This window comes from Panthera onca, chromosome F2, assembly GCF_046562875.1.
Source record: "Panthera onca isolate mPanOnc1 chromosome F2, mPanOnc1 haplotype 2, whole genome shotgun sequence".
NCBI lineage: Eukaryota > Metazoa > Chordata > Mammalia > Carnivora > Felidae > Panthera > Panthera onca.
In genome coordinates this window covers 22568456-23145171 of record NC_138356.1, presented here as the reverse complement: position 1 = coordinate 23145171, position 576716 = coordinate 22568456, and the positions used below count along the sequence as shown (strand labels likewise).

Here is a 576716-nt window from a genome sequence, read left to right as displayed (position 1 = left end):
AAACCTAGAAGGGTGTCACTGTTCACTTTCATCATTATTATTATGACAGCGCTTTTTTAAAGGATTTGATATCAGATATTATAGTCCTATTCTTGCCCTCTCCTTCCTAACCTCATTCCCTGTGCCCACCCCCCCCCCCCCCAGCTATATATTAGGTGCATTGCCTTTGAACTTTTGTAATAAAACATGCAGTACAAATGAGGAGATCAAATAAATGTTTTGAGCTAAAGAAACACATCCCGAAAATGTCATAGTTTGGTACAAGGCCACGTGGACTTAGCAGCAATTGAATCGTTCACTCACTGAATAACCTGGGAAACGCGGCAGAAGGACAGAAACGGGAACAACCGGTGGGAAAGCTAACTAACATCCTTCAGATGTTTGTGTTTCGGATGACGAGGTCTGAGGGAGGCGGCAGGATCCTAACATACACGCGCTTACGTGTTCTTTTCAATTCTCTCCGTGGATTTTGGAAGTTCCAAAGCCACGGTCACATTTAGAAAGAGGGGCGTGTTCTCTGGAAAACAATGAAACACGTTAGCGCAGCAACAGAGCTTCACAGCTGAGACTCTGAGGGCTCACGCTAGATGGGACTGAAGAGATTGAGCACCAAAGCACCCAGGACACAAACAATACCGGCAACTCGTAGGAGGAAAAGGCCACCAGGTATCAGGCCACTCCTGCGTTCCGTTCCCCAGTAACATGAAAAAGCCTCCTTAAGAAAATCTAAAAAAGAATTAGGGCTGCCATCTTGTGGCAACAAGGAGCCAGGTAAAATGAGCATGTCGGCTGGAGGCATCTATTTTCCAGCTGGTACCCTCGTCCAGCTTGCTCACGATGACTCTGGCATCGCGCAAGCCAACATCAGCTGGTGTCTGCCCTTCCTGGGATGGTCCAGTTTCTGAAACGAAAGGGAGGAAGGATTGTTGAGCCATCTCTGCCGCAAGGCTCAGTGTGGGAACAGAAGACCACAGGGAAGTAGGATCTGTGTATCTCGTTGGCGATTCCGTGACATCATTCACCCACCAAGCCACCATTCGTTGCCTTCATGCTTGCTAAGTGCGTAAACGTGTGAGGGCCACAGGGATGGAAAGGGCAGAGCCTTGTCTTTCTTGGGGTGACAGCAGAGCGGCATCGGGAGGTTATCTCCAGGTGCTATACTGTACATAGGAACAGATGCCTCCCCACACTTAGCAGCAAATAGGAGGGAGACGCACAAACAAAATCAGTGAAAGAAGAGAGCAGAGGTGGGAGGCAAGGATTCCTGGCTCCCTTTCTTCTCTCCTGTCTAGAGCAGTGAGTTGGGTTGGGGTTGGGGACAGGAAGGAGGAGAGGGCCAAACTGACTTTCCTTCTCCGAGGCTGAGGGTTGGCATGGGGAGGACGATGTGCTGGCCTGCACTAGGCAGTCACTCTGAGACCATGGGGCAGGCAGCGAGGCTTCCAGGCTGCTGTTGCAGAGACCCGGGGGGGCACTTACATTTCCTGCCTCTGCTACTTCCATTTTCTCCTTTTCACATTTCCTCTCTCTCTGGTTGTCTCTTTTTCTCCTTACATCCCCCTTTCTCTCTCTTTTGTCTTCTTCCTCCTCTTCCCTTACTTTGTTCTTCCTATCTTTCCCTTTTCTATTTTTCTTCCTTTCATTTAAAAAAAAAAAACAACCCTTCTCTCCCTTTTCCCCCTTGGTTTCCTCTGCATCTTTTATGGCTTCCTCTTGTATTTTTTTTACCCCTGGCCCCCTTTTCACACAGTGTCACTTGTTACCGTGGACAAGCCTGCCTGTAGCTGCCCGTCTGTGTGCACACAGTCTTTGAGCTGGGTTCTGGGGACACTGTACCTTGGCCTCGTCTCAGTCCTTGGTAATGTGCCATGGACCTTTGTACTTAGGGATGGGGGGGTCTCGATAGGACCGACGCCAAGTTTGGGAAAGGTCATTCTGAGGGCTTTAGGCTGCACGTGTGCAATGCCATTCTCTCTTTTCTAGTCCCTGCCTTCATAACTACCTCTGCATTCAACAAGGAGAGAACACGACAATCTACATCTCCACAGTGGTCTACAGACACAGAGGACAGCGGGTAATTTGCTGTTTTTGTTTTGTATTGTTTGGGTTGAGTTTTTCAGCTACTGCTTTTCCAGTGTACGGTCAAGTCAGCCCATAAAGGTCAAGTAGGTGTGATGGGTTTTCTTCTGTTACTTGTTCTTTGACTCTGGATAAAATGTGATTCTTTACCACAGGGCTGGGCCCTGTTTTTGTGGGGCTGCAAAGATTTGTCTCTGAGGTCTGATCAACAAGAAACATGCTATATAAAATGAGGATATCACTTTCTCAATCATACTAAGGATGTTCCTCTTGTAGTCATTATGGGAACACAGACACCAGCACCCATGTGTTTGAATGTGGCCCACACCTCAGCTCTGAGGATTTTTATCAAGAAGGAAGGCACAGGGTGGGAGGGAGCTCTGGGCCTACTTGCAGTCCGCTCTTCAGCTGTCAGCATAGGGACACCAGACAGTTGTATGTTCAGACCTCCACACGGCCACTCACTAGCCGTAAGACCTTGGAGATGTTGTCCCACCTCGGTTTTTCTTCTTGAAAAATGAGAATATTAATGCCTACCACATGGCGTTGTTAGGAGAATTTAATGAGAAAATAATGAAGAGACGTCTGGGTTAAGCTGTCTGTCGAAAGTTGATTGAAGCTGCGTCATAGAATTTCCTACCTCAGGACCTAAAGGTACCTAATAAACGGCCTAGCACTGTGAAAGCTCTTTGAAGCAGACTCTCCAGTCGCTTTCCATCTAACCTAGGACAGCTCATAATTCCATGGATAAGAAACTAGCCCATTGTAGCTTACTTAATTAGAACTGAAAATGCAACGTGCAGGAGTTTTAATATGTTTTGTTTCCCTGAAGAATTGTAAAATCATGTTGCTTTTTAGTACAAGGCTCTAAAATATTCACCCATGTCTGGATGCTCCCCCCGGGCTTTTGGAGTCTAGTCACGCAGAGATTTCCACAGTTCAGCATAAGGCGACACGAGCCTCTGTCACAGAAAAACATCTCCGCTTCCCATGTCCTTTTATCTGCGATGCCCAATATCTGTGATGCCCAATTTGTGATGCTTGGGTTCGAGTCTAAACTCACCGTCATTGCCAATCACGCAGGTGAGCCGGTGGGGTGCGTAGGGAGGGCCCGCGGGGCCAGAAAGGCCTGGGTGCTGCTCGGGGCATCGAGGGCAAGCTCTCCGGGGGCTTACATGTTTTCAAGCTCAAGCCAGTTCTTATTCGATTTCTATCATTCTCTAAGATATCAGCAAAGTTATTGAGGGCCATTTTCCTACGGAAATATGCTTTTTACACACAATTTGGTGGTCAGACTAGATGGGATACGGGATATCCAAATTTCTGCAAATTCACGTTGACCAGGTCATTCGACCATGGATTGGAAAAGCACCACACACTTCACTGGGGTTGCCAGTCGGACATCACCCATCGTCTTCGTTCGGCAAATGAGAGGCTTGACAAGGCATCGTGTGACTGGTGCCGTAGCTTGGGAAAGTGCCCGGCGCTACCTTCTCCAGTCTGTCACATATCCTCGGCGCCTGCAGGCTTCTTGAGACTTTCTGCGGCATTAGGCTACCGCTAATGACAGCACTTGAAACTCTTGTGGGTTTTTGGTTTTGTTTTTGTTTTGGCTCTAGATACTGTATGGAGTTCAAGACTGAGTCATTGACTCATCACTGTGCTCTGGAAAACCGACCCCTGACTCGATGGATGCAGTATCTCCGGGAGGGGTACACGGTGTGCGTGGACTGTCAACCCCCAGCTATGAACTCTGTGAGCCTTCGCTGTTCTGGAGATGGCCTGGACTCGGATGGGTAAGGGAGAGACATTCGCTGAAGGGTCTTTCTGGTTTTTATTTGGAGATATTTGTCCTGTGTCCTGAACAGCAAATCAGGGCATGATTTGGGAGTCAAAACCCAAGTAAGGAGAATCTTCTGTCTAGCAATTCCTGAATCCAGGGCCCCGTTTACACTGCGGGACTCAGAGGCTCTGTATCAGTGATGAATGGGTACATTTGGATCTTGGTTCGGACCATGCTGCCAAGTGACCACTGAAAACATGATCACTCCAAAGCAGTGTTTTGAAAACCACTTGAATCCGAACCTCTTTGGATGCTGATTTAAAAACTACGGATTCCCAAGCCCCACGTGAGCCTAACGGAATCAGAGTCTTTGGGGGTGGATTTTTAACAATCTTCGAGGTCAGGAGTTGGCAGAGAGTAGATACTCTCAGCTTTGGGGGCCGTATGGTCTGTCTCACTACTCAACTACCATCGTGGCATGGAAGCAGCCACAGACACTGAACAGATGCACTTGGCTCTGTTCTAACGTTGTATCTGTGGACATGAAGATTCGAATTTCATATAATTTTCCTGTGTCATGATATATTATTTTGATTTTCTTTTGACTTTTTAAAACAAACAACAAAAAAACGATTCTTGACTAACAGACCACACGAAAACAAGAGGTAGGCTGGATTTGGCCCATAGGTTGTGGTTTGCTGACCCCTGCCCAGATGATTCACTCCCACAGCGATGTTTCAGAACCACTGCTCAGTGGGGCAGTCATCAAACCACGCCTGAGACGGTGGTGGACTCAGGTTTGCACGATCAGAAACTGATAGAAACCTATGGATTGGCCAAAAGAATTGACCCTGAAAACATTTAATTACCCTGAATATCTATCCCAGTCTTGTACTCATTTATCAGTTAAATCCAATGGCACTATTCCTAACCAAGAGAAGAGTAGACCTCATGCTGGTCAGCTATCGGACAAGGGCCAACTTCGGTCGCACGTAGATTACAGTTTTAAGTATATCAGGTGGAACTGGTAAAAGTACAGATTAGAAGGTAAAATATGAACCTTCTCAGCTAGTCATTACTCCCAAGGTGTATTTTAATATTTAATAACTTGAATTTATGTTTATTAGTCACTTGTGCCTAATAGCCTTTGTAAGGAGTACACGACATGAGCAGTAAAGTGGGTAAGAAACCAGATATTTAGACTTAAATTTTTCTGAATATCTCATCTATATTTTGTCTTTAAATGAACTTATAATTTAATTTGTATCCATAAAGTACCTTGAACCCTGGCTGAATTTCCAGTGCCCTTAAAAAAAAAATAATTTTAATAATCTGGCTTCCCTCTTCCTGCTTCTCCCGTTTTTTTCATTATGGAATCAAAGAGTTGGAGGTGATTACAAAAGATCATTTGGGCAGAGCCCTCTAATTTTAATATACATGAACTAGGGAGCCATTTTCCTCTGTGTAACACTTCGTATATTCAGATCAAGTGAGAGAAATGAACACGGTAACCTCAAACTGCTCTCTCAACGAGGGTGTCCTCAAATAGAGATGAATTTGTAACTTGCTTTGACAGAACCCAAAGAAGGGAAACTCAGTTTGTGATCATTTTGTTTTTTTAAATTTCAATTTGTCATGCACTTCAAAACTCCAAATACGATCATTCTTTAAACAACAACAAAACCCCTCAATTTATAATTCTGTAAATTAGAATTTTCTTTGGTTTGCTTTTAGCGTAACTGCCATTTTCAAAATATCGTTTCAGAAATCAAACTCTCCACTGGCAAGCAATTGGCAATCCTCGATGTCAAGGAACTTGGAAAAAAGTTCGGCGAGTAGATCAGTGCTCTTGTCCAGCTGTTCACAGCTTTATTTTTATATAGATGGCGATGTAAATATTTCAGAATGTGTTTGTAAACATGCCAAATATTACCAAGTCATGTTCAGTGCTACATAAACCTTCAAAAACCGTTTGGCCCAAGTCCCTGAACACATGTCATTGCCACACTCTGAAGAAGAGAAAGAAAATTTACGGGCCAGTTCCGAAGATACGTAGTGCCTTTATTTTCATTTCTGCTACACCGAGGCTCCTGTGGTCCTTGGCCTTCTGCAGAGTCAGTCTCATTCAAGAGGTGGCCCACACAACACAACATACATGTCTCTTTGCACTAAAATTACTACAACATGGTCCATGTATTGGTGGGTTAAATTGTCATTTAAGGTATCCATGCTTTGTCGCATTCTTTCTTTCTATTCTGTAATCTCTTAAAATCTTCTCACTTTAAAATATGTTATACAGGTGTATATTCACGCGGTCACATATACATTGCCCATATATTATTCCGTAAATTGTGAAAGAATAATTTCAAGAAAACAGTCACAAGTAATTTTCAACAGGACATGTCGTTTAAGATTTAGGAAGCATTTTGTAATGAAAAACCAGCAGCTAAGTTAAAAATGCTTTTTTGAAGAAGAAATTGTTTTTCGTTAATTGACAAGACCAATCACACGTCCATTCTAGGTCCACACAAGTTTCTTAAATGCGGTAACTTTCACAAGGAGAATTTTGGCACCAACGGATGAAACAATGCTTTGAGTGCGAAAATTTTACCATTAGCGTCTAAGATGATTTCCAAGGCTTAAAACTTGATGCTGAATGAAATAATCTTTCAGATTTCAGTTCAAACTAAGTTCAAGTTTAATCAAGGTAGGCTTACTGCTTTTTTTCTACAGCATACATTTTCTTATGTTTGGGGTGGAAGGCAGAGGTATAAATGATGGAAGACATGGACTTTATTACAAATGTGATGCTCTCACACATACACAGAGAAGTATTAGTCTTCTTATCTTATAATTGGCAAACCAGTGAAGCAGAGGCAAGGTGGCTTGTTGAAGGACCCGGGAGGACTGGTCACTCGGCAGGCAGCCCCAGAGCCGAATCTCTGCCTCTCAGCCAGACTCAGCTGTGATGAAAAGCCAGATGATGTCAAAGACAGCCGTGAAAGCTAAGCCCTTTCCACAATTTTGAAACAAATTCTAAACCTAGGATATTTTCTCTGGAGAACAGCATCTTAAAATTCAAACTTCTTCGGTTTCATTTGTATAAGATATTATTCACTAACAAATGATTTACTAAAATACGTATTTCTTGGTACTTATCATGTAATGACAGAATGACAATAGCAAATCACTAGGGATGGAAAAATTCCTCGATATTTGATGCTGAGAGTAGCAATATTTCTGACTATATATTCATTTAACTGTCAGAGTTGTTTTTATGGTAAATTACATTCTTCAGAAGTTAATAATAAAAAATTTGAGTCTCATCAAGGTTAGGAAACTTAAGCTGTAAGTTCAGTATTAACATTTTAAGACCATTTCTAACATTTGTAAAGCAAGATTTTTGAAGCTTTCCTGGGTAATTTTAATGTTACTTAAAATTTTTATACCAGTTAATAAACTTTCTGTTCACATTTTTAAGAGGTCTTGACTTGTTTGACTAGAAAATACCCCAATTTTCTGGACTGGTCAGAGAATGAACAAAATTTCACCAAAAACAAAATAAAAAAAAAAATCCTTCAGAAGTGATAGGCATACATATAAAGACTATCAGCAGTAAAGCTATGCTGTATTTATAGTTCCAGGATGTGTTCTATCATTTAACATATTTGAGTTGTATAAAATCATTTTTCACCTTATGTATTTAGTTTCTAGTGCTGGCCATTTGTTACTTTCACAGTGAAGTACACTTTTTACTTTTTATTTTTTTAAATGTTTATTTTTTGAGAGAGAGTGTGAGCGGGGGAGGGGTAGGGAGAGAGGGAGACACAGAATCCAAAGCAGGCTCCAGGCTCCGAGCTGTCAGTACAGAGACCAATGCAGGGCTCGAACCCATGAACCGTGAGATAATGACCTGAGCCAAAGTCAGACGCTTGACCGAGCCACCCAGGCACCCCACAGTGAACTATACTTTTGTTATTTCTGTTCTTGAGAAGAATTTCATAGGCTAGAAGACTTAAGTATTAAATAATGGTTTTGAGAAGCTTGTTATTAATTCTAGCAGAGTCCAAGGAAACAATTCACGACTGAAACTTATAGTCCAAGGGACTAAAGAAGAACCAACAATTCAATTTTCAAAGCTAAAGATCAGAGTATTTGAGACCTCTTCAGTATTCTTTCTCAGTGAGTATCATACAGCTAGGGTCCTTTCCACAGACACTCTACAACGATGTGTAGATCGTAGAATTACTTAACAGATTGATTTTCAAAAGTGTATGTGGAAAGTAATTTGAACAAAAATAAATATACCAAAAAATATGTATACCCACTCAGGAAGGACAAAGGAAAGAATTAGGAATGGTGATCACTTAGAAGGGGAGCATGAAAAAGAAGAGATGGGAGGAAAAAAAAAGAAAAAGGATCAAGGTAAACTATAACCACATTATTCTCTTTTTACGATCTTTCTTGGGATGTTTTTATTTGCGATTGCTATAAATAATTAAGCATGAATACCAACAGCAATAATGTAGCCATCATATCTAGGTATGCGTAAAACGATGCAAAACTGGTTCTACCCTCTAAGAATATTCTAGTGAAGGTTCATTCATATAAATAACTCAAGTTGTTTAGAAAACAGAGACCTGGACATCTCATCAGTATTCGTGGATGCTTGAGGTCTAATGGAATAAGTCCTCCAAAAACTAAGGGAAAATAATTTTAAAACTAGCATTCTCTATCAGTCAAACTACCAATAAAGTGTGAAGGCAAGATAAAGACTTCCAGAGGGTACAAGGATTCAGAAGCCTTATTAGGGTCCTAAATAGGGTTTGTTTTTTTTTTTTCATTTAAACATGGCAGGTTGAACATATATTTGCCTCCCAATTCCCAATAAACTTACAGCTCAAGGATTTTTTTTTTAAGATAAAAAATTTAATGATAAGAGGCTCAAGAGAGAAAAAGATAGCAGAAAAGGGATGGCCACCAGATTCTGGGACCAGAAAAGCAGATGGCTGTCTAAGAAGAGAGGAGACAGCCAAATGCCTACTGGAGTTAATCTGAGCAAGCAAGGTAATTTACAGCACCCTGGAAAGGTTCCAGATACTTCCTTTAATGGAATGGTCGACAACTGGCACATGAGACAGAGCCTTAGATTCTCTGCAGCCAGGCAACAGCCTCACAGGTCTACTCTTGGGAGGGACTCCTGATTGGAAATGCCAGAAACAACTGAGAACAGAAACTGAGTGAGTCTCCTTTCTGAACTGTGAGCCCCCCACCCCCCACCCCCAAGGTCTCTCCACCACGTTCTCTGAGATACTGCAAGCAGGGGCATATGCTTCCCTCCCTCACTCCCACTCTGTTCGCTCGCAGCAGTATGTTAGATTCCTCTCTGAGGAAATCCATCATCCAAGAGAAGTGACTGCAGGTACTGACAGTTAAAATAGCCAAGTTCCTGTCCGATCACTATACAGGGATGCCTGGGTCTCGACGTGAGAGTGTCCATCAGTGCTCACAGAGCTTCCTGTCAGCTTTTTAATTCTCACTCATAAATATAAATGAATAGTCCAGGACAAGCAGACACTTGGGGAAAACCACTAGCAAACAGAGAAACCAAAATTAAAAAGAAAACAATCAAACAGCAGAACAAACTCAGAGGCAATAAGCAATGCCAGAATGAAAAGAGATGAAATAATATCAGTTGCGAAATAAGAACAGGATGCCCAGAAAAGGGAACATTAAAACCTTAAAAAGGAGAATTAAAACCTCTTGGATATTAAAAAGTTTGATAGGAGGGGCGCCTGGGTGGCTCAGTTGGTTAAGCATCTGACTTCAGCTCAGGTCACGATCTCATGGTCCGTGAGTTCGAGCCCCGCGTCGGGCTCTGGGTTGATGGCTCAGAGCCTGGAGCCTGCTTCCGATTCTGTGTCTCCTTCTCTCTCTGCCCCTCCCCCATTCATGCTCTGTCCCTCTCGGTCTCAAAAATAAATAAAAATGTAAAAAAAAAAAAAAGTCTGATAGGAGATATATAAATATTGTAAAATTTGGAAGTTTAGCAACATTTCCCCCAGAAAGTAAACAAAAAAATTACACACAGAAATTAGGAGACAAAAGATAAAAAATCAGAAGATCAGAGACCCAACATCTGGATAATGGGAATTCTAGAGACTACAAAGAAACTAGAAGGGAGATTACTAAAGAATAATACGTTTTTCAGAATTTAGCATATGCATTTCCAAAGCCACTAGGTGTCTGTCTCAGTTAAAAAAAAAACCCAAAAAACAAAAACCAAAAAACAGGGGCGCCTGGCTGGCTCGGTTGGAAAAGTATGCAACTCTTGACCTCAGGGCTGAGTTTGAGTCCCATGTTAGATGTAGAGATTACGTAAATAAATAAAACTTCAAAAAAAAAAAGAAAAAAATTTTACATCCAAGCACATTACCATGCAATTCTAGATCATTGGAGACATAAGAGAATCTAAAAGCTTCCAGAGAGAAAAATGTAGATCACATGTCAAGGATTAGTAACCACAATGGTTATCAGACTACCTAAAGCAATATTTGGCAACAAAGGCAAGAAAGCATTGCCTTTGAAATTCTATGACAAAGTATTTTCCAAATTAAAATTCTATATCCCATAAAATTATCGGTCAAATACAAGGATAGAATAAGGATATTTTCAAACATGCAAGATGTAATAATTTTCCATCCTATGCATCTTTTTCTTGAGAAGGTACAGAAAGAGGTGCTGTACCTAAATGAGAGTGTAAACCGTGAAAGAGGGTCCAGAAAATAGGAAATCCAATGCAGAAGAGATGACTGGAGTCCCCAGGGCAAAGATGATAAGCTTGACAGCTGTGTGGCAGGCCTGGAGGGCGACCAGATGCAAGAGAGCAGGAGGAAGGGTGTCATCAAGAAAACAATGAAATCAACAGAATATCTGACATATTTCAATGTCTTCAGAGATTTTCAGTTGGGTCAGAGAATTTGGAGATGATAAATGATGGGTACATACAGCTCAGGTGTAACGGAGAGTTGTAATAATACAAACACTCATTCCTGACTTAACCAAATGTGGGTACAAATACCCTGGAAGAACCGGGGAGGAGAAGCATGCATATGGTGCGACATGTGTGTTTGTGGGAACTCGGGGCAGAGCATGCAAGAGACCCAAAAACCTCATCCTATACAGCGGAGGGTCAATAATCTAATAGCTCCAACTGGAAAATAACAAACAGCAGTATGAGCATATTTTTATTAACTATAAAAATCAATCCTTGAGAAGAGAGTTGAAAGAGTTCAGAGTGGTCGGTCACCTTTAAGGAGAACTGTGGGGGCAGTGAAAGGGCAGAATGTTTTCCATTTTAAGCCCCATGTTAAAATTTTACTTTTGAAACTATGAACATGGATTACTTTAAAAATGGAGATAAAAATTCCAAGGAAAAATTGAAAATGGAAGTATGGTCAAAATGTGAAGCAAACTAAAATATGGCATGATTTTGAGCTACTGGGGAAGGGGGAATGGAGAGAAAGAGAGAGAATACAATTTACCTTGACACTTCTTTGAAATGCATAAATTCATGCTATAAGATTACATTTTTTGAGTTAGTCACACTTCTAGGATCTAATGTGAATAATATAGTCGCTCTATAATCATAATACAGGTTTATTGGTTTCTGATTTTTTAGAATCAACCCATATCTAAACCACAAAATATTCCATTATAATTATTAGACTGAAGGCTAAAAACGAACCAAATCAATCCAAACAAACAGAGCCCTTGACCATGTGCTAGCAATAGGAGGGTGTGGGAAGCTGGGGAGAGCAGAAACGCAGAGTTTAGGGGTCCTGATTTTCTCATCCTACATCATGGAGTCAAGGAATCCTGTCTGAAGCTGATGGCTTAAGAGGAGCTTCAGTAACTCAAAGAAGTACGCTGAACTGAACGCAACTCAGGAGGAGTACCGGGAGGGGAGGAAAGTGGAGGGGGGAGGGGAGTTAAATGTCTCCTGTATCACATCAGGCAGTTACTGTTAATAGTAACAGCCCAGGGTAAGTACTCAGGAAGCACAAGCAAAATGACTCATCACAGGATTCACTTGGCTAACAACTCAGCAGAGTTGTTACTGTAGTTTTTAACCACTTAGTGGTGGTAGAAAGCCTTAGAATTAGATGCTTAAAAAAAAAAAAAAAAAAGCATCTCTGAAATAATGAAAAAGTACTTGACAATGAAAAATACGCTTCAATTACAGGCACATTTTGAGCAATCCTTGTGTGTTATGCTGGCTGCTGCTCCTGCTGAGCTCCACTGGTATTGAGAACAGTGAGCTGGGCTTTTTTTTATGAGGGACATCAACTTCCATGGACTAAAGAGGGGAGAAAATTCTTTTTTCTTTTTTTTGATAGAGAAAAGTGTTAATTATGGGCCATCAGGAACACAAGTTCTGTCACTCACAATGCAATTCTGCCAATGCAAGTCAAAATAACTGAAGCTCGATTCCTCATCGGTGACCTGTAATTATTAAAACCGTTGCACCTCATCAGGGTTTTGTAAGAGTTATAATCCATGCAAAGCAAAGCACTCACAAATATATAAAGACAAAGACAGATGTGAACGCCTCAAGGACTCAAGTGGAAAAGGAAAACATTCTTTAAATAATTCTCTTGTAAAAAACAAAAACACTGAGAAAGTATTATTCTTTTCCTTTGAGACTTGTAGATTTTACAAAGCATCGCATTTCTTATGTCAAATTTGTCTTCTATTTTTGCTCTTTCAACACAGATTAGATTTCAATGAAGCCTTACTTTAAACGTTGAAGTATTTGACATATGAAGGGTTATGTGGTGGGGAAGGGTAAGTAAAAACAAACAAGTTTTTGACTCTGGGCTGCAGTTCCCTCTTCCTTTGCCTTCCTTTGTGATTCTGGAGCTGGGCTCAGCAAACATCTCTTGAACTAACAGTTAAGCTTTATCAACAGAGGGCGCTGGAATAACTCCTAGTGACGGCAGGCCACGCCCTTCCTTCCAGAGATCCTATTATCCAGCATGCTAGCTCTGTGGTAGAGTTCCAGCTGCAGCCTCCCCACACCACCCAGCAATGGTGGGCTGCTTTGCCAGGGCAGCACCACCTGCACCCTCTGCCAGTTTCTTCACCTCCAGCGGGCTGTGCTCCGCCATTGGGCAGAGGAAAGGGGCGCCATTTTACACTCAGAAGTTCCATTATCGCCTTCCTCAGCAAGGGAGGCAGAATGCAAGCCCAAGGCCACACTGAAGTGGGGTATTAATTAAACAGGGACACCCAAAAGACTGTATTCTTGGAGGAAAACTGAACTGGAAGTAAATCCAAAACTCTCCCCCTCTCCCTAAGGAATTGTGGGAGCATTACCTTGGCTTAATTCTGTCACCACAGTCCGCTGTCCTGTGGATTTGTGCCCCAAATTCTCCTTACCAGGCTGGTCTTTAGAAACCCCATTTTGTTAGCTTACTTTAAAAGTGGTTCTAAATTTGGAAACTTCCAAACCTGGAAGAAAAAAAAAAAAGAGAATTAAGACATTCCCAGCTTCAGAAGTAACTGCTTACCGAACAAAGTCCAATATATTTTAAAGAAAACACAATCTAGAACTCAAAAGCAAAGGTCAGCAAACTAAAGCCTGCAAGTTAAATCTCGCTGCCGGTTGTTTTTGTAAATACAGTTTTATTGGAACACAGCCACACCTACTCAGTATTTATGTGTATGGCTAACTCCAAGAAGACTTGACACACTGTTTGGCTCACAAAGCCTGAACTATTTTATCTGGCCCTCTAGAGAGAAAACTTGCCAACCCCTGGCTTAGACCATTGATATTTAATATAATTATTGACATGGTTGGATTCCAGTGTGCCATATTTTTGTTTGCCCCTGTGGTTTTGTTTTTGCTTCCTGCCCTCCCCCGCCCCAGTCACCTTTCATTTTCTTTCGGGTTATTTGAATAGTTTTTAATATTCCATTTTATCTGTTGGCTATATATTTGGGTTCTTTAACATGGTTTCCTAAGAGTTACAATATCATGCCTAACTATTCAGTTTATTTAGGAGTCAGTATTATTCCTAATATTAGACTTCATGTAAATTGGAAAAGCCTTGTAGCAATAAACTGAAGCAATTCTGAGACTGAATATAAAAATGGACCTCATATGACCTTACAGACCTTATATGACAACAAACCCTGACCCACAAACTCTGCAGCAACCAGTTTAGGTTGCCAAATGAAACGTCTGTAGCAATCCACCCAGAACGGTCAGGACTTGGTCGATGACTGCCAACATCCTGATATTTTGTCCAAACTAAGGACCAATCCGAGTAAGCCAAATATGTTCCCCAAAACAATCACATAAGATGCCTGCTGCTAGTTGGCCAGGCTCCAGTTTCCGCATGCCAATGGCTTCCAAACAGAGCATGCCTGAAGCTTTGTGTTTTCACCGTAAAGCTTTCCCATTTACAAACTTCTTTCGGCCTGTGTCTCTGCAAAACACAAGTAGTCGTGGCTGACTCCCTCGCTATAACACTCCCTGAAGAAAACACCCTGTCCTTACTTCTGAGTGGTTTTTATCTCCACAACTCAAAGATTCAACATAGTAAAGGTGATATAATCATATATTACTGTATAAAGATGAACAAACTACCGCTACATCCATGAATCGAAAGAAAAAACACCATAAAATTGGTTGTTTCATTTAATCAGCTTAAATGCCTCAAGTCAAAAAGAGAAACGAGACATTCTCCTGGCCTTTGCAAACTGGCTGAATTGGGGCTCGTTCAACGTTCAGCCGATCACTTACCACTCTGCTTTATCTTCCACCTCCTGTATGTGTGAAGCTCAAAGATTAGAGGTAGAGCCCTAGGGTCCTGCCAGGTCTGAGACTGTGCCGTCTTGGGCACGTGGGCGGCCTTCTGGATTCTGGTTTACATGAGTCCTTCAAAGCGCCTTTCCTGCGCACCTCCCCACCCCCACGTATCTTGCTCCCCAGATTTTTCAGTCTGTGTGCCATCCCTGACTCTAGGCAGCTGTAGGCAATGTTTTTAAAGCCCCTTGAGAGTTCAAAAGGGGTAAGACAAAGGGAAACTTCTGGATTAAACTCTCAGAGAAATGCCAGACAGGTCAAAACACAACAGTGTGGTGAGAATGAGGTGCCCTTCCGGCACCATCAAGCCACACCAAGAAAACCAGCCACTGTCCCAAGTGCGGAAAGCGGGAACACCAAAAATGTCTCATGCAAGATGTAGTAGCCTCTTTATAAGCACTCCTCCAGTTGTCTTAATTATATTCTCGAGTTTCAAAAATTAGATTCTCATAGTATTTGCCAGCTTCATGGTTGCCTCAGTAAAGGGAAAAGTCTTTGGAGCTCCCTACTCCACCATTTCGGTGAATGTCACTACACGGCATCTTACAAAGATGAGACTTTAGAGATGGAGGCCGCCAGGGGCTGGAGGAATGACGCCAACAGGGAGAGGAGTGGCAAGGGGAGGCACCCCTGTGGTGGTGGAACTGCTCAGGATCTTGCCTATGGTGGTGAAGATGTGAACCTACACAAGTGATAAATTATTTAGAACTAAATACACACCCACCATACGGCACAAAACCGGGGAATGTTCAGTACACTGGTGGATTGTCTTAGTATCCTGATGGTGAGACGCTGTAGTTTTATGAATATTGTGGGGAAAAAAATTGGAGGAACAAGTGTACAAGCAACCTCTCTGTATCATTTAACAACTTCATGTGAATCTACAATTATCTCAAAAATTTTAAAGAAAAAATTCAGATTTAAGATGAAGTTTTAGAAATACATTATTCAACTTATTTTGCTTCTCCTTTTTACATATCCACAAGTCATATGACAGAAATTTATCTTTAAACTAAAATAGCTCTTTTAATAAGTAAAATAAAATTCTCAAGAAAGCACCATAGTATAGCATAAACACACTGATCTTTTTTAGTGGCACATAAAATAATTGAGCATCTCACAGTTAATGGAAACTTAGAATTTGATGATTTATGGTATGTTTGGAATGAGGTTTACTTGACAGGTCCATTTTGGCTCTTGTCGCTAGCTTTGGCACAAACCATCAAAATGTCTGTAATAAGCAACGGCAGTAACTAGTAAAGGACAGTTAAGAAGCATATAGTAATTATCCACATTTCCGTTTACTAGATGTATAAGAAAATAAATTCAGGAACAATGGGAAAGTAATGTATGCAACTTTAATAAGAAATGAAACACGGATTACAAAATACTCCCATTTAATTTTGTACACCAATACTTCAGTATTTTCACTCATTAAATAAAGCACATGTGACTCCAAATATCAAAGAATGCTCTTGGTTTATGACTAAATCCTCTAAAGAATAAAAGGTTGGTGAGAACTTAAAATTGTTAAGGTATGATGACATTGTTTATTTAGCATTTAACACAGACATCAAATAATCACGGTTAATACCAATTTAAGCATTTACAGAATACTACTTAGGCCCAATACTGATGTATTAAATGAAAATATCATAGAAACTGGTATTTATGGGACCATATTATAAAGCAGATTTAACACTGAAACAAAGTTAAATGTACCTAAATGAGACATGAAGCTATTCTTGGTAATAGTACAAATTTTGTTGTATGGATATTACTATTTTTAAGTTTTCTCCCTTATATGAAACTACTGTAAGGAAAATTTAAGTATATTACAAGTCATGGATTGCTTTGTACATTCTATAAATAAGCATATTAGTAACTAATATATTAAGGCCATAAATCAAGTCTTAGAGAAACTTTACTTTTATGTGTGTTACCAAGGTGAAGTCAGCCTACAGACGCAGAATAAGTTAACAGGAATACATTTTTTCTCTTACCAGGTTTTCATGGTTTTGTTTTTTTTTTTTGGCGGGGGGACAGGATTCAGGGATAAGATTATTGAAAGCACCAGGGTTCAACAAATTTACATTTTTTCAAAGGAAAAATATTCTTTAAGAATGCAATGACGGCATAGAATTTTACTCTTATAGCATCAATCTTCAGATTAAAGTGACACTGTAATCATACTGTAAAGCTTTAGATAAGAATTTTAAGACACATCAATGACCACCGGTTTCAAACAAAATGCCGTGATCAAACTATTTAACTGCCCTTTTACCAAGCTTTTACAAACACATTCAGTCTTCACTGTCTGAGCAAATTAGTTTTAGCTTCTTCATAGTCCTCCATCTGTCTTTTAACATGACGCCTGTTCGGTTGTTGAATTTATAATGTAATAGTATTTTAGACCAGTTTCCCTCTCCGTATTTCCTCACACCAGATCTCAGATTCTTGTCTTCTTCCCAGAGCCATGCCTTATGATAAAATATAGAACAGTTATTCACAGAAATAAAATTCTTTAAAAAATTAAAGAACATACTTACTATAAATCCAACTGTTTTTAATCAAAATAATATTAAAGTTTCTTTTTTTTTTCTTAATGTTTGTTTATTTTTGAGAGAGAGAGACAGTGTGAGTAGAAGAAGGGCAGAAAGACAGAGGGAGACACAGAATCCGAAGCAGGCTCCAGGCTCTGAACACAGAGTCTGACACGGGGCTTGAACTCACGAACCACAAGATCATGACTGGAGGGAGCCAAAGTCGGACGCTTAACCAACTGAGCCACCCAGGCACCCCAGTATTAAAGTTTCTAAAGGAGGAAGAATTTGCATGTACATTTCTTAGATTTCTGTAACAGCTTATAAGCTGTGGATCCATTTCACAGACAACAGAAGGTATACAAAATTTTACATAACATTTCAGAGGCTACTTAGACTCCCCTTTAAAATATCTATCATGGGGCGCCTGGGTGGCTCAGTCAGTTAAGCGTCCGACTTCAGCCCAGGTCATGATCTCACAGCTTGTTGAGTTCAAGCCCCGCATTGGGCTCTGTGCCGACAGCTCAGAGCCTGGAACTGCTTCAGATTCTGTGTTTCCCTGTCTCTCTGCCCCTCCCCTGCTCACGCTCTCTCTCACAAAAAAAAAATAAGTGTGAAAAAAAAAAATCTATCACTTTTACAATCCCTAAGAATTTCTGTAAGAAGTTGCTACGGTTTTGTTCAGTTTTTTAAGTTTATTTTTATTTATTTTGAGAAAGAGAGAGCAAGCGGGGGAGGGGCAGAGAGAGAGAGAGGGAGACAGAATCCGAAGGAGGCTCCGTGCTGTCAGCGCAGAGCCCAGTGTAGGGCTTAAAACGCACAAACCGTGAGATTATGACCTGAGCCAAAATCAAGAGTTGGATGCTCAACTGACTGAGCCACCCAGGCACTCCAGTTTTGTTTGGTTTTAAAAAGTATCCCGGTGCTTGGACGGCTCAGTCAGTTAAGCTTTGGACTTCAGCTCAGGTCATGATCTGGTGGATCATGAGTTTGAGCCCTGCGTCGGGCTCTGTGCTGACAGCTCAGAGCCTGAAGCCTGCTTGGGATTCTGTGTTTCTCTCTCTCTCTGCCCCTCCCACTCATGTGTGCACTACTTCTCTCAAAAATAAAAAAATAAACATTAAAAAAAATAAAGAAAAAAATAAAAAGTAGTCATTGGTTTATGCAAATTTCAGATATACACCACAGTTTTCTTGTTCTAAGCTGAGCTAATTACTTTTAATAGAATGCACAGATGGTACCTGATACAACACAAAAGCTCAGATCTCTTAAAAAATAAATTAATATTCTCTGCCTGAATCCCCTTTAGGTTTCTGGGTACAAATTTAAACAGTATTTTCCAGTGGATCACATACAGCAGAGGTTAGCAAGCTACTGCCAAACTCCAGTCTTAGGCTGTTTGCACTGACCAGAAGCTAACAACGGTTTTTACATTTCAAAATAAGGTTTTTAAAGAAGAAAAAAATATGTGACAGAAACACTATATGGCCCATAAAGCCTATTAAAATATTCACTACCTGGCCCTTTAAAGAGTTTGCCAACCTCTCACCTAGAAGTTAGTTATAATTTTGTCAAGTGAAGGTTAACCTCAGTTTTTAACATTATTTAATTTTTTCTTCTTGAAAAAGAGTAACTTTAATTTGATGTATTATTACTCTGTGATTGTTTATGCCTTCTTTTGTTTGATCTGAATGTTTGGAATCTTGCAAACTTAATTTCATCTATGATTTAAAGGCAAGGGTCTTGCAAAACATCATATGGAACATGTGATCATATAGCAAATAATAACATCATCTTTAAAAGTTTAAAGAGGCCCACTCCTACTTTCTATAAAAGGAGTTGATGCCACAATTGGCTTCACGGTGTCAGAACAAAAAGAAAACACAAGGGCAGTACAATTTCATTTGAGTCTACTCTTTCGTTTCCTCTTTTTCGTTTCTTCATTTTCTATATCTGACTTCTTAGATTCCATTCATAATATCACATAATAAACAAAGAGTTTAAGATGACATTTTGGGACATAAAAAATCTGTATTCCTTGTGCTTTTCTGTCTTTTGCTTTCTTTTTTTAAAGTTTATTTAATTATTTTGAGAGAGAGAGAGAGAGAGAGAGAGAGAGGGAGAGGGAGAGGGAACACGTGTGCGCATGAGCATGAGTGGGGGAAGGGCGGATGGAGAGGGAGTGAGAGAATCTGAAGCAGGCTCCACAGAGTGTGGAGCCCGATGTGGGGCTTGAACCCATGAAACGGTTGAGATAATGACCTAAACCAAAGTTGGATGCTCAAACGAGTCACTGAGGCGCCCCTGCTTTCCTTGAAATATTATACATAGAATCAATAAAAAAAATGATAACAACCCTGGTCAAGCCCATAACCTGCAAAATATAAAGAGCATATAACAAATTAAAACGCACCATTTTCTCTCCTATGGTTAAAAATGTTTTATGTAACTTATATTTGAAAATCGTATTGTCATTTTTAATGTCTTTCAGAAGAAAAAACCAATGCTCTATAATGCCTTAAAAAATATTTTTGGTACCAAAAAACCTCCAGTTACAGTAATTCCCATTACATACCATCTCTGGGGAAAAAAGTCTTTGTTGTCGAAAGACATTTACTTTTACTCTTTAATAGAATAAATTTACAAAAGGAAGTCTCTTTTTAACCTGTGACGATGGGGCACCTAGGTGGCTCAGTTGAGGTAGGCATCCAACTCTTCATTTCAGCTCAGGTCATGATCTCATGGTCAGGAGATCAAAGAGATCGAGGAGATCAAGCCCCAAGTGGGGCTCTGTGCTGGGTGTGGAGCTGGCTTAAGATTCTCTCTCTCTCCTTTCCTTCTGCCCCTCCCCTGCTTGTGCACATGTGCTCTCTCTCTCTCTCTCTCTCTCTCTCAAAAACCCATAAAACTGTGATGAGGCAGGCAGAAATACCTTTGTCTGTTTCACAGACAAATGCAGCAAGGAGAATCTGTCCAATCAGGTACAGACTGCTGCAATAAAATTTTTTAAAGAACGAAAATGTTAACACAAAATAAAATGAAATCTGTCACTCAACTGAAAAAAATTGTCCCACCAAGAAGCCAACAGTGGAAAGCTAAAAATAAAATGAGGTACTTGTGATAGCCAAAGAATTCTTTTTTGGCAATAGTAAACAGTGACAGACAATACCATCTATGTTCTATTATTTAAATTATGTAGTTGATAAACCGTATTTTTTTTAAAATACCAAAAAAAGAAAAAAACTTTTTTTTTTTTTTTTTTATATATATCTATAAATAACACGTACAATCTCATTTGGAATTGTTGCCAGAAGAACTACAGGGAAAGGTCAATTAAAAGTATGAGGCAGGGGTGCCTGGGTGGCTCAGGTGGTTAAGCGTCTGACTTTGGCCTAGGTCATGCATGATCTTGCCATTCCCGAGTTCAAGCCCAGCCTTGGGCTCTGTGCTGACACCTCAGAGCCTGGAGCCTATTTTGGATTCTGTGTCCGTCTGTCTGTCTGTCTGTCTGTCCCTCTCTCCCCTGCTCATACTCTGTCTCTCTCAAAAATAAATAAACATTAAAAAAAAAAAATTATGAGGCAGATGGGCACCTGGTGGCTCAGCTGGTTAAATGTCTGACTCTTGGTTTCAGCGCAGGTTGTGACCTCGTGGTTCATGGGATCAAGCCCCGAGTGGGGCTCTGTGCTGGCAGTGGGGAGCCTGTTCGGGATTCTCCCTTCCATTCTCTCTTCCCCTCCCCAGCTTGTGCTCACTTTCTCAAAATAAATTAATTAAAAAAAAATGTATGAGGCTGAGACTTCTAGTTCTGGGACATATAAAAAGCTTGGAAAGATCACTCCAGTTCTCAAAAGAAAAAAACTAAACTGAAAGTCAACGACTCTTTGTAGATCCACTAGAGAATTAATGCCAATAGGCAAACTGCTAACATAAAAACTAGAAAAACAAAAAGGGCGATATAGAGAATCACAGCTTATCAGGAAAAGAAGCTCACAGCTAGAGCCAGTACTGATAGAAACATGTAACTATGATGGGTGAAGTGATGGAGACTCACTGTGGACAAGTTTCAATTAAAAAACTCCAGGTGCCCACAACTCCAACTCATCTCCAGCCAACTCCAGCCCCCTCTAGAGGAAATAAAAGCTGAGAAGCACGTTGGATGGTTTTAGCCCAGGACACAACTCAGTCAACGAATTAGAAAAATCACAAAACTATAGAAGACTTCCCCTCCTCCTGCATCTCACCATGGTATCTGGGCTCCTGTAAAACAACTGCCTCAGCTGGAAAAGCTGCTTCAAATTCTTACTAGGGAGTCTCTAGGGAAAACCAAAGACAGGAAGGGAGACAAAAATAAGGAAATATAATGAATACCTGTTTTTTCCTAGATCGACGTTTTCTGGAAGTTACTGGCTGACTGTTCAAAATGTGTCTTCTCTTGCTTTCAGTGGTTTGTCTGTTTTTTTCCTTTCCTCTACCTAAATGTAGAAATATAGTCATCAAAAACTGTGTCACATTAAAATAAAAAAGGGGATTATATTTTTAAAGGTTACCATGAAATTCCTATCTAGTATTTAGCTATTTTAAATAAAAGAACTCTGGCTGTTTAATTTTTTCCCCTTTGAATCTGGAAGCAGCACGGTACAATGCAAAGATCAGTTTCCGAAAATCATAGGGAGTATTGAATGCTGATGCTGATTCTTTTATATGTCTTTAAACAAGTTATTTTATCTCCCAGAACCATTTCTCATCATCTGCTTAAAAAAAATAAAAAAATAAATAAAAAATAAAAATTGAGTAATATTTATCTTACAGGATTGTTGAAATTTACTTAGGATAATGCTTAAGGAATATCTGACCTAGTGTAAGAATTGTAACCCTTCCCCATTCCTTCTTTTTTACATATAGTCAGTTTAGTAAGACAAAAATAAATGTACATGTTACTGAAAAGAAATAGAACTTAACTATTGAAAGAAAACTGTTTATGTAAAAACACTGAAAATCTCTACAAATAAAGAGTTTAGCAGGATGGTTGGATATAAGATCATTAAACAAAGCTCAATAGTATTTCTGTTTATTAGCAACAGTTAAAATACTTAATTAAAACAAGCAAAAGATAATATATGCAATAGTAACAAAAAATACAATATTCTTATAAATAAATCTAAGAAAAGTAGTCAAGATCTGTATGTATATAGTAAATTATAAAGCTTTACTATGTATGTCTATATATATACACTACACATTATAAGAAAATATATGAGACAATCTAAATAGAGAAATATGCTGCATAGGAAGACTTCATATAATTAATATAGTCTATAACTAAAGTCTATAATTAATACTAATATATAATAACTGTGTCCATTTTTTCCAAAAGTATCTATTGTTTACAATGGAATTTCATCTTTTAAAATATTTTTTATTAAAACACCTTTTTCTAATGTTTATTTTTGAAGGAGAGAGAGAGAGAGCGAGTGGGAGAGGGGCAGAGAGAGAGAGAGAGGGAGACACAGAACCCGAAGCAGGCTCCAGGCTCTGAGCTGTCAGCACAGAGCCTGACATGGGGCTTGAACTCACGAACTGTGAGATCATGACCTGAGCCGGAGTCTGATGTTTAACTGACTGAGCCACCCAGGTGCCCCTAAAATATTTTTTTCTCGTTTACTTATTTATTTTGAGAGAGAGAGAGAGCATGCGAGCCTGTGTGAACAAGGGAGTGGCAGGGAGAGAGAATCCTCACTGTCAACACAGGGCCTGATGCATGGCCCCACCTCACAAACCATGAGATCATGCCCTGAGCTGAAATCAATAGTCAGATGCTTAACCACCTAGGTGCCCCTACAATGCAACTTCAAATAAAAATTTTAACAGGGTGTTTTGTATAACTTAACAAGATTATTCTAAAATTATGTGTTATGAGAAGTAGTCCACCAATGGTCCTGAGCATCCCTTCAGTTTTTGCTGAATGTACAAGGCTTCTTTGTTTCCTGATATGAAGCAGTTTTGTAGTCAAATAGGCACCTAAGTAGGTCAAAGGAACCACAGCCTGCGCACCACATAACTACTCTTTCCTGCAGGGGTGTTTGGGCTGGGAGGGGGGTGGGGGGGAACTAGCTTGTTTGCTATCATGTTTTGCTGCTTATTCAAAAAGTGCTAGGCCCTTGGCATCAAGTTCCTCAGTTACCATACAACCCATTGCCTGCACAGTGTCTATCTGGGGCCATTACACTGTCTATGGGACTTGGGATAAAGGAATCAGCACAACTATGTGGACGCCATGCTATTTGCTGTGCTATAACAAACTGTATTGCTCTGACTTGTTAGGTCTTATTGTCTACTTGTGGCACCTGCAGAATCCTCTATGAAGTCGGGTTTTTTCCTGACAACACAGAAGACCAAAACACCGAGAACAGTCAAAATATTTCTGTAAGATGAAGGGAACTGCTCTATCACATAAGGAGTTATTATAAAACTACAGTAATTGATACAATATGGTATTGTTGCAGGAACAGACCGTATATGCTAGTCAGGCTCCAACCAGGAAAATGGAAAACACACTAGTTATGAACAGAGATTTTCCTATTGCAAATTGTTTAAACAGGTGCTAGAGGACTATAAAAACAAAAAGGAAATTAATAAATTAGCAGAGATCAATAACTAAATTAATCATTACAGTTGGAGGTCTCAGTATTCTCTTTCAGAAACTGGTGGAACAAGTAGGCAAAAATAAGCATACCCAAATTGGAACAGCACTATGAACCAACTTGACCTAACTGACATTTTACAACACTCCATTCAACAACAGAATTCACATTCTTCTCAAGTGTACATCAACACTCACCAAGACAGACCATATTACGCACCATAAAACAATTTAAAAAAAGAAAGAAATCCTACAAAGTATTTTCTCAGTCCCAAACAGAATTAAATTGGGAAGCAATAAGAGAAAGATTATCTGGAATACCTTTCAATATTTTGAAATTAAACAAAGAACTTGTAAATAGGCTGTAAGTCAAAGAAAAAGTCTTAAGGGAAATGAAAAAATATTTTGAACTAAATGAAAAAACAACATTTCAAAATCTGTGGGATAAAACTAAAGCAGTAATTCAAGGGGAATTTATAGTATTAAGTGCAATTAAAAAAGATCTGTGAATCTAGAAATAAAAGGCAACTCATATACAAAGTGGGGAGAAAGTCAGGTTGGCATCAGACTTGTCCACAGCAGCCCTCACAAAGTAAAAAAATAATGAATTGATATCCATAAAGTTATAAAAAAAACTATTTCCAAAGAATATTACATTTAGCCAAATTTCCCTTTAAGCAAAAAACACTACAGATTCAAGATATAGCATAGATCCCTATGTCAATGGCATTGCACTAACACTGTATGGGGACAGATGGTAACTACCCCTAGGGTGAGCATAGCATAATGTATGGAGTTGTTATAATAACTCTTCTCTATACATGAAACTAATGTAACATTCTGTGTCAACTATATTTCAATTAAAAAAAAAAAAAAAAAAAAAAGAGGTCCTCCTAGAGGGGAGGCCAACAGAGCAAAGCAGAGCTGAGAGACACAGAGGAAGCAGGTCTGATGAAAATGCTTGAGGAGCAGGATCCAGCCACACCTGAAGGTGATGTATATCTGAACTTAGAAGTATCATGAGCAAGTAAATTCCCTTTCTCATCCCAAAAAGAAAAAAGAATAGACATTCTCAGTGATGTAAATCTTTAGAAATTATAACACCTATAAACCCATCTTTAAAAAACCATAGCCAAGGGGTGCCTGGGTGGTTCAGCCGGTTGAGCATCTGACTTCAGCTCATGATCATGTGAGGTCATGATCTCACAGTTTGTGGGTCCAAGCCCTGTATAGGCTCTGTGATGACAACTCAGAGCCTGGAGCCTGCTTCAGATTCTGTGTCTCCCTCTCTCTTTGTTCTTCCCCCACTCACGCTCTGTCTCTCTCTCTCCCTCAAAAATAAATAAAGATTAAAAAACCATAGCCAAACAAGAGTTAAGGAATGGGGACACCATGGTCAAAGGGTCAGTAGTCAGCAATAAATTTAAATACAGATTAAACTACTTTGGGAATTATGGCTAGAAAAGAATGCTACAAACCTTGAACATATGAAATGAAACTAAGAAAAACTGGGTAACTGGGTGAGATCTTTTTTTTTTTTTTTTTGCTAATCTCACCCTTTTTAAATAAAAATCAATCAACAGTCTAAGGTTTAAATCTATGATTACAGAGGCAACCTGACCTGACCTCTCGAAGCAGTTCATATTCTTTATCCTTCATTTTGGAGGAATCATATAGATTACTGATATACTTCTTATGAAACATGAAGTATTTACATAAAGTCAGTGAATTTTTCAGTTTCATTCTTTAGAAACTAAATGTAAATAAATTAAAAAAAATTTTTTTTAATGTTTATTTATTTTTCCAGAGAGAGATTGATAGAGTGTGAGCAGGGAAGGGGCAGAGAGAGAGGAAGACACAGAACCCGAAGCAGGCTCCAGGCTCTGAGCTGTCAGCACACAGCCTGACGCGGGGCTCAAACCCATGAACTGTGAGATCATGACCTGAACTGAAGTCGGATGTTCAACCAACTGAGCCACTCAGGTGCCCCTGAAACTAAATGTAAATATATTTTAAAGTAACATGTAACTTGATCACATTTTTCTAAATTTTTATTTGGCTATCTATTCTTCCATTGGAGTAGTCTAGTCCAGCAATTAAAGGTATGGGCTGTTCAGTCAGAATGTCTAATTTCACCCGTCTGGCTCAGTTGGTAAGAACATGAAACTCTTGATCTTGGCAACATGAGTTCAAGCCCCACATTGGGCATAGAGTTTACTTAAAAAAAAGAATGTCTAATTTCAAATTCTATTTCTGTTCACTGTTTCTGTGACCACGTGCAATTTACTTAATCTCTTTTTGTATCAGCTTCCCGACCTGTAAAATGGGGATGATAAAAAAAAAAAAAAGCACTTGTAAGACTGCTGAGAATTAAATGAGTTTACATACAGAAAGCTTTTAACTCAAATACTAATCATCACCTCACTGAATGCTGGTAAGTTTTTTCTGCACAGAAAGAATTTAGGGGATTTTTTTTTCTTTCAAGTTTTCTGAATCACTTGATTTTTTACAAGTACATGGCAGTTTTACAAATCTGAAAAAAAAATTTTTTTAAAAAGGTGTTTTAAAAATTTTTGAAAAAAACTGTTTAGCACAAACAAAACTAATATCCTCTAACTATGAAGAGAGGATACTGCATGCCTTTTAACCAAACTGGAAGGTTAAAAAAAAAAAAATGTGTATGTATGTATTACTAACGTAACAAAAAGTCAAGAAATGTACAAAAACTCACAAGATCTTCCAGGCTCAACATCCACAGTCACTGCCAAACCACTCTGCAATGAGGTTATTTATTTATAGTTCTCAGAGTTTAGCCACTGATCAACTATTTAGAATGTAAAGAAGTATATGTTTCCATTTCTTTGAGTTTTGTATTATGAAATTAAAAGCCCAGAATCCCAAATTATTTTAGTTTATAATTGATTCCTATTTTGCAGCAATAGATGCAGAACAATTTTGGAACAACATGAAGCAAATATTTCTTTGAGTTTAACTTTGCCATCTTTAAACTGAGGATGATAGTAGTACCCATGAATGTAAACATTTCAGAGCTGCAATTTACAAATATCGATGAATACCAGCCCTGTCATCAGCCATCAGCTATGAATAAATTTATCCATTTAGCACCTACTGCAGCCCCACTCTGTCCCTGGCATCAAGCTGGCACATCTACTAGTGTTGTATGGATCAGGAAACAATACTGTGCAGCAACAGTTTAAATATCCTTGCATTCATTCATACAGTACCCAGAACACAGTGTAGGTTCAATAAACATTTGCTGAATGAACACATACCAAGAAGAAACTTACAATCAAATTGTAATTTAAATAATTATGGACTGCTTTCAAGATTTTTTGATTCTTGTTGCTTGTTTTTTAAATCCAGAGATGCCTTTTTTGAGAATAAATTCTAAATGCAATGAAGAGGGTAGCTAGATTCTACAGTCAATCCTCATTATTCCTGGGTTCTGTAATTGTGAATTCACCTCCCTACTAATTACCTGTAACTCAAAAATCAATACGTAGAGTGCTTTTGTGGTCACTGCAGAACAACAAAAAATTTAACTCCCCTGAAGTGTACATTCCTAGCTGAGGTTAAGCAAGGTGAAGCTCTTTCATGTTTTAGCTCTGTTATAAATGTCTTTTTTACATTCTATTTAATGCTACATTTTGTGTTTTTGGGTAATTTTGCGGTTTAAAAATGGCTCCCAAAAGCATTGTGGAAGTGCTGTCTAGAGTTCCTAAGTGCAACAAGACTGTAATGTTCCCAAAAGAAAAAATATGTGTGTTAGGTAAGCTTCATCCAGGCATGAATTACGGTGCTACTGGCCTTGAGTTCAAGGTAAATGCATTAACATTATATATTAAGGTGTCTTTAAACAGAAACATATAAACACACTGAACAAGGTTATATATTTACCAGGTAACAAAACTGTGGTGACAAGAAGCTCAAAAGAATCTGGTCTTGTAATTCCCTTGTAATGGTTCAGTATTCACTAATCATGGTGACTTCATAGAACATAACTACCATGATCACAACTATACGTTTCAGGTAAGTAACTACCTCAAGTTCCTGAATAAAGTTAAGGTAGAAAAGCAGTGTACCAGCATAGCAAAATTAAACTAGGCAATCAGAACGGTTAACTTTCTAAATTAATCACTAACTTTTTAAATTAACTCTATGAGGTTATGACATTTAATCCTCTGTTTCAGTTTTCTGAAATGTGTCTGTGTGCTGTGGTGGGAAGGTCAAAGGCTGGATCACTTTCAAGGACACCTCAATTCTCCACTTCTAAAAACTGTAATAAGAGTACTCACTTTGAAGAGTTTCCACTCTTTCCTCTTTCTTATTAAAATCTTGCTGTCGGCTTCTGTGTTTCCATTTAGATAGAAAGAGATTCTTGTGAGACCTAAATTAAACATAAAAGCATAGAAAAGCTATAAAAAGGGTAGATGATTGGTCTCAACCTCTGTTCTAGGACCTTCTACTTTGGCCTTTTTCCTTAGGTGCTCTCCTTGCTGAGTGCCCCATCTTAACCTTGGCCTCTTAAGATTTTTGTTGTCTTTACTTTCCTCTCTTCCCGTCACTTATTTCTTCCATCTCATCTACTTAGAACTCTAGATTCTTTTGGCCTTCTAATTAGATGAAGACAAAAAAAAAACAAAAAAAAACCACCTCAGACTATCAGCTATGAACTTTCATTCTTTCCCATGCCTTTTAAGTTTATTTCCCAAAAGAGAAATTCCGAAATTCCTTTACACATAATGGCAGGTATCACTTATCTTTATAGCTTCCAAAGAGAGCTTTTCTGACAGGAAGGCTGGAAATACAGAATGTGGCAAAATTTTTTGACAACCCTGCAAAGTTGTTATTATTTCAGTTTTATAAAGGAGCTAGTTTAGATGAAAAAAGTAGCTCATCTAAGCCTAGGAAATGATTTTATCACCACCTAAAATCTCTATTTTTACCCCGCAACCTGCTAATCCTTTCTCTCCCTTCCAGAACTTTCTATCGTGCTCTCTGGAATGCTGTTTTCAATCTCTTCACCAGTTCCCCCACCTCTCCCCATTGTCTAAAAACTAGCTCCCTCTTAGGGAGGGCTCTGGTACCCCAAGGCCCTCCAGACTGGGCTGGCTCCTGAAGGGCTAGGAGGCAGCCTTTTGGTGCCCAGCCTCCTGGCTGCAACAAAGCTGGGGAGCAGGCCTGCTCAAGTAGAGCAGGCTTAATCTTCTTCCTTCTGTGACCCCAGGGTCCCAGAGATGGGTCTCTATACTTTTCATTTCCTAATGAATGCCTGCTTCCATAGAAACCTTAGCCCTTGCAGTTCATGCCACTGACGTGTACCACCTGCTACCATTCTTCAGGATCATTCACTATCCTTGTAAGCACTTCCCATCATTAACAGATCTTTCTCTACCCCCAAGTGATGCTTTTATCATGTTATTTCAGTGTTCGCATCCCAACTGCTCCATCTCTGAAATCATTCATGTAGACTTTCTGCTCTCTGAATATGTTAGATTGTCTGTTACGAAATTTCTAGTAGATTAAACACACTTTTTCAAGTAATTTCATAAAATCAGAATGTGGGATATTCATCAGAAATGTAATCAACCCCCTAGCAACAGATCCTTGTTTCTGGGCCAGAATAAGAGTTTGTTAAACATCTGCTTTAAGTTCAAGCACTCCCTATATGTGTCTACCAAAAATGGCCTTGTGGAAACAATGTGTGACAACCCAGGATCCCAGAGGCAGGTCTCTATCGTTTTGAATTTCAAGACATGTCAGGGTCTTGAATATCTGCTGAGGTAAGCAGGCACCTGCAATATTCTCTAAATCACACCATTTATATGACAGTTATAACATATTTAGGTCTGCAAGAAGTGCCTCAATCAAAGATTTTAAAGACAGAGAAGAAAAATGTCAATTTACTTCACCTCAATAAAGATACTGTACCCTCTGAGGATTCAGTTCCAGCAGACTTTTTGTCAGTAGTAACACTTTAAAAGAAAATTTGTAAGAATATAAACAAAAGAAACGTTTCACAAGGATAATACTATATAATCAAGTCATACTTCAATTTATACAAAATATCTTTGAAAGAAACCTTGGTAACATTAGAACATATAGATAGTCCATTACAACATGGATAATTTCTGCCCAGATATGAGACCAGATATTAAATCAAGCTTTCACAAACATACGTCAAGCAAAGTTAATGTACTCCAGCATTCATGTCACTTTCAAAAACTCTCCCATGGATCCTTATCTCCATGAATGCAAGTATAATTTCTCGCCCTCCCCACGAGTCTCCAACCGAACTTTTTAACAAATTCATCTGTTTTGCTGAAGTTAAACTTAAGCTTCCACAAAAAAAGCATGACCATTTACATACCTCTGTGTCTTCACTGGAACTGTTCTTTTCTCCTAAAATGACACTTCCTCCTCAACCAACTGTAAAAATCCTAACTATCCTTCAAGGCCCTGCTCAATGCTCACCCCTCCTTGAAGCTACCCATCTCAACTTCTTTAGCATTTAAGTCTATCTATAAATTTTAACAACAAACTAGGTACTGTTAGTGTTTCATGTCCGTACTTCTCAATGCCTTGAAATAGTTTATAAGCTTTATCAGAGCAAAGTTGGCATCTACCATTGATAACATGAAGGCTTCATCTTTTGTCTGATTTCACAATCACACTTTTGATTCTATCCTTGTTCACTTATGTTCTGCTAACTTTTGTCCTCATATTGATAAATCTGATGTTTTACTTGTCCTGATCCTATTTGCTTCTAGAATGGTTTTGATAATTACTTGGTTCTTGATCTTTATTTTGTCTCTAGTTTTAGTTTTGCTCCCCATGTTTAGTGCATTCCAAGTTCTAATGTATGCCTCGTAATGAACTACATACCAAGGATACAAGGCTAACTAAGAACCTTTAAAGGATCCTCAATCTGGTGAGAAATACAGAAAAGTAAATAGGTATGTTACTATCCAAGATAAGTCCTTTTACAGAGATATGACTCAATACTGTGGGAGCACAGAAGTGACAACTGATCCAGAGATCAGGTGATGTTTTGAGCTAGAACTTGAATGGCAAGTAAGGGCATGCCTTGGAGAGAACAGAAAGAAGGGAATTCAAAATTAAAGCAAGAGACCAGGCATGAAAAAGCTTGTCATATTTGAGGGTCAGGACTAAGTTCTGTGTTGCTAGAAAGTACCATGTATGTGGGCAGGGAGAGGTTAACGCTTAAGGGTAAGGTTGTATGTGAAGAAAACAGAAAGTGGGGGGGATGTAAGGCTTTGCAAGCCATGGCAATAAATTCTAACTAGAAAACAGAAAGCCAAAAGAGATTATTAAGCTGGAAAGTGATTTAAACAGATTTATTTTTATGGGATGTTAACTCTAGAAATCATGTCAAGGATGGATTTGTATGGTACAAAGCTAAGTAATAACCTAGGACACAAGTGATAAACAATATATTAAAGAAGCATGAATCATGGCAAGTTTTAATTTTATTTTAAATTAAATTTAAAATTTTTATTTATTTAATTTTATTTTAAAGCAGCACTAGCCTGAGCAAGAAGGCTAGGCCACCGGAATGTATTGGGTCTCAGTATTATCACTAAACTGTGATATACTAAACAAAATAAAATAAATGAGCCAATAAAAATGAAAGACCTAGGGGGCACCTGGGTGGCTCAGTCGGTTGAGCATCCGACTCCGGCTCAGGTCACGATCTCATGGTTTGTGGGTTTGAGCTCCACATCAGGCTCTGTGCTGACAGCTCAGAGCCTGGAGTTTGCTTCAGATTCTGTGTCTCCCTCTATCTGCCCCTCCCTTGCTTGTGCTCACTCTCTTGGGCTCTCTAAAATAAACATTAAAAAATTAAAAAAAAAAAAGATCTACTTCTTAAAATGGATCTTAGAAAATCATAAGACTTTAATAGAGTTTTTAGGGAGATGAACCAGTAAGGGAGCAGATCACATTAACAGGTAGGGACAAGCAGGAACTATAAGACAACTAAGCTTAGTCCTGAGGTCTATCCAACTTGAACCCCAATCCCCATCTCTAAATAAGTAGTTAAGATGAGGAACCTGCAGCATTCGAGTGATGGCCAGCCCCCCCTCCCCCCCGCCCCGCCCCCCAAAACGAGAGACACTACATCCGTTGCAAAATACATCCATCTGGAGACCACGTGACTATCTGGCCATGGGTTAAGGGTGGAAGAATAGAGGGAATGGACCATAAGTTCAACAGAAAAGAACTTTATCATGGTAGAGTGTATCTTCTTCAACAAGGTTAGCTCCTAAAGCCAAGACAAAAGGTAAAAATTACCCTTGAAAATCTCTAAAACATAATTTTGGAGACTGAACTTGTCTCTCAATACAGTAGTCCCCCTCATCTGTAGTTTCGCTTTGCACAGTTTCAGTTACCCCCAATCAATTGCATCTGGGAGCAGATGATCGTCCTCCTGAGGATCTTATCAGCCGAACACTACATCACAGTGTCTGCGTCATTCCCCTCACTTCACCTCATCACCTACGCATTTCATCAGCTCACATCGTCACTAGAAGGGGAAGTACAGTACATGAAGATGTTTTGAGACCACATTCACATAACTTCTGTTCCAGTAGATTATTGTGGTTCATGTCTCACTGTATTTAATTTATAAACTAAGCTTTATCATAGGTATGTATGTATAGACAAAAACATAGCATATTTAGGGTTTGGTACTTTCTGTAGTTTCAGGCCTCCACTGGGGTGTCTTAGAACACATTCCCATGGATAAGGGGGATTACTATGTGTAGGACTAACATAGCCTATTTCCCTCCCGCGTTGGAGCAAATCCCAATTTCTTCAGTTGAGCACCAGATGAAGTGGTTAGCTTAAGGTTAAAGATGTAGGAACGGTATCTTAAAATACTAGAATAATCCTCAGGATAGTGAGTCACATGATGAAGGCATGTGGGATCTGAGAACTAAGGGGTACAGATGATTCAAGTTTCCAACTTCAACACTGTTCCAGAGCACACGTTGCCTGAGAATGGTAAATGGTATTACTCATACCATTTAAACTGTACTGTTTCCGCTTAACACATATAACAATGTGCATAAAACATGAAGTAACTATACAGTACTTCAAATATCCAAATGTTAACAATCAGTAAAACATACCCTCTATAATAATAATTTTTGTTAAAAATGGCTCACTAGCAACACTTTCACATAAAGATTGTATCCATGAGACAAACAATATATTAATGAATTTACAAACCTTTTTCCTACATCCAAATTAGCTTCAGTTTCCATTTCAATACTGTTACCATCAGGTTTCTCTTGAGAAGTTGTTCTTGCTCTTTTACTTTCCACTACTTTTGCTGCTGCCTTAAAAAATGGGGTTGTGAAAGAGGAAGGAATTCATGAAGCCATTTTGAACAAAGAGCATTAAAATTAAGCCTTCTAATTCCTTGACAGTCATAACCAAAGCATCTGTTGACAGGTCAATAAAGGGACTGCGCTGTATTTTTCTCCAGGAAGTATGATATCAGTAGCAGCTGCATTAGTTACCTGCTTGGTTTTTAAGCCTTATGGAGAAGGTCTTTCCTTGTACATGTATTTCATATATAAAATGCTTGCTAGGCAATATTAAGATAAAGGGTTACTTAAAAAAATAAATAAATAAAAGTTCCAGATATTTTAAGACAAAACCCCCTTACTCATTGCTCCACTGAGGATAAAATGTTACAAAAGAAATTTTTTTTTTTTTTTTAAATTTTTTTTTTTTCAACGTTTTTTTATTTATTTTTGGGACAGAGAGAGACAGAGCATGAACGGGGGAGGGGCAGAGAGAGGGAGACACAGAATCGGAAACAGGCTCCAGGCTCCGAGCCATCAGCCCAGATGCCTGACGCGGGGCTCGAACTCACAGACCGCGAGATCGTGACCTGGCTGAAGTCGGACGCTTAACCGACTGCGCCACCCAGGCGCCCCCAAAAGAAATTTTTTAAAGGCCTTTCTTCAGTCCAATTTTACTTTTTACAAAAAAATGCAAAAATTTTCTTTAACCTATTTTTCCCAACTTTTTATTTTGAAAAATTTGCCCAACTCTTGTTTTAAAAAATTTAAAAAATACTGCGAAGATCACTGATAAACTCTTGAGATTCACTAATTGTAACGTTTTGGCATTCTTCTACAAAATCACTAAATAAAATTCCAATTAGTTTTTAAGGATTTCTATTCCAAGTATTCTCCTTTATTATAACAATTTATTCTTAGCTTATTGTTCGAGTCTCTTTGAAATACGCATACCTTCATAAGAAAGGCTGATGATTTTTCACTTATTACACAATTCACATAACTCTTAATTTTCTCCATCATGTGGTTGTAGCTGAAGTGTTGAAAAATGGAGTGGAATGTATCTCTCTGAGAGATTACCATAAGCAATTTCCTTTTTAAAGGCTAAAGAAAACAGGAAAAACATATTAATACATAAATCACAAATAAGATATTACAAATTTTGTCACATATTATTTAATTTAAAAAAGTCACATTATAAACTCAGGGATACAGGAGATTTTAAAAAATTCTGTTTCAAATGGCCCACCAATATATTTTTTCTTACTTAAAAAAAAAAAAAAAACTACATTGTATTTCACACATATAACAAAAAGATTAAAAAATAAATTATGAACCTGAATGTCCACTGCCAAGTTTATGGAAATAAAACATCATCTGTACAACTAAAGCTCTTGTTTATTACCAAAATGATTGCACTTCCAGCTTCTCCTCTGCTCAAGGTGACCATTATCCTGAATATAGAATTTATCATATTCATGCATTCCTTTAAACTTGCACTATGTATGTATGCACCCATAAATATATGGTACTGTTTAGCATAGTGTATTTTCTGAAACTTGCTATATTTTGCTCAGCTCTGTGACACTTATTCATGTTGATAATATTTTTATAGAATTAGCTACTTTTACTGCTGCACAATATTCCACTGATCAAAAATACCATTTATTCATCCATTCTTGCAGCCTTTTGAAAGCAGTTAGAGGCTATTTTCTATTACTGTAGCACTGGTAAACATTTCTCTACATGTCTTCTTGCGCACATTACAAGTTTTTCTTAGACATCAGTTCTTTAAAGGCTGGTTGCACAATTAAAGCTAGAGAGCTTTCAAAAAATTCTACTTCTCAGGCTCTATTCCAGACCAATTGTCTTAGTGGGGCCTGTTTTTTGTTTGTTTGTTTTTAAATAAAACTTCATGGCTTTTAAAATGTGCAGTAAAAATAAAAATTTACTCCAGGGTATTTATCTAGAAGTAGAATTGCTGGAATGCATACTTACAGATTTTACTAAAATGCTCTCCTAAGTTTAAGTACTAATTTACATACACCTCTGAGAGAAAGGTATGGCAGCCTTACCATTTCTCCACTCTTTGGGCCAGCTGTTGGTATTCTAAGATATTTTAATTGTTGCCAGTCTGAGGTATAGGAAATACTATTTCAATATATTACTTGGGATTGCCTTGATTACTCATGATAGTGAGATTAAGTGCTTCCTCTTATGCTTCCTGGTTGTAAGGAAGGTTTCCTCTTCTGTGAAGTAGAGTGGAGTTTTCAGTAGCCTCACAGGGCTAAGGCAAAAAAGGTGGGGGCAGGAAACTCAATAAACATATCAGGCTTTCAGCTGAGATCTCTGGAGGGTTACACCCTAGGAACAGGGCCACATTAGAGAAAAACTAAGTCTAAATAAAACTACAACCTGCTCTTGACCTAGCTCAGTCCCTCAAGTGGATTAAGGTGACCACTCTTCTACTCTATACCAGCATAGGAAAAGGTGCTCAACTTCACTATTCATGAGAGACAGAGAAACTAAAACCCAACGTGATAGTACTACATATTTGCCAGCATACTAAAAGGAAAACAACAGAGAAGGTCTGTGAAGCAACTGGAACTCTTGCACACTACCGAAGGAACTGATATAACCACTTTGGAAAACTATTTGGCAGTTATCTACTAAAACTGAGTATGTGCATACCTTATAACCCACCAAATCATTCTTAAGTATATACCCAACAGAAACACATACATTTATTCTACAAAAGACGTATAAAAGGAATGTAACAGCCAAAAACTGGAAATAACTCAAATGTTTCTCAACAGTAGAATGGGTAAGTTGCATATTCCAACAATGGAACAATGGAAATAAATGAAATATTGTTAGAAGCAACACCATGGATCAATCTTATATAAACTTGCTATATGACTGTAATATATAAAGTTTGGAAACATGTAAAACTAATCTTGGATGTTACAAGTCAGGGTAGTGGTTATCCTTGAGAAGGTAAGACAGTGACTGGAGGGGTGCTGGTGATGTTCTTTTCCTTGATATAGGGGCTCATCACACAAGCATGTTTCTTTTGTGAAAAGACATCTGTTTATACATTGATGGTATACGTATGCTACTAAAGGTATACTACTGTTCAATAAAAAGTTCACTAAAAAAATATGTAAAAAAACGGGGTGCCTGGGTGGCTCAGTCACTTAAGTGTCTAACTTCAGCTCAGGTCATGATCTCGCGGTTCATGAGTTCGAGCCCCGCATCGGGCTCTGTGCTGACAGCCTGGAGCCTGCGTCGGATTCTGTATCTCCCGCTCTCTCTGCCCCTCCCCGACTCACGCGCTCACTCTCTCTTTCTCTCCCTAAAATAAATAAACATTAAAAATTTTTTCAAAAAAAATATATAATTATCTTTTATTTCTTTAAATAAACTTAATTTATTCCAACACTGTAATACTGAAAAACAAGTTCTACTGACCTTAACATTACATTACACATACACACAAAAACTACTAATGATCACATAAGAGACTTCTAAAAAATAATTATGTTTCCTATACCTCTGCTACCCAATATGGTAGCCATCAGCCAAATGTAGCTACTGGGCCTTTGAAATGTGAGACCTGAATTTAGACATAAGTATAAAATACACATCAGATTTCAAAGACTCAGTACAAAAAGGAGAGTGTAAAATATCCCATCAATACTTTTTTATGTTGATTAAATGCTGAAAATGATGCTTTGGGATATACTGGGTAAAATGAAATATTAAAATTTGTTTCAGTCATTTCTTTTGACTTTTTTTAATATGGCTACTAAAACACGTATGTGACTTGCATTATTTTTCCCTTGGACAGCACTGTTCTATCCTGTTTAAAAGAGAAAGCATCCCCTTCTTCCTCCAGTGTTCTTTGAATCTACCTCACTCCATACAGACAGTTCTAAAATTGTGATTGTAGGGCGCCTGGGTGGCTCAGTTGGCTAAGCGTCTGATTCTTGGTTTTGGCTCAGGTGATGGGTCTCACAGTCCGTTGGAGCCCTGTGTTGGGCTTTGCACTGAGAATGGAGCCTGCTTGGGATTCTCTCTCTCCCTCACTCTCTGCCTCTCCCTGGCTCATGCACACACACTCTCAAAATAAATAAACTTTAAAAAAAAGAAAAGAAAAGAAAAGAAAATTATAGTTCTAGTTTGACCAACTACCTCATAAGAATTTGGGTCATCAAATATTCTTTCAAAGACTTCTTCTGCTTCTTTAAAATTGCCATTTTCCATACAAACAGCTATCGCCTAAAAGATAGGATGACAAATACATACCTTAGGCTGCTTTTCAAAAATGTATAATTGTGGTTTAATATTGAAATAAGTCCTGTTAAATCTAAATGACTTCACTAAAAAATGTGATAAATGATTTAAAATACCTTTTCAAAGATGAAGTAACTGTGGTTTGAAAAGGATGTAACAATTTTTCATTGGCCCCTTGTATCTCTATTAGTAAATGCCCAGCATTCTACCTCTTTCGAATTTAGGCCAATTAAAAGCAGACATTAAGGGGTGCCTGGGTGGCTCAGTTGGTTGAGCATCTGATTCTTGATTTTGGCTCAGGTCATGATCCCAGCGTTGTGGGCTCGAGCCCCACGCTGGGCTTTGCACTGAGCATGGAGCCTACTTAAGCTTCTCTCTCTTTCTCCCTCAGCCCCTCTCCCCCACTCACACGCTCTAAAATAAAATAACCAAAAAAAGCAGACATAAATAAATAAATTAGGAGCTACATTATGTACATTTAGGGCCCACCTAAATATTAATACGAGCAAAAGGGAAATGAGAGAGGAGGTGGATGGTGTTTCTGATGATTAGGATGTGTAAAATTAGTTAGGATCCTTAAAAATCTCTAATAGAAACCTAGGAAACCAGATGTTTCTGAATAATCATTTTATAAACTGGCCTTTCTGATATTTTATGGTAAGATATGGGACTACTATTACCATCTGGATAGTTTTGTAAACTTTGGCAAGCTATTTAACCTCATGTGCCTCAGTTTCCTTGTATGTAAAACAGTGTAAATAATAGTACCTATATCATAGGGCTATTGTAAGGATTAGACTTCTATGTGAAAAGTGCTTAGAATAGTACGTGACGAATAGCAAGCAATATATTATATTTGCTATGAATTTATGGTAACCCGCTCAACTTTACCTTAGTATATTAATGATGGCCTGCTTCCTCTAGAATCCCCTCCAAAAACTGGGATAACATGACAAAGCTCTTCATCCCAGGCTGAAATTCTTAAAAGTAGCAGTCATATTTTTGCCTGTTCTCTTCTGGTCTTAATTCCACTTGGCAATCACCACACTAACAATAATTCATTTTTGGGAAGGTGGGCTTTCATCTGGAGTTTTTTCTCCTACCCAACCATAAAATAATTTTCTAAAACTGAGGAAAAATTTATTTAACTAGAACAATCCTTAGTATTTGCTTTGCCTGGTAGCAAAACATATTTTCCCTGCTACTGTATCTTTGAATGACTTTTTTGGCTCTCACTCTTTAATGGGTTACTCCTAAAACTCCCTCTACACAGTTAAAATTTTACATTCCCTTATTCACAAAAACCTATGAATTTCTTACCAAATATTCTGTTTTTCATATTTGTAATTTTTAATAGAAATTGAGACAGTACAAACTACTGATTTTTGAAAGTTGCTTTGTGATCTTTAAACTGATGCAGTGTATTTTCTCAAGTGGGGGCAATATATATATACATACTTAGGTAGCAAACATTAAGTCCCAACTCTCAGAGCTTGTGTCAAAGAATATAAACCAGAGGTCAAATTTCTGAAGAGAGTAAGTATGTTAAATTTTACTTTGGGTTTACCGCCCAACTTCTATTAAGTAGCTCTTAATTGCTCTAGATGTTGTGTGCTTAGATTCTATAATAATAATAATAATAATAATAATAATAATAATAATAATGTAATACTCATACCTGAATTTTAATTAAATTCTGTATTTCTTCATGAAGTTTGTCATGTTCGTTTTCAATTGAGGCCCAAATCATCAGGGCGGATTCCAAGGGTGTAATTCGTTCATCACTTTCAAACTGTGCATCTTTTAAAACCAGAACAAAAATAAGTAATTAAGGAAGCTAAATAGAACCTTACTTTGGTCAATTTTTAATGAATTCAGTTCTTTAAATGTTTACGGAGTATATACTCTGTGCTAGGCAGTATTCCTGTACACAACAGTTTAGGCAAGTGATTTGATTCAAGTTAATTTCCTTTTCTTCCTTTGAAAAATCTGAAGGAGCATGCAATTTAAATGTCAGGAGTTTCAACGATTTCTACTTTATTTCCTGTTGTCTTCTAATTGTGTCTTCAACATTTTGATAATTTACTTAATGTTTACTTATTTTGAGAGAGAGAGAGAAAGACAGAGAATCAATCCCAAGCAGGCTCTGCATTGTCAGCACAGAGCCTGATGTGGGGCTCAATCCCACAAACTGTGAGATCATGACCTGGGCCGAAATCAAGAGTTTGACGCTTAACTGACTGAGCCACCCAGGCACCCCTCCAACATTTTAAACATAAAAATTTATTAATTTGTAGAGTAAGTCTTTTTATATTCCTGGCCCTGTGCCAGGTACTTAGGATACGACCAGGAAGAAGAAATGGTTCCTGCCCTTATGAAACCCGACTGCTAGCTATGAAGAAAGACAAACTGATGTGACTGGTACTTTATTAGAATTATGTATTATGCCAGCGCTTCTCAGCTCTAGCTATACCTCAGAATCATCAGAGGAGCTTTAAAAAACTACAGGGATGCCTCTACAGAGTCCGACTCTTGATTTTGGCTCAGGTCATGATCTCACGGTCAGGACGTGAGATCAAGCCCCAAGTCAGGCTCCGCATTGAGCGTGGAACCTGCTTGAGATTCTCTCTCTGCCCCACCCCTGTGTGGTGTCTCTCTCTCTCAAAGTAAATATACAAAATAAAATGCAAATAACCTAGACCCATCCTTTAGAGACTGATTTAATTAGTACAAGGTAGAGCCCATGCATCTGTATTTCCCAAAAACCCTCTAGGAGGGTCTAGTGTATATGAGGAATAGAATATCAACTCTACGAAAGGATACTAGAAGAGAATCCTTCATGGAAGAGAAACAATCCAAACTGGGACACTGAGGATAAATAGGAGATAACCAAGTGAAGAGGATAAGGATGGGAAGGAGAACATTTCAGGAAGGCAGCAGCAGAACAAAAGGCAGAGGAGTACAAAAGATATTCATACTCATAGTCAACACATATTAACGTCCTATTACATGTTAGGCACTATGCTAAGTGGTTAACATGCAGTAGCTCCTTTATCCACACAATTTCTTTAAAAGGGGATACAACGTTATCAACTTTGTCTTTTATAAAGTAGGACCTGAGACTTGGAGAGGTGACACAGCTAACAAGTAGTAGAAGCAGACTCCAGAACACTTAAACACCACTTACTTTGTCTCAAAAAAGGTGTGTTTCAGGAACAACAAGATGCTTGGTAAGGCTAGAGTACATGCTGGAAAGCATGAAAGATGAAAATGCAAAGGCAGATTGCCTAATCCTTCTAATTTCACTTTTTTTTTTCTTTTAAAAACTCACTTCAGGGGTGCCTAGGCAGTTCAGTCACACCAGTGTCCGACTCCTGATTTTGGCTCGGGTCATGATCTCATGATTCGTGAGAGTGAGCCCATCAGCTGACAGTGCAGAGCTTGCTTGGAATTCTCTCTCCCTCTCTCTCAGCCCCTCCAACCCTTGTGTGAGTGCTCTCTTTCTCTCAGAATAAACACTTACAAAAATAAAAACTCACTTAAATATTTATATTTCCTATTAGGTTTCTGGACGGACATTATCTAACCCATCTCATTAATCTGCCTTCCTTCTCATAAATGTGAGATGTAGGGGAAAAATGTATCACTGTTAAATCTTAATTTCAAAAACTTTAGAGTAGACTTTCACTTTCAGGCAGAATGTGGTAGGCCAACATTCCTATTACAGCTAGAAAAAAGTGGGATAAATTGCAAAAGCATGTTGCTAAAGGCACGGGATAGTGGTGGAAGCAGAGAGAACTAGATGAACTACATCTCCAGGGAGAGAATCCTTTTGAGGGGAGGTGATGAGGGGCAGCTTTTCTTCCCTGGCCTCATTTGTTTATAAGGCGAAGGTTCAGTAAGTGCATTCCAGGCAGGGAGATTTTACTGGGGTAATAGCAACAAGGAAAGCTTCTGGCGGTTTCCTTGGGGCTAGCTTGGTGGACTGGATAGAAGAACTGAAAACACATGGTTGGTTTTCCCCTCAGGACATTTGCTGAGTTCTGGGGCAGTTCGGAAAGCTGGGGTAGAAAGGTAGGGAAGTCTCCCAGAGCTGTACAGAACTTAAAAAATAAAGTCCCATGAAAGAATGAAACCTGTCATAAACAAAACGTTTGCCCTTCAACACATCTGCCACATTTCAAAGCTATGTGGGGCAGAGACTAAAGCTAATATGGTAGCCACTGTCATACATAATTGTTAAACAGGTAAAATATGGCTAGTTCCAAATGGAAATGTGCTTTAAGTATAAAATACACCCAAGGTTTCAAAGACTTACTGCAAAAAGAGGGGTAAAATGTCTCATTAACATGTTTTATGTTGATTATATGTTTATGTATTTTAGAAATATTGGGTTAAATAAGATATTGCCAAAATTAAGTCCATCTATTTCTTTTCAATTATATATATAGCTCACATTTCTAATAGGCAGTGCTGCTGTTGAGCAACCACTTTAAAAAAAAAAGGAAGAATTATATATATAGCTGAAAGTCTACCATATAAATTAAAATAAAATTTTAATTGCTGCCTCACTTGAGTCCATTATGGTGAAATACATTGATTGTTGATAATTGACATGGGCCTATCATGTCTAAGATATACCCAAAGGGGGATCCTGGTGAGCTTCAAGATTAAACCATGGCGCCACACACACATTCTCCATTTCTTTCCAGAAAGAAAGGAGAGGCTAGAGGAAGGGCCATCCGGGAGAAAGTTAAGATCCACTGAACAACTGCTAACATGTGAAACACAGTTGGGCACTTTAGAATATTTTGTCATATTTAATTTACAAAACAACTGTTAACAACCATGTTAACTTATTGTCTGCATGGTCAGGAATTCTCTGATTGTGTCCACATCCAGATGCTTTTCTTCTTTAGCTACAGGCCCAGACTACCTATAGTTCTGTCTCCCTATATCTACTCTGCTTCTAGTCCTAGTCACTTATGGTCATGGCATTAATTGCAGCCCTTCTAGTCCTAGTCACTTATGGTCATGGCATTAATTGCAGCCCTAGTCTTACCCCCAACATGCAGCATACTGTATGAGCCAGAGCTGGACAGTGAACGTCACGAGAGTGGTACTAATGCACTGGGATTTTTCCATACTACAACAGGATTATAAGTAAACAGTTTCATGTTAAGTACTGCCTACCACTTAGCACTGTTGGGAAAGCATTTGTGTAAATTATAAACACCAATATAAATATGTAATTATTTGTAGCAAAAGGTCCTTTAAGTGACCATGTTGTAAATATCACCCGTTACTAATAAACTGAAGCAGGCTTGCCCATTACAATCTAAAATTACCTGTAGAGATAAAGGAGAGAGCTTTTATAGCTATAAATCATATTCACCTATCTAAATAAGTACTGAAATCAAGTTCAAATAAAAGGTTTCAATTATCATAGTTGTGAGTAAAAAACAGAATGTGTATGGAAGAGTCACCACAAAGTTACCATAGTCAAATTTAAAGTAAATCTCCAAGAGAGTCCATGAAGCGTGGCTCCCCATGTGTCAGAATCACCTGGGAACTTATTAGAAATATAAACTCCAGGGCCCCTCCCATCCATCCTATTGCATCAGGAATTCATGGTAGGGAAGGGGACTCAGCATTGTTTTTTAACAAGTGTTCTAATAATTCTGAAGCAAGCTAAGTTTGACAACCAGCGCTCTAAGGAGATGAGAACTATATTTCTTTTCCTTTAAAAATGCTTGTATAGATGTACATGCCAAATACATAGTGCAAACTCTCAAAAACAACTAACAGCTTCCATGTGTTTCCTCTCATTGTTTTACCTTTAGACATAGATTAAAACATTTCACAAATAAGATAAAAACACATATTTACCAAGGGTTTTTCCTGCTGCAACTCTTGTCAAAAACTGACATATGAATATAGTTCTCAACTGATAAGCGGTTAGACTGGACAGCCCATGAATAATAGCTGAAAAAGAAAAGATGTGAATTTTATTAAAATATTAAAAAAAAAAGCCAAACTTGACCCAGCAGTGCCTCTGTGTGGTTGGTTGAGTAATAGGTTATAAACATGCAAAAATCATAAACCGAGAGCTATATGCTTTTATTTATAGGCAATTTTTTTTAAAAATGAGAAAAACAGCAATGAGCACTTTTCTTGTAAAATAAAAACAGATTTTCACATGCAGAATAATAAATACTTAAAAGTACTTTCACAGGTAGCATTCTATACTAATAAAAAGGGAGATTTAGACTCAAACTGTAAAATGTGTCTAATCATTAGCTGGAAGTTTATTTTATACCTTAAAACTCCTACCTAATATTATAGGAAATATTTCATATTATTTTGGTCAAGGTTTCAGTTAAGGGAGTCTGTTAAACTTACAGAGATTTAAAAAACCTATTTATTGGGGCAAGCTGGCAGCGAGGAGACGGCCCTAGGTGTGGCCACCTGCTGCACCCGAGGCCCCGTGGCCTTTCCAGAAAGCCTTGTGGGTCCAAAGAAGTGAGCGCACAGCCTGGTCCAGCAAGAGCGTGTTGGCTTTCTCGCCATGGCCATGGGAACGTCCTGATAAAGCCTCTGCTGGGGCAGCTGGCAGCTCTGGCACTCCGCAGCCCTGACCTTGGAGCTCCTGGAGGGCTGCAGTGTGAGTGCTCCACTGAGGCACGAGGCCAGTCAAGCTGGTCCCCCTGTCCCGAAAGGTGCGCAGCCCAGCACCCCAGGCTTACAGGCGCGGGGAGCCCCCTCTGCTGGCAGTTCTGCGCTCTCACCTCAACGCTCTGCAAGCAGTGGCCCCTGTGCATGCAGAGATGGCAGGGAGCACCTCAGGCTTGCCCTGCCGGCTGGTGGAGGACCCTGCGATGGCGGGAGAATGTGCTCCGTGTGCGAATTCCAGACTAAAACCACCTGAGTGTGCTTCCACAGGGTATGTGGAGAAAATCACATGCAGCTCATTTAAGAGGAATGTTCCAAAGCTGCTGCTCAGCTCCAGTAGAACAATACTTATTCCAGAAATCGAAGGGGCCGTCAGAGACGCGCCCTTGGTGTTCGCTGTGTTCGTCAGTGACAGCTGGGCAGAAAAGCTCTGGAAACAAATCAAGTCCACATTGCTACCTTTTACTCTTTGATAGATGTTTTAGGGATCGTGTCTCAGACACAGACCATAGTATAAACGAACTTGTGGCGCTCCTTCTTGGGAACTTGTGGTGGCAATCCCCTCTTGGTCTCCAGTCTAGATCATTACCGGAGCAAAATAAAGAGCAGAATACTTCCTTTATTGTAATTTGGTTTGGGACAAGAAGTCATAGGGGCAGACACGGAAAGGGGGCAGCAACTTTAGGCCTCAGTTTACCAACTACCTATCTTCCCTTTCTTCTGCTACTTATTTAAAACTTTCAGGGTACAATTTCAGCAAAAAAGTTTATTTCTCAGCCAAAACCTGTTTCTCCTCAACCCTAACCCCAAAGAAGAAATAAAACTGCAGATGTATAAAAAAAGTATTAATGTTAGTCTTCCAAATATTTGAATGCCCACGCAGATGTTATGCTAGGCATTGAGTATGATGCTGGAGTAAACCATAATCCTGGATCTCAGTGAATTTATTACTATGTAGCAATGAAAGACAAATGATTGAACAATTTAAGTAAAAACGTGGAGAAAACTGAAAAAGACAAGTACAGAATGCTATGGATGCATATAACAAAGAAAGCTTAGAATGTGTTTTAGTAGCTAGTTGGAGGAAGGAGATAGGAAAGCTTTTCTGAGGAAATTATGTTTAAAGTAAGACCTGAAGGTTCCACAGTTACACTTCACCCAGGGCTTGGTTGGTGTATATAAAGATTAAATCAACTAGCAAAACCAAAAAGTGGTCTTGCAGCTACTAAGCAGATAAAAGACAAATACGTTGACTTGTATTTATTTCCTCAATTCTAAAATAGCATAATCTTAAACTACACCAGAGATTATCTGGACCAAAACCAGCTACAATTTAATTAAACAAGATTCAGAGAGAGCACAAAATTAATATAAAATTTAAACAGTTCAATACTTACTTAACAGCTACTGCTAGCCAATGTTAAAGACAGAAACCAAAAGTTACGCAAGTGATTCATTAAAATTTTAATGCCACAAAGATTAAGTATGCTATAGGAGCAAAACAAAAGAATCTACTCTATGCTAGGGAAGAAAATCGGACCTCTATCTCACCTCCCTCCATATTCAATTTAGTCCATATGCAGTACCTACAGATACCACTGCCTTTCTGTTCTTTGTACCTGCTAGCCAAAAAACAAAATAAAAACAATGAAAACCTCCCCTGGTTGAACCTGGCTACTTGCTTTCTCCTCACCTGTAACCAAACACTGCTGACAGAAACACGTTAGGGAGATCTACTGACTGGCTGCAATAGCCACTGTATTTAAGCACTTCTAACACCAGGCACTACTCTAAGCACTCTATACCAGTGGTCTTCAAATGGGGGTGATTTTGTCCCTTAGGGGACATTCAGCAGTGTCTAGAGACAATTCTGAAAGTCACGAGTAGAAGGGGAATGCTGCTAGCATCTAGTAGTTGAGGTCTGGGACGCTGCTAAACGTCCTACAAAGCACAGGAGAACCCTCACCTTCACCCCCCTCCACTCTCGTGTGTATGCAGAACAAAGAATCATGTGGTGCAAACACACAGTGTCAACAGTATTGAGGCCGTCGAGAAACCTTGCTTTATATCGATCAGTTCATGTGTTTCTCTCAACAACTCTCTTAAGTAGATACTATTATCAGCACTTTACAGATGAGGAAACTGAGGGCGCCTGGGTGGCTCAGTCGGTTAAGTGTCTGACTCTTGATTTTGGCTCAGGTCATGATCTCATGGTTCCTGAGTTCGAGTCCGCATCAGACTCTGTGTTGACAAACAGGAGAATCCCTCCTTGGGCTCTCTCACTGTCTCTCTGCCCCCCACCCCAAATAAAAAGATGAGAAAACTGACCTACCAAGAGGTAAGTAACTTGCTTCAGGTCTAACAGCTATAAAGTAGCAGAGCCAGGAATCAAACTCAGACAATTTATTCTGGAGCCCATGCTCTTTTTTTCTTTCTTTCTTAAGTTTATTTATTTATTTTGAGATAGAGAGTGAGCAGGGGAGGGGCAGAGAGAGGAAGAGAGAGAATCCCAAGCAGGCTCTGCTGTCAGCGTCAGCCAGAGACCGGACTATATCCCATGACCTGACCCCTGAGATCCTCACCTGAGCAGAAAAAAATCAAGAGTCAGATGCTTAATGGACTGTGCCACGCAGGTGTCCCCCGGGAGCCCATGCTCTTAATCATTATCTTAAACTGCTTCCTAGTCTGGAAACGGCCTAAGTTAAGTGAGGTGTGAGAATAATTGTGAGTCAGAATGAAAGAGCTAAGAATTTTCTAGAAAGCATCAAGAGTTGTGTGTTTTTGAAAAGTTTTGAAAAGTAAATGAAATTCTATAAAAGATAAAAGGAAGTCCTTTCAGTCAAAATGGAAATACAGAGACAACACTATGTTCACAATTTATAGGTCACTGACTAGCAGTGCAACTTTAAAAAATAGTTTACTCTCTCTGGCTTTCTGTGCCCTGATCCTAAAAATAATAGAGGTGGCCTAGATTATTCCTCGGGTCTTGACCTAGAACCTCAAAAGAAGTCTTTAATTTTTAGAAAGGTTTTCAATTTATAGAATTATTGTGAAGACAGAAGTCCTATATACCCTCCCCCCACTTTCCCCTATTAATAACATCTTGTATATGTATGGTACAGGTTACATTAATAAATCAATATTAATACATCATTAACTAAAGTCCATGGTCTTTTCTGACTACCTCAATTTTTACTTATGTCCTTTTTTTTCTGCTGATATCACCCAGGACACATTACATTTAGTCATCATCACAGTTTCCCAGATTTTCCTTGGTTTTGATTACCTTGGCAGTTTTGAGATATTTTGTAGTGGGCTTTGTCTGATGTTTTTCTCACAATTTGATTGGAGTTAAGAAGTTTTGGGAGGAAGATCAAAGAGGTAAAGTTCCATATTCAATACATCATATAAAGTATATATAATGCCAAACTGTCACCGTTCCTGTTGACCTTGATGACCTAGGTGTGAATTAATCTTTGTTAGGCTTCTCTACTGTAAAGTTATCCTTCCCCCAATGCCATACTGTACTTCTCAGAATAAAGTCACTCTGCACAGCCCACACTTAAGGAGTGGGGTGTTAGGTTTCACCTCCTTGACGACATAGTAGCTTCATAAATTACTTGGAATTCTTCTGCAGGAGATTTGTTTCTTATCTCATCTCCTTATTTATTCCATCATTTATTTACATCACTATGGGCTCACAGATAATTATTTTACCTTTGGGTTAGAATTCAAACTATTTTCTTGCTCGAGTTGCTCTGGCCATTGGGAGCTCTTACAGCTGGCTCCTGTTCCCTTTGTACCCCCAAAAGTTCTTTTTGTCTGGGGGTTTGCTGTTAGCACTTCCTTACTTTCTGGCACAAGATGCTCCAGGTTCATCTGTCCTATCTCCTGTCCCAGGGTCAGATTCAGGCCATTTCTCCAAAGAGCGCTGGTTCCCTTTATTAAGGAATGGTATTAGAAACCAAGCCTCCAGTGCTAGGTTACTACGTAGGGTTACATTGCTTCTGTGCCCTTTCGTCTAACAGAATAAGTAAATGAATATATACTAACTAACCTGTGTCTAGACATGTATAGAAATATGCATAAACATTTCTATATGTAATCATTGTTAAAAGAAAACCACAGGCCCAAAATGGTGTCACTCTGGCTAAGTCCCCAAACTGGGCTTACCACCAAATCTGGCTGCACTTTCAACCTTCCCCAAATAGTCTAAACCGGTTGGTAGGAATTTTGTGACTGGAGCCAAAAAGTCTGCCAAATGGGCCTTCTCCATCCCCCAAAGAAAGATGAGGTAATCTGCGTAAGACGCCTGCTGTTCCTCCTAAAGGGAATGGACCTAGACTGGAATAATCCTTTTCTTTTGCTTATAACTTTCTTGCCCTGCCCTCCTTCCTATAAAAATCTTCCATTTTGTACAACTTCTCCAACCTCCTCCCTGCTTGGCTGGGTGGGATGCTGCCCAATTCATGAAATTGTTTAATAAAGCCAATTAATCCGCAAATTTACCCAATGAATGATGTTTCTTAACGCCATTTATGCCTGTATTGAGCCAAACAGGAGCTGATACTAATGTTTCCAACTCAAATTCATTAATACACAGATAATCCTACCTTTCTCCCCAAAGTGGACTTTTTAAATAATTTTAAGTATAACGAACTGGCTTCATTTCAGGATTTAACTTTCTAATTAATGGTAATTAATCATGGCTCTAGTGCCATCTGACACAGTCAGTATATGGAAAGGTTCTTGGAGCGGAAGATAAGGCACAGGTGTGGAACATTCCTTTTAACCTACCAACACTTTATTTTTTTTTTATTTTTTTATTTTTTATTTTTTTATTTTTTTTTAAATTTTTTTTTTTTCAATGTTTTTTATTTATTTTTGGGACAGAGAGAGACAGAGCATGAACGGGGGAGGGGCAGAGAGAGAGGGAGACACAGAATCGGAAACAGGCTCCAGGCTCCGAGCCATCAGCCCAGAGCCCGACGCGGGGCTCGAACTCACGGACCGCGAGATCGTGACCTGGCTGAAGTCGGAGGCTTAACCGACTGCGCCACCCAGGCGCCCCCCTACCAACACTTTAGACTGCTTGACTAGTCCACTCCTCTATAAACTAAGATTACCTGCCTAATTTACGGGATGACCATGAAGATGAAATGTGTCGATACTGTTTTCTGAAGTGTTTAATTTTATATTAAATACCAGCATATCTTTCTGTTCTCATTGAAAAAGCCAGTCTTCTCTGAATCTGTTTTTGTCCATCGCTTACAGACTGTGTTGTGCAGGCAGTAAATTTCATTGACAGTTACTTTTATTCTGCAGGCAACCAAGCCAAATGAGATTTAAAAAGCTCACAAATAGGGGCACCTGGGTGGCTCGGTCGGTTAAGCGTCCGACTTCGGCTCAGGTCATGATCTCACGGTCCGTGAGTGCGAGCCCCGCGTCGGGCTCTGTGCTGACAGCTCAGAGCCTGGAGCCTGTTTCAGATTCTGTGTCTCCCTCTCTCTCTGCCCCTCCCCTGTTCATGCTCTGTCTCTCTCTGTCTCAAAAATAAATAAACGTTAAAAAAAAAATTAAAAAAAATAAAAAGCTCACAAATTAATAGAAAACACTGATGCCTGGGTCACTTGGAGGCCACTGTGACCGCTTAATAAATGCCATCACAGGAATACCTGAGTCGATAAAAACAACAAATACAAGCGCCAAAGGAGAAAAAGGACTTGAGACGCTGGGCAATTTTATACATTTTAACTCGTTTGATCCTGCATCAATTCTAAATGGCGGTCTAATTCTAATTCTCTCTTCACTGAAGAGAAAAACAGAATCTGAGAAAAACTGAGAAGCTGCCAACAGGCGGGTGCGGGATTCGAACCAACTTCAACTCAGAGCCTCGGGTCTTGCGCCGCAGCAGCCCGGGTCCCCCGACCCCCCCCCCCCCCCCCAAGGGGTACTGCGCTGCAAACTGGGCTTTGACAGCTCGCAGAGGTTCCCGCCCCGCTCCGCGTCGTCGCCCCCGGCCTCAGCGCAGCCCCGAACCAGGCGCGCCCAGCACTCACCCTCTGCGCTGTCGCGGGTCCGGTGGAAGTCCTCAGAGCGGCCGTCGCGGAAGGCCCGGCAAAGAGAGAGGCAGAGGAAATCAAGCATCCAGCCAGCAGCAACCGCCTCGGCCTCGGCCACTAGGCCCGGGTCTTCCTCTTCCTCCGGGACCCCCACCTGCACCTGACATTCCAGCAGTTCCTGGCACTCAAACTGCTCCTGATCATCTCTCGGCGTTTCTGCCATTCGCTCTTCCGGGGGCTCCGCGTCCTCCCCATCCGCACGCCCCCGCGGGCTCGGAGCCGCCAAGACACCATTTTCCGCCATGTTAAATCACTCGCGCGAGTCCGCCCCCGCCCCAGGCGCCGAGCGACGATTGGCTAGTGCGGGAGGGCCCTGGGCGGTGCCTCGAAAGGTCTCTTCCGCCGGCGGGAAACCACCAATCACACCGCCAGGGTGGGCGAGCGACTTAAGCCTTGCATTTGATTAGCCGAGGCCTGCTCCCGCTTCAGGATGTTGAATTCCCCGCCACGCTGCAGCCGGGCTTTGTTGGTAAACTGGACTCCTATGGACTGGGCGACTAGTGAGGTTAGGAGGTGAGGAGCCTGCTTTATACTCCTGATAAAATGCAACATTGACGGCAACAGCAACACGGTTAGTTAAAATAGAAAGCATTTTACCCGCAGTGTACTTCAAAAAGGTAGGTGATTAGAACTTGTCACCGTTATCCACGCCTAACGCTTTAGGCGGTAGTATTCACTTAACACAATACGTGATCACCAACCAAAACCGTTACAACGGACTTACATCCAAGCCTCTGCAACCTTAGCGTGCATCACAGTCAGCTCGGGGGCTTGTTAAAACGTAATTGCTGAGCTTCACGCCCAGAGTTTCTGTTCTGTAGGTCTGGATGGAGGTCCTTGAATTTGCAAGTATAACAAGTTCCCAGATGATGCTAGGTTGCTTGTCTGGGGACCACATTTTGAGGATCACTACTCTAGAAAGAGTATATTACTATGGAAATGAATTTAATTAGGGTCTTAAATAGATATAGAGTTCAGCTTGTACAACACTAAGTGAATGATTATTTTGAACTTTGAAATTTAGAGCATAAGAGGTGATGGGAGGGACTCTAGTTATGTTCTGTTTCTCTATGTGGGTGATAGTTACTTTTGAACATGATTTATGCACGTTTCAATATTCAATATGAATAAAAAGTTTACTTTAAAACCCTTTCTCTTTATAACACATCCAACATTATCAATCCTTTATGTGTTTTAATTTTACACACAGTTTAAATGTTGTCATTTAAAGCACAATATTGCAGCGGTTAAGAATGCCTAGGTTGGAATGTCCCCTACCAGTTATCCACTAGCTGGGTGACCTTGAAGGAATTATATCTCAATTTCCTTTTCTGTATATTGGGTATAATAATAGCCTCATCAAAGGCTTGTTGGGAAGATTAAAAGACTTGACAAATATAAAGAATTTAAAACGAAACCAGGTACATAATAAGTGCTCAATATTAGCTGGAAAAGCAGGGCATTTGTACTATCTGGAAAGAGAATCATGAGTCAGACGGGAATGCACCTTCAAGCTCTAATGGCCCTATAGAAGGTAAGTCCTGCTTGCAAACAACGGGGAACAGGATCTAAGGGAGTAAGGGTTAAGGTACATTATGAACATAGCAAACAAACACTGGGTTTCCAAACTGAAAGTTTTTTTTGCCATGCAAGGCTCTCACGTGGAGCCTGCTTCTCCTTCCTTTCCTCCAAGCTTCCTCTTCTTCCCAGCTGGAGTTAAGGGTTATTCTTAGGTGTATCGCCAATTTATTCAAAGCCACAAAGTAAACATATTTTTCTATGGCATCAATTTACTGAAAGATTCAGGGAAGTGAAACATTTTTTACTATTTAAAGCAATGGTGTATAATGAAATGAGGTGAAGAATTTCATTAAGATTTAATCCTAATCAGCAACAAAATTTAGTTTGGGGCTACATCCAGCTATATACTGCATTCTCTGTCTTCTTCCCTTGCTGGTATTTCACTGAAGAGAATTTAAGAAGCGCTGGCCTAATAGGGTGGGTCAAAATTTTATCCCAACAGAAAGTCAGTAATACAGAGTTTTATTGGGTTGTGGGCCAGAAAATAGCCTGGAGGAGGAGGTCTCTCAGAAAAAAAAAAAAATTTCTTAATTTTTTAAACCTGCCCATCAACAACAACATGGATGGTAGGTTTGTTCCTCTAAATAATACTTTGACATCACTATGATCAGAAAACTCAGCTGTAATAAGTATGAAATACCTACAATAAAACTTATAATACATAAAGTCCCAAAAACATTTTAGCCATATTTAATTTAATGGTATGATAGATAATTCAAACACATGGCATTTCAGGAAAACTTACGTAATTCGTAAACATTCTGAGATGGTGCTTTTTTTCTTTTTTTCTGGCAGGCAAGTTCATAATGTATCATTTCCTTCGGGACTGCTTTCAAGGTGATGGATTCTAGTAGTCTGAGGTGAAGGAATCGGTGAGTGGGGAGAAAATCCTGAGTGTGGGTAATATTAGAAGATTATGTTTCTTGCAAACTTGAGTGTATGGACTGAGATCCATAACTGCTACAATTATCTTCAGTTAAAGGGCTGTTATTAGGGGAGGGATTTGATTTGTTTTGTGATGTTCTTAAGAGCACATCATGATCTTACTTACGGACCTTGCTCTATTTACAGTGGGGTTATGTCCCAATAAAACCATCATAGGTGGGAAATACTGTAAGTCAAAAATGCATTTAATACATATAACCTACTGAACATCACAGCATAGCCTAGCCTACCTTAAATGTGTTCAGAACACTTACATTAGCCTACAGTTGGGCAAAATCATCTAATACAGAGCCTATTTTATAAGAAGGTGTTGAATATCTTATGCAATTTACCGAATACTGTACTGACAGTGGAAAACAGAACAGTTGTAAGTATGTTGGTTGTCTACCCTTGTGATCATGTGGCTGACGGGGAGCTGCAGCTTGCTGCTGCCGCCAGTATCGTGAGAGAGTATCTTATCAAATACTGCTAGTGGGAAGAGATCAAAAGTCAAAATTCAAAGTATGGCTTCCACTGATTCACACCATCAAGAAGTTGAAAAATTGTAAGTCAAACCACTGTAAGTTGGGGATCATTGTAGGTACTTTTGAAACATCCTTTTTTTTTTTTAAACTAAGTACCCGGTGTGTGATGTGCATTTGCCTAAAATGGGGTGTGGTAAACATAAAGATGTTATCCTTCTCCTTAAAGAGTTATAGTCCAGTTGGGACACACTCATGCACATATACACCCACCGTACATAAACATCAGACTAATGAGTGATGCTTATAAAAACCCTAGTAGGCGTTTGGTTGAGGGAAAGCATCTAAGCCAAAGAGATTTGGTAAGAAATTTGAGCAGAGGTGCTTAGTATCCTTGCAGGCACAGAGGACAGAAGAGAGATCTGGGTGCAAACTAGTTTCTTTTTTAAAAGTAAGTTTAGGGAGGGGCGCCTGGATGGCTCAGTCAGTTAAGCATTGACTTCGGCTCAGGTTATGAACTTGTGTTTCTCGAGTTCAAGCCCCGCATCAGGCTCTGTGCTGACAGCCTGGAGCCTGCTCAGATTCTGTGTCTCCTCTCTCTGCCTCTCCCATGCTCTCAAAAATAAATAAATATTTATTAAAAAAAGAAGTAAGTTTAGGGAGCCTAAAACACTAGTTTTACTGTCCTCACGAATAGTTCTCAACCTCAGTTGTGCGTCAGATTTTCTCATTGGGCTGACGGAGACTTCATATTCACTAAATCAGAATTTCTAGGGGCAAGGTTTGAACATTTGGGTTTTTCAAAATTTCCCCAGTTGATTCCAATACAGAAACAGGGTTGATAGCTACTGAACCACACAAATAAAATGATAATAGGTAAGTGCCAGATTTCGACTCCACTTGGAGGTAGTGGGTACTATATGTAAATATGTAAATATACATATACATATACATACACATATACATACACACATATGCACATATATATGTACTATGTATGTGTACACATATATACATATATACATACACTATAATTCCAGTAAAGAAGCACACTCTTACTTATGAAGACTTCTTCCTTAGTCAGAATCAAATTAATATCAAGGACTAAAAGAATATTTAGAACTAAAATGAAGCAGGTTTCAGGAAGGAACATATTTTAGGCAATTCTTATTCTTTAGTGATTTAAAAATATTTAGAAGATCTTTCTAACCCCTTGAGATATTTTAGGAGGTATTATGTGCTTTTCAGGATTAGTGTGCGACATGGCTGACAGAATGCAGGCATCACCCAGGTGCTAGTTCACCCTGCAAGGAAATGCAGTGGGTTAAATGCTGGATGTCCAGTATTGACTCCCCATGATCATTGTATTTTATTGCTTTATTTAAAAAAAAAAAAAAGCAAACTTCTGGTGTATGTCTTTAACAAGTCATTGGTTAGCTAATATTTTTAATAAAAATGAATCTACCAAAAGTGAAAGCAATAACTTGTGTGGGTGCAAAAGAAAATGACTGTAAACAGCTGGGGACCAGAGGAAGAATCCTGTTTCTAACTATTTCCTCCAGAAACAAACCAACTTTGGATAAAACAATGTATCTGGTGATGTGTTCTACCCTGGATGGAAAAATAAGGGGAAATCTCTTGACTGCAACACTAAGAAATAAATTGTTTGGTCAGCTTCTGTTTATTAAAGCAGTGTATGAGCTACATATTTTTAATTTTCTAGGAGACACATTTTAAAATGTAAAAAGAGGTGAAATTCATTTTATTATTTTCTTATGTTGATTTATTTTTGAAAGAGAGAGACAGAGCATGAGTGGGGTAGGGGCAGAGACAGAGGGAGACACAGAATCTGAAGCAGGCTCCAGGCTCTGCACTGTCAGCATAGAGCCTGATCCGGGGTTCAAACCCACGAACTATGAGATCATGACCTGAGCCAAAGTCGAATGTTTAACCGACTGAGCCACCTATGAAATTCATTTTAATACGATAATTTATCTAATTCAATATATCCAAAATATTGTTTTAACATGTAATCAGTATAAAAAATCCCTGAGATATTTTATATTTTTAAAGTGTCTTCAAAATTCTATGTATATTTTACATTTACACGCATATCAATTTGGAGTAGCCACATTTCAAGTTCTCAAATAGCCAAATATGGCTAGTGGCTACTGTATAGGACAGCACAGTATGATGCAGCTGGGATTTCAGGCTCTGAATTCAGAAAGACCTAGATTTGAATTTTTTCTCCACTAATTTCTAACTCTTTACCCTTGAGCAAACTGATTAACCCCTTAACACTTAACTCCTAAAGGTTAAGAATAACGGCACCTGCTTTAAAGAGATGCTTGATGAATCAAGGACTCAGTAAATAGTCCTAGTTGTTGGTGGTTTATCTGTTATTTTCCCACTGTGCCAAGTGAAAAGAGGATCTGTTTCAATCTACCTCTTTCACTGAGGAGGTTTGTGAGACCTTGGGCATGATTCTTTACTTCTTTGTGCCTCTTTCTTTCTCTGTCTTATAGAGAAATAATGGTACGGCAAATGGGGAAAAGTTTTTCCTCAACCCTCTTAGGGTCCCTGGCTGTGTCTGAAAATTAAACTGACAATGACAGATTCATAGGAGAAAATGATACAAACTTTATTGAATTTTTACGTGTACAGGGGAGCCTCCACAAGAGAATGAAGAGCCAAAGAAGTGACCAGAGTAGGAAGCTTTTATACCTTTTAGATGAAGAAACAGTCATTTTGTGAAGTTTGGGCGAGAGGTAGTAAATGGTGAAGAAGTGTCTAGGAAGATAAAGGTTAGTTTAACAAGGTTTGTTTATATAGACTTCTTGGCCCCAAATTCCTGGTCTCTAGTGATGTCTTCCCTCCTCCTGGCGTAGGGAGGGTACGTTTCACATGGGAGTTTTATGGCCTGTTTCGGGGAAAAAGAGTGATGGAGGCCAGAGTGACCTTCCTGGTTCTGCCATTTACACAAAACTTTTTAAGGTTAAGATATTTAACGTGCCCAGGTGCCACATTTTGGGGTAGTGTGTCCTGAACCCCATCACTGTGTAGCTCAGAGAACTGGCATGAGGGTTAAGTGGGATAATATATGTGCAAATGTTCACAAACCCTCAATAAACATTTCCCAAAGTGGAGCTAGAGACATTCCACGTTGGCCCAATTTGTGATTTAAAATCACTTAGGTTGTGGTGGTAGTTACATGATTGTATAAAAACTCACAAAATTGTATTCCTAAAATGGTTGGATTTTACTGCTTATAAATTACTCCCCAAAATCTCAATTAAAAAAACAATTTGGAGGGGCGCCTGGGTGGCTCAGTCGGTTAAGCGACCGACTTCAGCTCAGGTCATGATCTCACGGTCCGTGAGTTCGAGCCCCCCGTCGGGCTCTGTGCTGACAGCTCAGAGCCTGGAGCCTGCTTTGGATTCTGTGTCTCGCTCTCTGTCTGCCCCTCCCCTGCTCATGCTCTGTCTCTTTCTGTCTCAAAAATAAATAAAAATATTAAAAAAATTAAAAAAAACAATTTGGGAAATTCCTGGTTTTAAAAAAGGTAGCAGTTTTCTTTTCCATTAACTTCTCAGAGCCACACACTAAATGCATGCATTAATGTGGACTATGAACTTCTGAGTGAAACATCACAGACAGCATGTCTCATAATTGATCATTGCACTCATTTTTCACAGGATGTTCTGTATAATTATTGTACCAACAAACATGCTTTGCCACTGTAAACTGCCATACAGATATATGCAGATACCAGCTATTAAGATTATTTCCTGATACCCGTGGTGCATGGGTAGCTCAGTCAGTTAAGTGTCCAACTCTTGATTCAAGCTCAGGTCATGATCTCACGGTTCATGAGATGGAACCCGTGTTGGGCTCTGCACCAGGCATGGAGTTTGCTTGGGATTCTCTCTCTCCCTCTCTCTCTCTGTCTCTCTCTGTCTCTCTCTCTCTCTTTCCCTCCCTTTGTCCTTCCTCCACCTCTCTCTCTCTCAACAAAAACAAACAAAAAAGATTATTCTGTGATACCTAAGAGTTATGGAAAACTCAACATCACAGACCAATTGATCACACCCTCCTCCTGATACATTTTCTTTATTGGACTTGCAGGCTGTCATCCGTTTCTAGTTTTCCTCATACTTACTAGCCACTTGTCAGTATTCCTGTTGGCTATTCCATGTCTTTCTAAACTCTAAATGTTGGAAAAACCTCATCCTCAGCTTTGAACCTCTTCTTGATTCTCACTATATTCATTCTCGTTAATCTCCTTTTCTCCTGTTTTATTTTTTTAAGGTTATTTATTTATTTTGAAAGATACAGAGACACCGTGAGTAGGGGAGGGACAGAGAGAGAGAGAGAGAGAGAGAGAGGATCCCAAAAAGGCTCCACACTGTCAGTGCAGAGCCCTATGTGGGGCTCAGACTCACGAAACCATGAGATCATGACCTGAGCCGAAACTGAGATTGGGACGCTTAACCAAGTGAGCCACCCAGGTGCCCCTTTTCCTCCTGTTGTTTAAGGTCATTTAGATGTTGTTGAGATTCAGACATAAGTCTCCCTCCCCAACATTTCTGCTGAGCTACCCCATACCACTGCTTGGATTGCATGCATCTAAATTTGACAAGTCTGTATATAACCCTACTCTATCAAACAAGACCCACCCCTCATCTTCCCCCTGATGGGTTTCAGGGCAGGCCACCCTAAAATATGCCACTTTGATTACTGATTATTGATATTATTTTGATTGATATTGATTATTTAAAATTAAAGTTACTTAAGAAACAGCTGGTACAAGAAGGACACTCTGACCCTTCTCTGTTCCCCTAAAAGTAGGAAATAAATTCCCATGCGAAGGGCACCCTCCTGCACCTGGAGGGTAAGAGGTATCCCTGTCGCCAGAGATAGGGAATTCAGGACCAGGAAGGCTGTGTAAACAAACCTTGTTACTTCTTTATCAATTTCCTCCATCAAGCCCAAACTCCTTGTCTTGTCAGTTTTTCACAAATTTATTATTTCTTTGTCTAAAAGATGCCCACTTTGGTCACTTCTCTGTCCTATTTTTGTGAGCTCCCGCACATACAAGATTACATTTTTCTCCTGTTAATCTGCCTTACGTCAATTTAATTATTAGAACAGCCAAAGAAACTAGGAGAGAAGAGTGTTCCTCCCCTACACCTCAGTAAATGGCAGTTCCACACACTTAGCTAATTAATTGGGCCCCAAACACAGGCTTCATCCTTAATTCCTTTCTTTACCACACACAACACTTGTAGTCCTTCAATAGCTTGGCTCAGCTCTACTTTCATAATATGTCCAGACTGTGACGACTAACCATCGTCTTCATCTCCACCTTCAGTTACGTAGTCATCATCTCATTTGGACCCCAGTAGCCTCCCAATGGATCTCTTTGCTTTTACCCCAATCTTTTGTTTTCCCACCTGCTCAAATCTATAATGGTTTGTGATCACTCTTTAAAAAAAAATTTTTTTTTTTAATGTTTGTTTACTTTTGAGACAGAGACCGAGCATGAGCAGGGGAGAGGCAGAGAGAGAGGGAGACACAGAATCCAAAGCAGACTCCAGGCTCTGAGCTGTCAACACAGAACCTGACATGGGGCTCGAACTCACAGACTGTGAGATCATGACCTGAGCTGAAGTCGGACGCTCAACTGACTGAGCCACCCAGGCACCCCTGATTTGTGGTCACTCTTAGAGTGAAATCCAAACTTTTCACTAAGGACTAAGATGCATTATATGACCTTGTTTCTACTTATATTTCTAACCATAGCTCCTGCAAACTCTGCCCATTGCTCACTCTGCTGTAACCATTCTGGTCTTCTTGCTATTCCTTAATTAAGCCAGACTCACTCTTGCCTCAGGGCCTTTGTGCTTGCTGTTCCCTCTGACCTGATTGTTCTCTCAAATAACTGCATAGATCTCTTGGTAACCCATTTCATTCAAATGCCACCTTCTTCAGAGAAGCTTTCTTTTTTTTTTTTTTTAAGTTTTTATTTAAATTCCAGTGAACATACAGTGAACTAATATTAGTTTCAGGTGTACAATTTAGTGATTCAATACTTACATACAACACCTGGTGTTCATCACAACAATTGCACTCCTTAATCCCCATCACCTATTTAAGCCATCCCCTCATCCACCTCCCCTCTGCTAACCATCTGTTCTCTGTAGTTAAGAGTCTGTTTCTTGGTTTGCCTATCTTTTCTTCCCCTGTGATCATATTTGTTGTTGTTTCTTAAATTCCACATATGAGTGAATTCATACGGTGTTTGTTTTTCTCTGACTGACTTATTTCACTTAGCATAATGCCCTCCAGCTCCATCCACATTATACACAAAAATAAATTCAACATGGATTAAAGAGCTAAATGTGAGACATGAAACCATTCAAATCCTAGAGGAGAACACAGGCAGTAACCTCTTTGACATCGGCCACACTAGATACATCTCTTGAGGCAAGGGAAACAATACCAAAAATAAACTATTGGGACTTGAGAGAAGCTTTCCTTGACCAATCTAAATATCTCTCATCTGCAATACTCTGCATAGCATGTATCACTAACTGATCGTATTTGTATTTTAGGTTTTCCTTTGTCAGTTTCTTTCATTAAAACATAAAATTTATGAGGGAAGGTATTTTGTCTGTCTTGTCCACTACTGTATTCCTAATGCTTAGAAAAATCCCTGTCACATGGTAGGTGTTCGATCAGTACTTATTGAGTCAATGTATGTTGCAGTTTTCTTAGACATGACTAGAAGAAATTGATATCCAAAAGAATAGAAAACATTCTTACCATTGAGATTTATAGAATTTGAAAACTTCAGCTATTAAGTACTAAATAATACTCTAAGATTTATTGCATGTATTCAGAAAAAACCCAGAGCCTTCCAATTCTGTCCTTACCCCCTTTCTTCTCTTCAGGAGGTCAGAGCAAGTTCCATCAGCTAGATACTGATGATGATGATGATGATGATGATGATGATGATGATGTTGGTGTCAATCATACCTAATATTTATTGCATGTTTAATGGGTGCTGGGGACTTTCCTAAGGGCATTGTATGCATGGTCTCATTTAATCTTCCAGCAAGTTTATTAGGTAGATACTATTATGATCCTATGGTTTTATAGAGGTTGGGCCTGCAGCACAGAGGATTGTTAACTCACCCATGACTGGTAAGTGAGCTAGCTACTTAATAAGATAAGGACCGAGGACCTGAAACCGGGTACTGTGACCCCATGCTATTCCTGCTTATCCCTAGAAGTCTCCCTCTAGGGGAGCAGACACGAACCAGAGTCGATTTTCTTTGTCACTTTTACTTAGGCCTGGAGGTCTACTTCCCCTTTCTCTCTGCTGAAGAATTAAAGCCAAAAGCTCTCATGCATATCAACTTTTGCAAATAAGTGCATAGCACTGCTAGACGCTCCTATTTAATGACTCAGGATGTCACAGCACATTAAATTATTCTTTCTCACAACAAGATTATTTCAAATGGAAAAGGATAATATTTTGCCTTAAAAGAGTGGATCCAGAGAAGTTGTTATATTTGACTCCTCTGAAGTCCCAGTTGCTGGAGTCAAGAACAAATCCTAGCTTCTCTCATGCCAAGGGATCACAATCTTAGTTTTTCTCATGTCAAGGGACCAAGAGGTTTTGCATGCAGGAGGGTGCTCAATTTCTGGCCAGTTAAATTTCAGAATAGAGAGAAGAGAGCCACTGTCACCACCCTTTGGGGCCCAGCTGGGAGTCTCAGAAAGCCACAAGGAAGGGAACGTGGTAGAAATCAAGTGCATCCACATCAGTAGTACACTAGAATTCTTTATAAGCCTTATCTACGTATCAGAGTTCAGAACAGAGAGTCAGAGGGGGGTTGGTCTCCTGGCCTGCAGCTCAGCAGTGTGACCTATTTGATACCTACAAACTAGGTAACTTCTATTCGCCTTGGTTTCTTCCTTTGAAAAGTGGAGGAAGAGTTGCCATGAGGACAAATTACTTAACCAAAGAAGTCACTTAAAATGCTGTCTGGCATATTGTAAGTGCTCAATAATACTAACTCCTCCTGGTTTTCTCCTTTGTCCTGATATTCAAACACTGTTGTACAGAATCCATTTAGAAATTATCTTACCTACCTCTATTATGAAGAATCACGTTTTCCTTATCAGTTTAAGTCTCAGTGTTTTGGGTTTTTTCCCCAAGGGAGGGGGACAAGATCACACTAACAGGACAATTCAACCAGCAGAAAGGGGTAAATTTCAGAAAGAAATGTGTGTGTAATCCCATTTTTATAAAATCCCAGTTTTATAAAAAATTTAAAACCTGCCACACATTACACTCTATATTATATATGATACTTTCATATGAAGGAGAAAAAAATTCATGAGAAAGATGAATACTAAGTAATGCCCCCTTGACAGGGGAGGAGGGAACTGTTTTCAGGAAGGGGGATGTAAGAGGCCTCACATATATGTAATTATTTTACTTAAAAAATGGGAAAATGTTAAGATTTGATAAGGGTGGGTGACAGGTATATGTTTATTATATTATTTTCTATACTACATAACTTTGAAATACTTCATAGAATCATTTTTGAAATAAAGATATTCAGAGCACAGTTGTGCCTTAACAATTCCTATTTATTTATTTATTTATTTATTTAGAGAGTGCAAGAGGGGTAGAGACAGAGAGAGAGAGAAAGAGAGAGGGAGAGAGAGAGAAAATCACAGCCAGGCTCCATGCTGTCTGCACAGAGCCCAACACGGGGATCAGTCCCATGAACTATGAGATCATGACATGAACTGAAATCAAGAGTCAGATGCTCAACCAACTGAGCCATCCAGGGCCCCCCTTAACAATTCTTAATAACAGATTTGGCCAGCATTGCCTTTCCAAATTAACCAATTCCTTGACTAAAGAGATGAATTTGACTACTTATTTTGTCAGCTTTGGTGATATATTTCTTCTTCCCAGCAGAGGTCACTATCTAATGGAATATTCTGGTAAACAATAGAATACATAGTATATAATGCCCCCTCATGCAAAGATTTTCAGTCTTAAAAAAAAATCTGTCATATTCTTTATTACTAGCTTACTTGTAAGGCCAACATACAAGAGGGTAGAATGTGAGGTGGGATCGGGGCCAGAGATGTGTGAAGCTGGTTTGAAATCTTCTGCACAAAAACAAGTAACATACATCAATGTGGCTTACTATGTTTCCTCTTTTGGCAACCAACATCTGTAAAAGTGTGCCCTTACTCTATGTATGGGACCTTACTATTCTTGCCTAAATATATACTAATTCTCCCTTCTCATTGGATGGATAGTTTGAATACAGAATGCACAATTACAAATTGCTGGGAGAGGGGCGCCTGGGTGGCTCAGTCGGTTAAGCGGCCGACTTCGGCTCAGGTCATGATCTCGCGGTCCTTGAGTTCGAGCCCCGCGTCGGGCTCTGTGCTGACAGCTCAGAGCCTGGAGCCTGTTTCGGATTCTGTGTCTCCCTCTCTCTGACCCTCCTCCGTTCATGCTCTGTCTCTCTCTCTCTCAAAAATAAATAAATGTTAAAAAAAAAAAAAAAAAAGAAGTTGCTGGGAGATAATTGTTCCATTATTATTATTATTTTTTTTTAGCTTCCAGGAATACCATAGAGACGTCTGTTGCAATTAAAGTTTTAAAGTTTTTAATTTTTTAATTTATTTTTGAGAGAGACAGAGTGTAAGTGGGGGAGGGGTAGAGAAAGAGGGAGACACAGAATCTGAAACAGGCTCCAGGCTCTGAGCTGTCAGTACAAAGCCTGACGTGGGGCTTGAACTTGGGAACGGTGAGATCATGACGTAGGCTGAAGTCACAGGCTTAACCATCTGAGCCACCCAGGCGCCCCAGCAATTAAAGTTTTTAATCTCTGTTTGGAAATTTTTTTTCCTGTCTGGAAGCTTTTACAATTTCTTCTTTATTTATAGTCATCTGAAATTTCATGATACTCTTTCTTAATGTAGTTTTGTTTTTATTTATTGTACTAATCCCTTGGTGATTACTTTGAATTTAGAAAGTCATGTCCTTTAGTCCTATCTCATATATGTGATCAGCTGTATTATTTCTGGTAATTTCTTCCCCTGCATTTTTTTTTCTGTGTTCTCTTTCTAGAACTCCTAATAAAGAATGACCCTCTGACTAATTTAGTCATTTTCAAAGTCTTTTCTCTCTATAAAAATAGTCTCTTTATCTTTTTGGTTTTACTTTCGGGGAAATACTCTCAACTGAGATATTTCTTTTGAAATTCTTATTTCTATTAACTTATTTTTTAATATCTAAGAGCTCTATCTTTTCCTTGGAATATTCCTTTTTAAAAGTTGCTTATTGTTCTTGTTTCACAGATGCTATATTTTCTTTTATCTTTCATAGGATATGTATTATGGTTTGTCTTTACTATGATTACTTATGTTTTCTATCTGATGTCTTTGTTACTTGCTTGTTTGTTTTGGTTTCTCTCTTTAATATTAAATGCTTTCCTGGGTGCCTGAGTGGCTCAGTTAAGCTTCCGATTTCAGTCAGGTCATGATCTCACAGCTCATCAGTTTGAGGCCCACATTGGGCTCTGTGCTGACAGCTCAGGGCCTGAAGCCTTCTTCAGATTCTGTGTCTCCCGCTCTCTCTGATCCTTCCCTGCTTGTACTCTGCCTCTCTCTCTCTCTCAAAAATAAATAAACTTAAAAAAATTAAAAAATATATTAAATGCTTTTCTCAACTGCCTCAAAATCCTTGTTTATATCTGGGAATGGAATACTAAGCACCTAACTGGAAGTGTAGGGGAGAAACAACGTTTACTCTACCCTGCTGGCTTCTTTTGGTTGGTCTATTAATTACATTGATATTAGATTCATAGGAGAAAAACAAATTTAATTACATATGCACAGAAGCACCACAAAGATTTGAGAGTCTCAAAGAAGAGCCAAGCAATTGAGGCTTATATGCCATCATGAACAAAGGAAAAGGGACAGGGGTCTGGGGCTCCAAAGAGAAGGAAGACAGTTCACAAGATGATAGGAAGAGCAAATGTTTGGTAAACGAATGTTTGCAATGTCATGCAGAGACAATGTTCAAAGAGAAGACTTTGAACAAACAGGCCCTGCCAAGTTCCCCCACAGCTTAGCACACAGAGCCCGTATACTCTTTGTAGTTATCTCTGGTGATAGCTCTGTTCCTGGACCAGGCCCTCTATCTAAATTCTTTTAGACAGTTGAGGAGGGTGTCAAAAGCTCTTCCTGAATCTTTGGGACTTTAATTATCTTCAACTCAAAACTAATCAGCATGCCAAAGTGGCACATTCTGGGGAGACTCGTTCTGAACTTAGCAGCCATATATATTAGTGGGACTTGTCTACTGTGGGCCACATACAGAGTGATTGGAAAGACCTGAATCCTTCATGAGAGCCCCTAACCTCTGTGCCAATTTTTATGATCTCTCTTAGTCAGTTTGGGCTGCTATAACTTAAGTACCATAGACCGAGTGGCTTAAACAACAAACATTTATTTCTCACAGTTCTAGAGGCTACAAGTCTGACATCAGGGTGTCAGCACAGTCAGGTTCTTGGTGAAGGCCCTCTTCCTGATTTACAAATGACTGACTTCTCGTTGTATACTGACATAGGGGGAGGACGGGGGAGAGGAAGCAAATTCTCTCCTGTCCTATTCATAGGAGCCCCATCCTCATGAATGGTTACCGTTCAAAGGCCTTGCCTGCAAATATCATCACATTGGCATTCAGGCTTCAACATACGAATTTTGGGAAGACACACATTCAGTCCATAGCGGCATCCATAGGTGTTTTCTCTTGAACTGGATGGTTTCTCGAGGGACGACTCCTGTTTCCAGCACAGTGCCCTAGCTCACCTCAGCTGGGTCTGTGTACCTGAGTATATGGCTGATGAATCTAATCATGTGCTTGGGTGGTTGAAATAGCTGGGATTTACCCACACTTTTTCAGCCTCAGGCTGCACCTCTGCCTTCAGAGGTCCCTACTTCTCCTTTCTTAGGTTTTCTAGAGTTAAGAATTCCCTCACTACCAGACTTTAGTTTTTGTATTATGCAAAGTTAAAAACCACTAATCTAGCTATTTTCCATAATTTTGTGGACATCTGTTGTCTAACTGTTGTCTCCCCATCTATTCTCTATGTCACTGAGGCCTTCTGTCTTTAATTTATTTATTTACTCATTGACTTTCATTTTAGGGAAGTTTCAGAAAGAAGATAAGAATATGTTCAATCACCATTATAAACTTGAATTGTTTTAATGGATAAGTTTGTTTGTTTGTTGTTTTGTTTTGACCATATCACATACAAGAAAGTTAAAGCCACAGAGGTATATCTTGCCTAAATTAGCAAGTGGCAGAGAAGCTAACATTTACTCCAATGGCCCTCTCTAATGAGGGATACAGGTAATGTTACAAATACCCACCACACGAGATAATGTTAGTGGCATGAGTTACCTTTTACAGCTGTGAGCTATGTAGCTATTGGGAAACCCTTTAGTTCAGTGAACTTCCAGAACCCATTTTCTATCTTGCCTTCTCTAACCTCTCTAGCAACATGACAAAAGCAGGGTTCGCTTTGAAATGACAAATCACAATGTATATTTTTAAACATTCAAAGCAATCGAGCAACACAGAGGTTTCCAGAAAAGTTTCATATAGATCACTTTTTGTAACTTTAGTGTTCCTACTATTGACTGATTAACTCAGGATGGTTTTGTCCTAATTGAGAATTGCCTTTCTTTTTCCTGTAATTTTTGTTTTAAGTTTCTGTCTAATCTAGTTTTTCATCTTTGTTTGCAGTCTTCAGTGAAATATGTAATAGATGTTAAAATGCCAGGGAAGTTGCCATCAGGAAATAATAAATGTGAAATTTCAGATGAGAGATCACAAATCACCATAGGTTTTTACGGTTTTCAGAGGAAATAGTTTAGAGGCTATTCTAATCTCCTTACCCATTTTAAGGTTGTAGAATTATCTAGAGAATGGAAAAGGTGATTTTATGAAAAATTTCTTTGCACAGAGTTGTCATCATATTATAATCCTGCACCTCTTCCCTGGGGAAGGTGTGAGAGTAGTTTTGATGTCCTTATCAAGTCTAATGAAGCTTCCACAGAGAGCTGGTGAATTTTCTCATACCGGGATCTTAATTTGTGGCCCGGCAGTTGGGGGCATAGTAGAGAGAGGTATACTCCTTCTCAGAAAACGTAGAGTTTAAGGGAAGAGCTATGTCTTACTTTGATGGGAGTGTCAAAAAAATAATGTTTTGGGAGTTTGTGAGGGCAAGGGAGGTATGGGTGCTTCTCATGGACCAGATGTGAGTAGCACCCAACAGAGTTGGTGTGGGTGGTCTGGGTCTCAGCAAGAAGCTGAAGGTGAATGCCTAGAAGATACAGCAATGCTAAAGACCCATATTTCATAGAGATACTCCTGCAATTTATCAAGGGAAGAGGGGAGTACTATGTATATTGCAATATACTAACCACCAGGAGTCAGTGTCAGACTGTACAGGTTCAAGGGCATCCTCCCCAACAAGACTACTTTTACTTCAGATCCACCTGTCCTTCTGACCAACTAGCTATAAATTTGGGGTTTTCCACTATCCTCTCAATCAGTTATTTGCTATAATGCTCATATAACTCAACAAAGTGCTGTACTTATGATTATGGTTTTATTATAAAAGATATACAGAAAGTGAGGTCTGGGAAAGAATGTGGAGATTCCACACCCTTTCCTTGTTGAGTCAGGGTCTGCCACTTTTCTACACATCAATGTATTCACCAATCAGGAAGCTCCACTGAGCTTCCCTCCAGAGTTTCTATTTGGGTCTTATTGTATAAGCATGGTTGATTAAATCATTGGCTGTGTGGTTGAACTTAATCTCCAGCCTACCTCTCCTTCCCAGAGGTCTGGCTGGCCAAAATTCCAAACCCTCTAATCTCATGGTTAGTTTCTCTGGTGACCAGTCCCTATCCCTGGGCCTACCAATAGTCACCTCATTATCATTACAAAGATTCTTACCATTCAGGAAATCCCAAGGGCTTTTAGAAACTGCCAGGAGACTGGGACAAAGACAAGATAAATTATTATGCGGTAAAATGTTCAGTGGGAAACTCTGAAGAGCCCATGAAAGCAACAGGAGGCAGAGAGTCATCTTGAAACTTCTGCCTGGTCCAAAAATGTGAAAAACCAGCTGATGATGGTAATAGTTCAAGTAAGACCTTTCCTACTTCTGTTCTTCTCTTCCATTGTGCCAGCCCTGGAGGCATAACACTTAGGTGGTAAGGGAACAGAGAAATAGAGATGCCAACCAAGTCCCCATTCCCCATTGCATACTATGCTTCCACCCTGAACCACACTCAAGCTGTGGGAAGAGAAGACCCTAAATCAAATTCAGAGTTTTGATTAACCTTCTGGACTAAACATTTGAATTCCTGTATTTGGCCTGTATTTGCCCATTACAATGATGATAGGACCTAAGAGTGAAGAACAATAAAGTCAGGGATTTGGCAGTAATTTTCATCAAGAGTTGTGGTAAAATAAATGAAATAAATGAAATGAAATTTCACATTTTAAATTTCATTTAGAAGAAAGATGAAATGAAAAAAAGTAGGTGAGTTTGGTTTAAGTCATGATTGGTGCTGTTAAATGTACCAATTTCAAATACTTAAATACACACAAAAAAGAGTGCATTTATTTAAAGCAAGGTTTCACAATCTTGACACTATTGCCATTTTGGACCAGATAATTCTTTATTGTGGGGTGCTGTCCTGAGCCCTTAGGGTGTTTATAGCAGTGTGGCCTCTAGCCCCTAGATGTCAGTAGCTCCCCCCCCACCCCCCACCAGTTGTGACAACCAAAAATGCCTGGGGTAGGGGGGGCAAATTGCCCTCCATTGAGAAAAACTGATTTAAAATATTATTTCCCATCTGTTGGCTTTAGGCTTTGTTTGTTGTTCTTTTTCTAGCTCCTTTAGGTGTAAGGTTAGGTTGTTTATTTGAGATTTTTCTTGCTTCTTGAGGTAAGCCTGTATTGCTATGTACTTCCCTCTTAGGACAGCTCTTGCTGCATCTCAAAGGTTTTGGACCGTCATGTTTTAATTTTCCTTTGTTCCTATGTAATTTTTAAAATTTCTTCTTTGATTTCTTGGTTGACCCATTCATTGCTTAGTAGCATGCTATTTAACCTCCATGTATTTATGGCCTTTCCAAATTTTTTCTTGTGGTCGACCTCAAATTTCATAGTGTTGTGGTAAAAAAAAATATGCATGGTGTGATCTCAATCTTTTTGTACTTGTTGAGCCTGATTTGTAACCTAGTATGTGATCTGTTCTAGAAAATGTCCCATGTGCGCTTGAATAGAATGTGTAATTTGCTGCTTTAGGATGAAATGTTCTGAATATACCTGTTAAGTTCATCTGGTCTAGTGTGTCATTCAAAGTTGTTCTTTCCTTGTTGATTTTCTGCTTAGATGATCTGTCTGTTGATGTAAGTGGGGTGTCCCCTACTATTATTGTATTATTATCAATGAGTTCCTTTATGTTTATTATTAATTGTTTTATATATATATGGGTGCTTTCAAGTTGGGGACATAAATATTTACAATTGTTAGGTCTTCTTGTTGGATTGTCCCCTTTATCATGATATAGTGCCCTTCTTCATCTCTTGTTACAGTTGTTGGTTTAAAAACTAGTTTGTCTGATATAAGTATTGCTACTCTGTCTTTCTTTTGACATCTATTTGCATGATAATGTTTCTCCACCCCCTCACGTTCAATCTGCAGGTGTCTTTAGGTCTAAAATGCATCTCTTCTAGGCAGCATACAGATGGGTCTTGTTTTTTAAATCCATTTTGATACCCTGTGTATTTTGATTGGAACATTTATATCCAGAGTGATTATTGACAGATACTTATTTAGTGCTATTTCATTACTTGTTTTATCACTGTTTCTGGAGATCTTCTCTTTTCCTTTCTAGTCTTTGTCACTTTTGATCTTTTCTTTCCACTCACAGAGTCCCCTTTAATATTTCTTGCAGGACTGGTGGTCACAAACTCCTTTAGTTTTTGTTTGTCTGGGAAACTCTTTATCTTTCCTTCTATTCTGAATGACAGCCTTGGTAGATAGAATATTCTTGGCTGCAGATTTTTCTCATTCAGCATGTTGAAAATATGCCACTCCCTTCTGGCTTGCCAAGTTTCTGTGGAGAGATCTGCAGCTAGCCTTATGGATCTTACCTTGTAAGTTAGGGACTTCCTTTGTCTTAATACTTTTAGGATGTTTTCTTTATCATTATATTTTGCAAATTTAAGAATAGTAAAATAATTTAAATCAAAGAATTTTTGTGATTCAAATATTATCTTCTAATTTACTTGTTTTGAAAATCTGGATGGTCATACATTATGTTTTTTTTAAAAGCAGGAATAGCTACAATCCTACTTTTGTGGTTGTTCTCATCTTGAAACAAGTTCATGGATTTTTGTGGAAAGTATGTCTCACATTGGTCAAAAACACTGACAGAGGGGCACCTGGGTGGCTCAGTCGGTTGAGCATCGGTTTGGCTCAAGTTATAATCTCGTGGTTTCTGAGTTCGAGTCCTGCTTTGGGCTCTGTGCTGACAGCTCGGAGCCTGGAGCCTACTTCAGATTCTGTATCTCCCTCTCTCTGCCTCTTCCCTGCTCACTCTCTGTTTCTCTCTCTCTCAAAAATAAATACACATTAAAAAAAATTAAAAAAAAACACTAACAATTTGGGGCCAGTCAAAATGAATACTCTGTTGCTTAATAATTATTTTATAATGCCTTTAATCTTATTATATGAAATTTAAATAATATCAGTGCTGCCTTTTATTTTGGGAAATATCAAATGATGATTATATTATCCCAATTTATTAGTGTTGCTGGACTCTTATGAGAAAATATCACCCAAGGGAAACCCTCTTGCAGCATCTGGTGCTAGAAAGACAACTTAGATGTATTTAAAACAACAACAACAACAATAACCTGTTTTTCAAGATAAAACAAAAATGGGAACAATTATTTATTGCTCATTGGCTACATTGCAGACACTGCTAAATGCTTTACAACGTCATCGTGCTAATCCTCACACAGTCCCTGTCATATGTTATCCACATATTCTAAGTGTGGAAAATAGAAGCTCACAAAGTTAAATAACCTGACCAACGCCATGTATTTAGCAAGTGATAGAGCTAGGCTTAGAGTCCATGTGCGCTGATGTCAAATCCTTATTCTTTTCACTCTTAAAATGACTTGTTGGACTGTACAAATACACAAATAAAATATTCCACTGAGAAGACTAAGGTTTCTACATTTAATATCTTCATTAAGTGATATTCTCAGGAAGGAGGCATCCATGCTATGTGCTACGTCAGTGCTACTTACTCAGAATGTGGTCTGCAGCTGGTGCCAGCTTTTCATTGCATGGTGGCTGGTTTCCAAAGGAAAGCAATCTCCCATAGAGAGATTGCTAGGCAGAAGTCATATGGCCATTCATGACCTGGCCTGGAGAGGTATAAAGCGTGACTTCCACCATACTCTATTAGAGAATTGCTTCGTGTACACACTATTGACATCTTGGGCCACATAAGTCTTTGTTGTGGGGCTGCTCTGTCCATTTTAGGATGTTCAGCAGTGGTAGCACCCTTCCCACCACTTGTGATGACTAAAAATGACTCCACACATTGCCAAATGTTCTCTGGAGTTGAAAACATCACTAGGTAAAAACCACTGCTCTATTTTTTGAGGCAGTCACAAAGGCCTGCTCAGGTTCCATCTGTTTATGGGAGAACGGCAGGGTTTTGGAAGAGCATGTAGGACAAAACTTATTTGTGGCCATTTTTGGAAAATATAATTTGCCATGGTAGCCTTTTGATTAATGCTATGGGCTAAATGTATTCCCCTCAAATTTAAACATTGAAACTGTAATCCCCAGTGCGATGGTATTTGGAGATAGGGTCTTTGGGAGGTAATTAGATCATGAGGGTGGAGCACTTAGGTGGGATTAGTGCTCTTAAGAAGAAGAGACTTTTAAGGAGAGAGCTGGCTTCTTTCCTCTCTCCGTGCCACATGGGAACCAAAACAGGAAGAGGGCTCTTCCCAAGAACTGAAGTGATGACACCTTAACCTTGGACCTCCCAGCCTCCAAAACTGTGAGAAATAAATTTCTGTTGTTTGAGCCACCCACTCTATGGTATCTTGTTACAGCATCCCGAACTAAGACAACTGAAGAGTATACATTTTTTCTACATATTTTTCTGTGCTGAGTTTTACAGATATTCCAGAGCTATGGCGTGGTCTCTGGCTGTACAGAATTCTCATGTTATTTGTTCTTATTAAAGAAGATGCTTCATTTTGAATGCACCATCTTGGAAATTTTGTTAACATCTCAATTATATGGAGCAATGCTCCAGGTGAAAGCCCTTAATATCATTAAATTAAATTAATTGCATTATCGCCCAAGAAATTGGAGCATTTACCTTTATTTTGCCTGGCATTCTCAGGCTACAAATTTGTGACACATAAGCATAATAAATTTTCATTAGTTTTCAATATTTATTATTTTCTGATTTTTAGGCTGTTGATTTCCTTTCTGTGCTTCTACTGTTGTATGGTCTCAGTGAAACCCCTTACTGTATTCTATGAAACCTAACAAGAGTCACATTTTTGTGTACTTCCTCTGGTTTATCAGTGATTCTGTTGTGCAGCATCAGAATAAAATAAGTATATTAGATGCCTATTTTCATATTGACAAGAAGTCTGCAATTTTTTTACATCTTCATTTAAGAAGTAACTGGAAGTAGCAGTTTTCTTTTTTAAAGCAGAGCTTAAAGCTTTGCCCCAAAATATTTTAAGTTATCATTTAGAAGTATTCCCTCCTACAGATGTATCCCGTGAAAAATGCCCTGTACCATTTCTTCTCTAATCCTTCCAGTACTACCATGACAACTCCCTGAAGAAGGTTTGGAGGGCTATGGAATGTGGGCTTTTCATTCTCAGTTTCATTTTATAAAAAGATTTTAAAGGATATGACTTCATTTCAGAACTTGTAAAGACTTTCCATAAAAACCTATCTCATGCTTTTGAAAAATGAGGCTGTCTAACATTTCAGAGTATATTCCATGTAGATTATCACATTAAATGTCCACAAGAACTCCGTTGAGTGCTTACTATTATTATCCCTATTTAACAAACAGGATAACTTGCCTCAGGTTGCTCATCTTATTAGTGGCACAGCCCTAATTAACTGGAGGCAGTGTAATTTTAGAGCCCATGCAGTTGGCCATTTCTCTATGCTTCTAGCCATCAAATGGAGGCAGAAGCTTGGCTGCATTGTTAGGCTGCTCTCTGTCCTTAGACTTAGTACTGGAGTGGGGAGCCTGGAGAAGCCAGGCCAGATGAACCAGCCAAGAGCCACGTGAGTGGGTGTTTGTCCTAATTATCCTTTGCTATGTAGAATGCTACTCCAAAATTTAGTGGCTTTAAACAGTTATTTCTCATGATTCCATGGGTTGGTAACATGGATAGTCTTGTGTGGGATTACTCATATGTTCACAGTAATCTTGGATTGGGTTCTAGGTGCCTCACTCACATTTCTGGCTGATGGTGTTGGCCATTAGCTGAAGTGCCTTGGCTCTTCTCTAGGTGACCTCTCCACCTCCACTAATTTAGATTAAGCTTTTTCCAGTGTAGGGATCTCCAGGTTCCAAAAGTGAGGGTTGAAGCTGCATCGTTTCTTGTGGCCTAGGCCCTAGGACTTGCAGATTCTTTTGGGCAAAGGAAGTCACAGGCTTCCACCTGTTGCTTGATAAGAGATATAGCAGTATCGTGTGACAAGGGGGGAACAGACATAGGGTATCATAATGTTTGGGGGGCCATTATTATAACTATCATCATAGTATTTCTGAATCAGGAATATACTGCTGTATAATAAATCACCTCCAAATTTAGGGGTTGCTCACAAATCTGCAGGTCAGGAACTCAGGCACATCTTGATGGGGCTTGCCTGTTTTGGGTCCACGTGGTGCTGACTGGGACAGCTAGCTGGGACTGAAGGGCCCAAGATAGCCTCAGTCACATGTCTGGCATTTCATCAGGGATATCTCAAATGATGGGCATCTGTGTGGGCTGACTGGGCCTCTCTCTTCTCATGGTGTCAGCTGGGCTCATGCATATGTCTGGCTCCTCGGTTTTCTCCATGTGGCCTTTCCTTCCACATGGTGTGTCCTCTAGAGCCTTCTTCAAAGCCTCTCTCTTGAGTTGGATAGACTGAACTTCTTTCCATAGCAGCTAGGCTCCAAGAGTGAGAACAGACATGCTCAAGCCTCTCATGACCCAGTTCCAGAGCCACACTGTGTCATTTCTTCCTTGCCTTTTCAGTCAAAGCAAGCCATGAGACCATCCCAGATTAAATGGTGGGCAAGTAGACTTCACCTCTTGATAGGAGGAGGAACGTAATTTGCACAGGGGTGAAAGGAACTGTTGAAGGCTCTCTTTGTGAACTATGTACCAGAGTGTTTGACTGAATGTGGAAAATGAGAAGCTAGGGTCAAAGGGTTCGTCTAGGCTGGTGACTACCCAAACACATTGTAGCTATAGTCAGAATGACTCAACATAAGAGAAGGCAACTATACATGAAGGAAATACAAAGATTTCTATCAAGTAGCAAATCAGGTAGAAAGAGACAACGTAAGGATAATGGTGGAGAAAGTAGGTGGAATACGTTCAGGACACTGTTACCATGTTAGCTTGCTGTGAGGTGGTTAAACAGAAAACCCTGTAACCTCTGCAGCCAGAGGGAATGTTCCCTTGAAAACACCAAGGGGGTCCATGTATCTTCCCCAAAAGCATTTTGTCCTGATCAGACTAATGTGGAGTTTATCCTCCCACTAAAAGAATGAGATCATAAAATACCTCTTCCCATCACCACAGCTTGGGCAGAACCCAGAAGCAGATGGCCAGACAATATGGAGACTCTAATTAGGGAGAGAAAGCTGCAGGGCCACCAAAATAGAAGGAGACATCTTCTGTTGGTAGTAACTAGGCAGTTGTAGGCATTTTGCAGAGTGTTTTGGAAGAAAATAAAGGCTTATTTTGTCTGAGTGTGCTATACAAGGTCCAGGTGAAATTCTTACTGCTCCAAGTGCCTTTTTTTTTTTTTAAACCATCCATTCCACATGGAATTATTTTTGGCTTTTATTTCTTAAGCTTTGAACCATTTCTGATATTCCTGACCTTGGCAGAACTGAAGGTGATAAATGTTTTCAATTTTATTCATTCAGTATTCTGTGTCCATACAGATTCTCTTTCCACTCCCAAGGGCTAGTATTTTTATGACAACAGCAACAACAATAATAAGAAACAAATAATATTTAAGAGAAATGTTTACCTTTTTCAATGTACATTCACATTTATTATTTATTTTTTTAATCTTATTTTGCCTTGCTGGTCAGTCTGGGTTTCCCATCGTTCATGAAACTCTAGAAACAAAATGGTGCTACACACATCAATTTCCTTTTAATTATTTGAGCATTTTATTATTTCCTGCTCTAGTTTACAAGTTTCACTATTTTTAGCGAAAAACAAAAAACATCATGTTTGGAAGCCAACATTTAATTAGAACCCATAAATGCTAATTTTGTTCTTTCTCTAATGAGAAACATTACTTGTTACTCTATGTGTCCCCATTAACACACAAAATGAAAAGTAGTGGTGATATATGTTTAATTAGATTATTAAGGTTTGTTCATAGCTAATGAGTACAGTGGTCACCCATAAGTTGACTTAGGGGGGAGAGAGAAGGGATTGGGTTTGTCGCTTGATAACTTTCTTCCTCTGCCTCAGTCTGGGAGCTGCTGTGGAGTGTGACTGTAAAAATCCTCAGCAGTCCCCAGATTAAGGAAGGTTCAAGTCACACGAGATAGGCCCAGAGCAGATCCAGGTTTTGTGTGGCCTGAAGCTGGTGCTCCTTCAGGGACTCGGAAGGGGCCCTTGTAGTGAGCTGCTCCTTCACAGAAAGTGGATCCTCCTGGGGCGGGACGAACTGCAAGCCTGGGCTCTGCTGAGCAGAGAGAGGTGAATGGGAAGAAGGGCTGCAGAGAGGAATGGGGAGAAAGCAATCATACAGGAAGACTGCTTTAAAACAAAGATTGACTAATATTCTCTTTTTAATTTTCCAATGTTCAGTCATAGTGCAAGTGGGACATTTAGAAAAACAGTAATGGTAACAACAGCATGGCACATTTCACTCCTGGACACAAAACTTGGACAAAGTGAAAAATGGCCTTCTGAATCTTTCTGACACCGACAATTTTTTCTGCATGTAATTTTGTTCTTTTTGGAAAAGGATTCTAAATCATAGTAAAACTTTATAAGCTGAAATTTGACTGTATCCTGGACATTTATTGTTTCAAGCTTAAAGGGAAAGAAATTACAAACTCTAGAGGATTCAAAGTAATAAATTACAAAGCAGCACTCAGCCTGGTTGTCTTTTCTCAGCCTGAACCATCAGGGAAATTTCAGAATTCTCTTCCTAGCAAAAGGCTTCTTGGGGGAGAGTGGGTTGGTTATTCAGGAGAGACTCCTCAGACCGCCATGCTGCATAGGTTTATATGATGGTAACCGGAGGCAGCAATAAGAATAGGCAAAGGAAAACATTTGTAAGCACCTGCTTGTTCCCCAGGCCTTAGCCCAAAAGTCACTTCCTCTAAAGACCTTCCTGACCTTGCCAGGTACAGCTGAGTGCTTATCATTTGGCTTCCCTGGGGTCTTGTTCATATTTTTCTTAGGCTACTTAATTCACTGCACAAATCATTCCTCCATACCCCATGCCTATGTCTTTCAGCCTTTAAATCATGAAAGATAAGGATTATGCCTTAACCCCCCTTTTTAAAAATTCCCAGGCCCTCGAGGTAATTGGCTATGGTAAACTTTGGTAGAGTTTATTATGGGAGCATTCTGGTTTACATAAAATAAAGTGCACTCATTTTAAGGTACAATTCCATGGATTTTTGACAAATGTGTATTCCTGTGTAACCAGTATCCCTAAATCCCTTTTTATTTCAGCACTTTAAATATTTCTCTTCGTTGTCTTCTTGCATGGCTGGTTTGTGATGAGAAGTCCACTGTAATTACCATTCTTATTCTTTTCTAGGTAAAATTTTCTTTTCTCTGGCTTCCAGATTTTCTCTTTGTCTTTGGATTTTGTAGGTTGAATATGATTTGCCTGGATGTAGATTCTGCTTGATGTTTGCTGAGATTCCTGGACCTGTGAGTTGGTGTCTGCCATTAATTTTGGAAAACTTGCAGCCATCACGACTTCAAATATTTCATTTGCATTGCTCACACTTCTCCTTCTGGTATTCTAAGTATGCATATGTCACAAATTGCCCTACAATTCTTGGATATTCAGTTCATTTCTGTTTTGTTTTGCTTTCACTCTTTTATCTCTCTGCCTTTCTGTTTAAAAAGTTTCTATTGACATATCTTCAGCTTATTTCTTCAGTTATGTCCAGTTATGTACCAATGAGTCCATCAAAGGTATTCTTCATTTCTATCAGTGTTTTCTCTTTCTCACATTTCTTTAGATTCTCTATTAAACTTTTCATCTCTCCGGTTACTTTACCCATCTGTTCTTCCATGTTATCTACTTTCTCCTATAAGGTCCTTAACAAATCAGTTATAGTTATTTTAAATTTCTTGTCAGATAATTCCAAGATCTGTGTCCTCTCTGGCTCTGATTCTGATGATGCTTTGTCTCTTCAAACTGTATTTTTTCTTGCCTTTTATCATAGCTTGCAAATTGTTTTTCGGTTGAAAGCCAGGTATGTTGTATCAAGCAATAGGGAATGGGGTAAAGGCCTTTAGTATGGGGTTTTATATTAATTTGGCTAAGAGTTGAGCTACATTTAATGTTCGCTATTGGCACAGATATCAAATTAACGCAGTGTCCTTGTTTTTGCCTCCCTTGCTGTCACTCAGCTCCCCTAAGGACTCCTCCTTAAACAGAGTCTGAGTCTTACAACTCTTCCAGCTGTAAGCACAGTTATTATACTGGAGCCTTGCTGATGTGGTGGTCAGTGTGGGGGAGGAAAGCATTCTACAATCATATGATTAAATCTCAGTCTTCTAGTGGGTCTGTGTCCCTAACTTGTCAACTTCACAAATGTTTCTGAGCTCTTTTTTTTCCATCCTTAAGTGAGACAGGAAGGCTGGATGGATTGGAGTTTCTAGATGCCCTTTCTGTTGGTGGAATAGGCTCTGGTGAAGTCTTTCTGCCCGGGGACTGAGCCTTTGCTAGTGGGAATGTTCTGGGGCTCTGATTGTATCTCAGAAGGGCTACTACCCTTCCATTCTTCCCAGAGCCACAAAGGGATCTTTCCTGGCTTTTCACTGGGAAAACATGGTAGAGTTGCTGGAGGTAAAGCCCATGGAAGTGTGAGGGTTCTCCTATCACTACAGTTCCGAGGAGTTTGTCATTCTCATGTTCATCCACACTCGGCCTCTAGCTATTTGTCACTATGACTGTTAAAATGTTCCTACAAGTTTGTAACTTCAGTGGAGTTCTCCCCCTCCCCTCCAGCCCTCTGTAAGCAGGTCTTGGCTGTTATTCTCTGTAGTCAACCTCTCTCTCCAGATTTATGGATGGCAGTTTGCCAGGTGACTTCATTTCTCTGATGGGTCCAAGAAAAGCCATTGATTTTCAATTTGGCTTTTTTTGTTGTTGTAAGGATGGGAGTGGCAACTTTCAAACTCTTTACATGTTGGAGCTAAAACTGGAAGTTCTAGTTGACTTTCTGTAGCTATTATTATCCTGAATTTACAGATGAGGAAACTGGAACTCTTTGATACTGAGTGACTTACCCCCCAAAAACCCAACTTACAAATGGCAGTGCTAACTTCAAACATGGATCTTCCAACTTCAAATTTAGAGCTCTTTCTACTATATCTTATTACCACATGAAATACAGTTTCTATATTCTCAGGAGTTCATAGCACAGCTGGAAAATAGACCAGGCCGATTTAGAAAACAAGTCTATGTGTTTACTAGAAGGCTGCAATTCCTTCTAGCTGGAAGGAAACTAAGAAGGTCTTAATTAGTAGACAATTTCAGTTAACTAAAACATAGTTTTTTAGTTTCATTTTAGTTATCCTTGTGGCCATCCTTTTATTAAGTGCCTTAATGCACCACCTGAATTCTCTAAGCCTATTTTATTTTATTTTATTTTATTTTATTTATTTTTTTAATGTTTATTTTTGAAAGAGAGAGAGAGAGAGTTGGGGAGGGGCAGAGAGAGAGGGGGACAGAGGATCCAAAGCAGGCTCCATGCTGACAGCAGAGAGCCTGATGTGCGGTTTGAACCCATGAACCATGAGATCATGACTTGAGCCAAAGTCAGAGGCTTAACCGACTGAGCCACCCAGGTGTTTCTAAGGCTGACTATTTTAAACTTCAAAATTCTACTCAGTAGTAGATCTTGAAATATATTTAAGGGGTCTCTAAATTTTTTAAAAATAAGAAACATAATAAGATAGTAGAGAAATATCAGTCTCAGCTTATACTTTTTAAATATTGTTTCATTGAACTTTTGCTTATGAATCTTGATGTATTTCTATGTATGTATGTGCTGGGTCACAATGTCAAATGTATTTCTTGCTGTGAGTTATGGTAAAATAAAGTTTTGTAGTGCTTGGTCTCAGGAAATGAAGGGTGTGCGGGATAAATCCCTATTTTTAAAAGAGTACATTCACAAAATATACTAGTTACTTAACCTTCCCTTTCTCTGTGAATTCATATAAAAATGAAGAAAATCAATTACATACCAGATAAAACATGAAGATATTTGGAAATGCACAGAGAGTTAACTGAACTTTCCACTTGTCATGTGGTGTTTGATGATAAGATTTTGTCTGATGTCCCTTTGGAGTATTTAATATTTGGGGGATAAAAATCCCTGGATAGAATCTAAATGTTTCAAGAAGATAGAAAGTTAGTTTGGAGAAACTTATATATGTTGGTGGACTCTAATGTTAGATCAGATTTTACTTAATGCTAAACTGTCATGTTAATGAATGTCATAGTGCTGCCATTGTAAATTTGGACCCAGATGAGCTTAAATTAGAAAAAAGTTTTGTTGTTAATAATTAGTCTCTTCTCTTTACTAAGGTCTAATTTTTGTAAGCTCTTGATAAACCTCACAATGTAAGCATCTAACATTATTCCTTTTTGAAATAGTCCTTACTGTATATTGATATATTGGAAATAGCATCTGTATTTTCATTTGGATAATTCCTGTTTTTCAGATTCTCTAAAGACATCAGGATTTAAAAGTTTAACTGTTCGACCTTAACATGGGTCTTATGCCCTTTTACCTGATGTGGCAGGATTTTCATCATATAGCTGGACCTTCAGCTATGCCTGAGACCACAGTGGTATGGGTACACCAAATCAAAGTTTTGGTAGCTTGAAGAAGTGCACGAATATAGTGAACTTGGATAGTTCTTTTTCTACTCTTGGATATAACTTGGGCTAAGGAGCCTTCATTTGAAACTTTTGTTTAGCTACTTAAAATGTCAGATGCTTTTTTGACAAACTCAAGGCAAAGGAAAATAGTATCCTTATAATTTGGAAGGGCGGAAGAGGCCTTTGGAGGGAGAGATGGAATATTTAAATGAAAAATATCCAGCCTGTCGTTGGGGCCTCACTATCTTTTTTCACTCATGTTGGTGTTGCTTTCTCACTAACTGTACTTTACTAATATAATAGTGCCAGACACTTTCATGGATTAAATTCTTTAAGGCTCACACGGCCCTGTGAGTTAGGGTCTGTTATTACCTTCATTTATAGGTAAGGAAACAGGTTATGCAAGTTGCCTAAAGTCACACATCTATAATGAACAGAGGTAGGACTTGGATAAGCCTCTGGGTCCAGTGTCTTCCCTCTAAATCCATTCACAACACCATCTGTTACTTAGAGATGAGCTCTGAAGAAGCAGCCTAGATGAAAGGAAGACTTTTCTAGGCCACATAGAATTGATGGTAACAAGCAAATTTTCTGTTGAGTCATTGTGATTGTTCTTAGAAACCACAGATGTTCAGAAGGGGGTTTAGCGATCATCCAAGCCAACCCTTTCATTTTTACAAAGTAACCAAGACCCAGGAAACCAAACACCACAGAGTCAAGATGTGGTAAGAACAAGTTTTCTTTTTGAAAATGACTCTAGAGTCTCAGAGAAAATGAGTTTTACTTTCTCTTAAAGATTCAAAGCTAAACAAAAGAAGAAATTTCTTCATATTCAGAACTGTTAAGCATTGAACGGATAAAAGAAGAAATTGTGGAATCTTTTCAATTTCCCTAATAATTGAAGAAGTATTTGCCCAAAACAAAGGCAATTAACCTGGGGTAGGTGGTTATCTACCTCCCCCAGGTAGGTTTTCTCTGCTTTCACTCACTCTTAGGAATGAGTGACAGGAATGAATGACATCCTGATTTTTCTTAGGGGAACACTCCCTCTAAGGTCCTCTGTGCAGGCCTGTGCTTGATCCGCTCTATCCTGGCTGATCCAGGCCAGACCAGTCAGAGCTGTGCATTTCCTTGGGCACAGTTCAGCGTTGGGCACCAAGACTCTAATTGGGGAATATTAAGGAGGCATTGAGATTTCTGATAGAATACACTGTTAGGGAGAGTCTGCTTGAGAATGGAACCCATCACAGGGAAGGCAGGGGGGCAGGGGGCATTATTTGAGTCACTGGATCCAGCCCTGTCTAAAGCCAGAAATCCTTGCGTCTTTGAATACTTACTTGAGTCCCTATGATTATAAACATAGGGAACACTCATTGAGTGCTTCTTTCTTTTTAAAAGTTTATTTATCTATTTGGAGAGAGGGAGAGAGAGAGAGCACACTCGTGTGTGTGGGAGGGACAGAGACAGAGGGAGAGAGAGAATCCCAAACAGTCTCCTTGCTCTGTCAGCGCAGAGCCTGACACAGGGCTCAATCTCATGAACCATGAGATCATGACCTGGGCTGAAATCAAGAGTTAGCCACTTAGTCGACCTAGCCACCAATGTGCCCCTATTGAGTGTTTCTTAATTATCAGGTAATGCTGCAAGAACCATATGTGGGTTATCTCATTCATTTCTCAAGACAATCTTATTAAGCAGTTACTATTTTTCTTTCCATTTTATAGGTGAGAAAATGGTGGTTTGGGAGGGTCAGATTAGTAGCCTGAGGCACAAAGGTAATAAAAGGTGGGCAGGAATTTCTACTCAGCCCATCTAACTTTTGGACTTGGATTTTTAACCATCTGCATTTTTATCCAATTCTAAAAGACAGCTTGGACTTCAAAAAGGTTAGAAACCACTATCACCCGCTTTTGATAGAGACTAGATAATTGCTCCAGATCTTTTTTATAATTGTGACAATTCTATATTGTATTGCTTTTATATTTTGCAAAAATGGCGGCTGACTTCCTCTTAACCCTGCATTTTGGTTCATCTGGACAAACGGAGAGTTTTAATCTTGTTGAAGTGATATTTTCCCTCACAAATTCAAATCTGCCTGATTTTTATGTTGATGATTAAACCATTAATAATACTTGGGGTTTTGGAATTGCTTGGCCCGTTTTTAAACACTGCAGCCTAAAAGGCAATGTAGACAATTTCTCAGAGCTAAAGGAATTGTTCCTCTATTACCAGACCCTTATTTCCTGGCTTGCTGCTTCCGTCTTTAATGGTGGAGTGGTTCTTTTGATGGCTGCTCATTTATAAAACAGTTAGATTTATGAAAACTCCTAAATGGGCATCACTGCTCACAAAGGGGGAAATGGCTCTTTGGAGAATAATGGTTGATTACTTGTTCAGTGAGAGCAAAGTTTTCCATTTCCACAAAGAAGAATTTTTAGTCTGTTTATGAAATTTCTTTCAGTGCTTCAGTATCTGGAGATTGCCAAGGCAATATCAAACAAGTTTGAGAGAGAGTCCCATCCCCCGAAGAATGTTCACAGGAGGTGCTTTAGGAGGCTCGTCTGGAAGCAGAGTGTTCTCAGCAGGCAGTAGGCTGCCAGGAGGAAGCAGCTACGATTCTGTACAGCCACGTCAGGGTCAGGGTCAGGGTCAGCAGTGCCCAGTACAGAATTCATCACCTCACCTTCTCTTATCTTCCCTTCTTATTTTGAGAATACTTCCCTTAGTCTTGCTCTCCAACCCTGAATCCGTGATAAGTAACAGAGTGGGCTATGATCCAGAGTAACTAAAAGGAAGGGAAGGTGAGCCCAGATGTTCCATTTCATGGATTTTTCCATTTAGATTACCCCTAATTCCTGTGCACTCCAGCTGCAGTCTCTCCTGTTTTAATGAAAATGTTATGACCACGTTTTTTGTTTTTCAACTTGTTTTTTTTTTAATTTGGAACAAAAAGCTACAAACATAAGAAAAAATCCAAATAGTACAAAAATTTATAGCAGAAAGTGCTACATCTCCTCCCCGATCCAGCCCTTGACCCTCTTTCACAGAGATGGCTATGGTTACCATTCACTTTTTTCAGTTGAGGACTTGTCTTGGAGATACTGGTATTTCATGGAATTCCATTCTCTATTTTAGGATTAGTAAAACCCCTTATTGACAGTGTAGGGGAGAAAAAATTGTCTCTGGTTAAATCACAAAATTTAACTGAGTAAATTTAAAGATCTACTTGGTTATATTCAAAGATTCAGCATCCCACCTAGCAAACAGAAAAAGCTCCAAGGAGCTGTGTTTTCACAGGGGGTGGGGGGTGGGGCAAGTGGGACAAGGAAGTCATAAGTGCAAGAAAAGATTGTTTCAGGCACACTTTCCTTTGTGGGAAGGTGGGGGTCTATCATGCCGATGACCTCATGAGTGCTGACCAGGTAATTACAGATTGACAATTAAAGGTCACATTCCTGGGAGAGTGCCTGGGTGGCTCAGTTGGTTGAGTGTCCGACTTTGGTTCAGGTCATGATCTCATGGTTCATGAGTTTGAGCCCCACATCAGGCTCACTGCTGTCAGCTCGGAGCCCACTTCAGATCCTCTGTCCCCCTTTCTCTCTGCCCCTACCCAGGTCTCTCTTTCTCTCAAAAATGACTAAACATAAAAAAAAAAAAAGTCACATTCCTGGAGTGGGTGACAGTGCCATTAAGTCTTTTCTCCCTGTTGTGGGACCAAGTGACTCCATTTTGGGCCTGTTCCTTTTTTACGTTCTCTACCCTCTTTGGTTCAAAAATAGCCGAGTTTATGAAATAAGCTGACACCAGGCAGATTGATGAGAGAAAAGGTATACAAATGTGTTTTTAGTAGTACATGCACAGGGGCATCACAGGAAAAAAGAGTGAATATCCTAAAAAAAAAACCCATGAGATTTGAGAGCTTATATCTTAATAGGAGAAGGGGAGGAGGGCTGTAAACCTCTTGGGGGAGAGTAAATGATTTTTAGGACAGATGAATCAGCCTGTTGGGAAGGAAGAATATTCTCTGCCCTTCAAGGTTCTTCTAGCTAGACTAAGAATCAAATTGACATCAAACAGTTTAACCAGAGAAAATAAAATTTAATAGCATACATACAAGGAATTCACAAAGATACAGAAATTACAAAGACAGTGATGCTATGTGATGCTTATTTGAGCTGAGGAGAGGGGTAGGAGTCTGAGGATACAAAAGGAAGAAAGACAATTGAAAGGTGAAAAGAGGGGCACTTGGGTGGCTCAGTCAGTTGAGAGTCTGACTTCGGCTCAGGTCATGATCACATGACTCATGAGTTTGAGCCCCGCATGGGGCTCTGTGCTGACAGCTCAGAGCCTGGAGCCTGCTTCTGATTCTGTGTCTCCCTCTCTCTCTGCCCCTAACTCACTAGCATTCTGTCTCTGTCTCTTTCAAAAATAAATAAACATTAAAAAAATTAAAAAAAAGAAAGATGAAAGGAGATATTTGGGCAACAAAGATTGCCCTGTAATACAGATAAAGTAAAGAGGAATTTCCATTAATAGCTTTCTTCCTATACATGCTGGCAGTTGAGAGGGAGGTAAAGAGCTTTTCCTGAATCTGTTGGGTTTTGATTGCTTTTAATTAAAAATAATGTTCATGCCCAAGTGGCCCATCTTGGGGCAGCCTGCCCTTGGCCCCTACAGCACTTAGAAGAATAGAGGAGAGGTATGATGGTTTGTGACAAAATTTGTCTGGGTGTGGTGTCCACTTCTAGTCTTCTCTCTTGGCATAGGAATCAATCTTCCCTGATTCATGACAGATGGAGAATGTGTCTTTGGGGCAAAAAAGAGGAGGTCAGAGAAAGCCTATCCCTGCATTTGCTTTTCTTCAAGTGCCTGCAGTTCAAAACAAATCAATACATCAAAGCCCCACACTGTGGGGCAGTATGTCCTGAACTTCTACAGTGGACATTAATTAGGTTTTTTTCAGTGTGGCTTTTTTAAACTAAGCTGTGGCAAACATCTTTTTGCTTGTGTGGGAACATTTCTTTAAGATAAATCCCTGAAAGATGAATTGGCACGGCAAATCAAATTTTCGTCTTTTAACAGATATTGTTAGGTTTTCCTCCAAAGAAGTTACAGCAGTTTAACACTCCCACAGTGTATGAGAATGCTATTTTCCCACACAATGGCCAAATAGTTTGTGTTATTTAAAATAAATCTTTGCTATCTGATTGGCGAAAAATAATATCTAATGGTGGTTTCATTTGCATTCTGTTTGAATGAGGTTGAGTACTTTCTAGGCATGTAAAAGGCCTTTGGAATTCTTGTTGTTAACTGTTTCTTCAAGGCCTGTGCCCATTTTTCTATTGGGTTGTTCTTTTTCTTCCTGATTTGGAGGAGCTCTCTGTAAATTAAGTAAATTAGCCCTTTTATAGTTACATGTGTTGCAAAGATATTTTCCCAGCTCTTAATTTGTCTTTCAAATCTATATATGGTATCTTTTAAAGTTTATGTTGCCAGTTTTGTTGCAGGATTTTTTACCACAATACCCAGGAATGAAGAGGTGGACACAAAATGAGCAGCAGGCAAAGGTTTACTGGAGTATAAGATCAGAAAATAAGAATAGTAGGAAAGCTCTCTTAATAAAGAGGGGGCATTCGAAAGTGAATGCCTGCTAGACTATAGGCAAGGGTCCTTGTTTTATAAGGTTCTGATCCTGCCCCCGCACCCCCTTCTCTTTCCCCCCCTTCCTTCTCAGGTCCTATTCTTATTGGCTTGGCAACGCTAGGTGCTGGGTTGTCCATTCCTAATTGCCTCAATTCCATTGTGTGAAGAGTCAGACTGGTCATACTGTTCCTGCTGTAACATAAGTTTTATGGTTTCCTTTTTTTAGTTAGGTATTTTGATTCTAAAATTCCCACAGGGAACCAGAGGGGGAGGAGGTGGTGTCTTTTACATTCTTTTTTTTTTTTCTAAGCTTTTCTTAATGTTTATTCTTGAGAGCAAGAGAGACAGAGCGTGAGCGTGGGAGGGGCAGAGAGAGGAAGACACAGAATCAGAAGCAGGCTCCAGGCTCTGAGCTCTTAGCACAGAGCCCAACGCGGGGCTGGAACTCACAAACTGCGAGATCTCGACCTGAGCCGAAGTCTGATGCTCAGCCGACTGAGCCACCCAGGTGCCCCAATGTGTCTTTTACATTCTTAAGAGGGACCTTCCACCCAAGGGGGTTTGCTGTGGTCAGACCCTCCAAGAATTGTTGCAAAATATGTGTTTTGCCCCACCCTGGGACCTCAGGTCCCAAGCTTTCTCTCTCTGCCTACTGAATCCTGTCTTTTTCTACTACAGTTTTATCAACCTTTTCTTTCTGTCAGTTCTAGAATTTGTGATCAGGATTAATGAAGAGGTCTTCATCAATCATCAAGTTCAGTGACGACTCCTCATTCTCTATACAACATTTGACAGAGTTCAGCATTCCCTCCTTCCTCCTTCCTAGGTCTTTTTCTAACTCTTTTCCTGCTTCCAGCTTCTCTTCTGCATCTCTCTGCTCTTAGAGAAGAGACATAGCTGGACATTCTCAAGTGTTCCTCTGTTGGAAATTACCGTGAGTGGCAAAATCTGATCATAGAAATTTAAGTAAAAATGTAGAGATGCTAGAAATCTATTTAATTCTTTCACTTAAATGGGTCATGTAATATGCACAGGAAATTGTATTTGTGAATCTCAACTTTACCATATTAAAAAACAACAAGACTATTCACATGAGATTCCAGTGTTTATTAGTTATTTAGTTTATTGATTTATTTAGACCCCACCTGGTTCCAGGAAAGATTTCAGGCAAGAGGAATATTACATGCAAAGATCGTTTAGTAAAGTGAAAAAAATAGTTAGAAACACCCAAGAATAATGGTATAGTTAATTCTCAATTAACCAGAGACAAAATCTTTTTGAGTAACATAGTGTAGGGGAGGAAAAATCATTTTCCCTTTGCCCATCTAGGTTCTTGGCTGTAATAAAAGACAGATTAACAAGAGGAAAACAAACAGAAATTTAATAACCTGTACCTCCAGATCTCCATCTCTTCATAAAGAAGAACTTTATTTAATCTTTACCAAAAAAAGAGATTCAAGGTATAACAACTCAGCTTCATCATTCTGAATCTCAGTTCTTATTGGTCATTAGCCAAATAACTACTTCCCAACCATTTGGGAACACTTTTTATTGTTACCACTGGGGAGTGCTACTGGCATCTGGTGGTTAAGGCCAGGGATGCTACTAAATGTTCTAATAATCACAGGACGCTCCCCCCAGAACAAAGAATAACTCATCCAAAATGTCAATGGTTGAGAAATTCTGGTTTAGATAAGAGAAAAATAGGGCTGAATGGATCCTAAACCTAGAAGAGAGGTTGACAAACATTTGATAAACAGAAGTGAAAGATGCTTGTTTCTGAGTTTAATACATTCTGATTTGATTCTTTTTCCTCAAAGTGTTGGCAGAAATGCTCCATTCATTTGAGAATTCTAATTAGTTGAATTTTTAGCATACTAATCGCCATGGCTATAGTTATTTAACCTGGGGCATTAATCCACTGTGAGATTCATGTCTGTTGTCATGCATACGTTTATTTCCCTTGTAGGAGTAGAAAAATACTTTTCCCTCCACTCTTCTAGGTTTTTAGCTGAAACCCCTCCATAATAAAAAGATCAAACAGGAAGAAAACCAAACAAAAGTTTAATAATATGTGTACTTCTTGTATCTCCATATCATGGAGGATACCCAGGAAAACTGAGTAATTCCCCCCAAATGGCCTAAACCATCACCTTAAATACCATCTCCAGCTGAAGAAAAAAGATGTTGGGGGTAGGGTGGGCAGCCCATGATGGAAAGTTCTCAGGCAAAGCACAGTAAAGGAGGGTATGGTTATTATGCAGATTTAAGTCTCTGCTTTCTCCGTTAATAAGAATTTCTAGAGATTTACTCATCCCCAACTTCCTATAGAGAGAGAGGGAGACACCCTTACAGATGGAGATTTCCCTTATAAATGTAAGTGTCTCTTACAAAAGGGTTTTCTTATGTCTGCTGTTGATTTAAAAATAATCAGCCTAGGGGCTCCTGGGTGGCTCAGTTGGTTGAGCCTCCCACTTCGGCCCAGGTCATGATCTCGCGGTTGACTATTTCCAGCCCTGCATTGGGCTTTGTGCTGACAGCTCAGAGCCTGGAGCCTACTTCGGATTCTGTGTCTCCCAGTCTCTCTGCCCCTCCCCACTCATGCTCTGTCTCGGTCTCAAAAATCAAATAAACATTAAAAAAATTTTCAATAAAAAAAAAATAATCAGCCTGAAATAATCGTTTATGTCAAAGAGGCATATCTTAGGGTGGCAAATTCTGTTGCCTTCGTGCTCTTTTATAACTAACCAGATTATTATCTCTAAATCACTTAAATCTTGCTCTTCTGTTTTGACATCTAGAGAATTTAAAAACTAAGGAATGTCTGCTTACCCTCCATTTAATCTAGTGGGTGGAATAATTTTTCACGGGGGAAAAAGTGAAAACAATAACTAAGTTCCATTTTGACATCACATCATAGAACATACTCCCTGTTCCCTCCTCCCAGTGTCTGTTAAAATAATCCTGGTCAAATCACACCTACTGTTTATTCCTAGAACCTCAAAACCTTGTTTTGTACATGACCTCATCCATCTTTGCTTATGGTACTGTTGTATGTATTTCTTTTCAAGATTTTTTTCTATTTTCAATTCATACCTAAGGGGAAAGGTGCTCGGTGACCTCTAAGTTTTCTTGTAGCTCTCCAAATGTATCGTTTTATAACATTTTCAATAATTAGGTTTTGGCTTTCATTCATGTTTTTAAACATGTGTTTGTGCATGTGTGTGTTTGAGTGGCATTTGATACATTTAAACTATACAAAAAAAGTATGGCTTATGAGCTCCTTGATGGTGAGGACTATGAATCCCAGTGGCTGTTTTTACCAAAAAGTTCATGAAACCAAAATCTCAGGGTCCCTCATAGGTAGGCATCCCCTTCCAAGGTTCCTGTTCTCTGGAGACTGGGGGAGAAAGCAGCAGCTCCAGCCACTCATGAAAGGCATGGAGTGTGGCTCTAGACTGGGGTTCATTCTCTGTGCTGGACTGGCTGTTCTCAACTTTGTATGGAAGGGGAGCAGGACGCCTGACCCCAAAATATGCCACTTTGGCATGTGAATCATTTTGAGTTAAGGGCAATCAAGACGTAGCAGATTCAAGAAAAACAAAACAAAACAAAACTAAACTTTACCTCTCCCTTAACTACCTGAAAAGATTTAGAGAGGAGGCTGGCTCAGAAAGAGAGCTCTCACCAGAGATAACTTTTCTCCCCCTACACCATCACCACACCCCTCTTCTATGGTCTCCTCTGCCAAGAAGTACACTTCCCAGAATCTTCTTTCCTGAATGATTCCGAGTTTGAATTTGCCATCGAGAGGAATTTGTGTGAGATTTGGAAGGTAGTGGTGAGGAGAGGCCATCACTCTTGGGAGGCCTTTGATGACGGGTGCTGCAGCTTTTCATACCTCTCAAGGAGTACACATTTCACTGCTGCAGACTCAGAGAGTTGGTGGAAGCTTCCTCAGAGAAACTCGGGAGTTGTGATAGTTTGCTGGTGAGATTTGTGAGCCATTTGCTTTGGAGTCAGGTTGTAGCCTTCCTGCCCTTTGTTTCCCCAGCTCTTCCCACACTCTGTGTGTCCTATATAAAATTCTATGAATTTGTATATTAATTTGCTTGATTTCTATAATACTTTATAGCAACTCAATTTTCTTAACTGAACGCAGAGTGGTAAAGTTGTTGGTATCAGTCATAGGGTGCTGCCTTCAGTGCATGTGGCATTGGCTTTGGGCCAGGCAGTGAACAGGAAAGAAATATTATAGGGTATTAAAAAAGTGGTAACTCATGTGATGTAGTGGAGAAACATTGGATAAAAGTGTTGCCTATCTTTTTAAAAAATATAATTTATTGTCAAATTGGCTTCCATACAACACCCAGTGCTCATCCCAACAAGGGCCCTCCTCAGCGCCCATTACCCACTTTCCTCTCTCCCCCTCCCCCTCCATCCACCCTGGTTGTTCTTTGTATTTAAGAGTCTCTTGTGGTTTGCCTCCCTCCCTCTCTGTTTGTAACTATTTTTTTCCCCTTCTCTTCCCCCATTGTCTTCTGTTAAGTTTCTCAAGATCCACATATGAGTGAAAACATGATAGCTGTCCTTGTCTGTAGTGTTGCCTATCTTAAAATGGAAGGAAAAGGTACCCAGTGAACTCATGGCATTGGACAAGTGATGAAATTTTGGGGTGATGGTGGGGGGTGTCCAGAGCCAATGACCAAGAAATAATTCTTGAAGATGTCTTTGGTGCAAAAAGGTAATTGTATTAAAGCTTGGGGACAGGACCCATGGGCAGGAAGAGCTGCATTGGGTAATGACGGGTAACTCATTATATACCCTCAGGTTGGCAGGGGGTCAGGGATAGAGTAAGTCTCTAAGGTATTTTGGAAGCAAGATTTTCAGGACCTTGAGGGGCTAGGTGTTGCTAGGGAAACACCATTTACTACCATTTAATAAAACCTCAGTCATGAGATCCTTTAGATGTATATTGGGGGGCTTATAAGCTTGGAGTATGATTGCCAGAATATATCTTGGGGCAGTTGGAATAAAGGAAGTAGACTTACAGCATACTGGAGGTTGGGATAATGTCAGGCTAAGATTCCCTTTTGCCCCTAGCAAAGTGTCATTATTGAGGCAGCTGAGCTCTTAGAGGGAGGTCACTCCTCTGGTTTCAAGGGCTTATGTATGGGCTGTAGGCAATAAGGGAATTTAAGTTTTCATTTGCCTTAGTTTCCCACATTACCATGGCAAGCATGTAAACCCCTTTCCTCTGTTCATGGGTAGCCAGGAGTGTCTGAGGAATATCACACATATTCCCCTGGGCAGGAGGGGCAGGTGTTGTTAGCTTGTATTTTGCCCTTAGCTTACCCCACACTCCCTCATCACAAGGTTTCAAGGTGGAATGTTGAGGCCAAGAACTGGTTGTAACAGTTACATTTGATAAGGTGCTACAAAAAATGGATGAGCTCAGAAATGAACCGGCTAGTTTGCAAGCAGTATTGAGAGGGACTGTAGAGGAACCAGAAATTCTGAAATATGTAAGCTTGAGAAATGGAATTTAAAAAAAAAAAATCTCCAAGCAGTAATAGATAAAGTTTAGAAATCCTTTGAGTTAGAAAGGGGCACCTCAATCCTTTGAGTTAGAATAGGGGCACCTGGGTGGCTCAGTTAGTTAAGTGTCTGACTTCTGCTTAGGTCATAATTTGGTGGTTTGTGAGTTTGAGCCCTGCTTTGGGCTCTGTGCTGACAGCTCAGAGCCTGGAGCCTGCTTTAGATTCTGTGTCTGCCTCTCTCTCTCTTTCCCTCCCCTGCTTGTGCTCTGTCTCTCTTTCTCTCTCAAAAAGTAATAAACATTAAAATAATAATAATAATAATAATAATAATAATAATAATAATGTTGCACTTACAAGTTCTGGTAAGTAAGTAGAAATATGAAGGCCAGTGAGGCCAGTGAATGAAATGCCATCCCTGACGCTCTCTTATTAATGATCAGGTAGCTATATATTTTTTTTAGTTATCAAGTAGCTATTGAATTTTTCCCGTTTCCTTTAATGCATATCTTGACTATATTTTTATGATAAAGACAAATCGAAAAAGCCATATGATTGTATTAGTTGTACATACCTCCCCTGCTCACACTCTGTCTCTCTCTCAAAAATAAATAAAACATTAAAAAAAAATAAAAAGAAAGTCTTACAAAGCTTCACCACAGGGCCATAACCAAATCAGAGATATAGCCATCATAGCTTTTGTTAAGACTTCTGAAAGGTCCTTTCATCAGGACAAAATGGCCTTAACAAGGAGACTAAAAGCATGGTTTTATGAAAGCCTGATATGACCAAAGTATCTGAAATTAGGTAGAGATGCAGATTTACTTTTTTTTTTTTTTTAACTTTTTAAACAAGTTTATTTAGTTTGAGAGACACAGAGAGAAAGAGAGTAGGAGGGACAGAGAGAGAGAGGAGGGAGAGGGGAGAAAGAATTCCAAGCAGGCTTTGTCAGCACAGAGCCCGATGTGGGGTTTGAACTCATGAACTGTGAGATCATGACCTGAGGTGAAATCAAGAGTTGGACGTTCAGCTGCCTGAGCCACCCGGGCGCCCCGAGATGCAGGTTTCCAAGAAAATTCTTAAAGCTGACTGGGATCAACTAGTAACTTCCAGAGTCCTGTGAAGTGACTGTGGCTGAAGTTGACTCCAGCAATGGTAGACAAAGGGAACATCTGGATGCTTGGTCTCACAGCTTGAGACGCTGAATAGGTCACAATTGAAGTTATTACTAGCACTGGAGTCTTCACTTTCTGAGCCAACAGGTTCCTTTTATCACTGAAGCTATTGTGAGCTTTTCTCTTTTTTTGTTTTAAGACAAAACCTCCAAATACAAACAATAGTGGACAATGCATATAAAATGCAATTCTCTAAAATACCATTCGTTCTTTTTGTTCCTTTTGGATCTTGTTGGGTCCTAGTTCAGACTCTCATTTCTCATCTAATTTGTTTTTTGGGGAGGCTATAATATATTTTATTTTAATTAGTTAATTCATTCATGCATTTACTCATTTTTTAACAGTTTATTTATTTTGAGAGGAAGAGAATGAGTGCGCAGACATGTGTGTGCACGCGCAGGGGAGGAACAGAGAGAGAGGGAGAGACAGAATCCCAAGCAGGCTCCCTGCTGTCAGTGCAGAGCCCGACTTGGGGCTAGATTTCATGAACCATGAGATCACGACCTGTGCCGAGATCAAGAATTGGACACTTCACCAACTGAGCTACCCAGGCGCCTCTAGTCGTTTATTTTTATTGAGCTATACTTGGCACAAAATGTTGCATTACTTTCAGGCGTACAGCATAGTGATTCAGTTTCTGTATATGTTGAGCTCAGTGCAGCTACCATCTGTCCCCATACAGCGTTATTCCAGTGCCATTGACTGTAGTCCCTATGCTGCGCCTCTTATCCCCGTGACTTACTCATTCCATAACCGTGAGCTTGTACTTCCTGCTCCCCTTCACCCATTTTGCCCATCCCCCTCTTATCGCAATCACTAAAAGAATACTCCTGCTGCCAAAATTCAGTTTCTAAACCTCAGTTTCCATTCTCTAAAGTGGGGGTAGCAGTAGCACTTTTCCTACTTATATGCTTATTACAATAATTATGTAAGATTAGGCACAAAAGAACAGTAGCATATTCTTTACCTAATAACAACTGCTTATAACAGCTTTCCCCTCTCAGGTCCACCGCCCCCCACCTGCCCTTTGCTTGAATGCCTTATTTGCTTCACAACAGATCATGTTTTTCTCCTCTTGAAGGAATCTTCACTCCCTGTTAAGTAAAGGTGACATTCCTTAGCATGACTTTCAAGGTCCTATACCTATAGCCCCAGTCCACTCTGGGAGGTTTTTGTTGTATCTGGAACAGACTGGGTACTTCCATCTCCTTATTCATGGTGTCCATCAAACTGGGCACTTTCTTTTCCTTTCTTGGCTTCTCAAAAACTCTTTAGCACGTATCTTGCTAAAGAAGCCCTCTGAGATCTCCACATCTAATTTCTATATCCCCTGTAGCACCACTGTGCTCTGCTTGCATTTTGTCTTAGTATTTATTCTACTTTTCCCTTTTTTTTTTTTTTTTTTTTTTTAATCGATGATAATACAAGGAGCCCAGTTTGGCAGGGCTCATTGAAGACATCAGCCTTTTCAGGTACCTCCTAAAAAAAGGATGTCCTGGCTCCCATCCACATTAATACTGTTTGTTTCTGAGCCAATTACTGTGACTTCCTTGTGTCTATTCCTGCTCTCATCTTTCTGGGTTATCATCTTTTCTTTCCGCGCTCATTTTTCTCTTTGGATAAAGTCGCTGTTTCATTCGATATATATTTCCGGAGCACTTTCCAGGTACACTATCAAGACGAGCAGGTACACTCGCCTCTGCCTACAGGAAATGTTCACCCTCGTTGGGGAGGGGTGGTGGGAGTGGGAATAATAAATAACAAATAAATAAATGGATGAGAACATTTCAGAGTAAGACAAGGTATGAAGAAGGTAGATCAGGGAGATGTGATAGAGAAAGAACATCATGGTTAGATGTCCAGAGTTGAGTAGTGACGAATGATTCTGTCTTCAACAGTGGCTCAGCTCCTCATGTGAGGTATGTGCCCTTCTTGAATCTCCGGGTCCTGCAGCCCTTTTGGACACTGCACCTTGTGATGTGACCACCACACATGAGGCCACAGAAAGGTCTGTGCCCTCAAAGTGGAAGCATTCATTTGACGAGGCTGGCATTTGGCTGCGGGCTGAGTTAAGTCTCTAAAGGGCTGCAGTAGTCAGGACTCATGATACGCTAGACTCTCTCTTTCCCTCTGATTTTTCCAAAATGCGGTGTGGAACTAAAAAAGGAAGACATAAAAACAATTCTCTCCATGAAGAGAAAGAAGCCTTCGCATGTTTTCTTGTGCCGTATTTCTTGACTTGACAATGATCTTGAAGTTTATAAATTGCTCCTCCAGCTTCTCCTTTCTCCTGTGTCCCTTTTCTTCTCTCCATTTCAGCTGGCATGCGATTTGTTCTTTCCCTAAGTTATTCAGGGGAAACTGGAATTTAAATTTATTTGGGAAGATCTATGTCAGCTTTACTCTGCGGGGAGGGTGGGGTCGGGAACCAAGAGCCTAATAGATAGGACTTCACACTATAGACAAGGGTTTAAGAATGGATAAAGTCAGATGGTTCTATGTAATAGCACGTAGTGTTGGGATGGCCTTATTTAAAGGGGAGAAATGGAATGGGATTTTCTTATTTAAAGCTCTAACTTCTTTGGGAAATGACTTCTACTCTGAAGCATCACAAAACAATTTCTTGCTAAAGTCAGATGCAACAAATTATGTTTTCCTGTATTAGAGTTAGTGAAAACTTTGAATTCTTAAAATAGAAAAATGTTATCTAATGTTACTGCTTTTGTTTTTTAAGTCACTGTTTTTTAAGTCTCTGTTCATTGTGACTCTCCTCTGAAGGTGCTTTAAGTTCATCCAGGCTATTTGTGAGTGTAGTTCAGAATCTGTTTCTACAAGGAATAAATGTTTATGAAATTACATCCATCCTAAAAGAAGACATTTTAGCACAAATTAATTTATTCATACAAGTTATAGTGATTCATTTGCTTGGGTTCCTAGGACTTTACCTTTGCATCATGTCTTGTGTGTCCTTTGAGATATTTTTGAGAGTAATTCTTTAAACAGGATGTGTGCTTCAGCATAAGATGTAGATATGTGATTAATAGAGGTTTAAAAATATGTTTTTGCAAATTGCTTGCCTCCCCCCTTCGCTAATTTGTCATCTGTGCTAAGTGGATGTGGAGACAATTTAACGAATACAATTTACCACAGACTTTAGTAAAAAATAAATTTGATTCTGGAGCACCACAAATTGTAGAATCTCGGAAATGAAAAGAACACTGAAAGGTCATCTGGTTTGTCCTTCTTCATTCAGACAGGTTTGCACTTCTCATTACAGCTGGGTGAGAATCTATCCTAATTCTGAAGACATCCTGGAAAGAGGACTCACCAGCTTTCTCGTTATTGCTAATGTGAAACATCCATCACTTGTGGAAAATTTGTCTGAAGGACATCTAATTTCCTCATACTGGAGTTTATCCCATTTTCTTTAAATGAGTCTTCAATGACGACCACATAAAATTTTTGTGAACCAACCATTTCAGAGAAATGAGATTGAAGAAGGTGGTGGGTATAAAATGGTTAGAATGGAGTCTGGTTCTCTTAATGCCATAATAATAATTATGATTATCCTCAGGGTCTTTGGTGATAAAGGAACATCAGGTGATTTGGGGATTAGCTGCTCTGACTGCCTGGTGGTGTCGTATCCCAAGGCTGCCTCCTGGCTCAGGGGAAGGAATGCATGATTAATGGTTGACACAGGGGATGGCAGAGGGCATAGAAGGAACGGTGACAGTGGTGCCAGCTGTTTGTCATCCCCATGATGATGACCGCAGGCTTTTGGCGGGCCGGGACCCCAACTTATTAGTTTTGGGTCTTTAGGACTTAGCACAGTGCCGAGCATAAAAAGACACAATGTGAATTGAATAGTTAAGTGTTGACTATTATGAAAACCACTCGACAAAATATTTACGTTATAAATGAGTATTATTCCTGTCTTTCAATATGATTTATAACTTTAAAAAATTTGACCTTGAACATATTGCTGTTTCTCAGGTCAACCTTCTCTTTTTCATCTTTTCCATTCTCTTTTATTTGGACACAGGGGTCATTGTGACTCTCCTCTGAAGGTGCTTTAAGTTCATCCAGGCTATTTGTGAGTTGTAGAGTCCAGAATTAGACTCTGTGTCTCATTACAACCTTGAGCATTGTGTTGAGTTCTGATATTTCATGCTCTGTGGTGATGCTTCCCGGCATCACACTGGTTTTGTGTGCATGTAAGGAATGATAAAGTTGACAGCCTTGTGAGTTGTCACAGTGTTTCGGCTAATGGAATCAGAGGCTTCCACGCAAAATTTTGCCCTGATCAGAGTTGCTGACCAGTTTGCAAATCGGCCTCTAAAGTTCTTGCTAGGGGGCTTTATCATCTTTCACTCTCAGAAGACAACCAGAAGAGTCATCAGGGTTGAGGAATGCAAACCATGGGGCTGGGGTAAGGACTGTTTGGGATCCAGGATGCTCTCTGTTCTTCCAAAGCTGCCTGAGTTAAACCAGTTAAACTCACGAGGAGGTGGGAGATGAGAAAAGGTGAAAAGGGAGCGAGGAAATCCTTTTTAGTTCTCTTAGCGTAGATTCTATGATATTATTCCCCGTCCACCTCCATCTTTTTGTGGCCCAATCTATGCATTGTAGGATTTGTGTTTCTGGGGCTGAGGGTGGAGGGTGAATGGGGTAGACTGGAGCAGAAAGAAGAGACCGTATCAAAGGAGCAAGAATTTTGTATTCACCTCGGTCAACAGGGGGAGGAGCCGAGTGCTGCTTTTATTCCATTTGTCTTAGATTAGATGGAATTCTGGGAATGTGACTCTTCCCCTGACAGCTCCCCATTGTTTTCTCTCTTAGTCTGTGTCTCTTGAAGTTTCTGAAAAGGAGGATTCTGGAAACGGACTGTGGGGGATAGAATGGAGAAGCTTATGTGGGAAAAGATTTACATTTCCTCTTGTGGCTAGATTGCCATTGCCCTAGGGGCTGCTGACCCTCTGGGATGACCAGAGAATCCTGTGGACGTTTTGACTGACCCAGCTGCTCCTGGGTGGTACCGTTAAGCCTGGAGAGTGTGAATACAGCAGACTTTTGAGGATCCCTCTGTCCTCCTCAATGGTTTTGGATCTTGAGCATTAGCCCAGAGCCAGAAGGGCTCTTGTAGACTGATGAGCAGTGAGCACATTGCTCCTTGTCTCATGTTTAGAATCCAGCACTGAGTTTCTCTACATCACCTCTTATGTCCATACAGATTGCATCCTTTATGTGTGCTTCCTCTTTTGAGTGAAATGACAGCCAGATGGGGCCCTCTTGCTTTCAGGAAGGTGTGTGGTGGCACCTGAGCTAGGCAGGCAGAGGGAGTGAATGGAGAAAAGCGTCATCAAGACCAAGGTCAGCCCATTCTTCTCGTCACTCCTTTCCCCTCTGTCACCAGTACAGGAGTTGGGCATCGAGAGTCTGGGCACTCTGTAGTCACATCTGTGTTGGGCCACAAATATACTGGCAATACTTTACTCAATATTTATAATCATCTCATTAATTTAACTCAGGCAAGTGCCCTTGGCATTAAGAGCAGGAAAATGTTGCTGTGGAGAGTTGGAATTTCTTGGAAGGTATCATCCTTGAAGCTTTTAGACTATTCAACAAAGGTCTTTAAGACACATCCCTAGTGCTCTAACAAAGTAAGGAAATTTTCTTTGATGGGAAGGCAGCATAGCAAAGCAAGGAACCAGCACTGGCCTAGACAGTCAGGTGTCCAAACTAGCCAGATGCCTGACTCAAACTTTTGGGTTTACTAGCTGTGACCTTGGGCAAGCTACTTAACTTCTCTGTGCCTCAGTTTCCTCCTCTGTCAAATGGTGGACGTTATTGTCAGGATTAAATAAGCAAATATATGTATAGGTCTTGTTGCATGGTAAGTGCAATATAAGAGTTTGTTAAATAAATAAGCCTCTCTTCTCACTATCCGCTAACCTTTTGCTTTGGAGAGCCTGACTCAATCGGTAGTTTGCTTCACTGGTCAGGCAGGGCTGGGTATCTAACTTGTGGGGCCTAATACAATATGAAAATACAGGGTCCCTGGCTCAAAAGTTACTAAGAATATCAAGATGGCAAAAGCAGGGCATTAAGTGTGGGCCGTTCAATGTGTCTGTACCCTGAGCAAATGCACAGGTCGCGTACGGATGCAGCTGACCTTGGGGGCAGGAGTTAAGACTTGATTTACCCAACAAGGGCTGTCCTGAATTGGTTTCAGGAATGGCAGTTGGGAGACTGCCTCCAAAATCTTTGATGAGCTTAGCCGGGTTTCAGCAAGACGCTTTGCACTGAATTTTTAAAAAATATAAACCAAGTGACATACATCTGTAGGCTATCTGAGAGGGTTCATTTGAAAAGGAGAGTAAGGGATCCAACTTTTTTTTTTCCCCCAGGCTGAGCGGTTCTATCCAAAAGCTACCTGCCTCAACAGTCAGTAATGAGGTGTCAAGAAACCATGGATTGTTGGGTGGCGGGTGTGTGCGTCATGCTCAATGTGAAGTGACTTCATGCAGAGAAGTGAAATGACACAGATGATTCATTTACACATTTATTTTCTATCTTGCTTATTCTACCAGACTGAAATGGAGAACAATGCCAGCAATTTTATAGACATTTTGACACAAAGTAAACAAGTATTTTGATGTTGAACAATTGTATAGACTACTACATGCATATAAGTATGCTGATTGGTGCAGAAATACTGAATTGATCAGCAAAACTACTAATACAAAATCACATTTTCTTTTTATGGAGTTAAAATGCAGCAGATATGGGGACATTGATACAAACACCATTAAATGGGAGAGAAAGGCATTGTATTAATGGTGCAGGATGGACAGCTGAACAAACACGCGTATGCTAAATCGTATCTCTTCACAAAACTGAAATCAAAACACCTTGTGTGCAAATATGATGAAATAAAGCATGTTGATGCAGTGAATGACACTAGACGAGACTTACCACTTACGCGTAAGCTTTAGCTTTTACCGAGAGTTTGTATTAAAAGTATTTCAACATAGTATAAGATGAAATGCTAATGCTATTATGTGTGTGGGCAGGACAGGATAACCCAACTGAGAAATCTTAGAACGTAAAATACTGATTGTGCTTCTTTTTCTCTGCAGCATTCAGAGCATTCATAGAGTAGTATGAAAACCCTCTAAAACATTGAAGTTGATAAAAGTGAATGATGCTTCATGCGACTGTACCTATAAATCTAATACCATGTGTAATAACATGGAAATATGAAATTGTATTACTTAATGTACACAGCAATTGTAGGAACTATTCATTTAACTTGTAATGTCTGTTACTCTATATTCCTTAGGCTTTAAAAATAATTTTCAGTCTTTTTAATTTGGGAGATGTTAAGACCTTAATAGAAACTATTAAAATCTCTACAACTTGAGAAACAAAAAAGAATAGGTTGCATGTCAACCTGTTTTGTAGGGAAATCACCCATGATTTTTCCCAGCAAGGCTTTTTATGTGCATTAATTACTGATAGCTTTGTAGTTTTGCCATAAGGTTTCATACACTTACTTTGTAAATCTTCACAGAGTTGTCCTGAGTTTAACAATGAGATTATAATTCTAACATTAAACATTGAATGAATGAATTTGGGAGTTAGACATAGTTGTTTTTTTACTAATATATGACTCTATTTAACCAAAAAAGCAATGGATGATGCAGGCTCTCCCTCCTGATCCTAAACACACTCATATTCACGTGCACACATGTACAAATACATACAGCCTTCCCAAAAGTGAATCAACTTTTCAAAAAATATACACTGTGAACTTTAGTTTCCCCCCATTTAACTCAGCTGCAGGTTTGCGTTTTTCTATTAGCTTTTCTTTTTTTCTCTCTTCTCCCTCTCCCTTCTCTTCTTCTTCCTTCCTCTTCACTCCCACCTCCCAAGATGTGGCCTTTGAAAGTCTATATGTGTTAATTTTGTAGATTTCCAACTTTAGTTTTTGGAGACCGAAGTGAAAATGACGTTATCCTCTTGACTACTGGACAGCACTACATGGGTCACTCCTGAGGAATGTCTACCCTTGGACTAGTGAAAACAGCTAATGTTAAGACAGGTAAGAATGCCCTACAATATCCTCCTTTTGTTTTGCACATAATAGTGGTGAAAGAAACCATTTAAGGCAGTTCTACGATGGCAATGGAAAATGATTTAAGCAACTAAATAGGAAAATTGGTAGCTATTTTTCTTTAGTTAGTAGGCAACACTTTTTAAACTGAATTATTCGACATATTTAGACTATGTAGATGTGATATAGAGATTTGTTTTACAAGCCTGAAAAGACAGTTAAAAAATACTACTTCAGTATTTATGGTAAAAAATGCACAGATGGAAATGATTCAGTGGGCCATTTTAACTAAAGGCATTACTGTACTGCCTCAGCCCTTTTTTGGGCTAGGTGTTGAGTAAGCAGTTTATAGTCACTTTTGTTCTGTGGCCTATGTACAGGACACTGTAACACAGTGTGTTGACATAATTAGATGAGACAATCACTCTGGCAGCTTTTAAATGCGGCAGACATGGACGGTCAACATCGAGCTTTTACATAAGCTATGTAGAGACAGGTAATAAATACATTTAGTGAGCTGGTCGGATGGCATAGTGCTTTACCTGAATACTATTTAAATAAGCTAGGATCTTTAGTTTTTGCGAGAACAGGTAGGAACACAGTATTCGTTAGGCTATAACTAAATAGTAAGACCTAAGCTGTCGTGCAATTCTGCTTTAGAACACGAATTATTTTTCTAAGCATCAGAAGTTGGTTGAAACCCCAAACTAAGGAATATATTATACTAAAGCTCTCATAAAATTACTAGGCAAAACAAAACCCCCATTAAAATAAAAATACGATTTTCAGTTTACCAGTGATGGATACTGGATATCTGAAGGTGAGATTTTAGTGTATCTTGGAAATTCCTTTGCAGATTCAGTGGAAGGTCTTCCCCAAGTCAGTCTGTCTCTAATTTTGGAGATAGCTGCACCCTCCGATTCCCTCTAATTTGCCTGGAGTCGTTGCACTTAGTGTAAAGACTTTGCAGCGGGCTGCATCATATATAGTCCCTGGTCATGACTCAGCTCTGAAGCTCCTTGTAGGAAATCTGGGTTCTACGTAAATTTTTTGTGACATGGCATTTTAAATAAAATGAAATAGAAAATGAACCTCCTCCTCTGTTACCTTTCTTCATCAGTAAAATTTTAACATTAACAAAAAGGCAAAACAAAAAGTCTCTGGTAAAACCTAATGATAATCTATCCTTTAGAATATGAAAACAAAATTTTTTAATAAAGAATTCTTTTTAACACTGAAAGCTTTTATTCTCATTTTATAGTTTATTCTGGCAAATAGTCAATTATGGTAAATCTAGAACCAAATTTGGTTATGAATTACTATATATATATATATATATATATATATATATATATGTTTACAAATATTTAAAGCATAAAGATGCAAGAGTATGTTGAATATTTACATGACTAAGTGTGTTTAATTTTTTGGTAATAAGGAGAGTAAAAGAATCTTCAGATAGATAAAGCTAAAGTCTTATAATTGTAGGAAGCTGATTTTTCTTTAGGAGAAATTGACATTTTTCTATTAAACATTAAAAATGTAAAGCTGTTAAGTAAAAAAAAGAATGCATTACCTAAGCTTTCATAGCATGTTATTTGTCCAAATAATGTCAATTTCTTTTTAAAGCCACACGAGGTGGAGATACATATATATATATATATATATATATATGTGTGTGTGTGTGTGTATGTACATATATGTACACACACACACATATATATATATATATATATATAAACAAGTAGGATACATATGTATGTAATTTAGCAAATAAAATATTTTCTATTTTAAGGTAACAGGGAGTGGAAATCTACATTTATACTCACACAAATTTTGAGTGAAAATCTATATTTATACTCACACACATTTAAGATTTTGACTGTTTAGAAAGCCACAGAAAAATTTTAGAAGACTAAATAATTAGCACACAAATGCAAGTTGAATGATTTCTTTTGGAATAGTTTCAAAAAAGAAAACAAATACCTCCTGTCAGGTTTGTGGTAGGTGGTTAACTATATACTATCTAGTTTAATTTATAGTAGCCTTTTTTAAGAAACTCATAGTAAAATGGGAAATATTAATTTCAAATGACCACCTAAAGATACTTTTATACAAAGAACTTAAAAAGAAATCTTAATCCAAATCTGAATTATTTCTAATTGGAAGTACAGCAAAGTACATTATTTCAAGATGGCCTTTTCTTTACCCCTAATATCTTTTGCTGAAGTTCTATAAATTACTATTACAATTTTGGCCAAGAAGCATATAAAAACTACCGGAATAATATCTGTTTTTTCTGATTGAAATGTTTGTTACCATTGAAAAAAAAACAGGGTTATATTGGTATTTTCCTTTTTGGATACTGCCCTAAAAACAGACCCATTAATTGGTTGCATACAGAAATTTAGTGGAATGTGCATTTAGGATGATACCTGGTAACAAATCAGTGGGTTAGACATCACTTTTCTCATCAACCTAGTTATTTACCTTTGAAGTTCAAGAACTTACTAGAGGCTTTAAAAATGATTCTTTCGTTAATAGGGAGAGAAATATATAGTGTCATTGCTTTGTCGGTCAAACCGTATCATCACCCTGTGTCGACACTTCCGTTGTCCTTAGGCTTCTCTGACCACTGGACAGCTTCCTGTTACTCTTTGCTATGGGCTTCAAGTTGCTATTGCTAATGGCTCAATTGGTCCTGCCCTTGACTTGATACCTGAAGTACCATAATCAGGCAGACCCTAGGGAAGGATTACTGGTGGGCACTACAGACAAGAGAGAAATTGAAAACCTGGATGAGCAGGATCTGAGTTTGATCAAAAGAATCTGTTTCCAAAACAGGATCGTGAAACTTGAGAAGAAAGTAGAAGGGAGTGAGGTCAAGTCCCTTCTATAAATGGTTTCCATTGTAACCCCGGGCACAGTAGGTGATGTTAATAAGTTGTCCAGTAACTTCCCATTTGAACACGTTTTTCCACTTACCCTCACTTCTTCAAACAAAACAAAGCAAGCAAGCAAACACTCAAGCAACCATATAAAACAGAAAAGTTTTCGGATTGAAAACAAGGTGCTAAGAGCAAGATATAGTCATTACACAGTCAAATGAAAGATTATTAAAAATGCTTCAGTGTGCTAATGGTACCTTATGTTTGCTTATAAACCTTTTCTCTACACTCACTGTTGAATTTTTAATGGTTTAATATAATACCTCTTTAAAACTGCATAAATTTGAAATGTGGCTATTGTACGACAAACCTGAATGTGTTGTAAATTACAGGTTTTCTTTTTTTTCCTTTCTTTGGTCTTGAACTAAATAGGAAAATTCTGCCAAGTCTTTTTTTTAATTGGGGGTGGAGGGACAGAGAGAGAGAGAGAGAGAGAGAGAGAGAGAGAGAGAGAATCCCAAGCAGGCTCCGTGCTGTCAGCTCGATCGCACTACCCTGAGATCATGACCAGAGCCAAAATCAATAAGTCGGACGCTTAACCTAATGAGCCCCAGTACGTATTACTTGCTATATATGTGTTTTCTTTCTAAAAATCCTCCTGACTTCAATTTAACATTATGATGTATTTGCAGGTTAAAATCAGCCTAACCCATATGCTATAAATAAGAATGTTAGAAGCCTCTGTTTGGTTTAAAGATGGCAGAAATCTGGCTGTAACAGAATTTCTGGCCAGCACCCACAGATGTCTCTTGGGAGTTTAGAAACCATCTATTTTTTTCACCAGGGTAAATTCAGGGGCAGTTTGGGTTCTATTCGTAATCTTCAGACAGTGGAAAATGGAGACTGTGGGCTTTGGAGTTAATCAACCCAGTGGCTTTGTCTTCACAGGTTCATGATTCTTAAAGAAAAAAAAAAAAAAAACAAAACAATCACTCTTTCACATTCTCTCTAGCTTCCCACTCATAGTGGAAAGTTCAAAGTAGCATTTACTGTGCAGCCAGAGTCCACACTGGGGCTCTGCTAAATATTGAGCGAAACTTGTGATTCTATTTTGATTTGAAGGCGGCAGGTAGAAATATTCTGAAAGCGCTTTGCAGAAAGTAGCAACAGTTTTATCAGATATTTTGGAATAAGAAAAACTGAGAAATGACCACTGAAAAACAGGTCTCCAAAAATGTCTAGGATGTAGTTTTGATTTTGGCTATATGCATATGTAATGGAAGTTGTAAAATGATAGAAAATTTTCTTTCAAATTCTCATTACCATTTCTTTTCTAGGCAAATAGAGAATTCCACTTTCTCTCAGATTGGCCACTAGGAGGTGCTCAACATGAAGAATAAAAAGCAGAGGGCAGCCCATGACCTCTTTTCTGAATTTGTGTGTTTGCCTCTGGACTCTTTTCACTATTCTGTCTGTTTCCCTGAATCTCAATTTTGAAAGTAGATTTTTATTGGTTGGTATGCCACCTAAAAATATTTTTAGGTTAAGATGAAACAAAAATAACTAAAAGAAGAACGATTTAGGCATATCGTTTGCCAGCACTGCCCATAGTGGATGGGAGATAAACTACTTGCTCAGATCGGCATTACGTTTTCATCAGATCAGCAGGTTGTGATGGCTTCTGGCACAGCATATAGGCTAAGATTTTTAAAAAGTCAAATGAAACAGTTATGTGAGTATAAAAATGATTTTCAACATCATTTTTGCTAGAATAGTGTTTCCTTTGGTGGAAGAAGGCAATATCTACATTGAAATACACCGTCACTAGATTTCAGATAGCTAGCTCTAATTTTAAGCATGTATGTTTAGAAAGTGTATGTGGTGGTCATTCAGATTCTAGATTGGGGAATGAAATCATTTGATTCTGAGGGAACATAAAAATAGATTATAGGAATTTTCAGACTATAAACTGAAACATACTATTTCCAGCCCTCCCTGTGGAATTGGATTTCGCTTGGGAATATAATCTTTTTAAATAGAAATCTCTAGTAGACTGTAAAATTGAGGGATAAACTGTGCATAAATTAATTTCTGGCACATGGTAGAGCATAAATGTTAGTTGAATTAAATATTTTATCACAGCAATCTGGAAGTATCTGTTAAATCATAAGAAACAAATTCTTCAGGACACAGATTAAAATTGGAATTATGGTCTCAATTGTGAATTTCATGTCAGTAGTAAGTCTAAATTTTATGAAAGTACATACATGTACCTAATATAAATTTCTATGCTTAAAAAACCTCTTTAATGTACTCACACACTTCTTTACCTTTCTTCCTTTTTTTGGTACTTGTATCCTTTGCTGACCTTGGGCTGTCTTATTACTAAGAGAATCTCCCCCACTTCCCTTTATATGTGTATTTATAGATTAAAACCTTTTGAGACTTAATAATGAAGAGATTATGCATTAATGGTAATGGTAAATAGGACTTATGCAATTAACTCAGGCTGTTTTTAAAAAAGGCAAGTAGAAGAAACGATTATTGAAACCAATAGCATTATAAGGCAGGGTGGCATTCTATTATAGTAAGAACTAACTTCAATAATATAGAACCATGGTTTTAGAGTTGGGGCCTTTCCTCTTTCCTAGCAGGGCAGGGACTTTGAATGTGTCCACTTTTTACTTGGATATTGTAGAATCTTCTTTTTCTTTTTTTTTTTCTTTTCTTAGTTCTGTTTGGGTGAGGACAATTACAATGGAAAGATACCCAATGTATTTTCAAATTTACATGGACCTCGTGAATAAATCCTTTGAGTCAAGCTATATAATTGAATTTTAAATATCCTGCATTTAGAAACCTAGAGGGCTAAACAGAGAATAGTGATACATTGCTAAAATGTTGCCTATAGTTAATGGGAATTAAGAAAAACCTTTAAAATGGTTTGTTTTTAACCGCATAACCGTCATCAAACTATTAAAATATAAAATGTGTTATAGACTTTTCACTGGTATTAAATCTTGCTCTAGTTATTAGTGTTAGACCATTATTAGCTATTTTGACAAGCAATATATCCGATTAAAAATTATTTTTCTATTTATCAGATAATACGGATAGCAACCTCACTCAATCAGGTTAACAATTTGTCTCACGTGTAATTTAAATTGTGATTCAAAGATAATTATGTATCAGATTTACATTCATACCATCTTGTCTGTTTCTTAGGAAAACAGTTTGTTGGAAAAGTATTTCACTTGTTCTGGTCATATGCTTCCCTGGTTTGATAATTGAGTGATTTTTTTTTCCATGTTCAGAAAGAGACATTTTTCAGTGACCCAAATGATCCTCAGCCTGGTTGTAAATGAGGCCAGGCAGTTAGCTCCGTGAAGTTAAGGGTTGTACTCTACCACCAAGCACAGTACCTTCTATGGAATACGGGGGTGCTCACCTAGTATTCATGGGTGTAATACCTAGTATTTAGTAATATCGGGGTGCTCACCTAGTATCTGCCGAATGAACGAACAATGAAATAACAAATTCAAGTAGACAAAATATTTGAACTTAGGCTAGAAGCAGTTCTAAAATTCTACTTATTTTGTTTCAGAAAATCAAGTGGCTTCCTTGAGCCCTCTGCCTAATAAGTATGTCATGTTACCTCATGAGCTATGGATTCTTTTCTTTAACCCAGGCGTGTGGCTCTTAAGATGAGAATTCTAAATTTGTCAAACATATGTGCTAACGACGGTCAATATCATTTATCTCTAGTCATTACCATTTGGCATGAGCCACCGCTGCTTTAAGCAAACTGCAGGACTATAAATGCACTTCTAGGTTTTTTTTGTTTTTGTTTTTTTTTGTTTTTACATAATTTCAGATATTAATAGGAAAAACCGTAATGAAACATACATATGTTGGAATGCTGGACTTGATGCCAGACGACATGGATGAGGCCACGTTCTACTATTCACCAGTGACCTGTGTCAACGTGAGCAAAATGCATAACTTCTCTGGTCCTTTATTGATAAATGATAGCTAATTCAGAAAGCTGTCGTGAGGATTAAGTTCAACAAGAAATTAACTAGAAGGTACTCTACATATATAAGGCGTTTTTTTTTTTGATATTCAAATTCCAAGTGAAAATAGTTGAATTGTTGGCTTTCCCCAGCTTGTGTCTACAGGAGAGTGAGACTGTTTTGACAAGAAATTAATGGGAACAGACATTTGGCATAAATCCTCCTTGTAACCAGATCTAGTCATATCAGGATAATGTTTGATCTGAATGCTGGCTTCAAAGCAGTTGGTTTTGCCAGAGTGGAGAAATTTCTAGTGGAAATATTTAGAGACCATTTAGGTCAACCCCAGGGACTCACTCAATTATGTCACTCTTGTATTTGCGATCCAACCTGAGACATTTATCCATGTTCCCATTTCTATACTTTTATGATTGATCTCAGTTTTTGAGCTAAGATGATCTTGTGGCAATTTTCACTGGTTGTTAAGATAGCTAGAAGAATCAAGTTAACCATTCTTGAGATTGTGTTCTTTTTTCATTCATTCAAATAGTCTCTACTCACTGAAGTTTGTCCTTGGTCACTGAGCTAGCTACCAATGAGGACACTTTCCTAGCAGCAGAAACTTCCCAGGGGCCTCAAGGAGCCAATCTATGTCCTTGTCATCCGTGCAGTGCTTCTTAAACTAGGGATATATTTTCCAGGGGGGTACAAAAGAGGTATATGAAGTTATAAGAGTATCAGTTTTACTAGTTGATAAGCAATATAAAACATCATTTCGTTTATATTGAAACATATGGAGTAAAATGCAGCATTTACATGAATTTTTAATGTAAAAATAAGACTTTGAAAGAATTCTGTGCTTGGTATATTTGCAGACCATCTCAGGCATACACACGTTCATTCTCTGCGTCAGGTGCAGTTCTTTGAAAAGGTTTAGCAAGTGCTGCAGAAGTGCATTCTGGGATCCCTTAGTTCCCAAACTGCCTCCCTATGAAACAACAAAGTCAGGTTTTTGTTTTGTTTTGTTTTGTTTTTGTTTTTTTAGAGGAGCATTTTTTTCTTTCCTAGCTGAAGACTTTTAGGCTCAGAAGGGCTAAGAAGAAGTGAAGGCCAAGCTTTCCATAAGATGTTCTTGAAAACTCTTTGAAACTAAAAAAAATATTAAAGGGAAAAAACTTTTTAGGGAAAATGCTTCCAGGGTGCAATGTTTAGGATTCTTTATCTAGGCAAGATTTCTAACATTAAGCATTCTGGAGCAAGGTTCTCAGTAGAAAGCCTAATGGACACATGAAAGTGGGCATTTGTGAACCATCAGGGTAGTAAGACAAATCCACCTGTGCATACAGATAAATTAAAAAAAATTTAGTTCAATAACAGACATTAAAAAATAATTCATGAGACTATGTAAAGAAAATGCTTTTCATAACTTATTTGCTCTTCTAACAGCAGACGTAACTGACTTAAAAAACTCTAGGTAGAAAATTCAAACACTCTAGATTTACAAAAACAGATCAACATTTTGCTTTAGACACTGAAATAAGTATGAATAATGTAAATATCAATAGTTAATGACCACAAACCCGACAGGTTGTGTTTTGAGACAAACATGAAAACCTTAAGAAATTCTAAGCACAGTGAAAAAGAAATATTTAAAATTGTTTTTTAGCAGTAGGGATGCTTGGATGTCAACTAAGCATCTAACTTGTTTTCTTATCTGAGATATAATGACCAGATTCTGCTAATAAATGTTACTCCTTAAAGCCTGATGATCTAAACATGTGGGTTGTCTTTTCCAGTGTTTTTATCATAATTTGAAAAACAGAATAAAATTTAGCATTTTTTTTTCTTTAAATAAAAGTTGTGCTTTAAATTTGGTCCAGAATTTTCCCAACTCTTTCCATGAACCACACACACACATACATACACACGCACACACACAATGCACACACATACATACAAAATGCATTATGCTGAGGCAAAACTTGGACGTTCCTGAGAAACCAAAGAATCATATTAATTTGGAGTCTTCAGGGAGCTTAGAAATAGTTTTGTCTGGGTTTCATTGGCATAAAACTGAGACTTAGAGGTTTACAAGGCTTGTCCAGCATCACACATCTGGTAGTTGCAGATCTGGAATCAGAGCCTTAGTTTCCTGCGAAGCAAAATGCATTCAAACGACCTGGGTTCTTAGTACAGACTTCACCAGCAGGGTAACCACCAGCAAGTGTTTTAAGTCCTCTGGATTTCAGTGTTTTCAGTGGAAAATGCTGGAAGTGGCTTTCAATAACGGTGATCCTGATGATGCTTGGGGACGTTGGAAACGTGAGGGTGTTTCCAGTTGCTGCACTTACTGGCAGGTGCTATGGCACCTGGAGCCCTCCCCAGGTGGCAGCCGTCCCTCTCTCCACTGGGAAATACTGGGTGACCTGTTGCCAGGCCAGGGCTCTTTTTATGGTAACTCATTTCTGAACCCAGCTATCTATGAGAGGGGTGGCAGTCTCACTTAAATAGCTTTGCTTTTAGTTCATCAAAAATCACGTTTGGAATTCCCATTTTGGCATAGCTGCATTCTATCTTTAGTTCTTTAGACAGAACAGTTGATGTTGGATACAAGTGGAAAATACAATCATCTTTAGATGGCCAACATACAACTGAAAAAAAAAAAAAAAGAAAAAGAAAGTGATTTCCAAATGTGGAGTGACGTTAAAAAAAAAAGTTTAGTTGTATAGCCTTTGAAATATTTTCAGGTTTTTAGGCTGTGGCAGGATATATAATTGGCAAAATTTCAAGCTTAAATTTCAAATTTGTTGATATCTGGTCATTAAATCTTGCCTATTTTCATGATTTATAAATAGAACCACAAATGCCACGAGTAAGCAGAAGCACAAAAGAAAAATGCACCCTATGAATTATGTCACAATAAAAATACTGTATTCCTTTAAACAAATGTACTTATAAGAGCTTTATGACCCAAAGCAAGATATGTGAGATGGTTTAAGAAGAGGTTGCAATTTCGCAACAAGAAGTCTGTACAGCCCCTCGGGGCAGTAGCTGTGAAGGAAGTACCTGTGTCTCAGAAACTTGTTTCCATATGTTCTTGACAATTTTGCATCCCAGGTCCCATTATTTACAAAGTTAGGCATTTTGCAAGCTCAAAGCACCTTGATCCTCATAATTATGAATACATGCAGTGACATTTCATCCTTTCATGTGCAAATTCTAAAATTCATTGTAACAGAAAAGCAAAAAGTTGAAAATCTGTCTACAATTTGAAATGAAAGGATCAAAAATGTCAGACATTGCAGAATACTGGTTCCTAATAGAGCTCTCTTTATTTGTTCACTGTTCCTCAGTCATTTTGTGTTTGTTACAAAATGCAGTCTTGACTCTTTATTTAAACAGTACTTAAACTAAACTGTTCATGCCATGCAAAAATAACATTTTATGCACTTTTTTGGGGGGGGGGCTTCCCATTTTTTTAGTTCACAGGCATTATTACCTCATTTTTAAGAAACAAGTTTTTTTTTTTTTTTTATTGCTTTTGTAACTAGTCACATGCTGGTTTCACGTGTGGGACAATAACCTGTGTCTCCTGGGTTGGAATGAATTTCTGGGGCAAACAAGTGGTTTTCCATCTTGCACCCTTCTTGACTATTGTCCTTTTTTACTTCAGCCACAGCATGGTAAATGTCTTGCCTACAGTTGTGACTTGTGTCCTGGGGGGAGGAAGAGCCCACACAGGCCTCTTCTCTTAAAGGGTCTCTTCCATCACTAGGTTTATCTGCACAGCAGTTTGGGCTGGGGTCGGCCTGCATGTCCCGTCTTGGCCCCTGGAGCTCTAAGAAGTCATCGTCTTCGCCAGTGTCTATTTCCGTGAAGCTCCTCCTCTCTCTTGACGAGAAAGGAAAGAGTTTCTGCTTGGGAAACCGAGGGGTCAGCCCTTTGGAAGGTCCCTGACAATGTGCCGAAACCTCGGTGCCCAGCAAGGGTCTGTCTCCCTGGGAGGGGGTCTCTTCTAAGAGGATGGTGCTGATGAGCTGCGGGGTGGTGAGGGAAAAGTCAGCCGCGGTGACGGGCAGTGGCCTGGCAGTGCTGGGCGGGGTCTGTGGGGCACTGCCTCTGTTTTCCTTAAAGTTCACTTTGAGGGATCTGGCTTTTAGCGGGTTGCTGCCTTTCAGCGAACTCTTAGGGCTCTCGGAGGTACTGTCAGACTGCAAAGGGCCGTGGAGCCCGCTTTGGGAAGCGCTGGCATCCAGGCTCACAGTTATGTCGACTGGAGCATATTCCAGGGTGGCATCCCTGGCCACAGGCCCTTTCTCTCTGGTTAGTGTGAGAAATGGGGGCCCCCTGGCTCTTTGGTGCTCTTCTGTCCCTGTGAGGTCGGGCGGGAACTTCATCTGCAAGTGAGAGGCGGACAGTGGCGGCAGGGGCGACCTCTCCGTCTCTGTGAAGTCGGTGGCACAGCTAGTGAAGCTGTCTATGCTGGAGGTGCTCTTCATGTCCACAATGACCTCGGTCTGTGCCACAGCCAGCTGCTCCTGCGGGCAGACCACTTCTTCCATTTCTATCTCTTCTTCGTACCCAGACGGCCTCTCGGGCTGTTCTTGGCAGTCTGGGTTCGGGTGAGAGTGAGGCTGGGTCTTGGTGATTTCGTTGTACAGCATCTCCAGTTTCTGGGCACTCAGATGCTGGGGGCTGGAGGAAGAAGTGTTGTTCAGCTGCTCGTGGGAGTCTTTCTGGCTAACCTCCTGGTACTTATTCTCGAAAGATTTGTTGGAGCTTGTTTCCGACAGAGCTTTCCTGGCCCACTTCCACCGGCTTGGAGAGAGGTGATTATCATCAGCCGAGTCCTTCGTGTTGGCCGACTCTCCTGCCTTCTCCACGGCCACGTCTATCAGTTCCATGCTTCGGGCAAAGGCATCTTTTAAGTTCATAGAAACGATGCTGCCATTCCTCTTGGCCCGCTCAAGAGCCTCTCTCCTTTTAATCGCCTTCTCCTGGCGTTTTTGCTCCTTGTAAAATTCAGAAAAATTGTTCACGATGATTGGGATGGGAAGGGCAATAACCAGGACCCCGGCAATACAGCAGAGGCCTCCCACGATTTTCCCCAATAATGTCTTCGGGTAAATGTCACCATAGCCTACGGTGGTCATGGTGATGGTGGCCCACCAAAACGATGCCGGGATACTGGTGAACTTGGTAGCATCTTCATCTTTCTCAGCAAAAAACACCAGGCTGGAAAATATCATTATCCCCATGGCCAAAAATAATATCAACAAGCCCAATTCGTTGTAACTCCGTCTGAGGGTGAACCCCAGAGACTGCAGGCCTGTGGAATGTCTGGCGAGTTTCAGGATTCTGAGAATGCGCATGATCCGGAAGATCTGAACCACGCGCCTCACGTTCTGGAACTGCAGCACACTCTTGTTGGACTCCGTGAGGAAGATGGTGACATAATACGGCAAGATGGCCAGCAAATCAATGACATTTAGTGGGCCTTTAAAGAACTTCCACTTATTTGGTGAGGACAGGAAGCGTAAAAGGTACTCCATGGTAAACCAAGCAATACACACAGCCTCCACGTGTGCTAATTGGGGGTTGTCGTTGGGTTGTCCAAATTCATCCATTTCCTGCAGCTCTGGAAGGGTGTTGAGAGACAGAGCAATGGTGGAGAGTACGATGAACAGGATAGACACGATGGCCAAGATCTGGAAAAGAGAAGGAAGTCCAAGTTAGCAAATCCTCTTAGTTGCTTAGGCAGCTGGGAGACATATGGGTTCCCCGTTCTTTAAATGATCTGGATTGCTCAAAGATATTGCAAGAAGGGAATTTTACAACCTAAAATTCCCTAACCAATGCAAACACTTTCACTTTTTATGAGTTCATCTCATTTAGGAGCCCAACACAGTAAACATTTAAATTCTAGGGCCTAAGAAATTTGAAAAAAGTCCATTCCCTCGCCCCTGCCATTGCTCCGAGGCACACCTGTGTCAGTAACCACCCTTTGGAATCGCTTTGGGGAGCAATCTCTCCTCTCTTAGTTGTCGGTTATTTTTCTCTCTCAACCACCCGGTTTGTGTTTCTTTAAGTGAAATTGCCTGAGAAGCACAATAGGCTAGACAGAATTTGTGGTTTCTAGAAGCTTTGGTCTACAACTAAAACCACGAATGCAGACCTACACATGGAGAGATACTATGGCACTCAGTACAACAATGCTTCTCGTACAACAGATACCATTTATGCGGTAAGCACTGATGGCAGAACCAAGTCAGTACAGCCTTCATCCTGGGAGGTGCGGACTTCTGGCCAGCATCGTGTGGGAAAGGAAGATTAGAGCTAGCTTAATTTAGTCAAGGAAAATCTCATAAATTTTAGAATGAAAGACAGCAGTAGAATGAAGACAGCAGTCATAGCTGTTACATGGTGGTTGTGAAAATCGCATGACACACAAATATTGCTAAACAAATGAAAGGTACCCATATTATTAGAGGCTGAAATGAATAGGGGAACTTGGTAGCATCTTTCTGGGAAGACAAAGGCCAAGAACAGGTATGTGGGAAATTGTGGAACCATGCACAATAGAGGCGGCCCAAGTAGGGACTTCTTTACTGTAAGCTGGTGTTCTAGATTTATAAGGACGAGAATGAAGACGAAAGTTTGAGAGCAACAGGAGGAAGCACTTTTTTGGTTTGTAAAGGTGGTGTGTCTGGGACACACAATTCTTGGTGATGTAGGAAGCCTCTCTTACCTAGATTAGGTCTGGCTTGCTTGGTTTCATCTGACTTTTGTCAATGGTCTTGGGAGCTGTCATTGGTCTCAGTTACTATGTGCAGCTCCAAGAAAAATATCCTGACAGTGACCATTTAATTTAAAGATTCAGCATCAAGTAAATATTTCAAAGGACGATGATTAAGCAGCTTGAGACCCTACAGCGCAGTAAACCTGAGATCATGAAAAAATTAGTTTGTCTCTGACATCAGGACTTCTAAACAAGAGTCTTCTCTTGTTCATCTTTCTCCCTCCATTTTCTTCTCTTTATCCTTGTCAGTTTCTCTACTTCTGGGTTACTCTCCTTACCCATTCTCCTTTTATGCCTCCTTTATACCTTTCATTGTTTTTTTGTTCCTGTTCTTCCAGCTTCCATCTTTCTCCTCAAATCTCTCTCAAGTAAAACCACAGTATAACATATGTAAGAGTGTGTTACAGATATTGAATAAAGATGTATGTTTCCTTAACTTAAAGAACAGTATTTTACTCTTAGTGTTTTAAATCTTTTTCTTAAACAAAACTAAAGTAAGTACTTTTGACTTGAGTATCCTTCAGAATTTCCTTTAAAAATGTGGATCAATGAATCGCAGTAGAAAAAAGGTTCTATTCATCCTATTCTAAGAGATTGTGGAGGCTAAAGTTAGACATCCTCCTAGAAGGTTTAGATAAACCCATGGATAATGGGTTCAGAGGGTTTATTAAGGGCAAGTTGGGAATGCTCACCTCAAATTTCCACCCACAGAGGCCAATGGCGGGGCGGCACTAACAAAATTCTGTCACTACAAGATTCCTTAGGGAGCACTGGCCAGGTCCCATCCATTCTTATGCTCTTACCATAAGTAACCAGTCCCTCTGTATTTTCTAGGCGGTCACACTGTTGTTTAGTAAGTGTATTATATTAAGTGGGCATTTTAAGTACTGGGGTTGCTGCCATCATTCTTACATTAATCCATATTCTAGGTTTTCTATATCTTATCTGTTCACCTGCCCATTTTGGATGCATCTTACTAATGACTGTCACTTCAAAGATCAAGGAGAAGAGTAGAATTACAAATGAAGCCATTCCATTATCTTCCAACCTTTTGGACAAAGGGCAAAATTGGATGGTCCAGGGTGGACCTTCAGTTTTCCTTGGCTCCACAATCACATTTTGACTGTAATTAATTTGACTTCAGTAGCTAACTTGGGGAACTAATGAAACACTGTAGAGTCCTAATACAGTCTATAGGCCAGATGATGGCAACTTAACAAACTAGGCTGCCCTTTATACCTGTAAAGTCAGCACATGCCCAACGTGATTTGGAGTACATTCTTGAAGGAAAAGAATGACTAAAAATACCAAACACTCAAGCTCTTAGCAACCCCATATTCATATTAAAGAAACCATAGGTACTGAAGCGCATTATTTTCTGTCTCATGTTCAAATTTAATCTGTCAAAATCCATTTGCTCTCAGTTTAGAGAAATGGTTATTTTAAATATCTTGTGAAGCTTGGAGTTCTCCCAGAAAGACGGCGCTTTAGATAAATTATTCAATATATACCAAAGATGATGTGTGGTGCAATAAGCCAAATGCGAGCTTATTGTTTTATTGTAGCGTTTAAACAAAATAAATATAATAAATGTGGCATTTTGGTCTAAGCTACAGGATACACTTCTAAACATGGATATTTTTTAGTATAGCAAACCCTTATGGCACTTAGGCATTACTTCTTTTATCCTAACCACGCACAAGTTAGATGTTGAACTCCTGTGGCCTCTAACAACTGGACTTGAGAGCTGGCTGTGTATCTCAGCTCTAGCAAGCAGACTTAGGTCTGCACATGGCAAATGAAGGGGAAATGCAGAAATTCCAAACAATTATCTGTGCGATATTGGCCGCACAGATAATTGCGGAGATAATTGGAGATATGGACTAGGTCATCTCCATGGTCCCTTTCTTTCTAAAAATTTTTTTTAAATGTTTATTTATTTTTGACACAGAGAGAGAGGAGACAGAGCACGATCAGGAGAGGAGCAGAGAGAGAGGGAGACACAGAACCTGAAGCAGGCTCCAGGCTCCGAGCTGTCAGCACTGAGCCCGGTGCGGGGCTCAAACCCACAAACTGCGAGATCATGAGCTGAGCCAAAGCCGGACGCTCAACCGACTGAGCCACCCAGGCGCCCCTCCACAGTCCCCTCCACCTCTTACGTGTGATGATTCTCTTTCTAAACCACCACCTTTTGCTAATTCCAGTCATGTGTGCCATCTATACCAAGGACAAATCGCAACTGATCCTATCATTTGGTTGAATGGCCAAAATATACTTTTGTTGCTTAAGAAATAAAAAGTCAGATGAGAAGACTTTGAAAACTATTGCCCTGTTCTAAGCATTTGGTTACTGGGAATAGACAGTCTTTCTGGAAAAAACTTTTCTTTCATTTTGAATCACCTGGAAAATGACGTTAATTCTTCACATAAACACAGAAATTCAGAGGATCACATGGAGTTAAGATTAGGGCCCCTGACACTTGCATTAATAGGTACCAAAAACTGGTTGCATTGATATCAGTGAGAGGAAGTAAGGCAGTTGGGAGACTTGCCTCAATTGCACCAACTTGTTGATGTGATATCCTTTGAAGGGATATGATGGTGTTACTGGGTGTTTTGTGGTGGAAAGAACACAAGACAGGGAATTAAAACACATGCCTCTACCTCTGTGGGCCACTTGGACAAGCCGGCTGCCTCTCTGAGCTTCAGGTCCCTTATCCGTAAAATAAGGTGAACCACACTTGTCTTGTCTGCCTCCCAGGGTCGGTAAGGATCAAACTAGATAATGCACACGAAGCAACCTATAAAATGTAAAGTCGGATAAGTGCAAGGAATGCTGGACGTGTGTCTGGACACAGTCTTTGGCCAGCATCAAGAGGAAATGAAATATACTTGGACTGTTTATCCCCCATTTAGATACAATTTCATATCTGCTTTAAATTCACTGATGTCCAACAGTCCACAAAAGCACGTGGAAACGTCTGTGCTTTGCACTGAAGGTCAGTGTGGGTACATTCTCTCTCTCTCTCCCCTCTTCCCTACCCTCTCCTTCCTTCCTTCATGGATATAAACTGGAAGGTGAAACTGAGTTTCAAGCCCTGAACTACATAGCATACAGGCTTTCTCTTCCTAGCGGGATAGAACACATTTAAAAACAAAACTTATCAGAAATAGAAAACAATATGGGGAATGTGATGATAAGAATTTTTAGGAGAGGGGCACCTGGGTGGCTCAGTCAGTTAAGTGTCTGACTTCGGCTCAGGTCATGATCTCATGGCTTGTGTGTTCGAGCCCCGCATCGGGCTCTGTGCTGACAGCTCAGAGCCTGCAGCCTGCTTTGGATTCTGTATCTCTGGCTCTCCCTATCCCTCCCCTGCTCGCACTCTCTTAAAAATAAACAAACATTAAAAAAAAAAAAAAAGGAAGAACTCTTTTTAAAAAAAAAGGATTTTCTGAACCAGCTTATTTAAATTGACAGGAAGGAAAAATCCTGTGACAAACATTATTAGGAGCATAAATAATTTTCTACTTTCAGAAAAAGGACAAAGCATGAACACATAAGCCAAAGTTTAAACCATTTGTCAAGGGAAGAGACTAGAAGTTGGTTAGAATATCATGATTTCACCCACTGATCTACTTAAAAAAAAATTTTTTTTTGATGTTCATTTATTCATTGAGAGAGAGAGAGCGAGCGAGCACATGAGCAGGGGAGGGATAGAGAGAGGGGGACACAGAATCTGAAGCAGGCTCCAGGCTCTGAGCTGTCAGCACAGAGCCTAACACGGGGCTCGAACTCATGAGCAGTGAGATCATGACCTGAGTCGAAGTCGGATGCTTAACTGACTGCTACCCATGTGCCCCTTTTTTATTTTATTAAAATTTTTTTCATGTTTATTCATTGAGAGAGAGAGAGAGAGAGAGAGAGCGAGCAGATATCCTATTTCTAAAGACACTATCAACCATAGCAAACCAGAAAGTAAATCCTTTGGTTTTAAGAAAAGCAAACCAGAAAGTAAATCCTTTGGAAGAACCATCTAAATTTGCAGTTCTAGCTTCTCATATTCCTAGAATACCTGGTGCTGTCCTCTACACTGGTGGTCCTCAGTTGACTACTAGCTCTTTCTTCTCCAGAATGTTCCCTTGGCTCTCCCAGGACAAAAGGGAATCTGTGCTTAAGTACCCTCTGCTGATCTGCACATGCTAGCATGAAGCCCTTATGTGCTAACTGATGTGAGCATGACACATGCAAAGCAGCCGCATCACTGAAAAGTTCAGTTGCCTGTCCGTTATTTTGGCCCTGTGGGTAACAGGAACCCAGGAATTCAATCCTCCGCCACCTCCATTCGTGTGCTGTTCAATGAGGGTTTGAAAAGACTTAGTCATCCATGCTCAAACTGAGGTCAGCAGTCAGCCTGTATAATGTCTTTCATTTGGGGAAGGGTGTGAGAAACAGTCTAGTTCCACATACTATCGAATTCTTCTTTCAATTTTTTTATTCTCACGTACAAAACCAATTCTTTGAGAGAAGAGTTTTTGGTTATTTTCTGACTGAAGACACTGTTTTAATAGTTTCTTGGTATCTCCGGGAATAAGCTTTGTTTCACTACTCATGATGATATGTTTCTGTATTTTAAAAGGTTAGATTTTAGGAAGCAAGTGATTGGGTAGAAGGCTGGTGAAGGAAACTTGAATTTTATTCACAGTAACTCTGCAGAGAAAGGAGCAACAGAAAGATGGAGATACCTTGCATCTTACACACACTCCAACAGTTGGGTAACTTCTTTTTAGGTCATTCCTTCTTGCAAGTCTTCAGGAGCCAGAGAGTGAAAATGGAGACTGGCCAAGCTTGGCTGGGCACAAACTTCCTGCCCCTCCCAACCCCTCAAGGGCAGCGAGCATCGCTCTCCGGTTTTGTAGACTGCTTCGCCTCCCCTCCTTCCCCAAGAAAGCACAACACAAATGCTTAGATTCTTCCATTTAGTCTGTGAATGAATGATGGATTTGGGGGGAGGGACACAAGAAGAGAATGAGTGGAGTTTATCCTCGGAACAGATTTCATTTAACTTGATACTAGGCTGTAAAAACAAATCATAGAACACTCAAGTTAGAGGAGAATTTGGAAATATTCCATTTCTCATTGTATAGAGGAAGAAATGAAGATTCAGGGAGCCTCATAAGTTCCTGCGAAGTGGAGAGGGGGTGGTGACAATATAGGACTTAGTGTTGAAAGGTTAGAGTTTGAAACCTATTCTGATATACTTTACTGGTTTTGTGACCATGCGCACTATGATTAGCTTTTCTGGGACTTCGTATTCCCATGTAGAAAATGTGGAAAATAAATACTTGTTTCACTTAGCTACACAGTATTGTTTTGAGGACCTTGATGGTTAATTTTATGGGTCAACTTGTCTAGTCTGTGGTATCTGGTTGTTTGGTCAAACACCAGTCTAGAAGTTGTGGTGAAGGTTTTTTAGATTTTTAGTTTTTTAGATCACATGTTTTTAGATGTGATTAACATTTAAATGAGCAGACTCTGAATAAAGCAGGTTACCCTCCACAATGTGGATAGGCCTCATCCAATCAGTTAAAGGTCTTAAGGATGAAGACAGGTTTCCCAAAGAAGAAGCAATTTGATCTTAAGACTGCAACACAGAAATCCTGCCTAAGTCTGCCTGGCCTGCTCTGTGGATTTCAGACTCAAGGCTACAACATCAACTCTTACCTGAATTTCTAGACTGCTGTCTTGCCGTATGGATTTCAAAGTTGCTGGTCCTCACAGTTGTGTTAGTTACTTCCTTAATCTCTCTCTCTCTCATATATATATATATATATATATATATATATATATATATATATATAGTTGACTCTTGGATAGCACAGTTTGAACTGCATCAGTCTACTTACATGCAGATTTTTTTTTTCATACAGTGCAGGACAATAAGTATTTTCTCTTCCTTATGATTTTCTTAATAACATTTTTCTTTTCTCTAGCTTATATATTGTAAGAATACAATATATAATAAATATAACATACAAAATATGTACATGTTAATCGACTGTTTATGTTACTGGTAAGGCTCCAGGTCAACAATAGGCTATTAGTTAAGAATTGGGGAGCTAAAAGTAATATATGGATTTTTACCTGTGTAGGGGTTCGGTGCCCCTAACCCCTATGTTGTTCAAGGATCAGCTGCATACATAATCTCTCTCATAATCTCTTTCTCACATCTCTAATATCTATCTATCTATCTATCTATCCATTCTCTATCTCTATGTCTATATATACATAATGTATTAGCATTTATTTTAAACTTATCTTACCACTGGGGCACTGACTACCGCACCATGGCTGGTCCCTGCTGTTTGCAAGACAGAGTCTGGAAAATTCCTGGCTACCACTCTGTGTGTCTCACTATATACCTCTATATCTACATATATAGTTTCTCTCTCTCTCTCCACACATTATCTATCTATTTGTCTGTCTATCTATCTATCTATCTATCTATCTATCATCTGTTGAATCTATCCATATATTATATGCTTCCTGGGTACATCATCCCCTTCATCACGCTGTCCTCCATCTGTCCTTCCAGAAGTCCTCCCTTGGCACTCCACATTACAGTGGCCTCTCCTGAATGCTTATGGCATTGATTTCCTGGGTTTACCAGATACACAGAAGGTATAGAGGACACATCTTGCAGTTACTTGGACTCACATGGTCTCCCTTGGCAGCCTTGCTTGTACTCAGAGAGGTGCCTCCCAGGAGGACTGCCAGACTTAGGAAACAGAAAACAGGATGCTGTTATATTTGAATCAAACTTTCGTATGCGAATACCTATACTAAGAAAAATTTGTGGGGCGGCTGGGTGGCTCAGTTGGTTAAACATCTGACTTTGGCTCAGGTCATGATCTCATGGTTCGTAAGTTAGAGCCTTGCATCAGGCTCTGCACTATGAGTACAGAGCCTGCTTGGGACTCTTTCTCTCTCTCTCTCTCTCTCTCTGTCCCTCCCCAACTCGTGCTTTTTCTCTCAAAAAAAAAAAAAACCTACAAAAATTTTTTTATATGAAATTTACGAGGCATTCTGTATTTGCTCTGGCAATCTTACTTCTTTGGTATGTTAATCCATTGCTTGAGGCTTGCCTGATCAGATTTTCTTGCTCCCGGAAGTCTGAAGTTTGAACTGAGAGCTTAGGAGGTGCTGGGATAGAGTCACATTAACAGCAGTGCTCCAGAAGGAGGAGTGACAAATTTAAATCGTGGGGAGTCTCTTGGGACAGTGCTTGGGACAGTACTTTCTTAAATAATCATTTGACAATTTCATAGGAGATATTTTTGTTTCTCAGGCCAAAATTTTAGAATTCTGGAAGGCACTAACTCCCTATTTGTCATAAAATTTCTTACAGTGCCTACCACAGAACACCCAGAAGAATAAAACAGGTTCTTAGTCATGTTCCATTGCTTCCATGTGGCCCAACGTCAACCTAAAAGCTTTAACCAGCAATAGCATTTTTTTAACAATAGAAATTCATATTATACATAGATCACTTTATGATAACAGACCAGCTTTACAAGTTCAGCAACATAATCTTTTTATAGGTTTAAGTTATACTTTTTATTAATCCTTTCTTTTCTCATCATGTTGAGCAGACTTTTTTCTTTTTTTAATCTTATTCTTCAAGAAGCCTGCTTTTGACTATATATTAGCTTTGGGCTTCACCTTCACAGAAGGATACGTTTTATTAAAGAAAAGTGCTGTATTTATTCTGTGTCACATTTTTTGCTGAGTATGGTTTGGAATCTGCAGTTCATTCAACCAGTAAAGGAAGTGATGGTTCCATGTACGGATCCAGGGTAGATTCAGGTTTATGCAATAAAACGTTAAGCCACAGAGAAGAATTAATAATGGAGGTTATCCATTAAAAAACATTCACAAGAAAGACAAATATCATATGACCTCACTTATATGTGGAATCTAAAACAAAAGCAGAACCAAAAACAAAACAAAACAAAACAAAACAAAACAAGTACAGAGAACAGACTGATGGTTTGCCAGAGGTGAAGAAATGGGTGAAGGGAGTCAAAACATACAAACTTCCAGTTAGAAAATAAGTCATAGGAATGTGGTGTGTGGCATGGTGACTATAGTTAATGATACTATGTGGCATATGTGAGAGTTGCCAAGGGAATAAATCTTATAAATTCTCATCACAAGGAATTTTTTTGTAACTAAGTATGGTGACGGATATTACCTAGACCCACCGTGGTGATCATTTCACAGTGTATAGAAATATCGAATCATTATGTTTGACACCTGAAACGAACGGAATGTTATAAGCCAATTACACTTTAACTTCAAAAATACATACACATGCATGCGCACAAACACTCATATGTACATACTTACATATAAATATGTGCACACACACATCAGTGTAATCAAAAGTCAAGCATCACAGAAAAGAAGTAAAAAACTTTATAAAGGTGTAAACTTAAGAATGCTGTATGTTCGATTTGCAATGTTTATTTACAAATGTAATTTGTTAAAATACAAATTTATTTGTTAATTTGTTAAAATAATAAAAAATTATTTATTATTGGGGCACCTGGGTGGCTCAGTCGGTGAAGTGACTGACTTCGGCTCAGGTCATGATCTTGCGGTTGGTGGGTTTGAGTCCCACACTGGGCTCTGTGCTGACAGCTCAGAACCTGGAGCCTGTTTTGGATTCTGTGTCTCTGTCTCTCTCTGTCCCTCCCCCGCTCATGCTCCCTCTCTCTCTCTCTCTCAAAAATGAATAAACTTAAAAAAACTTTATTATTGTTATGTCATATAAAAACACATCTTAGAGATGTCCAGACTAGAACAAAATAAATGGAAATAAGCCTCCCTCCATTTTTCCTTATCAACTTTCTAGTTCTTTGAAAAAAATAATTCATGTAATCCTGAAGGAGAAAAAACAGATTTTGAATACTTAGCATGTTCTGGACACTAGAGTATTTACAGTTGTATCCAAATTCTAGAACATTCTTCCTTTTCCTGTTGGAAGAATGTTTCCTTTGCTCTAAGGACAATTCTAACTTATAAATCTGCTCTTTGAGAGGGAGGACTTCAAGGATAAATTGAAGTTGCCAATGCAGAAAAGGGAATAAAGGGCATTATGGGGTGAGAGGACTAGGTGGGCAAAGGCTTTGAAGCCCAAGACATATGGTTTGCTCAGAAAATTCCAAGTAACTTTGTATGGGTAGGGATATCTACAAGGAGGCATGGCATGAAGGAATCCATGGTGATTCCAGGGCTGCTACATGTAAGGGTGTAGGCTGTGCACTAGTCAACGCAACGCCAGAGGGTATCAATAAAGAGACCATGTGAGTGACGCCTCCATCATTTGTGCAGTGTGCTACTTTCACAACTTTCCCATAACCCTGATTTCAGGAACTGAGTAGTATGGTATGACTGGATGCAGGTGGAGATATACAGATGAGTGGGGCTGCGTGCTTCTCAGAAGTCAGACAATGGACAAATTCTGAAAGGCACTGACTGCACTGATGAAGAGTTTGGTGGGCCTCCTCCAAAGGCCAGTTTTCCTCCAAGTGTGGCCCCCAGACCAGCAGCATGGGCATCATGTGGTAACTTGTTGGGACTGCAAATTCTCAGGCCCCGCTCCATAGTACTGAATCAGAAACTCTGGGGAGAGGCCCAGAAATCTATGTTTTAACAAGTCCTCCAGGTGATTCTGGTGCTTGCTAAAGCTTGAGGGCACTGCAGGAAGGAGTAAAAACAAAAACAAAAAACAAAACAAAACAAAAGCTAAGCAAGGACCGGCATGCTCAGATTTGCACTGTAGAAAGATCACTAATTACAGTGTGTAGGGCTGATTGGAGGAGGAGAGCAACTGAAAACAAGAGAAGTTTCTACTGCAGTGGCAGGAGGAAAGGGGTTCAAGAAGGAAGTATGTTACTACGTTTATAGGGTGGAATCTCGACCTCACTTGCTGCAAAGATGACTAGTCTAGGAACCCCGCCCCCGGCACCGTGTTTACCACGAAGTTTACCAGGAAGACAGCAGCTCTGACCTATCTCCATGAGTATCTCATGCTGGTAGAAAACCCAGAGTGATCCTTGACTTAAATCAGCACTTTCTTTGAAAACAGTATTTCTTCAAATCAAAAAATTCTAATAAGCACTTCAGCGTTTGGAACAGAACTAGAAAAATCTCTTAGAGTTAAACAACAGTTTATTGGTACATGAAAACATTATGAGACACACACTGTTATTTGCCAGAGCTATTTTCTTTTATAAAATTTTACCTTACGTGTACATTCTGACATCACACAGGGCAAAGACTAGTGGGGGAACCCATTTATATCAGCTGTTCCCTGAAAGCGCGCTCATTTGTTGAATTATTTCTCAACCACTCCAACTTCTAGTTTCTCCAAGGAAGTCTTCTAAATTTCCCGAATTAAAGCACCATTGAAACCTGGCTTTGTTCCTTGGCCACCTCGTTGGCCTCATCAGTTCATCCATCATCATGGACAGAGAAATGCAAGGGTTTATTTCCACCATTATCCCCGTATCTAAAGACTGTGTCCCAGCAGTTTCAAAGAAAAGAAAAAGCCATAATGCAATCATTATTTTTCCCTTTAATGAATCTCTGCAGTAAAGCTCTTCTGAAAAATACTTTGGGGTCAACATCATTGAGACCACATTACAGGATGCCAGAAGCCAGAAGATGTGTGAGGGCCACACTCTGCCAAAGGAACTGTTGGATGAGAGCCAGTCAGGCTGTGCCTGCAGCAAACTTGCGTGATTCACTTTACAGCTGATCCTGGGGGCAGGCTGCTGTGCGGTCCAGGGTCCAAAAGGAGGAGCAGCTTCTCTTGCACAATGATGGGTGTTTTTCAGGCCAGGAAGCAGAGCATATCCCAAAGAAGGGCCTTTATTTGAATCCTGTTTGGCTTGTTTTGACAGCACTGATCAGGGAATGATGGGAATGGGCTCAAGCACGTCTGTACTTATTAGAAACTAAGGAGGTGTTTATTGGGCAGAGGGATCCTGCTTTTTATATCTGTCTGGTGTGGTCATTTTCTACAATCCCTTAGATACATTCTGTTATCTGTACAGAGTCGCTCCTGTATTCTCTGTCGGGAGGCTAAAAGGCCTTGTCGGAAGGTGGTCCTTGAGCCAGCAGGATGACCTGGGAGCTTACTGGAAGTGCAGAATCTTAGATCCCATCACAGGCCCACTGAATCCAAATCTGTTTTCATGAGGGGTTCATGTGCACATTTAAATTTGAGCAGCTCTGACCTAAGGCACAAAACCATGCCATTAAAAAAATCAGCTTCAGAGGCTCTTCTACAGATTTTTAAAGTGGATCTCAGTTCTGGAAACCAGGGTGGTCTGTGAGGCCCTGTGGACTTTTCAACACTGTTCAGAGGTTCAGAGGGATGGGCAGGTGTAGTTACTAGAAAAAAGTCTTACAGGTGATGCTGCTGTGGCTTCCAATTCCTCCCTGACCTCCTGTCTAGCCTGCAATTGACAGCCATTGCTTTAAACACTTTCACATAATAAAATTCAGCTTGACCGTAGTAAGAATGCTGGGTTAGGAGTCAGAGAACTTGACCTTCTCTCTGGGTCTGCATTAGTAAATTAACCGCATGACCTGAGTCAAGACGGGAGCCACTGTTTCTCCTTGTGCAGCCTGGGGGTTTCTCATGACAATTTCATCTACATTATTGGGTTGTAGTGATGATGACATTATATAGTGCATGTGAGAATGTTCCGGAGGTCATACAATTCCATTGAAATGCTAATATTTTTACGCTAACCAAATACATTTTTTTCCTATGGACTACAGAGTTTGGGACAGAATTATTAGCTAGTATATAGTGTTAGAGGTAGAACAATTTTATTCTTACAACTTCCTGTTTGAAGTTGGCACACTCTTCCCCATAAAGTTGCTATTGAGCTCATTTCTTTGGATGTTGCTGCCTAATTTCAGTAAGTTTGGTAGAGATAAATGTCTGGTCCTTTTGGAAAGTTAGCATACTGGGTTGAATAGTGCTCTCCTGGGGTGCCTGAGTGGCTCAGTCGGTTGAGCATCTGACTCTTGGTTTCGGCTCAGGTCATGATCTCGCAGCTTTGTGGGTTTCAGCCCCGCATTGGGCTCTGTGCTGGCAGTGTGGGGGCCTGCTCAGGATTCCCTTTCTCTGCCCCTCCCCCACTTGCACTGTTTCTCTCTCCAAATAAATAAATAAACTTAAAAAAAAAAAAAAAGAATCGTGCTCTCTTCTCCTAAATTCATGCACACCCAGAACCTCAGAATGTGACCTTATTCACAGATGCAATTAGGTAAGGTGGAGTCATACTCATTTAGAATGGGCCCTACATCCGATGACTATTGTCCCTATAAGGAGGCCATGAGAGATACAGAAAGACACACAAAGGGAAGATGGCTATGTGACAGTGGAGGCAGAAACTGGAGTGGTATGGCTGCAAGGAATCCCAAGAATTGATAGCAACCACCAGAAGCTAGGACAAGGTAAGGAAGGGTTCCTCTGTAGAGCCTCTGGAGGCAGCACAGCTCTGCCCACACACCTTGATTGTAGACTTCCAGCCTCCAGAGCTGTCACAGAATACATTTCTGTTGTTTTGAGCCATCCAGTTTGTGGTATTTTGTCACCCAAACGCTAGGAAACTAGAATAGTCAGGTTGTGTTCTTCAATGAGAGGGTCCAATCTTTAGTGTTAGAGCTGAGAATGCTTTTTTTTTTATTATTGAAAAAGAACTTTTTAAAAATATATATTTGTTTTTGAGAGAGAGAGAGAGAGAGCAAGAGCAGGGGAGGGGCAGAGAGGCAGACACGGAATCTAAAGCAGGCTCCAGGCTCTGAGCTGTCAGCATAGAGCCTCACGTGGGGCTCAAACTCACAAACCGTCAGATCATGACCTGAGCCGAAGTTGGACGCTCAACTGACTGAGCCACCCAGAGCTGAGAACACTTAAAGCCATTCCATATATTCCTTTCAAAAGTGGACTTGATGTTATTTGCAAAGGAGAGGAAAATCAAAGAGGTTTGGAACCTTAGCAGGAAAAACAGTTTAATTGGGAGAAACTAAGTTGTATTTACTGTTGGAAGTAAATAGCTAGGATTTGTTAAGTAGGTAATTAACACCTGCATTCTAAATAGCAGCCCATTATAAGTTAGAACATGTGGGTCCAGAAGCTGTGGAAGTCACTTATACCAGCAACATGCAGGAGAAAGATAAATAAGGAAATACTACAAAATAACATTAAAGTGGTAAAGTAGGCAACAAGAAATTTCTCTGATGTTAGGAAATTAAAAAACCCAATTTTAAAACACTTTCTGTAGTGTTGCTTTATAAAAGTATTGGGGAATTCTCATGCTGCTGTCTAGATAAACCAGTTTTACATAAAAAGCACCAGTAAGTGTACTTCCCTGTCTCTCTGCTATTTAAGTCCCTGGTAAGCAGGTCCTACCAAAATAGCTACATGTGTACAGCTCCTTTTAAAAATTACTTACTTACTTTATCTATTTAAAGTAAGCTCTATCTATCATCTAGCTATCTATCATCTATATCTATCTATCTATCTATCTATCTATCTATCTATCTATCTATCTATCTATCATCTATCATCTATCTACCTATCTAAAGGAAGCTCTACCCCCAAATGGGGCTCAAACTCTGAGATCAAGAGCTACAGGCTCTACCTACTGAGTAAGCCAGGCACCCATGTACAGCTCCTCTGAATAGCATTTTTCAAACTGAATAGCAACCCCTTTGTGGATCATAAATCAGTTCTTTGACTCATAACCAGCAATTTTTTTTTAAGGTTTAAAAACTTTTTTTTAAGTTTATTTACTTTTGAGAGAGAGAGAGAGAGAGAGAGTGAGCAAGCGAGGTGGGCGGGGGGGGGGGGGCAGAGAGACAGGGAGAGAGAATCCCAAGCAGGCTCTGCGCTGTCAGCATGGAGCCCGATGTGGGGCTCGAACTCACAAACTGTGACATCATGACCTGAGCTGAAATCAAGAGTTGGATGCTTAACCGACTGACTGAGTCGCCCACGTGCCCTTTATTACCAGCACTTTTTAAAAAAAGTGAAATAGCTGAAAATACAACAGAGAATATCAGGAAGGGTGAGTAATGTTTTATAGAGTGTTTTGTTGACCCATAATTCCTACCCCTATATAATGGTAACAATAATAATAGTTACTAAATTATACTTATTACTTTATTTTGATGACCTATATGAAGCTGACATGATCCTAATGTTTCCCAAGCTGAGCTTTAGATAATTTTTATCAATGGGAGAGAAGGAAGGCTACTTTCTCCACCTCCCAAAAAGGACAAACCCTTAGTCTTTCTTTTTTTTTTATAATTTTTTTTAACCTTTATTATTTTTCAGAGAGAGACAGCGTGTGAGCAGGGGAGGAGCAGAGAGAGAGGGAGACACAGAATCAGAAGCAGGCTCCAGGCCCTGAGCTGTCAGCACAGAGCCCGACACGGGGCTCGAACTCACGAACTGTGAGATCATGACCTGAGCCGAAGTCGGACACTCAATCAACTGAGCCACCCAGGCACCCCAAACTCTTTCAATATTACTTTGTGACTTAGGACTTCGATGAGTTATCTATATATAGCTTCTGTATTATATTCATATTAGCCCTTTCTTAATTCTGACAATTAGATTTCTGGCCTTTTATTTACCACTTTTTGTGTTTCTTTTGCTATTTGGGTTTTAAATGGATCCAGGTGGTTTACTTCATAGTATTTTCTACGATAAAGCTGGAGTGATAAATTTTCAGTAATAACTAGTAAATCCATTTGTAAACCATTGTTACAAAGTTCATAAGGTTATACACCTCTGTTGTAAGGAACTGTCATATAGTAAATCATGCCTGGTGATTATTGCCATTTGGGGACATTTTTTATTAACCTCTGAATTAAATAATTCAAAATTGAATAAAAGTTGGTATTATTGACACAGACCATTGATTTATATTGGTTTCTAAATATCATGTGGGCTTTTCAGTTATATGATTTGTCTCAAAATAAAAGGCCCAATTTTTGATTAGGTAAAGATTTATCCCATAAGAGTTACATATGACTTACATAGTTAATATTAAAATAGTTGATTCCATCATTTTAAACTACAACCTTAGTTTATAGGTCACGTTTTGGATTCAAATCCCAGTTCTGTCACTCATACAACTATGAGGCATCCACTCTTCAGGTAACAGAGCTGATAAGATCAAGATTAGAGCCTAAATATATACAGCATCTAGTAGGTCCTTATTTAACAGTGGCTATTGTTTTGTATATATTCAACAGATAGTTTACAGATGAAGACTTATGTCTATAGTGATTCCTGGTTAGCAATGCAAAATTCAACCACCCCGATATCTACATATAAAAATATACCGATTATATAATGACAAATGTTCAGATCTGTTTCATCTACAGCCTAAACATCCTCATGTCTGAATTTCTTATTTTTTAGGTAGAAGTTTGTCAGTAGTTTACTTACACATAGTCACCCTGTCACAGCCTCTGGCCATGGCTCATTTTCTACAGCTTGTAAAATATTCACCAGTTACAAAGAGAGGTGGAAGGTCAGGTCTAAAGGCTACCACACATCCCTGTCCTTCTCATGGCAGGAAAGAGTGTCTGTTCAGAAGCCTATGTTCTGGGTGGTATACGACTATTTTGAATCAGGCTCAGTTTAAATGCCATGGCTTCTAAGATCTTTCTTGATCTCCATAGTGAGGATCACTTCTTTCTTTGGTTTTCAAAATGGCTTTTCTGGAGACTTTGTGTTCTATTGATATGCCTTAAGGGGCCACTGGAGAAAGAGGAGCTAGTGGACAGGGCAATGGGAACCCCATCCTGGTTACTTATGGGGGATGCTGTCCTTCCATATGGTGCTGAAGACACACAGATATGTGAAGAGGTGGACATTTTTCATAGAATGACCTTAATTTCATGGTGTAACATATGCACACCTACAAACGCATGCCTTTATATACACAAACAGCTCTATCTCTCCTTTGGAGATGACAATACGGATTAATATTGCCTCCTATGTTTGAGGATGTGCTGGAAAAGACCTACGTGTGACCAAAAGACTTTCCACACTTTTTACTCACAAATAACTGACTATTTTATTTGTGGCCACAGCTGTTGTTCGCAGGGTTGGTTACAGAGGACAGCTTTGTCTTTTAGACTTCTAGGTCTTCTGTGTGCCAGGCCAGTTTAATATATGCCAAAAAGCTAAAATTTGACCTCCCCAAACATGCAGAGGGCATGACTAACACATTATATTAAGATAACACATAAAACTGCAATCCAAAGAGGCCTGGCTGTCACCGGCCAGCTGTACCACATTAAATGGCCTCTAGGAGGCCGGGAGGTTTGGGCTCCAGGCGAGACCGAATCATTGGTTTTCTCATAGTATCAGAGTACCATTTTATGGTTTTGGATCATTTAGATAAACATAATATACAAAATTCATTTTGCCACATTATGTGCAAATTGGCTTAGAATTCCTGAAAAAGCATTTTCTAGGATTTTGTCCAGGTCTGAGTATTCAACCCAAAAATGCCCGTTGAAGATGTGTGTTATCTCATCAGATTTTTATTTTTATTTTTATTTTTATTTTTTTTATTTTTTATTTTTTAATATATGAAATTTACTGTCAAATTGGTTTCCATACAACACCCAGTGCTCATCCCAAAAGGTGCCCTCCTCAATACCCATCACCCACCCTGCCCTCCCTCCCACCCCCATCAACCCTCAGTTTGTTCTCAGTTTTTAACAGTCTCTTATGCTTTGGCTCTCTCCCACTCTAGCCTCTTTTTTTTTTTTTTTTTCCTTCCCCTCCCCCATGGGTTTCTGTTATGTTTCTCAGGATCCACATAAGAGTGAAACCATATGGTATCTGTCTTTCTCTGTATGGCTTATTTCACTTAGCATCACACTCTCCAGTTCCATCCACGTTGCTACAAAAGGCCATATTTCATTTTTTCTCATTGCCACGTAGTATTCCATTGTGTATATAAACCACAATTTCTTTATCCATTCATCAGTTGATGGACATTTAGGCTCTTTCCATAATTTGGCTATTGTTGAGAGTGCCGCTATAAACATTGGGGTACAGGTGCCCCTATGCATCAGTACTCCTGTATCCCTTGGGTAAATTCCTAGCAGTGCTATTGCTGGGTCATAGGGTAGGTCTATTTTTAATTTTCTGAGGAACCTCCACACTGCTTTCCAGAGCGGCTGCACCAATTTGCATTCCCACCAACAGTGCAAGAGGGTTCCTGTTTCTCCACATCCTCTCCAGCATCTATAGTCTCCTGATTTCTTCATTTTGGCCACTCTGACTGGCGTGAGGTGATATCTGAGTGTGGTTTTGATTTGTATTTCCCTGATAAGGAGCGACGTTGAACATCATCAGATTTTTATTTATGCAAATGCAAATCCAACAAATACCATCTGTGGCCCTTAGGGCTTCTAAATCTTATTTCCTAAGACATTAAGCTGAGTAAAACAGATTCCAAGCTTTATATATAAATAAAAAAGTTAATATAATAAAAATAATCATAAAAACTCACAGTGTCATTCCCACAGCCCCATGCTCTCATTGCATAAATAGATTTTTGCTTCTGAGAATCTAAGCAGATAAGAGAACAAAGCACAGACAGATGATGGTGTAGCACCGCCACAAAAGACATAACTTTTATGCTGCTTGATCCTTTTGCTTTAAAGTTCTCATCGTAATGATATGGTTGGGAGACTGTCAGGTACCACATCTTTGGCATAAAAACAAAGGACACCAAAACACAATAGAAATGGTTTGAACAGAACTAATTTGCTCTCTGCAAAACCATGATGAGGTAGGTTGAAAATGAGAACATAATTGCCCAACCGTATACTGGCATTCCGGGCTAGCCTGGGAAATGTTGTGGGGCAAGTTTTATTTATCCTGGGTTCTCTTCAGCCTGCTTCCACTTCTCTCCTCTGCACCTTTCACACTCCTGCCTACCCCTCCCTGACTTGTAGCATCAAGTTCTCAGCCTCTTTGGAGCTGCTCAGGGCTTTGAGCAGGGCTCTTAAGGCCCCTTCCTTCCACTGTCCCCGTTCTCTGTAGCAATAATCTGTCCAGCAGCCTTTAACTCTGGCTTGTGTTCTATTAACCTGATGGCACTATGAGAGCTGGATTGTATCCTGACCCAAAGGAATATATCCTCATCGTAGAATTTCAGGCAATGGAGATGTTTTTGATTTCTAGAATCTTTTAAGTTATACCACAAAACATTCACCTATGATGCCTAATTATAAGGCTGATATTACTGGAGAAGTGTATTCTGGTACAAGGAGTCATCATTCTTTTAAAAAATTTACCACTTAAATAAATGGTATATAATGCTTTTTTTTCTCTCCTAGTCTCAACCCCATTGGCAGAATAAAAATTCTGCTTGAACTGGACCTAGATACTTGCTTTTATTCACGTGACATACACTTACCAATTAAGGACATTTTAAATAGAGTTGACCTATTGATTAGATCTCAGGTTTTGAACTCTGGAATTTATTCTTTGTTTTTAATAAAATGATCATATACTCATTTAAGGATAGTATAAATAAATTCCCTCTTATTTCCATTGTCTGTTTTTGGCTTTTTTATCTGAACAATATAATAAGGGTGATATCTCACATATTAATGACTGCTTTTAGCAAACTGATTATAGTATTTACTCTCTTCCACTGGAACTATATTTGGTGCTAACTTCAACCTTTTGATTCTTGGTGTCTCTTAGCCATAGACGGGTTTATCTCATTTTATTCACTCTCTAAACACTTCAATCATTTCTCAATTTCAGTAATCATCGAAAAAGTTTCACAAGGAAAATTTTCCTTCTTAGCTGAATGATTTATTGCTTTTCATGTCTAGAAACTTCCTTTATAATGAACAGTCTTGTATATTGAACTAACCTTCTACAAAAGCACATGGGAGGGAAAGTGATTTCAAATTACCCCCTAATATAATCATTTAATATAATTTCTTTGCACCAGGTTTCAGGGGGTTCACAAGATTTCAGACTCTTGCCACAGATCTCCTGATTTAGAAATAGATTCCTGAGACTAGTTATAAAGTTTCTGACTTCCCAGGTGATATTTCCACCTGCATATCCCCTGGTCCATCTTGGTTGAAAAAGGAAGCTCTTGATGTCACCCTCCACCCCACCTACCTGCAGCAAATCCCTCTTGATTTTTTTTCTATTTCTATCAGTATGGCTTTTATTTCATTTTTCGAACCCGGGAGTTAAAGTACTTCCCCCCAGTTCTAATATGGTACTTCTGTGTCTATGTTTATGTACAGCTCTTCTTCCTCAAGTTCCACACCCAAGTCCTCAAGTTCTATTCATTCATCCCATTTTTCCAATCCATCTCTTCTTTCCCCTTCCCAGCCCCTTAATTTTTCCTTCCTAAACAATTTCATTAACCTTCCAATTGTTTCAACTACCTCCTGCATTGCCTATTTTCCGTCTGGGGATGAAATAGATGTGAGGGAAGAAGGAGTTCAAAGAATACAGGATGCTTTCCTTGCTCTTATCTTTTTCACGCTGCCAGTGGATTTTTTCCTATGGTCTTAGAGATCAGTCATCTGTCTCATCTCTCCCTCTGGATTACAACTTCTCAATGGTCGCGACAGATCTGACTGAAATTTGTTTTCTTTAGAGTTCGAAACATAATGCTTATACTCAGGTGCTCAATAAACACAATTTAACCAGTAATTAATCTAGTTAATAGTATTCACGAATTTATTTTTAATAGTTAGTGGTACATCTCAATAATTGGCTATATTCTCAATGTCACTATACACATTCCTCATTAACTTGTTTTCAATTCTCTCATCTCCCCCATGAAACTACCATGCTTGGATCACTGGGTGCCTTAATCACTTTTGTATCATTCAATTGCACTTTCAGGTAGGCAACTTCTCTTACTTTAACTCCAAATTCCACATCGAAACTAAAACAAAGCAAAATAAACTATTACATCCCAACAACCCAACTGAGGACTATTTCTCCTAAAGCCATCAAGACTTTTCAATTATATACATGGTTATTGCTAGGAAGTTTAGAAGGTTAACGGAATCCAAAGTGTTTTAACTAATGGAACCAAAGCAAAAGAGGAGTGATAATCCCATCTCCTTACAAAGTTTTCTCCTCTCCTAAACTTCATTTTCCTCCATCCATTTAGTTTTTCTAAACTCCTTCTCTTAGGAAAAAGAAAAGTACACTGTTCAGGGGCACCTGGGTGGCTCAGTTGGTTGAACATCCAACTCTTCATTTGGGCTCCATTCATGATCCCAGGGTCGTGGGATTGAGCCCGCATCAGGTTCCGTGCTGAGAGTGGAGCCTGCTTAAGATTCTATCTCTGTGCCCCTTTCCCCCGCTCATGCACTCTCTCTAAAATAAACAAAAAAATCAAAAAAAGAAAAGTACACTTAAAAACATTTTTAATAAATGCTTTTTAAAGTTTATATATTTATTATGAGAGAGAGAAAGTGCCCACAAGCTGGGGAGGGGCAGAGAGGGAGGGAGAGAGAAAGAATCCCAAGCAGGCTCCACACTGTCAGTATAGTGCTTGATGCAAGGCTTGATCTCACGACCATGAGATCATGACCTAAGCCGAAATCAAGAGTCGGACACTCAACTGACTGAGCCACCCAGGTGCCCCAAGAAAAGTATACTTTTCAAAGTACAGTTGCAACTCCAACCAACTGACATGGTATAGGAAAGAATTCAAATGACCATCCATTCATGAAGTTTTTGAGGGAAGAGTGTCATCTCTGGGGAAGCAAAGTAACATCTGAGTGCCCCAGAGGAGATGAAAATGTCTGATCTTATCAGACCAGGTCAGATTTCTGGGAGCTCCAGACTGGATGAGGAGCTCCTGTCTAGGGCCACCCTGAGATGTCTAGCATGATGGGCATCTTGGCTCCTGCCTTCTGAGATGGGAATGCATTGTGGGACAGGCTGCTCTCTCACCTATCCTTGGAATGAAAGTATTCAATCAGAGTCTGTTGACTCAAAGTGAGAGTAATGAAAGTCCCAAGGGACCTAGCACCCAGCCTGGTGTTTGCCTCCCCCAGACAGAGCTGATTGATGCAGGATCCTAAAAAGTAGCTTGGTATTCCTATAAGGGACAATAGAGATGCTGTGCTTGAGTCATTACATAACTAGTTGGATACATCTGATTTTTTTCTGATTTTTTTCCTTTTAAAGTGTAATATCTTGACGGGAAGATTCGGTTAATACCCAATACATTTCAAATAATAATGAGAATTGCTGTCATTCATAAAATAAATGATAGAAATCTATGAAGTGAGGCTTGTTCTCACCAGTAGGTGTCTCTGTTCCATCACACTGTCCAGCAAACTCCCCTAGGTTTCCCCTGGAAATACAGACGTTACATAAAAGGTATCTTTTCTTTAGAAACGGTATACTTTAAAGAGAAGATATAAGATGACTTCTCTTTTTATTTATATTCACTGTAATTCTGAGTTTGGCCTTTCTTTGCAGCACTGGTTGCCGATAACGTCGGAGAGCATTTTCAAGATAAACCCCCTTTTCACTTTTTGGTACTTAGATTAGCTTTGTTGCTAGGCTTCATCTCACTTGAATCAGTGGTGCATTTCTGAGCAAAACAGCAATAACTAAGTTTCTAGGTATGTGAGGCTGCTCAAAAGGTCAGACTCTTTCTCCTGAACATTTATTTCCTTGCCCATAAAACCAAGCCCTGGGTTGAGCAGCCCCTGGAGCTGTCACAGGTATTAATTATTAAGAGATGGGTTAGGCAGTATAACAGTTTTTAAGTATGTAGCCTCTGAATCCAGACTGTATGAGTCCAAATCCTGGCTCTGCTTCTCATTACTGGATTGATCTTTCAGCTACTCATTCCTTTTGTGCTTCTGTTTCCCCATATTAAAATAATGGTAGTATGAATACTACCTGATAAGTTGTTATAAAGAATAAATATATCTATATAAAGTGGTTAGAACACTGCATGGCATGTAATCAATTACATAAATATCTTTTATGTGTTTAATATATCTATCTTTTGTAACAGATGTCATATATGTGAAAAATAAAAGCTAGTTCCCACTTTGGCATAGCTGTACTCAAGGCTACTGTTGGGCATATGTGCCCCTTCCTGGCGACTGGTCTCTCAAAGAATATGGACGTTAGGATAATGCAACTAAATATTGTGGAGGTGTTCCCTGAAGTTGGCTGTTTCAACCAACCCATGTATTTTCATAAGGAAAGAGCCACCAGACACCTTCCATCCGTCACAACCCAGGAAGCTCCTTTGCATGTGGCATTGGGTTTCATGCTTTCAAGCTTTTGTTACAAACACAACTAGAAAAATGGAGAAGTGAGTGATATAAATAGGGACTAAATCAGTGGGGGCAATGAGCCACCATGAAGATGCACAAAAATTTGGGTGAAGCTATCCTGATTTTCCAAGCAAGCTGTGATGAGGACATAAACTAATTAGAGGGAGATGGTTACTAGTGTCAACAAAAGACCTCCATGCATCAACTCATGCCAGTGTCTCAAACACATTTTAAGTAGACCCTATTATCATCCTTAGTTTACGGAGGGGAGGAGGAAAGACCCAATGGCTAAAGGCCATGCACAGTGCTAAATATCTGACATACGTTAATTCATGTTGTCCTCGCCACCACAACTGTCCTCAGCTGATATGACCGTTGTCCTGGTTATACCAAGTGGGAAACCGAGGCACAGAGGGATTCACTAGTTGCCCATAGCTGGTAAGCAGCAGAGCCAGGATTTGAACCCAGCCAGTGTGGCTCTAGAGAGGGCTCAGCTAAGGAGGGAATTAGTGCAGCAGTTCTCAAACCTGAGGTGGCCCAGTGAGAATCACCTGCAGGAACTTATCCCATTGAGATGACACTCAAAACTGAAGACTCCTGTGGCTGCCTGGAAAACCCTGGCTGTGTGGGCGGTGTTGACTCACGAGAAGGGTTCTGCTCCAGCGTGACTAGTGATGCCTCAGCACTCGTGTCTAAAAATGAATCTCTGGGTTCCTCAGTCGCCTTGTCTGTTAAATGCTATTTGCAGGTAAACGGCTTTGAGTGGTCTGTATGTGTGCATGTATGAATGTGTGCACCTGTGTATGAGTGAAAGCGTGTGCCTCTGTGTGTGTGTGTCTGGAGGGAATTAAGTTGGTTTGCTTTGAGGGTAAAGGCCATAACACAGATCACATACAACGTCCACACGAGGACAAATCCTGAGTGCAAATGCCAAATCTGTGTGTTCTTCATGTTAGTGTCGCTGGGGAGGCAAGGCTGGTTTTGAGTCCACAAAAGTTACCGAGAAGACCCTGAAATGGGGCCTAGAGATGTAGGCTGTTGTCAGAGTTTCTGCTCAATAGAGACCGTATAATGCTCTAAATGGAAAATGAATTCTCCCAGTGAATACGCACGCAGTGCAGAAAACTGCTACTCATTCTACATCCAGTTTAATTCCTTTTCAAAAAAGCCTTGAGAACAGAATAAACACATTATGCTTGGATGGTGTACTCAAGAAGTCTCCTCTATAGGAAATGACTTTAGAATTATTATTTTCCCTTTCCTTTGCCAGCGCCTGACAATGCATGATAAAAACCTAGAATGGGGCATCCACGTCCAGACCCTGAGGATCTTTTTGTTACACACTGAGCCAGAGCCCGAGGCAAAATCAAATTTCTATAGTCAGAAAACATTTTTAACTTTCTCTTATGTCCCTGCCCTGAGCTGTTTTTAATAAAAAGTGTTCACATACTAAATAGTGATCCATATCTACCCACTTCTCTCAAGCTCCTGACATCTTGCTTTTTGGTCCCTGCCCTTCTACTGAAACTGTTGTCTCAGGGGTCACTGATCCTACTTTGTCCCAGAATTCAGTGTCACTTTACAGCCCTTACCTTTCTTTTTAAAAAATATTTTATTTTTGAGAGAAAGAGAGAGAGAGAGAGCACACACAAGAGTGGGGGATGGGAAGAGAGAGAGGGAGACACAGAATCCAAAACAGGCTCCAGGCTCTGAGATGTCAGCATGGAGCCTGACGCGGGGCTTGAAACACAAACCATGAGATCATGACCTGAGCCGGAGTCGAAGGCTTAACTGACTGAGTCACTCAGGCGTCCTGAGCCCTTAATTTTCTTGACCCATTGGTAGGATTTTACTCTACTGACCATTTCCATTCTTGAAACCTTCTCTTCCCTTGGTTTCCATGATGTTATGGTACTCTCTTCCTATTCCTCTTACCTCCCTGGCTACTTCTCAGTCTTGGCTGTCTCTGTCCTTTATGTAGCCCTTCAGGGTTGATGTTCTCTTCTCTCCTCTCACCTACTCTTTCCTCTTCTCAACATCTCTTTCAGTGGTTCCAAACATCTCAACACTGGTAGTTCTCAAGCCTACATTTCTAGGGTAGATGATCCTCCTACTACAGCCACCACCATTAAAGATTTATTGAGGTTAAGTGCTTTACGAGCACTATTCCAACTATTTCTCCCTATTTTCTGTGAAGGAGGTTATGTTATTGCCCTGGTTTCCGATGAAGAAATAGGTTTAATAACTTAATGCCCGAACTCACACACCTCATAAGTGTGGGTCTCCCCCCGACTCAAAGGCCCCTGTCACTATGGACTATGCTGCCAACATATGAATAACGATCAGCAAGAGAAGTCACAATGATGAATGAAATCTCTGTCCTTAGTTCTGGGTGTGTGGGTCCAACTGACAACTGAGTATTTTCCCTGGGATGTTCTATGGATACTTTTTGCCCAAACACACCTCAGACTGAATTCGTCTCTCCTCTATCACCTCAAGCTATTCCTTTTCTGTGTGTCATGGCACAGCGCCAGGCCCCAACATCTAGAAGTGAGGCCAGCATCCCCGATACCTCTCTTCCTCCTTTCTCACCCATCAGTACCCAAAGCCTAAGAATCAACCTCTTAAATATCTCTCATATACATCCATTGCTCTTCACCCCTTTTGCCCCTCCCTGAGCGCGTCACTGTCATTTCTTGCCCAGATTGATGCCTCAGCCTCAGAACTGTCTTTTCTCCCCAGGTCTGGCTCCTATGGAGTGTATTATCCACACTGTAACCAATCAGCTTTCTGAAATGCAGAGCCCATCTTCCCATTGCTCTCACCAAGACACTCAATCCCTGCCATGGATTAGAAGGCACTGTGTGCCCTTCTTCCTGCCTAAGTCTTCAGGCTTTCCCTCACCTCCTGCCCCCTTTGCTGCCCCCACCCCCACCTCGTCTCCTGCACCCCATGCTCTAGAATTCCTCTCATTCCCTCTCTGTGTTGTGTTCTCTCTTGTTATGGGTCTGTGCACATGGTAGTCCCTTTGCCTGGAATGTCCTTCTGCTTCTCCACCGAGGAACTCCTCTTGGCATTCAGTTTGCAACTTCGACCACATGTTCTTTGGAACCGTGTATCCCCTGGGACTAGGCTGGGTGCTACTCTCTTATATGTCACAGCACTCTGTGCCTTTCCTATCAGGACACTTACCACACTGAGCCACACGTGCTCATTTGCTGTTTTGATCATTAGTCCCTAAGCTTTGCAAGGACAGTGGCCATAACCATGTCCATCTTTCTACCCTTCTATCCCCACTGCCTGGTATATGGCCAATGATTTATAAATACTGGTAGAGTGTCTGTCTGGCTAAACCCGGATTTTCAACCTTCCCAAAAACTGTCTGAGAAATGGCCAGGAAGAAACATAGCAAATTGTCATTTGGCTGATACTGCCCCAGCTGTCAAATCCAAGTCTGGATTAGCCCCTGGTTCAAGGACATTTTTTTTGCTATGTGGATCCCCTGGGTCAGGAAGTTTTTACAAACCAGGTCTTACTCTCTCTATAGCAGGGGATTCATCTTTTGGAGGATACCCCTTGCACAGCATACTAATCTAAGAAAGTATAGGGATGTCTGAGATACTGTGACTCAACCCCTCTGTTCCTGCTGTTCTGCAGCTGTTGCTCTTGTGTAAACCTCTTCATCCATGACTGAGCCACTGCAGCACCTCCCTGGTTGTCCCTGCCTACTGACTCCCCCTTTCCCTGGCTGCTCTCCAGCCTGCCACCTTTGGGAGCTTCCCGAAGCACTAACTTAATCATTGTTGTTTCAACATCTTTGTTGGCTTCTCATTGCCTGTAAGATCATGTTGAAGCACCATAACAAGGCTGTTTTTAATTTTACTCCAAACCCATTTTTTTCCATGCCCCGCTAGACTTATTCCCCTATGATACGCTACGAGCTCTTGGAAAAGAAACTATGCTTCATTTATCAATCCGTCCATTCGTTCCCCACCAATCATTTCACCAAGTAATGGAGCATTACTGTGTGCCAGGCACTAGAATAAACTGGTGAGAAAAATCAGACATGATTCCTGTCCTCAGGTCGCGAGACAGGCATTAGTAAAATAATCGATAAATGAGTTTATTTACAAACAAACATGTTTTATGAAGGAAAGGCTGAGGTTCTATACAACAAAGAAGACTGACCTAGGCTGGGGATCAGAGGTGCTTCTCTGAGGAAGTGATGGTTAATATGAAGGATAAAGAAGAGTTAGGTAAGTGTAGAATGGGGAGAAAAATTTATACTCCTTCACCTTGCAAAGTTTTCCCTCAGTGCATGACACAGAAAGGGGGCTCAATAAATATCTGCTGAATGATCAGGAATGGTGGGGGGAAAAAACCACTTGAGGAAAAGTCAATTTAGACCTTATGATGGAGGAGGACTTTAAACCAAGCTATGCTGGGAGTTTCTAGGATGTGCCGGAAGAGAGATGCACACAGTCTTTGTTCAAGCGGAGGATGACAGTTTCTGTAGACAGGTGTACAGGTACCAGTGTCTTAGGAGGGCGGGAAAAATTACTTCTCTATCTCAAGTAGGAAGGAAAAAATGAATTGGAAGTTAAATGTAAGAACTGATTAAGTCAGGATGTAAACCTTATCACATAACATTCAGCAGGTACCAAAGCTAAACTTTGTCCATTGGGTTCACAGACCCTTACAGTAGGGAGGCCATCCCCACCACCAGGACCTAAATTACTAAATACGGTGGGTAGCAGGTAGACAGAGTTACTGACACTTTCAGGCCCTACCTTTGGCACATTCTGACTTTGGAGTCTTTTAAACACAGCTTTAATTTCCATTTCCAAATATTTTTGTGTTCAGAGAATCCAGATGGGTCCCTGTATTTCTCCAGGTCAAATTCTTCTACGTTTTCATGAAGTCTTTAGTCAAGAACTTCAAGTAGGCTCTGTTCTACTGGGCATATTGTATACCTTGGAGTGACTTTGTCAATCTATTATCTACTTTGCATAATGTCCAGCTTTCTTTGGTAAAAATTATAATTTTAAATAGCTTATGAAGATTGCAGGCTAGTTTTATTTATTGAGGACACTTAATGGTTGGTTAATTCTTTGTAAATAAAAGTAGCAAGGAACACATACTTATCAGCAAGTACCTATTTTTACTTCTAAGCAAACAAACATTGATTTGCTTCTCTGCAATTAATAGACGCAATCTTATGGTGGTGCTGATTGGACCACAGCGAGGGTTAGAACATGAGGAGATACATCTTTGTAATGATAGATACCCACAGTCATAATTGCCCCGTGCGTCCTTCAAGGACAGGTAATATGAGGTCACAACTGGTAGCTCTGATGGCAAAAGTGTGATATTTATAAAGGAAAACTTAACATTAATTGGAAAGCAATCAAATGACAAGGCAGTCTTTGCTGTCTGGAAGGATATATTTTAAAAAGTCAAAACATTGAGTCACTCTTTTACAATGCAATTCTCTATTTTGCCTCCACCTTGTTAATGTGCAAACCGGCTTCTTCTACTCTAACAGAGGAAAAGATTTTTACATAAAATCACCTAAGCAGCTTTCTTTCACTATACGGTTTAAATTCTACAGAGGACTATTTAAACTCTTTTTAAACCACTGAATGTGTTTGTTGTAAAGAAACTGAAACAAAGAACTTTTTCCAAATTTTAAAATTATCTTGTTTAATTTTACCCAATACTAGGACTAATGCAGATGATCCAAGTCTCTCCCTGGAAATGTTTGAGATAATAGCTAAACTTGTAAGATCTAGAGAGGAATATAAAGCAAAAGGTTCATTGGCTTCTTAAAATGTGAGGCTTGTATTAACAACTGTAGAAAGCTTAAGAAAATAAGGTATCAGAAATATATATTTTTTAATGGAGAATAAAGTGCAAAAGGCATAATGCCGGGTTCTCACTTTGCTTTGTCTTTTTCCCCCTCCCCTAAAACTTCCTTAGATACAGTGCACAGTTTTACTTATATGCAGAACTGAACCCTAAGGTGTTCATGTGCAAATGAAGATGGCAGCCCCAGGGCTGCCTGACAACTTAACAAAAACATCAAGAAGAAGAAGACAGAAAATTGAATACTGGCTTGCTTTTGATGATAGAAGCGAAAGGTCTTGTTTAGGGTTAATCCTATGGATTTGGCCTGGAGTTAGGTGTCCCTACTATGGGCAGTGGCCCTATGGGATTCTACACTCCTTCACTGGCACTCTTGATTTGCATCTCAAATAGCATATTAATTCCTGATGGTCTGGTGGCTTTGCCGAGCACAATATGTTGGAGGAATTGTGGACTGAGCTGGATAATCAATCTCTCAAGCCTCTTAGTGGGTTCAGGGTTCAAGCAGGGGCCTTTGCAACAGACAGGCATCTGACTGATGGCCCTTTGCTAGGATCAAGCCTGTGTCACACGTAGAACAGTTGAAATGTTCTACTTCTTGGTGGACAGTCAGTGGCATTGCTGTGTGTGTGCTCTCAAGTTATCAGAAGCAAGTGTCCCCAGCACAGGACTGCAGTCAGCTGCCCTGAGCAGCCCCTCCACTCTGCACACGTTGTCACTCCTCTTTTGCCGAAAGCTGTCTTCCTTGTAAAAAAAAATGCCTCACATCATTAAAATTCACAATTTTCTAATTTGCCTATCATTTTAGCATCTTCCCTTAGGTCCTGAGTTTTACTTTTATTTTCTGCAATTACACTTCCAAGCGTCTCTACGTTCCATCTGAATGGCTAAAGTGAGGTAGAGAACTGCAGGATCCAGTTAATTGGGAATCTTTTAGGTGGCCAGCCTGGAGGAAAGAATGGGAGGAGAGAATCCTCAATAAAGCTCTGTGAATTCAGCCTAAGAGCGCATTTTATCAGTCTGCTGTGAGCTTTAAAAATATTCAGTTATCTTTGTTTTCAAAGGCTAAGCTTAACTTGCAGAAGTTTTTGAGAAACTTTTAAAGCCATTGGTTCTTTTTCCATTTAAATACACTATCTGATATAACTGGAGTCAGAATCCTGTTGAAAGTGAGGTTGATACCTGGCAGGTATTTCATGGCTGAAAGACAATCATGAGTGGTTCTCCAGATCTTGTGGAAGATTTCAGTTGTTGCTGCCTCCCATCCATCCATCCATCCATCATCCATCCATCCATCCATCCATCCATCCATCCATCCACCTACCCACCCTTCCAAACACCCACCCAGTGTTTATCTCTGTATAAGGTACAAGGAATACAAAGTGAATAGGACAAGGTTCCTAGCTGCTGTGTTCTGGTGACAGAAAAGAGGGAGGAAGGAAAAGAGGGAGGAAGGGAGAGGAGATCGGGGGAGACATCTGAGCAAAGGTTTACAGTATAATGTGATAAATTTTCAAGTATAAGTTCACATAAAGTGTTATGAGGATATCAACGAAGAAGCCTTTATTATTTTTTTAAAATACCAAAGCTACTTAGAAGCAACCAGCTAAGCTAATTTAATGTGTATCTTTGTTTCTTTCTCTTGTCTAATTGTTAAGGTATACGGAATACAAAGTGATCTTTGAAATGTCTAAGATTGTTTCAAGGTGAAGAAAAGCAGGGAGAAGTTAATATTAAACAGAAAGGGAATAATCCACTTTGGATAACTAAATTGCAAGAGTCTAAACCTATTTATACACACTTAAAAGTAGCATTGTGTTGTGCGTCTTAGTAATGCTACCCATTCTCACCTGTAAGCACACTGACACTGAATAAAAATAATTGGCAATATGGCCAACTTCTGTATACAAGAGCAAATCACGTAGATAAAAATAGAAAGAGCTGAAAATAGAGTAAAGATGGTATAAAAATGAGAAATGGAAATATTTCAAGTACTCTGTACTTCTGAACACCTTTTTTTAATTTTTTTATTTATTTTTGAGACAGAGAGAGACAGAGCATGAGCAGGGGAGGGGCAGAGAGGGGGGGAGACACAGAATCCGAAGCAGACTCCAGGCTCTGAGCTGTCAGCCCAGAGCCTAACGCGGGGCTCAAACTCACGGACTGAGATCATGACCTGAGCTGAAGTCGGACGCTCAACCAACTGAGCCACCCAGGCGCCCCACTTCTGAACACCTTTAAAAAATAACCTAGAAATCTATTTTTACTTATACTACTCACATGGGATTTGGCCTGCTTTGGACTGTGATTATTTGTTTATATTTCCATGTGTTTTTATCTCCCCTATTGGTGTGTAATTTCCTCAAGGGCAAAGAGCCATATCTTATCCATCCAACCCCTACACAAAATTGTGTTTTGGTTGAATAGAGAAATGTATTTTTCATTGTTAAATCTAGACTAGGTAGAAAGAGAAACATGTTATTTACCTAATCAAGACTGAGGGATTCGGCTTCTCAGATGTCTAGATTTCATGGGGAAGATCATCTTTTCAGAGCCAACCTGTGATTTAGGGTCATGGAATATTTGAGAGATGTTTTCACCATCTTGAATCTCATTCTGTGGCAAGAAAACTGGCATTGTTTCCCTTAAGTAATTTTAAAAGGTTAACTCAAGAGTTTCAATATATACCTTCAAAATAATTTGAAACCAAAAAATTTCAGACTAGATATGTAAATATAAGAAGAATTTTTACTTTACTTTCTGAGTTACTTCAAATTACATCATCCCAGAAATCTTAATTTCAGAGTTAGAAGGGAATCAAGAGAGTATCCAGAACAATACTTATTTCTGAAGATGAAGGTTCAAGGTAACAGGTAAGGAGTGCAACAATCATACCAAAACTCTGATTTCCCAATTTATCCTTTATACTTCTTTCTACTATGCATTTCTTCACAGATAGAGCAAAATAAGATATAGGGAAATAAATATGCCAATTCCCCTTACTAGTCAGCTCTTAAAATCACAGAATAAGTCAGTAATGCCATCCCAAATATTACTGGCAAATGTCACTAATATCCCTAAACTAGATCGTCTCCCCAAAGCTGGTAAGTCTTTTCTACAGCAATTGGGTTTTTCATTTTACAATTATTTTATGAACTTCAGCTGTATGTTAGGCAATAGGCTCTATCAGAGTGAAATGATAATAGACATTTTCTCCATTGATCACCTAATTTGGTCAATTCCTGTTGCCGGGGATTTCAAAGCCCTTCTTTTTTTTTTATTTAATTTTTTATTTTTTAAAGTTCACATCCAAATTAGTTAGCATATGGTGCAACAATGATCTCAGGAGTAGATTCCTTCATGCCCCTTACCCACGTAGCCCATCTCCCCTCCCACAACCCCTCCAGTGACCCTCAGTTTGTTCTCCATATTTATGAGTCTCTTCTGTTTTGTCCCCCTCCCTGTTTTTATATTATTTTTGTTGCCCTTCCCTTATGTTCATCTGTTTTGTCTCTCAAAGTCCTCACAGGAGTGAAGTCATATGATTTTTGTCTTTCTCTGACTGACTAATTTCACTTAGCGTAATACCCTCCAGTTCCATCCATGTAGTTGCAAATGGCAAGATTTCATTCTTTTTGACTGCCGAGTAATACCCCATTGTATATATATACCATATCTTCTTTATCCATTCATCCATCGATGGACATTTGGACTGTTTCCATACTTTGGCTGTTGGAGATAGCGCTGCTATAAACACGGGGGGTGCATGTGTCCCTTCGAAACAGCACCCCTGTATCCCATGGATAAATGCCTAGTAGTGCAATTGCTGGGTCATAGGGTAGTTCTATTTTTCGTGTTTTGAGGAACCTCCATACTGTTTTCCATCAAAGCCCCTTCTAAATCTTTTCTCAGCTTCTCAATCTTCTTAACTTCAATTCCCTTCCACTTCCTCTGTCAACTTCCGTGGTCTCCAGGACCTTGGTGTCACCTGGAACTTCTCCATAGCTGAGATCTCAACTTCCAAAATTGCACACTCTGATCACAGGCTTGCATCCTCCTGGCTTTGCGGTTACTCTCCTCCCACAACACCTGTCTTTGACTCTTCATCATGACATTCTGTCCTGTAACGCCTTCCTGGTTGGGCCCTTGTTTAGCTTCACTTCCTTGCCATCTAGCTGAGACTCCATTCTCTTGGCAATACCTCCAATTCGACTGACCCCTTGACTCTCTGCCACTCCAACCCTGCCGCAGATTAATCCAACCATTCATCTTTTTAAAGTCCTATGCTTGGCCTATGCACCACTGCTGAAGAGATGTGCCTGACTGATGCTAGGAGAAACTCAAAAGGCCAGAGTCTAGTTTGAGCCCTGAACCCTCCACACTGCTGAACACTTCTATCCTACCTTGCTGCTTAGCTCCTTCCCTGGCTGTTCAGAAACTTCCCCGCTCCCCTCTAGACACCCGTTCCACATCCACCTTTCTCTGTTCACTGATGACCTTGTTTTCTATCTCAACAGAAAATAGAAGCACCAGGCTCCAAGTGTCTGGTTTAGGAATCTGCTTCTCCAACGTCTCATCATCCGCACTTGATCTTCATTGCCGATGGGAATGCAAAATGGTGCAACCTGTATGGAAGGGATTTGGCGGCATCTGGCAAGAGTGCACACACCTGGAATCAGCAAACCCACTTCTAGGAATCTATCTCAAAGATAAAATGGCAAAAACACAAAGTGACCTATGCATGAGGCTATTAATTCTAGCACTGTTTGTAAGAAGAAAAGCTTAGAAACAGCCCAAGTGTCCTTCAGGATCATAAACTATGGCACAGCCACCATGGAGCACCATGCAGCTGGAAAAAAGAAAGGTGGAAGCTTTCCACACAGAAGCTTCCACAGACTATAACCGTGTGATCTTCTGCATTCATTCAGTGGAAAAAGCAAGGCGTAGGAGAAAAGTTACAATATGCTACTTCTGGTATAAAAGTGGTGGTGACGGTAGGGAATCTATACACACATTTGCTTATGTGTGTTTTTTTTTAAGCAATGTGTGGCTCTCTGACTCTTACAGTTTTTGGAAACTCTGCTACTGTTTCCTGCCAGTCACTTGCTAAAATGCGCCTGAGATTGTCATTCTGCTTGGATACCCTGCCGCACCCTGCTCACTGTGTTGCCAGTGTTGCCCTCTAGCACAAGTCTGTGCCTCTCCCACCAGATTCCAGCTCTCTGTCCTTGCTTGGCTGGCTCTGTGTTCCCACAACCCTCTCTGACCTACCACTTCTAGACGAGAGCAATGCAGAGGGCTGAAACTACAAAATAAATGATGGTTTCAAAAGCAACCTATAGGCATTCAGGACTACTAAACTTACTATGTATATAATGCAACCTAGGGGCATCTGGGTAGCTCAGTTGGTTAAGCGGTTAAACCTTCGACTTCGGCTCAGGTCATGGTCTCACAGTTCATGAGTTCTGGTCCCGCATCAGGCTCACTGTTCTCAGTGCGGAGCCTGCTTAAGGCTCTGTCTGCACCCCCCAACCCTTCCTCACACTCTCTCACTCTTAAAAAAAAAAATGGAAACTGTATTTTGTTGTTTCCTGTACTTAAGGACAGAAGTTCTCAGTTAAAGCAAGTGCCCTTCAGTTGGGCAAATCACTTTCCTGGAGCAAAAAAGATAAAGTAAGCTGACAGGCTTTCACTTAGAGAAGTGTGTAAATTAAAGTAAGTCTAGAATAAATTTATCAGAAGCCAAGCTCATTGGTACATGTGAAAGAAACCCTTGGAATTCTATTGACTTGGCATAGTGCTGGGTCTATAGTGAATATTCAGGGAATAGTTATTGAATATTTGTTGAATTCAGATAGCTTTTGTAAAGCTGTCTGAAAAGTAAAGTAATGTTCATTAGCCCATGAAGAAACAACCTCTTAAAATAAATTTCTAGGTAGCTCAGCAAAAGTGGAAAGAAATGTGAAAGAGCAAGGGAAACTTCTGGCTTGGTTTGATAAGAGCCCTGGCTTAATTTCAATACACTTGGTAAGTAGAGTGTAGGCTAATGTTGCTCTGGCCTCCATAATGCAGTCCAGGGAATAACTACTATTCCAGACACAATAGGCGGTCAGCTTTTCAACATCAGTGGTGTTTTTTGCCTATAGTTGTAATCTGTAGACACCTCGGTGGTTACAAAAGACTCCTTAGTTCCCTCCAAATATATTAGTCCTTGTTAGACATGCAAATCTTTCGAATTCCATAGGGAAATAAATCCCCATTAAAAAAAACCCCAGAATTTGAAGGATGAAACGAAAGACAGGTAAGACAGTTCCCAGAGTCCACATGCTGCTTTCAGAAAGCCCAAGCAATCCTTAAAATTCTAAAGCTATCAGAGGTGACTGCCCTCAAAGCACACAGGGCACCCTGTGTAAATGTCTAGGGCGCCCCTGTCTTTCCATCATGGTCTGTTATATTCTCTTCTAAGGCACACAAGTCCTCCCATGTCTGAGAATAGGGTGTATCCAAGAAGTCAAATTGCAAATGAAGAATACAATATCAGGGTGAGAATCTCTTTTACTTGATGGGATTTTTATATTGATTTCCCATATTTAGGATTTATTTCCAACAGTCATCCTTCCTCCCCAAGCAATAATGATTTCAAAGGAGAGATCAAGACAGTGCAAAGAAGGGAGAATGCTAGAAACAGGAGTTCTGAATTAATGAGTTTGGGAGAAGTAGACAATCAATCTGAATAATTAGGATCAAACCCCAAGCTTTGTTTTTGCATGGCTGTGTAGTTCTGGTCAAGGAGCTAATTTTAAATGATTAGCCACTCCTGTCTTTTAAATAGGTTCTTAAATAAAACACTTAATCTTGATCTATGAGTACATATGCAAAACAAGGAGAGGGGATTGGAATATTCTATGGATAATTTGTGATGAAGATGACTTATACTTTAAACATCTCGGTAGCAGCAAGAGTTGTTTTTCAAAATTTGATGTTTACGTAACTTCTTAAGTTCCCTATTATCCTGCTAAATTGAATGATTTAGGGTGTGGATGCTTTAATTATCCAGTTTTATTATTATCACATTAAACTTTAACATTAATTAGATAAGTTTTTACTTTCACTTGACTTTGCATTGTTTTGTTAGTTTCCTATTATCTGCAGAGTGAAACTCGACAAAAATTTAGAGGGCCACAGTGTTCTAAATATAAGGCATTATATACAGTTAATTAGTGTGGTCTCTGTCCCAATATAGGGGTATGTACAGGAAAGATCAAGGTATTTTCCTATATTGTAATGCTGTAATGAAAAAGTTTGGTCTGGAATTGTCTTCAATTTAGATAATTTGTAGGCACAACCATTCTTATATTTTCCATAAGGCTATTCGATTTCCAAGCAGTCCAGAACAACAACAAAAATATTATTTAAAAATGCCCATTAGGGGTAAATAGATATTGACAACAAAAGGGAAAAAGAATCTTCTGGCCTTCATGTCTTTATCAGGCTGACAACATGAGTTTCTCTGAATGACTCATATCTTGGCTTTTTCTTTCTAGCAACAGAGCCTGGATCCAGAAGAACCCTCAATTAAGATACTATATCGAAATCAGTCATTTTGAAAAAGTATGGCAAGAAAGAGAATTTCTGACTGTTAAATACAAATGCTTTCTTTTGAAACATTTTCTGGATCACTGGAATTAGTGTCTCTGACCTAATAATTTAGGGCTCAATAGTCTGATACTTTGCAGCTGACAAAATTAGATGTATTAGGATGAACTTGCTATATTTCCATATATACATATCTGCACAAATGTATAAATACAGAAGTTTCTTCTGTAAGCATGTAGATCCATACATAATTATGAATCTAAAAAGGCTACTTTTTTGATCAACATCTCAGCTATAATAGGATATTTCCTTTATTTTACTCATGAAGTATCATTTAATGTTGACTCTGTGAAAGGTACTGTGGTTGTAGGTGGGTGGACACAAAGGTGAAAGATAGATGTTACATCTGTCCTAAGGGAGGAGAAAATTTAGAGAGAGACAAATGTCAAGTCCACAGCAATTCCCAGAGCAAGGCACGCAGGTGATGGTCTCCTCCCCAAACTGGCTTATGTAACGGACAAACACAGACAGTATCAACTTTCTAGAAGAGGGACCGGCTGACACTTGTCATCAGAGTCGAGCTTATTAAATATCGATGGGCACTTAAGAGGATTTTCTGAGCTAACTTTCTCTTAGTCTGGAACATTCAGCAAAATAAAACTCTGCCAGAGTATAGATTATGCTTCATCATAACGCCTCTCAAAGATCCAAGGAAGTTTACAGAAACTTATTTTAGAAACTTGAAAAAAAACAAAAGCTCTAGGATTTTATGCCCTGCTAATTTTATGAGCAGTAAATGACAACTTAAATGGTTATGAAATATAGACTTTTAAAATTAGGAACAAGATCTATCCTCTAATCAGCAGCCATATTAATTAGCCCAAACATTTTAAAATTTATACAGAAATCATTCAAAAACACTTGGTACCCTGCATTAATTTAGTCAGGCTGCTGGTCATGAGTGCTGGCCCTGAGGATGTTAAGAGCTTTGTTTGTCTTGTCTTCTGCAGAAGGTTCTCTATCACAGGTCTTTTGGACCACGATTTGTGTCCTTTGTGAGAAACTCTCGTTCATCACTCCCGTCTTCACTTCTTGCACTTCCTCACTTCCTCCACGATGTAGGGCTTTATTCTACTTACTGCTTTTCTGTTGCTGTGGTAACCATTTACCAACTTAACAAAATGCAAATTTATTATCTGTCGATTCTGTAGTTCAAAAGTTTGAAAGAGGTCTCACTGGGGTAAAATTAGCGTGTTGACAGGGTTGTGTCCCTTTTAGGAGGCTCTAGGGGACAACCCATTTCTTTGCTCGTTCCAGCTTCTCAGGGCCAAGTTCCTTGGATCCTGGCCCCCTCCTCTGTCTTCAAAGCCAGCAACACATGCCTTTCTCCTTTTGTCACAAGTTCCTATGACTCTATTCTGATTCCTTCTTCTACTTTTAAAGACCCTGGTGATTACATGGGGCCCACCTGGATATTCTAGGATAATCTCCCTATTTTAAAGTCAGCTGATTAGTAATCTTAATTCCATTTGCAGCCATAATTGCCTTTTACCATATAACATAACATATTGACATGTGCTAGGAACACAGACATTTCTGGAGTGTCATTTTGCCTATCACATTATTATAGAAGGCTAATAAGTATCATTTTTTTGGGGGAGAGAGAGAGAGAGAGAGAGAGAGGGAGAGAGGGAGAGAGGGAGAGAGGGAGAGAGGGAGAGAGGGAGAGAGGGAGAGAGGGAGAGAGGGAGAGAGGGAGAGAGGGAGAGAGGGAGAGAGAGAGAGAGGGAGAGAGGGAGAGAGGGAGGGAGGGAGAGAGAGAGAGAGAGAGAGAGAAAACGCAGAGGACAGGCAGAGGGAGAACAAGAAAGAGAATCTTATTCAGGTTGCACACCCGGTGCAGAGCCGACAGGGAGCTATCTCACGACCATATCAGGACCTGAGCTGAAATCAAGAGTTGGATGCTTAACCCACTGAGCCACCCAGGCACTCAGTATCATTCTTTTGTGCTCACTGATTGCTTCATGACTGTTGGTCCATTTTCCTGACCATTTTCTAAGGGCCTTAGGGGCAAGGCTAGTGGATCACAGGAGTTTTTGCTACCTCACTCATTGTAGTTAAGGGATCTATTGGAACAAAGCACAAAAATGCTTAACCTGAATGTTTACAATACGTCTCAAATGTCCCCCCCTTAAGTCTAGTATCTATCTGTGCCACCATGACTGACTCCTCACTGAGTGTCCACGAGCTCTAAAACATTTAATGCAAATCTGTTGTAAAGTGAAATTAATACTCTTGAGAGGCAGGATTTCATAAAGTTATAGGAAGTGCTGGAGGCTTGCTTGTAAGGCCACTGTGTAAGGCTACACATGTAAGGCTACCGGCAAATGGGAGTTTAGACCAGACAACATCGAAGCAAGATGAACTGGGAAGGAGACTCCTGCCTCACAGGAGAAGCCCTTGGAAAGACTGGTGAGCGTGTCAAATATGGCCTCTTTATGGTCATGCTGCACGGAGAGAAGTGAAATGAGGAAGTGATGTGATGTCATGCAATTTGACCTGATCAACAGGTAATTTGTTCATTCTTTAAGAATCCGTATACAGTCACAGTGCTAACTTGCACAGTGAAAACTTTCAAAAATGTAAATCCTCTTAAAAATCCTCTTGAAATCCTCCAATGGCTTCCTCTCGCATTTAGAATGACATGCAGACTCCCTGCCTAGGCCTGGAAAGCCCCGCGTGGCCTTGCATCTCATACAAAGATGAGGTCTGTCTGACCTCATCTCCTCCACTCTCCACCTTGATCACCGGCCTCTTGCCAAGCTCCTCCCCACTTTTAGCATTCTCACTGGTCTCTAGGCCTGCAGTGCTTGTCCTGCAGACTGCTGCATCTCTGGCTCTTCTTGTCATTCAGACCTCAGTGAAATGTTACCTCCTTAGTGAGACTTTCGTCATCTCTCTACCCCAACTCCTTGTTTCACTTCCTGGCACGGCGCTATCACAACTCTGAGATTTTTCTTGTTAATTAGATAATTAGCTCCAAGAGAGCAAGGTAGGTGCCAATCTGGCTTACTGCTGTATCCTCTGTGCCCAGAACAGTGCCTGGCAGAGAGAAGGGGCTCAATTACGGGTAACATGCAAGAATGTGCAATTGGGTTTATACATGACTTTGTTATGGTATCATTTGGGCTGGCACACATCTACGTTCAAAACTGACTTTACAGTGTTGTAGAATTTACTCTGCTCTCTGTGAACGTTTCTAATAAACGTCCGTAAGCAAATCAGTTCAATCAAACTAGCTGGCTTTTAAATTTGTATAATAGACCCCTGGATTAAAAAAAAAAAAACTCATTAGATATTTTGGCGTTGCGCAGACATCACCCAAACCTCAACATTTTTTTCTGTGTTATCTGCTAGGTGACCTCCCAAAAGTGAGATAATAATCTGAGGAGGTGCTTTAATCTTAGTTATTTCAGCTATTTTTGGTAATTAATATACACAAAGATTGAATAAGCTGATGCATATATAAAAACCACTTTGCACAGCTTAGTGCTACTATGAAAGGTTGTATGATTAAACTTTAGGTCTCAGGGGCACCTGGGTGACTCAGTTGGTTAAGCATCTGACTCTTGATTTTGGTTCAGGTCATGATCTCATGTTTTGTGGGTTCAAGCTCCATGTTGGGCTCTGCACTGACAGTGAGGAGCCTGCTTAGTGCTTACTTAGGATTCTCTCTCTCTCTCTCTCTCTCTCTCAATTCCCTTCTCTCTCTGCCCCTCACCCACTTACACTCTCACTCTCTCTCTCTCTCAAAAATAATTAAACTTAAAAAAATTAAATAAACTTTAGGTCTTGATTATGTTTACTAATATTGTGGGCTTAATATGTTAAAACAGGTAGAAGTCCCAGAAATGCAAGTAAAGTATCTAAAAGTATAAAATGCTGATATAAAATCACAGGATAAAGTACTCAAATGACTTGGAAAGAACAAATCAAAGATATATTTTCAGCCCAATGCTGGAATGGAAAATAAATTTAGAGTAATAGGACTTGGGGACAGGAAATGTATTTACCATGCCCAGATAGCGAACTGATGAGTGTGAATTTTTTTTAATAAGCAGAATAAATGTCAGGGTAGATAAATCTATCACAAAAGCAAACAGAATCTCTTCATAAAGAGCAAATCACACGGAGCCATAGCCAGCTTGTTTTTTGTCAACTTGCATAAACCTCCTTCCTTTTATCAGCCCTCAGATCTAAATCACACACATTCATCATCCTAAGGTCCAACTGAATTTTCTGGCTGTGCAGTAGTCCGGGACAAAATCATTAAATATTCCCAAGGGTTGATCAGCTGAAACTGCAAAGCTCATGGTCTCAGAAGTGAGATGCTATCATGGCCATTTCCTTAAGCACATTTGCTGCTTTTAAAGATTATTTTGCATACTCGTTTGAACAGTGATTTAATTTGATTTACAACCTAATGGCTTTGTGTCCAGAGTCATCAGACAGCAGAAAAATTTTCATAGGCAACAATTTTCTTAGGAGATTTAGTAAAAATTAAACCAGAATTGAGTGAACTACAGAATTAGGATATGAGGCAGTGCGGGAGCAAGAAAAGAGCAGAGTCTGGGAAGTCCTGTACCTGGGTTTGATTTCTGGCTTGGTCACTTTACAGTGACATACACCTCGGGCAAGCTGTGAAACCTTTTGGAACCTCAGTTTCCTCATCTATAAAATAGGGATGGTCTGCCAACTTTTCAGGAGGTCGGAGGTCCAGTGCGGTGATTTATGTGAAACACATGATATGTGCTGGGTACCTAGTAAAAGTCTCTGGATTAACAGAGAAGAGCCAGTTGTCCCATGCAAAAATGAAAGAAAAGGATGAAGTAGGCTTAGATGTTTGTGCCAGGGCCTTTTAATTCGCCGAAGAGGTCATTTTTGACTTCCCATGGTGGTGGCCCAGCTGGCAGCTTCCTGTTTGGCTGCCATTCCCAATGATGTGGGGCCCTGTCCTGCGGTCATTGCCCCCGGCACCCCTGTCCACACCCCAGCTGTGTTCTCTCTCCATTCTCACGAGGGAACAACAGTGAGTGTCCTGCACTTAGGAATCACATAGTGAGAGCCCAATAGTGGGAAAATACTGATCGTGAATAATTCCCAGAGGGAAAGAGGTTTAAAATGGACAACCTAATAAAGCCGAGGGAACAACTGCAGATTTCCTCCCCTACCATTGTTTTCAGCGAGCAGTGGCAAGGGAATGGAGGAAAACTGACGGTGTAGACATGATATCTTTGGCTTTCCCCCAGGTTCTAACCCTCTTCCTGTTTCAGGTTGCTCTGGCTTCTCAGATCTGTGAGCACACCTCAGATCCGACTGCCAAGCTCCCAAATTCTCTTCTCTCCACTCAGAGCCTACCTAAACTCCCATTTGATCAGCTGTCCATTACAAAGATGACATCTTATGGGAACGCAAGCTGGTGCAGCTACGTGGGAAAACAGTATGGAGGTTCCTCAAAAAACTAAAAATAGAACTACCCTATGAGCCAGCAATTGCACTACTAGGCATTTATCCACGGGATACAGGTATTTCGAAGGGACACATGCACCCCCCGTGTTTATAGCAGCACTATCAACAATAGCTAAAGTATGGAAAGAGCCCAAATGTCCATCTATGGATGAATGGATAAAGAAGATGTGGTGTATAGATATATACAATGGAGTATTACTTGGCAGTCAAAAAGAATGAAATCTTGCCATTTGCAACTACATGGAGGGAACTGGAGGGTATTATGCTAAGCGAAATTATTCAGTCAGAGAAAGACAAAAATCATATGACTTCACTCACATGAGGACTTTGAGAGACAAAACAGATGAACATAAGGGAAAGGAAACAAAAATAATACAAAAACGGGGGGGGGGGGGACAAAACAGAAGAGACTCATAAATATGGAGAACAAACTGAGGGTTGCTGGAGGGGTTGTGGGAGGGGGGATGGGTTACATGGGTAGGGGGCACTAAGGAATCTACTCCTGAAATCATTGTTGCACTACATGCTAATTAATTTGGATGTAAATTTTTAAAAATAAAAAAAAAAACCCCAAAGATGACATTTGATTAAATTATTTACACTAAGAAGTAATGCTTGATAGTGAATGTGATGTGTTAACTCCTGAGAGCATATTGGTTTTTTGTGTTTTGTTTTGTTTTGTTTTTTGAGACCTCATTGTTTATTAAAAGGAAAAAAAAATCCCTAGGTACTTCTGGCCACAGCATCTCTTTAGTTTAGGCTAAAGCATCACCTGCTCTGTCTGACCAGGATCAGCTTTAGGAAAATGTCAGAAAATGTTCCACAATGCAAAGATTTATGAACCATGAGTAGATGGTTAATGAAATTATTCATTCAATCAGTCATTTATTCATCAGAGTGCTTGCCTGCATTTCAGATGCTGTATGTAAGTGCTAAAGTGGATTACAAGACACCAGGTTGCCCAAATTTTTAACCTTGGCTTTCTTTCCTTTCCTTTTTAAAAATATATATTTTTTAACATTTATTCATTTTTTTGTTTTTTGAGAGACAGAGTGTGAGCAAAGGGAAGGGCAGAGAGAGAGGCAGATACAGAATCTGAAACAGGCTCCAGGCTCTGAGGTGTCAGTCCAGAGCCCGACGTGGGGCTTGAACCCACCAACTGTGAGATCATGACCTGAGCCGAAGTCAGATGCTCAACTGACTGAGCCACCCCGGTGCCCCTAGCCTTGGCTTTCTTGATACACACCTTGGAAAGGACGTAAGTCTTCTATAATCTAAATGGGAGAGTTACCATTTCAGACAATTGTATCATACAAACTCTGTCCATCAATAATTTTATTAGCTTATCCTTTTGCTATTAATCTTCCTTCTTTCCAGTTCTTGCTACGTAAACATGTATGATAATTTTTAAGGAGGCAATGAAACTTTATGCAGGACCTTGTAACCATGTTGCAAAGGGAAGCAGTAAATGTTATCATCTCCAGCTCTACTTCTGTATTCCTTGAATTTGTTTCTGTCATTGCTGCCTAACCATGACATAGGGCCACAGTGTTTACAGTTCCAAGAAAAAAAAATTGTATTTTATACTGAAAATATGTAAGCAGCCTGTGCTTTTATAGCCACTAAGATTTTTGTCTCAAGCCAGGAAATTGGTGTTCTATTTTAACCGCATTTATTTATAGATGATAGGTAAGACTGACGTGATTAGAATTAAGGAAGGTGACAATCCTGGTCCCTGCTCATGTTGAACTATGTGTCATATGGATGCAGGCTCCCTGTACATAACTGTATTGGCCCTGAGGACAATGTGGCTTGGGCCCACAGTCTCGTGGTAGGAGAGCTATGCTTGGTATTCTTGAGAATTCTTCGGTGTAATCCTAAAGTGCACATGATGAGCCACCTTTGGTGGAAGTTAAATTTCTGCCGTGGATTGCAAATTACACGAAAGAAACTAGACTGAGTAGACAGGGTTATCTCCATCATTGTTGTCTGCAATTATTTTTGGGCAATAGCAGTGGGAGCAGTGAAGTGTAACGAAGGGAATGTGGTCTTTGAGGGCAGAGGTGGCTCCTTCGATTCTTACTCTCTGATAATGGTACCACGTAACTTCTCTGGGCCTCCATTTTCTCGTCTGGAAAATAAGGTTGTGGTGAGGAATAAATAAAATAACAGCCTCTGTAGAAAATAGGTGCTCAAAGTTCACACGCATCCACTTTTTCCCCGCACAAGTTTGGTGCCGTGATTCATGTAGTGACAGGTGGGAACAGGGGTGGCAGGTGGTTTTCAGGGTGGTGGGGTGGGGGAGGGGACCTGAGCTCCACAGGTATGGAGAACACTGGATTGGTGGACAGAGACTTACTGGTCCTGCGCCCTGTCTCTGCCCTGCCACACTCTATACCTTCCTCCATAAAAGCATGGTCATACCTACTGTGATTGCCAGTGTCTTTGCCCCCTGACTAGACTTGAAGCGCCTTCTGTGGCTTGTCTTTTCACCTCTGTGGTCCCACTGCCTGGCACTGTTGGCAGAATGAGTGAACTGACCTTTAGGTATTTGTATTAGGTAGATTGGCTGGCTGTGGTTACTTGGCTACAGAGAATGTTCTAGAACTGCAGAATCTGAATCTGATCCTTTGATAGATGATTAGAGAACTTGTTCTCCATCCCTATCTTTCCTTCTACCTTCCAACCTAACGAAGCATGAAGATGAAAAAATGAGGAGTTTGGCGTTTATCACTTCATATTTATTGTTCATGGTTTTTTTTTTTTTTTAGCTTTCTGATTAGCCTCTCCTCATTGAGAGAGGTGATGTGAGAATGTACCTTTCCATTCTTTTCTTAGCCCTTGGTTTCTAGCCTCAGTGAGCATGTCGTTTTAGGTGGATAATGAGGATCTGTATATTCAGTGATGCCGGGAGCAGTCACAGCAAATGTTGTGAAGGATTTTCCACCATGAAATATGGGACAGTACCCAGTACTACGCTGCTGTCGCCCTCCCTCTCCCCTGATGAGCACGTGGTGCTGCCTGTCAGATGTTGGGGAAGCCCTGCAGAGAGCATGCTCTTCCTCGCGCACCAGAGCTTGCAGAAGTCATCCAGAACATTTCCCTCAGGCTACAGATCCCGAGTAGATTTTCCGAGTCCCACAGTCGGTGTTATACAAACTGCAATCTGTGACTCCCAAATTTCATAAGAGCAGTAGCAGCAGCAGATGGTGAAAATACATTTCTAATTCATTTAAAACCTGCTCCAAGAAATGAGTTCTCCCTGTGCTCTTCACATTGTTTTTTTTTTCTATATGTCTCTTCCATGCCTTCTAAATAAAATAATTACAAAGGAGACTGGCTTTTATGCCCCTCTGCTGAGAGGCAGCAGCACTTTATGTACCACAGTCTTACTGGGGAGTCATAACATCAGCCTCTATTACTAAAGAACAAGGAGCTTGATTTTGTTGTTTTCTCAAGTCCGAGGCTTCAGTGATGGCAAGGTGCTGCGTGTAGCTTACCTTTATGTCTGTGGAAGGTTTTCTTGTTGTAAAACGTATGGCTGTGTCAAAAGCAACAGTCAGGTCAAGTCAAGGGCTTAAGGAATCACTTCATCCCTGGCTTTTCGTGAATTTTATGTATCAAAAGCGAAGTCTGAGTAGCTTTAAAAAATAGCTTTTATAATCATGACTATGATTATAGGTAGATTAGAAAATTAACTGACTGGAAACCAATCAAGACATCTCTATTAGGAGACTGCCATGTGCAAACCACTTGATTAAAATGTAAAGGCTCTTCTCTGAAGGAGCTTAAAATCTGGTGGAGACAAGATACACATGGCATGAGGCAGACCGTATTTATGGGGTGCGTCTTCCAAACTGCACACTTCCAGGAACCAGGGAGCAGGTTGAAGGATTGTGATGGGGTGTTCCCTCCCTGGAGCCTCTTCACATCCAAGCTCCCCATCTGGGCAGAGAGGAAGTCTATGGCCTGGGCTAGGAATGGGTTTCAAAGCTGGTCTTGATGGAGTGAGGGGAGTTGGGGCAGGATTGGGGTGGGTCCTGCCTGTGGGTGTAGGGCAGAGGGGAGCAAAATCCAAGAAGGATGACCAGTTTGGTCAGAGAGTAAAGCAATTAAGAAAATAGAGCTGGAAATATCCCTGGGAGCCACTGTTTGCCCTGGAAGGAAGCCTTTTACCACGAGACTTCTGCTCTGCTCTGGCAAATGCACTGTCGGTTTAGACAGTGGCTCTTGATCGGACACCCTCTCCCTATTCTTGCCTAGAGAGTGGGCCAACCTTCTGATATGCTCAACAAGGGGTGACTGTTTAAGACTGGACCATCCAAGAAAACCAGGAACCATGTCAGCCCCCATCCATGCAACCAACAGACTAAACTTAGTATGTGTTTTGGCAAAGTTCCCTCTCTTCATGTTTTCCATCTTGTTTTAGATCTTGGAAGGTTGTGCACTAAGTAGTCAAGTGCCATCGCCAGCGTGACCAACTTTTAGATATAGGAAACTGCGTATGCTATGATGCTGATTGCATTTGTATTAGACAAAGAGGTCATTTTGGGGTGGAATGAGGCATTTGTTAATGCTGTGGTTTTGTTTTAAGGTCCACAGTCAAGATCTAACTTAGCTCCCTCACTTGATGGGTCAGGTCAGAACACAGTTACAGAAAATTCTCATGAGGCTGGCTTAGGGTATTCTTAATCTCCTTTCACTAATACAGATCAACCATAAGCAGAACATGTCCTTTGTCCTGGAGAGCTTGCATGTGGATGCAAAGTGCTTTGGCATTGGACAGATTCTCCTGGCCCGAGCAGCTCTAGCTGGTGGAACATGTACCATCCCCTTGAATATTAAGGCCCAGCGTCTGTTTAGTTTGACCTTGGTTAAGCCATCAGATTATGCTTTTGTCTCTCTTCAGTGCCACTGGATAGCTATTGATTAATATTTACTGAAGGTTCACAATGTACCAGCTGCCACTGTGATGAAAGTAGCTGATTATGTGTTGAAATTGCTGCTATTTTGTTTCGCTGGAAGAGTTGGGGTACTTGAAACTTTCTGTGAACCACACTGCCAGGGGTTGTGCCAAGGGCAATTGCCCCATCAGGGCTGGCGCTGCCCTGGGCTTTGTGGGGACAAGCCTAATGAGCTTAGGGGCGCAGGCAGCTCTCTCCCTTCCTGAAGGAACCTGCTTTGGAAAAAAATACCCTTCTTGGCTCAGAGAAAACTAGATGGTGGGGAGTTACTCTTCCCAGATAGAAAGATGCTTTACATCTAACTCTTTGAGGGAGGCAGACTGTCTAGGAAAGGAGGAGAAGATCTTTCGAAGTAAAGCTTTTGGCCAGGAGCCAGGAGATTGTCACAAGAATGCTCTGCCACCCTCACCACCCTGCTTTCCGTTTGATTTGGTTTTCTTCATGGTATCTGGCAGAGAGAGAGAGACTATGACAGAGCAGCCCTTGGGATAATAAAAACATGTCAGGGTCTCTGAGGTGAAACAAGTCCACAGATCCTGCAAGGGTAATAATGCACGGCTTGAGGAAAGGGGGTAAGGTGTGGGAGGGCAGGGTGCGAAGATGAGGGGGCAAATGAAGAAGCTCGTGGGCTTTCTTTGTAGTTAAGCACAAGAATATATGAAAGAATATCTAAAAGAGAATGTATTTTTCTTCAATAAGTTCAATTGAAATAACTTAAAATACATACAATTTGGCAATTAAACTTATTTCTGACATAGCGAAAAATCATTTGGAGGGTATGAAGGCAGGGAAGGATAAAGCATTACTTTTTTTTTTCTTCTAGAGCAGCTAGTTTGGAAGTCTCAGGGTTGGGGGGGGAAGGGGTCTGATTATACTCCAAGTTGCAACTTTGACGTCTTTAGTCAGAATTTAAAAAATGCCATGGAAGACAGGAGATGAAACTACCAGAAGACAATCTTTCTGGCAGCACATTCTACCTAAATTCATGAGTATTTAGAAATAGTCCTACTTACCATCTCAGAAATCAATTATAATTTCAAAATTGTAGCAGAAGGAATTACTTTTCAGAGTTGTGCTTTGTGATATGTGTAAATGAAAAAATGAAAAAATGAAAAAGACAGGAGAAAGAAATGATGGAACAGACAGAGGAGTAGAAAAAGTGATAGAAAAGAATAGAAACTGTAAAGGGACTGGAACTACTGATACTGTCAAAGTTTTTAAAAATCATGAAGTATTATGATGTGTCTCCCTGTGGCAATAATGTTGAATACTAAGATGAAATGGATAATTTCCTAGAACCATCAGTTACCAAAACGACTCAAAGAGAAGTTGACTGTCTGAAAAAAATAATAATCATTAAAGAAACTGAAATCAGTAATCAAAAGACACAAAGCCTGAATGGTTTTGCACATGATGCTTAACAAATCTTCAAGGAAAAAATAATCTCTTTATTATATAAACTATTTTAGAGACTAGGAAAAGAGAAAGCTACCCAGCTCGTTTGGCTAATAACTAAAAGTGAATACAAAGTACAAGAACATGACAGACTCATCTCAACAATGAATGTGATTGAAAAAATCCCTAAGTAAAATACTAGCAAATTAGGTCAGCGGTATGTATGACCAAGGACAATATATTCAAGGAATGTAAATGCAGCTTAATATATTAAAAACCTATTAATGAAATATTAATGAAACTAATCAACAGATTAAAAGAGATTATGTCCCAAGCCATATGATCATATCAATAGACACAGAACTTTTTTTTTTTTTTTTCAACGTTTTTTATTTATTTTTGGGACAGAGAGAGACAGAGCATGAACGGGGGAGGGGCAGAGAGAGATGGAGACACAGAATCGGAAACAGGCTCCAGGCTCCGAGCCATCAGCCCAGAGCCTGACGCGGGGCTCGAACTCACGGACCGCGAGATCGTGACCTGGCTCAAGTCAGATGCTTAACCGACTGCACCACCCAGGCGCCCCAGAACTTTTTTTTTTTTTAATAGAATTCAATACTCCTTTAGGTTAAGAATTCTTGCCAAACTAATAAAAAGAAACTTCCTTAACCTGATAAAAGATAATAGCTCTTTGAAACAAAATTCCAAATCAATCTATAGCACTGCAATTCCAAAAGAAGTCTCAAAAGAGATTCTCAAGATACACAATAAGCTGATGTTGAAATTCTTACAGAGAAACCAAAGGTTAAAAAGAGTTAAGTTTGATATACAAAAGATAGCAGGACTTGCTTTCACTTGAAGGCTTCCTTGGTAAGGAAGTCATATGGTAGGGGTGTGGGATATATCAGAAAGGACCAGGGAAACAGAAACAGCTCCAAACATATATGAAAATATACTTGTGACACGGGTGACATTGCAAATCAGCACGGGGAGAAAAAAAAGTCTTCAATGAAAGTGGGAAATTGATAAGATTCCTATTTCCTAACATATACAGATTGGTCCAGAGGGATCAATGCTTTACATGTGAAAAGTGGAACTTTAAAACTTTTAGAAAAAAACGTAATTTTTTTTTAACATTTATTTATTTTTGAGAGAGACAGAGACAGAGTGCGAGCTGGAGGCAGAGAGAGGGAGACACAGAATCCGAAGCAGGCTCCAGGCTCTGAGCTGTCAGCAAAGGACCCGACGCAGGACTCAAACTCACAAACTGCGAGATCATGACCTGAGCCATAGTCAGCCGCCCAACCAACTGAGCCACCCAGGTGCCCCTAGAAAAGGCTTTAAAACTTAAAAGAAACTTTTTAACATAGGGAAATGTATGTATGATCGCAAGGTAGGAAAATCTTTCTTATGTAAGACATAAGCATAAACCATAAAGAAAAATATTAACACACTATACTATATTAAAGTTCAAAATCTCTGTAAAACAAAATACCCCACATAAAACACACCCCCACACACATCTGCATGGGTGTGCCCCTCCCCCCCCAACGAAAAAGAAATCTGTGATGCATACAACTTCCAATTTCTTATTAGAATTAGAAAACATGCGTACAGATCAATAAAAAAAGGTAACCCAACAGAAAAAAAAAAGTGCAAAACCAGTGAGCAGGCAATTCACAGTATGAGAGATTCTCACGGTCCCTAAACACATAAAAAAAAAAAAAAAACAGGGGCGCCTGGGTGGCGCAGTCGGTTAAGCCTCCGACTTCAGCCAGGTCACGATCTCGCGGTCCGTGAGTTCGAGCCCCGCGTCGGGCTCTGGGCTGATGGCTCAGAGCCTGGAGCCTGTTTCCGATTCTGTGTCTCCCTCTCTCTCTGCCCCTCCCCCTTTCATGCTCTGTCTCTCTCTGTCCCAAAAATAAATAAAAAACATTGAAAAAAAAATTAAAAAAAAAAAAAAACCAAAAAAAAAAAAAACAAAAAAAAAAACAACTCAGGCTTTCCTGGAATCAGAGAAAAAGTTACACAATAAAAAGATGTCATTTCATTCTCAAATTGGCCCAAATCAAGAGCCCTAACATGCCAAGGAGTGGAAAAGATGGGGGGCGGGGGGCGGGTAGGAGGAGGCTTTCATGTATGGCTGCTGAGAGAGCTAAAGCAAGGCAATTATTCTGGAGAAGGATTTGGCAATAACATAAAGGTAAAGAAGTGCTGCCTTGTGACTCACAATTCCACTTCCAGGCATATAAAGAGACTTGTGCACATGTGTATAGGAAGACAGATACAGGAACATTTATTGCAGCGTTGTTGGTAGTATAAAAAGTAGGAAACAATCTGTATGTCCATCAAGAAGAGACAATAATCCATCGTGGTGCAGCTTACCATGGAACCCCACATAGCACTTATAAAGGAACCTGTATCGAATAGTTAAATCTAAAAACTGTATTTTATATAATGTAAGATAGATAATTTGGGCTGCTGGTAACCTCTGGGAAGTTCAAGAGAATGAGAGCAGGGTGGGATACCTGTACTATTTTATTCCTTAGGAAAAAACAATCTGGAGCTTGTGTAGCAATGTGTTAGGTTTCACTAAAGTCAGGATGTGGATAAGTTATGCTGTCCTCAGTTCTTTTCTATATATCTGAAATAACTGACAATGAAAAATTAAAACAAAGGAATGGTTAGAGAGGAGTCGCTTTTCTAGGATTAAAGTGAAATGCAGCACCAAGGGGCACTGAGTAAACGGAGACTGATAGCTTCCTTGCAGCCAGGTCAGTGAGAATGAAAGGGTCTGCACCCAGATAATACATGGCTTGGATGGCAGAACATTCTTGAGGAGTAGCTGAGCCAGAGAGATGCCCAGAGGAGGGCTGACAGCAATAGGAACCTGCTAGTTAAACTGCCATTAGGCTGGCGCCCTGTTTAATCACTATGTAGTTTCATCACACAGTTTCCTCATTTTCTTTTCAATGCATGCCTTAAAAAAAAAAATCTGATGTTCTAAGACAAAGAAACATTTTAGCGCTTTGTAAACCAAATGAAGTAGACCCTCCCATCAGCCTCGTGCTCAACCATCTGGCCTCTCAGACCCTGGCCCTGACTGGGAAAAGGGTCTGGAGTCAGACCCGCAAAAAGGGGCTGGAGTCAGAAATGCCCTCCTGGACCAGGTAGGTCAGAACCCAGAGTGAGGCAGCCATGGGCAGGAATGGCGAGGTGGGGTGGGTGGGGGGATAGGAGGACCGTGGGGAATGGGAAAGGGCATCTAAAGTAGGAAGTGGCTACAAGTTAGGCTGACTCTTGCCACATGGAAATGCGGGTGAGTGTCATCAGACTTTCCAAGTCAAAGGAGGCCAGAAATAGGGATTAAAGAAACGTGAAATTTCCTGATTTTTAAATGTTTTGATTCAAACATTTAAAAAAATTACATAAGACAAAACAACAACAACAGTAGCAACAAGACATAAGCAAGACGCTCCTTGGGGATCTCTGCTAGCACACTATCTTGTTTGGAGTTCACAGAGAAAGCACCAGCTGCTGGGAGCCATGATGGGTCACATCACTCCATTACTTCTCCGTAATGTAGAGGAAAGACAGTTGTGGGGCAGTAATCATCTCTCTCTGCCCCCCCCCCCCCATGCCCTCAAGAGTTGGTATAGTCAAAAATAATGCAAAGATTTGCCAGGTCAACTTTGTGAACTCCAAACTAGACCCCTGAATGAGCTAGAAGGAGACAGGGAAATTCCCTACCCACGACCTCCTGTTACACTCTCCCTTTGCTGCACGGTCCCGTCTCACCCCTCATTCACTTTCATTCCTTTGTGGCCCCTGATGGCATCTGAGCTTTTATAACAGCTTATTGTAAAAAGGGGAAACCGAGGACGAGACACGAGGGCTGCACTGTACTGTTACATCAAGAGAAACTGTCCCTACCGTGGAGGAATGTGAGCGTGCTCTGTGGGCACAGGTAGTGCCCTGCGGGCCTAAATGACACCTGTGTGTTTTACTCCAGTTTTTTCCTGCTAAGGAGAGAAGACTGTAGAATCAAAGGAAGACATTTAGAATTGTTACAGAACTGCTCTTATTTGCAGCTATAAAAAGACACCGTACATTTCCCCAGCCTACTGAAATGATAACTCTGAGTTTTATTTTTGGAAAAAGTACTTTTCATCTTGTGAAAATTTAATGGCCTCTGAGTGACAGGGAAGTTCCAAGTGGCTTTCACTGGCTCTTCTCTGCATGTAGCACAAGGTGGAGGTGCGGGCCTGGGTCTCCCCTGCTCGGAGGGCAGACAGGCAGTCAGAGGAAACACTCCCTCCCCATTGTCTAGGTGCTTCTACTTAACAAACTGCCAGCACAGGCTGTTTTCTCTTCTCAGGAACCTCTCTGAGCTGGGGGCAGGGCGAAGGTGGCCAGGCCTCTCTAGAACATTGCCAATACCAACAGCCGACATCTGTGTAGCCCTGCTTTCCAATCTGCAGAGGTCTGAGTGTCTTAGTTACTTTTCCTTCTAAGATTTGGAATAGGCAGAGATTTTCTTCCACTTGGCATTAATATAAAGTGATCATACATCTGATCATTAACATAAGACTCAGAGGCCTGTTCTTGACCCTGACCATGCATAGGAATCACCTGGGGGTCTTGTTAAAAATGCAGATGCTGATCCCGTGGTGTGGGTGGGGGTGAATCTGAGATGCTGCAGGGCTCCCAAGCTCCCAGGTGCTACTGATGTTCCTGGCCCGTGAACTGCACCTTCAGGAGCAAGGGAGGTCAAGGCTAAGAGAAGGGGTGGGGTGGGGGGCGCAGCTTCCCTTTCTTCACTCTGAGGATATGCCTTTTCTTCTTGCCCAGGATGATAATCTGTCATGTGAGCCTCGCCAGGAGAAGCCCCTGGCTTGGCTGTGGCTGACACAGCAAGGGCCCCGGGGGACACGTGTGTTCTTTTGTGGAGGAAGATGACACTGCCAGCAGTTGTTGTTCTCAGAACAGCAGCTCTGGAGGAGGTGAGCTTGAGGTCAGGGGGTGTCCTAGAAAGAAGCTCCTTGGACTCATGAAAGCAGGAAAGTATCAGCCGTGTGCTTGCTTTGTGGCCGTAGCAGGTTAGGGAAGTGAGAGGAGGAGGAAAATGCTGTTAGTCTGTTCCAGGATTTTCCTTGTTGCAGACTGGATGGAGTGAAATTAAGCCCTCGGGTGCCAGGCCTTTTGGCCCCCATCCCTGGCACACAGATGGTGTCACAGTTGGGCCCGCCCCCTCCTATTTCTGACATGGAGGTGATGAGGGCCTGTGGGCCCCACAGGACTGCGGCGGATGTTCGGTTCCAACGGACAAGCAAGAGCCCCACCTGCAAGGTAAACATCTCGTGTATTCAGCTGGTCCCACCGCTGCTCTGAACAACTGTCTTGTGACAGGTCTTTGCATCTACCTTTCCACGCTAAAGATGCTAAGCTCTCAACAGGCAGGGGTTACAGTGTTCCCCTCAAGCTGGCCCTGCCTGCTATTTATGAGCAGTTGGAGAAGCCCCAGATGCCGCCCTGGCTGGAAACCCCACCCGCCCATAGTCTGTCAGGACACGCCAGTGGGTGAATCTGGCTCGGTACCATGCCGTGAAAGCCTCTGGCACGTCCATATCCATCCGTGTCTGGAATAAAATGGAGCCTTTGGGCCTCATTTTAGGACACATTTAATTACTGTGGAATGTCTCCAAGTAATTCTGATCACTCCTTAGGACAAAGCCACATTACCCAAGATCCTTCCTAAATAATTTTGGGCAGTGGTGGGGTGCCTAGGTGGCTTAGTCAGTTGAGCGACCGACTCTTGATTTTGGCGCAGGTCATGATCTCATGGTTCGTGAGTTCGAGCCCCACACCGGGCTCTGTGCTGACGGTGCGGAGCCTGCTTGGGATTCTCTCTCTCCCTCTCTGTCTCTGTTCCTCTCCTGTTCATTCTCTCTTTCTCAAAATAAATAAATAAACTTAAAAAAATAATTTTGGACTATGGTAAAGATTTTTTTTTAATATGTATTTTTAAGTAATCTCTACACCCAACATGGGGCTCAAAATCATGACCCCAAGATCAAGAGTCATATGCTCTCCTGGTTGGGCCTGCAAGGTACCCCTATGGATATTTATGATATTTATATTAATTTAATGAGAATTATGTCCTACAGAAACTAAGGGGGAAAAAGTTAAAAGAAAATATGGCCTTCAACTGACAAAGGAGCAAATAACCTAATTTAATGGAAATTGAAGATATGAATGGGCATGAGTAGGCAAGTCCACACTTGGCTATTGATGCTTCTTCCGGAAACAAGGAAAGTGCTACATACACTACATATATTTCATGGAATGCCAAATTTGTCACAACTGTAAGCAATGCTTTATCTGCTATGAGAAAACAGGAGTTTCAGGAAAAGCTATGCTAGGGGAGAATCTATGGGGAGAAGTAGGTGGGCTCATGTAAAGGTAGGTGGGCTAACAGGTATGACTTGGGTGTGGATGCTGCAAGCCTCCCAATCCCCAGCTGTCCCACCATGATCACTTGCAGAGGAAGACAGGGGTGTCCCTTTGTTCTAAATGGGAAGCCTCTTGTAGGAGGCATCCCCTGTGGAGGATCACGGATCTGCATCATTATCTCTGCCTCCCCGTTGCTGTCACACAAACATGACACACCAAATTATGCCTTATTCTCCTTTGCCATGCACTCATCACCTACGATCCTAGTTTCTTGCTCCCTTGCTGCCCAGTCTGGCCCTGCCGGGGGCTCTTAGGAAGAACAACCAAGTTTCGTTGAGAAACTACTTTGTACCAGGTGCTTTCAAGTGCCTCACCTAATCCCACTCCAAAGAGTGTGGGGCGGGGGCGGGGCACCGTTTCTTTCATTCCAACCATGGGAAAACGAAACTTAGGTTAAGTTCTTTGTAGTTTTTTTGCTTGTTTTTTAAATCAAAGGCTGCATTTATGCATGCATATGTGCACGGCATATATGTCAGAGCCAGGTTTCAAAGTCACATGGATTCTTAGTGTCCTTTCTCTCTTAGTGTCCTTTCTCTCGGTTCTGCACAACAGTGGAGGGGTGGTGGTTCCTTGCATTTGTGAACTGCTCTGCGGTTCCCAAATGAATGAAGCAGCCTCCGCCTGCATGGTACCCTCTGTGGAGTAAGAGTGGATGACTACACTGAAGAACTGGCCATTCTGGCTTACTTCCAAGTTTGGATTTTCATGATAGGGGTTTTGAAGAAGAACGTCATCACTGAGACACCCCATGGGGGCACGGCGGGATGCAGAAGGGGCCAGGGGATCTAGAAGAGGGCAGAACTGAACTCTGCTAGGCCAAGTGCTAGTGCTGCTGATCCAGGGCACGTGCATGGGTCTATGTGACTCTGTCAGCTGAGGGACTCTGTTAAGCTCCCACTGCATGCACGGCTTCAAAAGGAATATGCACACACAGCCTTTATTTGGAGGAGACACAACTCTTCAAACGGTTTCAGGACCAAGCTGGCCCATCCAGAGAAATGCAGAAGTTGTGGTAGGCCGATAAGGTAACCCCCTAAAATATTTTACAAGACTATGTGCCAGGACTTTCTTTTCATCCTGAGAGTTGAATTGCTTTATGCTAATGAGATAAGGTTAGACACCGGTTGAGGGCCACATCTCTAGCTTTATGCTTCTTTCACATAAAGGTAAAAGTTTCTGTTTTGAAAAGCTGTTTCATGTAGAACATCTTGCTATCATTAACTGTTATGTGCCACTCTTGAAAATTTCCTGGTCATTTTCAGTACAGAGGTAAATCACATAAACCTCCACAAACTGTAAGTGGAATCTAAAGACTTCCATTGTCCCCCACCCCCACCCCCCCAAGAACCAAGGATAATTAACATCCAACAACGCTCTAGGGACTCTCCCACTGCACACACAACAACAATACATTAGGACTAATGGGGAAAGGATACAACCATGTAGAAGGTGCACATCAAAGAGGGACAGCGAAAGATGTATCTTTTAAAGGATGATCGGGAGATGTTTGCAATGGGGCTTTTCTGACAGAGCTATCTGCCTGAGAAAGATGGTCAGTGTCTTCTGTGCTGAGAACTTCAGTCAATTATAATCACAGCTGCACCGCTGAGATGCCAATTTAAACTCAGACGCTACCAAAAGGAGCAATTTTCACAAAGTGCACCACACACTAATACTCCAAAGAAAGTCTCTATTGCAACAGGCAAGTGGTCACAGCTTCGGAGATTCAGCAGGCTGTGTGATGTTGGCAAGCTGGCATGAGAGTTCTGTACACTTGAGCACATTGTTTTTGAACAATGAGGGGCCACCCTCCGGGACTGAGAAAAGAGTATGCAGGGCTGGTCCCATCAATGAGAAACTCCTAGATTTGGTCACGATTCTCTTCCAAGGTATAATGGATTCGTATGATGATTTATACGAGCGAGAATCATGAATGGGATTCTGAAGTCTAATTTGATGAAAGTACTATATGAATTTAAGCTATTCTATTGTATCTCCTACGGTACAAAGGTGTACTTTCTCAAGCATCTGCTCGCTATACGGTTAGCAACACAAATTTAAAATAAATGTACAGTGGGAAACTTACTTATTCATTCAGATAATATTTATCAAAAAATTTTTTTGAGAGTCTTACTGATACAAATAGCCAAGGAAGCGCTTGGGGGAAAGAATGGAATTAAGAATGTTCAGTATGGAGAGAGATTAAGATTGGCTACCAGAGCAAATCTGGTTGGATAATTCCAATTCAATCCAGTTTCCAAGCATTTGCTGAATGCCTATTGTGTATCAACAACGGGATGGGAAATGTTGGGGCTACAAAAATACAAGACATGTGTACTTTCCCAAAGCCTGCAATCTGAGACACTTAACATGTTAGTGAAGGTTATCGTTATGAATTATTAGTTACAATCTCCTCAAACGAAATAATTTGTCATTTTTCTCTCCAGCTGCCTTTGCAATGCGTTTCACCATTAAGTACACCAGTGGTGATTTTAGCGTTCCAAATGTTGAAAGCTTTGTGAGGCATCCATTCACTCAAAAAACATCCACCAAATAGCTTTTGCGTGCCAGGCAATGGACACTTCCCTCTACAGAATTTTCAACTTCTTTGGTAATAATAATGCCTATATGTAATGCTTTTAGCTAGTGATAAACATGCTTCTACATCCATTATCTCATTTGTTCTTTCAGGCAATCTTATAAGTTTGGCAGGGCAGATATTATTATAGATGATGAAACCGAGACTCAGGAAGGTTAAGTGCTTGGCTCAAGGTCACACAGCAAAACAACAACAGTGACAACAACAAAACACCAGAACTAGAAGCTACCTCTTTTGACTCCACTGAAAGGGTTTTTCTATATTATCACCAACTTGCTGTTACTATTGACAGCTACCATTAATTTAGTGCTTTGAAACAGGTAGTAGGCAAATTATTTTGTATATATCTCATTTAAATACTCAAATTACAATTTATGAGGAAGCCAAGATTCAGATAAATTAACTTGCTTAAGTTATACAGCTCGTAGGTAGAAGAAATGACATTAGAGTCATTAGGCTATGACATTTTCTATTCTCAGACACCCTGTTTCCTTCTGATGAGAGTGTAGTATAAGGAATGTTCAGGTCCTCCCTGATGTGGCCGCCTTGTCTCTTAGGTGCAATTTGCACTGTGCCCAGGACAATGATACCTTTAGGAGCCCACTAAATGTTCTCATTTTAAGTTCATTTAAAATCAGAAGAAAAAATGAACATAGCAACTAATACATAATAATGAATCCAGCCTGGATTATATTCATCTTTATTCCAATGCAGACATAAAATATAGTTTAAAAAATACGGTTTTTTAAAAAGTTTATTTATTTATTTTGAGAAAGCGTGAGAGAGTGAATGGGGGACAGGCAGAGAGAGAGGGAGAGAACGAATCCCAGGCAGGCTCCCTGCTGTCAGTGTGGCCGACATGGGGCTCTATCTCATAAACGTGAGATCACGTCCTGAGCTAAAATCAAGATTCGGATGCTAAACTGACTGAGCCACCTAGGTGCTCCTTAAAAAGTGTTTTTCATGAAGGGAAGCATCCACAAACACAGAAGTGCCTCGGGTCTGTGAAAGTCAAAATGCAGCCCTGTTGCGTTGCTCCCTTCCTCACGTATAGAAACCCTTGAAGAGAGTCTGTGAGGTTTCCGTGTGTTTGTCTCTCCCTCCAATCCTAGCTAGCTTGGAGGCACACACTCACTTCTCCCTGCTTTCCAAAGTCACTTAAACCTGTTACTGTCATCACCCACAGGACAGACAACTGAAACACAGTCCAGTTCTTACCTCCAGGCTGCTTCCTGAGTGAATGGCTTTTCCCCTCCTTTAGCACGCAGTGAAGGAACAGGTGCTAGCTAGGGTTGGACGCCCACCTTCCTGGGCGATCAATTGTTTTTACCCCATATTATAACCACCCCCCTGCCCCTGCCCCCAATTCTGGCCACCTGCCTAGTTCCGATTTTCATAAATGAGGACTTTGGAGGAAGAAAGAAAACACTATCCCATGGAAGGGTGGATGGCAGTGATGGATGGTGGCAATATTGGGACACAGGGAAGTGGCACTTTTACATCGTCCGTGGATGCAGATGTGCATCTTTAGCCCAAACACATTCTTCCCCTGATACTCCCTCTATTCTGAGTGCTTTTATTTTTCTCACCAAATCAATTCAGAATAACGCATTTTACATCTTCCTGTCTGGGCTGTAACTCTGCAAACTAAGGTGGTATTTTTTAAATGTTCACTTTATAACATAGACAAACTTCAAAGAATCTCTCAATAACAAGGTCCTTATTGAATCGGAAAACACGAATGTGCAATAATTACGTTTATAAAAGCTAGAATAAAATGGGAACCAGCCTCCACTGGCTTGTAGACTATTATTTCATTGACCAATGACATGGATATCTGCCATGTTTATGTTATTCATTTCAAAGAACTGGACAGAATTTTTCCTGTGAATCCTTATGTCATCCTTGTGAGGTAAAAGGTGGGAAGAAGTGGGGTGCCTGGGTGGCTCAGTCAGTTGAGCATCCGACTTAGGCTCAGGTCATGATCTCATGGTGTATGAGTTCGAGCCCCCCATCAGGCTCACTGCTGTCAGCGTGGAGCCCTCCTTGGATCCTCTGTTTCCCTCTCTCTCTGCCCCTCCCTTGTTCACAGTCTCTCTCAAAAATAGATAAAACATTTAGAAAAAAATTTTAAAAAGGGTGGGGGGGGGGGAGGAAAAGATAATAGTCAAGGAACATTAGAATATTCCTAGAGCAAGTGGCCATTGCTCCTCTGCCCTGATCTAGAAAACAGTAGAAATGCCATCTTCATTTGACATATAAGAAAAAGAGACTTTGAAATGGGAATGTTGTCACTAGATGAATGTTTCAGGGCACACCTGTCTATTATAGATTTGTTGGTCTGGCCTTATTGAAACCCCAATAAACAGGAACAATAAATGTGTCCCAGCTCACTAGTTAGGTTCATGAGAAAGGTAGCTTGTACCACTGTGGACCACTTTTTATAAAGGTCTCTTTTTAGATCACAGACTCATTTGACAAATTTAAATTTAAACAAGAGCCATTATTTATTATCGAGAAGAAGATCTGTGGCCTGCAGCTTTAAGGTACTTACTGCCCAGAACATAGGTAAGAACCGTTTGCTATAGGGGCGCCTCGGTGGCTCAGTCGGTTAAGCGGCCGACTTCAGCTCAGGTCATGATCTCGCGGTCTGTGAGTTCGAGCCCCGCGTCGGGCTCTGTGCTGACTGCTCAGAGCCTGGAGCCTGTTTCGGATTCTGTGTCTCCCTCTCTCTCTGACCCTCCCCCATTCATGCTCTCTCTCTGTCTCAAAAATAAATAAATGTTAAAAAAAAAATTAAAAGAAAAAAAGAACCGTTTGCTATAAATTGAGTAACGATTCACATCTGGAGCTACATGACCTTTCATATCAAGCCATATGCTTCACAGTGTGGTATATTCAGTGATATTTAATCAGGTGTTACTCATATAGATAGAATGAGGTCTAAAATAGAGTAAAATAAAGCAGCTTATAAATGGATGAGCAATTGACTAACCAATCTCCAAGCCTTTGACTAACTCATTTGTTCATTCACTCATTCATTCCCTCATCATTACTTATTAAGCCCTTACTCTATGCCAGGCAGAATGTGGCACATAGTTTGGGAGACAGAAATGTCTTAGAATTCAGAGCTGAAAAACACAGTACCTGTCCTGAAGGAGTGTGTCTTTTGTGATAGTGTGCAATACAGTTATATTGCACAAGCCTGCAATTGATTTCACTGGGAGTCCTACCCTTTTAAAAAGTAATACCTTCTGACCTGCTTCAAAGCATTAAAATAAATGACATGATAACTTGGCTTTTTTTTACAAAAAAAGATAATTCATGAAGCAAAGTGTCATTAGAGCAGTTGTGGTTGCTTGTAGGAAGCACACCTACTTCTCTGAACATCCCTGCAAGTAAATTCTGACAGGCTCAAGAATGTTATCTTGACAAAAGTGTGTTCCAAAAAAGGATTGTTCTGTGTGAAATGTGTTCAAACAGAGAGACTATAATGACAAGAATATTCCGAGTCTTCCTTTTAAGCTTTTTAACTCACCAAGTCAAGTACTTCTGGCAGGGGAAACTTCGTAATTTTCAGATTCTGTGTGTGTCTATATTGTACTTGTTATGCAAAAGTGTTCAGTAGAAATTTAAATTAGGTAATTGAAACTGAGGTAAAAATAAATCTGTGCAAAATACACTTATAGGACATTTTCCCATGTTCCGAGCTTTGCTCCATCTACTTTTCATATAGGAGACTCTACTGAATGGGGAGGAGCCCTTCAGTGTTTGGGTTGGAACGTTTCTGTTTTCCAACAGAACGCTCTGAGTATTAACTGGAACTGGCTTGTCAAGCCATACATGGGAAAAGCGATGGGAGCATGTTCCAGGAGCAACACAGGACAAGTTTCACAATGTGAATGTCTTTTTTTTTTTTTTTTTAAGTCATTCTCGGCATAGTCAGACTTACTTGTTAGCTTTTGTCATTACTGATAAGTTCTTTGCAGTCCTCGTTTTCATTGTCTGAATGTATATGTAAATTTTGCATATGTGGTTCTGATTGAAAGTGATAGTACTGAACAAATATTTATGGAGTGACCACAATGGGACAGGTCTCGTACCAGGAGCTGAAGATACAGCAGTGAATAAGACACCATGGCCTCTGCCTTCAGGGACCCGACAGAAAAGGGGAGAGGCAGATGGCAACACATGAACTACTGCCAACAGATTGTTACAAGTAGTGTTGAGCACCACGAAGAAGTGAGACAAAGTGAAGTTAGGATAGGAGGGGGTTCCTTAGAGATGGTCAGGGATGGTGACATTTTGGAGAAGACCAAAAGGGTAAATCAGAGGCAGCAAGCTGAGGAGCGGGAAGACAAGCATTCCACAAAAATGCATGAAAGAGTTTATGGGGCACCTGGGTGACTCAGTCGGTTAAGCGTCTGACTTCGGCTCAGGTCATGATCTCGCGGTCCATGAGTTCGAGCCCCGCGTCGGGCTCTGTGCTGACAGCTCAGAGCCTGGAGCCTGCTTCACATTCTGTGTCTCCCTCTCTCTCTGACCCTCCCCCATTCATGCTCTGTTTCTCTCTGTCTCAAAAATAAATAAACGTTTAAAAAAAAAGTTAAAAAAAAAGAGTTTAGTATGTCATTAATTATGAAAGTTAGCAGCTTTTTTTGTTTGTTTTTAAAGATTTTATTTTTAAGTAATCTCTACACCCAACATGGGGCTCAAACTCACAACCCTGAGATCAGGATTGAATGCTCTACCAACTGAGACAGCCATGTATTCCTAGAAGCTTTTAAGAGGGAGAGTCTGTCATATTTCGGGGAGTCTGTGAATGCCTCTTACTTGTAAGCAACTTGAAGAGGAGGAAAGACTAACATTTATTAGGCAATTATTATGTGTCAAGGATTATTCTAAGTTATTTAATCATAATCATAAAATCATCATAATCATTATTCTTTATTGATTATTTAGTGAGTGCTAAATGCTATGCTATAGGCACTCAACATATATTTCCTCACAAAATCTATACAATAAAGTATGCATTGGAGTAAGCATTCCAGTCTTTCTGAAAGAAGCTTGAGAAGAATAAGGCAGAGCAGAAAGGATGGTACATCCTGGGGACTGGATGTCTTGGAGCAGAGCATTCTTACGTTAGCAGAGTGACACCTGGTAGCTGGTCAGAGTGATACCTAGGGACCAAGCAATGGGTAACTGTTGGCTGCTGAGATGGGGGATGAGGACGGGAGTGGTCAGGCATTTCTGAGTGGAGGTGAGATAAACTCAGATAGTTTTGTGGCTATAACTCTGCCAACAGTGGGGGTGAAGTGAAAGGAAAGAGAGGGCCAGGGTGGTCCTCAGAGGCCAGCCAGGGGACAGCTGCAGTAATTCTAGGAAGAGACTCTGAAGGCTAGAAGAATGGCCACAGATAGAGGGGAGAAGACAAGGGTGAGACAGGTGGAAGGTGAAGTGGGCCAGGCAGGAGGTGTGGGGAGATGATGAGTTCCATAGTAGAGGTTTTGATTTGAGGCATCAGCAGGACAAACACATTTCATACAACGCTGATTCTGATTCCTTCTTAAAACCATTTCATTAAACCAAACAGAATCCCTTCTGAGGGACTTAATTAAGAAGGGCTCTAATAGAGGCTGGCCACCAGCAATTCTGATTCCTTTACAAATGCTCTTAAAGAAACAAATGCTCTGAATCAAGCCAGGCAATGAAAGAAGAGTGAGTGCTCAGCACGGCTCCACGTTACATACTATATGTAGAATCCTATTACATTTATCTTCTGTCTGCCTGTTATTTTTCATATCTGTGTTGGTAAATTACATGTCAGGACACAACTGTACTTACTGAAAGCCAAAGAAACCTTCCCTATCTTGATCCTTGATCATTAGCTCAGAGCTCATACTCCTCTGACACATACACACTGGACATAATATACACTCTGGTTGACCTTAATGGAAACTCAATAAATTATTTATACCTCCTCTACAGCAGGCAGAAGGTGTCTACTAAAAGAACTCACAGAGGGCTTTTTGCTTTGGTTTTTGTTCCTGTTCTTATGAACCAGAAGAGACAAAGAGAAGATACATCTGTAGAATAAATAGCCCACTATAAGGATATAAAAGATAGACTTTACAGCACAATAGTTTCATGTTTTCATAGATCTATTTAGCATGTTTTTGTTTTTGTTTTTCTGATAAGGAGCATGAAAGTGCTGACACTGGTCCTCTGGGTGGACAGTGTGTAGACCACTGGACTCTTTAAAAAAATTTTTTTTTAAGTTTATTTATCTATTTTGAGAGAGACAGACACAGTGAGTTGGGGGGGAGAGAAAGAGAGGGCAAGAGAGAATCCCAAGCAGGATCCACAATGCCAGGGTAGAGGCTGACTCGAGGTTCGAACTCACGGATCATGGCCTGAGCAGAAATCGAGAGTCGGATGCTTAACAGACTGAGCCACCCAGTCGCCCCAGACCACCAGACTCTTCAACCTGATGAAGACTTACAGCTCATTCAATGACTTCTGTATTATTTAAGCTCTGATTCCATAATCATACCCATCACCCACCATTCTACAGAGGAGCTACAACTGATTTGAACTAGGATCAGGGATCAATTGAGGCAGTGAGGAGGCAGGCTCAAATTGGGTTTTAGAAAACAGTGATTTCCCCTCACGCTGCCACCTGGACTGAGCACGCAGAGATATTGTGTGTACTGTCACACTTTCACAAGTTGGCAGACTTCCATGGGGGCTCCACACTGTGTCAGAGGCTGGAGGCCCACGGAGGGGACCATTATAGCTCCAGTGAAAGGAACAGCCTCTGTGTAGAGACGCCAACTCTTTGAATGGTGACCACTGACGACAACATTGATGGTGGGCAACCCAGGTGGCACTCCTGCTAAAAGGAGGAGATACTGACGGTGAAGCTGATACAAAACCCCCTTTTTTGGATGCATTAACTGATGGGTTTTTGGCTAATAATCAAAAGTATGAGTTCGAAATCCATTAAAATATACAAACACCAAATAAAAATTCCACTAATTCAGAATTTATTATCGTTTTGACAGGACCAAGCTGGGCTGGCTTATTTTTTGCTTGGTAAAACACTTTCTTAATAGTGTAAAATTAATAGTGCAAACCAGATTGTAGAGGGAATGTTTAAAATACTTAAAGGACAAATTGTTTTCAGCACTGACAAGCCCTGTAGGAGTGCTGTTTACATAGAAACAAATGACATGCTGCTTACAAACCATTAGAATTTGTTAATTAAATCAGATCTTCCCTACTAGGCAACACTGAATTGGCTTAATTTGAGTTATTGTATGTGTTTTTGAGAACCCAAACTGCACTTCTTAACATTCTAGTGTAATTAGAAGGAAAACTACTTGGAATAGTGCAAAACACATGGGATTGAGAATCAAGCAAATCTGGATTTGCAACACAGCCCTTTTCATTCAACTATCTTGGTGACTCTGGAGGGGTGGCTTAATCTCTCTGACACTCCTTTTTCTTGTAGGCAAAGTGAAGCTTCTATACTGACCTTGTGTTATTGTGAAAATACCACAGTTCCATATAACGCTATTAGAACCAGTAAGCATGTAATAAAGGCTCATTTGTGTTTCTATTATTTTATTTTATTTAAAAATTTCATTTATTTATTTATTCATTCATTCATTCATTCATTCATTTAATGAGAGAGAGACAGAGACAGAGACACACACACACACACACACACACCGGGAGCGTGAGTGGGGACGGGAGCTCGATGTGAGGTTGCATCTCACAACCCTGGGATCTGACTTGAGCTAAAATCAAGAGTCTGACATTTAACCAGCTGAGCCACACAGGCGCCTCTTGTGTTGCTATCTAGATGGCCTTTGGATCTGAGAGGTAAAAATATGACTACAGAAATACAATCTCACTCACTGGAGAGAAAGTAAGAATGGTGATTCGATTATAATAATAGTAAAAATAATAGCTTCCATTTACTAAGTATCAGTTATTACAGAATCCTCTTTTTAAAGATGAAAAAACTGTGGCAACTTCTGTCCTTTATAACTTTAGTGTTACGTTTGGTGGCTTAGAATTAGAAAAGATTTTCAATAAAAATGCTATCTTAAAATTCATAAAAATCTCTTTAATACAAATATTTTGGAAATTTTCATACGTTTTAAATATTTAACAGCAGTTTCAATTTTTTATAGGTCTTAGGTTTCACATAAGAGTATTAAGAAAGGGATTGACTATATAGTTAAAGGCCACTTTTAATTAATGTCCACAGCTTGCAAAAACACTGGCAAGCTCATGATTTTTATTCCTCTTTACATCTCTGTTTATATCTGAAAATTAATGATTTGTTTAACGAATTAAATAAAAAAATTACATCTGGCTTGTTTCTAGACTTGAAAAAATAAAAAATGGTGGTCATTTCACACATCTCTTTGAGTTTCAAATTTTAGTGCTTCTCAATGAAATGAAAACCCAACCGAACATTTGAACTGAGTAACAACTCTGATTACCAAAGATAATGTTGACCACAAAATACATAAACCATCCCTGTTTTATAGAGCACTCATGGGACATTAAGAAATCATCTTAATTAACAGTAAGATTTAAGCACAGCATTTATTTTAATAAGATTAATGAACTTTTGTGAAACAGACTTTGATTTGCTTTGTCTTCCAGGTCAGGCAAATTGAGATTCTCCTTTTGGCAGGGAGCATCCAGTCCAGTCCTGACACAGGAAGGGTCAATGCCAAACCCAGGTTGGCCCCCTCCCACATTCTCTACACAAGGACACCCCTGACTCTAATTTAATGCATTTGATTTTGAGCTGTCAGGCTCCTCTGGTGAGCTTTGACCACCTCAGGACCAGCCTCTGGGGAGAGGTGCTGTAAACTACCTCTGAAAAGGTTGCAAGTAAGAGGAGTTAGTAAGCATTTCTTGGCTTCAAATTGCATGGCTATGAGCAAAGGCTTATTTTTACCCAAATTGCATTATGCCAAGTGACATAATGGCTTTGAGGTTAAATATATACAGAAAAATCACAATTTGTGAATTTGATCATTTTTATTCATTTCCACTGGGGACATTAGCCAAATGTGTAGGAGCTCAACGTCATAAATGGCCTCTGCTCAGACAAGACAAGCACTTAAGCTGAAAAGGAGGAAAAGTCACTCTCCTCATTATGGACTGTACTATTTTGAGAATAAATAAATAAATGTGTATGGGGAAGGAAACTCTTGTGTCCTTCTAGCTTTTTTAGGTGAGTTTAATGTGTAGATTCTTCTAAACTAGACAATTCACTTACTACTGTACTTATTTGTGAGCAGCTATGTATGTTCTGCATTTTGTAAGGTTCTTTTGTGTCATTAAAAAATAAAACACAGTCCTTAACTTAGAGTGGTTTATAATACAGTATATACATGTATGCATATAACAAAACAACTGGTGTGTAATTATAGACGATATGGATAAGCTAATATCATACAGTAATAACTATATGTTAGGATACATAAAAAAATTTTATATTGGGCCACTGGTTACTGTATCTAAATGACTAAAAAACGAGACAAAACACGCCAAAAAACCAAACTTATCACCACCAACAAAAACCAAACAGCAATTACATATTTTGAAAGGTGATCATGTAATTAATACATGTAATGATATGGATTTAAAGCCTACAATACGCTTGATATATGATGATATAAATAAAAACTTCTCCCCAACTTTTACTAAAGTAAATGTATAATCTTTTGGTTAGGAAGGAAACAGTTTCAAAAAATTCTCTAGATTGTTCTTAAAGACTGCATATTTTCAAGCATCGTCTAACACATTTCGTACTGTTGCTTTGTTTTCTGTTGTGTGAATGTGTCTTTAAGTAGTGATAAAAAATTTTTATTCAAATGCTGAGCAAACAGAGAGAACACAATGATACGAGAAAGGCTTTATCATCATAGAAGACTTCTCAGAGGAGGAAGAAATTTCAAACCAAGTTTTAAAGGAAACAATAGACACTGTTGGATTGAAGCAGTGAAGGCACTTCTGGAAAGAAGAATGGCATGAGCCAGGGCTTAGAGATAACAGCCAGAATTAAGTCAGGAAAACAAAACCTGTCTGGAGCCCTCCTAAGCTTTTTGGCAAATTCCTTTCATGAGGAGGTAGCAGGGAAGGGATATCCTAAGCAACCTCATTCTTCTTACCCTTCTCACCCTCTCAGACAGGGAGTACTGGTATGGACACTAGAAGGACACCAGAAGTTACAAGGAATTCTATTTGCATATTTTATCTCGAAGTTCAGCTCTGCCTGTACAACTGTAGCCTGTGTGCTGCTGTTGGCCCTATGGCTCCAGAGACAATTTTCTGGCAGCAGAATTACACTTGTGCAAGAAAGAAGAACTTTTGTTTGCTCGGTGGGCACAATACACCCTCAGATACTTTGTGCAGGCAGATTTTTGTTTTTGTCCCTAAATTTTAGCATTGTAGTTTTTTTCTTAAAAGTTAAACATGGATTCTAGCCTCTGTCGCCCTCTTTCCATGTAATCAATTATTTCCCCACTAACCAGACTAATCTACAGCAGGTAATAATTGGCTCTATATGCCCAGTTGGCTTTGCCTCTAGGTGTGGTTTTGAAGAGGGCAACACTTGTTTCCCACCCTTGTTCTTCCTCTTGAGTCTCTTTCACACTTAACTGGTTGCCCTGGGCTACCAGGGACTCTTCACTGTTGTGCCCTCCATCTCTTGCCTCTTACTCCCCATTTGGCAGGGTCACCCCATATCCTAGACTCTGGACACCAATAGTAGAGTGACCCCCATCTCCACCAGCCTACCCACAAAGCCACCCAAAGAAACATAAAGCTAGGTTTAAAGCAGTGTTCTTTCTACGCACATGTAGCTTCAAGAATTGTCAAAGGTCCCATCCCTCAACCAAATTTCCACCCCCAAATCCATGTATAGAGAGAGCTGCCAATAAACTACCATTGGAAAGGAGATGCACCATTAGCATCCTGGAATAAGGAACTAAATCAGTTAATTCATGTCAGTAGTAACATAGTAGTCACATGCTCCATAAGCAGCGGTTTTGGAGGCAGTGTGGTCTGATAGTTAAGAAGGCAGACTTTGGAACCAGTCTGTCTGCCTGGGGTCAAATCCTACCACTGCCACTAACTAGTGGTGTGATTGCAAACAACTCTGCAGATACCTTTGTATCTATATACAGGATTAAGGAGTTAATAATACGTGTAAAGCACTCACACATATTAAGTGCTTAATAAATGTGTCTGTTGTTACTCCAATAATAGCTTAATCCAAATTGCAGATTGGGGAAAGGAAATCAATCTCCCACACTTTGGCAGAGACATCTTTGTGGTTCATGGGCCTTTTGGTACCCTGAAGATAACCTCATGTGTGTGACTATATCCTTCCCTGTCTCTGCTTAAGGAAACTTTTGTACTATAAAACACACACATGCACATGTGCGCCTGCACGCACGCACGCGCGCACTCTCTCTCTCTCTCTCTCTCTCTGATTTTATGATCCCCATTTGGATTGAGACCTGAAGTTTGAAAACCACTGGCTTAGGGGCAGCTCTGTATAAATGAATATATCAAGTCCAGTCATTTCCTCAGTCTGAGTTATATAGGAAATGGCTTTTCTCTTCTAGGACACTGGATTCATAATTCATCTCCACAAAGCTAGAACCTTAACATTATTTTCCTAATATAAATTTGAAGTCATTCACAGGCAGTGATAGAACTTAGAACCAGCAGGGACCTTAGATGGGGTCTGGTGCTGTGAAAAATATATTGAACTGGGGAACCTGACAAGTAGATCCTGGTTCCGTTCCAGGAGGGGCAGAGAGGGAGAGAGAGAATCCCAAACAGACTGCACTGTTAGCATGGAGCCCCATGTGGAGCTCACACCCATGAACTGTGAGATCATGACTTTAGCCAAAATCAAGAGCTACACTTGATCTTAGCCAAAAGGCCGAGAAGCGATAGCCAAAATCAAGAGCTAGACACTTTACTAAGCCACCCAGGCTCCCCCACCTTCACTATTATGTATGCATATGAGATGAGTCCTTCAATGTCTGATTCTGCTTTTCCCCATTTGTGAAATGAGGAGCCTAGGTCCTTTCCAGCTTTCTGACACTTAGAAAAATGTGTACCCTTGTAATTTCACATATTACAGACATCAACATTCAAACTTAATAAACCACGTAAGAAAACCATGTAAGAAAACCATGGTCCAAACCCTAACTTTAAATACTTTTCCATCAATTATTTAAGCTATTTGGTTTTGGATTTGAGCAAAGGTGAATTAATTGTATGTTCATATGAAGTTGACCATTTTCCAGGTAAACGGAGTCTTTCCTTTAAGAGTCATATTGGTTCATCCTTCAAGAAGATGCATCATGCATTTGAAAAATATCTGGGGAAATACTCATCTGTTCTTGACTGTTTGCAAATGGATTAAGAAAAGGGAAAGGGAATGTATTTGGCCTTTCAATTTCCTTACTACCTTGAGGGTACGAATGATGTCTTCTTTTTAAAAATATGCCCTCAGACACCAGTAAAGGGCCAGTTTGCTACAGGACATGCATCTCCAGGGAATGGAAGTACAATTTTATAGATACAAGTAGAAAAAGTACAGCCCAAGAGCCAATCCTTTATTTGAAAGTCTCTGGCCACTCACTACCTGGCATTTAAGTGGTGTTTTAAAACCCAACAAAGAAATAGGTTTAAAAAGAGGCATCCACTGCTTCCGATTCTGTGTCTCCCTCTCTCTCTGACCCTCCCCCATTCATGCTCTGTCCCTCTCTGTCTCAAAAATAAATAAACGTTAAAAAAAAATTAAAAAAAAAAAAAAAAAAAAAAAAAAAAAAAAAAAAAAGAGGCATCCATACAGATGGCTAATAAGCGCATGAAGAACTGCTCTACAGCACCAGCCATCAGGGAAATGCAAATCAAATCTGCAATGAGATACTACTTCACATCCACTAGGAGGGCTAGAATCAAAAAGATAAGTGCCAAGTATTGGTGAGGAGGAAGAGAAACTGGAATGCATCATATACTGCTGATGGAAATGTAAAATGGTGTAGCCTTATTGACAAGCAGTATGACAGTTCCCCAAAAGGTTACACAGAGTTACTGTATGACCCAGAAATTCCATTTCTAGATATATACCCAAGAGAAATGAAAACCTATGTCCACACAAACACTTATACACAAACCCTCATCACAGCATTAGCATTAATAGCCCAAAGGTGGAAACAACCCGATGTCCATTAGCTGATGAATGTATACAGAAAGCATGGTATATCCATACAACGGGATATTATTTGGCCATAAAAAGAATGTTACAACACGGGTGAATCTTGAAGTTATTATGTTATGTGAAAAAAAGCCAGTCACAAAAGAGTATATATACAGTATATATACTGTATGATTCCAGTTATAGGAGATGCCCAGAATAGGCAAATGAATAGAGATGGAAAGCAGGCTAGTGGTTGCCTAGAGCTGGCAAAGGAGATGGAGAGATTGGGGATAATGGCTAAGGGATTGACATAGTTTCTTTTAGAATATTTGGAAAATATTCTAAAATTGTGATGGTGGAGGTACAACTCTGTGAATACACTAAAAACCACTGAATTATACATTTTAAACAGATGAGTTGACTGGAATGTGAATTACATTTCAATAAAGTTTTATTTAAAAAGTCGTCAAAGCATATTGCCAACTTATAAAGAAAACAGCACTGCTTGATAATAACTCACACCTGAATTCTCAATTTGCTTGCTATCCCTGAGGAATCCCAGGTTAACCCCTTTTGATGCTTCCCCATCTGTAAAATGGCAGTAACCATGGCAAACCACTCTCCCCTTTTGTCCTCATGGGGACCTGGTGAGACACAACACTTTTGTGTCCTTGATTCACGCTGAGATTTGTTTTTTCTTAAGAAGACTCATGCTTCAAAATTGGAGGCATTAGTGTGGAAACGAAAGGTTTTAGGGCTCACCCATAAGGACATTTTGCAGGAGCAACAGTCTTAGCATTTGTGTAATCTTATATCTGTAATGGAGGAAAACAAGATTAAAAGCTCCATTCTTGAAGGCAAGAGTAATTTACACGAGATAAAGGGTGCAGAACACTGAGAACACTACTCCCCTTGGAGAGTTGCATGTATTCAGGGGAAGTTACCAGGCAGAGGAGCAACTCATACAGTAAGACAATATGCGCTCAGGAGGAGAGGCAGCCAGGATAAAAGCCGGATTCCCAGGTGGTCCCATCCTGTAGTCACTTTGTGAGGCCACGGGTAATCATCGCAGGTTCCCATGGGGGAGCCTGATAGATTTATAGTGACAACTATCTCGAAACCTCATATATTGCCCACCTTGTTTCCAAAGTTCTTCTCGATAAAACTGATTTTAACCTCAGTGTTAAGCTGTAGAGAGCCGTGAACTTGTGCTGCCACTTCGGCCCCGCAAAATGGGGTTCCTGCTTCGTTTCTGTATCTGAACACCTCAAAAAGGCAGTTGTGGAAAATAATTCAACAACTGCAGTACAAAGATGGCTGCACTGCACATTGTGGCAAAGGAGTAAAGTTACTCCTTTCTCTAAGTGTATTTTTTTTTTTATTGTAAAAGCACTCTTCTTTTTATAAAAATCAGCGTAGTGCTATTTTTAATAGATGTGGTTATGGTCTCATTCTAAGACATATCTTAAAATTATAACATACGTTTCACAAAATATTATTGGGCCAGTGCAATTTAATTTGGCCAATCTTTTTAAACATATTTTAAGACAAGTGATAATTTTTAAAAATGGCAGCTATATGATTTAGAAATGCGATAATACGTGTGGATTAATATGTGTCCCCTTTCTGCTAGTCCATATATTACCTTATGACTGTGAATGTAGAAAGGTAATAGAACTAGCAAAATTCTCAGTTTTAACATTGAGGCCAAACAGATGAAGTTTTAACAACTTTTACGATATAATTTTTAATGTCAGAGCGTGCACATCATTTTAACTCTAAAGGTCACTCTTTAAACGCCACCTAAGATTGCCTATTTTGATGAACGTCACGGAAAAAGCGAAGACACTGTGGTCTGACAGAACTGAGTTTATATCCCTTACGCACCACTTACTAGTATATAATCTTGGGCAGTTGACAAAACCACTCTGAGCTTCAGTTTCTTCATTGCAAAATACACTGTTGGAAGAATTAAATAAAATCATATGTGCCCAGGGCTGAAAATACCAAGTTTTTTGATGAATGAATCTCCCTTCCCAGGTTACTGCATCTCGGTAATTGGTCCAAATCCAGTCTTCATCTTTCACTGTGATTAATGATGTCTTCTAATTTTTTTCTGAACCTTCATTCTTCTTTACCTTTTGTCTATTTACTGCCTGCTGTCTTGCCCTGTTGTTCCCATTTCATCTATGTACCTCTACTTCCAGCCACTCTGCCACTCCTTCCCTGTTTCTAGTCATTTTAACCAATTGAACCAGCCATCCCTCAGGCACCTGCAACTGGAACAATTTTAGCTCTTTCTGAGCTGATTCCTCCAGCCTCATTAATGGCCCGCCCCCGCCCTTAAGTTCTACCCTTCGTTAACAATGGATTCTTCCAGTTCCTGGAAAGTCTTGCTTCAAGGGGCCAAGACTGCCATATGCTCTCTTAAATTTGTACCTTCTACATGCTCTTTCCTTTGTCTGGCTGATCTGTTCCTTTCAATTCAAGTGGCCAACTCCTATTCCTCTCACGGTTCCCAGCTTAATGACTCTTCCTTGGGAAGGCCTTCCCTGAGTCCCTCGACCAGGTTCCATCTACCTATCTAAAAGCTCTCCATCCATCCATCACCCATCTACGAGCTCTCACACCTTTCATCATGGATATCACCTTTCGCCATGATCTAACTTCTCCAAGGGGATGCATGCTCCTTGAAGGGAGTGATTGTGTCATCCCAGAGTCCAGCACAAGGTGTGCACGTAAGTGTTCAGTAAGTATTTAGTGAACAAATGAGTAAAAGAATGATGGAAATAAGATTATATTTCTCAAGTGCATGCCAGTCCTTGAACTGGGTACAAAGGATGAATAGACATAGTAAAGAGAATCACAGTCCTTCTATCTGTAGTCTACTTCAGTGTTTTCATATGTTTCTGTGGTGAGGGAGGGGAGGCAAGATACTTTGCTGAATCTCAGTCACTCAGTAATATTAATAAATTGGTCAAGTGAGAAAAGCTATAATGCCAATTCTGGGGAGTAGAGAGAAATGTTGTTACTAGGCAAAATATTGCACTTGTTGGCTTCCCTCCCCCCTGCAATATGAATTTTTAAAACCACTTTATAATGCTCCTTGACTGCATCCAACCATTTCATGTGTTTGTAGTTTTAGAAACAAGAAGAGTGATCCATAAAGAAAAGAGGAAATACTGGGTTTTTTTTGCAAGTTATAATAATACTTAAACTATCTCCAGATATTATGTAGAAACTGGTGGAAACATTTTATTCCAGCAGCAGAGAAAGCCAAATCAGATAATTCAAGCCTCTAAATTCTCAGACAATTGTCTCCTTCAAGGTCTTTTCAATGAGTCCCAAATCAATTCTGTTCAACTTGTTCTCAGGTTGTTTTTGTTTTTGTTATGTTTTGCTTTGGTTATTGCTGTTGCTGGCCTTACCTGGATACTAACTATCTAGATCTGCACTGTCCACCAGCCACATGTGGCTATTGAGGATGTCAAATGTGATGAGACCAAGCTGGGACCTGCTACAAGTGTAGAATACACACTATATTTCTGGCACTAAGTATGAAAAATGAGAATGTAAAGTATTGGTCATTTTTATGTTGATTACATGTTAAAATGATAATATGTTGGATATATTAGGCTAAATGAAATATAGTAGTAATGTTAATGTCACCTGTTTATTTTTACTTTTTTGATATGGTTATCAGAAAATTTTAAATGTGGCTTGCATTATTATATCTCCTTTTGACAGTGCTAGTCTAGGTTCCCAGCAGTTGATTTAATGGGTCTGGAGAGTAAGCTGACCCACTGCCCGCTCAGTTCTGTCCAGTAATCTTGATTATGTTTTGCCAGAAATTATGCTAGTCCCTAGAGATACAGAGGCAAAAACAGATAATGTATTCAACTTTGTGGACCTCAAAGTCTAGTCTAGTGGGGAGTGGTTCTTGTTATATAACTGAATAATGTTAATAGCTTGGAAAATTCAACAAAGAATATGGAAAGATGACATTGGAACACAGGAGAGGGTCAGGTAACTAGTTTGGGTTAGGGCAGTGAGAGGTTAGGCGTTAGGAAAAGCTTCCTTGGAGAGGAAGGTTGTCCGAGCTGAATGTTGAAGGAGAGTAGGGGCCAGAGGCCTCAGATATTATGGTAGGTTCCACTTTTGATGAGAACCTTGGGGAAACCAAAAGCAGTCTGGAGTTGCTGAAATGTAATTGTGCTGGGAGAAATGAGAGAGAGAGAGGTGGAGAGAGAGTCCAGTCTTGAAGCATTTTCTCTGCAAAATCTAACTGTGTCATGCACGCAAGGTTTAAAGCAAGGAGACATCAGGCGTATTACCTAAAAAGCTACAGTGGAGAATAGATTTTAGCCTTCATAAATATAGCTGTGTGATAAGGCTGTACCAGCTGTTAGTTGCCTTGGTGCAAGAACAATTCAAGATTGACCAAGGGTGACCTCTGAAAAGCAGGAGAGGGGACCAGTGCCATGGTGCTGACAGGTGTTCATGGGGTCCTCACTGGGAAGGCCTTCTGGATCTAAAGTGAGGATGGCCCCATGCATGTAGGGGGCACAAAATTCATTTAATTGGATTGATACAACTCATTGTTGAGTGACCTTCTTCTCTTTTTCAATTCTGTACTTGGCTTCTCTGGGTTATTGCTCTTAGGTTTAATGCTTGTCTTATCATTTTAGGCCCTCTAACCGCACCTGTGACATATTGGTCATGTTCCCTCCTGCCACAGTGGCTTTGCACATACTGTGCTCTCTCCTTGGAATGCTCTTCCTTCTTCTACTTCCTTCTGCTTTTTCTCCAATGTCCGCTTAATGATCACTTCTTTGGGAAGTCTGTGATACTCGGAACTGCTCAACTTCCACTTTCTTCCTGGTACCTCTAGTGGTTACCTTTACTCATTCCCTGATTAAAGTCAGCCTTGCTATCTACGGTGCATTTGAAGAGGGCAGGCATTATTCATGTTTCTGCTTATCAAGTTTTTAGCACAGTGTTTGACACCTAATAGAAACTTGAGGGGCGCCTGGGTGGCTCGGTTGGTTAAGCGTCTGACTTCAGCTCAGGTCGTGATCTCATGGTTCATGAGTTCCTTCCCTATGTAGGGCTCACCACTCTCAGCACAGAGCCTGCTTCGGATCCTCTGTCTCCCTCTCTCTCTGCCCCTTCTCTGCTCTCTCTCTCTCTCTCTCAAAAATAAACATTTAAAAAAAAAGAAACTTGATAAACATCAAGCAGACAAATGAATTCTAACTCTTCAAGACATCGTGAAAATCTGAAAAAGTACTAATCCTAGGGTCAGCCTTTATGGAACATCACAATCCCTTGGCTGAAAATAGACATTAAAAGCTAAATTTTAAATAGTCTTCTCCTAACGCTTAAAAAAAAAAAAAAAAAATATATATATATATATATATATATATATATATATATATATATATATGACAACTGCATATTATCTGAGTTGTATTTGCTAAGTATGTGTAGAGGAACATGAGATTTTACTCATTTTGATTTTATTTTTTCTGCTTAGAGAAAAATGCATAATAACCAAGAGGTAGCAAGATTCAGTTTAGGGAATGCCATAATAACTCCTGATGAAGACTGACCAGTCTAGGAAGCAATCAGATGCTACAAATAAGTAAATATCCCATAAATAAGTAAGTAAATATCTCATCAAAGTAATTAAAATAGTTCTATAATGTTTCCAACTTAATTGGGAAGAAATGTCTTAGACTTACAGATGACTTATCAATTCTTTTTTATTTACACTAATAAGAGAATAATATCCCACAGATAGTGAGGAGGGTAAGAAAAGAAAGCTGAACATTGCAGAAGTATATATCCACTTGCATGGAAAAATGCCACTTAGAATTTAAAAATAAGTAGAACTGGGAAGCAACTGGGAAATTCTTCATTTAAACCAGGCTTCTGTGAAGGTGCAGAGAAAGATGTGTCACCTTTGATGCACCCAGAAAGGGCAGTTATAACACATTTTGGGAGAGGAGGAATAGTAAGGCCCAGAGAATTTTAAAAATCAGCTTATTATCATTAGTTAAAAAAAATTTTTTTTATTGTTTATTTTTGAGAATGAGAGAGAGAAGGAGGGAGAGAGAGATACAGAGCACCAGTAGGGGAGGGGCAGAGAGAGAGGGAGACACAGAATCTGAAGTAGGCTCCAGGCTCTGAGCTGTCGGCACAGAGCTGTGAGATCATGACCTGAGCCAAAGTCAGATGCTTTGCCGACTGAGCCACCCGGGAGCCCCTCCTTAGTTTTAGTAATAACACTGAAGATGGCAATAGCTAACATTTGTTTAATTCTTCACAGGTTACAAAGCACTTCCATATAATGACATACCACCGTAGTTCTCACAATGATCCCCTGAGTCAGCTATTATTCTCGTTTTACAGTTAAAGAAACTGAGGCTCACAGGTTAGACGATAAAACTTAGGTAGGTCAGGTTCCCTGAAGCAGAACCTGAGACACGGATTTTCTTGTTCAATGATGAACTGGGAGAGTGTTTTCAGGAGCAGGTGAGTGGGGAGAGCAGGAGGGAACAAGGGAAAAAAGCTTTGTAAGAACACGGCCTCAGGGGGACATCAGCTTCAGCCTGAGCCCACAGGAGCTCTGAAGCACGTGGTATGTTGATCCCGCCTTAAGGAAAGGGGGGTGGCCTTTTCTACCCTGTGCCAGCTCAGCCATTGGCTGCAGCCTGTCCTGGGTGGAGCACATGAGGTAGGATGTGTAAATTCCTCAGCAAGGTGGCTCCTCCTGGCCTTCCACCGGTAGGGAACAACTCTGCTCTGTTAGCACAATTGAGGATGGGTTCACTGAGCCAGTAAAGGGAATCTGGTTGAGGGACAATGTCTACAGTAAGTGGACTGTGCAAGATTACTCAGATAATAGGCATCAAGTACGCTTTGGATCCAAACCTACTGATTCCAAATTTAGTGCTCTTTTCAATAGAATTGAATAGAAACCAGTGACTTCACTTAAAGGGGGGGGGGGGGGGGGGGGGGAGAAAAAGAAAAAAAAGAGAAAGAAAAAAGAAAAAAAAGGCCTATTGCTATATTGCTATATGCAGAGGTAGAATTGATTAGCTCTCCAAGTAGTCAGTTTTGTTGTTACTCATTATACTGTGTTCATGAGAACGCATTACGATCATAGACTTCTTTTCCGAATTCTAGGCATGTGAGATCCAGAAGTGAATCATCCATATCACCTAAAAGGCTACCTTATATAACAAAAGGCTCAACTTGATAAAATACAAATGACCAGGCCTCTAAAACCACTGGCGACTAAATAATTTGTTAATATTTGCTTACTGTTGTTGCGCATTCATGTATAGAATATTCTATAAGAGAATATTTCTGTAAGAGAAGTAAGACCGAGAAATTAATTGCCCAATTCTATTGGAGTATCTCCACCATCTCGTGAAGAGAAATGATTACAGATGAACCGACTCAGTTGTAGATTACCCACTGTAGAATATGGCTATTGATTGCTTTCTCATCCCACATGAATATGTAATCATACGTTCTGCTATAAAACTAAGATTAATGTAATAGAACTATAGGGCCTGCAATATTTCAACTGTAGTCTGTACCAGAGCAGCACGAGCATACACAAGGCAGTAAATATAACAGAGAATGTAATATAGCCGATAAATAATATAAATCCTTTTTTTTTTTTTTTTGATTAGTAGAAAAGCAGTAGAAATGGCTATGGGATGCATGGTGCAATAGTAAAAGAAGGATAAATCTGTTCTAAAGAATATATCTGGGAAGAAAAACTTCAGAAACATTTATAAACTGTCTTCACTGAAGCTAAATCTGTAAGAACTGGCAGCCTTTTTAATTAGTATAAATCATTTAATACTTTTTTTTTAAGTTTATTCATTGTTGAGAGAGGGGGATAGAGAGGGAGGGAGGGAGGGAGGGAGGGAGGGAGGGAGAGAGAGAGAGAGAGAGAGAGAGAGAGAGAGAGAGAGAATGGGGGAAGGGGAAGAGAGAAAGACACAGAATCTGAAGCAGGCTCCAAGCTGTCAGCACAGAGCCCGATGTGGGGCTCGAACCCACGAACTGTGAGATCATGGCCTGAGTCGAAGTCGGATGCTTATCCCACTGAGTCACCCAGGCGCCCCCATTTAATACTGTTTTTGAGTGCCATACTAGGGAACCTCAAAAGAAACAGGTTTCCTTCATTCAGTTTTTAGGGAGCAGAGAGAAACCTATCTGGAGAATGAGATTTTAAGGTGTATGGCAAGCATTAAGCATTGTTGACAGAATTAATATCTTTTCCCATGGTTTTCCTGACTATATTCCAACAATGAAGAGATACTGAGGGAGTGAAAATCTTCCAGAATAAACTGCATATTAACTTACATTATCTAAAGTGGCCCCGTCCAACCGAAGTGAAATATGAGCCACAGGTGTGATGTGTAAATTTCTAGTAGTCACAGATAAGAGGTGAAATCAATTTCAATAATATGTTTTATTTAACCCAACGCATCTAAAATATTATCATTTTAAAAATATAATCAATATAAAATTTACTGAAGAGGTATTTAAAATTCTCTTCTCTTTTTTCAAGTAGTCTTCAAAATCCGGTGTGTATTTTACCCTTGGAGCACATCGCGGTGTGAAATAGCCATATTTCAAGTGCTCAGTAGTCATGTAGGTAGTGGTTACTGTATTGGCCTCTTGAGAACAGAGGCATGGCCTGCTGGAATTAAACTTAAGAGACCCCTCTTTCTCAAAAATAAGAGTGCTAGCTATACACTCTTTCAATACTGGATAAAAGAAATGAGTTCTTTGCTTCCTATGCCCCTTTTTTTGTTCTCTATATGTACACATCAAATTTTCTCATATCTAATCAAGAGTCTGCAAAGACAGTGGGGGAAAGTTCTGGAACTCAGCAGCAGGTGGCTTTCTACTAGCCCCTATATTTAGAAAAAAGAAGGAAAGGACAGGAAAAGAAAGAACGCTTTGCTCGCTTCAGGTAAACATCTGCTCCTCCGGTAGAGCTGCTGGGCGGCACAAATGCCTGGTGAATACATCACACCAATGGTACTGCTGGAATCTTCTCCTCCCTTGCACGCAGCCACGTGACATTTTAGAGCAGTGGGACCTCACTACATAGGTGTTCAGTGGGAGTCCTGGAGAGAAGTCACTCACGTGCTCTGGAAGGGTTCGTGCCACTTACTACAACGTGACAGAAGTTCAGTTGAGAGGTGTATCAAGTTTCGTTTTTGGAGGAGAGATCTGGCTCTGGTATTCGTGTCCAAGTATTTAAGAGAGATTTAAGGTCATTTCAAATTCTCTAAATCAAAATTAATTTTTGAATCTCAAATTACAGAAATAATGCAAAATGAGCGTGCGATGTTACAGGGTGCTAATTAATATAGTGCAGACACTGTATTATTTACTGTTTAGGTGGCATATTTTGTTTTTCCTAACTAGACTTCATTGCAACCCCATTGTGCTCAGGTCTCAGGGCTAATCTCACAGGAGGCACTCCCTAAGTACTCAAGGATATAAGGCAGTAATGCTGAGAATTTCCTATGTTTAGATGTCAGCAGAAATAAGGAGAGGTGGAATTTTCTGTAGTTCACTTTGGGAAATGTTCTACTTCATTCTATAGAAAGGCTCAGTATGTTCATATACTTTTTGGCATCGCTGTATTAGCTTCTAGGAAAATAATCAAGTTTGGTGGTCATCAATTCTTTTTTCTTTTATTTATTTTTGAAAGAGAGAGAGAGAGTGCGAGTTGGGGGGGGTGCAGAGAGAGAGAGAGAGAAAGAGAGAGAGAGAGAGAGAGAGAGAGAGAGAGAGAGAGAATCCCAAGCAAGCTCCACACTGTCAGCACAGAACCTGATGTGGAGCTCGAACCCATGAACTGTGAGATCATGACCTGAGTCAAAATCAAGAGTCAGATGCTTAACCAACTGAGCCACCCATGCACTCCTTATCAATTCCTTTTTACAGGCTGTAGTTTAGTGTCCGTGTCTGTGTTGTTGTGGTTTAGGTATTGCCAATCATGGTGGAGAGTTACTCATTGCACACAGATACTGGAGGATGACGTTAGGAGCTATATGGGATACAGAATTAGACGCAACCACAAATACTGGATTCCCATTACATGACAATGAAAATGACTGTCTCAAGATCATATGACTGTAGAAAAAGGAATTTTTAAGATTGACACAAAGAAGTCCTGTCTTATAATCGCACATACAAATGGGAAGTGATCTGAATAATTGGTCTCTTCTAATTTATGCCGTGCGTTAACTTTCCACATCTCATTCACCCAGGGTTACAAAACTGTTCTGTAAAAATTTCTCCTCCCGCCCTCACACATTCACTGGAGTTTGGGATTTATAAGATTGTATGGAGACTACTGTACCTCATAAAAGTCTCCATCAAATAATTTTTTTATAAAGCAGAATCTGAGTTTTGCACTGTAATTACTCATCTGGCACCCATGGACAGGGAGGAATTTTCCAATTTATCAAATGTAAATGATAAGAACAATCTTAAATATGTACAGCCTTTAGATTATGCAAAATTAAATCTATGTACAACCATAACTGAAAATGTGCTATTACTGCCTTTAGCATTCACTCAACAAACATTTGTTTGGTTTCTACTGAGTGTCACAATGGTGCTTGATGTTGGGATACAAAAGACAGGCTAAGTATGATCCTTGTCCTCAGGACATATATATTTCTGTTCGACAAAGTTCTGGGTAGACAACTAGACCTTACCATACCTTGGATGGCAGGGCATTAATTGCCAAACACACAGCATTGTTGGATGTTAGGTTGCCAATTTGAAGTCTCATTTTGTTTTTGAAGACTACCTCCCAAGCCTCATATTTCACAGCAGTGATTATAGAAAAAAAGATATCTTGTACTATTGAAGAATGACTAAAAAATGAATCCCACCACAGCATCTGCATTTCAAGAGCATTTTTGGCCAGCTCTCCTCCAAAGCATTAAACAGATTTAACTTTCTCATTTTAAAGGTCTATACATTTTCAATGGAGAGAGGATTTTAAAAAGTAAGCAGAGTGATGGTTTATATGCTCTATTTTAAATGATGATTGACAGACTCTGAGTAAGAGAAATTGTATTTAGGAAAAATGGATTTTATAGTTCTATCATATGCATGCTTAGAATTAGAAAGATTGCTAGAACTAATCCCAATGAAACTGAAAGAAATTTTAATTTGCATATTGTAATAAAGAATTGCAAGGCTGGTGAGCAAAGACCCTCTTTTTGTGGCTAAGAAAATGAGAATAATGAATACTTCGCTGGGCCTTAAAATAAATAATATGTGTGTGTGTGTGTATGTGTGTGTGTTGTGGGTGTGTATTAATCTCAAAGATGATGACACTACTGAAAAAATTAAAAATAATGTTAGAAATAAAAGTTACAAATGTATAATAATTTTATAATGTTAGATTTTTAATCTCAAATATTTTGGATAATTCTACTGAAAATATTTCCAGTAGTAAGTTCTTTGAGGCTGGAAATGGGGCTCTGTCTATTAATGTATCCCTAGCATTTAGCACAGTGCCCAACTCTTCTTTTTTAAAAACCGTTTTTATTTATTTGTATTTTTTAAAGTTTATTTATTTTGAGAGAGAGAGCATGTGAGTGAGCAGAGCTGGGGGAGAGAGAGAAAATCCCAAGCAAGTTCGGCACTGTCATCACAGAGCCTGATGGGACGCGGGGCTTGATTTCACAAATTGTGAGATCATGACCCAAGCCAAGATCGAGTCAGATGCTTAACCGACTGAGCCACTCAGATGCCCCAGTGCCCAACTCTTAATAAGTGCTTACTAGGGGTGCCTGGGTGGGTCAGTCACTTAAGCGTCCGACTCTTGATCTCGGGTCTGGTCATGATCTTAAGGTTCATTTTGAGCCCCCAGTAGGGCCCTGTGCTGGAGGCGTGGAGCCTGCTTGGGATTCTCTCCTTCCTTCTGCCCTTCTCCTACTCTCTCTCTCTCTCAAAATAAATAAACTTAAATAAGTGCTTAATAAATAATTGTTGAATAATAGGTGGATGGTTCAATTAATAAATTATTTGAAGAATGAATTCGGGAGAAAGGAGATGAAAATAACATTATTTAGACCTAATATGTGTTATGCCTTGTCTTGTTTTAGGTGCTTTACAGAATAAGTCATAGATCAGTCCTCTAAGGCAGGCAGTACTACTCAAAGTGTGGTATGTGGACCTGTGCACATCTGCCAATTGTTTGTAACAATCCATGACGACATAGGAACAGGAAATGATAGTAAACAGTGAGAATTTTTTATTTTTATAGCAATTTGACATTGCCCAAACAGCCAAGGGCATGATCATGTTTATCCCAATTTATGTTTTTTATTGTTATTTATAAAAGTATCAGTCCTTAACAAATTGGAATCTACGAAAAAAACCCAAAAAGAATGAACCAGAAACGAATCCTTTAGCAGAGAGTTTGAGAAGCACTGTCCTAAGATATGTACTACAATCCCCTCTTTTACTGATAAGGAAACCACAGTTTATAAGACAATTAGCCAGTAAGCCTTGGGACTGTTAGAGCCAAAAGCTTGAAGCTTTCATATTTGGAAAAAAGATAAATCTTCCAGCTAAGGGCTTGATTTTATGACCCATTTTTACTGATAAAATGAAAACAGACCTGGTTATTTTTCTATATTCCAAATGCAAATGGAGCCTCACTGATGTAAATGACAGCCTCCCTGGCAACACCAGTATTTAGGATTCATGCCAGAAACAATGCAAGGCAGGAAAAAACACACACATGGAATACATGGAAAGGGAAAAGCTTTATGCAATGGAGCAGGCCTGGCTTGTAATATAGGATGAGAAGAATGAATGTTTAGAAAGAGAATTGAATTTACTTCCCACAGAGACCTGTTCTACCCTAGCTATCCTGCTGAAGCCAATATGGGGGTGGGTGTGTCTGTCTATTTATAGTAAGATGGGAAGGAGATGACTAGCTGAGCTACATGGGGGAAGCATTCATCGATGGATTCCCTCAACCCACGATCTACCTGGAAAATCCAGGATACTGTGGCAAACAAACATGTTTGTTGTTTTGTGCCTTGCCTTATTTGGACAATCTCTTCTAATTTGTGTTTTCTTTAGTTTGAGCATAAAAAATCCTGGTGATGTCTCAGAAAAACCAAGGACTCCTAGGTCAGTATTGGCAGTATTTGATTCTGTCAAATGAAATTAAAATTTCATATTTTACATATTCAAAGTGAGCTCTCACTCTTTACTGGTTATACAGATGCAAAAGGAAATATCATTTCCATGCAAGAATACTGAATTTATGCATATGTTAACAGATATCTAGGAAAGTAAACAGTTAAAGTAGCAACCGTGGGCTGGAAGCTGTAAAGCAACTTGTTTATAGAAGCACTGTGCAATCCTAGCAGTAAGACTGAAAGATGCCTGGAAGGCTGGCCTCCTGGGAGGTCCCACATTCAACCACAAGTTGAAAGGCCACTTGGGGGCGATGTTGTAAAGGGCACTGGGGGAGCGCTTGGCCACTGCAAAACATTCAAGGTTGCTTCTAAACCCAATCTCTTCTTGAGGGAGCTGATTTTTATGCTGTTTCTTGAGTGGAATCCTAATCCAACTCATGGAATCATTTCAAATTTTAATGTGGGAGTCTTTCAAAACTCAGCTGAAGGATCACTGTTCATTACTTTTCTTAGCCTTCCCTTTGCAAGTGAAAAACATATTTTATTTAATAGCACTTGTAGGAATTGGTGAATATTTTTTTGGTATGTTTTTTTCCATATTAAATTATGATTTCCTGAAAGGCAAAGACAACCTCTTATTCATTGCTAGACTGTAATGACTAGTTATGTGGCAAAATATACAACTGATGTTCAAAAGATGTTTGTTGAATGAAGATACAATGTGAGGGTTTCTAAAAAAGGACAACTCCTATAAAATTGTTTTCTGCCATTTACTTATTTATTTTTTTAACACTTATTTATTTTTGAGAGACAGAGACAGAGCATGAGCAAGGGAGGGGCAGAGAGAGAGGAAGACACAGAATCCAAAGCAGGCTCCAGGCTCTGAGCTGTCAGCACACAGTGTGATGTGGGGCTTGAACTCACAAACTGCGAGTTCATGACCTGAGGTTGGGCACTCAATCAACTGAGCCACCCAGGTGCCCCTGTTTTCTGCCATTTAAATGGTATTTAACCATTAACATAACTTTAATATTAAAAATCAAATAACTATGTACAAAATGTGGAAAATACTGAATTCAGAAAAAAATAGAAAAACATTATGCAAATCATGAGTTACCTAAAAAATGTATACATCTGATAATGAGAAACGTAAGAGAAATGCAAGATGATAAATAATTGTACTGGAATGATGAGCATCTTATTATAAGGAGTGACTTTTTATTAATATGTATAGGAAATATTATTTGAAATATATGTATGGTATATATACTATTAAAATATATGTAATATATTGTTACAAATTTACATATGTAAATACATGTTATATATATCCTTATATATTAGTTTATATATTCATACTAAATAATATAAAAATAGATTGTTATATATAAACAGATAAATATATGTAAAAATGTGTTGCTTTAATTTGTTGTTTTACATAGTTTATTATATTAGGTTACCTTATTAGTAAAAATAAAAAAAAATTAGGATAATGCTGAAAATAAGTTTTACTTATAAAATTATTTTTTTACAAAAAAAGTGGAAGAGGATATCTTGTTTATTCAATATCCTAAATTCATGTTGGCTTCAAAATATTTGGAAATTTCATATGAATCAAGGATTGTTTTTCTTTAAAATTTCACAAAAATCACATGTATGAAATTTTCATTTTATGTATTATTTTTATCCACTTTGCTGTATATGTAGACTTAAAGTTAGTTATATGTTACAGTTTAGATCCAAAAATTTTAATGTGAAGTTACCATACCAGAAAAATAGCTATAATATGTACAACATTTACTCAAGTACTTAGTTAATGAATAATTTAAGAGAGTATGCTGGATGAGTGCATTTCATAAAGATAATAATATTAACACCACAGCCTAATTAATGTAATTTAAAAGAGAATGCCAGTAGGAATGTATAAATCAAACCCCATAAATAATTTAAAAAAAATTTTTTTAACATTTTAAATTTATTTTTTGAGGGACAGAAAGAGACCGAGCATGAGTGGGGGAAGGGCAGAGAGTGATGGAGACACAGAATCTGAAGCAGACTCCAGGCTTGGAGCTATCAGCACAGAGCCTGATGCAGGGCTTGAACCCATGAACCGTGAGATCATGACCTGAGCCGAAGTTGGACGCTCAACTGACTGAACCACCCAGGTGCCCCGCCATAAATAATTTTAAAGAAATTTATCTGTTTTTTAAATATTAGTACAGACCCAAACATTGCTAATATAATATTTTATAATCTTGGTTGGTTTTTAGTAAATTACTTCTTTAATAACTAATCTTGAAATTAGCAGAGCAAATGTTTTAAAATGCCTGAAAAGGTTTGTGTTTCATTCTGTAACATTTGCCCTTCCTATGGGAATAATTGCTATGGGATTAATAGATCTTCTTATGCTATTAATTAATTCAATAACATTTTGTTGACCAGGTAGTGTGAGATGATAAGACTTTAAAGACTTATTATGTAAAAATCACGATTCCTTACTGATAGGATTAGAATTAAACAGATTCCCCTCTATGTGTACTCAGTAACTTCCCCTCAAATAGCCTAGGTTCAGGGAAGATTGAGAAATCATCCGACCAATGGAAAAGTCCGACCAATTTAAAAAGCAACTTTTAAAAAAATTTTTTATTTTAGAGATAGAATGAGCTGGAAATAGGGGCAGAAAGAGGGAGAGAAAAAGGGAGAGAGAAAGAGGGAGAATCTTTAGCAGGTTCTATGCTTGATATGGGGCTCGATCTCACAACCCTGAGATCATGACCTGAGCCAAAATCAAGAGTATACACTCAACCTCTAATGGTGCAACTTCTAAGTGTAGTGCTCATCAGTCTCATTTAAGAATCCATTCAGGTACCAGGGGACTCTAGTGAGAGAGATCACTGGTAATTGTCAAAATCCAGGTCCTGGGGTGCCCAGTGGGCTCAGGTGGTGGAGCATAAGACTTTTGATCCTGGGGTTGTGGGGTTGAGCCCTATACTGGGTGTGGAGATTATTTAAAAAATAAAATAGGGGCGCCTGGGTGGCGCAGTCGGTTAAGCGTCCGACTTCAGCCAGGTCACGATCTCGCGGTCCGTGAGTTCGAGCCCCGTGACGATCTCGCGGTCCGTGAGTTTGAGCCCTGCGTCAGGCTCTGGGCTGATGGCTCGGAGCCTGGAGCCTGTTTCCGATTCTGTGTCTCCCTCTCTCTCTGACCCTCCCCCGTTCATGCTCTGTCTCTCTCTGTCCCAAAAATAAATAAAAAACGTTGAAAAAAAAAATTAAAAAAAAAAAAAATAAAATAAAATAAAAAAAAATCCAGGTCTTTAAGAAATATCTTTGGAAACCAAGAGGGTCCACGTTATCCCAGCAGTTAGTCATCGAGGGCATGACAGTTTTTCAGTCAACGAGCACAGTTGTAAGAGTTCCGAATTGGAGGAGGTACCCCTGGAGTGCCAGTTGGCACAAAGCTCCAGGTAATGTAGAGGATGTGGCTCATCTGAGAAAGACCCATAAACCTCAGGGGGCCTTTTTGATTGAGAGAGAAGGGCAGCTATAGGGTGCTATTCTTGAGAGCTGCAGCCCAGAGACCAGTTATTAGTAAAGATTTCTGTAGTCTGAAGCGTACTATGTATGTATGATTCTAAATACACTGAATTGATACAATTGGGCTCAAACTCCTTTTTACAGAATCAGAAGCCACCATCTGGGGAAATGGTCTGACCTTAAGTGGCAGTGCCCAGTGTGGAGAAGTGTTTTTTGTGGTCCACCTTGTATCTGAAATACTTCAGCAAAGGGAGAGAGCAACTGATAACGTTATGGGTAGTGAACGTAGAATAAGGCGATTAACAGGCAACAGAGTAACTTCCACATTCCTTGGCACAGAGTAGCCACTTGTGAAAGGGATGCTCCAACTTGTAAAATTCCTAGGAAACAATGAAAATTCCAAGAAGAAAGAGTTAACTTAGTTTTGCACTACCCCTTGCAATGAGCATCTACCTGCTGCCGGCCACGGTAACAGGGATGTCATGCCTCTTGCAGAGCACCTCCACGTTTAGATTTTTCTTCCCCAAAGAAACACATCTGGATTTTTCATTCTCGTTACTCGATTTAATATAAATTGATGATAAAATAGGCTTGTTTTAAAATAAGTTTACTTTGGGGCTCCCAGATGGCTCAGTTGGTTAGGCGTTTGGCTCTTGGTCTCGGCTCAGGTCATGATCTCACAGTTTGCAAGATGGAGCCCCGTGTCGGGCTCTGCGCTGATAGCATGGAGACTGCTTGGGATTCTCTCTCTCCCTCTCTCTCTCTCAAAATAAATAAATAAACTTAGAAAAATAAAATAAAATAAAATAAAATAAAAAGCTTACTTTGCACACTGTAGCCAGTTTAAAAAAAAGCAAAATTATAGCCTCAGTATGATAGCTTTGAATAATATCTCATTGGTGATGTTTTTTTGAACAATAGTTTCTGTTACTTCTTTCGCACGTGCTTGGCAAATTCAAGAGAAGAGAAACCATGGCAGGTGAACACAAGTGGAACAGATCTGGTGTTGACATTTTAACTTTAAATCTACAGCAAAGGAGCCCAACTGAAATTTTGCTGCTATACTCCAAAATTAATAAAGGGTAGAATATTAAATATGAGTTGCTATGAAGGGACAAAGAAAAAGGAGGCCAATCCAAGGATGACATGCACCCAAAAAGCCAAATGTCGATGCCTGTATACTTGGAGTTCTGCTAATGTTCACAGTTAGCACAACACCCTTTTGAATATAATGACTATTCATAGGATTTCTGAAGGAGTCAATGAGTATGTGAATGAATGGATGTTTTCTAGAAGTGAATTTGCAATGACTAGGGCAGGAGGTAGGTTTTTTAAATCTGATTTATCCAATTTGGCTGTCTACCTATCCATCAATCAGATGTTTATGAAATTTCAACTTGTGCCATGAATGATTTGGACTTTTAAGGTGTGATCTGTGCTTCCTAGTTCACTCACACCACCAGGATCCTTGGGAGCCACACATCTGGGAAGTCTTTGCAGGGGAAGTTCAGAATAAGTGCAGGTTTTGATTTCGAAGTACTGTAAATACCGTCAAGTCCAGTTCCATAACTCACAATGCCAACCGTAAAAGACAGAGGCTATTAGTGTGCAGATTATCCTGCCAGAGTTGTAATGAAGAAGACATGATTCTAGGAATGCTCTACCACGGGCACCATCCATCTTTCTTTCACCATCTTAGAGTTTCTGCTTAGCCTTTACTGCTTTTTTGGTTTTTGGTTTGTTTGTTTTGTTTTCTACTGCTTCCTTCTTTCTGACGAGTCCTTAATTTTAAGGATGGTGAGATGTACTACTTCTTCTTATAATAAAATGTCTTATTTGCAAATTAGGCTAAAACGTCTGAAAACTCTATTACGTCCAGCGTTAATGTGAAGTCTTAGGAGCATCCTTATAATCTGAAGTATTATAAACAAAGTGGCTTTGGTTAGCATGTGCCTGGTTTGTTTCTGTCCTGCCTGCATGTTTCACTCACTTAATCCCCTCCACCCCCACCACCAACCCCAAATCATGCGTACGTTGAGTCACTCTTCAAAGGTACAATTGTTTTTGGAACATGAGAAATGAGCCTCCCTACAGGAATATTCACTAGAGGACTAGCACGATTTCCTGTGTTCTGCCAGTTTCCCATTCATGAGCACTGGCATGGTCTGGAGGAATCAGTTGTCCTGTGTGCAGGGCTTGATGCAGAGTGAGAGCAACAAGAAGGCAATGCTGTATATATTTCTGGCGTGACTCCCTGAATTATACTCAAAGATGGTGATTAATTTTTTTCTACAGTCATCATAGTAATGATTTCCCTAAAATATCTGTGGGGGCACCTTGCCTTGTGTCCTACTTAGAAAGGCACGACTAGTTTGGGTCCAGCAGTATTCTGGCCATGGAGCTCACCTCACTAGTCCTGAACCAAATGGCAGACTGAAGACGTCTTAGGAAAGTCACAGCTCCTTGGAAGACTGTTCCAGGACTGGCTTGGAGTATGTGTCTGAGGATGTCCGGCAAGGAATTTTTGTTTGGTTGTGGTAGGTATCAAAAACTTTCAGTTATTTTGTGAGTTCCATGATCAAGTTGGGTTTGATCACGAGTCCCTCAGAATAGTGTTTCCCAGGAGGTAGTGTCAAGGCTGGCCCTCTGATCTCTTCAGATCTAATCCAAATTCATGCTCTGCCTACTCCAGATGTTGTTTTCTCCAGTGAATTTCTTCCTTCTTCCTCTACCAATGTTCCTCCAAACATCTTGCTAATTAAAATTCTAGAATCACCTCATAGTATGTAACTGCAGGGTCAGATGTCTCTTCATGCCATCTTTCCTTATCATTATCATGACATAATTTGCCGCTTGGACATCCAATAGAGGGAGAAACTTAAGGATGCTAATGGATCGATGCAATGTTTAAAATTTAGGATACACAATTCCCGTACAGGTTAAAAGATGTCTCACACAGGGGCACCTGGGTTGCTCAGTCAGTTAAACATCTGACTCTTGATTTTGGCTCAGGTCATGATCTCATCACGGTTTGTGAGATCGAGGCCCACATTGGGCTCTGTGCTGACAGCACAGAGCCTGCTTGGGATTCTCTCTCTCTCTCTCTCTCTCTGTCTCTGTCTCTGTCTCTCAAAATAAATAAACATTTTACAAAGCTGTCTCACACAGATGTATAAATATATAGATAATTAGAAATAACTATACGGAAAACTGAATGACTCACAAGGCCACAAGTATGTCTTTCTCAGTTTAGCATTGCTTTAAAAACCTTGTTTTTTTTTTTTTTAAGAAAAGACACAAAATTAAGGGGAAGTGATGGTGGATCCCTTCATTGTTCACCCAGTTTTCTTCTGCCTTCATAATAATTCAACTGATGGACAGGCCTTTTCCTCCCAAATGTGCAGTTCCTTATTAGCTTCCTCATCTCTAGATGGTTTCATCTGAACTCTACTTTAACCAGCCACTCCTAAAGCCCCCTCTTATTTAGAATTGCTCCTCCGTCAAAGTTCATACTCCTTCTTTGCAACCACAACCTTTTTACCTTCTAGCTCTTGTCCTTCCATACTTCTGATGGACGGCTCCTTGTCTTTGACACTAATTTTGATTTACTTATACATTGTTCTTCCCCTCGCCAGACCTTCCGCCACTCCCACCCTAAATAATTTCTACCATCTGCTTCTGTTCCTCTTTCATAAAGCGGAGCTGCAGGGCAAAGACACCAACCATTCTGATCTGCCCTACTAAGAAGTCCCACAATTTCTCTCTCCTTGGCTGGACCCTCACTACTTCCAGCAGCCCTGTTATTCATTCCTTGTTGGCAGCATGTCACATGCTCCACAGCAGCTATCTAAAATCTATGAAACTTTTTTGTATCTTCATCTCACCTTCCCCCTCCCCTCAGCCTTGATCCACCCTGGGTAGGTCTTCACAGTTGGCCTCCTCTCTTCCTTACCTCCCAAGATAAGGGCATTCTGATCAAAGTTCCTGCCGCTTTCCACCTCTCTTCCTTAATATTTTACCACAATATACCTATTCTTCTCTGGCTCTATCGTATCTGTCTCCTAAGAGATACAAACCATCTCTTCTCCTTTCCCAAACCAGTGGTTCCTTCAGTATTCTTAATTCTAGCTCTTTCAACTCCTTCTAGAAACTTGCCATTAATTATTTATCTTTTATGGTAATCAATATTTCCCTTTCCACCAACAACTTCTCTACCTACTGTTGAGAAACAATTCTCCAAGGGTCTCTTGAGTTTCTGCATGTCTATGAACAGAGGCAGGGCTGCCTTTGTTTGAACTACTTCTCCAAGGATGTTTGGATAGCAAATATCCTTGGAAGACAGAGACAGTATTTCCCTTCAGAGCAAAGGGTAAGTTTGCTTACTGTTCGCTACAAAAGATTTGGGATCCTTAAACGTAGTTTTCCTCTACTATAATGCAATCCAGGTGTCACCCACTCATCTATGTCACTCTGTGGGAGTTGGGCCTAGGGGAACAAGTACACGGAAATGCTGATACCATAGGTACTTCTACTGCTGTGAGCGATCAAGTCCTTTGTCTGGCTCCTGGAGAGCATACAGAGTGGCTCCGAAATTTTCATTGCTTTCCTTTGCCTGGTGTCGCAAAGCAAAGAAAAAAAATGTCTGGATGAGATTCAAATAGTGTCCGAAACACTGAGAGGCCAGGCACTGATTCTCAGCTGTGGTATGACGCAGAGGACAGAGGCATGCATGCCTACCTGCCACCAAGCCAGATGCCTGCCCGAGTACACACAAACGCTGACAGATAAATAGTCCATAACCAAGAAAAACAATCAGTAGATATTAAGATGTAAAGTTACCATGCATCTGGATTTAGGAGATTAAATGAAACATGGAAGAAGTTACTTCTGGAATGGGTGGGATGGGTAGTAATGAGAACTTGACAAGTAGTTCTTACATGGGTGAGGGTGGCTTACTCTATTTAGTACACAATGTCCCAAGGGTCCTTATTTTTCGGTGTGAAGTAGCACTAGCATGGGTTTTGAATGGCCCTATGCGGTTCTCTTTGAATAGTCACATCTCGACGAGCAGGCCCTATGGGTGAGTGAGCATATTTTCACATGTGAGGATAACCTATTTTTTGTGTTACCTTCTGAACAGGAAAGCTGAAGTCTCCTTCCCTCCCTCCCTTCCTTTTTGGCAAATATCTATAAAGACATCTTTCAGCTCTAAGAATTTCTACGGTTATAGCAACATGTGTGGGAGTATGTCATTTGAAGGCAAAGAGACTATGATGGAGTGGGTTGTGTTACACTAAAAGCAGAAGAAATAGTGAACAGCAGAAGAAATACGGTTTTGAACAACACTGGATATTCTCAGTTGACAAAGAGTAGCAATTTTGAGCAACCAATTATGGAATAACTAGGCTTTTTTTGTTTTGTTTTAGGCAGCAGTTTTTTTCCATCTCTCTTTCTCTTCCTATTACCCTTACCTTGTTATTACTGTAACAAAGAATAAGAATTCTTGACACGATTTCTCACTGTCTCACAATATTTATATAAATATAGCCACCTGTAGCAGTGGTTAAAAGGCCAGTCACCTACAAAGATTTATTAAGACATTTTCATTTCAGACAGATATATTTATTTTTGCTTTGTTTGTTTTAAATCATCAAGTCCTGAGGAAGGATTTACAAAGCCAAATAGAACAGTATATTAAGAGCTAATATTTGGACTGTTCAAAGTAGAAAGAACGTGCAGTTTAGAAGTGCCAAATCTGGGTTGTCGTTCTGACCCACATTTATTAGTAATGTGACCTGAGGCAAGTTACCTCATTTCTATAATTCTCACTTCCCCCAACGGGAAAGTGGTAAAAAACAAGATCCTTCCTAGAGAGTTGTGAGGATTTATGAGAAAATATTCTTTTAAAATGTCTTTGGAAATTATGAACTGTGAAAATATTCATTCTTCTTCATTATTATTCCATAGACTCTTTATACCAGGGCTGTTTTAGCACTGCATCAGAGAACACCACTGTGACAATATTAGTAAGTTTCTGTTCATCCTGAAGATTTCAGTTGGGCCCATTTACTGACGAAGTTGTATCTGTGGTAGGCTGTTTTTCCAAAGTAATGTGCAGAGTTGGATAACTACTGAATCTGATTACATACATAATGTATTTTGTGAGCATGTCCGTGTACATAAGTACTGTAAGACTGTCGTTAGTAACAATAATTCAGGCCTCCCACATCCTTAAGTTTGGGGAATACTTCCGGGCAAATAAATTACCGGCTTGACTCTTCATTTCACTTTTCAGCAGTAAAATTTAGTCTTTAAGGGCAAATATTCAAAATCTTCTCTGGGCAGAACCATGAGGAGGCAAATGAAGTGACAATGAGTTGCAGGAGGAAGCTTGCCTCAAGGGGCCTCAAAGTTAGAGTTGAACAGAGATCATTACCCCGGAGATCAGGAATTTGTGCAGGTATGGCACCCGTGCATTTATGTTTAATAAGATCTTATTACAGTATTCTGAACGAGACAGAAACAAGAACTCTAATGTGCTATTTTCAAGCTATCTAAAGTGTCAAGCTTTCTTTGAGTGCTAGAAGAGAAAAGGCACGAGCATTATTACCAGTTTACATTTTACTTTGAGACTTTTGCTCAAAGTAGTACTAGGGACTTTCTAGGCTTAAAGTATTAGGAATGGGTGAATATAGCATCCTCATTCTTAGAGGGTTTGGAAAATGAATGATCTTATCTTGGCTTGAGAACTATAGAATAGAATATATTTTTAGCATAATAAATCCTTTCAATCCTTCCAAAAAATAGATCCATAGAAAGAGCTAACAGATGGAAGCCCATGTGCTGTTTTGTAACATGTCCAGGGTTTTAAAATTGGATAAATGCTGAAACCCTGCAGGCGTAAATCTGTCCTTTCTCAAACAAAATCCTAGGAGATCAGGAGAGCTGGTCTAATCAAATACGTACATCAAAAAAAAAAAAATCTAGGAACTCCTGCCAACTTCTCTGCTAGGGCCATATGATAAATGGTCTCAGAGCATGGGCATTAATCCATTTCTTATTGATGAAAATATGCATAAGTACTTCTAAGATGCTTATTACTATAACAATCCAAGCACTCAGGATATTAGACCAAATAGAAAATCATACTGAAATACTGTAAAAACTAGGTTAATTTCCCATATACTTACATCACATTAGTTAACAAGATACTGTAATAATTTAAGGCCCTGAATACATTTTGATATTTTTCCTTTTTTTTAAAATTGAATTATGGTTGACATATATTAATTTCAGTTGTATGACATAATGACTCAACAATCATATTTACTATGAAATGCTCACCAGAAGAAACATAGTTACCATCTATCGCTATACAATAGGGAAGCAACCTAAGTGTCCATCAAGAGATGAACGAAAAAAAAAGATGTGGTACACACACACACACACACACACAACACACACACACACTGGAATATTACTCAGAGATAAAAAAGAATGAGATCTTGCCATTTGAAACGACATGGCCCTACCTAGAGGGTAGGTAGGTAGGTAGAGGGTTATTCTAAGTGACTGAGAAAGACAAATACCACAGGATTTCACTTATATGTGGAATCTCAAAAAACAAGAAAAATGAGTGTAGAAACATACAAAAACAAAAATAGAAACAGACTCTTAAATACAGAGAACAAACTGGTGATCAGTGGCAGAGGTGGATGGGTAAAATAAGTAGAAGGGAGTTAAGAGGTACAAACTTCCAGGTATAAAATAACTTATAGGAACAAAAAATACAGCACAGAGAATATAATCAACAATTTTGTAATAACTTTGATTATTTTTTTCAAAAATCAATCCTTAAGCTGAGTCCTGAGAGAACTGGTTAAAAATAAACTTTATATTTTGACCTTGTTCATCGGTCACATATTTCATATTATTCCTTACATCAACTCTTTCTTTTTCTATATGGTTGCAATTAAAAAGATACTTAAAAAAATTTTTTTTAAGTTTATTTATTTTTGAGACAGAGAGAGACAGAGCATGAACGGGGGGGAGGGCCAGAGAGAAAGGGAGACAAAGAATCCAAAGCAGGCTCCAGGCTCTGAGCTGTCAGCACAGAGCCCGACGCAGGGCTTGAACTCACGGAGCGCGAGATCATGACCTGAGCCGAAGTCGGCCGCTTAACCGACTGAGCCACTCAGGCGCCCCTTAAAAAGATATTTTGTTGAAGGAAGAACAATATCTATTGGATTTTGAATGCACAGAACAGAACGTGAGTAAGAAATAAGGCCTTTCTGAGGCTTTATATCGCCAGTGTTGGCACTGTAATCTATTTGTAAATATCAAGTAGGTATTCATCAATGCTTGCTGAATGACTAAGTGAATCAATCAATAAATAATTGGAGGTTAGGATCTATTCACAATTCTTAGGTGCTGTGTAGCAGTTAAATGTGTTTTCCTCACGTGTCCTTAATTTACTCATTTCTCCTAAGATCACGGCTAAGGAACTATTTGGTTGGAATTTTTTACCATTGTAGAGTATAAAGGTTTAAAAGATCTCTATGGTGTATTTAAACTTTTTAAAATGTTTATTTATTTTTGAAAAAGAGAGAGAGAGAGAGAGAGGGAGGGAGGGAGCATGGGAAAGAGAGAGGCAGAGAGAGAGGGAGAGAGAGAATCCCAAGCAGGGTCTCTGCCGTCAGTGCAGAGCCTGACAAGGGTCTTGAACTCAGGAACCATGAGATTGTGACCTGGGATGAAACCAAGAGTTGGACGCTCAACCATTATGATACCCAGGCAACCCTCTGTGATGTATTTTAAAGGGTAGATTTTGTTTCCTGACTTAAAACAATCCAATAGCTACAAATACCTGTTTAAATGCTTTAGAAATTCTAGCTACTGTTGGGATAATGATTTATTCATTTAATTACTAGCAACATTTATATATGCCAGATGCAAGGGCTTCAAGGGTGAACAGGCCACATTCCTTTCACTGAGAAGCTTAGTAGGAGTGTAGAGAATGTTGGGGCTGCCACATACACGGACAACTACATGGTGTTGACTTCCGTGATGGGGGAAACCCTTGATACTCTTCCTGGATTAAGCTCAAGAAGTAGAAAAGCTTTGAAGAGCCTGAACGATAAAATCACTATGTGTTCAGGGCAAAGCAATGGCCACACGAGAGAGCACAACGTGCCCAGAAGAAAGGATACATAGTGCCATGTGGCTGGCCTTGAGGATTTCTGTTTAGGGGGAGGGGCTTGGGCTGAGACAGAGTGGGGGAATGGTGGGTGATGAGGCTAGACTGGCAAGGAAAGGTTAGAGCCAGGGATGAGCTACAGGGGAAAAGCCAACTATAACTCTGCAACATCTGACAGCTTCACTTTTCCCGTTAGTAAGGAAGGAAGTAGTAATAGTGCAGTGATATGGTTGGTCCCGGACTGGGAAGACAAACATCCTAAGTGCAACGTCAGTGAGGATTCCTTGAATTTTCGAAGAAAAAAAAAAGAGGCCTGAGAATGCTGCCGTTATTAGGTCAGCTCACGTGTGCTTAGTTAATGAATTCCCTGTGGAAAAAATCTCAATGCTGAAATGACTCCCAAGATACATCCAAGTTCCTCCTCTCCCTCTCCCTTCTTCTCCTGAGTCATTGGTATGTGTTCAGATATGCAAAAAAAAAATTACTATCATTCAGCTTCCCTCACATTCAGCTATGATACAAAGGTCAATCTTTCTCTGCTGAATCAGGTGATATATTCTAAAAAAACCCGATTCTTGGGTTCTCGGATGTTATAGATATTTAAGCCAGGTTCCCTTTGCTACAGTGATCAGCTAACAGGGGACTCTAATAGCAATGCTCAAGTATGAAACAAATATGGCAGAGAATGAAAAAGCGAAAGTAACACAAAGATGCTATTTTTGTTGCTTACATTTTCGTTGTCATAAATGGCACAGGAATTGTATAAAGGGAATAGTCAGCAACATATGTGGAAGTTATATCTGAGAGCACTTTAGGTTTTAATTCTTAGTGTTCAGAATTACTAACTAGTCAGATAAGGAAATTAATTCCTTTCAAATCATGTATTTTTTCCCCCCCGCAATATCATTTCCCAATAGGAAGAGACTTTAAGAAGCCCTTTATTTCACCCCACCCCCACTCATTCTTTATTTTCTTTAAAAAGAAAAATCTCCAAAGAAAGAAATTTACCATCCTCGGTAACCTAGATACACATTCTCAGGAAATATCTAAATTAATCCCTCATGCTTCAATTTAAACTTATTTCCTTTTATTCTTTCCTCAGTGAAGTAAGGGAACAGCTGTCTGCAACCCTTGTCATATGCTTGCAAACTATTCTTATCACCTCTCAAGTCTTCTCCTCTTTAAGTTGAATACTCCTTTTGCCTTTCCTTATTGTTCATAGATACCAAAAATTTTACACTGTTTTCACTTTTCTTAGGATAGGAAACTCCAAGTGTAGACCTGCTGTCCTAGTAGGATTTCTGCCACATGGAATCCAACTGGGGAACAGCTGATAACGTAGTGTTTACTTCCTGTATTCCTACCATACAGATGTTAGGTTTAGATTCTTCTGACTCAGCTCTGACTAAAGTATCAATATGATAAATACTGGAAAAAGTGTAAGGAAAACCTGCGTATGAGATTTCTAAACAAAACCCCTGATCCATAGCAGATCAAAAGTTTAAAAAGAGTTGGGGTGTCTGGGTGGCTTAGTCAGTTAAGCATCCAACACTTGATTGCAGCTCAGGTCACGATCTTATGGTTGTGAGATCAAGCTCCGTGTCAGGCTCTGAACTAAATATAGAGCCTGCTTGGGATTCTCTTTCTCTCCCTCTTTCTCTGCCCCTCCCTCACTTGCATGCATACACACTCTCTCTTTAAAAATAAAATAAACATTAAAAAAAAACCTTTAAAAAGGAGTCAGCTACCTTACCATATACAAAACTTAACTCAAAAATGGATTGAGACCTAAAAATGAGAGCTAAAACTGTAAAACTCTTGGAAGAAAACATAGGGAAAGATCTTTGTGACCTTGGATTTGGTAACAAATTCTTAGATAGGGCACCAAAAGCACTGACAACAAAAGAAAAAATAGATGAGATGGGCTACATCAAAATTAAAAAAAAACTTCTGTGTATCAAAGAACACTGTCAACAGATTGAAGAGACCATCCATGGAACAGGAGAAAATATTTGCAAATCACATAAAAGTATCCTTGCTTTCTTGCGCTTCATAGATACTGTGCTTTTTTACAAATGGAAGGTTTGTGGTAACCCTGAGTGGACTGAGTCTGTCAGCATCATTTTTCCAACAGATTTGCTCACTTCATGTCTCTGTCACATTTTGATAATTCTCAAAATATCTCAAACTTTTTCATTATTATTATATTTGTTATGATGATCTGTGATCAGTGACTATGACTCACTGAACGCTCAGATGATGGTTTGCATTTTTAATAAAGTATTTTTAAAGTATGCGCATCAGTTTTTTAGACATAAGGCTGTGCACATTTAATAGACTACAATATAGTGTAAACATAATTTTTATATGCACTGGGAAACCCAAAAAATTCATGTGATTTGTTTTATTGTGCTATTCATTTTATTGCAGTGGTCTGGAAATGAATCTGCAATAGCTCCAAGGGATGCTTGTATCTGATAAGGGACTGACGTTCAGAATATATAAAGAACTTCTACCGCTCAACAACCACAAAAATAAAAATAACCCAATTTAAAAATGGGGGAAGGGTTTGAATAGATACTTCTCCAAAGACATACAAATGGCCAATAAGCACATGAGAGCATCACTAGTCATTAGGGAAATGAAATGAAAACTACAGTGAAATACTACTTTACATTCATTAGGATGGCTATCACATTAAAAATAAACAGAAAATAATTACTGAATAGGATGTGGAGAAACTGGAACTCTGTGCACTGTTGGTGGGAATGTAAAATGGTGTGGCCACCATGGATAACACCATGAGGTACTACCATGAGTCCTCAAAAAGTTAAAAACAGAATTACCATATGATCCACCAATTACACTTCTGGGCATACACCCAAAAGAAGTGAAAGCAGAGATTTAGATATTTGTACACCCATATTCATTGTAGCATTATTCACAATAGCCAAGAGGTGGGAGCAACCAAGATGTCCATCAATGGATAAAAGGATAAAGAAAATGTGGTACATAGATATAATGGAATATTATTTGGCCTCAAAAAAAGATGAAATTTTGACACATGCTACAACCTGGATGAAGTTTGGAGATAGTATATTAAGTGAAATCAGCCATTCACAAAGGGATAACTATTGTAGGATTCCACTTATATGAGTGCAGAGAGTAGTCAGAGTCATAGACAAAAAGTAGAATGATGGCTGCCAGGAGCTGTGGGGAGGCGGGAATGGGTACAGAGTTTCAATTCAGGAAGATGAAAATTTCTGGAGATGGATGGTGTGATGGTTGCTCAACAGCATTAATATACTTTTTGCCACAAGAACTGTACACTTAAAAAAAAGTTAAAATGGTAAATATTTATGTTATGTATATACTATCAGAGTAGAAACAGAAGTCAGAGCGTAGGAGAGACAGAAGGGTGGTTATGAAGAGGCTCGCTAGAAGAGGCTTGCCCTGGATCTCCATCTTCTTTTCTCATCTCGGGGGGTCGCTATTTTTTCACTGCAGGTCTAGTAGGGGATGGGCTGACTCTGCAACTGGGATACCCAGGATATCCAGAGAAGGGCAGACTCCATGCTTTGGTCTTATGACCACAGACTGCTGTTTTGAGATGGGCACTTGCAGAGCTCTGAGGGACAGAGGACGTGAGTGTGCATATGGTCCAAGTAGAGAGAGAGTTGTTGGGTTTTCTTAGATACCACCCACCAGGCCTGTCTCAGGGGCAAGAGTACCTCAGCAGCCATGGTCTGCAGTACACTACAGGATGTCTGGCAGATGAGGAAAGCCTAGGAAGTGACCAGTGGGCCACTGCGGGAGGGCCAAGGCATGGGACAGGAAGATTCAGTAGGGGTCCTCCAAAGACTCATGGGCACATGGTGCAAGAGAGTCAACTTTTAAACATCTGCCAGGCCAGGGAGCATGGAGCTGGTTTTCAGGAGCCATGGTTCAAGTAAGAACACTTATTTCCTTGCCTCCCTACCCTTCTGAGGGGGATGGACACAAGAAAGGGGCGAAGCCAAGGTGGCCCAAAGCAAGCCAAGGCCAGAGAACAGATTCAAGCAACTTTCTGAGTTTCAACTAATCCCTTGGACTGTATACATTCAGATGTCTCAATTAAGACTGCCCCATGAAGTGGCTACACTGAGTGAGCAGAAAAGTTATGCGAGAAGAGGAATATCACTTCTATTGCATAGAGCTCAGAGGACCAGCAGGAGACAAAAATGTAGCTGCATTTTGATCACTAACCATGACCAGCTACAAGATGGAGGCTCCCTTGGGGTCCGTAAAGAAGTGATGCAGGAACCCCTAGAGGTGAAAAGAAAGTCAATGGGCCCCATGGCAACATCTGGGCTTTCTTCTGGTTTTATGTTTGTGTTCTCTGTAATAATTTACTTCTTTGAGCCTCGGTTTCTTCATTTGTAAAATGTAACTAATTATATCTGCCACCTTGATGGTTTTTTTTAATTAAATGAGACAATGAAAGTAAGTGCTTAATACATGTGAGCTGTAATTATTATTAGGGGTGGAAAAAATTATGGGTGTTTGCCTTCTGAGAATTCAGTCTCCAACAAAGAATATCGCCTTCCTTTCTGAAATCCTGGAACTGTGCATTTGGCAAGGGGTTTTGGAAGCAGAATATCAGGTGTCAAAGTCTCAACTCAACTCAGATCAACACTAACAGGGGGCCTACCACGAGCAAGGTCCTTTGCTGGGCCCATTTCGGGGATGGTGCCTGTGCAGAGATTTCAGGAACAGTGGAGAACCTGCTTCTTTCTCTTTGGCTGGATTTGCTTCATAAAGCCTTTACCATGGCAACAGGGAAGCACTTGCAAAGAATTGCAGCTGACACTGTGAAAAATATCACCTGCTCTCAAGGTACTCGAAATTGCACAGCATGACTCATGATGGCTTTCTCTTTCTTGCTATCTGCCGGATCATAAATGCTGAGCAAACACAGGTAGTAAAAGAGGTTCCTAAGTTACAGAGATATCTTCTGAGGCAGAAGGTATGTTCGTGAAAGCAGAGAGGAAGGATTTGCAAAACGACTTGCTCAGGATACGAGGGAGTCAACAAATATTTGCCACCTGCTTTTCAGGAGCCAGGTACCGATCTAGGCACCTGGAAATTGGTGATGAGCCAGATGGACAGGTTGCCATTCTCTAGCGAGAGGGCCTGGGCACAGTGGAAGACAGGCCATGTACACATAAATAAATAAGCCAGAAGTTACCCACAGTGATAACTGCCACCCAAAGAGTCTTTGGGTGCTTGAGAAAATGGGGTGGGGGTATTGAAGGTGAGATGTGAATGACAGGAAGTATCTAGGACATGGGAAAACAATACCAGTCACACAGAAGAGCTAGAGGCCAGAGAACTAAAGAAGTGTCTGAATTTGGAGGACTCTGTACTAACTTTGGACCTTATTCTAAGTGTGAAAGAAACTCATGAAAGAGTTCTAAACAGGGCAGTGATGTAATCTGATTTATAGTTACTTAAAAAAGATCACTGTGGCTGCTATTGGAGATTGAATCCAGTAGTAGGTAGCAGGCAGGGTGGCAGGAGGGAAGCAGAAAGAGACTCAATTGTTCAAATGATAGATGATGGTGCTTGGTGGTAGAAGTGGAAAGAAAGTAAGTGAGAGATGTTGAATGTGCTTGCTACTCTGCAAGCAAGACAAGAACACCCCATGCAGTACTTACATTAACTGCCTGTAGTACGTAATCAGTAAATATTGCCTCTAAGTCATTCTCCACATTTTTATGTCTGTGTCTTATCTTTGCAACTTGTCTCTGCCCATCGTTCAATACAGAGACACCAAACACTTGCCATGTGCGTGGCGTTAGTCCTCCCCACCAGGGAACTCATCAGACTGGAGGGAACATAAGGCAAATGCACAATTAACCAGCAGACAATACAGAATATGGCAAGTGCCACAAGAGCAAAGCTACCAGTCTTGCTAGACGAGAAAGGGCAGCAGGCACAGGAGCACACAACTATTCCCTGAAGAAAGACCCTTTACAATGACCTGGGAAGTCCCCATAGAGTTTCATGGAGGATGGTGACTCCATCAGATTGGCAAATGGATTGGAACTAGGCAAAAATGGTGTAGACAGACTGGTTAGCAGACAGGTGCAGTAGCCTCAGATGAGATCTCGTGCGGGATAAGTGAGGATGAACACAGAGGGGAGGGGATGAATGTGAGATACATTTAGGAGGTGGATGCCACGTTAGCCCCTGGACTTGGTAACTGACTGGATGGAGGGGGGAGCACCGAGGAAGAAACAAGAGGAAAAGATGACTCATGACTTCTCTTCTCTTGCTTTTTGGTTCCTTTCATTTTTGTTATAAAAGCAACAAATTCTACTGTTGTTGTAAAGAGATATCCATGACTGCTTATAAGAGGTAAATTTCATGGGCTACATTTTACTAATCACTGTCTAATTTTTCCAGTTCTATGCATAGTGGGGCTCAGTGTGTGTGTGTGTGTGTGTGTGTGCACGTGCGTGTGTTTTACGGAGTAATCAGTTTAGTAGAGTGTAGAAACTGACTTGGGATGGGTAAAAATACAGATCATTAGCTTTACATTCTTCAACAGATTCTGATATTCACACTTACATAAAATTTAAACTGCTGTATTATGTACTTAGTATAGTTAACCCGTGAACAACATAGGTTTGAGCTGCACAGGTCCACTTATATGAGGGGTTTTTTTTAAATACAATATAGTACTATAAATGCATTTTCCTTATGATTTTCTTTTTTTTTAAGTTTATTTATTTATTTATTTAGAGAGAGAGTGTGAGTGGGAGAGCAGTAGAGGGAGAGACAGAGAAAATCCCAAGTAGGCTCCACACTGAGTGCAGAGCCCAATGTGGGACTCAATCTCACAAACCGCAAAATCACGACCTAAACTGAAATCAAGAGTCAGAAGCTTAACCGACTGAGCCACCCAGGTGTCCCCTCCTTAACAACATTTTTTCTTTAGCTTACATTATTGTAAGGATACAATACATAATACATATAATATATAGAATATGTGTTAACTGTTTATGTTATCAGTAAGGCTTCCTGTCAACCATAGGCAATTAGTAATTAATTTGGGGGGAAATCAAAAGTTATATGCAGATTTTGACTGCACAGGGGTCGGCACCCCTAACCCCTGCATTGCTTGAGGGTTATCTGTATTATCTCAGCTCCAGGGAAGAAACTGAGATTCAGAGCAGCTAAATGTCATCCAAGGTCATCTGGCTGTAAGGGGTTGAAGCCAGGACTCCAATTTTAGGTCTTTACATCTAAATTTATTGTCCCCTCCACAACAAGTGTTTGCAGATCTTCTTTAGTCATATGTTAGAAGACTAACAGAATAATAATAGGACTAATAATTTGTCCTATTATTAATAAATACTACATATTTATTCAGTAGTTTTAAAAAGCAGATGGAAAGATTTCACAGAAAAGCTCAGCAATCCTTAACAGCACCCCTCATGAGTACACAGGAACCAGGATGATGGTTCTTGGCACCAGATAAGAATATGAAGGGGGGGTGTCAATGAATACTCATGGTTAAAAGCAAGTCATAAGAAGACAAAGCGACTAACCTCTTTATTTTGCCTCTTAGCAAATATTGTCTTTGATAAATGAAAATTGTGGAAGAAAATATAATCCTAATTCATTGGATAAGGGCATTTAAATCTCTAGGCAAAGAATGCTAGAACATGCTAAAGAATATCATAATGAAACCTTAGTAGATTATAGTTCTTTTCGAGGAGGTTAGAAAAGAATACATTTGGCTTGTATGACAAGAATGAGTAAGAATGGAAACATGCCATGGACTTGGTAGCAGGAGAGTCTCCAAGGAAATGTTGAGAAGAAAGTAACATAACCAATGAGCTTAAGGAAAATAGGATGTTCTGTCTGAATAAATCAGAATGAGTGAAGTGAAAGACTGTTATAAAATGATCTGACAAAAAAAAAAAGATCTGATAGAGGGAATCAAAAGTGAGGTTATAAATTTAGAGGGGATAAGTTGAACAGTTTTGAAAGCTTCAGGAAGTAAAGAAAATAACATTAATTTAATTTGGGGGACAGAATTAGAATTAATTACAAAATTCACAATGATGCTATTTCATAAAGTAAAAGAATTGAAAATTTAAAGGGAAACCACCACAGAGCAAAAACAAATCATAGGTTGGATCCAGGCAAGGATTTCTAGCAAGGATTTTGCAACAGAGACACAGATAAAGGCAATGTGATTATGTGCAAATTATGTGTTTGTTTTGAAGTCTGGAGTTGAAAATCCCACCCTGAACATGTTTGAGGAGTTCACCTGGAAGGCCCACATGTTTGGAGAAATTCGTTGTGCAAATTAATCGGAAAGGAGTTTATGGAATAAATATATTATTCAGGGAAAGGTTGATTTGTGAAGCTATTTATTAAAAGGATATAATTTATTATGACAAAATTATTTATAATACAAAGAGATACATAATCCAGTTATTGCTGGGGGCTTACAATCTAGATAAAAATATATTTGTGAGAAGAGTTAACTGTGGAGGCCACTTTTAGGCCACAGGCTTGAGCACTGGAGACCTGAGCAAGGCAAAAGGGCCCACAGTGACCACTGAGCTGATGAAAACAGGCTCACTAAGTGACCCACCTCAAAACAGCCATAGACCCTAACTGACCAGTGGGCTACTTAACAACCAGGCACAGTTCCTAAGATTATCAAAAGAGGGAAAATCCCATACTTTCCCATAGTCCCTCACTCCACCCTAGAAGTAGAGTCCCTCAGCACCGCTGTCAGGGCAGACAGCTTCTCCTTTGCTATCCTGCCCACCGCTCCTTTATAGCATACAGTGTTTTCACTAAACTTCCATCTCTTTATTCTGCCCTGGGTGAATTCTTTCACCACCCCCGCCGCCAGCCCCCATCCAACCAGAGCACACTACAGTAACCATGTAAAGTAACCACAAAATGCGACAACTCTGTAGAATAAACAGCAAGGCTCTGTGTGGTTCAGAGGGGATGAGAGCTCAAGGAGGGTCCGTGCTGGAGGAGGAGGGCTTTGCAGCGGGCTGAAGGGTGAGCAGTATTGGGCGAGTTGGGAAGGAAGTCAGGGGGCCACCACAAGATGGGAATTTGCCTTGAGTAAAAGTGTGCAGGCCACACATAAGCCCTACTTTGGGAGCCAGGAAAACACCACCCTCCTGGAATGGAGGCTCCTTGTAGGACAACACGAAGACGAGTGTCATTATTGTCCATATAGCAGGGGCTGGATATTAGACTAAGTTTAGACTTTATTTGACAGCAATGGAGAAACACTGAAAATTTCACAACAGGGGTATAAATGGATGAGAATAATTTGAAGCCCCATGCAGGGTAGTTTGGGAGGGAGAGGCTGATGGCAGACACCAGTAAGGAGGGCATTATAATAATTCCGGTGATAACAGTAACAAAAAGAGCAGCTAGAATTTATTCGGTGCTTACTATGTGCCACCTATCTTTGCTTTGCATGCATCATCTCACTAAATTCTCTCAGCATCCTTAAGGGAATGATGTTATTCCTATTGATAGATCCCAAGTAATAGAGACAATTAGAAACACACCCGGGACAATGAGTCCCGCAAGGTAGGGTTATTCAACTTGCTGCAACAAGGGAGAGCCTACCTCATGGGAAGTCATGGAGAGTCTTGGGAAGAGGGGGGAGGTAGGGAGCTTTTTGCAGGGTTTGGGTGTGGCTGAATGACAGTGAAGATGAGCTAAGGAACGGAGGCCATTCCTGTTCTGTTGCCTGGCTGTTGCTGCCATGCAGTGAAGGTAGTTCAGCAATCTTTTTTCAGGAACAAAGTGGGGCCGGGGAAGTTGTTGATACAAGAGCAATCACTATTCCAAAGAAAGGAGGCAAGACATTTTGTGGCTGTAGCTGACCTCGGAAGAATCATTGTTTTGTGTTGGCTTTGTCTCTGACTTTGTCTGTTATTACAGCCCGAGAGTTACCAGGGTGAGTCTTACTTTCTCCTCCTGGGTTTTACTCTCTCACCATTCTATAGTTGGGGAATCTGAGACACAGAACAATGGTCCATGCTGCTGGTAAGGAGTCTAGCCTGGATTTGAACGTGCAGTTGTTTACACGTGAGACCGGGAGGGTCTAAACTGGAAGATAAGGTGGAAAAGAAGTGAACCATGAATGAAAGCACTGGCAACCTTGGTGATTAAATGTGGGCAATGAAAGGGAAGTCACTAACCACACGGTCTCTTGGTACACAGTTAGGTGTACTATGGAGCACATCGGGAGGGGCAGGAGAGGAAGAATTTTATTTTAGGCTAATGAAGGGAAATGTACATCCTAATGATCAGCATTAAGAAGGTAAAGCAGATAGTTTCTAAAAAAACATCATAAACTATGTTCACTCAATATCGGTTAATTTGAAAACTTACATCATTATTACCTAAAAGATTTTTCCACCCACTTGGCATGGCACAGTGTTAGTTCATATTACTTTGTCCTTAAAATAGCGATGTGTGAAGGAGGTATGACTATGCATTTTCCAGGTGAGTCCTAGGAAGTTCAAGTGATATTCTCAAGGTCACAGAGCAAGTCAAGGGGGGAGGGGAACGAGGGTTGCTGCCCCCTATATAACTATTCCAAACCAGATTCTCTCCTAAGGTACAAGAAGTATTGGACCTGGTGTGAGTCTTGATGTATCTTAGTAGGAGTAACAGATTTAAATTTAGCAAGTTGATTGTCAGGGAAAAAAAATCTTGACATTATTAAAGAAATTATATAATATTTTTGTTGCATACAGGATGGTAAGTCCTGGCATTTAAATTTTTTTCATTTTTCTTAAAGGATAATACATTTCACTTGCCTACAAATAGAATAATGGCAAGATTTTTTTCCCACTTTGAGTTAGAAAGGGCAGCATGTTTTAAGGATGAAATTAAAAGGCTATGAATCTGGCATTAAGTTATAGGTCATTAACTATGAGGCAAAGCTATACATATCCATCAAATTGCTCCTTTTACACACTTCTACATTTGTAAAATAACAATATTATTAGTCAGTCCTTCCTCCCAGACTAAAATTTCCTATTTGGTGCTGGGGGAGACATCCATGATGTTTACAAAATATTTTATTTGTACACAGTTTAATGTAACCTATTTAAATTTTTAAAAACAAAATTGAATTTAAAAACACCATAAAGAATGTGAATAAAAACATGTCCACTAGTACACTATGAGAAAATGTAAAGATTTCTATGTGGAGAGAATTGTGAGACATTCTAATTGTCTTCACTTTTATTTATTTTTTAAAGTTTATTTATTTATTTTGAGAGACAGTGAGAGAGTGCAAACAGGGGAGGGGCAGAGAGACAGGGAGAGAGAGAGAATCCCAAGCAGGATCCACATTGCCAGAGTGGAGCCCAACGGAGGGCTCGAATTCACAAACAATGAGATTGTGACCTGAGCCAAAACCAAGAGTTGGACGCTTAACTGACTGAGCCACCCAGGTGCCCCATGTCTTCCCTTTTAATAGTTACTGAAGAATCCCCAATAAAATTGGCTGCTGGTATTGCTAACAATAAACTGAGCAGAAAGGCTGACAAGGGGGAGAGTAGGTTTGGTAAGTCATCATTATGTCTAAGAGAAACAATTCTTTGGGTTTTTGGTGAGAAATTTACTGAAAGAAACATTAATGCTCTAGATCTAGAGTGACTATTACAGAATCCAGCGAGGTAAGGTGAACAGCAAAGGCCTTAGAAATCTGACCCATAGGCCTAAAAGTTCTTGAGAAATGATGCCATTTTGCTTTTTATAGGAGCAGAAACGCTTCGCACCAAAATCTGAGATAATATTGAGTCAAAAGTTTGATTACTCTGCTTGCTCCAAAGACATTACAGAAAAATCAATGACTATTTGGGTGTTCTATCACATCTTTTAAAGATGTCAGTGAGAGTAGGCATTGCCTGTTTTCAGTTTCTACAGGCTAGACTGTGCATGAACCTGCCTGGTGAGGGGGAACATTAGGAGACAGGAGGGCAAGGCTATTTTAAGCACTGCTTGCCACAGCCCTCACCAAGGTTTTGCCCTATGAATCACAGTTTGCTCCAGAAATACAAAACCATTGAGAAGTTGTCATAAGCAGAAACCCTTTTATTCATTAAAAATGCTTTAGAGTCTTCTCTGGAGACCATGTTTTTCTTTCCTCTTGGAAGATTATTTTTCTATAGGCTGTGTCTTCTTTCAGATCTTGCACACCAGGATGTACAAATGTGTTTAGGAATTCTCTGGCTTTGGATATTTGCAGAATTCATTGACCTCTTCACCGTAGCCAGGGTGAGGGGTAGAAAAACCCTCCACAGATAGTCAAGGTCCTGGACCTTTTCCCTGTGAAAGCACCGGCAACGGAGGTCCACCATCGATCTCTTTTGTTTACCATGGGGAAAGGAGCAAGTAATGCTATTTCATTTCATTTCTTCCTTAGCAGAAGTTTAAAAAATAAACATGTTCTTACAACCCGTAATGGAAGAACTCCATTAATAAGGATCAAGAGTTGTGGTTTTAGGGTAAACTTGGTAGGGTATCCCTTAGGAAAAGGCATTATTCATGAATTTCTATTGTGAAACTATCAAAATGTTCAGCACATCTATACAGTCTGATTAAACTGTTTCAGAGCACATTTCCATTTAATTCATCTGCTGCCAGGCTACTTGAGAAATTGCTGTATTTTGTGCATATTTTGGACTAACTGCTTCAAAACCTTGACAATATGTTTAGTTTGCATAAATCAGGCAAAACATATTTTGTTTTGTTCAGCATGCTCTGAACTTTCACAGTTATTTCATTATCTGTTCAGATGGTCCCCCAGCCTTGCTTCAACTGAAAGGGAAATTGTAAATGTTGTTAAAATAAAACCCAGCTGATGCATTGGCAGCTGTGCAATTTGCAAAGGACCTAGGTTCAGGGATCTAGCTTAAATCCAAGAAGCTTATCTTCACTAACTTCTCATGGTGATAAGCATTACTACTCACATTCTGCAGAAATCTGTCCAATCTTCCCTCTTTAAGGAAATCTGTTTTCATTTTAAAAGGGATCTATCTTCCCTTCCTGTCTCATGCATTACTGCTTGTAAGTTTTTTCCCCTTTGTAAAATATTCTAGAATTTGTCCAATGTATGGTGATATAATTTTGAGTCAATTATGACATCTTTATCTTTCCTATTTTCTCTCTTCTCCCATGACTGTCTTTTATAGTTAATTCAAAATAACTGTATTCAAATTTTTTTTTTTTTGTCTTTTCTATTATGTCTGTTTCTCCATACCCTCATGTGATTCTCAGAAACTTTTACTATTAAGGTTTTCATTCTGGGGTTTGTTCTCAGAGTTTTAGGAAATTCTTTTTACCCTCTCCTGACCTTCCTTAAGGACAAAGGTAGGCTTTTAATTCTCTCCCTCACTCTTTGGAATCCTTCAGCAAGAATTTTCTTTGTGGACAAGAAATTTAGTATAACAGGACTAGATCTCAACCTTCTCCTTCAGTTTGAAACATAAGCTACGAAAGAAAAGATCTGGGGATTTGTCAATAAAAGACAAAGGAAAGTGTGTTAACTAGGATTCAGTCCCCATTTGTTTTGCTCATTCATTCGTATATTTAAGACATTTATTGAGTGGTTCAGGTGCTATGGCAAGCAGTGGAGATACAAATAGAGGACAGCGAAGGGTCAAAGGTCCCTGCGTTCTCTGTATAGCATATGGGGGAAAAAGACAAACAAACAGGTATAACACTGATAAGTGCTGTTGAAGGGGAAAGTGCACGTTGTTACTTTATATTTAATACTTTATCTTTAAGAATTAATAGGAAGAGATAAAACAGGATTTTCCAGTCTTTTTAGCCCTTATGTCTGAGTACATTCTGGGGATAGTTTGCACTAAAAAATTAAAATATCCATCAGCAACCATTTCAGAACATTCCAACTCCTCTGCCTGTGTCTTGTTCATTTCCATTTTCTTCGTTCCTCAGTATAAAAGGAGGATGCGTTCAGTATTTGTTTTAATGGGTAGAGCTGACTTTTACCTGGGGAGATTTTGTTAAAGACCTCCTGGCTCATGGTGGAGAAGACATCCTACAATTAAAGTGCACACTTTTGCAACTCCTTCTTCATAACCTTTAACTTACCAGTTTGCAAGGAATTCTCCAACCTCAAAAAAAAAAATGTGTCTCCTTTCTCTGTTCTGCATAATTCCTCTTTACCTATTATTGACCTTCTGATAGATATCTTTAATTTTGCCAGTAATTATGATAGTTCATCCCACTGTTTTCTCCGTAATTCAGACACTATTTTTTGGCTCATTATCTTGCATTATTTATGCAGAACAATTATTATTCCCCATACTTGGAGATGTCATTTATTACAACATGGCGTGCAGAATAAAGTAGCAACACGGCAACTGGAAAAAATTTAAAAAGTCTGAAAGAGTGCATCCTTCTAATATTAGGACTTTGCCCAGTACTGATTTAAATGAAAATGGCTTCAGCAGAATGATTTTACCCTTTGAATGAATAAACTCTTTGTCTATTTAAAAACTTTCTTCCTATATTTTTATTTATTTATTTTTTAAATGAGTCCTTTAATCAAAATTAGCCAAAGATTTACTAAGCGGTGAAACTCACTTTCATATGTGGCTTTCAGAGAATGGCTAAAACGATAATGAGGAGAATTAACAAGTTTTGATGAAGATATAGAGTAACTAAACTCCATACATTGCTGGAGGGAGTGTAAAACGGGTGGGTACAACCACTTTGGAAAGCTGTTTGGAGGTACTTACGAAAGCTGAATATACGCCTATCCTATGACCTAGTAACTCTACTCCTAGGTACATAACCACAAGAAGGATGATGAAAAATCATGAATAATGCTTACAGCAGTATGAGCATTCATAATCTCTCCAAACCAGAAACTATCTAAACACTTACCAGTATTAGAATGGATAATAATGTGTGATGTATTCATATGATGTAATACTATACTGAATTGAGAATTTCAGCACACATTATACAAGGCTGAATGTCACAAGCAAAATATTGAACAAAAGAAAGTAGATACAAAAAAAATTTACTAGAAGATTCATTTATATCAAGTTGGAAATCAGGCCAACTAATAGTCAGGAGTGTCCCCCTTGGCAGATGGTTGAAGGGGCTGATGGTAACAGGAGGGTGTTTAATTTGTAATAATTAATCAAATTATCTAGTTTTTATTTGTGTACTTTTGTGTATGTATATAATTCTTCAATAAAAATTTCCAAGGAAACAGAACAGGAGAGAGAAAGAAAGAGAGAGAGGTAATAGACTCAGACAAATGAGCCAGTTTAACAAAGTCTACCAGTGACACCACTTTCTTTCTCTTTTGGGACCTCCTCATTCATCTCACATCATTGGACCTGGGGGCTTTACAATCTCTAGCCTTTCTTTTTCTCTACTGAAATTATGATCAGGAACAAATGTCTATCAATCATTTCCTTCCGAGTGTAAAATTAAATGGGTGTTTCACCTCCTCAGGAGTAGCTGTGTTTTAAGCCTTGCAATGTTTCTAATGTGAAATACAGAGTGACCAGTTAAGTGAATTTCAGCAGCTGAAGGTAGGTTTGGAGGCAGGGGGGTGGAAATAGTGCTTTTGAAATCATACCGGTTAGGCTTAGGCTTGCTTTCCTCATGAGCAAGCCAATACTGCACATAGTTTGGCATTTTCTTAACCATTCTTTACAGTCTCATGGCACCTCCTCTACATAATTTTATTACAGAAACATACTACTCCATTTTGTAACATTATTGACATGCTTATCACCTCCATTAAACCACGAGTTCCTTGAAGGCTAGCACTATCTTTCATTCACCTCTTTGTCTCCAGTGACCAAGCACTGTGTTCAACGTAGGGTAGGCAATCAATCAAGCCTGCTGGGAATTTTACCATATCATGAAAGATCATCTGGTTCCCACACAATTTATACTCTTCTAAGACATAGGGAAATAAAGAAACCTTCAAAATTCTTTATATGGTGTCTGTACAACATTGATACCAAAATCTGACAATCACTGAACAGAAAAGAAAACTACAGCTGAATGAAACTTACGCGTATCAGTATAAAAGTCCTGTATCAAAGGGTAGCAACCTGAATCTGGCAACACATTAAAATAATAAAACTTCATGACTAAATAAAGATTATTCTGGAAATAAATGGATTGTTATTAGGAAATGTGTTAATATAACATCATATTTTTAGACTTAAAGAAAACATATGATCATGTCCCCAGACCCAGAAAATGTAGTTGTACAAGTCCGGCAACTATTTTTTTTTAAACAACATCAATTAAAGTAAGAATTGTTGACATGATAAATATATCTCTATATCTTTATCCATTCATCCATCCATCATCCATGACAACTAAAAACTGGCATTAAAATTAATGAAGACACATAAGAAGCATTCCTGCTAATGTTACAGATGGAACAAGGGCCCTCACAGTTACTACTGTGTTTTTTTAATAAAATTAGATAAGAAAAAGGAATTAGAAGTACGAAACCATAAAGTATAAAAAAAGTATAAAAAAGGAGGAAGCAGATCTATTACTGTATTTGGATAAGAGTTTTTAATTGGAAAATCCAAGAGAATCAACAACAAAAACACACAATGAGATAATTCAGTAAGACACAACATGAATTAGAAATCAATAGTCTTTGTATACAAATACAAGTCAGAAGACATAATGAAAGAAAAGACCCCATTTAAAATAGTCCTCCCAAAGATCAAACTTAATGAGAAATGTGGAAACTCATATGAAAACTTTAAGACATTTCTGAAGGACAGAATATGAGGCTTTTGCAAATGAAAAGACTTGGGATCAGAATATGTGGCAAGAGAGAGCTGTTATTCCCCCAATGGAATTGATGAAGTTAACATAATCCTAATAAAAATATCAACTGGGGACAACTGGGTGGCTTAGTTAAGGTTAAGTTTCCGACTCTTGATTTTGGCTCAGGTCATGATCTCATGGTCATGAGATTGAGACCCATGTCAGGGTCCATGCTCAGCGTGGGAGTCTCTTTCCCTCTCTCTGTGCCTCCCGCCAAGATAAGTAAATAAACATTAAAAAAATATCCATGGGTTTTTAAAGAAACAAACTAGTTGATTATAAAGTTCATATGGAGAAACAAATAAGCAAAAATCCAGGAAAATTATGAGAAAGAAGAGGGATAACATGATAGTAACCCTACCATTTGTTGAAACACACTATAAAGCCTTCATAATTAAATCAATGTGGCATAAGTACTTAAATAGACCAACAGTAGAAGATTTAAAAATATAGACCCCATCACTTATAGGTATTTAGAATAAATGTGGCATCCTTGGGATAGGGGATTAGCCAAATGGAAAAGGAGAGTTGGATCCACTTTTTACCACAGGATAAATTCCAAATGGGTCAAAGATATAAATGTTACCAGTAAATGAAAGCATAAAAGTTATAGAAAAAAATGACAGAATACCTTTATCTATAACCTCAGAATAGGTAAAACCATTTTAAACTCACTCAAAATTAAGAAGGTTAAAAAAATAAACAAAAACAAAAAGAAAAGAGATGGAAATCCCTTCATTATCTGTCATCGTGTGTACTTGTTCTAGATAACTGAAGCTTTAAGCAAGATGTCAGCTGAACAATAAATGGTTGAAAAGGTAGGATAATAGATAGCATAAATATAGTTTGGACAGGTCTCTTTTCATGAGATGATGATGTTCATCATTTCTCTTTGCTTTTATGCTCTAGCTTGACAACTATGACAGTTATATAACAAACTGGGCCATAATTTACATATCACAACTTACATAGCTGATACCATGCCCTTCTGATAGACTTTATCACATCTTAAATACTTAAGAATGTCCACCCAAAGACATGTAGGATTTAGGTTGGGATGTTCATGGGGCATCCCATGTTTTCCCTCTTCCAAGTCCCCAAATTACTTGATGTCCAGTTCCAAAACTTTGAAAATTAATACTTCCTTTTTAATGGATGTTCTTCTAATAAATGGAAGAAAAATTTTGGATTAACTATATTGGAGAATATTCTTCAAAAACTTGAAAATAAAGGACATAAGTCTGTCTTCCTCTGTAGCTATATTATAAAACCAACACTCATGTTAAAGACACTAGGTGGTACAAAGACAAGACTTGACTACACCTGACTGAAGGTACTTCTTTATCTAAACAAGAGAAGGAATCTACGTGTCCATCAGAGTGCAGTTGGCCAGAAGTGGACATCTGGACAAAGAAGGATGGAGAGACAAAGTCCCTGTCATAGAAGAACCTGCAGGATTACTCTGGATCCTTTCTCCCTGATGATGGCCATCATCTGGCTTATATCAGGGACAGTCCAGTTTTATGCTTCTCATTGTGGTGTAACTATAGTGCCTCCTTTCATTCTCAACACAAAATGGATGATAAATTATATGGGTATTCTGTCCCTAAACCATCAGCCCTCTATGTCTCATCTGTTTTCTCATCCTTGTCCCCTTGGTGTAGACCCTTCTCTGCTGAGTTTCTTCAGACTGTTTGGATGATCTGTTCTGATTTTTGACTGGCATCATCTCACAATATTCCTCCTTCTTATGGCATCTCAAGTGCAAGTGATGCATCCACCCCACAACTACTTAGGCTCTAGGCCAGAGGGCAGCTTGATGCTACAGGTAAAAACCACCCAAGAAGCATCAAGGTGAGAGGGATTTAAGCCAATGGGGTTTTAGTGTTCTGGTCCCCTTGAGAGTAATTAAAAGAGTGTGGTAACTGTAGTTAGGGTAAAGGATACTAAGATAAGACTGACAAAAAAATATATAAAGAAAAATAATAAGGAAAGGCTAATACCCTTGGAAAAGGCATTAGGTGATTATTTCCTTTTTGTTTCTGTGTGTGTGTGTGTGTGTGTGTGTGTGTGTGTGTGTGTGCGCGCGCGCGCGCGTGCGCACGTGCGCCCACATGCAAAACATAAATGTTTATTGATGTAGGGCACTGATATATTGTGGTTATTTGTTATGCTGCATTATCGTGGCATTAGAAAACCATAAAAACACATTCCTATATAACAGTATTTCTTTGTTTCTTTCAAAAGAATTTAAAAGGGTTACAATTTAAGAATGGCCTTTGTTTCTAAATTTTAAGGCATAAGGTCTGATTTAGCCATGGCAAGCACTGAATATACTGGAGAATCTACAGCATTTGGGATCTTTGGGGCTTCCTTAGGAAGAGGCATTTTTGCATATTGATTATCCTTGCCAGAGAAGTGATAGAGGTTATTTAGGGGCAATAGTAGCAGTAGGAATTCATTTTTGAAAAGTATTTCTCTATTCTCTAGTAAGGTTTGAGGGAGAAGCCTTGCTTTATCTTAGAGACCAATGTCCCAGAGGTAATCATCCTTTTTCAATTCTCCAGAGTAATGGCAGCTGGCTGCATGGAGCTGACAGAGGAGCAAGAGCTACTCCAAGTTCGGTTTTCTCTCTGTTAATTTTAATTTTAATTTGATTATAATTTGTAAATGCCATGTATACTTTGGGGGTACAAATAAGGTTTATAAAAGAAAGGACAACTAATTCTCATATATTAGAAGAAAAATTGATTAGGGATATTGGTTAAAAGGTTGGTCTTGAAAAAGAGACAGGTTATTTGATGTCAGAACTTTATCTCCACCTGGAACAGTATTATCCCCACATCATCACGTCGAGCCGAGCATTCAGATTAAAATGCTGGATTTTAATTTACTAGATTTAAAGGCTGCTTTTGTGATTACTTAAGATGACTAATGGGCCACACAGGTCCTGGACACAAAAACACTTCATACATTTATCCAACGAATATTTATTGGACACTCAGTTAGGGCCAGACACTGTGCTAGAATAGCAAGCAACATTTGTCTTGATCCTGTCCTCAAGAACTTTATAGTCTAATGTGCAAAACAGGCACGAATCAAGTAATGAACCAAACAGATACAAAATTATAATTGTGTGAACAGTTAGAGAGGACTCACCTTTGATGTTGTGAGTACAAGTCTCAGCAAGATTAATATTTAAAGGTCATGTACTTGGAGCTATACGTGTGTAAAAGGAGATCCAGTGCAAATTTAGGATCAGGAAGCTTCCCTTAGGATAGGACTCATAGTCTGGAGGATAAGTAGGCATTACCTTGATAATGAGCTGGCTTGGGATGGGGTGAGGGAATATGTCCAGTACAGGGGGGTCCTTGTCTATTTTCCCATTAAATGATCTAATATTCAATGGTATTAGAAAATTTCTCCCAAAGACACTAAAAGTGTGTTGTGACTAATATTTTCTAACTATAAACATCTTTTAAAACTTTTTTCCACTTCATAATTGAAGCATATGGATTCCAGTTCACATTCAAGATTAGTATGGGGGCTAGACTACAATGACATTTCTTAGAGATAAAGACTCTACTTTAGAGGAACCTTGATGTCTCTGTCAGTTAAGTATACACCTCTTGATTTTGGTTCAGGTCATGATGTCACAGTTGTGAGACTGAGCCCCATGTCAGGCTCCACATTGAGCATGGAGCCTGCTTGGGATTCTCTCTCTCTCTCTCTCTCTCTCTCTCTCTCTCTCTCAAAATAAATAAATAAATAAACAAACAAACAAACAAACAAACATTACAAAAAGACTACAGTTTCCATTTAAGAAAATTATTGAGTTGCCCCATACATGCCATACTGGGCATATAGTAAGACACCATACTAGGTGTTTGTTTGTTTTTTAAACTGTGATATGAAATGAATCACTTGATGGCCCAAGCATTTGTTGTCATCTAAATATTCTACTTTAGGAACATAGTGAAACATCAAGAAATATTGTGAGATTACTGCACAGACTTAGATATACCGATTAAAGCACATATCCTGAAATATATCAACAATGTGCAGGTATTGCTAAGAAAATTCATCCAATTACACGGCACCAGAACTCATATTAGAAGACTGTATTTCAGAGCAGAACAGATTCCTGGCCATGTAAGACTTAGTGAGGTCAAGTGGAAGGCTATTTTTGGCCAAACCAAGAAGCACTGTAATATGAAGATTCCTGGCTCTTGTATAACTTGTACTGAAACTGCTGGGAAGGTTAGCATCAGGAAAACTGTTATGGCAAGATATTTTAGCAATTTTTCAGTCTTTTAAATAGTATTTCTGTTTCCTTCTTTCTGTTTTTTTATTTCTCCCAAAGTCCCTTACTAACTCAATAGAGGATTTAGAAAAGCATCTGCTTCTTTTTTTGGCTCATTTTTACCTAGGTTTCTTTCTTTCACCTATTGTTTACTGAAGACATGTGGACTCAGACTGAGACAGAACTTTATTCTTATCTCACATCTGTGTGATACAGAAGTGGCTATATCTCCCCTGCCCAGGTGCCATCGAGATGCTGTTTTCTGATTCGTGCTGCTGAGCAGTTCCCTGGGATTCTGTGAGCAAATCCAACACAAATCTGTCTGTATGAGCAATTACAGGTCAGACCTCACCTTTGTGACACTATGAGCAGGATCTCAAGCAAGATTGGTCGGGTCTGTGCAAAGGAAGACAGAGGCAAGAAAGAATAGGGCTGCCCAAAGAACCAAGCTGAATGTCTAGAAGAGAACAGTGCTTCCAGAAGCCATCTGGAAGGTCTATATTAGCAGTAAGCATAATAATAACTCACACCTGCAGGGTGATTCAAGTTTACAAGGGCTTACGCACTTACGAGAACACCGTATGAGTCTCACAACAACCTTGGATTCCAGAAAACAGCTTGCTCGTGTTGGCTTGCACACAATATATGGTTCGTATGCTTCATATTAAGAGCTCTATTGGGAGCAGGCATGTTTTGAGATATACGACATAACTTGCATGGTCTGCATGCTGTGAAACCAGATCTCTACAGTTTCCAAAAACAGCTATAAATCTCCCACTGGCTGTTACTATGTGCATATTTAGGCCTGGGAGTTGTATTAAAAGACCCAAATATCTTCCCTACTTGAGGGTTTTTGCAGTGGGCTGTCCTCTCTCTTAGAAACCTCTCTCTCCTCCTTTTCCTCTGTGGCAGACTCATCATTCTGGTCACAATTAAAATGTGCCTGCCTCAGAGAGGGGAGCACGGAGAGACAGAGAGAAGGGTGGGGAGAGATCCATGAGCACTCTCTCTAGATGTGCGAGCCCCCTTCTGCTATTCCTTCATTAATTGGTTATTTCCCTCAGAGTACTAACAATCTGAAATTATTAAACAATTTTTTTTAGTGTTTATTATTGAGAAACAGAGAGACAGAGCATGAGCATGGGAGGGGCAGAGAGAAGGGGTGACAGAATCTGAAGCAAGCTCCAGGCTCTGAGCCCTCAGCACAGAGCCCGACGTGGGTCTCAAACTCACAAACTGCAAGATCATGACCTGAGCCAAAGTCGGACACTCAACCAACTGAGCCACCCAGGTGCCCCACAATCTGAAATTATTTTGATAATTTTTTTACTTATGGTCTGTATCCCCCATTGGAAAATATGCACCAAGTGGGTAGGGACCTATCTTTGCTACCACCATGCCCCAAGCACTGTACTTGGTCCAGGTATATACCAGGCATTCAAAAACTGTTGCAATAACAATAAATAATTCATTTCAAATAACATAATTTAAATAATTCACTTAAAATAACAATAAATTATTTTATTGTTGAATAAATGACTGAGATAAGTAACATTTCTCTATTAAGGCTTTCACTCAGTTATATCATTGACCAAAACTTTTATTGCTTTTCATTAGTTGGGAACCTAAGATAAATTAAAACCGCAGCAATCACATAGACTACTCCCACCCTCTTACAAATGATGAAATTGAAGTCCTAGAAGTTGTGGTTTTTCTGAGGTCAGAGTCAGGATGACAGCCAGGTCACTTTTCCTTATCCAGCCAAATGCCTTTCCTACCACAACTTAATCACTCATAGAGAAGGATGATATACAAAAGGTTCCAATGGTCAGTCTTTTTTTGCACAAAGGTTACCCTTGTGGGCTTCATGCACATTGACTGAAGAGAAAGTATTCTGAGAAGTACTTTGTAAACTCAGAAGGACGTCACAACATTGGTAGGGTCCCATACCTTGGAAACAAATACCAGCATTTGAGTTGTTATTTTATTTAAATAACGAGACTGAAAATGGGTTTGAAGTTGAGAGGAGCATGAATCAATCTGGTAAATGAAGGGTAAAAGGGGGTAATTTAAAACACTACTGAGTCAATAGATTGGGCCAACTCTATATATCACTGTTTCCTCAAGATCTTTATTTGCAGCAGTAATAACTCTTGAAGACATAGCTATATGCAGGGAGACAGATTTGTACTCTAAGATAATGTTCTTAAATTCCATCTTATAATTCCCTTAGGGGCCCTACACTCTGCTATGTCATCCTTGGAAAGCAAGAACAACAGTAATATCCTTCTTGTGCTTGTCTGGTTTCAGAGATGATAACTCTCTGATTAGAACCATGGCCAGGCTGAGCATCTGACTTTGGCTTGGGTTATGATCTTATGGTTCGTGAGTTTGAACCCCACACTGGGCTCACTGCTGTCAGTGCCAAGCCCCCAGATCCTCTGTCCCCCTCTCTCTGCCCATCCCTCACCTGTGCGTTCTCAAAAATAAATAAACTTTTTTTTTTTTTTAAATAACCATGACCAAAGAGGAAAGTTTACCTCTGTAGAGGGAGGACAGATATCTGGGGAAAACATCTCTCTCATAATATATTTGACTATTGACTGTTAAACTTTTTCTACTTTGTTATCATAAGTTGTTTGGAGTTTGATCCTAATAGTAATAATAGTAGATAACAAGGATTGAGCAGCTACCATGTGTGAGGCACTGCTCTGAGCTCTTCATAGGTACCAGCCTATATGGTCCTCACAATTATCCTTATGAGGTGACGATCCCCGCCCCCCCCCCCCCCCCGCCTTTACCAATGAAGGAATTGAGCTAGTAAGTGGTGAAGATAGGATTTGAACCCAGGCAGTGTGGCACCAGTGCCCAGCCACACGGTCACTGCATCTCACTTTTAAGCTCATGATTTGAAGTTGATACTCTCATTGTAACGTTTACTATAAGGAGCAAAAAGATCCACTTCCCTGTGAAGCCCTGCTTCCTTTTTCAAAGCTGCCACTTGACCAGATCTTTGGTCACCTCTTCATGCCTCTGCTCCAGCTCTGAGAAGCAGGGACACTGTTTTTCACTTTGGTATTGCCAATTGTTAGCTGACAAATACAGACAACAGATGTTCAAATAGTGTTTGTTCAATGAGCGAATGAATTTTCCAAACTGACTGACTGCCTTTCCTTTCCTTCTATTAATAATAAAGCAAAGCCTCACAAGTCATTTTCAAATGTTATGGTTTAATTAGTAGTTAATTTGGCTTAACCTGTGTGGACGGGGTCAGTGTGGAGAGCAAGAAAGTAGAAAAGAAAGGACAATATTGATTAAAGCCTTTAGTGGGACATGGTCAAATATGAATACTAATCCTCATCAAAAGACTCATTTTATTTCATTTTTGCTGTCCCTAGGCACTCAATCTTTCCCACTGGGATCCAATTGGTAAGTGAGCATCAGCAGTTTCTATGTCCTAGTGATACTTTATGACACAAAACACACTAGATTTTCTAGGTTCCATATTCCATCACAACAGTGAGTAAAGACAATGATATGCAGTCATATGTAGACTTGAAAACAAAAAGCAAGAAACAGGCAGGTATACTTACTCTTGTTAGCTGTTGCCCTGGACTACAAGGAAGCTTAGTAAAACACTCTTTTGGCTTCCCTAAATCTCTCCCCACTTCAGTATATATGCTACTATTCTGCTAACAGAAGTTTGATCTCATCACCCTTCTTCTCATTAAAGTCCTTTCACAGCCCCCACTGCCTTGGGGATAAGGGTGACTCCATATATACACAGGGCTCACAGCTAGGTTCAGCTTCCTTTCCAGACTTTCCACCCTACTGTGTCCACTCACCTCTCTTCTCTCTGGCCACAGTGAACCATGGTTTTTTGTTTTGTTTTTCTGGAACATGCCACCCTCATATGCCTTTGCACAGAGTCGTGTCGATAGAAAATGCCTTGCTGCCCCCACACATATCCTTCTTCATTTAGGATGGAAAGGTAAAGCTATTGCTCAAAGCCAGGCCTACCTACTCGGCTCTTCCTTCCCACCTTGTCCTGGCCCTCCAACCCCATTATCACAGCAGCTTGTTAGAAGTGCTGTTTGGAACTCCTCATTCATGCTTCCTGCTTTTCTCTGCCTTTGCCAGACACCCGCATCAAGCCCCAGTACCTTGGTTCTCGTTCACGTTTCTGTCACAGTCCACCTGTCTGTGCACAAAAACTATCTCTGAGACACTCAGTTCTGGTGTCACCGTCTATAGGAACTCAACGTTTGCTCCTTCTCCTCCAGACTGAACTCTCAGGATTATAGGGAGGAATCAGGAGCAGGAACTGGTATCTGCTAGATAATCTTACGTGCCAGGATGTTTCTGAAAGCTTGATATGCCTTTTAGTTTTCACAGATGTTGTGGAAGTATTATTATCCCCGACTTACGGAGCTGTGATGTTGGTGGTGCAGATAGGTTGCTACCATGGGTACGTAGTTCCTAATTATTTAGAGTGGCAGTCACCCTTTAGGGATTTTTCAGCCACTAGGGAAGATGTGGCAAATGTTGGTGAGATGCTATTATCACAAATCAAAACATGCACATCTGGTGTGGGTCAGGTGTGAGGGCAGCAGGCAATACAGGAAATGTTATGAGGATGGACTGCCCAGGAAAGACAACGACCATGGGGCTGGCTAGTTCTTAGCAGTCCCAGCCTAGGGCAGTAACCGCTGTGGTGACTTCCCTGGTGCAGATGCTGGCTGCTCTGTGCTGCCTTTGCCTGTCACATGTCCCCTAAAGCTAATGAAGAGGTTCCTGTCTTACGTATTTCTACAGGTTGAGGCCACTGGCACAGAGCTACGGCTGTCAGCGGTGAGTATGTGCATCTCAGTGGTGACCACATTTACTAGATCATGTGACTGCAAAGATCTGAGTGATAATGTTTAAGGACATTTGGGTAGAAATGACATCCTTTAGTGAACATCAATTCTTAGTGGATGATATTTCAGATGCTGTACTATATTCATCCAAAGAGCAAAGAAAAACTTCTGATGTGAGAAAGATAGAAAAAGGAAGCTGTCTACATTTCTACTGATTAGGTCATTATTACTTACCCTGGGCTTGAACACTAACCCAAAGTGAAAACCATAATGGATGGCAGAGACGGCTCATCTCCATTAGGGGTGTCAAACGTGGCACTTCACCACAGCAGCGGCAATAATGTGGGTCCCTAAGAGGAGCCCTGAATTCATTAACACACTGAAGTCAGGCTTCAGAGTAGCTTTTAGTTGCAGACTTTTCAATCTTTGTCATCCCCAGTCAGATATAAACAAACAAATGATTGAAAGGAGAATGGCTACACAGCACATTGCCAAACACAGAAATGACCTAACAAACTTCCTCTAAGTTGATTAAAAAACAAAATGAACATCTGTTCTTAGTACACTGCGGTATATTTAATTAAAGCCAATATGATCTCAGCAAAGTAGAAGATCATCAACACTTTTGAGTATAGGTCAACGCAGAGACAATATCTACAGAAACAAGGATTTTTCTCTGCATATGTGAATTTGTAGACCAAAGATGATGCTCTGGGTTATTCTAAGAGCAGTGACTCTATGAGTAGTAACCACTGCTATCAATAATTAATGCCACGCATCTACGCATTTAGGGATTATTTGTCATCTCAAAGCCCTTGCAAATTGCCTTATTTGCCCTACAGGACTGAAATCACTGCATCAATTTGCACAAGAATATTCGGCTCTGTGGTAGAACGTAACAGCTGTTTGATACCAAATAATGACACTACACAACAATTGCAGAGAAGGGCAGTTGAATTCTGAAACCAATTAAAACTACAGGGATGAATTAGGTAGGAGGAATGTAATTATCCAAACAGATCTGGGCAGGCTAATAGGACTAATAATAAACTCATCTTTCAGAGAGTTTTAATAAGCAAATCAGTTACTTAATTTTTCCTTAAATGTTAAGTTTTCCCCTCCTTGGAGGCTGGAGGAAGTGACTTAAATGATTCTGCATTTGTGTTAGCAAATGTGTAAAATGGGAGATAAGGACAAGTGGCTGCTTTTTGGCTCTCTCACAGCCCTCACCTGGTGCATCTGGAAAACTTCTCTCCAAGCTCTGAATACAAGCTACCTCTTCTTAGATACCTTCTCTGATGTGCCTGGATAAAGAATCTCCTTCTTGGTGGCTTTACTGCCTTGATCCTACCTCTTTTATAGCTGTCATTATACAATACTTTACAGGGGGGTTCGCTCAGTCTGTCTTTCTCACTAGACTCACTAGACTCAAGGGCAGGGGCTGTATTATCTATTCTTATATATCCCCTGCCTAAATTCATGCATAGTAAATGTATTTTGAAATCAAGAAGTGCTCCAGAAAAAAATTTAAGGATTCTGGAAAATATTAAGGCAACAGAATGATCTACAAAAGTAAGTTGTCTTATTATCTGACCTTCAAAATGTAGATTCTAAAGCATAAACTATAGTTGGTACCATACCCATCTTCCCAAGAGGGCTCACCAAAATAGGGTTCGGGGACATCAGTGAGTATGTTCTATTCTTTTTACAAACATAGGAAGAGGGACACTGCTGTCAATAAAGATATCTCGGGTCTTTGGGACAAGCATCTAAGAAAGACAGTATATGATGCCCTAGTATGCTATAGAAAACTTTACTTCAGTCAAACAATAGCATCCTTCTGAATCAAAGGACTCTAGCAGGACTTAGTATTGGTCCCATTCTTTCCAGATCTAACAGGGATTTAACTGGCACTGTCCTCCTTAGGGGGGAACATGAATCTCAGGGTTCAAGTCGAGGTTTTTCCCTTTCATGGTTTGAGCCACTGGTGAACCACCTCAAACAGGACACAGAAAAAATGTAGCAAGAGGCAAACTTTACAAAGAGCGTCTTGCACCAATGTCAGCTGGAACAAACATTTCACTCTTTTAGGGAGACTCTGGACCTGCGAGGAAGGCTTGACTCAGTTGGCATTTTTATTATTGGAAGCCAAACACCAGCACATTAGGGGCCAGTTCTGTCATCAGTAACTGTAAAAGCAACATCACTCTACAAAGTGTCACTTCAAATAGAATCTGAAATTCTGTTACAATAATAAACACAACCACGGCCAACTGCAACCTTGCCTTTGGAGGGCTCTGGGACAAAAAAAAAAATCTGTGAAAAAGTAGTAGAGGTTGTGTCGCTGGCAAAACTTATTTATTGACTCCCAACAGACAAATTAGTTATTGGGCCTTTTATGGGGTTCTAAAGTAATGACCATAGTTTCTCAAATATGGAGCCTTAGGGAACTAGAGGCACTAACTCAAGTGAGCTATTAGCCTCACTGGGGATTCTTTACAAACATACATAGGTTTTTGTTCAGGAATAAACATGCTACCTCATGATCTTTCTATTATACAAAATTCAAACTTATTCAATAACCAAAATTTGTTGGCCAAGAGACATAGTGTCCCATAGTTAGCAGCTGAACTCTGCAAACATTCATGAGTTATAGTTGAATAAAATGTAGAAATGCAGACTGCTGTATTTTCCATTGAATAAACTGGACTGCTTTCTCGAAGGAGGATGGTTATATTCCAATGACACCATGTTTCTGCCACGCTAGGCTTCTAAACATTTTTTAAATTGCCCTCTTCATCTTATGAAGACAGTACAAAAAGCAAAACACATTCACACACAACTGTGAGTGTGTGCACATGCATACACACACACACACACACACACACACACACACACTCCTCAAGGTATTCCATGGACACTTGAGTAAAAGCCCAAGCCTTGGGTAAAAACACCTAAATACAGATAGTTCTGATCCGTTCAGTCCCATCTTAAAAATTTTCAAAGTCTAAGGGGAACAGATGAAACTCAGATTCATTAATGTGGTTTTTATGTTGCACTAGCCTCAACATGAGGCTAGCTTGAAGTGCCCTTATTCTCCCTTTTGCACCAATGTACCAGGCAAATGGAGTGTGGCATTCCTGGAAAGCACCCCAACATATAAACTTTCCTGCCACGAGCATGTGGTATTTGTAGCTCCACTTACTGAAATTCTATTACCCTTCAAGGTTCACACTGAATGCAGCTTCTTTCAAGAGTCCTTTCTGACTGAAGTTAATCTCAGACCTCCCACAAATTCAAATTTCTCCTTTGGTTTTATGTATGTCCACGTCTTGAGATACCTCCCTTTTTCAGCACCCAGCACAGTGCCTGGCCCATGGGTGCTGAATACATATTTGCTGCTTTACGTCAGTCCTCTTCCTGGGTTTTCCTAATTGCAAAATCTAGAGTATAAGGTTACCATCTTTTTAGATACTTGATGGGCCTAACATTCTACGACTCTATGGTCATGGAGGTTATTCTCTTGTCTAATCGTCTACTCTTTTTTATAAGTCACATTGTGGTTTTTCATTTTCTAGAACATATGGAAAGCTAAGACAATTGTTTTCATCAGTGTTTTCAAAGTATTATTTTTGTTTCAATAGTACCATGTTTTGTGAAGTTTTGAAAACCAAACATGTATTGTGGAAAATAATAGTGATGTGTTCTTGGGCAGTGTATTTTAGTTGACAAAAGTTGAGTCCTTTCCTTATATTTATTTGTTATTCATTTAGTTTTTTAGACTGGGGGTCAAGAGGAAAGTATTGCTATTTCTGTTTTATTGTTAAGGAAGCTGCACTTGATTTGCTCAAGGTGTCAGCCCTAGACTGGAACTTGGGAGAGATATTCTCTAGAACATGTCACATAGCCCTCTGAATCGTGCAAAACAAGTGTGACAATTTGACTAAAGGGCCATCAGTAAGAGTTGAGCAGATGATAACGAGCCATTCTCTCATTATTTTCACAGAGGGTATATGGAGCGTGAGTGTCTGCATTTTGGAACTAAGAGCTGTGCCTTAAGACTCCAACTGGAGATACTTCACAGTGATAGGGTCCCCCAGAGATGGTGCTGTGTTGGCAAAGATGGTCCTAGAGAAGCACCACTCATCAAGACGCTGCAAGAGAGACAGTGAGAGATTCTCCTCACTTATCACTTCCTTGACCGACCAGATAGTCATCTGGGAATATGCTCATCCAGTGTCTCTTCCCCTGAAAGACCATTCTTAACAGGAACCTGGCCTCCAAAGTAATCTGCCAGAAACCTACCAAGCTGCAGCACAGGGCAGGCAGTCTCTACAGTTAGGACAAGTCATTTTGTACTAATGGAGCTGGATGAAGTAGGGAAATAGAAACAGAATACCAAAAGGTCTGTGTACATGGGGGGAAGAGGGGAGTGAGCCAGGAAGGAGGGAAAGCAGGCCTTCTCTATCCCGTCAAAAAGAAACCCATCTTTTATTAGCATATCTCACCACCAGGATTCCCAAGTTGGCAGAACTGGCTTTACCATTCGTTATTTTGAGGTTTCCAGCAGTAGAAGGGCAGAACAGATAAAGGAAAAATCCACTTTCATGTACTTATGAGTACTTATGAGTAAGGTAATATGCTCAGTGCAGTGGTAGGTATGATACAAAAAAATACACAGAGAGCCTGCCTTCAAAAAGGGCTTAAGTTTCAGTGGGTGTGTCAGGGCATTCATGCTTGGGTCACTGAAGAACTAACTGCATGTCTGGTTTAGATTAGCAAATCATGGAGATGCAGAGATTTGGAGTAAAATTCTGTCTTTGTAGGCATAGCTAAGAAAGTTCCCATGGGTATCACACATTTAGGCAGAGCCGACAGAGTTTCAAGCCTGGGACTATTTTCTTCAAACTTATAAACATGCAAAAGATATAGATTGTTTTTCAGGATTAAGGGCAAATGTAGACTTCTGTACATTTTCCAACCTTGACCCATCCTAAAACATCCTAATGAAAGTACCTTGGGGAACAGGGTTCAGTGTATACATATTAAGAAGGGAAAAGATGGGGCGGGGCAGGGTTAGATAAAAGGACAAGGAAACAAAATTGTAAATGGCAAGTGGGGTAGAAAAAAGGGATCTAGGAAATGGTTAGACACATAAAATTTTGAAAGTTTTGTATAAGAAACCATTCAAAAAAAATTGGAAGACAGTGGGAGTTCTCTTGCTGTTTGCCCATCTCTTCCTCCCCGACTCCCCAAAAGACATGCATGGGATATGTCCTAAGAGCATTACAAACAACCCCTTGGAAGCTCTCATGTCCTCGCAACAGTTGGCATAACCGCAATATAGTTCAGGCCACGTTACTGTAAGCGATGTGGATAATTGGTTTCGCAGAACTAAGCTTTGTCAGCATGGGTTATCCCAGATGGATGAGAAAATGCTCTAAACCTGGCAGGTGCTAGATGTTGAATCCCACAAACCTCATTTCATTTTATTAAGCTACTCCCATTTGTAGCACATTTTCTTGGCAATAAAGTTAAAAATATATGTGCAAGAATAAACTGATCAGATTGATAGACATTAACAGCTGACTCTTATGGTCTCTAGCACATGCCGGTAACCGCTGGAGGGGGCCCCTCTGGGACATGGCCTGGGGGAGTTCATCAGCTGACTCCCCCATTGTAACCGAGGTTACTTTCTTATTATGCTCATAGCTTTGAGGTAATTTATTGTCAATCATATGTATGTACAGCATAGAAGCCAGAACTTCAGGCTTCTGAGATGATAAAATAGGAAGACTCATTCCACCGTAAAACAATCTTTTCAGAAGTTCCTGTGGGCACTGTGTTGATAGTCTTTTAAGACACTTTTTAACAATACTCTTTGCAAATTAAATTTTTTTTTATTTTAACGTAACTTGGGAAACTTAACAGAAGACCATGGGGGAAGGGAAGGGGAAAAATAGTTTCAAACAGAGAGGGAGGCAAACCCATAAGAGAGTCTCAAATACAGAGAACAAACTGAAGGTTGATGGGGGGACTGGGGGAGAGGGCAAAATAGGTGATGGGCATTAAGGAGGGCACTTGTTGGGATGAGCACTGGGTGTTGTATGTAAGCAATGAATCATGGGGATCTACCCCCCAAACCAAGAGCACACTATATACATCGTATGTTAACTCACTTGACAATAAATTATATATAACAAATGGTGCTGGGAGAACTGGACAGCAACATGCAGAAGGTTGAAACTAGACCACTTTCTCACACCATTCACAAAAATAAACTCAAAATGGATAAAGGACCTGAATGTGAGACAGGAAACCATCAAAACCTTAGAGGAGAAAGCAGGAAAAGACCTCTCTGACCTCAGCCGTAGTAATCTCTTACTCGGCACATCCCCAAAGGCAAGGGAATTAAAAGCAAAAGTGAATTACTGGGACCTTATGAAGATAAAAAGCTTCTGCACAGCAAAGGAAACAACCAACAAAACTAAAAGGCAACCAACGGAATGGGAAAAGATATTTGCAAATGACACATCGGACAAAGGGCTAGTATCCAAAATCTATAAAGAGCTCATCAAACTCCACACCCGAAAAACAAATAACCCAGTGAAGAAATGGGCAGAAAACATGAATAGACACTTCTCTAAAGAAGACATCCGGATGGCCAACAGGCACATGAAAAGATGTTCAACGTCGCTCCTTATCAGGGAAATACAAATCAAAACCACACTCAGATACCACCTCATGCCAGTCAGAGTGGCCAAAATGAAGAAATCAGGAGACTATAGATGCTGGAGAGGATGTGGAGAAACAGGAACCCTCTTGCACTGTTGGTGGGAATGCAAATTGGTGCAGCCGCTCTGGAAAGCAGTGTGGAGGTTCCTCAGAAAATTAAAAATAGACCTACCCTATGACCCAGCAATAGCACTGCTAGGAATTTACCCAAGGGATACAGGAGTACTGATGCATAGGGGCACCTGTACCCCAATGTTTATAGCGGCACTCTCAACAATAGCCAAATTATGGAAAGAGCCTAAATGTCCATCAACTGATGAATGGATAAAGAAATTGTGGTTTATACACACAATGGAATACTACGTGGCAATGAGAAAAAATGAAATATGGCCTTTTGTAGCAACATGGATGGAACTGGAGAGTGTGATGCTAAGTGAAATAAGCCATACAGACAAAGACAGATACCATATGGTTTCACTCTTATGTGGATCCTGAGAAACATAACAGAAACCCATGGGGGAGGGGAAGGAAAAAAAAAAAAAAAAAAAAAAAGAGGTTAGAGTGGGAGAGAGCCAAAGCATTAGAGACTGTTAAAAACTGAGAACAAACTGAGGGTTGATGGGGGGTGGGAGGGAGGGCAGGGTGGGAGGGAGGGCAGGGTGGGTGATGAATATTGAGGAGGGCACCTTTTGGGATGAGCACTGGGTGTTGTATGGAAACCAATTTGACAGTAAATTTCATATATTAAAAAAAAAAAAATAAAGGAACTTAAGGAAAGCTTAAAAAAAAATTATATATAAAAAAAACTGAAAAAAAATTTTTTTATTTTAGAGAGCGAGTGAGTGGGGAAGAGGGGCAAAGGAAGAGGGAGAGAGAGAATCTTAAGTGGGGCTCGATCCCGCAACCCTGAGATCATGATCTGAGCCAAAATCAAGAGTCAGAGGCTCAATGATCTGAGCCACCCAGGCACCCCAGTCCTTGCAAATTTGACAATAATCCTCACAAATCTAGGTAAACAAATATTCTCCTTAGAGATTACAAATGTCATCACCAGCATCACCTCAATCATGAAATGAGGAGTATAGAGGGATCTGAAGTTCTCATTATTGTCATACACATATCATATATCATATCACCATTATTAACCCATGGAGGTCATGATGCATACAATAAATAGAATTATTTATAGCTTACAAAGTACTTTCACATGCTTGATCCCAACTGGTCATCAGATTCACCTAAGAAACATTTCCAAGAATATCTAGCAAATGCTTTGCTCAAGAATTGTCAGAAAATAATTTTCTGGACACTTGCAAAGTGCAACTAGAATTCTCTACGGAAGACACACACACTCAGGAGCATCCTTTCTGGTATACAGTTGGTAAGAATTTGGTGACAAATCAAAGTTCTCATACGATTACTTTAGCCACAATAAGATCTAAAATATCTCTGTTTGGCTTATTTATTCTGCACAATAGATCAAAAACTATTTCCCTGGTATTCATTTCCAGAGGTGTATAGAAGGGCCTTGTGATTTTGTAATTTTTAGTAAGTTAAAGTAAATCTGATTAGACTGAATAGGTGTGTAAATTCCAATGTTATTATCTCAATAAACTCCCTGAATGTTTATATTCTCCCACAGCATTAGCGAAAAGCTGAAAAACAAAATTTTTACATTCGACATAACTCACTTTTCTGAAACTGTCCCAAAGTCACAGGAATAGTGATGAAATAAATGTATTGTCTAAATCTTTGGGAAGTTACCAAATTGCTAACTCTACAATTAACATTAGCCAGCTGTTTGCCTCAATTAAAAAAAGGCAAACATTTGTCTCTCCAATCCTTTTATAAGTAGGATCTTTTATTTAGCTCCTCTGTATTTTTGACGAAGACACAGGAACATACGAGAAATGTTACATCTCTGTTGTAAACAGCAATCGAGAGGCTATGCTAATTCGAGCACTGGTTATCCCAACAGCTCTGCACAGGTGGTCACCCCACGACAAACAAACCTGAACAAATATTTCCTTTGGTAAATATTTCTGGTGATCTAAAAGATCATGGGACATAAATGTGGCTGCTTAATGCAAGGCATGCCAGATGGAGCCTTAAAACGGTGGCTATTATGATCTATTTATTACTGAAAGAAGAGAGCTTTACCTTTTGGGTATACCTTTTTCCCGGGTGTTACACACTAAATTGCAAGATGAACAACAGCTCTTAAGGCTATGTATTCACATTTCAGTCACTTGGAACAAAAGACTTACCTTCTTTCATACTCTTTAAAATTACAGAAGCTAATTTATTTATCGATGCATCATTAGACATGCATCTCTCGAGACAGATGCTTGCCTGTGTGCTTGCTGTATGAAGAATAAATAAAATATGCTGTTCATTATCATTAATATGAATAGTGGTTGTGCAAATGTTTCTGGCTTTATTTGATATGAGGTTACAGTCATGTCCAGGGATTTTGCATTATCTTAATTTTTCACAGTTCATCTTAATAGGGAACATTCTAGGACGTTTGAGGGGAGAAATTTTAGTTCCAGTGTTTTTGTTTGTTTGATGTTGGAAATGAGAACCTCTGATAAATAAATCACTAGGCTCACGGTAACTAATATGCGTTTGATTTCCTGTAGTCATTGAAACAGCGGACTCCTGTGGCACGTGCATTACTTCGTGTGTTGCACTCTCCTTTAAACAAATTAAGGTTGCTTAAAAAAAAAACTTAGTACTGCATTTGCATTATACAATGTTCAACGGAAATCTCAGACTAGTAGTAGAAAATGGTGAGGTTATTTTTTGAGGGGTCTTTGTAAATTTGCTCCTTCTAGTCGCAAAGTAGGTCACTTGACCAATTGAAATTTTGAGCCTAGCCCCAAACTGTTGTTTCTTACACATCAACTCTCCTAGGTCCCACTGAATTTTTAAAGAAAAAGGAAAGTAGAAAATATGTAAAATTTATGGAGTCACTGTTTGTCTACTTTGGAATGCATCGGCCTACTCTGTTTTAGAAAGAAGTGTAATACATATGCTTTTTTTCTGTGTGGCATTAAAATTCTAAATCGTATTTATCTCTTAATGAGTTTGCATTAATTTTGCACTTGTCTTGCATGAGAAGCACGCCCACACACCCACCCAACCACTTTTAACATCTTCACCTATATGTTTTCAATCTAGATCTATTTTGCCAAATGTACCCATTAACTTGTGGCAAGAATCTTAGTGTTACTAACAGAGTTACCTTTGGTGACCGTATTTCCCAAACCCTAAATTGCGGCGGAGACTTTTCCAGTGGTCATGTCTCCATGGCTCAGTACCATTTGCACCAGTTGGTCATTCTGTCTTCTTCAAACATTTTTTACTTTGACTATTTTCTCTCCATCCACTCTCAAGCAGTTCTCATGACTTTGGGGTCATTTATGTAGTTTTAATACAATGGGGGCTTTTCTGGCCTCAAATTGGAGCTGAGCCCCAGAATAATCTATTCAATTGCCTACTTGATATCATCATTCAGCTGACCAACAGACAAGTTGAACGAGTTGTAGGGTCTCCATATTCATATTTTAGTCACCCACCCTTTACCTGCTCCTCTTCCAGGCTTCTCTTAGTAAAGAATACCTCTATCCACACTGCTTTTCAACCTCAGCCTAGGAGTAATCCCACCTCCAATCCAGTAAAATGTTGTTGACTGTATACCACATGTCTTTAACATGCCAAGCCTGACCATTTCTTTCTACTGGTTCAAGACGAGGACAAACCACCATCATCTCTATTCTGGAATATTGCAATTACCTCTTAATTGATTTGCTTCTTTCTGATGTTGCTGAGCCTACCCCAATCGATTTTCCAGTAAGTGGTGTCATTTCCTTGTGTAAAACTATTCAGTTAGTTACTTCTTATTCTATGTAGAATAAAATGCCATACTTCTTAGCCCTGGCTTTCCTTTTCTTTCTTTTTTTTTTTTAGAGAGAGTGAGCACATGAGCAGGGAGAAGGGTAGAAGGGGAGAGGGAGAGGGAGAGGCAGGGAGAGGCAGGGAGAGGCAGGGAGAGAGAGAGAGAGAAAAAGAGAGAGAGAATCTTAAGCAGGTTCCACATTCAGTGTGGAGCATGACATAGGGCTCAACCCCACCACCCTAGGATCATGACCTGAGCTGAAATCAAGAGTCAGATGCTCAAACTACTGAGCCACCCAGGCGAACCCCTTAACCCTGGCTTTTAAGGCCTCGCTTAGTGGATCTCAATCCTTTCTACATGTTAGGAACTCATATAGAAAACTAATCTTGAAACCCTAGAAATTCTGAATAAATAGATATGCAGTGGACCTAGGCTTTGGTTTTTTTCTTCTTAATGCCTCAGGATGTACAGATAGGGCTGAAACCATGCTTCCATGGTCATCTACCTCTATGTCCATGTCTTCTCTGGTACTTGCTGTCCTTTTTCGTGTTCTAGTTCCAGTGGCATCCATCACACTAAGCCTATTCCTGCCATTGGGACTTGCTCTACCCTCTGATTTTCACAAGGTTGGCTCCTTCTTGTCATTCAGTTTCATTCAGTTATTTTTAAAACATTTTTAATTGAAGTATAGTTGACATACAATATTATGTTAGTTTTGGGCATACAACACAGTGATTCAGCATTTATATACATCACGAGATGCTCATCATGATAATCAATATGGTTATCATCTGTCCTCACACATAGTTATTACTATATCGTTGTCTATATTCCCCTGCTGTACTTGTCATCCCAGTGATTTATTGTATAACTGGAAATTTGTACCTCTTTATTCCCTTCATCTATTTCACCCATTCCCCCACATCTTCCCCTCTGGCAACCACCAGTTTGTTCTCTATGAGAATGTTTTAGTTTGTTGGTTTGTTTGTTTTATTTTTTAGATTCCATGTATAAGTGAAATCATATGGTATTTGTCTCTATCTGATTTATTTAACTTAGCCTTACACTCTCTAGATACACCCATGTTGTCACAAATGGCAAGATTCCATTCTTTTTTATGGCCAAGTAATATAATATTCCATCACGCACACACACACACACACACACACACACACACACACACACACCTTCTTTATACATTCATCTACCAGATCACTAATCATCAGGGAAATGCAAATCAAAACTACAGAAAGATACCATCTTATACCAGTCAGAACGGCTAATATCAAAAAGACAAGAAATGACAAGTGGTGAAAATGTGGAAAAAAGGAAACCCATGTGCACTGTTGGTGGAATGTAAATTGGCACAGGCAGTTTAGAAAACAGTATGGAGGTTCCTCAAAAAATTAAAAATAGAAATACTGTATCCAGTAATTCCACTAAGAATTACATTTACCCAAAGAAAATAAAAACACTAATTCAAAAAGATAAATGTCACTCGGTTCTTAGCTCCATGGTAGCCTCGTCAGAGAAGGCTTCCCTAGTCAGTAACTCTTCAGGTAGCCACCCACTGGTCTCTGTCACACCCCAAAATTGTTTTTTTGTCCTAGCCTTGGTTGTTTCTAGTCTATTTGTTCATTCCTGCACATCCCTTTAGACTGTAGGTCTGATATAAGCAGGAACTAACCACGGTACTTAAAATATAGATTCTCAACAAATACTTAATAAATGAACAAATGAATGTGGTATCCATGTAATCATGAGAAAAAAATGAAAGAATACTTGAAACTCATACCTCCCTGGAAGATCTAGGGCTTTTTAGTTGCTTAACAACTAGAATGTTTAAAATTGCATAGGCAGTCTTAGGTTTAAAGCATAAATCTTTGGTTTGAGGAAGGGAGAAGGAAGAGGTGTTACTGTTCTTTTTTTCCCAAATGTTCCAACAGCTTAAATTTTAAGATATTTAATCAGTAAGAATAAAAAATTTCTTGCAGCCAATGGTTTTAGTGATGTTTTACTGATCCATCATTACGTTATCTTCCACCATCTGGCTGATGATATATGGAAAGATTAAGGCAGGACACTGAACTGAGGATTCTTGGCTGTCCTATAAACACATGATTCGGCTCTGAGGCTATGGGTCGGGTTATCAGATGGTGGAGCTCAGTGGTTTCCAACTCTGGAAATTAGAACCTTCTAGGGGAATCTAAAGTACACATATGTCTGGATTCCACTACAAAATAATTAATATAGAATTTCTGAGTATGGGGCCCTGATATCAATATTTTAATTTTTTTTTTCTCTAAGGCTTCCCAAGTGATTCTGCTATGCAGTCAGGTTTTAGAGCCGCTGACAGTCAACACAATTTGGCCTGCGGGGAAAGGGAATAAAAAACCTATTAAATATGCTAACACAGGTAGAAAATATCCCCAATAAGAGAAATCCTTTGCCGACAAGAGAAATGTTCAGTTTTTACCCTGAAACACATTGATTTTTATTCCATCATCTTGCTTTACAAAGTCACAAATGCTATTAGTGCTCATAAAAAGAAAACACATAGAGTTTTGTTTTTGTTTTGTTTTGTTTTGAAGAAAAATATTTTTAAAATGCTGATAATGCCAGAGAAATGCAGAATGTGCAGTTTATTGAGAAAGGGACTCAGGGTTTTTTGTTAGCTCAACTATCTGGCTGCAAGAAGGCAGCCTGGGGGCAATGGAGACTAGGCCTCAGGGTGAGAACTTTCCATTTGACACTTACTTGGCTATTTACCAGTTGTGACCCTGGACAAGTTACTGAGCTTTTCTTCTTAGCCTCTTTTATTTCTGCCGCAGAATGGGATGCTAACATCTTCCTTACTGGACTGTTATGGTTTACACATAGTTAATGTATGTAAAGTGCCAGGCATTCTTGGTGATTTTTTTTCTCTTTCTTTTCTCTCTCTCTGAATTACAAGTATATCTATCAATAGGATTGTGCCTGGCACACCCTAAGTGGAAAAGGAGTGTCTGAAATGTCTGTTACTGTTTTTCAATTTCTTTGATGTGGACAAATTGTACTTCAAGCCCTAAAGGTATTATCTCAAACATCTTCTTCTAACTTTTTCCTTTCCCTCATTTTCAGGAGTGTATGGATCACTTTTGTGTCTCTGGGACAGGTTACCAAGCCAGAAAAATTGGAGAGTGAAAGATTATTGAATATGCTGGTTGCTCTCAAATGATTATCAGTCAGCATTTCTTGAAGATGAGCGGCTGATGGGAGCTCTGTCATTCCACTGAAGATGGCTTTCCATCCAGGCTACTTTGTTTCCTCCAAGGACTAAGTGAAACCTGGACCCAAGTCTTCTCTACTGCTGATCAGTGTCCTTCTGGCAGCCCAGAAGGACTGGGACATTTGGAACATTTCAGCCAAATTTTGGGGATCTCTCCCTTTCAGTGCCCCAAATATGCAAATCTTTGGGAGGGGTCATTTGGTTACTCATTCTTCCCCTACCTGGTCTTTGCTTATTCATGGAAATGCTCATATGGGATGTTTTCTTTATTCTGATCATATTTTAGGATAAATCAAATAACTCACAGATTTACAGGTAATTTTTATTGACATTGCCAGAAAAAGCAAATATAAAAGTATCCTGAATTTGATACTCCTTACCAAAGATATTTTTGTTAAGGCTTATTTGTCAGCTAGACACATAGTAAGCATAGGAAAATCTTACATACAAATTTCAAGTACAAACAAATTTTTATTTATCACTACCAAATGAAGTGAAACTTAAAAAAGAAGGTCTGTAAGGTGTTTTTCAAAGGCCTTAAAAGCTAGGATATTGTTTGATCCTTAAAAGTTAGGATATTATTGGAAACATTAGATGTAATGGGGAAAAACCCAACAGCACTCCATTGATCCTGCCTCCCCGCTGGCTCCTGTCACAGAACAATCCTTCCCCCAAGTGCCAAAGTTCTTGAAACCGTATTTCTTATTAGAAGCGTCCATTTCCTCACCTTCCATTAACCACTACAATTTGGCTTTCATCCTTACATTCCACTGAAAATACTTCAGCAATGTCACCAGTGACCTCCTAATTATCACATTCAATGGATATTTAAGAAATCCTCCTTATTTAACCTCTGCAGCACTGAATCCTGCCCTCTTGAATTCTCTTGGCTCCAAGACTTCTACTCCTCCTGCCTTTCTGACCTCCCCGGGGTCTCCTAATCTACTCTATGTTCCTCTGGGAGCTGACCTTGAAAGGGTTCTCTTTCCCTAACCTGTTCCCCTGGGGGCTTTCATTTACTGTCTGACTTGAATTGTCACTCACTATGTGATGGTAGCTTCCTGATCATCACTTCCAGTCCTGACTTCTTTTCTTAGAGCTCCAGAACTGCATTTCTGATTGTCTATAGATGACATTCACTTAGATATCCCACAAACAACTCAAAGTAAGGCATCCTAAATGAAACCCTGTCATCCAGTCTGAGCCCCTCCTCCTCCTGTTTTCCCTCTTTAGCCTCAGAACATGGTGTTTCACCCAATTCTTTGAGCCAGGAACCTGAAGGTCAGTTTTGCCTTTTCACTCAACCTCATTTCTCATGTCTGATTAACTACAAACTACTACAAGTCTTTCTTTTACCTATATCTTTTCAAAATTCTTCTTCCGAGCTCTACTCCCACCTCCTCAGTTCAGATCCAAACCACTGTTTGCTTAGACAACTCCAGTTGTAAACTGCTCTTCCTCTCTCTAAATGTTACCACCCTCCCCATCTCAGCATACGCATCTTCACCAGAGTGACCTAACAAAATAGAAAGCATATCTCATTTTGCATTACTTTTCTGCCAAAAAAAGCTCTGAGGTCCTTTCCTGTCTTTGAGACAAAGCATGACTTCCTAGGTCCTTGAGCAGTTGTCCTCAAAGTAGTCTCATACAGGGCCATACATACATGTCTTACCTTCCATTTCTGAGGAAGCTGTGTTCCTTCACCTCTCTCAGTCTTCCTACATTCTTGCTTCCTCTTCCACCACCTGACAACTTCTGCTCATCTTTCAAGATCCAGCTTAATACTAACTTCTTCTAATAAATCTTCCATGGCTCAAAGAGATTTAGATACTCTTCTGTACTTCTGGCACAAAGAGGCAGGACAGACTATAGTTAAGAAAACGCCCTCTAGAATTAGATACCACTAAGTTCTCCTCTTTGCTGTACAACTTCACAACTAGGAGCCACTGGACAAAACACGTAATGTCTCTAAATCTGCAAAATGTTGACAATAACCACATAGAGGTCAATATTTCTGTAAATACTGGATGAGATAATGAATATAAAACACTTGGCATGATAATTGGAATATCAAAGTAAGCACCTGGTAAATGATATCTATTATTACATTTTCATTGCATTTAATTTTACAGAAAATAAGTATACACTATGTTTCTGACTTACTATAGTTAATATGTCTGCCTTTCTCAAAAGCCCATGAGCTACTTTAGGGTTGTGTTCTAGAAACTGTTTCCTCTGAACCCTATGTGGCACATAGTAGGTAATCAATACATCTTTAATCAGTGAACAGAACAACAAGTAAATGTAATATCAAGGGGAACAAGCCTGTTTTGCCCCTTGGCATTTACTTTATGAAGAAATCTCAGACTCATTACTGAACAATGTCACGTTAGTCCTAATACATCCTCATGAAGCAAGTAGATTATGAGCTCATTCATAATTTGATTTTATATGTGGATCTGGGTCTAGGTAAAAGGGAAATGAACAACTACAGTTTCATACAGTGGATCAGGAGATGTAGGCATGGAACTAAGGTTTTCTAACCCTTTTGAATCTGTGTCACTATGGACTGAAACATGTTCTGTCTTTGGGATTCATCCTACATGCCAAGTCATTTCTGCATCCCAAAGCTACTTCTAGGTTTCATTCATTGTAAGTAGAGTACAAATTTACCTGACGTTATGGACTAAATTGTGTGCACCCAAAATTCATATGTTGAAGCCCTAACCTCCAATATAATGACATTTAGAAACAGGGCCTTTAAGGAAGTATTTAGGTTAAACAGGTCATAAGGATGGAGGCCCTAATCCAATATCATGGGTGCCCTTTTAAGAAGGTGAAGAGACACCAGAGCTTCCTCTCTCTCTTTCTCTTTCTCTCTCTCTCTCTCTCTCTCTCTCTCTGCCTCTCTACACAGAGAAAGGCCATGTGAGGACACAGTGAGAAGAAGCCATTTTGTAAGCTGAGGGGAGAGGTCTCGCCAGAAACCAACACTTCCGGCACCTTGATCTTGGACATCTAGTCTCCAGAGCTGTGAGAAAATAAAATTCTGTTGTTTAAGTCACTCTGTGGTATTTTGTCATGGGCAGCCAAGCTGACTAACATACCTGTGTTATAATTTTTGCTATAATCATTAAAATATATAAATTGATATTATGTTATTATGATATTATGTGATATTACGTTCCAGACACTAACACAATGCTAAATCCTTAATATGCATTATCTTCTTAAATCCTCTTGAAAAACTTAAGAAGTAGATACTATTCTTATCATCATTTTACAAATGAGGAAACAGAAGATCAGAATAGTTAGGCAACTTGCCCAAAGAAACAAATAACAAAAAGCATCAGGTCTGGAATTCAGGCTGTCTGTCTTCAGAGCCCATGTACTAACCACTATGCTATGTGGTAAAACCGAATTATCTGGCATGAGCAAGAATATTAGTGGTTAATTAAAAAATTAATTAAAGTGAGGAAATCAATAAAAATATAATACATAATTTAAAATGTCATTTTAATGTACAATGAAAAAAATGAACATTCATTTGCCAATATTTTACCTGGGGGAAGAAGAAGAGGCAAGGCAATGCTTATTTCTTTGATATGCATTATTGGAATTCTGTATTATCTTTCTTCCAGAAGCCTACTCTGAAATGCATCATTGACAATCTCCAGTTTTAGTTACTTCAAAGTGGAATGGATCCTCAAAATCTCTTGCTAAGCAAGTTGTGTGAATATCTGCCTTGGTCTGTCCTCCTCTCCCCAGTCTTTGAAAGTTGCCATTCCCACACGTAATTCAAAAGAACTTTTAAAAAAGTCATTTATTTAAATTCAAGTTAGTTGACATACAATGTAGTATTGGTTTCAGGAGTAGAACCCAGTGATTTATCACTTACATACGACACCCAGTGCTCATCCCAACAAGTGCCCTCCTTAATGCCCATCTCCCTACCCACCTCCCCTCCAGCAATCCTCAGTTTGTTTCTATATAAAATGGTTTGCACCCGTCTCTGTTTTAATCTTATTTTTCCTTCCTTTCCCCTATGTTCATCTGTTGTGTTTCTTAAATTCCATGTATGAGTGAAATTACATGATATTTGTCTTTCTCTGACTGACTTATTTTGCTTAGCATAATACACCCTAGTTCCATCCAAATCATTGCAAATGGCAAGATTTCATTCTTTTTGATTGCTCAGTAACATTCCATTGTATAGAGCCACACACCCTTACTTATCTCTCTAAAATACTTTAGTTTTCATGAAAGGAACAACCCATTTTTTTATTGTGCTTGTATTTCATGAGTTTTATACACTATTAATTTAAGTCACCTAAGTACAATAATCTCAACTGGCATAAATAGGTTGGGGGAGCAAATACAACAGATTCTGAGCAATAAGTCACTGAGTCTAGAGGGAGCAGAAAGTGAGTGGGTATCCTCTTAGCCCTGTGTGGTGGTCAGTATGCTCTGGAACCATTCAGTGTATGTTGGAAGGGAACGGAGAGCCTTGGTTAATATGGGTACTTGATTAAATGAAGTAGGTCAAGAGAGCCTCTGTTGTAGTGATTATGTATCCCACCCCTTCCCCACTGGTACTTTTGGAAAATGGTTTCAACATTCATTGAAACTTTGTATTTTGGGTTTTAATCTCAGTGTTTTCATGATGTGACTTGCTGTTCTTGGGCAAAGAACTTATCATTTTATGATTTACTTCATAGGTCGACGGAAAATTAGACTCATTTTCTAATTATGATTAGAGGCAAAAATGACAAGTATGTCACAAGTGGAATGGGATAGTTTAGAGTCAGCAAATGATTAGTGTGGGAAGTACTAGCATGTAGCAATGAAATATAATCTTTAGGCATTGATTTCTTATCACCTTCACTTGTGAATTTATATGAAATACTATATCCCTGAGCTCCAGGAGAGGTGCCCATGGTGAAAGGAAAATGGGAAATGAGATGTCTGTTCTTCTTAAAGAGTCTCTTTTTCAAATGATTGAGTATTATTCTCTCCTGTTTGTATTACAGTCCCTTAAAGACTGTTTTTATTTTAGGGTAGACATAACCAATTTAAGATGTTTGGAGTTAAGCAAATCAAGGCTGTCAGAAGATATCCTCAAGTTATCCTGGTCTTAAGGATGCCCAGATGAACTGTCTGATCATGTAAAACAATCTGCCTAATGAATCCAACAGAGGAAGAGTGGAGCTGGCAGGACACGGTGATAATCGATGACCTCAGAACTAAGCCACGGCTCTTTATTTAGTGGTATGGCTAGAGGAGATATTACCCATGGGAAATCCTGCAGTTCCAGAAAAATATCACGTTGCACCCTGTCTTGCCCTACACAGAGCCTGACAAAGGCTGAGCATGGGTAACCCAGGCAAGGGAGGAAAGTATCCTCTCTATGTATACAAGGAGCAAGGTGTTGGGTAGATTTTTAAAACATGGGTACTCTTCCTAAAAATGTCTCAAACTCACTGAGCAACCTCTGATAAGACATGTATTTATAGATTACTCATTCTAAAATTGCAGCTAAAAATAAATTTGCTATACAAAGCCTTAAGGATTACAGGGATTTATAAGCAAAATGAAGATTTTTTTTAACTCTGAAGATCTAACTAAATAATGATTAGTAATGAAATATGGACATATACATATATAAGGTTTCCATCTATATAACACGCAACGTATTTTGATAAATGCAATGCTCTGTATGTCATTGGGGATGAGTGTATGTATTTTAAATAACATGGCTATGTTGTATATTTTCAACAATACAGTTATAATATTATTTTTGTGCTTGTAATATCTGACATGAAAATCGAGGCTAATTTATGATTTTATAAACACATGAACAGTGAGGCTGTGAAGATGTGAGAAAAGCCTTCTTGCCTTTTTTGTTTTCAGGACTTTTTTCCCCTTTGCATTTAATTATGAACAATTTTATTTTTGCAGAAAACCAGTGACCTTTTTGTATCTGCAATCCACATTTCGATATGGAAATACTTATGAATTTAAAAATGGAATTGCCCTTTTCAATATGCTGGTTATAGGGAAAGGTCTCATTAAATATAAACCCCACGATGTATCTCATCTGGCACCTGAGCCATGGCTGATACACAGTAGGTGCTCAATAGTTACCGAAAGAATGAATCACATCTTCTATATCAAGTTTCAGAAGCTATATAAATCACTGGCAAAGGAAAAGGGGTCTATGGAAGACAAAGTTACTTTGCCCAAGAAGAAATTTTGGACATACATCAGCAAAACAAATGACTTATAATTCACGGAAGATATCTATAATCACAAAACAGAATGTCAAAGAAATACCTGATTAATGGTATCATCTTCCTTTATGGCAAAAAAAAAAAAAATGTCTTTTAATTAAGAACATGGTTAAACCTGAGCCATTCTTCTTTCTGGTTGTATCTGAATTGTTAACTGGATTAATGTCATTTACTTCCTTGAGGAAGAAAAAAAGGAGCAAAACACATTTTATTATTTCCTCAGTGGCTCTCATCACCCCCTGGGATGGACCTGACAGTCCGAGGGAAATGCAAGAAATGACTAACACAAATTTAGGCAGCTCTCAATTATTCAGGAGCTCATTATCCAGCATGTGGGCTGTTTATAATTCCTTTTATTCTTCCCTTTCTCCCACATGTTTTTGTTAGGAAGATAAATGTAAGGAAGTTAAGCTCATATCAAATACAGTTCCTTATTGGTTATCAACTTTGATCAAATGTTTGGTGTGATTAATTTCTACAATGAGGTTTGGGGATTATCTGTGGATTTAACTTATCCCTAGCAACTACTCAGATTATTTTTAAAATTATAGCAGTAAGCCACATTCCCCTTATGTTGAAAACAGTTTAAATCTAGTGGCATTGGATTATGAGGTGATTTTTGTTTTTTAACTCTGAAGGTCTAACTAAATAATTGTAAGTAATGAAATGTGGGCTGAGATATTGATGGTTTCCATCTGTAGAACACACAATGTATTTTGGCAATACAATCAACCACAGTCCCTGGTTTAAGATTCTGGTCTCCTTCAGCAAATTTGAATTGAACGTGTGCTTAGTGGCATGCTCTTGACAGAAAATTAAAATGAATTGAACAGTCCCCTCCCTGCAGTAGATTCTGGTCTGGAAGAGCTCAGAAACCAAATCCATAATGCTAAAACAATGTGTTAAGTACAATGGTAGAGACTACCGGGAGCAGAGAACTGGTTACCTCACCAGCCTGAGGAGGTGAGGGAAGGCTTCCTAAGTGGCAGGCAGCTGGACTAGTATCAAAACATGCTAGAGCCCATCCAGAAGACCCACAATCTTCGAGAAAGAACAGCATATGAGCAAGGTCACGGAATCAGAAATATTGTGGCATATTCATAGCAACAGGAGTTGTTTCCCACTCATAGTGTGACTGGCAGCAAGTTTTATGAAGAACTTGGATCATAATTTCTCATTTGTCCAAACGACTATGTGCATGGCTTACAGCACTGAATGAGAGGCAGGCCTCAGCTCTGAAGAGCTTACACCTAGTGGAATCAAACAAGTAACTTCTGATAGCGTCAGATTCTGTGAAGCAAACAAAAAAGGTTAATGGGATAGAGAGTCCGGGGATGTGGGAAGGGCAGACCTCTTTAGACAGTGAGTCAGCAGCAAAAGGTTCTTGGAGGAGGCGACATTGAACCATGAAGAACATCAGATTTCTTTGAAAGAGATTTCCCAAGCAGTGGGAGCAGCATTGCAAGAGGTTTGGGGTAGGGATAAACCTGGATGCCGAAGGCCCTGAGAGACGAGTGGTTTGTCTGCAGAATAGTGAGAAGAGGAGAGAATGGTGGGAAAGGAGACTGCACAGTGTGCCCAAGGCCAGTCCTGAAGGGCCCTGAAGCTCAGGGCAGGGGCTAGATTCCACAGGAAGCCCCTGCAAGGAGTAAAGGGCTGCAAGCTGATGTATGTTCTTCTAAAAAGGTCACAACTGCTGCTATGTGGGGAATAAATTAAGGGAAGCACTTGGAAAGTAGAAGCTGGGGCCCCTTGTAAGAGCCTAGAAATGATTGTGGCTTGAATATTTTGTAAAGTGGAAACAAATGGATCCCCATAAGATGTTTGTAAAGTTTCTAGAACTATCGCAGAAGAGTTCTGTAAGATGCGCCATGAGACCTATCTATATCGTAGAGTAGATGCAAACATCAGATGATGTTGCAGGAGGTAAATATTAAAGTTTCTTACAACTTTAATTCACTCTGAATCCATCCCCATTATTATGCATAGTAGAAGCATTTTCTATTAAGTTACAATAATATCTACTTGCAGGATTCTTAAGCTAAACCTTGTAGTAGGGGCACCTGGGTGGCTCAGCTGGTTAAGCATCTGACTGTTGATTTTGGCTCGGGTCATGATCTCATGGTTCCTGAGACTGATCCCCGCATCAGGTTCTGCTCTTACAATGACGAGTCTGCTTGGGGTTCGTTCTTTCTCTCTCTCTCTCTCTCTCTCTCTCTCTCTCCCTCTTTCTCTAAACAGATACATAAATAAACACTTTAGAAACCCCCTAAACTTGTAGTAGAATCAAATGTACAGCAGAAAACTACAAGACCAAGAGAGAGAAAAACTTAAAATTAATAGCTAAGCACTTTCCTCAAGGTCAAATACTCTGTCAAGGTCAACAGAAATTTTTCAATATGAAATTGAACTTCAACTTGAACTTCACTACTAGCCAGCAAGACAAATATTGGGAAAAATCACTTATGTGAAGTGGGTCTTATTCAGGAGTTAGCCAGAAAAAGTAGATGGAAAGAGCGACTTAGGATGGATAACTTGGAAGGATGGCCATCTCATAAAAGCAATGGATTATAATAAAACACTCCAGGCTTGGGGTCTTCTCAGAGGTTTAAATAATCAAAATGGAACAAGGTTAAATAATTAAATGGATTGCCCTGGAATTCTTAATAACGTGAGGAGTAGACACTTGGGAGTAACTGCAATCAAAAACTTCTTGACATTTTATATCAAAATGCTATTTGGAAAGAGTGGACTTTCCTAATATGATTTAAGCACAATGCTAATCACTAAGGAACTTTAGTCTGAAGGGGAAAAAAAGATAATTTCTTAATGATTTGAGATTTACACAATTAATTTAAAAACTGAAACAGGTTTAAATTTGGTTCCAAGTTTGGGAAGCTCTTTGGTCTTGAATGGTTTAAATTTAGAGTTCTCCTTCTATTTGAGAATATTAACATTTTTCAGCAGCTAGAAGATACTTATAGTCATAGAAGAAACAGAAATGGAATAATGCAAACCAAAGTGGGATGCATACATTAACCCTATCATTTAAGATGACATGATTTCAATTTCAGGACCTTGCAGATATTTTGATCTTTATTTGTCAAGCTGGCCTCAGATTTTCAATTCTCTCTGAGCACAGAAGTGGCTGGAAGTCATACAATACAGTAAAGGTGTCTGGGCTGAGTGCGAAACAAAAAGTATTTGGCTCCTAGCTCTGACTTTGAACCACTAGATTCCACTTAGAGCTTTGGAAATTATTAAATAACATTTCAGACATAGAGGCTTTGATTTACAGTGAAATGGTGGCTTTACAGCACAGCTTTATCCATAGCAGCTGCTCAGAATAAATGGGTAGGCCCATCGTCTGGTCCAAGAATTGTGCATAGTAATTGGAAGAAGGGTACTAAATAAATCTCAATAACATGTTCAAACTAAACGGATAATCCTGAAAAGTAGTGGAGGATATTGAAATACTGGGTCACTGGGAAGCAGCAGTCCATTTTTATACAGCTCTTATATATTCAATTTTGTGCCGAGCTGAGGATAGGAACATTCAGCTTGACTTACCCTCTATATCATTCAGTCATTGTGGTTTTACATGTTCTGATCTGGCACCTTTTCTTCATTTATCTGTAATTTTATATTCTGAAATTGTCAAGTTGCTTTTTAAAAGAAGTGCTCCACAGCCAGAGATGGTCAGATTTTCTAAGAGACCTACAATTCGCTAATCGAGGACTTTCAAATCAAATCCACGGACTGAATTCTGGAAAAGGGTAAATGAAAATTAATAGGATCAGCATCGGAGCACCGTGTCAAATGCACTTGGACGCTTTCTTGTTCGTGTCCTCATTGGGGAAATCAGGCACCAGGCAGTGTGCAGCAGTGTGTTAAGCTTTGTGTTTATACAGCACTATTTCGCCTCTAGGTACTTGATTCATTGGTGTAACAGGGTACCACAAAAAGGCTGGAGACGCTACTGAAAGGCAGGTGTCTGGTTTTAATTCAGCCTCAGACAGGCCGGCCTGTCTGGCCATTCAGCCCGAGAAACAGGGACATTCTGTGTTGAAGTTGTCCTGCATGCAAATCTCTGTGTGGCTGGCTTTTTATCCTTTGTTCCAATGGTCAGCACTAGGGGGGGCTGAAAAGGTTCTCTCTTAAATAGAGACCACTGCCTTCATTTAATGGAGGCAAAACTTATTTTACAAGGACTACAGAATAGAGAAGTGATGAAAACACTGTGCTATCTTTTGCTTTGCAGATTGAAGATAAAGCCCACCTTTCTCTTCCTGAGCTTCCTATACCAAAGTCTTGGTTGGCTTCTACTCAGAAAGCAACAGGCTAAGCTGTGACTGAGCCATAAGCCAGGCAGGTATTGGATCCTCTCCAGCAGTTCCTGTACTTGCTGACTGGGGCACAGGGAATCACCACAGACAACCGGCTGCCAAGCAAGGTATTACCTGGCTTCTTACCACCACCTGCTCTGCAGGTAACACTGGCAGCTATGTCTAAAAGGGAATGCATCAGCCAAGCCCTACACTTGGCTTTCCAAGTGACCCAGGAGGAAATTGGGCTACTAAATTGGCTTGGGATTAGAATATATACTCTGCTACTGTGAACCTCACTGAATCTGAATGATTTCTAGAGAAAGGAGATGTTAAAAATCTAGTTACCACTGAATATCCCCCAAGCAAGGAGATGTGCATTCTTAACCTCCTTGGAGGGAGGTGAGGTAACACAACTGAACATAAGGATTGGTAGGAAGCCAGAGGCCAAGGGAAATTAGTTTCTCTTCATAATTCTTCATTTTCCAGGGAAGTAAAAACAATAATACCTCTGTGTGCAAACTCATTCTTTGTTTCCATAATTAGAAAACTAAGCTGCATAACTACTGGCTACAGAAGAGAGAGTATTAATTATAAATATCACACAGCAAGTGATGGCAGAGTTATATGGCCCGCCCACAAGAGCTATTAACTCTCCATACATGCTATTTTAGACAATTCATTTTTAGTCCAACGTTAGTTTATGAGTACAAAAGCATGGAAACAGCAGCACTTCTGATATCCTGTGCTAAAGAAAAGAGAGCAGGGGGAAAAAAGGCCAGCTTTATTTCAGATGTCTGGAATAATATTATTTTTAGTAGAGGAGGAGACTTCAAACGGAAGTTCAGTACTGGAGTTTTCTTTGGGAGAAGTAACAAATTACATGCTCAGTAACCAATCAATGGATATGTAAAATACTCAAAGATTGTACCAGGCAACTGTTTTTTGAAGAGCTGTATGAATATTTTTTTTGTCTTAAAATCAGGCAGAATGTCATGTGATACTACGCTTCCTTTCACTTCTGTGACCGCTGAACCTGAATATAAGCAGTAAATTGGATATTTTAAGCACGTGTGCAGGTACATGCACATATACACACACAAACTATTTTAAAAGAGTATTTCTAATAATAGGACCACATTGTACATTCATTTATCACTTTTTGAAAATCTGGGATTCTGAAAATTCTTGGGAAAAAAACATGGTGGCAACAATGAATGGAGACAATGCTCTTTATAACATCAATTTTATAAAGAAGGGGAGACAGGGTGACTTTCCTAATAAGGCACATTGAATGCATGCGCCCCTGACTTCCTGCCCTAGGGGGCTGCCTAAAATGACTCAGCCTGCTGAGTCACCACAGCTCAATCTTCTCATAATCTCCATCATTTCCAATGACGGGCAAGAAATTTTCACTGCTTCCAGCCCCTTCCCAAATCTCAGAGTCTCAATGTCTCATTTGCCAAAGGCCACACTAAACTGGTTCACAAAATGACTTAGTAACACTTTGCAATACAGAAGGCTAAAATAACAAAAATACGATATTATTCAGCAGTCTGTTAAGCTTCATGTCTATATAGCACTAACTATTTCGCCTCCAGGTACTTGTTAAAACAATGTGCCACGCAGCAAAAAATCAGATGCTACTCAAATTAATTAACATGAGAATTCTTTAATGTCCCGGTGCAATGCAGATTTAGTTAAATAAGGGAATTCATCGTGTTTGCTTTAAGATGGTTTCTATATTCCCTGTGAATTTTTCTGAGATCTATTCCATTTAAATCACACACAGCATCAAATCAAAGAATCACAACAAATCATAGAGTCACAGAGTGTTAAAACTGGAAGGAATCTCTGAAGTCATTCAACCTCGTTCTCATTTCCCAGCTGAGCATGTAAGAGCTTAGGTCCAAGATCACTCCGCTGGCACAGGGTCTCCTCTCTCCCTGGGGCTTTGCTCTGCAGGCCCTTAACCCGATACCATGATCTAGAACTGATTTACAGAACCTGGATTAATGCATGCTGATCTCTGCACTGTATATCATGACGATCACCCCAGTACCCTTCTCGTGGCCCTGTCACATTCATCTCCCTCAGGCCCCAAGTTCCCATCCCACAGATGTTTGTAAAGGATACTGGTCAGCCACAATCATAGAAACACAAACAAGATGCTGTGAACGAGGAGTTCTACACCGAAAAAGCCAAAAATATTCACCAGTGGAGTTGATAACATCCTCCGGAGAGCCTGATGCCCACATAAAGCAAACATACGTAAATAAGGACAGGAGGATGAATGAAGAGCAATGTGTTTGTAAAAACACAAGAAACAATTAAATAGTTTTTAAAGAAGGACACAGCCTTGGGTTTTGTAGTATAAGTGTGAGCTACCTGGCTGTTCTCACCTGTAGGTAATTTTTTAAAAGGTCATTAATACGGCCCACCTAAACTTGTCCTCTTTGTTGATACGAGGGTGGGGGTGGGGGTGGGGGTGAGGGTGGGGGTGGGGAGTGGCAGGGAGAGAGACAAAGTGTTCTTTTGCTTTTGCTCCAAGGCCAAGGGGCGTTGCCTTTGGATTGTTTACTCTGAGTCACAAAGTAAAGTCACGCATCTGTGTTTTTTAAATATCTATTTCCTTAAGGGAGAATAAAGAACATGCTTTTAAAAATACATGCACACATCTTGTGATGGAAGGGAGAGCCACAGTTCCTCTTAGGTCAAACTGCTTCTGTTCTGAAGGAATTCCTTGAGCCTTCTCATTATGGGCGGTTAGCATTTAACAGAGGTCAAAAATTGGTAGCATGGGGCCACAATCTGGTCGCACAGGGTTTTTCTCTGTAGGTGCAATATTTAAAAAAAAATTAGAATTGTCATGTTTTTCAACACTGCCTACACACTCTCCTCTTTGGGGTCCACCGTCATGTCCGGATGCCTGTCAGCAGGGGCCAGCCCCTCAAGGCCTGAGCTTTCTGGGGGGTGGAGGGGGGCGGAGAGGAGGCTGTGAAGGCTCTGACTGTGCAAGGGGAGGATGACCTTCCTGGCCCTTCCTCCGCCTCCTCCTCACTCTGCTCTGTCCAAGGGAATTTACAGTTTTGAGCTCAGGGTAGGAAGTGAAGTACGAGCTGTGTCACGAATTCTCTACCTTGGTGTCAGCACGAGGGATGACCTGTGACTTCCCTGGTCCCTTGGCACCTCTTCCACACGGAGATGCCTCCACTCAGCCAATTGCTAATGGGCTTCTCCCCCACCTTTTCCCAATGCAAACTGGTTAGAGTTGTTCTTTGCCTCCAGAACCTGTAGGAAGTTGGATTCCTTGAACGACAGTGATGAAGAATTTCAACAGGTCTCTACATAGGAGGCTTTGGAGTGACTTAATATCAGATATTATTACTTATACCTCATCATTTTAGCGTTCCGTTGCCATAAACACACTGCCAACTATAATTCAGGGACATACAAATGTACACTAGGGCATGAGAACTCTCTTATTTATATGTTATGATTGACAGGATTTTAAAAAATCTATATAATTATAATGATGGAAAGTGAGATAAATGTGAAAAAAAAGTGGAAAGTATAATTACAAAAACAGCATCCTTTGGTTCATATATAAGAGAAATGGACAGAATAGTATAGTCACAAAAGTGCAAACTCTGTGGAGTTAAATTGTCTCGGTTAAAATGCTGGCTTCATGATTCACTAAACCTGTGACTAATCTTAAGCAAGTCACTTACTATGCCTCAGTTTCCTTATCTATAAAATGGGGATAATAATAGTAAAAATCTTACAGAGTTATAAAAAGATTTTATGACAAATGCATATGAAAGTTCTCGATACAGTAGCACATAATAAGCCCTTGATAAATTTTTTATTGTTGTTATTGTTACTATTTAGTACAACTTAACAACTTGACCTTCACGATTCTCCTTTTAAGAATTTCAGAAGCTTTATGAGACTACCACCCTAGATTCTTGAACTTCTCACTGATGGTTATATTTCATGTCAACCACAGCTCAGATCTTGGGATGAATGGGTAATTTGCCTAATACTTTATCTAAATATTTTAGCAAAAAAATATATTTTAGCATAGAGGTCTACAGTTTAGTTCTTAAAATTCTCAGGTACAAAATTAATTATGAAGGTGAATAAACTCCAGGAAAATAAAAGTGAAAACTGACCAGCTTAAATTACTTGAAAAGCTGAAAGACTTTTACCTAACATCCCAGACAATACCCTAGTAATAAGATTTAACATTGCAAAGAATAGCTTGGGTAAACTTTAGCCCCACTTCCCAATTTCCAACAGCACCCTGAAAGCCACGTCACATCAAAAATAATCAGTTAAGTAAAATCTCTATACCCCTTTTATGGAGAAATTCTGGAGCCACCCTATATATGTTAATAAGAAATTGAATGAATAATCAAATGGTAAATTTTGCATCATGTTCTCCTCAGGTAGCCCAAATAGCCTTGACAGGTTTTTCTGTGGGATTTCATGAAGATCTTTAACAACCTATTAATTATCATTGGCAAGACCAGGTGAGATTATATTTTCTTCCACCCTAACAAAAACTCAGCCTATTTTTACCACATATTCAAAGATACCAGAGTAATCGGTAGGTCTGGGCAATACAAAGCAGGCTGGGTAAATTTTCATGATGCTCAGCTCAACATGGCAATAGCAGAGTGACTGGCTCCTATAGATCAAAGACAGCACTTGGCCGATGTTAAGAAGTGTTACCTAGAACATGCCTGGGCCAGAAAAGATGCAGAAATTGTTAGTATCATTTGAGTTACCCTTCTGGATTAAAACATGAGTATGGTCCTTCCATTCACTGACTATGTCCAATTGAGAGAAATGCCTGAAGAAAAAGGCTATGCAAAATTTCTCCAGTGGGCAGCAAGGGCCAGACCATTCCCTTGGCCATTTCAAACATTAGTAACCAGCTAGCAAGAGAGATATTTTTTTCCTATGTTTACTTATTTATTTTGAGAGAGACTGAAAGTGAGAGAGAGAGAGAGAGAGAGAGGGAAGGAGAGAATATCAGGCAGGTTCTGTGCTATCAGCACAGAGCCCGAAGCAGGGCTCAATCCCATGCACGGCAAGATCATGCTCTGAGTTGGATGCTTACCCAACTGGGCTCCCCAGGCTCCCCAAGGGATATTTTTGAACCTGTGGACTTTTCAGAATGCCTTATGTGACATCTCAGAGACAGGAACTGACTGGAAATCAGAGTCACACATCCACTGGAGCAAGTGTGGAGTTCTCCATCAAATAGTGGACACTGTATATGGACAGTGTAAACAAGGATTCTGGACAGAACATCCCCCACCTAGCTATTTATATTACACAGACAAGCCAATGTATTTGTAATATAACCTTGTAAATTACACAGGTATGTAACTGCTTCTATGGTAAATAGTGAATACTGTATTTACTTCCTACTAGCACACTACAGAAGAATCCAGAATGACGTCAAACATGATCAGAAAGGACTTGGTGCTTAAGAACAAAAAGGAAGTTCCTCTAGGAAGTCCAGATAGGGAAGGTGAAGAAAACAAACTTGATAAACAACAACAACAAAACAGAAGTTGTGACTGCCTAATCACCTACTGACTTTTCATGTTGGTATTCTTCAAACTTGAGTAGCCTTGCCCACTTAACCCAGAAGTTCTCAACCAGGGGAGATTTTTCTCCTCAGAGGTCATTTAGCAATGGTTGGAGACATTTTTGATTGTCATAACTAGATGCTGATGGCAAGAGGCCAGGTATGCTAAACATCTTACAGCGCACGGGACAGCCTCCACAACAAAGAATTATCTGGTCCAAAATGTCCACGGTGCTGAGGCTGAGAAACCCTGACTTGACTCTTAGCTATGGGTACCACCTGCCTTAGATTTGGGCTAATGCTGGTCCTGGTCTGGGTCCGCTAGCCAGTACCTTAGTGGCTCAAGAGCATCAGCCTTGCTCCTAACCCTGGTGCCTGGTCCTTGCTTTCTCTCCCTACCCATATCACTGACTTCTCTTCTAATTTCCTGACTGATGTTTTGCCTGGTTCACCAGGAACTGTGTGGGCTTAACTTTCATCTGAGTCCTTTAGGGACTAAAGTCTTAGTCCTGCACTCCAGTACTCTGGGCCTGGCCTCTGTGGCCTGCCATGGGATCTTCCTGATGCCAACTACTTTATCTGCTTCATTTTCTGCCCCATGGACATTCCTGAAGACTATAAGGATTGAATAAACATGCTTACCTCTGAGGTTTCAGGGTAGGCTTTCTGTTTACAAGATTATACCAAATGGTCTGCTCTGCCTGGTTCCTGGAATACCTGACTTTTGATGATGGCTAGACTTCTTTCGGACCCAAATTCCCCAATACCCTCTGCTTGTACTTGCCCAGAACCCCAGGTCTCCTGGCTCTCTGATTCTGTTCAGCCTGTCCTATCATTGACTCACTGAGACCTGGTTATTGGAGAACCGAAAATCCCCATCCCAAGCTAATCCTTCAATAATACTGAAACATTAGGCTGACCTCTTCATGACTAATATTTATCAGGTATTAGTTTATATTTAGAGAATCCAGAGAAAAATCAGCTCCTTTAAAAATTATTCATTTAATAAAATACAATTTTGAATGTTGATGTGGTGAAAGCAGAACTCTGTAGCTCAATAAAAAAAAAACAGAGAGAGGAAATTACTTTATCTACAGGCAGGTAAATTAAACATTTAAGAACATGCCACAGCAAAACTGGATGCTTTTCAAGACAGCAGTTCTGTGAAAAGAGGCTTAGGTAACCACTGATGTTAGCTGTTGGAAAAGCTAATTACATATCATCTTCCCCTTTTTTATCACCATAAACTTTTTAGTAATGTATCCTTTCCTTAATTATATACTTTATGTCCATCTCCTGTGTAGTAATTGCTACCTCAGATGACTTTTCTGGAGAAACCATGGACTTCAGCTAAATCTAGCTCTGGGCATATCTGTCACCCAATAGCTGGGAGTTTTTTCTTCAACAAGACACAAATCATCATAAACAAATGTAGCTGATTCCTATCACAAGGGAATGTTTAAAAAATATCATGTGGACAGAGAGAAGAACAGTACAATTTTCTCAGAAGTTAATGAATGTTGCTTACAGTTAATATGCATATGGCTGTGTGGTTTGGCCAAGAACTCAGTTCAGAAACTTTTATACACAATAAATATACATCATTATTTTCAGTGTACTGTATCTATGTTGATTTCTGAAGTGAAATAAGGAATCTCTCTGGCCCTAATGATAACAGCAGAGATCATTTATTGAGCACTTAATTTGTGCCAGGTAGCAAAGCTTTTTACATGATTATCCCATTTAATCCCCACAGTGGCTTTATGAAATAGGTGTTATCATTATCCTTCTTTTACAGATCAAGAATCTAAAGCTTCAAGAAGTAACCGGTCCAAGATCACAGAGCTGGTAAGTGAGAGACATAGGGTTTAAATACAGTAATATGACTGCCTCAATACTCCACTACTATGCTACCTATCTTCCCACTAATTTTGAAGATTTTATTTATCTGTTACAGTGTTTTTGGAACATTTTCTTGCTCTACTTTTACAAATAACAGCACTTAGACTTTCCTCCTTGGAGCTCAAGTTGGCCATTATAGATTGTTCTCTTAAGAGGGCTTTTCAATTCACACACACACACACACACAGCTTATGTCTTAATGGGAATCAACAAACCATTAAGGTCTTTGGAGACATAGATGGCACATGGGCAGACAGTTACAGGTAGGTATTTGTGTTCTGGCTCCATTAGCATAAGAAAAATGCTTTTTATTATTTACTGAGCTATCCCTGGACTGTTAGTGAAGGGGTATTTTTGAGCTGTTGTAGTCATTAAGAGTAAGCTATGGGGTTTCTGGAGCTATGGTGTTTCCATGGCTTCAAGGACTAGTCCCTTTCTCCTAATAAGATGAAATACTCCAAACTGATGAGGACTGGTTGGCCTCTGATTAGATACTGTTAAGTTTTGGAGAAGTTATTATTTATCTTACTTAGGCTTTCATTTTTATTGGGTCCAGAGCTTCAGTATGAAGAAGGGAGTTTGAGCTGTGACTGGAATCCTTGAATTGAAATACTTACTATCTAAGGAGAAATGTAAGCACCTATGGCAAGGTTTGGAGACAATAAAAGGTCTATGATTCATTCTCGGCCAGTGATGTCAAACCTGGGATCACCTTTTGCCAAAGCCAGATTCCCAAAGAAGGTCTGGCAACCTCCCAGGAACTCACTGAACTACCTCTGCCTAAGGTCCTTCAGTGGTTCCCTCTTGCCCACAGAATGCGGCCCAAACTCCACAAAAGGGCACACAGAGCTCTTCACAATCTGATTGCCTTTCCATCTCATCTCTAACTACTCTCTATCCTCCACACACACTCGAAGCCTCCAGTCCAAGAGAACTCCCTATGGATCATTTCTCTCCACTCCACTGTCCTTTCTCTTCTTCCAGGAGTGCCCTTCCCACCTTCAAGGCTGAGTTCAAATTTCACACCAGACTGAGTAAGGAACTAGGCCACTCTGTTTCTATTTTATTTGTACATATTCCTTATCAGAACATTTAGCATATTGCTATATTTGTTTGCTTACTTATTTTTCCAGGTAGACTGAGAGACTGTACAGAAATTATGGTTAATTCACCTTTCTTTCTCAGAATCTAGCACATAGGAAGTGTTTAATCAGTGCCCAGTGAATGCTGAGGAAGGCTCTTAAATTGTTCCAGGACACTAACAGTATTCAGCATACATATCTACCTTATCTTATTCTCAGTGAATCTTTTAATCTATGAAAATCTCAGTATTTTATCTTTTTATGTCACTTAATTTTAAAAGAATGAGGAGGGAGGCAAGATAATTCAATGGGGGAAAAACAGTCTTTTCACCAAATCATGCTGGGACAACTGGATACCCACATGAAAAAGGATGAAGCTAGGTTCCTTCTTCATACCATCCACAGAAATAACTCAAAGTAGATCATAGTCTTAAATATAAAAGCTAAAACTATAAAGTTCCTAAACAAAAATAGGCATACTTTTGTGACCTTGGATATAAGGCAATGGTTTTTCAGATATGAGACCAAAAAGCACAAACAACAACAAAAAAGTAGATATAATGATCTACATCAAAAGTGAAAGTTTTTGTGCTACAAATAATACAGCACAAAAAGTAGGAAAAACAATACCAAGAAAGTGAAAAGACAACACACAGAATGGGATAAAATATTTCCAAATCACATATTTCATAAGGGACTTATCAATGTATCTTTTTTTAAAGTTTATTTATTTATTTTGAGAGAGAGAGAGAGCAAGTGAACATGAGTAGAGAGTGAAAGAGAGAGAGAGAGGGAGAGAGAGAGAATCCCAAGCAGGCTCCATGCCATCAGTGCAGAGACTGATGCAGGGTTCGATCTCTTGAACTATGAGATCATGACCTGATCTGAAATCAAGAGACAGACACTTGACTGACTGAGCCACCCAAGCGTGCGCCCCTCAGTGTATCTTTATCTAGAATACATGAAGAACTCTTACAACTCAACAATACAAAATTAACCCAGTTAAAAATTGGGAAAAGGGTTTGAATAGACATTTCTCCAAAGAAGATACACAAATGGCCAAAAAACACATGAAATGCTGCTCAACATCATTACCCCCAGGAAAATGAAAATTCAAACAACAAGATACACTTCACACCCACCAGAATGGCTATAATAAGAAAGACAAAGAATAACAAAGGTTGGTAAGGATGTGGAAGAATCAAAACTCTCATTCATTGTTGGTAGGAATGCAAACTGGTGCAGTTACTTTGGGAAACAGTTTGGCAGTTCCTCAAAATGTTAAGCATGGAGTTACCATAGGACCAAGAATTCCACTCCTAGACTAACGAAAACACGTCCATGTAAAAACTTGTAGATGGATGTTTATAGCAGCACTATTCATAATAGCTCAAAAGTGGAAATAATTCAAATGTCCATCAATGGATGAATGGATAAATACAATGTGGTACATCCATACAATGAAATATCACTTGAAAATAAAAATAAATACAGATAGATGCTACAACATGAATGAGCACGGAAAATATACTAAGTGTGGGGCACTTGGGTGGTGCAGTTGGTGAAGCATCTGACCTTGATCTTGGCTCAGGTCATGATCTTACAGTTTGTGAGTTCAAGCCCCACACTGGGCTCTACACTGATGTTGCAGAGCCTGCTTAGGACTCTCTCTCTCCTTGTCTCTGATGCTCCCCTGCTTGTGCTCTCTCTCTCTCTCTCTCTCACAATAAATAAATAAACTTAAAAAATAAAGAAACTATACTAGGTGAAAGAAACCGGTCACAAAAGGCTGCATACTATATGATTCCACTTATGTGGACTAGGGTACAGAAAGTGAATTAATGGCTGCCTAGGGTTGAGGAGGGAGGAAGGAAGGGGTGAGTAACTCTTGGATGAGGGTGAGATTTCTCTTCAGGGTGATGAAAATGTGGTAAACTTAGACTGTGATGATGAGTGGACAACTCTTTCAGTATACTAAAGTCATTAAACTGTGTACTTTAAATGGATGATTTTTATGGTATGTGAATTATATAATGATAAAGGTATTTTTAAAGATCCAAAAGATGGGGACTAGCAAGGATCTGTGCAAAGACATGGACATCCCATGTCTCAGGTCACGAAGGAAAAATTATCTGCTTCTTTTATTTGCTTCTCGTAGTCTTCTTAGAACCCCAAAGAGGATCTGATACTCCAGGTGAGTGAGTTTTAACCATTCAGGGATTATGTTCAGAATTGGTTAAAAAGTCTGGTGAAGAGTATGGACCTTCTCTCCAGAAAACATATAAATGGATATGTCAATTCCTGAACATACACACATACACACACAATTTTAGGACGTTTTCTGAAACTCAAAACCTATTTAATAAGGTGTTCCTCAAAAAATGTTCCTTGGTAAAATAATTTGGGACCTGTCATGTGGAAGAGTGGTTTTGCAGGGGCCCTGAGGAGCCTGGTGTAAATCGACCTAATAACTTGGTTTAACCCAGTGTTCCCTGGTGATATTAGATTAAAAAGATAATAATTACAAACATCTGTTGGATCACAAATTCTCTTGAGGAACACAGTTTAAGAAAGGACAAACTTGGAAGAGTTTATCCATAGGCTATCTTTCCATGGCAGTGGTTCTTGACTTTGGCTGCACAGCAGAATCTCTGAGAAGCTTTTCAACATTTCAAGGTCCAGGTTGCACTCAAATCAATTAAATCACAATCTCTGTAGTTGGAGCCCAGTAATCTGTGTTTTTTAAAGCTCCCCCTTCCCCCAACCCCTGAGTGATTCCCAGATGGAGCTAAGGCTGAGAATCACTGCTGCAGGGCAGCTCATCCCTATTTCTAGGGAGCTCGTCCATCACACCAGCCCCTGATCTAGAAGTCTGGGTCAGGTCCCACTCAGTGGTCACAGCCATCCCAAGTGATTTGGATATACGTGGTCCTTAGACCATACTTCAAGAAGCAGCTTTATAAACGAAAGAGGGAAATATCTGGCTTAATTAACTTACCACCACAGACAGAATCTTTAAAATGGTTCTTAGAGTGTGGATTCCAGACTACCAGCAGTCAGCATCACCTTGGAATTTGCTAGAATTTAAAAACAGGGGCCCAACCTCAGACCTAGAAAATTAAAAACTCCAAGGGGTTGGGGGGGGGGCAGCAATCTGTGTTAACAGGTCTCCAAGGTGATTCTGCTGTATTCTAAAGTTTGAGAACTGCCAGGATAAAGTGTAGCATAAATCAATCACACATACATTTTTAATAAACTAATGAGTATTACTGATTATATAATCATCAGATTGTGCTTATCTCAACTGTACAGATAGAGGTCCCAGATTATTTTAGAAGGGACTCTTTTCCATTAAACTTACTCTGACCTTCAAAATAGTTAACAAAACACAATTGGAATTATTTTTGAGGAAGAAGAAGGTTAAAGCTGAATAAGATGCCTCCCAGGGACAAAAATTTGGATATGACCATCCTTCACACTGATTTTGGGAAAAATATCCTCTTTAGTTAAAAAAAACATAAAACATATTGACTGAAAACCAGCAGAGAGCTTGCCATTATATCTGGTTTAATAAAATCTGCCAGAGAGGACAGTGGTGGTGAAACGAATGGCATATATATCAGCACAACAAACAAATGGAAATCAGATAATCCCATTTTTAAAAAATGTTTCTTTATTTATTTTCAGAGAGAGAGAGCATGCATGTGAGCAGGGGAGGAGCAGAAAGAGAGAAAGAGAGAGAATCCCAAGCAGGCTCTGTGCTGTCAGCACAGAGCTTGACATAAAGTTTGATCTTACAAACCTTGAGATCATGACCTGAGCCAAAATCAAGAGTTGGAGGCTTCACTGACTGAACCACCCAGACGCCCCCAGATAATCCCATTTGAGGTCTTTCCAAGCTTAGATACTTTTCCCAGGAATTACCTCCTCCATGGAACAAAACTGTCAACAAACAACCCTGAGTAAGAGAGTCCATCTCTCTCAATGGTGTGGAAGTTGGGCTACTCCGTAGGGGACAATAATGAATGGTTTAGGATGTCATTTCCCACAGGAAATGAGGATCCAGAAACAATGTTTGCCAGTGACTGGACAGACACTTCCTCTCAATTATTGAGGGTTATGTGAGTCTCTTCTAACTTTATAGATTCTTGGGATAGTCCCTAATGGAGAGCCATTAACTTTATAAACTTAAAAATGTTTGTTGAATTGTATTAAATTATATTGTTCTGTATTAAAAGGTAAACCCTCCCCTTTACAACAGCTGCCATAGTCAGTTCAGACTCTGTGCTGAGAGACGTACCCCTGTCATTGCTTGCCAGGGAATTTCTTCCAGGGAGTTTTATAGATATATTTCCTACACAATAGGCACTAACTCTGGTCTACTCTTCTGTTGGGTAGGAAAGCACCAAAAGCAAATTAGCCTGTTACTGCTCATTTTCTCCTTGATAAATTTGAGAACATACTTTCCTAACAGAAGTTGGGTAGGCTTATTCTGTGATTACTACTGCATATTTTCTCAACTAAGAGAGAACATAGGCAAATGGAATTTAAAACTAGAGACAATGGCAAAACAAGCAGCCTTACCCTCAATCTACAAGTGAGCTGCCTATCTCATCAACAATCCGACAACCAATTTGGGGCCCAGGACAGAATCTCTACTCAGAATTGGAAGTCAAGAGGACAGAAGCATCTCTTTCCCATTGCTGTGCTTCCTGAACCTGCACCACTTGCTTGAACTATGAGCCCTGTACATTTTTCCTCCTTCTCTAGCTCTTCCTACCCATACCATCCTCCCTCCTGGCCATGCCTATTCTGCCCTTCAGAATCCAATTTCCCTACATCTTCAACCTCTTCCTGGAATGTCGTTTCCACTTTCCTCACTTTTAGTGAAAACTGACTTTCTCCCTTGCCATATCTTGAGTAAAGACGGCACACTCTCCCCCATCGTTCTGTTCAGATGTTGGTTCTCTATCACCTGGCAGAGAGGTTCATTCTACCCATCCCTTCCACATGTCTCCATCCCTGTGCTCTCCCGACTCTTCGAGTCACATCTCTTTCATGGAGGAAGCTGCATCTAGCTACCAGTCTTCCTTTCCACCTCAACCTCTGAAATCATCTTGCTGGATCATGGTTTCTTAGTCATTGGCCCTGCACCTGTGGCACACCTGCCATGCAGAACTATCTGGAATTACTAAGCAAGACAAGGTCTCCCTTATGTCCATCCTTTGTACATACTGTTTCCTCTGCCCGCGATGCCATTCTTCATCTCAAAGTCCTGCATCTTCTTCAGGGGTCACTCAAATCTCACCTCCAGAAAGCTTTCTGTGTCTGTTTTCCAACAGTGTGTATGTAGGCCCTTACAACAGCACTTATTTAAGTCTATGATACATTCTTTTTGCCATTCAATCATTTAACATAAACTTACTGGATATCTGAGTTGTGCTAGGCAATACCAAACTTCACTATCTCAATCATATACTTGGGTAAATGTTTAAAGGATTCTTTTTTTTTTTTTTTTTAATTCACTGGCAACTATTGGCATTGCCTGTAGATACCCAATTTCCCAAGTCCATGCTAAGCTGTTTCTCAGAAACAGAAGTTTGGTTTTTAAATAATTACAGCTAAATGGTGCCTCTCCCCCCTTGGGCTCTATGTTAAGCACATGGGTCTGCATTTCACTTCTCCACTCGGACGCTGATATGGCAGACCCTACCATATGAACTCAATTACAGGTTTAATGTGTTCAGAATCTGCCGAATGCCCATTTTGAGAGGCATGTTTGCCAACAGGTTGTCAGAGATGACAATAAACTAGTGTTTCTGATAGTTCAGTGTTGTATCAAAGTCAGCATTGCCTTGGGGAAGGGGAGTGTGTTAAAAATGCAGACTCACAGGCTGCTCGGCAAGTTATGATTTCTCAGGTCTCCGTTGGGCCTGGGAATGTGAATGTTAATAAGCGGTGGGTACTGTTACTAAGCGGTGTCCTCAGGTGCACTGTTCTAGATTCCACAGGCTCCGCTTCTGACCTAACACATGTCGTCAATGAGAAAATCCCTAGAGAAAAATTCTTTTTGAGTGACTACCTGATATCAGACTCTCAGCTTTAGGGCAGCACTGTTTCAAGAACAGCTTGTTTAAGAGCACTTTTGCAAAGCCCTGGTTGAAGATATCATTTGCTGTTACCAAACAATTTTTGTACAGGGGTCCCACATATTACTTCATACTGAACATAATTCAAAACAGGATTTTCTGCATAAGTTTATAAGCTTTCTTTTGCTATCAAAATGAAGATTTTACCCATTGTATGTATGTATGTGTATATTTAAAAATATACATATTTTTGTATATATACATATACATATTTTTGTGTTCATATACACAAAAATACACATATTTATTATTACTATTATTTGCTTTTCACTTCCTTTTTTTCCTTAGCTACCAGGAAACAAAGTCAACTTTTCAGTGCTCAAACTGAGAAATATAAACCCTAAATTATCTATCCTTACATCTCCTGGAACAGGTAAGCATAAACAGAATAATAATAATATTTCGCATTTATCGAGCACTTTCTATAGACCAATACATCTTATTTTCATTTAATTCTCTAAAACCCCATGAGTAGGTATGAATGCCGATAATGCATATTATCTTACATACAAGGAAGTTGAGGGCAACAGTCCTTATGAGGTGGAGTAAGGTCCAGAATGGCGTGAAGGCAGTGGGCACCCTGGAGAGACTGGAAATGCTCAGTGGTGACGGGGGCTCTGAAAGGGTGGATTCTAAGTGGGATTCCACTAAAAACTATATTCTTATCAGTTTTGGCTTTGAGGCATACCAAGCCAATTTGTCCCAACACGTGGGCAGATCACTTTAAGATGGCTCATACAACTGTATTGGAATGGGTACAGTTATCATATCATTCCCGCCTGGAAAATATGAACGCTATGCATAAAACTTTTAAGGACCCCAACTCACAAGTTCCCTCTTCTGGCCACTCTCTGTGTCAGAAAATCCCATCTGCTGTGAAGCAGGTGGTAACTTGCAGTGACTTCCTAATGTAACTCTGGTGACATGACTGCCTATGTTCATTCAGGGCAAGGGGAAGGCATTACTCAGAACTCTTCATTGGAAGCGCCATGAATTCCATAAAGAACCTATCGAGATATGAATGTCTACAAACCCAGGAAGTAATATCACTTTAAGCCAATTTTTTGTTTCAGATGTTGAATTTAAATATAACTACTGGGGATCTTATGGACTCCAGTAGTCTCCTGGTTGAGACAGACACATTATCTTGTGCTTTACTAAAGGGTTATACTTTTGCCAGTACATCTCTCCCAAGGCTTATACAGGCTGTCGGCAGTGGAGATACTAGAATAGGATTTCCTTCTTTTGCAACAGCATTTTATTCTAAAATCAATGCCATAACTTTCATAGCTAATGGATTTTGTTGGTATGCATTTATCTGCTGCAGAGAAAGTCATTGCTTCCATCAGGCTGCTCCAAATAGGATGGACTAAAGCAAGCAAGACGGTATTCTTGTCAAAGCCACCTCATATTCCAATTGACATACTGTATTCTAGTGCTGACAGCTGAAGGCTAGAGTTTTGATTAATCCATGTTCCTCTCATTATAAACACAACCTCTCTTCCCTGAAGGTTCCAGCAATCACTCTGGCAAGTGTTAGACCTTGACAGAACAACATTTATCCTTTGGTGGCCACTGTATGTACAAGAGAGAAAGCTGGTTTTGTTTTCCAAATCTCCTTGGGCATTGTTGAAAAGGGCTCATTTGTGAATGCATGTGTTTCAACAAGCTCAAGGCTGTGTTTTGTTTTTCTCTTCCATAGAAGAGGGCAGTGAGGGAGAGGAAGCAGGTGTACAGTTAATCCAAAGCATGACGGACCCCGGGTGAAAAGTCATTTCAAAGTGCACTGTGAGGCAGCACCCAGTCAGGGCCTGCATGACTGGGTTCAGGGTGAGGGCAGGGCAGCGTGCCTCTAGCTCCACCTCCACACTAGACTGGGGGAGTCAGAAATGGCAGATTGACCCCCACTCCTCCCAGTCCCCTGGCTGAACTATCAAGGCCTCTTGGGAGCTTATTCTCTGGACTGCTCGTGGTCATGACTATTTTTGAGACTCTGCAATAGTTGAAAGCATCCCAGGGTACTCAGTGGCCAGTCTGATATTCAGTCACCAAATAACAGCGGAAAGGAAGGGCAGAGGGGTTGAAGGTGCCCACTAAGAAGTATTTTCGCGCAGTACAGCGTGATGACTATAGTTAACGATACTATATTGTACACTTGAAAGTTGCTAAGAGACATCTCAAAACTTCTCAAAAGAACAAAATATGTAATGTGTGAGATAAACTTATTGTGCTAATCATTTCACAATATAGACACATATCAAATCATTATGTTGTACACTTTAAACTTACACAAGGTTATATGTCAAATATAATAAAATATTATTGGAAAAAATAATCTTCCCGTTTTAAAAAAAAAAAAAAAAAAGAACTGGATTCATGCAGCAGCAAGGTGATGAGCTCTACATTTGTTTCCCAGACCTTGGGCAAAGGGAATGACTTGTTTTACCCTATTTGAAAAATGAGGGTTTGAACACAGGCTTCCATTATTTAGGCTGTTCAAATGTTTACTCATTAAAGGGAAAGAGAGTAATGTTTATTCAGAAACTGTTGTGTGTTACATAGTTTCTTTTTTTTAATGTTTATCTTTTTTGAGAGAGAGAGAGAGAGAGACAGAGAGAGACAGAGAGCGAGTAGGGGAGGGGCAGAGAGAGGGAGACACAGAATCTGAAGCAGGCTCCAGGCTCCAAGCTGTCAGCACAGAGCCCTACATTGGGCTTGAACTCGTGAACCACAAGATCATGAGCAGAGCCGAAGTTGTCTGCTTAACTGACTGAGCCACCTAGGCACCCCTAGTTACTTTCATAAATTACCTCGTTTAATGCTTACAACAACCTGACAGGTTTTTACCCTCACTTCTCAAGAGAATGGAAGCACAGAGAAGTCAGTTCACTTGCTTTAAGTTCACGAAGATGGTAAGTGCTCACGCTGAGATTCAATCTGGGTTGGTCTGGTTCCAAACCTCTAGACCTTGTGTGACATCCAGGCCTCTCCTTACACCAGCTTGCCTTCATCCTTGTAAAGGGTATCTTGCAGGGCTTCCAGAGAAGGAAAAAGCAAGGCTATGTCAAGGCATACATCTGAGTTGATTACATGGACCATGGATTCATTTATTTTAGGCAGAGGATGTCCAAATTCCGGACGCTCCACCCCAGCCATGCTGAATTTCTTTGTTTCTGCCTGAAACGTTGGTAAAATTATCTGAATTCTTATAGCTTTGCCCAGACCTTGACCCTGATCTGGTCTCACTCAGGTATCAAGATACCACCACTACCTCTGAACAACCTGCTTATCTTGCAAAGGTTCCTGGTGAATCCTCCCATGAATACAATCGTCTGCCATACCACCTGCCTAGGATCGTGCCCCTCATAACTGGGGCAAAACCCCATGCCCCATCACACCCTCCCTGGCTTGACCTCTTCCAAATAACAGGAATGGTAATTTTGTCACTTGTAATAAATGGTGTGGGTCATAGCATTCCAGATCAGCCATGTAATAGTTTGGTTAATTCACTTCACACAAAGGCAGAAATACACATTCTGTTGAAATCCTAGCATGCTGTGGTTGCATAATTTTAGGTAACTGTGGTAGGAGAAAGAAGCCAGCAGAGTTGGAGCAGGGAACCAGATTTAAATTCTCATGACCATCTATTAATATTTATTGTCTACAGGACCTATGCTCCTGTGCAGGATTCTTCCCAGATGATCCAGGTTTTCCCCCCATAAATTCTCATTAAGACATATTTCATGCCTTAATTTCCAGTAAAAATATAGAAAGGTGGCATTCTTTATTCCTCAGAGTGAGTTTCATTTCCATATTTTATAATGCAATAGAATGTCACAAAACAGAATAAATGAGCCAAGAATGAAATTTCTTCTGCTGAAACTGAAAAGACTCATACCTTTCCTTCTATCCTGCTGACTTTTACTTACCAGGAAAAACAAGGCTCTTTGTAAAACAAGAGGGGAAGTAACATTCCTCCCTCTGCTCCCACTGTATCCTCCCCACACTGGCCCCAACATCACAGCCATTGACTGGTTCAGACTAAGTTCATTAAACAAAGGTGCGAGAACCGCTAAAAGTTCTTGTAAAATATCGGCACAATTTTATCCTCATTCCCAGCTGCCCTTTAATTATCTGGCAGAGCTAGGGCATGTAATAAGTAATCTGGATAAATAGCACTTGGCATATTTTAAGTAAATGTCAAACCAGGTTAGTTTGTGGAGTCTGCTTTTTCTCCATTAATGGGATGCCCATGGGAAATAACCAATGTTCTTTCTTCAAAAAGCATGGAACTGTGGGCCCTGAGTTTTCAGTGACTGCCAATTCAATCACTATTTAAATATTAGGTACTCTCTGCAAAAGTACTTCTGGAACTTCAGCTGCATTTCTGTCTGTCCGATAACTTGCAACAATGGTAAGAGAGAGTAAAACATCCTCCTTTCCAGAGGGATGGAAACAGAATTCTGTGGAGAGAACATGGAGCAAGGTGATCTCCTTGAGTGAAAGAACCAGGGATTTTTCTTAGAAGTAGACAAGTGCCATCTAAAAATGGGCCTCGGTTAATTCTGACAACTGTGAGAGCCATTCATTAGCTATATAATTGTAGAGCTGTATTCATACCTGTGTTTATAAGCCTTTGCACCTATCTGGCTCATTCTCTGCCCGCCCCCTCAACTGCCCAGGCCTGGACTTCTGCCACACCTGCCTGGCAGGTCAGTTTCGCAAGGCTCTTTGTCTGCTGCAACACCTGGGCTGCTGAGGTGACAATAATTCAACAACTCAACCACAAGGGCCGATGCTGCCACAAATTTTTCGTCTCCATTTTTAACCAGACCATTTTTTCATTTGTCTTTCATCAGCTTCCTTTTCTATTCTCCTTAGGGGCCATCCCAAAGCTTTACTGTTCTCCTGCAATCTCCTTACCACACTCTTATTCCCTTTTGCTCAACAGACACCACCAACCCTGCTTTGTTCAGAGCAGAGAGAAAGAACAGCTCTGAGGTGGGCAGTCTTGCAACTTTATGACTGACCCAGGTGATGGCTGAGAAAGCATCAGCTCTCGGGACTCTCCTTACCATCTTTGATTCTTCCCTGCAAACCATGCACATCTCATGGACACCTGACCTCGGCTTAATATAGTGGTATTGGCCCCACTCTGAACCTTTTAACTAGAAGAACAGTCTTGACTTCCTTGACTGATACTCAGCACTTCTTGGGATTTAGCTTCCACTCACTCCTTGGCTCCTTCTGTTCCTGGAAATCTCATTTTTCCTCTGTTGTCAGTGCCCAAATTCCAGCATCAGCCTTCACTGCACCAACCCTGGCCTCCTCCAAGGAAAAGCCCCAATGAAAATGTTTTTATAACAAATCCTTCCTTATAGAGCTCTTCCTTGATTCTCTGGGCTCACAAAAAAAAATAAAACAAAGGTGTCTGTTAGGTCAAAGCTCTCAGCTTTGCTGGCCCGCTTTCCTTGGCCCTAGCGGTAAGCACATGGGTGCCCACCTCCACCTGTTTTCCCAAGACAATCTCATTGACTCCCAAGGATTCAGGTATCCTTTTATGACAATGATTCCTAAATGATATTTCTGGTCCCCCTCTATCCTAAGCATCTAACATACCATGTGACATTCAACACGTCTGAAACCAAAATAATTTTTCTCCTCTTTCTGTATTTTTTATACAGACTTAACAGAACCCTAAACCTGTGCCTTATCTAGACTCTCCCCTCTTACTCCCTGTCTCATTTCCTGAAGCTCTGTTGATTTCGCCTTTCGTGATTGCTTGAACCTGCCTCACCTCTCCATCCCTAAATGCTCTTGTCCTCTCTTACCTGATCTACTGAAATAACTTTCTAACTTGGTTATAGGAAGGGCCAGATAGTAACTTGGTTCCTTTTTTCTTCCCTGCTTCCCATCAAATCAGTTGTTTCTAACTTTAGACAAATATGAGAATCACGTAGGAAGCTTTAATACTGGTGCTTGGATCCCAATCCCCAAATATTCTGTTGTAATTTAGTCTGGGGAAGATCTAGGAATTGAGATTAAAAAAAAAAAATGCCCCAGGTGACTCAAGTGTACCTGTTAGGTTGAGAGCTGTGGCCCTGCCTGTGGTTCTGTGATGTAAAGACCCCGTCTATGTGCATATAGGAGACTGGTGTTAAGATATCCCACAGGTGAGGATAACAGGATGGGTGCAGGGATGGAATGGGAACATAGATCTACAGAAAGGGGGAAAGCAGAAATGGCAGGAAGTAAGGGGGAGCCATCAGCCCCAGAAACCCACTGGCCTGTGTGTGCAATGTCACAGAACATCTGCCTCCAAGAAGGTTGCTACCTGCTTTCAGGTGCTTCAGGGCAAGCCTCTGACTGCACAGCCCATGTAGTGCCTCCAGCCAATTATGGGCTGGGCCTTGTCCTGGCATGTGAGCCTTAATACTGTCCATTTCTAGGCTGAGCCTACTGTGAGAAGATCTAGAATTTTCTGGCAGCCCTGGCTAGAAGGTGACATCACCCGTACTGCTGAAGGCTGAAGAAGGCAGCATTCCCCAGCTGGCAGGACTCCTGGACATGCTTCTTCAGCTGGCCTCTATAGGAGGAAGATGCTGCCTGTTCCATACTCCTCCCAACCCTTCTACTGCAGACATGGAGTTATTGCAGGAAGTAAAGAACTGGGCATGGTGGAGCAAGTTGTCCTTCTCAATGAGCTACAAAAAATGGAATTTTTCTCTTGGCTCAAGAAAGTCAGAACATTTGCTTTTATAAAGCAAGCAGCAATCTCCTACTTGTCACCACGCTGCTACAAAATGACAACCAAGACCTCTAACTCATGTTAACCAGGTATTACAGGTTGAATTGTGTCCCCTAAGAAAAGATACGTTGAAAGTCCTAATCTCCACTACCTTAGAATGTTACCTTATTTGGAAATAGGGTCTTTATGGAGGTAGTCAAATGGAAATAGGGTCTTTAGGGTGGGCCATAATTTAATATGACAGGCTTCCTTATAAAAATAAAGGAATTTTGGACACAGAGACAGACCCATCCCAGACACATTACCTATCCCAGGGGTAAACACTGTCAAGACACAAGGGAGAAAGCCACATGAAGACAGAAATGCAGAAGCATCTGTAGGCCAAGGAATGCCAAAGGTTGCTGGCAAACCATCAGAAGCTAGGAAGAAGCAAGGAAGGATTCTTCTACAGGTTTCAGAGGGAGCATGGCCCTTGCTTTTGGACTTCTAGCTTCAAGAATTGTGAAAAAAATGAATTTCTGTTGTTTTATGTCACACAGCTTGGGGTACTTATTATACCCCTTAGAACACTTATGCCTTAGAACACTAATATACCAAGTATACTATTGGTCATCAGAGGCGCAGGCTCTCTGGGATGCATTCTAGCCCAAGAACCGTCTGGAGGTAGGTGTATTGTTCAGTAATGTGAACCTCTCCTGATTCCAATCCTCCATAGGCTGTTTTGTGCAGACATCAGTTACTCGCTTCTTTGTGCAGGTTCAAAGCTTTCCTCACTACCTTCTGCAGATAGGAAAGGCCATTGCCTTATGATTTATCTAGCTACCATTAAATGCCTGACTAATTTGTACTAGGTCTCACTTATATTATAACCTTTAATTTTCACAATAACCTTATGCCATAGGTAGTAATATCTTCATTTTAGGATAGAGAAGCTGAGGTTCAGAAGCACTAACTTCACAAAGGTAGAAAGCTAAGAAAGGGCAGGCCTTGGGGTCTGGCCCAAGCCAACCTGGTCTCTAAGGCCTTGCCAACTTCACCATAGCCTGCTGCCTCCTGGGCACAGTAAGTTCCTCAGACCCTTGGTGGTGCAGATCTTGCTTCAGATATTAGCAGCAGGGACTCTGTGGGCATCTGTCTGCTAACTAATTGGTGACTACAGGCTTTTTGCTCAAGCTGGGACACCCTGATGGCTGTTCTACTTGATGAATGAGCCATGATCCCACCCTGAGTTATAAAACAATTCACGGAGACTTTAATCATTGACCCAACCAACATTTCTTAACTGAGATATTACAGTAGGCCTGAGGGACCCAAACTCTCTCCATTCCATCTATTCTTTAAAAAAATATTTTTAAGTTTTTAATTTATTTTTGAGAGAGAGAGAGAGAGAGAGAGAGAGGCAGAAAGAGAGGGAGACACAGAATCTGAAGCAGGCTCCAAGCTCTAAGCTGTCAGCACAAAGACCAATGTGAGGCTTGAACTTATGAACCGTGAGATCACAACCTGAGCCGAAGTCAGATGCTCAGTCTACTGAACCACCCAGGTGCCCCACTCCATCTATTCTTTAAGTGAATATATTTACTTGCTGTTGAGTTTTAAAAATTCTCTATATATTCCAGATACAAATCCTTCGCCAGACTTGATGATCTGCAAGTATTTTCTCCCAGGAAACAGTCTCCTGTCCTTCATAGGTCTGTAATGTCAGGGGGAAGACAGAAATGCCATCCTGACTCCAGCTTCGTTCCTTCCATTTTTATCAGTGGGCCCAGGGCACCCTTCCCTAAGGAATCCAGGCCTGGCCAGCCTGGGGCTACTATTCCTCTTTTTATTTTCTTGACAGTCTGGGTCTATTATGTATCTGATGGATACAAAAAAAAAAAAAAAAAAAAAAAAAATCCCAAGACAGCCAGTTTACTGAAAAAAAAAAAAATCCCAAATAGACATTTTATATTTTAACTGCCATCCAGACCAGTGAGTCTGTAATTAGTCTAGAAACTGTGGCAGTTCAAATAATCCAAATAATATGGATGCTATAATGCAATTTTCCCGGGGAATAGCTACCATAGTCACACGTCCACCCCCACCCCCTTTATTTTATTTTGTATAATACCTGTATCTGAATCCACAGGCAGTCACACATTTTCAGCACCAACACAGAAATGAGGTTAAGCATTACATATCCATATGCTGGTATGGTCTCTTTCAAAATTCAGTGCAGACACCCCTACCACATAGCAGGGTTTACTTTCTACAGAAGCTCAACAGATATACAATTTGCATAAAGTTTTAAAATGCCTGGATCAAACTCCTTTGTGAAATCAACCGCTACATTTTTAAAGAGTCTAATTTATTAGCTGAATAATGACCTCATGAAAACCATCTTAGCAAGAGGTTGCACACTTTTTAGTTGATATTTGAATGTTAAAAAATTTTCTTCTAGGAATTTCACTGACCCAAATATCCCCCAAAGGAAAAATCAGCCATGATGTCATTTATTGTGGGGAAATAGGTTCAAGAATTCCTTATACTTACATAAATGGGTTAGAAGAAAGTTTGGGACAGAAAGCCCTCACCACAGAGTGAAAGCACCCGAGGTTAGCTAGGGAGATAGTATAGTGGGATCACGAGTAACTTGTTATAACATCTGCAGGAAATTACTTTCCATCTGATGCCAGTGTACCTTGATCACAAATGCCACTTGCCTCCCAGACCCTTTGTTTCCACATATATTAATGATTACTGTCTGATTGTTTTCTTCACGTTCACCATGTGGGTACTATCTTGTGAGCTCAATAAATACAGAGACAGAACCCCTGTTCATCAATAAATACGGAGACTGAATGCCTGTTCAGGGCTCTTGTCTCCTCCCAAACATTAGCCTCTCTTGTATTCAGTTCTGCATCTGCTCTGTTGCTGGACAAGAAAGAACTCTAGACTCATAATCTGTGACAATTTATAGTCATTGAGAAGCCTCTGCGGGAAGGATGATATCCCTGCATCAGGACCACAGATGAGTCTCCATCTTCTGCTTTTTTAAGCAGGAGGTGGACATTCATGTAGAGTCAGATTTTCCAGCTTTCAGATAGGCAATTCTCTAGAAAGGCCCATTTATTTTTTAACAGAGTTGAGCAGGTTTTCTAGGATCTATTTTTACTTATTTAAAATATATATGTTTTTAATGTTCAGTTTTGAAAGAGAGAGACAGAGAGAGAAGTAGGGGAGGGGCAGAGGGAGAGAGAGACACAGAATCCCAAACAGGCTCTGCGCTGTCAGTGTAGAGCCTGAGGCAGGGTTCAAACCCACAAACCATGAGATCATGACCTGAGTCAAAGTCGGATGCTCAACTGACTGAGTCACCAGGCACCCCCCTTTTTATTTACTTTAAATTTTATTTTTTTAATTAAAAATTTTTTTTAATGTTTATTTATTTCTGAGACAGAGAAAGACAGAGCATGAGTGGGGGAGAGGCAGAGAGAGAGGGAGATACAGAATCAGAAGCAGGCTCCAGACTCTGAGCTGTCAGCACAGAGCCCGATGCGGGGCTCGAACTCACAAACTGTGAGATCATGACCTGAGCCGAAGTCGGTTGCTCAACTGACTGAGCCACCCAGGTGCCCCTCTTTTTATTTACTTTAAATTAAGAACAGTGGGGTGCCTGGGTAGCTCAGTTGGTTAAGCTTCCAACTTCGGCTCAGGTCATGATCTCATGGTCCAAGGGTTCGAGCCTTGCATTGGGGTCTGTGCTGACAGCTCAGAGCCTGGAGCCTGCTTTGGATTCTGTGTCTCCCTCTCTCTCTGTTCCTCCTTTGTTCATGGTCTATCTCTATTTCAAAAATTAATAAACATTAAAAAATGTTTTTAGGGGCGCCTGGGTGGCTTGGTCGGTTAAGCGTCCGACTTTGGCTCAGGTCATGATCTCGCGGTCCGTGAGTTCGAGCCCCGCGTCGGGCTCTGTGCTGACAGCCCAGAGCCTGGAGCCTGTTTCAGATTCTGTGTCTCCCTCTCTCTCTGCCCCTCCCCCGTTCATGCTCTGTCTCTCTCTGTCTCAAAAATAAATAAACGTTAAAAAAAAAAAAATTAAAAAAAAAATGTTTTTAAATAAATTAAGAACAGTAAAATGAGGTTTTTTTTGGTGATCAGTTCTATGAGTTTTAACAAATGTGTATATTCATGGAACTATCACCACAGCCAGGATACAGAACAACTCCATGATCCCCCCAATACTACCACTTAGTAGTCACACCATCCCTTTATCCCTGGCCCCTGGCAAAACTGAGCTGATCTCTAACAGTTTGCCTTTTATAGAATGTCCTATAAATAGAACCATATAGTATGTAACCTTTTGATTCTGGCTTCTTTCACTCAGCAGCATAACTTTGAGATTCATCCAAGTTGCATGTATCAATAGATGGCTATTTTACTTTATTTTGGAAAGAACACTTAACATAAGATCTAAGATTTTTAAGTGTACAATACAGTATTGTTGACTATAGGTACAATGTCATACAGCAGAGTTCTAGAGCTTATTCACCCTTGACTGACATTTTATGCTTGCTGATTAGTAATTCCCCATTTCCCCACTCCCTCCAGCCCCTGGCAACCACTATCCCACTCTTGGATTCTATGAATTTGAATAAATTTTAGATACCTCATGTAAGTGGAATCATGAAGTTATTTGTTTTTCCACGATTGGCTTATTTTATTTAGCATAATGTTCCCAAGGTTCATCCCTGTTGTCATATAATATAGAATTTTCTTCTTTTTTTCTTTTTAAAGCTGAATGGTATTCCATTGTATGTATATACCACGGTTTCTTTATCCATTCATCCATTCATCCCTGTCTTGGCCACGTCTCAATGAACAAAGAGACGATAGTATCTCAGGTATTAATATCTCTGATTTCAGTTCTTTTGGGCAAATACCTAGAAGTGGAACTGCTGTATCTCATAATGGTTCTATTTTTAATTTTTGGAGAACTTCTGTTTTCCTTAGTGACTGAAATATTTTGTATTTCCATCAACAGTGTGCAAAGTTTCCAATTTCTCCATATCTTCAACACCTGTTGTCTTTCAATCATTCAATACTTTGTATGGCTTTTTTTTTTTAACACCATATGGATATACCATAATTTGCTTAGTCATGTACCCACTGAAGGAAACTGCCAAATTGTTTTCCAGAGTGTACCATTTTGCTTGCCCACCAGCAATGTATAAGAGTTCTAGTTTCTCTACATCTTCACCAGGACTAATATTATCTAAATTTTTTTATTTCAGCCATTCCAGTAGGTATATAGTAGTACCTAATCGTGGTTTTAATGTGTATTTTCCTTAATTAACAACACCATTGGGGATCTTCTCTTGTGATTTTTGCCATTCCTATATCCTCTTTGCTGAAATGTCTGCTTATTTTTTTTGCCTTTTAAATGTAATTTTTAAAAATAAACTTTTTAGAACAGTTTAGAGTAACAGAAAAATTGCAGTGATGGTAGAGTTCCCATGCATCCTAAACTCAATTTTCTTTATTAACATCTTACATTAGTATGGTGGGTTTGCTGCAATAAATGAAGTAATGCTGATATATTATTATTAATTAAAGCTCATACTTTATTCAGATTTCCTTAGTTTTTACCTAAAGCTGTTGTGTAAAAACTACCTTTTCTATTCCAGCATACTACATTACATTTAGTCACCATGTCTTCTTGGTCTCCTCTTGGCTGTGCGACAGTTTCTCAGACTTCCCTTGGTTTTGATGACCTTGATAGTTTTCAAGAGTCCTGGTCAGGTATTCTGCAGAACATCCTTCGGTTGAGGATTGTCTAAATGTTTTTCTCATGGTTAGACTGGGGTTCTGGTTTTATGGGAGCAAGGACAAAAAAAGGGAAAAATGCTATTTTCATCGTATCATAGCATAGTGGAACATGGCTTATCTATGTTGATGTTAACCTGGATCACCTCACCTGTTTAAGGTAGTGTTTTTCCACTCCTTCTCCTTTCCATACTGTAGTCTTTGGGAAGAAGTCATTATGTGCAGCTTGCACCTAAGTAGTGGAGAGTTGTACTCTTCCTCCGTGAGAGTGGACTAGCTACATACATCATGTAGAATTTTGCTTTTGTACATTTCTAATTGAAGTATAATCGAAATACAGTATCATGTTAGTTTCAGGTGTACAACATAGTGATTCTTCCCTTATATACATTGCAAAATGATCACTATCATAAGTTATTACCATCTGTCACCATACAAAGTTAATATAAGATTATTGACTATATTCCTCATGCTGTGCAATACATTTCCCATGACTTGTCTTGTAACTGGGAGTCTGTACTTCTTCATTTTGCTACTCCCAACCCCCTTCTCTGGCAACCATCAATCAGTCTGATCTCTGTATCTATTGGTCTTGTTTTGTTTGTTTTGTTTTTAGATTCCACATATAAGTGAAATGATATGGTATTTGTCTTTCTCTGTCTGGCTTATTTCACTTAGTCTAATACCCTCAAGGTCCATGTATGTTGTCACAAATGGCAAGATTTCATTCTTTTTTATTGCTGTTGCCCATTTTTTAATTGAGTGTTTACTTGTGAGTTTTAATAGTTCTCCAGATGTCCTGCATACAAATCCTTTGTCAGATACATGAATTGCAAATATTTGCTCCCAGTTGCTGGCTTCTCTCTTTATTCTCTTAATAGTAGCTTCTGTTAGCAAAGGTTTTAAATTTTACTGAGTTCCAAATTCTCCATCATCAGTCCTCCAGAAAGCCAGAAAGCTGGGGCTCTACTCACTTCCATCTTCAGCAACTGCACTCACGTTCCAGGCTAAGTGGAGGGAAGCCAGAGAGGTGGGTTCTCAGCACCTCTTTGGGACCACAGCTCTTCAGACCAGAGAAAAAGGTTATTCTTCCTCAGGGTTTTAGGCACCTGTAGACCCCGCACAGCTGCTGCTATGGAACTGGCTGGGGGCTGGGCCATGACAGAATTGAGGGAAAAACCTGTAAGTAGTCCCATTGGTTCATCTTGAGTCTGAACCTTGATTCTGGGCTGTAGAATACTAGAGGGAAATGGGGAACTTGTTGCCATTGATGGTGCTTCAAATTCTAACCTTCTTCCCCAATCTGCCTGCTACCATTCACTTTGCAGAGTCTTCTAATAGTGGCTCCATGCATGTGGCCCAGGCTTTATAGCTTCAGGTCCAGGTGGGCTTGAATTAGTCTAAAGGAGAATTCTGGGCCATTCTTAGGCTCCATGGGGGTAGCACTTGACCTGCAGACTCCTCCCCACATTTAACAGGTACAAAGTAGAAGGGCTCCCAATTCCAGTTCTCACAGGTTTAAATAAGTAGAAAAGCACTGAGAGTATCTTTCTTAATGAGTGTTCTGTTGGATGATTAGAGACCAAAAATCTTAGGAAGCGTTTTTAAGGCAGAATTTTGGTAGGCTGAATAACCAGTTCTCCCTTTTATCCACATTTATGAGTAACTTGATCTAAACTGTTCTTGTTATTCTGCGTTGATATAGTGGAGAGAGCTTGGGATTTGGCACTGAAGACTTAATTCTAGTCTTGGACTCTTATTAGCTATGGGGCAAGTCAATTAAGCTTATTAAGTCTGTTAGCCTTAGAATGAGACAGTGTCAGATAAAACTCTGCAACTGACAAGCTTCATAGTTGGTTATATCTTTTTCTTATAGGTTCCCATGACATCTGTACTTCTCAGTGTGTACAACCCTCATGCCAACTGTAAACTACTTGTTAAATGACTCTCTGGACTAGACTATAAGCGCCATAAAGTTAGGCACTGTATTTTCCTGATTCACTACTATCTTCCCAAGGCACAGAAGTTGCTAAGCAAAGATCTGTTTAATTGCACTGTTATACAAGTGATGTTGCTAAAGTCATTATTATATGATTATTATGTTATATATCTAATGGCAGATTGTGCTCATCGACATAAACTCATGTTCAGTAAGAACCAAAGAAGGCTTTAAGTCAAAGGGAATAATTAATGGAAATTAATTTTCTGGGGAAAAGATGGATTTCCACCATGACTTCTACTAGCCCAAATCATTACCCTATTCAAAGATTCAAGTTTGCTCTCAAGATACTCCTTAAAGAGGAAATTCTAGCAACCTTACAGCATCCCTCCTCATTGTCTTGACACATTCAGGGCAGAATCTCACCTTCAGTCTCAATCTCTCCTTCAACATTTTGACTCATATAAGATCTCAGAAGTGTAGTCTTCCCAGGAAAGATCTCTTCCCTCCTGGCCTCTACTGGATTTCAAGCTTAAGAGCAGGCATTATGCTTTCTCATTGGATGTGTGGTATGAGCTCACAGGGCACCCAAAAGAGTGTCACACACATATTAAGCCTCATATGGCTGTTTGTTTAATTAAGTATCAAAATGTCTAAGTGGAAACATTACTAGGCTAGATTTTTAGTGTCAAATTTGGAATCCCAAAGTCAGGGTTGATTGAACAATGTGTATTTTAAGTGGAACCAAGTGGTCCTAAGCATGTCCCTATGACTTGCCCTTGTGCCAGGAATTGATATTATCACAGTTACTATGTTGAATGGAAGCACTGGGTCTCCAAAGGGTTCCTGATAAAAGGAGATGCAGTATAGGAATGAGTAAGACCAGGCTTTTAGCCTTTGAAGTCAGTAGACTTGAGTTCAGATTTCAGCTCTACCACTTTTAGCGATGAAATTCTTTACAAGATTGTTAATCCTTTAGTTTCTTCACTTAAAACAATTTTTAAGTGTTTATTTTTGAGAGAGAGAGAGAGAGAGAGAGAGAGAGAGAGAGAGAGAGAGAGGAAAGGCAGAGAGAGAGGGAGACACAGAATCTGAAGCAGGCTCCAGACTTGGAGCTGTCAGCATAGAGCCAGACGCGGGGCTCAAAGCCACAAACCATGAGATCATGATCTGAGCTGAAGTCAGATGCTTAACCAACTGAGCGACTGAGGCTCCCCTAGTTTCTTCATTTATAACCTGGTAATGAAATGTTAATATCTACAATAGGGATGTTGGACAGATTAAGAGAGGTAATTTATATGGAGTGCTTAACACAGCAGTTCATTTCTTCCTCAGGAAGAGAAATGAGCTATATCAAAGGGGTGAGTCTGGCTTCCAGTGGACCATGTTTTCCCGTGGTGGAGCTGCTGCACTTAAATGAGGTGACATAAGTGTCCATCTCTTGTCTATCTCTGTCTCCTACCTCCTAACTCCATATGATGTATGGCGTTGATGATGACCCCCATGTCAGGGCCCAATACATGGACGACATCCTTTCGTGAGTTTCTCCACCAATGAATATGAGCATAAGTAGGGCAAAATATGCAGCCATTAATGTGTATTTATTCAGAAAGCAAGAAACAGATACTGCTGATGGAACTAATTATGGAAGTAAAGACTAAGGGCTTGGTGTATTGGTTGGAAGGGGCATCTGTGAGCAACTAAACTAAAATTAAGCAGAAAAACCTAGAAGACAAAATTCATGTGTTGTAATCACCTTACTGAGACCTTCAGTCCCTCTTTAAAACTGGAAAAGTAATTAACTCAGAAATCATCATTTCAAATCACTTCGGTGGTGCAAACATTGATGGTTTTGGATCTCTAAGTTTGATATACAAAGGACAATAAGATACATGGCTGATAGAGGAGGTATGACCAATCTGGAAAACAATTTGATATTCTCTTGTGCAGATGAGCATAAGCATATCCTGTGACCCAGGAGTTTCACTCCCAAGTATTTAAAAGAAATTCTCATACACTGCTACTAAGATAATGGCAAATGACTTGAAACAACACAAATGTCCACTGCTAGAAGAATAAATAAATTGTGGTATGTTTACACAAGGGAATACTATATAACAGGGAGAAAGAATGAAGGTCAACTACATGCAACAAAATAGTTGAATATTAGATCCACAATGCTGAAGAATAAGGAAGTTGCAGAAGGCTTTTGTACAGTATGATGTCACTTCTGTAAAGCTCAAAACAAGCATACAAGCAGTGTGTGGTTTGAGGATGTGGGTATAGATAAGACCTTTGATAAACACAAAATTCACTATCTGTGAGTGTGGGGAGGCAGGAAAGGAGCACACAAGTAATACTCCAAATAGAATACTGCTAATGTTCTAGATCTTGAATTGCTTGGTGGGTTTGTGGGTCCTTATGACTACATTTTTTTAAACATATATATTCATGTTAACTTTTTGTATGTACCAAGTATACTTATTAGGAGAATCTTCTTAAGCTGTATCATGGTTTGGGAGTCTAAAATGTTACTTCCCTAATCTGAATAGTTCTAGGCAATAAGAAATGGGTTGGATCCTAAGTATTTATATTGATACTTAAACACAGTTTTTGGCTCCTTTCCTGGCATGTGGGGGAATGATATTATCTATTGAGTCCAGAAAAATATAGTGATCATTTATTGCTATAAAACACACATATTTATCAGCTAAAATGACTTTTTTCACAAAATTCCAGAGAAAATGATTGGTCATGCTAGAATCTATGAATGGACCCAGAAAAGGCTGTGGGATAAGTGCCAAGCACAGATATGTATCAGAATAAACCATTATGGTAAAATTTCATGTCCTATTTCTTTAGCTTCCAATTTCTAAAATAAATCATGGGTTGGGTACTTCATAAATTCAGTAGGATCAAAAAAATCAGGAAAACTCTATCTATCTATCTATCTATCTATCTATCTATCTATCTATCTATCTATCTCAGCTTGATTGCTCTTCCCCAAGATCCATCCCTTCAAAGATCTGTAGGGTTGGAAATAAAAATAGCACAAAATCTACCATGGCATAATAAAATATTAGAAGCCTAATCAATGACAGTTTGTTCTTCTAATGGATTTAGGTGTGGGATCAATTGTCCAGCACAGGAATAGGTTGTAAGAATCTGTAGAAGCTATTCTGATAGAAATATGTTGAATGACATAAAATCATCTTACTTGCTACTGTCACTTCAGCAATTTTCTTAATAGTAAAAAAACCAAAACAAAACAAAATTTTGTATTTTGCAAGTTCATGAGTTGTAAACGGATGATGAAATAAATATCCAGGATGTTAACAAATTTTGACAAAAAAAATTCAATTCATTTTAAATTAAGACAACCTACCTGAACTTTTAATCAGTATTGTTTATTTGTTCCAATATTCTTGTTTACCCCTTCCTTGAATTTTCTTTATCTTGCTGTCTGTGAATGTCACCCTATTCTCTACTTTTCATTGCAATTTCACACTTGACCAAAGAACAGGGGAGCTGAACAAAGCTGTTGATATGTAAATAACAGCTTTGAAGATGGAAGTACCAGATTGTTCCTAAACAGAGTAAAATTGCAGTTGCTTTAGTTGAATGTCTCAATATATAATTTCAATGGCTTTCTAAAAGAAAAAGTGTATCATCTATGTTTGAGCTTTCTACTGAGCATGAGAATATTATAGTAGGCTGATAATCACCCTGATAATTTCCTTTGCTTTTAAAAATAACCTCTATATTCTCCCCAAAATATGTTGGTTTCAACATCTTTGGATTTGCAAATGCAAAGGATTTCGTTTATAAAACCAGAACCTAAGTAATCTTCCTTCATGACAATCATTTCCACATCTGCGTGTCTTACCATTTTTGATTTAAACAAATCCCAGGTATGCTTTAAAATACCTCACTAACCCATTAAGATGATATCACATTTCCCCTGGAATTGTGGTCAAGTAAACCTTTACTTGGAATGGATTGGAATGGTGGAGAGGGCATGAAACTGAGTCTCCAAGATAATAAAATTTGGCTAGAAGAAAATTCAGTTTTCTGGATGGTTAGTCTACACAATACTTAGAATCATTTGGGTGATTCAATTTTGTAGCTTTCCATCTAGAAGTCAGCTGTCATGTGATCATCAGCTTCCACAAAGTTCTTCAGGTCAGCGCAGACCTAGCAATCATGGAAAGATGTATCGCAGCTCCTTCAAAGAGTGGTGTAATCATTTTCAGGCTACACCTCACAGCTGTCACACATGTTGGGAAACGCAGAGTTTCTGTGTATTGTTCAAGGTCATCTGGAAAATCAGTACATAAGGATACACATCCCCTCGCTCATGATGCACTAAGACATTAAGTTCTTTACACCATCTTCCTGAGTCACCTAGTTTTGTGTGTGTGTGTGTGTGTGTGTGTGTGTGTGTGCGCGCTATTTGCTGGTAGAAGAACATTTTGAAAAGTTGACAGCTGCCGCTGATTCTAAATGTTAAAGACATCAAAGTTCTATTAATGGCCAATCTCAACTGGACAAGAGGGTGAGCCAGAGTTGTTGCCTTTTCCTCACTGTTTTTCATAATATTTATGTCATTTGTGCAATGTAACATTTGTCAGCCATCGGCAAATATCCAACTTGTGCTCCAGCAGAGGATAGAGCTGAGTTGTGACAACTGTCAGCTAGGAAGGCAGCATAAAGAAATGCTTGAAAAAGGAGAGTGTGAGGCCATGTGAATCTGTAATACTTGTGTAATGATGCCTTAAATTCCATAGCTGGAGTCTGCTACAAAATTCAACAACGCGTACTGCTTCTTCTTTACCCAAGCAATCTGAATCATACTCAGGACTGGTATGCAGAATAAGGGATTGATTACAAATCTGATTTAAGAGTTATAGTACACACTATAACTATAACTATAAAGAATTTGAGTCGCCTTTGTCCTCGGTTCTGGGGAGGAAGCCTCTAAACCCCTGGAATTTCCAGAGTGATAGGGGTGTCATTGTTATTCATGGTGGTCCTGGAGACCACACCTGATGGTTTATGCTAATGAGGTGAGGCAGAATGGGGGCTGACTATGCCAGAAAGACCAACTGCACCTTAGACGGTGGAAGCCTTGAGCCAGACAATATCAGATCCACCTCTAGAGAGGGTAGGGGCACTGCAGATTGAGTTCAGCCTCCTGGCCAATGATCTGATCAATCACGCCCACTTAATGAAACCTCAGTAAAAGCTTTGGACACTGAAGCTTGGGTGAGCTTTCCTGGATGGTAATTGTCTGCATATGGTCACATATCAATGTGCTAACTGGGTAATGCATTCCTGATGATGACAGAAGTTTCATGTTTGGAATCCTGCCAGACTTTGCCCTGTGTGTCTCTTCTGATTTGTATCTTTTTGCTATAATAAAATTGTAATCATAAGCACAGTGCTTCTAGTGAGTTCTGTGAGTCTTTCTGGTGAATTATCAAACCTGACAGGGTAGTGGGAATGCCCGAATTTGCGGCCAGCTGGTCAGAAGTAAGGGTGGCCCTGGGGATTCCCAAACTTGTGGCTGCTGTCTGAAATGAAACCAGTCTGTGGAGGACTGTGCCCTTAACCTCTGGGCATCTAGGAGTACACAAGCCCTAAAATATCCATATTCATTCTCTCTCTCTCTCTCATTTCCTCCTTCCTAATTAACACTGCACATGTTTTTAGGATAGAAAACTCCTTATCTTACATTTATTTTATTAATGCAGTTTTAAGCTTGCTCACTTCACTCTAATCTTGCCAGGGATATGCTTGGTTTCTTTCTCAGGGTGGGTGGGTGGTTGGCACCAGATCTCTCTGGGTGGGTTGGGGGGAAGGGAGCCCAATATGCACATTTAATTCAGGAGGTAAAAGAGAAAGCTGTGGTAGCAAAGTGTTGCCTTCTTTTTGCCTGTGTTCCACGTCTCTTCAGTCAGACAGGACCAAAGAGCTAGACGATACGGGCAGGAGCTCTAGCAGTACAAGGGCAAACTGGTAGGATCAAGTGGATTCGCCTACAATAGGAGGGCAAACAGAATCAAATTCCAGCACCTTTCATGGCCAACGGGGCCTCGGGACTGGCTTACCTTTGTGACTTTTTCCTGTCATTGTATACTAGGTTCCAGTCACATTGGCCTTCTTCCAACCCCCCAAGAACTGAGTTAGGTCCTGCTTCAGGTCCTTGTTTTTTCTGTGGAATGCTCCCTCCTCAGCAACTCATATAGTGGCTCCTTCTCAGCACATACCATTTATCTCCAATGTCACTTCCTCCCACAGGTACCCCGCATCATTCTTGGTAAAGCACCACCACCCTGAGCCCCATGCTGAAGCTCCTTCCCAGGCTATTGCTTGGTGAATTTCCTTTATAGCACTTGTTGGTACAGATATTATATTACCTATTTATTTGGTTACAAGCTTGTTTCCCATTTCTACCTTTTCCACACATACAACTCTAATATAAACACAGATGACAGGGGCTTTGCATATCTTCTTGACACTGTATTCTTGGCCCACGGAACAGTAACTGGCAGCTCTTAGTGAATGAATGACTGAATGAAAGGATACATCGGGTGCTCTCACTGTGGAAAGTGGTATGAGAACTGCAGGAAATGTGTAAGACTGGTTTCCTTTTTAAGGAACCTGAGAAATGGAGGCACATAAACATAAGGAGAGAACTCCAGCTATTTCTGTGGCTGCTTCTAATGTGTGTTTCAAGATTGTGCCCTTGGCTTTCTCTTTTTCCTGCTTTGTGGTCCTCTCCCTGTCCAGACTTTATTTTTTGTTTGTTTGTTTTTTAAAATTTTAATGTTTTTATTTATTTTGAGAGAGAGAGTGTGAGCAGGGGAGGGGCAGAGGGAGAGACAGGGAGAGAGAGAATTCCAAGCAGGCTCTGGGCATTAGTACAGAGCCCAACGTGGGGCTCAAACTCAAAGTGTGAGATCATGACGTGGGGTTCAAACTTACAAACTGTGAGATCGTGACCTAAGCCAAAATCAAGAGTCTGACGCTTAACCAACTGAGGCACCCAGGCGCCCCCACCTGCCCACACTTTAAATAGTATCCTATGTGGCTGATTCCTAAATTGTTCCATATGGTCTTAGCAAAATATAAGAGGCCTGTTTTCTTTCTCTTGTTTTTAAAAAATTAACATTGCCTCCCAGGAAACATAAAATAGAGGCAAAAAAATGGAAAAAAATGTAGAGGAAAGTAAGATTCAGGACTTCAAAATATGCTAAAATTATACCATGAAATATAAGGCCATATTAAATAAGGGAAGAAGACTTAAAAGTGTGATTATTTTCTTATATTAATTTTAGGGCATTTTATTGAGATTTCATTAGATGTGACAGATAAATTTTAAAGGGTAGTTGGATAACAAGTAAAATTTATAGGGAATGTGATAGTATGTATACAGCATGTCATAATTTAGCTGTAGTGTTAAAGATAGAATAAAAATCAACGATTGGTTGCCTGTCTCAGAAGGAAAAAATACAGAAAGCAAGGAGTTTAAAATGAATTAAAATTTATCCAATTTAGAATCATTTAAAAATGCCATAGGCCCAGCGCCAAGGAATATTCTTGGATTGGAATTTGCTCAACACCCTAAATTTAACCAGCTGCAATTCCTTTTTAAGTGCCATCCAATACTACCCTTTGAAATAGAGGGTGTGTTTTTAAAGGGAAATTGGCATTCTATCTGAAAAATGGAACAAAACCTCCCTGGGCTATTTACCCTCAAGATAAATAGATGCAATTACAAAAATATCTTCAACATATGTTAGATAAAGTACAGGTCACGGTTAGGGATGACAGAAACAAGAGCAGTCATATGTCTTCACTGGACCATAACTTCTTAGGTCAGTGCCACATTTATAGATAGGAAACTTAAAAAATTTTTTTTGAATTTTTTTTTTTTTGAGAGAGAGATAGAGCATGAGCAGGGAGAGGGGTAGAGAGACAGAGGGGGACAGAGGATCTGAAGCAGGCTCTGCAGAGCCTGCTTGCTCTGACAGCAGCAAGCCCGATGCGGGGCTTGAAATCACAAACCCTGAGATCATGACCTCATGAAGTCAGATACTCAACCGACTGAGCCACCCAGGTGCCCCTAGATAGGCAACTTTAATGCCTAATATTTAGAGGGAGTATCTTAATATTTCTTAGATCAGAATATAATAGAGCTGTAAGAGACTTTCTAGAGTGTCTAGTTGCAATTTAAGAACTTCATTTTAGAAATGAGCAGACGGAGGCCTTCATTCTAATACTTTCAGGGGACAAATCTCCCCACGACCCCCCTCGCCTTGCACCAGGTCTCACCTGGTACCTATGTCCTCATTTATTCATTCCACAGAGATTTATGGACATAGACTGCACTTCATTAAAAATAAAATATGACTGGGGCGCCTGGGTGGCTCAGTCGGTTAAGCGTCCGACTTTGGCTCAGGTCATGATCTCGCAGTTCGTGGGTTTGAGCCCCACATCGGGCTCTGTGTTGACAGGTCAGAGCCTGGAGCCTGCTTTGGATTCTGTGTGTGTGTGTGTGTGTGTATGTGTCTCTCTCTCTCTCTCTGTCCCTCCCCCACTTGCACTCTGTCTCTCTAGCTCTCAAAAATAAATAAACATTAAAAAAATTTAAAAATATATGACTAAGATTTGTTACCTGTCTGAAAGGTGCTCCTGGTAGAATGACACATAACCCATACCATGTTTCCAGTCCTAGAAACATATGGACTGAGCTAATACAGATTCTACCCCAATTCCAATGGCAAGCATTCATACAATGCTACAAAAAATGTAACCATCTTTTTTGAAAAATGCAGAGCCAAATTTGAAGGAAGAGGTTATCATCAGCTTGGTAAAGTCATAAGCTGACTATAGGACCCACTATGTACTGAACCCCGACTTCCTCCCCAAGAGCAGGTGTGAGTGGTAACCAGGATAGAGAATGCTACAAGAGCCAGAACCCTGGGGAAAAATGCCCCTTCCATGCAAGGGAGAACAGGAAACATTCTTCCCATACAAGTGACAGAGAGGACATGTACAAAGATGTTCATTGCTAAATTATGTGCGGTGTGCAAAGTTAGAGGCCATCGGGATGCCTGAGGCTGGGAGGCAGGGATCATCGACAGGCAACAGACCAGCTTATTTCTGCCCCTAGCTCTGGAATGTGGAAGGGTAGGGTGGGAGGTGTCTCCTGGGATAAATAAAAATCCCCAAGCTTCACCAACCATAGGTGTAAAGTCTTAATTTATACCACCCTTATGGTGCTAGGAATCCTAAGCAAAGATGTAGCTAAACTACTTTTCAGGCTGTGAGAGAAAAACACATTTTCACAAAGAGACCACAAGAATTAATCATTACAGATCTGTATTTGAAATAATTATTAGAGAATGTACATCAAGAAAAGGAAACGTGAATACAGAAGGAGGAAATGAGACTCAAGGATCAATGGTGAACAAATACACTTTTAAACCACGGCAAAATCTAAGAAGCCCAAACCGAAAACATAATCACAATGCAATGTGAAAACAGGGCAGCAAAAATATCAACAACTTGAAATATAAGCACAGACAAGAGAGCCACTAATTTTGTCAGGGGAGTTAAGAAAGAGATGACTTTTTAACCGAGGATCAAAGGATGAGTAGGGATTTAGCAGGCAATGAGAGGAATAAGGCTGTTTCCAAAGGTAAAACTCCCACAGCGTATCACACAAACCAGGTGTTTGTTGGGAAGCAGCAAAATAAAGTCTGGAAAAGTGGGTGCTAAATCTGGTCTTCTTCCTCTCAAACCAATGTCATTGAACTCAGCACATATGAAACGTCAGATTTTAACCAGAACTCTTAGGGAGATATAGAAAAAATATGGAATTTAAGCACAATGTTAGAAATAATACCAATTTGCATTATTGGGGGCTTTATTGACAAGATTATTTTAAATAATAATTGTACCATTTTCAAAATATCTCAGCTCATTTCCTTTCCTTTAGTTCCCATGGATATTTATTTCCCTAAGACTGTATTCAACTGGAAGGAAACTTCTCATTTATTGTTTTTTTTTGTTTTCTTTCTATTTTCTGTAGTAGTAACCAACGGTATTTCAGCTCACAGTTAGGGAATGGACCTGAGAAGTGAATATATCTTGAAAAGAGAAAAATACACTGATTAAAATCAGTGAGAAAATGAAGACATCAATTAAAATCAATTAAAGTTATAATACGCAAAATGCAATAGCCCATTGAACAATTTAGAATTCACTTCCCTGTTGCTACAAATGCCACCTGTCTGATTCACAAATACTTCTCACATAAATTCCAAAATGTCTTATTTGGTTGGGAGAACTGTCAAATAAAAGATCTTGAGAGGATTGAGGCAGGTATTTAGGATTTAAAGATAGGCTGAGGGATTGTCTTTAGCTGTAATTGAGATGCAAGCACTGAAAGGAGAATGTGGGCTGGCCAAGTCCACTGTGAGAGAGGGTCAAGTCTGTGCTTCTTAATATGAGCCTTCTTTTGCTCTATCCTTTCCTTTTGGCAGCCATTGGACCCTGGGCATCATGTTTTCCTCAGGGGAACTTGCTCTTTGAGAAGGATTTTATAATCATATTCATATTAGGTCTGAATGCCTGCTAAGGCTTAAATAGGGGGTCTTTCCCTGTCATACTCACTTTGTGGTAGGGGACAAGGGTTTAAATTTCTTATTGAAGAGGGGCGCCTGGGTGGCTCAATTGGATAAGCATCTGACTTCAGTTCAGGTCATGATCTCATGGTTCGTGGGTCTGAGCCCCAACTCAAGCCCTCTGCAGTCAAGTGTGGAGCCTGCTTCAGATCCTCTGTCTCTCTCTCTCTCTCTCTCTCTCTGCCCCAACCCCCTCTCTTCTTTCAAAAATAAATAAACTTTAAAAAATAAAATAAATTTCTTACTGAAGAACATGAGGCATTATTAATTAGGTAAGGAGGTGAATCTTGATCTGGGGCATTCCAAGAGCTCTAGTATTCAACACAAAAGTCCTAGACATAAATCTGCTTCTAAATTTATGCTTCAGAAAATGATATCCTATTTGCTCTTCTGGGTCAATGTCAGTGAAAATAGTAGCTGACTGGCAGGACACAATTTCAAATATCATAGGGGTGCTTGGGTGGCTCAGTTGGTTAAGCATCCGACTTTGGCTCGAGTCATGATCTCATGGTTCATGAGTCCGAGGCCACATCGGGCTTTGGGCCAACAGCTCAGAGCCTGGAGCCTGCTTTGGATTCTGTGTCTCCCTCTCTCTCTCTGCCTGTCCCTTACATGTTCTCTGTCTCTCTCTCTTTCAAAAATAAATATATATATTTTTTAAATTAAAGAAATCAAATAGGCTGATTTCAACTCTTTCTAAATTTATCCACCATTTGAATATTATCTAGCCTCAAAGAGTACCCATATCTAACATATTTAGATAGAAGAAGATGAAAAACATGAGTTCACAAGGCAGTTGTTTTTTAAAGGCAGAGTCCGAACCCTTCAGAAGATGAATATTTACAACAAAAGGATACTCATGAAGTCACTAAGCTGGGCCCAAAGTAGAGTTATCTAGAAGCAGCAGTACTGACCCAATCAACCAATGAGCATTTATTTGTTGAATGCCTGTTTTGTGTACACTATTATAACAAGGCACAATTTGATGTGGTTCTACTCTTCTGGTTAGTTGGAGAAATAAAATTCCCATGAAACAATCAGGAAAAAAAATTAAAGGCTGAACTGTGAGGTACTCATAGAACTGATGACTGATTTGCTTTCCATTTTTTCCTTTTTTATCTTCACGACAAGATCCAAATCCTTTCCAGTTTTAGGGAACCCTTTCTATTTGGTTCTCTGCTTATCTTTCTGGCCTCATCTTCTGGCACTTTATTTCATGAACCCAAAGACTCAGCGCCACCAAATCATATGCAATTTTCCAGATTTATCTTTTCTTTTTCTTTTCTTTTCTTTTTTTTTTTTTCACCAAAAGCCATTCTTTCTGCTTGAAAGGTACTTCCCATTCACTTTTGCTTAATTCATACTCATCCATTTAAAAGTCTACTCCACTGGGAAGTTTCCCCTAATCTCTAAAAACTTTTGTGCTGCTCCCATTTGTTTCCATTGTATGCCTGTATTTAACCATATAATAGCAATTTCACATTGGACTGAAATCTCTTATATGTTTGTTTAGTTCACTTGTTACCTAGTTTTTGTGAGGTATGAAATGAGGATGAAGATCTGTCCTTCATTTATACTTGTGTCCATAGCACGTAATGTGATACCAAGGCACATATAGGTTGTCAATAAATATCTGTTGAATGAATTCCAACATAGTGATGGGAAGCAGATGGCAGGTAGATTTTCTTCCATTGGGTTGAAATATGTGACTATCAGAAAGGAAAAAATAGGGCTGCCTGGGTGGCTCGGTCAGTTAAGCGTCTGACTCTTGATTTTGACTCAGGTCATGATCTCATGGTTTGTGAGTTTGAGCCCCACATTGGGTTCCTCACTGACAGTGGAGAACCTGCTTGGGATTCTCTCTCTCTCTCTCTCTCTCTCTCTCTCTCTCTCTCTCTCCCTCCCTCCCTCCCTCTTCCACTTATGTGCTCTCTCTCACTCTCTCTCAAAATAAATAAACTTAAAAGAGAAATTATGGAGTACAATAGGGTAGAGTGGTTATAGAATGGTAGCTATGAAACCAACAGGACATAGGTGAGATAAGCTTATCCACTAAATCCCATGATATGTTCTAAAGCCAAGACCAATCACTCCATACTTGGAAAACATTTTTTTTTAAATGGATGTTTTAATACTAACAAGTGATATAGTTGGAATGCATGAATATTTTTTTAAATATTAAAGTTAGGGATGGTTATCCATAAACAGTATTTTAAGGTTACATCTTTCCTTTTATCTGTAGTGTGATGTCAAGATAAAAACTACATCTTATGCCATAATGTTCTTAGATGCCTCTATTGAAGAAACACTCTGTCTGGCTAGACCATAGATGTAACATAATATGATAAAACTATTTTTAGCTTACTTTTTAATTCAGTGTGTTATTTTTTTTGCCAGGGATACTCAGACTTGACTCTTTTTGCCCTGGTACTGAATTGCAAAATGATGCCAGAGCAACCAATTAATTTTAATTACCATATGCCAGCTGTGTACAATCACAGCAGGCAGCAAGGAGTGGGCTGGGTGGTTTGCTTTTCTCCCAGAGACTGGTTGGTGGAGGGCAAACACTGCTGCTTGTGACTATCCACCATGATGTATTTGTGTACTCAAGGCCAGGGGCTGGCTCTGAAATGGAGAGGCAACATGGGGGAGAGCCAAGAAAAGAGGAAACAGACTTGGAGCTGGCAGGTGCTCCCTTAGAGGACAACTTAGACAACTGCCCTTTAAGCATCAGGAAGCAATCACAGAAGTCACTTCTGATAGAATGAGCAATCGAGCAATGATGTGGCAATCAACTCCCAGGGGAACTTCCTGTCCAGGGTCAGAATACAGGGTGAGTTGTACAAGTCAGTACAAACTTCTAATGAAAAACAGAAAGATAAACGCTTGTAAGATTAGGAACTGTATGTTGTTATTTTCTCTAAAATGAGGGCTGTGACTCCTTTTTTTGAGGGGCCATGGAGCCTCTGCGAAGTTGATGGACATGGTGGACATTTCACGAAAACATACAATTCCCATACATACAGAACCTGCCCCCGCTCCTTAGAGATCCCCTCAAGTTGAGAACTCCTAAGTTTTCTTTTTTTTTTCTTTTTAGAGAGAGAGAGTGCTCGGGGGTGGGGAAGAGGTGGAGAGGGGGAGAGGGAGAGAGGGAGAGAGAGAGAGGGAGAATCTTAAGCAGGGTCCACATTCAGTGTGGAGCCTGATGTGGGGCTTGATCCCACGACCCTGCGGATCATGATCTGAGCAAAAATCAAAAGTCTGATGCTCAACTGACTGAGCCACCTAGGTGCCCCTCAAGTTGAGAATTCTTTAAAGAATCTCTGAAGATTGTATTTGTTTAGAGTGTGTCAACTTGAGTAACGGGATTTATTTTGGGTTTAAATAGTCTGAAAATTCTTGATTCTATTTATGTGGGGCAGGTCTGTAGTGGGTATTGGGCTGCCATGTTGAAAATCAGGAAAATCCCTCATCTCAAATTTTTTAGCAGCACCTGATACAGGCACTTGTAAATTTCAGTAAAAATATCACCAAAATTAATGAATCTGAAAAATAATTGCTAAATTGCTATGTAACAATCAAGTACTCAGATTTATATATTCTTCTGAGAGGGAATCTAGACTATTGTTTGTTCTTTGACCTAAAGCAGAACAATCCTCCTCCACTGTCCTCTGTCTTCACCCACATTTCCATACCCAACTACTAGTTAGTACTAGTTAATTTAGTAATCTTCCCATCCTATTGCAGAGGCCCTAATCTTTGGCTCACTATTAAAGGTCACTATACCTTCCATGCTGCCATAAAGTTGGCAATTATAATAGCTGAAACTAAACATTGGATCCAGCTATCTTCTGAAAAACATCACAGAAGAAATCTACATTCTCTTTGAATATTGTTACTGAAAAAATTTGTCTTCCACTAATGCATAATTTGCATTAATGAATGCTGGCTAAGTAGGCATGTTTACAAGCTGTGAAGGTGTAACCTTGTCCCATGGTGACTCTGAATTGGAGCCAAGATTTTAGGCAGAACAGGCAATTGATTTTGTCCATAAGGAGCACTCATTACTTAATATAGTTGGCAAAATCCAGACATTATAAATCACAATTAATAGTCCTTATTTGTAAAGCAAGCACATTGCTGTTTATTTACTTGAGAAATTATTTGCAAACTCAACTATAACCCAAACTTCTGTTAGGAATCAGCTGGAGGTGTCATTTGATTCTTTCACAAAACATAAATAATAGCTTAAATATCCTGAGAAAAATATTTTTTACTATTATAAAATATATTTTAAGTAACTGTGGTTTCTTGTATGCTTAATCATATAAATAAGCACAAACAACCACAACACAAAAACACAAATAATAGCAACTATGCTCCAAATATTATACAATTGTGAAACTCTTTAAGTTAATATGTAGGTTACATGTTGTATGTTTACATAAAAGTATATAAATAAATATTACATACATATATACATATATACACATACTTTCAAGGGGCATATCTTCCAAGCAATTGCTAGTACATTTGTTGCAGCAGGAATGATACTGGGTTTCCCAGATGCTAAAGTCTATTGTGGCAGATTTCTCCCACAGACATCTCTGACATTAATCAGAAATAACCATATATATGATTAATTTGGCCCATTTTTCACCATCCTATTTACCTCCATTTCAGATTTCAGTCTTATTAGTGTAGAACATATTATCCCTAGAATGTTGTCAGTTGCAGTCTGAGAAAAAGAAGAAGACTACAGTAGGTATAGGATGGTAGGATATGGATCTAAAATCCAAACAAACTCTTTTTGTTTGTTTCAAGTAGGGCATTTTGTCAGAAAGATGTAAGGACAATGCATGGCTCAGTACAGAGTGAGCATTAACATCTGTCATGGTCCTTCAGTAGAAAGAGTTGATCATTTGCAATAATTTCAAGTTTGAATAAATGAATCTTACCTTGTTGAATTTTATCAGTAGTAACCCTTGAGACTAAGTCAAGGTAGCAGTCAAGTCCCCAGTTCTCCATCATAAATATGGAATAATATAATTCTGATCTGCAACCAGACCAGAAGGTGGCTCGGATGACTTGTCCATGGGCATACATTTGGGGCCAAATGTATTTCAGAATTAAAAAAAAAAATTAAATGATGAAAGGCAATGGGGGTATACACTGACTAGAACATAACATGTGCAACAGGTATTTCTGCAGTAAAACATTTCAATATTTACACTAAATTATGTAATTATGGAATAAGCAAAGGCTATTAATAGCCTCATGTCAGTTTAAGCCAAATTTTGTTGTCAAGTGAATTTTGGTGCAAAACTTGGGCAGTCTTTCAGTCTTCAGTAGGATTTTGGAATTGTAAATTAAGGATGGTGGTCCTGTATGGATGCATGGAAATTATTTTCTAGCATATATATTCTCTAAGCAGGAGCAATGAATAAACAACTCGTCTATCAACTTGCAGTGTGATTTACTGGCAAGCTGTAATTTCTGTGAAATTTGAACTTGAGTTAGCGCTGTCCAATTTCTGTAATACATCTTAATGACATCCATTAAGAACAATCTTGTTGGCATTTGAGCAAACCATGAGCTTAAGGGATTGACTATCTGTTTACTAAATGACTACTCTGCATACCACGCATACCCTATGTGTATTCTTAGACCCACAGTGCCATTACTGCTCCCAGAAGACAGTGTATAGTTGTTCCTCTCCTTAACAAACTAAAGAAGTGAAATGACCTAGTCTAATGTATATTAGCACCTGGAGGGACCATAAGGAATACAAAGGCCAGACCCTGAATTTTCAGCAAGTTCCCTGGATGACTCTACACAGTCAAGTTTGAGAACCCCTCATCTAGACAATACCTTATGTTATAACCTCATGACTTTCATGTGTGGGAGACCTTTATCCAGGCTAAGTATCAAGGCTGACGTACAGATTCTTGTGGGAAATGGGAAATTATTGGCATTTTTTTTTGGTAAGATATACAATGACTTTCATGAGTAAAATAATAAGTCTTGCTGGGAAATGATGTGATTCCAACTGCTTGTAATCAAAGTACTTGTAAAAGACTCAATACTTATCTATAGTAAAGCACAAGAAATAATCAAAAGTTACTTCCTGGTGACCAATTCTTACTTGTACAAATGCAAAATATTGTGTTAAAAATGGAACTGCACTCCTGGATGCTATTTAAAATTGTGAAGATCGTAGATTGGGGAGTCTGCGATTTAAATAGCTGGGGTGGTAGAAAGTGACTATAATTTGACTATGAATCACGGTGATGCTCACAGGAAGATTGTGACAAGGAGACAAAAGGGCCCCGCTGTCCATTATAAACCACTGAATTGCCTTCAGATAAATGCATCTTGTCCTTTGAGTAGAAGCCACCTATCAAATTTCCCCCACAGCCTGCTTTGTTCACAGTAATGAAAATGCACTTTGCACAGTACAAGCTGCCTAATTCATTAGCACAAGCTTGCGTGGACCACCTGCCTGGCTCTGGGAGCAAAGTACAAGGGAGAAAAAAGTCCACATTTTTCTAAAATGGCTGACCTTTATCTGAAACTGTTGAAAATCCTTGTTACAGTGAGATGCTGTGTGTACCACGTGGCCAGGTAACCCCCTAGAGCACACCCCAGCAGAATGACACTCATTTCCTCTTTGAAGAGGTCACTACTTCAGTCTGGATGTTAGGTACTGAAGTCTCAGAGGCAATGGCAATGAGTCTCGTTCAGCTTTCTTCCTCAAGAGACACACACGTATATATGCGTTGGCACCCCATTATGGATTCTGTGGTTAAAGTGTTGGGATGGTAATAGTTGCATCCAGGCTCTTAAAAATAACTTTTCAGTATGGTGATACAGGTAGGGAATGTTCAGACCACTCTTTAAAAAATATTTTAAAAGCACCAAATGACACAGACATCCTATTTTTGTATCAGACAGTTTGTGACTTCATATACACACTCTTGGGAAGCACAGGGAAGCAGTCATTGAACCAGTCTGAGTAATAATAATGGGATAATGTTTTGAAATGGTTCAAGTTCAAAGGGCAAAGTGGATAGGCTGCTGTGGTGTACTGATGTTGGCTCTGGTTTTCACCAAAATTGCCTATATAGGTTGAGCCCATACCACTAGTCTGAAGCACTTTTGAAATGGTAATGCTGTTTTTGCAGTCTTGATGGGTAAAACACTGTTATGCTGAATCTATGCTAGTGTTCATAATGAGACTGTTTTTACATGTTAAAGGAGTATCTAATCACTAATCTAAATGTTGCCTACTCCAGATTGCAGATGCTAAACACTCCATAAGCAGTCTTCCAAATCAATTCAGCATCCTGGGAAAGGACAGTCGCCTTTAAGAAAAATCAGCATCTATAAAAAGACCTGGATCAAAAGTAGACGCCCCATCACACCCCCACTGTGGTTGGGTTGACAAAAATAGCCACTTGTACAGATTTAGTTCACTTCAGTGTCAGGCTTCCCCGCCAACCACTCTGCCTCCCTGCCCCCTCCAGCTCCTTAAACGATTTCTATGGTGCGTTCAGCGCCCATAGCAGGCGCCCTCAAGTCATGGGCACCAAACACAGGGCTCCATCGGAAGCCACGGCATGAGGTAGCTGGCTCCCGCACGCTCCTCCACCTCGCCATTCTAACAACCACCTTCCTGGGAAGGGTGACGTTTTAGTGCTAACGTTCAGAACATATGTACAAGGTGTCGCGCGATGTACTGAATGCTTTAATGCAGGACTTCACTGTGTCCTCCAACAGCTCTGTGAGGAAATGGTGGCTCGGATGACTTGTCCATGGGCACACATTTGCTTGGTGATAGAGCAGATTCTCAACCCTGCTTTCAGCCATTTTGCTGAGCTGCCCATCTGGTCACACATACAGGTTTAGTGCTCTCTTACAGGGCAGCGGGGTAAGCGGGAGGATGTCAATTAGCCACATATCACTCCCCTCCCCAAACCAAAACTCAAATTATTGAGTCTCGCTGACCTGTGTTTTAAAAAGGTGCTATAAGTGAAAAGTAAAGAAACAATGGAATAGAGTTTTGTCAAAACTTGGAATACACCATGAGAACACATGGCTCAAAGAGACTAAATAGAGTTTTAACTCGTAGTGTAACATCTGTCTGTGCGAAACAACAGCCTTAGCTTTTGCAGAGCGATCCCACTTCTTTCTTTCCTTCTTCCATCTCTTTGTCTCTAGTTTCCCCTCCCTAGGTTCCCTTTTACAGATTAATTTATTTATTCATGCCTTTATCACTTCAATTATTTCTTCAGCGCCTTCAACACACCAGGCACAGTGCTGGATGCAAGAGATGCAAAGATACAACTGTCGCTCTCAAAGTGCTTACTTTTTAGTTGGGGAGACAGATAAGTCACAGGTGGGTACGGGCTGAGACATCTTATGATGGGGATATCACATTGAGTACTGTCATAACACTTACGGTGAACCCAGCCTCACTTAGAGAGGTACAAGATATTCTTACATGTCTTTTTTTTTTTTTTTTTGAAAAAAAAAAACTAGCTCTTTAGTAGCCATCTCAAATCTACTCATCTTACTTTCTTGTCATGTGTAAATGTCTAAAGGGTAGAGCGACTAGCATGATGTTGCCAAGTGTTTCCTAGAAGCCAATGGGCTGCCTCCCAGCAGTAAGGTCAGGTCAGAGTGAAGACTGGCTATAGGAGTGAAGATCACAGCTTGTCACGCAAAGTGAGCTCTGCCTCACACTCACTTGTGAAGTCTGGAGCAGACAGACTCATGATCTGTAGTGTCCATGGGTTCTAGCTAAGGAGCAGCACTTTCCAACAAAAGACCTGCAGTTTGACATATAGTAAGTAGATGGACAACTGTGGACACAAGTGAAGAAGTGACTCCCAAGACCAAAAAAAAAAAAAAAAAAAAAAAGAAAGAAAAAAAAAGAAGAAAACACCTTTTGTGAAAAACAGACAAAAAAGCCTATACCAGACAGAATCAACTTCACGAGTGTGGCTGCAGTGACTTCCAACTGATGCATCCTCTTGGCATCTGAAGGGAAAGAAGAATCAGCAGGGGACTCAAATCTAACTGTGAAAACTTCTTCTCTGGGAAGATGAATTAGCTAAACTCATAAGCACTGCCAGATGCCATGTGACTCTAGCAGAGATTGTCTTTAGGCAGCTGGTTCCTAGTAAGGCAAAGTGGCCCCAGACTGGCAAGATTGCCACGGAAAGGATCCAGCTTACCAGGCATGACACCAAAGAATCAATTATCTGTTCAAACATAGAGCACTTTCTATTAGAAGTTCTATGACATACACTGATTTGTAATGTGTTTTTTTTTTTCTCCTCTTCTTAGCTCTTTTCCCACAGTTGTCCTGAAAGGAGTTCACCTTTTCATCCCATGATGCCCGAGAGCCAACAGGCTGAGAAAGGTTAAGTGATGTGTTCACACTCCGATGGAGCACAGCCTCTTACTTGTAAGTGCTGTACTGCATTGCAATATTTATCCTTGAGCAAGGGGCCTTGCTCAAATCAGTCCTAAACTGGTACCTTTTTATGAAGCGTCTGCCTTCATCTTGTTTGTGAAGTATTTTTAAAACCATAGTAACACTTGGTTGATGGCAAACTCTCTTGGCAGATACTTACATGTTTAACATACAATGATGACTGATACTCAAAATGAGGATGGCAAGATCCTGAAATGTCTTCTGAATCATTCAAAAGAAAACGAAATTCTGCCCAATGCGGGTTTTTGTCTTTCGTGCAAGTGAAATATTCCATTCTCTAAAAATGTAGGGTAATTAGGGGTGCCTGGGTGGCTTGGTTGGGCATCTGACTTTTGCTTTTGGCTCAAGTCATGATCTCACAGTTCATGAGATCGAGCCCCGCCACCAGGTTCTGTGCTGACAGCATGGAGCCTGTTTCGGATTCTGTGTCTCCCTCTCTCTTTGCCCCTCACCCACTCACGCTCTCTCTCTCTCTCAAGATAAATAAACATTATTTTTAAAATGTAGGATAATCTATGTACAATTCAAGATGTTTCCCTCTTACTCTCTCCTTTCCCACTCGTCCACCTTTCTATCCAATCCATCCTTACAACCCTATTCTTTGTAGTGTGAGCATTGCACCAGAATCGCCAAAAATCCACATCTCATTTCGAGCAATTATTTTCTAGAGAAATTGGGATGGTACTCAAGAGAAAGGAGGGGATGGGGAGAGGGCTTCATGGTCAGGGGAATACGGCTGGTCAGGAGAGCTACATCTGCCATCATTATTTTGTAAAAATAACATTTTTTTTGTATTACATTTCCCAATCATTTAGAGTCATTTAGAGTTTGTTTTGATGACAGTTATCTAAATAATTTCTTCATAATAAGATTTTAAGAAATGGGCTAAGTTGGCTGGTCTATAGAAGTTCAAACTTGGGCTTGATTATAACCTTATGATTCTGATGTTTTAAAAAAAAGATACGATATATTCTTTCTCTCTACACATACTGTATTTTATGTAGATGGTTTACCTCTGCCATTTTACCTTTGGAGGTACAGGATTGAAAGTAAGAATACCTAAAATAGAGCTAATTGCTTTTTTTCTTCCAATTTCACTATTCACTGGAAAGGAAAAACAAAAAAGGTGACACTGATTTTGAAGAGGCCAGGACAAACAAATTAGTTCACAAGTTATTACCTTATACACTCAGTAAGACTTTGCTGGATTAAAAAAAAGGCCAATCACAACAGGTAAAATTTAATCAATCATTAAGATGCGCTTTGTACTCTGTTCTTTCTTAACATGGTTTTAGTATTCAATTGGCATTTCACTTGAAATTAATACAAACCAATCTCAATTTCGTGAAAGGCTATTATAAACATCCAATTTATTTTTTATTTTTATTTTTTAATGCTTATTTACTTTTGAAAGAGAGAGAGAGAGAAGCAGAGACTGAGGGAGCGACAGAATCCAAAGCAGGCTCCAGGTTCCGTGCTGTCAGCACAAAGCCCGACGCGGAGCTCAAACCCACAAACCGAGAGTCAAAGTTGGAGGCTTAACCGACTGAGCCACCAGGCACCCCTGGAGACATCCAGTTTAAAATATATTGCAATAAGTTTGGAATGGTGGGTGACTGCTTAAAAAATAAGGACAGACTGAAGGAGAAATGTGTCAAGAGTAAACCCATGAGTGTATTGTGGGGTCTAGCCAGCCCATTCCTTCCCCACCACCTAGCAAATCCGAAAGATTTGCTACTAATGTATAGCATAGGGTCTTTCTCAGGAGCATCCAGAATTGGCGGCTTCTCTTATTTGGTACAATGACTAGGGGCATCAAAGAGGAACGCCAGATTAAACAACATCAAAAACACTAAGAGCAGTCACAGAACTAGTAGGAAAATTCTCTCCTATTGGTTACTGAAATTACTATATTAAAAGTTATTCTTTGACCCTCATTAAGATCCATATATTCATAGGAGATGGAGTTATTGAACATTTTGTAATTCGTGAAATTTTTCTTCCCTGAGAAATCTGATCAGGGAAGCGGGTGTCCCAGAGTATCTTAATGTTAGGTAAGACTCTGTTGGATGGTAATTCACTGAAAATTCATCTTTGTCAGTGGAAGGAAACACACAGAGTACCCATGGCTGGTCAGGATAACAGCCTCCCTATCTGTGTGCAGTTAGGAGTCAGTTCTTTCACCATCAGGTTCCTCTATTTCTAGAATCCTGGAGCTGAGACCCCAAGAAATGTTTGCAAATTAAAAATAGAAAATGGGGCATTGGAATGGTATTCACCTCAAATTCTTTGAAGAGTCACATCAGATATAAATAGACAGTTTGCTCTTCTTCCTGCAATGCCTTTGTTGCACTATATCTTTATCCGGCAAACTCATGATACTTCCAGGCCCTGCTTAAGTGTTACTTATTTTCTACAAATTTTGCATTACTTTCCCTCCCCTCCTCCTTTACCTCACAGGTAAAAAAAAAAATTATTAACTAAGATATTAACTAAGGTATAATTAATTTTCCTGTAGTGCTCTTTTATACCCCCATGACAGCAAGTATCACACTATACATTATATTGTGGCTATCCATCTACCTCTGCTGGTCCCACCAGACGGTGAAGATGTCGAGGGCTCCTGCATATTTGTACTCCAGGAGAATACTGTGCTTGAAATGCAATACATGTAGGTGTTCATTAAGGGTTTGTTGAACCAAACATCTGTCTTTCTCAAAACTAATCTTGAATGATCATTCATCTAGCTCTTAAAACACAGGACATTAATAGAATAGCAGGGAATCAGACCACGGAAACAAGACCAGAAATCGGTATTAACAGGCACGGGGAGCAGTGCCATTTGTGACACCTCTTGATCAGCTTCTCTGTGAAGAATAACTAAGTATCACACCAGCAGGCTAAATGAAAGCACTATAAATCACGCGCGTTTTTACTCATATAATTAGTCAACTATACCTGGAGTTAATGGTTACTTCCTCCCTCCCAATTTAAAAAGTGAGCAGAAATGTCAGAAGAACGGGGCCATATTGAGAATAGGGTATCTCAGGGACATATTCGGAAGCCCTGGAATTGGAAGAGAAGAGTTGACTTCAGTCATTTTGCATGGTTTCTCAACTGCAATGCAGTTTGGTGGAGGGACAATCCCAACTTCCCCAAGAAAGAGACCATGTTCTGTTTCCTACAGTTTTGAACTGGCTTTCATGCTTCCCAAGTTACTTAGTTTTCTTTGCATTTGGGGATAAATAATCTTGGTATTTAAATAAAGTCTAAAATGTTTAAAAAGCATTGCTAAGATCATCACTTATGTGCACTCCATAAAGCTATGCTTTAAAATAGCTACTTAAAGAATCATGTTTATACCCTCCTTACATCATGGTTCTGACCCATCTTCAGTGTTCTGTTGTATATTCTCAGTCACGGTTTATGATCCCTGGCCTATTCTTCCTTGTGACAGTCTGTTATGAATTTGTGTGCCACCAGCCATTTCACACAAAGTCTATGTAATTCAGGCATTTCTCCAGGCTCATGGTCACTACATATAGCTGTGAAAACACAAGAGAGCAAGGCTAACTACTCTATGGAAGGTTTCAATTGTGACTTGCTAACTAGGTACAGATTTTGCCAATATTTCATGCCAGGAAATAAGGACCTCATCTATGCTAAGGGTTGGAGGTCACCTAGTAAATGAATAGATTGGCAGCTTTACCTGGCTTTTGACTGTAAGCTATAAAAATGCTTCCATTTTCTAACAGTGAACACAGTTATATAGATGTACTATTATAACGAGCTGGATGACAAAAAGAAGCCACAGAAGGGGAGCACAAGTCTTGGTTAATGAGCTTGCTGTAAGAGCCAAAGGAAGGTAAGGCAGACCCCTATTACTGAATTTGCTAAAATATTTGATAGCTAGAAAAATTTTCAAATTGTGCACAGATGAAGTAAATGGGTGAATGCACTGGGGATTTAAAATAGGTCCAGGGGGAGGTGTAGAGAAGCCAAGTGATACCTTTGAAACAACTAGTATCTGTTTGAAACATTTCTCTTCATTTTGTCTCAATTTCTAAAGATCTCTATAGCTCATTAAAAAAAAAAAATCTTTCTTTCCTTACTTGTTAAAGATTTCCTGGTTCCTTTTTAATTCACTAGTCTTTTCATCCAGTGAGCATAAATATCAGGAATATTGGCAATGAAGGGTGATGAGATTAAAAGCAAAGAGAGGAAAATTGAGAGTATTTTAATTAGGTGGGGTTCATGTTGCTTAATACATTAGGAGGCTGCTGGCTTCAACTGGGAGCTGTCAACCACCATGGGGACAGACCCCAGGTCTAAGAACGTATCTCCCAGACTGCCTCTTGATTTTCAATGTCACTTTCCAAGGTGGGTTTCAGTTCATTAACTAAAGGAAATCTCTTAATTTATTTTTCTGATTACAAAAGTCAAATATATTCACAACCCCAAACTTGCAAAACATGGTAAAGCACAAAGAAAAATTACAAAAAAATAACCTGCCATTCAATCACTCAGAGATGATTATTTATTCACATTTTAGTGTATGGCTTTGCATTTTTTCAGAAGTTTGTATATGTTGTGTATGTATGTGTGTATCTGTATTAGTTTTTTAAAAAACAGCACCATACATACTGTTTGTAGTCTGCTTTTTCACCTAAGTATAACGAAAAATTTCCCATACCATAAGTCTTTTAAAGAATGATTAGAACTACAAAATCATCTACATATGGATTTACCAACATTTCTTTACCCAATATTCTATTCTTGGATATTGTCTTAGTTTGGTTGGACTGCCACTACAAAGTACCACAGACTGTGTGGCTTCGACAACAGAAATTTATTTTCTCACAGTTCTGGAGGCTGGAAGTTTGAGATTGGGGTGCCAGCATGCTAGGGGTCTGGTGAGGACTCTCCTCTTGGCTTGTAGATGGGCACCTGCTCACTGTGTCCTCATGACTTTTGTTGGCCACATAACTGAAACTGCTGCTTTTGTCTAAAATTGTTAGTAATCAATTTGCTGGCTCAGTAACTAGAACCACTCCAGAGATATCAAAGAAGACACCCTGTTCTAAAATACAACAAAGTGAAAATTTCCAAATATTTAATATCTCTTGCCTAACATTTTAATTTTGGAGTAATCTGCTGAGGGGAAAACCACTGATGCAACTAAAAGTTTAATTTTCTTTTCTAAAATATGGTTTCCTTTAATGGAGGAGAGTGGTGGATTTCCTAGAGGTGTTAAGAGAACTAAATTTTACAATTTAGGGAAGTAATTGTGACATGTCTAGGGTTAAAAAAAAGAGAGAAGAAAAGCAACATGTCATTGGTGCTCAAGCTCTCAAACCTAAACCATTTCTCTGAACAATAAAGAATTTTTGTCAGAATGATAACCTATGACTTCTGCATTTATAAAGGAAAGGGAAAGTCATACACTTACTTATAAAGGAAAGTGTGTTGGGCACTATGCTAGATTCTTTCATTTCTATTATCTCAAGAAAATGCTTTACTTCTCACAGTTGCCTTACATGGTAGGGTTACCCAATTTAGCAAAAAACAGAAATACAGGACACAAGTTAAATTTGTATTTCAGATATTCAACAACTATTTTTGTAGTATAAATATGTCCCACGAAATATGTGGGGCACACTTATACTAAAAATTCTTATTTACCTGAAATTCAAATTTAACTTGGCATTCTATATATATTTTTGGCAAATGGGGTAGGTATGGTGATTCACATTCTACTTTCCATACTATGGAAATGAAATGGCCGGGAGAGAAATCAAATAAAGGTGCCACTGTTTGTCCTAAAAGATCTGGTCTCTGCAAATTAAGGCATTAGCTCTCCTCTGACATTCAGTTTCAGAATCTTATGGCATATTTGGCTTGCTTTCTTTGCATTTTGATTTAAGTTTTTCCAAAATGATACATTCACTGTTTTCCATTTCTAAGCCAAGGCACACATTAAATGGGGAAATAGCTATACAACTGGCATTGAAATATTAATTTGTTTAAAGATTGATTTTCCTGGCCATAACCACTCACTCATATTTAATTTATGAAACTGCGGGTACACAATAGAAATACAAAGCAGACAATGACATGAGATATTCTCAAGATTATGAAATAGAACCATAACATTATGACAAGAAGGCAGAGCAAGTATAGGGCAAGAGGCTAATTGGGAGCAGAAAAGGAAAAAGCTCTAACTTGTAAGGGAAAGGTACTTAGCACCTGAACAAAGGAAGCAGAAAGACAGTACTACTCCTCAGGCACAACATGCAAGAATTGTAATCAGACAGGATGAAGAGGAACTCCTAATATGCCCACGTGAATCAATACAGGGAGTGATCATGGTATGAATGCATGCACACAGGAAACTTGCTAACAAGTCACAGCTAAGCCCTTCAGCCTCTAGAAAACTGCCAGAGAGAAAAGTTTGGTTTATAATGTTCTATGAGCAAATGTCCTAGGGTGGGCATGGGAAATTCTGCCATCTCTTGGTTATGCTCAAGAACATTTGTTCAACTGATTTGAAACTGGAAAACATGACCATAATTCTGGGCTTTATGTGTTTTGGGTCTCTGGGTTGTCAGGACAGGGAAGCAATCCTGTCTGGTATCTGAGGCTTAGTGTGTGCCAGGGGTCTATTAGGCAGAGGAGGGGCTGCCACACAGAAGGCAAGGTGGCTATCAAAGAGAAGGCATAGCCCATTGGGTTCCCCAGGTGGTAATTACAAGATTCTGGGCTCCGGGGAGGCCATGATGTTGGCCAGGGCAATTTGATGATGTTCTGCAAGACTGGGAGGAGGGTGTGTAGGCTGCAGTTCGTAAAGGGATTGTTATCATACTGGACCCTGAAGAAATAAGGATAATCAATTCCTCTGCGACAGCGGGGCCCGGTTTTTGAATGGATACTATGGCTTTTAGTGTCTTTAGCTCTAGTGTTACCCCATTTAAAATAGGTTTCAGTTGAAATAAACACATCATACAAAGCATGCTCTCAGCACTTAAAGCAAGGCAGAGAAAGTAACAGGAGAGGAATTTCTGTTCTGTGCACTTCCCAGTCTAATTGAGAATTTAATTAACCATTTTTTTTATAATTATACAGGATAAAAAGCAAAAATTCCAAATGACTGGACATACCCAAATTAAATGCTTCTTAGCCCACTCAGGCAAATATAAATTCTCCATGCAATGATATGTGCTTTCCATAATATCACTAATGTCAAAAGGAAAAGTGAAGCTGGCTCTTCCAAAAGCTTTGGGCAATTTAATTTTGGAGTGACTGGTGAGAAAACGAAGTCCTCTAACAAAGTTTTCTGGACACCTGGATGAGGAGGGTGTGAACTGGGCTTAGCAGATATACAATATCTGGCATTTTCTACAGCAGGTACAAAATGAGTTTGTTGAATTTAATTAATAATATTGTATTTGATTTAGTTGACTTTGTTGACAGCTATCTAGACAGGTTTATTTATTTATTTGTTTTTTATTATTGAAGTATAGTTGAACACACAATGCTATATTGCTCTCAGGCGTACAACATAGTGATTGGACAAATCTATACATCATGCTACACTCACCACAAGTGTGGCTACCGTCTGTCACTACACAACCCTGTTGCAATACCACTGTCTATATTTCCTATAGGCAGGTTTATTTTAATTTGACTTCTTAACTGTTTTCTTCTTAGAGTGTAAATGTCTAGAACAAAGTCTGCTTTAACCATTTTTGACCCATTTGGTCCACTTATTCAATCACCATCTACTGTGTTTCAGGGACCGTGCCAAGAGTGTGTAGAGCAGATTGAGGGAAGGCCCAAGTGGATGCAGGCTGGCTCATGAGGAGGCAATGTTGCCGTGGTGACAAGCTGCATGGGTAGCTTGGACAGGTGATGATGGTAGAGAAGGTGTGGTCATATTTGGGAGTGATGAGGAGGTAAATCAACAGGATCTAATGATAGATGCCACAGACTCAGTGAGGGGAGCTTTGAGAGAGGGTCTTGCAGTTTCCTGCTTGCCCAGTTGTGCAGACCAAGATGTTTGTCACTAAGACAGCGAACCCTGGAAATAGACCAAGCATGAGGAGAAGAGTGTATCTGGGTAATCCAGAGGAATCTGGCCAGGTGATGGCTGTATATACAGATCTGGAGCTCAGAGAAGGCCCATAAAAATCACTGGCTCAAGTTTCTATTGCCTGAGGTGCATCAGAGATGAAGGTGCATGTTTGTTCTACAGGGCAGGAGCCAGCAGAACAGAAGTCTTCAACCCAGAGATCGATTCAGTCTCAGCTCTTCATTTGTTAATGACGTAGGGTGAAGTCTGTGTTACATGACCTCATATGTATGAAGGCACACAGTCAACTGCAGAGTCCTACACCAAGGCTGAATGGCTCTTACAGGTCATTGAACCAGTGTTATCCTTCCATTCCTTCAGTCTCGGACATTTCACTTCTTTCTTCTGACATCTACTCCATCCATTATCTTATTCTCACCTTCTTTTAGACATCAGGGACGTAACAATATTAGGGAACTATTAACTGCCATACCTCGTGTTAGATAGTGAGAGCATGGCTGGAACAAAAGGAAGAAGTGCTTGCCCTCATGACACTTCTATTTTAAAAGAGAAAAGAGAAAAGACTTCTATCAAACTCATTCCCACATGGTAACTCATCAGAAGGGTTCACCAGCAAAGACATAACCTACAGATTATATAGTGTAGACTATGCTTGAGACCCTGTGAAGAAATGTGAAAATGAAGGTCATAAAAATAGGAGTCTACACACCAGAAGCAGTATGAGCCAAGAATGGGATAAAAGGCTTACGGCAGGATGACGAACGTTCCCTCTTTCAAGTATTCCAGTGAACTTCTCATGTAGACATAGCCTTGGAGATAATAATGAAGTCTAAATTTGGGGTCCTTTGTGTCAAATAGAACTTCACCTCTCTCTGCCTCTTCTGCACAAGGCCCTACTCAATTAGTTTTACTAGATGGTACAAAACATCATGTCAAGACTTAACAGAAACAGAAGAAAAAATCTTCAGCAACTTTATAATATAAATATTTGGAAAGTCATAACACTTTTATAAAAAAAAAAGTATTTAGATTACCTGAAGGTTGATGGTAATTGAGTTGGGCCATATTATATACTATTGAGATGCTCAAAATATTTGTTGAATGACTGAATCCAACCTATGTTCATGCATTAATTCAACTAATTTTTATCAAGTACCCACTATGTGCCAGTCATTGTGCTGGGCTCTGGGCAGCAGACAAATGGGAATCATGATGGAACAGGAGAGGGAGACACGAAAACAACTAAGTACAACAGAGTGTGGTGAAGGCTACAAGAGGTAAGTATAAAGGGTGATGGGAGCACAGCAAGGGAAACCACAAAATATGGTGGGGAGGTCAGTGGAAGTGGGAAATGTTTTGGGAAAAGATGAACTTGGCCATGAAGGACTTCTGGAAGGAAGATTTGAAGATTTGAAGATCAGTTGAAAGAAGCTGGGAAAGACATGTTCTGATGGAAATTAAGGTAAATGATTTTTAGGTGAAGAATTGGCAACACAGCAAGGGCTGAGATCCAAATAGGATTTCTCCACAACAGAGAAGAAAAAAAGAAGGAACGATAAAGGTCATCTATACATGACAACTATCTTCTGCTCTCTGACACCTTCCAATTCAGTCTCAGAAAACCTGGCAGCTAATGTGTCTTCTTCCAAGCACCAATTATTTTTTTTATTAAAATTTTTTCTAAAGCTTTATTTATTTGAGAGACACAGAGAGAGAGAGCACACACATGAGTGGGGGAGGAGCAGAGAGAGGGAGACACAGAATCCACAGCAGGCTCCAGGCTCTGAGCTGTCAGCACAGAGCCCGACACGGGGCTCAAACTCACAAACCGTGAGATCATGACCTGAGCCAAAGTCGGATGCTTAACTGACTGAGCCACCCAGGCGCCCCATTTCAAGCACCAATTATTAATCAACCTTGAGAGATCAGGACCCATGACTGGACAGGGGAGAGAAATGTGAAAACTAAGTAGAACAGAGTGTGTGCTGGTATCTAGAGATTCAATAACTAAAATCTCATCTCTGGAGAAAAGGTAGCACAAAAATATGCTTAAAAAGAGAATATCTGGCTTAGGATACAGTTTCTCAAGGCCACACTGTGAAACACATGGGAAGATGAAATGGATGAGTAGCCCAGCCTTGGTCACTCACTGGTTTGGCCTCCATTTTTCTTCAACATCAAGAATTGCCACATTGAATGCTTCACAGCCTCTGAATGTTTCCTTCAGAATATAGACTGGAAGGCCTGGCCATTTTTTCTACGATTTTTTAAACCATTTTTTCCTGTTAAAATTTCTAATAAAATCCATTTTCCCAGGGTTTTCCTTCTGTCTTTTTGGCTGTTTTTCAATTAGAGTTGATTTTTCTTTTTCCTTCTTTTTGTTTACTCTTTCCTTCCTTCCTTCCTTCCTTCCTTCCTTCCTTCCTCCCTCCCTCCCTCCCTTCATCTTTAGATTACTACAAATGCCAGCTCTCACCACCTACTCATAATTTCTCCCTTACTATAAAATGGCTGAGCAGGAGCAAGGGAGAGATTTAACCCTCAGGCCCCAAGGCTTCTTTCCACTTTTCAACTAAAATGAAATCTGTGGGAGGACATTCACAATTACTTAGAAAGAAAATTAAGAGATAGGGGTGCCTGCGTGGCTCAGTTGGTTAAGAATCCTACTCTGGATTTTAGCTCAGATAATGATCTCATAGTTTGTTAGTTCAAGCCCCACATCTAGAATCCCTGCTTGGGATTCTCTCTTTCTGTCTCCCTCTCTCTGCCCCTCCCCTGCCTGTGTTCTCTCTCTCTCTTTCAAAATAAATAAATAAAATTTTAAAAAAAGAAAATTAAGGGATAATTTACATTTTTTAAAAAGAAAATATATTTTAAAGAAAGACCCCAACTACTCTATAAACCAAACAAGTGTTTAATTTGTTAAAGAAATGTATTTAGTAATAAACACAACAGCATATTTTCAGCAGAAGAGATCTGAGATGAGAGGAATGTCATTATCCTCTACCTTTTAAAGGATTAATAAATTAGACAGTTTTATGCCTGAAATCCCTCCAAAAATTCAGTTCCAGGGAATAGAAAAGTAAGGGCATGTCTTCCTAATGCTTCCATTGTTTCTAGAAGAGTGTCAGACATTGCTGGGAGCTAAGTTCTTCCTTTTGGATGTTGTTGAAACCATGGGCTATGCAGAGCTTGACGGTAAAATCAAAAGGAGTCGAAAACAGTGATTAGAGAGACTATTCCATTTATTTCTCAATATGTAGGCATTATTCCACGTAGAAGATATATCATCCAAGACAATGAACACTGATGCCTGTCCCACATTTCATATCTCATACTCCTCTCATTGCCATAATGCTCATCTTAACATTTGAGGTACTTAAATCTACTGAAAGGAAAAAAAGATTATCTCAACTTATGATCTTACCAATTTACTTCCATCTCTGAATCTGTTTTTTTTTAATTTGTAAAAAAGTAGGGGAATACCCACAAAAAGAATACTCATTTTATCATAATAATAATGAATAATTTCCTGACCAAGTGGTTACTAAACATCAGAACATTAAAGCACATAAACTATAGTGCATCTCTGATATTTATCATCTCTAATATTTAATAACCATTCAATAAGTGATAGCTATTGCTGTATTATTATTTTTTAATGTTTATTTAATTTATTTATTTTGAGAGAGAGAGTGTGCACATGAGCATGAGCAGGGGAAAGGCAGAGAGAGAGAGAGAGAGAGAGAGAATCCCAAGCAGGCTCTGTGCTGACAGCGCAGAGCTCAATGCAGGGCTTGATCTCATGAACCCTGAGATCATGAACGGAGCTGAAATCCAGAGTCGAATGCTTAACCAACTGAGCCATCCAGGCACCTGCTGTATTATTGTTACAGAAGAAAATCACTTTATCCAACTCAATGTCAGCCCAGGTCATAGGACCAGTCCAGGAAGGTACTTGGCATTCTGAGTTCAGCCACTAGGCCAATGGTTTTCAAGTACAAAGCATATCACAGGATAAAAGAGGGTAAAAAAGCTGCCACTGCAAAGAATCAGTAAGTAAAACACTACTACTTATTCCATCAGCAAGACTGGGGGGACATTATAGCCTAATGTGGTACATGGCGTGCCTTAAAAAACGTGCTCCTTCTTCTCCTTCCCCTTGTCCTTTCTGCTTTTCCCTTCCCCTTCTAGATTGAACTTGTTTAGATGACTCTACAGAATGAAACACGATTATGAATTATTTGCTTTTCCTTTTATGGAAACCAGTTATCATTAAATAAAAGCATACTTGAACATATATTTAGAATATTGTAAGTAATTCTAATATATAAATAATCAATTAGGACAAAGTCAAGTTAATTAAATTCTTAAATGATCCTCTCAAGAGCCCAATGTTTGGCATTTGCATATGGTGTTCCTTTTCAGGAGTACCACACACCAACCTTCTTCTTTTATTTTCCCCCCCCTCATAGGCTTCTTTTCTTTTTTCCATTCTCTGAACTTTTACTTAAATTCCAGTTATTTATCACACAGTATAATATTAGTTCCAGGTGTAGAATTCAGTGATTCATCACTTACATACAATACCCAGTGCTCATCACAACAATCACCCCCTCAATACCCATCACCTATTTAACCCATCCTCCTGACTAACCACCCGCTCCAGCAACCTTCAGTTTTTTCTCTACAGTTAAGAGCCTGTGTTTTGGTTTGTCTCTCTCTCCCCGCTATGTTCATTTGTTTTATTTCACATATGAGTGAAGTCATATGGTATCTTTCTCTCACTGATTTATTTCACTTGGTATACTACTTTCTAGCTCTATCCGTGTTGTTGCAAATGGCAAGATTTCATTCTTTTTTATGACCGAGTAATATTCCATTGTGTATATATACCACTCTTCTTTATCCATTGATCAGTCAATGGACATTGGGCTTTTTCCATAATTTGGCTATTGTTGATAGTGCTATTAATACAGGGGGTGCATATATATCCCTTTGAGTCAGCATTTTTATATTCTTTGGGTAAATAATAGTAGTGCAAATGCTTGATCATAGGGGAGTTCTATTTTTAACTTTTTGAGGAACCTCCATACTGTTTTCCAGAGTGGCTGCACCAGTTTGCATTCCCACCAACAGTATGAGAGAGTCCCCCTTTCTCTGCATCCTTGCCAACATCTGTTGCTTCAAGTATTTTAATTGTAGCTATTCTGACGGGTGTGAGGTGGTATCTCATTGTACTTCTGATTTGTATTTCCCTGATGGTGAGTGATTTTGAGCATCTTTTCATGTGTCTGTTAGCCATCTGGATGTTTTCTTTGTAAAAATGTCTTTTCATGTCTTATGCCCATTTCTTAACTGTGTTATTTGTTTTTGGCATGTTGAGTTCTCTACAGATATTGTTTACTAACTCTTTATCAGTACGTCATTTGCAAATATCTTCTCCCATTCTGAAGGTTGCCTTTTAATTTTGTTGATTGTTTTCCTTACTGTGCAGAAGCTTTTTATTTCGATGAAGTCCCAATAGTTTATTTTTGTTTTTGTTTCCCTTGCCTCAGGAGATATATCTAGTAAGAAGTTGCTATAGCCAATGTTAAAGAAGTTGCTGCCTATGTTCTCCTCTAAGATTTGATGGTCTCCTGTCTCACATTTCGGTTTTCATTCACTTTGAATTTATTTTTATGTGTAGTATAAGAAAGTGTTCCAGTTTCATTCTTTTGCATATCATTGTCCAGTTTTCCCAACACCACTTTAAAGAGACAGTCTTTTTTCCATTGGATATTCTTTCCTGCTTTGTCAAAGATGAGTTGCCCATATAGTTGTGGGTTCATTTATGAGTTTTTTATTCTGCTCCATTGATTTATGTGTCTGTCTTGAAGTCTGGAACTGTGATGCCTTCAGCTTTGCTTTTCTTTTTCCAGATTGCTTTGACTATTCAGGGTCTTTTGTGGTTCCATGTAAATTTTAGGATTGTTTGTTCTAGCTCTGTGAAAAATGCTGGTGGTATTTTGATAGGGATTGCATTAAATGTGTAGATTGCTTTGGGTAGTACCAACATTTTCACAATATTTGTTCTTCTAATCCATGAACCTGGAATGTTTTTCCAACTTCTTTGTGTCCTCTTCAATTTCTTTTCATAAGTGTTCTATAGTTTTCACAGTACAGATTTTTTACATCCTTGGTGAGGTTTATTCCTAAGTATTTTATTGTTTTTGGTGTAATTATAAGTGGGATAGATTCCTTGAATTCTCTTTCTTCTGCTTCATTATTTGTATACAGAAGGGCAAAAGATTTCTGTACATGATTTGTATCCTGCGACTTTACTGAATCCATTGATCAGTTCTAGCAATTTTTTGGTGGCGTCTTTTGAGTTTTCGATATATGGTATCATGCCATCTGCAAATAGTGAAAGTCTGACTTCTTCCTTGCTGATTTGGTTGCCTTTTATTTCTTTTTGTTGTCTGATTGCTGTGGCTAGGACTTCCAATACTATCTTGAATAACAATGGTGAGAGACACACCCACTTTCTTTGTCTGGTTAGAATCTATTCACACTTCAGCATGCATCATAAATATGATTTCTTCAACAACGTTTCTTAAGTTTAAGAATAAGTTAGCTCCCCTTAGATATGTGTGCATTCTTTTTCAGAGACCTTATGAAATGCTGTTGAAGTTGCCTGTTTATGTACCTGACTCTTCAATGTGAACGCGCAGAGAGCCAGAAGAGAAACTAAGCCTGGACTTTATAGAGAGCCTGGCACCTGTAAGCAGCACAGCAGTCATTAGGGCTGTTCACAAATACTCCTGGCTATTTGCCTCCTGGGCACATGGTAGGATTGTACCTCTTGGCCCACTTGTGGTTGTGCTGGGCTATGCAATGTGCTTTGGCCAATTAGTTGTGAAGGGTGTCACCTCTGGGCTAGAACAATCAGTTGCTAGAACAAGACCTGCCTAACTCTCTTTTCTTCTGCCATGGGACCAGCAAGTTCCCAGAGAGTAGGTGCTCCATCAGTGTGGGTCCTGGGGATGGATGAAGCTGAACAGAACCCCCAGCCAACTGTGATGGACACACAGCACAAGCAAGAAACAAATCTTTGTCATTTTAGACCAACAAGATGTTGGCATTGTTTATTGCCAGCTTAAACTAATAGTTTAAGTTATTAGCATAACTTAGCCCATCCTAATACATGAAGTCCACAATACTGATGAACAAATAAAGAAGAATAGCACTCTGGCCTCTCTACCTGCTTTAATAGTCTTGAGAGACCTTCTAAGCCATTGCTTCTCTTTCGGGGAAGACCATGCTTTAAATTTAGTCTCTTAGAATCTCTAGAGATTACCAAGAATACATTTGGATATCTAATCACGTCTTGGTTGGGGAATTCTTTGTATCTAACCAAGGGCATGACATATAAAGTGTCCTTGGCAATACTGAAGGGTACTTTGTGGATTCACTATGCTATTGGTATTGATACATTGTGCCCAAGTCATTGGTAACTCAGCTCAGTTTGAGGCCAATTCTCACCATCGCTGAGGTAGGTGAGCCCCCACTGCTCTTCCCATCCACTTTTCCTTTAGTTTCTGCTCTTTCTCAAAGCGCACGCGTGCACGCACACACACTCATTTTTCCTTACAGCTCAAAAAATGCAGAGACTACACAATATCTAAGACCATATTCCCCGTATCAGTTCATTATTGGCTCTAATTATCTGTCTTTGGATAAATCACTTATCATTTCCAAGTATTGGTTTCTTATTTGGGAGTTATTATGAAACTTAACAGAGATAATATACAAGACACAAAGTAGAACTACAAAGTATTAGCCACATCCTGTGGGTCATATGATTTGAAAGGAGCCAGAAGGCATAACTGCCCTCAAATTGCCAACATTCCTTTGTGTTAGTGTCTCTGAGAGTCCTTTATGAAATTTAGGCATGTCATTTGGGGATGGATTAAAATTAATTACTGTCCTCAAACACCTTGCCAGCTAATGGTCCTGAGAGCAGTGGGACAAGGGATAAAATGTTTTTATGGTGTGGAGGGGATTTGATAGACTCCCTGGACAGGTAAGCATAGACTGAAGGCCATGAACACTTAGGGGTTGGGTTATTCACAGAACAAGAGGTGGTAAATTCAAAGGCTCCATTTTATAGCTTCATCCAGGGTCAATAAAGTTTTTTTCTTGTGGCTGAGCACTCATGGGACTATAAGAGGCATTTCTGTAAAAACCATGGAACATTCTGGGTACAAAGTAACTTACTGAGTGGTTCCATTACCATCAAACAGAGACATACTTGACAAGATAGCTGAAAGACTGAAAGAATCTGGTTATTTAGGAAGGTTAACCAAATTTTAAACAATTAAAAACTTGTTTTGGGGATATTCTTTTGTCTTTACTGCCTGCCAATGAAAATTTATATTTTGTTTTGTTTTGTTTTACAGTGGAAGTGTTACAGATTAGGGAGATTTTTCTTTTTCTTTTTCTGTTCTCCTCCTCCTCCTTCTCCTCCTTATCCTTCTCTTCCACCTTCCTCTTCTTTTGCTTTCAGTAGAAAAAAACAGAATTCCTCTTTCTGTTCTACACATATTTAACCAGAGAAGGTAAGCTCAAATCACTGGCTACTTGAGGGAAATATGTAAAAGGGTAGGAAATAATGTCAGTACTTGGAGAAGGCGATACTATCAAAAGGTAAATGATGTGTCACTTTTTCCAGTTGCCCGCCATTTTTTACTAGCTGTTCCTTAACAACCTGGCAGGGCAGATATCCAGATTACACATTAGGCTATTGATGTCCACCAGGCAGAAAGGCAATCCTGGGAGAGCTTGATTTCTAAAATCTCTCATGTCACTCAGTCTATGGACATGAACTGGATGGAGATAAGAATAAGCTTCTGCCAGATTCTCATTCTTTAAACTATGTCAGACTTTCAGAAACATCTTGCTTCCACTTTTATGAAACAGAGGAAAAAAGACATTATTATGAAGTCCAAAGGAACTGGGAAAACCACATCAGAACATAAAATTCTGATACAAAACAACTCTGTATTTGCTTCCTGACTAAGGGGAGAGAGGGAAGGACAGATTTGTAAAGATAGTAAGGTCAAAGATTGAGAAGTAATCACTTCTACCACTATTAAAGGGTAAAGTGTCTGAATATTTAACACTGATACAAAGAAGCTTATAGAAAGATTTGAGGCTTATTCTAACCCTTGATAAGAGAAGCATTAACTGTAAGATAATGCACCAGAAGATGGCATTCCCCAAAATCAATGGCAACTTCCAGTCCGTTCGCAGCTATTGATTCTTTATTGTGCAGGACAAGTCATTTTAGATGATCTCAGCAAATAAGAACAAAGTTGTAGATTCACCTCCACTAGCACTTACCTGTTTCTTCTACAATCACCCTGCTGACATAACGTACTTTCCAAAGAAAGAAGAAACTAAGCTGAACAGATAACCTACATTCCACTTTTCATAAGTAGACAAAATTCTCCTTACCATCCATGCTGAAAGTCTCTCATTCACCCACAGGTCCATTCTACACATTTCTCCATTCTTCTCTGGGCCCTGGAAGGCTGACTGAAATGGACCACAGCAATAGGTTCCCTCGCCCCCTGCTTCCTGTTGGAATTGTCTGATGGGGCACACTGGCAGGAGACCAGCTGCAGCGAGCCACAGAGTCACAGGGGTTTGGCTACATCTGTCACCCAGGAATCCTGCTTCTCTCAGGGGTTCTCTCCACACAGGTCTCTGGGTCTGGGTTCTGGTTTCCTTAACTTTTCAGGTCTCAAGATGGGAACAGATTCCTACTATTACCAGCTCACTTGGCTCCCCCTTTATAAAGAGTACATTTACTACACTCTCCTCAAATTACCCTAATTTGAGTGTGCTGTGTGATGTTTCCTGCTGGCTGATGCTCTGATTGATAGTTTATTTGAATGTGAAAACGTGCATTTCTTGGGCTACATTCTGATGATCTGGACAGTGGGAGAAAGATAACACTGAACAGGAAAATGTTAAACCGTATTCTTTCAACCTTCTTAGTTACAGGATGTGGCCCTTTTAGTTCTTGTGCTCTGGATAAAGATGGGACATTAGATGTTGGTGGCACTTCTGCACGTGTGAGGACTAATGTGCTGGTGCGACACATACTTGTGAGAACGGGGTCAGGTTTTGTGATACTCTCCAGCTTGTGTCACGACACATCATGCCTCCTCTCTTTCCATTCTGCATTCTGTGAAATGGAGACACAAAACAAAAACTCAAGCAACCAAACTGAGCAAAAAAGTAGTGCTTAAAGATAAATGATCAGGTAGCTAAAGGAGAAGAGAAATATAAAGACAATTAGGAAGCTCCTTTAGAATATAAAGAGCATCCAACCAACCATTCTCTATTCCTTCTGGGCTCTGAAGAATTTTAATTGCAACATGAGGAACCTAAATTAGAGATTTTAAAAAGGAGTCAGTTTCTGTCTATGAAGGTTATTGTTTGTTAAAACACTGAAGTGTCTTAGTAGAGAAAGCTGTGAAATTAGTTTCTCTGGATGTCTTTGAAATTTAGGTGCTTACTTCTCCGGGATGGTTTCATTCTGACTCTCTCTGAAGGCAAGCTCTGAGATTAAATAACCTTTCAAGGTCCCTTCTTAGTCGATAAAATACCAATCAGAAAGCACCAACATTTACCAGGTAATGACAGAAAGGGATACAATATTAGTATTAAACAAAGAAGCTGTACAGCTGACCATGGGAAGCAGGTGACACCAGTGGGAGTGAGTCAGCAGAGAACCAGAGGGGCAATGAGCAGCATATATCCTAAACAAACACAGGTTCATGAGCAGAGACTGGAGCTGTGGGCAACAAAATGGCAACGCAGGCCCATTTCTTGAAAAATTTTTGAGAAGTATGTGATTATGAGGAGGTGTGACCAAATTGTTATTTTAACAAACTCGTAGCAACTTTGCTCATCATTCACCTTCAAAGAAAGCGTCCTTGTATTAATTATACAAAAACTAGAAGCATTTTTTTATAATTACGCAGGAAGCAATGAAAAGACAGATCATGTTTATTTTCCTAACTCATGGAGCGGTTATCACAGCACTATATAGAGATGGAAACAATATGATTCAGGGGATAGTTAAAAAAATAAACAAACCAAACTAATAAATCCCTGTGTCTATATGCATGAGGAGAAACTTGGCGTCATAGCACTAATTGGTAATTTACTTCTCTGGGTAAAAGAAACAGTAATCCTGATGCCTGAAGAATTCACAGTCACCTTAAAGGAAAGACATTTTATTCAATATGGGTCATTGGTAGACTATACTTACTTATTTTTCACTTTTCAAAAAATTGTGGTTAGTGGTTTGAAACCAATACTTTGAGCCAAAACCCTTGATGCACTTCCATCTATGGATCCATAGACAAGTATCAATATTTAGCTATTGGATCAGTGCTACATATTATTTTTAATTGTGGAAACTCAGGACTCCAGCTAGTGAGAGGAGATGGCACTTAGACTGCTTTCAATAGGTTCCTCATCTCATGCTGACCAGACACACAGCCATGGCTCAGCTTGGGCTGGATGCTAATGAAAGGTTTTATCAGTCCTCTTTTTGGCCCTATGGAAATGTAGACACCATTGTGTTCACCTTTTAACTAAACAGAAGTTCTCAGCCTGACCCTCCACCTCTCCATTTCCCAGGATGCTCAGCATCCACCTGCTACTCCATGTTCTCTCAGTCCCCTTCCCCTGTCCAGCCCAGCTCTCTCTCAGCTTTCTTCAGATGAATCTGGCAGTCTGTCTTTCAGTTTTTCCCCGGCCATGGAAGCCCTCCTCCAGGAGGCTCCATCTAGCATCCCTTCCTGTCCAGTGGGTCTGCTTTTGGTTACCCCTGGCTGGGAAACTACAGCTCCAGGAGTAAACTTTCTACTCCAGTCTTCCATCCCAAAGTGTCTCCCAGGTAGGAACTGGTCCCTGCCTTGTCCCTCTGAGTCTAAATCTGCCTGGGTCTTTAAATACTGAACCTCTTGTCTGGACTCCCATTTCCTCATTGAGAGTACTTGGGTGCCATTATCTGCTGCCAGCCGTCCTGGTCAGAAACACCTCACTCCCATACTCCACCACACCAGACAAAATAAAACTCTGATGCCTCTTAGGATCCCTCCTTTACATGTGTCTGGACCTTACATTGTCTACTGACACCCATGGGTACTCTAGCCTGCCTGTCTTGATTGCTTTCCTCCACCCTCAAAAAACCACAGTTCTAGTGGGTTCTTACAGCCTACTGAGCCACCCTACCACTACCACACCTAGTGTTACAGCAGATAAGAGAAACATGCCCATCATGTCCATCTTTGTGGAAACTAAAATGACCTGACAGTAAGATTTATTTCTTCACAGTATCTCAGAGGGTCCTAGTCTTTTTTTCCCTTCTCTCCACTAATACGACCTAACTTGAATTCTTTCGAACACTGCATTTTACATTTATTTACATTCCATTGGAAAAACTGGTTAGACTCTATGTGGGAATTCCTTGATGGAGTTGGTAAATGGGGGCTGTTTCTTGCCTATAAAATCCAGTGAGAGGATAACCAGGTAGGACTTGGATAACCTTACACGGCTATAGGTAACAGAGAGGGGCCTTCTAAAGAAATAGGTCCCAGGATGATACATCTTCAGCTAAATCACTTTACTAGTAAATAGCTTGAGCTTCAGGCTCCGCAGATGATTAGATACAAGACAGATTGAGGAATTGAGAAAATATGTGAAAAGGATTCACTGGTAAAGACAGAAAGAGCCCTCTGAACTAACTAAGTTAAATCACCTTTCGTTTTGTTACCTCTCACATCTGCAGATCTGGAGTTGCTGATCGATTCCTCATCTATAGAGAGATCATTCAAAAGAATAACTCTTGATTTATTTTGAAGCCTACTCTACATTTTTTGGTGCTTGTAGGAGATTCCTTCTGATGGCTGAGATTGTTTCAAGGACATTCTATCAATACCCTAAGTCCAGGACTGCTTGGCTGTTTTACACACACAACCAGCTTCCTCTGGTACCCTGTCTCTGAGAGAGATGTAATAGCTGTGCCATTTCAGTAACTCTTTTTGGACTGCAGACTCCTGGCAAATTTTTAAGGTAACAATACCACTTATCACTAGCTGCTTGAAATTGGGCAGTTTGCTTGCTTTTCTGAACTTCACTTTCCTCATCTATAAAATGGGGACACTAACACAACTCATTAAGTGAGATAATATTAAGCTAAAATATTCTACAGACAATGAAGAATGAGCCAAATGTTAGTAATTATTTCCATTCCACTTTGGTAGTGCCCTACAACCTTTATATAAAAGGTTATTTGCTCAATAAATGTCATTGACTAAATGACTGATAAAGTAATTTGGACTTGAACTCCCTCAATTAACTCTAGTAGCAAAGGTCTGCTTTTCACGGTCACTGACATTATCCAAGAATGGATTTTTGAGCTGTAAGGTTTACATGTGGGATGCTTACCCTCTGGCAGCTGTACATTGAGAATTCAAACGCAGACATCAGTCTTTGGCCTAGTTCTGAAAATTTACTACTGTATTTAAATTTTAAGCAGAGAATCAAAGGCAATATACTCTTAGAGTGACATTAATAGGATGATGTTTGGAAGCATTATCTGTTCTCCATGAATAACTAGCTGTTCAATCCTTCCTCCCTGAGCATACACTGTTCTCATGGGTAGTTTTTAGGGAGTTCAATGATATCATACCTCTTGCCCCAGAACTGCCCCCATAAGCCACTTTAACTACTTATTACATTCAGATTTGGGGGTGGAGGGCTATCCCTGACCTTGACCTCAGGAACAAAGCCCTCATCCTCTCAGATACTGGAAGTACTAGCAGCCAGCAGCTCTCGGCTCAGAACGTTTTTAGAGACTGAGGCTGAAGAGTCATTTCATTCAACATGATGCCTCTTTGCCAGGAATAGCCTGTGCCCAAGGAGTGATCAAAGTAGAGGTATAAAGGCCCAGTTTCATCATCCCCACTGCTGACAAGTCTGGTGGGCCATCCAGCTCCTGAGCAACCTGTGGGATCATCTGAGTCCAAGGTGGTGACATTGGAGCTCTACTTCCTCTGCCCAGTCCCACTCTCCATGCTCCCACACAGATGGTGAGTCCAAGGGCATTTCCTAATCAGGTGGCACTTTTGAATCTCCATTCAGAGATGCTCCACAAGAGTTGGACCTCAATACCCTCAACTCCTGACAAGAGGAGTGCCTCTAACTCCTTGTGCAAGCTGATGGCTAAGCTCTCTCCCTCTGGCAGCACCACAACTGAGCTTAAAACTGTGCAGAAAAAATGGTGCAGCTAGAAAAAGAAAGGTCTTGAACTTCCATACTCTTCTCTCATGGCTTTAGGATTGAGCATTTTTTGATATTTATATAAGAGCTCTCAGTTGCTGCCCCAGCAAGATGAGAAGCAAATCTAAAAGCTTCCTTGATAGAACCAGGCCAGGGAAGTAGTTCCTTAATGGTCCCCGCTGGCCTGAAGATGGGGCCAGGTCAGTGGGAGGAAGAACAGCCCAAATACAGGGTAGCATGGCTCTGGGGAATGGATTTGGAAACCTGGAAAGGACCCCTAAAGTTGTCCCCTAAACCTGGTGACCCAAACTCCTTCCAGCTACTTTCTAAACCTCTTCTCTGGTGTAACAACAGACCTGCATCACAACTCTTATCCAGAGCTGTGTCCCAACCAGGCTGAATAGAGCAGAACATTTAACAGCTCAAGCTCACTATTTTTCTAGCAGATTCTTGGCAGAAAGCTGGCTTTTAAATTAAACAAATGGTGCATCGTGGTTCAATTTCTCCACATCATTTCTTTCCCTCGAAGAGTGGTGGCCTGAGACAGTGAGGGCCTGAAAAGGTCAGCCCTCCCCTCCTCTCTGATGTGCTGGGAGTCCAACGTTTCTCAATGGCCACTAGCAAAGTAATTGACTGCATGCCCTATTTTCTAGGCTCTGGGGGAGAAAACACAAAACAAAAACAAAACCAGACTTCTTCCTGAGACAGACCTGCAACCAGGCCACAAACAGATTGTGTACATAATTTTAGGACACTGACGATAGAAAGTGGTACCAACTCTATCCTGCTGGCCCAATTTGTTTGGTGTTATTTGAAGATGAACATTTCTGTGTTCATAAACTCTTGGTCTCAGTGGGGAATTCTCTGGAAGATGACAAGCTGGAGGGTGGGGAAAAAGCCGAGTTCATTGGAAACGACAGCAGCTGCTCAGTGAGTTCTTCCATCCTTAAACAGGTGTGTACACAACATGTGATCCAGGGATGTCAACTTAATTTGAGTTATGTGTACCTACTGATGAGATCATGTTTTGATACAGTGCTGGGGTGGGCTTGTGACCTCATCATCAATAACAAAGGTAAAGAGGCAAGTATGCCTAATGCTTTGCATTTTGCTGGGCAGTTCATACTCAAGTTAGAATAATCATTGTAGAAAAGTCAGAAAAGACCTATCATTGAAAAGAAGAAAATTAAAATTACCTATAATCTCACTTCCAGAAATAATTATTGTTATTGTTTTGGATAACATATAGAATGCTGTGTACATGATATTTTATATACACATATGTGAAAAAGTACTACCTTGTAAGTATCATTCACTTAATAAATCATATGTCCAGGGGCACCCAGGTGTCTCAGTTGGTTAAGTGCCTGACTCTTGATTTTGGCTTGGGTCATGAATCTCATGGTTCATGAGTTCGAGCCCCACATCAGGCTCTGTGCTAGCAGCAGAGCCTGCTTGGTATTCTCTCTCCCTCTCTTTCTGCCCCTCCCCTGCTCACTTTCTTTCTCAAAAATAAATAAGCTTAAAAAATAATTATATGGGGGGTTGCCTGTGGCTCAGTAGGTTAAGCATCTGACTCTTGACTTTGGCTGGGGTCATGATCTCAAGGTTCGTGGGATCAAGCCCTGCATCAGACTCTGTGTTTACAGCGTGGAGCCTGCTTGGGATTCTCTCTCCCCCTCTCTCTGCCCTTCCCACCACTTGTGTTCACTCTCTCTCTCAAAATAAATAAACATGAAAAATATTTAAAAAATAAATTATATGTCCATGTCACTATAAATAGTTGCATGTTCCATAAATTATTTGTGTGTGTGTATATGTCCCATAAATTATTTAACCATTTCCCCAACTATTGGACATTTAGGTGTTTCCCATTTTTTTGCAACGATAACCATCCTTAGTTAATGTCCTTGTAGCTGCATCTCTGTACATGTAAACACATGCATAAGCATTTCCTCAGGATAAATTCTTAGAAATAGTATTGAAAAAGGTCCCTTTAATGTGAATTCTGTCTACTCCATCATATCCTCTTATCTAGTCAACAAGTATGATAAAATGCAAGTAGGAGGACGTTAAAGAAAACCTACATAAAGGGACAGGTGGAATGTTAACAGACCATGGCTCAGACTACATCTCTACAGTATCAACATGCTGTGGGATGCAGAGCAGTAAAAATGCTAGATAGGCTGGTGTTACTAATAGATAACTTATCACTAAATGACTTCCAGTGCTATGAGATGCACTTGCTTTAATGCAACTGGTTAATCTCTTAAATAATGAATGTAAAGAAAAATGGTTATAATAACACTTTTAATGTGCAACTAACAGTGCCTAGTCCACAAACAAGTTTAGTTTTAATCTGAAATGTGTGAGAGCAGTGGTTGTCAGACTCTAACATGCATCAGAATCACCTGGAGGGCTTGTTAGAACAATGGAATGCTGAGCTCCAGCTCCAGGGTTTCAGATACAGTAGGCTGGGACTAGGCTTGAGCAGGTACATGTTTAACAACTGCCAAGGGATGCTTGATACTGATGGTGTCATGGTCAGACTTTGGAAACTAAAGTTACTGAAAACTTAAAGAATCTGCAGAACTTTCGTGTTTTGATTCAAATGGTGCCTCATGTTTAAAAAAAATCACTTTTTATGTTTCTATAGACTGAGTGTTTGGTTGCTCCCTCCAAATTCATATATTGAAACCTAATCCCCAAAGTGACGCTATTTGGAGGTGGGGGTCTCTGGGAAGTGATTGTAAAAGAGACCCCAGAGCACTCCCTCACTCTTTTTGCCACGTGAGGACACAGCAAGGGGACAGGATCCTATGAAACAGGACATAGGCACCCCCCAGACACCACACCTTGATCTTGGACCTCCCGGACTTCAGAACTGTGAGAAATAAATTTTTGTTGTTCATACATCACTCAGTCTAGGATATTCTGTTGGAGCAGCCCAAAAGAGTCCAAGAGATATATCAATAGTTGCTCCCCAAATGGTCTATTTTGTAAGTTGAAATTTTCTGAAAATGGATGGACTTTAAGCGGCCTTTATTTCTAATACAAATCTGATTACTAGAAGGCGATGATTCCCTGTATAAAATCTTTGCCGAGTAGCATGTGCAAGGTGGTTAGCTGGAGAATCAGGTATTAAAACGGCATATATAATACCTAAGGTAAAAGTAAAAATATCAGTGATGAGGAGAATGATGATGATGACAGCAGCTGACATTTACTAAGCACTTATTCTGAATTTGGGAATTTCATAAGCACTGTACTGAGTATTACCTCATTCAATCTGCACTTCCCTTGTAGAAACTGGGTCTATCCCATTTTTTTCCCTAAGATGAGAAAGCTGAGGCATATTTCACAGGCTATGGAAAGGGAATTGTTTATTTAGTTATCTGCTGTACCAGTCTGTTTATTTTGTTTTTTTTTGTTTTTTTTTTTTTTTTTTCAACTTTTTTTTTTTTATTTATTTTTGGGACAGAGAGAGACCGAGCATGAACAGGGGAGGGGCAGAGAGAGAGGGAGACACAGAATCGGAAACAGGCTCCAGGCTCCGAGCCATCAGCCCAGAGCCTGACGCGGGGCTCGAACTCACGGACCGCGAGATCGTGACCTGGCTGAAGTCGGACGCTTAACCGACTGCGCCACCCAGGCGCCCCAGCCAGTCTGTTTATTTTGAATACGGACCTTGAAACACCCCCCAACAATGCCCAAGGACAATGTAATAAGCTTTACCAATAAGGCAGCAGCACTGTTTACAGTGACTCAGCAGTAATTTGTTAAGGTAGTACGTTTTAGCTTTTCATACTGGGATGATAGAAAGTGTGACAGTTAAAGCTTTGATGAAGAGAAAGCATCTTATCAAAACTAGAAATTTCTGGCATGTCTATGGCCCATGAAGGTCCCTAGATTTTAGCAGGAAGATTTATGCAGAAAACAGGTCCTCAAATAAGAAAGCAGAATCCAGGACCAGAATGAGTTGATCCTTTCTGATCCCCATGCCTTCTTGGTTCCTGGTTTTCTCCTGCTGCTCTCTCTGTCCAGAGATCCTTTCATTACGTCTTCCCCAGCCAATCCGATTCTGACTTGGAAGGGTCAAGTCAAATGCTCATTCTCTGAGTCAGCAAGATTCTTTTTTTTTTTTTTTTTTTCTTTTTTGAGAGAGAGAGAATGAGAGAGCATAAGCAGGAGAGGGACAGAGAGAGAGGGAGAGATAGAGAATCCCAAGCAGGTTCTGCACTGTCAGCACAGATCCCAAAGCGGGGCTCAATTTCATGAACCATGAGGTCATGACCTAAGCTGAAATCTAGGGTCAGAGGCTCAACCAACTAAGTGACCCAAGCACCCCAAAGTCTGGAAGATTCTTCACCTAGGGCCTAGCACCTCCCTCTCCCCCCCATACACACACATACCACGCCCTCTCCCATGTACATGTACAACACACTGCACTTACACTGAATGCACATATCCCTACATATTGCACACCACATATCACACACCACATCACACACAAACCACATACATATACACATACCACACACAGATACTTCACACACACACTTCACATATACACATATCACACACTGCATGCACACATATCATAAACATATAGACGTACCACACATATACACACACCTCACATATACACACTACACACTATACACACACCACATATGCACCACACGTTGTATATACACACCCACAAACACACTGCACACACATAAACCCCATATATCACACATCACACACTGCACACACGCATACTCCATATGCCACATACCACACACAGCGGCAAATACACACTGTGTACACACGCACCGTGCACAAACACATACCCTAAATATCACACACTGCATGCACACACCACGCACCCACACCTCATATACAAACACTGCACGTACATACACTGCACACACTCATAGCCCACATATCACACAGCACACATACATACCCATACACGATACGCATACACATACCACACACTGCACACGCACGCTATGCACATACATACACACATACCTCACCCATACACACAACCACACACACCACATGCACATCATACACATATAACATACACACACACACACTGCACATACACATGCTACACATCACACACATACCTCCAGTGGTTCCAGAAACTCTTTGTAAATACATGCTTAATGGGAGGTATATTTTTCTGGTCTATGAAGGTCTATAGCCTTTATCAGGTTCTGCAAGAGATTCATGTTTTCCTTAATTCCCAAAATGGAAATAATCTCTCCTGTGAATTATCCTATCACTTTAGGCAACACTCATGCTATTTAGCGTATGTGTTCTAGTTATTCCTGCTTTATAACTAGATTATAAACTCCTTTAGGGCAGGATCCATGCCTGATTCACCCTTGGGTTCTTGCCAAAGCACTTAGCACCAAGGAAGCCCTTAATAAATATTTACTGAAGGAAGGAAAGAATCAAGGTAGGAAAGCAGGGAGGGAAACTTCAAAAACCATCAGGTTCATTCCTCGTCTGCTGACAAGGTTACGCCAAACCGCCTCCGATGGATGACTCTGCAAGTGTCAGCTACTAAATCACTTTAGAAAAATCACTTTCTCAGTGCGGTTCACCCACTACAACCTAGGACCACGATTCAACCCAATCTATATTCTATCCCTGCCACTAATTTAATGTGTCACCTTGCACAGCTAATACTTAATGTGCAAAGGGTCTTAGAAAACACAAAACAGACCCAGAAAGTATTAAGCAATTAGGACAAAGAAACTGTTTTAATGATTTGGCTGTGTGTAGTAAACAACGATCAAAGTTCTGTCCGTGATTCATTCAGGGGTAATGAATTATACTGATGCATCAAAAATTCGTTCTAAGAAACACATCGGATGAGTTTAATTAGTCAAGAATAGAAAAATTATACCAGAAAAAAGGGGTATTTGGTAATGTTCCGGTTTAATTTGCTGACAATTCTGTTTAAAGCAACATTTTCCTCTGAACATAAGATTTTCTACGGATGAATGGAAGGAGATATCCAATACAGATGAAGAAGGCTGCTATTTCCTTTAAAAAATGCCCAGTTGTTCGATCACTCAATTAACTTTTAAAAATCCATCATCTTTGAAAACATTTACCGGAGTCTCATAATCATGTGCACTTAGGAAATTCTGTCACTCGGTAAATACCATCCTTGAATACCTAGTCCCTACCTTTTGAAGCAGATATTTTATTGTATTGAGAAAATTATTTCCCGTGCTAACAGGGTTGAAGTTTTCAGGTAGAAGAAACATCATTATATATTCTGTTTTCATTAAAAGGTGAAATTTTTTATTTCCTCGTTTCCTTCTCCAAATTAGAGGAGAGAAATCATGGAGACACTAGAAAAGAGGCTGAAAGCTCATTGTAACTAACAATGACAACTTGAATATGCTGAGCACTGACTTGATGCCAAGCACTGTGTTATTTACATGATATTGATTATGTCATTTATTACTCAAAAGTCCCCTCAAAAACTGAGCCCATTTTACAGATAAGGAGAGACAGGCTCATAAAGACAATGTTAACTCTTCAGTTTTATATATAGATTTAACTGGGGCAAAGATTTAGGTGTCCTTCTTCTCAGGGGGAAATTATCAATTAAAGTGCCTGAAACATACATAAAGTTCAACGAGGTGAGCAAAGAAAATACTAGTTTTGTTTCAAAAACTTGGATTTTATCTTTCTAATGAGAAAGGATGGATATACAGATGCCATAATGTTTTATTAAAAAATTGCTGCTACTACTGTTACTTATTGCTTGATCCAGCTTGATAATGTAGGCAACACACTATCCTCTCCCTTTAAAAAAATTCATTTACGAGAGGCAACACACTATACTCCCCATTAAAAAAATTCATTCATACTCACGCATCGGTATAAAACACCATCTATTTTGTTGTATCGGACAAGACTTGAAAACACTGTTTTTTAATGTCTATGTCTCTATAGGAATTGTCATCTTCTAGAACACTTTGATCTAATTTTTCCATACACATTAAAAAATGTTGTTATTTAAAAACTGCTGCTACGTGATGGATTTATTTTTGGTCTTTAGAATGGTTGTTTAAGGCAGGTTTCTCTTTAAAATGCAGGAATACGTAAATGGAGCAAATGCACCCAGTGTATAAATCCCGGTGTTTCTGAGTCTTGTGGAGGCCTTACTGCGGGAGAGACAAAAGGCAAGGTACACATGTAGAGAGGGAACAGATGTGGCTGTGTCACACACGCAAACTTGGTGACCGGACTCCAAAAGCCAGTTCTTCCTAGCCACCTTATGCAAAGGAAAGGGCTTTGCATGCCTGTCAGAGGATAGTTTAAGAAATGACCTTTGCAGAATAAACAGGCAAAAATTAAATTAGGCCCAAAGCACTTCCATATCCTTTAATAGTTCATAATTTAGTTATGCTGCAATTATTCCTCTTCCTGCCATAAGGACAATAGATGGCATAAAAATGCACACATTTAATACTACGTTTCCATTTTCCTTCCCAATGTACATATATTATTTCATCCTCAGGATAAACACCTTACATTATATTTGGAATAATGGCCAACTTGAATGCCAGTTTTCCTGTTGTTCAAGAAAAGGAAAGACAGAATATTGAACGGTGAGGCCCAGTAGCCATGTCAGGGGGAAAGCTGGGTCTGGGCTAGGTTGCTGAGCTTTAGGTGAGTGGATTTGATGCTTCCTGGATGCAGAGGATGATAGAGACAAGGGACATTTTTACTTTCTCCCTGCCCTGGTCCTCTGTTTCTCTCTGCTTCTTTTTCTTCTCTTTGGGTTCTGAACAGGAACCCTGTTACTGCCGGGAGAAGCAGGCTTCCTTAGATAAGGTTAAACTGGCTAAATTTTAAGTCATTCTGAGAATATTTCTGGAATATTATGAACTGCCTATATATTTCTGAGCCTGGGCCCAAATCCCAGGCAGCATGAGTGACATTCTGTACAGGGAGTTGTTGCTTTTTTTAGAACACAGAGCTTGCCCTCTCTCTGACTGTGGGGTGGACGTGCAGGTTGACTGACAGTAGGATTTATGCTCTTTGTATGACATGGTCTCTCAACAAGTCCCAGAGAACCCTGTACAAGGGCACGGGAAGGACAAAGCTTCTCATAAGGAGGTGTACTTTCAGACACAACAATACGTGTTACGGCGGTGTTTTTGCAAAATAAGATCTAGGCCTCCGAAGAGTGGTCTCACTTTGTGCAGAGGACAGATAACAGATCGGGGGTGAGAGAGGGGCTGTGGGAAGCCCCAGCCCCGGTGCACCTTTCCTGGGTAAACAGGGATCCACACAGACATCATCCACAATCTGGCTGTGAATGAAAATCGGCCAGTCACAAACGGAAGGAGGGAGTGCAAAAGGTACTCAATTGCTCATTTGTTCAAATTAGACAAGGCAGCTAATTCTGGTGACCAAAAGAGGGTTGTCAGTGATAATGATATCATAATATTATTATAATCATAGTATTCGAGTTTCTTCATTATCAAAAGCAAGCTGCATAATTTCGCCATTAGCAAAAAGCCTGAAAACAAAACTCATGAGACTCACATCACCAGCAGTAGTATTATTTGACTTGAGATTTTTCAAGGGCCACGGCTTGTTCCTAGTTCACACTTTTTGAACAAAACCTATCCTGAATTAGGAAAGACATCACTGTATTTTAAGATCCAGTGAATAATCCAAAATCAAGTACCAATAACCTCCAAATGAGAAAAATACCTCAGTAATATGGAATGCAGTTTCAGAAATAAAACAGAAACCTGTTGTACTTAATTTGTGAGATTACCTGTGTGGGATGATATGACATGTGTACACGGGGAGCACTTTGGTGGATACAAGCCTGGAATTCACTTTGGTGAATTCAAGACCCAAGTGTCTCTTGATCCCACAGTGCGATCCTTGGATGTTGGCATAATGTTAGATAGAAGACAACACAGACCACTGGAGGTGAAGAACTTGCCTATTCTCTTTCATTAATAATAACAAACCATGTTGTTGGGTGGGAAACACGGGGACCTGTCAACTGTTCCCACAAACCAGGGGTTGCTAGAACAGGATACTGTTTCTCAAACTATCTATGGTAAAGGATCCGCTTCCCCCACCCCAATTCTTCACAGATTGATACTCCTATAAAACACAATACAAATCAATTAATAGAAAAACAAATAAAAAATATAAAACACACAACCCCTCAGTTTTTATAATTAGATTCAGCAGACACAGTCCAACTGTAATATATAAATTCTCACTCCCCATTTCTGTGTTTATCTCATCACGGGTCACTGACAAACAACTCACTTTAGGTAGCATCAAAATAGCAAGTTGGGGATCTTTAGTCATCTCATGTGAAATACTGAAATCGGAGAAGAAAAAAGGCAGTGATAGAAAGGAGATAGCATTGAGCATGTAGATATTAATGGGAAGATGATGACATCATGAAAATATAAGCTGCCATTAAAGTTCCATGATGATCAGCTTTGAAGAATCAAGAAATGTGCAGGTTCTCCCTGAGGATCTCTGGAGAATTTTAAGGATATCAATGATTAGTGAGCTGCTGTACACGCACTACGGTGTATAATTAACCTGTGGCACCTGCAGAGGTTGAATATTATTGCAGCAAACACATTAGCTCCTTAGGCATGAATAAAAACTACCAGTTACGTTCACTAGAATAATTATAAGGCTTCCTACTTCTGAGATTTCTGGATCTAAAACCGATTATCAACTGGAAGGAGTTTCCCATTGTGCAGCAAAATGGCATTAGTTCAAGTATGTAAGACTTTTCTTTTTACTGCAACTTCAGCATTGGCTGTTAAGAGGATTTAAGTCAACTGGTTATTTGTCCAAAGTGACAGAATGTGTCCTCACAGTTATGACACTTCATTTTTATTCTGTGAGAAAGGTAGGTGCACAGGGAGACACAGTGATGTCTGCTGCCAGAGCTCAAATTAGAGTATTATGGGGAACGACAGGCACTGGGGAAGACTAAGCCTATTTTTTTTAAAACATCAAGTTATATAAACACTTAATTCAAAAGGGAAACATTAAATGTCCCCTCAGCCTGGGGGAGCTGAACCAGCCCATCTTATGAAACGGGCACCAAGCTGACTTGACACTCAGCTCCATCAATGTAGCAAGTTCAAGGTCTGCCATGGATCTTTCAAATAGGACAAGCATCTGGCTACCCTCAAGACTGCTTCTACAAATTCAGTTGTCCTTGTTTTTCGAAGAATGGAACCCGAAGCTCTTGCAAATGTGAGAGTCAACTGCTCTTCTCTGATCCTAAAATGTGAGGGTATTTGTGAGATTCCTCTTTTACCTGCTGCATGAAAATAACTTAACAGATGGTTCTGGATGCTTCATGGCATCTGAATTTAAAAAAAAAAAAAAGATAACCATAGTATCCTTTTACAGTTTTAATTTAAGGAAGTATAGCTATTCATCTGATACCACAATGAAATAGAATGGTCATATATAATTTTTGTGATAGATTGTTAAAGGTCCTGTCAAAATCTGAAATTGTGCATTTCTAGAAATGATGGTCCTGGCCAGGTAGGACTTGGTTGCTGTCCTCAAGAAGGTTGCAGTCTAGTGAGCGTGACAGACAAACTGAGAATTATAGAAAGTGCAAAGTGCTATGAGAGGTACAGGCATGTGTGGAGACCATGTAAAAGGCAGAAAGACTTTTTGGGAAATGCGAGAGCTTATTTTTGGCTTTTTTCCTCTAAAAAGGGGATCTTCAAATGGTCTACAGACACTGAGATGATAGTTGACTTAATTGAGGACAGTTGGTAATGACAGCGATTTGCTTCTTGGGAGAGAAGGAAACAGTAATTATCGAACCACATGGTTCCTCTCATGTGGACTGAGGAATCAAGATGTTCCACTCATATGATTTCTACACAGCAGCCATTCATGGGAGTGAGTGACTTAAATGAGGTTCTTCCTATCTTTCAAAGCTCAGCGAACTCAGAAAATATGACAGGTTGGCTTCAGAACACTCTCTCTTACAGTATCTGCTATGACTGTATAGCTCTAAATTGTTAAGAGGTTGAACTTTTTTTTTTTTTTTTCATGGTTTGAACAAGCTTTAACACAGATTTGTTCATGGAATGAATAATCCCAGGAAAAGTAATAGTTTTGTTTTACTGTCACCAAATAAGTTAGTCCCACTCTGGTTACCAAATGTAAAAGACAGATGTTACAGAAGAAATGCAAAGTATAAGCAAGACTCACAATCAGAAGGTTTTTTTTTTAATTCCAGAGTTCATACTATTCCTAAAAAGGGAAACGATCTAAATGTCCATCAACTGGTGGACAGATAAACAAAATGTGGAACACTCATATAGTGGAATGCTGTTCAGTAAAGAAATAAAGTACTGATATAATCTATGCAACATGGATATACCTAAGTGGAAGAACCCAAACACAAAAGAGCATATACTGTGTCATTACTTTTATGTTCATGTCCAGAAAATGCACATCTATGGATCTAGGAAGTAGATTAGTGGTGCCTTGGGCTAGGTAGGGGAATAGACAGTGACTGCAAATGTACACAAGCTTCCTTTTTGGACTGATAGAAATGGTATTAAATTAGGACATGGTAATTGTTGCACAACTCTGTCAACACACTAAACATCACTGACATGTACACCTAGAACAGGTGAATTTTATGGTACGTAAACTTTACTGCAATAACATAACAGCTATTCAACATATATGTATTGAGGAGCAATTACACAAATGAAATAACTAAATTTTAAAGTATAATCTATCTCTCTCTGTACTTACCTCTGTATCCACCTATATATCTATTTTGGCTCAAACTGTTAAGGTTATTTATAAATGTGATGCACCACAAATTAAAGAACGAGTGAATTGCCATTTTTCCTTTCTTTTTCCTATGGTTATTATACTTTCAAGTAGTTAAATTAATTTGTTTATTCAATATTTATTTAAGTTGAAATAAAGCACTTTGCCAAGCACTGAAATGCAAAGTACAATGAGCCCTGGTCTCCGCCCTCAAGAAGCTTACGTGTAGTGTAGTGAAAATAATAAAGAATTAGAGTAAAATGTGGTGAATATCATGACAAAGGGAAATATTGGATATTGTGGAGGGGAGATGATTTTCAACAAGCCATCTCAAGAATATTACATGGGAATTAGCTACCATGGCTCAAGGAGGATGGGTATTCCAGCAGAAGGAACACCATGGAGGCAGGAAGAGCACAATGTACTTGGGGAACTTGTGTAGTTTCTGCAGAGTAAGGTGATTAGGGCTCGCCCAGTATCCACAGAAAACAAGGCCAGAATGGAGAACCAATGCCAGTTCAGAAAAGGCCTACTATGGCAAGCTAATGATTGCAGAAAGGGTCTTAGATTTCTGAATCTGAAATCCCATGAAGGGTTTCAAGCTGGTGAATGAAAATCAGATGGGTACTTGAGAAAGATCATTTCAATGTGAGTGTGGAGAACAGACAGGATCCCCTTTCCAGAGGAGTGGTGCTCTCAGCCATCTCTTGGGTTCTGCGTCCAGGCTTTTAGACTGTGATTCCATCTTCAGTAACCAGAGCTTCATTTGGCTTCTGGCACTTCTGTACTTCCTACCATGGGCTCTGGCCTGCCTTGCCCTCTGCAGTCAAAACTTCTCCAGCTGCCCTGCATGGGAATTCCTACTCTTCCTCTGGCACAGACACACCCAGCTCCCGGCAACAGCTCCTTGTGAGGTGCCTAGGGCAGGCCACCCATGGGCCTCTGTAACATAGGATACTGAGGTGTCATTCACAAATCTTATTTGAAAAGATATGCACATAAAATAATATGAACTAATGTCTCCATTTCCAAGGCCATTGTGTCCTTCTAGAATATGATGTTTTAAAACCATCACTGTTTAAGGTCAAAATGAAATTACTGAAACAAAATTTTGGTTTGAAAGAACCAACTCTTAAGTTATCTGGAACAATATAGCTTGTGTCTTTAGGTTTAATAGCACAATACTTAGATCATGGTTTGTTTTCGTATTTTCATTGCTGTAGTCTTATCATTAATGGGTTCCATTGTTGCAGCCCCATCCCCACAGAGAAAGTCACATGCCCACCCCAAGGCAGCACACTCTCTGGAAATGACAGAGAATAAATCTCCTTAGGCAGCATTCTCATCACTCACAAAGGGAGAAAGATGACAGGTCAGGCTTGAAAACAGGCTCAATGTGATATACACACAAAATAAAATTATGTTTCAGTGATGAAAACTTTCTATTATTGTCCATAGAATGCCTAAAATTTACCTTGGCTGATGACAATAGAGCCGGGAGGAAAAACACGAATACTCTTCCCCAAAATGCTCACCATGCCATGAGAAAATACTATAGAAACATTTATACTGATTAATCGGTTTTTAAAAAATGGTTTTGGTTTCAGGAACAAATATTCCAATATGTTACTATCAAGAACTATTAACATCAAAGAGTGAGTTGAATCATCTTCATTCATTTCAAAGATTTACGAAGACCTCATCAGCTTCCTGTCAGTGAGAGAGGATGCTTTTCATTATTCTCAATACCCATTCCAAGTGACTTCACAGCAAGTGGGTAACCGATGTTAGGAGGTGAGCACTCACGTGGATCAGACCACTCAAGGGAATTCCACAGAAATTTTGTGGATATCTCATCCTCATTATTCTGTGCCATTGAATCTGGAAGACGACCACTGTTCTGGAGAGCAAAGTAATTTTAAGATGGCTATTTAGGACATACATTTAATTCTAAGTATTGATCTTTGTAAACATGATACGGGTTTAATCTCTCAGCTCTGTGCCTCAGGGCTCTGTTTCGAAACAAAATCACCCAGGATATGTAATTCTACCATGGGGTGAACAATCGTTTTCATCCTCAGAACATTACTCACCACCTAGTGACAAGAAACAATTAGAAGTGACTTAGAAGTCACTACAAGACACTCAACGATGTACTGTGTTTGAGGTTAAGTTTGTTTTTAGGTCACTTACCATGCTGGCAAAATAATTTATTGACTGCTTTTTTCGTGTGTATCACCTTAATGCCCTGTAGCTTTGCTCCTCATTCTCTTTCAAGTTTCTTAGATACGAAATCCCCCCAAAAGAAGGATCATACACTGCTGCCTTGGAGAAGCCCAAACAGAGCTTCTAAGACTAATATTAGGACATTTGTGTTAGATATAATAGGTTTACATTACAGACTCCATCTCTAGGATAGAGCATTTTTCTACACGAAAGGTTAAGGTCTTGATAGAGTAATACGCTGAGAAATTCTGTGTTTCGAATGGGGAAGATATAATCTTAGAGACAAAGTTTTAAATAAAAAGAATCGGCATCAGGAGAACTCTCCCTCTCATGTGCTGCCCTCCTGGCATCTTGAACTCTTCTGTTTCTACAAACACACCCAGATACCATGCTCTCTCTGGCATCTGGACCTTCTTACACTGTAGTTCCCTTTGTCTTCCCTTTCTGATCTTTCCCTACCTCTTCTGTCACTTACTTTCAGGTTTCAGCTTGAACATCTCTTCTCCTGGGTTTCTTTCTTGGAGCCCCAATAAGTAGCTTCTTGCTGTATGCTCCCACGACTCTCTGGGCCTGCAGGGTCAGAGCACCCACCATCTTTGTGCTTAATACCATGCATCTGCCTTTCTGTCTAGACAGCAAGCGAAGAAGACAGGAGCCATGTGGATCCATCTCCCAGGACAAGGCATGGCATAGAGCAGGAACCCAAATGATTATTCGCTCATGAATTAATTAACTCCCCCCAGTCTTTATGAACATGCACTTTGTACACGTTTTTAAAACTTAGGAGAAAAATAAGATTGTCAAAAACACCATAAAACATTTTAAGAATAAGGGGTGCTGATTCTAAGAGTGAGGTGTCCCCAACCCAGCGTCATTCTTTTCTGGGTTATATACATATCAGTATGGCTTGTCACAATAGCCGCACATGAGACATTTTTTTCTGAAGTTTAAGAAGGGCATATTATGTACTCACTTGAACATACGTGTTTCCGAATAGCAATGAGGCCTGTCATACTTCAGAGAAATGTTTCTTGCTCTCCTCGACCTTAGTGAAATTATAATTTTTTTCATTGCTTGGAAACCTCCTACATTTGTTTTGACATAAGTTATTTAAAGATGAAGAATGAAGAGTGTAAAGGAACAAGGATGACTGTGTTTATTCAGAGGGTAGAAGCACAATAAGGGTGAAATTCAAACCACGTTGGGTGGACCTCCTAAAATAAACTCGAATACATCCGTATGAATACCTCAGAGCAGGTGCACACATCTCCTCGGTTCACTCAGTGGCTTTCTAATGCACACTCTGAACACAATTCTGTCTGTCCGGTTCTTAACAAATTCAAAGCCTTCTTAGTGACGGTTGCTTTCAGCTCTTGGTCAGTGATCAAATATTCTCTTCAAATCTCACATATTCAAAGCTCCCCATGGCACCAGGATGTACTGTACTAGAGACATGCTTTTTTTAGAGAAAAGGGTTTATTTGAATCTCTACAGATTGATCAAACCTACTTAGAGTCTGAGGGTATGTAGGGGTCAGCCAGGGACAGAGGACGACGTTTCCTTTCTCCTCATGCCCCCTCTTCTTCCTCCTGTCTCTTAAATATGGTGATTCCCAAAGATTCTAGTTTGCTTTTCTTATCTCTTTCCACTCTTACCCTGGGCAATCTTGCCTGCATCAAGGGCTCAGCTACCACCCGTATATACTGCTGACTGCCCAATCTCCAGGCCTGACATCTGGGCTCCTCACTAAATTCTTATACACCACAGCCTCCTGGCTTGTCATTTCTCTTAATACACGATCTCCATCCTGGTCTTACCTTCTGGTCTGCCCACTGCCTCACCAGCACAGTAATTTTTCTAAACTCATGTTTTTATGCTAATATCCTTCAATCTCTACACATATTCCCAGGATAAAGTACACATTCACGGGCACACCACTTAAAGCCCTTTGTGATCTGGCCCCTGCCAGTCTATCCAACTTCCTCTTTAGCTGCTTTCTGATATGTGAATTTCCTTCTCTCCAAAATCTCCACCTCTATGCTCCCCCAGCACCCTGCTCATCCCTCACACTGTGGGAAGAATTGTAGCCAGGTGACCCCCTCTGGAGCACAATCTATTCTCTTTCTTTTGGAAGCAGGACTCTGAAGTTACTTGGGCTCCAGGGAGGGCCTGTTAATCAAACCCAAGGGGTGGGTTCCTGACTTAAGCCAGGCCAGCTGAAGCTCTTCCCCGAATTGTAACTGGGTAGACTGACCACAAATGGACAAGAGGTGGAGCTGATTCACGTCGGCAGGGACCGTCCTTGGTGGGACCGTCCACCAATTCCATTATCTAGATCCCAAGAGTCATCCTCACTCTAGGCATTCCTAAAACTTAGTTTTTCTCTTGATCCTTTAAATTTTTTTAAGTTGCTTGCACACACTGCCCTCCTCAAACCACATACACACACACACACACACACACACACACGACCCTAACTGAAAAGGCTCTTGGAAAAAAATGGATTTTACTGCTTTATTCTTCTTCCTATACTGGTCTGGCACAGTGCCTAGAACTCAATAAACATTTATTGAATTAATTAATTAATGCTTGCATACATGAATAATCAGAACCTTTGAGAGGAAACAGGAAAAAAAATGGGTCAAAAGCAATGGAAAGGAGCTGACACCATTCAGTGGTGACAACAGAGTACTGTCCTTTCATATTTCCTGATGTTACAAATCAAATGATAAGAGAGTTTTTTCATTATGTCAGGATAAATGTTCACAAGCATCTACCTTATTATTTCATCAGCACTAGATCATGTGATTCTTTTGATTTTCTCTCCACTTAATGTGTTATGGATACACAATAAATATGAAACAATAGTAACTTTTAGGATTTGGAAGCAATCTTATTTCAATGATGGTATTTTATCAAATCTGCCCAGGTGACAATTGGAATTCAGCTCCCGTGCCAATGAGTACCTGGGCAATTGTGGTGAGAAAGAAGCCATGGCCGAGTCACGTGACACAGGGAGAAAGAGAGCCATAATCAAATACAGGGATTTTCTAGAATTTACTAGAATTGACTTTAGAGCTTACAGAAATTCCTGTGTGAACAGGGTGAACTTAATACTGCAATTAGCAACCTCTTCATAATAGTAGTCAGCAGGCTTCCTCAATTCCAGAAGACACAGTACAATTATATATATATATATATATGATATATATAAATGATATATATATATGTATATATATGTGTGTATGCGTATATATATATATGTATATATATGTATACATATGTATATATGTATATGTATATATATGTATACATATGTATATATGTATATATATGTATATATATGTATGTGTATATATATGTATATATAAATGATATATATATCATATATATACATATATATGATATATATATATATGATTTATATGAGTATAAGATATTCCATTGTCTTGGTCTATAACTCCCGAGTAAATCATGGTGAGTTTTCAAGAGAAAATAGCAGATAACCATACTCCAGAGGACATTTATCACGGCCTGAACCCAATATAAATATTTGAAAAGCTTAGCCTTAGTTATTTTCTAAAAGGACATTATGTTTCATATAGAAGCCAGATAATCACGTAACATTAACACATTATCGCAAGAAAACTAAATATACAGGTCAAGAAAATAGGAAAATTGAAACCCTTCTCATTAGAGCCCATGAAGTAAAATGTCTTGGTTAATTGATGAGAAACAAAGGCTTTAAAATATAATTCTTAACCCCCAGATTCAGACAGTTTTCAAAAAGGCTCTAACTGAAGAATCGGGGATCTTAAGTCACTGTCTCTCATCTCAGGTTTTTCTTTAGCTAAAAGGTTAGCCCTTTTTTTTGTGGCACAGGGATACTGCTCTCCGCTGAGGCTTTGGGAAAAGATTCAACCCCAAACATACTCCATTTCTACAGGCAGGTATCTGCAATTCAGGAAAGTCTGTTCTCAGCGAGCTGCTGCCTGACTTTCCAAGGGGCGAGTGTGCATGTCCTTTTGGACAGACTGAGAATGAGTAAGAGCAGGATAATTAAGGGTGAAGTAGAACATGCTGAAGGTGGACGGCACCTATGGGGCTTAACTCAGGCTTCCGAGGCCCTCAGGAAAGGTGCAGAATCACTGGAGACTTTTGGAAAGCACAGACAGATAGGGAGACCTCGTCAATATCAATGAAGAGAAGATGACATCCTGAGCAGAAGCAGATTTAAGACCTTCAACTTGGACCTAAAAGACAGGGGCACAAACACTGTACTCAGCGAGGAGGTGGTACAACAAGAGACCAAAGAACCACATTTCTTAAAAAAAATTTTTTTTAGTGTTTATTCATTTTTGAGACAGAGAGAGACAGAGCACGAATGGGGGAAGGTCAGAGAGAGAGAGGGAGACACAGAATCTGAAACAGGCTACAGGCTCTGAGCTGTCAGCACAGAGCCTGACACGGGGCTCAAACTCACCGACCACGAGATCATGACCTGAGCCGAAGTCGGACGCCCAACCAACTGAGCCACCCAGGCGCCCCCAAAGAACCACATTTCTACCCACTGGGCAAAGGAGTCCATTGCATTGGACTTTTTTCATCAAGGCTGTACCAGCGGAGAGCATGAGCAGCCCGTGTGGTAACCCAAGTGCAGAGGCTCCCAGAAAACTCAACCTGACTGATCCCTATCTTCATATATTCAGCCAGAGCTTAGAGGGATTCATGGACACCAGGGGCCATTTCGCTAAAAGTAAATAAAGGTGCATTTCACTGGGGATCGCAACATGGAAAGAGCAAACTTTCTTTCTGTGGCCATTGGTACCTTCATCCAGTGATGCTGTACTTCAGATGGAAAAGTAAAATATCACTCAAGGGCTATGTGTTCCTGTCTTGAAACTCTGCTTGTTGACAGGTGAACTCCTGCTGAAAGGACACACAGTTCTCCTCCAGAATCAAAGATGGAATTATTTTCATGAGAAGAAATCTCATTTATGAAATCCCAGAGTCTATACTGGGCTTTTCTCCCAACATCTACTCCCACAGAGTATCATATCTGAGATGCAGTTTGCTCTGGCATTAGTAGTATCTATATAGTTAGTCTAGGGGATTAAAGAAACTTTTGTTGGGCTATCTGGGTGGCTCAGTTAGTTGAGCATCCGACTCTTTGATTTCGGCTCAGGTTATAATCTCATGGTTTGTGAGTTTGAGCCCTGGGTCGGGCTCTGCACTGACAACGCGAAGCCTGCTTGGGACTCTCTCTCTTACTCTCTCTCTGCCCTCTGCCTCTCAGGGTCTCTCTCCCTCTCTCAAAAAAGCAAATAAATAAACTTAAAAAAATAAAACTTTTTAGTTGTTTAATTCTGGCATCTACCCAATAATAGTAGAGTGAATATGTAGAGAGCTAGGTCTGAAAGGCAGCAAGATATCCCAAGAGCAAGCAAGGGGAGCCTGGGGTCAGGGGATTGTCCATGTAGTGGCTGTATGTCCCTCAGCAAATCACCTTGGGTCCACAGACAAAGAATGAGGGGGTTGAATCAGATGATCCCCTCCAACTAGAAAATTCATTGGCGGGGGGAATACACACAAACACACACACACACACACACACACACACACACACACACACACACACACATATGGGAAAGTATGGGAAAGTCTACGAAGCTCCACTGCCCCCCAGAAAGTACAACTGACAACTTTGGGTTGAGAACCTCATGGTGAAAATATTAACAACCAATTTCAATGTAGTGAAAATAAATTACACTGCTCCAATAACAAGTTCATCATTTGAACTTGACATTGGCCTAACAATAAACCTCTTCTAATATTTCCAGTGGGAAGTTACACCATTACTTCCAGTTCAACATCGCCAACTCTATCATCTCATCCCCCAAATCAGACTCACTCCACTTCCTGATTTCCTTCTCTGTCGACTTAACCATTTTGAGGTTGTCTTTGACTTAATCTTTGTATCACTCTTTATATAAAACCAGCTCTCAGTTCTTGGCTACCTTTGCCATGTCTGCTCCTTGATTTCTTTTGGCATGCAGTCTAGAGGCTATGATAAGAGGGCAGAGTTGTACAAGTTTACAACTGCCTTTTGAGGTAGGTTTTATAATTATCCCCATCTTCTAAGAGGAGAGAATGAGGCTCAGAGAAGCTAAGGATTGTGCAGCAAGCCCCATCCAGCAAAGAGTAGCTAAGCCAAAGTTTAAACCCAGGCCGTAGGCTCCAGAGTCTAAGCTATGCCATTCTGCCTCTAGTACTCCCTGGCATGACACTCAGCTAAACACTGTTATCTCTTATCTCATTAGTTATCAGTAAGATCTTGTGAGCTGGGTCATGTCCTCACTGTATACATGAGGCCCCGGAGCCAGGAAGTAGCTCCAAAATCCACATTCTTTGTTACCCTGTAATGCCTCCTTGCCCCATGCCTGGACTACGGGACAACCCTGCTGTTCCACTCCACAGTAGCCCCGATGGGATCACCAAATTAAATTTCATAAAACACTGCATTAATCGTATCACTTCCTGAGTCAAAAGCTTCCAAAGGCCTCCCCTTCACTGAATGCCTGCTTTTATTTAAGAAATTCCAAATTCATCACTCTGGCATTAAAAGCCATGTGAGATGTAGCCCTCCTCCATTACCTGACTTCTCTTACCTTTCTCATTTGACCTCCTATGGCTACTTACACTGGGGATCTCCATTCCTTAACCCATTCTGTTTATTCCTCCATGTTTTTACCCAAACTGTGACCCTTCACTTATAAGCTCTTCTAGATGTACTCTAAGGCCTCATTCCCTGGAGTACAGGCCTGGGTAAACCCCTAAATATATTAGAGCTGAAAGTGTTATAGTGCTCTAGAAATTTAGGTAATTAAAGTCTTATTAAGCAATCAATATTATTAAATCAAGTTTTATGCTAAGGAGGTGATATGATAGTGAAACCTGGGTATAATACGAGCTTTTGGGATGTTAGCTGCATTATTGATCTTGGCCTAACAGAACAGGATGGATAAAACAGGACCCGTTACACAGCGATGCGCCATCCATTAGAGATGAAGATTGGATCAGACAGGAAGTTATCAGCTGCCAAACCAGCCTTACAATCAGAGAGCAGCCTTCCTAGGCAGTGGGTTGGTTCAATAGCTGTCAGAGCCATGTCTAACAAGGATGGCCAATTCTGCTGTTCTCTAGAGATCATATAGTCAGTCGCAGATCAGGGATTTAAACTGATGCCAGGTCCCAGGGGCTACTCAAAGCCACAGGATAAACATGGTTCATCTTTAATTCACTTTTGAGGATTCAGGAAAAAATGTAAATAAACTTTAAATATCTCATAATATTTTATGTCATAACATAATAACTCCATGGGCTTATTATAGAATAGAATGGAAAATTCCACATTGTTTTTATAATAAAACATGAACCACTTCTGAATTTGACTCCTTTGGTTTGTGCAGCCAGACTCTTGGGAGTGCATGTTGCTATCCTCTGATATTAGAAATATTTCAATAGAAAAGCTTGAGAAATGCTGATGTAATATGCTAGTAAGTGTTGCGGACCAAGACCCAGTGATCTTGTTATCATGTGATGAAAGGCTCCTGCCAGACATAAAGATCATATTCCATTAATACATATGTGAAAAAACAAGTTTATAATTACATTTTGTGAACCTGTGTGCAATAAGAACATTGTCCATGATATTCCTTTTATTGCTTTAGCTTATTAACTGAGGTTTCAGAATGTACCCTGGATCTTCTAAAACATGATTTAGCTATCAAGTTGTGGAAGATGTGCAATCTAAATCCCTTTAAGACAAATCTTTCATGGAACAAGGTTATTGCGGAATCAATTTGGGTCAGGATTATAGCTCAGGACTAAAAATCTAAGGCCTAAAAACCAACTATGCACTTAAGTCATTCAGAACCATTTACCATGTGATGGGCACTCATCTAGACACCAGAAAATAAAGACAGAAGTGTTCCCCAGAGGGCATTACCATAAGAATCCACACAGGAATACACAGCAGGATCCTTGGTGGACATATCATAACTACAGAGATACCAGGCTATACTTGGTAGTGTAACCTTACCAGGCTAACCTTGGATCATTCAGTAATTCATTCGGTATATATTTGTATGGCAGGACCTGTTTTATTTTTTTTATTTTTTTAATTAAAAAAAAAAATTTTTTTAACATTTATTTATTTTTGAGACAGAGAGAGACAGAGCACGAACGGGGGAGGGGCAGAGAGAGAGGGAGACACAGAATTGGAAGCAGGCTCCAGGCTCTGAGCCATCAGCCCAGAGCGTGACGCGGGGCTCGAACTCACGGACCGCGAGATCGTGACCTGAGCCGAAGTCGGACGCTCAACCGACTGAGCCACCCAGGCGCCCCAGGCAGGACCTGTTTTAATGGCCAATGACACAAAATGAAGTTCCTGATGTCATAAACTATGTTCTTTAAAAATAAAATAAGGTAAGATGGATAAAGGGTGACAGACAAGGATTTGGTCAGGGAGGGCTCTCCAGTTAGATGACATCTGAGCACTTAAAGGGACTGAGGAAGAGAGCCAGGTAACCACCTAGCAGGAGAGCAACAAAACCAGAGAGAGTTGCAAATGCAAAGGCCCTGAGGCAGGATTGCATTTGGCATGCTTGGAAACCAAATGAAACAAAACAAAAAGCCAGGCCAGAGTGAGTGAGGAGCAAAGGTCATGGAGCCCATCGGTCATGATAAGGACTGAGATGGAAGCCACTGAAGATAGTGATGTGATCAGTACTGTTTTTAAAGGATCGTCCAGGCAGCTACATGGTGAGTAGACTATAGGCCAATTATTAACACAGTAAGTCTTTAACTAGGAGGCACTTGTGATAAATGAGGTGAGAGATGATGATGGCTTGCACAGGCAGTGGAGGTGGTGAATGGTGGTTGGATTCTGAATGTTACCAAAGTGGAGCCAACAGGATCTTCTGGCATAGTGAACATGATCTATAAGAAAAACAGGAGTTAAGGATGTTTCCAAAATGTTTAGTTCACATATCAGAAAGAACGGAGTTGCCATTTATAAGATTGGGGAAGAAGAGGTTTGGGGGAGACAGCTTTACCTTGAGATGTTCATTAGAGATGCCTACTAGTGGTTGGATACAGAATTATTGAGTTCCAGGGTGAGGTCCAAGCTGAAGACAAACTTAGAAGTCTCAGCATAGTGATACTTTATTTAAAGGCAGGGAGACTGAGTAAGATCATCAAAAAATGAGTGTAGATTCAGAGCATCTTAATAGGTCTGGGGACGGTGACCCGAAGCACTCTACTGGTCTGTTTTTATCACATCTTTACTGAGATATCATTGAAACACAAATGTTTATGGGCAGAAAAATGGGGTGAAGTAGCAAAGGGGGCTGAGAAAGAGTGGCCAGTGAGTTAGGAGGAGAACAAAAAGAGAATGGTGTCCTGGAGGCCAAGTGAATGCTACGGACGGATGAAGTAAAATATGTACTCAGATACTTGCACTGGATTGAATAAGGCACAGTCAAGAGCAGTTTTGATAAAAGTCTGAATGGAGTTGGTTTCAAAGAGAATGGAGAAGAGTTAGACTTAGGGAGGGAAAACATTTTTTTTTTTTTTTTGGTGATTTTTGGTAAGAGGGAGCTGGAAGCTATGGGCCCTAGGTGGAGGAGCTTACAGAGTGTTTGTGTGCTGATGGTCCAAGTGGAGGGGAGGATTTACTAATGATGGTGAGGACAGTGGCTTGATAGAGACCTGGGCAAGACGTGTATCAGCTTCCTGGAGCTGCTACAATGTACTACAAACTAAATGGCTTAAACAAGAGAAATGCATTGTTTTGCAGTTCTGGAGGCTAGAGGTCCAAGACTAAAGGTGTCAGCAGGGCCATGCTCCCTCAGCTTGTTAGGGAAGGATGTGTTCCAGGCCTCTCTCCTAGCTTATGGCTACATAAGTCTAATCTTCATTGTACATTCTCCCTGTGAGTCTGTGTCCAACTTTTCTCTTTTCATAAGGACACCAATCATATTAGATAAGGGGCCCATCCTTATTCAGTGTGACCTCATCATAACTAAGCTGCAACAACCCTGTTTCCAAATAAGGGCACATTCTGAGCACTAGGGCTAGGATTTCAACACAGGGATTTTGGAAGAACACAAGTCAACTCATAATAGGATCCAATGCAAAGCGGAAAGGCTGGTGTTTGCAATAGGAGGAAGCCAAGGGATGTATATGGATTCTGATGCTGAAAGAGGGTTAGCAGCAGTGGCGGGACTTGTGAGAGGTCTCTCCTGGTTGTTTCTATTTTCTCAGTGAAATAAAAGGCAATGTCAACATCCTATGGTTAACTCCTGATTGCCCTACTAACTTAAACCCTCTGCTGAATACTGGCCACTCAAATTTTAAATGAGTCCCACTACATTTAAATGTGAAATCTACTATACAAAAAAAAAAAAAAAAAAGCGTATGTAGTTCAGCAAAGCTCCCATTGCAATTATGATTTAGGAAATTAAGGTGTTACGATCTACTGTGAATATGAAAAAGTTTCTAATACTAACTAGAATGGTGGGTTAATGGTTATATAAACTTTGGATAATGGGAGGAGATAATGAGCCCAAGAGTATAGGAAGCAGAAGGAACAGATCAAAAACAGATGCCTTCCTCAAGGCAGGAGAAATACGATGATTTTCTCAGGATGCTCTGGGATTTTAATGTGGATTTTAATAACCCTGGAACAGAGGTACAACAATTTCACTATCCATGGGAATCGAGGTGAATCTGCATTGCTTATTGACCTCAATAACTTTATGATTTAAACGAACTCTTTCAAGCTCTTCACATTTATCAATTACTGCACTTGATTTTACACTGAAGACCTTGTCAGAAGGAACATTGTCATTTCCCCACACTTTTCACCTGCAACTCTGAAGAGGTTCCAAGCATATGTGAAGGTTAGGTTGGAAGGTGGAGGAGACAGATGTGAACAAAAGCAATGCACCCTGTTTGGAATGTTTATTGCTGTATTAGTGAAAACATCCCTGCTTTAAATGAATGTTTCCAACATTACACTTTTCCGAGGCTTAATTCTCCTCCAAGCACTCACATAATTGCTATTAGCATTTTTTGTCTATCTTGAGTGTGTAATGAGGGGCAATGGAGCTCTTATACCAGATAGAATGATCTCATTCCATATATAAAAATAGGACAGCAGACTGCCTTATTTCTGTAACGGGCCTTCCATTAATGTCAGTGCAAATGGTGGGAGTGGACCAAGGGTAAAATATGGCCCGCAACCACCTAGAACTCTAGACACAGGGAAATGGAAAACATCTATTATATTGTCAGTATGCTCATACCCTGGGGACTGGCACAGAATTTTTTTCTTATTGCATATTTTGTTCAATTTTCCTCAATATTGCTTTGAAACAAATTGAGCAAAGACTGTGCTCATTGCTTCCATCAGGAAACTCATAAACATAAAAGCTTTGATTAAAAAAATTCTTGGCAAAGATACTTAAACACTTTTTATTAACTTTTTTTCCCCAATGTACCTACATATACAACCTTGCTTTTTGATAAAAACAGTCCTTTTTTTCTTTCACATTGTTCTTTCCCAAAATTCATTGACTGGTCTTAAAGCCTCCATTAGTTATTTGTACATTTAGTTGTACATAAGCCAAAAATGACTAAAAGAACAAATAGTCAATCTATCCAACAAAGTGAAACCACAGCAGTTACTTTTGGGTTGTTTCAGGAGCATGTTTGATCTCTCATACCCACATAATACCATTTTTTTGCTTTTATACAAGAAAAAAAATCCTTCTTTTTTATTTGATATGACTTCATCCAGCGCCCTACAGTAGCAACAGATAAACTTTTCCAATAACCCTTTCGACTATCCAGTCTTCCTCTTATGTCTTTGTACTACCAGCAGTTTTATAGTTACACTACTGTATGTAGTTTTCAACCTACAAAATCCTTCTCTATGAGTCAGAAGTTAGGGCCTTTTCTTTCCATTCAAAACATTTATCAAATACTTACTCTGTGCCAATGCTAGGGTTACAAACACAAATGGCATGTCTTCCATCGCCAGTGATTTAAGCAAATGACTTCACATTGTCTTTATTAATAAAGAGAATTATGATCTTTCCCATGACGATATTTGAAAAGCATCCTCTTATTTACACTGAACTTTTCTTTGTCAAGCCAGTGGTATTGATGAATGAAAACTATTATGTCTGTAAAGTCTGATTATTGTACATTACCTCTTCAAAAGCCTGAAGTTGCAAATGGGACATAACTATTTTCACGATACCATTCTCCTCTTCTAAAACCTAAGTGAACCTTGATGCACCTCGATCTTTGATGAAACCTATAACTTAAAATGTTGTTAACATAAGCGGTGTTTAGCAAACCAAAATGAAGGCAAATCAGAATCCTTAGTGAAGGACTTTTGAATCTAAGATATTTAATTCTTTAAAATAAACTTTGTAGATAGATATTGTCATCATCATTCACAGAAGATAAAACGAAGGGGAATAAAAGGTTAATTAACTTGCCCCATAGCCATAAGAGATGTGCTTGGGATTTGGACCCATGCATCTGACTTTATAGCCTATAACCTTATCCATATGATACCACACGATGCTAGTTCTTTCTGCAAAGGTGGGGAGTCCAGAGGCTGAGGAAATATATCCTCATGCTGACTGTGGGACATATCAGATTGAGCTACTAATTAACAGTTATTTTTATTTTATATTTTTACTATGGTAAAATGTACATCACATACAATCTACCATATTAACCACTTTTAGAAAGGTATATAGTTCAGTGACATCAGGTGCATCCACAATGTTGTGAAACCATCACCACCATCCATCTCCAGAACTTTTTCATCATCCCAAACTGAAACTCTGTACCCATTAAACAACTCCCAATTCAGCACCTCTCCAAGACCCTGGTAACCAATACTCTACTTTTTATTTCCATGAATTTGACTATTCTATGTACCTTATACATGTGGAATTATACAATATTTGTCCTTTTATGTCTGGGTCATTTCACTTTTTATAATATTTTCAAGGTTCACTTATTTTGTAGCATGTATCAGAATTTCATCACTTTTTAAGGCTGAACAATACTCCATTGTATGTATATACCACATTTTGTTTATCCATTCATTTGCCAATGGACATTTGGGTGGCTTCCACCAAAAGGATGTGAATAATGTTATGAATAATGCTGTCATGAACACTGGTGTGCAAATATTTGTTTGAATCCTTGCTTTCAGTTCTTTGGAGTATATACTCAGAGGTGGAATTGCTGGATCATATAGTAGTTCAATGTTAACTTTTTGAAGATCTGCCATACTGTTTTCCATAATGACTGTGCCATTTTACATTCCCACCAACAGTGCACATTTCTTTACATCCTTGCCAACACTTGTTATTTTCTGTTGTTTTAATAATGCTACTGATTTTTAATTTGCAATGCATGCATCACAGTGTGTAAGATAAGAATTATAAGAATGTGAAGAATTTTTAGTGGTCTTGAGATCTCCACTGTAAGGAGGAGCAGAATTGTATTTGAGATTGAGATTTACACTCCTGAAATATCAGTGCATTTGAAACAGAAACCTTTCAATAAACAGACTTTAGATACATTGGAAGCAGATATCAGTAAATAAAAAATAAAGAGACAGCATAAGCTGATCTTTCACTAGAAATAGTTATCAGTGAATAAGTAGCAGGGCAATTATAAGAAAAATAAACTGTATTAATTGATCAAAATTTCCCAAAGCCACAAGGTGCCCCTAGATTTGTCCCTCAAAGAGTAATGTGCCATTGTTTCAAATTTTATCAAACCAATCATAATTCAGGACATGTTAACATGTTGGTAATTGCTGGAAAAGAGAAATAGCCCATGTTAATTTGCTGCAACCATAGAGAAAATGTCTATGCTAATGAGTTTGAGGGAAATGAAGTAGGTGAATATCATCTTTTATGGTTCTAAATAGAGATTCCATTATTTTTCTAATTCATTTAACTCAATTAAAAACAATAATTTTGTAGCAAAATAAGCTTTCCAGAACACCTTTGGGTATTCAATGAATAGTGGATCTAAGCTGCCCTTAGATGCATAAGCAATAAAACCTCCACTACATTTACAGTACTTGTCACTTCCTTGCTAAGGACTATGAGTCTGAGGACTGTCCTCACTCTCATTTTATCAGCCATCTACCAGCACAATGCCGCATAACGAACAACCATTCAACTTTAGTGGAATGGGATAACCATTCATTTAGCCCATGAGTCTATAGGGACTGATTGGACTGGGACTTAGCTGAAGAGGACTGGACTTGCTCACATGTCTAGGTGTTAACTGACTATTGGCTGACCCAAGACAGCCAAACTCAAATGATATGGGAGATGTGGCCCTGTCTTATCCTCCAGCAAGCTTAATCTGGGTGTGTTCTTGTGATCATGGCAATGAAGTAAGAGCAAAAACAGAGACAGGCAAGTGTTATTTTCAAGTTTCTGACTGTGGCACAACCATTAACATCATACTGACAAAGTGCATATGACTAAATTCATAATCAAGAGGTAGTAAAATGCACTTCATCTTTTGAAGGGAGAAACTTCAAAGTTACATTGACAAAGGAATTGGATACAAAGTGGGATGAAAGATAAAGCCATTAATGCTAATGGCCAACCACACTCACTTTTGTATATTTGGGCTGTGATGGAATTTTTCTTATTAAAGTTTCTGGTGCAGGGCTCTTTTTCTCTTGGCTCAGTCACAAGTCCCATAGCAAGTATAATGCAAATCTGTAAATAGGGCAGTAAGAACTCAACCCAGTGTCTAATGCAGAGTAGCTTTTCAATAAATGCTGGATGAATGAATTCATGAAAGAAGGAGGAGAACCATCAATCATGCTAACAGATGTCAAAAGAAAGCCAGAGTAGCAATACTTACATCAGATAAACTAGGTTTTAAGACAAAGACTGTAACAAGAGGGGCACCTGGGTGGCTTGGTCAGTTGAGCATCCGACTTCAGCTCAGGTCATGATCTTACTGCTCGTGGGTTCAAACCCTGCATCAGGCTCTGTGCTGACAGTTCAGAGCATGGATCCTTCTTCAGATTCTGTGTCTCTCTCCCTGCCCCTCTGTTGCTTGTTCTCTGTCTCTCTCTCTCTCTCAAAAATAAACACTAAATTTTTTTTAAAAGACTAATGAGAGACAAGGAAGGCCATTATATCATAATTAAGAGGTCTATCCATCAAAAAGATCTAACAATTATAAATATTTATGCCCCCAGATCATTGAATAACAAACACAAAGAAACTCAAGATAATAATACAATAATAGTAGGGGACTTTAATACTTCACTTACAGCAATGGACAGAAAATCATCTAAGCAGAAAATCAACAAGGAAACAATGGCTTTGAATGACACACTGGACCAGATGGACTTAAGAGAGATGTTCAGAACATTTCATCATAAAGCATCAGAATACACATTCTTCTCGAGTACACACGGAACATTCTCCAGAATACATCACATACTGGGTCACAAATCAGCCCTCAACAGGTACAAAAAGATCAAGATCATACCTTGCATATTTTCAGATCACAAGGCTATGTGACTTGAAGTCAACTACAAGAAAAACTTTGGAAAGCCCTCAAATATGTGGAGGTTAAAGAACATCCAACTATAAAGAATGAATATTAACCAGGAAATTAAAGAAGAAATTTAAAAAAATACATGGAAGCAAATGAAAATGAAAACACAAGAGTCCAAACCCTTTGGGACGCAGCAAAGGCAGTCCTAAGAAGAAAGTATATTGCCATTCAGGCCTATCTCAAGAAGTAAGAGAGTTCCCCAAACACAGTCTAACCTTACACCTTAAAGGGGCAAGAAAAGGAAGAGCAAATAAAGCCTAAAGCCAGCAGAAAAAGGGAAATAATAAATATTAGAGCAGAAAAGAAAAACATATGAAAACAAACAGAACAGATCAATGAAACTAAGAGCTGGTTCCTTGAAAGAATAAACCAAATTGATACCCACCCCCAGGCAGACTCATCAAAAAGAAAAGAGAAAGAACCCAAATAGATAAAATGATGACTGAAAGAGGAGAGATCACAACTAACACCACAGAAAAACAAACAATTATAAGAGATACTACAAAAAATTATATGCCAATAAACTGGGCAATCTGGAAACTGGGCAAAAGGGACAAATTCCTAGAAATTCACAAACTACCAAAACTGAAACAAGAGGAAATAGAAAATATGAACAGACCCAAGACCAGCAAAGAAATGGAATCAGTTATCAAAAATATCCCAACAAACAAGAGTCCTGGGCAAGATGGCCTTCCAGCACAATTCTACCAGACATTTATTTATTTTATTTTATTTAAAATTTTTTTGATCTTTATTTATTTTTGAGAGAGACAGAGTACAAGCGGGGGGGGGGGGGGTGGGCAGAGAGAGAGGGAGACACAGAATCCGAAGCAGCATCCAGGCTCTGAGCTGTCAGCACAGAGCCTGATGTGGGGCTTGAACCCATGAACCGTGAGATCATGACCTGAGCCCAAGTCGGATGCTTAACCGACTAAGCCACCCTAGAACCCCTCTACCAGACAAAGAAGAGTTAGTACTTACTCTTCTCAAACTGTTCCAAAAATCAGAAATAAAAGGAAAGATTACAAACTCATTATGAAGTCAGCATTACCTTGATTCCAAAACCAAACAAACATCCCACTAAAAAGGAGAATTACAGGCCAATATCCCTACTGAACATAGATGTAAAAATTCTCAACAAGATACCAGCAAATTGAATTCAACAGTATATTAAAAGAATTACTCACAATGATTAAGTGGGATTTGTTCCTGGGCTATAAGGCTAGTTCAATATTTGCAAATCAGTCAATGTGATACACCACAATAAAAGAAAAGAATCATGTGATCCTGTCAATAGATGCAGAAAAAGCATTTGACAAAATACAGTATCCATTCTTGATAAAAAAAAAACAGTAGAGATAGATGGAATATACTTCAATATCATAAAGGCCTTATACAAAAGAATCATAGCTAATATCCTCAATGGAGAAAAACTGAGCCTTTCCCCTATGGTCAGGAAGAAGACCACAGACAGGGATGCCCACTCTCAGCATTACTATTTAATATAGTACTGGAAGTCTTAATCTCACCAATCAGACAACAAAAAGAAATAAAGGGCATATAAATTGACAATAACTTCCACTATCTGCAGATGACATGACACTTTATATAGAAAACCTAAAAGACTCCAACCAAAAAAAACTGAATTCAGCAAAGCCACAGGATATAAAATCAACATGCAGAAATCTGCTGCATTTCTATACACTAATAACAAAGCAGCAGAAAATCAAGGAATCAATTCCATTTAAAATTGCATCAAAAGCAGTAAGATACCTAGGAATAAACCTAACTAAAGAGGTGAAAGCTCTGTACTCTGAACACTATAGAAGACTTATGAAAGATATTGAAGAGGACACAAAGAAATGGAAAAACATTCCATGCTCATGGATTAGAAGAACAAACATTGTTAAAACTTCTATATCGCCCAAAGCAATCTATATATTTAATGCAATCCCTATCAAAAGACAACGAGCATTTTTCACAGAGCTATAACAAACAATCCTAAAATTTGTATGGAACCAGAAAATACCCTAAATAGCCAAAGCAATCCTAAAAAAGAAAAAAAAAAAAAAAACTGGAGGTATCACGATTATGAATTTCAAGCTGTATTACAAAGCTGTAATCATCAAGACAGTATGGTACTGGCACAAAAACAGACACATAGATCAATGGAACAGAAAAGAAAACACAGAAATGGACTCACAATTATATGGTTAATGCCATCACTGACAAAGCAGGAAAGAATATCCAATGGAAAAAAGACATTCGCTTCAACAAATGGTGTTGGAAAAACTGGACAGTGACATGCAGAAGAAAGAAACTGGACCACTTTCTTACATACACATCATCGATACACAAAAATAAATTCAAAATGGATGAAATACCTAAATGTGAAACAGGAAACTATCAAAATCCTAGAGGAGAACACAGGCAGCAACCTCTTGGATCTCGGCTGGAGCAACTTCTTACTGGACACACAGCCAAAGGCAAGGGAAATGAAAACAAACATGAACTTTTGGGAATTCATCAAGATAAAAAAAGCTTCTGCACAGTGAAGGAAAGGAAACAATGAAGGAAACAATCAACAAAACAAAAAGGCAGCCCATGGAATAGGACAAGATACTGGCAAATAATATATTTGATAAAGGGTTAGTATCCAAAATCTATCAAGAACTTATCAAATTCAATGCCATAAAACAACCTAGTTAAGAAATGGGCAGAAGACATGAATAGACACTTTTCCAAAGAAGACATCCTGATGGCTAACAGACACATTAAAAGATGCTCAACATCATTCATCATTAGGGAAATACAAATCAAAGCTACAATGAAGTACCACCTCACACCCGTCAGAATGGCTACAATTAACACAAGAAACAACAGGTGTTGGTAAGGATGCGGAGAAAGGGGAGTGCTCTTGCACTGCTGGTTGGAATGCAAACTGGTGCAGCCACTCTGAAAAACAGTAAAGAGGTTGCAAAAAAACTAAAAATAGAACTACCCCACGATCCAGTAATTGCACTATTAGGTATTTACCCAAAGGATCTAAAAATATAGATTTGAAATGGTACATGCACGCCAATGTTTATAGCAGCATTACCAATGAAAGCCAAACTACGGAGAGAGCACAAATGTCCACTGAGTGATGAATGGATAAAGATGTGATATATACATACAATGGAATATTACTCAACCATCAAAAATATGAAATCTTGCCATTTGCAACAACATGGGTGGAGCTAGAATGTATTATGCTAAGCAAAATAAGTCAATCAGAGAAAGACAAATACCATATGATTTCACTCATATGTGGAATTTAAGAAACAAAACAGATGAACATGTGGGAAGGGGGGAAGAGAAGAAAGGGAAAAATCCACAAGAGGCTCTTGACAAAAGACAACAAACTGAGGGTTGATGGAGGGAGGTGGGTGGGATGGGGCTAGATGGGTGATGGGTATTAAGGAGGGCACTTGTGATGAGCACTGGATGTTGTATGTAAGTGATGAATCACTGAATTTACTTCTGAAACAAATATTGCACTGTATGTTAACAAACTAAAATATAAAAATAAATAAGAATAAAAATAAAAAATTTTAAAAATTTTTAAAAAAGAAGGAAAGGTTCTACAGGCTATAGTGTTCAACATGGTAGTGAATTGTAACAGTATTAATTAACAGAAGACAAATGTGTATTTGGTGATTTTCTACATGTATACTTATGTTTCCATGTTGAGATGACTGCATCCAATCTATCCAACAAATACGAAATGTGAATCTCTTTTATACAACACACTATGATGAGAACTCAGGAATGTGAATACCTCTCTAGTGAAAAATCAATGAGAGAGATGAAAAACCAGACTCCATCCTTGTTTAGAATTCTGTAGGATGCATAAAATATCTTTCATATGAGAATGATCTATAAGGTTTTATTCAGCTCTGAAATTCCACAATCTTATTATTTTAGGTATAAAATAATAGAAGGCAGAAAGGCATCCAGAATAATAGATGAATTTAAAGGAAAAAAAGGTCATATTCATTTGTAGTCAGAAAATAAAGACAATGGGGGAGAGAACATTTAAGGGCTTATAGGACTTTAAAAACCAATGGAGGACAAAAAGGTGCACAGCTAAGTGAGGGTCGGCATAATGAGGGACAGGCAGTGATCCAATTTTGCTTGAACAAAGAGTAAATGTGGACAATTGGTAGGAGATACACCTGGAAACACAGGTTGGGTCTATATTGTTTATGGCTTTGAGGAGCAAACTGAAAAATTAGTACGTATTTTCTGCAGACATACTGCTTTAGAAAGACTGATCTGACAGCACTGTACAGAACTGCCTTGTGTAGGAAGAGGAGGTAGGAAGATAAGTTCATAGGTTATTGAAATTGTCTAGGTGAGAAATAATGAGGATCTGAATTAGAAAGATGGCAGTGAGAGTGGGGAATCTGAAAGAAAGAGGGTTGTGGGTAAGAGTAATAGCCCAGCGTCTTGTTCATTGAATCTTTTTTCATAGTAAGTCGGTCAAATTATATGCCAAATTTATATACCCTACAGTAAATGGCAGTCCTCAAAATTTCTCCAAACTTTCTATTACAATGAATTTACTCCACAGCCAGGTTTTATCAAAGACAGAGATCCTTGTCACAGAAATTAGTCTTGAAAGCATCACTAGAGTCATGAGAAGCTCAACTTGATTTATCACCAAAAGCAGTAACCACCCTTAGAAGCACTTCACTGGTCATTCACCTTTCAACAGGCTGAACTATCCACCTGGCTTGTTGAGCACAACCTAATCTCTTTATAACTAATGAAGTCTTCTAGACCATCAACCCAAGGAAGACAGAATCCAGGCTTCAGAGCTGTAAGCACTTTAGAGATTATCTTGTACAATCTCCTTATTTTATGAATGAGGCTCAGTGAGTCAAGTGATGCAGCTAATTAGGACTAAGACCAAAGTCCAGCTCTCCTCACCATGCTCATCTGGTGCCCTCTGTATGAACTAATTAGCATGCAGGCACAGTCATGTCCGTTCATATGTTTAAGTCAATATTCTCAACCATGGGATCTTTGACTAAACTAAAAAATATTTGAGGACAGGGAATATAGTGGGTAGCATGGTCAGGCTGCTATGGAGTAGATCTCTGTGATTAGAAGGGGAAGCTATAAATATCAGCTGCTTCCTTTTCTCCAGGACCCTATATGACAAGCTAGGGGATTTGAAATCGCTTGAAATAGAAAATGTGATATCATGGAAGGGTTTTACAACTGTGCTTTATTTAAAAGTATTGTATTACCTTAAATTCTTGTACAAAATCTGAATGAAATACATGTCACACGATTTCATTACTATGAAAGAATAAATTTTCTGAAAATTGCCACAGGCAATTAGATTTTTAAAAAAGCTTCAAAACTGAGAGAAGTTTCTGTTTATTATAGTGGCGTTTCTAAAATTACACACATCGCTGTGAATCAGAATCTTTTGGATGTATTTATCTCTTTCTGTGTCAAGTTTCTTTGAACTGAAAAAGGTACTTTTATTCATTTATTTCTACAATTGTTATTAGTTAAATATTTTAGTTAAATTCAAAATGTGTTATACATTCTTTACAATCTTACTGAACTATGATGCTTAATTCTACCAAACTCTCTAGTAGTGTTTTAGTCAAAATGTAAATGTCATATACATGCAATTCACAAAGCAAATAGAGACATGATCAAATGGGCTACAATGCATCTTGAGCTGTGTTGTGGTTCTGGTAAAAAATAACAAAGAAACAAGTAGCTTTCCCTCTCTTCCTCTTTCACAGAGTGGGCAGCTTCGCAAACACAAATCTGAAGAGCCAGCACAAAAATACAAATTGCCTGACCAGCTAGGTTAGTCTGATGAAGTCAAGAGGTTACAGATAGGGCAACTAGAATATCCTTAGATCTGACTGACAGATTAGAATGATTTATAAAACATTCCTTAAAATTACAAATAAAAACCAAGGAGACAAATATGCACATAAAAATAGCTCTCGTGATTCCAAAAATGTCTTTGGGTAACAACCACATCTCAGATGATGTGCTAGGCACAAGGCAAACATAGTCCCTATCCTAGTGGATCTTCAAATCTAGTTGGAGAGACAGACAATAAGCAAGTAAATGAGCACAAACAAACATTATCATGACTTTGAAATAAGTATTACTAAGGATCTGATGAGGGTTCTGTGATGGAGAGTTATAAAGGGGATGTAATGACCTAGGTCTGGTGGTCAGAAAAAACCTCTTTGAAGAGTGATATTTAATGTAGGATCTGAAGGATAAGGAGGTACCAGGTGCAAAAGCCAGAGAGGGAAAGGGATTGGCTGCTATAGAAAGTTCCAGGTGATCCGTGTGTAATACAGGCTTAACTTGACAGGCCTGGGTCCTCCAAACCCTGCACATCACAAAGAAATGTCTGGTCTTTGACCATCTCTTCTAAACCCTTGTAATACCCCCTTTGCTTACCTAGGGCTGTAGTAAGCAAAGGGGTATTATATTTATGTTATGTTATATGTATAGTTTATGTTACCAATCTGATTTATGATGGGGACCTTGGGTCATGTGGTATCAGTTGGGTCTCTGAAGAGGCCGGACACTGAGTAACCAAGGTCAGCCACATGGGTGCTCCACGCCTACACAACTGGTCTCTGGTAAAACCCCCAGTAACTAACACTAAAGTGAGCTTCCTCAGTTGACAATACTCCATATATTGTCACATACACACATCACTGATAGAAGAATTAAGTGCTATTCACACGACTCCAACGGGAGAGAACTGGAAGTTCATGGCTGGTTTCTTGTGGACTCTGACTTATGTGCCTTTTTCATTTTAAATTTTATTTTAATATGTATCCTTCTGCTGCAGGAAACCACAACAACAAGTACAACAGGTTGTCTGAGTTCTGTGAGTCCTCCTAGTGAATCACTGAACCTGAGAGTGGTCTTGGAGCCTCTCGACACAGTCTGTAAGAGCAGAGGGTAGTGAGTGACAAGCACATAATCATGAGACATCTCTGACATGGAGACTCTAAAGGTTACAGACTTTATGCTTTATGTGCAACAAGACTCCAGTGAAGGGTGTTAAGTAAGGGCATGGAATCTGATTTACATATTCCAAAGGTCTCAATGACTGCTGTGTGGAAAAAGGTTTTGAGTGTTGTACGGTGGAGAAAGAGGGATTAAGCAGCTGTCCAGGACGGGGATGATGGTAACTCAGACTGGGCTGCGGTAGTAGGGAGGGTGGTGGAGATGAATAAAACTGGAAGATTGGAGATATATAATGGATATATATGCACACACACACACACACACACACACACAATGGAGATATAAAATGGATAAGGAGGAAGCAGACTTTGTGGTGGGCTGTATTTCAAGAGGGTTGAGGAGGAAAAATCATACACTATTACTGGGTTTCTGTTTTAACTGACTGCTTATATGAAGGTGTCACTATAATGGAGAAGACTGGAGGAAGGAAAAGTTTGTAGGATAAAGGAAAGGCCAAAAGTTCAGGTTTAGACAGGTAAAGTTTGAGGTTGCTGTGAGACATTTAAGTGGAAAGGACCAAAGACATAAATGTGACAGGTGAAAGCAGATAAGTAGATGGATAATATTTAAAGCTACAGTAATGGATGTGGCCACTTAGAGATAATGTATGCATATAAAAGAGACAGGGCCCAGGACTAACCCCTGAGTACCTCCAACATTCAGAACTCAGGAAGAGGATGAAGAGGCAGCCTTATTACATATCATGAGCTGATTTAGCTAATCCTCACAAATGTAATTATTATTCCCACTTTTTAGAGGTGTGAAATGTGATGTAGAAAATTCAGAGTTCAGATAACTTAATATCTCAGTTTCTATGTGTGTGTGTGTGTGTGTGTGTGTGTGTGTGTGTGTGTGCGGGGGGGTATCTTTCCCCCTACCTCTTTCCCCATAAATACACAATTACGTGGAAGAACCAGAATCCAAAATCTGTTTCCAAAACCCATGGTATTTTGTTCTACGTCAGTGCCATAAATAGAAAGGAAAACAACAAAAACACAAAATAAAAAGAAAAAAACAGGCAAGGACTGAAGGAATTTCTAGTAGTTATAATTTCCAGGATCAGGAAAAATAACACACAAAAAAGTTATCACTAAAGTAAAAGGTCTTTTTACTTCCTTTTTGAAAGTCACCAAAGAAAACAGAAAATTTTCCACTTCCTTTTTGAAAGTCACCAAAGAAAATAGAAAATTGTCTATATTTCAGGCAACCAAATGAATAAAAAGCATAACACCATATTTCTCCACACCCTTTCATTCAGAATTCAATCCAAGCTTTTTATTTGCTCATCTATAAAATCAAGATCATGGTAAGAAAATTACACTTGGAAATATACTCAAAAGTGTTTTGGCAAAGTGTTAAAGGTATTGGTAATCACTGTTCTCTTAAAGACTTTAGAAAATGGACAAAATCACATTCTCTCTAGGTGGATTATATATGGAATAAAGACAGAGATAGAAAAAAGGGATCCAAAATGTAATTTTCTAGCACAGGGGCCGGTATCAGGTATGAGGTCTGCTGGAAGCATCTGTATAACAACTTTTCTTTGTAGTGAATGTATTATTATTATTTTTGTTTGAAAAAAAGAAAGTTGAAGATACTCGTAGGCAATTTTTTAAAAATGTCATCTTAAAGAGGAATACTCTTTCTGGTTTTATTTAAAAAAGAGAGAGAGAGAGAGAGAGAGAGAGATAGTTGTAGTCTGTGGCAAATCATAAAAAGATAAGGGATTCCAAACCACCGCCACGTGGACACGGGGAGCGAGTTCCCCTTCTGAGTTCCCCTTCTCTCTGAGTGCACACAACTCCACCCTCTTTAGTCGCTGCAGTAACCAGGTTATTTTCACAGTATGGCAGCTGGTTAGGAGGGAAGAATTTTACTGTGTTTAATGATTAGCTTGATGGGAGGCAACTGGTCTGTTTTGGCTGGGTCTAAGTTGCTTTTATAATTGAATAAAACATAAGCATCTGGATGGAACTAAGTTTTTGGCTGGGACAAACTCTATCTTACAATTTGTAAATATCCATTAAAAGCAGGAATGATTTAAAAAAACAAATTTACCTATGTTAATTTCCACAGTAGCAAATTTAACTGAATTCAACGAATATCCATTGAGTGAGTACCTTGCATCAGGGCATCTTAGGTTGTAAGGATATAGTACAATAGTGAATAAGAGATTTCCCCCCAAATAATCTGATGATCTGCCTGTATAATATTTTTATAATGTTGATTAAAAATCTCTATTTGGGAATTCCATATATATGTTTTTTTTGTAAATAGGTTTTATACCTTTTTTTAAATTTATTTTTAAATGTTTATTTACTTATTTTGAGAGAGAGACAAAGAGTGCAAGTGGGGGAGGGACAGAGAGAGAGAGAGAGAGAGAGAGAGAGAGAGAGAGAGAGAATATCCCAGGCAGGCTCTGCACTGCCAGTACAGAGCCCAACATGGGGCTCAATCCCATGAACCAAGAGATCATGACCTGAAGCAACAACAAGAGCCAGACACTTAACCGACTGAGCCACCCAGGTGCCCCATATACCTTTAGCTTTTTAAATGGTGATATGAAGGACAAGCAACAAGTTTTTCACAGGGTTTCTCTGTTCTTTTCTCTAACCTGTTCATTCCCCCTGCAGTTCCCTTATCTTAGCGAATGACAAAACTGAGGGTTGCTGGAGGGATGTTTGATAGGGGGATGGGCTAAGTGGGTGATGAGCATTAAAGAGAGTACTTGTTGGGATGAGCACTGGGTGTTATATGTAAGTGATGAATCACTAAATTCTGCTGAAACCATTATTACACTATATGTTAACTAACTTGAATTTAAATAAGATTAAAATAAACGTATATACATGCACACATACATAGGGGGAAAAGTCTAGAGACATCCTTGTCTTCTCTCAGAGTCTCAGAGATGGTTTTCTCACCAGCATCTACCCAGGTCTCATCATCTCTCCTGCAACTACTGAGGTCCTTTTGTTTGGATGATCACAATTGACATAGGATGGACCTACCCAATCCTAGCTTTCCCCTTACTCCTATTCTCAGCACAGCAACCATGACATCACCTTAAAAAATGAGTCAGTTCATGGCAACACATCACCTTTGTCAATACTTACAGGGGCTTCCCAGCTCACGTGAAGTGAATGCCAGTCTACAAGGTTTTTCTGGATTTGTTTCCTCGTGTGTGCTCCTGGACTCCTCATTTGCCCTTTCCCTCAGTTCTCGGCACATCAGCCTCCCTAGTGTGTAATGCCTGCTGAACACTGAAGTCATTCTCCTGCCTCAGGCCTTTGTCCTTGTTCCTCTGCCTATGCTAACTGGTTTGCTTCCACACCCTTCTTTGATCACCCTACTTCAACCTGTAATCCCCCAATGATTCCAAAACCATTCCCCTATGTTATTTTTCCCCATAGCAGTTATTGTTTCCTAACATACTATGATTTTACTTATTTAGTTTATCTATTTCTGTCCACTGGAAAGCAGTGCCAGGTGGGGAGGGATTTTTGTTTTCCTTTGCTGTAACTCCAGGACCCAGAACAGTGTCTAGCACTAGTATGCAATAAAGATTTGTTACATGAATGAACGTTAGAATGAGAGAGATGCTTTTTCTATTCCAAATCAGGAAGTGTAGTCTATCCTTTGAAATAAGAGATTATACTGAAGTGGTCCCTGTAATATAAAAAGTGTGTGATGTAGGAGGCATTTTATATTGACCCTCGGCAACAAGACCATCAGCCAAACCAGAGGTGATGGAAAGTGTTAGAGCTTTGGTTGGGAGGAGTGACAGGCATTTGGAGATGCGATCTCTGGATGTTTTATGGAATTTTATCCTCAGCGCAGAAATATATGAAAGCTCATTTGATCTCAGATTAGCCCTTAGCACAAAATGCAGTAGAACTCTTCCTTCCTCAATGCCATCACTTTACCTTCACCTAAGCCCTGGGCCAGCCCTGCACAGAGTCCCATGTGCAACTTCATCTGGGAGGAAGCTGCAGAGGAACCGAGTCAGGAGGCAAAGCTGACACGGGCTGGAACAGTTGACCCCTGGAAAGAGAGAGGTCAGCAAGTTTCATTCTTATCCCCTTGGGAACTTACAGCTTTGGAAGCCCAGGTGAGTCATGTAATTCCTGCAGCAAAAACAAATGCCCTTTTTCCCTTAACAGAAATCATAAAACTGGAGCATATCAAAAAGCTAAAATAACCTAACTTTTAAATTCAAAGAGAATTTCATCTCAGGCAGGGCTGCACCTAAAGACCGCAAAGGAGGCCAATTTATTTATGGAAAGAAAATTATAAGGAGACATTGATGTTGCATTGACAGATCGACAAACTGTACTTGTGTTTTGGAAGGAATACTTTAACATGTTTAATGTCTTTGTTTACAACACAAACAATAAAAATGCAGAAATATGAAAACTACTACTTTTATCTGTGTAAAAATCACCGAGTGTTCTATCCTTCATCTCTTTCTACTCCAATCTTCTTTCTTTTTTTGTTTATTTACTTATTTTGAAAAAGAGAGAGAGAGAGAGAGGCAGAGAGAGGCAGAGAGAGAGAGAGAGAGAGAGAGAGAGCACACCTGAGCAGGGGAGACATAGAGAGAGAGGGAGAGAGAGAATCCCAAGCAGGCTCTGCACTGTCAGGGCAAGCCCGAAGCAGGGCTCAAAGTCACCAACCATAACATCATTTACTTGAGCTGAAATCAAGAGTCAGACACTTAACAGACTGAGCCACCCAGGCACCCCTCCAATCCATCTTCTATCAACATCTTAATCTTACCACAGTTCAGCCTAGATCATGTTACTCCTTCTGAGATATCCACAGTGACTTTTCATTGTTTAAAACAGTGGTTGGTGAGATTTTTAAAATTAAGCAATAAAACCCTTTCTTAAAAATAAGGGTTATTATCAAAATGTAATACAGATAAAAGTAGAAATGTTCTGCTTTAAGTAGGGTGGGACAGAAAATGTACAAACCAATTGACAGGTTCTTAAACACATCCCCACCACCACCCAACACTGCACACACATATTCACAAACATTTGGGCTCTGTGGAGACATTCCCAAGAACCTGGCCTGAAAGATTAAATAGTTTTTCCCCCCACTCTGCTATTCAAGATCTTCCACAAATCATGACCCCAAATTACCTTTCCATTATTCTCTCTCAATATGCAACAGCTATCGCATGTTAAACCATCGCATCCTAGTCATCGTTACTTGGAATATTCCCTCACTTTTATTCTTCAGTGTCTCATACCATAAAAACTGGATTGGAATCAAGTGCCTCCTAGTTATGTGAACCTTAAGCAGGTTATAGAACCTCTAAAAGCCTTTGTTAATCCACCTACAAGGGCTGAAAGCACAATTACTTACCTCATAATGTTGTTACGAGCAACCCCATGAAAAGCAATTAGCATCTGGATGGTAGAAATGCCCCGTAAATGTTGGTGAGTATCCTATGCCAGGAACAGCCTCCACATGGGGGAGAGGCTCAGGTGGCCTAGCACTCCTGCCACTTCAAAGAGAGCTCTAATACCCTTTAAGATGCTCATTCTGAACATCAGCGGCTTGAAGGCTTCCATGTCACCAAACAGAGTCTGAAAACTGTGCTTTCCTTGCTCACAGTTGGTGACACATTCTTGGAATGTGTGGACTATGAAAATCCCACTTATTTCTTCCTCAGTTTTTAACAATGAAATTAATGCGAAAAACCCAAAATCCTGTTGCCCTCCTCCTCATGCTATTCAAAGCAGGCTAGATGCAGATTAAGGAGGGCCTGAGAGTAGTTTTCTGAGCAGGATGAGGTCTCAAGAGCCGTGAAATAGGAAGAGTGGAAACGAAGAGTGCTGGCCAAGTGGGGGCCTGCAAATCCTCCATAGTAAAGGTGTGTAAGGGGTGACACTAAATGTATCATGGTGTGTCATTGCTTCCCTTAGTCCTGGGGTCATCAGGTCTGGCTCCAGGACATCATCCACATCCTCTAGAGTGTCAGTTCATAGCCCCCAACACCACACAAGGCTATCATTATCTTCGCATTTCATAAAGTGAGGAAGTTTGGGAGGAGCCGTCCTCTCTCCCCCACCTCCCCTGGACATCTGTGCTGGTTGCCCTGCACGGGTTTGGTTTTGGGAGGCTCACCAGTGTTCTCTGTAGTCTGTTGTGGTTCTGGAAAACAGAGTCATGTCAGCAATGGCCTCTGGAGCCACGGCGGACCCCAGATGGTCACGATGCTCTGCACCTGGAGATGTTGTGCCAGGCAGTAGCAGTGCTACCAGGGCCCCGAGACCAGAACCAGAGCCCCATGACTGCCATGCAAGTGGCGGTATTGATTCTCACGGTAGGAGTCTTCACCATCAAAAGTCTACTCTGTGCACGTAGAACAAAGAACTCCTGGCTACTGGAAATTCTGCCCTTCAGGAGAAATGACATCAAATTCTTGAGAAGCTTAGCCTCACTGAAAGTGAAAGGGAAGAGCCGGAGGCATCCAGCTCTTTACTTAGATTTAAAAGGTCTTCGAGAGGAGAAATATAAACATTTAGAAAGACTGAACTGATGCCTGACATTTCAAGATTCAGTCTTCAGAAGGTGCATCAACAAACATCCACTTTCAAGTAGCCACCACTGAAACAGCATTCGAAACACATCAGAAAAATAAAAAACAACTTTAGGCAGCACTAAAAGATGCTTTGGATGAAAATCCTACTTCTCAACGAAGTATAAGCTGTTTTCATAAGAATGTAAGGAATGGAAGCAAGAGCAAGCAAACCTGTCAAAATAAGGTAGCAGAAGAAGCTGAAGTGCCAATGGGACAAGTTTAAATGACCAAGAAAGTCAAATGAAGCCTTTGGAGGACCTCTTGCTGAAGAAGAGAGACTGGGTTGCTGTTCATGAAGAAGCAACTTGGGTGGTGGGAACTTGCAAGTGGAAGAAAGAATGCACCAGCAACTGGAGAACTCTTGAAACAGGAAGTTTTGAAGAAACCGATTGATACAACTGAATCAAATACATATTGAAGAAAAGAAAAAAGAAAGAAATGTACACTGAATTAACTGAAGAAAATAAAATAACAAATGAACTGAAAGACATTAGATGTCTCCACACTGAGAAAAATTTTCCTGCAGTCAGAAAAACCACTGCGGGAAGTCCAATAGAAACTTTAGGTCCTTTCTGAACTAAATTAAATAAAAATGAATTTTCGCCAAATACCCAAAGGAGAACTAATTTATCCCACAAAAACAGACATGAATCTTTCCAAAGCTAATACCATCCATGCTGGACATCTCTAAAATATAAGCCAAAATTCTTTCAGAAAACTCTGAATGAGTCACAAACTCTTATCAAAGCCAGTTCATTGCTCATGAAAGATGAGTCCGTGTTTAAGAGCCCTACTGGCAGAAAGAAATCTCAATTATTCAAGGAGAGAAAAGGCATACATCAGGAAAAAAAATATTGTGGAAGAATTTAAACATTTAGAACAGTATACTTATATCTTTTATGTTAGAAATGGGGTATTTGGCAGAAGCTTGTAAAGACCACCAGAGAATCCTCTGGATGACCAGATCCCCATGGAAGAAGGTTGTGATGGTGGAGGGATTCAGGTCCAGCATCTCATAGGCATCAGATGCCATCCTATTGAGGGCCAGAACCTTTGGGACAGAATCCCTCCATGAGGCCACCTCCCTACTGATGTAGGGGATCCTCCATGAGGGCATGCCAGAACGTTTCCTGGGGCTCTGTGCACTGGCAATTGGACCTTCTTTCGATTCAACCCTCCCACCTGAATGGGAAGCCACAAGCCACAGTGCTGGTTCTCTATCTCTTGGTCTCATTACTGGTCAGATGTTATCCAGGGCATTTAGGAGATAGTTCCTAAGAACCCCTTTTCCTTCCTCTATTCTTTTTCCTTAATGTTTATTTTTAAGGGGAGAGGGGCAGAGAGAGAGGGAGACAGAGAATCCCAAACAGGCTCCACACTGTCAGCGACAATCCCAACGCAGGGCCTGAACTCACGAACCATGAGACCATGACCTGAGCTGAAACCAAGAAGATGCTTACCCAGCTGAGCCACCCAGGCACCCCTCCTTCCTTTATTTGTGAAAGCAAGGACAAACCTCCCTAGGAATTCTCTCTCACTACTGAGGGGCTTTCCTGGCCCAGAACACACTCTACTAGCAACAAGAGGTATCTCCACACCAAGCTCTAAATTTGGTCTTCCTCCACACAACGTGAAAATAGGAGTGAGTCACCTTCCAAGTTGATCCTACCTTAATAGGCCTCCTTCTGAAGATCCAAAACCATAGCAAGAAGTTTTTTGCCCCCACCCTCAGACTAAAATAATTTGATATTTTCTCCATTAGTTGTACTGCCATTAAGTGATTATGGCTCAAATGGAAGCTTGAGAGAATTATAATTCTTAGGATAATTTATAATTGTGGATTATTGAAATGTGAATCTTAAAGGTTACATCTTTGTAATTCTATGTGTAAGTAGCATAATCACAATTTTTTATGGTTGTTAAGTCCATTAAAATCATCCAGAGACAGAAAAAAACATGTTTATTTCTCCTAATACAATTTTGATTTTGGTTTTATTATTATTATGTAATAATACAATATTTCAAATAGAAACTTGAAAGGACTGTCATTCTTAAGAGAAGGTTTTACAGATATACATTATATAAATGGAAACCTTATTAATAAGTGGCTTATATGTTATTTGGTTTTTATTTTTTATTTTTTATAAATGTTTATTTATTGATCTAAGAGAGACAGAGAGAGTGAGCATGTGTGCATGAGTCGGGGAGGGGCAGAAAGAGAGGGAGAGAGAATCCCAAGCAGGCTCACAAACCCACAAACCGTGAGATCATGACCTGAGCAAAAATCAAAATTTGGAAGCCACCCAGGCACCTCTACCTTATTTGGTTTTTAGATAGTTTAAGTATAGTATTTTCGTTACAACTATTTAACAAATCTCTTCTGTTGATACAGAAACTTTTTTTTGTTTTTCTTCTAAAGTAGTTTTGAATTTCTTATTTAGTTTCACTGCTATAGTTAATTGATTGTACAAGTTGCTCAATGGAGGTTAAATATAATTCTTAGGAGAGTATTTTATAAATATAGTTTAAAGTGATTTTCTTGGGGGCGCCTGGGTGGCTCAGCCAGTTGAGTGCCCGACTTCGGCTCAGGTCATGATCTCACAGCTCGTGAGTTTGAGCCCTACGTCGGGCTCTGTGCTGAGAGCTCAGAGCCTGGAGGCTGCTTTGGATTCTGTGTCTCCCTCTCTCTCTGCCCCTAACCCACTCGCATTCTGTCTCTGTCTCTCTAAAAAATAAATAAACATCAAAAAAAATTTTTTTTAAATAAAGTGATTTTCATGGATAAATGTTTCCTTTTCTTTTTCTCATAAGTAATTTAGGGATAAAATTTCCAGTTGTTGCTGCTTAACAAGTTCTCCTTACTGTGAACTATAGTTAGGAGCTTTACACAAACAAACTTGCAAATGGAGACATTTGAAACTCAAAGTTTATTTCTGTGTAACTAGGGCTGAATTTACTCAAGATTACCATATTTAACTATAAAATCTCAATTTAAAACTCCTGTTCATCTTTAAAATTTTACACTTGGTGGTTTCCTTGCTAAGATTTTGCTTTTGATTCTTTTCTATAATTTCTCCCTATAAATTCTCAAAGTACTTTGAGCCACTTTAATTGTACACTATCTTGCAAAATCCTTGTCTAATTGACCACTGTTCCTATAGACTGGGATTTTGTGCGTGTGGGAGCATGTAGTATGTTTCAGCCCATGTGTGTTGTAGCATAACTAGTGCATGTTTTAAACACACGAACATCAGAGGTGGTCAACAGATGCTCATAAAATTGAATCAAACTCACTTTAAGTAAAGTGAATTTGAAAACACACTGAGTGGCTTTCTACTATAGTACACCAGAAGCCTGTGGCTAGTGATCATTAAGAGGCCAGGGGTTCTATCCCACATGTGTGCTTACAGGAACAGACTATCAGCTTTTCTATCTCAGGCAAAATGACTCTTCCTTTCCCCTCAGGCATCCCTGGGGACAAGGGAAAGAAAACTGCTAGTCTTAAACTGGTTTTGGTGAGAAAGTACAAAGCTAATCAAGAAAATCTATGACTTCTGCTGAAAAATAGCTGCCACAGCACATGTGCTCCTGCTCCTGCAGGGAAGAATTACCTACAAATGTGAAGGGCAGCCCCTTTAATCCCTAATATGAAACTTCCTGCTAATACAATGTGAACGCTTTGGGCCATAATGCTTAGAAAAGGCCCAAATTGTGAAAATCTAAGGTTCTTATTACAGACTTAACTTGACTTTATTGCACATTTTTTCATATAATAAAACAACCCTGGAAAGTTTATCTAGATACTAAGAGACAATATATGTGTACAATTTGGATGAGTTAACATTACAGTGAAAGCCTTCACTTTTGCACTGCCTGGCTTTTGTGTGCCATTATTGTTATTTATGATTTGAATGTTGACAGACAATTCAGCATTGCATAAGCCATAGGGTAAGCATGGTTTCTGCCTTGGGGCTTACTGAATGAATTAGATGGGAAAAATATTTCATATTAAAACTCTCAACTCTGGATATAGCTCTCAAAGGTATAAGTCGCTATGTCTTTAAGACACTTGTCCTTTTCTTTCTTTACCCTTTGTAACCTTTTGCCTTCATTTGTGAACTTTTTCACTTGGAGAAGATAATTGAAGCAATGAATGAAGACGTTCATTCTCCAAAAATAGTCTGGTGTTCCAGTGTTGCAACACTGACAGTACAAGCATGAAGAAATAGAAAGGAGAACGTGACTATGAGAATTAAGTTAGAACTCATTTGCCTCTGCACTTTGGCACATGCTGGTTCTTCTGCCCATCATGCCCTTCCTCCCTGATCTCCAGTTCAGAAGTCTCTTCCATTGAGAAGACTTCCTTGACCTCTCCCATGCCATACCTACTGAAATTGTTTGTCTCCCACCTGGCTATGTGCTCCCTGAATGTGAGTAGAACTCGTTATTCAGGTGTGTGTCACTAGCATCTGGCACTGAGTGTTCAGAACCTTTGGGAAGTGCATGAATGAATAAAAAAACAAGAAAGGACTAAGTCTGAGGTAGCTATATCCATCCTATCTTTTAGAATGAAATGATTGGTGAAATTTTCTACCCTTCTACTCAAAGTCTTAATCATGACTAGGAGTACTTTCTGACCCCTTCAGTAACCTTGCAAACAGCTTAACAATGAGCATTATGCCTAAATGTATCATGGTCAAAATATGTCTGTTGCTAGACTGCCTTTCCTTTACGGGCAGCCTATTATTGATTTACAGGTACTCTACTTACTTTGGAAATCAGTAATTCCCAGACATAGCTATATCTCTTCTTCATTCATTGATCCTGTCAATTCCTAAGCCTTTTCTAATTAATTCTCAAGATTTTGCTTGACAATAGTTTGTTCTTCATCTCATTTTTTTTTCCTTCTGAAACTCCTATTATATAGAGTGAAATTATCACTCTGTCTTCCATATCTTTTGCCTTTTCTCTCATAGTTTTCCCTGCTTATCTTTCTGCCCCATGTTCTAGGACAATTATTGAAGTTAGTATCCTTATTCACTAGGTTTACCCACTTAATATCCATTCTGATATTAACTTTTTATTTAATATTTCTTTTTAAAGCAAATGGTTGAAGAACTTGAAAAAGCAGTTAATGATACAGAAAGTCTAAATTATTAACAAACCCACATACCTATTACTTTATATTCTGTATGGCCAATTGAAATTTCAAGGAAATATTTCCAAGAAAAATATTAAGCCTTTAAATATCACTTCTTTTTATTTTGTACTGAGTATCAGAATCCAATTACATTCACTCACTAAGTATTTATTACTTGCCTCAGTTTGTATCTTGTACTCTTCTAGATGTTGTGGGGGTACAAAAAATACATAGCATTACTTATGCTCTGAGGTAGTTGATCACCTTTAATCTTTAAGTGTTACACTAACATGTAAGACGATACTTATGATTTGGGAAGCAGGAAATATGCCTCATGATGGTATACATGTTCATATAGACTGCTTAGAGCATGAAGTGGCCCTAGTGAAGCATCTGGATATGCTGTCGTGTGAAGATAACATTTAGTGTAGGCAAAAAGGAAAGGAAAGCTCTGAGTTAGAGTCCAGGTGGGGTCCTGGCTTTGCCTCCTACTGGCTGAGTGATCTCATTTTATCTACCTATGAAATAGAGAGCATAATACTGACCTAATTGTGTAATTATGAAAATTAAACAAGATGGCACAGTCTTCAAAGTAATTTGTGATCTAAGAAGTGCATTCTGTACTCTTATCTTAATAGAATTCCCTCTTCCTTTTTTAACTACCCAAATTATTTTAAATTAGAAACAGAAATAAAAGAACCCAGATATCTTCCTTTTCAGAGTGTCAACCCTAAGACAAAATTTAATTTCTCTGCTTAGAAATAACTCTTTACAATGTAAATCAATAAATATATACTATAAGCCAGACACATCTGTCATACACATGTAGTTCTTCTTAAAGGTCCAGATAGTACAGATTTTAGGCTTTTGGGCCATAAAGTCTCTGTCATGAGTATTCAACTCTGCTGTTATAGCACGAAAGCATCCATAGATAACATATAAATATATGGGCTTGACTGTATTCCAGTGAAACTTAAACAAAACAAAAACAGGTAGCAGGCCAGATTTGGCAAGTGGGACCCAGTTTGCTGACTGTTATGCTAGGTAATACTGAGATGAGACAAATTCCTGACCTCATGAAGTTTACATGCTAGTGGGGACAATAATCAATAAACAAAAAACAAACAATACACAATACACAATGAAATGGCAGATGGTATTAAAGTGTCATGAAGAAAAACAGAAACAGAATAAGAAAATAAACAGTAATGAGTGAGGGAATGGAGAAGAAGTCAGGGAAGGCCACCATGAGGAATGACTACTTGAAAAGAAACCAGGATAAAATGAAGGAGCAATAATGCCATGTCCGTCAAGTGAACAGAAATTCTAGGGGGAAAAAAAAACTGCAAATAAAAGAGCTGTTATATAGTGTAATGGGTTGAATAATGGCTCTCCAAAAGATATGGCTATCAGGAACCTTCTAATATGACGTCACGTGGAATAAGGGTCTTTGCAAATGAAATTAAGTTAAGGGCCTTGAAATGAGATTATCCTGATTAGAGTAGGCCCTGAATCCAATGGCAAGTCCTTATTCAAGAGGAAAGTGGAAACAGACAAAGAGAAAAGAGGGCAGAGGACAAGAGAAGACAGAGGCAGAGACTGGAATTATGTAGCTGCAAGCCAAGAAACTCCAAAGATTGCTAACATTCACCAGAAGCTAGAAGACAGACATGGAACAGATTCTCCCTCATTGCCTCCAGAAAGGATCAACCCTGCTAACATCTTGATTTTGGATTTCTTGTCTCCACAACTGTGAAAGAATAAATTTTTATCTTAAGCCACCCAGTTTCTGGTAATTTGTTAAGACAGCTCTAGGAAACTAATGCAGATGGAAATATGCTTGGTGTGTTAAAGGAACAGCAAAACCAGTGTAACTACAGCCATGAGGGCAGAACCAAAAGAGGTAATCTGGATAGATATTTAAAGTGTTTACTGGCTGAACATGACAAAGGCACCACCAATCAGAACAGATGCCTTTTGTTAAAGCCTGCTGGTACATACCGATACATTTCCAACTGAGAGTTCAGAGAAAAGACTGGAGAGGTAGGCAGAGGCCTGAAATCACTGGGATTTGTAGGTCATGGGAGTTTCGATTTTACTTTGAGCGTAAATGGAAGTCTGTGGAAGGTTCTGAGTAGGGAAGGAACATGATTTGACATCTGATTTTGAAAGGATCATTCTAAATGCTCTGTGGAAAAAGAGGACTGTAGCAGGAAGGCAAGAGAGGAAGTAGGATAGTAGGTAGCTCTTGCAAGAGTCTAGGCATCAGACGATGGCTGCCTGATTCTGAGCGCTACAGAATACCACAGGTTTTGCACAGCACAATCCCAGGGGTGCCATACACAGCCTGAACACTGTATATTTTGTCACTGTATATTTTGTCACATGGCATATACATACATATGTATGTATATATATAATAGTTTTCCAGCATATATCCAGTGATATGTCTTCTTTGGAGCAAAACAGTACTGAACAGCAATATTCCAACAGTGTGTCTTGAGAAACAGATACATTTTTTTAAAGTTTATTTATTATTTTTGAGAGAGAGTGAGAGAGAGCAAGCAAGCATGTGCACGAGTAGGGCAAGGGTAGAGGATCCCAAGCAGTTGCTGGCATGGAGCCCGATGTGGGGCTTGAACCCACAAACTGTGAAATCGTGACCTGAGCCAAAATCAAGAGTCTGCGCTTAATCGACTGAGCCACCCAGGGGCCCCAAGAAAGGGATGCATTTTTAAAATTTGCACAAGAGTTAACGATGCTCGGCCCTTGGGCTACTAGAGACAAGGTACTGAGAAGAGGTCAAATTCAAAGTAGGTTATAGAGGTAGAATTGATGGCCTTGCTGCTGTGGGAGTGAGCGTGAGAGAAAATTCTCAATTTGAGTCACTGGGTGATATAATTTACCAAGATGGGGCAAATGGGGTAATGCTCATCTGGTGTGTAGGGTATTTGTGTGCAGTGGGGTGAACTTCTTCCTGTTACCTTTGAGATGCCTGTTAAACACTGAAGTAAAGAGATCTAGTAGATAGCTGCACATACTAAATTACGGGTTAACTTCTGATCATCTCTTGTCCAGCATTATTGTATCTTCAAATAAAGTAATAAATTGATGTCACATTTCCTCCTCATAGTGTAAAGTTGACTGGATAAACTGTATGTGTATCTAGTGTTCAAGACAAAAAAAAAAAAAAAAAAAGCTTTTTTTTTTTTTTTTTTTTTTTTTCCAAAAGGTGCTTGGAATTGATTGTGATTATCTGGTAAAATTTATAGTGGATGAACCACATCTGGGCCTCTAGCCAAGTCACTGCTGAGCCTTTTATCACTGGTTTGTGTGGCTCAGCACTGCCTTCATTGACTTTGGGGGGCAGAAAGTCTCCGTGGATGTTAATGTTAAGTAATCTTTAACAGTAGGAGTTTAATGAGTTGTTTTAGTGTTGGATGGTAAGTACTTCAAATCTATAATTCCACTTCACATTGCCTTTGTTATCCAACACGATCTGAACTGAAATGCAACTTTGGAAAGGATTCCCCAGAGAAAATTGTTTATTATTCCTTTGCCCAAACAGCCTCCCTTGACCCTTAACTGAAAGATTATTTACTTATGTGAAATAATGACTTTAATCAGCTGTATGTCATACTGGATATTAATAGAAAGAGAAAATAGTTAATAAATGATTGTGATAATGCTTGTAGAAAATGAAAGATGACACATAACTGTGTCATAAGTAAATTCTTTCTATGTCTCATGTAAGTAAATTCTAAACATATTCATACTGAAAGAAAAGCATTAGGCTTATGCCTTGTCTTTTCTTCATTCTCTATACTCTCTTCACCAAAGTTTTCTCAATGGATGTTGCACAGCACAGAAAAAGGCATTTTTTCCAATGCTTCCCACAGCCTTGTGACACAGTAATTCTAGGGTTTGGAAAATTAATGTCAGTTTTGACACCCAGTGCTATCTTGAAGTTCCCAAATGTATCAGTCTACTAAATAGGTCTTGGCTGCCAGATAGTAAATACGAAAGTGTTGCTGGGGAGATTAAAAGTCATTTTACTGGGGGAAGGTTATCTCTATCTCTATCTCTATCTCTATCTCTATCTCTATCTCTATCTCTACCTCTACCTCTATCTACCTCTGTCTCTCTTTCTGTATCTCTATATCTTTGTATTTATTTCTATGTCTTCATCAGAGCTTAGAGACATTGACAGGTAACTCTAGAAAGCATGATAAATGGTGACTTTCCCTTTAAAAATAAGCAACAAAAAATACCCTATAAATCCCCAAACCACTCTTTTCCCAGCAGACTATTAAAGATACACTCACTCACCAGTGGGTGACTACATTTTGAGATATGGGATGTCCAGGTGGCCTCAAGAGTGACCTGGCTGGTGAGGATCTCTGGCCCTGACAAAGGTCATCAATATAGACCTACTCTATGACCCAGCAGTAGCACTGCTAGGAATTTACCCAAGGGATACAGGAGTACTGATACATAGGGGCACTTGTACCCCAATGTTTATAGCAGCACTCTCAACAATAGCCAAATTATGGAAAGAGCCTAAACGCCCATCAACTGATGAATGGATAAAGAAATTGTGGTTTATATACACAATGGAGTACTATGTGGCAATGAGAAAGAATGAAATATGGCCCTTTGTAGCAACGTGGACGGAACTGGAGAGTGTTAATGCTAAGTGAAATAAGCCATACAGAGAAAGACAGATACCGTATGTTTTCACTCTTATGTGGATCCTGAGAAACTTAACAGGAACCCATGGGAGAGGGGAAGGAAAAAAAAAAAAAAAAAGAGAGAGACGTTAAAGTGGGAGAGAGCCAAAGTATAAGAGACTCTTAAAAAATGAGAACAAACTGAGGGCTGATGGGGGGTGGGAGAGAGGGGAGGTTGGGTGATGGGTATTGAAGAGGGCATCTTTTGGGATGAGCACTGGGTGTTGTATGGAAACCAATTTGACAATAAATTTCATATATTTAAAAAAAAAAAAAAAAGGTCATCAATATAACTTTGAGCAAGTTAACTTAACCTTTCTCAACCATTGTGTCCTCGTCACAAAAGGGAAATTTTTGTGAAGATTAAATGAGAAAATTACTGAAAGCTAACTCAAGGCCAGAGTTCTTCCAATGTCATTTCCTGTCTCTTGTTGCCCTAAGTAAGAGCAGGTGGGTAAGAGAGCTGAGCTATTAGAAAAAGGCAGCCACTAAGCAGGAGCTAGAAGATGATGCAGGGGCATCCAGCAGATTGAAATCCCAGGTTTAAATTTTAGAAAAGTGTCTGAGGTAGCAAAGAAACCTGGAATCTCAGGTTGAATGGACTTGTGAAAATAAAAGCAGACTCTCTGTAAAAGTGGTTTATAGGCAGGGGCTATGAAATAGCTACAGGATGTTACCTATTTTTTCCCCATGAAAAGTATATTTTATTTAAGGAATTAAATATGTATGTGACTACTTTAGTTTACAGACTTGTAAGTATTATTTTTTCTTTCTAACGGGTCTTCGCTCATTTATGATCCATGGTAACATGAAATGGGTTAGAACCTTGGGCCACTCTTACCCAGCCCTGCCTTCGGTGGAGGAGGGGGTGCTTCCAGGTTCACTGCCTTCTGGTCACCAACTAAACAAGAAAAGACCTGTTATTATCAGAGGAGTCATCTGTTTAGTGAGATGCAGATGTCATCCAACTCCCCTGTTGGAATTATTCCAGGTGGCTGTGTCAATCACTTTATCTGATCATATCATACTTGGAACCGTTAAGAATTCCCACAAGGAGGGGGCGCCTGGGTGGCTCAGTCAGTTAAGCGTCCGACTTTGGCTCAGGTCATGATCTCACGGTCCGTGAGCTCAAGCCCTGCGTCAGGCTCTGTGCTGACAGCTCAGAGCCTGGAGCCTGCTTCGGATTCTGTGTCTCCCTCTCTCTCTGCCCCTCCCCTGCTCACACTCTGTCTGTCTGTCTGTCTGTCTGTCTGTCTGTCTCTCTCTCTCTTGCAAGAATAAACGAACATTAAAAAAAAAATGAATTCCCACAAGGAGGAGAAGATCAGCATTCTTAGAAATTCACTAAGATTCTAATGGGATCTAGTATATGATGGAGGCCTGGGAAGACTTTCATAGTACCCTGCTTGATATTTGTGACCCCACATCTCCGTCATGGAAGCATCTATTCTCATTGATGATTAGTAGGAAATACAGCTGTTAAAGGCCCCATGACTCATCCTTCAATCTCCCTCTTGCAAACTGAATGATGTCAAACCCTTTAAGTGAATGGAAGGTGGTGTTCCGACATCCTCTCAGAGAAGTTTAGAACAAGACAAACAACAGACTCTCGGCAATGAATAACTTGAAAATAGAAACCCTTATCCATAAATCCAACATGGTATAGTTATGGAAACTATGAGTGAGAAAATTTTGAAATAAGCACAATTTATTCCATTCTGCAAAATACAGAGGAATAATAGGAAAAAATATATATATTCTTAAGTTATCAGAAATAAGGAAGTCTCTTCTTTTTTTTTTTTTTTTTTTTTTTTTTAAACGTTTTTTATTTTATTTTTGGGACAGAGAGAGACAGAGCATGAACGGGGGAAGGGCAGAGAGAGAGGGAGACACAGAATCGGAAACAGGCTCCAAGCCATCAGCCCAGAGCCTGACGCGGGGCTCGAACTCACGGACCGCGAGATCGTGACCTGGCTGAAGTCGGACGCTTAACCGACTGCGCCACCCAGGCGCCCCATGGAAGTCTCTTCTTTTAAACGTAGACAATAAATATGTCTTTAACATAAAAACATAGCATAGTTTTGTATTATGTACATATCTATAAAGAAAAGTACATAATGCAAGAAAAAGCCAATTAAAAAAAAAACCTGCACAATGTAAAATCTGAGAGATAATGTCAAGTTACTTTAGTAGCAAATATATTTCTTATAAAGTAACCTATTTTATAGATATTTTCTATTGATTCTTAGGTATCACTACTTGGTCTGGTGAATAATGTAGTCTTTTACTTGCTATAAAATCTATACAGATAGTGTATCATTTCTGAAACAGTAATTTCTTCTTTTTCTGATATGCATTATTCCATATGGATTTCTATATATAGATTAATAAATCTTTTTTTAAGTTTGTTTATTTGTTTTGAGAGAGAGAGCATAAGCAGGGGAAGGGCAGAGAGAGAGAGAGTATCTCAAGCAGGGTCTGCACTGGCAGTGTGGAGACCGACGTGGGGCTCAAACCCATAAACCATAAGATCATGACCTGAGCCAAAACCAAGTCACTTAACCGAATGAACCACCCAGGCACCCCTAGATACACTAATAAATCTTATATCCTACCTAACCAGGAACATTCTGGCTTGTGAGCTAGAAGTTGGGGGAAATTGAATAACCATTCATTAATACTAATTTGTTAATATTTTACTCAAACTATGAATTTCTATTATTTGAAAACTGAAATGTAAAATATGCACAACACAGTAAGAATTTATTGGAATTTGTAATGCATGTGATGCAAAAATATTATTGTGTAATTTAAAAGCTAAATCTCATTCCTTTCATCCTAAAGTAAACCAAGGCAACCAGCCATTGACAAGATGTTACTGAAGACAAGTTAAACCTCACTCATGATTCTCATACCTAACCTTACACAGAACTAAAGCATAGCTTCAAACCTAGCTTTTCCTTGCACTCTCTGAATCAGATACTATACTCTTTTCTAAAGAGACATAGTATCATGACTACTGAGAACTGCATACAACTCTCTCCATGAGCACTCCATTCAAACTCCAGCACTAAGATCCTTGACGAACTTAAGCATGGCTTCTAGCAGCCCAATGTGGTGTCCCTGGGAAGACCCAGCCTCCTTCTAAATTCCTGTCTTGAAAGGCTCAAGGCTGTCGAAAGAATTTACTGTTCTTTCAGCCAACACCTGAAGAGGTAGGCCCCTGACCTCTATTCCTTAGAGTATTTACTAAAGAGGACTTACAATGTGAATCCTTCCTCTGTCCATCTGAGATGGAAACGTATATCCTACAACTCAGGGGTGTCTTTCTCAAGGACCTGAAAGCCATTCCTCTGAAATGTAATCATGAGGAAGGAAAGGCCCTCGGTTCCCGCAGGAGAGTAAGAATCCTAACTTTGACTCTACTTGAGGCCTGGCTGCCCCTTATTATGAGGAATGGAGTTTATCTTGATTGAAGAGTAAATTGAAGAGTAATAGGTTGAAACTGAAGTGATTCTTAAATTCCCGTTGGTTTCCTTGGCATGAAAAAGTTTTAGAAAATTTGATGGATGTTATTTTATAAAAAGAGGAAAAACAGTGTTAAAAATTAGCCAAACAATTAAGCATCCAGATAGGAGGGATTCATCAAGAAATGACAACATGGCTATTCAAAGAAAGCTACTTCCTCAAGTTTTCCTCTCCCTTAGTAGATAGTGGTGGGCTGGGATGCAGAGTCAGCATTTGTAAGAGCCTGCTTTGCCACGATAGGTTTTTAGAACTCAAAAACTATTTTAAGACATGGAAGATTCTCTTCATGCTGCCAGCCCCTCACGTATCCTGCCAACCTCGCTGCTGTAGAGAAGGATGTGAGCGTGTTTATCAAGACGCCAAGAGTCGGGGGAATCCTTAGTTCCATTTTTAGCTCTTCCATTTATTTAGTGAGTGATCTGGAGGTTACTTAACCTTCTTCTATTTTGGAGCTTTGGCCAAGAATATAAATCATCATAATTTTCCTTACAAGATTTCAGGAAAAAAATGTGTGTGTGTGTTTAAATAAAAACATATTAGTTTTTGCATCTCCATCATCTTTCCCAGAACTGCAGCAGCACCTCTTTCAGGAATATTGAGAGTTGTGGTGAATAGAAGAATGTGCTATTTTTTCCAACTCTTGCACTAACTTCTGAAAAGTAAGAAAAGGTATATGCCCCCAAACCAGACAGCATTAAATGTGTGCTGCATCCCCACCCCTGCCAATTCTCTCCTGTCTGCAAACCCCTCAGGACTCGGGGAATCACACTCTCAGGTAACAGGGAAACCGTGTCAGAAGGGCATTTTCAAAACATTGTGGGAAAAGACACATAACATAAAAATAACATAAGATGTACTACTTTAATCATTTATATATAAGTGTACAGTTCAGTGGCATTAAAGTACATTCCCATTGTTGTGCAACCATTACCAGAATCCCTCTCTAGAACATTTTCACCATCCCAAACTGAAACTTCATATCCGTGAAACACTAGCTCCCATTTCCTTCTCCCCCAAGTCTTGGTAACCACCACTGTCCTTTCTGTCTTTAAGGGTTTGCTAACTCAAGGTACCTCATTTGAGTGGAATAGAATCACACAACATTTGTCCTTCTGTGTCTGGATTATTGCACTTAGTATAATGTCTTCAAGGTCCATCCATGTTGTAGCATAGGTAAGAATTTTCTTTCTTCCTTCCTTTATTTATTTATTTTTAAATTGTTTTTAATGTTTCTTTAGTTTTGAGAAAGAGAGAGGGCATGTGTGCACAAGCAGGGGAGGGGCAGAAAGAAAGGGAGACAGAGAATCCAAAGCAGGCTCTGTGCTGTCAGCACAGAACCTGACGCAGGGCTTGAACTCATGAACCGTGAGACCATGACCTGAACTGAAGTCAGGTGCTCAACCAAATAAGTCAGCCAGGTGCCCTGAGAATTTTCTTCCTTTTAAAGGCTAAATACAGATTACTTTTTGATCTGATTTTTTGGGAAGTATAACCCCTGTGTGAAAATTGTCTTTCTTTCATCAGCAATAGATGTTGGAAGATTTATAAACCAACTCTTCAGTTCCTTGAAGGAGTTCAGCTCTGGGGTACCTTGATGCCTCAGTTGGTTAAGTATCCATGAGTTTGAGCCCCACGTTGGGCTCTGTGCCGACAACTCAGAGCCTGGAGCCTGCTTCAGTTTCTGTGTCTCCTTCTCTCTCTCTCTTTTCCTCCCCCACTCACATTCTCTCTCTCTCAAAAATAAAGATGAAAGAAGGAAAGAAAGAAAGAAAAAAAGGAAGGAAGGAAGGAAGGAAGGAAGGAAGGAAGGAAGGAAGGAGGGGTTCAGCTCCAAGGAACTATCACTATATTCTCTCATAAGAAATAAAGAGTTTAGGAAAAATATATTTCTTAATTTGACTTCTGATAATATATGCATTATAATACATTCAACCCTAAATATCAGCAAAAATGCAAACACAAAATAATATGCAATTCAAATGGCAATATTAATGTATATATGTTTAACATATATATTATATTTAAATATATTGTACTATTTGAAGATATAAAGTATTTCTGATATAGGTACATCAGATTATATTAAACTTACATACACCTAGAAAAATAGTGAAAGTATAACTGATTCACAACTCAAAACCACTCCCTAACTCAACCTGGTGGATCTTTTGTCCATGTTTTAAAATGAAGGTGAAAATTTTTGCTGTCGACATTAATGAAAAAGCTGAAGAAGAAGAAAAGATAAAACTAATTGCAAGCAGGTGACATTTTCAGTGATGTACCAATTTGTAATTTGTGAAACAGAATATTTATTGAGTAACAATGACAATAGCTGCAAAGACTCACCAATGCCCTCTGTCATCTAACGAGAAGGTGATATTGTTGGTGGATCAGTATGTAAAACCAATAAAGGCAGTAAAATTGTTCACGTTTCCTTTTGGAGTTTTATCTTCGAGTAGGTGTGGTTCAGCAAGTGCTTAAGGCTGGCAACTGGAAGCATCAGTACATAACTTGGTATTTGGTTCAATTTTGAGATTACCAGGCAGTTTAGCTGATTGAATTTAAAGCAGCCCATGTCCTCTCTGAGCTTCAGTGGAACACGGTCACCCATAACTTACTCTGAAATAGGAGCCCAGAAGCTCTGATATCACTAAGAGCCGAGCCAAGTGAATCAAAGTGAACTATATATAATACTTTCTCTGGGGTTGCCTTCAGCAGTAGAGGAAGATGGCAGCTTTGTTACTAGGCCTAGCTAAGAGAATTGATGTTGTGATAAATACATATGTAAAAGATGCACTTGAGAACATAAAATGCACTACCGCCATCTTGTAGCTGCTCATATGAAGAGTTCAGGAGTACTCTGATGTTCCCGAAAACAAGACATATTCCAATAATGGGACATACGGTCTCTAACAGGAGCCTATATAAAGCAGCAAGTAGCAGATATCTGGAGTATATTTCCAGAACCTGAAACACCAAGTTCTGGGAGTGAATCCCCACCTCCAAAAGACATGGTTCTTAGGTGGGAGACGGGCTCTAGGATTTTGCATCATTGCATATTAGACATGGTTAACACTGGTGTGGTACTGATTACGTTCTTCTCAGTGCTCATTGGCAACAGACTGCATTATAGGGCTGTGACTCACTTATATTCCACAGAGATCACAAATACAATTTTTCTCATTTTCTAAAAGAAAACCCTGGCATCGTTTGCTTTTCTCTATTGCAACCTGGGGCATTCCTGTCTCTAGCCCTTCAGCATTGGCTCCTGGCCAACAAGCCTATCAGTGGGCTTGTTGGGATCAGCTGACTTGGATTTGAGTCTAACTTTCATTTCTTTTGGTCAAGCCATTTAATTCTAGACATCAGTTTCTTTGTTTATAGGCAAGAGAAATAAGCTCACAGACCTTTGTGAGGACTAAATGAGATAATACGAACAGTTCGTATTTCTGGGTATAAGGAAAATACTCAACAAATCTTAACTGCATTATGAGTTAATACAGTTAGAGATCCAAACACCTGGCACATTATTAAAAATGACACTTAAAGCGATGGCTATCTACTTTATATCCAGAGTTCTTCTAGTTAGATGCTATTCTAAGATTATGTTTATGTTCTATACATAGACAGACACGTGCAGTTTCAACATGGCAACTCCAATTTGGCAAAGTCTGTCCTAATACTGCAGGAGCAAGGGGCATTATTACTTTTGGGTTCTAGTATGTGGCACCACCATACTGCATTGCAAGTTGAATAAATTTTCATCCTTTGCTTCTTTTGCTTTAGTTGCAAAGACCCCCCACTTGTATACCATCAGAATTGGCCAAACTGTTAGTAACTGGCATGGGACACAAACCTGGTAAGTAACCAGTTACCTCAAGCAGTTACTTCATCATCAAGCGGTATAAGTCAGGACAAAACAAAAAAAAAAAAAAACAAAAACACTATTTCATTTCCAGATAGCACTCATCTGAAGAGAAGAAGGTGTAGGATTTCTAAAAATCAGGGTTTAATGTGGTTGGCATAATTTACGGTACACATGGGTAATTAAATTTCTGGTATGAATTATGGTTTTCAGAGCCCAAAAACAATTGATTCATGTACAGCACAAAATCTGCTTCCAAAGAACATGGGCATATTATGTACAAATTTGGGTTGCCAATCATAATGTTATTACTTATTTGCCTACACACATATTTCAATGAATGAAGGGCCATTCCTTCCCTTGACGATCAAAGCTCTATAACCCACTGGCAAACAAAGATTATTTCTTTTGATTTGTGCCATTTAAGCGAATTTCATATTGCTGAGAACACGAGAGAAAAGTCGATTTAAACTCCCTTTCTCCATGTTTTTGCAGGGCTGTTATTTTCCTCAAGTATGGTTGGTATTCTCCTAACAAGTTTTCTCTATAGGCTTCTGCTCAGAGACAAGAGAATTTGTTTATCAGATGTATCTTCTTACTCATGCAGAAGTCCTCTGAAAATCAGTTCTGGATAGGACGTGTCTAGAGTCTATATTTTCCGTTAGGGATTCCTGGGATTACAGAGTATTTCCCAGAAGGAAACACCTACCAGTGAGCAAAGTGATGGCAACTCAGAAGGAAATGAGTAGTCTTGAAAAATGTGCACCACATTCTTACCTAAAGGCAGACCAGGGGTGCCTAGCTGGCTGTGAGAAGAGCCTGAGACTCTTGATCTTGGGGCTGTAAATTTTAGCCCCACATCAAGTACAGAGATTACTCAAAAATAAAATCTTAAAAAAAAATGGCAGACCAACACACCTCAGCAGAGTAAATGGTTCATTCCACACATCACAGAGGGATCTTCCTCCCCCTGGTGAATCTGGGATTTCAGGCCACTTCATGAGTCAGACATGGAAAATGGACAGAAAGGAACTGTTAAATGGTCTCTGTCTAGATTAGCGATTGATGCAGGTTTGGGGGTATGCTATACAGTCACCTTTGTCCTGGGATGACTAGGGAGCTTCTAATTCCACATGTTACATCACTTCCCGGAGAGTTCCAGCCCATCTCACACCTCCTCGATTAAAAGAGAAGATGCCTAGCACAGTGCCTGGCCTAACGAAAAAGCTCCATAAAGGGCCTGCTCTTTCCATCCTTATTTTCATCCTTCCCTTTGTCATTTCCAAGCTTGAAGGTGTAAGATGTTTTGTGTTTAGTGACTGTGAGTGGAAAGGATACCTGGAGTGAACCCACTGGGTGGTCCTGGAAACAGAATGAAAGCATGTTCTTGAACTAGAGCACAGAGCAGCTACTTCAAATTCTACAGATTATGAAAAGGAAAAGAAAATTCTGGTAGGCTAGTAGAAATTTTGTCTCCTTTTCTTGGCAGGCTCAAAAGTTGTCTCTCTGAAAGTTAAAATAGCTATTTCTTGACAGGGCTAAGAGCTTTAGAATGTGCCTTTTTGCCTCTGGTTTCAAGTCCTCTAGATTCAAGCTTACTTCCTTCCCATCTTATATTATTTCAACAAAGTACTCCAGAATATGTCTCAACTCTACTGGCCAAAATGCTACATAAACCAATGCAAAAAAAAAAAATTTGTTTGCTGAACAAAGAGGCTCTTAAGGCTGCAGACCCATCAGTGAGCTATTTTACCTTCATTTTGCTATTTTGCTATTTGATTTTTGCAGACAAACAGGGTGCTGTTAAGTTCTCAAAAACGGTTAGGAAAATTCCTCTGTTGCTTAGGTGGGTTTTCAGAGGAGGTCAGTCATTGCCACCACTCTGTCCACCAACTCCACCTGAACACGAAAGATACAGGTGACCTCAAAGACCCCAGGTGTTCTGAACCAGGTCACATAAGGTGAAGTGGGCTCTTTTCTCGTGTGTATTAGTACTGTCTCCTTTCTCAAAACTACAAGTTCTTTGAGTCACTTCCCATCCCACTGTTTTCTTTCTTTTCTAAAAATTTTTTTTAATGTTTATTTTTGAGAGAGAGACAGACAGACAGAATGTGAGTGGGGGAGGGGGAAGAGAGGGAGAGGGAGACACAGAATCTGAAACAGGTTCCAGGCTCTGAGATGTCAGCACACAGCCTGACGTGGGGCTCAAACTCATGAACCATGCGATCATGACCTTAACTGAAATCGGAAGCTTACCCGACTGAGCCACCCAGGTGCCCCACCCCACTATTTTCTTTTTAACGAGGGGCTGTACCATCTAGAACAGTGCAGCCTACTAGAAATATAATGTAAGCCACATAGGTAGTTTTACATTTTCTAAGAGTCATATTCTTAAAAAGTATAAAGAAATGGGTGAAGCTAACTGTAGTAACACATTTAGTGTAATATATATGAAATACTATCAGTTCAACATATAATCAATCTCAATTATTAAAGAGATATTTTAAATTTTCTGTTTTTGCACAAAGTCTCCAAAATCATGTATATATCACAGCACATCTCCGTTCAGACGTGTCACATTCAAGTGCTCAGTAGCGACATGGAATGAGAGGTTACCATATTAGATAGTATATAGATTGTTCTTCCTCTCTGTATACTTAACTAAATCCTACCTAATTAAACTTCAAGGCTCAATTCAAATCCTGGGCTTAACACTGTCCTTGTGTCCAGAGTATATGATTAATCAGTAGTTGAAAATTCACTGAATAAGTATTTCTGGCTTATGGCGGTCATGACTGCACGTAAAATAATCTGGTGTTGGTACTTAGCACCCATCCAGTTCTTCCCTTGGCCCAGGCACTGTGTTCAGTGCTTCACATATATTATTTTATTAATTTTTAGGTCTCATTGAGGTATGATTGTGTTCATTTTACCGAGGAGCAAACGGAGTCTTAGTTAAGTAGCTGGCCCAAATCATGCTGCTGGTAAGAAGCAGCATCAAGATTCAAGTCTAGACAGCCTGATCACTAAGTTCTGATGGACGCTACTCACCAGGCACGCATGGTATTCAGACGACTCAAGGACAGCCAAAGGTATACAATTTCTCCGGTTTCTAATTTAACGTGATATAAAAACTAAAGTTAAAAGGACTCGAAGCGTTAGTAACAAAAGCTAACTAAGCAAGGAAAGGAAGTATGTGCCAAGATATTTGTCCATTTCTCTTGCCTGTCACAGAAACACACAGTAAGTCCCTGTCTCGAACGGAGAGTGAAGAATTCATGATATGTGTTTGATTCAACCCACCCAGGCAGTTACAGAAAAACAAGTACATTGGAAGGTGCTTTGTAAAATGGGGTTTGGGGGATGTGAAAAAATGAATGCATCTACAAACAGGGAGCAAGTAAGTATATTACCAGTAGAACCATTACCATGAAAATAATCAGCCCCAAATTAAAGCACGTGACAGTACTTTGATTCATCAAAATTTTTATTAAATAGGAAAGTGCTGTTAGATTGTAGAGAAGGAATTTAGGCAGTTGCATCCATGGCATGATTACATAAGGAAGCTGTTGCCCGATCTCTTGCGCTTCTGCTTCCGTTTTTGACATTTTAAAAATTTCCATTGTCCTTTTTCTGATCTCCTCCACCCCGCCTCCCCCGACCTCCTCTTCCAATAGGAACATTGTGTAGAATAAACACTATGTAAGTGTCCATGATTATGGTGGGGAGTGCACCAAAGACCAACTTCTTTTGCTTTTAGACCTTTCCTTAAGACTCATCTGGCACCATTTGTAATATAAAATTGAATGAATTCTTTAGCTGATAACAGCATCATTTAAAAGACCTTAGGTTCAGAATGTAAAGTTTTTCGCCAAACTCATGAATAGTCAACTGGCCCATACTGAATAAACGAGATGCTCTGACATCTGAGCATGCTGACATCTGAGCATAATCTGAGATGCTGACATCTCAGAGCCTGGAACCTGTTTCAGATTCTGTGTCTCCCTCTCCCTCTCTTCCCCCTCCCCCACTCACATTCTGTCTGTCTGTCTCTCTCTCAAAAATAAACATTAAAAAAAAATTTTAGAAAAGAAAGAAAACAGTGGGATGGGAAGTGACTCAAAGAACTTGTAGTTTAGAGAAAGGAGACAGTACTAATGTTAAAAACAGTTTTAAAATTTTTTTAACGTTTATTCATTTTTTTGACACACAGAGAGAGACAGAGCACGAGTGGGGAATGGGCAGAGAGCGAGGGGAACACAGGATTTGAAGCAGGCTCCAGGCTCTGAGCTGTTAGCACAGAGCCCAACTTGGTGCTCGCACCCATGAACCACGAGATCATGACCTGAGCCAAAGTCAGATGCTTAACCAACTGAGCCACCCAGGCGCCCCATGTAATATTAACAGTTTACACACTGTAATTAATTTCCTTCTTCCTATTTTTTATTATGAGTTGTTTTATGGACTTCCTAATAGTTTATCACCTAGCATCTGATTTTATAGAGCTCAAAAATGGAATTTTTAACAAAGTTGTTTTTTTTTAAATTGATATTCCCCAGCATTAGCATTTCCAGCACACTGGATTAAGGGCTACTACAGATATCCATTGAAAGCAGCACTTTCTGAAAGATCAGGATATAATTTTCTAAAGGACTTCACTTTGATAAAGCAGGATATGGGTGACTTCATTTCCATGATATGCCTTGACATCAGATCATTGACAGCCACAGTAAAACCCAGCAAAACAGAGGATTGCCCCATAGGTACAATTTGGCTGTTCATTCACTCATTCTTCCCGGATTCATTTGTTCCTCAGGCACATCTAGAGCTGCTGTGATGTGTCTGGCACTAGAGACAGACACGTTCCCACTACTGGAGAAGTCACTGTCTTAAAGGAGACCGATATACAAAGAATAGTCAGTATCACACTAGCAAGCAAAACCCAGAATCAGAGTTAACAGTTGCTGTTGATTGCACAGAGCACACACTACTCTTTTCTCCCACTTCCACTTGTCTAATAGGGTGAAAGAGCCCCTTCATCGTGGGGTGGGATGACTGCCACATCACCCTGAGGCTATGGCTCTAGACATACTCTCTGATGCATTTGACCAACTGTTCTTGAAAAGACAGTGAAAAAAAAATCCAGGACATACCTATGCACTCCTGTTCCTGCCTTCTCTGCCATGGGCTCTCTGTTTGACACTGTGCCACTTTTTTTTTTTTTTTTTTTTTTTTTTGGGTTTCCATTCCTTATTCTATGTTTAGTCTTATTCTCTAAGGAAAACTCTCATAGTTCTGAGCCCTGGCTGTACACTAGGATAACTTGGGAGCTTAAAAAATAGACCCATATCAGAGCCTTCTGTTTTTCCTTTCCTTCAGTTTGAGATATAATTGACAGATGGCACTATATATAAGCTTAATGTACGGAATAATGACTTGACCTGCACATAATGCAAAATGATTTCCACAGTAAGTTTAGTTTTCAATGCTCTGTCGGTGATTCTAGAAAATAGCTGGGATTCCAAAACACTGCTTTACTGGTGATGATGAAGCCCAAGGAGCCAAACTTGGGTGAAATCACACATCCCTTGGCATCCCTGGACAACCCTATGTAGGAGGGGGTGCTCTCGTTCCCTCTGGGTGGAGGCAGAAGAGAGGCCAAATGAAGCAGCCTCTGTTTGTCAAATAATAACACAAGGCAACCCTCACAGAGGGAGGCAGAGAAATCTAAAACCAAAGAAAGAAAATGCAAAATATTAAAGAGTTTTAAAATCAATAAAATAAATGACTGAATGAGAGCTGGAAACATGTTTCTCTGCCCGAAGGTTGAGGAGCTGGTAATTAGTAACCTAGCTGGTGGATGTCTAGTCAATAGATTTGGAGCTTGCTGGTTATATTTCTGTGCTTCCCCTGTGGGTGGTAGAGCCAGCTCTCGAACAGTCAGGCTAAGTCAGAGCCAGGAGCTGTGCAGCCCTGGGTTTTCCTAGGATGTAACAAAGACCACGCTGGGGAAGGTGTGCTTCATTGGCCTCAAAGATCAGGGACCTAATCCCCCAAATCCTAGCTTCCTCTATATCATGATGGGTTTGTTAGCCATGAAATTACCTCAAGTTTTTAAAACCAATTTATATTGCTAGTCTGCGTCATCATCGGAGATAGAAAGAAGGAACTTTCTAGGTGATAATTTGTGCACACTGGGCATGACTGGAGTTAATAATGAGAAATCAAAGAAGTTGCAATGAATCTACTTAAATTGGATGATAGATTGAATACTGTCTAAAGTTGGCCTCAGAAGTACTTGCTTCAGAAATTTATCGACTAAAGGCACCAAGGGTGTTTTTATTAGGAGTTTTTCTATTTTGGGGCAGGAAACAATGTGGTGCAGCGGGGAAAGTTCTAGGCTCTTTCACAACCACATGGCCTAGGAGGTCATCCAACCTCTCCAATATGATTTCTTCAACAATAAAGTGGAGAAAATGGCATCAAATGGCTTCTGAGTTTCTTCCAGCTATAAAAGGCTATAAATTTATTGAAACTGGATTTTGCAGAAGTCTGGGGGCACTGTTGGCATTGTGTGTGTTTTTGGTTTAAGAGGCAGAAACTAGATAATAGTCAAGATTTTAAGGCTGACTTGAAAATATATGTGTTTGTTTTCTACAAGCAAAGTGCACAATTAGAAATACTCATTAAAAGAAGAACTCAGCTTCTGTAAGAGGATTTTCCAGAGCTGTAAAGGAGACGGGCATGAAGTTATTTTGGAGAGAAGCCGAAGAATTAGCCACACCGCTGATGCATGGTGGCCCATGCCCTCAGTGTAAATAGTTTCTGGGGATTAAATAACAAAAAGGCTGAATTTCATGATCGTGTGCCAACCCTGTATAAGTTTCCATGTATCTAAAGGGGGAAACCTCGGGGCACCCACTCTAGGTCTGGTGCATTGTGAAAGACAAAGAGACAAAAAGAAGAGATGACAGAATGAGTTCTGAGCCTTTGCAAAGCCCACGGGACCTTAAATGATCCCTTGCAGAATTCTGAATGGCTGTGGTAGGAATTTCTAATTACTAGTGTTGGGGAAAAGAATGAGAATTCCAACAATAGTGGATAGATGTAAGTGTTAACATGTGTTAACTGCTTTCCGTTCACTTTCTCAACCAATCTTCATAGCTGTATGAGATAGGCATTATGATTCTCCCATTTTGCAGATGAGAACATGAGCTGGTCAACGTCTTGCAGTTGGTAAGAGGAGAAACAAGGAAACACCTACCCAACTATCCCTTTAGTTTTTTCTTTTTTTTCAAAACCCATTTCTTCATCTTCTTTATCTTCTTTATCTCACTCAATTACCTTCCAATCTGGTCTCTGGTAGGCTTTTCAGCACCCACTCTGATTTCTGTTCTCATGTTTGGCTGATGACAAGTCTTTCAAGACTTGTAGGTTTAACAGTCTTTCAGTCAAGTTCATAACAAATGGGGCAGCTTATCTGTTAAATGGAATTTTTATGTAAAAGATATGAAAGAAGAGGGATTTGGAGAGGTCTTCCAAGAATTAGCTATTTAAAAAGAAACATAAGAGAAAGGGAGGGAGAGGGGGAGAGAAAGAGAGGACGAACCTAATAGTGACAATGAGCACTGAAGCTTATCTTTGCTTCATTAGCGTCACCAGCAACATTGCACACATTTCCTCCTCATTCCCCTCGTCTCGCAGCCTATACACATGCTCCTCGTTAGCTAATAGGGATCATCTGATGGAAAGAATAACTGGAAAGAGTAACTGGAAAAGAGTGACTATATCACTCTGGATGGATTGATAGCTCTAATTTCCCTATAAAAAGGGATCTGTTCAGAAAGAGGAGGAAAAGCATTGTTTATAAAAGCAATGAGCTAAACTGCCATCCCTTAGTACAATTTGCCAAGCAAAAACAGATTAGCTCTCTCAATACAGGCTATTAAAAACTACAGAGTTCCTTTAGAGTAGGACTGTTCTTTGCAGCCGGCTTTAATCTGGTAACGCTGCTAAATTCTGGGTTCCCCCAGGCAGCAGACCATTTCATGCTCATGTCCTTTTGCTTATCGTTAGCAGAGCCTGAGTCAAAGGCCGTGGACTTGCATCAACTAGTGATAGTGGCAGAAGGGCTTTAGCTCCGGAATCTCTATCAACCTTGCCAAACTATCCCAACAAGCATTGCACCTTAATACAAACCATGTGCTTGCTCAGTAAATGCACCTTGGACGCAAGAGCACCAACCACCACCCTTCCCCCTGCAATCCATTACTGCCTGTAGGGTCCTCCTGGGGGAGATGATTTGGGAAGCAGATATTTCAAGACTGGAGGGCAGTCATTCAGTCTTAAGGCATGTCAGAGTTGGTCAGAGGCAGAAATGGGTTAACACCTAATTTTTATGGCTCTTTGTTCTTCTCCTTTGACTACATTGCTTCTTACTTTGAAATAAAATTAAGACCTGATCTTCTATAATTTGAACTGTCATGACAAAGATTGCTCCAGGAAAGCAAGACTTGACTTAGTTAAGGGAGAACATCATAGTTGTAAACATCACTGTCTTTTGAGTCCAAGAGAATTGGGTAACAGCCCTGCCTTTGCTTCTCTGTAACATGTGGCCTTGGGCAAGTTACTTAACTCCTCTGAGCTGCAGATTTTAATATGTAGTATAACAAGGATCATAGGGGCGCCTGGGTGGCTCAGTCGGTTCAGCATACGGCTTCGGCTCAGGTCATGATCTCACAGTTTGTGGGTTCAAGCCCCGCATTGGGCTCTGTGCTGACAGCTTAGACCCTGGAGCCTGCTTTGAATTCTGTGTCTCCCTCTCTCTCTGCTCCTCCCCCACTCATGCTCTGTCTCTCTCTCCTTCAAAAATAAATAAAACCATTAAAGAAAATTTTTTTTAAAAAAAAGGATCATAATATTCACTACCATAATATTGCCTCACGTGGTGAGGACAGATGGGATAAAGCATGTAAAGCATTTAATAAATGGCGCTCTCATGATTACAACCTAATCCAATCAAAATGAAAGGATTAGAGCTAACTAGAGAAAAACTGCAATCCGCTCCATAGTTCATAATAGATACTCATCTGCAAACAGATTTCTAATTTAGATAAAAAGCTAGTTTGCTTGCTCTCAGTTAATTGAGTACCTTTTAGAAGTACATATTCGCTATAATGATTTGGACTTCAACCACTTCTTTCCAAGTGACAAATGCATGCCAGATTCTTCATGTAAATTATCCTTTCTACTTGCTATGACCATAGGAGATGACACTGTGTTCCCTGTTTTATAGACAAGGAGTTTCAGAGACACTGTGAAATAGTGCCCAAATTAGTGCCAAGAGTCAGGATTTGACCCCGTGTCTTCTGATTCCATTGCTGTTGCCTCAAGTTCTCTGAACATCAGAAAACTGACAACAGCAAGAGCTAACCTTCACTGATCACGCATGTGTGTCAGATACCATTCTAGTCACTCAGATATGTAAACTTACGGTTTTCACAAAAACCCTATGAAGGGAGTATTACTATTCCCATTTGATAGACTAGGAAAACTAAAAATTAATTAAGGAACTTGTCCAAAGTGACACAAGTGCCAGGCAAAACCAGACCATTTCTCTCTGAAGACTGTCCTGTTAACCACCATGCCACAGAAAACTCATGGATTATAAAATGCCTTTGGTCAGAAGGCAGGCAGCTGGGAGTTTTTTTAGATGCTTCTTTGACACAGACTCTTATCTTTTCTCCTTTACATTTCATGCCCCAAATGAAGTTTCAGCACCTTTCTTCATAGTTAACAATGCAGTGTATTTACCAGTCTTTGTCACGTACTCCCAATCTACAAAAACAGCCAGAGGCAAACCCGATGACACCGGAGGTGAGAGAATAAAAGGGAAGACCAGGAACATTTCCTCTTGTCACAGGGTGAGATCTCAGGGGCAGAGATAAGGGCACTGTCCAATCAATTCTGGCCTCCATATTCCCAAGAAGGATCCCATGGAATTCCTCTGGGGCTTTTCTGTCAATCAGGCAAACTCAGCTGAGTGACAGGATAAAAAGTCAGGAGGATGGTAATTCCTTCATTCTGATGGTAACCAAATCTAATCTTGATGCTTCAGAATGTCACATGAATTGAATTGTGTTGCTTCAGAAACACTCTCAAATCCTTCGATCTCTGAAGGTCAAAGAGATGACATCTGCCTCTTGGGTGCTTCACCTGCCTACCTTCAGCCAGGAGTTACAGCTTACTGCCAAAGAGGAGAGGATGCCCATCTGGGTCCAGCCTTGCCAACAAACACAGACAGGAATGCCCAGCCCTCATGCCCAGCATCAGGAATCAAAAAGCATTACGAAGGGATTAGGTTTCCCCCACAGGTTTGAAAGTGGAGCCTGTGCTATATCCATCCAGGCCAGACCTGGGCAGTTACACTAATGGTAAGGATTTCAAAAAAACTTTTTCTTTTAATGTTTATTTACTTCTGAGAGAGAGAGAGAGAGAGAGAACGAGAACGAGTGGGGGAGAGGCAGAGAGAGAGGGAGACACAGAATCCTAAGCAGGCTCCAGGCTCTGAGCTATCAGCACAGAGTCAGACGTAGGGCTTGAACCCACGAGCTGTGAGATCATGACCTGAGCTGAAGTTGGATGCTTAGCTAACTGAGCCACCCAGGTGCTCCAACTAGTGGTAAGGATTTCAGAGTCACACTGCTTAGACCAGCTCCCAAGACGGCAGAAGCCAGCATGTTTCTGGGCTTCCTTGAGAATTCCAGGTGGCTTAGAAGAGATTTAGGGGAGGGAGAGAATGAAGGGAATATTTCAGCCCAGCCCTCAATGTCTCCCCACCAACACAAATTATTGGACCGTATTGTCTCCATTCCCCAATTATACTTAAAACATTTTAAAGACATTATCTTCCTTATGCTAACCCCATCAAGACCCTATTTCCGTCCAAATTTTAACTTGATGTATTCTCTGATAAACTTATTATTCTCTTTAATTAGATTTGAGTTGATTAGAGCTAATGGCATTCCTCATGGTTGTTCTTCCTGACCGAGGGAATAAGGCATCATTAGAATTATATTTAAATACCGAAGCCAAGAAAAAATAATGAAGCTGGGCCACTTAACTTTCCCAGTAATGTGAATATATTTAATCTAGACATCACAATTCATATGGGAAAGGAAACAACCCTTTGGGAAAAAACTCATTCATTTTGTTCACAGTCTAAACTCTTGCCATGCAAAGTGTGGCCTAAGGAATGACAGAGGCTGTATTGCCAGGGAAGTGGGTAGAAATGTGGAGGGTTAGATCCCACTCCAGACCCAGATAATCACAATCTGCACCTTCACCAGGTCCCCAGCTGAGTCATGAGCACATTAGCATTTGGGAAGCCCTGGTCTATATTCTCTCTGAGTTCTCTCTCAGTACTGCAATCACAGTCACTGAACAGAAAGAGAAGTACAGCATGACTATTTCCCCTTCCATCTTGCTGGGAATCCCTCCCAGTTAGCTATCCAGCACTTCCTAAATGAAATTATAATTGAGACTGAACTTTCAGAACGCTTCAAGTTTTCACACATTTGGATCAAGTCTAAGAACTCTTCCAAACTTGGACATCAACCAGATTTAGACAAGTGAGGGAGTGCAGTCATCAGGGCCAAGTGCTGATCTCCCAGGCTCCAGGGGGAACAAAGAGACGCAGAATGTGTAGGTTAGAAAGATGGTACCCATAGAAGGTGTGTTAGCAGAATGGCTCCCCAGAGATACCCATGCTCTAATTCCTGCAACCTAAATATGTTAAGTTCCATGGCAAACAGACTTTGCAGATGTAATTAAGGTTACAGACCTTAAAATAGGGAGATTATCCTGGATTGTCTGAAGGCACCAGTCTAATCACATGAGCCCTTACAAGCAGAGAATGTTCTTTGTCTGTGAGTGGGCAAGATGAGGCAGAAGGAGAAGTCAGAGAGATTTGAAGCTTGAGAAGGATTTGAGGTGCCATTGGTAGTTTGACTATAGACACTCAGGCAAGGAATGCAGGAACAGAGAAGTCAGTCAAACCTACTGGATTTCAGACCCACAGATCTCTGAGATAATAAATTCATGTGTCTAAAGCCACTAGTAGTAATTTGTTTGGGCAGCAAGAAAAAACTAATACAAAAAGGATAAAAACACAAACCCACTGAATTTAGCTGAACTGAATTATTCCAAGATAACAGTTACACATGGAGGTTATGTTTATCAAAATGCTGCCATATTGGGGGGAAGGCTAGAAGTGAAAATGAACACAATTTTTTGATCTCCAGGAGTTAATTTTGTCAATGGAACATTAAGCATGCCCATTATAGGGGTGTTGATTCAGTTTCTTAATTACATGCTTACCAATTAACTGCGTAATTCTTCTCATAGTAACAGATCAGGCCAAATCATGATGGTGTTATCACTCATGAATGAAAACATCCCCTCACAGCACGAAGGCTGGCACCATCATAACTTATTTGCCAGGGTGGCCAGGCTGTGTTATGCAGGAGTGGCAGCAATTAGTTGTGTGAGGTGTAGTTCACAAAAGTAGCATCCTAAAAGCAGGATCAGCAAACTCTTCCTGTAAATGGCCACATAGTACATATTTTAAGCTTTGTGGACCAAATGGTCTCTTTCACAACTCCTCAACTCCTCCAGTGTAGTGTGAAAGAGGCCATAGACACTATGCAAATGAAAGAGGCTGCGATCCATTAAAACTTTCTTGGCACCAAAATCTGCATTTCTTTTGTCATGAAATATTCTTCTTTTGATTTTTTTCAGCGCTTCAGGAATGTGAAAACTATTCTAGGCTGGGAGACCATATACAGTAACAGGCAGTAGGTTAAAGTCAGCTGACCCCAGTCCTAAAATTAAGGCTGTGCTTGGACAAAGGAGGTACCGGCACAAGGCTAAAGGCCAGGCTGGATCGACAACTCCTTCAGGACATTCTGAATAATATGGAAGTCAACTCAACAGGAACATCTTTTTTTCTTTTTTTTGAAAGAATGAAATATTTATTTCTATTTCATTCTTGACTAGCTTGACAAAGAACGTTTGTTCATGTATTGATATTAATGTCTGACAATTTAACAATTTAATTACAATGTTGTTATGGGTTGCATTATGCCCCCACCCCCTAAAAAAGATATATAAAAGTCCTAACCCCCCAGTAACTCAGAATATGACCTTATTTGGAAATAGGGTCTTTACAGATGTAGTTAAGGTGAGGTCATTAGGGTGGTCTAATTCAATATGACTAATATCCTCATGAAAAGGAGAAATTTGGACACAGACCTGCACACAGGAAGATGAGGGAAGAAATCGGGATGATTCAGTACAAGGCAAAGAACACCAGGATGGCCAGCAAATCACCAGAAGCTAGGAGAGACCTGGAACAGATTTCTACCCTCACAACCTCAGGAGGAACCAACACTGTTGACATCTTGATTTAGGGCTTCCAGCTTCCAGAACTATGAGACAATAAATTTCTGTTGTTTAAGCCATCTAGTTTGTAATATTTTGTTAAGGACAGCCCTAGCAAACGAATACAAATGCCTTTTTATTCCCATCAGAGTTATGATATAAAGGGGTATCTCTATGTATCTTCTTTCTCCTCATTTATCGAAATAACTGCCTGGTGGTAGAAAGGGCAATGCTAACAAATCTGGTAGCATGGGAGATTGGCTACCAGTCTGCACTGTTAAAAAAGAACATACCTAAAGTGTGGCCCTTTTATTTGTTACGTTAAAAAAAATCAACATTTGTGAGGTCAAGTCAGTACCTGGAAGTTCATACATGCCATCTACAGATGCCTAGATACTAGACAGGGGCAGTTGTATCACCGTGCACTAAATGTAGAAATGAAGTATCAATTGTACCAAGTGTGTAAAGTTGAAGACCTCTGGATTTGGAGTAGAATGAAAAGAAAAAGAAACAAAAATTTTATACAGCTTATTAACTTCCTACCCTGTTATCTCTCTCCATCTATGTTAACAATTATGGGAATTTTATTAAATACTGTGCACAACAATTTACCTTAAGATTAACTTCTTATGGCCATTATAACTAATAGTGTGGGGGCAAATGTTTGATAGCCAGCTCTTGGGGGAACAGGTCTGGTTTCTCATGTTTGTCAACTTCTATGGTGTCACTGTCCCTGCCATGGCTGATTTCAAGCTATTAGTATTATTTCACTGAACACTTAGTAAGGACATTTCTCACCAGCAGGTGCAAGCCAGGTCCAGAATACAACTGGTTATAACAATATTAACTTACATGATTGTACATTTGACAGACACTCATGCTTCAAATGGGTTAGCCCTCTGTGAGGAATAGGACAAGATAGCACCTTGGTATTGAAGTGATTCCAAAGTTTCTAGACACTGTGTTGCCTCTAACTAGCTGTGTGATGTTAAGGGAGGGAAGTCAACTCTGTAGGCCTCAGTTTCCTCGTCTGGGTGTTCATTCAGTTAATGTTCCCATTCTCTAAACCAGTGTAAACTCACTGTAAATGCACTCTCTTGCCCGTGGTTAGCTTCAGTGGCTACCACAATGGCTGGCTTAGGAGGCTCTGAGAGTGGTCATCTGCTACACTTGCATATCCAGAGCCCAATCCCCTTCTGGTGACAACACTGTCATTTTCTTTGAGGAACTTATCTTCTACTTTCAGTGAACTGAAAGTAGATTCAAGTGAAATTTACTCCTTTCCTGGCTCAAAATTGAACACCAATCAGAGCATCACATTCCCCTTGCCACACTACCTATTACGCTTAACTGAGGAGTCAGCGCGTGATTCACACCAGACCAATATAGCCCAGTGTTGAGTTACCATCATTACCATTACTATTGTTTGTGGACTCTGGGATAGAGAAATTTGTATTCTGTTGGGATTGCTAAGAGGATATTATAGAAGCTTGGAGCTTCTGGAAGCCATAGAACTCTAAGGAAGAGAGAGCCTGCCTCAGACGGATAAAAACAGAAGTGAGATTAACCTCTGGTGACATCAGTTCTCTAAATAAGGAGTTACCAACCACCACGAATCTATTCCTCCTATCAATGGGATTCTTCCCATTGCTAACACCTGAACCTTCTCTAACTGTTTGAGTATGAGTTGCAATTTGTTCTTCAGAAGTCCCGGACTTACCCTACCTAGATTTACCACATCTGGCTTTCCTTTATGTCAGAGCTATTGTGGCACAGTGCTTCAAATGTCTTCATGTTTTTGTCCTTGGTGTGATTGTCTTCCACTCCCTTCCTGACAACGGTTTTGACTCTCCTCAGTTACATTTCCTTCCAGAGTTGACATGGCTCAAAAAGCACATTCAACAACACATGTGTGCACAGAACAGGGCTAGGCCTATTCCCAAATGTTGACCCTAGGAGAAATCCACCAACTCCCAATATTATCAAGGATAAAAGGGTGAATGCAAAGGTGAAAACTTTCCTACCTTAAAGCCGCCTCTCAACGCACTGCAGAGACTTATTAGCACGAGTTCTCTTGAGATACCAATCTAAAGAATCAATCCTCTAGAAACTCTCCTAAAAAGTGTGATTTTGATGCCTGGTTAGCACTTTCTTCCTGGGAGAAACTGCTAACCTGATAAACCACTGTGAAAAAGAAGTGCTTCAGATAATGTCGGCCACTCCTTCGGTGCATAGCACACACACTCCCCAACAGGGACACAGTCCACACAATAAGACACAAGACAGTTCTGCTATAGCATTACACATGGCTTCGAAAGAGCACCATGCTATGCAAAATCGCACAGTAAAAACCACAGGGCTCATGAGAAAAATGGATGCTTAGAAACCACAGCAGTGAAACATTAGGGAAAAACCCACCTAATAAACATGGTAGCAAAACTTTACGCATGTTAAATGGTTCCGAAATACATAAACACTGCAATAAATATAACACTTTATCTTGAAACGACCTGCAGGTTGCTTATGGAAGTGGGCTTTGGAAGGACTGCAGCTTGTGAGTTATTGTGAGGGGGGGGGGGGCGGTGGAGGGTGATCTGAACGTAGGAAGCAAACTGGAACCCCAGATATGGGTGTGTGTGGCTCCCAACACACACAGGGAGCTGAAGTGGCTGTAAAAAAAGGCGAATGTTAGAGATGCGTGCAGCTCACCCTTCCAGCTGGGTGCAGTTTTTTTCTTTTTTTAATTTTTTTTTAATGTTTCTTTATTTTTGAGAGAGAGAGCACAAGCGAAGGAGGGGCAGAGACAGAGAGAGAAGGAGACATAGAATCCGAATCAGGCTCCAGGCTCTGAGCTGTCAGCACAGAGCCTGACACGGGGCTCGAACCCACGGACTGTGAGATCATGACCTGAGCTGAAGTCGGATGCTCAACAAACTGAGCCACCCAGGCGCCCTGTTTAAATTTTTTTTTTTTTTTTAATGTTTCAGCTGGGTGCAGTTTTATGCATTCATTAGTGCTTATCATGGACCAAATCATGCATAAGAAAACAAGAAATTCTGTTATGCTCAAACTGTCCCATAACATATCAAATGTATTTTCTAAATAAGCACACAGCAGAACTGACTGTACCTTGATTTTTGACTTTATACTTTCTACTGAATTTAGGTTGGAAACAAGGTTCTCTTTGATTTATAAAATAATTAGATATACAGGAAAATCCAAATTTAAAACCTCCAGAAAGTGTTTTTTAAATGTTTTTAATTATTTTTGAGGTGGGGGGTAGGGGCAGAGAGAGAGGGAAACACAGAATCCAAAGGAGGCTCCAGGCTCTGTGCTGACAGCTCAGATGCGAGGCTTGAACTCAGAGACCACAAGATCATGACCTGAGCCGAAGTCAGACGCTTAACCGACTGAGCCACCCAGGCACCCCCAGAAAGTGTTTTAGCATCTGTTAATCATTAGGCTAAACCCCTCTTGCCCTTTATCTTCACTCCTTAGCGACCTCTAGACTTAGCACCTAGGATCCTCTCTTTTTGTGTCCTTTTCTGCATGAATACCTGCTTTCACGAAAAAGTGTGATAAACTTATATGTGACTGATAAGGTTAAAGGAGAAGGAACAGGGGCTCCTGGATGGCACAGATGGTTAAGCGTCCCACCCCTGATTTCAGCTCAGGTCATGATCTCACAGTTTGTGAGATCAAGCCTCATGTTGGGCTCTGAGCTGACAGCATGGAGCTTGCTTGGGATTCTTTCTCTCCCTCTCTCTCTTTGCCCATTTCCTGCTCACATGCACAAGCTCTCTCTCTCTCTCCAAGTAAATAAATACACTTTAAAAAAAAGGATAAGGAAAAATTTTTATAGTGATCAAAACTTCAAGGTAAAGTAAAGGAAGTCAGCATGTATTTTCAGATGTCAGGCATTATCAAACGGATGGGAGAACTGCTACCTGAGGTAAAGCAGTCTTCTAAATACTTCATAAATAGCATGTAAAGGTCATCTACCCAGAACAATAGCCCTCAGTACCCCCTTTATCCTGGTTGGTTAAGGAGTGGCTATGGCATCAGAACATGCGTGTCTACATCTTATAGATGTATAGATGGTTCCTCCTTATACCAGTTGTTTAAGAGAGTTGTTCAAGATCCGTCTCACCATCCTCAAATATTTTTCACAGGGTTCTTATGAGGGACAAGTGGAAGAATGTGGTTTCTGACATTGCATCTGCCACATCAACAGAAGGCAGTGTGAGTGATGATTGAGGGCACCCACTCTGCAATCAGAACGTGTGGATTAAAGTCTTGACCCCACCACCGCTCTTGGTTGGAGCTTAGGTATGTCTCTTCTGCTTCCAAGGTTCTGCGCTTCATCCTTACAATGGGGATAATGATCCTTTTAAGAAAATCATATTAAATATATATCAGAGGGCTCAGCACATTGTCTACACAGAGCTGGTGCTCGATACATGTTATTAATAACAATAACAGGAATTCAATACGAGCTGGCTCTATGGACACCCTCTGTACCCAACACAGAGGTTAGTCACTTAATTGTATGCAACACATTATACACATAAGTAGCCCAAAGGTGCTCTGAATATGATGGATTATTTATCAGTTTCAAAAGACACTTAAGATCATGCCGTAAAATGCGCCCTTAGCTTTGTGGTTTGCTGAACAAGCACAGGTTCCTGGTCCCCCGAGGGACTAGCAGCACAAAACTTGTGGACAGATGACCTAGGGTGGGCTGTGGGCTATGTGCCCAGGCATTCTGGGGCTGCACACCGGGCCAGGTGGCTTGTGTGCAGATATTCAAGCCAAGCCCTTGCCCTCCTTAGCTCTCCGGCCAGACACCAGAACTAATGTGTGTGCCACATTAATAAATGTGATTTCAATCTTCTGAGTGATTCTAGGTTTTCTTTTGGGTGGTAGCCTTTCTATAGAAATAGAATTGCTAGGCTGATTTTGAAATTGCTTTTTGATTCTGGTGACATTTGGCAGTTTAAGCTTTTAAGTATCTTGTTTTTGAAAAGATTACATGTACTGTGTGACCGCATTCTCAGGACACTGCAAAGTTCTGATCCTGAAGCTGAAGTCCCCACAGAACTCTCTCTCTGCAGCTGACAGTGCTGTCCCCATGTTCTTTCCTTGAATAGTATCACCTGGGGGGGTGCCTGGAGGGCTCAGTCAGTTAAGTGGTAAGACTCGATTTCGGCTCAGGTCAGGATCTCACGGTTTGTGAGTTCGAGCCCTGCATCAGGCTCTGTGCTGACAGCTCAGAGCCCGCTTGGGATATTCTCTCTCTCTCCCTCTCTCTGTGCCTCCCCCACTCACACTCTTTCTCTCTCTCTCAAACTAAACTAAAAAAAAAAATAGTATCATCTGGTAATTCAATACTAGCATTTATTCAGAATAACTTTTTTTCTCCTTTGGACTGAAAACAAAATCCTCAAATGTGAAAATACCTACCACATTGACAACAAAGATTTTGAGTAAATTCATATTTTCTTTCTCATTTAGCTAAAGCTAGTGAACGTTGTACTTAGAAATGATAATTTAGATGAATTGAAGCCTCCAGCATGTAAAAAACATACCTCTGAGGGAAAAAAAAATGTTTTAAAAGCCATCTCAGGCTTATAAAATGTATAGGAGATTGTAAATGTACAACGGAACCATAACAGTATCATATTTTTTGTTGTTAAGGAGTGTTTCCATGGGGCGCCTGAATGGCTCAATCAGTTAAGCATCTGACTTCAGCTCAGGTCATGATCTCCCGGTTTGTGGATTCGAGCCCCAAGTCAGGCTCTGTGCTGACAGTTAAGAGCCTGGAGCCTGCTTCAGATTCTGTGTGTGTCTCTCTCTCTCTTCCCCTCCCCCCACTCATCTTCTGTTTCTGTCTCTCAAAAATAAACATTAAAATATTTTTTTTTAAAAAAAGAGTGTTTCCACAGGCACAAAGGGACTATGTACCATGGCTGAGTGACATTTCAGTCAAGGGAAAGGCACTGAATGTGTGCTTCCTCTTTTAGGCTGCTCTCCCAGATTTTCTGAACATACAGATAACTGGAGAAGTTTTCCCTCAAAATTGTCTAGTTCCATATGCTTTGACTGACAGACCAGTACAGAAAGTGAAGCATGCATCGGGCAGAATAAAGATGTTTAAGAAGTTAGCATGCATTTGTAGAATAGTTCATGTTTAAATATTTTACTAATATGAACATCACATAAGCTAGAGTATTTAAATAGTAGGGTGGAGGGGACAAAAAAAGGGAGGAGGCATGGTTTTTAGCTCTGTGTCTCCTAGTGATTTATAGGATTAGCTGTGGACCAGATAAACCACTCTACCTAATGAACATAGGCTTATGTGCTGATGAACACTTAGCCCTGAAACATTTGGCTGTCTGTGAGAAGAAAGGGGTGATCATGAGGACACTCAGGGAGCAGTGGCTAGAGGGGACACTTTACGAAATGGAAACACATCTCACGGGCCAGCCTGAGTGTGACCCTTCAGAGCTGAGAGTTTGGGCACCTGACTTCCCCATGACTTCTCCTCATCCATCAAATAGGGAGACGAACAGACCTACCTCCAATGGATGTTGTAAGAATTAGTTAATACAGGTAATTCATTTAGAATACAGCCAGGAAAATAAATGTTAGCTGTAGGATTTGATACTTTTTTTAGAAAAACAGATTTAAAACTTATTCAACAGATCGCACTGCACTCAAATACTTTCTTTCACAGAAACGTGAAAAACAGAAAAAAAGATGCTTGTAAATTCACTTTGATAACCTCAGAAGAAGCCATGTGAATACACTACTACTGAGAACCATTTTCCTTTTCTTTCCAAATCAACAATGAAATGCAGGCTGTCTGTTCTGAAATGTTACAAATGGGTAATCTTTGAAATCTGGTCTAAGCTTCCTGTGTGCTAGAAGCCTCCCTCCTTCAGTTTATTCAAAAAGTCATGACTCATCTTTCCCCTAACAACCGATCAACCTTCCTTCCAAAATGTTTTGTAAAACATTTTGGGTTCTTCGCTGTCCCCTGAAATGTGTCCAAATGGCTGGGGTTCTAAAGCCCTCCATTAGAAAAAAAAACCTGTAACTGCATACCAGAGCCTTCACTGCTGCCTTTTCTGTCTCCACCCTCCCTGTTTCAGTAAATGACGCCTCAGTCCTCTCCCCAACCCCTTCCTCAGTGCGGGCTTCCTGAGGCCCTGAGATGACTCCCACGACTCCTGACTGGCCCCTCCTCCAGGCTGAAGGTGAGTATCTGCACTCCTGAGTCATGTCAACTTCAGAAGGTCAAAGGAGGAGAAATGCCACTAAATCGTGATGGGCATCTTTATGACCTAAGTTGGTAGAAGGAATTTATTTCCTTCCTCCACCTTTGGGTATAACTATCTCACCCGATCGATACAGTCAGAGAAAGTTAACCTCAACATTGATTGACTCTGGCTGACTGGAACAGAACACTTTACAATAGAAATATTGCTATGACATGGCATCGTGATGAACCAGCCAGTCAATGAAAACACACCAAAAATAACATTTACAAGCCTCCAGTTTCCTTTTTATATTATTCTGATTTTGTAAAATCAGAATGCTGAGCCCACCCCCTTGTTTCGTAGACGAAGAAATTCAGGCTCAGGGAGATTAAGTGTCTCACACAAGCCCACACAATGAGTTCAAGAACGAGTTGGAATAGATCCCAGGTACGGAAGTGCTGAGATCCTGGGCTCCTGGAGCTGCTCCATGGGACTCTCTTTCAGGTACCTCTGACTAGGAGATGCGCTGAGCACTTCAATATATAGGGGTCCAATATGAACCCACTTCAAATCAAATTCTCTGCATACAAACTACATTTGAGTGAAGATTTCTATATAGGACAGAACAATCAAACATTAGGGTTGTCTTATCAGATTCTTATGGCATTAACTGTAGGCTAACTTTTTTTTTTTAATTTTTTTTTTTAACGTTTATTTATTTTTGAGACAGAGAGAGACAGAGCATGAACAGGGGAGGGGCAGAGAGAGAAGGAGACACAGAATCTGAAACGGGCTCCAGGCTCTGAGCTGTCAGCACAGAGCCCGACGCGGGGCTCGAACTCACGTACCATGAGATCATGACCCGAGCCGAAGTCGGACGCTTAACCGACTGAGCCACCCAGGCGCCCCTGTAGGCTAACTTTTAAAGAACACTGCACAGTAAGATTTCATCATGTAGATTATTCATGCTCCTTTTCATTAGATTCCTATTTTTTTTTAATTCGCCTGAACTACTCTGATTAATAAATTGACATTTTTGGAGGCTTGACACAAGAGGAAATGCCACTCCACTCTGCACATGTAGCAGGATGCTTATTCAATCGCTTGTCATCAAGGTAATATTTATTCCTAGACTTTCTAGTGGATCATGATTACTAGCACATGATTTCAGCTATTGTGTACAATGACAGATCATGTGAGTAACATGTTTGAATCTCCTCTTATTGGAGGATCAAGAAATGCTTCAATTAGTCTTAATACTCTTGGCTAATGATGACAGACTGGGGAGATATCATTCATAAGGCCAGTTACAGAGGCGTAGGGCTTTTCTCCTTCTGAAATCATTTGCTAATAATTTTTAAAATGTTTATCATATGTTGAAACCAGGCAAATATTTCTCTTCTTGTTTCACAGAACAAAACAAGCCCTAAGAAAAGTCTAAAGCATGCTCATTTTCTTTGCGTATTTCATGAGGATCAGAATGATAACTTATTTATCAGTGCATCTCCAACACTTCACTCAGGGCTTGGCACACTGCAGATACTCAGTAACCAGGCAGTAATACACAGAATGAGTTATTAGATTATAGATAAGCAACACAAGTTTATGTTTTAAAAGGCAAACTGTTAACTCTAAATAGTTTGTCGAAGGGTCAAATATAGCTGACAAAACAGCACTATGAGGGAAACGCTGCCTCTATATACGCTTGGTATAACAGAAACACATCAGATGTGTGAATACCAGCCTTCAACATTTAACTAGGAGATCACTTTTCAAAAGGAATTTCAAAATGTGATTAAGCTAAGCTCTAGATTTCATTAGATCTCTATTATATTTTTATAATTAATTAAGATTTTGGCCTAAATTTTATTAAAACTCTGGTATTTATACTGGATTATCTCTATTAAAAAACTCTGCTGCTGATTAATAAATGAATGAAGGAAAATATTTGAGCAAGTAATGTTACTACTATATCAAAACAAACAAACAAAGAAACAAAATACTTCCTGGGAAGCAAAAGAGTCATTGGCTGAACTGATGATCTATTCTGCCTTTCTAGTTGTTTGCGTAGAAAGGTCTGGAAGCCGGGATGTGGACTGAGTGATGTGACCATGTTGAGGGTCTTGACGGCCGTGTCTTCCAGGTGCACCACCAGATGGCAGAAGCTACTGGGTATGGATGGGAGGTCGCTCCTGACATGCTTTGGTTTAAATCATTTGGATCAGAATAAGTCACAGGGATAAAAGCCATAGCATAGGGAATATAGTGGATGGTATTTTAATGGGGATGTGTTGTCACAGACGATAGCTACACTTGTGAGCACAGCATAACGTCTAGAGTTGTCAAATCACTCTGCTGTACACCTGAAAGTAATGTAACATTGTGTGTCAACTATACTCAAAGAAGAAAAAATTTTAAATCATTCTGACCGAATAAGAAATTCAGATTGGAAAGGGTTAAGATAGATGCAATTTCAACTGGGATTCTTCTGAAAAACACATTTGCATGAATTTGCAGTCTTATTTCTTATATCAAAAAGGAAGAACCATATGTACAGAATCACTTATACTAATCACAACGTAGTAATATTTCTTGTTCTAGGACAGTCACATACAAGCTGGTTAGATTTCTCAGAAGAACAAAAGTCTCAGAAAGACAAAAGCCCAGCTACCATGGGAGTAGGGAGGAATGGGAAGTCGTTTGATGGGTACAGATGGAGTTTTAGTTCTGCAAGATGAAGGGCTCTGGAGATTGGTTGTACAACATGAATGCACTTGACAGTACAGAACAATACACTTAAAAATAGTTAAGATGATTGGGCACCTGGGTGGCTCAGTCGGTTAAGCGTCCGACTTCGGCTCAGATCATGATCTCATGGTTTGTGGGTTCGAGCCCCACGTCAGGCTCTGTGCTGATAGCTCAGAGCCTGGAGCCTGCTTCAGATTCTGCCCCTCCCTGACTCTGCTCTGTCTCTCTCAAAAATAAAGAAACATTAAAAATTTTTAAAAATGGTTAAGATGGTAAATTTTATGTAATGTGCATTTCACATGATTAAAATGAAAAACTCCAGAGACTTCTATATCTAACGGCCTAGATAATCCACCGAATCAACATATCTAAAATATGATGTTGCAGGACCTAACATCTTTGGACAGAAATGGTTCTAAGACATACACTTCGGCTAGAAAGGGACACTGGGATTTACCACAAATTTAAGAGGGCACTACAATGCCTGCCTCTACTGCACATGTTGTGCATTTGAAAACTTTTCTTTCCAGAAAGTTTAAGATCTAGTAACTTCTAGTTAGCACAAATTCATATTGTTGACATTGCCAATGAGGAATTCAGGATTGAATCAGCACAGACAATAAACCTGCCTATTTCTTTCCAGATGTGCCTTTCTCGTTTCTTCTAGAAGAGCACTGGTCAGCTCTCTGGGCAGAACATATAAACTAATTGTTATATTTCTTCTTGCATGACAACATAATATTTTACTGTTTCCCAGTAGACTAACCAGAAAACTACTTATCTAAAGCAGTACTGTCCAACAGAAACGCATGTCATTTAAAATTTCTATACACCATTTAAAGAAGTAAATATAAACAGGTAACATTCATTTTAATAATGTACTTTAGGGGCACCTGGGTGGCTCAGTCGATTGAGCATCCGACTTTGGCTCAGGTCTTGATCTCACAGTTTGTGAGTTCGAGCTGCACATCAGGCTCTGTGCTGACAGCTCAGAGCCTGGAGCCTGCTTGATATTCTGTGTCTCCCTCTCTCTCTGCCCCATCCCACTCATGCACTGCCTCTGTCTTAAAAATAAATAAAAAACATTAAAAAAAATTTTTAAAAATAATAATGTACTTCATTTAACACAATATATTAAAATTTATCACTCTGGTATGCAATCAATATAAGCATTTTTGAATGAGATCGCTCGCGTGTTTTTTGGACTAAGTCTTCAAAATCTAGTGTATACTCTACACTTTTAGCACATCTTTACTTCAGATTATATTTCAAAGTGTTCAGTAGTTACCATATTGGACAACACACTTCTAAGTATTAGCACATCCAATGAATAAATAACTAAATCCTTTAATATCGACCAAATGGTTCTAAAATTTGTTCCCATGTCACTTTCTTTGTTGTGGCTTTGAAGATTGTTTTAATTGTCACTTAAAATGATTATGCCTGTATACCATGAAAATGTGGAACAAAATTTTTTGGGGGGGATTAAGATTTAGGCCAAATATTTGAAGACACTAAAATAATGTTTTGAAAGTGAAAATAAGTAAAGCTTGTCCCTGCTGCTCTTGTCTCCATATCAATTGCAAGACAAAAATATACTTTTATTGAAATCATCTTCTATTAAAATCTAGTTTTATCGGTGACAAGGATGCATGACAACACAGCAAGACACCGATTTTTAAGTTAATATTCAGGGTGAATTAATTGGCAAGGAAAAAAAAAGGAGAGTTTCTCTGATTCTAAGGGGAAGAGACCTCGAAACTTACTTGGGGGCACTATTTGTTTTTGATCTTAGACCTACTCCTCTGATCCTAGATCCATCATTCAATGTGCCAGTGCTTTGGGATCATTTTCCTATATATGTCATGTAGCTGGAAAAGCTTGTGAGATAACGTCAGTCTACACTGCCATCTTGGCAGGTATTTTTAGCGTCTCCATCACACAGGTGCAGCAACACGAGGGGCTGTATGGGAAGCAGCAGTGTGTGGGGCACCGGGGCGTGGCAAGTTGCAGAGCAACAGGAGGGTGAACGACTCTCAGTGTCATTGCTGATGTTCTCTCCTGTGAGTCCAAAAGTCGCTTTCCCACACGTGTGCGTCCCTGGCTGAAGAGCCAAGATGCTTAGATAATATTATGGTGTGTGTTTTCTTTAAAAAAGAAAAAAAGGAAAGGTTGCAGACAGCACTTGCCAAAAATCGCTCTATTTTTAATAGATTGCTTATGTTTTCGAAGGGTGTGGGGGAATTTAGTGTCTGGGGAAACCACGAGATGGAGAGTTTCGAAATGAGAAGAAGGCATGAAACCCAGATCATTGAGACAAGTAGGGTAGTTGTAGGCATGTCAGTGAGTTTGGGAAATTGGTCTGTGTCCTTTCCTTTCCTTTCCTTCTGTTTCCTCCAGGCTTCTTAACTAGGAGATATTGTTATACCTGCAACCTGTGTGCCTATGCTGGACTGATTCTGTAGATGTCACTTTGTTTCCTCAATTTTTCCAAACCTTCCCTCTGCCTGACTAATCAAACTTTAACTTAAAGCTCCACCCACGGCTAGACACACTGACAAACAAGTAGTCTAATGATCTAAGTTGCTCTAACCCTCCAGCTGTTCCTAAATAATGGGTTCTAACCTTGCTTCTGAACAGTATTTCAGAACAAAACATCTTTATTTCTGATTCCAAAAACAAAGATATGTGTCTGGTGATGTATGTTTCAGAAGGAAAAAAAAAGAGCAAAGGAAGGATGTGGAATAAAGGCAGGGGGATATCATTTTAGGAAGGCAGGCCTGTGGGGCCCAAATCAGGTTTTGTTACTTCTTCCTTCTAACTGTAGACAGACTTGAAGGACTTTCATCTTTGAGGGACAGATTCAGCTTTCATTCCTGAGATTCCCATTTGATCCCTACCTTGCTTCCAACATGAAACAGGAACCAGAGCATTTGTTTAACATAGACTAGTAGAATGGAAACCCCCAAATGAACAATAAACCATGGCATTTTTACAGTAGATCCTTAATTACTCAGTTACTAGTTCACTGGCTACTTGAAATTTGTACACATAAACCACATGAAAGCTGGAACCTGGCCCATGGTGCGAAGTCAGAGAACTCTGGGAGAGGAAGGAATTCTAGAAGTTAACAAAGAATGCCTGAGAGCTGTGATTCATTTAAACCCCTCCAAACCTCCTTCCTCATTTCAGTGTAAGGCAAAGGGCAGATGCAGAGCCTCTGTGGAATTTGTACGCATTATATCAGCCTCCTCTCCATACATTAAAAAATATTTATTAAGCTTCTCTCTGTGTGACAGGTATAGTTTTAGGAACTGGAAAGAGTTGTAGGCTAGACAGACAAAAGTCCCTGCTCTCATAAACTTCACATTCTGGGAGGATAGCAAATGGATACAGAAATAGGGAAATTTCAGAGAGCCCTACAGGCTATGAAAATAAAACTAAGTAATGTGATAGAACAGGGAGGGGTTTCTTTGTATGGCGTAGTTTGTGATGGACTCAGAACAACACTGAATATTTAAATGGAGGTCTGTAAGGGTGCTGACAATGCAGACTCCATCTTTGGCCCTCCGTTTCGTTCATGTCCATGCAATGACCTCCCTCGGGGTACATGTTCCAGGCCCCTTGGAGGTTAATGTATTCCCTGACTGAGTACACAAAGGCTTGTTCTGATGGTCCCTCTGCAGCACAGATGGCTCCACTTTAGATTAACGACCCTTTGACCTCAGCACAATGACCTGTGCATGTCCCTTGAGGCTATAAAATCTGGGGATTAAGGCCTGGACTTTGCAGAGAATAGCTGTGCAGAGCTTGGATCATCACCCACCCCATGCCCCCTGTCAGTAAGTTACCCTGAATAAAACTCTGTGTAAACAGTATGGACCAGCTTGCCTCAGTTTTCGGTCTCAAGGTTATCTTCCTGGTCTAGAGGATACTTTACTGTCCCCTTTCTAACAAGGTCTGATTGAAAAAAAAAAAAAAGCCTAAAAACTGGAGAATTTCACATCAAGATGTACAGGAACATGCCTGACTTTGGTGATTCAAAAAATTCAAAAAATTTTGGGGTAAAAAAAAAGCCTCATGCAAGCGACCCTTAACACGGAGGACATTATATATGACATTGTTCTGTTGTTAGCTTCCACACCTCAAAAACATGCTGCCTGCACAACCAAAATCTATACTGCTTTAAAAATTACTGCTGTATTTCCACCCCAGATCTAATTCTATAGCTGTTCCAAATCTCCATTTAAAACTCTGAATGGCCAGGAAACAGAAGGTGACAATTCAGAAAGGTCCTACACTTAATTCCAACAAAATGTGTAAGTTCAAAGGGAATCCTTTAACATAAAATTTAAAAGAAAAAGGGAGGGGCACCTGGGTAGCTCAGTCAGTTGAGTGTGGGACTTCGGCTCAGGTGGTGATCTTGAGTTTCTGAGTTCGAGCCCCGCATCGCCCGCTGCTGTCAGCATGGAGCCTGCTAGGAATCCTCTGTCCCCCTCTCTCCCTGCCCCTCTCCCCACCTCTCAAAAATAAATAAAACATTTAAAAGTAAAAGATAATGGTTCCCCATGAACTTTAAAATGTCTGACTCTTCAGGTAGCTCAGGGAGGCTTTCTCCTTTAGCCTTGGGTTTCATGACCTAGGGATGGTTCCTAATTGGCACAATCCTGCACAAGGGAGCTGAGATTTCAAAAACAATATCTTATTTTCTGTATGTTTTAAACTTAAATTATCTTTTGTCCACTGACTTTATAAACTTCTTAAAACAAATTCTGATACTTGAAGCTGTGAATTGAAGGACTCCAGCGAGGGTGAATCTTCTTTTCTTCCTTCATCCATTTATTCGCTCTGAAAAAATGTGTGTGCCTGATGTGAGCCAAGAAAAACGAATTTATAGATTGATAGAAATCTTTTTTATCTCATTCAGTTTTTTGGTTTTGCCCCTTTTATGGGGCAGAACAGCATTTTTCAAAATCCGGCCTAAGGTCCAGCTCTATCCAAACCATCACATGCATGTTTGTAAAAATGCATATTCCAGGCTTTATTATGGGCCAAATAGATTAGGAACGCATGGAGTGAGGCCCTGAAATCTATACATTAAACCAGCACCCTGGGTAATTCTCATGTAACTGAAAACTCAAACTCCACAGCATTATTGAGAGTTTTGCTCTCCAGCTAGAGCCAGTATGTAAGCCTGCTTACATACAATGTCTTAAGTGATTCCCACAACTACCCTTCAAGGGAGGCAGAAGAGACCTTTTGATTTTCATTCTACAGATAAGGGAACTGAGGTTCAAAAAAAAAAAAAAAAAAAACCCAAATGATGTGCCCAACACAGGTAGTTAGCAAGAGGCAAGAGGCAGACCTGGGGCTGGATTTTAGGTCTTCTAAGGAGTTCCATGTTCCTCTTTCCTGGATTGGCCATAATTTCCCCCACCCACTGCAAATGTGAAGTCCAAGGGATATCTCAGGCAGCCAGTGCTAGCTGGAAAGAAATCTGTTCACTGTGGTGGACTGCTACTGTTGCCCTGGCCGCCTCTATCACCCAATTACGGGGCCTCTTAGTAACAATACATAGTCTTTTCTGTGGACTGAACTGTGTCCCACCATCATCAATTCATATGTTGAAGCCCCAGCCTCCAATGTCATGTTATCTGGAGATGGGGCCTTTGGGAGGTAATTAGGTTTAGCTGAGGTCATGAGGGTGGGGTTCTCATGATGGGATTAGTGTCCTTACAAGAGACACCTGAGCGCCTGTGCTCTCTCTCCCTCTCTCTCTCTCTGCTATGTGAGGACACAGTGAGAAGGTGCCATTTGTAAGCCAGGAAGAGAGCCTCACCAGGACCCAACATGCTGGCACCCTGGTCTTAGACTTCTGGCCTCCAGAGCTGTGAGGAAATATACTTCTGTTGGTAAAGCCACCCAGTCTATAGTATTTTGTTACAACCTGAGCAGTCCTTGCTTCTTTGATATTTTTGGTTCCTCAAAATTATTTCGGCATTCAATCACCTAGTTACGACATCTCTCCAGGTCTCCATGGAAACCATGCCACCTCTGAACTTTTCTGTCAGGTGGAGTAGGAACAGAAAATTATTCAAGAAATGATGTAAGTTGTTTTCAGAAAGGACAGAACCTACAGAAGGAGACAAAGACTCTGAGCATCTGGTCACAAGGTGGGGGATTTAAAGTATCCTGAAGCAATTCTCCTTGGAAAAGCCATACAAGATCACACATTTATATATATATATATATAAATTTATATATAAATGTGTATATATATATATTATATATATATTTATATATTTATAAATATATATATAAATTTATATATATAAATTTATATATAATATATAAATTTATATATATTTATAAATATATATATAAATTTATATATATTTATATATTTTTATATATTTATATATATATATTAAGTTTATTTATTTTGAGAAAAAGAGAGACAGAGAGACAGAGAGAGAGACAGTGTGTGTGTGGGTGTGTGTGTGTGTGTGTGTGTGTGTGTGTTTGTGTGTGGGAGCAAGGGAGAGAGACAAAATCCCAAGCAGGTTCTGCACTGCCAGCAAAGAGCCCGACTCAGGGTTGGAACTCACTAACTGAATCGTGAGATCATGACCTGAGCTCAAATCAAGAGTTGGATGCTTAACTGACTGAGCCACCCAGGCACCCCGAGCACACACCCTCATAAACACCTTTTGTCCAGCCCACAGAGCGAGGATAAACATGTGAACAACTGTACCAGTCATGAACTGGTATCCATCTATTCTGCCTGGTCTTCTATTTTACTGTGTGATCTCATGCAGTTGTAAGAATAACACAGGCAGGTTGGGGGTACTCATTTAACTACAAAAGAACTCAAGCGTACAGGTTAAGAACCTTGCCTGCACTCACAGGGCTAGTAGGGCAGACCTAGAATTTAAACCCAAGGCCTCTCTGATTCTTCACTTACCATCATGCATTCACCCTGCAGAACAACAACAGCAAAATCCTTCAGTGGCAGGAGCTAACATAAAGAAATATATTAGAAATAAATTAGAAGGTCTTTCCTTCCTCTTTGGAATTGAATCAATGCCCAGTTCAACTCTTTTTACCAAATCAACAGTGCTGGGAGAAGAGCCTAGGATGTGTCAGAAGGAAGAGGTGCTTAGTGCAGACTGCACATCACACTCTTACAAGAGCAAAACTAGCTTTTGCCTCAATGGTGTGGCTCGGTGCGTCTCCCCACCCCTCCTAGAAGGATGACAGGCAGCATTTCTACAGGAGCATTCACTGCCACCCGACTGAAATTAGATCGTCCACACTTCTGCTTTGAGTTGGCGTCATTATCCCAGCGGCAGTGTGGGAGTTTAAACCCATCATCTCTGCGTATTGAGAATGGATAAGACTCAGTCTAAATTACTGCAGGAGCTCAAGAAACCACTCTTCCGCACTACTTTGTTCTGGGGATGAATTTTAAACGTGGACCGTTCAGAATTTACCAGTGGAGGAAAGAACTCTGCTACGTAAATGTTCCACATGCCAACGGGCAGCAGCTGACAAGTCCACTGTTGAACCACCTCGGAGTTACAACGCGACTGTGTTAGATACACGGAAATGGTTTTCAGACGTCCCAGAAATGGCTGGAATAGGCCAGAGTGGGTTGAAGTTCACTTCCATTAGCACAGCCTAAACTGAGGCATGAATTATCACCAGTTGGGCACACTCCACTGATGGCCAGATCTTAACATATAGCAAAACATTGATTCAGCATAAGAGGGATTTTATTTTTACATGGGTTTTCTTCTATGGCAAATCCTGAGGAGATATGGCACTGATCAGAAATATTCTTTTTTTTTAAATTTTTTTAATGTTTATTTATTTTTGAAGGAGAGGGAGATAGAGAGTGAGCGGGGGAGGGGCGGAGAGAGAGGGAGACACAGAATCCGAAATGGGCTCCAGACTCTGAACTGTCAGTACAGACAGAGCCTGACTCGGGATTCAAACTCACAAACTGTGAGATCATGACCCGAGCCGAAGTCAGACGCTTAACCGACTGAGCCACCCAGATGCCCCCAGAAATATTCTTTATACCACAGATCTCACAGTCAGTGACTCGATGTGGATCGGATAACAGTGTATAAAAGGAATTTAAAACCTCCTTTCCAAGGAACATAAATTCATGGTTATCATAGGCATAGTAGCAGATTCCCTAAGGACTTGCAGAGGCCAAATGTGATAATCTGGTTTTTGCTTGTTATGATTGAATTCAGCTGGAAGATAATTGCCTGTTGGAAATCCACTGCTTTCATTTTTATTTTCAGCTTATCTTTCTAAATTCAGATTCACTCTACCAGGCCATAGTGTGGAAAACCCTATAATGATGTAGCAGGACAGAAACAAATTAGTCCATATGTAACTATGGAGCAGTTCTTAATCCACTGTTAACTAGCTGTCCATTTTTATTCTACGGTGTGTGTGTCCAGGGGCGTGTGAGTGTGTGTGCGTGCATGTGTGAGAATGAATAAAATAACATTTGACATTAACTATAAAGAGGTTATGTCAACAGGGGATCATATCTTCTAACCAATACCATTATGTTTAATTTTCCAAAAAAGTGTTAGAACACAGGGAATCTAACTATGAAATCTACTGAAAAGAACATTCCAGATTATTTTCTCACACCTCACTTTATATTAACAAATAATTCCTTGTATGTTAAAACTTGAAAAAGCCTAGGAGTTCTAAGGACTACAATAATCCTTGCCTCAGGAAAAAAGCAATTATTTCATCCAGCAGCATTCAGATGACCACTCTACCCCCACAAAGCCCAAGGCAACTGTTTCTACTTATCTTGTTCTAGACTTTGACCCCGATGTCTGGGTTCCTGGCACTGTCTGCTTCAATGTGTGGAGCTTTACTAACAATATTCCCATTAGAACCAGATTTTCAGGGGCACCTGTTTCTATTTCCTGTAGCATATTCCATGATACAATTTGCTTAAAAGAGATAGAAAACTTAAGGGAAGAAGAAAGCAGGACAAAATTTTCATCAGTCTGAAATGACAAGAATTGGAAGGAATGTCTCATTCTAAAAAGTCTCCAGCAAGTCCTCAACACGCTTTTATTTCCTAGTGTTTTCAAAGATTATATTGCCTATGTTTACATTTGCCAAAAGTTGAGTATAATCAATCTTTAGTCACTTGTGATCGCGTTAAACATCACGACTCACCCAGAACCCAGCATTGCTGAATCCTGCAATCTTAGAACAATAAATAAATTTATATTTGTTAAGGAATTAAGTTGGGATGAGGCAATACTCAGGCTTTCTATGCTAATCCTTAATGTTGCTGGAACGGCAATGAATTGAGAAGAGTCACAGAAGTTATGAGGATGAATTTTAAGAAAAATGTGGAGCTGATAATGACATTGCATGGGATATATTATTTAAGAGTATCTGACATTTGTGTAATGTTTTTAAGGTTTATGTGCTTTATTTGAAATCTGTAACAGGCAAGCTAGCATTACTTTTCCACTTTTATTTATACCGCAGTTAGGATTTAGTGAGTTGTTAAACATGTTTCAGGCACATTTATTAATTAGTTGGTACCAATTTTATCCTTATCACAATCATATTGTCCCTTTTTGCAAATGAGTAAAGTGAGAATCTGAAAAAAATAAATGGATTCCTCAAAGTCAGGTAGCAAGTGGGCCACCTGGGATATGAAGTCCTAACTGGAGGCCTGATATTTTCTTTTCCCATATATAACTAACACAAAGCAAAAAGCTGAAATTGAAAGAACCATATTTTATTTACATCTTTAGGTGCTGCAGTGTGGAAGGTACATGCACTAGGTGTTCCTTCCACAGTCCATTGTGAAGAGCCAGTGTGCCGTGCAGCAAAGCAAACTGCTATGCATGTCCATTAAGGTTGCCAAACAGGTCATATGCAATTCACATGGCAAGGGAATCTTTCTCGTCACAGGAAGCATATAGATCAGTGAAAGATCATATACTGCACCATATAAATGTAATATTTTGTAACTGAAATAATACGAGAGATGTTGACAGACTCAAATAGGGAACTGCAATATGCCAGGGCCACGACACCTGGGTGGCTTGGTGGGTTGAGCGTCTGACTTAAGCTCAGGTCACCACCATCTCATGGTTTTGTGAGCTCGAGCCGGGCGTCGGGCTTTGTGCTGACAGTGCAGAGCTTGCTTGGGATTCTCTCTCTCTCTCCCTCTCTGCCCCTCCCCGACTCATGCTGTCTCTGTCTCTCTCAAATAAATAAATAAATAAACAAACAAACAAACAAACAAACAAACACTAATAAACGTTGAAAAAAATATGCCGGGGTCACAAAAATCCAAGAGTTGCAAGCTTACCGGTGATCAGACCAGCTCTAATCCCAGGTGGCATTTGGAAACAGGGTGACCCCATCCCTATTTAAGAGATTTCTCTAGGTTGGTTACCTTGGTAAAGGTATTGGCAAAATTAATACAGCTATCATTTTTGAGTCACCTTCTAAAATGACGTTTTAACATCAATTATTTGCATAATTTTCAGGACTTTCTTAAAAATACTGAGAATATGCTGAGAATTGAAATATGGCCTCAGTTTAAAGATTTATAGCACATACATCTTTTCCCTTTAGAAATGCTCCTTATGCCCTACAAAATGACAGACACATGAGTCTATAGTAATCTCACCATACACACCTTGATTCTTTGAGCATAACGGTTATTACTCAGTACCAGTGACAAAAGCACTGTTCTAAAGATGGTTTCTTCAACCCAGGCCCAGCCTGTGCAGTCAGTACTCATTTGAGATAACACCATTTCCCTACAAATCTCATCTCATTGGATTTGACCTAAGTCACCCCGTTATCCCTTTCATGACCCAAGCTGCCTGTCTTATTCTTACATGTTTTAAAATACCAAAATCCTGTGTTATGTAAACTATCTTCTGAATTTACCCCATCTAATCGTTGATTTGTCTTCATTTGCCTTTGGAATGGTTCCATTTTTAAATTAATAATGTCTTAATTCCTCACCCACATTTTAAAATGAGGTAATAATGGACATTACATCATATGGTTGGTTGGGAGGACCGAGTTCATATACTTGCAAGGTGTTTAAAACAGTGCCTTACATATATAAAGTGCCCTATAATTTTTGGTGATTATCAGTGTAATTATTACTGAATATGTCGTAGGAGATCACATCCTTATCCTTTTGTTAGGCATGATCTGTTTAAAATTTCAGCTGGAGGGGAGGTGGGTGGGGGGATGGGCTAAATGGGTGATGGGCATTAAGGAGGGCACTAGGGATGAACTCTGGGTGTTATATGTACACGATGAATCACCGGTTCTACTCCTGAAACCAATACAGCACTGTATGTTAGCTAACTTGAATTTAAATAAGTATATTTTTTTAAAGAAAAGGAAATTTAAGAAAGAGACAAAGAAATTGCATGTCTAGGCTTTTAAAAATAATGCTTGATAAAGCCAAATAAGAAAAAAAGGGGAAAAAATCTTCGTATCATCGTAAATTCAATTACTTTAAGTCTGGATTTTATTTTCCACTTGGTTCCTAGCTTGGAGCTCAGTTTGCCTGTACATCAGTTGGAAGAAGCAATCCCACTGATTTAAGCAGGAAGACTGGGATGCTAAACCCTTGAAGCCGAGGGGATTATATTTCAGTACGACATCTACTTTTCAAGAGAAGTGATCTGAAGTGCTTTAACAGTCATCATCTTTTTCTTCCAACAACTTCTCACTTTGATCTTTTTCTTTTCGTTGACGGGTAGATTTTTCTCTGTTGCCTTATCATAACACTATGGTCAGAAAAGTCATCAAATTCTTTTCAAATACTATTATTTTATTGTACTTTAATAGGAGCAAGAAAAAGCTATTTTCAGTTGTCAGGACCCTCTATATAAGAAAAAAGAAGATACCCAGGGCCACACTTTGTGCAAGCCTCTGGGAACCAGGAACATATTCCCTCCCTGTGAACAGCAGCCCCTGGGTCAGGTTCTAGGTGAAGGGGCCCTGGAGCTGGCTGCCAGCATGGCCCCGCTGCAGATGTCTCGGCGATAATGCAGGACTCAGTTGAGGACCATAAAGAAAAATGTCTAGGTAAATGCACATGAGCATAATGCTGGATGGCCTCAAATATTTTACAGATCTTTCAAGAACCGCAAATAAAATTATAGTAAACCAAGCCTAATTGACATTGTACCATAAAATATTAAATATTTCTTTCTTGCTCTTTTTGCCTAATATCAGATTTTGCAGTACATTCCAAATCTCATTTGATCTGTGTCTACTCTAGTTTATGTTCAAGCACACATAAAAGAACAGCAGAAAATACTAATAATATTTATTATGGGTAAATTCTTGTACCTAGTGAATAAAAAAGAGTAAAATCACAAACCTTGATGCAGAGATTTCTTATGCTAACATTTCTGATTTAGAAGGAATAAAGTGTTTTTGTTTTTGTTTTTGTTTTCCCTTAGAGGGCAAATACAACACAGTTTATAAAGAAACTTCATGGAAAAGAAGTATTCACTGAAATTTTATGAATCAAACCTTTAAAAATGCTCCAGGAGAGTTCATTATTTTTCAGCATTACTCTTTTAAATCACTTTTTAAAAGCAAATAACTATCAGCTAATACCATGTGCTCATATGTGTGCATGTACTTGTGAATATGTGTGAAAATGTGTATGTGTAGGGGGAGCTATTTGGCCTAAGAAACATGGACCCAGGTTATAGCTTTGGTTCTTCTACTAACTAACCATATGATCTTAAACAAGTTCTCTTAAATGCTCTGGGACTCAATTTCCTCATCTGTCAAATGAAAGGGGCGTTAGACTTAATCAGAGACTTCTCATTCTGACACTCTATGAAACATTTCACCCACTCCCCACCACATCTCTTCAAGTTCTACCTCCATCAGAGAAAATTACTTATTACATACAACCACACCACGTGATGAGCTGTTGAGTGAAATCACGTGTTTGTTCATGGTGCCCCTCCTTATGGCCATCCTTTGACACAATCTCTGCAATGTTAACATCTCTATCATAACTGTAAGTTGGGCCAGGTGGTGAGGCTGAGTAGGCTCCTGGTTTCCAGCTAACTGATCTGCACAGTGGTGTCATCCAGCCCCTGGACTGATGTCTCACCCCTCCCTTTCTGAAACGCTTTCCCCTCTCATCTTCTGAGAGACCACACTCAGGTTGTCAGTCTTTATTAGCCTCCTGTGCTGCCTCCCCTTCCTCTGTTCACCCTCAACATCAGTAGTGCTCAAGGCCTGGTTCCCGGGCTCCCTTCCCTCCCGTCTATACCTTATAGCTGCCAGGTGCGCACCAACAGGCGTCTTGAACTTATATCCTCTCCGCTTCCACTCTTGCCAACCTACAGTCCACTTTCCACATAGCAGACAGACTCATTTTTTTTTTTTCAGAGTGATTTTTTAAAGAATATAAATCAGATTTCACTACACCCTGATTTTAAGACCAACTAATGTCTGCCCCCTGCACTTAAAACAATGTCCAGCCACCTCTCCCTGGCCAACAGGGCTCTTGTTACCGGGCCTCTCCCCACCTCCTCATTCACTCCTACCTCCCCATCCCAGCCACTCCCATCTCTGCTGGGAAAGTCCGCTGCATCCTGCTGCGAGTATACACGTGGCAGGCTCCTTCTCCAAGGGGCTTTCTTCCACTACACAATCTACAGTAGCCACCGGAAGTCCCTATCCCATTGCTCTGCTTTAAAATCCCTGAACAGTTCATCACTATGTGCACGGTTACTGCCATTCTGCGCCCATGAGAATATAAGCTCCACTGGAGCAGGATCTTGTCTTTTCAGTTCACACTGAAACACAGACTCTTTGAACAACGCTTGACACGTAGAAGATGCTCAATAAATGTTTGCTTAATAATGACAAATGAATGAATTCTGCCTTTTCATTTACTGACCCAGTCTAAGTGTCACTTTTCTTTCATAATGCTAATTTTAATTTTATAAGTAAACATGTGATATTCCAATGTGTTTAGAAAGATCAACTACAATTTTTTTTTAATTTTTTTTAACGTTTATTTATTTTTGAGACAGAGAGAGACAGAGCATGAACGGGGGAGGGTCAGAGAGACGGAGACACAGAATCTGAAACAGGCTCCAGGCTCTGAGCTGTCAGCACAGAGCCCGATGTGGGGCTCGAACTCACGGACCGCGAGATTATGAGCTGAGCCGAAGTCGGCTGCTCAACTGACTGAGCCACCCAGGCGACCCAAGATCAACTACAATTTTTAAAAATATTTCAAATTCCTATCCAATCTTTTTAAGAAAAAAATTTTTTTACTGTTTATTTTTGAGAGAGAGAGAGAGAGAGAGACAGCGCGAGCGCAAACGAGAGAGGGGAAGAGAGAGGGAGACACAGAATCCAAAGCAGGCTCCAGGCCCTGAGCTGTCAGCATAGAGCCCAACGCAGGGCTCAAATCCACGAACTGTATGATCATGATCTGAGCTGAGGTCAGATGCTCAACCAACTGAGCCACCCAGGCGCCCCCATATTCCTATCCAATCTTGTTTCACTTCTACATGATGTGCATCTATAGATCTTCTCCATTTTATAATATATAGGCTTCTTTCCTAAGACTGATTATCTAGCATGGAAGTGATAAAATCTTCAGAGACTGGGGAAGGCAAATTTTCTATAGCTATATCTGAAAGTTAAAAAAAACTTGATTATTTTTTAAATAGATCATAAAATATAAATCACAAAATCATATCTTCTTGCTCTTTGTATTACTGTTAGTCACAGAGAAACTGAAGTGTTTTACCCTCATTATTCTTCATACATCTCGATATTTTCACATTTGCCAGGACCCGCCAGCCTGGGAATGCAGTAGTGAAGAATGAGTCACTATAACGGTAACACAGTTAAATTCTCTAGCTCAGTCTCCAATAAATGCATTGTGAAAATCCCAGCCCTTCATCTCTCTTCCCCAAATTAATGCATTTGGAAGAAGGGGTTCTTAGAGTGCCTTGCAACACTCTTAAGGACAGTCTTTTCTACTTTATGAAGCCCACCTTCCTTCCTCTGTTCTTCATGTGCCTCTGTTTTGGTCCCCACCCAACCCCTGACCTTCTCCCCACTCCAGTGACTGCTGCTTCTCTGGCTGCCTTTGACACTTACACCTCTTCAGCATTACCACTGCCCGTGTTGCCCCAAACACTGCTGGAAGGAAGCAATGAGGGACCTGGCGAACACTAGTCAGTGGCTGAGGTAGTTAACCCGGTTACTTACCTTCTCTCCCTCCATCCACACACAATACAGTCCTTCATTCTAAAACTGACTTTGTCCTCAAGCTCTCCTCTAGGCAGACTGCTCCCTCAGCTGTACGACCTCAGTCGCAGGCCCCAACTCTGGTTCCTTAGGCCTGCTCTCCCAGACACCAATCTCAGTTTCCTTCTAGGATCCGGCCCATTGGCAAATATTCATTCCTAGCAATGAGGTCCTGGAACCCAGAGTACACTTTTCTACCTCAACTTTTGCTTTGTCTTGCAGATGGTACTTTACTTGGTGCCCACAGGCTATAGCAGTTAAGTGGTAGATATCCATTTCTATTTGTTTGGATCTCTTTTCCATGGGGAGCATCCCTGATGGTCTATTCACCATGGTCTATTCTCTCCTCCATGGCTTACCAGCCCTTCATGAAAATCACACACTGGCCAAACAGACCAACTCATAGCCTCATAAAGGGCCAAACCCCTGCAGGGGCTAGGAAGCAGGGGACCTCTCTCTCGACGCCTCTAGGCTAAACACTTAATGTTCCATTTCTTTCTGATTGTAAAATAATAATTAGTAATCAATAAGATAAATAATAATAACAAAATCATAACTCACCACTATTCTGTTAGTCATGGATAATCATTAAGAGTTTGTCCATTTTTCTCTTTTAAAATATTATAAATTTTATGCAATGGTATGGTATTCCATCTACAATCTGTAGATTCCATCCATACATCTGTATTTTCTTTTGTTTGAATCATGAGCAGGTTCAGATATTATTAAATATTCATCAGCCGTGTATACGATTCCATGGATTTGTTAGTAGTCATTCTAGCATTAGTCATTCCCCTAGAATTGTTTCTAGTTTTTTCCTCTTATAATAATTATATGAAAGAAGTACTTTACCTAATATTGAGTGAGTCTCTTATCATTCCCTAGGACCAATTCCTAGAAATAAAACTACAGGGTCAAAGGATATGAACGTGCCGCCAAACTGTTTTCCAGAAAATGATACTAATTTAGCTTAAACTGGGGACCTGTCTCACCTCATAATCACCAGCACTGAGTCCTCTTTTTTTTTTAATCTTTGCAATCTTTGCCATTGTACAATTTGATAAGTGATTTTGCTATTCCAATCTATATTTCCTTGGTAATATTTTGGTTAATCTGTAAATTGTCTTTTTTTTATTGTTTTTTTTGATTGTTTCCTCTGGTTGGGAAAATATTAAGGATATGACATTTTTATAGTTTTTACTGAAAGACGAGCATAAAAGTTATGATTTTTATGTTCCTATAAAAATAAATTCCATTTAATTACCACTTGTCTTTGCCACTTACACTTACATGCCATCATTAGCATCTTTATTGAGTCACACATCTAGACAGAGACAAAGCGAAAATCGGAAAAAAAAAAAGATTCATTTGGAATATTTCTTTCCAATGAGATTGGTCTGCAAGTAAATTACTTTGTGTGTAACATAAGAGGCTTACCACAATATTCTTAGAGTAGTTTTCAAAGCACTAAAAAATACTCTACTTATATACATCTCTCTTTGTGTGTGGCTATAACATCTAACGGTTGAAAGATGTTTCTTTCCTTAGCAATGACTTAGTCAGCTGCTCTAATAAGACCACATGGTTCTCTTTAAATCCTGTTGTCTTCTAAGAAAACTGTTTAAGGCCATACAGTAGTATTCCCCTTAGTTAAAAGTCTTCATGTCTCAGACTTGTAACAATGACCCCAATGAACAAAATCAAAAGCTGCCAACACCGCAAAACCCCTAATGATGTCTTGGGCAGAGCCCTCAGGGTGGCCAAGACACCAGCCAGCTGCCCAGAAGCTAGATGGCTGTGTGGGCACTGTTGTCACCACCATGTCCCAGCTGTGCTGTGTCAGGCTTGCTAACGAGCACAGCAGCAATGCGATGGGGCATTGCATTTCTTTTTGACATTCCCCCAAGCGACTTTTTACAGCCTCCTTCTATTAATTAACTTCATCTCCTAGCCTTGTGCTGCAAATGCTCTCTTATTGCACATTTGAGGGGCACACAATGGTGAACCACACTTAGGTTGATTGGCTGTCTCAAAAGTGACAGCACAACAGGAACTAAATAAAATATTCTAAGCAAGGCTGCTGATAAAGTTATGAGAACAAGACAAAACCAACTTGGCATCAAGATGCAGTCGTGGAAAGCTTGTCGAGAATGTTAAAATCATTTTCTGCTCCTTCACAAAACAGAAGAGAAGGTGTGATTGATGGCTAGTTCATAAAATAATGAAAGACACAGCTTAAAAGAATCATGTGCTTCCATTCAGCATTCTAATCCCTGATAGGGATGACCTTTGGAGTTTAAGTGAAAGGACACAAAATTTAAAACCATAAAAATAAAAATATTTGGGCAAAAACTACAAAATTAATTGCCAAAAATGTTCATTTGAACAGGTAAAAGGGATTAATTAGTACATCCAATTGCAAAGCATTTTTGAGCAATTAGTATATTCATGGCTCTTTGCTAAGTGATTCTGGGGAAAGTACATAGCTCTCCCATTACTTGAGGACCTACTAAGTATAAGACATATATTAATTCTAATTTCCACAACAGCACTGCAAAATTGGTTTCATTGGTCTCATTTTGCAGATGAGGAGCCAGGCTCAAAATCATGGAGTAACTTTGAAATGCCATATCTGGAACTTGAACTCAGGGTGTTCATTTTTCTGAGCACTGACTCTTTCTGCTATGGCACACTGCTTCTCAAAATAAGGCATAAAAACAGAACATGATTTCCATCCTACTGAAGGTACACACATAAACACATAAAAATAGCTTATAAAGAAGATGTGATATATATACACACACATATATATATGTAAATATATATGTCTTTTTGTCTAGTTGTATACACATACACACGCAAAATGGAATAGTACTTGGCCATAAAAAAGAAAAAAATCTTGCCATTTTGCAACAACATGGATGGATCTAGAGGGTATAATGCTAAGTGAAAGAAGTCATTCAGAGAAAGACAAATGCCGTATTATTTCATTCATATGTGTAATTTAAGGGACAAAACAAATGAACAAAGAAAAAAACAGACAAAAGCATGATCCACTCTTGCACTGGTAGTGTAGGGGTGCAACATAGTATTATGGGAAGAGGGCAGGTGACATTCGAATTGAATACTGAAAGATGAATAGGCTGTTCACCTTCAGTAGGAAGATATAGGGAGAATGGAAAGTATTCAGGAAAACAATTGCTAAGTAGGGTACATAATCATGCAAGAACATGCTTTGTTTGAGAAACAGCATGGCCAGAGCACACGAAAGATGAAGGGTGGAGAGCAGTGGTGGGGGAAGGTTGGGAATGAAATGATGGGTGCTGTGGTTAAAAAGAAGACTAGGGCCAAATAATGGAGGGCCTTGTGGGTCAGGCTAACACATTTGGATTTTGCCTTACAGACCACTTGAAGCCATCAATGAGAAGTGAGTGACGCATCACACGTGTGCTTTAGTACGTCGCTTTGGCAGTAATGGAGAGGATGCAGCAAAGACAGGGTTATTTGTTGGGAGTTAATACAAGAGGTGCCCAAAGACTAAATTCCAGCGGTAAAATTCAAGATGATAATTTGGTTGTCGGGAGTAAGGGAAGGATGGAATATGCATCAGGTGTGTATGCATGTAGGAGATATGGCTTCATGGTCAGTTACTAACATGGTAGCTTTGTTTGGCATGCTTCATCTTTGATATCCCTTCCATTGTGTCTCCTTTCCTTGGTTCTGGGGGTGCTCCACGATGCTTTGGGACTTCTGGGGCTAGGTCAGTGGAAGATTTGCAGCTCCCACCTGGGCCTCTAGTAAGCTGGGATTGCCATGTAAACAATCTGACTATCCTACTGAAGATATCATGTGGAAATACCCATAGACTACATGGAAAAGGAAAGAAACCCCTATGAGCCCAGCCTTCCAGCTGCTCCCAGGCAGCTGTCAGGCTTGTGAGCGAAGACCAGCCAGCTGCCAGCTGAATTCCATCAGTGGACCTCAGATGATGGTGCCTGACACCACAGAACTGCCAGGCCATGGCTCCGCCTGAATTCCCAGTACGTAAAATTGGGAGTCAGAGTAAAATGAATAGTTATTGCTGAAGCCACTACATTTTGGGGTCGTTTGGGAAAGAGAACTGGAACCCCCGAGTAAAATGAGGCAGCATGATTCATTTAGTCTCACAGAGATGTTCTGTAAAGTTAAATGAGCAAATACTGAGGGTGACAGAAATTAAGGTAATTGAAAATGCACTTTTACCCCATGATTAAAATTCGGTAGGGTAGCAGAATATTCTAGTAGCGATTCAGTAGTGGATATCAGTGGGGAAAAAAATGACTTACTGTGTTATTGCCACCCAAAGGAAGGGGAGGAATTTAGGCAAACTTGAGGCCTCCTCCCCAAATTTAGTCTGGTACAATCATGACAGACCACTTAGTTACCAATACAGATGTTCTGAAATTAAATACCAAGGTTCATTCTCTCTTAATAGTTTTAAAAATGGCCGGAGCTGCCTAATATCAGTTATTAGTACCAAGAATAGAGCTTCTAAGCTAAATAGAACACTTTGCATTTCAGGAATGATAACAAAGCTTTCCCAGGGCTTCTGCCCACACACACAGAGTGAACAGAAATAGAGCTTGTCTGGAAAAACACAAGACTTCAACTACTTGATTGCTGACCAGACTTGAGCTGCAATTCTGAGGACCTAAGCAAGTTAAAATGCATTTGCAAATGTATGCATGCCTCTGGGGCTTCAGTGCATGACTTCTTGTCCTCAATCGTGGCCTGCCAACATTATTTAGGGCTGTCCAAATAGTGCTCCAGCGATATTCTCCACACACAGTTTTTGTGTTAGGGTGTCCTGTACTCAATTGGCATTTCAAGCTACCCAGGTCAATAAACCACATCGGCACCTGTTTCAAGAGTTAAGACTTACCTTACTAGGACAATAGTCCCATTTCCAGTGTTCAGTAGCCTGCCTGAGTGTTTGTCCCTTCAACACATAACAGTGGAAGTAAAGTGGATTGAGTTACAATGAGTCAAATCACTATCCAGTGGTTGATGCAAGATTTAATACTCGACTCCACACAAAAGTAGTCAGGTGTTCAACCTACAGAAGTTTAATTTGTCGTGTAGATATCACTGCTCATAAGAAGCCAATAAAGTTCAGAACCAGAACTTCCTATGTTACTGCTTGATGAAAAGTATGTGGCTCTAATTCTGCTTCCTTTTTCAAACTCATGGCTCACAATCCTCCCCTTGCTTTGTCATAGGAAGCAAAATGCTAACTGATAGAGGTCTAAGGATAGTACTCCCGCTGGAATGTTTTTCTTTTTTTTAATGGAACGTGTATTAACAACTTGATTATTACAATCTTATCTTTGGAATTATTTTGTGGGGAAAAATGCTGATTATTAAGGATAATCCCTTGCTGGCAACTATAAGACCAATGTAATTGACACAAATGGTGAAATTCAAGTACATCAACTCCTTCTGAGAGTTAAAATTATGATTAATTAAGAGAAAGTTAAATGAAATGCTCTTACTTCACCAACTAAAATATTTAAAAGACAATTAACAAATTTGCTGATGTTCTTTCTTTATAGGTAGTACTACAATTTTAAGATCAAAATTCAGGATTCCTTGTGACTAAAACATATTATCCTTGTTTCTTTTTATGTATTTATGAGTTGGGACCCACTGGCTGGTAAAGTTGGGGATAAATTCTAGAACCATGGATCTAGGACAGCTTCATATTTTCATATGAGGCCAGAACAAATAATATTAACCATATCATTAGAGGTGAAGTCTACCCTTCTGTACAACAAACTTAATTCTCCTTCTAACAATGATGGTGAAGGAAATAGTCTACTCTGTGTTAGGTTGAACTTTCAAGAAGCTGGGACAGACTTGAATCAAGACTGCAAAGACAATTCCTATATTGCCTGGGCAAAGATACTTTCACTGAGTAGCTAGATTTTTGCTTTTACAAAATGCTCTCGAAAATTTACGGTGCCCTGATAACCCATTGATGCTTTAACTAAAAAACAAACCAAACAAACGAAAAGACCTCAAAAACTGTATATAGATGCTAGGCTTCTTCTGTTTTTTGACGCAGGTGTTTGATCCTTTCCTTATAAAAGGAAAACACATCAGCTTCAGGCAATGTGCAATGGAAATAAGTTGGCTGCCATACAGTGCTTCTGCAGTGCTGGGGCCAAGAGCACAGTCAATAACATCAAACAGAAAATCCTTAGGAGGTAAACCACACGCTGATTTGGGCATTACATTTTGACAGCATGTATATGATATCTGGAAAATTCCAAAAAGTAGGCACAGCTAATGCCAATGGCAATGGCACCTGATTTCTTTACTTCCTCAGAGAAAATAAGATATAATACTTTGTGCTGCTTGTAATAAGCTGTCCCTCGAACCACTTCCTTACCTTTATTAATATAGTATACAGAACACAAAGCAAAATACTGCTGCAAATCCTCTTTGAAATTAGGCAAACGTAAGTGGTAAACAGTGTGGAATTTCTTGAAAATTCTGATCAATGATTTTGAAGCAACTTTATAAAACAACAAAGGTTAATATGTCTTCAATGCTTCCTCAAAGCACCTCAAAGCACCTTATGTGTAATATCTCACTTAAACTTCACAACATACAAATGAGATGCGAAAATCATTTCATTTATCAGCTGCAGGGACAAAGGCCAGAGAGGTTAAATAACCTGTTACAACTGTGGAGAATGAGGTGCAGAGCAGTTCAGTGACTTCCTGAACAAGATCATGAAAGCAGTAAATGATAGAGCCAAGATTTAAATCTAGCATTCTAGTGCCAGATTCTACTCTTACCACCTTAGTATACTAGACAGTCTTTCCATGTTAGACAGAGCACCTTACCATGAAGAAAATCTGAGTTCAAACTCCAGCTAAGCCATTTTTACTTGCTTCATGACATTTAAGGAAATCATTTATTCACCCTTAACTTCAGCATCTTAATTGCAAATTAGGCAGAACCACCCCTATTTCACAGTGTTGCTGTAAGGATAATGCAAGCATATACATAAAGCACAGAGAACAGTGCCTAGCACACAGAAGATGCTGAATAATTAATTTTTCCTTGACCACTTTCCTTGTATTTACTGTTAGTTCATTCCTTCAAAACATATGGAATGCTTCCTTTGTACAAACACACACTGTGCCAAGCATTAGAAATTCAGTAGTGAATAAGGTAGATGTATTCCTTGTTCTTGAGACAAGGAGTCAGGAAACTTTTTCTGTATAAGTCCTAAACAGTTAGTATTTTTGGTTTGGTGGGACATAACAATATCTGTCTCAACTACTCAACTCTGCCAGTGTAAAAAGAGCCATAGAGACATACATGGCTGGGGGCATCTGGGTGGTTCAGTCGGTCGAGCATCCGACTTTGGCCCAGGTCAGGATCCCACACTTTGCAGGTTTGAGCCCCACATTGGGCTCTGTGCTGGCAGACTCAGAGCCTGGAGCCTGCTTCACATTCTATGTCTCCCTCTCTCTCTGCCCCTCCCCTACTCTGTCTCTCTGTCTCCCAAGAATAAATAAACATTTAAAAAAAAAATAAACATGGCTGTGCTCCAATGAAGTTTTATTTTCAGAAATAGGCAGGAACTAGATTTGGTCCATGGGCCAACCCGTGATCACCAACCCCTGATCAAGACCATGAAACAAGCCATTACAATATAACATGGAATGAGCTGGATACAGTGCATATAGGATGTTATGGGAAACCAACATGGCAGGGACACTTATTCTAGGAGGATCAGTGACATCTTCTCAGAGCTAGTGACATATGAGGTTATAATCAAAGCACAAGTAGAAATTAGCAAGAAGCACTTCAGGAAAAACAAACAAACAAACAAACAAACAAACCAGAAGGCCCAGAGACAAGATTTATACATGAAGCATTTGAGGTGAAGATTTTCAATGGATGGAGCAAGGCAGGAAATGATGGTGGGCAGGGGAAGACAGGGCTAGTACAGGGTAGGCTCTGTGAATGAGTCTTGAGTTGATGCTAATGGGAAGAGGTTGCTGTTTTACACAGAAGAGTGACAGAATCAGACTGTGGTCCCGTCTGTAAAACAGCAGCACCCTCAGGGGTTGCTGACCTATGAAAAATTAATTCCCTTCCACTACATGGTCCCAGGTTGCTGAGCTCTTTGTTCTTGTACCCGGTTTTCAGAGCTTTTCTGTCTCCACTTGTCCAGTTCTTTGTCAACCATCACTTCTGACTAATGTGAGTACACCGAGGAAACTTTTTCTAATCTCATTTGCCACTTCTAGTCTGTTATAATATTTAAAACTATTTAATCAAAAGCTTTAGTTTTTTATTTAAAAAAAAAAAGTAAGTGGGCTAACTGAACTTTCATAAATAGCATGTAGGACAGGGGTGGAGGGCTCTGTCGCCACCTGTGTTGGAATTGCTGAGTCAATGATCCCCAGGTAAAGGAAAGTGCTGCCATATGAAGAGCATTTAGCTTGCTGAAATGTGTATGCTTTTTTACTGACACATTTGTCTAGAAATTTGGGTCGTTACCAAAAGAAAAGTCTAGGCTACAGCCACCAAACTCAAATACTCTACTTTCTTATTTTCATAACCACCAAAATATACTTGAAATGTTACCTCGGAGCACCTACACGGCTCGATCGGTTAAGCATCTGACTTTGGCTCAGGTCATGATCTCATGGTTTGTGGGTTCAAGCCTTGCCTCGGACTCTCTGCTGTCAGAGCCAGCTTCAGATCCTTTGTCCCCCTCTCTGCCCCTTCCACACTTGTACTCTCTCTTTCTCAAAAATAAATAAACATTAAAAAAACATAAAATTGTTCATTTTGAATACATGTAGTCAACTGTATGTTGATTATACCACAATAAAGCTGTTAAAAAAAAAAAAAAAGAAATGTTACCTTTTCCCCCATCCTCAGCCATACCTCCAAGGCTATTTATCACAAGTCAAAGCATGTTAAATTTCTTCTGCCTGATTTGATTTCATTTGAAAAATATATTCTCTGTGATCTGGACCAGAGAATGTGGTAGACAGGCGTTTAAATTACGGTGGGTAGCAAGGATAAGGGGGGGACCAAGTTGTTTACCTTCTTGTGGTAGAGTTAAATTTTTGACACTTTTCAAATTGAAAACACCTCACATTTTTAATAATAAGGAACATGTTTTATCTTCTTATTTCTACTTTCAAATTCTTTAAAGGCTATCACAAATATCAATGGAGCTGGCTCATATGAAATATCAAGATGAGGTATGTAACTAGATTAGCATTTCCTCAGTTACACTATAAATTCCTTGAAATCAAGGCTAACTTTTCTCACCTTTCTATCCCCTACAGTGTTTAGCATAATGTCTTATTCAATTAATTACTGTTGAGTAGAGATAAACAAAACAGCCTTCACTGAAACTTACTAAAAGATTTGTAGTAACTAACATTCTACACAGAGATTTTCTATTCTCTTCAATCTAAAAATTAAAAAAAAAAAAAAAATGAACACGTTTCCATTTGCTTCCTATGAGCCCAATAAACAGAGCAAAGCCATTTGGCAGACTGTAGCTCATTCAATATTTATGAAATGAACCATAACCCAGCAGATTCAATCATTTTAGATGCCACAACAATGGTCTTCACAATTGATCACCACATAACCGATTCAGCCATGGCAAAGATTATGGCTCCAGATCAGGAAGGGGTTATTGGAAATTCACTCAGACCCCGAAGTGGTCCCTAACTCCTGTGGTCCCAATTTGGACACCGTCTCCTGAACACTCATTACGATGAGAAAGTTGTCAGAGCATAGTCCTGACCTCACATCCAGTCTCAACTACTTCTCTGGAGCTGTCCAGGAATTAACACAAATAGGAAAGGAAAGCAGTTACCCTCCTTTCCGTAAAACGCACAGCTCAGGAGTGACACATTCTGTAAAAGCCTAGATTTTCTCCCACTGAATTTTTGACATCTTTCTCTTTAGTTAGTAAAGATCCCAGAGCCTGTTTCTTTTGCCTTTTCCATAGCCAAAGAGGAAGATCTAACACATCTCCAAGTAGTGTGCCTGTATTTCCCAAAACAAAAACCAGTTTACCTTGAGAACACAAAGAATTTAATGGAACTCTTTCCATAAGTCATATTTCTTTTATAGTGTTTTGTATCTTTCCACACAGATATTTAGGGCTCAGCATATCTTTCTAAATGTAAATATTATACAAACTTTAAAAGATGTCTATAAACAACCATGAACACTAATTATAGTAGTTGTTATTTTTTAATTTAAGTCATAACCACCAACCACCCAGCATGCCAAATACTCAATGTAATCAAAGAAAACTTCTTTTTACATGTTCTCTTCTCTTACGACAACTCTACAAAAGAAGCCTAAAATAAAAGTCTATAAATTTCAAAGTAGCTCAAATTCAAAACTCTTTTATTTATTTTTATTCCCTCAGATTCTCTTATATACGCTTATACCTACACAAACACAAACCTACATTTTACCTTAAGGATATAGGACAAAAATGATCTGGATGAGTATTTTAGGTTTTGCCTCAGTGTGCCAGGTTATTCTGTTATAACAAAACAAAATCAGAACACCAAAATCTCAAGAAGCTTACCACACAAAAGTCTCTTTCTCATTCACATGGCATGGGACTAACATGGACCTTCAGGGTGTTCTGTTCAACAGTCACCAAGAGACCCTGGCTGATGGAAGACCCATCTCAATACACACTTCCATATTTACCAAGACAGGAAAAAGAAATGGACAATCTACATATTGAATCTTAAAGTGTCTGCCCAGAAGTGACATCCACTTTAAAAATCACATTTCATTGGCCAGTGCAAGTCATATGGCCATGGCACCTGAAAGACTTGCACCCAGAAATTAACCACTTACACTTACACTTAATTTATATCCTAAATTATACTATATGTACTAAATACACACACACACACACACACACACACACACACACACACACACACACTTGCATGTGATATTAGTTTAAGAAAAAGAAAAGCCATTCTCAAATTCAGCATCAATGCAAGCACTCACTCTACTGTACTTAACTCTATTTTCTCTCTTCAGAGTGAAGAACAAAATAACAAAGTCATTCTTAACCCAAGTATGCATATCATAATTTCCTTACCATGAAACTAAGAGAGAAGACAGCTTTTGGGTAAAATTACAAATCAGAAGGTTTCTATGTTTCAGAGCATGAGGCAGATGAATAATCCATTGAATCTTTCATTTTGGCTCACTAGAGCCTAAATATATCCAGTACTTGAGCAGATGGACATAGCATAATTCAATAATAATGTGAATCTCTAAAGCCAAAATGTAAATTTCTTATGCTTTAAGTTTCAGATGTATACTTTGATGTAGCTAAATATTCATTTCAAGAGATTATCTAGCTCTTAGTTACATAAGCTTATATAAGATTATTCTCAGTGATACTATTCTTATAATTCAAAAGGCTAACATTATAATAGGAAAAGCTTTACATAAAATAATAACCAAAATAATTTTATCTCACCAAACATCTACTATCTACTAAGCCCCACGCTACCTACAAGGGATCCAAAGTTGAATGAAATAGGACTATGATATTCAATCCTTTGATAATCTGGTCTGATTACCCTACAGTGAATTTTTTCCATTGTGTATAAGAATCTTATCTTTCTTGCATCCCCTCCTTAAAAGCTTGTGATTTCATGTCTATGCAGATAGGAAAATTTGAGGAGGAGAAGGAATTGGATTAAGAAATAGAAATATAACTCCTGATTTTTCTCTTTGCTGATGACCAAATATATCACAGGATTCTATAATTTTGCCATTAGGATTACTAGAATAAATAGCATCTATTCATATAAGTAGATAGCATATTTAATTTCTATTACATTTCTGAGTAACCTTCAAAAGAAGCTTATTCTATGTTCCTATCACCTTCCAGCTCTCCTCCAGACTATCAAGATATTTTTGGTTGATTTATATACTTGAAAATAAATCTTTTGGTCCCAAAACCACTAATAACCCATTGGATGCCCTGAAAGGGACAGATCAGTAGAAATCTGTGCTTCTGGGAGTCATTGGATCTGAAGCTACCCAGAGCTTTCAGGTACCTGTGAAGCTTCTGAATGCCTATGAAACTAGCTCAACTGAATATAAAGTGTCCCAGCACTGGGAAAGTACACTTAGGAAGTACTATGGTTAGAAGAGATTTTCAAAGAAATTAACTGGAAAGAGCTGACTGAACAAAAGGTGCTTCCAAGCAAAAAGGGCAAAAGGATATCTGAAAGTTGAGGGACACATTTTCATTTTCACCGCTCCCAAGATGTGACGCATACCTACAAAAGGTTTCTTCTTCCTTTTCTTTATGAGTCATTGGTCAAGCACCATAAATTTAAATTAGAAACAAGGGTTTTAGCTACCATAATTAAAAGAAAGAGCAGTAGCTCCCTAGCTACACTATGCTCGGCTGCAATTTTTAACTTTTCTTGATGTTTTCACTTGAGTTTGCTGTGACAAACACACATCCTGAGAAACTGAAGCAAGATGAAATCTCAGGGTCTTTTCCTGGTCCTAATGCTCACAGGAAGTGGAAACGAGCCGTATCTAGGACTCGGTGTAACGCTTTTATCTTGTGTTCATAGCATATGATTCACTTTCATTAAGCATTTTTAAAAAATTAAATGCTAGTGTTACCTCTCGCAAACTGCAAGAGAAACGCTACAAGATCTAAAAGGAATCATTTGACCCAAATCAACCTGAAGTGTCACCTTATTCCAGTCCTTGCTACACTAACACGAAAGCTCATTATGCTCTGGTAGAAATTTATTTCTGAAAGGGTTCATATTTCACGGGCCATGTGGTGTGTGTGTCATAGGATATGCTGGTTACCATGGTGAAAAATGAGCTTTTCTTTTAAAAGAAGTAATTTTGCCCTTTTGCTTAATGGTATTAGCTGTATTCTGTCTGATTCCAATGTTCTTTCAGAGAAGAGGTAAAAAAAAAAAAAAAAAAAAAAGAAAACAAACAAACAAAAAAACAGAAGCAGCACCAGGGAAATGAGGAGAACCATCTCAGGAAGACACCTCCATTCTTACATTGCTTTTGGATTTAGTGAAACTCAAATTACAAAGCACATACAGGGTGTATATATATGTTAACCGTACTACATGGTACTTAAAAAGGAGATAATTCTGAGGTGATTAAATTACCTATAGTTAAAGTTGCTACAAATTTTGAAGAGTAAAATGAATGACTCTGGGTGTTTATGGCTCTACATGGAATAGAACCCAGGGATTCTCAGTTCTGTCACTCACAACATCTCCTTTCAGAAACATCATTTTGTGTGGTCTCATTTACTATATTGAAATGAAATTCACGGGTAATTTAACTTACCTACACATTCACTTTTTAAGAAAAAATCATTATCAGAATCTAACTGCAATATAGAAGAGACAAAAGGAAACGAATTTATAATAGAGTAATCTGTATTTTATAATGTAAATTCTCAGGCTGGACAACTGGAATGGAACAACCACGTGCCTGCTATTAGCTATATAATCACCACGAAAGCCGTACGGTATCTGCAAATGTGTGCCATTAGTGCCTCAAATACCATGAGCAGCGTGGCTACCGGTGATGTGATTTTAGGAATGTCGAGCATCCTGTAAAAATCAGAGGGTCTTTAGATGTACACTTCTATTGGGTCCCTGAAAAAAACACCGTTGATTAAAACTGGGTTTATAAATACATCACAGTGTTAGGTTCTAGGATCGGATAATTAGACAGGCTTCCCAAATCTATCAACTCTTCCTCGGATGGGATGGCCTTGTGCATAGCAGAGGCTGAGGACCCTGCCCCCACCTCCTAAGTGCCAACAGCACCACAATCATTAAGACAACCTCCCCCTACATATATCGTCTCCCTGGGGAAAGGTGTCACCCCTGTGAAGAATCACTGTCCTACTTTATATATTAAAAGGAAAGTTTATGTTGAAAAGCTACATATCTATGTTTTTAGAAGCTTCTCCATACCACAAACTTTGACTCAAAGCAGACAACAGAGGTACAGTCTAAAATTACAAATAAGCCTTCTAAACGATTCAATTTAATTGATTTATTTGCCGTATCCATCCCATACGTCCCGAGGAAGTAGCAATGTACACTCATACATTCAGAGGTCACCTCACACTGCTGTGACCTCTGAGTAATACACTGTTGGTGCTGACCCCGGTGGACGGCTCAGTCGAGCTACGCCCCCTTCCAGTGCTGGGTGTCCTCTCCTAGTTGGTTTGGTTTCTGCATATCTTTGCACTGCCTCCTGAGTAGAGCAGTGTGCCCAGCAAGTCAGTACAGAGAATCTGGGAGCGGACTATGGGCTCAGACCCAGCTTGGCCACTTAACAGTTCTGTGACTCAGGGCACGTTTCCACCTGTAAAATAGGGTGGAAAAAAAAAGCCAATATATTTGGTTTGTTGTGCAGATTAAGTGAGCTAATCCATTAAAGTGCTTAGCACTTTAGTACCTAGTGTGGAGTAGGTGCTCACTGTTATCGTGGGTCCCACGGTCCAAGTGAATGGACATGAATGATATTCAAGAGTCTCTTTTAAGGTGGAGAATCATCCCAGAGAGTCTCGGACACCTTAGATTGGAAGAAAACTTAGAAATTTAACATCATAAACTCTAATGTGTGTCATTATGAAAATTTATGAGAAAGACAGAAGTTTCAGGTTTCAAAGATATGTCCATGTGTCCACGTGCCAGTCCTGTTCTAATCCAACAACCAGGAAAATAGCTTTTCAGTAAGCGTTCCACAAAAATAGTGCACACAGAGCATAACATTAACCTTTTTCTTATATGTGGATGGGTGTTTAAATCTATTCTTTCGGGTTTTAAAGGAATCATTTTAGTTTAAAAAATTTTTAATTTGAGTATAATGTTACATTAGCTTCAGGCATACAGCATTTCTATGCATTATGCTATGTTCACCACAAGCATAGCTACCATCTGTCACCAACACTATTACAAGATCATTGACTATATCCCCTATGCTATGGCTTTTCTTCCTGTGACTTATTCATTCTACAAAGCTGTAGTAATCAAAACAGTATGGTACTGGCACAAAAATAGACACCTAGATCAATGGAACAGAACGGAGAGCCCAGAAATAAACCCACGCTTATACGGTCAATTAATCTATGACAAAGGAGTCAAGAATATACACTAGGGAAAAGACTGTCTCCTCACCTAAATGAACCATTTTCATAAAGTTAACTCTGATTATACACATGCTCATGAAAAGTAACACTTAGTCCTATTGTCCTAATGTAGTCAAGGCATAACAATCCTCAATAAGAAGTGATTTAAAAATAAAGTTTCATCCTGGTTTGAAGTTTACATTTGCAACATTTATAATAAATGCTCTATCAGCATATTTAGATGTAACAGATTCCTTCATTCATTCTTTCATTGAGCCACCGTGTACAGAGAATTTACCATTTTCTTGTCACTAGCAGAAGCTGGAAATAATGAACTAAGGGATATAATCCCTATCTTCAACAAGTTCTCGGTCTCTTAAGGCAGACAGGCTGACACACACAGATTGGCCCTCTGTGAAAAACCATGTGAATCTAACAAGCATGGGGTAAAGTTGTCCTATTAAGGCTCTGCTGGTGAACTGTTTGCAAAGTTACAAAGTCAAGACTTTTTAATTTCTTCACTATCTAGTCTGTACACACTAAGCAAACTCCAGGAAAACACCATCAACAAAGAACCATTTCTTGAGAGCAATACACTGGTAGTAAGTACTTAGTCAAATGGGAAATTTAAGATTTTATCTTTGCTTTCCATGGACCATATTTTGATAACAAACTCAGAGATGCTAACCTCAGATTGAGAGTACCCAGCAACCTTTGAGAAAGGATAATATATGTCACCTATTGTGTAGAGGGTAAGAGTGGCATTTCCTGACGGCTGGAAAATCAAATAAATGAACTCCGGAAGTGACCCCAGTTCTAGGAGGTGAGGTGGTTTTTCATAAATGTGATGTGGTCAGATTGTTGACTGCAGTTTGCCTTCTTTGTCCAAGGATGACTTATACTGTCTTGGCAGTACAGGTGATGGAGTCACTCAAACCAGGATCCAAAGTGCCTGGAAAATGCCCCTAATCTTGTTTCTTAACCTGTCAGAGCTTCAGTTTTTCATCCTCCAAAGCAAGAATAAAAGCACCCAACTCACAGAATTACTGTGTGGCCGAAATAGAAAAATGTGAAAGGTATTCTGGTAGATAATTAATGTTCGTCTCCTTCCCAGACATCTCACATTTCTGCATTATCACCATGCTCCTCAATTTGCTTAGCTCCTTTCTATGAAGATTTTTTTTTAAACTAAGTGCAGAAATTACAAAAAGCTCAACATATTTGTTTCAAAGATGATATCATTTGATACATTTTATTGTCTTTTTTGGTGAACTAGTCCCATGACCTAGAGCTTATGTATAAAAAGAGAAATCCTAATTTAAGTAGCACCTGGAACCCCAGCTCAAACCTCAACGATAAAAAAGCAGCTACAAACAGACCATTGCTTGCCATGCCTCAGAGATGGTCCTTCAAAATAGAAGCACAGTAATGCGTTCTGCACTGGTAACCAGTCCCACATATTTCTAAGCAGTTAATTCTGTAAAAGTTTTTCTGATCTGCAGTAAGGAGGCAGGGGACAGAAATGCAGGATTTCATTCTGCTAAGCCTAAGGCATCTCTCTGGCAGGGTGGACATTTTTCTTCTGCTCCACATGGAGAGACATCAGTATGTCACTTTTCAGGAATGCCGGTGGGCTAATAGAGGCCACTTAGTGGGACAGAGAATACACGAAATGGCAATTAATTGTTGGAAGAGATCTCAGTAGACAGAAATGCCATACCCTTTAAAATGTTTCAAACTACTGCCTTTCAAACTGTCGGTTTCCTTTCTTTTTTGAAAATGTAGATTTAAAAAACATCAAATGACAAGTTCAAACGAATGTCAGCTGCCTTTATTTGGCTGAAACATAAGGTATTTCCCAAATGTGCTTAGAAAACCCCAGTAGATATCTGTTGCAAGAAATCATGGTCTATCATAATCATCGTTTAAATAAAATCTTATTTTTCCCCTTTTGTCACCATTGATGTAACTTGTTTTTAAAGAAAATGTTAAAAAACTAAGCAGTTACTGATCACATGCTGAATGCTTTGTACCGCACTGTAACATGACTTGGAGTATTAGAGAGAGAGGGAAATAGGAAATAGGAGTTCAGCCCTCACAGAGTTTAAGATCTAAATGGGGATATAAACACATATACACAGAAAACTCAAGAAGAAACAGATAACTGAATGCATGATGATTTCTTAAAAGAAAGCATTATCAATTTAAATACAATGAACAATTCCTAGGGAATTACTTGCAAATTTTCCCCATTACTTGAGAGTTGTTCACAAAGCTTGATGGCATCTTTTGCCTACACACTGCCACTTGGCCAGGGACAGAAACTAACAACAACAACAACAACAACAACAACAACAACAACGAATCCCCCTGTTTGGTGCTTTCGATTTACCAGATATTCTGCAAAGCCACATGAATTAAGCCAGTCAGTCCTCAGCCAGACCCAGTGAGCCAGGACTGTGACCACCCCGTGTTCCAGAGAAAGAGCATATGGCACAAGGTGCTTACCTGCACGAACGCCTAACGTGTCCCTGAGTTCCACAGCCACGATGTGCAAGGGGAAGGCTCCAGAGGCCCCTCTTCACCAGCTCATGCCCCTTCTAATAATCTGGGGTTGGGGAGCCAAGAGAGACTGGCAGAGAGAAAGGGGCAAAGGCTTTTGTATCTCCAGCCCCTCAAATCAGGGCTTCTGATGGCAGTGTTTGCCAACAGCAGGTAACCACAAAGCAAACCCCAAAGTGTGCTCTGTGATATTAAATATTCTAAATGCGTAAGACCATGCCTTTTTCATACCATAGGAACAGCAATATTTTACTTGCTCAAGATTCCAGATATCTGCTGTGTATCTGCTCTCCTGAGAGATAGTTCATGTTTTCACGCAGAGTTGGGGAATGGCTTATAACGCTGTCAGTTGGTGGAGCTTCATAGGATAGTCTCGATGTGCCCTAAATTCTAAAAAAATATTGTTTCACTTCCTGTAAATCAGTCTTGCTATTTATAATTAATGAAATGTTATGAATATATGCATTCGTATACGTAAATATAAGTATGTATTTATCTTCAGTAAAGGGAAGAGAAAAAAAGTGCATCCTCTACTTGTCCTGAATTAGCCCTGGGGAGCTGACGTGAGAGGGGGCCTGTAGGACCGTGAGCGTGGAGCCCCACTCCAAGCACGGAGCCAAACAAGGTCTACAGCATTTCCTTGACTTTGGATTTCCCTGCTTTTGTAGTTCCTCATGATTACCTGCATCCGGATTTGCCTCTTTTTTTTTTTTTTTTTTACCTGTATTTATCAATCTTCTCTGACAGACTTTTTTTTTAAAAAAAGCAATCCTCTTTAGATGCCCCTAAAAAGGTATCTGGATTTGTCTGTGCTTGGTTTTATTTTTTTCTAAATGTTCCTCTTTTTAGACTGCATCGAACAAGTTAATTAGTTATAAGGACTGCTGAAGACAAAACTACCATTACTGACATTCTTACACTGGTTTATACATATGAAAGACGTTTGTTTTGGGTTTTGAGATGCTCTACTCTCTGTTGAAGCCTAAGTTTTGACAGTCAACAATTTTTCTCTATAATTAAAAAAAAAAAAGGGTAACTAAAAGAACATATCCATAAACCCCAGTTTTAAGATGAAAGACACAAAATGTAAGTATTCTGGATGATACTGTGCTGCATAAATAACATACTCATTCTGTATCATTTTAGCCTTTAATGTATTTATTATGGCAGGCTCCAAGTGGCTTCATCTTTTACCCTTGCTAACATCTATTTTCAACACTGGAGGTAGGCTGAGCCTGTTACACTGTGGGTCCGGTCACCGCTGCTCAGAAGTCACCCGTGGCTCCCATTCTGTCTCAAGGAAAAGCTGAGAGTCCCAGGTAGGAGGTAATGAGATCCTCTGGGATCTGGACACCCTTTCTGGATCTGGACACCTTTTCTGTCTCTCACCGCATGTCCTACAACACTCCTTCAGGTTCACTGCCCGGCAGCCAGATTGCAGTAGAACAGGGCTTCTCAACCCTGGCATCATTGACATTTGGGGCTAGATGGTCCAAACTTGATGGCTCTTTGTCACGGGGCATGTCCTGTTCACTGCAGATACTTAGCATCATGCCTGGCTCTACCCACTAGATCACAGCAGCACCTCCTCCCCCAAAGTTGAAAACCAAGAACTTCTGACATTGCTAAATGTTCCCTGAAGGACAAAGTCACCCAGGCTGAGAGCCATGCTGCCAGTCATGCATCTACCACTGCCCAGAACCCTCTCCCCCAGACATCCACAAGGCTTCTTCACCTTTGGCACTCTGCTAAAAAACCTTTCCAACAAAGCTTTCCCTGGAAAGCCTTTTTTAAAATGAAACCCCAACCCCCAGTCACTCCCTAACCTTGTTTCTTGCATTATTTCCTCCCATACCACTGATCGCTTTTATATATGTCATATAGTTACTCACTTACTTTGTTTATTATCTGTCTCCTCCCTTTAGAACGTAAATTCCATGGCAGCAGTAGGTTGTGCCTATTCTGTTAGAGATTGGATACCCGTCACCTAGGACAGAACCTGTACTCCATTAACTTGTTCAGTCAATGAATGGTCGTCCGAACTGCTAACTATACACACCTCTTCCCTTTCCAAGAGACCTACTCAGTAAACGACCACAAATCCTGCCTGCAAAGTCCATATTTTATGTAATTTTATTCTTTTTATTTTTTCTTGTTTGTTTTAGCATTAAGAACACTCAAAGCCTGTTACCCTCCTTCACCAATTATAATAGGCATTTGTGTCATGAATATTTTATATGCTAACCTTCCCAGTTTCCTCTTTATTTTTCTATCCTTATTTCCTTTCTGCCTTTTATCTAGCTGGCTAGCTAGCTAGGTATCATCTATCTAGGCTAGCTTTCTATTTAGTCTACCTTTCCATGAAGTCCATTTATCTATCTATCTACCTATCTACAGTACATTCAGGCATTTCTCATCCTGTCATGTTATCTATCTATGTAAGGTGCAGTGAAATAATTTAAGAGAAATGAGGTCTAGTAATACATGTCCTTAATCAAGAAAATGATTTTTCGGAATGCTAATCTCAATCTTAAAATCTGATATTTTGATTCTGACAACATTTATTATTTATTTTAAATCTACACATCCAAAAACAAGTGCTGTTGTAAATACCTGTCTCAATCTTAAATTCAGAAAATGTCGTTCTTCATGAAAAACTCATTAATTACAAAACTATTTATTTTCTATGAGTAAAAATGTTCTAAACACTTCTGAGTTATTATAGCATTTCTAACAAACTTGAGAGTCTTTGAGGTTCGGCATGGAAAATTTTATGGCTGAGTCTACATTTACTCTGAATCCAATTTTTCTGAGCCAAGTAATTATTTGCAATCAAAACATATTACTGTTAATGTATCATAATGACAAGGGATTTAGAGGGCCAATGATCTGTGTTCGATTTCATACCCTACTAGCAGATACTTAGATAAGAAATATGAGCCAATGAGCCCAACCGGAAAGCACAAAGTGATAGTCTGATCACTTCCCTCTCTCAAGGCAAAGGCCCTGTTTGTGAACAAGAATAGAGCTATTTATAACTGCTCAACTTCCAGGCGGTTATATTAATACCGGTGATTAACACAAAAGGCGACCATCAGGAGAAGAGCAATGAATGCAAATGCTATACTGTAATCAAACTTTGGAATGGTCAGTTCATTCTTTTTGTTTTCATTGTTTCCATCAAGATCCATTTCCCCAAAATAGACCTTTCAAGATTTAAATTTTAATCTGTACTCCAGGTTCCATTACTAAGGTATCACTATCATGAAAACTTGGACAAACCGAAAAACGTCAATTTCATTAGCTGCTTCTAAGAAGCTTGGTTCTAAAAATGAGACGAAACTAACTTTGATACATTGATGTTACCTACACAGTCTCATAAAATTCAAAGTGCAACAGAAGAATACCAAATATTTACAGGGGTGGGGGAGGAGATCCTCTTGGTGATAGTTCAAAATGAATTATTTTGAGTCATAATGGTAATAAGAATTATAACACTACTATGTAAAATACTCTAGGTGTGCTTCTGTACTAGGCATTCAACTAACTAGTTCATTCAGTCCGCATGATAACTGTATTAGGTTCAAATTCTTAGCCTCTCCCTTATCCCTGAGGATCTGCAGTTCAGCGAGGTCCCCAATCAGCAGTTGCAGAACCAGCCCTCCACCCTAAGTCTGCGTTACCCCTGAGCCTGTGCTCCCCACCACTGTGTTGTCCCACCTCCCTAGCAGCTTCCCACCGGCAACACATAGTTACAGGCCCAACTGTCACCCACCTATGACCTGCTGTGGGAATGTAGACTCTCAAGCAGGGACTCAAGCCGGGTCAGTGCATGGCCCTCCCTGACCTTTCCAACCCGATTCCTCATACTGACAATTTCCCCAATGTCCCATGCATGCACTGGGCGCTCTAACCCCTTTCTTTCCCACTAAGTTTATGCCTTCCTCCCTCTTCTCAAAACATTTTCCTATCTCTCCGATTTGGTTCCCTCTCGCTTACAAGGCTTTCCCTACCTGCTACAAATTCACCGTATGAGATCCCTCCTCTGAAATTCTAAATGCCATACAAAATGGAAGATTACTGAAGTGTGTTGTATTAAGGACATTTCCTGATCATTTTATACCTATCGCTTTTGACCCCCATAAAGTCTTAAGATCTCCTCAAAGATTATGTCTCCTCTGGTCAGTGCACAAATCACTGGAACCGCAGAACTCAAAGTAGACATTAACTTGACAGTCTCCTTTTACAGTAGAATCAGAAGAATTAAATTACAGTACAACACTACTAAAAACTTAAAAACTGAGATATGATAAGGTCAAAAGAATTAACAAATGAAAATGATTTTACTCTCAGCAGCCACCTCATGAAAATTCTTAGAAGGCACATAGAAAGCCGAGAGGTTTGTCTTCAAACTTTAATTTTATGAATTATTAAATTGAAACACGTCAAAAATACTTCTTAAGTGACTGGGAATTTTTAAAAGGTGTTGACTAAAGGTCATTCCTAAAAAACCCACCCAAATGAGAAAACCCAAATGAGAAAATCCCACCAGTGCAGTCTAAAGTATCAGAATAATATATGAACATACCAAGTAGCATGCAGATAGCAATACTGAGCTTAAAAAGGAATGCCTAATTTCTATATAAAAACAAACAAACAAACTCAAACTACAAGTTTCCAGAAAATATATTTTTGGATTACAATAAAAGCCAGTTCCCCTAAGTTGAAAACATTATGATTCTTTTAGCTTTTGTAGTAAAAATAGATTTCTGATCTCCTTTTCTTACATTATGCCATTAAGAATTTATTTTTTTCAGACTCTCTTCTTACTCCTACAAAGAGACGCCATACTGGAGTTCTGCCTGGATTGAAATCTGGGGCTCATCCCTTTTTGTGACTTTTTCTGAGTAATGGGATTGTTCCACTTGGGGCCAAGGTCCTTCCAAAGGTTGGATGGTTGAATGTGAAGAAGTGATCTCTCCATCCTCTAGAGGGCGTGGAAGGACTGCACGTCCACCGGGGGGCCCAATCAAGCTCTTCTCCCCACTCCCCAATTCATACACAGCTACATTTCCCCTATCACAAGGGTTCCCAGAACCTGCAGTTCAGATAAAATGAGCAATCTTAACAAAGCAAAGCATCTGAAAGCTTGCCTTTCAGCAGCACCTGATGCCTTTCTCTGCATAAACTCTGTGGCATACAGAGCAGCCTACACACTATTCTAGAGGAAGAATTTATACAATGTAAAAATGGAAAACCCACATCTATGGCTCTTAGCCTATTTCAAAAACATAGAGCCACTTAAAATGAGTAAGATATCCAGCTTCCTTAAACTGCCTAAAACAAACCTAGCACTACTCTGGTCTCAACACGGGGATGAGATATCCAATCTCTATCTGTGTTGTTTAATTTTTACAGAGAAATTGAAGTACTGTGAAATATTTGCTCTTTCTCTTCCTTCTACCCTTCGGTGCCATTTGGTGGCAAGCACTGAGTGTGTGGTATGTGCCGAGAGCTGCACTAGGTATCAGGAACTGAAAATGAAGAGACGTGGTTTGATCCCTCAAGGGTACAACCCGGTTGGTGAGACAAGCCCAGCACAGATAGAATATCCAGATTACAAGTATGAGGAAAGAGCTAGGGAAAAACAGAGAAGGAGGTGACATCATGGAAGAGGGACACACAAACTGAGACACAAGGAAGGAGAGAAAAGGGGCAAAGGGCATTCTAGGTCAGGAAAGCGGTGTGGCCACAGAGCCACGAACGTGTTCGTTGCGTACAGGTGTGGCTGCAGCCAGTTTACGAGTCGTCCTCGTGCAACTTAGAAAAAAGATGTCCTTTCTGGATGGAGGTAGCCACGTAAGAGTACTGCTTGTTGAGTGCAGTAAACAACCTGTCTGGAGCAGAGCCCTGTCTTCAGAAATGGTTAATAATCTGGAATAACCGGGGCAATATGTACGAGGGGTGGAAAGGCATGTGACTGGATAGGAAGGTCGGGAAGAATCCCAAATGCAAGGCTGAGGAGTTTGAACTACAGCACAGACAATGAGAAATCACTGCGCCTCACAGTTCAGAAGGGACCCAATCACGTTTCAAAAGGTAATTCTGCTGGCTACGTGGAGAACAGATTAGAACCGGGAGGGGGATAAAGTCCAGTTCACGACATCGCCCCAACCCAAGTATGAGGTGGTCACAGCCTCGCCTATGGCAGTGGGTCCAGGGCTCCAAGTGAGGAGAAAAGGAGGCAAAAGCAACTGCAATAAGGACAGAGTACAGATTTGGTGGGCAGTGGAATCAGAGTTCCAGATTCCAAAAGGAGAGCAGCTTCATCCACGGCTGGAGTTCAAGATGGGAAACGTTTAGCCTGGGATTTATAAGAGCTCGTTGTCCTGCAGGATGGCAAGGGGGTGCAGCAGTCAGATGACTAGCTGTCACACACCAAACGCTCCCATGAGTACTGGATAGTGATGGGAAAGGAATGATAAATACAACTGGACAGAAAGAAAAATTGTGGGGAAGTCTTGGTAGATGGGATCGAAATTCCAATACGCCTCTTGGTGAGGGACAAGAGACACAAATGTGCTATTTCTGGGCTTCAGCCTCTCTCATCTGTATAATGGCATAAACGATGTTTCTGCAAAGGGCTGACACAAAGTAACACTAGCCAAACCAGGGCCCAAGGGCCAACTCCAGCTGGCAGTCAAGTCTCCCTGGAACCCAGCTATGCTCATTTGTTTGCGTGTTGTCTAGGGGTGCTTTTGCACTCCAAGAGCAGAGTTGAGTAGTTGTGACAGAGACCGTATGGCCCACAAAGCTGAAAATACTCACTCTCTGGCCCTTTAGAGCAAATGTTTGCTGACCTGTGTTGTAAAGGGTCCGTGTGAAAAACCGCAGAGTTCAATGTATGGCACACAGCCGATGTTCAATATAAACGTTTTCCCTTCTGCTCTTCGAGGAAGGTCACACTAATTATCGAAGGGACGAGAAAATACGGACTTCACTTCAGGACTCTGGGCTGTAGGGAACAAGGTTCATTTTTTCCAGGTAGTGAAGGAAGCAGTATTGTTAGAAGAGAATCGGGCTTAAAATATGAAGAAAGGCTAAGTGTTGCAAGAACACTCTGATGATATCAGGAAGTTATAGCTACACCTCACAGAGGACTTTGAAAACATTAGCTAATACAGCCTTGCAAAAAGCATCTGTTACTGTATCAGGTATCAATTAACCAGTCTCTTCCCCCAGAATTAAATTTCTGCTCAAAACAGAAGGCTCTGGGGATACTGACAACTATTATCAGGGAGTGGAAAGAAAAAGCAGCTTAATTTCAGCAGCCAGAGCTCATGAATTAAGGAAGGGTATAGGATGGGTAAGGAAACAGATTCCTTCCAATGGAGAGGAAAAGTACTATTTAGATTCTGATTTTAAAGTGTCTAGAAGAAAAAAGTCTACCTACTCTTAGACTCTGATGCTTTGGGATAAAAGAAAACAAATGACTGTAAGCTAAAGACAAAATGAAGTCTGTATTTTTTCAGGTTTATCCACCTTCTCTAATTTGGAATCTTCACTAAATTCAATTCCACTGAAATTTAAGTAGATATCATCTCAAAAAAAATATTAAAACCAGGCTTTAAAAACGGTGAAATCCAATTGAGCCTAAGGAACTAAATGGAAAATCAATAGTTTCATGTCCAGCATGGTGACTAGAGTTCGTAACACTGTATTTGTTATATCTGAAAGTTCCTAAGAGAATAGATCTTAGACCTCCTCAACACAAGAAAAAAAAATTTTGTAACTATGTATGAACTATGGATGGTAATAGATATTAACTAGACTTATAGTGGCCATAATCCTGCAATATGTATAAATATAAAATCATTATGTTGTACACCTGAAACTGATGTAATGTATATCAACCACACCTCAACTTAAAAAACAAAAACAAAAACAAAAAAACAAAAAAACAGTTGTTGTGGGAAGTGGAACTAAAACATCCCCTGATGGGGAGGGTTCATGAGGGCACCTGCAGGGCTGTATGTGAAGTGGGCAGTGGGACAGGTTCTCTTTTGCATTCCCAATAAACAGCAGAGACCTGTCATCTAACTTTCAGACTCAACTTGAGATGTGTGCATCAAAGTGTGGCAGAATAGAAAAGCATTGGCTTTGGCACACGACGGATGATTTAACAATGATGGAAAACACAGAACCCTAAACAATTTTTTCCATTGAAACATAACATTTCTTTCTTTAAGTACATACATATACCTCACATATTATTAAAATATGCCTATCAACACAGTTTGGTACCCTTTAAAATAACTCATGTATAACCTATACATAAGACTTTGAAAAAAAAAAAAGAGTGTGATTAGCACTTTGCAAATACTCCATGTAATTTAAATTATTTATAATGGCTCACAAGCTAGAGTTTGAAAAATAAAGACCAGTGCTTAAAAAACAGATTTTTGCTTTGAATTTTAATATTGCTCATAATGCAATTACTTTTTACTTACATAATACAATTTTCACACCTGCAGAATTGACTTAAGAAATATAATAAAATGTGCTAGATTTTTTACATAGCAAATACATAATAGCAAGTTCATGTTATACTAGATTCTAGCCTACTATTTCATATTTTCTTTCATTGCATTTGTAGTCCATTGCAGCTGTGGTATGATAAATTGTCACTTTTTAAAAAACAGGATTGCCCACCAATGTTTTTCTACCTCTAAACTAAAAGCTGCACTGAAATGGAACAGGTTGCTCACCTTAAGGATATTACGTGAGGCCCCCTGCTAGTTTGTCAAAGTGAACATTTCCACTGTATTAATAAAATTCACCTAAGTTTTCACAGCACAAATATGCTGCTATCCTTCATAGATAGCGGCAATGAATTATTTTTCAATCCAACCAAATTCTGGTTGAAACCGTATGCTTGGATACCAATGTAAAAGTAAGTTCTAAAATGTTACCAAAGATAAGTGTAACTCTAACATGTATGTAAACTGAAATTTGAATGTTTAGAAGAAAAAAAACCTAATTCAAGGAACAAATATAGTTGAGGATTTAATTTAGATGATACCAGCGAAGACATGTGCATTTCAATATCCAAAATTGTGCTCTCAGTTTTATATTAATTAGTGCTAAAACAATGACTGGAAGCCTAGGAGTTCTTTTACTCATGTGCAAATATCCTGAGGTCTATTTCAGTGAAGGGTACCACAACCAAGCAGCCCCATTCATAGCTGCATAGGGGATATTTGGCTGTCCTTGGCAGTGCTGTGGCATAGGAGAGAGAAGCTATTTAAAGTGGCATTCAACACTTGTGGTTGTGTCAAGAGTGACTCAATGAGACATAAGTAAAAGCGTGAAATCTAGGGTGGCAATGACCTCTAGCATCCTGAAACAAAATCCTAGGAGACTAATGAAAATACTTCTTGCTGCTATTCTTGGACCATTAGAGTACTTTCCATGGACTTCATGCCCGATCAGGTTATCACAAAAGTCTGAATAGCTGTCTTACTTGGATGACAAAGTTGCATCTTCCCTAAATTACCAAATGTTCATTGAAGTTCATTGTATTTTTGTGCAGGTGGATTTTTTTTTAATATAATATGCTCTTATGGAGAGGTGCCAGTGTATATAAATAACAGGTACTCCCCACCCCTTCACACACACACACACACACACACACACACACACGCGCGCGCGCGCGCATGCACAGACACACAAGAACAGACCTAGTTCAGGTCCCAGTCAGTGAAGACTGATACTACGTGGTTCACCTACCCTAGACACACAAACTTCACTACAAATGTTAGTTGCATCTATACACTTCGGGTTTCTGTCTTTAGTAATATCCAGAGTTCTTTCACTTAAAGCGTTATAAAGACATTACGATTTAAGGGTGAAATACATTTGCTTTATGCATTAGCAAAGAAGTTAATGCAAACATAGATGTACACACAGCCAAAACTAATTAGTACATAGATGCAAAATCTGATATAGTTTTGATGTTAGCTTTTAGTGAATCCTGTAAAAGTTTTGGAGGGATGAGAGCAAATGTCTCCCTCTTCCACTTTTCCACATGTCTCTGTGCCAGTCACTATGTGTTTTTCTCCCCACTGGTCCATGTCTAGCTACTTTACTCTAGATTGGTCATATGTATGGATGAAGGCTGACATAGCAATTACAGAGAAGTCTCAGTCTCCTCAAGTCCTTCAAAGTTCTGATTGTAAATTATAAAGTCCTCATCAACTCTATCCCAGGAGATGTGGGGACACAGTAGGTTGGGTGAAGGGCTGAATATTGCTGATAGATACATAAAGTGTGGCTTGTGGAACATGCCAGCTCTCTTGGCCTGTAGACTCCTTTATCCTTCTCTGGTCCAGTACAGAGGTAGGAGGGGTTTTAATGACCAGGCTGTTGGTGGGCAAGAATAATTTCCAGGCTGGCTGCTACCTTAAAAAGCTTCTGTCACTCTTGGAATACCTAACTAGGGTATTTTTAATGAGGAATATGTCATGAGGGCTTTGTAAATGTCTACTGTACCATATAATCTCTATAAAATACAGGAAATTTAATAAGAGTTGGTATATGTAACAATAAGAAGGGAAAAATGGGTTTCGGCTAACAGTTCTGAGTGACCAGCTAAGCTTACTCTCTATCAGAGTCAACTAGTTCCAACAAACCAATCTTATATTATATGGAATTCAGATTTATACCTCAGCGCATTATAGATTATTGAATGTCATAGAACTCTGAGGTTGCTCTCAAATAGAACAAAACCACGAATGCACAATCAGTGCCAAAACCAAAAAAAAAAAAAAAAAATCTATTGTAATCTATGGTTACTTCATGAATTATGCATCAGCAGCTGGAGGTTTTGTTTTGTTGTTGTTTTTTTTTTTCCTGTGTAATCATGCTTTGATCAAAAAGGAACTTTTATTCTAGTAATTCTTTTAGAATCAACTTTGTTAATTATATTGAAAATATCTTTCTTCATTAGAATGGTCAATTCACATTGATAGAGCTCAGATAAGAACACTTAATCTGAAGTATTATTCAAACATTTCCAGAGTCTTCCAAAGTGGGAAGTGTTAACTATTGTGACCATTCCTTCATAATAATTGTGCTTACCTGAAATAGTACATCATTCACTTTGTAAAGTCTCTCACTTGAAAGAAAACAAATCTGTTAATAACCAAAGTGTACACGAATTTTCAAAACCAGAATATTTAAATACTGCCAACATACTCTGTTTTGTGATAAAATTAGATAATGTAGAAAGAACTCCTTAGTTTTGTTTTGTTGTTGTTGTGGGTTTTTTTTTACTTTGAAAATTATAATTACTTATTGAGGTTTAAAAACCAAGCTGGAAGGGAATCTGAAAATCTTACTCTAATGTTAATGAAAACCAATGATTTTTCAAAAGAGATGGAAAAATTGCTTGAAAATTAAGACAGGCCTTCCTCGAATGGAACAAAGAAGCAAAGAGAAAAAGTACGTGACTCTTGGGTAATTTCTTTTTTTTTTCAAAAATATTCACATGTAAGGTAATCATTTAGTTTATTGCCCAAACTGGGACATTTTTTAAGAGTGAAAGGAGATGCTGCTAATAATTAGCATCAGACAAAAGGCATTAACCAGGGCGTTCTCAGTAAAACCAGGGCCTATGGCACCCTTGGTAAGAGAACGCGCAATGTGAGCTTTTTATCAATTTCCTCTTCTGTTCTCACCATCCTTTCCCTGATCAAATGAGGTCAAGTGGACAAAAAGTGGTGCATTTTCAGGGCAGCCTTTCAGGGAAAGTGGAGAAGCATGGATCTCAAAATAGGACCACTAGAGCTAAAGAATGGAATATTGGAGACATTTTAATCAAAACCCAACATTTTCTGTCTTATCTGTTTTATTTTTTTATGTCTAATTTATTCCAGGCTTTCAACCAGTTAGTCTGCATGAATTATATATTTTAGAAAGAAAAAAAAACACGTATCTCCAATCTGAACCTCTACAGACTGGCAAAATTCTTTGAAGCTATCCTGTCTGAACTCTCATGCCATGTTATGGGAAGAGCAGGAACAACATAATCTGTACAGCTGGGCTGTGGAAAGGAAAGGGCAAGAAGAGAAAACCATAAACAACACAGAAACAGCATGATTGGCACACTAATTAGGCTACTGGCAATCCTAGATAGGAACCAGGGAACTGCACAGTCCACAGAGGTGCCCTGATGAAGGGAGATTTCCGTGTGTGCTCACAATGCATCAGTTTGTTTTGGGAGTCCTCTTAGGGTTTTAATGGCTACTCTTGTTGTATCACTAAAACGCTCATCAGAAAGCTAAATGCAGAGCTATGTATGGGCAGATTGTTCACCTGACTCTGTGTATGGGTGTGTTTGTGTGTGTGTGTGTGTGTGTGTGTGTGTGTGTGTGTGTGTGTGTGTATGTGTATACATATATATATACACACATATTATATATACACATACACTGTATGCTTCCCCTGCTATCTGTAGGTTCTCTTTATGACAGTTTGCTTTTTTAAATTGATTTTCAATGTTTATTTATTTTTGAAAGAGAGACAGAATGTGAAAGGGGGAGGGGCAGAGACAGAGAGAGACACAGAATCTGAAGCAGGTTCCAGGCTCCGAGCTGTCCACACAGGGCCCAAACATGGGGCTCAAACTCACAAACCACGAAATCATGACCTGAGCCAAAGTCAGAAGCTTAACCAACTGAGCCACCCAGGCACCCCTATGCCACTTTGCTTTTATGAAAGACCCACATTAGTACCTGTTTTCACTCAATGAGAGAAAATGGGAATAGAATTTTTCACTTTTATGAAATGCTGTTTCTTTGTTTTATGCCACTTCAGCTTACAAAAGATTTCATAGGAATGCTCTATTTTCAGATGATGGGGGAAACCTGTGTATGTACACACGTACACACACACACACACACACACACACACACACACACACACATGAAAGTTCTGTTCTTGGACTAAAAGTCAATAATTGGTGGTACTGTTCCAATATCTTTTTTTTAATCCAAAGCATTAGAATAACTGATCTGTAAACTAGAAATAGAATGGCAATGTCATGCCATTCGTTTCCCCTTGGTGAGTACACAGGAGTTTTAATTTTATTTGGATTTATTTTCTTTTGACTGTATCTGTGACTCGAGACGCCCACACTCTAATTCAGTTAGAAGGTAGAAACTCAGAACTTTGACCTCTGGCTCTCCAGAGAGCTGGAGTTCCAGGGACGGACTCTCTTCATCTGCTACTACTGGCCTCCCTCTTGACCCAAAACTGTCTATGGTCTCCCAGTCCTTCCCATGCCTGCTTTAGGTGCCGTGCTGTGCCATGCCAATGGTGAAGGTCATGTGGTGAAGGTCATGTGTGGAGGTAATGAGCTGGAGGCAGGAAACACAGTCTCCTTTCTCCTGTTGCATGCATTCTCCATGGGATCAATGTCACTGCCAAAGAGAGAAAATTGGTCCTTGTGGGCAAGGGTAAAAAAAACATCTTAGATATTACAATAGTCTGTAGCTCTCCAAGCTCCACCCTACCTGACAAAATCTTATTCCTTAGTATTTAGTTTCTGTCTTTAGGGAGAATTTAAATTTAACTTGATTTTTCTCTGCAGGGGGCCATTAACAAAAAAAGGTTGAGAAATAATTCTCTAGTCAATCTGCTTCCCTTTCCTGAGGGAGGAGGTAGAGGGAGCAGTGGAGAGAGGAAGGAAGGGAGGAGGCAAGAAGGCAGGATGGAGAAGGAGAGAATGGGAACAACATAAGAGGATGAGGGAGGAATCCTTAGGTAAGTAAGTGGTGGCTGTAGATACACAGGAAAAGTGAGAAGGGGAAGCAGATGATAAGCGGTGCCCTTCCCCCACTCGACCTTGAACCCTGCCCAACAGGGTTGTTGGGTGGCTCTCACTGCACTTGTTCAGATGAACAGAAATATCTTTCTGCAGCCTTAATACTGTTCCTATCAAATAAGAGCTGCTTATCGTCCAGCTTCCTGACTGACTCTTGAGATGGGTCTGTTGGCCGGCATTGTCCTGAGCACCACATACACCTATGTGCCCTGGCTGACGCTTGCCTCCAAAGGCTCAGCCGTTTTCCTAACTGGCTTTGCCTGAAGACAGCTGACTTCCTTTGTCCTTGACCTTCTTCAGGTATCTAGAGTGAAGGCACTGTATAGTACTGAGCCTCTTTCCTTTCGGCTCTCAGGTGGGCCACGCTCCTTGTTGGCTATTGTTTCATCCCAAAGGCTGCCAATACCACCTGCCATAGGATCCACCTCCCTTAAATGCTTTCAAACACCTCTTGGACTAAAGTTTCTCTAGTGCAAAATTTAAAGGAGAACAGCTCCTGCAGTCCATTTGGGAAAAGGCCAAAGAGAAGGGAGAAAAATGTTTCCAAGGCAGAGGCTGCCTAAATTGCCCAGGGCTGGAAGAGGCACAGGATCAAGTCTAATTCCAATTCACTGCCCAGGAAACTGGCAGCCAGCAAGGCCCATCTTCTCCCCTTGCACATTCCCATGAAAGGCATGCCAGCACCAGGATTCCATGTCATGGTAATGCAGAGATTTGGGCCAACCATCCCATACATCCATTTGGTGGGTCCTACACTCACAAACAGCCTCAAGGTTAAATTTTGTCCCCTATCTCTATGCAAGGGGATACAGTTACCCAGATACTTGACTAATGAGACCGAAAGAACACAAAGTCCATCATACAGATATAAACTCGTGTCCAGTACCAGATCATACCACACCACAGGAAACTATGAAATAACAATTTCTATTAGCCCTGTTATTATTTTGTGAAAAGTACAATTCTATTCCATGCTATGCTGTGTATGTGTAAAAATGTCTATTTGTTAAATATAGACATTTAAAATATACCATCCTTCTGAACTCTGCTTTGGCATGGTTGTCAGTGATTACTGTACTACAAAGTTCAATTAATAGAAGTGACACCAGGAAGAATGTTCTCTAACAGCCAAATTATTACCTTCAGGGTCATGTCCAAAGACAAAATACAACAGGTCAATGGGCCTTGTGATGCTGTGTATCACAGTGGATGCACATAGCATGGATTATGGCATGATAACTGAAGTGATTATGGAGTATTTATTCCATGTCACCGAATAGATATTTTAACCTATTGTGGAATATTTGACATAAAAGGTCAAGTTTTTCCTTTTATGCCAGGGATTTGGTAAGTAAACTCATAACTTTTAAACTTTCTTTACTGTAGAAATATTAATTATAAAATACAGAAAAACCAAAAGAGGAAAAAAAAACACTTTCAAGGATATGCAATACCTGTTTAAGCTAAGAGATTATTTTTTAAATTCTGAAGAAAAGAGTGTGTTTTTCTACATGTCCATTTTATCATTTTTTTAATGTTTATTTATTTTGAGAGAGAGCATATGTGTGTGAGAGCTGGGGAGGCACAGGGAGAGAGAGGGAGAGAGGGAGAGAGGGAGAGAGGGAGAGAGGGAGAGAGGGAGAGAGAGAGAGAGAGAGAGAGAAGAGAGAAGAGAGAAGAGAGAAGGAATCCCAGGCAGGCTCCATGTTGTCAACTCAGAGCCCCACATGGGGCTTGATCCTGGGAACAGTGACGTCATGACCTGAACTGAAATCAAGAGTTGGACGCTTAATCAACTGAGCCACCCAGATGCCCCTCTACATGTTCACTTTAATGTGTGTAACCCACAGAGAGAATTCTATATATGTTCAACTGAATTATCAAACTGAACAAGCAATCACGGTAATCACAAGGTGAACAGATTCTCCTCCAAAGATATCTCACCTCCTGAGCAAGTCAGGAAAAACACATAGATTCCAAGCATTCCAACCAAGAGCTTCATAGTATAAGCAGGATCCTGATGTACCCATAACACAAACAGTGAGGGCTGGAGTATCATCCTACTGCAGTTTTAACAAAACAAACTGTTCCTAAGTTGTAAAAATACTATTCACACATAGCACTCACCTCACCATGAATTATTCTAGAGAAATAACAAGTTATATGATTTGAGAAGAGTACAGGAAAAGGTAGTGGTTTATATAAGACATCGTGCAGAGCTGTTTTTAAAAGGTTCCAAATCTCAGACAAATGAACAATATTTTCACTAAACTACCATATAATCAAATGTAAACAACTTCCATAATGTTTCTCTATTCAAACAGAGAGGAAAATGTTGATATTTAAATAAACAAATACAAACCCTTTATGAAAGTTTAGTAAAGAATCTACTCAGGTTAGCAAAGATTTGCTTAGCTTGATTAATAATTTGGAAACAAATTTATTATTTATAACTACATTAAAATTTCCAAAACAATGTCCTTAGCTGCTAGGTATAATGTGTAGGTAGATATCTTATCTGATATCTAATTTGAAGCAAGTTTCAACAATCTATCTGATGCGTAGGGGTATATAATAGCATAATGTAATAGGCCATTATCAACGTTACCTTCTTAGAGATGAAGAGATGGCTGTCTAAAATTTAGGCATTAAATGAACTCCCACATCTGGGAAATCAGGTTATTGACCCTATTCTATCCTTAATAGAAATTTTTCAGAAAAACAAATGTGTGTACCTTAAGATTTTTTCTATCAACAGTACCTAATTGTTAATAATGTTGTTGTAAGCAAATAAGCCATATTAACCTTCAAATTTTCTGTGATTTAGTTGCTTATTTTTACATATTTGGCTACCACCCTCTGGAACATTTGATGGAACAATGATTTTGACCTCAATTGCTTACAGGCTTGAAAGAGTTCATTTAACACCCCCAAACAATCTCATTCATCTTCAAAATTCACTCCATACTTTTAGCAGTGACTCAAATATGCAACCTAATATTTGATGCTAGAAAGAGCAGTAACCTTTCTCAACCAAAACCCACAAGTGTAGCACATCTATTTCTTTCTTACAGATAAAAGAAAACACATTATTCATAACTACAAAAAGACCTAGTTGAAATCTGTCCATTTGCTGTAAGATGTGCATTCTCCTCATCGTGTACAACAGAACTCTATTTTATTTCACTTATTTCCATGTCCTGGCCACAAGGTAAAACACCTCTAGAAGAAAACAAGATGCAAAACTAGGCATATCAAACAATGCAGAGGCAGTTTTATGACCATCCGCATTCAGTTCATTTGTATACATTATTTACATGTTGTAGATTATCAGATAGGATCTTAATTTCCAGCCAAATGGTGCATATGGCCTATTACACTTCCATAATCTTTACTGTTTTTAAGAAATAATAATTGAAAAAATTCTAATTCAAAGAATTCATATGATGACACGTTATTCTGCTATTTTTCTTTTCTCTATTCCACATTCCATTTTCATCTCTTATGCACAAAATACCAATACTATGCTTCTGCAGCTAAAGATGACTCTTGACACTTTATTCATTATTCATATTGCAATACAGTACTAAATACATGGGATGAAAATCAGTTTGCACTAACCCCCAAAGCTCTAAATAAAATTAGACAAACAGAATCATGCATTTGAATTAAATGCTGCAATTCATGGCAAAACAAAACAAACTTACTCTGAGATCCAGACATAAGCAGGCACAGTGGAAACATGAATTTACCTTCATTTTAAGCAAACAGGATGAACTCTGAGGTAGAGTAATGCCTCAGTTGTGGAAAAAAACGATACGCCAACAGTAGGAAACATCATTGTCAGAGTAGACCTCACAAGGGAGGTAAACGGATGCATTCTGGACACTGACTTTGCATGACCTTGCACAGCTTCATAAGATGGCCTCTTCCTCACGCATGGACCACCCTGCTCCTGCAGCCCTCTCAACAACACCGGGCCATACTCTCTCTTTACCATGATCCTCTAAAGAACCAGGCCAGGAGGCACCTCCTCCACCCTCAGTGACAGCACCGTGCCTCTATCCAAGGGGCCCAGGCCCCAGCCTTCTGCAGGACTCTGCATGTGATGGCCCCAGTAAGGGCTGTCTCCTCAAACTCTAGCCACCACCACCACACAGCGCCATGGAAACCAGAACCCTTCCAAAGCCTCTGTTGCCCAGGCCTGTTCCTACCCAATAACCATATTTAAGAAAGAGCAATGCCATCAGATGACATTACATGGGAAGAATAACTCTGAGTCTCTAAGCTTCTGGAAAGTGTCTTTCACCCTGTAGCCACATAACACCTAAAACGAAGACGATCGCGCTCTCAGGAAAGTAGGCAACACCTTTCCGACCACACACAGGGAAGCAACGCCCCGCTTTTCATACCTTTGCAGCCACGGACGAGTTAGGTTTCTCCAGCAAGTCCCAGAGCTTCTTCCTTTTCTCCGGGCAGCAGGTGTTGTCAAACTCTTCTCCCTCCCGCTCTCGCATCGTCTCGGCCTCCCGCCTCAGTTCTTCGTTCATCTGCTCCTTCTTTTGGTGATACCTGGCTTGGCAGCAGGACTCCAGGTAGATCTCATCAATACCCCAGTAATCGAGCTCCTGGCCAAAAGAGAGCGCACACATTTCTTCCATCATGTGGAGTTTCCCCGTCCGGTAGAAATTTAAGATGGAAGTGAAGGCCCCCGGATGCCGGTCAAAGAAATACTCGTTCTCACTGAGGTTGTAGTCGTCGCACACCTCCAGGAGGCTCTCGTGCGTGTTGCAGTCCCGGAGCTTCCCCAAGCGCGTCCGCGGCAGCCGGTCCAACGTTCTCCACAACACTTCGTGGTTGAGGCCCCCCACGTTGATTTTCACCCTCCGCGAGCACGTCTTGCTCCTGATGATGTCCACAGGTTCCGGCGGAAGGGAGAGCGTTGATCTTGAAGTCTTCCTGTTTAAGCCAGGGGGAGCCTTTTCTGCCATTTTGAACCGGGCAAAGCCACACAGCCAGGATCCTCAAAAAGTCTGAGCTGTGGGAGGGTCAGCTGAAGCGATATCCCTCTGAGGCAGGCATGTCCACCGACACAACTGGAAAAAAGCAACAATCACTCGGTTACTTCCACTTTCCTAAGGCATTTCCCATTCTCTGGGATCGCTTTGTTGTTCGTGCACAACCAGGAGGTATATATGGTATTAATTACCACGTATTGATGGAGATAGGAATCTTTGCCTTAAGATAGGAGAAAAGAGGAAAAGGCAAAACAATGCACTACACACACAGAAGAGGCTGTGCATTCGATTTTATACATCTAGAGGTTGGCAACTCCCAAATTTATCACCAGAGACCACTTTCTCAAGCTCTAGGCTCAAATATCTGTGTTGAACAGCTCGTTCTAGATGAACCACAAACACCTTGAACTAAACTGACCACACCTCCAACCTGCCCACCAGTTCCTGTCCCTTCTCCATTTCAGATTTCTGGCTCTCCTCATACCCACACCCAGCTATCCCAGCTAAACTCTGAGAAATCCTAATCCATGTGTCTACATCCTAATAAGCACCAGGCCTTAACCAACCGTACTTCTAAAGATTGCTTAAGCACTCCACTACCATTACCCAGTGCCTGTCACCCTTGAACCATGATTTTGGTTCAAACCCTCAGCATCTCTTGCCTACAATTCTACAACAGCTTCCTAAACTGGATCCCAAACTCTGGTGTTGTCAACCTAAAAACCATTCTCCATACAGCTACCAGAATGATCTGCTAAGATACAAACTTGACCTTTCCATGCTTTAAATCCTACAAAGGCTCATCATTCTCAGCAGTATAAAATTTCAGTTAGCCTTATTAGATCTGGCCTACCTCTCCACCCTTACCTCTCATCTCTCCTTCATCACTATATTCCAGCAATCCCAGACCACACACATCCTTCTGTCTCAAGTTCCTGGAACTTTCTTCATGCTGTGTCCTGCAAGGGCTTCTAGCTTTCCCATTTCCTTTTGGTTTTTGTTATTATTTACTTATTTGAGAGAAAGAGTGAGCAAGGGAGGGGCAGAGAGAGAGAGGAGACACAGAATCCGAAGCAGGCTCCAGGCTCTGAGCTGTCAGCACAGAGCCCCATGTGGGGCTCGAAACCAGGAACCGGGAGATCATGACCTGAGTCAAAGTCAGATGCTTAACAAACTGAGCCACCCAGGCGCCCCTCCCATTTCCTTTTGACTAACTGCTGTTTCCTCTTCAAGACCCATTTCAGACATCATATCTTCCAAAAAAGGCCTCCATGATATCCCTCCTCTAGGATCATGAAGCTCTGTGAATGTCACTTCTATGTCATCATACCACTGCAATAACACCTTTCCCACAGGACATGGGGAATTCTTAAAGACAAAAAGTATCTTGTCTGTTGTATCCTTGTCACTGAAGCACAGTGCTCATAGATTGTGAGGGTTTAATAAATGTTAAATAATGGATCAATTCTTTGTTTTCCACAAAACAGCTGACAAAAGACCAAGTAGGGCTAATGTATATGGCCAGAAAAATGCATAAATGGGGTTATTTGAATGACTTGCCTAAAATGTGTTTATTTACATGTTGTGTATGTATATGTTTGTGTGTGCATAGTATATGTCAGAATGTGTGTGTGTGCGTGCGTATGTGTATTTGTGTTTGCAGTCTTTTGTTCCACAGCTCTTTTCTCCTAATTCTTTAAGACACTACTGCTCTAGTATTCCCTCTTGTTGATCTATTATTTTGATCTGCAGCAGCAAGCATCTTCTTATTTGATCTGCCCCTGTAATGTTTTTGCAGAAAATCATGGAGTTTCAAGCAATACCTCCAAAACACCAATTGTAATGCAAAACACCATGTTTCACAGTCAATGCCTTTATACCAAAGGGAAAAACTCTCAGATTTAAGAGGTCCTTATAATTAGAACTCTCTTTTAAGATACACACCAATGTCTGCAATGTCTCTGATTTCTCCACTCCTGTGAGTTGAATTTATTTCTCCATCTGGAAGCCAAGTATCCTCTCAAATGAAAACAAGTCATATTTGTGGGAAAAAAAGTAGATGGACTATATAAGAAGTATTTCATACATGGCCAATAAACACAGTTGACTTGAGAGTTTTTTCAACTACATAGTGACAGAAATATTTTGAGTAGATAAATACACACTTTCGTCTCAGGTCCTCAAAATACCTATTTTTACAAAAATAAAGGAGAGCCACAATGACTGGGTAAATCACTTAAATTCTCCAAGTCTCAATTTCTTACTCTACAAAATGAGGATAACAGTATCTACGGTATCACAGGCAGAATTATGATGACTCAGTGAGCTGGTTTAGGTGAAGTGCTCACTACAGGGCGGTAGATCTGAACAGAGTAAGAAAATCTGTATTTCTCATTTTAAGTTTGGTTTCTGTAAGGCCAGGAACTGTTGGCCCCACCTTTTCTGCACCTGCACTGTACCTGCACATGATAGGCACCTCACAGCATGTATCCTTGATGCCATCAATGCCCATGCCCAAACCGTGTACTCGGGTGACAAAAGAATGTGTATATACACACATACAAAAAATTGAGCAACAGTATTAGGATCAGGGAAAACAATTAAAAATATTAGAGATGGGCAGTTCCGGTAGCAAATCGGAATGTCTGTTCTGCATTAAATAACTGGGTGGCAAATGCAATGACATCTCAGCAATCCATAAAGATTATGTGAACAGACCACATGAATAATACACAAAGGCTAATCCGTTTTTAACTGGCTACAAATAAAGGTAAAATGAATTTATTCTTTCTGAAATATCATGTCTTACACTAATATGAAAAACATAAACAGTTTTGGAACTGACTAGAATATCAGAATCGGAGGTTTCCCGGAAAGAGTGAGAACAGACTCCAACATTGATACAAACATCTCATGTTCATGGTCAGGGGCTTAGTGTAACGTGCGTATCTCGTTAAAGGCATTACTAAACGTATAAATGTTATTTCACAGTTACCATTTTTCTCAGCTAATTTCACACATGATTTACAGTGAATTTCCTTTTTGTAGTTTGTATGTCTCAAGTGAAGGGAGATAAGACATATTTCAAAATATCTTTTTTTACAGTTCAAAATCTTTCTATTATAGGAAATGCAGTGTCGATTGCAAATCCTACCATAAAAGACAGCTGAAATTCAATGCCCCATCTTCAAAGCAGGGGTAGACAACTTAGGATGAGAGAATGTGACCCACTGATTTGATTTTCTTAAGACTTAATTTTCTGAAGACTCTGATTACTGTTGCAGCGGTTAAGTTTTTCTTTTCCCTTGCCAGAATGTTCTGCTTGTTGCCTGATGAGGAGTGGAGGCTGGAGGACGGAAGTTCTCAAGCAGTTGAAGAGCTGTGAATGGTGTTGAATTCATCAAGCTTTCAGAATAACAGTACAAAACAAATGGTCGCATTTGGAGCCTACAGTTCAAGTCAAGTGCAGAGCACAGTACCTCTGAAATGCACTGAGCCTTTCTGTTTGCTGGCCTGCCTGTCATTCTCCCTTCTCTTTGTTTCTCTGCACTTTTTCCCTCCCACTTTCCTGTCTCTGTTTCCCCACGGGCTGCTTATCTTTTTCTTCCATTCCTCTCCCGCTGTTCCAGTCTTGTTCCCTCACTTTTTCTTCCCTCAGATCCTTTGACCAACCACAAAACCAAACTATACACAGTAAAACCTTGGATTGCGAGTAACTTGTTCTGCGAGTGCTCTGCAAGATGAGCAAACATTTCTAACACGTTTTAACTTGATGAAAAAAATAATGTCTTGTATTACCAGCTGGACGTGAAGCTAAACAACATCAAGTGATCACAGCTGAGCCAACGGTTCTTGAAATTCACTATGAAATAGGAGTGCTTTGGATCACCAGCATGTTCCTAGAACAAGTTATGCTTGCAAACCAAGGTTTTACTATATTTGCAAACTTGTTTCTATCTCCTTAATATGAAATCCTCCTGAGCTGAAAATGCCACATCTCTATCCAGAAGAAGAGAAGAACATCTAATTTGAGCTGCTTTGTATGGGAAGTTGTATGAAACTGCACAAGGCTCTGCTCTGAGGCTCAGGACCGCTGGGTACAGTCGGGCTGACCTTCTGTCTCCCCCTCATCTTTCTGGGTGGACTTGTTTCCACCACTAAACAATGTCATTTTATGCCTACAAGTCATTAATATCCTATGACACTTGGCTAATCTTTCCTCCCACTATGATTCCATGACCTCTACCACCCTCTGCTCCAATCACCATCTTCAGTTTAGCTAAAAGTAAACACATCATACTACTTTAGAGTTAGTGAAGACTTTTCCTGCCCAGCTTCTTAAAAAAATGTTTTTTAAAAAAAAACATCGTCTTCATATTTCAAGAACTCTTTCATGTTTACCAGAGGTTGAAAATACCTTCAGACCATCATAAAAGTTTCACGTCTTTTATTTAGTGTTTAGTTAAATTTCTATATTTTGAGTTTTCATTTTTCATCTACATTATTTTCTGCTATATTTATCTTACTTCTCACAATGCACCTGCCAGTTCCCTCTGGGTTAGGTACTGTGTCTTGATGCTCTTAAGAGCTTAAAGAATTTAGGTTTTTAATTTTAGTAATTAAAATGGATATGATGCGATGTTTTTTTCACATTTAGTTTTATAAGTGAAATTATGTCTATCATAATAATTTTACTCCATAAAAATTAATCATCTAATTAAAGTTAGCATATAAGTATAATATAAAATATAATAATTCAATGTTTAAACGATATAGATGTTAGGCCATTGTATAGAACTTACGTTAGAAACTGAAGACATTTTTATTTCATGGGCAAAATCTAAGTGAATTTTTCTTTTGGCAGTTTGTTGATTTATTTCACCTCATTTGATCAACTGAAAGTCAAGCTTGCAACAATCAGCCGACCAGTGCAAATGTACTAAAATTCCCTTCATTAGTCTGTTAGAGAAAAAAGCGACTCTTTAAACAATAAACAACAACAAACATTCTCGTTTTGCACAGCTGCACTGTGCTCTTACCAGCAGCGTAAAATTATACAGCCACCCGTTCAGGGCCAAACCTAAAACACAACTTTCTGATCATGGCATCGTAATTACAGCTTGAGACTCCAGGTTGTGGCTGTAGGGGGGTAACTGTGTTCTCAAAAATACTACCATTATGTCATACACTTGACACTTCCTCAGGGTAGCAAGGCAGGAGAAGTCCTATGTGTGATCCTGTGAAGAAGAAAAGCAAATCTTTCTAAAGTTCTAAGTGATGTTTAACATTTCATTTCTGTGTTGCTAATACACATGGAGCAGTCATTTGCACACAATAGCTCTGCGACCTTAAAGTCTAAATCACTCTCTATATATGCTCTAAATGCTCTAAAGCATTTTCTCCAATGTTCATGTATGGTGTTAAGTAGTAAATGAATCTTTTTTTGTAATGGCTATTTCTGTTTCAGAGAGCCACAAAGTGGATTTGTAATTTGTAGTAGATATCCAAAGAGAAAGGCACCATATTAGTTGAAAATGTAATCAATGCTTTATTTTCATTTATTTATTTTTTTAAGTTTATTTTATTTTGATTGAGAGCAAGAGTGAGTGGGGGGTGGGCAGAAAAAGAGGAGAGAGAGAAAAATCGCAAGCAGGTTCTGCACTGTCAGCGCAGAGCCTGATGCAGGGCTTGAACTCATGAACTGCAAGATCATGAACTTAGCTGAAATCAAGAGTCGGATGCTTAATCGACTGGGCCACCCAGGCATCCCCATCAATGCTTCTTTTTTAAAAAAATGTTAGAACTTGCTGAAAATTTTTAAAGTATTTCCAGGATTTACTAATGAAAAATAAAATTATAACAAGTTAAAAGCAAATCAAATTTGTTTAAGAAAGATTGTACTTTAAAGTAAGGTCCTAGAAGCTCACCTGTCCTAAGAAATTCAACAAACCTGCTGAACTACTTTAGAACCTGGCCAGAAATACTAATGAATTTCATGGTGTTCATTGGTTTTTAATATGTCTACTAATTCTACTAGTTCCACTAATAACTGAAACACTGTCCTTGTCATCAGAATGGTGAAAGGTGGCATTTCTTTCCTGCAATCAAAAGCTGCTAATATCAGTATGTTCCTCGACTTTAGCACAACTCTTTAGTCCTTAGTTTAAAAAAAATCCAGGACTTTTATCCTTGATATAACCGATGCTTTTTTTAGATACACTCAAACAAAATCATAAAAGCTTTGCTTTCAGTGGTCAGAGGAAGCATTGTGTTGCAGTAAGAAGGGGAAAAGACAAGTAATAAGTAGAATATGCAATATGAGCATCTTTCAATAGCACAGATGTCTCTGAATAACCAAATTTATAAATAAATTATTTTATTTAGAGACATAATGATTTTTCTTCATCAGGACTGAGAACTATTTAAATAATTAGATCATATATATATATATATATATATATATATATATATATGTTTGCTACAATTAGACAGTAAAACACTAGGTTTGCCTTTAGAAAAATATGGCTTTTTATAAGACATAGCTGACAAAAAAAATGCTTCCCTACTTTGAAAAATATAACACTGTTATTATAATGCATCTTGGATCACTTATAAACTACAAGGTATAGCTGTGGCTTGAAAATTTTCACTCTATTTCCAAACACACAAAAAAGGCTAAAACTTTCATGGGCGCATTCAGCCATTCAGCTGGTGGAAGATTTACTATTATGAAAGTAAAAGTGCCCTTTACATTGGGGCCCAAGATGTGTCCTTTTAAATGTTTCCTCCTGCAAAAGTCTTCCCAGAGTCACAATGCAGTGAAGGGGATAAATAAGATGAAAGGCAATGAGAAAAATAAAAAGGGCAACCAACAGAGAAACCACTGGTGTCGTGCCACTGAAAGAAATAAAAACGAGGCTGGGCCACCCTGTGACCTCCTGATAAAAATCACAAACTTCAGCTGCTACCTGCTGTTCCATGTGGATGATGCAATCTTCAGTTTGGGTGACGGACTTAAATTTCATATGCCATCTGGGTGTTTGGCATCTGTAAGTTAGATTTAGCCTCTATAAAACCAAGTAAAAAAATGTTCATGCAATTTGGATAGGATTTGAACATTTTGTTAGGTTTCTTCCATCAAAATTAGCTTTTAGATCATGTAATGATTGGTCTGGAACGTTCACTAGTAACACTCTTGACAAGGGATGTTTCTCTCAGTTGAGCTCCATTTAATAGCAAAACTACACTTTCCAATTACATTCCACTCCCTTACTTCTCCCTAATCAAACACATTACAGGCAATGTGGTTTTTATTAAGAGCTCAAATACTAAGTCTGGTTTGAGATGAGTCTCTATGGCCTAAACATTATACCATACTTTATATCCCCTCATATTGGGAGACTAGAATCACAAAGTGTGGCAGAAGGGAGCTTGTATATGATCTGGTCCAATTCTTTATTTCCAGGTCTCAAATCTGAGATCCAATGAGGTCATGTGACTTGGTTGATCTCTCTCTCTGGTAGTTGCTATATTTAGACTAGAATCCAGATCTATAAATGCCTACATAAGTCTCTTTCCATTACGTCCCCGCCTCATTATTCTTTGCTTTCCACCTTCTAGACAAAGTTTTTAAAAGCTTTTATTTCTTTGTCTGCCTCCATGTCAAAATATTGATTCAAACTCCACTAAAAGTTGAGATGTGTTATTTCCTATATATTGTTCATTTAAAGGGTACCCTTAAAAGGGTAATGGCTGTAGCCAGGCAACTTGATTCTATTCTTATGAAGAAAGGTGAACTTCGCAGAATCGTTTTTTCATTGCCTCTGCTTTCCTAGTGCCAGTTTTCATGATAACCACCTCCGGACCCCTCAGTCAGTCCTGTACACTGCAGCCCCAACACCAGCAGACTGGAGTCATCTCTTGTAGAAGATGCTTCCATGCCTCCCACTCTCCACATAAAGACAAGCTACATACAAAGATTGCAAGGTCTGCCCTCTACTTCTTTCTGCAGTTCTATCATGTACCTTGCTCCCTCTCATGCTCTGTGTTCTAGCTTTTCCTTTCATTTTTCTAATGTGTACCCTCCTTCTACCACAGGGAATTTGGACACCTTCTACTCTCTCCCTTCTTCACCTTCAGAAATCAATTCAAGAATCACATCATAGATAGCATCCCCCAATTACCTTGATTATGCAATAACCCTATTTTAAGAACATATAGAATTAGGTGCCTTTTACATGTGGCACTTGTCACAACAGCCGTTTCATATTTATTGGAGTGAGTATTTTGATTATTGACTAATATCCATCTTCTTTATTAGACTCTAAGTTGCTTGAAGGCAGCGATCATGTCTCATTTTTTTTTTTTTTAATTTTTTTTTTTAACGTTTTATTTATTTTTGAGACAGAGAGAGACAGAGCATGAATGGGGGAGGAGCAGAGAGAGAGGGAGACACAGAATCGGAAGCAGGCTCCAGGCTCTGAGCCATCAGCCCAGAGCCCGATGCGGGGCTCGAACTCACGGACCGCGAGATCATGACCTGAGCTGAAGTCGGACGCTTAACCGACTGAGCCACCCAGGCGCCCCTCATGTCTCATTTTATTCACCATTGTAGCCCAAGTGTCTGGCACGAAGTAGAGCCACAATGAGATTAGTTGAATGAAAAAGTGAATGATTAGATTTATATTTTACTTAACATTTATTTATTTATTTTAACGTTTATTTATTTTTGAGACAGAGAGAGACAGCATGAATGGGGGAGGGTCAGAGAGAGAGGGAGACACAGAATCTGAAACAGGCTTCAGGCTCTGAGTGGTCAGCACAGAGCCCGACGCGGGGCTCGAACTCATGGACCATAAGATCATGACCTGAGCCGAAGTCGGACGCTCAACCGACTGAGACACCCAGGCGCCCCTACTTAACATTTATTTAAAAATCATATTCATTCCAGCTACCTCATATTACCTGCCACTCCCCAAATCCAATATGACCTTCATGAATGAAATGCTCTTTTCCAAATTCTCTATCTGATAAAACGCTTTTTTTTAATGTTTAGTTTTGGGAGAGAAAGAGCAAGAGCACGGGAAGGGCAGAGAGAGAGCAGGCAGAGGATCCAAAGTGGGCTCCGCGCTGACAGCATACAGTCCGACGTGGGGCTGGAACTCATAAACCACGAGTTCATGAGCTGAGCCAAAGTTGGATGCTTAACTGACTGAGCCACCCAGGTACCCCTCCATCTGAGAAAATCTTATTCATTATTCAAGGTCAAGAACAAATATCTTGTTCTAGGGTGAGTTAATCTATTCTACTATAATGGATTAGAAGTTTGTCCTATATATTATAATGCTTTTATCATTGTATCATAGCTCTTTGCTTATTCATCCTTTTTATTCATTCATCCAGCAGATATTCATGTGCCCTACTCTGCTTGAGGCACAGTCTCTGACATCATGGTAGGCATTCTACAAACAAACACACAAGCAACTAACTACAACTGTGATGTAAACCACAGTGGAGAAGACGGTGTTGTGAGCTTTAACTGAAAATATCTTCTTGGTTGTGGGTTCTTAAAAGTAATGAACATCTCTTATTGATATTTGCAGCTTTGGTATGCAAATGCTTAACAAATGTTTGGACTATCCAAGAGAATGAATGAATGAGTGAATAATGAACTTCAAGGCACTATTATCCTTTTTTCTTTTTTTTTTTCTTCTTTTTTTTTTTTTTTTTTTTTTTTTTTTGGTCAAACGTTCTGGTTAACATCATCAGTTTATCTTCGTGACTTCCAATTTGTTTAGAAGTTCTACTGGCCTTTATTTACCTATTTTGACAAGGCCTGGGTTCAGACAAGAGCTAGATTTTCTGGAAACATGTAGGGAAGAAATGATAAATAAATAAGACTCTCAAATAATTATTGCTGTCCCAATTGGAATATGCTGCCTGAAAACACTACTGGACCTCGTAATAATGTTCAAGCAGAGCCAGGTGACCATCTGTCAGGTACACACAGGAGAAATTCCTGCCCTGCTGAGAGATTGAGAAGATGGCCACAAAGTGCCTTCTATCACTCAAATTTTATGATTCTATGAGATTTGAGTAATTATTACTCATCTACATTTCCCACTGGACAAATGAAGAACAGGAAAAAGTTCACCCTTGTCAATTTCTTAAGCTGAAATTTTGCAGAAGTGAATTTTCTATTTCTCAGCTCACACTACTCACTCCTAAGAAAAATATGCAAGCCCAAAGAACCAATGTGATTGAATTTCCACTAATAAAAGAATAAAAGAAGAGAAAAGAAGGTATCGGAATTAGTGAGTCCATTTTTTTTTTTTTCTCAAAAGATGAGCTTACACCCTTCAACAATGATCTTATCTTTTTCTAAGTCTGCCATGGGAAGACCATATGAGGGAGGCAAAATTTACTCAAAGGAATACCCTGACAGTAATGGAAATAGAAGAACAGTACCTGGGTTGGGAAAATAGCTTAAGTTGAAAGGCAGAGATCTCTCCCAATTTATTTAAATCACAATGAATAGGTGACCACATTTTCAGACTCAAAGCAGACTATGGCCAAAATCCACCTGAGGATCCTCAGTGTAACCACAGCCAAAGGTACCTTTCCAGACTGTGCATATTCAAAATACTGTCATGTGTTCTAGCTTCTGGCCTGAAAACACAGTTTCTAACAAATCACTGGTATCCTTCATTAATGAAACTAATTTAAAAAATCAGGATGTGTCATAAGTAATCGTATGCTTGGTTTTTATTCTGTGCGTTAAGTAGAAAAGGAAAGAGGCTCACTGAACTATAGACATCGATCTCCACATCCCCTTTAATTAATGTTTCCCATCTAGCCTTGTCATCAGTGAGGATCATTAAACAACATTTATTAAGCTTCCATCCGCATATGGCACTTTATAAATATCCCTCCCCTCGCCCCTGCCCCCTTTCTCAATCTACCATGTGTCTCTGTTGTGTAAAATGCTAGGGAGCTACAATGATAATAAGTAATTAATGGTAAGAATGTAAGGCAGATGGATGAGATGACCTACTAGTATCTAAGAAACTTAGAATGTTAAATTCACTGCTAATAATATAATTTAGTACAATTGGATGAGGAAAATGAATTAATCATGTTCCATCAACATTTTCTAAAATAAAAATGTGAAAACTCAGGACCACAGATGGACTGACTGAAGCCTTGAGTTCATGTGACTTGTACCAGATGATACAGTCTTGAAATAAATACTTTGGAAAACAGTGTGGAAAAATCGTAAAAAGTATGGTTGTGATAGTACAATAAGGAATGCTACTTTGAAGCAAAGGTGAAAATATTTGTAAATTAAGGACAGCTATTGTTTTCATTGAAAGGAGTAGTCTGTTTAAGGATGATGAAATTAAGGACTTTTAGCCCCTTTCCAGTTCTTGTTTAATGTTGTTATATTATTTTCTGAATTTCTTTTCTTCCAAAAATGAATCAATAATATTGGATATAGGTATGGTGATATTTAAAGCACTCCTTTTCACTTTTACAAGCCTCATGTAGTCAGGATTATGGGCAAAGAGCATGTCAGCGTACAGTAAGTTATTGCTATAAAATCTAGATTTGCAATTTGGATTTTATTTCAGCTTAAGGTCAAATGTCCATAAGCAGAAACTGTATTTCTTAGAAGGCAGGGATATTCTTGGAGATGTATCTGAAGGAAAGCCAAAGTTATGACCTCATTTGCTTTGTGAATTTTGTTAATAATTACCATTTTTATCATCTATCACATATTGAGTGATTATTATATGCAGCCACTGTACTTATCCCTTAAATTTAATTTTCAGAATGAAAATGTTCATTAATTCTCAACCCATCTAGGGATGGGTATTACTATCTTTCATTTAGAAATAAAGAAAGTGAGGCTCAGAAAGATAAGTTCCTTGTTCAAGATGACATAACTAGTGAGTACTGGTTCCGGGATTCAAACCCAGCAGTACCTTAATGGAAACTCCATGTCCTTAACCTCCTAATAGGCTGGAGATTTTCCTTGAATGGCAGGATTCTGGATGGCTCAGAATGATAAATAAATGAAAACACAGAACTAATATTGAGAAATATATTTAGCATGATACAGAAGAAGACGACTCAGGGGCGCCTGGATGGCTCAGTCTGTTGAGCATCTGACTCTTGATTTTGGCTCAGGTCATGATCCCAGCATTGTGGGATCAAGTCCCGTGTCAGGCTCCATGCTGGGCCTGGAGCCCGCTTGGGATGACCTCTTTCTTTCTCTCTCTCTCTCTGTCTCTCCCCCCAACTCACGCACTTGCTCTCTGTCTCCAAAATTAAAAAACAAAAAAAGAATAAGAAGAAAACTCAAATAATTCTTATAACATTATGTCTGTCCCTTGGCCTAGGTGGCAGTATCCAAGATATGAAAGGTTATATTCTCTTATGTATAGAGATGGTAGGGTTGGCAACTATTTTTGCAGTTCTAAATTTTTAAAACTAAATAAATTTTAGTAAGTGACTTTCAAAAGTAATGTTATTAGCCTTAGTATTTGAGATTTATGGTCAAGATAGATGCTTTAAAAATAGAAAATTCATAGCATTTGGAAGGGCAACACTAGAGGGTTTAAATGATTTTCCCAGGGCCCATTCAGCACCAGGGCTAGAAACCAACTCTTTTGTTCCTGAGTCTATATTCTTTCTACTAGAACTTGCTACCATAAGGCACCAAAAATAAATATAAAATTAGAATGGTGGAAGAGAAAAAAATGTGAAGAGCAATCTAACTATCTCATACTCAGCTAAACCTATAAATACTGATGAGTTGAACCTAATTATTTAAAAAAAAAAATTGTTTTTAATGTTTTTTATTTATTTTTGAGACAGAGAGAGACAGAGCATGAACAGCGGAGGGGCAGAGAGAGAGGGAGACACAGAATCGGAAGCAGGCTCCAGGCTCTGAGCCATCAGCTCAGAGCCCGACGCGGGGCTCGAACTCACGGACCGCGAGATCGTGACCTGAGCCGAAGTCGGACGCTTAACTGACTGAGCCACCCAGGCGCCCTGAACCTAATTATTAATGAATCCTGACTACAACATAAATCTATAATTTCTACTATTCCAGTAATGGTCAGAATGGGAAAAGATCATAAATTACAAATAACACCTACTGATTTAGATACATTATTCCTTTCTTGTTCCCTCCCTCCCTTCCTTCCAAAGCAATGTGTTCCTTGGCTATCACTATACACTGAGTGCAGGGAATACAAAACTGGGGAAGGACGCCCCTGCTCTCAAGGGGCGCATAGGATGCCTGTAAAGAATATTACAAGAATTTTTGGATTTGTGCTTTCAGCATCTGTTTTATAGGCTCAGATAATATTATGGACTTAAATATTTCTTTAACTAGCACCTAATTAAAGCTTTATACCTAATTTAAACACATCGATGTGAAGGAAGGGAAAAGTATAAAATACCAGCAAATGACACCGATGTCTTAATTCATGGGGCTTTGTAGAACAGAATGTTCATCTATAGAAGCTGCAGCCTTAGCCACCATTTGCGATTTTAAAAGCTCTTTGAGGTCTTAAATGAATTAAGACATTAAATGAATTATTTCATTAATTCATTCAACACATATGTATCAAGCACTATATCAAACACTGTGTTCCAGTTATAAAGTGCCTACAAGAAAATGGTTCCCTAATTTCAAAAAGAGAAAAAAGGAAAAGCCCTCACTATGATGTTCTACTTTAGCTGCACATGTATGATTACAAACCATGTTTATTATTAAGTATTTTGCTGGGCCTGAATGAAACCAGAAGCCAAGTTTAAGAAGTAACGTTTTAATAGCATCTAAGCTTTCTATGTGTGCTCTTTCTATAAAGCCGGATGAAAATGCTCTCCTCAGATTTAGAAGAAAAAAAAAACCTAGAATTCCAAATTTAAAATGACATTTATCTCAAAAGTAAATTAATATTTAATTGTAGTCTAATTAATAATTGTGATTTTATGAACGGAGGACATTTAGCATGGAAGCCCCTAGACACATTTGTTCTAAGCCATACAGACTCGAGAACAGAACTAAAGCTGGACTATCTCTTCTCAAATGTTCCTTTACTGCTATAGTTCAGAACTGTGCCTTCTAAAAGCCACTTCTCATTCTGGTATTATCTTACTGGAAGATAGGGCTTTTCAGTTGTGAAAACCAGGACAAAGAATTCAAGAGATCCAGTCACATGAGAACTTTCAAAGGATTAAAAGCGACTATAATGTTATCTAGATGACAACTGTGGGAAAAAAAAAGCAACCAGCACCAAACTTCACAGTAACATAATATTGAAGTTATTATATCTGACAAATCTCCAAAAATATATCAATTGGCATGTCAAGAGCTATTATCATTTCATATGTTTTTTTTTTGTTGTTAATAATCTGAACTGATAAAAACTCTTTTAAATAAGCACAAAAGAAAAGAAATCAATATGCAAAAGGTAAAGAACTTGTTTAAAGAACACAGTGTTGTGTCTGTGTCATTTTAGAGGTTAGAAAGGAGACATGAATAGAGGAAGAAACCTGAATAGAGGAAGGAGACATGGAGAAAAAAAAAAGGGATGAGAACAAAAAGAAAGAAAAAGAAAGAAAGAAAGAAAGAAAGAAAGAGAGAGAGAAAGGAAGGAAGGAAGGAAGGAAGGAAGGAAAAAATAATCCTGTCTGGGAAAAGTGGGCATGAGAAAGCATTTAAGGTCACATTAGATAGATACTTACAAAAAAAATGTTCTACATTTGTATATACTTTATATTTTGTACAGTTTCATATAAAGAAGGAAATGCCTTCAATAAAGAACAATTCCAATGGAGGGAAACAAGTCATAGTGCATTCAAATCCCTTCACTCAGATGTACCTGGGAGATACTCATCTGAATCAAAGTAGGCATTGGATGCCACAGATGGTTTGCATGTTTATATATGGTTAGTTGGAGGCTGATGTTGGTTGTAAATGGGTATTTCTAGAATTTAAACCATATTGCTTTTGAAACTTAGTGTTTCCTAAAGTAATTCATGCTAATAATAATCCAGGCCTGCCCTGTCTCATATGGTAGCCACTAGCCACATATGGATATTTAAATTTAAAATTTAATTTCTCAGCATCATAAGTCACATTTCAAGGGTTCAATAACTTATATGGCTAGTGTCTGCTGAATTGAAGAGCACAGATATGGAAAATGTCCATCATCGCATCAAGTTCTGTCAGAAGGCACTGGTCTATACAACTCTCCTATGAAGTTATGAAGCTGAGTTTTGTTCTGAAAATAGAGATGAGAGAAAAATTCTCCTGGAAGTACCATGTTCTTCCTTGTCTGTATCATTCCACCAGTGGCCTCCAACCTCGACTTACAAACTCTGCTCCATCCCAGATTCTAGGACCATTCTAGCCCCTGTCAAGAAGCACATGAAGAGAATGTGAGTGTAAAACAGTGCAGGGAGTTCATCATCAGGCTGATCCTCCTCTAGCCCTACTCTGCTCCACCCTAGGCAGAAGTTCTTGGTAAGACCTCCTGGTAAGAGCACTCCTGGTGCTCTTCTGTGACCTAGAACCTGACGTAGGTCCTGGTTCTATCAATTCCTTCACGCAGGGACTCAACAAATAAACAATGAGCATCAACTATGTGCATGGCACTGCAGAGGTGCTATGGAGAAAGCAGTGAACAAGGTCAGTCTCTGCCTTTATTGAGCTTGCATTCTCACGCAGCAAAATGACACAAGAAAATGACCCACAATTTAGAATTGGTGTAAGTGCTGCAAAGGAGAATATAGGGTGCTAAGAAAGAGAATAATGGAGAGACCCACTCTATTCGTTGGGCACAAAGAAGTAACCAAGAAGACTTCTTTGACCAAGAGATTTTTGACCTGAGATCAGAGACATGAGTAACAGTTAGGTAGGTAAAAGGTAGAAGAGAGAGTAGCCCAAACAACCATGCCTTGTGGAAACTAATCTCAGGCACCTCGGATGAACTAAAGGAAAGCCAGAAATCATAGCAGACAATGATGGGTGAGTGGCCTGAAATGAGGCTGGCAGGCAGGGATCAGACTGACCAGAGCCTCTCTAAACAATAGCCTTACACTAGAGATGTTTTGGAAAGTGAAGAAGGAATATGGTAATCCTCGAGTTAAAGATTTAGGCCTTTATTCTAAGAAAAGCAGGAAATCGTTTAAGGGTTTAGGTAGATGGTGAGTGATAGAACTAGATTTGCCTTTTGTAAAAAATGAAAAGCAAAGGGAAAAATGGAATGAGGGGACAAGGAAACCAGCCAGGAGTCCAGTTAATAAGCTTTAGTGGAAATCCAGAAAGAGGTTTTGGCAATTGGTGATGGCATAGGAAATGGTCCTGTCCATTGTTCCTGAAACCCTGCATTAAAAATAATGTGATCTTCACATAGTTTTCCTGACTCCAGACACCTATGTCTAAACTAGTCTGGACTCCTGCTTAGCTACATACAATAGACTTCTTTCTAAACTCTTAAGTGTCTATAAACCATAGCATTTGAGCCTACGGGGCTGGATCTTCCTAATCCTGCCTGCCCCATCAAATACTGCCTGTTCCCAGACTCCCCTCCCCATAATTTGGCCAGGACTTCCCCCAGTATTCCACGAGTCTAACTTCCTGCCCACTTGGACTGCCATCTGCTATCTCTCTCTATTCTTTCCAGATGCCAAGCGTGCCTGCCTGGGTGATTTCCTCTCTGGACCAGCTTACCCTGACATGACTGAGTGCCCACTGCTAGAAGATAGGAGGGAGTGGAAAAAGAAGCAAATAACTAGGTCCTGGAGTCTACAGAAAATAAACCAGGTGACCGGAAGCAGAACATAAAGGTGTCTCTGGCTAATAATGGCGGCATAATGTCTCCACTCCGCCACTTTGGCACACAACAGCCTACATGCTGCTCCTCACTCCAGAAGTGTCACTCTCCCCCTTTCATTTCCAGCAGGCTTGCCTTTGCCTATCACTTTCCTTTGCAAAGAGTTCATAAAGAAGCTGCAATCGTCTGGACCCAGGACAGACTCGCTGCCCTTGCCACTAGCGAGGGATCTGGGAGCTTTTGTTTGTTTCCAAATAGTCTATAAGCCCTGAGAGGGTAATGACCAATTTTGTTTAACCTGGTGACCTAGAAGAGTGCTTTATATATGAAAAGTGCTTAATGAATATTTGCTAAGTGCATGTCTTTAAAAAGCTGGCTACAATTTTGAGACAGCTGGACTATGAGAAAGCAATAAGTCCTCTTAGAGAAAGAACTGCTGCTTTGTTTTGGGAAAAAAAAAAACATAATGGACTGTTTGGCTATTACAGGCAAGTCCCTTTGTGGACTTGCACACGAAGTCCACTGCACCTTGAGAGAGGATACAGGGACAATCCTACATGACAAGATGTGAGGAAAAGTCTAGGGGAAGAAAAAAGCTTAGAAAATGGCTTGTATCTGGGCCCCAGAGAGATCTGGGATGGTGAGCAAACCCCTATGGTGAGAAATGGTAAAGACATTTCTAAAAGCATTGACATCTAGCATTCAATTAGAATTAGTTTTTTTGTCTATGGTAGAATTACCATCCTTTATCCCAAAGCATCAGCCAGACCCTGTTACATACAACAGCCTCCTTACGCCAGTGATACTTTACAGAATGAAGACTTCCTAGTCCTGGAAGTCTGGGTGGAGAGCCAACGAGAAGACAGGAATGAGGTGGGGAGATGCTATGCATTGAACGGATTAACTGAAGAGTCAATGTAATTCAACGTTTTCCTTTGCAATTTATTCTGGAGGAAGATGCCCCCAGCAGAGATGGGCTAATTGTCTAAATCTGTGCTTCATTTTTACAGGAGAGAATTGTCACTGGGAAGCACCAGTTAAGCCAGGGGTTACATTTCTCAGCTCCACCCCCTGCATCTAGGGGGGGCCATCTGACTAGTTTTCAATAGTTTTTAGAAGCAGAAGTGTTACTGACATCATTGCTGAGCCAAGATGTTTAAGAACTCGATGTGCCTTTTTAACTCTCCCTTTCTCCCCAAACATCTCCCCCATTTAATGTGAGCATTCTATTCTCCCCACACCTCTCCCCATTTGATATGTGAGTGAAAACTTTTATATTACGTCAAGCCACTAACATTTCAGTGTTTGTTACAGCAGCGAGCATTGTCCCACCTTATTCTGAAACTAATACCTTGAAGTGGGTGCTGCCTTTATAAAAATCTAAATACGGGGCATGGGCTTCAGCAAGGAGACTGACAGAGAAGACTGGAGGCCTGGAACACTGCTAGGCCCTGGCAAAACTGCACTAATTTACAGAGCAGATCTATAGCTCTAGAGGAAATGGCTAGGAAGAGCCAGAATGCTACTCTGTGATGGTTGCCTCTCACTGCTTATAGCAAAAGGTGTAACAAGACAATGGATGAGTTCAGGAAGGAATTGGCTGGAGGACACAGATTAGGGTGAATTGCCAAAGTCTAGAAATTCAAGACTACAAAGCTGCAATAGTACATTGCTTCAGGGACTCTAATAGTGAGGAAGAACACTGAAAATGGCTTTGAATAACAGATACCCACGTTTGGCTAAGTGACTCAGCCTTGCAACAAAGATCTGATTAAGGACGTCACCTAACCACCCAAGACTATTTGTTCAGATGACCTCAAAGTAACCACTTGAGACATAGTGGTTGAGACATGAGTCAAGAAATGAAGCAGGTTCAAGAATTAGGAACAGGAAAGAACTTTCAATGTAGTTAATAGTGTAACTGACACAAAGCACGTACATTAAAAACCTATGAAGATTTTGAGGGAATTGTACTGTCAAAGACATTAGAAGCCTGGCCTGAGGAGAACAAAAAAGAACCGTGATTATATAAAAACCTGTAAGGCATCTGAACTTGAACAAGCAAGAAGTGTGCTGAGAAGGTAATATAATTCCCAAGAAGGGCATACTTCCCAACATCCATTTTGGGTGTGACCACGGTGAATATTGGATAGGGAGGAACCTCTCAGAGGTGACTAGGGATACAGATAACAATGAACAAAAGAGTCATTCCAAGACAGCAAAACCAGAGTCAAAAAAAAAAAAAAAAGAATTTCCCCTATTGCCAGGGCTGGAGGTCTTTAGCAATGTCCAGTAGGATTTCTTCCATGTCATGGGCCAATGACTGCTCTTTATTGCCCATTCTTCCCTTTTCCAAATGGGAATTCTGAATGCAATTATTCTATACCTCATCCATCATTATGTCATGGGAGACCAACAACCTGTCTTTTAGTATAAAGGTTTCCGGACAATGAGGAGCCATACCCAGACTTAATGGGGAGGACTTAACATCACCCTTACAGCCTGGACTTTGAGATGGATGCAAAGACCAGGAGGGGTTCAGATAGTGTCCTTGGGCTGAGGTTTTCCTCTGTGTGGCCAGAGAGGCAAAATATGAGGGAACAGCTGTTTAGCAAAATTTTGCTCTTCATTCCATGATACAGAAATGTTGCTGGGGAGTGACTAACTGGCCGGGGGTTAGATGTTCCAGCCCTTTTTGTACATAGACCGAGTGCTGTGATTCTCTCCCCAACAGAATGCGAATGCATGCCAGGTGTGTCACCTGTTGGGTAAACCTTCTCTCTGTTCACTCTCTTCCACAACTGCCAGCTAGATGCAGAGAACTCCAAATCCCTGGTCCTTAGAAAGAATATGGGTCGCCACATCACTGCACAAAACACACACATTGGACTGTCAGATGAGCACAAAATAAACTTCTACTCCATTAATATGGAGTAAATAATGGAGTTTTGTTCTGGAAGCTCAAGTTACCACAACTAATACAATGACCCTTGAAGAAGAAAAAGTGGGGCTCAACTCCTGTTATTCCAACCCAGGATAGGAGCTGAAAGACTTGGGGACACCTGGGTCACACATGTTTGCTATGGAGGATTCAGACCCTCCTCTTCTTCGCCATTTCTGTTAAGGTAAGTCCTGGACCTTATCCTACCTGTATCCCTCAACAGCCGCCTTGGGTTCCATCTTTTCTCCTCTTACAGTCCGTCTTCCTCATGCTGGCTCAGAGACCATCCCCCACATAAAGTGGACCATGTCACTCTATTTAAAATTGTAGTTAACCCCCAATGCCTGTCCTTTAGGATAAAATCCAAGTGACTTAGCACAGCACACAACACCTTTCCTATTTAATCTCCAACCTTCAGCCTCATCTCCCCTCATTTCCCTGCCACTGTCAACGTTGAACCCCAATTACCAGCTAAGTCCTTTTTATGACACTGCTTTGCAAATGCTGTTCCCTCCGCCTCGAATGTTCTCCATCTGCCTCCTTTTTAGCCTGGAGAATGCTTAGTCATCTCTTAAAAATGAGCTTACTTGTCATTTCCTCTGTTAAGTCTTGTCTGACACTCCCACATAGAAAACGTATCTCTGACATTTATGATCAGATCAGGCAGCTTCACATATTGTGCCTACTATTAGGAAGTTTCCATTGTTTAGTTATCTGTTATCTACATGGCTTGATTTTGTTGCTGTTTATTTTCTTTGTTATTTAGTCAGTCTCTAAATTTATCTTCTTACTAAAAACTTAGAGAGTCCTGCTTTTTCAAAACAGCCCAGTGATGCATTAGAATGAGATCGGCTTCCTTCAGAGGGAGACTATAGCCATCATCAGTGTCGTGGAATGAGATGAACCCGGTCTTTCTACAATTGTAAAATATTTGGAAGGCAAGGCCTAGGAATCTAAGAAACCCCATAACATGTACAGAAGTCCTGTACCCCCAGAAGTTTTACACTACTCATCAGACAAATATGTACGTGAAATACTTGCTTATTGGTATCTGTGACGAGATCTTAACTCTGCTGTACAAAAAAATATTTTCTACATTGGAATTTTCTAGGAAAGGAACTACCATGTTTGGAACTTCACCAAGATTCACTCACCATTTTGGAGAGTCATGTCACTGACTGTAATGCTGCTCATGTTAACTCATTCACTAATACAGGACACCCACATGTTTGCAAATGTAGCTGTCACACTCAATGGAGAGATTTACTTCATTCTTATTTTGAAATGCCAACTATACAAAAGTGTCACCAATATTCAGTTGAATATTTTCTCTCAAATCCAAATTGGTGCATTTTAAGTAGCAAGCATCTGACTACTTTAGTACATCTTAGTGTAGCCTTGCATGAGCATACACATATTGGTCTACCGACAACTTTACCATAAGCTGCTTTCCTTTTATTTCTGCCTTCTATTACAGACAGAGAATGCATTGATTTTTTTTTAATATTACTTGTGAAGACAGGTTATATTATCTATAAATACCATTTCAGGAACGTAAAAGGGACATTACAAAAACCTTACTTACATGAAGGGGACATTGGGTCTGATTGAGTAGAGAATCATGACTAACTGCATCTAGGAACTCAAGGAATCACATTTTTTTACTCTCGGGACGCTTCTGTTAGGCAACTACTCCACTGAATTGCCATCCCGTTCTGCCAACAGCATTTATGACATTTTGTTATGATTTACTTGTCTGCATGTGCATGCGGTGAGTGCGTGCTGTCTGATTCATATTTATGTCCCCAACACCTAGCTTAGGGCTTGGCACAGAGGAGGAGCTCAGTAGATACCCTGAAGATGAAACACCAAGTAAGAGTCCTAAGGAGGCAGGCAGTCCCTGGCTCTCCCGATAGGTCTTGGGATCAGTTATTCACAATTTTGCCTATACCGATATTATTAAGCTTTCTTCATTCTGCCTAATGTCAGAGTGAGTTAGGTACAAACTTCCTCAATTTTCTCTCTTCCTTGTAGACCCAGGCAGTACTATGTTCACCTCTGTACCCCCAAAGTGCCCTGCACAGCAGAAGTCAACAAATATGATTTACATCAAATTATTCCCCAGGGATATTGCTATACAGAATGGTTATGTTTTTAGTACTAACAGTACCATACTTCAGGTAGATTATTGGTTTTTAAAAGGGCATTTGTGGACTGGTCTGGAGACCTAAACATCATTTAAAGTACTCTTTCTCTAAATGCATTACAAGTTCCAAAAAACCAAACCTATAAAATCAACTTATAAGCTATAAGCCAATTGTAGGTTGAGAGCTGTCTGTACAATATGCAACTGAGTCGGTAAGACCTAATATCTGTGGGAAAAATGAAAATGCCAATCATGAGGATATATCTAAATATTTAAATATAGGGCATCCTTCAGGGAATATTTGGCCATTTTATCTTCCGAATTTAATCCCGATGGTATTTTTCACAAAAACAGAAGCAGTGGCTATTTAGAAAGAACTTTACCTCAAACATTATATAAACTTTTCTTGATGAAAATCTCAATTTATAATTTGATTATGCTTTTATAGTTGTCACTTAGTAAAATAAGTACATTCTAGACAATATACTAGAAAGTAAACCTGTTAAGTGACTATATTCCAATTTCCACTAATATATGGGCAGTAGATCTTACAGAGGAAAATATAGGGACACAGGTAAAAGAAAATTATATTGAAAACTAATAATTTTCTTTTAATATATGAATATATAATTTAAAAATAATAAATTAAAGATATTTAGAATATTCAAAATAATTCACAAAAGTTTTTAGAAACTGGAAGTGAAAATAAACTATACTATTACACTGGGGCACCTGGGTGGCTCAGTCAGTTAAGTGTCCAACTTCAGCTCAGGTCATGAATCTCACAGTCTTTGAGTTCAAGCCCCACATCAGGCTCTGTGCTGACCGCTCAGAGACTGGAGCCTGCTTCAGATTCTGTGTCTCTGTCTCTCTCTGCCCCTCCCCTGCTTGTGCTCTGTCTCTCTCTTTCTCTCAAAAATAAATAAACTTTAAAGAAAAATAAAAAAGAGACATTGGCCAGTCAGTCATCTGTCTCATCCAGCTTTACTCTCTGTGGTCACTCTAAGGGCAGTATTTCCTAATGTTTTAGCATTCTGATAGAAGTCTACCCAGCTTTTAAAGATCTGCTTCTAACTAACGTACCTTCTTATTTCAAATTTAAGTTGAAAATTTTGAGATTTTCGCCTACTGAAAGTCCCTTCTTTTGACCTTTTCCAAGTATCCCTGTAATCGTAACTACAGTGGTATCCTTTAATGGGAAGATAGAACTTTCAAATAAATCTAGAAGCTGTGAACATCTTTACTTATTCTGTTTGGGATCACACTTAATACTTCTTGATATCATAGTGGTTAAATAGAGCCAGAATGCCAGAGTTCAAGTCTGTACCATTTACTTCCTATGTGACTTTACACAAGAAAAGTCTCTGTACTTGAATTTTCATATCTATGTAATGAAAAGTATTAGTGATAGATGCCTTATATGGTGGTTGTGAAAATATTTAATGTTTTTCAGTAAAACACTGAAAACATTTCCTGGCTGAAGTGTTTACTATAATAATAACAGTAAAAATAAACTCATTTTGTTTATATAAATAAAACAAACAAAACAAAATTTGTTTTTAATAACAAAATTATTAAAATATAATAGAAATATTTATAATAATGTTTTAATTTAATTTCAATTTAAAATGTAATCACTTTAATAAAAGTTATTATTACTATTCTTTAGTAATTCCCCAATGCATAGACTGTGACAAATTTTCATGATCCTCTTTGTGAATTTGCCTTAATTAATTTATTAAGTATCAAATTGTTAAATGCATGTGTGTATTCCAGAGATACCTGATTTTGAATTCTGTGATTCTTCAACTAGTTAAGTACTCAAGTTTTATTCTCAACACTGTAAAAAATCTTTGAGTAACAGGGATTATGTTTTCTATCTGTTTTGTACTGGTTCTCATCAAGCACTCTTCTCCTTATACACACTTAATAAGCAGTAAGCGAATTAATGCATGAGTTAGTGAGCAGATACATGACATTAAATCACAGTAGAGATAGGTACAATTTAACCTACAGGAACAGGTACTTTTCCCTTAAAGACAACACGGTAGGGGTTGGCTTATACAGGCCAAGGAGCCTCTGATCCCACACACTGGATCGAAAGCAAGTCCGAAAGCTGGGGCTTGCAATAAAGCGTCAGTGGGAATATATCTTCAGGAAGCTCAAAAAGGAAACAACCAGGGAACCAGAATGGGCTACAGACCTAGAGTATGAAGATACTTGTAGTATATAACCAGGAAATGCAAGACTGTGCTGCTCTATAAACTTTTATCACTTCAAGAATAACAAGGTCATAAGCTCTTACTTTAAAAACTACTCTGAAAAACTACTGAACTTAAAAAATATCACTTATAATGCATGTCTACTCTTCTCTGTGAAGCCTTTGTGAAAATAACAGTCATAGTGATTTTATGCAAAACCCACTTGATGAATATAGGCAAATCCCAAAGCATATTACATTCTGAAGTAAACAGAGTATCTTAAACTTTATGTATTTACCTTAAAATGTACACGAGAAGAATGCCCTATCAACTTTAAGGCATTTGGTCTCTAAGGGATAGCACACTTCAAATATCTAATTACTTCTTTATAATTTATCAAGAAAAATGCATTAGATTAGAATGAAATAGATTTTGTAGCTTTCTGAGATTTTACCAGTAATTTGGTCCACTTTCATAATGTGTATACAACACATGCCAGTCTCTCTAGAATACCATTTCAAAATGCCAGATATAAATTCAAGAAAAAAATATTCTTTTCAATGGTTAATGAAGATTTTCCACAGATGTGCAGGCAGGTATGCAAAAACACCTGGGCAGATATTATTTTGAGTTGCCAAGAAATGTGTGACTGAAAGCATATCCTGCCACTGTATTTTCCTAGCTGTCTCACTTTTGTCACCATCCTGGAAATCAGAAGCATGGGTCCCTGTTCACAGTTGCTCTATGGTGTCACCAAGGAATCTTTAAATGCCAAACAGGAAGGATTAGATAAGGACCTACTTCACTAACCCCATCTGAATATTCAGTAAACATGCATGCCTGCACAGCTAAACTGTGGGATTTGGGAGAAAAGTGACATTGGAAATAGTTTCACCTGACACACCGATTGGTTCTACTTGGAAAAAGAGAGGAGAGCAAGAAAAGAGAGATGCCAGAATTCTCAAAGAGGCAGGCAGTGGAGTTATTTTTTGGAGTTGGTGCGTGTGTTTGTGTATGAGAGAGATCTGGAAGCACCACCGTGCAGAAGGAATGGTGAAGGTTAAAAGGGGGAAGAAAGCAAAGAGAACTGCCAACTGATTCACTCCTTTCTCCAAGAGTCTGAGCGGTGCCAGAAAAGGAAAAAGACTACATTAGACACAATTCTATTCGTGGTAAACAACTGGTCTGAACCTGGCAGCAAGAGGGAGGGGATTATAGTATTTACTTTGTGGAGGCATATTGATTCTTTCAGGTGAAGATGATACTTTTTTTCAGTGGAGAAGAAAGTTATTTATACACTGTACCCTCAATAATCTCAGAAAGTCTACGCAGCCACACAAGAAAGCACATTTTTTACGCCCTACATTAAAAACACCACCTCTAGCAGCAATTAAATGCACATACACATACATAGTGGGCCCAATTACTCAACTGCTTAAGTACTGGTTAATTTAAGAATCAAGAACTCTTTAATTTAGATGCCTCTCCATCCTAGTCATGTCTTACAAGTAAGCTTTGGACAACTTTGTATTTATTCACACACACACACACACTCTCTCTCTCTCTCTCTCTCTCTCTCTCTAAACAGTGAAATAAAGTAAAACTTTATTTTATACATAGATATATTTTTTAAATGTTACCCTCTTTTTTCAAAATCTTTCCTGCAAGTTACGCAGTATTGACAAGTTGGCCTTTAGATTTTTGACCAGAATTTATCCTTGTCTTGTCCTGTGAAATGCAATACCTCACTTGATGGTTATTGATAAACATACCAAGAGACCACTGTTGCACACAATGCTACACATTTAATAACAATTACAAATTCCTACTTCTCTTTTGAGCTGAGCTTACAAAATCAAATCCCAACAAAATCTAAAAACCAGTGCAAAAGCATAAATGCGAAATGCTATTTAAAATATTGACATTATTGCATAACTTGATCAGAAGGAAGGTTGAACCTGCACGAAATAAACCCAGTGTACATCTGTGCATCCTAAATTTTTCAGGGCAATCTTGTATCTATTATTATATCGCTTGGGCAGTCACAAATGGTGTATAAATGGCATGTTTGTGCATATTGCACACTGACGATTTTTATGAATGAATACACAAAAGTGCTTATAATTCGAGAAAATGGATGGCGGCATACTATTTTGAAAAAGGTCATTAAGCCCTGGAAGCAGACGATGAGGGAAATAAATGGTCGGTGTCTTTTGGTGCCATTCAGGGCAACTGTATTCTCAAGTCCCCTAGCAGAGTGTGTTGGAAACAGCCATGAAGCTCTTTCCTTAGAGACTCGTTCTCCCCTCTTGGGAACCTTGCTACAGAACGGAGAACGCGCACCTCTTGAAGGATAAAATGCATGCATGTCTCTGTGCTCTGAGTACTGTTCATACATCAGAGACATCACACTCCCTAAATCCGGTCCCACAAGTGTGTGCGTGTGAGTGTGGCATTTACCAATAAATGAACAGAAGGCAACAAGAGCTCGTCTCCTAGAAATAACATTCCCCATCCCTTCCCAGGCAGGCTGCTCTGAACCTTTCCAGGGGCTAACACTGGAGCGCCTTCCCCACGGGGACAGAGCCTTTACACGAACAACCCTCTCAGGGCGAAGTCAGCTTCAGCTTTGTGTTTTAAGTCCACTCGGCGCCATATGGCAGTTTCCAATTCCTTTAGCAACTCAAGTCTGGCTAGGCTGCCCGCGATGATCCATTCTTAAAGGAAGACCCCTTCGGGGAGCAGCAATGCCCCCTTCACTTACCTAGCTCCCACAGACCCCGCTCAGCAGGCGGCACGGGCTCGGGCACCACAAAGGGTTGTGGGATTCCCCGCTCCCTCCGGGGCTCCTCTCCCTGCGACGGTCCCCTTCGCCAATGATCTGTCGCTGGAAATCCCCCTCCCCTCCACGGAGAGGAGGGTCTCCCCGGCTGGCTGGAGCTCCTGGCGTTTTTCCCCCTCTCCTTACATCCCTGACTCTGTTCACGGTCTCTGGCAGGAAAGCTCAACGGAGAGGCGGCGGGAGGAAGCTAAGGTATCCTTAGAAAGAACAATAATCTTCATCGATCTTCGCCCCCTTCCCCACGCGGGCCCCCATCCCCCTGCCGCCGCCGCCGCCCAGAAAGCAGAGGGCTGGGATAGAAAAGGAAAAATCGAGCGGGGCTGAGCTCGCCGCGCGGAAGGAGCCGGGAAGGCGAGCCGCGCGGGCCGGAGAGTTGCCGCTCGCTCGGGCAGCGGGCGGAGAGGCGGCGGCGGCCGGCGGGGGCGGAGGGTGGCGGGTGCTTGGTGGGTGTGTGTCTGTGGCTGAGCCGGGGAGAGGCTGGGCGCTGGAGGCGAGGCAGGGCGCTCGGGGGCGCCGGGCCGGCGCGCACACCCGCCCGCGGCCACCCCGCCTCGCGCTCCGCCTCCTCCCGCGCTCCGCGCACCCGCGGGCTGAAGCGGCCGCCGCCGCCGCCTCCTCCTCCTCCTCCACCTCCGCCTCCTCCGCCTCCGCCTCCTCCGCCTCCTCCTCCTCCTCCGGGGTGCTCGCGCCTCTCGAGGTGGGCGGCGGGCCCGTGTGGCGGGCTGTACTGCCGACCGAGCGCCGCCGGGGATGCCCAGGCTCGGCCTCGCGGCGCGGGAGCCGTGCGCTCGGCCTGGGACAGCGCCCCCAAACCCAGGGCGCGGCCGGGGCGCGGGCGGGCAGGCGGGCGCCGCCCACACCTCGGCGGGCGCCTCCCTCTCCTCGGGCGCGCCCGAGGCTCCCTCGGGCCGCGGGCCCGGCTCCACACCCACCTGCTTCCCTCCGTGGCTCCGGCTCTGCGGAGCGGGAGGGTCCGCGTTCGGCCGGCGCAGAGCACCCGGCGGCGGGGAAAGCCCGGGGTGCCCCGCCGAGAAGCGCTCTGGTGGCTTCGTGGGATTCCCCGGGTCCTTGCACTTTCAGCTTCTGGGCTCTCCCCGCGCCCGCCCTGACGCGCGACCCTGACCCGGGGCCCACCCCGGGGACCTGGGGCGAGGAGAGATGGCCCTTGAGTGATACGGCCCGGAGTATTTGCCCGGAGGAATGCAGGGCTACCCGAGAGCGCAGACAGGCTCTGACTTTCCTCCCAGCACCTACATCTCGGTTCAAGGGCCGTCGCCAGCCCCGGTAATCTCTCTTTCCTGGGTTTGAGGTGAACGCCGGGTGGGTTGGTGGCAGCCTTAACTCTTACTTCCCACGGGGGCGCTATTTGTACTCTGGTTTTCTTTCTTTTGCCCGCTCTCCCTGCGATCTGGAGAATTAGTGCCAAGTTCCTCCTTGGCGAGGCCGCCTGGTGGACACCCAGACCTTTCCCTACCTTAAGAACGCGGTAAAGACAGGATGGACTTCAATAATAACATCACTGGGCTCTCCAGGTTCCCGACCTGTATGCTCCTTAGTGAGTACGGTTACAGGGGCTGTTAGGCAAACAAAGTTGCCAAAACACCCTTTTAAAAGCATGTAGGCCATGGCAGTATATTTAAAGCCGGACTCCCTTCGGAGTTTCTTTAGGCCAAGAAGATGGCTATTGAAGAGGGTCCAAACACACTCCGTTTTAAATATATCTCACTTAGACCTTGCTTCTCTGTTTTAGTAGCCCTGGCCTGCTGGGATGCACTATCATCTATCTCTACACCTTGATTTCTCAACTCTCCATAGGCCTTACGTTGCTCTGGGTGTTTTTCCCCCCCGAGGTGCCAGATGTTGAGCAGGATGTTTTGCAGAGAAGTCGGTACTACATAGGCCACCACCCTCCACCCAGGACCTGTCCTGGTCCTTTTGCTCTTCCAGAGGCTTCTCAAGTGTGAACACTAGGAAGAGGAAGACGACTCCCAGATTCCCACACCTTTATTGCCAACTCTGACCTGTTTCCAAGCTTCAGCTCCACATTTCCAGGGACCTGAAGGATTTCCACTCCTCATCCTACAGTCTTTTCACCTTCTCATACTTCTCATGTGCTTTCTGCAGATTAGTCTTCCCCAGGCACAATCCTGATCATCTCATTTCCCTGATCACAAAGGTTCCCTAGCTTCCCCTTGCCTACCAGTGTCTGCACATCTGTGCCCTTGCACGCATAAATCTCTGCTTCTAGCACGTCCCTCTCCTGGTCTCACATCCACAATCATTCCAGCACTTAAAGTCCCACCTCAAATTCTGCCTCCTCCGACTCTTTGCCTTTGATTTCCAGCACATGGTTGGAGCTATCTTCTTAAAGTCCTTCCACTTTCTACACAATATAGGTACTCTCCCTGTACAGGTCTTACTGTTTAAGTTCCTCCAGGATAGATTCCATATCACTTTGTTTGCAATCCTTACATTTAACCCAAAGCCACACACGTAAGAGATACCTATTCATCCACCATTTATTTTGCAACTTCTTTCAGGCACGTGATATTTGTTAAATGAGTAGAATTTATAAAATATTTTAAGTCTAGAAAGACTGCTGAAGATTGATTTCAGGTGTGCCTACATTTAAGTGGTATAATCTTTCATAAATTCCAGAAGTGTTGAAAATCCCCTTAACTTTACTGCCCTACATCAACATTACTGGTCACTTCAGTAAGAATTTAAAAATTTGACAAGTATTTGTTAAAAATTTTTTGACCTTAAATTTCCATTAGAGTTTAGAAATCCGAATCCATTTTCCGACTAAGCGATCATCTGTCAAGTGGTCAAATTATCTATTGGCTAAAATACATTGCTGCTATGTCCATTTGTGGAAGTGGGGTGTTGGGAGTAGCATATCCATCATACCTGAACTGTGTCTGTAAGTATGCAATGATATGGAAAAAAACAGTCTTTGGAAATCAAATCTAATTCCGCTTACTAAATTACTCATGGCCCAAATGAGTTATGGAGAATAACCCCTCGCATACAAATTGTTTGGAGTAACCGAATTCTCCACAAGCACAGCTTGGCTTCTGGATGGCTGCAAAGACTCTTGTGTTGGTTACCACATTGTTCTACTGCCTCAGTATATATATTTTTTCAGTTGTTCTCCAAACCAAAAATGAAAATGATCTGCCTGAAAAGTCAGACATGTTTTCACATTGCCCCTTAAGCCATTTATTTTTTTTCCATTTATTGATATTTATGGAAACATTCCTTTCGCTTATATTTCAGTTTCTCTGGTTTACCTTGAGTTTTGATGGAATTATATCAATATGAAAGAGGATAAATGTTTTGTGTGTCAAAATGCTTCCCTCATAATGCTTGGTGAAATAACTTTAAGTTTAACCTGCAGTAGTCTTATGCACATCGGCAGATAAAATTTAGATGAAGTGTTTCCTCATATATCATAATTCTGGTTTATTGAAATATATATTTATATACACAAAAATATTAAGAATAGGTTTTTGGTATTTTTTGTTGAATACGGTATTTGAAAAATATTTAGTATAATCTGAATAACATCATTACTGACTACACTTTAATGTGTTTCAAGTTGGAATTTCATTAGCAAATTGACTTACAGAGAGAGCCTATATAGATTAGAATAAAGTAGTAAAGGCTTGAATGAACATATTTTAAAATGTTAAAATCATAAAGGTAATAATTTACAAGCTTTTGGAGACTAAAGAACTAGAGTTGGGTTTACAGTTTTTTAAAAAGTCAGACGACAAGAAGTATATGACACATGGAGTAAAATCAAACAAAAACAAGTTCTAAAAGAACAATATTTAAAGGAACACCTGGGTGGCTCGGTCAGTTAAGTGTCTGACTTCAGTTCAGGTCATGATCTCTCAGTTCATGAGTTTGAGCCCCTGTGTCCGGCTCTGTGCTGACAGCTCAGAGCCTGGAGCCTGCTTCAGATTCTGTGTCTCCCTCTCTCTCTGCCCCTCCCTCTCTCATGCTCTGTCTCTCTCTTTCTCAAAAATAATAAAAACATTAAAAAAATTTAAAAACAGAACAATATTTTAAAATGATGCAAACCCTACTAAAGGGGAAAATTTACAAACATTTATGGTGTGTGTGTTTGTGTGTGTGTGTTTGTGCGTGTGTATGTATTCTGGAAGGATATACATTAATAAGCTAAAGAAATTATCTGTAAGAGTTTGAGGGGCGGGTTTTGTTTTATTTGGTATAACCTGATTCTACCAAAAGATAGGTGAATATTACTCTTATTTAAATATCAGCACCATGAGGATACTACATTTTTAATAACACACCAAATGTATACATGGATTGAGACTATACTTTCTTTTTAAATGGGGGCTAATACTACACTGGGGCTTATTGTCATACAAGAAAGCAATCATTGAAGAATAAGTGGAATTTACCACATTCTTAGACCTAATATGCCTTCTTCTGCCCTTCTAAAGGAAAATGTAGGAAAGCTGGGATAGTTTAGAGCAACTCTCAGAATCTTAGCAGCTGCAGAAATCCTACACTTGCACGTTGCAGTGAAGGCTTGAAAAATAAATGAGCTGTTTGTGTGTTCTTCATTGAGAAGATAAGTACTATCTCATTGATTCTTTTGAATTTAGTTGAGACAGATTTGGCTGTCCTTTGAAGATTTAAAGTAAGAGATAAGCTCTGAGTGACTGTATTTGTATTTTTTTAAGCAGTTCTTGGACAGAGCATGAACTTTTTGAAAAATGCCAGATGCTTAAACACAACATTTTCTGCCATTTAGTAGTATGAATGTAAGTATTGTGTTTGAGTCCATCCTTAGTGATCCTTCCAGACATCATGAGTCTGGAATTTAGTTTCTTAGAAATCTAAGAGGCTTAGGATGAGGGTTTTCTGGGGCCAGTGAACTGCAAATTTCAAAACTACACTTCTTAGGATCTAAAATGTAACTGTGTTATTCTGAGACATGACGAAACAAGGACTGGATTTCTGGTTAGATCTTAGTCCTACATCTGTTACGTATTTGCGCTGTGTAATAATACCAGGTAAGTTTTACCAAGACGTTCCTACGTGGTAGGCACTGAGCTAACTTCTTTACAGGTATGTGTGTATATATATATATGTATATATATATATATATATACACACACACACACACACACATATATATAATACATATACATATATATAATACATATACACATATATATAATACATATACATATATATATAATACATATACACATATATATAATACATATACATATATATATAATACATATACACATATATATAATACATATACATATATATATAGCGTATGTGTGTGTGTGTATATATACGTGTATATGTATGTGTGTGTGTGTGTATATATATATATATATGTACATACACAGACACACAGGTATATACAGTATCCATAATAGTTCTTTGAGTACCATCATTATAAGTCGATTTAATAAAGGAGTAACTGAACTAGAGAATTTAAATTATTTGTCTAAGATCACACTGTCAGAATTGGAATGTGACTGAGGCAGGGTGACCTTAAAATTTTAGGCTATGTTCCCTCTACCTCACTCCACACTGATACTACCTTTCTGTCTGCTGCACTAGGTTGTCTCAAGGTCATGTGGGAAAATACTACATGAAATATTTTTACTTTTCAGGATGGAAATCTGGTTAACGTAAAGGTGGGAGCTGCCAAACACAATCTATGTAAAGAGAAGAAAAGAATCTGATGCTGGCCCTGAAGGGGGATGGAGGTAGGACATACACCTTTTGTTTTTCCAACAGGTACATTGGTGCTGATCCCCACCCCCACCCCCCCTCCCCCTGCCAGCTCACTAGTTGTCTGCATGATATTTTCCTGAGATTTGACCTGACAAGGCTGGGTACATTTGGGATGAGGCATGTTGCCATGGACTAGGATAAAGGCTTTCAGACTTACATACAGAAGGTACCTGTGTGAATCATGATCCACCCAAAAGGACTGAATATTGTGAACATGTCACCAGCATGGTGGCTCAGAAAGCTTCTGGAACTCTTAGCATAATCTGGGGTTTGGATAAATGGGAAATGGAATAATCTCCAATAACAGAGCAAGTGCAGTCACATGTGAAAAGAGCTCTCTTTGCAAATACAAGGGCATTATTCTCAGTCCCATTAGAAGCCAAAAGTGGATATAATGATGTAACATGTCCCTCATGGCCAGGCAAGGACCATGGCTGTCAGAAGCCAAGATCACAACTACAATAAGCAAAATTAAATTAGTTACCCATAGTCTTTTCTAAAAATTTTCCACGTGGACTCAGGACTCAACAAAGCAATTGGGTTTAGATTGTGGTAGATACCCTAACAATGCCTTTGTTCCCTTCTGAGAATAAAGTCTGAGCTGATAGTACATTCAACAGAGACATACTTCTAATACGGTCATGATTTCTCAAAATGACAAAAGAGTAATGCTGCCATATTTCTTGCTCTTCCTGGTAATTGGCACTCGTGAACTTGTAAAACCTTCTTTGCAATATCAAGTAGGAATATTAATCATTACTAGGGTCTGTAGCCTTAAAATGATCATTTCTCACTACTAATTAGGGCCATGCTTTAATGTTTTGTTCTAAATAAACTATATTATGGTAATAAATGTCAAATCAGAACTTTTTAAAAGCACCCTAGCATTATGTATTCAGTAAAATTATATCAAGAATTTAACACAGTAATTACCAAAAAGCATTTAGTATTAAAAATGAATAGATGTAATGAGTGAAAACTGATAGACACTTATGAGAAGGGATAGAAACTCAAATACAAGCACATTTTCCTTAAAACATATTACAGAAATGAAAGAATGTTTTTCCTCAATAACTCTAACCTTCAGGTTGTTTGATTACCAGCAAATTTTCAGTTTATGGAATTGAATATATATGTTAATTATGACACATATTCATTATTTTACTTCATATAACATATATTATTATGTCATATATATTATTTGAAGTTAAATATTGTCAACGTGCATTTTACATGTTTGGTTCTATTTATTAATATAATCTTTTTCAATGAAAAAATAACGAAACCCTGTTTCAACAACACAGACATGTTTTAGAACACAAGAACCAGTGATTTTGACTGGAATTTAAAATACAGAAATGAAAATTTTGAGACAACTACTTTTTACTCCCCCCACCACCTCTTCTACTTTAAGCATAACCAAACCAGACCCAAGTAGGTTTTAGAGTTTGTCATATTTCATATTTGATTTAGCTAATCACATTGCTCATAGAGATAATCACTCATGGGAAAGGAGATGGAAATTCAGTCTTTTAAATCAATCTAACTGGCATGAAAGCAATTTAATTGGACTCTCTGCTCCTGCTATCAGATGAGTCCCCCAACTGCCCCAGCTGTTGATCAGTTCACCTGACACTGTGTTGACAGAGCTGTTAGCAGCATTAAAGAAGCACATCTTCATGAGCTTTAAGTTAGCTGTGACTCCTCCAATCGTATTCCTTTCCACCACGTAAGAAAGTGAGGGCAATAGAAAAGTAACCTCTCCCAACAACAGCAACACAGTCAAAACCACATGTCTCCTGTGGTTAATGCTAGTTGGAGCATGGAGATGAAATCTCACCTGCATTCAATAATCACTACTTGTATCTACCTCTCAAACGAGCCCCTGATATAGTTTGGGGTGTGCATCACTGGTACCTGGGGGAGTGGGTAGCTAGTCGTAGCACACACAGAGGAGTGTGTCATCCTCTTATACTGAAATTTTGAAATTACTCAATGCAGTAATTGTGACAACTGCCTTTGATAATAATTGACCCAAAAGAAATCTAGTGTAAGGCCCATCATATTCTCTGTCACAGATTTCATTAATTAAAAAACATTCCTAATTCTTACATTCCCATGATAAATCTTGAAAGTTCATCATTTTGCACAAAGTTTATTTGAAACTTTGATGGGCACCATATAGGATATCATGAAATTATTGTTTGGAGAAGAACGTGTGTCTGTATAATACATCAAATGAAATTTACCTATTAAGAACTACAAGCTCAAGAGAGTTTCCAGGCACAAGACTTTCAATGTAAGGTTATTGGCTTATGTAATTTTGTATATTGCCTATGGCAATTACCAATAGTTGTAGAACTGGAAACTAAAACACACACACACACACACACACACACACACACACACACACACACTAAAATCCAAGTGGATAAATTGAATTAGTTAAAATGTGAATGCCCAAGAAGGAAAAAACACTTTGCTCTCTCTTTACAAACTCTCCAGTTTACTCCCTGAGGCATGAGATTTGAGTGCCCATAGATAATATTATTGTTTGGCTTGCAGAAGTATAAAGTACTCCTGGCATTCCCATTTGAAAAATGTGGCTGTTGACATTTAAATGACTCCGTTAAGATTTGACCGGAAAATTACAGTCCACTCCGTACACTTTATTACCAGAGGAACGTGGCCAGATTAGAGGGAATTTGGAAAAGAGTAACACAAATGATCAAAGAGAAAAATAGGAAGAGGAACATTTAAATTGTACTATTAGAGTAAAAGATGAGGAAACAGATCTAGAGATCCTGTGTCTAAAGAATGATGACATCAGTATGAATGGAGATAACATTGAGATTATAGTCAGTGACTTAGGTACAATAAAAGAATGAGGTTAAAGATAAACATACCTTCTATTTTTGTTTTAATGTTTTTATTTATTTTTGAGACAGAGACCGAGTATGAGCAGGGGAGGGGAAGAGAGAGAGAGAGAGGGAGACACAGAATCCAAAGCAGGCTCCAGGCTCTGAGCTGTCAGCACAGAGCCCCATATGGGGCTCGAACAACCCACAAACTGTGAGATCATGACCTGAGCTGAAGTCGGACGCTTAACCGAGTGAGCCACCCAGGTGCCCCTACATACCTTCTATTTTTAAAACATTTTATGGGGTGCCTGGGTGACTCACTCAGGGAAGCATCTGACTCTTGATTTTGGCTCAGGTCAAAACCTCACGTTTTGTGAGATCGAGCCCCGTGTTGGGCTCTGCGCTGACAGCTCTCTGCACTTCCCTCATGCTCTCTCTCTCTCAAAAGTAAACTTTAAAAAAATAAATAATACATCATTTTACAGGATACAGAAAGTTTTTCTCAAAGTATTAAGTATAGTAAGCCCCTCTTTAAAACAAAACAAAGTGAAATAAAACAAAAAAAGATACGTAGACTTAAAGAATATAACTTGTTCATGATAAAGAGCTACTTTTCTCACATTCTTAAGAAAAAAAAGTTCATTAGATCTTTTTTCCTAATAATACTTGCTAATGTAATGAGCACGTAAGAACTGTAATACTTTCTTTGATCATTTAAATAATAAGGCATATTACCTATCCTGGGGACCCATTTTATGTTGAAAATATAGTTATATGAAGTAATGAACATTGACTTTATTAAATATTTGGACTGCCTGTTCCATTGCTATACCCCGAAGTTATTTATGATTTAGAGATTTGAAATTCTAATAAGTCTTCTGTCCAAATGAAAACTTACTTGACTATCTCAAAGTAAATGATTTCCATACAAAGTCATGCATTTTTTCCTTAAGAAATGTGTGGATTTTGCAAAGTTTTCAGTGTTCCTATTGGATATTCCTTCCCTATTTCCTTCCCACTATCACACTGTAGGAATAATTTTATATATATCACAGCCTGACTAGTGGTTTTAGTAGCTAAAAAATGTGTAATAATTTGGGTTATTACAAGTTGGGTTACCCCTTAGAAAATTGCATGGAAATGATGAAATTAGGAAAGCCAGCAAGGTTAGCCATGCCCACCTCCCTGATGCTTCTACCTTTTCCTACTGTGGTGACCAGTACTGTTCCTAAGACTTTTGTCCATATGTAGATGACATCTAAAGCCACATTTTCTCATCCTTTATCATTGCAATTAGTGTTACATCTCTAATTGTGTATTGGACTTTCTCACTTGGATATACTGTCATGACTTCAAATTAATTCATCTGACATATTTCCTCCCCTTGATCACCATGCCTGCAAAATGGTACTACTATTCTTTCCATTGTCTGCATCAAAGCTTTGGCAGCCATCTTAACTCATTGCTTGCTCCCTCCTTACCAAGTACTATGATTCAGCTGCTTACCGAGTACTATGAATTTTCTTTCGTAATGGCTTCTGACCTAGTCTTGTACATGTGCACAGACACATTGCCTCATACTCTGTCCCATTTCCAGTGTTCCCTCCAGTATGAACACTTTCCCACTCTCACCTTCCTCAAACACTACTATCAATCTGGGTTCCAAAATCATTCCCTGCTGCCTGTAAAATAAAGGTCCAACCCTTTAGTCTGACGTTCAAACCTTTCCATAATTTGACTCATTCCCCGCACACATTCCATTAGTCACTTTCCCTCAGAGATTCAGCCTTTCCCAGTTCACTCTTCCAACCACACCATGTTCTTATCTTGAAATACCCTCTCCTTCCTTCTCCATCAATCAGAAGTCTGGAAAAATCCCACTTACTCCCTGAAGCCTCGTTGAAGAGCTTTTGTTCTCTCCTAAGCTATACCACATTATCTGCAACTCATTTTTCCTAGAAAATGGTAGCATTTAGAACAGATATACTCTAACCTATCAGATATTACACTGGATTTCTAATGTAACATATGTATTAAGTGGTATCTCATAATACTTTTCAAGGAGAGTTTCACTGGACATCTGCTTCTCTAATTAGGTGATAAACAAGAGAACTTTGGTAAAGAAAAAATTAAAAATCACTAGCTCTGAAATTACAATAATCTATGAAGTTCAAAACATGTCATGAGGATGGGGAAGTTACTGAGTATCTCTAAGTTTCAGGTTTCTTGTTTGCAAAAAGGAAGAGAACACACCTATCTTAAAATGTTGTATTAAAGGTTAATTAAGATAACATATGGACAGATAACAACCCCAGAATGCTCTCAATAACTGTGAGTTCTTTTCCCTTTGTGTCTCCGAGTAGCTTATAGTGGGGACTTGGTCAGAGTTAACGGATAACAAAATTTTTTAACAATTTAAATTTTTAACATTTCTTAGAAAAGAAGTTGCTCAGTCTCACTAGACCAAAAGTACATCCAAGAGAATAGAGAGTAGTAAGGTTGACAAGGGAAGTTGGCACAAGACTGAGGAAGATGTGGACTGTCAGGCTACGAGCGGTTTTTCTCACCTAATCTGATATATGACATGCTGCAACACTTGACCTGACAGGCAAGTTCTCCTTTTAACTTGTCCCCATCGTAATATGTGAGAAGTAACCGAGGGAAAGAAGAGTAGTTGCTAGATATTTGCGAGAGCATGGACTTGGTGTCAGGAAGCTAGGCTAACTTCCTGGCTTTGAAAATCAATAGCTGTGTGACCTTAGGCAAATCCCTTTACTCTCTGAGCTTCTGTTTTCTCATCTGTAAAATAAGACTAATAATTTTCTTCTTGTGGAATTTCTTTGAAGATCAAATGTGATTAAATATATAAAATATAATTCATAAGATATGAGGTACCACATGAATGTAAAATATTAAAAGTGACATATGTGTCCTATTTCTTAAGTTATAGTATTCTTTAGATTTGGTGAAATATACCATATGGTTTATAAGGCCAGACACACACAAAAATAAGATGTGGGTCTACGTTTATGGTGGGATGGGAGTTAAACAACTAAGTAATGGAGTGAATTCCCATTTCAGAGGAGGGCTAATGGTAGAAAAAATACATATATAAATAACAGTACCAAATGCAGTGATCCCTATAAGATGAGCACATTTAACTGTCATTTGTCCTTTTTTCTTTCCCTGTTCTCAGTGCTGACAGATTGCAAAAGCAGGCGGAAATCCCATAAAACAAAACAATGTAATTTGACTGTTTGCTAAATGTGTAAGACAACATCGACCACTAGAAAAAAAGTAATAGCATTACATCAAATGAAACTAAATCCAACAGAATGTTGCCAAAAAAAACATGCATTTTGCTTGGAGCCCAAAGGATGAACAGGGAATGGTAGTGAGGAAGCCCCCATATGGAGACACTGCTGTTTCTGCATTCAGGCACGGGAACAGTGGACAGCAGCATCTTAGCTGGCCATGCTGCTGGGGTGTTAGATGTAATGGTAATCAGGCCCCAAACGTTGTATGGTTTTATGAAGCAAAGATAATTCAATTAAAATTCAGAAATCAACAATTTGAAAATACCCACAAACTGTAAACAGAATTAAGGAACAAGTAATAATCAGTAAAATGGTTTATGTTCCTTGGTATCATTTAGGGGTATTCATCATTGACTTTCTGGTTGCAGAAAAGAAGATTATGTTTCTTTGGTAACAATAAGTAATACAAAAGCGTGTTATATAAAGAAATAAGCTTATAAATGTCTGGATCATAATGTCTATTATGCATATAGGATATTTAGAGGATAGCCCAGCTAAGTTAATATCACTAGCCTTCCTTTTACTGAAAATGAACTCAGAGCATAAGGATATGAAAAAAGCTTACTTAAAAGTCTAGCTTTAATTATACACTTTAATTATTTTTGGTTTGTATTTAAGCCCTCAGGCTTGACAGTCTTCCCATTTAAGGTAAGAAAAAAATGAAAAATTGAAATACATAGGGCTTTTAATTAAATGTCTAGTATCAAAAGATATTGTGCAGTCTCTCTTGATAAAATCAACCCCAACAGTGCTTTTGTCTTTACAGTCAATCATTAGTTTCATGCTATTTTTTAGATTAAGATGTAGATAGATATAGAAAGAAAGAATAGATAGATATTAGGATATATATATATATATATATCCTAATATCTATCTATCTAGATCTATAGTGCATGTTTAGGCAGTAGGATTTCATTATTTCTTTTTTTAAAAGTTTTTTTTTTTTTAAGTTTATTTATTTAGAGAGAGAAAGAGAGAGAGCATGTGTGTGCACAAGCAGGGTAGGGGCAGAGAGAGAGAGGGAGAGAGAGAATTCCACGCAGGTTCCGTACTATCGGTGGGGAGCCCGAGATGGGGCTTGACCTCACAAACTGTTGAGATTATGACCTGAACCAAAATCAAGAGTCAAGACGCTTAACCAACTGAGCCACCCAGGTGCCCCTGGGCTTCACTATTTCTAAGTTATAACATGGCATAAAAAGAAATAAATACCCATATAGGATTCAAACTCCTTATTGGAATAAGTATAGAACATTTTTCTTAATAATTTGATGTCCATGGTCACTTAGTTACAGACTCTGAAGTTTGTGAGAATGAGTTATTTTTAAATACCATAACCAATCTTTGGATTTTTTTTTTTTTATGTTTATTTGTTTTTGAGAGAGTAAGCAAGCAGGGGAGGTGCAGAGAGAGGGAGTGAGAGAGAGAGTCCCAGTGCACTGTCAGCATGGAGCCCAGTGCGGGGCTTGAATCCACTGTGAGATCGTGACCTGAACTCAAACCAAGAGTTGGACGCTCAACCAACTGAGTCACCCAGGCTCCCTCAATCTTTGGATATCTTAACAGATCATATGCCTATAACTTAAGCTTGAAGCTTTATCTATATATTTTTTTAATGTATACTTATTTTTGAGAGAGAGAGAGAATATGAGCAGGGGTGGGGCAGAGAGAGAGCGAGCCAGAGAATCCAAAGCAGGCTCTGAGCTGTCAGCACAAAGCCTGACATGGGGCTTCAACTCATGAACCATGAGATCGTGACCTGAGCCAAAGTCCGATGCTCAACTGACTGAGCCACCAGGTGACCCGTTTTAACCTGTAATTTAAAAACATAAAGGAAAAGTCGACCTTGAATTTTTTAGGTCTTTAATAGGTAGGTCTCATTCAATAGGTATGTCTTATTTTAAGAGCACATGTTAAATTTCTAAGAACTGAGAAAAATGAAACAAGAGTCAGGTTGTCATTAGACTTCTTATGGCAAAAGGTTTTCGGATTTCTGAGTAAAATCTATTTCCAACCTAGAATTGTATACTTGGCTAAACTGTCAATAAAATCTGACGGAAAATTAAAGAGATTTTTAGGTTTTGAAGAAGTCAAAATATTTTTTTTTCATTTAAAAACTATTCTAAGTAGCTTACTTGTTTCCATATTATTTTTTTCCATGGTTAAATATACCTACTGTACAATTTATGATTTTAACCATTTTTAAGTGTACAGTTGAGTGGTGTTAAAATACATTCATTTGTTGTGCAATCATCACTATTTTCCATCTCCAGAACTTTTTCATCATCCCAAACTGAAACTCTATATACATTTAGCAATAAAGACTCCTGACTCCCTTCCCTCAGACCCTGGTAACTACTATTCTGCTTTCTACCTCTATGAATTTGACTATTGTAGGGATATCATCCAAGATGAATCATACAATATTTGACCTTTTGTGTCTGGTTTAATTCACTTGTTTTCAAGTTCCATCCATGTTGTAGTATGTATCAAAATTTCATTTCTTTCGAAGGCTGACTAATGTTCCACTGTATGTGTATATAACATTTTGTTTATCCATTCATCTGTCAATGGATGTTTGGATTATTTCTACCTTTTGGCTATTGTGAATAATGCTGCTATGAACATTGGTGTACAAGTGTCTGTTTGAGTCCCTGATTTAAATTCTTTTAGATAATACCCAGAAATGGAATTTCTGGTAATTATATGTTTATTTTTCTTTTTTAAGGAACTGCTATACTGTTCTCCACAGCAGCTGCACTATTTTACATTCCCACCAGCAACACACAAGGGTTCCAATTTCTCCACGTCCTTACCAATACATGTTATTTTTTGTTTGCTTTGTTATAATAGCCATCCGCGGGTATGATGTATTATCACATTGTGGTTTTCATTTTCATTTCCCTAATGCTCAGTGATGTTGAGCATCTCTTCACATGCTTATTGACCATTTGTGTATCTTCCTTGAAAGAAGTGTGTATTCAAGTTCTTTGCCTATTTTTTTCCCATCTTGAAATTTAAGGTTTTATTGTAAATCTCTGGTTTTGTCTCTGTTTTTCTTTTCTTTGCCTATTTTTTAATTGGGCTGTTTTTGTTGTTGAGTTTAGGAGTTCTTTATATATTCTGGATATTAACACCTTATCAGATGATTTGTAAATATTTTCTTCCATTCTGGATTGCCTTTTGATCTCTTGGTAGGGCCCTATAATGTTCTAAATCTTTTGACTTTGATAAAGTTTATCTACTTCTTTTTATTGCCTGTGTTTCTGGTGTCTTTCCTAGTCCAACATGATGAAGCTTTCCTTGTATGTTTATTCCTAAAAATTTAATAGTTTTAACTCTTATGTTTAGGTGTTTGATCCATTTTGGTCCATTAATGTTTGCATGTGATATAAGGTAAGGGTCCAACTTCATTTTCAATATGTGATATCCAGTTTTCCTAGCACTAGTGGTTAAAATGACTGTCCTTACTCCATTGAATGATCTTGACATCCTTGTTAAAAATCATTTAGCCATGTATGTGAAAGTTTGTTTGGGGCTCTCTCCTTTATTCCATTGGTCTGTCTGTTTCTTTGATGCTCACCATTTTTAAACAGTTATTTAAAGATGTGTTGCAACTAAACCAAGAAAAAAGACAAGATAGGCTTTAGGGGATAGAGGTGCCAAACCAGAAGATCAATGGTGTATAATCCCCCAAACTGGGTTTTACTGAGACTTAAGGAGTAACCAGTCCAGGTACGAGCAAGGGACCAAGGTTTCCCAATCCAGACTTAGGGAAAGAAGGAGATATAATGGATTAGATAGAATGAGAGTTTTCATAACCGTAGGAATATAGCAGACATGTGGCAGAACAGAGAAAGGAGAATCCATTTGAACCTGATTATAGGAGTGTTTCCTTTGAATGGTACAGTGCTCATGACATTGAATTTGTAGACGAAATGTAATCCAATTACACAACTTGGCTCTGCAGGAAACAAAATTTACATATTCATGATACCGTAAACTTTAAATTGTTCATTGAACTTCCAGTTAAAAAAATTAACCCACAGACAAATCAGGAACTTAATTGCATTACAAGAAAGAATGTAAAAGTTATCCATCTTGATAATATAAAAGGTATGAAATAAGGAGATGGGTTAGAAGAGATGGATAGTAGAAAAGTGGTGGATCAATATCTTGATCCTTTATAGTGGAGGTGAAGAGGTACTGGCTGTGGTTGTTGGGCTAGGAAGTGGAGATTTAACAAGCCGTTTAAAATTGCAAAGGTATCAATTAGAAGAAGTGTAAATAGTGAAAAATGATGGGGAAGTAAAGAAAAAGGGAAGGTGAAGTTGGGAGATATGTATGAGGTCAACCTTCATTTATCAGTAGGAAGTCAGTAGGTACTGTCTAAAATGTTGTAAAAACACAAAGACTAATGAGCAATGAGCATTAGTGAACAAGAGATTGTTGAGGCATCATAAAGGAACTAGAAACAAACATTTTTATAGGGTTGCTTCTAAAGAGCAAACTAGTGGGTTGAAAGATGTAGCAGCAGACTCTTCAATCTGTTGGACTTTTCAACCACATGCATATCTTGTTTTGACATTTGTAAAGTAAAATACAAAGTGCAATGACAAATAAAGGAAATTGTGATATCATGAGGTGCCTTGGTGGCTCAGCCGGTTAAGTGTCCAACTTTGGCTCAGGTCATGATCTCACTGTTTGTGGGTTCAAGCCCCTCATCAGGCTCTGTGCTGACAGCTCAGAGTCTGAGCCTGCTTCAGATACTATGTCTCCCTCTCTCTGCCCCTCCCTTGTTCACATTCTATCTCTCAAAAGGAAATAAATGTTAAAAAAATTTTTTTTAAAGAAAAATTGTGATATCGGATTAGAATTCAGAAATCAGAATAATATGGAGTACTGATTTGATTACAAAATATTACTCAATTTACTAAGGATTCAGTGATGGACATCTTTTAAATAGGGAGGGTGCCATCTGCATTTCATCGTTATTCCTAGATCATAAACTGCCTCATAAAGAAGGTCTTCAAGTGAAAATGAGAGAAGTAGAGCTATTAAATATTCATCTTAAAGTGTGTCTGAAATGAAAATGTAAATCATTTGCTTAAATGATTTTCCTTAAAAATTCAATTCATAAATAACTTATTTGTTAAGAACTCAATTCATAAATAACTTATTTGTAAAGTGAAGGCAATTAAAAATGCTTAGATTGTGTCTCAGCCTGTAAACATAGCAAAGTTTCACTGATGCAGAACTCAAGAATCTATCTTGGAAAACACATGAGAATCAGGATGTAAATTTATAAATTTCTTAAAAGACAAACTATTAGTATCCAAAACATATAAAGAACTTATAAAACTTAATACCCCCAAAATGAATAATCTATTAAAATAGATTATATCCCAAGTAGATAATAGATAAAATAGATAATACCCCCAAAATCTAATAATCTATTAAAAGTAGGCAAAAGACATGAATAGACATTTTTCCAAAGAAGATATACAGATGGCCAACAGATATATGAAAAGGTCCTCAACACCAGTTTTAACAAGGGAAATGCAAATCAAAACTATAATGGATATCACCTCAATATGGCTACTATCAACAACACAAGAAACAACAGGTGTTAGCAAGGATGTGGAGAAAGGGGAACCCTCTTGCAGTGTTGATGGGAATGCAAACTGGTGCAGCCACTCAGGAAAATAATATGGAGCTTCCTCAAAAAGTTAAAAATAGAACTATCCTACGATCCATCAATCACACTACTGGGTATTTACCCAAAGATACAAAAATACTGATTTGAAGGGATACATGCATCCTGACATTTATAGAAGCATTATCTACAATAGCTAAATCATGGAAACAGACCAAGTGTTCACCGACTGATGAATGGATAAAGAAGATGTTATCTATATCTATCTATAGCTATTAAAAACAATAGGTAATTCTCAAAGAAAACACAAATGTCCAGTGAACATAGGAAAGCTGTTAGGGAAATGCAAAATTAAACCCCAGTAGTTTAGAATGCCAAAGATGGAAAAAATTAATAACTTCTGGGCTGGCCAGGATACATGGAACTGACATTCTCAAACACAGTTGGTGGGACTATAAAATATTACAGCTGTTATTGCAACCAATTTGGTAATAGTTATTAAAATCTAAAATGTATATATTCTTTGACCCCAAACTTTAAGTTCTGGGAACTGACAAAATAAGTACAGCAATTTAGGGACACCTGGGTGGCTCAGTTGGTTAAGCATCTGACTGTTGATTTTGGCTCAGGTCATGATATCATGGTCCATGAGATTCAACCCTGCATGCTGACAGCACAAAGCCTGCTTGGGATTCTGTCTTCCTCTCCCTCTTTCTCTCTCTGCCCTTCCCCCATTTGCTCTCTCTCTGTCTCAAAATAAATAAGTAAACATTAAAAAATAAAATAAAGAGTGCAGCAATTTATTAGAGAATTGTTTTAGTATCAATTTCTCTCCAAAGAAATAATAAACAATAAACGAAAACAGTCCTGGAAATCTAATTGATGCGGGAATCAGTGGGTAAAATATGGCCTTTTGTAGCAATGTGGATGGGACTGGAGAGTGTTATGCTAAGTGAAATAAGTCATACAGAGAAAGACAGATATCATATGTTTTCACTCTTACGTGGACCCTGAGAAACTTAACAGAAGATCATGGTGGAGGGTAAGGGAAAAAAAAAAAGGTTAGAGAGGGAGGGAGCCAAAACATAAGAGACTCTTAAAAACTGAGAACAATCTGAGGGTTGATGGGGGGTGGGAGGGAGGGGAGGGTGGGTGATGGGTATTGAGGAGGGCACCTGTTGGGATGAGCACTGGGTGTTGTATGGAAACCAATTTGACAATAAATTTCACATAAATAAATAAATAAATAAATAAATAAATAAATAAATAAATAAATAAAATAAAACAAACCCCAGCTTCTAGACCCTCCTTCTATCTCTGATTCCACATTCCTCAGGATGCTGCTGCTCTGGCTAGTGAGTTCAGAGCTCTACTCTTAATTTCCCCTTTTGTTTCAGCACAGGACCTTTCCTCATTTATTTATTTATTTATTTATTTATTTATAGCTTAATTGTGTATCTTTTCAAATGTGTTTCTATTTCATCCCTTATTTCTATGAATTTATAATTATGAAATTTTCTTTGTTAGTCTGCAATAGGGCCAAAGTGAGTTTTCCCTTAGAGTTTGAAATGTTACAGGGAACTTAGAGTTGTAACTCAAAGGATAAATTAAAAAGTAAGCTTGACAAAATAGGAGTATTTCCTATAGAATAATATCCCTTCAAAACTGATAGTTTTAGAAGTTTTGAATCTTGAGGTACCACTCCCTTAGCTCTCTGGAAGATTCAGTTATTCACAATAATGTACTCCTTCAGGGCTGTAGACACTTAGCATTTACCATCCATCTATTTTAGAAATTCACATGTAACCCTTTATGATATAATGTGTGTGTCATCTAGATCTAAAACATGTAGGAATTTATTTTATGACAGAGATAGCATCTAACTCAGTAAGGATAGAATTTTATGACAAAGATTATTCATTTCCAATGCTTGGGTAAAGCCTAAAAAGTAGGCTCTTTGTAGCCATAGGTTGGTCCCACTGATCCTCTGATGGCAGGTCCCAAAATGCAGACATATCCACCCAAGAGAGACCATGCAGCCTCAGTAGGACTGTCGTGCATTATCATCAAAAACAGCAGTAATATGAAAACAGCTTGTCTTGAATGCTCATGTGTCCGATGCTACTCAATGTGTTTGACCAAATATATGGTATCTCGCGATTCTCTCACCAGGTGAAGTAGGCACTATTATTATCCCATCTGACGGAGGAAGGATTGGAGCGTAGAGAGCTCCAGTAGCTCACTTAATCATAAATAGTAGGGCTGGGCTATAAGCTCAGGTAGTCGTAAACCAGATCCTAAACTCTCTTCACCTCACCTAATAGCAGGAAGCACAAAAACCAACAACCCTCAGCAGCTTTGCCATTTTGCCTCAGTTTTTCCTTAGCAGGGTCATTCTGTTCCTAAGCTTCTCTTGCCCCATCCTCATATAGAAGCACAGAATGAATAGTTTTTCTAAGCATCCCTCTTCCCTCAGCATTTAGTATGGTCATGCTTCCTGATTGAACACCTACTTATCCTTCAAGTCCAGCTGCATCAGATCTCTTTGGTTAAGCCTTCCCCGATTTCAGGTGCAGTTTGTTACAGTGCACCGACTTGCTTGTTCACCCATCTGTGTCCCTCAGCACACAGAGAATGAGCTGCATGTGGCCAGGGATTGTGACAAGTGGTGGGTCCAGCATCCCTGGGAAAGATGTGAATGAATGTTTGGCCGTTTGTCACTGGGATGTTAAGAGAAGCAATCAGCAACTACACTTGGCAGTCGTTGTCTAAATAAAGTGGTTTAATGTTTTCTCTACATCTTTACCTCCGAGCTTTATAGAAATGCAGAAGCCAACAGGCCTACAGTTGTGTCACCACTTTGTAGACATTTTTATATTCTTTTGAAATGAGAGATGGAGAATAAAAATAAATGGCTCAGGATCTGAAAACAAGGTCAAACCAATAAAGCCAGAATGTATATAATTGCTTATCTACTTTTACTTATTAGTATTTATTCTATATACAGACATATATGGATATAAATATATATGTTTATATTATTATGGTCCCTACACGTGTTTGGGTGAGGAACATAAATGTAAGGGAGGGCTAATCATTCCCACACTCCTTTATCTAACACACATTAAATGTCCACCATATGCCAGTCCATACCCTACATTTGTGTTGGTATTTTTATATCAGGTACTTAAAGATTTTTTAAAAAATTAACTGAAGTCAAAAGTTCATTCAAATTTCCTTAGCTTTCACGTAATGTCCCTTTTCTGTTCCAGGATTCCACTAAGGACGCCATATTACTTTTAGCTGTCATATCCTCTTACATTCCTTCAGGCTGTGACAGTGTCTCAGACTTCCATTATTGAAAAAAAAAAAAAAAAGTTTATTTATTTATTTTGAGAGGGGGGAGGGGTAGAGAGAGAGAATCTGAAGCAGGATCCACGCTCAGTGTGGAGGCGGACACAAGGCTCGATCTCACAACGATGAGATCAAGACCTGAGCCAAAATCAAGAATCTGATGGTGAACTGACTGAGTCACTCAGGCACACCAGACTTGAGGCCTTATTTTTGATGATCTTGAGGCATTTTGTATAATGTACTCTTTGGGGGGGGGGTTCTGCATTTTTTTTCATGATTCGGCTGGGGTTATGGGTTTTAGGCAAGAAGATCCCAAAGGAGGTAAAAGAAGGCCCACACAGTTAAAATGCCATTCTTGTCATTACATAATAACCACATGACTTATCACTGTGGATGCTGCTCTTGACTGCCTGCCTGAGGTACAATTTGTCAGGTTTCTCTACTATTTTCTCACCTGTCCATACTGTGCTTTTTGGAAGGCAGTCACTAAGCAGCTCACACTTATCAAGGAATGATGTTCCACCTTCTTGAGGATGGAGTAGTTACATAAATTATTGGAATTCTTCTACAGAGAAAGTCTGTCTCTTCTCCCTATTTGTTTGTTTGTTTATGTTTGTATGTATGTATTTATTTGTTTATCCATCATTTATTTATATTGGTATGGACTTACAGATATTTATACTTTAGGCTATCATCCAATGCTAATTTATTTATTTTCATTGCTCAAATTATTACCACTTTGCTACTGGGAACTGTTTTAGTTGAGTTTTGTGCCTCTTTGATATATCCCATCATTGTTGGTTTTTTGAGCACTTTCTTCCTTTCTGGTGCTGTAAGATGCTCTGGGCTCATCTTGTATTTCTTGATCCAGTTCTATAATTAGCCATTTGTCCAAGGATGCTTGGTTCCTTTTTTGGATAGTGGTATTAGAAATCAAGGAGAGCCTGGGTGGCTCAGTCAATTGAGTGTCTGACTTCAGCTCAGGTCGTGACCTCACACTCCATGAGTTCAAGCCCTGCGTTGGGCTCTGTGCTGACAGCTCGGAGCCTGGAGCCTGCTTCAGATTCTGTGTCTCCCCCTCTCTCTGCCCCTCCCCTGCTCATGCTCTGTCTCTGTCTCAAAAATAAATAAAAACATTAAAAATTTAAAAAAAAAGAAATCAAGATGTGGGCACTAGGTGTGCACATGTTGCTCCTGGGGTGTTGTTACCTCTAGGTTGACAAAACAAGGAAATACCTATGTTCATACAAATCCCTATATTTGTATGCATGTCTCTATGTAAATATATCCATCTCTATTTATATTAAGCTAAATATGAGTTTACACTGCTGTGTCCAACTCTAATCTATTACTACATGGGTCATTCTAGCCTCTCCCCTTGCTTGTCTGTAATGTCCCCCTCCAACAGTGAGAAACCCGGCTCCCACCTTCTACCATCCATTTACCTAATTGTCCAATTCCAGTATACACATATAGTGGTTTCAGTTTATAGGCTTTTAGTGAAGAAAGTTGAAGCCAATTATTCATTCCTAAGTGCCATTATGGACTGCCTGTAGCAACAGAACTAAGCATCGACCTACTATTATTAGTGCCATTTGGAGAGTGTTAAGAAAATTAAAATAATCAGTGAATATTTGTCTTAGATGTAAATGGATTCTATTCAGGCCTACAAACATTTGCAAAGAGGTATCCATATTGACAGGTATTGACAAAGGCATCGGTGGAGGGAAGGAACCTTTGAGAAAAATAACAACACATGGTGTAGGCATTCATTGAGTAGCTACTGTGTGTCAAGCATTGTTCTGGGTATTGAGGAAGCAAAGATGAGAAGGATCCATTTTTTAAGAGTTTGAAATGTAATAGAGTAGACAGATGAGAAGCAGGCAGAGAGCTAGAGAGAGGCACATAGTCAGAACCTGGTCAGTATTAAAATATTTGCATATGCAAAGGGGAGGGAGATCGTGCCTTTTACTGAGGAAGATAGAAAAGGCTTCACATGGCTAATATTTGATCTGGGCCTTGAATACAAGCAGAAATTGAATAGCAGAGAAGAACCTGGGCCAAGGGAACAGCACACACTAAGGCACAGAGGCGTGAAAGTGTGCACTGTTACTAAAAAATCCTCAGTATCGTATCTGCCTTATCCTAATAATATTCTATTACCATGTAGTAACATTATTTCCTGATAAACCATAAATATAAAAGATTAATGGAGGTTTATGCTTTGGAAACACAGTGACATTTGTAACACCTGCATATTTCCAGTGTGGGACAAACAGTGCAGAAGTGAGTTACTAATAGCATCCTCAGAGAATTAGCTTCTTACAACAACAGACATGGAGATTATGCCTGAGGAAGCAGTGGAATAATTAGGTTTCATGATCTCTTGGGTCTAAGAACAAATCGCTTCATTTTTCACTTGAGATTTTCCCCATGACTAAACTATACTTTCAAAATGTCATAATATTTATCACACCTGTTCTGAGTATATGACCCTAAACACTATATAATCTTCTTCAAGGTTATATGAAAATAGAGAATTCTTTCCTTGTAAAATAGCTATCACCAAAACTGCATTCATTTTTATCCATTTGGGTCTATCATACTTAACAAGTTGTTTTGTCCTATTTTCACAAAAGTAAACTTCATCCCTCTATAATGACATTTGCTCACATGTTCCTTTTATTTCAGGGTTGCCATTGTCACAAATAGTTTCCTATTATATCACCTAAATACCCATCAGCATTCTAAAACCAGGGCCATATATGGTAGTTACTGAGAATTCTTTACATCATCCATAATCAAGTTATTTTGGTGAAAATACCATCAGTAATTTCAACTTCATGCCAACATACTCGGTTTAAATCTGGGAAATGCAACATCATGAGGTCTAAAGGTTTTAATTTTCAACAACAACAATAACAAATGTGAATTTGAATAAATTAGAATAAAGAAAAGTAACTCCAAAGCATAAAGGGAATGAATTTAAAACATAGAAAATTTCCTTATGAACAAGAAGTCAAAAGAAGAAAAGTATAAGAACTGAGGCACTGACAAATATTACATGTATCCATGTACATCCTATACAAAAATACAGAACTTGCTAGATAGGATTTTGGGGGTTAATACATGTTTTTATTGGTATCAAGGATTGGTTCTGGTTTGAGGATTTGCTGTGACATCTGACATCTACTGGAATTCTGAGCCCCATCTACTCATGCCTTCGGTAATTCCATGGCTGGGCCTGCTGTAATGGATGATGCTGGTACTCTGCTCAGATTCCCCTCCAGAGCCTCTTGACCTTCCCTCTATTTCAGTATGCTCACTCATATTTGATTGTTTCTGCACCTTTCTTCAAGAACTATTATTAGGCTTATTCAAGCTGCTTCACTCAGACAACTGAGAGGTCGAAGTGCTCAAGAATTTACCTCTTCTCGCCTAACCTGGAGCAGCCCAATGACTGATACAGAAATATGAAAGAAAAGTTTCTTCCTTAACATAAACAGACTGTTGTACTGCCATTATTTACTCCAGACCTTCCTATGGGATTAGGCTGAGCTTTGGGATTCACCTGAAATCACACCTTTACTTGCCAATCAGGCCCTATAGACATGGCAGATCCTATCATGCTAGAAGAATCTGTTGGAAGATAAAAATGCTACAAGGAGTCTTTGGCAAGTCACAATAGGTATGTCACAGCACAGACTCCTGGGTTCTAAGTCAAGATCATGTCATCTGCAGCAGAGAACTGTATACCATTTGAAACATTGCTTTTAATATTTTTCTGGACCCTGGTAGAGACTGATTGTCTGTACCATGAGACATTCTATAACTATACAGCCCAGGATAGCCATCATTAAAGGGTGCAGCAGACCCACCAAGATTTAAGGTTGGAGGGGCTCGGTTGCAATCCATTGTGCGATAAAGATGATACATCTGAGTTTAGGCCCAAAGAGTTTCCGGACTCATCATTTTTGCACCAGCCTCTCTCCCTTAGCTCATGTGTATGGCCTCATGGGGGATTACCTATGATTGACTGATGGAGAAGAAATGAACTTGATTCATGGCTTGGTATGTTGGTGAACTGAAAATGGATTGCCACTGCAATACAGTCCCATTTAAGGGTGCTTCTGAAAGATAATGGTAAGGAGAAGTCTTCCTAATGACCATTTGGTCATCCACTTTGTGTTGAGATAAAAGTACCTGAGGTAAGGAATTGCTTGAAGTTATGGGTGGTAGTGAATGTCTTAAATGGTTGGTTAGGGCCCAGAGGAGTAAGACTGGAAGATCGGGCACAAAGATGTCGGGGAAGAGACATGTTGACAGACCACTGGAAGTTGGCCAAAAGTGTAAGAGTCTTGGTTAACATGTTAACATCCACTGGAGAGCATCCACTACAGAAGAGACACTAGCATAGGGGTGAACTGAATAATTAGTCCAGTAAATGATAGTCAGTCTCTGTCCTTGGCTACTTTAGTGTCATGCAACGGGTTCATGCAATGGGTTCTGCTATGGCAGAATGGAGGCTATACATGGTCCCACCACCATGGTTCTCTCACCAAGGCTGATACATCTACTACTGCTGCTGAATGTCCAACTCATGAGCCACAACGACTGACTTTAAGCCTCCAATACATTACTATTTTTGAGGAAATTAATCAGCTACTTGGTGGCAAGTTGATTACCCTGAAAAGATCCCTTCTGTTCTGAAAAGGTTAGCAAATTTTCCTTATTGGAATTGTATCATATTACAACTATACATTCTCCTTTCTCTATGCAGATCTCAGCCTGCACCATCATAAGACTTATGGAGCATCTGAATACTGGCATATGATTCCATGTATCATTGCCTCTAACTTTTACAGTAAAAGAGGTACAGCAGTGCACATATAATTAGGGGATCTTTTGGTCATACTATACACTAAATCCAGAAGCTACTAACCTTAGGGATATTTTTGAACAGTCTATTCTTTCAAAAGTGTAAAGAATATCTGGCCAATAACCTTAGCTCCCTGAGTTCCACCCATATCGACTCAGTAATTCTACTTTAAGACCTCTATCCTAAAGTAACAATATAAAATACAGATAAAAATTTACATAAAATTTTTGTTTTAACATTACTGACAATAGTGAAAAGCTGGGAGAGGTCCCAGATCAGGAAAATAGAGAGGTAAATTAAGATATGTACATACGATGGAATATTATTCAACAATTAAAAATTATTTTTACTAACATAGGGAAATGCTTATGTTATAATTTTAAAGCAAAAATGTTTAAAATATTTAAGAAAATTTTAATTTAAAAGAAAACACAAAAAACTTGGCTTAGATATCGACATTAATTATAAAGCTTTTGTCATTAAAGTACTGCAGGATTCATGCAAAGACCTATACATATTAATAACAATAATAGTGTATTTTTTTAGCTTTTACTCTGTGTCCTGTACTGATCAAAGTAACAGATAAGTATTAACTCACTTAATCCTCACAACAATATGAAGTACATTCTAGTACCACCTACGTGGAGAGGTTAAGTGTCTTGCCTTTGTGGAACTGAATAAATAACTTAGAAGCAGACCCTTGTACATGCTACCTTGGTGTACAATAGAGAAGGCATTGAAAGTCAGTGGGCAAAGACTGGAACTGTTCAATAAATGGTGTTGGACACATGGTTTTCCATATATATGGAAAAAATGAAATTAGGTCCTGCCCTCACACCATATATTGTACATAAACAAACTCTAAAGAAACACTGAAATTATTAGAAGAATATATATAAGAATATATTGATGACTATATTGATCAGGGTCTGGGCAGGAAACAAGTGGTCACTCAAAAGTGGTAATTGAAGAGAGTTTAATGACTAGACCATTTACAAGGTTATGGGGACAGTTAAGGGAAACAAATATGGGATGATGAAGTATTCTGGGACTGACAACAGCAAACAGCAAACAGTCCTGTTACAATCCCTAGGCTGGAAAGAGATCAGTTAAGGGAAACCAGGACTTGATCTGCAGATGCTTCCCATTGGCCAAACTCAGCTGGAAGCTAGAGGCCAAGTGAGCCCAGCTGGCACAGAGCACAGAGTAGGGAAGGGTGGAGGGTGAATCTGGAAGGCCAAACAGGGATTACAGAACAACACAATGAGAGTCAGGAAAGGGACTTTTTGTAAGACATAAAAGAACACAATTCTTAGGGGAGAAGATTGATAAATTTGACTGTACTCAAATTTAAAACTTGTATAATTACCCAGTTTAAATAAAAAGTGTCAGATTGAAAGAAGATATCTGAAACATAACAACATAAAATTCATAACCAGAATATTCATGTATGGATGGATGTGTGTGTGTGTGTGTGTGTGTGTGTGTGTGTGCGCGCGCGCGCGGGTACCAAATATTGGCAGGAATATCAACAAAAGACCTCTCATACACTGCAGGTGAATTGGTATACCCATTACATGGAGAGTAATTTGTCAATATCAAGTGAAGCTAAAATTGTGCATACCTTATGATCCAGCAATTTCTCCTCTAAAAATATTGTCCAGAGAAATTCTTGCAAATGTGCTCCAGGAAGTCATATTTTAAGAATATCTACTGTAGTGTTCTTTAAATATAAGAGAAAAATTGAAAAGAACTAGAAGTTATTCAGAAGGAATAAATTGTGGTCTAGTCATATAATGAAATATTATCTAGAGGTTAAAATTCATGAGCAATACATTCACCTTTGACAATAAAGATAGATTAAAAATATAGGTTGAATGAAAAATCACTGAGTTGAAGAAAGCTTTAGAACAGTATGGCAGCATTTATGCAAAATTTTTAAAACAAAAATAATATAATGCAAATGTGTATATAACAAAAATATAAAATACTGACTTGAAGGATGTGTGTCACATTTTTGAGAGTGATTGCCTCTGTGGAGAAATGAAAATGGATCTGGGGAGGGAGAATTTAAAGTACTTCAGTTTTTTTTATAACATTTTATTTATAATGTTCAAAAATTCACAAAGTGAATTGAACAGAGGTATATTAAAATGTTAATAGGCAGAGACTCCGGATTGTGGCACCTTGAGCAATATTTTTCCTACTCTTTACATTTTTCTCTTTTTTTAATTTTCTAAAATGACTAATAATTAATTTTATAATTGTCCCCCCTCTATGTTTTTTAACCATCCATGTTATAGGAACAATCATGGCAGCCTCCATTTTAGAAGAAAAACTGAGTAGTGGTCAGCATGGGATATGAGAAAAGCCTTCTCATCCGTACCTGATGCTCTTATCTAGTCATGCATAAGCCATGGTGAGCTTGAGGAGAGATGATAATTTAAGATGTTCTGACTTCAGCAATGCTTATGATTCTGTCTTCATTTGTCACTCAGTGCGTTGAAAAAAGAGCATGCAGAGTCATGGTTTTCATTAGGATTTTCCCAGGGTCACGCCCAGGTTAATGAAATATACAGCTAAGTCACCAGTGATTGTCTACATATTTAATGCATGTGGTCTATTTTCAGGCATGTTCAAAAATAAAGCTTTCTCGTACTCTTCCTCAATTTATTAGCCCCAGTTTTTTTTCTTTTCAAAGTCTTCTTACTCTTCTACGATTAGCTCTCTTAAATTAATTTCTCTGTTTCCACATGCCTTCTTTCTCAAATTCATCATTTTTAAACCAATCAAGCCAAAAGTCAACATATCACAATGTTTGGAATATGAAATTTGAAGTTGAAAATTATGGGTTTGAGTGCAGCCTCCGCTTCTAATTATTTGCATAACTTTGAGCAAATGACTGTCTTTCTGAACCTCAGTTTATCTCTAAATTGGAGATTGTATCACCTGGGCCTCAGGTGAATGAGCTCACCAAAATAACCGGATCACAGGTGTCAATGTGATTTGTAAACTAGAAAATACCAAAGTCAGGGTTTACCAGCTTTCTTGGACTGAGTGGGCAGCTCCAGGAAGGAGGAGAGAGGAAGGGGCTAGCCATCTCCTTGACAATGCAGGAGGTGCCCCTCACGGCGAATTACTAGTCAATCTGAGCATACACATAGGACATGGTGCCACTCAAATGATCAGTGACCACACAAATCCTAGGCAGGAAGACAGCAGATCAATGGCACTGATACTCAATTTTTATAGCTTTACATTCCCCCCCCCCACTTTTTTTTAATGTTTATTTTTGAGAGAGAGAAAGAGCATGCACACACGCTGGGGAGGGATAGAGAGAGACGGGGGGAGACAGAGGATCTGAACTGGGCTCTGTGCTGACAGCAGAGAGCCTGATGCGGGGCTTGAACCCAGGAACCGCGAGATCATGACCTGAGCTGAAGTCGGACACTTTACGGACTGAGCCACCCAGGTGCCCCTAGCTTTACATTTTTCTATTCTTGGACTTCTTGACCCACATCCAATGTATTCAATTGCATGTTACCATAATCTACACCAAATGCAAATGCAGGGTATTAATAGGTATTAATAGTTATTCATTCCTTTTTAAAGAACATTTAAGTATTCTCCAGGCACTGTCAGAGGCGCACCAGTGAGCACACAGATGAGAATCTTTGTCCTTGTGGGAGGAAGCAGGTAATACAGCAAACCAATCAGGAAATGATATGGACTATTAGAAAGAGATACGTGCCATAGAGAGTAAGGCAGAGGCAAAAGCTAGGGAGTGAAGGGTTGGGCTGTGTCTCTAAGTAGGATGGAGTGGAGGCCTGCAGAATGGGCCTCACAGCCCTCCAAACACAGGGAATGTGTAATGGTTTTCTTTTGCCCCGATAGCAAGTTACCCCCAACCTTGTAACTCAAAACAACACAAACTTACTATCTCACAGTTTCTGTAGGTCAGAAGCCTAGATGGGCTTGGCGGATCCATTTGCTCTGGGTCTCACAGGGCTGAAATCAAGGTGTAGGCAGGCCTGGACTTCTATCTACAGGTTCCGGAGGAGACTTTCCTTCCCAGCTCACTCTGGTCTTTGGCAAAATTGCTTCCTTGCAGCTGTAGGACTGAAGTCCTCATTTCCTTGCTGGCTATCAGCTAGATCTACTCTCAGCTCCTCAAGAACACTGCATTCCTGCAACAGTAGAGGGAGTCCTTCTCATGCTTTGAATTGCCCTGACCTATCCTCCCTCACAGTTCTTCTGCCCTTAGCCAGAGAAAGTTCTTTGCTTTTAAGGGTTTCTGTGGTTAGATTTGACCCCAAATGAGTTTCCCTACTTTAAGGTAGGAATTCATAGGAATTCCCCTAACCAAATCCAGGCACATTTAATCCCATCTCGGTGTCTGCCTCTTAGAAGACCTGGACTAAGAAAAGTGGTACCACCAGTGGGCCAGGGAAAACCGGCAGGCAAAGATGGGCATTGGGTCTAGCTCACCCATGGCCCAGCGGCAGGTGGGGAGGATGCTGTTTGTGCTGGTTGGTGGGTGGGACACTGATAGTTCCTGACACAAGGTAGCACCTGCATTGCTGAGGGTTTCACTGGTGTAACCTGGTGCCATGCCCTGGTGAGATTGCAAATGCAATGGCAAGTGTGATATACAAGCATTTGTAAAATATTGAGGGAACTGTACCTACAAAGACGTCAGAGTTGGTCAGTTACTGCTAAATTGTATTCGTGTACTACAGAAGAATAGTAACAAAATGAGACCAATTTGGTAGCTTATAAAGAGGCCTTTATCTCCTATAGTGGCAGGGCGAACACAGTTTAGGGCAGGCCCAAGACCTAATTGATAGAGGCTAGAGATGCAGACATGGTTGAAAGCTCAGCTAAGGCAGGCCTGCTATACGAAGGTGGTGGGTCTTGAACCATGCAATGGATGCCCCTGAGGATGTTGACCTTACCACACCCATTCTTCCAGAATCTGGGGGCTTGCAGAGGTAGCCAACTCTTCCCTAGTAAAAACTAGCATCTCAGTTTTTCTGGAATATGCTGCAAAAGTCCCTACCCCCACAAGACAGCATAATCTCAGACACTTCCACCCCAAATTCATTTCCTCCCTCCTTCCCTCGGGATCAGACTTGTATCACAGTCTGATTATTCTCTTAGTGTTCCCAAGATCACTGCTAATTTCCCCTCATAGCTGTTTCCCCTAATTAAGTCCTTGCACATCTGCCCCCTTCCTGGTGCCTGCTTCTTGGTGGATGCAGATGAACAGGGGTGGATGAGGGATGCCTAAGTGAGAAGGTGACATTTGAACAAAAACATGGAGGAGGTGGAGAGAGTTAGCTATGAGGGAATATGGGGGAAGGACATTCCAGGCGAGGGAACAGCAGTAGCAAAGCCTTGAGAGGAGCCTTTCCTGCTGTACTCAGGGAGAGGGAAAAAGCTGGTGTAGCTGGGGACGAGGGGGTGGGATCCAGTAGCTGCAGGAAAATGGGTAAGAGGAATCTTTTACCCTGGGTGAGAAGGAAAGAAACTGCAGGATTTTGAGCAAAAGAATGGCATGATCTCACTTATGTTTTTTTCAAGAATTTTATTTTCTTTTTTAAGTTTATGTATTTAGTGTGTGTGTGTGTGTGTGTGTGTGATAGAGCATACATGCACTAGTGCAAGCTGGAAGGAGCAAAGAGAAGGAGAGAGAGAAAGAGAGAGAAAGAGAGAGAAAGAGAGAGAAAGAGAGAGAAAGAGAGAGAGAGAGAGGGAGAGAGGGAGGGAGAGAGAGAGAGAGAGAGAGAGAGAGAGAGAGAGAGAGGGAGAGAGAGGGAGAGAGAGAGAGAGGGAGAGAGAGAGAGAGGGAGAGAACCCCAAGCAAGCTCCACACTGTCAGTGCTTCTCACTTATGTTTAAAAGTATCTTTCCTGGAGTACCTGGGTGGCTCAGTCAGTTAAAGCATTAGACTCTTGACTGCAGCTCAGGTCAGGATCTCATGGTTTGTGTGATTGAGCCTCACATCCAGCTCTGCTCTGACAGTGTGGAGCCTGCTTGGGATGCTATCTCTCCTTCTCTCTCTGCCCCTCCCCTGCTCACACTGACCCATTCTCTCTAAGTAAGTAAGTAAACATTTTTTAAAAATAAATAAGGGGCAACCAGGTGGCTCAGTGGTTGAGTGTTCGACTTCGGCATCAGGTCATGATCTCATGGTTCATGAGTTCAAGCCTCATATTGGGCTCTCTGCTGTCAGCACAGAGACTGCTTCTGTCCCCCTCTCTCTGTGCCCCCCCCCCCCACCCTCTCTCTCACTCAAAAGTACATAAATAAAAAATAAACAAATAAAAGGATCTTTCCTGCAGCTATTTGAGAATTAGATTGTAGGAGGGTGGGAGCAGAAATATCAGTTGGAAAACTACTCCAATAGTCAGGTCAGGATGCTGGAACTGGCTTAGGGAGGCAGTCGTGGAAGTGCTCAGAACTGGGATGTATTCCAACAGGAGAGATGATTGAGTGATGAAGGACTGAGTGTGGGATGTGAGAGGAAACCCAGTGACAAGAATGGAGATGCCACTAATGAACGCAGAGAAGGGAGCCACTTGCAGCAGGTGTGGGGCGGACAGGAGGGGTTTTGGACATGTTAAGTTTGAGGTGTTTATTCAGTACGTATGTGGAGATGTCAAGAGGCAGTTGGATGTATGAGTTTGGTGTTCAGGGAAGAAGTCTGAGCTGGAGATATAAATTTGGGAGTTGTTGGCAGTAAAATGGTATTTTAAAGCCATGAAACTTAGATGAGCTCACCAGGGAGTGATTGCGGATAGTAAAAATGGGTAGTTAATAAAATCACATATAAGCGAGTGAATCTGTATTACTTACACCTGAATACCAATGTTCAAAAGTACCAGAACATCTGTAGGTTTTTCTCTATATTTGAATTTCTGAGATGCACATCCTAAACCTGTTCACCATACATCTTTGCCTAAGAACCAGTAGAATAAAGTTTTCCTTCCAACTTTCCTGCTTAATTAACAAAATTGACAACTAAAAATGTTATTTTTTTTTTTTACATAATTATTCTACCTGCAGAACTGAAACCTAGCATTGAGGCCAGATGCCAATTTGCTTATTAAGTTCATTTCACTATATATTCTAGGTGGGGATTACACTCATCTGTGTTTTCCATTTTCTTTGATCTCTGCTGCATTAGGACTAAAATAAAATCTATTTTCTTTATTCCATACATATAAAAATTGTGTTAACTATTTGGAATCAAATAGTCTTCACTGCATTCTTACAGGACAATTTCCCACATACACTTCACAAAACAATACAAAGGAAACTTTCTTATTTCCGTTAATGGAGAAAAGATTTACCCAGTGAGTGCACACAACACACAATGCAGGGGAACCTCAAGGTAGCACAGCTAAGGGAGGACACCAGAATTCCCTCTTCCTGTTTCAGTCTAGAAGGTATCACTGCAATCACTTACTAGCTCTCAGTTTATAAATTAGAGCAAAGATTAAGCTCTTTTCAGGGTGCCTGGGTGGTTCAGTCAGTTGTGTGTCCAACTCTTGATTTCGGCTCATGTCATGGTCTCACGGTTCATGGGATCCAGCCCCCATCGGGCTCTGTGCTGACAGTGCAGAGCCTGCTTAGGATTCTCTCTCTCCCTCTCCTTCTGCCCCATCCCTGCTCATGTGCTCTCTCTCTCTCTCTCTCTCTCTCTCTCTCTCTCTCTCTCTCTCAAAACAATTAAATAAACATTAAGAGTAAGCTCTTTTCAAGTATTTGCAGCACTTGCTTATTTGTCTTGTTTCCCCTGTATTAGGTTTCTAGGGCTGCTGCAACCAATTAGCACAAACTTGGTGGTTTCAAACAGCAAGAGTTTACTTTCTCACAGCTCTGGAAGTCAGAAGTATGAAATCAAAGTGTCCATGGGGCCATGCTCCCTCTGAAGGCTCTAGGGAAGGATCCTTCCTTCCTTCCAGCTTCTGGTGGCTCCAAGTGTTCCTTTGTTGGTGGAAGCATAAGTCCAATCTCTTCTGTCTTCCCATTGCTTCTTCCCTCAGCATCTCTGTGTCTCAAATCTTCCTCTCCTTTCTCTTAAAAGGTCCACCCCAAATCTCGAATCTTCTCATCCTGAGATCCTTAACTTAATTGGTTAATTATGTCTGCCAAGACCTTATTTCCAGATAAGGTCAAAATAACAGGTACCAGACATTAACATTTAGACTTATCTTTTTGGAGGATACTATTCAATCTATTATACTTCCCTCCCTCCCTTTCTTTCTTCTTGAGATGTTTATTCAGTATGTATGTGGAGATATTAAGAGGAGGTTGGCTGTATAAGTCTGGTGTTAAGGGGGAACATCTGCACTAAAATTTGGTCCCTGCTGCTGATAGGTCAGTCTTCAGCAGTAGCGTTGGTGAGAGGGAGCTCATGTTTTGGGTCCATGAATAGCTTTCTCCACTACACTAGGGGTACTCTGTTCACGGTCCTCTTGTACACTGGGGTGAACAAAGATGGAACCTGGCTAACGTCCAGCCCATTGGATTCATAAGTATATTCTCTATGAAGTTTAGTCTCTGGGGAGCATGATGTGAGCACAGACATCTTCACAATTTGTGCTACTTCACAAATCCAGTCACACATTTCACCCCTCAAACTCCTTGCCTCCATTCTCCCAATATTCCAGGCTCTTGATCAACCATCAAACCGCTGAGATCTGTTTATATTATTTCCCAGGCCATTTCTTCCTTCATACAAATTTGATGACCTGGAATGTTTGCAGTTCTACCCACTGAGAGGATTTCCCTGAGAAATCCTCCACCGAGAGGATTTCACTATCCTTTAGGGCCAACTCTGAGTGGGACTGTAATTTCGCAGCCGTCCATTTTTGGCTTGCACCAATATATTGAGCCAACCCATCCATTAAGTGAGGGCTATAGATGGTTATGGAAATGGTTATGGAAAATTGTCAATTTTCCTCTGACATCAGCTGGTCACACGGAAATTCCCGAGTTCATAGGTAGAAAGTGAGGGAGGAATGTCAGTTCAATAGTGATAGGTGAAATGAGAGTCAGAGCCACATTTTCATGTATTTTACTACCCACCTATCTCAACCCTAACATAATGACCCATTAGTTGTCATGATGGATCAAGACAGGCCAAGCTTTGTTGTTGACTCCTCTGACCTAGCTGCCCACTATGATAATTATGTCTATCTTTGCAGTGTCTTCTGGCTTCTGCTACTCTGGAAGCTTATCATCTCCACCAAAAGTATAGAGTCTGTTCCATGGCAACATCGCCTCCTCTCTATTCTGGACTTCAGAGAACAGTCATCATTAAAACTATCCAAATATGACAGTGTCCCCAACAATTGGCATTTCTTATTTCCTCAATAAAGGGCATGTCCTTTGTGTTCTCTTGATCCCTGAGACAAGGACTTGGCTGCAGGTAGTTTATCTCAGAGATTATTCTAAGAAACAGAAGTGAAGAAATAGAAAAGTGAAACAGGCATTTTTATTTCCTATTGTTTCTGTGACTAACTACCACAAACTTAGCAGCTTAAAGCAACACAAACTTTTTATTTTAGAGCCTTGTAGATTAGTAGTCCAACAGAGGTCTCACAGGGCTAAAATCAAGATGTCAGGGGCGCCTGGGTGGCTCAGTCGGTTAAGCATCCGACTTCGGCTCAGGTCATGATCTCACGGTCCGTGAGTTCGAGCCCCACGTCGGGCTCTCTGCTGACAGCTCAGAGCCTGGAGCCTGTTTCAGATTCTGTGTCTCCCTCTCTCTCTGGCCCTCCCCTGTTCATGCTCTGTCTCTCTCTATCTCAAAAATAAATATTAAAAAAAAAAAAAAAAAAAAAAAAAAAGATGTCAGCAGGCTGCATTCATTTCTGGAAGCTACAGGGGAGAACCTGTTTCCTTGCCTTTTCCAGCTTTACACACTGCCTATATTCCTTGGCTCATGAACCCTTCTTCCATGTTCAAAGCCAGCAACATTGCATCCCTAGGACCATTCTTCCCCAGTCACATCTCTCTATGACCACAGTCAAGAAAGGTTCTGTGCATTTGAAGCCTCCTTTGATCCAGGAGGATCACAGGATAGTGTGCCATATCCAGGATAATCTCCCCATCTCAAGGTCCTTAAACTCAATCATACTTACAAGGTCTCTTTTGCCATATAAGGTAATATAGTAATGTATTTGGGGATTATGATGTGGACATCTTTGGGGGACTATTCTGCATGCCACAGAGAGAGTGGTAGGAAGACCAATCAACAGTGCTTTGATGAGTGTGTTAACCTGTGGGATGCAATCTTGCTGGTGGTCCTCTGAGGAGCCGTGAAGAATTCATATCACAATTGTCCCACTTCAGGATAGGGAGACTGAAGCATTCTATGATGTCCTGTTCCCCATGGGTTGAAGGCTGTGCTTGGAGACATTAACGCCTCCCTATTTGGGGATGGTCCCTGCACATAGGCTCTCCCTAGAGCTTAGGAGAAGCCACACAGAGATATGCAGCAGAGTGCAGGTAACTGTTCAATATTCCTTGGTTAAAATCAGGTGGGTCAAGAGGATATGGAGTTGTACCTAACAAGTGGGCTTCAATCTGTTAAACACACTTCACTATAGCCCTTTGTTCGAAAACAGGCGAATTAAGATATTTACGGTTGTGCATTAAGGGACTAATGGTATATAAACAAAGTAAATACCCAAAGAGAAGCTTTAGGAATAAAGCCAAAGGATAGGAAGACAGTCTTTATTTCTACTTGTAAGTGACAATCAGTAAGTTTCACAAATTTGGGGTCTTACTGGGCCATACTATTTTTAGATCACACCACAGAAAAAGAAGAATACTTATTAGACTCATTTCCCTCATTTGTTGGTCTAGGTCCTTCAAGACTCAGCTAAGACACCACTTCTCCTAAGATGCCTTTGTAAGCATGGTCCAGAGAGAGAGAACTTCTCCAGTAGGACTCTGGGAACTTTCTATTTTACCATTACCACAGTGTTTTGTAATTGCTTTCTATATGTCTGTCTTCTTGTAAATCTATCAGAGCTTTGAGGAAAAGAATTTTGTGTAGTCATTTTTTATCATTTCCATTGTCCACCCTCGTGCTTGGTGTATCTGTGTGTGTGTGTGTGAATCGTATTATATCCTATCCTATCATACTATATTATATGATACTTCAGTTCATTTTAAGATTTATTTTATCCTTGTAGATTATTAGTTCATGTGTCCTTTCTCTACTTATTCTCCCTAATGAGGTATTTATATTTTTCTTGTTTGCGAGATCTCTTTATGTAGTAGAATATCCCTTGCAACAATCCCTCCCTTTAAAGATGACTAAAATGAGAAATAGTTATTAAGCACCTCTTCTAGGAGAGCAGTGGGAATGATCAGAAGGGTTTCCTTTGCTGGCGTAAACAACTTACGGTCACCGAAGAGGCTTGACTGACCCTCACTGTACACATACCTAGTTCCACCTAATAATAAGGATGGGTGTGGGGAGGGAATATGAATAAAATTAAGAAATGATTTAGATTTGAATAACTCTGTTATCATATTTCTCCCTAACTAGATTAGTAAATTTTGGGGGAAAGAGAATTTATCTTTCTTCTCAGTGTCTCCAATGCTACTACATTGTCTAGTATATAGCAAGAACTAATTCAATGTTATTTAAATATCAATCAATCAGTAGTCAGAATTATGGTAGAGGAAGGGACTTCAGAAACTGTCCCATGAAGATTTCCCAAATTGTCTTCCATTTTCTGCAGTAATATCATGAAATACTAATGACTGGTTCAAAAATTTGGGAAATCCAGCATACACATTTTTCTAAAGATTCATCATATCATTAGTGTACTACAGGCCCTGAGGAATTCTGCAGTTAAGAAACATTTTACTCTGATTCATCTGATGTGAAACACTTTTTTTTTCTTTTTTTCCTAAGTAACAAACTGTTAATGTTGGCTCAAGACTAGGAAAGAGCAATTCTGTTCTAATCACTAAATGTAGCAGAATATTTAGTAAGCTAGTTCAGATTTTCCCAGCTGGTTGATAGGAGAGCTGGGGCTAAAACCCCAGCTTGACTTTCATTTCAATGCTTTTTTTTTCCACTGTAATATGCAGCAATTGTCACTTAATGGTAATTGTTGGTGACACAGGTTGGGATGCCTCTACTGCTCAGGGAAATAGATTAAAGAGAAAAAAAACATCAGCAGCATTTTAGGGAAAACTTTTCAAAGAGACACAGGTCATCCATACCGTGCTTTAAACATTCAGCAATGAAAGAAAATTATTTTCATTTGCAAGTTTAATATTAATGAGTGTGGCATATTATTTGAAGTGATGCCAATTGCAAAGTGCATTAGAAAAAAGTCTTTGTTATATGTGCACTATATGGCGCATGGTGGTCCTTCAATGTCCATTTAGTGAGACTTTAATAGGCCATCATAAAGGGACCTTAATGACTTATTTGAAGAAAAGAGAGATAATTTCAGGGAAAGTTGGATGATGAAAGTCTAAATCGGACATAAAGGCCAAGATTAGACCTTGGTTGGAAACACATTTTCTATTTCCCATGAGCCACAGAGGCATAAGCAATGTGGAACTGAAGACCCAAATGAAGTCTTTCTATTGCTTTAAAAAATTGAATCTTTACCTATCTGAAGAAAATTAGAGGAGGAAATTACTACTCATTGAACACTTATTCTATCAGATATCATAATACATTATTTCACCTAACCATCATAATGATGTGGGAAACAAAGGCAGAAGGAACTGTAGATAAAATTAAATTTCCACATAACCCACAGCCCATTGACAGATCCTGGAGATAGGCCATTCTTCCAGGAACTCCCAACTGTCTTAATGTTAGTTAATGTTTTGCTACGAGGAAAAACAACCTTAGCTTGACAATAGCTAGGCCTCTAGGAGCCTCTAAGAATTCTTTAGTATATGAAAGTCCTTTTGGAAACTTCCACTTGCCTTTACCTCCCCCAACTCCAGGCTATACAATCATTGACCTGTCACAACCCCAGTGAAGCTCTTTCTGCCCACAGGTCCTATCCCTGTGCTTTAATAAGACCACTTTTTTTGCACTAAAGACGTCACAAGAATTCTTTCTTGGCCACCAGCTCCGAACCCAAACACTTCAAACCACATCACTAAGACTTGTGAAAGATGAACATTATTGTCACCCTCATTTTACAAATAAGAAATTGAGGCATAGAAAAGTTAAATAACTTTCTCTAGAAGTCATAGTTAGGAAAAAGAGATCCATTGGATCTTAAAGTCCAAGTTTTTGTTTTATCATTCCATATTACACATACTAGTCTTAGTTCTCAAAGAGAAGTATTGAAACAAAGACCTTAGGTCTAACTAGTTGTTAGAGAACATCCGGGACATGTGATCCAATGCTCTCATTCTGGGTCTTCAGTGGAGGGGGCTTATGGTGCCCACGAGGTTGCAAAATTTGTATATTGAGAGTGAAGCTGCAGCTAGGTTGGGTAACAACCTTCAAGGTAGTAAACAAAAATAAACACAAATGAGGAATAAAAGCCAAAAGAAACTAGTCAACACAGGGAAGGAAGCAATTAAATCAAAAGACAGATTAAAAAAATTTTTTTTCATCTCAAACTTTCAGTAAACAGAGCAGAAAGTTGTCATAAAATATCAGGCCTTGCAAAGGAAATTTTAAAAAGAATACTGCCAGTTATGGTTAGGCTAATCAAATGGTCTTTACAACCAGCTCATAGTTTTCCTGTAGAAATGGCTCAGCAAGCCAGGTTGTACGGTGACTGGTGACTGCATTTTGAAGCAGATTAAGGCAAACATTTAAGGCATAAAATAGGCACCGTATGTCTTTGTGTTTTCAAAGTAAAAGGAGATGATTAGTGTTATGCTAAGTGCCTTCATTAAATGCAATTTTTAATCTCTGTGTGTGGAATATCTGGCCAATAATGAAAGACTGTGCCATTTCCTGAAGTGGCCTTTCTCTTCCCATGCATACGGATGACTGGATAACAAGCCTAACAAGCCATCATGGGGCTTCTCCCCGCTGGCTGTCCTACCCTGCCCACCCCTCCAATCCCCTCCCCACCCCATCCTTCAGGCTCACTCAGCCAGCTTAGTTACATCCTAGACCTTCCCCGCTTAATCCCTCTCTTAGATGTCCCAATACCTCCCTTGGCCCACCATCTTCTGCCGCTTCTTTGTTGCTATTACATCTATTCACCTTTCCTCACGATTTCAGACTGTCACACTCATGAAGGACCTTGGTTTTCCTCTTTTTCTCTGGCTCTTCCCTATGTTGCTCTCAGGTTGTCTTGCCTTATGACTAAGATGGCTACAAGGGTTGCAGAGATATCAAGAGAGAGCAACAGAGACAGAAAGAGACTGTCTCTTCCAGAACCTCCTTCTATGCAGTGAGCAAAGATTTTTCTAAACACCCCAGTAAAATCACCATGACCTGGCATGGCTACCAAGACCAGCTATCAGTTGCAATTTACCTTTGGAGTTGGAGATGAGGAAAAAGGTTGGACACCTAAGCAACACCAAGGGTAGATCTTAATTGATTCAATGTAATTTGCCTAGGGAGGTCATGATGCATTATTGCTGGCTCCAATAATGTGAGGGCCCTAGTTCTAGTGCTCTTCTTGCTACTTCTGTGCCCTTCCTTGGTGCACAGAAATCAGTTTTGCTGCCACAAGACCCATGGGTTCTGAGAACTCACTGTGTGGCTGAGACCCTATCTATGTGCACCTTTCAGGCCCATGATGTCATCATCCTATTTCTGTTCCATCCTAAGCGGCTGTGTTGGCTGAGATCCACTCTGTTGCCACGTTTCTCCTATTGTTCCATCCCTCCCTGAGGGTCTGCTCAGGGAAAGAGGCTCTGATCTCTACTCTCAGATACTACAATCTATCTGGACACTGTATTGTCACTTATTGCTCCTACCCTGTCTTCTCTCCTAGAGAGAGTTTGACCAGTAGCCAAACGCCCTTTCCTCTGAAATTTCCTTCCTACTTCCATCTTCTTACTTTGGAAATTTTTGTATAATCTTTTTGATGTGAAGGCATGCTCTGATTTATAGTAATTTGTTTTTAATTTTTTTTAACGTTTATTTATTTTTGAGACAGAGAGAGACAGAGCATGAACGGGGGAGGGGCAGACAGAGAGGGAGACACAGAATCAGAAGCAGGCTCCAGGCTCTGAGCCATCAGCCCAGAGCCCGACTCGGGGCTCGAACTCACGGACCGTGAGATCGTGACCTGAGCTGAAGTCGGAGGCTTAACTGACTGAGCCACCAGGCGCCCCTGATTTATAGTAATTTTATTTGTACCAAATTCTTTCAGCCCTAATCTTATGAAACCGAAAGTGCACAGAGGTATATAGGAGATGGAGCACTTAAGACTGACTGGAAGAATCTTAGTAAGCTTTATGGGGAAGGTTTTTGAGGGGAGATCTAAAGGATGAGTAGGAATTTCAGGAATAGTGAGGTATAGAGTGGTTTTAAATTGCATTGCCCTGTTGATTAGTGATGTTGAGCATCTTTTTATGTACCTGTTAGTTATCTGCATGTCTTCTTTGGAAAAATATCTACTTAGATCTTCTGCCCATTTTAAAATCAGGTTGTTTGTTTGTTTATTTTGCTATTGAGTTATATGAGTTTTAAAATATATTTTGGGTATTAACTCCATATCAGATATAAGATTTGCAAATGTTTTCTCCCATTCAGTAGGTTGCCTTTTCATTTTGTTAATAGTTAGGAAGTTCTGGTTCTTCTACAAGGGAAAACTGACAAAAGCCCACAAAATGTTAGCAGTAGGAAAATAGCATTGGTAGGAGCGATAGAAGAGGAGGTTCTGATAGAAATTGCTGACTGATTCAATATAGAATAAGGGAAAGGGCAAATTTAGTGTAACTCTTAAGTTTCTGGCTTCAGTAAGTGGATGCTTGTGTGTGAGTTATAGGACAATGGATGTAAACCATAGGTATGTTTCTGAACATGTTGATTTGTAAAGTTTTTCAGGTAGAGAAAAGTAGAAGGCATCAACACTGGACATAAGGATCTGGAAGGGACAAGTCATTTGTGCTAGCTATAAATTTAGGAGTCCTAGCAAGATTATAGTTAAAGTAGCAAGATTATATAAAGTAATTAACATGCATAAGATTGTCGGCTGCAGGGGGGGGGGTGGATTTTTAACTTGAGGAAAGGAGGGAAAGATTGAGGAAATGGAAGAGAGGGAGGCTTGGAAACATCTACACTAATGATTGGACACCATCAATCTGTACTGGCATTCATCTGCAGGACCACATAGTATCTGCAGTGGTACTAAGCAACTCACCCATCTATGGGAAAGGAGAAGGATGTATAGGCTTCTTTAATTTCACTCTCAACTCAAAAGTTCCTCAATCTTCATTCTCCCTTTTATCCTTGCCTGTCTTTTTGCCTTGACTCACTCACCATCCTTGCATTTGCTCCCATCCTTTCCAGCATTTTCAGGAGTTTTCACTCATTGACCATATTCATGTTTACATTGTTGTTCTCTCCCTCTTCTGATTCCTCCTCCTTTCCCTACAAGATCCTGACTCTAACTTAATACAACATTTCCAGCCTACACTTGCCTTCCTTGGTTCAAATCTGTTCAATCCTTTCTGTTATATCCTTACTTGTATCTAATACTGAGGGGGGGGATGCTGAAATCTCTAATTATGAGTTTGTCTATTTCTTATTTCAGTTCTGCTTTTTGTATTTTGAAGCCCTGATATTAAGCACATAGTGTTCAGGGAAGTCACTGAGAGGACATGACTACTGGTTGACCTGTAAGCTTGCATAATAATGACCCTATCATTTTTTGTTTCAGCAATTATCTATTAAAGAGACTAAAAAATAAGAAAAGTTTCATCCTTAGGAATTTAATTTTTATGTTTTGTATGTTCACCTTGAGTAAAACAAGAAAATCTTGTTTTGCTGCCTCAATTTTATTTTTCTTTTCTGATGAGATGAAGGTGCTAATTTGGTAAGAAAGATTTGTTCAACTTTATCACAACTTTGTACATCTCAATTTCGTAATTTTCAAAGTGCTGCAGAAACAGAATATTTTCCTGTGAATTATGAAAAATATTTTAAAGAAGAAAACATAAAGTAACTTTCATTGTCCCTTTACATGTTGGGTATTCCATAATGATTCAGTTAATTATAATCATAGTTTAGCAATAAAGTATATTAAGCTGAGAGATATCGTGTAATTTTACCTATTATATACTTATATTTATATGTTAGAAATAGTACATGAAATACTCACAATAACATGTCCTATCTTTCCTACTTTGCCTCAAAAAAAATGAAAGAAATCATGTTGTCTTATGTAAAAGGCAGAAAATTACCTGTTGTTATACTTCTGTTTATTTGTATTCCTCTCTTATTTTCTACATTTTATAAATGCCAAGGATACTCACTGAAGTTACTATACACTGAAAAGAACTGAAAAGAGAAAGAGATCCTTCAATGTAAAAAATTAATGTAAAAGAATGAGAACAAAATAGAGTAGACAACATATGGCTTGAGAGAGTCTACATAATGAAGAAAAGAAACTAAATTAGTGAGCCATGATTTAGAATAAGTATGACATTTAAAATTTTATAAAAATATGAATAATAAATAGAAAACTTTAAAATAATTTAATGTTAAAATTTTTTTTTTTTTAGTGATAGCTGTATGATTTGTAATGGTCTCTCTGATGCATACACAACCATTAACATTTTAAAATAATTACTCTTGGGGTGCCTGGGTGGCTCAGTTGGTTAAGTGTCTAACTCTATTTCAGCTTAGGTCATGATCCCAGGGTTGTGGGATTGAGCCACATGTCATGGAGACCACTTATGATTCTCTCTCTCTCTCCCTCTGCCCCTCTTCCCCACTAGTGTGCGCTCTCTCTCTCTCTCTCTCTCTCAAATAAAAATAAATAAATAAATAAAATAATTACTCTCAAACACCTACTTTCCATAAATATTTTTGCCTTATACATTTTGTCATACTGGATAGCACTGATACGGAGAAGTGACATTTACTAGAACAAAAGAAGCATACCTGTGTGTGTTACAACATGTATGGTTATTATTAAGTTGCAAACAAAAACAGAAACATCTCTGCGACATGTACATACTTATTTCAGAAAAAGCTATTTGGGATTTTTTAATTAGTTTAAGAATGTACCTAAATTTGTCAAGATTATTATAGGCGGTGTGGAAGATGATTATACTGCAGGTAATTTCCACTATAAATATTTGCACTCAATTTGCTAACTTTTCCAACCATTGACATAATGATAAAAATTAGGCATTTTTTATACAGACAAAATGGAGGTAAAATTAGTGCTTCTCATCACATATAGGATAACTTTAAAGTGTTTTTAGAAAATGGGATTAAAAATTCACTGTAAAGAAAAATAAAGAGAATATAAAAAAGATCAATATAATAAAAATTGTTTTTTAAAAAAAATATGGAAAAAGATAAACCTATGGTGATATGGAGCAGTTAAATAAAGACAAAAAGCATTAGAAATGACAAAGCAAAAATAGGTGTGAATCCAGTAGAATTTAAAAAACAATTAAATAACATGAAAAACAGTCTTATTCCAACACTTTCGCAAAGCTAAATTAAATTTATATATTTCTAGAAAAATGTAACTTACCTAAGAGATTCAAGAAGAAATAGAAAATCTGAACATACACATAGCCATTAAGTAAATCAATAGTTAAAATTCCTTTACAAAGAAAACACTGGGTTCAGATGTTTTAATAAAGCATCACCACCATATATTCAAGAAACAGAGTATTTCCATTATTTGTAAGGTTTTCTAAAACACAACAAAAGGGAATACTCCCTGTGGTAGTTTGTAGGTGAATCTCTCACTGACTTTGAACTTGGATGTGTGAAGATCATTCTCAGAGAGTGGCTGCTCTTCAGGCTAGTCCTGGAATGAGAAGACATCTAGAACCCAGCTGCACATAGCCTTATGCAGCTTTGCTGAAGCTGATCTTCAGACCCATGTGAAAGATGTAAATATTTCATATTTAAGTCATTTCAATTTTGGAGTTACATGTTACCAAAACATAAATTGACTATACACTTCCCTACTCATTCTAAGGGATAGTGGAACCTTGAAACATAAACTTGGACAGGACAGTAGAATAAAAAATATATAGTAAAATTTCATTCATGCTTACAGATGCAAAAATCCTAAGTCTGATAATAGCAAGCCTAGTGATGTTTTAAAAAGTTTGTACATCAAACAAGTTGGAATTCAAGGAAGGCTTAACATTGGAAAGTCTATAACTATCATTTACCACATTACCAGATTAAAGGAGAAAAATCATATGAAATCTCAAAACATGCAGAACATTTAATAAAATATAGTATTTATTCATATAAAAAAACAACTTCTTAGTAAAATAGGAATAGAATGTAAACATTGTTGTCCATGGTGAAACATTAAAAAAAAGACAACCATACTCAACATCGCTGCTTCTCTTCAACAGTATCTTCAAGGTCTTAGTACAGTAAAACAAGAAAAAGAAATACAAAATTGTGAAAGAGAAACAAAACTATTATATTAACAGATAATATGATTACTTCCATAGAAAACCCAAATGAAGTCTATAGATAAATTAATAGAATACTAATAGAAGATGTCTGCACTTCCAGTTTTCAATGTGGCATGTAAGGAACTTAGAAATTATCATTTCAGACTAACAATAAGTAAGATCCTACACAAACTGAGAAATCAACTCTTCTCAGATCCAAAAGAGAAGTGAGGTTACCTGGAAAACTATTACCCCCAAAACTGGAGAGACAGACAGATAAAGACAGAGTATCACAGTTTACCAGAATAGAAACCCACAAGCAGACATTTTCACAACAACGAGTATCAGGCTAGGAAAACCTAAACTGTAGCTGACAAATTGCTAGAGGCTCAGAGTGGACAAATGTGAGAGCTTAAAAGTCAAGAGGGGTTCAGAAATAAAGAGGCCCTCACACTTGTGTATTTTACCTCCAACAGATCTACTAATTCCTCATGGTTGAATAAAGGAGAAAAATCCCCCTCTGTTTCAGGCAAGGTGAGGGGAAATGTAACCAGTTTGAAATACTCAAGAGCATTCTGTTCTCCTTGCCTTTCCTCAAGAGAAACTATTTTAAAAGAGCCTAACCTATTGGGGTTTAATCAGTGTCTAACCAACCCAGAAGAGGGAGAATATTAATCTTCAGCCCCTCTAGGTTTCCATGCTGGGGAAAGGAAATACCCAACCCCAGCTCACTCTAACCTCCTGTCCTACTTAAGAGGGATAAAAAAACCAGGAATCACTTATGAAATTCACAGCTGACAGACAAAAAGGCAGACTAAAAGATCAAGCCCTAATCATAGGATTATAAACACTTCCCCTCTCCAGAAATTTTACCACCACGTGACTAAAGGTATATTTACTGGAGAACATCAATGACATCATGATTTTTTGCTTTTCAGCAAAAAGTCATAAGGCATACTAAAAGGCAAAAACACAGTTTGAAGAGACACAGCAAACATACTGAACAAGACTCAAACATGGCAGTGATGCTGGAATTATCAGAATGTGAGTTTAAAGCAACTATGATTAATATGCTAAGGGCTCTGATGGAAAAAGAAGACAACATGCAAGAACACATGGGTAATGTAAGCAGAAAGTTGGAAATTCCAAAAAAGATTAGAAATGCTACAAAAACACTATACTAAAAATAAATAAGGGCTTCGATGGGCTCATTAGACTGGACACAGCTAAGGAGAGCATCTTTGGGGTTGAGAATGTGTCAATAGAAACTTCCAAAACTGAAAAGTAAAGAGAATAAAGATTGAAAAGAAGGAACATAATATCCAATAACTGTTGGGGCAAATACAAAAGGTACAATATATGCATTATGAATACAATAAAGTAAAGGAAAGAAAGAAACAAACAATAGTTCCCTCCTTTCTCAGTAATGACTGAGAATTTCCCCAATTAATGTCAGACACCGTAGATCCAGGAAGGCCAGAGAACATCAAGCAGGATGAATGTCAAAAAGGGGTACCTGGACATATTATATTCAAACTTCCAAAAAAATAAGAGATAAAGAAAAAATCTTGAAAGAACAGGGGGGAAAAAACCCTTACCTATAGAGGAGCAAAGATAAGAATTACATCTGACTTACCCTCAGAATCCATGGAAATAAGAGAATACAATGAAATATCTTTCAAAAGTGAAGGAGAAATACTTTATCAGACAAACAAAAAAATTGAGGGGATTTATTGCCAGCAGATCTGCTTTGTAAGAAATGTTAAAAGAAATTCCTCAGAGAGAAGGAAAATAATATAGTTTGGAAACAGATCTATATAACAGAAGAGCATCAGAGGGTAATAAGTGAAGGCAACATAAAAACTTTAAAACTTTCCTTGTTCTTAATATAAGAACTAGCAATTTGTTCAAAATAATAATAGCAACAATACATTTGATTACATATGTGTGTATATATATGATACAAAGGAAAGGAGGGAGAAATTAAGAGTATTTTGTTCTTAAAAGGTACTTGCACTCCTAGTGAAGTGGTGTAATGTTACTTGAAAGTGGACTTAGATTAGTTGCAAACTCTAGGGGAACTACTAAAAAGAATTTTTTAAAAAGTATAATTTATATGGTAAGAAAGGAAAGAAAATAGTATCATAAAATGCTTGATTAAAACAAAAAAAACACAGAAAAGCAGTGAATACAAAAATAGGAACAGAAAATAAGGGAAACAACTAGGAAACAGTAACAAATATGGTAGATAGTAATCCAACTGTATGAGTAGTCACTTTGAAAGTCAACGGTCTAAATGCACCAATTATATTAGCTAATGTGACAATAAATTATTAAAAATAATAAAATAAAATAAAGAGGCCAATAAATAAATAAATAAAGGCACCAATTAAAAGACAGATTCTCAAAGTGGATAAAAAGCTAGCCAACTATACATCATATACAAGAAACTCACCTTAAATATAAAGACTATAAAGACACATGGCTTGAAAATAAAGGGATGGAGAAATAGATGCCATGCTAACACTAATCAAAAGAAAACTGTAAGAGCTCTATTAATTTCAGACAGGCCAGACATCATAACAAAGAAAGTTATGAGGAATAAAGAGAGGCATTAAATAATGATAGAGGAGGGGGTTCCGGAAGATGGCGGCGTAGGAGGACGCGGGGCTCACAGCGCGTCCTGCCGATCACTTAGATTCCACCTACACCTGCCTAAAGAACCCAGAAAACCGCCAGAGGATTAGCAGAAGGGAGTCTCCGGAGTCAAGCGCAGACTAGAGGCCCACGGAAGAGGGTAGGAAGGGCGGCGAGGCGGTGCGCGCTCCACGGACTGGCGGGAGGGAGCCGGGGCGGAGGGGCGGCTCGCCGGCCAAGCAGAGCCCCCGAGTCTGGCTGGCAAAAGCGGAGGGGCCGGACAGACTGTGTTCTGACAGCAAGCGCGACTTAGCGTCTGGGAGGTCATAAGTGAACAGCTCTGCTCGGAAAGCGGGAAGGCTGGAGGACAAAGGGAGGGAGAGCTGCTGAGCCCCCGGACGGCAGAGCTCAGCTTGGCGGGGAACAAAGGCGCCAGCGCCATCTCCCCCGCCCATCCCCCAGCCAAAATCCCAAAGGGAACCAGTTCCTGCCAGGGAACTTGCTCGCTCCGCGCAAACACCCAACTCTGTGCTTCTGCGGAGCCAAACCTCCGGCAGCGGATCTGACTCCCTCCCGCTGCCACAGGGCTCCTCCTGAAGTGGATCACCTAAGGAGAAGCGAGCTAAGCCTGCCCCTCCAGCCCCCGTGCACCTTGCCTACCCACCCCAGCTAATACGCCAGATCCCCAGCAACACAAGCCTGGCAGTGTGCAAGTAGCCCAGACGGGCCACGCCACCCCACAGTGAATCCCGCCCCTAGAAGAGGGGAAGAGAAGGCACACACCAGTCTGACTGTGGCCCCAGCAGAGGGCTGGGGGCAGACATTGGGTCGGACTGTGGCCCCGCCCACTAACTCCAGTTATACACCACAGCACAGGGGAAGTGCCCTGCAGGTCCTCACCACGCCAGGGACTCTCCAAAATGACCAAACGGAAGAATTCCCCTCAGAAGAATCTCCAGGAAATAACAACAGCTAATGAACTGATCAAAAAGGATTTAAATAATATAACAGAAAGTGAATTTAGAATAATAGTCATAAAATTAATCGCTGGGCTTGAAAACAGTATACAGGACAGCAGAGAATCTCTTGCCACAAAGATCGAGGGACTAAGGAACAGTCACGAGGAGCTGAAAAACGCTTTAAACGAAATGCAAAACAAAATGGAAACCACGATGGCTCGGCTTGAAGAGGCAGAGGAGAGAATAGGTGAACTAGAAGATAAAGTTATGGAGAAAGAGGAAGCTGAAAGAAAGAGAGATAAAAAAATCCAGGAGTATGAGGGGAAAATTAGAGAACTAAGTGATACACTAAAAAAAAATAATATACGCATAATTGGTATCCCAGAGGAGGAAGAGAGAGGGAAAGGTGCTGAAGGGGTACTTGAACAAATTATAGCTGAGAACTTCCCTGAACTGGGGAAGGAAAAAGGCATTGAAATCCAAGAGGCACAGAGAACTCCCTTCAGACGTAACTTGAATCGATCTTCTGCACGACATATCATAGTGAAACTGGCAAAATACAAGGATAAAGAGAAAATTCTGAAAGCAGCAAGGGATAAACGTGCCCTCACATATAAAGGGAGACCTATAAGACTCGTGACTGATCTCTCCTTTGAAACTTGGCAGGCCAGAAAGGCTTGGCACGATATCTACAGTGTGCTAAACAGAAAAAATATGCAGCCGAGAATCCTTTATCCAGCAAGTCTGTCATTTAGAATAGAAGGAGAGATAAAGGTCTTCCCAAACAAACAAAAACTGAAGGAATTTGTCACCACGAAACCAGCCCTACAAGAGATCCTAAGGGGGATCCTGTGAGACAAAGTACCAGAGACATCACTACCAGCATAAAACATACAGACATCACAATGACTCTAAACCCATATCTTTCTATAATAACACTGAATGTAAATGGATTAAATGCGCCAACTAAAAGACATAGGGTATCAGAATGGATAAAAAAACAAGACCCATCTATTTGCTGTCTACAAGAGACTCATTTTAGATCTGAGGACACCTTTAGATTGAGAGTGAGGGGATGGAGAACTATTTATCATGCTCCTGGAAGCCAAAAGAAAGCTGGAGTAGCCATACTTATATCAGACAAACTAGACTTTAAATTAAAGGCTGTAACAAGAGATGAAGAAGGGCATTATATAATAATCACAGGGTCTATCCACCAGGAAGAGCTAACTATTATAAATGTCTATGCGCCAAATACCCAAGCCCCCAGATATATAAAACAATTACTCATAAACATAAGCGACCTTATTGATAAGAATGTGGTCATTGCAGGGGACTTTAACACCCCACTTACAGAAATGGATAGATCATCTAGACACACAGTCAATAAAGAAACAAGGGCCCTGAATGATACATTGGATCAGATGGACTTGACAGATATATTTAGAACTCTGCATCCCAAAGCAACAGAATATACTTTCTTCTCGAGTGCACATGGAACATTCTCCAAGATAGATCATATACTGGGTCACAAAACAGCCCTTCATAAGTTTACAAGAATTGAAATTATACCATGCATACTTTCAGACCACAATGCTATGAAGCTTGAAATCAACCACAGGAAAAAGTCTGGAAAACCTCCAAAAGCATGGAGGTTAAAGAACACCCTACTAACGAATGAGTGGGTCAACCAGGCAATTAGAGAAGAAATTAAAATATATATGGAAACAAATGAAAATGAAAATACAACAATCCAAACGCTTTGGGATGCAGCGAAGGCAGTCCTGAGAGGAAAATACATTGCAATCCAGGCCTATCTCAAGAAACAAGAAAAATCCCAAATACAAAATCTAACAGCACACCTAAAGGAAATAGAAGCAGAACAGCAAAGGCAGCCTAAACCCAGCAGAAGAAGAGAAATAATAAAGATCAGAGCAGAAATAAGCAATATAGAATCTAAAAAAACTGTAGAGCAGATCAACGAAACCAAGAGTTGGTTTTTTGAAAAAATAAACAAAATTGACAAACCTCTAGCCAGGCTTCTCAAAAAGAAAAGGGAGATGACCCAAATAGATAAAATCATGAATGAAAATGGAATTATTACAACCAATCCCTCAGAGATACAAACAATTATCAGGGAATACTATGAAAAATTATATGCCAGCAAATTGGACAACCTGGAAGAAATGGACAAATTTCTAAACACCCACACTCTTCCAAAACTCAATCAGGAGGAAATAGAAAGCTTGAACAGACCCATAACCAGCGAAGAAATTGAATCGGTTATCAAAAATCTCCCAACAAATAAGAGTCCAGGACCAGATGGCTTCCCAGGGGAGTTCTACCAGACATTTAAAGCAGAGATAATACCTATCCTTCTCAAGCTATTCCAAGAAATAGAAAGGGAAGGAAAACTTCCAGACTCATTCTATGAAGCCAGTATTACTTTGATTCCTAAACCAGACAGAGACCCAGTAAAAAAAGAGAACTACAGGCCAATATCCCTGATGAATATGGATGCAAAAATTCTTAATAAGATACTAGCAAATCGAATTCAACAGCATATAAAAAGAATTATTCACCATGATCAAGTGGGATTCATTCCTGGGATGCAGGGCTGGTTCAACATTCGCAAATCGATCAACGTGATACATCACATTAACAAAAAAAAAGAGAAGAACCATATGATCCTGTCAATTGATGCAGAAAAGGCCTTTGACAAAATCCAGCACCCTTTCTTAATAAAAACCCTTGAGAAAGTCGGGATAGAAGGAACATACTTAAAGATCATAAAGGCCATTTATGAAAAGCCCACAGCTAACATCATCCTCAACGGGGAAAAACTGAGAGCTTTTTCCCTGAGATCAGGAACACGACAGGGATGCCCACTGTCACCGCTGTTGTTTAATATAGTGCTGGAAGTTCTAGCATCAGCAATCAGACAACAAAAGGAAATCAAAGGCATCAAAATTGGCAAAGATGAAGTCAAGCTTTCGCTTTTTGCAGATGACATGATATTATACATGGAAAATCCGATAGACTCCACCAAAAGTCTGCTAGAACTGATACATGAATTCAGCAAAGTTGTAGGATACAAAATCAATGTGCAGAAATCAGTTGCATTCTTATACACTAACAATGAAGCAACAGAAAGACAAATGAAGAAACTGATCCCATTCACAATTGCACCAAGAAGCATAAAATACCTAGGAATAAATCTAACCAAAGATGTAAAAGATCTGTATGCTGAAAACTATAGAAAGCTTATGCAGGTAATTGAAGAAGATATAAAGAAATGGAAAGACATTCCCTGCTCATGGATTGGAAGAATAAATATTGTCAAAATGTCAATACTACCCAAAGCTATCTACACATTCAATGCAATCCCAATCAAAATTACACCAGCATTCTTCTCGAAACTAGAACAAGCAATCCTAAAATTCATATGGAACCACAAAAGGCCCCGAATAGCCAAAGTAATTTTGAAGAAGACCAAAGCAGGAGGCATCACAATCCCAGACTTTAGCCTCTACTACAAAGCTGTCATCATCAAGACAGCATGGTATTGGCATAAAAACAGACACATAGACCAATGGAATAGAATAGAAACCCCAGAACTAGACCCACAAACGTATGGCCAACTCATCTTTGACAAAGCAGGAAAGAACATCCAATGGAAAAAAGACAGTCTCTTTAACAAATGGTGCTGGGAGAACTGGACAGCAACATGCAGAAGGTTGAAACTAGACCACTTTCTCACACCATTCACAAAAATAAACTCAAAATGGATAAAGGACCTGAATGTGAGACAGGAAACCATCAAAACCTTAGAGGAGAAAGCAGGAAAAGACCTCTCTGACCTCAGCCGTAGCAATCTCTTACTCGGCACATCCCCAAAGGCAAGGGAATTAAAAGCAAAAGTGAATTACTGGGACCTTATGAAGATAAAAAGCTTCTGCACAGCAAAGGAAACAACCAACAAAACTAAAAGGCAACCAACGGAATGGGAAAAGATATTTGCAAATGACACATCGGACAAAGGGCTAGTATCCAAAATCTATAAAGAGCTCATCAAACTCCACACCCGAAAAACAAATAACCCAGTGAAGAAATGGGCAGAAAACATGAATAGACACTTCTCTAAAGAAGACATCCGGATGGCCAACAGGCACATGAAAAGATGTTCAACGTCGCTCCTTATCAGGGAAATACAAATCAAAACCACACTCAGATATCACCTCACGCCAGTCAGAGTGGCCAAAATGAAGAAATCAGGAGACTATAGATGCTGGAGAGGATGTGGAGAAACGGGAACCCTCTTGCACTGTTGGTGGGAATGCAAATTGGTGCAGCCGCTCTGGAAAGCAGTGTGGAGGTTCCTCAGAAAATTAAAAATAGACCTACCCTATGACCCAGCAATAGCACTGCTAGGAATTTATCCAAGGGATACAGGAGTACTGATGCATAGGGGCACCTGTACCCCAATGTTTATAGCGGCACTCTCAACAATAGCCAAATTATGGAAAGAGCCTAAATGTCCATCAACTGATGAATGGATAAAGAAATTGTGGTTTATATACACAATGGAATACTACGTGGCAATGAGAAAAAATGAAATATGGCCTTTTGTAGCAACATGGATGGAACTGGAGAGTGTGATGCTAAGTGAAATAAGCCATACAGAGAAAGACAGATACCATATGGTTTCACTCTTATGTGGATCCTGAGAAACATAACAGAAACCCATGGGGGAGGGGAAGGAAAAAAAAAAAAAAAAAAAAAAAAGAGGTTAGAGTGGGAGAGAGCCAAAGCATTAGAGACTGTTAAAAACTGAGAACAAACTGAGGGTTGATGGGGGGTGGGAGGGAGGGCAGGGTGGGTGATGGGTATTGAGGAGGGCACCTTTTGGGATGAGCACTGGGTGTTGTATGGAAACCAATTTGACAGTAAATTTCATATATTAAAAAATTAAAAAAAAAAAAAATAATGATAAAGGGGCCAATACTCCAAAAAAATGGAGCAATCCTTACTGTGTATGCACCTAATAACAGAGCATCAAAATATTGAGGCAATAACTGATAGAACTGTGAGGACAGACAGATCAATCCACTATCATAGTTCGAGATTTTAATATCCCTTTATCAGAAATGGACAGATCCAGCAGGCAGAAAATCAGTAGGCACTTAGTTGAACTCAATACCACCATCAATCAACGGGATATAACTGACATCTACAGAATACTTCAGCCGGTGGCAGAATATACTCTCCTCATACTCATCTGGAGCATTCACCAAGACAGACCACATTCTGGGCCATAAAGTATAACTTAATAGAATTAAAAGAATAGAAATCATACAATGCCTGCTTTCAGACCACAATGATGTTAAACTAGAAATCAATAACATAAAAATAGATGGAAAATTTCAAAATACTTGGGGAGAACAGACAGTATGCTTCTATATAACACCAGGGTCAAAGAAGAAATCTCAAGAGATATTGAAAAATATTTTCTACTAAGTGAAAATTGAAACACAGCTTGTCATCTCTTCCTGGCTTGCAGAGGGCCACCTTCTCACTGTGCCCTCACATGGCTTTTCTTCTGTATATATATATAGAGAGAGAACTCTGACATGTCTTCCTTTTGGAACAAGAACATCAGTCATATTGGATTTGGGCCCCACCCTTATTACATCATTTAACCTTGATTACTTTCTTAAATGAGCAATCTGCAAACACAGAAACATTGGGAGTTAGGGCTTTAACATATGAATATGGGGGAGATGATTCTGTCCATAACAGTGAGAATATAAAGCAATGAGAACTCAGTCCCCTTGTGGGTGGTAAGTGTGACAAGTTGTTTGACTTTAGAAGACATTTGATAGAACTTCTAAAGGTTGAAGTTGTGAATTCCCTGTGGCCTAGCAATTCCACTCCTAGGTATGAGAAATTCATAGGGTTGCTAGATTTAGCAAATAAAACTACAGGATACCTAGTTAAATTTAATTCCAGAGACATGACCAGTAAATTTTAGTATTAGTATGTCTCAATTTTGAATGGGACATACTTATGCTAAAAAAATTACTCATTGTTTCCCTAAAATTCAAATTTAATTGGATGTCCTGTATTTAGTTGGCAACCATAGAAACTCATACATACGTGTACCAGGAAACATATACGAGACTGCTGTTAGGAATATTATTTGTAATATAAAACAAACAAAAAAAAGGAAATACGCATATGTATCAATGGGAGAATGTATATACAAATTGTGGGGTATCGAACAGTAAATGTGGATGAGCCCCTGTTACACACATTCTCTTAGCTGAGTATCACAAACTCAATAGAAGAAGAAAAAAAACAAGTCACAGAAGAGATACACAGTGATTCCACATATGTAACCTCAAAATTATGCAAAAGGATACAATTTTTTAATTTATTTTTGAGAGAAAGAGAGAAAGAACACAAGTGGGAGAGAGGGGCAGAGGGAGAGAGAGAATCTTAAGCAGCTTCCATGTTCAGCATGGAGCCTGACTCAAGGCTCAATCTGATCCCAACACCCTGGGATCATGAACTGAGCTGAAATCAAGAGTGGGTAGCTCAACCAACTGAGCCACTCAGGTGCCCTGAAACAATATATTTTTAAAGATTCATATAAACGTGGGAAAAGAATGCAGCAAAGGAAGGGGAAAATGAACATAAAATTAAGGATAGTGATTACTTGTGAGGAGAAAGAAGGGGAATGAGATGCGGAGGAACACCCAGGGTGCTTCATTGGTGTTGCTAGTATTTTATTTCTTAAGCTGATTGCTGACCACTTGAGTTAATGGTTTGCTATTGTCTTTTATCCCCTGGGGCTCAGTGAACAGAAATGTACCTGGGAGTCCCATCGGGAGACCACAGAGCTGGTGAGTTTGCAGGGCAGGGTGGGGTCAGTGGTGATGAGGAGGAGGAAGGGGAAGAGCTGAGTAGCTCCTGTGAGGAGGAGGGAGAGGAGGACTGAGCTGCAGATGAGGGTGAAGGGGATAAGGACACCCCAACTTCAGCTCCAGGGTCTAGCCTGGCTGCCTGAAAACATTACACTCTGCTGGGCAAGGGCCAGTACTGAGTCCCTGCCCTGTGTCATCTGCTCCACCCATTATTTCTGCTTTTGGACCGACCTGTGGGTATCTCCCCTCTACAGCCCCAATTGTGAATAAAGATTGTCTGTCCTGGACAAAAAAAAAAGGTACATAATAACAGTTCCCGTTTAATAAGGGTTTTAATAAATGCTTCACATTATACATATTTTTTATTCAATCACTTTAAAAAAAATTTTAATGTTTATTTTTGAGAGAGAGAAAGAGACAAAGAGAGAAAGTGCAAACAGGAGCAGGGCAGAGAGAGAGGGAGACACAGAATCCACAGCAGGCTCCAGGTTCTGAGCTGTCAGCACAGAGCCTGATGCGGGCGGGGGTGGGGGGGGTGGGGTGGGTGGTTCAAACTCAGTTCCTGAGATCATGACCTGAGCTGAAGTTGGATGCTTAACTGACTGAGCCACCCTGGCGACACTATTCACTCACTTTTGAACTATTATATTCCATATCCTGTGCTAGGGCTTCTTCCATTAATCAGAACAACAATCCTCTAATTTCGTATTACTATTACTGTACAATTACTTTGGTGGGTTTTTGTTTTGTTTTGTTTTTGTTTTTGTGTAGGTTAGTATAATGCCTGGTATGGAGAAAATACCTAAGAAATGACAGCTGGTAGCATGACCATATGTCCTAAAGGGGTAGGTATTGCCTTAGGCCACATAGTTAGTAAATTGTGACTCTAGGGCAGGGCTCAATCTGATTTCAAAGTCTAGGTCTTTTTCCAGTATACTTTCCTGTGTAAAGTCTTGAGTTCAAAGGAAGAAAATGTCCTCAGAGCGCTACTTGTTGTTAGTCAAGTTGAACTTTTGTATCCATGATCATGACATGTACCCTGTTGTGAGGAGATAATAAAAATGGCAGCAGGGTGGAAGACGTCAGAAAGCATTGAAAGTGGTGACGGTAATTGCTGGTTTGTAGATTTTTTTATTTCCATTTCTGTGTACATGTGTATAATGATGTACAATATCATTTTTGCCGTGGGTTGTAGTTGAAAATTTGAAAGCCTGTGAAGAAGAGAAACATTTTTTCCTCTTAATTGGACTTTCAATAAGACAAGGAATTTGAAGCTGACACACATTGGATGGGTGTCTCTTCAGTTGTCCTGCCAATAATTCAGATTTTTATGTCTCCCAAAATGATTTTGCGAGCTCTCTCAATGTCCCCAGCCTCACTGAATGGCAGCACTGATAAACACTTTTGGCCTGGATAATATTTCTCTCCATTGTCCTGGCCACCACTTCACTTTTTAGATCACCACAGACCCTCTTCAAGGAAGGCCTGCCAACATAGATCTCTTGACCTCCTAGTTTGTGTTGTTTGTATTAACCATTCAAAATTCCTTCACCTCTTTACAGAAAAGTGAACTTTCTAATAGGCACATTGACAGTGTTCTTCTCTTACAACTTTTCATGTTTTTCCTTACATTCAAATAGAGTTCAAACTCCTTTGTACAGTAAATAGACAGAACCTCTTAAGCCCTACTCAGCCCATGTAGTCAACCCTCCTTCAATGCCTCCCTAAGAACCAGTGCATCATTTGCCTGTTGCCCTTTTACACCAGACTTGCTGTTACCTCCACTATCTGCCATCTGCTAATCAACTGAGGCAAAGTAAACCTGGGTAAGGCATTCAGGACTTCCCTCTTTCATACCAGGGGAAGGCACTCATTTACATTCTTCTGTTCGCTCATCACATCCTCATCACTGGCATGCAAGCTCCTTGAAGTCACAGAGGACCTAGCCCAGTTCCTGATGCATAGTCTATTTTGGGGTTGACTGAAAATTTCATAGGGAAATAAATCCAAAACAAATCACAAAAAATTAATTCTGAGATATTTTGGATTAGATCATCTGTAAATAGTTATTCAAAACTTATCTCTCATTAGGCAGCTTCTCTGAATATGCACCCTTCAATGGTAATAGCTGCTCTGAAACCATTCTCAGAAGTATATAAATAAACAATGGAATTACACAGTGGTGGCCTATTTAATCTTTTCCAGAATCATACTGATCATATCAGTGGACGGAGGACTTTCTCCATGGTAACATTCTCTTGAATGCAAAAGCTCTGTGCAATCTTAAAGCAGTCACTCAGGGATACTCTACCTGCCAAATCCAAATCTCAATTAGCTGGAAATTTGGACCAAAAAGAGTGCCCAAAGAACAGGTGATACCCTGTTTTCTGTTTGCTGAAAATAAGATACAAACTGTGACTTGCAGATCTCTGCATTATAATTACCGCCATTAAAGACTGGTACACAGTACCTTTTCTAAGAAACTAAATATAACAAATATGTCCATTATTTTCAGATATGAAACAAAAGGAAAACTCTTTCACTCTGTTGTCTCTTCACTCTGCTCAAAGATGCAATGCCTCCAGCTTGCAGAAGATATTGGATAAATATTGGAAAAAGTCTTTAACATTCTTTGAAACACCCAGAATTACTGAGATATGCAAGGGCTGATATGAGGCAAAAAGAGGTGAAGTGTCAACAGTAAGCTGTTGCTACAGCATGAAAAAGATAAGAATGGTGAAAAATGAAACCAAAGCTGGAGGCATCAATCTCGGACTTCAAGCTGTATTACAAAGCTGTAATCATCAAGACAGTATGGTACTGGCACAAAAACAGACACGTAGATCAATGGAACAGAATAGAGAACTCAGAAATGGACCCACAAATTTATGGCCAACTAATCTTCAACAAAGCAGGAATGAGTATCCAATGGAAAAGACAGTCTCTTCAGCAAATGGTGCTGGGAAAACTGGACAGTAACCTGCAGAAAAACAAAACTAGACCACTTTCTTAGACCATACACAAAAATGAATTCAAAATGGATGAAAGACCTAAATGTGAGACAGGAAACCATCAAAATCCTAGAGGAGAAAACAGGCAGCAACCTCTTTGACTCTGGGTGCAGCAATTTCTTACTAAACATGTCTCCAGAGACAAGGCAAATAAAAGCAAAAATTAACCATGAGTACCTCATCAAGATCAAAAGCTCCCACACAGTGAAGGAAATAATCAACAAAACTAAAAGGCAACTGATGGAATGGGAAAAGATATTTGCAAATGACATATCAGGGAAAGGGTTAGTATCCAAAATCTATAAAGAACATATCAAACTCAACACACAAAAAACACATGATCCAGTGAGGAAATGGGCAGAAGACATGCATAGACACTTTTACAAAGAAGACATCCGGATGGCCAAAAGACCCATGAAAAGATGCTCAACATCACTGATCATCAGGGTAATGCAAATCAAAACCACAATGAGATACCACCACACACCAGTCAGAATGGCTAAAATTAACAACTCAGGCAACAGATGTTGGTGAGGCTGTGGGGAAAAAGGAACCTTTTTATACTGCTGGTGGGAATGCAAACTGGTGCAGCTACTCTGGAAAACAGTATGGAGGCTCCTCAAAAAATTAAAAATAGAGCTACCCTAGCACACAGCAATTGCACTCCTAGATATTTCTCCAAAGATACAAAAATGCTGATTCAAGGGGCACATGTACCCGAATTTTTATAGCAGGGCTATCAACAAAAGCTAAATTATCAAAAGACCCCAAATGTCCCTCAACTGATGAATGGATAAAGAAGAGGTGGTATGTATGTGTGTGTGTATACACACACACACACACACACACACACACACACACACACATAAATATAGGAATGTTTCATATATATAGATATAGATATAGATATATATATACATATATATAACAGAATATTGCTTAGCAATCAAAAAGAATGAAATCTTGCCATTTGCAACAACGTGGATGGAACTAGACTATATTATGCTAAGTGAAATAAGTCAGAGAAAGACAAATATCATGATTTCACTCATATGTGGAATCTAAGACACAAAATAGTTGAACATACAGGAAGGGACGAAAAGGAAAATAAGATAAGATAAAAACAGAGATGGAGGCAAACCATAAGAGACTCTTACATACAGAGAATAAACAGGGCTGTTGGTGGGGAAGTGGATGGGAGAATGGGCTAAATGGGTGATGGGCATTAAGAAGGGCACTTGTTGGGATGAGCACTAGGTGTCATATGTAAGCGATGAATCACTGGGTTTCTACTCCTGAATCCAACACTAAACTGTATGTTAACTAACTTGAATTTAAATCAACAAGTTAAAAAAATAGGGAACATGATTTGAGGCATTGTAGAGTCTCACTAGTAATTAAGGTGATTACAAAAGCCAAAATACTGATAGACTTAAATATTTGATTTTAGACATATTCTATTTACATTATGTTTTGGAGAAATTTGGATACACACAAGGAAAAAAGGTTATTGTGAATAATAAATAGGAGGATTATTCTGTGTATAATTTCTAAAACCTATAATAATATTCTGAAAATGAGTGGAAGGAATCGCCATTTTGAAACTATAATATATATTCTTGGAGAGGGGAGTCATTTGTAGGTTTAATTTTATTTTTGTCAACTTGATACTTTGAAAATGAAATAAATTGAAATAACTCATTCATTTAGTATTTATTGAGCACCTAATGTATGTCAGGCAGTGTTCTGGACTCTTGAGATATAAAGTGATCAAATAAAGTTCTCAACCTGTGTGAAGCTTATATTCTGAGCGAGGAAGTAAGGCAGATAATAAACAATAAACCCTAAGAAATGAGAGTAAATGATACAGTACAGTAGTCCCCCTGCCCCCCGCCCCCCACCTATCCATGTTTTTGTATTCCACAATTTCAGTTACTAATGGTCAACCGAAGTCTGGAAGCAGATGATCCTCTTTCTGACATATCCTCAGAAGGTCAATAGTAGCCCAACCCTACATCACAATGCCTATGTCATTCACCCCACTTCATAGAATCATGTAGGGATTTTATCACCTCACATCATTGTAAGAAGGGTAAGTTCAGTACAATAAGATATTTTGACAGAGAGGGAGACACCACATTCACAAAATTTTTATTACAATATATTGTTATAATTGTTCCATTTTATTATTGTTGTTCATCTCTTACTGTGCATAATTTATAAATTAAACTTTATCACAGGTATGAATGCATAGGAGAAAACACAGTTTATATAGGAACTATAGCATATATAGGTACTATCCATGGTTTCAGGCACCCACTGAGGGTCTTAGAACATATCTCCCACAGACAAGGAGGGACTACTATATAAATTAGATGATGATACTGTGTCAAAGGAAGAAGAGGAGGAAGATGAGGAGGAGGAAGAGGAGAGGGAAGGAGGAGGAGGAAGAGATGAGGAGGAGGGGAATGGGGAGGGGGAGAGCGAGAGGAGAAGGAGAGTGGGGAGGGGGAGGGGGAGAGGGAGAGGGAGAGGATCAAGGGTGATATTTTTGAATGAACTGGTCAAGTAGGTGCCATAGGAAACAAGAGCTAAGCAAACAATGGTTGGAGGTAAGGGATGTGGCTGTGCAAATGTCTGGAAAGGAGCATTCTGAGCAGAATGAACAGTCGGTGCATATTTATTTTGTTCGGAGAACAGGAAGGAGGCCAGAATGACCAGCATGGTAATCAGTTTATTGGTTAAGCTAATGCAATGAAATTTTAATGGTTTCATTATTCTTAATGGACTAGAATTTGGTTTTGCTCACATAAAGTCCAATCGGGAGCAGAGGCAGTAACTGCTTCATTCAGAAGCCAAGGCTGATGGTGGCTTTGTCATCTTTAACATGTGTCTTTCAAGGTCACTCTGGACATTGATATCCAGAAGATGCTAGAAGAGAGTATGAAGAATTACAAGAGGCTTTTTTTTTTAGTTTATTTATTTATTTATTTTGAGAGAGAGAGAGAGTGAGAGCAAGAGCAAGCACAAGGGAGGGGCAGAGAGAGAGGGAGAGAGAGAAAACCCCAAGCAGGCTCCATGCTGTCAGAGCCCAACATGGGGCTTAATCCCATGAATCATGAGATCATGACCTGAGCTGAAATCAAGAGTCGGAAGCTTAACTGACCCATCCATGCACCCAAACAGGTTTCTTATAGGCCAATGCCAGGGTGACTAACTCCCCATTTTCCAGGTTTCCCCGATGTGAGACTTGCAGAATTAAAACTGGGACTGAGCACACAAGGAAGGTTGATGACTGTCAGCCAGGCCTAAAAGTGCATCATGGTAGTCCACATGCCATGGCCAGAATTAGTTGCATGGCCTCACATAATGCGAAGGGGCTTAGAAAATGCAATCTAGGGACACCTGGGCAGCTCAGTCAAGTGTCCGACTTAGGTTCAGGTCATCATCTTGCAGTTCCCGAGTTCGAGCCCTGCGTCGGGCTCTGTGCTGACAGCTCAGAGCCTGGAGCCTGCTTTGAATTCTGTGTTTCCCTCTCTCTCTGCCCTCCCCTGCTCACACTCTGTCTCTCTGTCTCTCAAAAATGAATAAACTTCAAAATTTTTAAAAAAGAAAGAAAATGCAATCTAGCTGAGTGCTAGAACAGACGGAGTGAACTTGGACAAGAACAGGGGAGAGATCATATAGGACGACCACTGAAAGGACTTGAAGTTCTGCAGAGTGAGATGAAAAGAATTAGATAGTTTTAAGGAGAGGAGTAATATTTTACGTACTATACTTTTTAATTTAACAAAACACATATGATTTTGAAATGCCAAGCACTCTTGAAAGCACTTGCAAATACATAAGTAATTTAAACCTTAGATCAACCTTATAAAATAAGCCCTCCTTTTATCCCCCATTTTACAGGGGGAGGAAACAGACGTGGAGAGACTCGGTAACTGGCTTGAAATCCTGGAGCTGTAAGAGATGGAGCTGGCATTCAAATCCAGGCATTCTAGCTAAAGCCTTCATGCTTTTAAGCATTCTAATATTCACCACTGAGATAACTCCCAGGGTTTTTCAGAATCCTCAGGGAAAAAACAAAAGCTGCGGTTTGTCTGTTATTGGACCTTGCATGTCTGGGAGCAGCCATCCTCTCTCCTGAAGGTAGACGTGTGGTCCTATCACTCTCTACCTGGGCCTCCCTCCCCACTACTACCTTGCCTCCAGAAGAATGACAACAAAAGCAATAGCCATGGTGCAGGTCTTTGTGGTGGGTGGAAAAACAGTGATAAGACAGGCAAAGGATACTTTAATTATCAACTCAAAAGACTTCCACCCTCTATTTACCCCTCAATATCTCCTTCCTTCTTGTCCTGATGAAATTCTTTTGCCTATCAATATAGAACCTTTGCTTCCAATCAGTATAAATATTGCTTTATCATTGACTTAAATAGAATCTCATAATTTAAGCTCATACTTTTGTGAATTTTTTCAATACTGGAATCTAAATGTTGGAAAATCCTGCCATCTGTTAGCATAGACTCCTAGGTTGAAAACAAAGTGAAGTAAAGCCCTGTGAATACGTTTAGGCCAAATATCATAATAGAATGAGTAACCGTTATCTTTCATAATCATAGAGGAGATGAAGGTATCAAAAGATAAATATGATATATTGTTTATTTCCTAAATAACCTTTAAAAAATGAGATGCCATGGCATCATGCTGATGCCAGTGCTACATACCAGCAGATTGGAAAAAAAAAATTGTTTAAACAGAGGAGACAAGGACAAAGCAGTCAGAAAAACCTGATGTAAGAAAAATACTAATTTTGAGATTAAGGGATGGGGTAGGAAGTAAGTCTCCCGGAAAGCTGGTTATAAAATGATGTACACGGTCAGATTATACTTCCCGTCAACTCTCCAACGGTAAGTTTATGTGTTAGAGTTGACCTCCACAAAAAAAAACAAAAACAAAACAAAAACAAAAACAAAAACAAAAAACACAGAAACAAAACAAAAAACCCCACTCAATTAGCAATTTTCATTGCTGGATAAAACAAGATGTGTTTATATAAAGAGAACAATTCAGGGGCGCCTGGGTGGCTTGGTCGATTAAGCGTCCGACTTCGGCTCAGGTCATGATCTCGCGGTCCGTGAGTTCGAGCCTTGCGTCGGGCTCTGTGCTGACAGCTCAGAGCCTGGAGCCTGTTTCAGATTCTGTGTCTCCCTCTCTCTCTGCCCCTCCCCTGTTCATGCTCTGTCTCTCTCTGTCTCAAAAATAAATAAACGTTAAAAAAAATTAAAAAAAAATAAAGAGAACAATTCATGTTAAATTGCTCACATATTTGTTTTTCATAAAAACATGGGAATTCACCTCTTGTAAGTTTGAATATTAGTGACTCTTTCTAGTGTGTGTCTGGAATTACTAAAACTTCCTTCTGAGGCCTGAACCAAGTACTTACTTGCATACATTGGCAGCATTGCAGGGATATAATTAGTGTTCTTTCATTTCATTCATAAATTAAGAGGAGAATGTCTTTCCAAACATGATTAGTGGGTTATGGCTTGGGCTTCAGGGTAGACAGTAAATCTAATCAATAGAAGAATATACTTCCTTTTACCAGCATATTATTACCAGAGAATAAAGGAATTAGGACATATTCATGGAGTTTATAACATTAAAGAGCTTCATGTAAAATGAAATTTATTGGTGGCTTTTGTTAACCAGACACAAACAAATTTAAACAGGAGTTAAATAGCGCAAGTTTAATTTCCTTGTTTCAGACTTGAGTTATAAAAAAAAAAAAAGATGTATATGTAAACATCAAAATCCCTAGTCTCCAAAACAGGAGTAGGTCAGATGATATATGAGGCTAAGAAAAACTTATTCAAACTTCTGTTTGTATGTATTTAAACTTTGTTAATATCATTTTATGTATATTATTTAAATACATATATGTATATTTATGTTCCTATATGCATATTTATATATACATATATGTACATATATCTACTATTTATATAATTTATTAGTGTGACAGTACACATTTATGGAATGTATAAATAATAACATACATATATTTGGACTTTTTAACTTTTTTAAATTGATAGGGTATATAAATTTTAAAAGTATGAAGATACTTATTATCACATGATACTTTCCTTGTCTTTGGAGTCTATCAGTCTCTGGCTATTGAGAATGAAACAAGCCATCCTAAAAGAGGTAAGAGATTATTGCCTGCTTTTTCCTCTAGGGTTTTGATGGTTTTCTGTCTCACACTCAGGTCTTTCAACCATTTTGAGTTTATTTGTTTATAGCAGCACTTTCAACAATAGCCAAATTATGGAAAGAGCCTAAATGTCCATCAACTGATGAATGGATAAAAAAGTTGTGGTTTATATATACAATGGAATACTACTCGGCAACGAGAAAGAATAAATCCTGCCATTTGCAGCAACATGGATGGAACTGAGGGTATTATGCTAGGTGAAATAAGTCAGTCAGAGAAAGACAGATACCATATGTTTTCACTCATATGTGGATCTTGAGAAACTGAACAGAAGACCATTGGGGAAGGGTAGGGGGGAAAAAGTTACAAAGAGGGAGGGAGGCAAACCATAAGAGACTCTTTAAATACAGAGAACAAACTGAGGGTTGATGGTGGATGAGAGGCAGGGGAAAGTGGGTGATGGGCATTGAGGAGGCCAGTTGTTGGAATGAGCACTGGGTGCCATATGGAAGCCAATCTGACAATAAATTATATTAAAGGAAGAAAAAAAAAAGAGATAAGAGAGTTCTGACTAAAGTAGAGTAATCCTGGCTCCATGTGATGGGACAGATCACTTTCGTGCATCTGAAACAGGTGGCCTTAGTGCCCCAAGCACACCTTTAGTCTCCCTCTCATTTCAGCTGCAGCTGGGGGGCAGTTCAGTGGGCAAACAGACTCAAAGGACAGCTGCCACCTCCAGCCTACCCTCAGTCTCTCCCTTTGTGCCTCCAGTCTTCCCTAAAGCCACGGAGCCTTCTCATCCAGAAGTAGGAAGGTGTTAACTTCTCTGGGAGCAACCCTCAACCCATGGAGACAGGAGCCTGCTGTAGATCCTTTGGATTAACGGTACTCAGAGCTTCCAGGGGAATCTGGTCTCAGTAGATAACTAATCTGCTTCTACGCTTTTCCTCTTTCCCCATTTCACTCCCGCCTTGCTCTCATGACTGGAATCACCTCCCAAGCCACTCGCAACTGAATTCTTACGTCAGCTTCCTCTTGGGGGAGATTCTGAACTAAGACACTGTTTTAACATATTTCTATCAGTCATACAAGTAAGAATTTGCTCAAATTCACCTAGTTTTGAAAAATACAAATTAAAGAATTAGATGTATACTGAGGTAATTAAAATTTTTCACTGAAGGGGCACCTGGGTGGCTCAGTCGGTTAAGCTTTCAACTTTGGCTCAAGTCATGATCTTGCAGTTTGTGGGTTCAAGCCCCACGTCAGGCTGTGCACTAACAGCTCAGAGCATGGAGCCTGCCTCAGATTCTGTGTCTCCCTCTCTCTATCCCTCCCCCACTGTACTCTGTATGTCTCTCTCAAAAATAACCATTAAAAAAATAAAAAAAATTCACTTAAGAGATCAAATTGAGAAAAGATACAAACTCCCAAGAATAGACAGAAGCCAGCAGAATGTCATGTTTAAACTTTCAGTTTCATCTCGAAAAGAAACATTAACTGGGATGACTGTGATCATTATTCCTCAATAATCACTGGTGTTAAATTCTAAGGAAACGCTTCTGTAAGAGGAACCTGGCAAAAACCTTCTTCATCACCCAGAATGAGACAGATGTAGTCAAGGAGCTCCGTGCTTGGTAACTACTATCCCCAAGGTATTCCTTTGGACCACTTAGGCAGAGTTTTTATACTTTCACATTACTTAAATAAATTTCTTCAATTTGAACTTTGATGATGAATAAATGGTTGGGAAGAATTACAATACTGCATGTTCGCTATCGGCATATTTGTCATAGATACACTGGTAACAAGTCATAATTTACATAGCAGAAATATGATACACCGATCACACCTCATTTATTTTGTCCTAGGCTAAGAAACTTAGTGTAAAAGACTCACTGCTTCATCTATTTCTACCTTTCATTTAGAAGGGAAAAAACAGCTAGGTGGGAATGGTTAAGGCATAATGCTCTAGGCACATCTGTTCTGTTAGGGACTGGATATTGGCAACTATTGGGTATTTCTGGTTTAACAATATGGTGTGAATGATTTATGGTAACATAACAATACAACATGAACTATCGGCCCCAAATAGTGTTTATGTGAGTGTACAGAAGTCCTTTGCGGGATGAACCAAATAATCTCTGACTAAACTTTAGTGAAGAAATGAAAATAGGGGGTGTTTTATAATTCAAAAGCAAGAATAGCTATAAATGCAAAGCATGACCAATTTAAGACAGGAAGGGGAGGAAAAATGAGTTTCCCTTTAACCTTCTAGGTTCTTAGCTAAGACTCTCCTATAATAATAAAAGAGATTAACAGAAGAAAAATGAATTTAATTTCATATGTATGGGAGCCCCATAAAGATATAAGACTCAAAGGCAGCCAAAGCAATGGAGGTTTAGATACCATCCTGAGCTAAGGAAAGGGAGAGGGGCCTGGGGCTTCAAAGAGGTGGAAGGCAATTCACGGGAAGGCGAGAGGAGGAAATGTTTGGTGAATGAATATTTGCCAGGCCATGCAGCTAGCTGTCTCAGACGAAAACATTACCTCTGGTAACAGCATTCTCTCTTGTATAAACCTCCTTTCTAAATTCTCTTAGGCAGTTATGGGGGAACTAAAAAGTCTTCCCTGAGTCTGCTGGTCTTGACTGTCCTCAGTTGAAAATAATCTACATGCCACATGCCAAGTGGCACGTTTTGGGGTGGCATATTCTGCTCCCCTTCAGCCAACATCCACAGTGCACTCATAAAGAATGGTCCTTCAGAAAATGATTCATTCGCAAAATCCAATTGTCTGAGGGTGGAGGCACATAGTGGGAGCTTCTCAACATTGCCAAACTTTGCAAGGCAGCTGGACTAAATAATAATGTACCACTTGTGGTTTATATAATCTTTAATAACCCAGTAACTCCTCGAGAGTGATTGAGCTGTATATAAAAATGAACATCCATAGAAATGCATATAATCTGATTAAAACTAAAGAAAGGATTTTCATTTTGTATCAGTTTTCAGCCTGTTACAAGACCCTCACAGCAGTGGGCCAGGGACCCTACTTTCAGAGTCACTAACCTTCAGACACTGTAACATCATTAGACTCTGCTGGCTCTGGGGCTTTTGCAGCCTCACTCACAGAGGAGATGATGTTGTTTGAGGTTTGCTGTCTTATCTGCTCTTGTTTTTCATCTTCTGTGCTTATATTTTAATCTGTATTATATCTTTGGCTCCTTGCATTTGCACACTGCTGAGTGGGAGACAGTACCCTCTATCTATTTTGGAAAAACAAGACTCCTCTTTTTATCCTTAGTAAACTGCACTTGGGCTGTCTTCCTCAGCACTAGGCTTAATTTCCAAGTGCTCCTTTAACTCCTGAATTGTACTCACTGAATTTCTGTTCACTGATACTTTTTTGGATTCACGTAAGTCTCAGGCCTTCTAGTCTTTGGGGGACCCACCAAGGGCAACACATCTGCAGAACCATGATTTCACTGCAGAATTTTCTTTTAGTACTGGTCTACCAACATGGTCATCCCTATCATTTTGGTCTGAAAACCCATTTCTGGTTTGTTCTAAATGACGATCCATGGGATTTTATGTAGAGGAGAAAATTATCTTTTTAGAATATACATTTATATAAAATTCCATTTTAACAGTTTGGGTTATTATTTGGCATAAGAACAGCTAGTACTTTTCCCAAACTTACTATGTACTTACTAAAATCTTTAAATGTATTGTATCATTTAAATTCTTACAAATAATTTCATGAGGTAGAAATTAATAGTCTTTGCATTTTACAAATACAGAGTTTAACTATTTTTTAAATGGTAGTTAAGTTGAATTTATGTGCATTATATGGGGTGGGAGAGAGTTAAAAGTCTTGTTTTTCATGAATCACATAGACCACTACATTAATTCTCTATCTTTTGATATTAGTAGCTATTTTGATTTTCTCTGCTTCAAAAAGCAAAGTGTTTCTTCTCTAATTGCCTAGTTGACCCATTCACTCTTTAGTAGGGTGTTCTTTAACCTCCATGCTTTTGGAGGTTTTCCAGACTTTTTCCTGTGGCTGATTTCAAGCTTCATAGCATTGTGGTCTGAAAGTGTGCGTGGTATGATCTCAATTCTTGTATACTTATGAAGGGCTGTTTTGTGACCCAAGATGTGATCTATCTTGGAAATGTTCCATGTGTACTCGAGAAGAAAGTAGGTTCTGTCGCTTTGGGATGCAGAGTTCTAAATATATCTGTCGAGTCCATTGATCAGTGTATCATTCAGGGCCCTTGTTTCTTTATTGATCCTGTGTCTAGATGATCTATCCATTACTGTAAGTGGGGTATTAAAGTCCCCTGCAATTACCACATTGTTATCAATAAGGTTGATTATGTTTGTGATCAATTGTTTTATATATTTGGGGGCTTCTATATTCGGGGCATAGACATTTATAATTGTTAGCTCTTCCTGATGGATAGACCCTGTAATTATTATATAATGCCCTTCTTCATCTCTTGTTTCAGCCTTTAATTTAAAGTCTAGTTTGTCTGATATAAGTATGGCTACTTCAGCTTTCTTTTGACTTCCATTAGCATGATAGATAGTTCTCCATCCCCTCACTTTCAATCCAAAGGTGTCCTCAGCACAGCAAATAGATGGGTCTTGTTTTTTTATCCATTCTGATACCCTATGTCTTTTGGTGGGAGCATTTAGTCCATTTACATTCAGTGTTATTATAGAAAGATATGGGTTTAGAGTCACTGTGATGTCTGTAGGTTTCATGCTTGTAGTAATATCTCTGGTATGTTGTGGTCCTTGCAACATTTCACTCACAGAATCCCCCTTAGGATCTCTTGTAGGGCTGGTTTAGTGGTGATGAATTCCTTCAGTTTTTGTTTGTTTGGGAAGACCTTTATCTCTCCTTCTATTCTGAATGACAGACTTGCTGGATAAAGGATTCTTGGCTACATTTTTTTTCTGTTCTTCACATTGAAAATTTCCTGCCATTCCTTTCTGGCCTGCCAAGTTTCAGTATATAGGTCTGTCACTAGTCTTATCAGTCTCCCTTTATATGTTAGGGCATGTTTATCCCTAGCTGCTTTCAGAATTTTCTCTTTATCCTTGTATTTTGCCAGTTTCACTATGATAGGTCGTGCAGAAGATCAATTCAAGTTATGTCTGAAGGGAGTTCTCTGGGCCTCTTGAATTTAAATGTTTTTTTTCCTTCCCCAGATCAGGGAAGTTCTCAGCTATGATTTGTTCAGGTACACCTTCAGCCCCTTTCTCTCTCTCTTCCTTTTCTGGAATTCCTATTATACGGATATTGTTGCATTTGATTGCATCACTTAGTTCTCTAATTTTCCCCTCATACTCCTGGATTTTTTTTATCTCTCTTCTTCTCAGCTTCCTCTTTTTCCATAATTTTATCTTCTAAATCACCTATCATCTCCTCTGCCTCTGAAAATACAAATACAATAATCCAAATGCTTTGGGATGCAGCAAAGGCAGTCCGGAGAGGAAAATACATTGCAATCCAGGCCTATCTCAAGAAACAAGAAAAATCCCAAACACAAAATCTAACAGCACACCTAAAGGAAATAGAAGCAGAACAATAAAGACACCCCAAACCCAGCAGAAGAAGAGAAATAATAAAGACCAGAGCAGAAATAAAAAATATAGAATCTTAAAAAACCTATAGAGCAGATCAATGAAACCAAGAGTTGGTTTTTTGAAAAAATAAACAAAATTGATAAACCTCTAGCCAGGCTTCTCAAAAAGAAAAGGGAGATGACCCAAATAGATAAAATCATGAATGAAAATGGAATTATTACAACCAACCCTCAGAAATACAAGCAATTATCAGGGAATACTATGAAAAATTATATTCTAACAAACTGGACAACATGGAAGAAATGGACAAATTCGTAAGCACCCACACACTTCCAAAACTCAAACAGGAAAAAATAGAAAGCTTGAACAGACCCATAACCAGTGAAGAAATTGAATCAGTTATCAAAAATTTCCCAACAAATAAGAGTCCTGGACCAGATGGCTTCCCAGGGGAATTCTACCAGACATTTAAAGCAGAGATAATACCTATCCTTCTCAAGCTGTTCCAAAAAATAGAAAGGGAAGGAAAACTGCCAGACTCATTCTATGAAGCCAGAATTACTTTGATTCCTAAACCAGACAGAGACCCAGCAAAAAAAGAGAACTACAGGCCAATATCCCTGATGAACATGTATGCAAAAATTCTCAATAAGATACTAGCAGATCAAATTCAACAGCATATAAAAAGAATTATTTACCATGATCAAGTGGGATTCATTCCTGGGCTGCAGGGCTGGTTCAACATTCACAAATCAATCAATGTGATATATCACATTAATAAAAGAAAAGAACCATACGATCCTGTCAATCGATGCAGAAAAAGCATTTGACAAAATTCAGCATCCTTTCTTAATAAAAACCCTCGAGAAAGTCGGGATAGAAGGAACATACTTAAACATCAAAAAAGCCATTTATGAAAAGCCCACAGCTAATATCATCCTCAAAGGGGAAAAACTGAGAGCTTTCTCCCTGAGATCAGGAACACGACAGGGATGCCCACTCTCACCGCTCCTGTTTAACATAGCGTTGGAAGTGCTAGCATCAGCAATCAGACAACAAAAGGAAATCAAAGGCATCAAAATTGGCAAAGAAGTGTTCACTTTATGCAGATGACATGATATTATACATGGAAAACTCGACAGACTCCACCAAAAATCTGCTAGCACTGATACATGAATTCAGCAAAGTCGCAGGATACAAAATCAATGTGCAGAAATCAGTTGCATTCTTATACACTAATAATGAAGCAACAGAAAGACAAAAAAAGAAACGGATCCCATTCACAACTGCACTAAGAATCATAAAATACCTAGGAATAAACGTAATCAAAGATGTAAAAGATCTGTATGCTGAAAACTATAGAAAGCTTATGAAGGAAATTGAAGAAGATATAAAGAAATGGAAAAACATTCCGCGCTCATGGATTGGAAGAATAAATATTGTCAAAATGTCAATACTACCCAAGGCTATCTACACATTCAATGCAATCCCAATCAAAATGGTACCAGCATTCTTCTCGAAGTTAGAACAAGCAATCCTAAAATTCATATGGAACCACAAAAGGCCCTGAATAGCCAAAGTAATTTTGAAGAAGACGACCAAAGCAGGAGGCATCACAATCCCAGACTTTAGCCTCTACTACAAAGCTGTCATCATCAAGACAGCATGGTATTGGCACAAAAACAGACACATAGACCAATGGAATAGAATAGAAACCCCAGAACTAGACCCACAAACGTATGGCCAACTCATCTCTGACAAAGCAGGAAAGAACATCCAATGGAAAAAAGACAGTCTCTTTAACAAATGGTGCTGGGAGAACTGGACAGCAACATGCAGAAGGATGAAACTAGACCACTTTCTCACACCATTCACAAAAATAAACTCCAAATGGATAAAGGACCTGAATGTGAGACAGGAAACCATCAAAACCCTAGAGGAGAAAGCAGGAAAAAACCTCTCTGACCTCAGCCGCAGCAATTTCTTACTTGACACATCCCCAAAGGCAAGGGAATTAAAAGCAAAAAAGAACTATTGGGACCTCATGAAGATAAAAAGCTTCTGCACTGCAAAGGAAACAATCAACAAAACTAAAAGGCAACCAACAGAATGGGAAAAGATATTTGCAAATGACATATCTGACAAAGGGCTAGTATCCAAATCTATAAAGAGCTCACCAAACTCCACACCTGAAAAACAAATAATCCAGTGAAGAAATGGGCAGAAAACATGAATAGACACTTCTCTAAAGAAGACATCCAGATGGCCAACAGGCACATGAAAAGATGCTCAACATCACTCCTCATATCAGGGAGATACAAATCAAAACCACACTCAGATACGACCTCACACCAGTCAGAGTGGCTAAAATGAACAAATCAGGAGACTATAGATGCTGGCAAGGATGTGGAGAAACGGGAACCCTCTTGCACTGTTGGTGGGAATGCAAACTGGTACAGCCGCTCTGGAAAACAGTGTGGCGGTTCCTCAAAAAATTAAAAACAAATCTATCCTATGACCCAGCAATAGCACTGCTAGGAATTTATCCAAAGGATACAGGAATGCTGATGCATAGGGGCACTTGTACCCCAATGTTTATAGCAGCACTCTCAACAATAGCCAAATTATGGAAAGAGCCTAAATGTCCATCAACTGACGAATGGATAAGGAAATTGTGGTTTATATACACAATGGAATACTACGTGGCAATGAGAAAGAATGAAATATGGCCCTTTGTAGAAACATGGATGGAACTGGAGAGTGTTATGCTAAGTGAAATAAGTCATACAGAGAAGGACAGATTCCATGTTTTCACTCCTATGTGGATCCTGAGAAACTTAACAGAAGACCATGGGGGAGGGGAAGAAAAAAAAAAAAAAAAGAAAGGTTAGAGAGGGAGGAAGCCAAAACATAAGAGACTCTTAAAAACTGAGAACAAACTGAGGATTTATGGGGGGTGTGAGGGAGGGGAGGGTGGGTGGTGGCTGTTGGGGAGGGCACCTGTTGGAATGAGCACTGGATGTTATATGGAAACCAATTTGACAATAAATTTCATATTAAAAAAAGCAAAGTGTACTGGGGTTGAAGAAATGAGTATGTGAATTGTGGAAGGTGGGAGCTAGGTTTCTCACTGTCACATAGAGAAGTCACAGATAAGCAAGGCCGGGAGATTAGAATAAATCTTATAATACTGGATTAGAATCAGAGACAGCAATTAGAACTCATGTTCATCCTAATATTTATACAGTGAATAGATATAGAAATAATTATAAATGTGGGGCACCTGGGTGGCTCAGTCGGTTAAGCATCGGACTTCGGCACAGGTCATGATGTCACGGTTTGTGAGCTCGAGCCCCATGTTGGGCTGTGTGCTGACAGCTCAGAGGCTGGAGCTTGCTTTGGATTCTGTGTCTCCTTCTCTCTCTGCCCCTCCCCCACTTGTGCTCTATCTCTGTCTCTCAAAAATAAATAAATGTAAAAAAAAATTAGAAATAATTATAAATGTGTGGCTCAGTATAGTGTGTGTGTGTGTGTGTGTGTGTGTGTGTGTGTTTATGTGTGTGTGTGTGTGTGTGTGTCCTAGCTCTGTCAGCTCAGAGCCCTTAGAAGCATGAATCCCAGTAGCAATGAGTGCACTCAGTGCCCAGATCTTGGTTTCTAAATACCACTCTGCAAGGGAGGAACCAGGCTACTTGGAGAAATGACTGAATCTATGAGTGGGAAGGGGAAAACACAGGATGATCCTGAAGCAGTGCCCAAAATTAAGGCAATGCTCAAAAAAGAAGCAAATGGAGCATTTCAAATGGACACACAGCCAACATGAAAGAACTTCCAACAGCCAAAGCTGAAATAATTTGGGCAAAATAAAAATTAATCTATAATCCAAAGTATAAAATAGATAAATTCATCATGATTTCAAAAAGTGTTGAATGAATAGGGATGCCTGGCTGGCTCAGTCAGTTAAGTGTCTGGCTCTTGACTTTGGCTCAGGTCATGATTCCAGGGTTGTGAGATCAAGCCCATATCAGGCTCCACGCTCAGCTCAGAGAGATTCTCTCTCTCTCCTTCTGTGCCTCCCCCATGTGTGTGTGCACAGGCTCTCTCTCTCTTACTCCCCCCGCCCAAAAAAAAGATTGAATAAGTACATGGCAGAGAAGGGACAAAACTTCCTTAAAGAATTCCAAATAATATATGTACATATTCCTCCCTCCTCTGGAATGGGGAGCTTAATCCCTCCCTTTCTTCACTGTGGGCTGCACTTAGTGATTTGCTTCAAAGGAACAGAGTATGGAAAGAAACTAATAGTAATTCCACATTGTATAAATCTGGCAGGCACTGTTAAAGGACAACAGAATGTGTCACCCCGAAATATGCCATTTGGCATTTTGATTATTCTGAATTTAAGTTAGTAAGAAAGAGCAGGTACAAGAAAAGCATGCTAACCCTTCTTTGTCCCTTGAAATTAGGAAATAAATTCCCCACGTGAAGGGTACCCTGCCTGTACCTAGAGGATATAAGGCATCCTTCTTATCAGATATAGGGAATTTAGGGCCACAGAGGATGTTTAAACAAAACTTACTACTTCTTCATTAATTTACTACTCCAAGTACAAACTTCTTTGTCTTGTCAGTTCTTCATAAATTGTTTCTTTGTCTAAAATGTATAAAAGCTGCCTACTTTGGTCACTTCTTTGAGTCTCATATTGTTATGGGGCCCCACATGTACAAAATCAAGTTTTATTTTCCTCTTAATCTGTCTTATGCCAATTTAATTATTAGGCCAACCAAAGAGCCTAGAAGGGTAAAAGGAAAAATGTTTCCACCCCTACACTATCTTAACTAAGTTATGATGGTTAAGATCCCCTTGTTATATCATGCTGCCAAATACCTCTTCAAATACCTCAAATGCCTTTCTGACATAATAGAATGAGGACACCTCACCTCTGTGATATTCTTTCCATAAAACCCATGTCCCAGTCTAATCATAAGAAAATGCATCAGACAAACCCAAATTGACAGATGCTCTACAAGATACCGAAGCAGTACACCTCAAAGCTGTCAAAGTCATGACAAACAAAGAAGCTAAGAAACTGTGATAGACAAGAGGAGACTAAGGAGACAAGAAAATTACATGCAGTATGGTCCCTTGAATTGGATCCTGGAACAGAAAAGGATCTTGGGAAAAGCTAGTGAAATAAAAATAAAGTTTGGAGTTTAGTTAAAAATATGTACCAACATTGGTTTCTCAGTTTTGACAAATGTACCGTGGTAATGTAAAATGTAACATTTGTGGAAACTGAGTGAGGGGTATAGGAAATGGTCTCTATTACCTTTGTAATTTTTCTGTAAAAAATATTCTAAAGTAAATTTGTTTCTATAAAAGCACAGCAGAGAACTGAGACAATCATCCCTGTCCAATATCCAGTGCCCTTTATCAACAGTGATGAAGTCTTCAGTTGCCTGATACCTGGAGGTAGGCTGTGCTACAAGCAGGGTAAGAGACAGCGCATTTCAGAATAATGTTTTTATAATCCCCACCATATTCAGGAAATGCTAGGCCCTCTCCTTCCATTTTAATTCATAGATTTTTTTTCACCCCTTAATAGAGGCTTTGAGCAGAGGGAGAAAGAGTTGTAGGAAAAGGAACTTTCTATTGTTTACATTCTGACTGTGAATGATGGTACATCCTGGTATTTGGCGGACATTAGTGCAGAAAAATATTTGCAAGCCGTCCCCATGAGATTCCCAAGACACATATTTAGAGGCATTATGCTAGCAAGTGGGAATTTGGGAGGGCCCCTTCCTTCCAGAAGGGCTCCTGCCCTCTGAAAGCCAGGGCTATGTCTGTGGCTTAGGCTCATGGCCTAGTGAAAGCTTCTCTCCCTTTCCAAGGACAAACTCACATCTTACCCCAGGTGCCAAAAACTGTAGTAATGGGACCATTCAAGTGTGTATTTATATTTGTACCTAAGGAATCCCAAGTTTAACTGTGATTTCAGGTCAAACAAATCTCCCCTCACTTCGAGTGACAGGCGAATGCCTCACAGGGTGTGGTGAGAGTTCCCCAGCACCCTACTTATACAGAACCTTCTTATTTAAGTCTCTTAGGGAAGGGAAAGTCTTGAGGACCCTGGAAAAGTTGACTCTCCTAAACTTCAGGGGAAATTTGAAGAAGGGCTGTTGGAACCTGTTACTTTTTTTTTTTTCATTTTTCCTATCTCAAATCTAAATGCTGTGTTTCTATCTAATTCTTCAATGTCGAGGTACTGGCCCATATGCTGACACACTGACATTTTCATGCTTTTATTAATTAGCAATTAATGCCAAAAGTGATGAGCAGGCATTTGCAAAGAGGCCAATTAAAGACTACATATTGTCAAAATGCCTAAAAGCCAGAAACCCAGTGAGCAGGAGAATCTCGGCAAGAAATGCCCCACTGAGTGATTGTTCTTGTTCAAATCCTCTAAGTATGAAAACTTGTCAAACTGCCTTGAAAATACTTGTTCCCAGGTTGGTACTAGTAGAGTTAATGCAATCTTAGTCAAGTTCATGAGGAAAATTTTTTAAGACGCAAAAACATTTAACATATACATCTGTATGTCAGTTTCAAACAATGCTAAGTGTCTCTCCTTTAATTAAAAAAATAATTAGACTCAATAATCCAAGTAAATTAGATACTTATAAAGAAATATAGTCCACATCCTATGATATAGCCTATTTACAAAGAACCTTGCAAGTGAGATTGAACATACTGGGGGCAATTAGACCTAGAGTTACATTCCCAGCCTGTTATTTAATAGTCATGTGACCTGGGTAACCACTCTAAATTTCAGTTTTCCTATTTATAAAATTTAAACAGTAACACATATCTTATTGGATGTCCTACTGATTTGATATAAGGCTGGATATTTTGAGGCTAACTTTTCCTCCTTGCATGTTTTCTGACCTCCTCTTCCTCATTCTTTCTGTCAGTTCCCACAAGTAGCTGGCCTCCTTGATGTCCTCCAGGCAGGTTTCAGAGGGAAGAAGTGAAGCAGAAGTAGCCTGAGACTGTCTGGATTGATTTTTCCAAAAGCACAAGCTCATAGGAGAACTTACAGGTTTTAGCAAAGGGAAGAAAAGGAAGAAAGGGGTGTATGCAAAAGGAAAGGATCTGGAAAAACTTGAAGCAGGAGTGCTCTCAGTCTACCCCAATACCCTGGGATGCGAGAGAAACAGAGAGGACCATGGATTCCAGAAGCCGGCAGTATTCATGCTGTTTTTGGCAATGTCCACAGAGGCAGCAAAACCCAGGAAAGGAATGACTGCATGGTAGGTGGAGGCTGATGAGGCCCCAGGGAACCCCATAGTGGTTCCTTTTGACCCAAAAGTAGCCTGGTATCACCTGAACACTACTGGCACAGAGAAGCCAGGTGGGTAGGGAAGGTTCACGTTTCAGTGGCAACCTGAAAATACATGGCTGATGAGCAAGTGTCCCCTGATTCTGGTATCACACTTCTGGGGGTGAAAGCCTGACAGTGACTGATATTAAGTTTCCTGCCAGCCAGAGGGATGGGAGTTCAAATAAAGTTTAAATTGATTTACTTAAAATGAAGATAGGAACTATTTCTTGCATACTTGAATATATGGAATGAGTTCCAGACCCACTTCATATGTAAAACATTCAGTGTTTCCTCAGGCATATGGAAGATACTCAATTAATACTAGCTATCATTACTTATCAATCTGCATTGACAACTATGAAAAAGATAATGAGAAAACCTCTAATGTGAGACCATATTCTACGAGAGATAAGTTTGGATATGCTGGTACTATTTTCTCTGAACCTGAACTTGGAACTCATTTCCCATTATAACACTTAACTGATTACAGAATGGTTAGGATATACTTCAATGCTCTAGAGGAGGGCAGAAAAGGATAAGTGAAAGGATAAGACTGTGTAGTCTGGATTCAGTATTTTAGCCTTATCTAACTGGGTAAGGAAGAAGCCTTATTCCTTGGAACTACAGATACCTTCAAGGACTTTTGGACTGTTTTTGTTTTGCTTTGGGTGTTTAACCTGTAGTGGTGGAAGTCTCAGGTGGGGTAAATAATAACTTTTGGGTAAACAATGCCTTTGGCTGGTTTGGTGAAAAAAGTATTGACTTGAGATTTAATGTGATTGGGCTCTTGGCTATGAACTTTGAGTTCTATGACTTAGGATGAGCTGAGGATGAGGTGATGACTGTCGTGTCAAGTAAGTGAAAGCTGTTGCCTTCCACCAGAAGCAAAAGTCTCAGGCTGTCAACCCACTTTGTGAGGCTCACCAAGAAAGACACAACTCACACACTCACATAGGCAATGCTGGAACAACACTACTCACAGAGGGACAAAGCAGGATCGGCCTTAATAGTGAGTTTAAGTCTCGCATTGGCCAGTGGGTCTCACCTTGCAGCTGACACAGGGAGGTGGTCTGTGTTGTAGGCAGAGGACTTTGTTCCCTCCCTGCCAGGAACAGATATAGCAGTGGGATTGGTCAGGTGCCATATGATGCACACAATTAAGCAGAACCTCCCAACATGGAAAAGAGATTTCCAAACAAATATGCTCAACATAGACTGACAGAGCTCTTTATTTCTCCATAAGGAAATGTTCCAGGCCCAGGACATTTTCTTATGTAACTGTTCAAAGGTCAAAACACTTTAAGCATGTGACTTTCTTTCCTAACATATTGTTTCCAGCAATGGCTAGTGTATACTTATCCCATTTTTGTTGATCTCTCTGCAAATAGCTTCTTGCCTGCCATTATCCTTTACTTTCTCAATCTTTAAGATTCTTAGAATTGGAGATTTGTTTTGGGGGAGTATATATCAGACTACCAAAACAATTTTGGCTTTTCATCCAGGCAGAGAAGAAATTATAATTTTTTTATTTGGATTTTAACATTTGCCTAGTTCTAGTAGCCTGGGCTAGGAATTCTCTCCTGTTTGCTGAGCAAGGAAAATCTGGGCAACAATGTTGAAGAGATAGAGGTCATCTTTGGCTTTCTCCAGAGCTCACCCCTGTTTCTAGTCCTAACCTCCAGGGGTCCAGGTTGCTCAGAATACCTTCAGTTGTCATTCTAATATAGGGATTCACTGTATGCCTAAGGTGACCACACATCTGGTTTGCCCGGGACAGCCTTTATCTGCTTGTAAAAGTTTTCCGAATTCATCTTCCAAGTGTCAATATCTCTTTTGCCCTTCAAGATGGCAATTAGCCATTCTGAACAATTACTTCAGTATTATTACTGCTGCTAATAATAAACAGTTGTATTGAGGATTATCAACACACTGCCTCTATGGTAAGAAATGAATTTGCTCCCACATTTTTGACTGTTTCAGTGAGGGGAGGTATGTTATCGTTCATTAATGTCCCAGAATCCAGGGTTTCTATATGTCCTGCTAAGTGCCACATTAAAAAATACTAGAGCCTCTAACCAAAAAGTGGCTCCAGTAAGAAAATCTTAGTAATACAGAAGGGATGGAATTGATGGACAAGTAAGGAGGTAAGATAAGGTGGAGCCTTCTAAAAAAGCCAAGGAACTGCTCTCATCTTCCTTGAATGACTACGAAGTTTCAGCCCAAACTTAAAGTAGAAAACAAACTTTTAGCCCTAAGTCACAGACATGAAGGGATGAATGGTTTTCTGTGGGCTCTCTCAATCTATCAAAATCTTAAGTTTTGAGGTCACCCTGTTAGGCAGAGTTACATGAAACCAACAAGGGCACCGGCAACTTTCAAAAGTTTTCTTGACGCCAAATGGCAAATTCATTGGAGTAGAAGTGGAAGAAATATAAATGATGAAGTGTAGTGGTTAAGGGCACAGGTTTCAGGGTGAGAGACAAAGGTTTAAATTTTAGCTTGGTGTGATCTTGGTCAATTTACTTAAATCTCTGAGCCCATTTCCTCACCTGTAGGTGAAAAGGACAAATAATGTCTTTGGATTATTTTAAAAATAGCTTTGAACTTGCAGACCCCCCTGAGAGAATCTTAGAAATCTCCAGAAGTCCCTGAGCACATGCTGACAACTGCTGACCTAGGCCCTAAGACTGTGATAAGAATTAAATGTGGTAATACACCATGAGGGTTTATCACAACACGTAGTGCATAACAGAATCCCAATGATATTAACTATAGTTCAGTTTAGTTACT

General features: G+C 39.6%; 3 protein-coding genes and 1 long non-coding RNA gene across 13 annotated transcripts in view; 2 read left to right on the top strand and 2 right to left on the bottom strand.

Annotated features, from left to right (window-relative positions):
* Window positions 1-7342, top strand: part of SBSPON (somatomedin B and thrombospondin type 1 domain containing) — a 26560-nt gene extending 19218 nt beyond the window's left edge. Inside the window, exons 3-5 of the mRNA XM_060610735.3 lie at window positions 1984-2074; window positions 3699-3875; window positions 5628-7342. Of these exons, the coding sequence (XP_060466718.1) occupies window positions 1984-2074; window positions 3699-3875; window positions 5628-5745 (386 nt within the window). The 3' untranslated portion in view covers window positions 5746-7342. The remainder of the gene's footprint in view (window positions 1-1983; window positions 2075-3698; window positions 3876-5627) is intronic.
* Window positions 7343-16429: 9087 nt separating this feature from the next.
* Window positions 16430-50670, bottom strand: TERF1 (telomeric repeat binding factor 1). Of its 8 annotated transcripts, none has more exons than XM_078441772.2 (10): window positions 50302-50669; window positions 43460-43555; window positions 39249-39370; window positions 37469-37555; window positions 34229-34378; window positions 33195-33304; window positions 29874-29917; window positions 28234-28329; window positions 21650-21753; window positions 16430-17215 (listed from the first exon to the last, which is right to left on the bottom strand). In XM_078441772.2, the coding sequence occupies exons 1-10, from the start codon at window positions 50606-50608 to the stop codon at window positions 17039-17041; spliced, it is 1293 nt and encodes a 430-aa protein (XP_078297898.1). In that variant the 5' UTR covers window positions 50609-50669; the 3' UTR covers window positions 16430-17038. The 8 variants fall into 8 exon arrangements, with proteins under 8 accessions (XP_078297898.1, XP_078297891.1, XP_078297893.1 ...); XM_078441765.2 differs by having other exon boundaries at window positions 28238-28329; window positions 29855-29917; window positions 50302-50658; XM_078441770.2 differs by having other exon boundaries at window positions 17106-17215; window positions 28238-28329; window positions 50302-50664.
* Window positions 50671-50770: 100 nt separating this feature from the next.
* On the top strand, window positions 50771-104656 carry LOC132664182 (uncharacterized). 3 transcript variants are annotated; one of them, XR_013553535.1, is made up of 4 exons: window positions 50771-50981; window positions 52741-52817; window positions 100207-100337; window positions 104575-104656. It is a non-coding gene; the product is annotated as an uncharacterized LOC132664182 (long non-coding RNA). The 3 variants fall into 3 exon arrangements; XR_013553536.2 differs by lacking the exon at window positions 104575-104656 and having other exon boundaries at window positions 50771-50877; window positions 100207-101707; XR_013553534.2 differs by lacking the exon at window positions 104575-104656 and having other exon boundaries at window positions 100207-101707.
* A 6097-nt stretch (window positions 104657-110753) lies between these two features.
* KCNB2 (potassium voltage-gated channel subfamily B member 2) lies at window positions 110754-496369 on the bottom strand. Its single transcript, XM_060610728.3, has 3 exons — window positions 495674-496369; window positions 468163-468846; window positions 110754-112958 (listed from the first exon to the last, which is right to left on the bottom strand). The coding sequence occupies exons 2-3, from the start codon at window positions 468739-468741 to the stop codon at window positions 110802-110804; spliced, it is 2736 nt and encodes a 911-aa protein (XP_060466711.1). The 5' UTR covers window positions 468742-468846; window positions 495674-496369; the 3' UTR covers window positions 110754-110801.
* Window positions 496370-576716: the final 80347 nt, after the last annotated feature.

What these genes read in the sequence shown, in the direction of transcription:
- KCNB2 (XM_060610728.3), bottom strand. Translation starts at nt 468,741, where the DNA reads ATGGCAGAAAAGGCTCCCCCTGGCTTAAACAGGAAGACTTCAAGATCA. An exon ending in ACTCGTCCGTGGCTGCAAAG is followed by an intron (nt 112,959 to 468,162) that starts GTATGAAAAGCG and finishes TCTCTTTTCCAG; the next exon opens with ATCTTGGCCATCGTGTCTAT.
- TERF1 (XM_078441765.2), bottom strand. Translation starts at nt 50,608, where the DNA reads ATGGCGGAAAATGGTGTCTTGGCGGCTCCGAGCCCGCGGGGGCGTGCG. An exon ending in GACCCGCGACAGCGCAGAGG is followed by an intron (nt 43,556 to 50,301) that starts GTGAGTGCTGGG and finishes TTTCTTTTTCAG; the next exon opens with CTATTATTCATGGGCTGTCC. An exon ending in CATCAGCCTTTCTTATGAAG is followed by an intron (nt 33,305 to 34,228) that starts GTATGCGTATTT and finishes CCATTTTTTAAG; the next exon opens with GCAGCAGCAAAAGTAGTGGA.